General features: G+C 40.7%; 6 protein-coding genes, 3 long non-coding RNA genes and 1 pseudogene across 10 annotated transcripts; 3 read left to right on the forward strand and 7 right to left on the reverse strand.

The window, feature by feature from the left end:
* The first annotated feature begins 12856 nt into the window (after nt 1–12856).
* LOC101127753 (protein SDA1 homolog) lies at nt 12857–14984 on the forward strand (annotated as a pseudogene).
* A 17231-nt stretch (nt 14985–32215) lies between these two features.
* MKKS (MKKS centrosomal shuttling protein) lies at nt 32216–40558 on the reverse strand. The gene is made up of 4 exons (XM_004061813.5): nt 39560–40558; nt 35668–35843; nt 34656–34766; nt 32216–32719 (listed from the first exon to the last, which is right to left on the reverse strand). Exons 1-4 carry the CDS (start codon nt 40542–40544, stop codon nt 32279–32281), a joined length of 1713 nt encoding a protein of 570 aa, XP_004061861.1. The 5' UTR covers nt 40545–40558; the 3' UTR covers nt 32216–32278.
* Nucleotides 40559–40737: 179 nt separating this feature from the next.
* Nucleotides 40738–40917, reverse strand: LOC129529205 (uncharacterized). The gene has a single exon (XM_055373517.2). It carries the CDS (start codon nt 40915–40917, stop codon nt 40765–40767), a length of 153 nt encoding a protein of 50 aa, XP_055229492.1. The 3' UTR covers nt 40738–40764.
* On the reverse strand, nt 40738–47815 carry LOC129523576 (uncharacterized). The gene is made up of 2 exons (XM_055373516.2): nt 47606–47815; nt 40738–40961 (listed from the first exon to the last, which is right to left on the reverse strand). Exon 1 carries the CDS (start codon nt 47813–47815, stop codon nt 47624–47626), a length of 192 nt encoding a protein of 63 aa, XP_055229491.1. The 3' UTR covers nt 40738–40961; nt 47606–47623.
* Nucleotides 47816–62201: 14386 nt separating this feature from the next.
* Nucleotides 62202–254071, forward strand: SLX4IP (SLX4 interacting protein). Its single transcript, XM_004061815.5, has 8 exons — nt 62202–62512; nt 85272–85327; nt 184107–184196; nt 188570–188690; nt 226583–226660; nt 229654–229742; nt 249185–249285; nt 250527–254071. The coding sequence occupies exons 2-8, from the start codon at nt 85301–85303 to the stop codon at nt 251245–251247; spliced, it is 1227 nt and encodes a 408-aa protein (XP_004061863.3). The 5' UTR covers nt 62202–62512; nt 85272–85300; the 3' UTR covers nt 251248–254071.
* LOC129529204 (dnaJ homolog subfamily C member 9-like) lies at nt 240791–244254 on the reverse strand. Its single transcript, XM_055373515.2, has one exon. The coding sequence runs from the start codon at nt 242079–242081 to the stop codon at nt 241323–241325; it is 759 nt and encodes a 252-aa protein (XP_055229490.2). The 5' UTR covers nt 242082–244254; the 3' UTR covers nt 240791–241322.
* Nucleotides 254072–265827: 11756 nt separating the features above from the next.
* On the reverse strand, nt 265828–302205 carry JAG1 (jagged canonical Notch ligand 1). The gene is made up of 26 exons (XM_004061816.5): nt 301291–302205; nt 300539–300844; nt 291820–291871; nt 286321–286575; nt 284245–284305; nt 280312–280442; nt 279975–280094; nt 279425–279538; nt 278089–278202; nt 277369–277482; nt 276908–276954; nt 276396–276569; nt 275807–275957; nt 274785–274949; nt 273823–273936; nt 273207–273320; nt 272996–273109; nt 272716–272832; nt 272210–272237; nt 271641–271726; nt 270351–270464; nt 269647–269756; nt 269324–269557; nt 268967–269098; nt 268628–268778; nt 265828–267804 (listed from the first exon to the last, which is right to left on the reverse strand). Exons 1-26 carry the CDS (start codon nt 301369–301371, stop codon nt 267347–267349), a joined length of 3657 nt encoding a protein of 1218 aa, XP_004061864.1. The 5' UTR covers nt 301372–302205; the 3' UTR covers nt 265828–267346.
* A 170292-nt stretch (nt 302206–472497) lies between these two features.
* On the reverse strand, nt 472498–483747 carry LOC109024344 (uncharacterized). The gene is made up of 4 exons (XR_002003831.4): nt 483399–483747; nt 483211–483284; nt 478246–478288; nt 472498–474006 (listed from the first exon to the last, which is right to left on the reverse strand). It is a non-coding gene; the product is annotated as an uncharacterized lncRNA (long non-coding RNA).
* Nucleotides 483748–494389: 10642 nt separating this feature from the next.
* On the forward strand, nt 494390–499563 carry LOC134757826 (uncharacterized). 2 transcript variants are annotated; one of them, XR_010132366.1, is made up of 4 exons: nt 494390–494692; nt 495054–495203; nt 496316–496447; nt 497679–499563. It is a non-coding gene; the product is annotated as an uncharacterized lncRNA (long non-coding RNA). The 2 variants fall into 2 exon arrangements; XR_010132367.1 differs by lacking the exon at nt 494390–494692 and having other exon boundaries at nt 494929–495203.
* Nucleotides 499564–537108: 37545 nt separating this feature from the next.
* On the reverse strand, nt 537109–539889 carry LOC109024338 (uncharacterized). Its single transcript, XR_008674483.2, has 3 exons — nt 539681–539889; nt 538295–538359; nt 537109–537239 (listed from the first exon to the last, which is right to left on the reverse strand). It is a non-coding gene; the product is annotated as an uncharacterized lncRNA (long non-coding RNA).
* Between the last annotated feature and the right edge of the window lie 36827 nt (nt 539890–576716).

Here is a 576716-nt window from a genome sequence, read left to right on the forward strand (position 1 = left end):
ACATTTTCTTAATCCAGTCTATCATTGTTGGACATTTGGGTTGGTTCCAAGTCTTTGCTATTGTGAATAGTGCCGCAATAAACATATGTGTGCATGTGTCTTTATAGCAGCATGATTTATAGTCCTTTGGGTATATACCCAGTAATGGGATGGCTGGGTCAAGCGGTATTTCCAGTTCTAGATTCCTGAGGAATCGCCACACTGACTTCCATGATGGTTGAACTAGTTTACAGTCCCACCAACAGTGTACAAGTGTTCCTATTTCTCCACATCCTCTCCAGCACCTGTTGTTTACTGACTTTTTAATGATTGCCATTCTAACTGGTGTGAGATGGTATCTCATTGTGGTTTTGATTTGCATTTCTCAAAAGGTATTAACTTTTTTACCCGTACACGTCTCATTGACTATTCAAAGCCCACTCATTTCTTCAAAAGTCCGCTCAAATCCTCCCGCTCCATGAAGTCTTGCCTTATGAATCTCCCCCTTTTCCAAATTCCCAAATTGCTTAAAGTATTTTATTTGGCTCCTAATTGGGCATTGAATGAGTAAAATATATAGTATGTTAGATAGTAATACTAGCTAAGGAGAAAAATCAAGCAGGAAAGAATACGATGAATATCCAGAAAGGAGGAGGTTTGAAGTTTTAAATAAGGTGATCTGTGAAAGTCTTACTAAAAAGCAGAATTTTGAGTAGTAATCTGAGTTAAGCAAGGGGTGAACCATGTGGGTATAAGGGAGTGAAATTCCAAGCAAAGAAAACAGCTAGTACAATAGCCCTGAGGTGGGAGTGTGTCTGCTATGCTGGAGGAACAGGAAGTAGGCCATTGTGGTTGTAATGCAGTGAATAAAAAGATGAAGTTGGACACTTTGGGAGGCCGAGGCTGGCGGTTCATGAGGTTGGGAGATCAAGACCACCCTGGCTAAAAAGGTGAAACCCCATCTCTACTAAAAATACAAAAAATTAGCTGGACGTGGTGGTAGGTGCCTGTAGTCCCAGCTACTTGGGAGGCTGAGGCAGGAGAATGGCGTGAACCTGGGAGGCAGAGCTTACAATGAGCCAAGGTTGTGCCACTACACTCCAACCTGGGTGACAGAGCGAGACTCTGTCTCAAAAAAAAAAAAAAAAAAAAAAAAGATGAAGTTGGAATATGAAATCAGAGAGGTAAGGGAACTTGGCCTTGTAAGGTCTGTAAGTTTTACTAACAACCTTGCATTTTACTCTGAATGGGATAGAGTGCCATTGGAGGGTTTGAGAAATGACATGATCTAATTTATTCATTAACTAATTTTTAACATACTCTCTTTGCCCTCTGTGTTGAGAGTGGACTGTGGGATGAGGCAAGGGTGGATGTGAAAAGACCAATTAGGAGGACTTTGCAATAGTTTAGTCAATAAATAATGGTGACAGTGGTGGGTAGAGAGATGTGGTTAAATTTGGAACATATTTAGAAACAGGTCCGTTAGAATTTGCTGATGGAATACAAAAGAAAGAGAGTTAAGGATGGAGCCTGGGCAAATAGAAGGTTGAAGGCAGCATTACCTGAGATTAGGAAAACTGTGAGAGGCACAGGATTTGGAGAAAACCATATGAGCTTAGTGTCAAGTTTGAGATGAGTATTAAACATATGAGTGGAGGTATTGGCTGGGCAATTTAGTGTAAAAATCTGGAGTTCAGAGGAGACATCCTGTTGGGAGTAGATAGCTGGTACTTAAAGCCATGATACAGGATGAAATCAACTAAAGAGAGAATGTAGGCAGAAAAAGAGAAAATATTCAAGGACTGAGTACCGGAGATGTTGCTGTAAGTATCTTCATCAGAGCAGAACACCCTGACCTATCAGAAAGTGCTGTCCAAGCCTTCATGATCCTTAAAACTGAAGATAGGATAGGAAACCCACTAAAGTGGAAATTACAAATGTTCACTAGGTATCTTTGACATAGGAAGAAAATGGAAAAGAGAGAGGTTTGGAGACAAAAACAGAATGCTCTCTGAGCTTTTTGTAATACCTGTAATCTGTCTCCAGCATGTAGAGTGGGTACCACATGTATAAAATTCCGTTTTAAGACAAGTGAGAATAATAAAAACTTGATAACTGAAGAAGGTCACATGTATGAGTGTTCTCACACCAATTCTATGACACCAACTGTGTGTCCTGCAATTCAATTTTAATGCTACTAACCAAGAGTGAGCACAGTGAAATGAGGTTTAGCCTGAAGCGGCCTCCTTAGATATTTTAAGTTCATCCTAAAGGTTTCTCTGTACATAATAAACTGAAACCTAACTGGATGTATAAACAGACTAACCTACTTTTGTGCCAATCACCAAGTTTTGGCCAATCAAAGGTGACCAACTATTCAAACCATGTTCAAATAAGGCAAATACCAAGCTGTAACCAACGTGGCTATTTCTCTACCTCACTTCTGTTTTCCGTACCTCACTTTCTTTTCTCTGTCCATAAATCTTCTTCTTCCACATGGCTACACTGAAGTCTCTTGGAGGCTACTCTGGCTTGGAAGGCTGCCTGCTTCATGAATTGTTCTTTGCTCCATTAAACTCTGTTAAATTTAATTTGTCTAAGGCTTTTCTTTTTAACAGTATAGACCACACAGGTTAGTGGGTTAGTCCTCCACAAGATCAACTTCACTTCATACATCAGCCACAAGTGGTCCCCAGGATACTTGCACTTCTGAACAGCCAGTTCCAAATTCAGGGTTTCCCATGACACCCTCAGGTTTGATAATTTGCTAGAATGATTTCCAGAACTCAGGAAAGTACTGTGCTTATGATCACTGTTTTATTACAAAAGATACAGCGGCCAGGCACAGTGGCTCACGCCTGTAATCCCAGCACTTTGGGAGGCTGTGGTGGGTGGATCACAAGGTCAGGAGTTCGAGACCAGCCTGGCCAATTTGGTGAAACCCTGTCTCTACTAAAAATACAAAAAAATTAGCCAGGTATGGTGGCGTGTGCCTGTAATCCCAGCTACTCAGGAGGCTGAGGTAGGATAATTGCTTGAACCCAGGAAGCCATGGTTGCAGTGAGCCAAGATTGCATCACTGCACTCCAGCCTGGGTGACAGAGCGAGACTGCATCCCAAAAAAAAAAAAAAAAAAAAAAAAAAAGATACAGATCAGAAACAGCCAAATGAAGAGATGCATAGGGCAAGATTTGGTGGTAGAGGAGACATAGAGCTTCTAAGCCTTTCCCTTGTGGAATCCGGGTTCATCACCCTCCCAGAGCATTGATGTGTGCACCAACCAGAAATCTCCACGGAACCTCGGTGTCCAGAGTTTTTATTGGAATTTTATTACCTGGGCATGATTGATTACATTATTGTCATATGATTGAACTCAGTCTCCAGTTCCTCTCCCATCCCTGGAAGTCAGACTGACCCAGAGATCCAGCCTTCTGATCACATGGTTGGTCTTTCTGGCAGCCAGCTCCAAACCTAATGCTAATGTCCCACCATGAGTCACCTTGTTAGCATAATAAAAACACTCCTACCACAGGAAATTCCAAGTGTTTTTGAAGCTCTGTGTCAGAAACTGAGAACAAAGACTAGATCGATTCTTCATGATACCATGGTATAGCAGATTGCATTTTCCAAAATGATCACAATGCTATCTTCTATCGCATGTGCTCTTCTTACACTCTTCCCATGGAGACATAAGGGCTATGTACCCTCTTCTTAAATCTCAGTGTGCTGTGACAATAGTGACAGTGGCCCACTGACTTCTGAACTTGGACTATAAAGGATGGTGTAATTTCTGTTTGGTTTTTCCTAGGACACTTGCTCTTGAAATCCAGACACCATCACTGATGAAACCCAGGCCAGGTGGAGAAGCCCTATGTAGGTGTTCTGGCTGACAGGTTTCACTGAGGTCACAGAGGACAGCAACATCAGCATCGGTCATTAGACATGTGAGCGAAGAAGACATCAGGAGGCTCCAGCTGCCAGCTGACCACAACTGCATAGAGACTCCTGACTGAGAACTACATACCTGAGCCCAGTGAACCTCCAAAACCATGAGCGATAATAACAACAATCAGGTCCAGTGACTCAGGCCTGTAATCCCAGCACTTTGGGAGGCTGAAGTGGGCAGATTGCTTGAGCTCAGGAGTTCAAGACCAGCCCAGGCAACATTGCAAAACTCCATCTTTAAAAACTATTCCCAAAGAATTTAGCCAGGCATGGTGGCACACACCTGTAATTTCAGCTACTTGTGGGGGCTGAGGCAGGAGGATTGCCTGAGCCCAGGGAGGTTGAGGCTGTAGTGAGCCATGATCAGGTCACTGCACTCTAGCCTGAGTGACAGAGCAAGACCCTGTCTCAAAATAATAATAACAACAACAAAATGTGTGTTGCTGTTTTACACTACCGAGTAGCAGGCAGTACATTTTGTAGCCAATAGGCAATTGAAACACAGAAATTTCCCGTTACTTAAATTTTGCTGCCTGATGCCATCCTTTGAAATAAAAACTGAATGCACCCAATAAAATGAACATGTTGGAGGAATATGGCAAACCCTGGATTCCATTCTCAGCTCTCTCATTAGCTCCCTGCTAGATCTTAAACAAGTCTTGCCATCTTTTTGGCTTCTGGTTTCTCATTTGTTAAAGGATGGGGCTGATGTGTTAAAGGAAGTTCCTATCCTTCTTGGTTTTTTCTTTCCTACTTACTAAACTTCCATGGTTTATACTCATCTTCCATCACAACAGATAGCAATGAAAGATTCGTTCATTTGACATTTCATACTTCAGTTAAAAGAAAAGAAAGGTCTCAGCTCACAGGATAATAAATCTTTATTATCCATTTTGAGGAAGAAAGAGTAAAATTGTCAGCAATTAAGACACAAGCTAAGATTTGAGCAAATGGGTTTGAAATATTCTAACCTGAATAGGAAGCACTTTTCACTCCAAAAATGTTGTCAACCCTTACCTACATGTTCTGCTTTGGACAATTACCTGTCACAGATGATTTTCCTTCTATCTCCCTTAGGCTGAAGATGAAACCAAGCCCTGTGATTTCTAAGCCAAGGCCTTCAAAGTTAAGAAGATAAATAAATTTGTGCACTTTATGCTCTTCATGCACCTCCAGTGCTCCCTGGGCTCGTCCTTTTCAATTGCACTGATGGGAACTGATTTCACTCTTGTCCTTGCTTTTCCTCTGGGTAGATTTTAAAGCAAGATAAACTAATAAATAATGAAGACAGGTGAAGGAGGCCGGAGAAATTTTGTTTTATCATACACAAAGTGATTTATGTTGGTCATTAAGAATATGGATTTTTAAAGAATTTTCCTTTTATTTCTCTCACAAATGATAGATATTTTATGGCTTTTGCTTAACTTTGCTTGTTGTTGCCAGGTGTTTTTAACTCAAGCCTATTTATGTGATGTTTGTATGCTAGTATGGTTTCAACAATTTTTCCATCCAATGTAAGAAATTGAAGATTTTATATTCAGAGATTGCTAAAAAATATTGATTTCATCTATATCATCTTGTTCATGAGCACTGATTGTGGATATGAGTAACAAGGATATGCATTTGAGAAGCTTACTTTTTTTTTTTTTTTTTTGACAGAGTCTTGCTCTGTCGCCCAGGCTGGAATGCAGTGGCATGATCTCGGCTAACTGCAACCTCTGCCTCCCAGGTTTAGGCGATTCTCCAGTCTCAGTCTCCTGAGTAGCTGGGATTACATGCATGCATCACCACGCCTGGCCAATTTTTGTATTTTTAGTAGAGATGGCGTTTCACCATGTTGGCCAGGCTGGTCTCAAACTCCTGACCTACGGTGATCCGCCTGCCTCAGCCTCCCAAAGTGCTGGGATTACAGGTGTGAACCACTGTGCTCAGCTGCGAAGCTTACATTTTTAAAACATTTTAATGTATGTAAGCATAAACACTTTCCTTTCTCCCCCTCCTCCATCAAATACATCCCACATTCAATTCTATTTACACATATACATGGTTACCTGATCTATGACAAAAGTGGCTTTGCAGGGCAGTAAAGAATGGCCTTTTTATTATGTGCTCTCTCTCTCTCTACATATATATACACATGTATGTATATATATAATTTGAGCCTAACACGAATATCAATTCCAAGTGAATTGCAAATTGATATATGAAATGTACAATAATAAAACTTTTTTTAAAACAGAACTAATTGAAAAAATTGGACTATGTTAATATTACAAACTTCTGTTTATCAAAAGGTCCCATAAAAGGAGTTAAAACACAAACCACAGAAAAGACACAATATTTGCAATGCATGTATTCAACAAAAGATGTTAATCCAGAATATATAAAGAACTTCTACAAGTCAATAAGAAAATATGACAAGGTGATCTGGTAGAAATTAACAAAAGATTTGAACAGACAATATCTTATGAAAGATAAATTCAAAGAGAATATCTAAGTGGCCAGTAAATGTTTGAAACTGTGTTCAACTTCTTTAGTCATGAGTGAAATGCAAATTAAAACCATTTACAAATTAGAATCCACCAGAATGACTAAAGTTAAAAAAGACAGAAAATATCAAATATTAGGAACGATTTGGAGCAACTGGAATGCTCACACTCTGGTAGTTGTGAGTACTTCTTTGGCCACATCAGCTCATGCTGACTTTCAACATGTAGTCATGTTCTAGCAATTGCTCTTGGAGTAATGGATACCCAATAGAAAGATGTAGTAATGCTGACCAAACGATATGTATGAGAATGCTGTTAGCAACACTACTCATAATAGTCCCAAACTGAAAAACAACCCAAACGTCCATCAATGGGAAAATGGAAAGATGAATAAATTGTGGTCTATTACAGAACACAATATAAAACAACAACGATAATGATACACAAAACAACATGGATAAATGTCACAAACATAATAATAAGTGAAAGAAATTAGACACAAAAAATACTTACTATTTGATTCTATTTATGTAAAGTACAAAAACTGAGCAAAGCTAATCCATGTGTTAGAAGTCAGGATAATAGCTTCTCTTGGGAGGGGGAGGCAACTGGAAGGTGACACAGAGGACGAATTTCTTGTTTCATCTGGCTGCTGGTCACATACACATGTTCAGCTTGTGAACATGCATCAAGCGGTATGTTTATGTGCACGTTTTTCTATGTATGTAATAATACCATAAAGCATAAAATGAAATGCAACAGAAATACTAACCAATCTTTTGGAAGGTTCCAGCTCAGAATGTAATTACAGGTATTCTGTCTAATAGGTGTGCTCTTAAAAATGATAGTTAACCGCATTTGGGTTGTTTATTTTAGTGCTCAAGTGGAAACCACTATTTAAAGGAAGGCTGAAGCAAATCCTTTGGTAAATGAATAATTATTTCTGATGACATTTCAGAGTTCAGATGTTCTTAAAGTGTGCCTCTTCTAAAATCGCTTTTCATCCCTTGACTCTCCTATCAATGGGTGCAATATAAAATAAAATCATAGTTCTGTTCCTTTGGGAGTCTAATCATTTTAAGACCTTTCAAAAATTTCTTAATCATGACTCCACTTTTCAATGTTTTTTCACCTGCATTGAGCCAAGGTGCCCAGAAATGTTCTTTTGAGTTTCATAAATTATAAAAGCACTTAGAGATAGAAATTCAAAGGCATGCTCTATAAATATTTTTATGTCAAAGATATTATCAGAAATGTGAGATGATTAACATGGCCACTCAACAATTTAAAAGAAAAAGAGCTTTTCTAGTACTAAATCATAGGACTTGGATAAATTACTACTGCTCTCTTGTGAAAGCAAAATATTTTACACTTTTCAAATATATACAGGAATAGAGGATAGAGTATAATGAGCCCTCAGATACCACTCATGCAGTATCAACATTTATAGCTGATCTTGTTTTTTCCACAACCCACATAAATCCTCATTCTCCTCACTAGATGATTTAAAGCAAATCCCAAACATATTTCATTTGCAAAAACTTCAGTACACACACAAACACACACACACACACACACACACCTTTCAAAGACCACAATACCATTACTAATATTAATTGATGAAAATACTTTAATATTATCAAATAGTGAATCTACTATCATTTTCCTCATTGTCTCATGATTTTTTTGTTGTTTAATTTTTTATTCAGGATCCAGAGACTATATGTTGCATTTGATTACTGTATCTCTTGAGTCTCTTTTAATCAGTAGACTTCCCACCCTGTCTATGTTTTCTCCCAGCAAAAAGAAACAGGCTGAAAAATTAAAATGAGCTGGGCGCAGTGACTGAATCCTGTAATCTCAGCACTTTGGAAGGTGGAGCGGATCACCTGAGGTCAGGAGTTCGAGACCAGCCTGGCCAACATGGCAAAACCCTGTGTCTACTAAAAATACAAGAATTAGCCAGGTGTGGTGGCAGGCGCCTGTAATCCCAGCTACTCGGGAGGCTGAGGCAGGAGAATCGCTTGAACCCGGGAGGTGGAGGTTGCATTTAGCTGAGATCTCTGAGCCAAGCCTGGGAGACAGAGCAAGATTCCTTCTCAAAAAAAAAAAGTAACAAGTTGACTTTAGCACTGTAATTCTATTAGGATTCACGTTTACTATTGTGCAAATAGTTTCTTCATAGAATTGAAAAACTAGTATTTCTATCAAACTCTATGTCCCACCAGAAGTCCACTCTGAAATGGAATTATATCACTATCCCATTAATAAATTGTTCTATCAGCAAATATTTATTGAGGGCTTACTATGTTCGACACTGTGCTCAGCACATTACACTAATTATTTCACTCAATTCCCACAGCACCCTCATGTGGTAGCTATTCCCATTTTACAGATGATAAAACGGAGGCACACAGAAGTTAGGTAATTTGTCCAGTGTCAGTCATTAGGAATTGAGAGAATTGGGACTGAAATGAAGTTTATTTAACATCAAATCCATGCTTTTTTTTTTTTTTTTTGAGACAGGGTCTCCCTCTGCTGCCCAGGCTGGAGTGCAGTGGCGCAATCATGGCTCACTATAGCCAAAACCTCCTGGGCTCAAGTGTTTTTCCTGCCTCAGCCTCCCAAGTAGCTGAGACTACAGTCGTGCACCACCACACCTGGCTAACTTTTGTATTCTTTGTGAAGATGGAGTCTCACTGTGTTACACAGGCCAGTTCTGAACTCCTGAATGCAAGGGATCTGCCCGCCTTGGCCTCCCGAAGTGTTTGGATTACAGGCCTGAGCCACTAAGCCCGGCCTGTTAAATCCATGCTCTTAATGATAACATTGTTCTGGGAGCCTAAGCATTTAGAAAATACTCCAGTATTAGAGAGTAAGGGGATGCCACCATTCAGATCTGACTGCTGTATTTTTCAGTAATGTTTCCCTTATGAGGGAGGCAGAAAAGTTAAATGACATGAGTGACAGCATCCAGTAGCTGATAAGCAGCAGAGCCAAGTCTTCTCACTCTAGGCTCTTGTTTCCACCATGTAAAATTATAATAAAGATTTGGGGTTTTTTTATTTCTTAAATTTTAGATCATCTTTTAAAGTATTTCTTATTCTTGGAAGCTGCAGAAGTAAAACAATATTCAAATAAGTAAAATTGTTCAGTGATTATTTTATATGAATTCTTTGAGCTGGAAGTGTTTTTAGACATTTTAGCACCACTAGTTTAAAACAAAATCATCTTTTAAAGGTGAGTTCAACAGGAAAGGCAGCTGACCCAAAAGGGTGAATTACTCAGAGTTATAGCTTTAGGCCTTAAGTTAGCATTGTTAGTCCTTGTAGAAGTTTGGTATATATTGGGCCAGGGGCCATGGCTTACGCCTCTAATCCCAGCACTTTGGGAGGCCGAAGCGGGCGGATCACTTGAGGTCAAGAATTCGATACCAGCCTGGCCAACATGGTGAAACCCCGTCTCTACCGAGATTACAAAAATTAACTGGGTGTGTTGGTGTATGCCTGTAATCCCAGCTACTCGGGAGGCTAAAACTGGAGAATTGCTTGAACCCAGGAGGTGGAGGTTGCAGTGAGCTGAGATCGTGCCATTGCACTCCAGCCTGGGTGACAAAGTGAGACTCTGTCTCAGGAAAAAAAAAAAAGTTTGGTGTATATTTTTTCTAAACTGGGCAAGGCAATTACTGTTCACCTCTAAGACTCAGCCCAAATACTATTTCCTGGGCGACCTTGCCTTGACTGACCCTTTTTTGCCCAGATAGAATCAGTTACAACCTCACATTCTTTCTCCTGGCAGCTTGAACATGCATGTAACCCACAGCTTTACCACAGCACTTATCACAGGGTACTGTGCCGGACGTTAAAGTGTCTGCCCAGTGACCCCCACCAGGCTGATGGTTTTTTGAAAGCTACCTTTTTTGCTCTTTTATCATCTGTCCCCCATGTGCAATGCACAGGAGGTACTAAATAGTTTCTGAATGAATGTAATAAATACAACGAGTCCTTGCTTCAGTATTCATGTAATGGTCCTAATCTCTATAATACAAGGGCAAGGAGTATGTACAGTTGGGATGGAGTAGAGAGAGAGGTGAACAAACTCAGGTCCCTACCTATGAGGCAACATGGTCTGACAATTGCTGCAAACCAGACCAAACACAGGTAAAGATGTGGGAGACAGGAATGGATACTTACTGCCTGTATTAGCCTGTTCTCACACTGCTAATAAAGACATACTTGAGACTGGATAACTTATAAGGGAAAGAGGTTTAATGGACTCACAGTTCCACATGGTTGGGGAGGCCTCACAATCATAACTGAAGGCAAAGAAGCAAAGTTACATCTTACATGGCAGCACTCGAGAGAGCTTTTGCAGGAAACTCCCATTTATAAAACCATCACATCTCGTGAGACTTATTCACTACCATGAAAGTAGCACAAAAAAGACCTGCCCCCATGATTCAATTACCTCCCACTGGGTCCCTCCCATGACACATGGCAATTCTGGGAACTACAATTCAAGATGAGATTTGGGTGGGGACACAGCCAAACCATATCACTGCTAATCAAGGCATAAAGTGGTAGAACCACTTTGGCAATTCATGATAAAGATTGCACCAGGGGAATTATTCTGCTAGTTCCTCCCCATCTTCTGTTTCCTGCTGGTCAAGTTTCACCCCAAAGAGAGGGGAGGCTGGTGAAGGGTAGAGATCTGATAAGGAACACAAGATTTATTTGTAGCTCAGAAACATCTGCAAAATTTCTGCCCTTCGGAAGATTTATTCTAATAAACATTTCCAATCAGCTTGAATCCATTTCTAAAAATACTAGCTTTTTTTTTCATTAATTAAGTAATATATGCTCACTGCAAATAATTTTAAAAATACAGAAAAGTTGAAAGATAAAGTCACTCATAATTTGATCACCCAGAGAAAATCATAATATTTTTTAGATAATTTTTGTCTTTGTAGTTAGGAATAAAACTCTGAACAATGATTAAATTTGAAATATACATCTAAATTTTTCAATCATCTATGTATGTTTAAAATGTGTGAAGTGATACAGGGTTGTCCAGTGTTACACAGGATTTCTAAAATTCTTGGTAATGGGCTAGTATAACCAAACAAGATGAAAGTTACTTGCTGTGTAGTTTAGTTGAAGCCAGACAATAGTCTCAATCATTCATAATTTGAAAGTCAATATATATTTTGACTGAAAATATGAATAGTTGACCATTTAATCAAATGTTTTCTGTTTTATGAAGTATATTTTTGTAGAACTAAATAATTTGTTTTTATCTACAGAGTGGGTATGCCAAAGTCATCATTGTTTTATTCATTTTGACATTAAATTCCATTAAAATTATGCAATTTTGTGGGCAAGTCAGATAATTCTGGTCAACCAAATTTTTGAAGATGAATAATAATACGCTCTTCACAGAAAAGTCTAGTTGGCTATACCTTGAATTCCGAGCTGCACAATGGCTGTCTGATGCACCTTTGAGCATATTTATTTTTGTAGCAATTGAAATATAAAACCAAGACAAAGGCACTGGTTTCTACTTCACTGAAAATAAAAGCAATATTTATTTTTAAAGTAATACTCATCAAACCTTACATTATTCTGTTTAGATGGCAAGCTGTTATTAACAGGAACTAAAATGCTATTCGTAGCACATACTACAGGGTCATCATTAACTGCAAGACTAGTATTTTTGTAGTCTTTCAGACATACACTCAAATTAGGCTTGGTTATTCCTGATATTTTCTAAACTCATTTGATATACTTTAGGACATAAATCTCAAACAGAAAACCAGATGGACCCTTCTTGTTTAAAATTGGCAAGTCCATCTTATGTCAATAGTTTTTTCAGAGAATTCATTTGAACAGTACAATTTTTATTTCTATTTTGGAGATGCAGTCTTGCTCTGTTGCTCAGGCTGGAGTGCAGTGATCTTGGCTCACTGCAAACTCTGCCTCCTGGGTTCAAGCAATTCTCCTGCCTCAGTCTCTCAAGTAGCTGGGATTACCAGTGCCCACCCCCACACTCAGCTAATATTTGTATTTTTAGTAGAGACCAGGTTACACCATGTTGGCCAGGCTAGTGTCGGACTCCTGGCCTCAAGTGATCCACCTGCGTTGGCCTCTCAAAGTGCAGGGATTACAAGTGTGAACCGCTGCACAGAGCCTGAACAGTAAAATTAAATGTTTTCACATTTTGTAAAAATAAAATAAAGGCTATAAATCAAATTACTATATATTATTTATTTTCTTGTAAATTTAAGCATTTGAGGACATTACTAATTATATCCCCAAAAAATATGCTCTTTAGCAGGGAAGGGTGTAAGTTTGAAAAACTTGCAGCTGCAGCTGGCAGGGTTTAGGGGCTACCGGCCATCTGAGTTTTATTAAAACTGCTGGCCGCGAAGCCAGTCTGCAGCGAAAATGTCCAGCAGAAACAACAAGCTGCCCAGTAACCTGCTGCAGTCACAGAATCGGATCAAGCTAGACCCACCGGCCTGCATTGAGGAGTTTCTACAGCAGTAAAATCACTACAAATCCAATGTGGAGATTTCCAAATTGCAACCAAATAAACCCAGCAAAGAACTAGCAGAGCTGGTGATGTTTATGGCACAGAACAGCCTAAATGTCTGCATCTTAATTACAGGAGAGAAAGAGAGAAACTTCAGAAGAGCCTTTGCTTTGCTACAGATTAGTCACTGCTACCCAGAGTATTTAAGTAATTTTCCTCAAGAGGTGAAAGAGCTTCTCTCCTGCAATCATACCATATAAGATCCAGATCTTCAAATGACATTTTGCAAAGCTTTGATCTTGCTGAGAAATAAGAATCTCATCAATCCATCAAGCCTGCTAGAACTCTTCTTTGAACTTCTACGTTGCCATGATAAGCTTCTGCGAAAGACTTTATACACACATATTGTGACTGATATCAAGAATATAAATGCAAAACACAAGAACAGTAAAGTGAATGCAGTATTGCAAAATTTCAAGTACATCATGTTAAGACATAGCAATGCAACCGCAGCCAAGATGTCTTTAGATGTAATGATTGAACTTCTACAGAGGGAACATCTGGAATGATGCCAAAACTGTCAATGTTATCACAACTGCACGTTTCTCTAAGGTCACCAAGATATTAGTTGCCACTTTGACATTCTGTCTTGGGAAAGATGAAGACGAAAAACAGGACTGTGACTCCGAATCTGAGAAACAAAAAAACAAGAGAAAACCAGAGATGTTTAACTTTTCAGCCATTCACTTAATTCATGATCCCCAAGATTTTGCAGAAAAACTACTAAAGCAGCTTGAGTGAAGTAAGAAGAAGTTTGAAGTGAAAATGATGCTCATGAACCTCATCTCCAGATTGGTGGGAATTCATGAGCTCTTTCTCTTCAATTTCTATCCTTGTTTGCAAAGGTTTCTGCAGCCCCACCAAAGAGAAGTAACAAAGATCCTCCGTTTGCTGCACAAGCATCTCATCACCTAGTACCCCCAGAGATTATTCAATCATTGCTTATGACTCTGGCAAACAATTTGGTTACCAAAAAGAACTCTGGAGAAGTCATGGCAGTAGGAATCAATGCTATAAAAGAGATAACAGCTCAATGTTCTCTGGCCATGACTGAAGAACTTCTCCAAGACCTGGCTCAGTATAAAACACACAAGGATAAGAATGTAATGATGAGTGCTAGAACTTTGATTCAGCTCTTCCGAACACTGAATCCTCAGATGCTGCAGAAGAAATTCCAGGGTAAGCCTACAGAGTCCTCCATAGAAGCAAGAGTACAAGAATATGGAGAATTAGATGCTAAAGATTACATTCCAGGAGCAGAAGTTCTGGAAGGTGAGAAAGAAGAGAATGCTGAAAATGATGAAGATGGATGGGAAAATACCAGTCTCAGTGAGGAGGAGGATGCTATTGGTGAATGGATTGATGTGCAACACTCTTCTGATGAAGAACAGCAAGAAATCTCCAAGAAGCTGAACAGGATGCCCATGGAGGAGCGGAAAGCCAAAGCTGCAGCCATCAGCACCAGCCAAGTTTTAACTCAGGAAGACTTCCAGAAAATCCGCATGGCCCAACTGAGAAAAGAACTTGATGCTGCCCCTGGGAAATCCCAGAAGAGGAAATAAATTGAAATAGACAGTGATGAAGAGCCCAGGGGTGAATTACTTTCTCTTCGGGACATCGAACGCCTTCATCAAAAGCCGAAGTCTGACAAAGAGACAAGACTAGCAACTGCAATGGCTAGAAAGACAGACGGAAAAGAATTTGTGAGGAAGAAAACCAAAATGAATCCATTTCCCAGTTTGACAAATAAAGAGGAGAAAAAACAGAAGAACTTTATGATGATGCAGTATAGCCAGAATGTCCGGTGAAAAAATAAGCGTTCCTTCCGAGAAAAACAGTTGGCGCTACGAGATGCACTTTTGAAAAAGAGAAAAAGAATGAAGTAACTTCCCAGCAAGTTTTCCATTCCAAGAAGAATGCTAAGTTTGTGTCATTACTCTGAAAATTGGTAAATCAAGCATGTTTGTTTACATTAAAAAGTCCAGAAGCACTGTGTTGTGAAAACTGCTGGAAATGTGGCAGCAATTTGGTGTTTTTATTTTGGAGACGGCTAATGGTGGGAATGTTAATGTAAATAGTGGTGGTAGTAAAATCAATTCATTTATCATTCATGCAAAAAAAAGTATTGAGTGCCTGTTAATTGTCACTGTAGATATAAAACAAATGAGCTATAACCCCTTCACTCAAGGCATTGACAGCTTAGCTGTGGGGGTGGACACACATATGTGTATTTACAGCGCAGTGTAAACAGTTCTCTAGTAGAGGTAGCTCCATATTTCTATGAGGTCACTCAGGCCTTTTGGACTAACTCTGTGAGGATAGGAGTTATATATTCTTATAAAACAAAAGAAAACAGGACAATGTTATAAGAGTAAGAGGTTCTTACTTGTACATAGGCTTACCTGCTGAAAACAGGCCCTTGTACAGATTTTGGGTACATAATTTAACTCTTTTAGTCCATACAAAAGATTTAAGTGACCCCCTCTTTTTTTTTTTTTTTTTTTGAATGCCATGTAAAGGATTTTTGGTTAAGACCTCACTTTTAAAACTGCCTTAAGTATAAATAGTACCTTTGGAATGTATTTAGTGCATCATTTGAGCAGCCTTCATACTGGTTTCCTCAGCCTTCCTTCAGCCTGTAATATTTTCAGCCCACTGTTTACCTTGTCTCAATAAAAGGTTTCTAATGCAAATTGAAAAAAAAAAAGAAAGAAAAAGAAAAAGAAAAGAAAAAGAAAAACTTGTGAAAGAATTTAGCCAGTTTGCTTTAGGCAGACAGTAAGGGAAGGGTCCCCGGAGAACCTGCCACTGGCTCCACAGCATGAGATGCTTTGTGCAGATAAGGGAACTTGCAAAGGGGGATTGCCTAAACATGTCCATGTGGAAAATTCCATTCCGTAACATATGCACAGTAAGGGATATACATTAATATGGAGTGGCTCAGACTAAGGGCCCACAGGCACACTGGAAGGATGGGGTGGAGCCACCAGAAGTTCATGCCTTACACCCTTGTATTCAACTGTGAAGAGGGCAACTGGCAACTTGCTTTCAGGACCCTTCTCTTTGCTGTGAGCTTTCCTTTTGCTTAATAAATTCTACTCCACTCACTCTCTGGTGTCCACATGCCTAATTCTTCCTGACCATGAGACAGTAACCCGGACTTAGCTGAGTTAAGGAGCAAAAATCCTGCATCACTTGGAAAATCACAAAAGAAAATAAAAGAAGCTCTAACTAGCCCCCTTGCTATTCAGATTGTACTGGCAGTCCTAGCCAATGCAATGAGGTCCAAAAAGAGAGGAAGAGACTGGGTGGGTGTGACAGCTCATGCCTGTAATCCCTGCACTTTGTGAGGCCAAGGTGGGAGGATTGCTTGAACCCAGGAGTTTAAGGCCACAGTGAACCACAATTGCATCACTGCACTGCACCCAAGGTGATGGGGCAAGACCCCCATCTCTAAAAACCAGATTCCATTTACAATAATAAAAAACTTATAAAATATCTGGAAATAAACTCAACAAAAGAAACATGCAAAATATATAATGAAATAAACAAAAAACTACAAAAATATTAAATAACTAAATAAAATTCAAGTAAAGAAGACAGACACCCTTTTTCAGGATGAAAAGCCTAAATGTTATACAGGTATCAATTATACAAATAATGCAATTCCAATTAAAATCTTAAAGGATTTTCATGGAACTTGTCAAGCTGACTCTAAAATTTATCTGAATCCCCAGAACCAAGAACAGTGCCCAGCACATAGTAGGAGTGTGATAAACATGCTGATTGAATGAATTAGTGAATGAACAGCTTCAATACCATCGTGTTAGTCCATTTGTGTTGCTATAAAGGAACACCTGAGGCTGGATAATTTATAAAGAAAAAAGAAGACCAGGCGCAGTGGCTCATGCGTGTAATCCCAGCACTTTTGGAGGCTAAGGTGGGCAGATCATCTGAGGTCTGGAGGTCGAGACCAGCCTGACCAACATGGTGAAACCCCATCTCTACTATAGTAAATGCAAAACTAGCTGGGCTTGGTGGCACATGCCTGTAACCCCAGCTACTCAGGAGGCTGAGGCAGGAGAATCGCTTGAACCTGGGAGGCGAAAGTTGCAGTGAGCTGAGATCACACCATTGCACTGCAGCCTGGGCAACAAGAGCAAAATTCCATCTCAAGAAAAAAGAAAAAAGAAAAAGGGTTTAGGCTGGGTGCGGTGGCTCACGCCTGTAATCCCAGCACTTTGGGAGACCAAGGTGGGCGGATCACGAGGTCAAGAGATCGAGACCATCCTGGCCAACATGGTGAAACCCCATCTTTACTAAAAAAAAATACAAAAATTAGATGGCTGTGGTTGCCCACGCCTGTAGTCCCAGCTACTTGGGAGACCGAGGCAGGAGAATTGCTTGAACCCGGGAGGTAGAGGTTGCAGTGAGCCAAGATTGCGTCACTACACTCCAGCCTGGTGACAGAGTGAGACTCCTTCTAAAACAAAAAAAAAAAAAAAAAGAAAGAAAGAAAAGAAAAAAGGTTTATTTGGTTCACAGTTCTGTACAAGGAGCATGGCGCCAGCATCTGCTCCTGGTGAGAGACTCAGGCTGCTTCTACTCATGGCAGAAGGCAAAGGGAAGCTGGCCTGTTCAGGAATCACATGGTGAGAGTAGAGGCAAACAGGGGGTGTCAGGCTCTTTTTAACAACTCGCTCTTGCAGGAACTAATAGAGCAAGAACTCACTCATTACTTAGAAGACAGCACCAAACCATTCATGAGGGATGCACCCCCATGTGACCCAAGACCTCCCACTAGCTCCACCTCCAATATTGGGGGTCAAATTTCAGCACAAGATTTGGAGGGTCAAACATCCAAACTAAGCAACCTAGATGAAACTGACTCATATTTATATTTCTAGGCCAGATTTATCTTCTGAACTCCAGATCAGTAGATCTGTCTTAGTAATCTCTTCACTTGATTAGTAAGAAACCAATTCAGACTCATTGTGTTCAAAACAAAACTACTATCCCTCTTGCAAACCCTGTGCTCTTCCAGTCATCAAATTGAGTAAGGTTAAAAACAGAGAGTTAACTCTAATCATCTAATTGGCCATTCGTTTTGTTTGTTTGTTGTTTTTGTTTTGGGACAGGGTCTTGCTCTGTCCCAGGCTGCAGTGCAGTGGTGCCATCTTGGGTTACTGCAACTTCCAGCTTCCAGTCAGGTGGTCCTCCAGCTTCCCAAGTAGCTGGGACCACAGGCTCACACCACCACACCCAGCTATTTTTTTGTATTTTTAGTAGAGACGGGGTCTCGCCATGTTGCCCAGGCTGGTCTTGAACTCCTGCACTCAAGCCATCTGCCCGCCTCAGCTTCCCAAAGTGCTCGGATTATAGACATGAGCTACTGTGCCTTGCCAATTGTCCATTTGTGATTATTGAAGTCATCACAACTACTCCTGGATGCATCTGCTAAATGTTTCTTGAATCTATCTGTGTCTCTCATGTATACTGACACCACCATGTGCCATAATTCCTTCACTATTCTAATGAATAACTTCCTAACCAATCTCTCCTCCTCAAACTCACTATTTCCCCCCTACTGCCCTCCTGCCTCAACTTAAAACAATGTCAGAATTGCAGGCTAGGTGTGGTGGCTCACACCTGTAATCTTCCTCGGGAAGCTGAGGCAGGAGGATCACTTGAGCTCAGGAGTTCAAGACCAGCCTGGACAACATAGTGAGACACCATCTCTACAAAAAAAAATTTTTTTAAAGAATTTCCATTGATTTTAGATTAATTCCAAACCCTTCATCATCACAAGTTTGGCCTGGCCTGGCTGCAACCTGTATCTTCAGAGACATCTTCCACAGTATTTGCCCTCACTCTCTACTCTAAGCTTTGGCCACAGTGACCTTCTTCCAATTCTTCATGTACATTTCTTCCTACAACAGTGCCTTTGTATATGCTGTTCTTTCTGTCTGGAATAATCTCATTTTTCTCTGATTCTAATTAATTCTAACAACGCTTGATATCTAAAAGATCTCTCTTATTCCTATTACATCTTCTTAAAAAAACAGATTATCAGGCCAGGCATGGTGGCACATGCCTGTAATCCCAGCTCTTTGATAGGTCAAAGTGGGCAGATCACTTGAGGCTGGGAGTTCGAGACCAGCCTGGGCAATATGGCAAGATCCAGCCTCTACTAAAAATAAAAAAATTAACCAGGTGTGGTGGCACACACTTGTAATCCCAGCCACTCGAGAGGCCAAGGCATGAGAATCACTTGAACCCAGGAGCTAAGATTGCACCACTGCATTCTAGCCTGGGTAGCAGAGTAAGACTGTCTTAAAAAAAAAAAAAAAAGAGAGAAAAAAAAACAAAGCAAAATAACAGATTTATTATCTCTTAATAGTTTAGTTGTAAGTGTACCTTTATGTGGGTGAATTTTAGCCTTTATGTGCGTGAATTTTAGACATTAAGCTCAATCAGAACAGGAACTATGTCTTTTCTTTTTTTTTTTTTTTTTTTTTTTTTGAGATGGAGTGTCTCTCTGTCGCCCAGGCTGGAGTGCAGTGGCGCGATCTCGGCTCACTGCAACCTCTGCCTCCAGGGTTCACGCCATTCTCCTGCCTCAGCCTCCTGAGTAGCTGGGACTACAGGCACCTGCCACCACGCCCAGCTAATTTTTTTGTATTTTTAGTAGAGACGGGGTTTCACCGTGTTAGCCAGGATGGTCTTGATCTCCTGACCTTGTGATCTGCCCACCTCAGCCTCCCAAAGTGCTGGGATTACAGGCGTGAGCCACCGTGCCCGGCCAGGAACTATGTCTTTTCATACTTACTATGGTATCCCTAGCTATGACACTAGGAGCTTAACAAATGAATGGAAGAATTGAAACTGAACAGGAAAAATATATGCACAATGACTTGACATGGTAACCAATAAAGGTCTTCATCAAATGAATAAAGAGAATTTTTTTTTTTTTTTTGAGACAGGGTCACACTCTGTAGGCCAGGCTAGAGTACAGTGGTGCAATCCTGGCTCACTGCAACCTCTGTGAATGAGGAGAAACAATCTGGTTCTAAGAAAGTAAGAATCATAGGACCAAAAAACCTGCAAATGTACCATATTTAATTTCATATTTTAAAACTATTTCCAAAGCACAATCCTAGTGTTTACATCAGAGCATTCATTACAATGAAAATAAAACCAGAAAGCATTCAAATATGAGAAGACAGACTCATCTCTGAGGATTATCAGGAATTAATTTATAGTAGAAAACGACAAAGCTATTTCTTACGATGCTCAATAAAGAGTAAAAAAGGTATTTAAACAAGAACTTGAATTCATTTGTGTTTTAAACCCTTGGTTTCATATGCTATAAATATTAAGACAAAATTTTTCATTATACTTTATCATTAAGTAAAAATCTAATTTAATAAAATGTTCATACATAGTAAATGCTTAAGTAAAATAAATAAGAATGGCTGATAATTTCTCTTGAGAAATTGATAGGAATTTCTGTTTTAGTTTTTAAAAGTTCTTTAATTTTGATAAGTAACCTAAGAATATCTAAGCTATTATATAATTTTAAAATAGATTGAAACTTATTTCATATGTATTCATTTCTTACGGCCAAAAAATATATAAATAAGAGTAAAGAAGTAAAGGTTTGCAAAATAATAGTTTTGATAATATTTTAAGAGCCAGTCATTGGGAACAAATTTTAATTAATAAGTTGTTGATAAAAACTCAATCCGTCTTTCTTAAATCCAGGGAATATTAAATTCCTTTGTAATAAAATAATCTACTTGATACTCATAGATATATCCAATGTGCTGATAAAAAGTAAAACTTAGCACATCTATCTATTTTTCTAGTGGACCAAGACTGTTGGGAGATTTAATAAATATGCCCCTTGTGTGTAGTCCCTAACACCACCTAAAAGAATTATAAGAGTATGCCCAGTTAAGTTACTAAGCCTGTAAGAGGACTTCAAAATTAAGCAAATGATTAAATATCCTTGTAACAACTCCACTCAACTTATAAATTTGTAGTTTTGCCTTATCTTAGTTAAATTTTTAAGATATTCTTACTGTTTTTGAAATTGCTAAAATAATATGTGATTGTCAGAGTGTTGGAATTTACTTGAAGATTTTGCCTACCTCCCATTTATTGAGTGTGCATTATGTGCCTGGCTCTGTAGTAAGAGCTTTTAATTCATTTCATTGGTTTTTTTTTTTTTTTTGGCCAAAATAGCAAATTTTATTTTAAACAGTAGTCTATAAGGTTTTTTCTATTATTATTATTATTTTTTTTTTTTTACTTTTTAAACTATTTTTTATTTTATTTTATTTTTTATTTTTATTGATCATTCTTGGGTGTTTCTCGCAGAGGGGGATTTGGCAGGGTCATAGGACAATAGTGGAGGGAAGGTCAGCAGATAAACAAGTGAACAAAGGTCTCTGGTTTTCCTAGGCAGAGGACCCTGCAGCCTTCCGCAGTGTTTATGTCCCTGGGTACTTGAGATTAGGGAATGGTGATGACTCTTAACGAGCATGCTGCCTTCAAGCATCTGTTTAACAAAGCACATCTTGCACCGCCCTTAATCCATTCAACCCTGAGTGGACACAGCACATGTTTCAGAGAGCACAGGGTTGGGGGTAAGGTCATAGATCAACAGCATCCCAAGGCAGAAGAATTTTTCTTAGTACAGAACAAAATGAAGTCTCCCATGTCTACTTCTTTCTACACAGACACAGCAACAATCTGATTTCTCTATCTTTTCCCCACCTTTCCGCCTTTTCTATTCCACAAAACCGCCATCGTCATCATGGCCCGTTCTCAATGAGCTGTTGGGTACACCTCCCAGACGGGGTGGTGGCCGGGCAGAGGGGCTCCTCACCTCCCAGAAGGGGCGGCCGGGCGGAGGCGCCCCCCACCTCCCTCCCGGACGGGGCGGCTGGCCGGGCGGGGGCTGACCCCCCACCTCCCTCCCGGACGGGGCGCCTGGCCGGGCGGGGGCTGACCCCCCACCTACCTGTCGGGCGGGGCGGCTGCCGGACGGGGTGGCTGCCGGGCGGAGACGCTCCTCACTTCTCAGACCGGGCGGCTGCGGGGCGGAGGGGCTCCTCACTTCTCAGATGGGGCGGCTGCTGGGCGGAGGGGTTCCTCACTTAGACGCTCCTCACCTCCCAGACGGGGTGGCGGTCGCGCAGAGACACTCCTCAGTTCCCAGACGGGGTCGCGGGGCAGAGGCTCTCCCCTCATCTCAGACAATGGGAGGCCGGGCAGAGACGCTCCTCACTTCCTAGATGTGATGGCGGCCGGGAAGAGGCACTCCTCACTTCCCAGACAGGGCAGCCGGGCAGAGGGGCTCCTCACATCCCAGACGATGGGCGGTCAGGCAGAGACGCTTCTCACTTCCCAGACGGGGTGGCGGCCGGGCAGAGACTGTAATCTCAGCACTTTGGGAGGCCAAGGCAGGCGGCTGGGAGGTGGAGGTTGTAGCGAGCCGAGAACACGCCACTGCACTCCAGCCTGGGCAACATTGAGCACTGAGTGAAGGAGACTCCGTCTGCAATCCCGGCACCTCGGGAGGCCGAGGCTGGCGGATCACTCGCGGTTAGGAGCTGGAGACCAGCCTGGCCAACACAGCGAAACCCCGTCCCCACCAAAAAAATACGAAAACCAGTCAGGCGTGGCGGCGTGCGCCACTGGGCAGGTTGAGGCAGGAGAATCAGGCAGGGAGGTTGCAGTGAGCAAAGATGGCGGCAGTACGGTCCAGGTTTGGCTCGGCAGCAGAGGTAGACCGTGGAAAGAGAGGGAGAGGGAGACCGTGGGGAGAGGGGAGAGGGGAGAGCCATTTCATTGGTTCTTAAGAACAACCACATAAGGTTAAGAAGCTCATAAAAGTTAGAGTTTACTTAAGTATTTAAACCTGGGTCTTTCTGTCTTCAAAATGCTATGCCACACTTCCTTTCAGCTCTGTAAACTGCATAGGCTCACTTATTTTCTCAAATCTGTAAAAGTCTGTAAAACCTGTCTGATGTTTGTAAAACATCATCAACTTTAAATATGTTTTTTTATAGGGAAAAAGAAAAATCAAATAATATATACTTTGATTTTAAGACACTCCAATTTTAGAAAAGTTAAATGTGAAAAAGAAAACAATCTCATGGATCTTAAAAGTATCTGTGATTTATTATCTCCATTAGCAGTGAGCAGTATTCATGGTCTTCCAAAAATATAGAAATATAGTATTGGGCATTTAGTAATTGAAAATTATTCTATTTAAAATAGCAACATAACAATGAGATGCTTAAAAATTAACATAAAAGGTTTAAAACCCATACTGAAAACTTTAAAATCTTAATAAAGATAATGAAATATGATTTGAATTAATGAAATGATTACCACATTCTTGAGTGGAAACACTTAATAACCCAAGAATGTTAATGTTTCTGCAAATTAATATATAAACCTGAATTGAATTCCAATGTAATTCATTTTATAATTACATGAAATGATCTATACATTTATATGAAAGAATAAAACTAAAAAATAGCCAAGGGGTATATTAAAGAGAAAAATAGTGAAATAGGGAATTCCTTTAGCAGATACTAAAAATTTTAAGACATGATTATAATCAATAAGTGTGGTATTGCTTTAAGAAAAGGCAAAAAAAAATTAGTCGAAAAGACAGTTTAGAAATAAATTTCCCATAAATGAGAATGTAATATATGACAAGGGTGGTATTTCAACTTGTTGGGAAAAGATATTTTAAAAATAATTGATGTTGACACAACTGGTTCTCCATCTAGAAGAAAATTAAACTGAACCTATACCTCATATCATATATATATATAATTACAGATAGATTAAAACTTAAATGTACAAGGCAAAATGCTTAGGAGAATATTTAGAAGACCTAAGGGTTTTTAATCAAGATAAGAAACCCAGACTAGAAAACATAGACATATTTGATTAGAGAAAAATTAAAGCGTTTTAATTGGTAAAGCATCCTATGATTGAAAGAAATAGAAAACAATTTGCAAAAAATATTTGTACCAAAGAGGATAGATGAAAGGTTAATATCTTTAATAACATTTATAATGCACAAAGCACTCTTACAAATAAGAAAAATAAGAAAATGGGCAATAAATATAGATAATTCAAAGAAGAACAAATCCAAATGGCTAGCAATATATTTTTTAAATACTCAAATTCATTAGTAATCAGAAACTTCAAAACAAAATAACAAGGAACCAATAACTGGTAAAATAAAAAAGAACATAGTACCTATTACTAACTGGCAGTGGCAATAGGTAATGAGGTTATGGGAAATGGTACTCATTAATGTCTGGTAGGATTATGAATTGTTACAGTCTTTTGCAAAATAATGAGGCAATACTTAGTAAAGAGTGCAAATCTTTTTCTGACCTGGAGATTTCATTCATTAGAATCTAACACTTATAAATGAAAACGTAAGTAGGTAACAATATGTGTACAAAGTTATTGGCCTTCTTAAAAAGAATATATGTACAAAGTCATTGTCTATGAGTACAGACATAGAGGAGGAAGGCAGATATAAAAATCTTCTTGTCATAACCTCTCTGGCAAGGTGGCCTCTGGGTTTAGAGTAGCTCTCCTGAGAAGAGGTAGCTGTAAGCCATTAGCAGCTAATGCTCACAGGATTTGGGGATGGGTACACTAGGCCAGTTCAAATGGGACCTGGGTGAGACACCAACATCTTCCACTACAATCTCCACAGGCATAGTATGTGACCGTTAAAGAAAGGAATTAGCTTTTTCAGTTGACTTAGAGACTTTTCTGAAAAAAGCAGATCAAAGTTATGTAAAAGCAGATCAAAGTTATATGAAATGATCTCTTTTTTTCTTTTACAAAAGCATGTACAAAATTTTTCTTCATATGTCTTTATATAAATTATCCGAGTATAGAGAAAATATGGTTCAATGCCCAATAGGTCATTTTTTCTGTTTTTGTTTGTTTTTTAGACAAAGTCTCACTCGTTGCCCAGGCTGGAGTGTAGTGGCACAATATCGGCTCACTGCAACCTCCACCTGTCGGGTTCAGGCTATCCTCATGTCTCAGTCTCCTGAGTAGCTGGGATTACAGGTGCACACCACCATGCCCATCTAATTTATGTATTCTTCATAGAAACAGGTTTTTGTTATGTTGGCCAGACTGGTCTTGAACTCCTGACCTCAAGTGATCCACCTGCTTCAGCCTCCCAAACTGCTGGGATTACAGGCATGAGCCACTGTGCCCAGCCCCAGTAGCTAGTTTATATGTAATACCTAGTGCAGGAGAATGCACTAGGTATTACATATACCTATGTAATGAATGAAGATGATGCAGGTAGAAAAGGGGAGTAGGGAAGAATGTCAGGTCTAGGACAATTTAAGGAAAAAAAGAGAGAAAAGAGACTGCACCCTACCAAAAAAGACGATTATAATCAAAGAACGACAATAAACTAAGAAATGATTTGATAAGCTTGGTGGTAAAACCTGGCATTGGTACCTTCTGTCCACATTGGGCACACGGTTGGCCTTCCGTATGGCAGGTTCCACATCTGTGGATTCAACCAACTGTGGATGGGAAATATTTGAAATAACAAAAATAAAAAATACAGCGTAACAATTATTTACATAGCATTTACATTGTTTTAGGTATTATAAGTAATCTAGAGATAATTTAAAGTATACAGGAGGATGTGTGTAGGTTACATGCAAATACTGTGCCATTTTATCTAAGGAATATGATATCCAAGAAGGTCCAGGAACTAATGCCCCAAGAATTCCCAGGGATGACTGTATTTTGCTTTCTGTGCATCTGTAGCCCTGGAGAAGGATTTACATCTTGGCAGTTTTTTACCATCTGTGGTGAGTTGAATGATGTCCCCCCAAAAGATATGTCCAAAGACCTAAGTCCTGCTACCTGTGAATGTGACCTTATTTGGAAACAGGGTCTTTGCAAATGCAATTAAGGATCTTGAGATGACATCATCCTGGATTTAGGGTGGGCCCTAAATCCAATCACTGGTGTCCTTGCAAGAGAAAGGAGAGGGATATTTGACACACAGAGAGGGTGGTGGAAGGCCATGTGAATACAAGGGCAAATTGTAGTGGTGACAGCTACTACAGGCTGGAGAAGGTAAGGAATGATTAACCCTAGAGCCTCCGGAGGGAGCATAGCCCTGCCAACAACACTTTGATGACAAACTTCTAGTGTCTAAAACAGAGAGAATAAGTTTCTGTTATTTTAAGCCACTACTTTTGTGGCAATTGTTATGGCAGCCCTAAAAAACTAATATACCACCCCATTTCATAGACACCATAAGAGTTGAAGGTAGTAAAAACTTAAGGGCAATAGTTTGTTTATTGTTTGAATTCATCATACCACATAGGTGTTTTGCTGCTGCTTGTGAGTGACAAGTCAACAGATGGGTACAAAACTGTATCATTAAGAAGACATGATGTCTAGCTTGGGGATGTGCGGCTGAACGTTCAGCCCATGAAGAGAGGCTATGCATTTGCTCTAAAGATTACCTGAATATGTATATATCTTTAATGATGCATATGAGAAAATAAATACAAAAATAAAAATGCATATGAGAAAGATAAACTTACTGATCGAAAATGTGGAAGGCATTTCAGAAGCATTTGACTAGTGTACTAGAAATGGAAGGCAATCTATTATATAATCGTCCTCCAGATGTCACATCCATATACCGCAACCACAGTGTGAAAGTGCTCCTTTTCCTAAACTTTTGCCAACAATAGTTACTATCTTTGCCAATTTAGTAACTGAAAACGGACTCTCCTTTTAAAACTAATATTTAAAAAAATCACTGGGGGTAGATAATATGTAGTCTTTCCATTTCCAGTACACTTGGACCCAGAAATATGAATTATATTTATTTATCCTGAAGAAATAATCAGGGATATGGGAAAACAATATATACAGTATGTTCACTGCATTGTTGCATATATTAACACAAAAATTTTGAAAACAACCCAAAGGTTTGCTAATACCAATTTATTAACTAAATTATGGCATAATCTTTATAACTAAAATTTCTTCAGGCATTAAAAATGATATAATATATTCCATTTACCCTGATGTGATTATTATACATTGTATGCCTGCATCAAAATATCTTATATACCCAATAAATATATACACCTACTGGGTACCCATAAAAGTTAAAAGAAACATGATGTAATAACAGAATGTGTAGAATTCTATATGTGTACGATGTTCATGACATATTAAGTAAAAGGAATAGATTATAAAACAGAACCTACTGTATGATCATCTTTTTGGAAAAATCCATGCAGAAAACAAAAGAAAAGATACATAGAAAATGTAAACAGTGATTATCTCTGAAGATAGCAGGAATACACTTGACTTTAGTGTGTGTGTGTGTCTGTGTGTGTGTCTGATTCATATTTTCCCAGTTTTCTATTACAACATGTTTAACTTATAAAATTAATAATTAAAAAAAAAATCTCGGCCAGGTGCGGTGGCTCACACCTATAATCCCAGCACTTTGGGAAGCCAAGGCGGGCGGATCACCTGAGGTCAGGAGTTCGAGATCAGCCTGACCAACATGGAGAAACTCCATCTCTACTAAAAATACAAAATTAGCCGGGCATGGTGGCACATGCCTGTAATCCCAGCTACTCGGGAGGCGGAGGCAGGAGAACCCTTGAACCCAGGAGGCGGAGGTTGCAGTGAGCTGAGATCGCGCCATTGCACTCCAGCCTATGCAACAAGAGGGAAACTCCATCTCAAAAAAAAAAAAAAAAAAAAAAAAAAAAATTCTCCCTGGCTAGATGATCAACTTGTTGAGGCCAGAGACTGTGAACAGATTTCTGTGTTGTTTTTTCCTCTTCTCACCGCCAAGTACGCTTGACTATCCTATCTGCAAACAGAAAGGGCTCAATTAATACTTCCCAAAATCAAACCACAATACTAGAAACAAAATCAAGATGGCTAAAATAAGATGTTTATTATAAGTATTTTCTCAAAGAGAATTTTTAATAGGAGATTGTCAAGCTGTTTTATTTCCCTCTAAATTCACACTTTATTACAGGTAATATAGTATTCTATGGATTTTAGTGCGCCAAGACTAATCGTCTCTCCAACAAACAGCTTCACTTACATTTAGGAATAGTTTTCAGGGATTGCATTCTCTTTCATGAGTATTACTATATTCTTAGTAAAGCAGCATATAAATCTACTTATAATCCAAAAGTAGGCTAACATTGGGTTTAGGTGCATCTAAATTCAAATTCTGTAGATGATTGGCAGAAACTTCCATTATGGGATACAATAGTTACTAAATGGAAGCACTTAGCTACATGAAAAAAATTATAAAGATATCAGATATTCAAAATTGACTTTTCCTTCAGATTAAGAGATAGCTTTATTTAGACAGCTGAAACAGGGACTTGTAGGAGATGTTTAGTCTCTTTGACTATTCCCCAGAGATTATCAGGAAGGAGTAACCTAACTAATTGTATGTTTTGTCAAGGCCTGCATTGATTTTTTACATGATAATTTTAAATAACCTGCATAATGTATGTGATTGTAAACAACATTATTTTAAAGTTATCCACAGAACTGCTCAACAATATGAACAACAATATGAAAATACGTAGTACAATGGCTGATTTATGGTTACTTAAAATTTCTTGTCTACAATGTAAATGCCTAAATAGCTTTGATAATACAAACCAAATGAGTTCAAGGATACCTATAATAAAAGATATTAATGTGATATAGTTTAAATATCTTGTGTAAAATACTTCACTTACATAAAGTGCCTCAGTCTAACAGTTGATTAATAATGTCTAACATATAAAGACTCTCTAATATGGTACAAATGGAAGAATTAAAGAGTAGGATATCTATAAGACCAAATAAGTATTTGATTAAAAGTTTCCTTTATTTGCTGTAGCTCTCCACTTTTTTCCTTGCTGCTAAAATCCTAATGCCTTTTGATTAATAAGATGATAATCCTGTTGGACTCCTATGGTTGAATAATGTTTAATGTTACATGTCCTGAGAGTCCCACGAAACTATTGAGCGGCTGTCACTGACTTCATTTTCTTCTGCACACTCTCCCTTTCCTTTTCCACAGCTATCACGGTTTCCCATTCTCTCTCCTGAGGTACTTCATAATGGAATATTCAGACCTCAATCTTACTTTAAGTCACAAAACACTGCCTGAGGCTTACCTTAGTTGCTATTTTTACTTATCATTTATTTCTGCCAAAAGGAACTCCTCTAAAATTATTTTCATCAAGAATTTTCATTTCATGTTTTATCATCTAAGTTTGAATGCTAATTTTCTTGAACTATAGAGGAAGGTTTTTTTTTTCTTTTTTTTCTATTTCCAGTGTTTTCTGCTAGGGATTATTATAACTTTAGGAAACACAGAGGTATTTATAAATATATTTTAACGAATTTGTGATATATTCAAAATAAGAGCATTGATGTTTCACTAAGGAATGTAATCAAATTGTATGGCAAAGCTAAAAATGATAGAATTTAAAAAGTGGCTATCGTGAAAAGTAGAAGCCCCTAATCTATAAGATCGATTGGAGAGGTTCACTGTGTCACCCCTTCTTGGAGGAACTTGAAAAAATGCAGGATAAGGGCAAGGAGAACCAGGACAATACCCAACTCCTATGTGACACATTGTAAACACATGTGATAAAGAACCCTTCTTCTTGTGACCATTGTAAACACATGTGATAAAGAACCCTTCTTTTAGGTTGGGGTGATAATAAAAATGCAAAGGCATGGCATCAAGAATGCTTTTTTCCATTTATGTGACCAAGTTTTCAGTAAATAATTTATTACAAATAAGCTTTTCCTCCTGCCTTTATTAGATAGCTATTGCTGTATAAGAAAGTACATCCCAAATTTGACTTAAAACAACATTTATTATCTCACAGATTTTGTGGGTCAGGAACCAACCTGGGAGTAGCTTAGCTGGCTTTTTTGCTTCAGGGTCTCTCGTGTGGCTCCAGTGGCAGGGCTATACTCAACTCAAGGTTCCACTGGGGAGAACCTGCTTCCAAATTCACTCTTGTGGTTATTGGTACAATTCAGTTCCTTTTGAGCTGTTGGCTAGAAGCCTCCCTCAACCCTTGCTATGTGGGCCTCCCCAGGGGGCAGTTCCCAACATGACAGCTGGCTTCCATTGAGAGAGAAGGCATCAAGAGACAAACTCATCTTTTTACCACCAAATATCAGAAGTGACATCCTGTCCCCTCTGCTGTATTCTATTCATTAGAAGCTAGTCACTAGGTCCCACCTACACCCAGAGAGTGAACTGCCAGGAAGTGAGATTATTGGGAACCATCTTAGAGGCTGCCTACCACATGCAAAATACGTCCCCCCTACTCCTCAGATTCTCAAAAGTTTCACTTTTGCATTACAACATCAGCTCAAAGTTCAGAATCTCATAATTGGAATCAAGTCAGGGTGATATCATAACTGGAATCACCCCAGGCTTCCTCAGGAGGTAGTTCTTTAAGTACAGTTCCTGGAACACAGTTGCTTTCCATCTGTAGACCCATGAAACTAGAGAAAAGTTATCGGCCTTCTACTCACAGCATAAAATTATGGATAAGGCATAACCATAACCATCACCATAACATTCTGTCCACAAAGCTGGGAAATGGGAGACATAAAGGAGTCACTAAGTCTAGCCCATGCTCAAGGGGAGGAAATTATGCAAGGTCTGAAACTAGGAGGTGGGGCCACCTTAGAGGCTGCCTACCACACTGCCCTTCTATTTGATTCTAATAATAAAAGGAGTAAAACTTTTGATAAATATTTTATGAGACTTCAGGTGGGGCTGGTATCTAACATATATGGATGGCATTGCTGCTTGTATTGCTAGTTTTTTCCTTTGGCTCAGAGTAAAAATTCTTTTTGATTACAAGAATATCAGAGGAAATTGTTTAACAGTTCTATTTCTCTTTATCATGGCTATAGATCCGATCATTGACTATTAGGTTGGTTTGTTTCCCAAAAATTTCCAAAATATTTTCCTAAAGTTTAATACAACATTTGTTATAGCTCCATGCTTATTCATGTGGCTGCCTTCTATATTTCTTCTTCAATTTATCAATACATCTTATATTTGCATAAAATTCAATCTATATCCCTTGGTGAAACATAATGTCTCTACTTTGAACATGGGAGATTTTCTACTTTCTTTTTCATACTATTGACTAGAGAAATAACTTCCCCTTCCTTTATGCTGCTTTCTGAAGTCCTGCTAGAATACTCCTTATTGTCCTTCCTTTTTCTATCAGTCTATGGTTCTCAACCAACAACAGTTTTGCTCTTCGGGGGACATTTGGCAATGTCTGGAAACATTTTTGGTTGTCACAACAGGAGAGTGCTACTGGCATCTAGTGTGCAGAGGCCAGGGATGCTGCTAAATAAGCTGTAATGCACAGGGCAGCCTCCGTACAACAAAGAATTATGGGGCCCAGAATGTCAATAATGCCAAAGTTGAGAAACCCCAGTGTAAAACAAACCAGTCCTTCTTCCCACTTTAAAAATGAAGACATTACAATGTTGCTTTAGCCTTGGTTACTATATAAATCTACTTTTTCCCCCCAAAAGCAAACATTTCCCCAAAATAACAAAAATGTGGAGTTGTGATATAAACTAGAAATTGCAGGCAAACCAGGTTCTACTCAATTACCTAACCACTGAAGAATATAGCTTGAGATAAAGGGCATGGAGAAAAGTGAAATTTTACTAAATGTGCAGTTTGAATACTTCTTTTGATTGAGCAATATATACTGAATGTCTTGTGACACTTTGAGATCTAGTTTTATACTTTAAGCATATGTAATTACTGCTAACTGGAAAATATCTAAAATATGTATATCCAAACTAGAGCATGGATTAGGAGTCTTTTTTATTTGTTTGCTCTCAAAATGATGCCAACATAACAAAAATTTAGAACAATGTACAGCAGCCACTATAGAATCCCTAAGATAACTATAATATTTTTAAATAAATAATGCTTCATATTTTTATTGTTTCATGGCATTTCCATTCACGAATCACCTTTTTTCCTAAATAAGTGTATCTATAATTTTATGAGTCATTTGTCCAAATATGTAGAACAGGGCTTTGGGAGAAAACAAATACACTCACAATTTTTCTCAATTGCCAACAGACTAGTTTATTTGTTTCTCTTGTAATACGAACATGCTATTCTCTTAGTTTTTATCTTCAATAACATATGAAAGATCCAAAATCAAATTGGCTGTCTCTACAGCCACCTGTAGGCCACTAAGCTTTGCAGTCAAACAGTCCAAGGTCAGGTTGCTGGCTGAGCCCACAGCTTCATGTGGAAGGCAGCTTTGTGGCACAAATGGACGACGTGTGCTTCTTAAGAAAGACCAGTTGAGTTCTTCCTGGCTATTGTATAATCCACAGCCACACTGTGAAAGCAAATCTGGCCAGTTAGCAACACAGGGAGAATCTGCCTGAACTGACCAAAGGTGTCCATACTTCATGTCAGTGAGAATTTCACCTCCATCATGTTCTAAAGAGCCAACAACAGATTCTAGGGCACTGCAAAATGCTTCAGCAATTAATTGAAGTTCTGTTTGAGTACATTCATCATCTTTGAGAATGCTTTCTGGGTCGTTGTGAGTCTAAAGAGTAATAAAAACATTGAAAACACATACAAAGCAATTAATATAAAATGTTTCAGAAAAATAAGATACTGAAATCAAAATCTTATTCCTAAAGTAATTACTTACTTTCATTTAATTTGGGGTCTGGCACAATGCTAATGGGCTTGTATGGGTCAGCCGGCCGGGTTGCAAACCCTTAACTAGGTTGGTTATAGTAAAAATGTATTAAAAATGTATATACTACCAGTCATGTTACCAGAATGAGTGAATCAGAATAACCCCACCATCAGCTTATTCTGAATGAGGCTTGGTAGTGCCTCCTTAATACATGAAGGACTAGGCATAATACATGTATTACAGGTTTTTCTGCACACAGGAGGAAGTTCCTGAAGACTGATGTCCCAAATGGAGTACTTATTTATCTCTGCAAAATGTTTGAGATTTGCTTAAAATGGGAATGCACATATTTTTATTTGGAAATCATGATGTAAATTTTCATATCAATGTTTTAAAAATGAATATTCTTCTCTTTAAATTAATGAAAAGGTAATAAGACCTTAAACAGTCTTCTGGTTCCACTATTTAAAAATGTTTATCCTAGAAATTCCATGATAAAAAGAAAAATTAATATATAGCCATGCACCACATACCAACACTTCAGTCAATGACAGACCGCATATACAACAGTGGTCCCATAAGATTATAAGGCCATATTTTTACTAACCTTTTCTGTGTTTTGATATGTTTAGATACACAAATACCATTGTGTTACAATTACCTACAGTATTCAGTACAGTAATATGCTTAAGGGTTTGTAGCCTAGGAGCAATAGGCTATACCACATAGCTTAGGAGTGTGGTAGGCTCTACCATGTAGGTTTGTGCAAGTACACTCTATATTGTTTGCACAACAATATTGCCTAATGATGCGTTTCTCAGAATATATCTTTGTTAAGCAACATGTCTGTATTAGCAAACTAATAACTGAATGATGGGTTAAAAAATCCATATCTTAACTGCTTAAAAACAGTGACTACTTTCCTACTCAAGACACCTCCTTCCTCTAAAAAACTTTCTCTAGTTTACTCAATTCCATTTCAGAATACATTATTGTCCATTCAGCACCAATAGATTGGCACAAATTTTGTTTTCCATAATGTATATTCTGATAACTTTTCATGAATGTGCTTTATCTTCAAAGAGATTCTAAGTTATTTGGGGAAGGACAGGGCATGTTTACCCAATGAATCGATTGCTAATATCTGGAAAACACCTATACCTTTTTCTATCCATTTTCAAATAAAGTAGGCCAGTACTTACGAAATAATCAGAACAACAATGCACTAAACTTATCTGAGAGCTGTCAGGAAATGGAGTTTCCTAGACTAATCAAAAAATTCTATTTAGTAGAACTAATAAAAAACATACATAAATACCAATTTTAAAATTATAATAGAATCTAATATGTGAACTGCTTAAATAAATGAAACTTTTCTTGATGCTCTAGAAGATACTGAAGTATTCTGTAGAAACTTGGCCCTTTTGTTTGTGAACATCAATTATTACTGTATTGCAGCAGTTGAGATCTCTAAGAGAACTCCCAATAACAGAATGCTAGCTTCAACATGCAGAACATGTAGACAATACTCAAAGAACATGATCGCTTGCTAAAATATTTTTATAATAATCATTGTAATAAGGATATTACGTTATATTTACCTTGTTATTTCCCTCAAGTGTTTTTGATTATGTATTTTATTTAGACTACTGAAAAATTCAGTGTTAAAGGCTACAAGTTTACCTATGTAACAAACCTATACATGCACCCCTGAACCTAAAAGTTAAAACTAACAAACAAACAAAAAGACTATAGGATATTATGATTTTGGCTTATTATCTCAGAAAACAAAAGTTGCTGAGAATTCAGGTAATCCGAAGAAGATTATCTTACATACCTTGTGTCTGATATATGCAGCCAAATGAGTTTCGGTACAGCCACCTCCCAACAAAGCCCATGGTTCCTTGAGTGTTAACTGTAGGACATGCAGTGCCGTCTGACACGTGAGCTAAGAAAAAACCCAAATCATCAGAATCAGACGTTCACATCATATACACACACAAAAAATCATGCTCTCAAAGCATCATAGTGAATACAGAGAGTGTGATTTTAATTACAAAAGAACAAAACTTGTGTCGTGCCAAGGTCGTCATGTGATTAATACATTCTGAATAGGAAGGTTTAGAGATTAAGGGAAGATACTTCAGTCAGAAGTTTGTTTTCACGGAGCCAGATTAGTATTTTCTTTCATATACACTTAGCTCTTCAAACTGAGACGAATATATGGCCTCAAAATATCTGGGTCAACAAGGTTTGCTGGCACTTCCACTAAAAAAATTATTTCAGTCTAAATAATAAATTTATTTTGAATGGATTTGGAAATAATACAGTTACATCCCAGCAATAATAAATAAAAAATCACACAGACCTTTAACATTTGCTAAGGATATATCCTTGAGCATACATGAATCTTTAAAACTTGTGACCAATCCCATAGATTATCATTTCCCTTGTATAAAAGTTGCGTGTATTATTGCTGGCAGAGAACAGGAAACTCTGCTAAGAAGTGGATGATGGGTATTGACTGGGGAACTCATTTTTCCAAGTGAATTATTCATACACATTACCATCAAAGACTACACAATTCAAGTTAATTTCTTAGAAAAGTTCGCATGTCAAGGGCCTTTTAGGTTTCTAGTAAATAGTAGAAATAATAAATGGCAACACATGCCAAATTTATTATAATGCCACAGGCATTTAAATTAGCTTACTTGTGACTTTGCATCAATCATTTTAATTTTTGCTTTCTATACTACCTAGGGAAGCTACGAAAAAAAAATCATAATAACTATTGAGTGACTAATTCCTCCCTCAGCCCCTGCATATGGAATTCAAAGTTCATTACCTACCTTCAGCTCATCCCAGGCAGTGTCATTTCTGTTGCAGAGAAGCAAGCTGCAGATTGTTGCTTCATTAGGAATAAGATGAAAAAAATGTTTGGAGCCAAATTTTGCAGTGCACACATCTTTCACACTTCCATAACTATTAGGACATATTGAGCCTAGGGATCCAATAGGCTGTGTTCCTATTTTTTAAAGATTAGAAAATACAAGATGTATAAGCAAAAGTGGAGCAAACAACCATTTAAAAGTATATTTATTCCTAGCCAACATAAAAGCCCCACAAGCATATAATTTAAAATATGAAATACAGGATAAATAAGATGAATCTTCCTAAATTGCTAAGTTATATTCTGCTATTAAAATGATATACAAATAAAGTAAAGTAGAAGTTATTTTTGTTTACAGATCTCTTTGAAAATCTTTTAGAAGTCATTTTGTACTCTCTTCCCAGAAAAGGGCACATACAATTTTGCATACATTTTCAAGGAATTCAGAAAACCCTCAAAGCCCATTCAGGGTTTAGAGACCCCAAATTAAGAACTTCACTAATTTGGATTAAGGGTGATGTGACAGGCTATTTTTTTTTAAAGGCATTATTATTTTCAATTTAAAATAAATGCTGCTATCCAAATAGCTGTGTAGTTGAATTCCTTCGGGACGCTACATAGTGAATATGTAAGAATTATTTTTTTGTCTGGCAACTATTTATAAAATAGCTAACTGAATTATGCCAAAATAAAGTTACATGCTTATTTCACTGTTATTATTTGATATATTATTTTGTCCTCCTACCTGCACATGTAAAATAGTGAAGTTTTATAAACCACAAGTAAAAATATGAATAAAGAAGTTAGGGTGACTTGAATTTTCCAAATCTCCAAACGTAACGGAAGTTATGTAAGAAAAGAAACCTACATCAAACTCCTACAAGAAACAATACTAAAGTCTAAAGCTATAATTCTGAGCCATTCACCCCTTTCAGCTAGTTTCCTTTTCTTTTAGACTCACCTTTAAAAGATGGTTTCTTTCAAACTAATGGGGTTTAGTTTGAAAGTCTAAAATGTCGGCTGGGTGTAGTGGCTCATGCCTGTAATCCCAGCACTTTAGGAGGCTGAGGCGGGCATCGCCTAAGGTCAGGAGTTCGAAACCAGCCTGGCCAACATGGTGAAACCCCGTCTCTACTAAAAATACAAAAACTAGCCGGGCATGGTGGCAGGTGCTTGTAATCCCAGCTGCTCGGGAGGCTGAGGCAGGAGAATCGCTTGAACCTGGGGGGCAGAGGTTGCAGTGAGCAGTGAGCTGAGATCGCGCCACTGCACTCTAGCCTGGGCAACAGAGCGAGACTTTGTCTCAAAAAACAAAAAAAAGGGCTAAAATGTCTAAAAACACTTCCATCTCAAAAAATTTATAGAATATAATCACTAAACAATTTCACTTATTTGAATATTGTTTACTTCTGAAATATTCAAGAATAACGAATACTTTAAAAAAGTAATCTAAGTAAAAAAGCCAAAATCTTATAGTATAATTTCTTTCACATGGTGGGAACAACAGATTCTGCATGAGAAGACCGGCTCTACTGCTTATCAGCCACTGGATGCTGTCACTCATGTCATTTAACTTTGCTGCCTCCCTCACATGAGAGGCAAGTGGGGATAATAATGCATACTTCACAAATAAATCAAACCAAGTCAAATGTTAAAAATGCTCCAGGCCAGGCGCGGTGGCTCACGCCTGTAATCCCAGCACTTTGGGAGGCTGAGATGGGTGGATCACCTGAGCTCAGGAGTTCAGGACCAGCCTGACCAATATGGTGAAACCCTGTCTCTACTAAAAATACAAAAAACTAGCCAGGTGTGGTGGCGTGTGCCTGTAGTCCCAGCTACTAGGGAGGCTGAGACAGAATTGCTTGAACCCAGGAGGCAGAGGTTGCAGTGAGCCGAGATTGTGCCACTGCACTCCAGCCTGGGCGATAGAGTGAGACTCCACCTTAAAACAAACAAACAAATAAAAACCTCTGTAAGCTGCAGTATGCTTCACATGTGGCACCCATCCACAGTAACACCCACTACACAACCTATATCATTAATAAACAGGAATTTTGTTTGAAGGCCTGAAATGAGGTAATGTTAACTTAGATTACCAGGGGAGATAGGTAAGGCCAAAAACATACTTCATCTACCTAAAAGTTTACCTGCGCTATGTGCCTGGTAGTTTTCCCTCTTTTTTTTCCTCAAAAGCTCTCTGCTCCCAAGATCCAGGACTAAAGCTATGGCTATTAATGCCATGTTTAGGTATATATTATGGGCTAGTGTGGAAACCCAGCTCCCAGTTACAATATGGTTTCTATGTGAAAATGTTTGTTTTTTTTTTTTTCTTTTTTTGATAGGGAATCTTGCTGTCACCAGGCTGGAGTGCAGTGGCGCAATCTCGGTTCACTGCAACCTCCACCTCCTGGGTTCAAGCAATTCTCCTGTCTCAGCCTCCCAAGTAGCTGGGATTACAAGTGCGGCCACCATGCCCAGGTAATTTTTTTTGTATTTTTAGTAGAGATGGGGTTTCACCATGTTGGCCAGGATGGTCTCGATCTCCTGACCTTGTGATCCGCTCACCTTGGCCTCCCAAAGTGCTGGGATTACAGGCATGAGCCACCGCCCAGCCCTTTTTGTTTTTTTAGATCTGGTCCTGCTTTGTTGCCCAGGCTGGACTTGAACTCCTTGGCTCAAGTAATCCTCCTGCCTCAACTTCCCAGGTAGCTGGGTCTACAGGCATGTACCACACCCAGCTAAAGTGTCCCATATTTTAAAAATGAATCTGGAAGACCCAGTATTTACAAGCTGGAAGTTGCCAGATTCATGCAAAGCTAGTAGATATTTAAGGCTATCAGTCTGACTTACCATAACAACGAGTTCCAAGGAATTATTTCCATTATTAAGAAACTCTACTTTTGACAGTCATTTGAGTCTTACCAAGGTAGGGCAATAACCCAGAGATATTATGTATTCAACACTTGGCATACATACGGCTCCTTTTTGGTAATTTATACTTTTATTAAATAAACTTTAACAATGGTTTAAGTCTAGTAACTTAAAAATTGGAAACAATGCAGACTAAATGATCATCTTTCTGATAGATTGTCAAAGCAGTTAAAGGATACTGAAAAGTAGCTCAAATCAGGAACTCTTCAGCTTGTCATTTTTCTTTGGCTCTAACAGTACTTATATCTGCTTTTAATTTGCTGAGTTTGTAAAATACAGTGAATTTTTTGCCTATTTTAGTTCTGTATATTACCAAATGTATTTCGGTCAATTCAACAAACACTTTAGAACACCCACTGTGGGCCAGGCCTGTAATAGGTGCTGAAAGTAAAAGACGATCTTGGTTCTCAAGGTCAGGTGGGAACAGTTTTGATATAGGTAAAACATAGGTGCATGTACATCCCTCTCCCATTAGAAACAACTACTTAAGGAGAAGTACAGAAGTTTGTTGGAATTATGATAAAGTGAAGAAAAAGGGTCATTCTAGTTACAAAATTACTTTCTAAATATAACATGATTTAAAAGTTTTGTCAATTGAGGCTGAAGAATTTTGTGTAAAGTATGAAAGACCTTAGGATTATGGGGATGTTAGACTTCTCAATAACCTGTAAAATATTTGGGGGTTAGATGATATAGTACATTAGGGGGCTGAAAATACATAGAAAATGGCTATAATCACTGCATTTTTAGTATGTGAACAATACAGGATCTTTTCCAGAAACCTTTGCTGCCAGAAATGATACCGACACATGCTGGGTCAATTTTTCAAGATGTTAACAGTGACACAAACCAAAAATATCTCTGCTCAAAAAAGTGTGATTTATTAACTGTAAGAGGCAAAAGCCAAGAGTGATTTTTACCTGTCATTTTAGTCAGGGGTTCCATCAGAGTCACTCCAATTCTGTCTATGGCAATAATACGATGCATATTGAGAAACTGCTTCAAAGATGGATGTATAACTTTTTGGCACAGGACAAGATCTACGTGGTCACTGATTAGCTGCCTTCCTAGGTTAAGCAGCTGGTCTAAGACTGCATTTTCAAGAGAAACCCCATAACTGACCACCACAGTTCCTTCTCCAGTGTCAGAAGTGTCTCCGGATAAAGTTGTACAAAAGAGTGCCACCTTGAGGGCAGTTGATTTTTTGATAGGTAATAGCCTCATTAATTGAACTTCTGACATTTCAATGAGTATCCCAGGTAATACAGTGGAATCTATAACTCTTTGACCTTTTAAAGGTACAATTAGACTCTTTCCTAAAATGATGTGGCCTTCAGCATTTTCTGGAATTGTAAGCAAAAAGGCTCTCAGGATCAAAGCACTGACATGCTCTGTTTCCTTTCTGGTGAGCATACAGGCAGGTTTACTTGTTAATATACTGCGCACCAAACAAAGGAGGATCTGAGTACTACTAAAGTCCACTGGGATTCGACAACCACAGGTCTCAGACTTGAGATAACTGATGCAAAGACTCAAAAGATGTTTATTTAATCTAATGACAGTGGTGGGTGTCAAGCCTAATCTCTGAACATTTTCAATCAGGTTGCAGCAAAGAATGGCTGTGAATAAGCCACAATCACTGAAGCTTGACACGTGATTCTGTATGGAGGTTGTCAGGATCTTTAAAATGGGATGTGTGACCAAAAGGTGACTGAGCAGAGCTGAGGACTGTGAGGTTGTACACACGTAACCTCCAAAGCCATTGTGCAGCTGCTTCAGCCTACCCGAAGGGCCATAGCATGATGTTACAATTCTTTTCAAGACAGAAAGTGTGGTCCTGACTCTCTCAGTTGTCAGTGGTTCACTCTTACACAATGATGGCTTCTTAGCTTCCAAACGAGACATCTTACTTCAGGTGGTAACTAGTGAAGACAGTTTTTATTTTGTAAACCACATTTTTCTATTTATTGCATTATCACGTTTTAACATTAAAAATTATTCTTTAGGAATTAAAGTATGAATATGCAGCATTGTGGCTATAAAATCAAAAAGTTCAATGTTTATGAAGCTAATCAGCATAGAATGATTTAATGACAAATTAGTAATTCCAAATATTTATTTTACTTCACTCTTCAATGCTCTTTTGTTTGCTTTGAGACTGAAATTTTACAGACTGCTTTGTAGACCTCTGTAAAAAGTATGTTCCAAGATGGACACCTATGAAAGATATCCCAGCTACAAGAAGCCAGTTCTTTCTAATCCAACTGGTATTTTTCATCTCTTCTTTCGATATGAAGCTCAGATTCAAAGCTGCTTCTTTACCTAATAAATAAAAAAAAAAAAACATTTTAGAGAAATACTTCCCAAGCATTTTGTAGACTGCAGTTTAATAATTTATTCTAATGCTCTGCTGCCTTTTTAGAAAAAGGAACTACTAACTGGCACAAACCTCCAGAAAATGAGAAAGGTAAACCAACTTTGACTTAAAATTCCTTTATTCTTCAATAAATCCCCTCTACAAGAAAAAGTGCTTGTATTTCAGTGATTCTGTAAGGCACAACAACATGGCTAGAAAGCTTACAGCACAGTTATTTGAATATGGCATGCTTCTAGGAGAGAAATGCTACAATATAAAACAGAGAATTAGGTCTCTGAGTCTTTTTTTTTTTTTTTTTTTGAGATGGAGTTTTGCTCTTGTTGCCCAGGCTGGAGTGCAATGGCGTGATCTTGGCTCACCACAACCTCAGCCTCCTGGGTTCAAGCAATTCTCCTGCCTCACCCTCCTCAGTGGCAGGGATTACAGGCATGCGCCACCATGCCCAGCTAATTTTGTACTTTTAGTAGAGATGGGGTTTCTCCATGTTTGTCAGGTTGGTCTCGAACTCCTGACCTCAGGTGATCTGCCCACCTCTGCCTCCCAAAGTGCTGGGATTACAGGCGTGAGCCACTGTGCCCGGCAAGTCTCTGAGTCTTAAAAGAAGTCCCAAATATTTTTATTCTCCAACATGAAGATTTAATATTATATTTTTATCTATAATTGTGGTTTGCTTGGAAACTTTAGGTTTGAACAGAAGTGCATTTACATCAAGTCATGTTTGTAAATAATTATAAAAACAAGATAGCTGTTGGCACGTCTACTGCAGGAACTCACTAATGTATAGTCTATATTTAGCTGAATAAATCTGCACAACACATTGTACCAAAAAACAAACCATGTTTTAAACACCTGGCTAAAGTCAGAGCCAATTTTCTATCATTTTACTTTATCAATCAATGATTTTCAGTTTTGGAAGTCCTAGTCAACGAATCCTCCCCAAAGCACTGGTTAATGACAGTACATGCAAAAACCAAGGGATATGCTGGATAACAACAACAATAAAAATAGGATCTGAGTTGCAATTCAATTTCAAAGTCTAAATACCATAAAATGTTATATATCAAAAGGACATGTAGAAATACAATTCTAGTTTCCTTAACAAGGTAGTGTCCTTGTTAAAAAAAAAAAAGTGTGCCTTGAGGCATAAATTCCTGACACATTAATAATAATGTGTGAAAAGAATAAAAACGTTAGATCATAGATCTTATCTGTTGAGGCCGGGTGTTTTAAAGGTATATTATTCGTTAGTATTTCCAGGAATATGCTGAGTATGGTAGTGTCCAGGAGAGCATTTAGCATAAATGAAACAAATCTATTTAGCCTAAAGTACTTCCTAAAAGTAGGCTACAGCATAGTATGGTGATCAGACCAAAACCTTGATTTGAAGATGTGCAAAGAGGTGGGCAGAACAAGGGAATGTTATGCAAATGTTATTTTGGTTACCATTCCCAATTTAGCTAAAGGGCTGTAACCATGGCAACTGGGCCCAAATAAAGTAAGGGCAATGATGGTCAGCTTTCTTCCTGTGGTGATAAAGCTATTGTCAACTTTTGTATGGTATGAGGAGGGAAAGAAAAATCTGTTTATTGATGCCAGGAACAGCCAAGGTACTTAAATATTTCAATGGCTATTTCAGATTCAGCAAAATCTGAGAAATACATTTAAATGAAACCTCATAAAGTGACTTCTATATGTTAATTTGCACGTTAAAAGTTACACACACACACACACACACACACACCCCCCACAATAAAAACTATGATTAAGAAAATCGTTTTTCTAGTTAGAACATTTTCAATACTTCATAGTGTCATGTAACTTTTCAAAAACAGAATGCCATGTTGGCACCTCTGTCAGTCTTACAGTAGTGAGACCAGTACACACATCTTTTGGCTAGTATTTCATTAAAATGACAAAGAAATCACTGAAAGTGGTAGTGACTCCCAAATCATTTTAAAGATGCCAAAACTTGTTGACCTGTGGTCACAGGTCTAGATCTGAACAAAAGAAGGTACGAGAAAGAGAAAAGAGAAAAAAAAACCAAACCACTGGGGCTGGTTTATAGAACACGTTTGGAAGTATCAGTTCAGCTCTATTAAAACTCTTTCTTCCTAAACAAGGTGCTCCATAATTCCAAGAGTTACCATCAGACGAATGGTCCTGACTATTCTTGGATGCACAGGCTTGGCAGATGGGTTTTTGTTGTTGTTGTTGCAGTGATGGATAACTTAATTAAAATAACAGTAAAACTTGTGTGACTTCTTCTAAATTAAGAGGTGCACTATAAAATATGATTTAAAGAAAATACAAACAGGTAAAAGTTTTTCCTAAAAGCAAATGGAGTTCTTTGGCAAAAAGAATGATTACAGGTATGAGGTAAGAAATACACAAGGTAAGCTGGGCTCCTTTTCTGCCAAAAAGTAAGGGTGTTATTATAGACTACGTGGGTCATATCACAAGGACAAAGGAAAAACAACAACAGGAGTCAACTTGGAGAGGATCCAAAATGGGACAACTTTAGCATTAAAAAAAAAAAAAGACGACTGCAACAGATTAATATAACTGAAATAAATGCAAACCCACAGGTTCATACTAACACCAAAAACAAAAACCCTAAGTGGCTTGAGCACTCATTATTATAAAAACCAATAAAGGGAATTACAGGGATAAAACATTAATCTTGCTTTCCTTGTATAAATGCATTTTGGGGTAACTGAATAGTTGACGATGGAAAGTTGTTCCAGCTAATAAATGGAGAAGGAATGATAGAATTTGAGCAGCATCATTTGGCAACCCCTAATGAAATAGTGCATTAGACCCATATATGGTGGTTGGTAAATTAAGCCTATGGACCATATCCAGACTGCTGCCTGTTTTCGTAAATGAAGTTTTATTGGAAAGCAGCCATGCTCATTAATTTGTGTACTGTGTATGAGTGCTTTTACACTACAACAGAAAGCTGAAGGGTTGGTATAGACACTATATGATCTGCAAAGCCTAAAATATTTACTATCTGATCTTTTATAGAAAAAAAGTTTGCCAATTTCTAGGTTACAGCAATGATAATGAATAGTCGCTAATAATTATTAAGTAAAAGATCACCTGGCCAACATGGTGAAACCCTGTCTCTACTAAAAAAATACAAAAAACTAGTCAGGTGTGGTGGTGGGTGCCTGTAATCCCAGTTACTCGGAAGGTTGAAGCAGGAGAATCACTTCAACCCAGATGGCAGAGGTTGCAGTGAGCCGACATCACCCAACTGCAGCCTGGGTGACAGAGTGAGACTCCATCTTAAAAAAAAAAAAAAAAAAAAAAAATCAAAGGGGAACTTTATAATGGAAAGAAACACTGCTAACTTGCCTGTTAGTCTTAGCAACACTGGCTAGATGCAGTGACTCTTGCCTGTAAACCCAACGCTTTGGGAGGCCAAGGCAGGAGGATTGCTTGAGGCCAGAAATTTGAGACCAGCCTGGGCAACACAGCAAGACCCTGGTTCTAAAAATATTTTAGAACTTAGCCAGGTGTGGTGGAAGATGCCTATAGTCCCAGCTACTTGGGATGCTGAGGCTGGAGGATGGCCTGTGCCCAAGAGTTTGAGGCTGCAGTGAGCTATGATATGCTACTGCACTGTAGCCTGGGTGACAAATCAAGGCCTGTGACCAAGAGTTTGAGGCTGCAGTGAGCTATGATATGCTACTGCACTGTAGCCTGGGTGACAAATCAAGATCCTTCTCTCTAAAAAAAAAAAAGTCAACATCATCATCAAAAGTGGATCAGACATTATATATGAAACAACATGATTACCTAGGATCTATTCCACAGTACCATCCATGAAGTATTCTTGTTCAAAAAGTAAATTAAAAAAACAAATGAAAGTAGCCTCTTGATATAATTACGAGATTACAGGAAACAGGGGAGAGAAAGAGGAAATTGTTAAATGACAAGATGAGGAAGCAATCAGCCAAACTGAGAATGTGGGAAATTTTTTAAAAGGCAGATTTAGGAGGGGAATTGAAAAGAGATATTATCTATCAAATGCAATAGGTAGACCTTGTTTGGATCCTGATTCCAACAAACCACCTGAAAAGATTTTTTATAGACAAATTCAGAAATATAAACATGGCCTTGGGTATCAAGTTGTAGGTAAAGAGTCACTGTTAAGTTTTTCTAGGTGATAATGCAAATGTGTTTGTGTATGTGTGTTTATTCTTACTGTTAAAGGCACATACGAAAGGACTACATAGTGGAGCTTAAGATTTGATTTAAAATATTCTAGCAGTTCAAAAAACAGAGGAAAAGATGGATAAAAGAAGACTGGCAAAACGCTGTTAACTATTAAAGCTGGTTGTGGCGAAATGCCCTGAACTATTAAAGCTGGCTGTGGCAAAAGGCCATTAACTATTAAAGCCAGTTGATGGATACTTGAGGGCTCAATATACTATCCTCTCTTTATCTTGAGGCATGTATGTAATTTTCCATAATGAAAATAAGAATAGAAAATAAGAGACAAATAAATGCATTCTTTTGATGTACTTCAACTATTCGGAATTTGTGTTTAACTTACTCTAAATCCGGCTCTAACTTTTGCTTACTAAAAGTCTGTTTAAATATCTGCTTCTGCTTGCTTGACTGGAAATGTTAGCCTCTAAAACTTTTAACTATTGCTGCACTGGCATCTAAAATCTCTTACTACATTCACCTAACATTTTTAGAGGAGATTCTTTTCTCAGCTCTATTTTTCCTCCAAGAGTATTTCTTTTTGCATGAGAAGAAACTACTTAATTTTCTTCCTCCAAAGTTTGGCCATACCTGGCCTCCAAACTGTTAAGACATCTTTTTGTTCTTTACTTCTTGTCATAAGTACAATATACATACATAATATAATGGTCTTACTAGTCTGAAAGACTATATATATTAAAATCCAGCACCTAATAAATTCTCTAACTCCCTGCTTATATATATTAAAACTCTTCCTATAAATACAAATTCTATATAGAATGTCCTAAAGTTACTCTTTTAAGTTGTTAAGCTTCTATGTTACTACCTGGCTTTTATATTTAATAATTGTCTAATAAGCTATGCTCTTCCACTTCTGCTTATGAACATTTAAAAGTAAAATCTTGATTTAAAATATTGTTGAAACCAGTAATTATACCAAAAGTCAAAATCTCAGACCAAGGCTTATAAATAAGGAAAATCTTACTGAGGTTCTTCTTCCATAAAGAGCAGAACCTTACACTCATCTATCTTATAACAAAACTTAGAACATATTATTCACCTCAAGGTTAAAAAGTAAATTACAATAGAAAATGCTTTACAATTACAGGGTCACAGTTCTTTATCTGAAACTCCTTGGGCCAGATGAGTTTCATAATTCAGAATTTCTTAGATTTTATAAATACAATATAGTGTATGTAACATCCATAATCAATATAATCATAATATAGTATAATGCTATATTATAGTAAATCAAACGTGACAAATGCCAATAAAATTTCTGCAGTGAAACTCAATTTTCATATTAAGTGGAATAAAAACAGTGACCTCCCCAATTTATCTATGAGGGATATGTTCCAAGACCACCCAGTGGATGCCTGAAACTACATATAGCACTAAACCCTATATATACTATGTTTTCTTCTTGTACATACATACCTATGATAAAGTTCAATTTATAAATTAGGCACAATACTCTTGTGCTTTGGGTACATTGTGAAGTAAAGTAACGGTTACCTGAACATAAGCGCGGAGATACCACCACAGTTGATCTAACCCAGAGTGCTGCTAAGTGACTAACGAGCAGGTAGACAGACAAGGGAATGACTCACATCCTGGGTGGATGAAGTAGAATATCCCAGGATTTCATCATGCTACTCAGAAAGGTGCATAATTTAAAATTTATGAATTGTTTATTTCTGGAATTTTCTATTTAATATTTTCAGACTGGGGTTGACTGCAGGTAACTGAAACTGCAGAAAGCCAAACTGCGGATAAAGGGAGACAACTGCACTGCAAATTGCCTCATGTCAGTTAAGATCAAGTTTTGCTGCCAAAGGAGTGAGGATAAAATGTTTTGGTTTTGAGAACTTTTTGAATTTTGGAATTATGGATGAGGGACTATAGACCTAAATTATATAACTTCATCCTCTTTATTTCAGTGACTCTCAAAAGTAACAAATTATGGTCAAGCTAAAATAGTTGATGTTAAGAAATGAATACAATTAGTTTTGTATTGTTAAAAAAAAAGAACACTAATAGAAGAAAATAATCTTGTATAAATTTGGACTTTTGTGATATGTAATGGTAAGGAGTCAGGGGCTCCTTTGCACACATTCATGATCCTGGTGATGCTGCTAGCAAAACTGCCCTTTCCCTTTGCATTCAATTGACTGCCAGACAAGTGTCAAATGTCTCTGCACAACGAACTTTTCTAGAAACAACTGCAGAATAGTATTTTGCCAGTGGGTCATAATAAAAACAACAGGTAACTTGCCAATTTAGGCTTTTCCTTGCCAGAGATCTAAAAGATTGAGTTTCCCATTGTTGGAATGTGCCATATGATTAACCAACCAGATTAAATGGAACTTACCTGAAGATTGCAAGCCTGCTACTTCCCCTGGATTTGGCTCTTCTGAAGATTTGAAAGTCCCAGACTATCTTGCTCAGGAATGTCGTCGTTTTTAGGTATTTGGAAAACAGGGCTGCTTTTGATTCTGTACCACCCCAAATGTATGAGCCCAACTAAAGGGACCATAACAACCAAAACTTTGTAGTCTCTCCACAAGTTCCGAAGGCTCATAGTACTTCAGCATCAGTGTACCTAAGAAAAGGTTACAGTTAGAGGAAAAAAAACACTAAAACCCATAACCTCCCTTTAATTACATTTCTAAATCACTACAAGTAGCATGCTGTACTCTAACAAATGCTGACTGTTAAACATTTTAAATTATAATACATTGCAATGTTAATAAACAAAGAGACATGTCATTGACCCAAAGGGAGCAGGCAGTCAGCCTCGGGGAACTTACAGAGCAATACTGACTTTTTGGCAACAATTGTAAAGGAGCAACATTACCTGCTGGAAAAGCTATATGAATCTTTGAAAACACACATGCATGGAGTGTTCTTTAAATATATTAATGTTCTCTGAGCCACAATAGAGTAAGAGCCTTTTTTTAAATTATATTTTTTAAAAATTATAATTACAGGCTGAGGGTGGTGGCTCATGCCTGTATTCCCAGCACTTTGGGAGGCTGAGGCAGGCAGATTGCCTGAGGTCAGGAGTTCGAGACCAGCCTAGCCAACACAGTGAAACATCGTTTCTACTAAAAGTATAAGTATTAGTCGGATATGGTAGCGCATGCCTGTAATCCTAGCTACTCTAGAGGCTGAGTCAGCAGACTCGCTTGAACCTGGGAGGTGGAGGTTGCAGTGAGCCAAGATCATGCCACTGCACTAGGCAACAGAATGAGACTCCACCTCAAAAAAAAAAAAAAAAAAATTACATTTAGTCACAATTTTAACAGAAGAATCAAACGGTAATCCACAAATATGCAGTAAGAATTTAGGTTCCATATTCTGACAGGATGTAGTGATAAGTGTTTCAACTGCGATTACAACAGCTGAGCATGGATTCCAATTGCAGTAAAAGATTTCTGGCTTGGACGCTACGAATTAGAATGAATGTAACGCCATTTCCACATTTATGTGCAAAACTACTGCATTTTAGAGTGTTTGCCCTGAATCACTAGAAAACCCTAACTTGCAGGGTTATCAACCTAGTTTAGACAAAGAAACTGGGGCTAGACAGTTGCCTGGAGTTAAAAAGTTAGTTAGCTTTTAAAATATATATATATATTTTAAATTTGGAAAGGATGGAAGTAGGGCCCAGAAAGATGCTATGTTTGATGATCTGTTGGGTTTGGGAACTTGAATCTGGACAACCTCTAAAGACTCCTTATACTGTTCCTTATACTCTTAATAAGGACTGCTCCACCATCTATGAGACATGCTATGAACTTGGCTCAATTGCATCTCTGAGTTTTAGTACCATGAAATCTCCTAAATTACTTTATTTTTGTCTAAATGCCATTAGAAAAAGGTCTGAAAAGAATTTCTTATTCCCTCTTTTAAGACCAAAACACAATAGTACTGAGTTAAATAGTCTGAACCATCTGTGTTCTGTGTATACATACTAAAAATAATAAAAGATGTTATCTTATAGCTATGAACATGTTATTCTTAGCATTATAAATCATTTCTCCCAAAGGTCTCAATTCATATTTTATAAGGACTTTGTGGCAAAATTTTAATTACTAGATAGAGGAAACACGACCTGCTTTGTAAATGAAAGTATTTTATGGCCTTTTCCTTTTCTAACGTACTGTGGTATACTATATACTTTTTGTAACCTTTAGAGAATACACCTTTTATTGACATGCTTATGTTCCATTTTTAGAGGGAATCAATTACAAATAACTGTATCATAATTAAATTTCATTGTGAAGTCCAAAGGCAAAAGCCTTTGGGAATTTGAGAGTACAATAAAATAACTGGGGGAGGAATTTAGAGTAAGGAGGGAAGAATTCTAGTAAAGGCTACTTACTTATAGGAGAGACAGAGGCTGCACCAAAGGTCAGCTGGCCTGTGTTGATTGACATATGGCATTCTTGTTTGCAAACACCTTAACTAAAGGCCTAGAAGATACTGTTATTTATATCCAGTCTCAATACTTAAGGTGACTTTGGCACCTCTATTCCCCTCAACATGAGGTTATCAAGTTATATTATCTTTTTTTTTTTTTTTGAGACAGAGTCTTGCTCTGTCCCCAAGCTGGAGTGCAGTGGTGCGATCTCAGCTCACTGCAAGCTCCGCCTCCCAGGTTCACGCCATTCTCCTGCCTCAGCCTCCCGAGTAGCTGGGACTACAGGTGCCCGCCACCACGCCTGGCTAATTTTTTGTATTTTTAGTAGAGACAGGGTTTCACCGTATTAGCCAGGATGGTCTCGATCTCCTGACCTTGCGATCCGCTCGCCTCGGCCTCCCAAAGTGCTGGGATTACAGGTGTGAGCCACTGCGCCTGGCCCTTCAAGTCACATTACTTTTAAGAGCCATATCTGCCATTCACCATTTACTTCTCCATGATCATTAACATAATTCAACATTTGTCAGCTTTTTTCTGAACTATAAACTCAAGGAAAAAAAACCCTAGCTTATAAAAAGAGATTAGGGCCAGGTGCAGTGGCTCACAAAAGTGTAATCCTAACACTTCGGGAGCCTGAGGTGGGCGGATCACTTGAGCCTAGGCAACGTGGCAAAACCCGTTTCTACAAAAAATACAAAAATTAGCTGGGCATGGTGGCGCACGCCTGTAGTTCTAGCTGCGTGGGGGGTGCTGAGGTAGGAGGATCGCTTGGACCTTGGGAGGCTGAGGCCGCGGTGAGCTGAGATAACACCATTGCACTCCAGCACAGGTGATGAAATGCGATCGTTTCGAAAAAACAAACCAAAAGCAAAAAAGAGACTGGATAGGATAAAAGGATGTAATAATAAAATTGAGATTTGTAACTCAAGAACTAAAATTAGGAACAAATTAAATGACAATCTGTAACACTAATGTTTGGGGAAGTGTTGTACTATTCTCTCCAGCAAAGTGGTTAACAGCATGTAATGACATAGTATGAACCCTCCTTGAGAAGAGTGAAAATTATATAGGGTTAGCTCCCTATAATACTTAGTGAATCTTTAGGTCATCTCCCAGTTAAAGATAAAAGAAATGCTCAATTTTATGTATATTGTGCTTAACAGTCTATTACTCTTTCCATTAGGATAACTTAAGGATTGATGAATCTTTTTCTAGATTTAGGTTTAGTTAAACCTGGAAATCAGTATCTATTTTAACCGAAAACTCTATTTGCTAAACATCACTGAGACTCAGTACAGTATTTCCTGGTTAGTAAATGATGTAGACTGATTTAATGATTAATTGCTTTAATGTTTACTGAACATCTACATGTCCCCACTTCCTCAAATTCTCCATATCTCATACATTGATTTGGCTAATGGGGGTGAGAGAGCAAGTAACTATTTTCTGACAGATAATTCTGTTGTCCTTTGAGAGGCTTGGGAAATGATTAGGATCAGTATGGAAGGGCTTTTCACTTTACAAACTATTTTTAGAGTTTTCATTTAATTCACATAAAAACAATAAGTATCACACTGTACATATAATAGTCCCTTTTCACTGAGCAAGATGGAATTAGCACTTTAAAATGACATTGGCATATAATGAGACCTCATCTCTATTTTAAAAGAAAAAAATATATTAAATAAAAAGGAAAAAAAAAAGGCCAGGCACAGTGGCTCACACCTGTTACCCCAGCACTCTAGGAGGCTCAGGCAGGGGGACTGCTTGAGCCCATGAGTTCGAGACTGCCTGGGCAATATAGTGAGACTTCATCTCTATTTTAAAAGAAAAAATATATATTTTTAAAAAATGACATTGGCATATAACTTTAAACTACTTCATTTCTTTCACTTAATAGTGAAAAATCTCCAGTACACTGGATGTATTCTATTGCCTGCATAACCTCTTCTCAGGGCAAGACACATTAGACCTTACTATACCTTACTAGGAAAGCTCATTGCTAGTTTTACAAAAAAAAAAATAGTTTTCAAATTTTATATTTGATATGGTAGTTAGCGAGGTAATGTGTTATTTATTTTGTTTATAAACTCTTGCAGAGCTTTTACTTACAATCAAACATATTTTGGGGATACAATTTTAATTTAGCACTTTTTTTCTTCTTAGTTCCTCTGTGGTTTTTTACAAAATGAAAATTAGGGCGGGGCACGGTGGCTCATGCCTGTAATCCCAGCACTTTGGGAGGCCGAGGCAGGTGGATCACCTGAGGTCAGGAGTTTTGAGACCAGTCTGGCCAACATGGTGAAACCCTGTCTCTACTAAAAATACAAAAAATTAGGCTGGTGTGGTGGCAGGCGCCTGTAATCCCAGCTACTCGGGAGGCTGAGGCAGAAGAATCACTTGAACCTGGGAGGCGTAGGTTGCAGTGAGCCAAGATCATGCCATTGCACTCCCGCCTAGGCAACAAGAGCTAAACTCCTTCTCAAAAAAAAAAAAAAAAAGAAAGAAAATTAGCATTACTGTCCTCTTCTAATAAATATAGTATAGTATAACCTTACTTTTTAAAGTTAGCAAATATAGAAACAAGGAAAAGAGAGCTAAAATCTTTTGGGTGTAACAAAAATGTGATCATGATACACATACTGTTTTGTAATCCCTCTTGCAAAGAATATAAATCTCCATTATCATTTTTAAGAGCTATACAGCATTTGATTGTAATGGCGATATCCTAATTTGACCAATCTGTGATTGAAAGAAATTTGAGATTTTTCAATGCTTTATTGCAAAATATGCTATGGCAATAAATATTTGTGTAAATACTCCAGAGTCCATGCTCAAAGCCTCTATGTGCTGCTTTTCAGAATTAACAAATTTCTTAAAAATTAACTCATTTTTCAAATGAACTTGACAAGAAAGTTTTTAAAACCTTGACTTTTAGAAAGGTTCATGATAGTGAGAAGCAGACAGACTGGGAGATCCAATTTGTGAAACAAACTGAAGCTATTTACAGTTTGCCTTGAGATGGTCCTTCCCTCAAAACACTTGGCAAGTCATTCCAAGAGGCATGGACTGTCTTGTAGAGATTTTGAGTCTAAAACAAAGATTTCTCAAGAATAAGCTCAAAATGATCAGATTTGATGAGCAGTAACTGGTTAATCCCTAAAATAAGTTAGTGTTTGATGCTCATTTACTGAACTTTTCAAGTTTGGAGCAAAGCAACAAGAGAAATGAGATTTTTTCCCTTCCTTACCCTCTAATGTACTTGCCACTGCCCTTTCTTTCTTTCCTGAATCTTCTTTAAACTTATTTCTAAAAAAAGACTCCTTTAGAAGGATAGAGAAATCGAGACATGAAATGAGATTAGTAAATTTTAGATCAAGTAAAATAGAGTTGATATTTATAGTTTCATTTACTAAAATGTCTTTTGTTAAGTTTAGAAAAAGTTTAGAGGCAATCTTAACGTGGATTATGCTTTTTCATATTCTTCGCTCAAAAGTATGGTCTTAAATTATTCAAAAGTTTCACATTTTTCATTTTGTTTTGCTTTCATAGCAACTTTATGAGATCATTTTATAAATGAAGAAACATTAAATGATTGATTCTAAGATTACTGTCAGTTAACTGTGGCAGTCAATTTAGATTGTGAAGTCTTTAAAGTCTTGCCTAGTATTCTACTAAGCAATTCTTCAAGTCAAGAATTAGTGCCCCAGCTTGGGCAGTACTGTCTATCAGAATTTCCAGTGTGTGATCACGGATGAGGGGAACATTTGGAGGGCGTGATGCACACCCTTGAGGATCACTGAGGTCAACTAGCTTGGGGCATCATGCCTGGCATGTTCTTCTTTTTTCTTTTTTTGGGACAGTCTCACTCTGTTGCCCAAGGGGGAGTGTAGTGGTGTGATCTCGGCTCACCTCCGCGTGCCAGATTTAAGGGATTCTCGTACCTCAGCCTCCCAAGTAGCTGAGATTACAGGCCCACGCCACCATGCCCGACTAATTTTTGTATTTTAGTAGAGACGGGGTTTCACCATGTTGCCCAGGCTGGTCTCAACTCCTGGCCTCAAGTGATACGCCCGCCTCAGCCTCCCAAAGTGCTGGGATTACAGGCATGAGCCATGCGCGCCCCGTGGCATGTCCTTGGCTGATTTTCATGTCAGGTATATAAAAGGTTAACAGCTGTCATTTCACTTGCCCAAAATTAGAGGGCATCTTACAGTTCTGGAGGTAAGAAAAAGAAAAAAAATCAGAGGGCAAAAGAGTCTATATCCTCCAAAAACACATCCGTGACCTACTAATGGTTGAGATTAGCTGGGTTAGTTCAGTTTTCTTTAATTTAGTTCTCAGTATAGAATGACAGCAAGAGATTAATGAACACAAGAGGGAGAACTTGCTATGCTTCTACCTCATTATAAATACTGTAATCTTTTAGAGTAGCTTAAAGGCCAAGAAAGGAAAACACTGACACACACACACACACACACACACACACACACACACACACACACACACACACACGTAGGGTTAAGGGCAAAAAGGCAAGCAAGCTTCCTAGAACTTCCCAAACAGCTGGATCTAGCCATCAGATTATTCTATCTAGCATAGTATTAATTAAAGCCATCAAGTTTTTTTAATTGCTTCCTGCAAAATTAGGCCTAAAATAACTTGGATGCAGGGAATGTTACATCAAAGGTTCTCATTTTGCCTATTGGGCTTGCTGGGCGCCATCTGCTGGCCTTTTGGACACAGTGTAAAATGGATTCTTTTTGGTCTTAATTGCTGTTGTGATTTGAAAAAATTGTAATTTTTAAAAACTTCCACTGAATGTAATTTAATCATGAGAAGAACATTAGATAGAATATTAAAAACCAATTAACCCAGCTCTTGTGATAATGAAACTTTATGAAGTTTACTGGAATTGTACTATGCCTTTTCTTTTACAATGACAATGTTGGCTTTAGGTATTTGTGAATTCTTCATTTCTGAATTCTCATCATCAACATTAAAAAGTTATTTTTTATCCTCAATTTTTAATACAGCAGTTTGAATTGTGGCATTTTTTCTGTGTACACAATAGAAAAGACCGCACGTGGTCTTCAACTGTGCTATGAAATGAACTGACATGGTAAACAGAACAATCGTTTTCCTTTTTCTTTTCCAACTATATCACCTAAAATAACACTCATTTTGCTGGACTTCTCCAGTCTTGTAAAAACACACACCCCAAAAACAATACTGTAATTCTTAATGAACCCATGGATCATAACTGAGTTCTAAAGTTTCCATTCTGCAAATCCTAACACCTTCCCCACCAAACCATTCAAGGTCAGCTTGACCTATATCCAAGAGCTGGGCTGCTAACAGCATAACTGAGTCAGGAGTGGATCTGCAGTCAGAAGGCCGAAACAGGTATGTGTAAGTATCTTATGTCTTTTGCTATTCCTCCCTGCTCATTGCTGTGAATTTAATGTATTTGTAAATAAAAAATATACTGAAAGCATCGTAAGTCTTATATGGGGGTTTCACTAATTGTAGGCAGTCTCAAATATTAAGCAAGTGATTAACAACTAATGAGAAGTGAAAACTAGCTTACCAGCAAGCTGTGGTTTATCACAATGGTTGTAGTGGTTTATAGAGTTGTCTGAGAATCCTGTCCCCTTTCACTGTTTTTACACCCTGGCTGCCATTTGATACTGGTGATTGGTGGAGGAGAGGGGAGTAGGTATCATGCAGATAGCCAGATTGTTCCAGATCAGATACCTAGATGAATGGGCCTTTAGTGCTACAGCAAACACTTTATGTGTTCCTGGTATGTTCTGAATCCCTAAAGAGCCCATTTCTACCCTTCATCATTTTCAAGATTTTAATTGTATGCTCCACCTTCATTTCTGCAGATAACCTATTGGCCAGAGGACATTATGGCTCTTTAGGTATGAACACCTCTAACTTGCTGTCCCCTTATGTGCACCTTAGCTCTCAACTAAATCTTCTTTCAGCTGGGCGCGGTGGCTCACGCCTCTAATTCCAGCACTCAGGGAGGCTGAGGAAGGTGGGTCACTTGAGGTCAGGATTTTGAGACCAGTTTGGCCAAGATGGTGAAACCCCATTTCTACTAAAAATATGAAAAATTAGCTGGATGTGGTGGCGTGCACCTGTAATCCCAGTTACGTGGGAGGCTGAAACAGGAGAATCGCTTGAACCCAGGAGGCAGACGTTACAGTGAGTCGAGATCGCGCCATCGCACTCCAGCCTAGGTGACAGAGCAAGACTCCGTCTCAATAAATAAATAAATAAACCTCCTTGCCTGCTGTCAGAAGAACTGGTATTCCTATTACCTGTGTTCCAGTCCCACTTTCTACTGTGTCTTTGGGGTTCTAACTTCATTATCCCCTCTCATCTACCTCCAAGCTTCCACTCTTAAGGGCCTTTCTCTTTTGCATAACTATGACTATTTTTCTCCACTGAAAAGAGTCAAAATCAAATTCCCTAAGGCAACTGCCCTTTACCATTTTCCTTCCAGGTACTATACAATCTCTTTCCTTTCAAATAATGCATCTTTTCCAGTCACTTCCCATTCCATCTTCAAACCCAAGCAATCTGCTTTTGTTTCATTCTCCATGGAAAGTGTTCTGACCACAAAGATCACCAATCCTTCCCCTTACATAATCTCTCTGTAGCCTTTTGATGTGTTCTTGAGACTCCTAAGTACTCAGGACTCTATACTGTTCCTTCTTAGTCTCCTTTAATAGCCTGCTGGTTTCCATCCACCTATTCATCCTTATCAAAGATCTGTCTTTGGTAGTGTTTGTTTCCTGGGCGGTCTCATTCAATCCCCAAACTTCTATGATCATGCATCCACTCTGGCTCTCACACGTTCATCTCCAGCTTAGACCCACATAATAAACTGCTACTGTACACCTTTGAACTAACCGTCCCCACAAATAGTCTCAATTCATCTCATATAAAAATAAGTCCTCTTTCCCTCCCAAACTGCTGTTCCACCTGGATTTCCTGTTTTGTTAACAAAAAGCATTATCTACTAAGCCATTCAATTCAGAAATCTGGATATACTGGACTCTGCCCTTTTCCTCATGCTCCTCGTCAACTAACTCAGCACATCCTGCCATTTGACATAAGTGTTTCTTTACATAATCCCTCCTCCCTAGGGTCACAGTCCAGACCCTCGCGCCCTCACATGACCTCCTTGCTTCGATTCCAGTAGTTCTCAAAGTGTGGTCCTCTCAACAATGCCATTAGCAACACCTGGGAATTTATTAGAAATGCAAATTATCAAGCTGCCCCTCCTGACCTACTGAGTCAGAAACTCTAGGGTGGGGTCCAGTAATCTGTGTTTTAATTAATTCTTTAGGTAATTCTGAAGCTAAAGTTTAAGACCCATTGTTCCAATCTACATCCACTAATCCATTCTCTACACTTTTAATATAGCCATCTTGCAAAAAAAAAAAAAAAAAAACAAAAAAAAAAAAACAAAAACAAATCTGGTTGTATTCCTGCTTTGCTTAAAAGCCTTTAGTGACATTTTTGACTAGAGTGAAATCTAAATTTCTTAGTACAGCAGAAAGAAAAATCCACTAGGATCTAGATCCTGCCTACCAGTTTTCAGAAAGTCAAGCACTTTAAATCATTTTTGTAAGAATGCATTGTCACGTAGTGATTAAGGGATGAGCTGTGGACTCATACCACCTGGCTTTGAATCTTCACTTACCACTTTACAACTGGCTGTGTGGCCTTGGATGAGTCACTTAATCTCACTGTGCTTCAGTTCCACTGTGTGTACAATGTGAATAATAACGTCCATATCATAAGCTTGCTGTGCAGTTATCACAATACTTGGCACTTTGTCTGGGCTCAGTAATTGTTAGCTATTATTATTTTGATTATGTCAAAAAGAAAAAAACATTACTGGAATTAACCTGTAGTACAGCAAGAACTGGAGAGGATTAGAATAAATGCCCAAACTAAGGGAAGTGGTCCCCATAAAGGAAGGCCCACTTCTCTGGGCAGTTTCAGTTAGTTAGCTAAGAATAAAAATACCCAGTCTCAACAGAGAGGTTCAGAGGTCTTTGGGGTTTGACTAGGGTAGTGAATCTGGTAATCAGATTCTAGGATATTAGAGGACAGATAACTGTCAAGCTTCTAAAGTGAGAGCCAGGAAAGCTGTGAAGGAAGTCAGAAAACTGATACAGAGCAAAGAAGCAAAGACAGGGTGAAAAATTTCATGTTTGTTTCTCTAATAACAGTTAATAGAGCAGCCAAGTGATCAAATGTGAGAATCCTACAATGACTGAAACTTGGTCTACATTTTCAGACACGTTGTTGGTCTGAAACAACATTTTACGTAAGAGCAAAAGCATTGAGTAATGGTGAGAATCAAATTCTAACCTCCATCACAAATCAGTTATGGTCTTGGACAAATTACTTCTCTCCTGCCTCAATGTCATGATCTGAAATAGGGGGCCACATTATGAAGAGAACTATATATATTCATAGCTTAGTACAGTGCCTAGCATGTGGGAAGTGCTCAATACACGGCAGCCATTACTTTTATTGGGAGTATATTATCTTATACGAATCATATATAAAAATAGGCACCCCTGGAGGTTCCTGCTTGATCAAAGCAATTATATATCATCATCGAATATTTTGACTAAAATTGGGTTCTAACTTATAAGGTGAGGAAATATTGTAAAGACAAATCCAAACACAGTCATGTATCCCACGTTCACAATATTTAGGGATTAGCAATTTTCACTTCAAATATGTACAAGATTAATTGTATCCAAATGCTCACTTAGTGTCTATTAGGTGCTAGCAAGACTACTAGCCTCAGGGGGGAACTACCAAGAAGAGTAAGGCATGATTCTTGTCCTCAAGGAGAATATAGGTTTGAGAAGATAATGGGACAATCTTAATAAAACATAACTCAATGTTGTATAGGGTCAAAAAACCAAACCGAACCAAACCCGCACAAAAAACTGCATAAAGTCTTTACCAAGTTGACTCATTTTTCAAAATCATAGTTCTCATTTTTTCCTCTATCCTCCTCTGAATTACTCTCAATCCATTTTTACTTACTCCATCTTTAGTTATGGCAGGGAGTCAAGATCTAGAAAAACTAGTCACTGCCACCCACGATAACAGAAGGTAGCAGCCACTTGTCTTCTCTGCTATATTCCTAGTGCGTAGCAGAAAAGTAGAGAATCTTGTCCCCTTTGGTCCACAGAGGATGGCTTATTCTTCTGCTTCAGCTCTTAGTTCAGATGTCACCTACTCAGAGGGCCTTTCTCTCAGCACTCAACCTAAAGTGTTTTCCCTCTCCCTCCCCATTATTCTCTAGCACGTGTGTTTCCTTCAAAGCCCTACCTTTGTGATGAATGCTGTGATGTGCCACCCTGACCCCCCTAAGGAATGAAAGGCTTATTTCCCCAGCTCCTGGAAGTGCTGAGACAGACCTCGGCTGCCAGCCTCCGTCCATGATTGACTTGGCTGAAGAGAGTTGAAGTTAGGCCCTTTCCAGGGAAACAGACATCCAACGACAGATCAATCAAGGGGTATAAAAGCCTGGCCATTCTCTTCAACTTTGAAGGGCCAACCCAGCACTAGAGTTCCTGTGGGACTGGTGGAGAACATCCTTGAGACTTCACTGCAGCTTAACTTTTTCTATTGCCCAATCCTGCTTCCTTTCTTCCCTGGTAATCATCCAAAAAGTCTTCTCTAGTAAATGTCCTGCCTCTAAATCTCCTCAGAGTCTGATTCTCAGGAAACCCAACCTAGGACAATCTAGAAACATCTTGCTCAATATCAATGTGCAATCACCCCTCAGTATTAGGGGGATTGCATCCAGGACCCATGATAGATACCCAAATCCAGATGCTCAGGTCCCTGATTTAAAAATTGTGTATTAGGCCAGATGCCATGAGTCATGCCTGTAATCCCAGCACTCTGGGAGGCCGAGGCGGGTGGATCACCTGACGTTAGGAGTTCAAGACCGGCCTGGCCAACATGGCGAAACACCATCTCTACTAAAAAATACAAAAATTAGCCAGGTGCAGTGGCGGGTGCCTGTAATCCCAAACTACTCCGGAGGCTAAGGCAGGGAGAATTGCTTGAACCCGGGAGGCGGAGGTTGCACAGTGAGCAGAGATCCAGCTTCAGCCTGCGCGACAGAGTGAGACTCTTTGTCAAAAAAAAAAAAAAAAATCGTGTAGTTTTGTACACAACTTGCCACCTCCTTCCATGTACCTTAAATAATCTCTAGGCTACTTATAATACCTAATACAACGTTAAATGCTATGTAAGTAGTTGTTACACTGCAGTGTTTAGGGAATGACAAGAAAAAAGGTCTGCACGTGTTCAGTACAGATGTAACCATCTTTTTTCCCCCAGAATGTTTTTATTTATTTATTTTCTTAAATACAGTCTCTGTCGCCCAACCTGGAGTGCAGTGGCGTGATCTCCGCTCACCGCAACCTCCGCCTCCAGGGCTCAAGCGATTCTCCTGCCTCAACCTCCCAAGTAGCTGGGATTACAGGCGTGCACCACTGCGCCCGGCTCATTTTTTTGTACTTTTAGTAGAGACCGGGTTTCGCCACGTTGGCCTGGCTGGCCCCAAACTCCTGACTCAAGTGATCCGCCCGCCTCGAGAGCCTAAAGTGCTGGGATTACAGGGGTGAGCCACCAAACCCCGCCGCCCCAAAGTATTTTCTATCCGCAGTTGGTTGAATTGACACATGCGGAACTCATGGATAGGGAGCGTATTGTTTCTCCCCCATCACTAGAACAAGGAGTCAGGACCGTGCAAGTCCGTCTTGGTCACTGCCGTATCTACTAACTCGGCAGTGCTGTAGACACGTGTATATCTGTTTATGGATAAACTGAAGATATTAATGAATGAATGAAACCGTCATATTGAGTCTCTGAAACGGCCACAGGATTTGGGTATGGTCTTATCGGGGAGGAAGACGAGCATGACCTTAGAGGGTCATCCCTACAAGGTCCACAGCCCTGCAAGCCCCGCGGCTGCTTTCACGTAGCTGGCAGGGCCACGCTGCACAACGTCTCTAACGCCGTCGGAGGGCGGCCCCCACCTCCCGACAGCCTGGGGTACACCGTGCACCCTCCAGACAGTCAGGGGCACACGGGTCTCCTCCCAGCGAGGGAGGGGACGGGGAGTCACAGGTTCGGCGTAGAAGGCGGCAGCGCAGGTGGGAGCGTGGTGAGGCGCCACTCCTCCAGCTCTCCCCACCGGCGGGAAGACCTCCTCGCCGCCCGCATCCGTGCCGACCGCAACATTTACCATCGGCAGCTATTTCAGAGGTCGGTCTTTCGCCTCCTACAGAGAGCCAGCCTCCTCCTTGTCCCCGCCCTCAAATATCCTTCAGTGAGGAGACCGGTGACCTTTGGGGTGGAGAGGGAGGCGCCTACAAGCCCCTTCCCCTCTCTTCGGCCGGACACAAAGCGGGCTTTTCCACCTAAAGTCCCAGAGCTCTCACCTGCCCACCAGCCGTCGCGCCGCCCCAGGCCGCCACCGCCAGAGGCCCCAGAAACAGATCTCAAGCAGCCGCTGCTGCCGCGGATCCCGGCAACCTTCGCGTCGCGCGAGGGCACGGAGCACGCGCAGCTCTGCGGTCGACGCCGGGCCGCCCCCATTCCGCTTCTCCGGGTTTTCCGTGAAGCTCCAGCCAACTGCGGCCGTCACCGGAAAAAACGGGGAACGAAGTTTATTCAGCGTATATTCCAGCAAATTGTTGAAACTGAAATTTTAAAAGAACGCATAAAATTTAAATAACATATCAAAATGGCACAGCTTCTGCCTTTTGGTGAGCGCTTAACAATGATTTATTGAATGAAAGAAAGAAATAGTCCACTGCGCTCTGCTCTCTGTCCTGACATGACCAATCACAAAGCACTTGGATTTGTCGCTTAGCGCCAGTATCCCGCCTCTCTGTGCGGTTGTCTGGAAAATCAGGATTTTTACCCTCCAGTAACTCCCGGGATCGGGTTTGGAAAACGGACATGCGCCATGAGAGCTAGTTGCCTTCTACTAAAGCATCCGCCCTCAGTCCTTCCTGAGGGCTTACAGGGAAGCGCGGAGTTTTACAGCTCGTACTCTTCACAGATTAGATAATTCACCCGGCATTTCCCCATCCTGCTTCTGGGTTCCAGGACAAACCTTTTATTCTCTTTTAACATTAAAAAATATATAGGAAGTTATGTTCAAACATGGCTATTTTCATTAAAATTTATCCGGCACTGTGAAAGCTACCTTTCCTTTCCCACAATCTTTCGCACCGAATATATGTTCCATTCTTGAACTAGTCATTTTCCAATGTTAAGAAAACACCACAGAAAAGCGTTTTTTTTTCTCTCGGTCAGTTCAACTGCCTAGCACCATGAGTTACCATGATTCGTTAGTTGCTAATCAGAGTCATTGGGGTCCCAGCCTTTAAATAGCCTGCGTCCGGCGCCATTTTTGTTTTGGGCCCACTTTGAAAGCCGCGATATTCTGAACAGAGGCCATTTTTCTTTTGGGCAGATTCCACGGGCCATCGAAGTGTTTCGCTGCCATCTTAAATCCTGGCTGTGGCCTCAATCCAGCAGCGAAGCTGCCCAGATCATTTTGTGTTTGGGCGGCGGCTGAGTTCCCAAACGCGCGCGGAGACCCTGGGAAGGAGGAAGTAAGCGCGAAAGTGCTTCCCTTAAGCTTCTGAAGGTTGGCTGCAGTTCCGGCTACCTGTGTAGTCCGAGTTCCACAGCCAGGTACTACTCCGCCAGTGACCCTGGACAGTAACAAAACATGTAAAAGCCCGAGCCCAAACCCCGCCACCATCATAGGTAAGCACATGGACCTCTGACAACCTCAGATGTTCCTTCAAGTGAACTGACCTGTTTGCCCATCTCCTCCCTCCTGGTTTTTTGCTTTGATTTTTTGAGACTTTTCCGAATCCTTCTCCCTGTACTTCCACCTTTCTTCATTGTTTTCAAAAAGCCAAAAAGTTGCTAAACATCAGGATGCCATGAGCATGGGCATTACGGTGGAGATATCATTCAGGAAAGTTAACTGTCTTTGGACAAAGGGAATGCAGTAGATGGGCCAGGTATTTGTATCAAATCATGGCTACCTGCATCCAGCAGTACAAATACCTCCCCCTTCCCAGACATTTTTGGAGATCTGAGGTAAATACAGATTGCGTTTGTATATACTTCCCATTCATTCATTTATTCATTGCATTTCTTGAGTACCTAATTTGTGCTAGGCCATAAGGATTCAGGAGGCCATAAGGATACATTTTATCACCTTGACATCTACTAGGTTGAGACAAATAACAGTATTTTATGGTTCTTAGCACTGCTAGACTGTATAAACAAGTATTTGCTTTCTCCTTCCCCTGAACTATTTTTTTTATTTTTAGTTTTTAATTTTTTTGGCCGGGTGTAGGAATTAATGGTATTGACACTTCTTGGATCCTAGACATAACGATATTTGTAAGCCAGTTGGCTAGCGTTAAAACTAGTATTCCAGTTACTTAGGGCCTTGTTGCTCCAAGTTCGTTTCACCTACCAGCAGCATCAGCATCCCTGGGAGCTTGTTAGAATTACGCTTCATGACTCTCACCCCAGAGCTGCTGAATCAGAATCTTCCTCAAGAAGTGTACCTTAAAGTTCAAGGAACATTGATTCAGGGCATGGGCTAAAGATACAGCCCTTTCTTTCTTTCTTTCTTTTTTTTTAGATGGAGTCTCGCTCTGTTGCCCAGGTTGGAGTGCAGTGGCGCGATCTTGGCTCACTGACATCTCCGCCCCCCGGGTTCAAGCAATTCTCCTGCCTCAGCGTTCCCAGCAGCTGGGATTACAGGCGCGCGCCACCACCCCCGGCTAATTTTTGTATTTTTAGTAGAGACAGGTTTCGCCATGTTGGCCGGGTTGTTGTCGAACTCCTGACCTCAGGTGATCCACCCGCCTTGGCCTCCAAAGTCCTGGGATTAGAGGCTTGAGACACCACGCCCGGCCTGGCCCATTCTTTGTTCAACCCGTGCTTCTTAACTAGATTCACAGTGTATTATCAATTTATTGCATGTTCTAAATGCAGTGGATATTTGACAGGTTTTTCTGTGCTTTTAGTTCATTGACTTGATGTTAGGGCGTCAATTTAGCTTTCCAAACAGTTGAAAAGAGATTTTGTCATCCCAATATACTTTTATGTAATTTCTGTTATAACATCTGAAATGTAGGGTTTTCTCTATAAGTCTTAGCATCCAATTTACCACTGGTTTGCGTTTTTTTTTAAAAAGTTGTTTACTGTGCTTCTTGCTTTCTCATATCTTGTATGCATATTTGTACTTTTAATTGGTTAAAAGTTGAACTCAAAAGTTTGCATGTGGACAGCAGTTCAATACTGACTTGGAAAACCTTGGGCCTTGGTTTACCAAAGCTTTTTGTGGCACCTTGCTTTCTTCTGTCTTCCCATTTTATTTTATTTCTTTTATTTTTATTTTTTGAGACAGGGTATAACCCTGTTGCCCAGGCTGAAGTGCAGTGGTGGGATCATAGCTCACTGTAACCTCCAACTCTTGGGCTCAAGCGATCCTTCTGCCTTGGTCTGTCAAAGTGCAGGAAAGCAGGCATGAGCGACTGCACCCAGCTGCCTTCTGTCTTTCTTTAATGAGAAGACTAAATCAAGAGTTCTCAGCCTTGGCTGCACGTAACAATCACCTGGGAGCTTTAAAAACAGACTCCAGACCTGTATCTGCAGAGATTGAGACCCTCTGGATGAAATTAAAGAGCCAGTAAGGAGTATGAGAAAACAGAAACAACTTTTACGTTTTATGTTGCTATGTTAGATTTTCTCTCCCTTATGGTGTTACTTAAAATAATCGGGATTTTGAAAACCATGAAAAGATCTGGATTAAGAATGTAAGGAACCAGCTTCCCAGTAACTGGTCAACTTGCCAATTATTTGCTCTGTGTCCTAAGAAAGTTGTCCAGCCTTTCTGCTTCTCCTCCCTCCATCTATTAATTGGGAAAAGAAAATAAGGCCACTGTTGTTTTTTATTTAGTTTCATGTGGTGTTGCCAATTGTAGTGAATGTTTATATTCTGTGAGTGTGAGAAAGAAAAGTATTTTACAAGTACAATATTCACTGCTTCTAGTGTTAATATACCTCATATTGTGTGTGGCAGTAGAGCATGATGGGTTAGGAAATTAACTCTAGAGCTAGACTCCCTGGGTTCAAATTCTAGCTCCTCTACTAATCAGCTTTGTGACCTTGATCAGATAACTTATCCCTTCCCTACCTCAGTTTCCTCATCTGTAAAATAGGGTTGATGTGAGCGTTAGATAAATTCATACAAGAAAAATGCTTGTAATAGTGCCTGGCACATAGTCACAGCCATGTAAATATTAATTAACTATTGTTAAATTTTATGATAATTAAATTTCTGGGCTTTAAGGTTTTGTTTATGCATGCAAATCACCAGGGGAAAGGTATTACAGTTCTGTGACTTTTCAGGATATGAACTTGTTTAGAAAAGAGGGTGATATAAACACAATATACCAGGCCTGGAAGAGGCCTTTTTTTTTTTCTTTAAGTATTTTTTAAACAGCTTTATTGAGGTATAACAGTTATACAGTTAATGCACATATTAAAGTGTACAATTTGGTATGTTTATGCCAGTGAAACCATCACCTCATTAAGATAATGAAGGTATCCATCACCCCTAAAACTTTCCTCTTGCCGCATTGTCATCCCTCCAGCCACTCCTCTTCCAGGAAACCTCTGATCTATCACTGTAGACAAGTTTGCATTGCATTTCCTAGGTGTGTGTTGTTTTTTTTTTTTGAGATGAAGTTTCCCTCTGTCACCTGGACTAGAGAGCAATGGTGTGATCTTGGCTCACTGCAACCTCCGCCTCCTGAGTTCAAGCAATTCTCCTGCCTCAGCCTCCCAAGTAGCTGGGATTACAGGCTCCCTTCACCATGCCCAGCTAATTTTTCTTTGTATTTTTAGTAGAGATGGAGTTTCACCATGTTGGTCAGGCTACCTGATCAAATGATCTGCCTACCTTGGCCTCCCAAAGTGCTGGGATTACAGGAGTGAGCCACCATGCCGGGCCACATTTCCTAGGTTTTTATCTAACTGCAATCTTGGAGTATGTGCTTTTTGGGGGGTATGGGTTAGTCTGGCTTCTTTCATCATCATCATCATCATTTTTTTTTTTAATTTTTATTTTGTTTTAGAGAGGATCTTGCTGTGTTATACAGGCTGCTCTTGAATTCCTGGTCTCAAGCGATCCTCCTGCCTCAGCCTCCCAAAGCACTGGTATTATAGACATGAGCCACACACGTCTGGCCATCATAATTATTTTGAGAACCGTCTTTGTTGTTGGGAGTTTTGATAGTTTATTCCTTTTTAATTACTCAGCGGTATTCCATTGTGTAGATATATAATAATTTGTTTACACATTCACCAATTGATGGACATTTGGTTTGTTCTTATTTTTACAATACTCATTCTCACATTGCTTTGTTCTTCTCTAGCTTATTTTAATTAAAAACGTTTTTCTTTTTTCATTTTTTTGAGACTGGGTCCCACTCTCAGGCTGGAGTGCAGTGGTATGATCTCAGCTCGCTGCAGCCTCCATCTCCTGGGTTCAGGTGATTCTCGTGCCTCAGCCTCCTGAGTAGCTGGGGCTACAGGTGCGCACCACTGTGCCTGGCTAATTTTTTGTATCTTTAGTAGAGTTGGGTTTTTACCATGTTACCCAGACCTGTCTCAAACTCCTGGACTCAGGCAGTCCTCCCACCTTGGCCTCTCAAAGTGCTGGGATTACAAGTGTGAGCCACGGGGGCTGGCCTAACAATTTTTTTAGAAGTTTAATTATTTGGTAATGAAGCCTTCTGTATACAGTGAAACCAAGAGGTGATAGTCATAAAGCATGTGTGTATTAAAACTTCACCTTTGCTGTTATGTAGTTTATGAATTAATGTTTTATGAATGAAACATGGCTTTTAAAAAATGCAAAATGTGTGCATTGACTTTTGAGTGGATTGTTAGTTCTTGACATGTACATGTCTAATCACTTTAAGCTGTATTAAACCTCAAGTCTACTTTTTAGAGATTGAGGACAATAATTCATGCACATGAAGAAACCTATTTATTAGGTAGCAAAGTAGAGATCTATAAAGCCAACCCTATAATTTCATAAAACTCCCCTTTGTCAGGGAGATGGGGAGTACCACTTATATTTTGAGTTGATGTAAGTATATTTCTAAAGTCTTTTTGCTTCTATTATGTAAAAGCGGTTACTTGTGTTTATTTTAGTATTGACGTTTTGTGCTTGAATAAATCAGAGGTGGTTTAAAATTGGATTTGACTCATATTAATTATAGGATAATATATAGAATATGGCTATTACAATATCGTGGACATAGAAATTCATAGTTAGAAAAGATTGGATTTTTTTTTTTTTTTTTTTGCATTTAAAAATTATTCCAGACCCAGTACGGTGGCTCACGCCTGTTATTCCAACACTTTGGGAGGCCGAGGCTGGCAGATCACTTGAGATCAGGAGTTTGAGACCAGCCTTGCCAACATGGTGAAACCCTGTCTCTACTAAAAATACAAAAATTAGCTGGGCATGGTGGCACACACCTGTAATCCTAGCTACTTGGGAGGCTGAGGTGGGAGAGTTGCTTGAACCCACGAGGCAGAGGTTGCAGTGAGCCAAGATAGTGCAACTGTGCTTTAGCCTGGGTGACCAAGTGAGACTCTGTCTCAAAAAATACCTAGAAACTAAAAAATAAATAAATAAAAATTATTTTTAATTTATGTAAAATAAAATTATTCTTGGGTATGTAGTTTTCAGAGTTTTAATCAGTGCATTGAGTGTTTTGTAACCACTATCGAAATCAGCACATGGAACAGTTCCATCAGCTCCTTCCCAACTTCCCTTCTGCCACCCCTTTGTAGTACTCCTTACCCCTTCACCTTTGTCAACCAGTGATCTGTTCTCCACCATAACGGTTTTTGCTTTGAAATGATTAGATTTTAAAACTATTTTATTAATGATTATCAGAACTTTTTTTTCTATGTAAAGGTGACTGGAAAACATTAGTTATCAGAGTTCTTGGGTTACAAAGTGGATTGATCATGTGCTGTTTGCTTGTGCTCTCGTTGTTGGAATGATTCTGTTTAAGAGACTGAGCACCCACTGTGTATCAGGCACTAGGCCCCATAATTACATATCTTATCTCATGTAATCCTTACAGGAGCCATGAAATAGAAACTGTTGTTATTATCCCATTTCAGAGGTAAGAAAACCAGAGACTTAAAGGAGTTGAATAGCCTGTCTCAGGTCATACGAAGAGTCAGAATTTGAAGGGATGTGTTTTACAAGAACCTAAGGACATACACCAGGTGTGGGTGCCTATGTCTGTTTCTGACTAGGTATTAAATAAAAACTAGATTCAGGCCGGACATGGTGGGGTCACACCTGTAATCCCAGCACTTTGAGAGTCTGAGGCGAGTGGAGTGCTTGAGCTCAGGACTTAGAAAACAGCCTTGGCAATACGGCGAAACCTCATCTCTACAAAAAATACAAAAATTAGCTGGGCATGGTGGCTTACACCTGTAGTCCCAGCTACTCGGAAGGCTGAGGCAGGAGGATCACTTGAACCTGGGGAGGTTGAGGTTTCAGTGAGCCGTGATCACGCCACTGCACTGCAGCCCGGGCAACAGACCGAGACCCTGTCTCTAAACAACAACAACAATGAAAACCTACTAGATTTTGCCTATTAGTAAAGCATCCCATGCAGTGGCTGGTGGGGATTTTCTGTGGGCACAGCAGGAAGGGGAGGCTCAGATCATGGGTCAACTGACTAGGTTGAGAGTATAGAGTAACTAAAAGGTAGGACTGTTCCATGGAATTATTCTTGGTAGAGTGTCAATGTTTGACTTACATTTAGTGACAAAGGATTTTTAAAAGTTCTAATTTTTTTGTTACTTGCATTATCCTCTTTCCATTGTTGAATCTGACGTGTTTTTGTTTTTTTTGTAAACTTTGGCATTCAGAATTACCATCTGAATAATAGCAAAAACTAATTCTTTTTTACACTGAAGTTGCCTTTCAGACTTTATCTGAGTGGTCACCAGTGAGGCCTTTGCTCATTTGTCATTTTTCCTTGGTCTTTTGTTAAGTTTGTGATTCATTCCTTGATATTGGTTGTTTTGGTGATAAGATTGGTGCATGTGTTGGGAGAGGACAACAGTGAAATGATTTCTCATTCTTGAATTATAGCTGTAACTTCAGAAGTTCTAGGGCTTTGCCTTTGCTGTTTTCTGTTTCTGTTCCCATAACTAATGAAAGTTTTTTAAGATGATAGAAAGAAGCATAATAATTTCCTAGATAAAATTTGAAATCTGGAGATTAGAAACCTAAAGTTAATTTCTGGTCTATTTAATGAGAGCATTTGCTTGTGACACAGGCCAGCAACACTAGAAAGAAGACAAATGTGAATTTCAGAGTGCATTAGATTTTCCCACAGAATAATCTAGAGGGTCATTGACTTTCTTTATTAGAGTTTATCTCTGCTTTGTATTTAAATGACAGGACAACCATGTGATATTGTTTAATCTACTTCCATTCCCTCCCCAAATTAATTTTTTAAGGCTCTTAGGATCTTTCTCACTCCACTAAAAACACACATGTAATCATATTTTTGGTAGGTCATACCCTATCAAAGTCTCCTCTTTGTGAAAGAATGCTTGTTTTCAGGCCTGAGAGAGTGGACTCAAGAATGCACAATAGAAGATGAGGCCTCATTTGTAAGTTATAATATACTCTAACTTAGCATACTTATGTAAATTATATACTTTCAGATATTTGGAAAATTGATCTTTTTGGGTTGTCCTACACTTCTTAAAAACAGGCAACAAAATAAAAATGCCACTGAATTTAGACTTGAATTGCCAGCTCTGGTAGCAAAGGCTTTTTAACATTTATTCCGTAAACCTGGTCACTGAGCTTGTTGCATCCTCCTGAAAGCAACTTTGAGGGCCTAGGAAAATAATCATTGAAGATGCATTGTTGCTTTTTTTGTGTGTGTGTGCACACTTGCTTTTTAATGATCAGTAAAAAAAATTTAGAAAAGCCTCAGGATGTTCCTTGATTTAAAACTTAATTAAGATAGAAGCTAATAATATCTTTTCCATTTAAATGAATGTTAAAATGCCAGTATTTTAAAGACAAAGAAATTTATGCACCAAAAACATCATCTTTGTGGTATAAACTTCAACCATACCTCTAATCTGTTGCCCATTATTTTCAATATGAAACACTAGGATCTTCTGGGTATGTGTTTATATGAATTACAACTCTCAGCTTTGGCTGTATGATTATATATAACTGAAGTGTTATTTATTTGGTGAAATAGGTCCAGAGTGCTTGACCTCTTTTTTGGAAGGCTTACTGTGGAATTTGGAATTTAGGGACAGTAAAGATACGTTGGATAAATAGGTACAAATCTAAAAAAAAAAAACAAAAACAAAAAACCACAGTCTGATTTAGTAACATCAATGGACCCAAGTCAGCAAACTTTTAATGCATAACTGTGCCACACCCCAGATATTAAAGAGGAGATGAATGGACCCTGTCCCTGGGAATCTTATAGTCAGGGAGAGGACCAGAGTTAGTTATAATTCAGTGGGCTAAGCGTGAGAGTAGAGGTGGTTCAGGTGTGTCCCAGAGAAGGAGCAATTCACTTGGTTCATAGAAGGCTCCAAGAAACAGGTGGCATCTGAGTTGGGTCTCAGAGGATAACTCAACTCGCTTTAGGAGAGGACATTCCACAGTGCAGCATGCGTGGGTGAAGGCAGGGAGAGCTGGAGCTGCATGTTCAAGGACATGTGCCAGGAGTTGGTTATATAGTGGCATTACAGGTGTGAAGTTGCCTGTGCTGTAAGATGGAGGTTTGGGCGGGGGCACTGATAGTGTTCGGATTTGTGTTCCTGAGCAAATCTCATGTTGAATTGTAACCCCCAGTGTTGGAGGAGGGGCCTGGTTGAAGGTGATTGTTCATGGGGGCAGATTTCCCACTTGCTGTTCTCAGGATAGTGAGTTCTCTCAAGCTCTGGTTCTTTAAAAGTGTATAGTACCTCTCTCTTCTCTCTCTTCCTCCTGCTCCGGTCATGTAGGATGTGCCTGCCTCCTTTTGCCTTCCACCATGATTGTAAGTCTCCTGAGGCCTCCCCAGCCATGCTTCCTGTAGAGCCTGGAGAACTGCGAGCCAGTTAAACCTCTTTTCTTTATAAATTACCCAGTCTCAGGTAGTTCTTTATAGCATTGCAAGAACAGACTAATACAAGCACCGACAAAAGGGCTTCTGATGCTGTGGGAAATCCCAATGAAGAGTTTTGAATAGGAGACTTATGCTCAGATACCTCTAATGTTGGGTTTGGGGATTGGGAAGTACAAGGATAGAGATTAGAGGTACTTTAAGAGGCTGTAGTTGTAGGGGTGTCCTCAGGATAACCCTTTCTTTGGGGTCTGGACCTCCTGGCATCACTACGTGTTTTAGTCTGCCTGTGCTGCCATAACAAAATACCTTAGACTGAGTAATTTATAAACAATAGGAATTTATTGCTCACAGTTCTGGAGAATGGGACGTTTAAGATCAAGGCACCAGCAGATTCACTGTCTGGTGAGGGGTTTCTTTCTTCCTTTTTTTTTGAGGTGGAGTCTTGCTCTGTCACCCAGGATGGATTGCAGTGGCACAATCTCAGCTCACTGCAACCTCTGCCTCCCGGGTTCAAGTGATTCTCCTACACCAGCCTCCTGAGTAGCTGGGATTACAGGTGTGCGCCACCATGCTCAGCTAATTTTTGTATTTTTAGTAGAGGTGGGGTTTCACCATGTTGTTCACGCTGGTCTCGAACTCCTGACCTCGTGATCCGCCTGCCTCAGCCTCCCAAAGTGCTGGGATTATAGACATGAGCCACCGCGCCTGGCCTGGGCGTGCTTTCTGCTTCAAAGATGATACCTTCTTGCTGTACCCTCACATAAGGTAGAGAGGCTGGGGAGCTTGTTTGAGCCTTTTTAAAAATAAGGGCACTGGTCCCATTCATGAGGATGGAGCCCTCATTATTTATCACTTTCCAAAGTCCCCACCGTTAATACTATTACACTGGTCATTAGGTTCCAACATATAAATTTTGGGGGATACCAACACGTAGACCATAGCACCATGTTGTGATTTTTCCTTCTCATGGGAGGCGGATGGGCCCATCCATGACTGTCATCTGTTCCATCCCAGATAACAGGCTGTGTGCATGTAGTAAGGGAAGAGAACATGTGTTCCCCACAGATTCTCCGTCAATTCTTCTGTGTTTAGATATCACAACTAATTGGGTTTTGTAAAAGAATAGTGAGGGACATGCCCCTCAGCTCCCAGAGGATATACAAGTCTCATGGTTGGATGTTGCACAGTGGTTGTCAAGGCCTAAATAACAGAAGGGATGAGAAGCTCTCCTTCCACCCCCTACTGCCTTGCCAGACCTGCAGAGACTTTGTTGGGAGGCAGGGGCACCTTACTCTGGGGACCACCTCTCCCCATTTTTCTGTTGGATTGCTTTTTCTTTTTTCTTTCTTTTTTTTTTTTTTTTTTTGAGATGGAGTTTTGCTCTTGTTGCCCAGGCTGGAGTGCAATGGCGCGATCTTGGCTCACTGCAAACTCTGCCTCCTGGGTTCAAGCAATTCTCCTGCCTCAGCCTCCCTAGTAGCTGGGATTACAGGTGTGCACCAAGACGCCTGGCTAATTTTTTTAATTTTTAGTAGAGATGGGGTTTCACCATGTTGGCCATGCTGGTCTTGAACTCCTGACCTCATGATCCGCCCGCCTCGGCCTCCCAAAGTGCTGGGATTACAGATGTGAGCCACCATGCCCAGCCGATGAGATTGCCCTTTTTTTTTTTTTTTTTTTTTTTTTTTTAGATGGAGTCTCACTCTGTCACTCAGGCTGGAGTGCAGTGGCGTGGTCTCGGCTCACTGCAACCTCTGCCTCCCGAGTTCAAGCGATTCTCCCGCCTCGGCCTCCTGAGTAGCTGGGACTACGGGCACATGCCACTAAGCCCGGCTAATTTTTTGTATTTTTAGTAGAAACAGGGTTTCACCATGTTAGCCAGGCTGGTCTTGAACTCCTGACCTCAGGTGATCTGCCCTACTTGGCCTCTGAAACTGCTGGGATTACAGGCATGAGCCACTGTGCCTGGTTGAGATTGCTTTTTTTTTTTTTTTTTTTTTTTAACTCAGCCTGTTTCCTTAAAATCCATCCAGGTTGCATGTATCAATAGTTTATTCCCTCTGCCTGAGTAATATGCCAGGGTATAAATGTACTGCAGTTTGTTTAACCATTCACACATTGAAGGATGTCAGGGTTGTTTGCAGTTTGTTTAACCATTCACACATTGAAGGATGTCAGGGTTGTTTCCAGTTTGTGGCTGTTAAGAATAAAGTTACTATGATGGCCGGATGCGGTGGCTCATGCCTGTAATCCCAGCACTTTGGGAGGCTGAGGTGGGTGGATCACAAGGTCAGGAGTTCAAGCCCAGCCTGGCCATGATGGTGAAACCCCGTCTCTATTAAAAACATAAAAAATTAGCCAGATGTGGTGGCAGGCACCTGTAATCCCAGCTACTTGGGAGGCTGAGGCAAGAGAATCGCTTGAACTCAGAGGGCAGAGGTTGCAGTGAGCCGAGATTGGGCCACTGCACTACAGCCTGGGCAACAGAGTGCGACTCTGTCTCAAAAAAAAAAAAAAAAGTTACTATGAACATTTTTGAACAAGTTTTTACGTGAGCCTAAGTTCTCATTTCTCTGGGATAAATTCTGAGGAGAGCAATTTTTGGATTGTAGGTAAGTGCATGTTTAGATTGATAAGAAACTTCCAGTCACTTTTCCTGAGTGGCTATACCACTTTTACAGCCCCACCAGTGATATATGAGAGATCTATTTTCTCTGCACCCTCACCAGCATTTGGTGTTATTGTTTTTTATTTGTCTTTCTGGTAGATATGTAGTGATATCTCATTGTGGTTTTATTTTACATTTTCCCATGGCTAATGTCGAATATCTTTTCATATGCTTTTTTACCATCTGTATACCCTTCTTGGTGAGATATCTGTTTGTCATTTGCCCATTTTCTGATTGGACTGTTACTTTTTACTATTGAATTTTGAGACTATGTATTCTAGATAGAAATCCTTTGTTAGATATGGATTGCAAATATTTTTCTCCCAGTTTTAGAAAAGTTTTAATTTCAATACGGCCAAAGCTGTCATTCTTTTTCTTTATGGTTTACATTTTCTCTGTCTAGTTAAAAAACTCCTTTATGATTTTGAGTTCATAAAAATATCCTCTGAAAGGTTTTAGTTTCGCACCTTTGAGTTTTTAACCCATCTGTAATTGATTTTTGAGTCTTGTATGAGATAGAGTCCAATTTAATTTTTTCTCAAATAGATATGAGCAGTTGTTTGATCACAGTTTATTGAATGAGTCATCTCTTCATTTCCCACTAATTTCACAGTGCTGCTCCCAGCATGCATCAGTTTCATAAATGCATGCATTGGTTTCTGGTGTGTGGAGTCTGCCCCCTCTGCCTGTTTGTCTGCCCGTTTGCCAGTACGTTAGTTTTTTTACCTTGCATTGTAGTAGTTTTGCAAGCTCCATCTTTTGTTTTTTTCTTCCTTTTCTAGAAGTGTCTTGATCTTTTTTAGTCTTTCTCAGTTTCCCTGTTCAAGTTTGTGTTTGGAGTTGCATTAAATTAGTAGATCAGTAAGAGGATGTCTCGTATATATTTTTTTCATTTTATTCCTAGATACTTTTTATTTGTGGGATGCTAGTTTAAATGATATTTTAAGTTCTACATTTTCTACTTGTTGCAAAGAAGTTGTTTCTACTGGTTCATCATTAAGCATTTTGTTACATTTTTGTAGATGCTTTTTTTAGATTAAGAAATTGCTTTGTATTCATAGATTTCTAATGTTATCTTTTTATTTTTTTCTGCTTCTACTGAAATGATTATGTGCCTTTTTTCTTCTTCAGTTTTTGTTTTTGTTTTTTGAGACAGGGTCTCTCTCTGTCACCCAGGCTGGAGTGCAGTGGCATAAACATGGCTCACTGCAGCCTTGAACTCCTGGGCTCAAGTGATCCTCCTGCCTCAGTTTCCCATGTAGCTGGGACCACAGGTGGGGGCTCCACACCTGGCTGATTTTTGTTTTTGTTTTTTTTTTAGAGATAGGGTCTTACTTTGTTGCCTAGGCTGGTCTCGAACTCCTGGGCTCAAGCAGTCCTCCTGCCTCAGCCTCCCAAAGTCCTGGGATTACAGGTGTGAGCCACTGAACCCAGCCTCTACTTCAGTTTTTTAATGTGATGATTTCTGTAGTGTTTAACCAACCTTGCACTCCTCAGATACCTCACTTGGTTCTGATGTTTGTTTGTTTTTAAGTAGGTTTGCTAGATTAAAATTGCTTCTAGATTATTGCTTCTATGTTCACTCATAGAATTGACTGATTTTTCATTCTTTTACTGCCTTTGTCTGGTTTTGCTATCAGTACTCCATAAAATGAGCGGTGGGATGATTTCCTTCTTACTCTTTTCTCTGGAAGAATTTGTATACTGGCATTATTTGAACCCTGAACTACTGTTGATTTTTGGATTCTAGAGGTTTAAAAATGGAATAGACTATAGCGGTCAACCTTTCCAACTCCACTGTTTTTTTGAGGTGGAAAGAATTAAATGCTGAGGCTTAAATCCAAGGGACACTTTGCACTGTACCATGACCCAGTGATTTCATCATTATAGAAACCCTAATCCTGAAGTAGAGGTAATAGTCATTTTATTATGTAAAACAGATGGCTCAAAGCCTTCGCACACCGAAGTCCATGCAAATCCATGTAAGAGTGGCTTGGAAAACGTCACATTAGTCTTAGTCTCTTAGTTTTCTAGGCCCATCTGATTAAGAATGGAGTTAAGAAAGGGACTCAGGCACTCTGACAGCTCTGGGATCACCTGCGAGAGCAGGCAGACGACCCCGCTGGCCTACTGTTGAGCAGTTTTGAGTAGGAGCTAGCAGCTCACAGGGGCAGTGATGTGTTTATTGCCCAGTGTGATGATAACTTTAATTGGGAATATCAGATAAATATTCAATATATGGTATTTTTATGAACATTAATAAAGATTCAGTATATTTTTGGAAAATTTCCCTAAAAACAGAAAAAAAATAAAAAGGTTATATGCATAAGTGACTCAGCTCCAATTATCTGGAACATTTTTTTCACCCAGCAGGCTTTTCTTGAGTACCCTCTAGTGTTAGGTATTGCTCTGAGGGCTGCTCACATATGAGTGTGTACTCCTTCCACCATGGATAAGTATGATTTTACCATATTTGGAACTTAGCAGATTGGCTCAGTTCATTTCAGATTTCAATTCACCGTTTAATTCATCCCCAGCACATGCCTAGTGCTGTCATAAACCAAAGAAAAGATGGTTTCTTTATCTGAAATGACTTTAGCAAATATGCAAGCTCAAGGTCTATGCAACTGACTGTCCAGATGTGTTATGGGCTTTATCTTGGTAGAATTCATTTATTTATATTTTGTCTATGAAGGGTGCCATATTATGTAGCATAGTGATAAACTAATTCAAACTTCATTTTCATTAACTATAGAGTTTCTTTCTTTCTTTGATTAACAGGAGAGGACCACTACACATGTAGCTTCATTTGAGGTCATACTCTGTGTTGGGAACTTGGACCTTGGCGTGAGGCAGAGGGAGGAAGGTCACACCTACCCTGACAGCCCAATTAGTCACTGACTTTGGCAATTCTACAGGTGACAGATGGTGCTAGTTTGCCCTCAGTGGACCTGACAAGACTCTATCTAGCGCTTGGTTAGGCCATCAGCTATGAGATGCTGGCCTGGTCCCATAAGTTCTCATTAGGGGAATAGATGGCAAGGCTGGGAGTAGAGGGTCTGTAAGATCTATTTTAGCCCTAAAATTGTGACTTTTTGAATTTCCAAACATTGTGGAAACAAGTGAAAAAGTTACATAACTTGAGGCAGAGTGTGTTATGATATTAAAAACAGACTAAAATATTCAGAATATAGATTTCATTCTTCCCAGGTAGCCTATTTTACATTGTCAGACCATATTATTTTATATAAAAAATACATGCTTTTCAGTTCCAGATCCCTAGAGATCATTTTTTTGATATTGGACTTTGATGATACTCTTTGAAAAATTCAGAATCTACATCATAAATGTAGCTGTTCTTGTTTTATTGAGAAAAGTAAAAAAAAACCCCACAAAAACAAAACCTTATTGTGAGTTGAAAATGTGAAAATGTAACTGTATTAGTAATATTAGCCATCACAGTAACCTCACTGTATTATGGCTCATTTATGATCTATCCAAGGCAGATATGATGTGAAAGCCTTGCCTTGGCCTTCCACGTGGTCTGTCTGTCCTTCAGGAAAAGAAGTACATGTGGGAAAACTGGTGTGTAATTAAAAAACAATTGGATCACACATTTTTTTACCTGTGATGGTTACTTATTGACAAAACTGTCCCCTTTTTCCTGGTTCCATGTCTAGCTGATCCACTTGAGTATTCTTTTTAAGTACCCTCATCTAGGGACTTCCTTAATTCTTAGCAAGATTATTCAAGCCTGATTTAATGTATTTAAGGTGACTGATTTTATGTTTATTAGACAAAAATAATGTAATTTTAAAAAATTCATATAAAGTTTTCAGGACAACCTTTATATACATTGTTTTTAAACATGTGCCTGATTTCCCAGGAACTTGCTTTTTTTCCACTTACACTTGCGTCTAAATGGGCTTGCTAAGATAAACATCATTAAATATTTTTCTAAGTCATGTGCATTATGTTATTTAGAGAATGGAAATGAATACTTAACATGACGTAGGGTTTGGATAAAGATATTTTTGTCCATTTAAAAAATTAGGATCTCATCACATAGGAGGCAAACATTAAAAAATTAAAAATTAAAATCAAAGGGTACCAATTTCTAAAAAATCACCGTTGACTGAGTAATAATAATTATCAGTACTCATCGAAGGCCTAGTGGTTTTTTTGTTTGTTTTGAGACGGAGTCTCGCTCTGTCGCCCAGGCTGGAGGACAATGGTGCGATCTCGGCTCACTGCAAGCTCCGCCTCCCGGGTTCACGCCATTCTCCTGCCTCAGCCTCCTGAGTAGCTGGGACTACAGGTGCCCGCCACTACGCCCGGCTAATTTTTTGGGGTTTTTAGTAGAGACGGGGTTTCACCGTGTTAGCCAGGATGGTCTCGATCTCCTGACCTCTTGATCCGCCCTCCTCGGCCTCCCAAAGTGCTGGGATTACAGGCGTGAGCCACCGCGCCCGGCAGGCCTAGTGTTTTTGTATGTCATTTTATTTAGTCCTTTCAATAATTTTGAGTTAGGTATTATTACTCTTATTTTAGAAATAAAATATTCAGGATACAGAAATAAGTGCCCTTCTTATTTATTTTTTTGAGACAGAGTATCACTCTGTCACCCAGGCTGGAGTGCAGTAGCGTAATCTCGGCTCACTGCAATTTGCGCCTGCCGGGTTCAGGCGATTCTCCTGCCTCAGCCTTGCGAGTAGCTGGGATTACAGGCGCCCACCACCATGCCTGCCTAACTTTTGTATTTTTAGTAGAGATGGGGTTTCACCATGTTGGCCAGGCTGGTCTCGAACTTTGACCCCAAGTGATCCACCTGCGTTGGCCTCCCAAAGTGTTGGGATTACAGGTGTGAAGAACCGCGCCTGGCCGTGTTTTTCTTGTTTAAAAAAAGGCTCTCAAACTGCGCTGTCCATAATGGTGGCTACCTACAAGTGTCTATTGAGCACCTGACACATGACCAGTCCAAATTGAGATGTTCTAGAAATATAACCAATTTCAAAGTCTTGGTTAAAACAACAAGCATGTAAACATTTTTATATAGCTCACATGTTGAAATGCTAACATGTTGGCTATATCAGGTTAAATAAAATAGATTGGCCAGGCGCGGTGACTCATGACTGTAATCCCAGCACTTTGGGAGGCCGAGGCGGGTGAATCATGAGGTCAGGAGTTCGAGAACAGCTTGGCCAATATGGTGAAACCCCGTCTCCACTAAAAATACAAAAAATTAGTTGGGCATAGTGACGGGCGCCTGTAATCCCAGCTACTCGGGAGGCTGAGGCAGGGGAATCGCTTGAATCCAGGAGGTGGAAGTTGCAGTGAGCCAAGATCATGCCACTACACTCCAGCCCTGGTGACAGAGTGAGACACCGTCTCAAAAACATAAAATAAAATAAAATAGATTATTCAAATTAACTTTATCTGTTTCTGTTTACTTTTTTAAAAATGCAACTACTAGGAAACTTAAAATTACATTTGTGGCTTGCATTATATTTCTTTTGGAAGAGCTGTTCTAAAAATTTCAACAGGCAAATAGTTCCATGCTCAAGGCTTGTGAATTATGGTGTCCTCCTCAACCCCTTTCCTCCATCCTTGTGAGCTCTCTTCACCTTGTTCTTCAGTTTGGGGCAGAGTTTAGTACTTAAGAATTGGATCCAGGCAGGGTGTGGTGGCTCCCACGTATAATCCCAGCACTTTGGGAGGCTGAGGCTGGTGGATTGCTTGAGCTCAGGAGATGAAGACCAGCGTGGGCAAGATGGTGAAGCCCCATCTCTATAAAAAATATAAAAATAGGCTGGGCGCAGTGGCTCATGCCTGTAATCCCAGCACTTTGGGAGGCCGAGATGGGCGGATCACCTGAGGTCAGGAATTCAAGACCAGCCTGACCAATATGATGAAACTCTGTCTCTGCTAAAAATACATAAATCAGCTGGGCGTGGTGGCATGCATCTGTAATCCCGGCTACTCGGGAAGCTGAGACAGGAGAATCGCTTGAACCCAGGAGACAGAGGTTGCAGTGAGCTGAGATCACGCTATTGCACTCCAGCCTGGACAACAAGAGCGAAACTGTCTCAAAAAAAAAAAAATATATATATATATATATATGTAAATTAGCTGGGCTTGGTGGCATAAACCTATAATCCCAGCTACTCAGGAGGCTGAGGCAGGAGGATCGCTTCAGTCCAGGAAGTGGAGGTTGCTGTGAGCCTAGATTGAGCCACTGCACTTCAGTCTGGTTGACAAAGTGAGACTCTATCTCAGAAAATAAATAAATAAATAACGTAAAAAAATTTTATTAAAAAAAAGAATTGGATCCAGATCACTAAATTACTGTCTGTATTTTTGCTTTATTATAGCTATTGTGGTTGTTACTGTTTTTACTGGTCTGCTTTGTTTCTGAAACATTCCATCACCATTAGAGATCTTTTGCTCTGTTTAACCTCTATGCCCTCACCATATTTATACACACACATTCCCTATTTTTCTAATATCATCGTAAGCATAATATTGTTTAGGTCAGGATTCAATGTTTGCTATTATAACTAAAAATGCTAGTCATAACTGAGCTGTGTATTAAGCACTCTTTTTATTTACTGCAGTTTTTGTTTATCATGGAATCAGTCATTGCCTTGTTATTCTTCTGCTGTTTAGCTTTCCATGTACCTGTCCTAATTCAATCTCTATATTCTCCACGAGTTGTCTAAAACTCATCCGTGTGTGTGTGTGTGTGTGTGTGTGTGTGTGTGTAGATCTTCCTGGATGTGCCTCTCCCCTGCGGCCTGCTCTGGTCTGCACCTGCGCTTCTCCTGTGGTCTACCCACAGCTCTCATGGAGGCCTCCTTTCACCAGATCCTCAGCTTTGCTCTGCCTTTCTCCTGTCTCACCCTTCCTGTTTCCTCTTTCTTGCTTAATTTCCTCATTTTGGTGAAGCACATCTTTAGTAGCTTCCTGAGAAAAAATACATGAAACAGTTTTATAAGAGCTTGCATGTCTAAGAATTTTTTTTCTTCCCTGAAGTTTAAATCCAATTTGAGGTTGGAAACAATTTTCTTCAGAATTTTGAAGATATTTCTCCATTTCTTTGGGCGGTTTGGAACCAATTCTGACTCCTGATCCTTTGTGTTCTCCACCTCCTACTACCCCCCAACACACTTAAAAAAATTTTTTTTTTTATCCCCAATGCCTAAAATTTCACTGGGATAGATGCTCTAATATGGGTCAGTCTCCATACTAATTTTCATGTGTTTGACCTCCTATATTGGTCTTTTAATTTTAATTTATTGTCTCTTTTCATTTTTTAAATTTTTGCTGAAGTTTCTGAGAGATTTCATCAGCTTTATCTTTCAACCATTCTATTAAGTTTTTAAAATTCAACTATCATTGTTTTAGTTTGTTGTCTTCTGATAGTTCTCTTTTTTTGTTGCTGTCATTTTTTGCTTTATGGCTGCAGTATCTGCAATCTCCCTAATGATAATTCTTAAAAAATGTTTTCTTCTCCCTCCATACTTTGTTTCAGCCAAACAGGTTTTTTTCTGTATTTCGTTTTCTTTCATAATTTAATCTTGCCTTAGGTGGTAGGTGATTCCTGCTTGTTTACTTGTATTTGAGAGTGGGACATTAAAAGATGACTAGAATCTCTGCATATGGGTATGGGGCTTATGGATGTGGACTTCACTTAAGAGCCATCTGTTTAGGCTGTTCCCCAAGGAACCCCTATGTCAGTATTTTTAGACACTGTCTTTTAGGTTAGTCCAATTCTCTGAACAGGGAGGTTTCAGTCTGCAGTCTGGAGAGTGTGGGCAGGGTAGAGAGGCATGCAGGCAGAGGAAGGTCTCTGTTTGTGTTCCCTAATGTCTCTTTGTTCAGAAGACTCCACCTTCTACTGTGCCTGGTGTTTTCCGGACTAGAGATCCTCTGTCTTACCCTCTCCAGGTTTACTCCAGGTTTCTGCCAGGGTGAGAAAAAGCAGTTGCCTGGCTGAGCACAGTAAAGGGGAATATTTACCTTTTTATTGCCAAATAATATTCTGTTGTATGATATATCACATTTTATTTATCTGTTCATTAGTTGATGGACATTTGGGTTGTTTCCATTTTTTGACTATTATTAGTAGTACTTCTGTAAGCATTCCTGTATACTTTTTTTGTATGGAGTTATTATTTTTTTTCTTGGATATATCCTTAGGAATGGAAATGCTGGGTCATGTGGCAACTCTTTAAATTTTGAAATGCTATCAAACTATTGTGCAAAGTGGCTACATTTTACATTCCTACCATCAATGTATGAGAGTTCCAGTTTATTCACATCCTTGCCAACATCTGTTATTATTTGTCATTTTGATTTTAGCTATTTATCTTAATGGGTATAAAGTAATATCTCATTGTGGTTTTGACTTGCATTTATTTGATGGCTAATGATGTTAAGCATCTTTTCATGTGCTTATTGGTCATTTGTATATCTTCTTTGAAGGAATGTCTATTCAAATTCTTTGCTTATTTTTAAATTATTTGTCCTCTTATTGAGTTGAGTTCTTTATATATTCTGGACATGAGTCCTTCATCAGATGTATGATTTGCAGATTTTTTTTTCTATTCTGTGCATTATCTTTTTACTTTCTTGGTTTGAAGTATAAAAGTTTTTAATTTTGATAAAATCTAATTTACTAATTGTGTTTGTCACTTCTGTTTTGGTATCATATCTAAGAAACTGTTGCCTAATGAAAGGTCACAAAAATTTATGCCTTTGTTTTTTCCTAAGATTTTTATAGTTTTAGCTCTTATATTTAGGTCTATGATCCATTTTGATTTAACTTTTTGTGTATAGTGTGATGTAGCAATCTAACTTTATTATTTGGCAGATGGATACTCAGTTGTTCTAGAACCATTTGTTGAAAAAACTATTTTCCCATCAAGTTATCTTAGTACCCTTGTTGAAAATCAATTGAACATAAATTTAAGGATCTATTTCTATCAATTTTATTCCAATTGACCTGTATGTCTTTTATGTATGTATGTATGTATGTATGTATGTATGTATGTATGTATGTATTTATTTATTTTGAGACAGAGTCTCACTCTGTCCCCCAGGTTAGAGTGCAGTGGCGCAATCTTGCCACACTGCAACCTCTGCCTCCTGGTTTCAAATGATTCTCGTGCTTCAGCCTTCCCAGTAGTTGGGATTACAGGTGCACATCACCACGCCTAAAAAAGATACAATTTTTTGTATTTTTAGTAGAGACAGGGTTTCACCATGTTGGCCAGGGTTGTCTTGAACTCCTGGCCTCAAGTGATTTGCTAGCCTCGGCCTCCCAAAGTGCTGGGATTACAGGTGTGAGCCACCGCACCTGGCCTATATGTCTGTTCTTATGCTAGTGTAGGTTGAGCATCCCTAATATGAAAATCCAAAATATGAAATCCTCCAAAGTCTGAAACTTTCTGAATGCCAACATGATGCCACAAGTACAAAATTCCACACCTGACTTCACATGACAGTCTGTAGTCAAAATGAAGTCAAAACTTTGTTTCATGCACAAAATCATAAAAATATATAAAATTCAGGCTATCTGTATAAGGTATATATGAAACATAAGTGAATTTTGTGTTTAGATTTGGATCTCATCCCCAGGATATCTCATCATGTATGTGCAAATATTCCAAAATCTGAAAAAATTCTACATCTGAAGCACTTCTGGTCCTAAGCATTTCTGATAAGGGATACTCAGCCTGTACCATACTGTTTTGATTGTTGTGATGTTGTAGTAAGCTTTTATTTATTTATTTATTTTATTTTATATTTTTTCAGATGGAGTCTTGCCCTGTCACCCAGGGTGGAGTGCAGTGGCATGATTTTGGCTCACTGCAACCTCTGCCTCTCAGGTTCAAGCGATTCTCCTGCCTCAGCCTCCTGAGTAGCTGGGATTACAGGTGCATGCCACCATGCCCAGCTAATTTTTGTATTTTTAGTAGAGACGGGGTTTCACCATGTTGGCCAGGCTGGTCTCGAACTCCTGACCTCGTGATCTGCCCGCCTCGGCCTCCCAAAGTGCTGAGATTAACAGGCGTGAGCCACTGCGTCCAGCTGTAATAAGCTTTTAAATTGAGAAGGCTGAGTTCTCCAATTTGATTCTTCTTTTTCAGTATTGTTTTTGTTACTCCAGATCTCTTGCATTTTCATATACATTTTAGGATAAACTTGTTAATTTCTATAAAGAAGTCAGCTGGGATTTTGATAGGGATTACGTTGAATCTGAGAACAATTTGGGAATATTGCTATATTAACCGCATTAAGTCTTACAATCCATGAACACGGGTTATCTTTCCACTTAAGTCTTTAATTTCTTTCAATTGTATTTTATGACTTTTGGTGTACAAATCTTGTACTTTTGTTATGCTTATTCCTAAGTATTCTTTTTCATGTTATTATGAATGGAATTTTTCTTTAAATTTTATTTTAGGACTATTCATTGTTGATATGTAGCAATACAGTAGATTTAAAAATATTTATCATATATCCTACAACCTTGCTGAACTTATTAATTCTAGTAGTTTTTTGATGATTTGTTAGGGTTTTCTATATATGAGAACATGTTGTTTATGAATAGACAGTTTATTTCTTTCTTTCTAATCTGGATGCTTTTTATTTCTTTTTCTTGCCTAATTGCCTTAGTTAGAACCTTAGTACAATGATGAAAAGAAGTGGCAAGAGCAGAAGTTTCATGTAAAGACATGTCTCTCATCTTAAGGGAGAAAACATTTAGTCTTCATCATTAAGTATGATTTTAGCACTTGGTTTTTCCTAAATGTCTTTTATCAGGTTGAGATAGTCCCTTCTATTCCTATTGTGTTGGCTTTTTTTTGTTTTTAATTAAAAAAGCATTTTGGGTTTTTTTTTTTTTTTTTGTATTTGGGATGATTATGTGCATTTTTTCTGTTATTCTATTAATAGAGTGTATTATATTGGTTAATTTTCAGATCTTAAACTATCCTTGCATTCTTAGGCTACATCCAACTTGATCGTGGTGTATAATCTTTTTTACATGTTGCTATGTTTGATTTTCTAGTATTTTGTTGAGAATTTTTGTGTCTTCATAAGGGACATTAATGTGTGGTTTTCTTGTGATGTCTCTCTCTGGTATTGGTATCAGGATGATACTGGCTTCAGAATTATTTGAGAAATTTTTCTTATGCTTCTGTTTTTTTAAAGAGTTTATGAGGGATTGGTTTAAATTATTCTGTACACATTTGGTAGAATATAGCAGGAAAGCCATCTGAGCCTGTGCTTTTCTCTCTTTTTTTTTTTTTCTGTAGAGATGAGGTCTTGCTGTGTTGCCTAGTTTGGTCTCGAACTCCTGAGCTCAAGTGAGTCTCCCACTTTGGCCTCCCAAAGTGCTGGGATTATAGGTGTGAGCCACCATGCCTGGCCAGGGCCTGTCCTTTTATTTGCAAGCAGTGCTTAAATTACTAATTTAATATAGTATTTTGGTTAAGGGCAATTATAAGTGAACATTCATCTCATAAATACCCATTGATATTTTACTATTCAGCCCATCTTTTTCCTGTATAATATCCAAATAAAAAGAAATTTTAATATACCTAATTGTAACTTTTTTTTCTTAAAGGTCTGTAGTTACTGTGGAATCAATAAGCCATGGCATCTAAGAAATTTGCTGTTAAAGTAAGTAATGTTTAATAGCTTTTTAAAAAGAGGCTAATCACTTTCTAATATAACTGAGCTCTGTGTTAATTGAAAATCGAGGTTCCTAACTTTCTGCTTTTTACACTTGGGACTCTGCAAAAATTTTTTTTTTCCTTCAGCTTTTAAGTTCTGGGGCATGTGTGCAGGATGCGCAGGTTTGTTATATAGGTAAACATGTGCCACAGTGGTTTGTTGCACAGATCATCCCATGACTTAGGTATTAAGCCCTGTGTCCAGTAGCTATTCTTCCTGATGTTCTCCCTCCCCCTTCCCCCACAACAGGTCCCAGTGTGTGCTGTTTCCCCCCATGTGTCTATGTGTTCTCATTCAGCTCCCACTTATAAGTTAGACTATGCAGTATTTGGTTTTCTGTTCTTGCATTAGTTTGTTGAGGATAATGCCTTCCAGCTCCATCCACGTCCCTGCAAAGGACATGATTTTGTTCCTTTTTATGGCTGCTTAGTATTCCATGGTGTATATGTACCACATTTTCTTTATCCGTTTTTTCACTGATGGGCATTTAGGTTGATTCCATGTCTTTGCTATTGTGAATAGTGTTGCAATGAACATACGCATGCATGTTTCTTTATAATAGAATGATTTATATCTTGGGAGGTATATACCCGGTAATGGGATTGCTGGGTCAAATGGCATATCTGCCTCTAGATCTTTAGGGAATCGCCACACTGTCTTCCATAATAGTTGAACTAATTTACACTCCCACCAACAGTGTAAAAATATTCCTTTTTCTCCGCAATCTCACCAGCATTTGTTGTTTCCTGACTTTTTAATAATCGCCATTCTCACTGGCGTGAGATGGTATTGCATTGTTTTGGATTTGCATTTCTTTAGTGATCAGTGATGTTGAGCTTTTTTTCATATATTTGCTGGCTACATGAATGTCCTTTTTTCAGAAGAGTCTATTTACGTCCTTTGCCTACTTTTTAATGGCGTCATTTGTTTTTTTTCTTGTAAGTTTGTTTAAGTTCCTTGTAGACTCTGGATATTAGACCTTTGTCAAATGGATAGCTTGCAAATATTTTCTCCCATTCTGTAGGTTGTCTGTTCACTGTGATGATAGTTTCTTCTGCTGTGCAGAAGCTCTTTAGTTTAGTTTGATCCCACTTGTCAATTTTTGCTTTTGTTGCAATTGCTTTTGGTGTTTTGGGGACTCTGACAATTTTAAGTAGGCATATTGAAAATTTATATTTTGAGAATGAGACGGCGGAGAAAATGTTCATATGGTTATGAGGCATTCCTTGCTTCATCTTTTAAAGATGCTTTTTGGTCATCACTTGGTCTTTACTGTTAAAAATTATCATTCATATTTCGTGTCCATGGCATGATTTCTCATTATGTCAAAGCAGATAAAAGGTTGAAGCAAAAGAAGTAATCGGCAAATTCTCTACCTGGGTAAATGCCAGGAGAGTTCTCTTGCCTGGTTGCCCTCTTTCATTTTCCTCTTATAAATGTCCCTCGTTTGTTCCTTGATGGCTGGGGTTGAGACCTTCTCAGGTGTGGATAGATGGGAGGCTCCTGTGTGAGGGATAGTGGGAAGGGAGAAGAGAAGAACTGATGATGAGTGCAAGATCTTGGAGATGCTTTCATATATGTTGGTGTTTCTTTAGGACATTTTCTGTATGCTAGTGTTACCATAAGTGCAAGTTCAAAACATCAAAATATAAATTACAATAGCTAGTTGGCCAGATTAGATACTATGTAATATTATAGCTCTGTCTTATTTTTAACCAAGTCAGTGCTTATTTAGATTTACTAACATATTTATAAATTTCATTGCTTTCAGTTGTTTTTTTGTATCCATATATATATTCTTTAGTATTTCTTTCTGTGAAGGCATATAAGTGATGAACTTTCACTATTTGTGTGTCTAAAAATGTATTTGGTCTCACCCTAGAAAGATATTTGGTTGGTTTTAGAGTTCTAGGTTGAGCATTATTTTCCAACAACAGTTTAAAGATAATTTTTAATTTTCTTCTGGCATCTTTTATTACTACTGAGAAATGTTTTCATTATGTATTGATGCTTAAATCCACCTTAAAACTTAGTGGCTTGAAACATGAACCATTTTATAATCTCTCCTGATTCTGTAGGTTGCCTAGCATCAATTGAGTAATTTTTCCTTTTGACGTTGGTTGGGGCTGCAGTTCTACTTAGGGACTCAACTTAGGTGGAAAATGAAAGATGGCATACTCAGTGGCAGTTGATGCTGGCTTTGGTTGGAATCATTGCTGGATCTGTTAATTGTCATCCTTTAGTTCTCATCCACATGCCTGTTCTGTGTGGCTTGGGCATCTAGCCCGGTGGCTGAGTTTTGAGGGGTAGCATCTTAAGACTTGCACAATGAAAGAGGTATAATTTGTCAGTCCTCTGAAGGCCTAGATGCAGACATCTCAGATGCCACTTCTGTGGACTTCCATTGATCAGAGCATTCACAGGGTCAGCCTAGAGTCAGGGGAAGCTGCACTCTTGACTTGAGAAGCAGTATTTTCTCACAGGGATTGGGAGAATTGTTGGGGTGCATCTATGGAGACTACTCACCTCAGAAGTTCACTGTTGGCCTGATCTGATTCCTTTCTTGGTTATCTGTCTTTCTTCTCTGGTTGCTCTTAAGATTTATTTTTGTCTTTGCTCTTCTATAGTTTCACTATGAAATCTCTAGTTATAGTCTTGTTTTTATTCTGGCTTGGGATAAAATGTATGTCTTCAATTTGATAGCTCAAGTCATCAGTTTTGGAAAATTCTTGACCGTTTTCTCTGCCTCTCCTAATTCTCTCTGTTCTCTTCTTATAGAGAACTTTTATTTGAAGTTTGTTGGATAGTCTCATATGACTTTATTATATGCTGGAGGAGTGAGATTAATTTTTCCAAGACTGAGCCCTGGTAGTCTGTCTGCTCAGAAAAGGGCTGGGCTTCTTGCAAAACTCTGTTGAAACTGGCTATGGCCAAGTAGGGCAGACCATCCTGGTCAACCATGAAGCTTGGACCTGAGGCCTCTAATTATGCAAGAGATGGGTCTGTTCCATACCCATGGAAATGGCATATTCTGCTACCATATTATCCCATCTTATAGTGATACCTGCAAGGCTTGGAACAAAGCTTCCAGGTCATGGCAGGCAGAGGAGTTGCCTCAACCGTGAGTATCAGGCTAGCATAATAGGGATAGGGACAGGGTTCTGACACATCGTATTGAAGGCTCTGCGCATCACTTTGTGGTTGTATTTCTGCCTCTGACAGGCTAGGGACCAGTGCTTCTCTAATCATGTACCTTACTTAGAAGCTCCGTGACTCAAGCATGGGGATCCCTTTTTAAATATCTGACATCAAGTTTTGCCAGGTTTCTGTGCTCTGCTCCAGGATATCATGAGCAGCAGGAGACCTGCACACCTGCTACTGATGTTGTCAGACATGCTTTCTTCCCAGGGAACACTGCTCCTGAAGTCTTGTGTGAGTGCTGTGTGGCCAGTGGCCAATTGCCTTTCCCTGTTTTTCTTTTCCTTATTACTTTGAGAGTGCTTTTTTCCCCTCTGAAACAGGATCTCACTCAGTCACCCAGGCTGGAGTGCAGTGGTGTGAATATGGCTCACTTCAGCCTTGACCTCCTGGGCTTAAGCAGTCCTCCTGCCTTAGCCTCCTGAGTAGCTGGGACCACAGGCATGCACCACCACTCTCGACTAATTTTTTTTATTTTTAAATTTTTGTAGAGATGGAGTCTCAGAGCGAAAAAGGAAGGTATTACATATAACCACAAAACAAGGTTAGGATGTTACGAACTAGGGAAATTCCCAAGAACAAGAAAGAGCTCTTATAAATTAAAAACATAATATAAATAAAAATATGATAAAGTATGGGGCAAACACCAAGGAACACTGCCCAGAAAGTAGAACAAAAAGATAATAGATTAAAAAATTGAGGAGAAAACCACAAGAAAATTAGAGTTTCAGTCTTGATATGAAAAATTGGAGTTCTAGAAAGAAAAACAAATGGTTGAGAAAATATTATGAAAGAAATAATGCAATACAATTTACTGGAAGCGGAGAATACAAAGTTCCTGTTTGAAAGAGCTGTGAGTGAATACACAATAAAGTCAATGAAAAAGAGTTGTGCTAAGGCATATCATCCTAAAATTTCAGAACACTGGGAATTTAGAGAAGAACTTAAAAAGCAAACAGATTACAGACAGAGAATCAAGAATCAGAACACCCTTCTCAACAGCAATAACTAGGAGACAGTAGAACAATACCTTTAATATTTTAGGAAAAATGGTTTCCAACCAAGAATTCCCTTTACAGCCCAACTTTCAGTCACATGGTAGAATAGAGACATTTATTTTTAGGTTGCAGAGTGTAGAAAACACTTCCCTTCTGATGCACACTGTTTTAGAAAGGATGTGGTCTTCCAAAATAGGGGAATAAACAGAGAAAGAATCAGATATGGGATCCAGGAAATAGGGAACCAGTCAGGTGAGGGCCTAACCAAATTCCTTGATGATTACTGGGTATTTTGCCTAGGAAGTGTAAGAGTGGAAAGGGTATGATCCTTTCCTCCCCATCATGAAGGGTCACAGTCAGCACTCCTGTAACAAAAGAATAAGTTAACTAAGGAAAGCATAACAAATTTATTATGTGCACACAAGTGCATGGGAGTCATACAAAATATGAACACTCAAAAGCTGGACGTGATGGCATATGCCTGTAGTCCCAGCCATTTGGGGAGGCGGAGGCAGAAGATTTGCTTGAGCCCAGGAGTTTGAGTTCAGCCTGGGCAACATAGAGAGACCCTGTCTCTAAAAACAACAAGAAAAGAAAACCCAAAGAGCCAGACAGTTGACCCTTAATACCCTCTTCGTTGGGGAGAGGGAACTGGGAGATATAGGGATAACTGATTTTTAGGGGAAATGAATGGACTCGAGAGACAGAAATTAACTTGTAAATGATTCTCTTTAGAATTTGAATGAGCCGAGAAGCAGATAATACCTAGTTGAAATGCCTGTCCACTGTGTGGTTGCATTCTTTAGTCTTCTCAGCTATAGATAATTTCAGGGAATATGGAAGGCAATTGTGTTCCTCTTTGGGTATCCAGTTTCTGGGCAGATAATAGAGCTTCAGCCGAGAGCCTCATCTTGTGCTTTGGGAGCCTCATGTTGTGCTTTGGGAGAGATAACGGATTGAGAGGAGGAGGGGAGGAGGTCAGAGAGACCTTGCTGCTGCTTTTTTAGTTTAGCATGTCAAAGTGTTATATTTCTGCGTATTGGTTTCTGAACTGCAACCAAAGTAACCAGTCCTATTGGAAGAAGACAGAGGGTTCCATGAAAGATTTCTCCAACAAAAAATGAAATGAATAAAATACATCATGTATTTAAATGCATTGAGAACAGATTTTTTTTAGGCCTGTCAGGTAGCATGGGAATGATTTAGTCATAGGAATATACAAAACTAAACAAAAGAAAAATGATGCAACCCTCAGCTCTCAGTAAACAAAAGATTGTGCAAAATAGGAAATTAAGCATAGTATACTACATGGCTCAACTTTTTGTTCTTCTTGTTATAGAGATGGGGTCTTGCCCTATTGCTCAGGCTGGAATGCAGTGGCACAGTCATAACTCATTGCGGCCTTGAACTCCCAGGCTCAAGTGATCCTCCTGCATGGTTCAGCTTTGAACAGAAGTTACATTTCATAATATTGTGAACTCCAAGTTTTGGAAGGCTGGGGAAGGAAACGTGGGAGGGCAGGTATAAGGATTAAGTCTTCATTTTCCACATAAAGTATATAAAACTGAAATAATAAGACATTCGTAGGATAAACATAGTGTTTAGAAATACGTTGGCAAATTACCAGATCAAAAAGCTAAGTTTCAGTGTGGTTGCCTATGGTGAGTGAGAGTTGGAGTGAGAGAGGGGGCTGGATGAGGCAGAAGAGGACATTTTGTTTTTTTGTTTGTTTGTTTGTTTGAAAGATGGGGTCTCCTTATGCTGCCCAGTCTGATCTTGAACTACTGGGCTCAGACAATCCTCCTGCCTCAGCCTCCTGAGTAGCTGGGACTACAGATGTGCACCACTACACCCAGCTTGAGACCTCACTTTGATATGTCATTTTAATATGTGTCTGTGCATTAATATAAAAATTAAGTGCATAAATAAAATGTAGGCTGCGTACAGTGGTTCACATCTGTAATCCCTGCATTTTGGAAGGCCCAGGAGGGAGGATCACTTGAGGCCAGGGGTTAGAGACCAGCAGCCTGAGTAGCATAGTGAGACCCCATCTCTAAATTAAAAAATAATAATAATAAATAACATTTAAAAGGAATTAATTAACTTATGCAAATTTCTCACATAGATGCAGCCACTTTTGACTGCGTTGAAAAGTACTTGGTTAGAGCAGGGTTTCAAAGTAACAGAAAAATTGATGACCACCAAATAGTTTGACACTTGATCTGGGTTGTTTATTCTAAGACTGCCCTTGGAATGGCATTAATTATTCATGCAAACGACGTACCCTTCTGACCTTCCTGCATATGAATACTTTTTTTTCTTTTTAAGGGCTGTGGTTCTGACCTTGAATTCTTTTTTTTATCACTATTTTTTAGAGACAGGATCTCGTTATGTTGCACAGGCTGAACATGAACTCCTAGGCTCAAACTGTCCTCCCGACTCGGCCTCCTACGTAGCTGGGACTACAGGCGGCACTGCCACCGCACAGCTGGCTCTTGAACTCTTTCAAGAGTTGAAGACTCTTCTGAGGCCAGACTTCCAGGAAATGGCAGTAGTGCATGAGATGTAGGAATCCTTGGAAGTATAACTTTCAGGGTCTGTAGACTTCTGGGCTACTGCAGCTTCTAGCAGGGAGGTATGTCCTGTACTTCAGTGAGTGACTCTTATTTTAACTGAAAGAAGTGGTAGCAGCAGGCGCGTCTCCCCAAGGCTTCACAGCAATCTTAAACCCAAGCTTTGCACCCACCCCAGCGTTTTAAAATTTCCAAAATAATAAACTCTTTAGGGTAGGGAAAAGATCTAGACCAGAGATCTGCAAATTACAGCCCACATGCCAGCTGCTTGTTTTTGTAAATAATGTTTTACCGGAATCCAGCCACTCCCTCTTGTTTACATATAATCCCTGGCTGCTTTTATGCTACAATGAAGTGGAGGGTTGAGTAGTTGAAACAAAGACCTTATTGCTTGCAAAGTCTGAAATAAACACACTCACACACACTGATTTATGTATAGAATATGTATACAAATATATCTTTTATTTATCTATTTTTTTGAGATTGAGTCTCGCTTGTTGCTCTGTCGCCCAGGTTGGAGTGCAGTGGCAAGATCTTGGCTCACTGCAACCTCTGCCTCCCAGGTTCAAGTGATTCTCTTGTCTCAGCCTCCCAAGTAGCTGGGATTACAGGCACATGCCGCCACGCCCAGCTAATTTTTGTATTTTTAGTAGAGATGAGGTTTTGCCATGTTGGCCAGGCTGGTCTCAAACTCCTGACTTTTAGTGATCCGCCTGCCTCTGCATTCCAAAGTGATGGGATTACAGGCGTGAGCCACTGCACCCGGCCTACAAATATATCTTTTACAGCACATCTCAATTCCTATTCGCTGCATTTCAAATGTTCAGTAGGCACCACCGGCTAGTATCGGCTGTATTGGCCAACACAGATCTAAATTTCTGTATCCTTGGTACTCCTACCTCCTGGTACCTTATCAGAAGAAGCATTCAATGAAGTTACCTTGGGTTAAACTGGCTGCAGGTGTGGGGTAAGTTAGCAAGGCCAAGGTAAAGCCATTTCCTTTGCAAGAAAAAGACATGGACACATAATGTAATAGTCATGAATGTTTATCCATTAAAACAAAACTTTAGTAAAATAAAAAAGAAATCCAAATATCAAATTATTGTTAAAGTGTCAAGTGATACACATGGTTTCTACCTCAGGAAAATTTATGTGTCCACCCCCTGCCTTAGAGGCATTTGAAAAAGTATAGAATGTTGCAAGAATCGCTCTCAATAATAATTATATCTTATGATTTTGAATTTAAATTTTGGGTCCCAGCGGAGCAGTGCTGTGAAAGTTTCCTACCTCATTGTGTGTCTCTGTAGATCATTTCCTCTGCTTCCTGCATCTGTTTTCTTGGATTAGTTAGGTATTATACTAAAGTCGAGAATTCTTTTGGCTGCAGAGCTTTCTTTGCTGCTTCCCTTTCCCCCCAACCTACTTTATTGTGGGTGGGAAAATTTTTGTTGGGAGGGCTTGATTAATTAGAAGGGATTCCTGGCTTCTCTAGCGGTGGCAGCCTGGGAAGATTACAGAGCCTGGCTTAGTGACAGGCCAGTCTGTATTTAAGGAAAAACTCGGACCCGCCAGATTTCTCTGGAATGTGCATCTGGCTTTGTCTTCTACAGGGAATGTGTAATGATCCCCTCCTCTTTCTTCCCACCCATTCCAGGAGGCTAAAAGGTTTTACTTTTGCTCTTGATGGGGTTGTCTACTTTTTATTTTGGGAGAGGGGAGGGCTGGAATTTAGGGGTAGGAAGCTTGAGTCATTTTCTAAATCTAAAGTAAAAGATTTAAGGTTTTATTAATATTTAGGAGGAAAGGAGAGATTTTATTTAAAAAAAAAAAGAACTCCCTGCATCTTTACTATCAATGTTTTTCTTTCCACTCTTTCGGAGCAATTATAGTTTTATGTTCTTCTCTGAATTTCAGTTAATCTTAGTCTTCACATTCCTTAGAACACCACAAAAAGAGAAATAAGCCTAAGAATTGACAATGATTTCCCCTTTATAGTAAAAGTATAGAGCAGCTCTTTAAACTTTCAGAGAAAGAGACAGTTGAATGGTAAATGGGTAATCACTAGGCTTTTGTCTTGCTAGTTTGCCTCAAGGAATCACTTAAATCCTGTGTCCTAGGTTTTTTCGTCTACTTAAATGGGAACGTGGTACTGACTGTTATCAGTGCTCATTTGAAAATGGCTGCGTTGATTTTGTGTATCACATTGAAAAGATTTATGCAGTTATTTTCATATCAATTGAGTTCTAGGTACTGATTTTTCTACACATTTTAAGAAATAATAAAACTGAAGGCCGGGCGCGGTGGCTCACGCCTGTAATCCCAGCACTTTGGGAGGCCGAGGCGGGCGGATCACGAGGTCAAGAAATCGAGACCATCCTGGCTAACATGGTGAAACCCCGTCTCTACTAAAAATACAAAAAATTAGCCGGGCGTGGTGGCGGGCGCCTATAGTCCCAGCTACTCGGGAGGCTGAGGCAGGAGAATGGCGTGAACCTGGGAGGCGGAGCTTGCAGTGAGCCGAGATTGCGCCACTGCACTCCAGCCTGGGTGACAAAGCGAGACTCCGTCTCAAAAAAAAAAAAAAAAAAAACAAAAAAAAAAACTGAAGTGCCTAAACAGAATAAATCACAAACATTTTAAATGGTTATATTCCTTACTGGAAATAACTTTGGAGTGTGCAACCTTTGTCCCGAAGAATGTTTTTACGGAGATTTGTCCCTGTGAAACTTTTAAAGTGAAAGAAGTACCTCTATATTTCTTCTCCTGATACTTAAAGTCTGCATCTTCCAATTCCTCCTTAATTTCATGTATTCCTTGTAAGAGCTTTATGTTTTAAAGACATACAGGGTCAATGAGAGTTTGCAGAGTGGTTGATGCTATGCCCAAACTAACATAGGATGCTGTTTTCCCATTCAGTATCATTGTTCTATTGCTTTGCTCATGCTGGAAGCTGTATTTAAGTAAGTATGTGCTGATTTCGTGAAAGAATTGAAATAAAATTAGTAAAAGTTTTCACACCAGCAGTCACCCAATGAGTTTTATCTCAGGCTTAGAGCTTTTAGATACCTTCTCACTCTGTAAGGCATCTGCTCTGAGTGTTGATGACTTTGAAACAAAGTTCTTGGACTTGAAATTAATTTTTTTTTTCTAAGTGTTCTCTCTGCCTTTCTGGCCAGACACCCAGTTTTCTAGGCTTCATTTTCCCAGTCCTTTCCTCATGTGATAATAGATAAACTAGTCTGTTCTTTTTTTGGATGACTAAAAATGTGTAAATACAGCTCTGGCTTCTTATCCCCCTTTTTAGTCTCAACTTTCCACCTGCCTCCAAGAAGTTTCTGCCTACATTGATCCCTAAAACTTCAAACAAAGAACTGAGTTTATCATGGCTTTCATCTAAGCTGATTTTTGCTTTGAAAGTCTCTGATGCTGCCTTCACACACCCTGGGCTTGCCAAATGATGTCTCGTCCTTCATTCTTTAGTCACTTACTAAACGCATTCCTGCTCTGCAGAGCATCTTGAATTTACTCCTCTTAGAAATTCAAGCCTTTATTGTCCTTGTTTTTATGTCCATGTTAATCTCTGAGGACCTCTGTGCCTCTCTTCTCTTACCATTCCAGTTCATCTAGACAAGTGCCAGGGTAATGTTTTCTTAACATCATATTCATCATGTTACTTCCTTGCTTAGGTGATCAGGGTAATTCCTTTTGTTTAAATGGATCTAATCTGAACTCTCCAGCTAGACTTAAGGCATTCTGATAATTACTCTCCCCTTCCTTTTTAACTTGGACCCATGTTTGTTTTCATCTTGGAACTGGGGAACGTGGCCCACTTATTCCTGTGAAACTAACGCATTTGCATTTCCTGCAGTCATCTGGCTTTTCTGTGGTTTTCCCTCTGTTTGCTATCTCTCACCTTTTCTTCCTTGGTCCACACCCTTCAGCTTTTTCCAAGCTTGACCAGTGAATGACTCGCTTTTTCTTTGTTACACATCTAAACCTTTCCCATATTGATTTCTCTCTTGCTATGTGTTTCTTTGACTGTTATGTGCAGTTCATGTTATGTTTTATATATATTTCCAATTTGTTTTCTTTCCTAAGAACATCATCTTGAGGTGATATACATATGCTTTTATATACATTATGCCTAGCCACATTCCCTGGGAAGAAGGAGCTGTCCTATGCTTCTTTCATATCTGCACAGGCCTTGAATAATCTAAAGCAGGGGTGTCCAATCTTTAGGCTTCCCTGGGCCACACTGGAAGAAGAATCGTCTTGGGCCACACATAAAATACACTTATACTAACAATAGCTTTAAAAAAAAAATCGCAAAAAAAATCTCATAATGTTTTGAGAAAGTTTACACATTTGTGTTGGGCTGCATTCAAAGCCATCCTGGGCAGCGAGTTGGACAAGTGTGGTCTAAAGCATTTCTGAAGTGCCCAGTACCCCCCACTTTCCTTGTCCCAAAGATGACAAGTTTCTTTCGTCTTGGCTCGTAGAGAACAGGGAAGTCACTCCAGCTTTGGATTATTTCTTACTGGTCTTTTTTTCAGTTCCAGTCAGGGAATGTTGTAATCTTCAATTTGTGGTATATTTGTTTTTTTTTAAAAAAAATCATCTCAACCTATTTCTCCTTTTAGGAGTCCACAGTTCCACTTTGAAAATATTTTTAATAATTCTTTTGAAAATAATCTCTATTAATAATCAAGACGGCAATCCATAGAATTTGCTTCTATATGCTTCAGAAAAGTAAAATGTTTCAGTATAATGGTTTTGATTGTCTAGACATTATATTTTATTTTAATAATTTCTTAGTGTTAGACCTTGATATTTTTATTTTTTTCCAACATATGTACAAAGCATGTGTTTTTATTACTTATTCTAGTGTAAAAATTAATTCTTACCAGAAAAGTAAACTTAGGATCTCTTACCAAATAGATGAACTCAGTAAGCACCTTGGATTCTCTCTGAGGGCTGTAGGGGGCATCATTGTTCCATGTTTTATAAAGTATCTTCCCGCTGTGATCTAAAGAAGCACAGCAACTAAAGTGCTTTTACAGTCGTTGGCTCGTGCCCACGTTACTATGACATCCTAAATGCCTGTTTGTTTGCCTGGTGGTTGTATGTGCACACTTGCATCCCTAGCCTTTTATGAATGTGTATATTTAGATTGCTTCTGTCATAGAGTCCTCCTCACTAGGATGTACCACCACCAAACACCGAGGGAAGACAGTCCCAACAACGAAAACTATCCAAAGTGGCCCCAGGGAAAGCATTCTCAGAGTGACGCAAGACTGCCTCTTCAGTACTTCCTTTCCAGATTCAGGAACCTGGAGATGATGGTCGGAGAGTAAGGATCCTCTTTGTCCTTTGAAAGCTTTGGGACCCCAGTTCTGCCCTGGTCCCAGCAGTAAGGGCTGGAGGGGGCCAGTTGGGTCTGGAAAGAAATCCTTGAAGTCATGGTTTTATTACCATTACTGCTCATCCGACTCACCTTTCCTTTTTGTTATTATTACTCTTAGTTTGGGGGATGCTTGGTTGAGAAAGTGAGGGATGGGGTGGGGATTGAGAGTGTCCTTGCAATTTACAGTCCCAGAGAATTCCATGGAAATGACATTCCATTGAAATGGCAAAAATGTACAGCAGCGTAGCCGTCATTAGCCAAATAATGTAACGATGCATAGTGTTTGCTAATTATGCTTTGAGATACTTCTCTAGTAGTAGGCTCTTGGAATATCCATGATTAAGTAATACAGGAAGCTAGGCCTCTATATGTGTCACTTTGTCCCATGTGAGTGTCATGTGACAAAAACACTGATTTTCAGACTGTTGGAAACAATCAGGTTATTAATAATTACCCTGAACACTCACATACACACATGCACACACTTGTGCTATATTTTGCGAGTTTAATATGAGGTGAAAAAAGAATGTCATGCTGTTTGTTCCACAGTGGAATAGCATTATATAGATTCTGGTAAGGTATGTACCAGGTCTAGCATCCGGATCCTTATTACCTGAAAAATTCACCATATGTTACTGATTAGTATTGAGATCATGTCTGGTTCTAAATTTTTGTGGTTCTCTAAATCTATTCATTTTACTCTAGGTTCTTTGCTAGCACTTCTTGAAATTTAGATCATCAAGTCTTTGAGGAAAGGATTCTAGAAAATTAAAATATCAGACTTTTAATCAGGATTCCTGAATTCATGTTGTGGTTTCACTTTTGAAAACTGGATGACTTTGGGTGAATTTTGTTACCCCTTTGAGCATCTTATTTCTTCAGCTATAAGGTAGGAGTAACAGCAGTGTCTGTTTTACAGGGTTTCTTTTGGATATCAAATTAATAATAAAAGACATAATGCTGTGAAAGTGGGAAAATAACATTTTATGCATGTCTTAGGCTGTCAGTAATTATTTTATTATCTTACAGTGACATGCTGTATGGTATTTGAGGGACTTGGCCTTGACTTATTTGTTCCTGGTCTCATAATTCTTGGGAGTGAGGAGTAGTCTAATTCTTTTCATATGTGAGGGCTCAATTAGCAAATCTTGATTTATCCTCATCATGCAAGGCCCTGGGTTAGGCACTATAGACACAGATGAGGCTGATGATTGCCCATCCCTAACCTCAGGGAGTTTGCAGTGAGAAATTAATGTGTCAAACTAATGTCATTAAATAAAGGTTAGTGAAAAAGAGATACCAGAGCACCCAGCATAGCTGGGTTATGACCAGATGAGCCCAGTAATTTTTTTCAGACATGTTTCTGAATGGGATGTTGTGGAAAAGCCATAGGGCAGCCAGTCTGTTGGGTGCACTATTTATTAATCAGTTTATACTTTGGGCTACAGTGGCAGGTGGTCAGGATTAGAAGTTAGGGTTGTTAGATTTTAGTCCTTGCTATTGATTCCTATCTAGGGGCAAGTCAGCTAGCCTCTTTTGTTTCCGTTATCTGTATCTGTGTGACAAAGAAGCCCCACTATTCTCATATTTCAGTGGGTCAGAAAATCCAGCTGGGCAGTTTTTCTGCTTTATTTGTCTTTGGCTGGGGTCAATCACTCAGATGCATTTGGTTACTGACCAGGCTACAAAGCTCTAGAAGACTTCACTCACATGGTTAGTTCTTCTCAATGATACCCTCTCTCTTCACAAGGTGTCTCATCACTCAGTAATCTGGCTTGAGCTCCCTTACAACATGGCATCTAGCTTCCCCAGAGCACATGAAAGTGGAAGCTGCCAGCTTCCTAAGGGCTACCTCTGGAACTGGCACACTATTATTTCCACTGTATTCTATTGGGCAGCAAATCACAAGGTCAAGAGGAGAGGAAATAACTCTGCCTCTCGATGGAAGGAGCAGCGTACCTCCAGAGGAGGGAAGGGATTGTTGGTGGCCATCTTTGGAAATTGTTTATTGTAGTTTTCTTATTTGTTTATTATAGTTTTCTTATCTATTAAATGAGATGTTGAATTAGGGAGTTTCTAAGGGCCTGTCAAACTCTACATTTCCGTAATACTATACTTTTTTTTTTTTTTTTTGAGATGGAGTCTGGCTCTGTCGCCCAGGCTCGAGTGCAGTGGCACGATCTCGGCTCACTGCAAGCTCTGCCTCCCAGGTTCACGCTATTCTCCTGCCGTAGCCTCCCGAGTAGCTGGGACTACAGTCGCCTGCCACCACGCCCAGCTAATTTTTTGTATTTTTAGTAGAGACAGAGTTTCACAGTGTTAGCCAGGATGGTCTTGATCTCCTGACCTTGTGATCTGCATGCCTTGGCCTCCCAAAGTGCTGGGATTACAGATGTGAACCACCATGCCCGGCCTGGTAATACTATACATTTTTATTTAAGGAATTTTTGTGTGCATGGTATAATGGAAATAATTTGGCCTTTGGAGGCAGAAAGGCCTGGGTTTGAACCAGGGCCTTAAGATTGACCAGCACCTTGGGAAGTGACTTGAGTCTTTCTGAGCTTTTGTACACATCTGTTAAATAATAGGGTTAATTAAATAGGATTAATGTTAACTCACTTCTATAATAGTTGTCCATCTTATCACAGAGTCACGACCCAGAAGGTGTTAGCACCCATCCCTTTTCCCTTCTTTGTTACCTGATACAGGCCTTTTTAAAGCCAACAATAGTTAAAGATATTCATTGAGGTTTTTTTGTTTTGTTTTGTTTCATTCAAATATAAAAATGTTTAGGTGTTGAATTGTGTTTTGCAGATGCTGGCTTATTTTTCTCAGACCAGGAGTTCAAACAAAACTGTTAAGTTTGTTTGTTTATCTGTTTTGTTGTTATAAATTGTCCTTAGAACATTGTTGCTATTAAGAAAGCAGGCTTAAAAATAACTTAATTTGAAAAATGCATTTTGGTCTGTGAACAGCTGAGTTATTTGGCATTCTAGTAACTTTTGTCTGGAAGAAAAAAATAGCTGTGGGGCATGGCCAGCATTCGGTCTGGCTGTTATACGCTGTGGTGGTACTTAGCTTGTGAACCAGGCCTGATAGGTGAGACTGGGCATGCACTTCTACTCACAGGCTAAATGGTTGAAACCACTGGGGTCAGAAAGCTCAGCAACTAAGGGCAGTAGGAGAAAAGAAAATCTCTGTTGTCTCTAAAGCACTGGTTCTCAAAGTGTATTCCCTGGACCAGCAGCATTAGTATCTCCCACAGTCATTGCAGTGATTTTATTATACTGGTTATTGAGAGGGTTAAATAAAAGGATGCATATAAAGTGTTGAGCACAGTACCAAGTAACCATTTTAGTAAGTGTTAGGCATTATTAATAATATTCATCTTCATTGTCATAAATATTGATAATCATTGTGGTTAATATTTTTCTGCCAGAGTGTGTCTTGAAGCAGCTTATTCTGCAATTCTTCTTAAAACTGCCAGAGTTCTGTTTCTTTTTTTTTTTTGAGACAGAGTCTCGCTGTGTCACCCAGGCTGGAATGCAGTGGTGTAATCACGGCTCACTGCAACCTTCACCTCCCAGGTTCAAGCAATTCTCCTGCCTCAGCCTCCCAAGTAGCTGGGATTACAGGCGCCTGCCACCACGCCTGGCTAATTTTTAAAAAATGTTTAGTAGAGATGGGGTTTCACCATGTTCGCCCGGCTGGTTGGTCTTTTTTTTTTTTTTTTTTGTGAAAGGAGTCTTGCTCTGTCACCCAGGCTAGAGTGTGGTGGCGTGATCTTGGCTCACTGCAACCTCCACCTCATGGGTTCAGGTGATTCTCCTGCTTCAGCCTTCCAAGTAGCTGGGATTACAGACACACGCCACCATGCCTGGCTAATTTTTGTATTTTTAGTAGAGACGGGATTTCACCATGTTGGCCAGACTGGTCTCAAACTCCTGACCTCAGATGACACACCTGCCTCAGCATTCCAAAGTGCTGGGATTACAGGTGTGAGCCACGGTGCTCGGCCTCAGGCTGGTCTTGAACTCCTGCCTGACCTGAGGTGATCCATCCTCCTTGGCCTCCCAAAGTGCTGGGTTTACAGGCATGAGCCACCATTCCTGGCCAAAGCTGCCTGAGTTCTGATTAGTTCTTTTTAAAAGCTTATGAATGGTGTGCTGGTCTAACAATATTTCAAGTTGTCAAGTAAGAAGGAGCTTCTTACAAAAGCCCATCATTCTGAACAAGATATTCTTCAGTCCAAAATAATATTGAGAGATCACATAACATAGCTATGCAGATATATTCTAAGCCCTAACTTCGTGGGAGTCATGAATGCCATTTAATGAGGCCCCATACCATGTCTGAACTCTGGAGTTTGCTTTTAAGAGCCATTCTTTCCTAGACCCCCTTCCCTTCTTTACTTTAGGTATTGATGTCCTCCATTTACATCTCTGTGGAGTTTTTTCCTTTTTCTTTTTCCCCCCCTCCCATTTGTGGTCAAATAAGGATCATGGTTAACCCCAGAAGGAAGGCCAGATGGGCCTTGGGGGCCTGGGCTGGGGCTGGGGCCTCTCCACTTCCGCCGGCTGCCTTGTTCACTTCCTTTTTTTCCCTCCCTTACCACTATGTTGTAGCCAAACTTCCAAAGTGAAAAGCAGTTTATTCCATCTAATCGGGGCTGCTGAATCAGAGGTCGTGGGGGTGTTCCCTGGGATGATGCTGCCCTTTGGCCACTGATCTCTGTATCATAGCTTACCTCAGCCTCCCTCTGGCGCCACCATCCAGGACTGGAAGCATTTGCTTTTCCCCAGGGAGCCGTGGGTTCAGGCCATGGGCGGTGAGAGAGTCTCCTCTTCTCCAGCTTCCTGGTCCTCAGACTTGAGTAACACTCCTTATCCCCTGTCTGTTGCCTTCTTTGGGCAAGCACGTGGAGCCGCTCAAGTAAAGCTGCTCTTCATTGGGAATATTATCTGCCAAGGCTAAGCCAGGATCCCTAGAGAGCATCCAAGTCAGGGCTTTCAGCAGAGTTCCCTGGAAGCACTGCATTCTGTGGAGGGCCAGAGCCAGATCCCTGTCTCTGCTCCAGCCGCCAGCTCGGCCACCATCAGTTTGGTGTATTGAGGTCATGCATAGAATTTAACATTGAAAAACATCCTTGTTCAGCTCCTTCAGTGATGAGATGAGAATCCCTGGGGAGTGGAAAGTGAGGATCTCAGAAGTTGCCCAAGGGAACTTAGTGTCTTATTTAGAGTCATAATAACTAGCTTAGACTAGCGTAACTGCTAGTCAAGGCTCTTTGGAAGGAAGTAACACCCACGCAAACTACTAGAACTTGAAATGGGCAGTTTATGATAAGGGAGTGTGACTGTCTCAGCATACTGGCATCAGTGTGCTATTGAGCTGGTGAGGGCCTGGAGGTAGCTTCAGGTTGCCCATGGCCCTGAGGCAGCTCCACTGTGGGCCTCTCTTTGAGAAGTGGGATTCTGGTCTTTGCATCTTCCTTGTTATTCTCCCTCTGCTGGCCTCTCTCTGCTCCTTTGTTCATGTTGCAGAAGATATTGGCTCCTCACCTCCCAAGTGACATATCCTACAAAACTGCTGCACTTTCTGCCCCAATAGCAAACTTCTGGAGGTGAGTTTGGGCAGATGTCCACTTTTGCTTCATCGATTGTGGCATGGGGCAGTGTCACATGGTAAATACATGGCTTCCCATGCCCACCCTTGAGCATGACAGCTGTCAGAAAAAGGGGCATAGATTCCCCCAGAAGTTACATGATAGTACTTTACAATTTAGAGACTTTGCTGGAAAGTTTCTTTTTGGCAGTCTTATAGACAGGCCTTTTTTGCAGAACATAATAATGAGCACTTACAGTTTGTAGAGAGACCTCGGGGGCATCCAAGAGGTAGCTGGAATAATCTGACCCTTGAGAAGCTTCTCTTGGTTCCTGGGGATGACGATGGTCATAATTACTGCTTTACTTACAATTTGGCAATGTGTTTTATTATCGGTGTGCATTTTGAAGTGTTTTAAGGTTTTTCACATCCCTCACTGTGTGTGTGTGTGTGTGTATATATATCTGTTATGATAATTAAACCAAATATTGTAAAAGTCAAGAAAAGTGTCAAAGAGGATGTCATTCTACTAAACTTTTTTGAATGGCTACTCTTTGATGATCTTGTGAGTCGGGAGAAGACCCAACCTTCAGTAGCATGAATCTGGTCTTAAATCTTATATTTTGAAGCACTGAATGCACTGCAAATTGTCTCATAGTCATCTATGAGTGTGCATATTTGCTTTTGACTCAGCATTCCATTTGTACTTCCTCAACAAAAAATGCATTGTAGCTTTAGGATTTTTAATTGTCAACAAGTAGTACTGCTAGCCATTGTGCAAAGTCTACCAACAGCTGATAAAATGATTACTTTTTTAAAGGTTGCTGGATGGAATCAGATGTTGCTGTATCAGTTCCTATGCCGCGTGTGTCTGTTTCACTTCCCATAATGACTGATTCTCCACCTGCCATGACAGTGCATTCTTGATCTGCTGCGCCCTCCTTGGGTTGGTGACTGGAATATTTATTTTTAGGAAAAGTTAAAATTATCCAGAGAAGGGTGCTTTCTGTAAAATTTACATGAATCAGCCTCTTATTGCAGAGATCATGGGAGATGTGTGTGTGTGTAGATTAAAAAAACTCAATGGAAAAATGTAAAACTGTTAAAGGGAAGGAATATAATGAACATTGTTTTACCCATCACTATCTTTAACATTGTGGGCACTTTTAAATTAACTAGTATTCAAACTAAATGTGGGTTTAATAAAAGTGAATGGTACCACATAACATTAATGCTTTTGCAGTTAAGCTAGATTTTCCAAATTTCAGCATTGTTAGTAATTCTCTGCAAAACCAAGAGTCTTAGTTCCTTCCTTCAGTCTTCAGTTTAAATTCTAAGAAATATTATTCGAAGTTTAAGAGGTCTTATTAGGGCATTAATGTGGGTTTTCCCATATCAAGAGCAGACACAGGTTTTGGGTGTCTTAGGTTCTAAAGATACCAGTGTTCCTTAGATTTCTGACCTGACTGTGAAGGGAATTCTCTTTTTTTTTTGAGACGGAGTTTTGCTCTTTTTGCCCAAGCTGGAGTGCAGTGGCATGATTTCGGCTCACTGCAACCTCCGCCTCCTGGGTTCAAGTGATTCTTCTGCCTCAGCCTCCTGAGTAGCTGGATTACAGGTATGCACCACCACGCCTGGCTAATTTTTGTATTTTTAGTAGAGACGGGATTTCACCATGTTGGTCAGGCTGGTCTCAAACTCTTGACCTCATGATCTGCTCACGTTGGCCTCCCAAAGTGCTAGGATTACAGGCATGAGCTGATTTTTTGTGTTTTTAGTAGAAATGGGGTTTAACCATGTTAGCCAGGCTGGTCTTGAACTCCTGACCTCAGGTGATCCACTTGCCTCGGCCTCCCAAAGTGCTGGGATTACAGGTGTGAGCAACCGTGCCCGGCCAAAGGGAATTCTTGTTAGGCTATTGCACAGTCGTCAGATGGACCTGACTGCTTCTCATCTCTAGGATCTTGGTTCCTTCTCTCCAATATGGGGATAATAAGTGTCAGTCTTCATGGGGTTGTTACATAAAAGGTTTCTAACACAATGCCTGGCAACTGGTAAGCATTTACCAAATAAATAAGCCTTAGCTTAATTAGTAATCAAAGATACCAGCTGGGAAAGATATCTATTTTAAGATTATATAGGCTCCTTCTCATCCTCTTTGGGTGTTTTATTTCAGCTGCTTAAGATGTGAAATCTGTGTGTTGTGGTGTTCCTTGTTACAATCTCCCTTTTTTTTTTTTTTTGAAACGGAGTCTTGCTCTATCGCCCATGCTGGAGTGGGAGTGGCGTGATCTTGGCTCACTGCAACCTCCGCTTCCCAGGTTCAAGCAATTCTCCTGCCTCAGCCTCCCGAGTAGCTGGGACTACAGGCGCACTCCGCCACGCCTGGCTAATTTTTTGTATTTTAGTTAGTAGAGATGGGGTTTCACCGTGTTGCCCAGGCTGGTCTCGAACTCCTGAGCTCAGGCATTCCACCCGCCTCAGCCTCCCAAAGTGCTCGGATTACAGGTGTGAGCCACCGCGCCCGGCCAAGGTCTCTTTTAAAAGCTTTTTTTGTGACAGCAAAAGAAAGGGAGCTAAGATTGACTACCTAATAAAGTAGGTGTTTTTCACATTTTCATGTGTTTCCTATTTAGTTCAGTAGGTGTTTTTCCTGTTTAGTTCTCACAACACTGTGAAGTACATGTTACTGTTGACATGTCACAGATGTGACAGGCAGTGAGATTGGGTAATTTGCTCAGTTGGGAGGTAGAGAATGTGAAAAGCAGGTTTCAAGCCTGGGGTCTCTGACTCAAAGGCATATGCTTTGATGAAGATCGAAACTCTAGCTACAAGCTTGTGAAGATATTAATTTAGAATCATCCTTGTCCAGTAATAACACAACTACTTATAGTGGTTTGTAATTTGAAACATTTTATTAATATTAACTCTATTACATTTACTAACCATGTTAAAATATGTTCTCTTGGGAGGTAGGCAGCACAGGTAACATTGTTAAAGAAGGGGCCCTGGAGCCTCTGATTCTTGTTCTTTATTGTCCTTGCCCCTCAGTAAAAAATCCTTTAGGAAAACAGATGCGTTGATGACTGTGCTGGTCAAAGGTCAATTTTGGACCCCAGACTCCTTTGTAAAAGCTTAATGAATCAGACCAACTCTTCCAAGCTCTTCTAGAGGTAGATGCCACTCCCAAGGGAGAGATTCTTGAGCTCCTTTGGCTTACCAAGCGGGATGGGGTGAGATGGTATGCAAAGAGGGAAGGTGAAAGAAAGAAGGGGGTCAGTCTTGGAGAAAAAGGCATATTACCTCTATTCAGGTAGAAGCAAGAGAAAACTGCCTAAAACCTGGGATTTCAGGGATGAGCTTGCCAATCCTCCCCCTACTCAGGCCTCTGCCCAGATTCGGGACTAGCATTGGAGAAGGAGTTAGGACGGTGGACTCCACCTAGAGGCAAGTAGTGACTCTGATTCCTTCCCAAATGACAAACCAGCCTTCTGGGAAAGGTGAGGACAGTCTGGGTAAGTCATCTGTGGATGCAAAATGAAAATCCGTATTGTATAACTTCTAGGGTCTTAGTATACTTCTTTTTTTGTTTGGTAAATTAAAAACTGAAATGCATAAAGAAGAAAAATTTCCATATTCTCATCGCTCAAATTCCATATTTCTTTTTTTTTTTGAGATGGAGTCTCACTCTGTCACCCAGGCTGGAGTACAGTGGCACAATCTCAGCTCACTGCAACCTCTGCCTCCTGGGTTCAAGCAATTCTTCTGCCTCAGCCTCCTGAGTAGCTGAGACTACAGGCATACACCACCACGCTCAGCTAATTTTTTGTATTTTTAGTAGACGGGATTTCACCATGTTGGCCAGGCTGGTCTTGAACTCCTGACCTTGTGATCTGCCTGCCTTGGCCTCCCAAAGTCCTGGGATTACAGGCGTGAGCCACCGTCCCCGGGCTCGAATTGCATATTTCTATTACTGTTAACATGTTACAGTATTATCATCCAGGCTCTTATTTAAAAACAGGCAAACAGAGGCCGGGTGTGGTGGCTCACGCCTGTAATCCCAGCACTTTGGAAGGCTGAGGCAGGTGGATTACAAGGTCAGGAGATTGAGACCATCCTGGCCAATGTGGTGAAACCCCGTCTCTACTAAAAACACAAAAATCAGCTGGGCGTGGTGGTGGGTGCCTGTAATCCCAGCCACTTGGGAGGCTGAGGCAGGAGAATCCCTTGAACCAGGGCGTCAGAGGTTGCAGTGAGCCGAGATGGCGCCATTGCACTCCAGCCTGGCGACAGAGCGAGACTCCATCTAAAACAAACAAACAAACAAAGCAGGTAAACAGATGAACAAAACTTGTTTTATAAAAAATGACCTATTTATTTTTATTATGAATAATTCAAAGAAGAAAAAGTAGTCACTCGGTTGGGTGCAGTGGCTCACACCTGTAATCCCAGCATTTGGGGGGCTGAGGTGGGCAGAACGCTTGAACCCAGGAGTCTGAGACCAGCCTGGGCAACACAGTGAAATCCTATCTCTACAAAAAAATACAAAATATTAACCAGGCGTGGTGGCATGCACCTGTGGTCCCAGCTACTGGGGGATTGGGGCCGAGATGGGAAGATCACCTGAGCCTGGGAGGTTGAGGCTGCAGTGAGTTGTGATTGAGCTACTACACTCTAGCCTAGGTGACACAGCAGGACCGTGTTTCCAAAAAAAAAAAAGGAAAATCAGTCCAAATAACTTGATAGTGTTAAAAGAACATCATTCCGGATGTATACTGTAGATTATATCATATGTACAGATGGAATGATTACAATTAAAGGTAGAAATACTTTTGTTAAATATGGCATATTATAGCTATTGTTTTAACTAAAAACATAAAATGTGATTTTACTTTAATAATAGATAAAAGAAGAATTGAAATATAAGGAATTGCTGAACCTCAAATTTCTTTTTCTCATGTAGATTTTCCTATAAGATTTCTTTGAAATTAAAATAGCCTATGAAATAAATAGGTTGAACTGATTTTTAAAAAATTAAATTTCAGTTTTAGATACTAGTGATTGATTTCTACATTGTAAGTATTGCATTTCTGGAATTGTTTCATGCTTGAGAATGTGTCCTCTTTGCCTTTATATTTGAATGACGCTTTAGCTGGGTGTAGTAGTCTTGGCTTTTACTTTCTTTCTCTCAGAGCTTTGTAACAACATTTTCACCACTATTGTCTGATATTGAATATTGCTCTGGGGAAATGCAAAGCCAACTTAATATCTCCCTATTATATAGGTGACTTGTTTTTTGTTTTGGATATCTAGAAGACTTTGTATTTGTCCTTGAAGTATAAAAGCTTAACTATAACATCTCTCAGTGTGGAATATTCTTACAACTTTTTTTTTTAAATTTTGATATGTGTACTTGTTTTGGTATGTTCATTCTTCAGAGACATTCTTTTTTAAAAAAGGTTTGTATAAATTTAGGGGGTTCAAGTGCAGTTTTGTTACCTGGATATATTGTATAGTGGTGATGTCTAAGTTTTACTGTAAAGGAAAAGAAATCACTCTATTGAAAAGATGCCTGCACTTGTATGTTTATAGCATCACTATTCACAGCAGGAAAGATATGGAGTCATCCTAAGTGTCCAGAGAGATTCTTACATTGTCTCATATCTTGGAATCCATTGTCTGTTCCATTTCTTAAGTTGTCTTCTTCAGGGATCTGTTCTATTAGATTATTTTTATCTGCCTTTCATTTTTATTAGCTTTTCTCTAATTGCTTCAATTTCCTTGTTTATTTTATTATTTTAAAATTTGAATTTGCCATGATTATGCGAACTTTTTCACTGTCAGTAAATTAGTTTTCAGGGATGTCAGCATCTTGTTTGTCTTGTTTTCCCTTATATATTAATGCTATAGTAACGCTGACTTTGATTCTCAATTTATTTCCTTATTTTCCCTATGTTGGTTACCTATTTCTGGTCACCAAATTACCCCAGAATTTAGCAGCTTATATTGACTCACAATTTTTATGGCTTAGAAATACAGGCATAGCTTAGCTGAGAGCCCCTTGCTCAGGGTCTCTCACAAGCCTTCAACCAGAATGTCAGCCAGGGCAGCATTCTTAACGCTCAGTTGCGGGGAGGATCTATTTCTAAGTTCACTCTTGGGTGCTCCCCAGCTGTTGGCTGGAGACATCTGTTTCTCAACAAGTGGTCCTCTCCATAAGGCAACTCACAACATGCGGCTGGCTTTCCTCAGAGCAAGCAAGAGAGGGTGCCCAAGATGGAAGCCACAGTCTTTTTGAAATCTAATCCCAAAGTGATATCCCATAATCATCTCTGTCACATTCTATTTGCTAGAAGCAAAACACTCAAGAGGAGCAGATTATATAAGGGTGTGAAAACCAGGAGGCAGGGATCAGTGGGGGCCACTTAGAAGCTGTCTTCCAAGCTCCCTTTTTCATTTTACTTTGTTTGGTGATAAAACTTTGGGTTCTCGATTGATTGATTTTTTCCTGCTTTTCCTACGGCTCTAAGTGCCTTAAGCAATTGGTTTCTCATATTATGTTTCCTTTTGGGTTGGACATGTGCCTTTTTACATTGTGCTTTTGGTAGAATCACAGTGAAAGCCATGCCATTTAATTTAATCGTGGTCTTATGCGGCTCTTTCATGCATTCTATTTGTTTTGATATCATGTGAGTGACTTTATAGTCTTTCCTCTTTATCTGAGGCCAGTTTGATTTTTCTTCAAGCTAAGTTTGAGGACTGGGTATTTTTGGCTTGATCACTTTCCTGAGCCTGTAAAGAATGGTCCCTGGAGGAAGCAAGCACAGTTGAGGTGAGGTGGTTATACACTAGATGCCTGGATCCTACTCTCTTCTGAGGTTGTGCTAGAGGTACTGTGTCAGGGTTTACTCCTTGTTGGGGAGAGTGGGGTAGGGTGAGATCCTCTGCCATGGGAACATCTTCCCTGTTGTTAACTCTGCCTCCCAAATAGCCATTCCCTATACTTCATAGAAGGAAAGCGTATTTGCAGAAGTGGGCAAATGGGCTAAGAGACCTTTTAGAAGTGTTCTAAAACTAGATTATGGTGACAATTGCACAACTGTATAAATTTACTAAAACTCATCAGACTGGAAACTTAAAACAGGTGAATTTTATGACATAAAATTGTACCTTAATAAACCTATTTTTAGAAGCCATATCTGTTTAGTGTGCATTTTTCCCGAGTTAGAGGCATTAATAAGAATTTTCAGAATGGCGATGATGCACCAGTCCCAGCCATTCACTGTTCATGTTTATTCATTTATTAGAACATACACTGTTCATGTTTATTCATTTATTATCTATAGTGATACGTTATCTATGTATTATCTATATATCACCACAGATAAAATTAACAACAGAAAGATAAGTTTTTTGTTTGTTTGTTTGTTTGTTTTGAGACAGTCTCGCTCTGTTGCCCAGGCTAGAGTAAAGTGACGTGATGTCAGCTAACTGCAACCCCAGCCCCCTGGGTTCAAACAATTCTCGTGCCTCAGCCTCATGAGTAGGTGGGATTACAGGAGAGTGCCACCATGCCTGACTAGTTCTTTAGTATTTTTAGTAGATGCGGGGTTTCACTATGTTGGCCATGCTGGTTTTGAACGCCTGGCCTCAAGTAATCCACCCACCTAGGCCACCCAAAGTGCTGGGATTACATGCATGAGCCACCACGCTTGTCCAAGAAAGATAATTTTGTAATTAGTATGGAATGAGTTAGTTTGTTCTCTTTAGTTTTACTAGCAAACAAAATGATTATCAAGAAAGTTCTGTAGTATTGATTGGGTAATACATAAATGAAGAATTCCTCATGAATGTTGCAAAAATGCAAATTAATTTTAATTACATATTACAATTTAATTTTAAATTTTTAAATGTTTAATTACATATTAAAATCCTGACTATAAAAAAACTAGTAGCAAAAAGGAAACCATTTTAAAATAATACTTTCCCAAAAGGAGTCTATGATAATGATGGAGTTCAGGCCATGCGACCCCAAAGTATAGCACATGTGAAAACAGCAGAAGCATTAGTTCATTTTCCCCTCCCCCCACCCTTCTCTTCTAAAGGAGGTCATAAAACCTAGGAAGGAGTTTCTGACCTTCCTCTGAAGCAAATCGTAAGACCTTATTTGAGAAGTGCCCTCTCTATACCCAGAGGGAAGGAACATCCTTATCTCTGAATACAAAGGGTCACAGAGAAAAGTCTGAACAAACATACTTTGCTATGTTTCCTCCAGTTTATTACCATTAGATCATACTTTTAAATCTAATCTTACTTATCCATAACTATCCACTTATTCATCAAACCTAGCATAAAAATATACACATTTACTCCTATATTCAGATCTTCATTTCCTTAGGAAGGCTCCCATGTCACACTTATATTAAGTAAATTTATGTGCTTTTCTCTCGTTAATTTGTCTTTTGTTTTAGGGGCCTCAGTCATGAACCTAAGATAAGTGAGGGAAAGATATTTTTCCTCCCCTACAATGAGATAGCCTTTTATTTATTCATTCTGATAGCAAAATATAGCATCTAGTAGAGTCAGATCTTGATGGTCTTTAGGTTATAGATAGATACATTGTCAGTGAAGGAATTAGTGTATAGTGTCACTGAAGAAATAGCCTTCACTTCCTCCTTTAGCTAGGAGTTTCATTCACTTATCTAAGAAGTATCTTGAGGGGAGCTCATTGCTTTGGTATCAATTAGTAGTATGCCAAAAAGAAATATGGCCAGCTTCTCAATGGTCAGCTTTTTAGTAAATAGATGGGTGAAGACTTCTGTCTGCTTGTCACTGTGTGAGGCACACAGTGATACCAAAATTGTGAGGTCACTGAGGGAAAGGCTATGTCTGATGAATTCGTTTCACATCTCCAGTTTTTAATATAGGTGCTCCATAAATATTTAATGCCTAAGTGAATGAAAGAATAAGTAAGACATAGTCCTCACCCTCAAGAAAAGATATGCTTTTACTGTCCTCAAGAAAAGTATATGCTAGTTAGACAACTAAGTCATACACATATGAAAAAGATAGCTAGTAACACAGGGCCTCATATAATCCCAAGTATTCAGATTGTCCATATAGTGCCTGAAGAAGATGACAGTGGCTTGGACTGCTCAGAAAAGCCTGTGGAGTTGGTGGTACCCATGTGGGTACACCTGAATTCCTGACAAAGAACAGAGAATGCACCCAGGGAGAGTGCACTCAGAAATGAAGGTAGAAATGAAGATGGCTTGAATGGGGGACCTCGAAGAGACAGGGCTCACTGAAGCCAAGGGGAGACCTGGGAAACAGAGTTGGATGGAAAGAGTGACTGAAGATTGTAGAGGGGCTTTAAAGCCCAACATATGAGATTAGCCTTATATTTTTAGGCATTAGGGAATCAGTGGGTTCTTGAGTCAAGAAATGATTAGATTAAAATTTACAAGCTTGTTGGGGTTATTGATTGACCACATGGATAATTGGGCTGTTTTTTGTATCTCTTATGTGCAAGATGCTTATACAGTTGACCCTTGAATAACATGGGGGTTAGGGCTACTGACTCTCTCTATGCAGTTGAAAATCCACATACAACTTTTGGTTGGGCATGGTGGTTCATGCCTGTAAACCCAGCACATTGGGTGGCTGAGGCTGGCAGATCACTTGAGGCCAGGAGTTCAAGACCAGCTGGCCAACATGGTGAAACCCTTTCTCTACTACCCTGTCTCTACTAAAAAAACAAAACATTAGCTGGGCATGGTAGTGCACACCTGTAATCCCAGCTACTCAGAAGACTGAGGCAGGAGAATCGCTTGAACCCAGGAGGTGGAGTTTGCATTGAGCCCGAGATCGCACCACTACACTTCATTCAGCCTGGGTGACAAAGGAGACTCTGTCAAAAAAAAAAAAAAAAAAATCACTGGTAACTTTTGACTCCCCCAAAACTTAACTACTAATAGCCTAGTGTTGACCAGAAGCCTTACTGATAACATAAATAGTCCATTAACACATATTTTTATGTTATATGTACTATATACTGTATGCTTATTATATAGTAAACTAGAGAACATATACTGTATGCTTATTATTTAGTAAGCTAGAGAAAAAAGGTTAAGAAGATCATAAGGAAGAGATAATATAGTTACTGTTTGTTAAATGGAAGTAGATCGTCATAAAGATCTTCATCCTTGTTATCTTTATATTGAGTTGGTGGAAGAAGAGGAGGGGTTGATCTTACTGTCTCGGGGTGGTGGAGGCAGAAGAAGTGGAGGAGGTAGGATAGGCAGGAGAGGCAGGCACCCTCGGTATAACATTATTGGAAAAATCTAGGTACAAATGGACCCATGCATTTCAAACTCATGTTGTTCAAGGGTTAACTGTATATTCAAGAGGGTTTGTTTATTTAGTTCTTAGTTTTCTTTTTGTTTGGCATCTTAACTAAAATAATTATCAACTCCTTGCTTAAATTTTTTTTTTTTTTTTTACTAGATAGGCATTCTAACACAGTCTTGCAAAAAATTGTTTTATTTGAAACATTCAGGCTGAAATTAATTGAGGGCATGTTATATGCAGGACATCACATAACATGTTGTGAAGGAGTTCAGAGATGAAGACATTACCATGCACAGAGAGTGGTTAGACTATTAGAATAGCAGTGATGAAATGCTGCTGGAGTTGACAGCAAGAGAAGGAGCTCTTTCTACCTGAATAATCAAGAACTGAAAGAGATGGAACTGGTGTGCCAGGCTCTTTCCTATATACTTTCCTTAAACCCTCACAACACCCTGGTAAAATTTTTAATTCCTACATACATACAGAGGAGAAATGAGGTTTAGGGGGCTAAATACACATGTGAACATGCGTATTTAAATCATAGGTTGGGACAAATTTGCAAATAGAGGAAATATAGACAGGAAAGGCCATCAGTTCATATAAAATAGCTTGTTATTGTTTATATCTTCTCTGGGATAAATGATCATGCAGAGTATATAGCCAGGATAGCCCAATGTCCCTGTTTACAAAATTTTAAATTCTAAGATAGTTAATAGCCCTTCAAATATTACTTGAAATCAACTTACATTAAACGTTCAACCCTAGCAAAGATTTCTTAGAACATTTAAAAATTGTTCTTTTGAAAGGATTCTAGCCTGAAAGAAAATTCTGTTAGAAGAAAGTAATGCCTGAATCTCTACATTCAAACTTGCTCTGTTTTTTTTTTGAATAATCACTTGAGGGTACAGTTAAGTGTTGATTGTTCATTTGATCAATTGATTCTGATTCACTTCAGTTTTTTGGGCGTTCACATCTCACTCAGTAAACAGAGGTTTGGATTAGAGCAGCCTGCATGCTTTTCTAACTCTGAATGCCTCTGTTCTCTGTAGAAAACTATTCCTTAAAGCAGTAGCTCTTTAAGAGTTAAAAACAAAAACAACAACAACAAAATCAACATCCAGTCTAGTCCTGCTCAGCTCTTATTTATTCACTTTTGGAACTGTGATACTTGTTAGATCTTGTGCAGTAAAACATAACTCCCAGTTTTCCAAGGCCAGCTGTAGATCAGGATTCTAAAGGCCTTAATGGAAAAGGGTGGGTCATGTGTTTGTCAAGAGGCCACTTAGAGAAATCATTTCCATGTAATTTTTAATACAGTTCTTTGGATAGACTTTTTACGGCTCAATATTACAGATGTCATTAATTTGTAATGGAAAATAGTGAGAAAATATGACAATTATCTTCAGACTCAGGCATACTTAGGCAGCAGGGTGAGTGATGATTGAACTGTTCTAACAGTTAGGTTGCTGCAAAGTGCCACTGCCGGGATGAAGCTCTCAGCCGAAGCACTGATGTTGCAACCCAGCCATGGACCTGGGTGTCTTGATTAGTCAGCCACTTGATGTGTAACTTGGGCAGCAGAAGGAGACTGAGACCTGTTGGGAATCTGAGGGCCTCGAGGTTTCTTCTCGCACACATGTTTCTTTTCCAGGCATGCTGAGATGCTCGAGAGGGCAGTCTTGGGCAAAATCGGAGAGTAGATTTAAGTTGTTTTTCTTCCAGTCATATTTCTTGCATGTTCGCTGAACAGTAGGTATTTTAGACATGAGGGCAGGCATATTGCAGAAATATTTCAGGCATTTTTGTGAGGGAGGAAGTTAGGATACATTGGTGAACATTAGTGACCAAATGGAATGATGATTTCCTTTTCCTGGCATTTGAATGTTTCATTGTCCTTTGTGAGGTATCAGTTTTTTGTGGGCGGAAGTCATTTCTGACTTTGTAAGTAGGACCTGTCAGCTGTGGTAGCAGAGATATCTTATAAGAAAGGCCACTGTCATGCATTGGGAGACCTGGGTTCTCCCCAGGTCCCAACAGAGTTCTGCTCATAGTCCTTATTATGGGTTGAAATATCTCTTCCCAGAAATGTATGTTGACATTCTAACCCTTCAGGACCTCAGAATGTGACCTTATTTGGAAACAGGGTCTGTAAAGAGGTAAATGAGGTCACTAGGGTGAACCCTAAACCAATATGACTCGTGTTCCTATAGAAAGGGGACATTTGGACACAGAGACAGCATACACAGAGGGAAGATGATGTGAAGACACAAGGATAATGCCATCAACAAGCCAAGGAACACCTGAGGCTACCAGGAGCTAGGAGAAGAGGCATGGAACAGATTCTCCCTCATATCCATACTCAGAAGGAACCAACCCTGCTGACACCTTAATTTCAGCTTCTGGCCTCTAGAACTGTGAGAGAGTACATTTCTCTTGGTTTAAGCCAAGAGAATCTGTCTTTTGGTACTTCATATCATAGCCTCAGGAAGCAAATACAGCCCTGATTCCTTCAAAGTTGTAAAATGTTGAGCAAGCCTCTCAGTCTCCTCGTCTTCTGCTTCCTTATTTGTAAAATAACAGTATTGGGGTAGATGATGTCAGGACCTTCCTGCTCTGACATCTGATGATTAACACTTCAAAGAGTGCATTTCATTTCCAGAGAAGTAATTGTTATATTTCTTAATATAGCTAAAATAAGCAAAGAATATGTTTTTTTCAGTTCCCAATTTTTTTTCTTTTCATTCAAGAGTCATTGGTGATAGACACTTCCCTTGAGCTGAAATATTGGGCAAGGCTGTCCATTTCAAGTTGACACACTGAACAAATGACAGCATGTCTAGTCTGTACATGAGTATAGTATATAACCAAAGAACATCCCACTTAAAAGCATATAGCTGTTTTCTGTTGGTTTGGGGTTAGCATAGTTTGGATGTCATTTCATGAATTTTCCTTCCCTAGATTTGTAGAATGATTTCTTTTAGACGTCCACAGGCTTGTTCTAGTTTTCACAAGGGAACCTGCCCATAGAAACAAGCCACTCAGGTATTTGCTAGATGCCTTACCTCCATAAACAGTAGTGCAGCAGCAGCCTGGAATCGTGAAGTGTAGTTCATGCCAAACTTTCACGTAAGTCGAGGAGTTCTGTATGGGGTCATTCTTCTTACTTGACTTGTCATTAGGTTATAGTTGGGTCCACTAATGTAGCCAAATCAAGACATTGTACTTGGTGCTGTCCCAGAGGAAAGCAGTGAGGAAACCACCACCCCCCTCTTCACCAGTTATCTTTCCCTACAAAATGGGCAGCTGAAACCCACAAGATACATTTTAAATAATACCACCTAAGGCCTTCTCTTTAGATTTTATTTTTCTCTTGCTTTTCCTTTAGTTCCTAAGTTATAGTGGATACTTTTTTTTAATGGGCCTTAAACTTGCCATTTGACTCAAAGTATAGAGAGGAAATCTTTAAAACAAGATGTATGAAATGTTTGATACCATTTGCCCTTCTGTCTAAGGCTCTCTTCCTAATTTCCCCAGAACCCTTTTATACCTTCTTGCTCTGTAAAAATATTCCCTCTCCTCAACGTGCTAGCACAAGAGTAAGGGGTCAGGTTAGGCTTAGGGATAGAATTTAGAAGGGGAGTGGGGTTACCCATGGTGACATGTGTCTGGATGGGCCTCAATGGCTTCTATTTCCTTTGTACTCCTTAGTGAGAGGGAAAGGGAAATGGTTAACATGAGGACAGTTTCTCTGAATTCAGCTAAGTTAAGATAGTGGTATTATTCACACATTTAATGAAGCTTACTTGGTTCTTTAAGAATTACCGTGTTGGCCGGGCGCGGTGGCTCACGCCTGTAATCCCAGCACTTTGGGAGGCCGAGGCGGGTGGATCACGAGGTCAGGAGATCGAGACCATCCTGGCTAACACGGTGAAACCCCGTCTCTACTAAAAAATACTAAAAATTAGCCGGGCGTGGTGGCGGGCGCCTGTAGTCCCAGCTACTCGGGAGGCTGAGGCAGGAGAATGGCGTGAACCCAGGAGGCGGAGCTTGCAGTGAGCCGAGATCGCGCCACTGCACTCCAGCCTGGGTGACACAGCGAGACTCCGTCTCAAAAAAAAAAAAAAAAAAAAAAAGAATTACCGTGTTATCTTCTGAAGGTGTTTTAACACATGCAAATGTTTAAATCTGGTCTCTGATTTAAATTTTCTTCTGCACTTAACTCTACCCCACCCATACATCTTTCATAGGTAAAAACAGGGAAGGGCCAAAAAAGCTCTTAGTGTTAATATCTAATTCTAAGGAGGCCATGATGAATCACCTGTATGGATTATGAATGACACACCTTGGAAAAACTCTATCACCATGAAAGGCCTTAGAAAAGAATCCCTATCATGCAAACCTAAAGAACATGTTTCAGAAGGAGATATTTTTAGTATTTAAAGTAGTGGAAATTTCTTTTTTTTTTTTTTGACTAAAACTAACTTTGGATAAGTCCATGTATAAAATTCTTTATGAGTATTTATAATATCATTTTGTTTCTGAATAAAATATAATAATTAAAATATTCCATTTCCGGGTCTGTCCCAGAATCCTCCTTCATGCTGGTTCTGTCTCCTCAGTGGCTTAGAGCAGTGGTAACAAAGATGTTCAGCTTAATTTGGGTCCGTGTGTCTTCCTGTAACATCTTTCTATGGTGTGAAATGTGGATTAAAAATAAGTCATCCCCTCCCACCCCCTGCTTTAGATTAAGATTCACAGTCTCATAGAATCTTCTGACCTCACATTGAGACTGGTCACTCAGTTAGTTTGTGAATTTTCCTGACTCTACTTCCTGCTCTTTTTTTTGGGTAACCTATTGTTTTGGCATTTTATTTCTTTGCGCGTTTTCCAGAGGATCCAGAAAGAATGGAGAGACTTGAAACCCAACCCATCTGTGTTGCTGTTAGTTAATAGAGGTTGAAAAGATTTGGTAGGTCTGCAGTTTGAAATTATTGGCCATATAGTGACTTACAATGTTTTTTTCACCATTGTTTTGTGGTTTATTTGAGAGTCTCTGTCCATTCTCCTTCTCCCTGTGAACGTGGCTTCTGGTGGTGAGAGCCAGTTTGCATTCATTCTTTAATGTGAATGCTCTGATTCAGTAGCTCTCAACTTGTTTTCTGCTACAACACAGATGGCTTTCACATGCCTCACACCCTCACAGGGGGGTATCCAGGGTTATGCAAAATTGAAGCAAGCTACTTGTAATTCCACCCCTCTCTTCCCCATTCAGGATAGTCCAGGAGAAAGCAAACAAGAGAGTGGTTTTGTCACGTTGCTGTCAGTAGGCTCCACTTAAAAAAAAAACACAGGTTGTTACACACTTTGGTACTTGCCTCCTGTCTTGCTTTGTCACTTGCAGATGTAATTCTTTAAAATAATTTGTGTTTTAAATACTTAATAAAATGGCTAATCGCATAAGGAACACTCTTGTACTTATTTCGCAGTTTAAACATTTCATCACATTTTGCCAAACATAATACCCATCAACTCTTCTTAAAGGAAATGAAGAAATTAATGCCTTTATATTTTCTCCTATTTCTCCCTCAACTCCCCTCTTTTTTTCTCATATTCTTATTTTGTGCAGCCAAGTAATCATATTCATGATTCTCAGCTCTAACGTTCTTCAGAGCTTTCGGACCTTGCTCCTTTGTCTTCTCCATGAAGCAGTGTGGAGAAGCATTAAAGTCATCTCAGGTTTTCCCCATTTCAACTCAATTTTGCTGTCTGCACAACTAGAGAATGTTCAAGTTCCAGAACCTAACCATCTTTTTAGCAATTATGCTTATCACTTTTCCCCAAAACATGATGCATCTTTTATATCTGAAGATTACTTTCTTTTTAATTCCAAAAGTGATTCTCTTATTAAATCTTTAAACTTATGTGTTATGTAATAATTTGATACATACTGAATAATATTTATCATGTTTATGGAAACTATGAGGCATAATTTTTTCAAAAGAATTCAAGAACTCATTGTTCAACGTAATAGTATGTACTGGTATCATTGGGTTAAAAAATTGTAAATATATTTTAATACCCGTGTATGTCTCCTCAACCTATAAACTCTTCACTTACCCCAGAAGTAACAGTTTTCCTGAATTTGGTATGTTTTATTTCTATATATATTTTCCTGCCTTTTCTACAAGCAAATGTGCTCATAAACAACATTTGGTATTGATTTGCACATTTTCAAAGTTAGTATAAATGGTACATGCTGTGCATAGTATTAGGCAGTCTGCTTTTACTACTCATTGTTATGTTGGCTGTGGATACATGTAGATTTAGTGAAGGATCTGCTACATAGTTTTCCTTTTTATAACTCTATGCCATTTATTTACCCGTTTCTGCTGAATGTTTAAGTTTTTCCTAATTTTGTGCTATTCCCAACAGTTTGTGATGAATGTTCTTGGGTGTGTGAATAGGGAGAATGTGCACAGAAATACTGGCTGCTGTAGGGGATGTGTCCTGGAGTGGGATTGCAGAACTACAGAACATGACTTAGGCTCAGCCTCAGCCTCACTGGACAGTGTAAATTACTCTCCACAGTAGTTGTGTCAGTTTCCCCTCCCACCAGCCATATGATAATTTCCTTTTCTTCATATCTTTGGGAATTCTTGGTATTGCTAGAATTTTTACTTTTTCCAATCTTATGGGTGTGAAGTGATATCTTACTGTTTATTTTTATTTCTTTTGTTGATACCTGGTTCATATCTTTTACTCATTTTTCTGCAGGACTGTTTGTCATTATCTTTTGACATAACTGCTCTCTATATAGTGATCTTTTGTCATTTATATTTGTTATAAATACTAATCTGTGACTTGTCTTTTTACTTTGTCTCCGGTGTCTTTGTTGAAAAGAAGTTTTAAATTCTAATATGGACTGATATATCAGTCTTTTATGGTTTGTACTTTTTAGGTCTGCTTGAAAGTATCTTTCCAACCAAAATGTATCTAATATATTCTTCAAAAATTTTAGGTTTTTGAAAATATTTAGTTCTTTAATTCATCTGGTATAGTTTTTAATTCCCAATGGATAATTAGTTATCTCAGAACAGCTTATCCTTTCCCCATTGAAGTGTAATGTTCCTCTGTCATATAGTATGATTCTAAATAGACATATTTTTTATGTACGCATTATCATTTGTCTCTTTCTATGCTAATACCAACTGTTTTGATTACTGTAACATTATCATAAGTCTTTTTTTTTTAAGAGATGGGGTCTTGCTATGTTGGCCAGGCTGGTCTCAAACTCCTGGCCTCAAGCAGTCCTCCTGCCTTGGCCTCCCACAGTGCTGTGATTGCAAGTGTGAGCCACTGCCCCTGGTGGTATGTCTTTTCATCTAGCAGAACAAATCTTTCTACTTTTTTCTTTTTCAACATTGCCTTGGCTACTCTGTGACCTTTGATCTTCCTTAAACATTTGGGATTTTGATTTAAGTAATATTGAGTTCGTAGATTAATTGGGGAGCATTGCAGTCTTATGATTCTGAGTCTTGTCTTTGAACAAGGTCCATAGAGGCCTTAAATAAGATTTTTTATTAGGTCTGTTTCCAGGCATTTTTTTTGTTGTTGCTACTATAAATTGGATATTTTATTCTATTACATTTTATAATAGATTATCACAGGATTTAGGACAATTATTCATTTTTTAGATTGATGATGAAACCACCAACCATATTGAACTCCCATATTTTAATAGTTTTTCCAAGATTCTTTTGAATATTTTATGTATAGTCAACATCTACAGATAAGGTAACTTTTGTCTCTTTCATTAAGTTCTTTTTTTTCAGCCCTTTTAAATGCATGAACATTCAATTCTTATATATCCATTTTCTATTTCTTGAATTATTGCATTGCCTAGGACCAATGGAATGTGAATAGAAGATGTAGTGGTTATACCTGTCTTGTGCCTGACTTTAATGGAAATAATTTTAAAGTCTTACTATTAAGAGCAATGCCTGCGTCAGGCTTTGATACATAACACATTTTAGATGAAAAATGTTTCCTACTGGTCTACTTTGCAACTATGTTGTCTTATAAATGAGTGTTAAACTTTACTGAAGTGTTTTTTTTTATAGTTGCCTTTTTTTTTTTTTTTTTTTTTGAGTCAGGGTCTTACTGTGTTACCCAGACTGGTCTCAAACCTTTGGCCTCAAGTGATCCTCCTGCTTTGGCCTCCCAAAGTTCTGGGATTACAGGAATGAGCCACCACACCTGGACTTGAAGACTTTTTAAGAGCATTTATTGAGATGATCGTATTTTATCCTTTAATATCTCAATATGGCATTTAGTAGATGTGTCGATCTTACAATTCCTGGGATAAACTCTGCTTTGCTTTGACAGTATAATTTAGCATTATTGAAACTTTTTATGAATGAGCTTTCTTTTTTTGTTGTTGTTGACTTTGTTACTAATCTCATTAAATGATGGATCACCCCTTTAAAAATATTCTGTAATAGTTTGTAATTATCCATTTTTTGAAGACTTCATAAAACTCTTTCGTGAAACTGCCTGGGCCTGTGGTTCTAGGGCGGAGGATGGAAATAAAGCTTTTTGATGATTTAAGATTATTATTATTTATATTACTGTCATAATATCATTATTATATTTATATTATTATAAGTTTCTTTAATGCTTATTGGTTTGTATACAATATAATGCTTTTGAGTCTGTTATTAATATTTTTCTAGAAAAAGTTATTTCATCTGTTTTTAGATATATTGACATAGAATTGAGTTATAGTTTTCTCTTTTAATTAAATAAAACTCTGTATTTAACATTATATCCTCCTTTTTATCCAATATTGTTTATTTGTGCTAGACGTTTGCCTGCTTAGTTTTTCTGGTGAGCCAGAATTTGGTTTTGTTAATATTTGCTGTTTTTCTTATTTTCTGCTTAATTTCTACTTTCTTCCTTTTACCCTCTTGCTTTTTCCCTTCTTCCTCCTATCTCCCCCTGGCCCTACCCCCACTTTGTCTTTCTGTCTCCTCCTCTTTCTTTAGTTTACTCTATTGTAGGCTGAATTGATTTTGATTCCTTCTTCTGTCTTAGTAAGTACATATAATAGAGTTTGTGGAGTGATGGAGAGATGGCCGTCAAGGGGTACAAAGTTTCAGTTAGGAGAAATAAGTTCTTGATCTGTTGTACCGCATGGTGACTATAGTTATTAATAATGTATATTTCAAAATTGTTAAGACTAAATTTCAAATGTCTCACCACAAAAAAAGACAAGTGAGATGATAGATATGTTAATTAGCTTGTTTAATCATTCCACATTTTTCCCATTTATCAAAACATCACATTGTACTGAATAAATACATACAATTTTTATTCATCAATAAAAATAATAAAAATACGTATATGACTGTAAAATATATCTAAGAGTCACTTTAACTGCATGTTACAGGTTTTGAGATATAGTACTCTCAACATTATTAATTTCTAAGTATTTTGTGATTGTCATTGTTATTTTCTCCTTACTGTCTGATTTTTTTAAGATTGCATATTAAATTTCTCAAATACCTTTTGAGAATATTTTCGATTGTCAGTTTCTAATTTAACTGCCCACATTATGGCTAGAGGATGTGGTCTGTGTGATAACCATTGTTGGAAATTTGTTGAGACTTCCTTTCTGATCTGGTACATGGTCAGGGTTTTGTAAATGTTTAAAGTATAATTAAAAAGAATTCGTAGTCTACATTTATTAAATGTAAGATTCTATTAAATAATCAGATAAGTTAATTTCACTATTTATTAATGTTTTTGCTTAAATATTTTGCCTGGTTTTTCAGCTTCTCACTATAGTAATAGATTCGTCACATTTTCCTTATATCTTGTCAGTTTTTGCTTTATGTATGTTGAAGCTGCACTGCTAAGTATAAACAAGTTCATGATTATTCTATCATCCTCATAGATTTTTCTATGTATATTGTTAGGTATCCATCTTTAGTAATACTGATGGTTTTCCTTTAAGATTCTGTTTTGTCTGCTATTAATATTTCAGTATTAACATTTCTTCACCTGTTTTTCTTTTGGTTAAAATTTATAAAACATTTACTTTTCAAGCCCTTTCTGTGCATTCTCTCTGATAAGTGGCAAATAGCTGGGTTTTTTTTGTTGTTGTTGTTATTATTTGGTTGATTTTTAATTTTGTTTCATTTTTGGTTAAATTTTTAAAGACATTTGCTTTTTCAGCCCTTTTTGTGCATCTTCTCTGGTAAGTAGCAAATAGTTGGGTTGTTTCTTGTTGTTTGGTTGATTTTTTTTTTCTACACCTATTCATTGGTTCCATTTATTGCAAATATTAGTGTATTTGGACTTATTTCTACTACATTATATTTTTTGCTTGCCATTCCTTTTCTTTTTAAATTATTTTATCTTATTTTTGTAATTGATACACAGTGCTTATGCATGTGTCTGGGATACATGTGATATTTATTACGTGCATAGAATGTGTAATGATCAAGTCAGGGTATCCATCACCCGAGCATTGATCATTTCTACGTGTTGGCAACATTTCAGGTCTCCTAGCTAGCCCTTTATTTTGTGTCTTCTTTTTTCTATTCCTGTCTTCTGCTTAATTCATCATACACAGTAATTCTCTTCTTTTAGAGTTTGCTCATAATTCTTTTTACTACATAAAGTTATACTCAATGCAAGTAGCAGAAAACCCAATTAGAGAGTCACAAACAAATAGGAGTTATTTTTCTTGCACGAAACAAAACCTAGAGGTGGACCTACCATCAGGGACCCAGGTTTTTCTATCTTTTGCTTTATCATCCCGTAACTTGGGGGCTTTTCCTCATTCTTATAGCTTTATGGCTGCAGGCTGGCAGCTGCACTTCCTCACATCCATGCCACTAGGCAGGAGGGAATTGGGAAAGGCCAAATGGACAAAAAAAAAAGGCGTGCTCACTGAGGAGTTTTCTTTTTGTCAGAAAAGCAAAGACTTCTGGGAGTAGCACCCAAGCGGCTTTTGCTGTTGGCTAGAACTGTGCCAGGTAGCCTTCTATAGCTGGAAGGAAGCCAGGAAGAAATTAAGAATGGGGCTTGGGGTCATATCATCTACAGTATCTCTCATGGATTTCATTCTAACATTTTTCAGCAAAGTCTAAAATCATTCAGTATTTCTATCCTTTTTCCATATATGACCTAGACTTAGCACATTTTATTTAAACATTGAACAACTTTCACAGTGTTTTCTTAATATAAAATGAATTGGTTACTAATATTTTTTCAATCAGAAGTTAAGTGTATGTATCTATGTGTGTGTGTTTCTTTTCTTTTTTGTTTTTAATCAGTATCTGGGGTCACTATTGTTTCAGGTATCCCATGCATTTTCTCCCAGTGATAAACATTTAATAGTTCTTTTAATGAGGGACTGTGGGAGTCTGTGATTGATACTTAGTTTTTCGATGTCAGAAATTACTTTGCATTGAATCTTGGATGGCAGTTTATTTTACATGAGTATGAAATTTTAGGTTAACAGATATTTTCTGTGAATATTTTGAAGGCACTCTTCCATTTTCTGTAGATGAGACATCTGCCATTAGATTTTGTGATAACTTTTAAATTTTACAACTTTAAAAAAATCCCTAATACTTTATGCTTTCACTATAGTGTCTAGATGTGGATTTATCTTTTTTGCTTTGTACTCAAAGGTGTTTTCATCTGAGGAATCATTTCCTCAATTTTGGCATTCTCTAGTATACCCTCTTCAAATATGGTTTTCTACTATTCTCTTTGCTTTCTTTTTTCGGAAACTTTATTTCTGCCCTATTACTTGTGTTTATCATGTTTTTCATATCGGTTTCCTATCAGCATTATCTCTTTCTGTATTATAATTTCTTACTCATTTTAATGAAAATGATGTTTTTATTTCTTTAAACTTCTTAAATGTACTTGTTTAGAATTCAAATAGACTGTTCCAGAAATTATTTTTCTGGTTATTGACTTTGTTGGTCACTTTTCTTAATATTAGAATTCTTCATATACTTTGGAATTTTGGTTTGGAGGCTCATTTTGAGTAGGCTGCTGCTTCTTCCTTTAAAAAAATTTTTTTTGGTGTTAATTTTTCCTCTGTTGCCCTTTGTATGCAATCCTTCCACCAATCTTGCTTTTTCTAAAAAATGGCCTCTTCTCACTGAGAACCATCTTCTCACTGAGAACCAGCTTTCTCTTCTCTCTACTCCTTCACCATGGAGTCTAGAGCCAAGTCATAGAGCATATTATCAGTTCCATGACTCACTTTTTTTCATGTTTTAAAATCTTTCAGATTGGGATACATCTATAATTCATGGATATATCATTTTAACTGGCAATATTTTTTCTTAGTGGTACATAGCAATAATATTCTTCCTTAACAATTATTGGCATCCTAGATTTGATGACATAGGTAATATAATTTCAGATCATCTGTCTTGCAGTGAATTAGATATTGTTAATCTATTAGCTGAGCCAGTGGGCAGCTCTGTTCAGTTCCTGAGGCTGTGTTTGTGTTTTCCTGCCTCCCTGTGTTTACAGCTTCCTATCATGCCAGTGCCCTAGGTCAATCTGTTAGCAGAAGTTTTCCTCTGGTGAGTCCTTCTCCATCCCACCCAGTGTGGCCTCAGGGGTTATCTCTCCCATTACTCTGCAGAATGGAACTTCCCACTGCCCCTGCCAGGTCTGTGGTATCTACCCTGCCTCCTGTGCCCCTGCCAGTTCTGTGGTATCTACCCTGCCTCCTGTGCCCCTGCCAGTTCTGTGGTATCTACCCTGCCTCCTGCTTATTTCAGGTCCATTTCTGTCTCATGAAATGGTTATCTCAGTTTTGAAGTGTCGTAACACTGTAATATTTTGTGGATGGTTTTAAGGAAATTGATCATTGCCATAGGGATGCTTCAAAATAAGCACTTACTGTATCATCTTGATGGGAGGTTCTTTGGTGCTTGTAGCAATTTCTTTTTTCTTTTCTTTTTTTTTTTTTTTGTGGTGACAGAGTTTACAACTGGTGATTATACCTGACACTCTATTGTAATTGAGTCTATTGTCCCTTATTCTCAAGATTCAGATTTTTAATATCCATATTAAAATTCTTTTTGAAAATCCTCTAATTTTTAAAAATTTCCTGCTTTAGACAAATTTACTTTGTTATCATATGATTCTACCCTGTATAGGGTTAGAACAATAGTGATTCTTATTGGCCTCTTCTAGGTAGGAAAAATAACGTAAAGCATTTGGACAATAAATTATCACTGAGGATGATCACAACTAAAATGTGTATATTTACAATATGCTTTGGATGTTAAAATATCTCTACTCCCTACTTTGTATCTTTACAGCAATCATTATTATCTTAACTATATGTGTGAACAAATTTTTATTTATTTTAAATTTAGTGATGTTATTAACTTCTTTAATGACAAAAAATATGGGTCTAATACAGATTTTCAACTTTAATTCTTTATGTTATATATGGCTTGGACTTTTATAGCTTACTCTCTTTAGTTAAATGACAGACACTTGTCTATCTTTGAACTTTACTTACAATAAGAAATACGTTTTACATGATTTGAAGAACCCCAACATACATACACAATATGCATATGCATACAACATGCACGCACACATGCATTTACACAAATAATTGAAACCAAAGTATCACAAAATAATATGTAGCTTTGTAACATGTAAATACCTTGTTTTATTCAATTCTAGACAATTCATTACATTCAGTTAAACATATTGGTTGTAAATCAGTAAGCTGATTTCAGGATCCAGTAATGGGTTATTGCTTGAAAAACAGTGTCTGTTGTATGAATGATAATTTTCATGAAAATCAATGTGCTTCATCTTCCCATTTGTATTCCTGGCACAGGAAATATTTAAATATATTAGTAGTGTTACCTACAGTCAAGACAAATTTTTTGATGTCTGTGAAAATGCTGAAAGGTATGACTATACATGAGAACAAAGTCATTATTTACCCTCCTTTCACAGAGGATAGCATAGTATCCATTTGATTGGAGATAAAAGATATTTTTAAAATGTAGTCCTTTAAAAGTCAAAATGATAAAAGTTAAATATTCTAGGTCTGTTATAATCTATAACCTGGGTTTAACTGGATCTAGAAGAGTAAATCTATATATAGCTAATCATGATAATGACTGCCATCAAAAATACAAATAAACCCAATAACTGAATTCAAGGAAATAGTACATGTCAAAGTTGGAAAAAGAAAAGCTGTGGTTAAAACATGGTTATTGTACAATTATTAGATGACTTATTTAAGAAACACCTCTTTTGTCAGGAGACCAGAAGATTATGTAGAACCCTGTCCCTTTATTAGACATAGTGGTCTGAGCTCTGGGTTAGATAGATGGGGAAGACTTTGAATTTATGATGTTATGTGTCAGAATTCTTTTTTTTTTTTTTTTTTTTTTTTTTTTTTTTTTTTTGAGGCTGAGTCTCACTCTGTTGCCCAGGCTGGAGTGCAATGGTGCAATCTCAGCTCACTGCAACCTCTGAATTGTTCAAGCAATTCTCCTGCCTTAGCCTCCTGAGTTGCGATTACAGGTGCCTGCCACCACACCTGGCTAATTTTTTGTATTTTTAGTAGAGACGAGGTTTCACCATGTTTGCCAGGCTAGTTTTGGACTCCTGACCTCAAGTGACCCACCCACCTTGGCCTCCCAAAGTGCTTGGATTACAGGCATGAGCCACTGATGTGTTAAAGTTCTATGTGTGGTTCTCTTCATGTGTGGAAAAAGATGGGGCCAGGCATGGTGGCTCATACCTATAATTCTAGCACTTTGGGAGGCTGAGGCAGGTGGATCCTTTGAGTCCAGGAAATTAAGACCAGCCTGGGCAACATAGCAAAATCCTGTCTCTACAAAAAAATTAAAAAATTAGCCATGCGTGGTGGTGCACACCTGTAGTCCCAGCTACTAGGAAAGCCGAGGTGGGAGGATTCCTTGAGCCCAGGAGGTCGAGGCTGCATGAGCTATGACTGCACCTCTGCACTCTAGCCTGGATGACAGAGCGAGACCCTGTCTCAAAAAATAAATAAAATAAGTAAATAAAAATATGAACATTTGTAAGGGTCTACCATTGCATGCTTTGCCCCTCATCATGTCTCAGGTACTCATTTCAGGATTCTAATTTGCAACCAGTTTTGTTTTATGGATAATGTTCTTGTTGGAAATGCTCCCAAACTCAGGCTGAATGCAGAGTGTGTTACATAAGCACAGATTAAGGCCATGTCTGCAGGGAGATAATATATTAGAATCCTGTAGAACCAGTGTTTTCATGTGTTCATTTGGTGTAGGCTTCCTTCCCCACTGCCGTGGTGATATTTGATGAAACTAGTTGGTGCCTTAGTTACAGGAATTACACCTGAAAATAAATCGCGAAAGTTCCCATATGAAGCACAAGTTTAGCCATATGTACTTACAATGATGATGGCAAAAATAGGTGAAAAACATTGTAGTTATATAATATTACCATATTTAGAAATGCTAATGATGGTGGAGGGAGTAATAATGACATTATATAATAATGTATGTATAATCAGTGCAGAAAAATTTCTGCTATACTCCAAAAGAAACTAATGCTTTAATTTACATTTGGTTCTTATTTGTTCTCCCCTCCCCCCACAGTCTATCCTTTCAAAAAAAGATGCTAATGAGTAGTAAAGGAACCAGAGCTAAAAAAGGAGCTGTCCTCATCTGTAAATTCACCTTCCCCAAAGAGCTGCAAGTTAACTGTTTGCAGTTGCCAAAAAGCTGGGGCCCAGCAATAAAGTGCTCAGCCCCCACAGCAATCTCCTTCCTTCAGAGGCGGAACTGCTCATGATAAATACTTCTGCCTCCACAGAAGCCTCCTTGTTTTACCTCCTCTCCGCTGTTGCCACCCCACTTGGTTCTCGAGGGCAGCAGGCAGAGTTGCCCAAGACTTATTGTGCGGCCACAAAGAGATGGCAGTCATGCCAGATGGCAGGTTTTCCTTGCTTCTACTTACCCAGACAAACAGACTTAAAGCAGTCTGGTGGTGAAACAAGAATTGTTGTGGCCATGAAGAAAAGTTCGTGTCAAAATGTATTCATTTCCTTTCATTTTCTTCTGAGACGCAGACAACTTTTTTAAAAAAATCTAATATTTTGTTATAAGACTTTTAAGCAAATGTACTACTTTTATATGCATGTTTTGAATGCCTATGTAGAAATGTAATGGGCACATTGCTTACAGTACTCTGATGAGAGCACACCGTTTCTCTTTAAATAAACCTAGATGTGACCTTTGGTTTGCATTTAGTTTCAATAAGCCAAGAATTGGCAGATTTTTCACTGGGTGGGGCCGAAATGGCAGCTTATTCATTTTTTCTTAAGCATAGATACTCAAGGGGGTTAAGTAACTGCACACCACTGGCAAAGATTTGTAATCCTCAGTGCTAGTAAAGGTGAGGCACTTACCCCTTTAAGTGAGGAGAGATGGCTTCCATTTAATTATTGTTCTGTGGCATTTCTGTGTAGGAAGTGGGAGGCACTGCAGATGCTTGGAGGAGTTGGGAGGCCCATGCGTTTCTGCACTACCTGGTCTCTGTGCCCTCGCCTCCCTTCAGCCTGCCCTCTACGTAGCAGCAGAGGATCCTGTGAAACACCAGTCAGATCCCATCACTCCTCGGCTCCAATGCTGGGGTATTGATCCAGGCCATCTTATGTAGAGGCAAAGCCCGTGCCCTCAGGCCTTCCGATCTGACTCTTCTCTGTGCATGTGCATGCACACTCACATGTCCCCGCTCACAAACCCACTCACTTTCAACCTCACAGGCCTTCATCGAAGATGCCAGCCTCCTTTTCACAGCCTTTGTGTTTACTACTCCTGCTACCTACAATGCTCTTCCCCCAGATATTTGCAGGGTGTACTCCCTCTCTTTGGGCATCATTTTCTCTTTGAGGCTTTCCTTGACCACCCCATTTACTCTGTTAACTGCCCCCTCCCCAAAATTTTCTGTCTTGTTCTCTGCCTTATTCTTTTTCATCATACTCAAGTCATCATCTAATGGGCTAAATAGTTTACTTTTTTTCTTTCTTTTTGGTCTGTCTCTATTCTAATGCAAGCTTCATGAAGACAGGGATTTTTACCTGGTTTATTCACTGCTATCCTCCATGCCTAAAATAATGTCTGGCACATAATAGGTGCTCAGTAAATATTTAGAGAATTTGCCAGTAGTATGTTCTAGTAGCCCTTCACAATGGGCATCTGGCTCTTTAGACCTGATGGCTCGTGTTATCTTTCTTGCTATTTGACCTTGATATTGGTGACTGTGAGTCTGGTTCCTCCTCTAGTTGTAGTGCCTTGTGCTGCCTTAGACACACCTCCAGCATTGATACAACTGTTGGCCACCTCACTATGGCCTACCCTGCCATCTGTCCTCCCATATTCCCTTATATCAGCAGGGTTCACTCTGGGTATGAGTGGAACTCTTCTGTATGCCAAGGTTAAGGTAGGACCCAAGGATGTATATGATGCAGTCCTTCTGAGTCTTCAGGCCTGCTGTCTACCAGAGGTCTACAGGGTTAAACTAGCCACTGAGTCTCCCTAACAGCTGGCGGGTGACTGACTGGCAGAGTTTAGTATAGGTGGCTATAAGTGGCCTAGAGGTGTGGCTGGGTTGGATGGACCATTGAAGCAACCTAGAAAGTGTGAGCCAGACATTGCCAGGCACCCTTAAGAAGTAGCCAAATGTGCTGTTTTCTGTGGACCTGCTCTTTGGACCAGCCTGCTGCCACCTTGCCATGGGAGGATTTGATGTGTGTGCCCTATGCTTTTGCAAGCAGCTTTGCTTTCGTCTGAAAGGCATCATCTCTGTTCACAAATGACATGACTTCGTTTCTTAGCTCAAGGCAACATTTGCTCTTTGAGTTTGTTTCCTAGGGCTGTTGTAACAAACAACCACAAACTGGGTGGCTTTAAACAATAGATATTTATTGTCTCATGGGTCTGGATGCTAGAAGTCTGATATCAAGGTGTTGGCAGGGCCACGCTTTCTCTCTGAGGGCTCTAGGGGAGATCCTTCCTTGCCTCTTCTAGTTTTGGTGTTTGTTGGCAATCCTAGGCCTTCTTGGGTTTGTAAATGCATTGCAATCTTTGCCTCTGTCATTACATAGCTCTTCTCTCTGTGTCTCTGTCTTCTTCTCTTAGAAGAACAACAGTCGTATTGGATTAAAGATCTACCCTAATGAGCTCATCTTAACCTGATTACAACTGCAAAGACTATTTCCAAATAAAGTCACATTCACAGGTATTGGGAGTTAGGACTTATCCTAATATCTTTTGGATATTATAATATCCAGTTCAGCCCACAATTAAACCCACAATGCTCTTCGTGAGAAAGAAGCAGCAGCCATGAAGAAAGCCTAGATATTTTTAAGGGTGGAGAGCGCTCTTGACCTTTCCTTTGACAGCCTTGAGCTTCCCTAAATACTGTTGTCCTCACTGACTGGCTTGTCTTAGGAGTAGGGCTTTTGATCTTCAAACCTTGGAATGCGGTTCAGTAAAGTGAGACAAGCATACCTTCTGTCTCTGAGGTCCAGGAGCACTGGAAGAGTGGACAGATTAATTGTGAATAGAGAATGCCCTGAAAATACAGGAAGAACCACCCTCCTGCAGATGTAGCTCTGGTCCCTTGTGGGAGCCCCTGGACCTTCGGTGAGGCAGATCTGGAAGGCTACAGCAGGGGATGTAAAGAGCCCCTTCCTAGACCCGCTTCCTGGCCCATTATTCTGCCCTTCCAAATGTATTCCAAGGGCTCCTCATTTTGATCATTGCTCAGTGGCATTGTTGTAGAGGAAGTAGGAGGGTGCTTGGTGGAGTTTGGGAGGCCCATGAATTTCTGCACTTGGAGAAATGTTAATGTTGAGCTTATATTCCTCTCCTTGCAGCACAGAAGACCATTACTAGGTCCGTGTGTAGAAGCCCAAGCAGTTAGAGGGGGCCTCTGCGAGGCTTGTGGGATTTTTCTGGCCAGAAGATGGGCCATGGTGGAGGGAGGCCATGTTAAATGGCTGTGATCCACTGCCTATAGGGAAGAGTACGCAACACACACCCAGGAGGGCTTAGGTAGCCGGAACTGTGGCGGCTCCATACCCCCAAAGTGAATTTAAAACTTGACTTATTTATGCCGTTCTCATAGCAACAGGAAAACTGTTCCGACCTATAGCCACGGAAGACTCTGTAAAGGAAACTGTAGGAGGAAAAAAAGATAATGCCAGGAACAAAAAAAAAAATTAATGAAGTACCATTCTTTCACTTATTCAGTCAACTGAGAATAACAGTTTGTGCATTTGGCAATCAAATGGGAAATGGCATTTCGTGTTGCAACATGAACCTGCTCACATTAAGTGATTTTTTTTTTGTTTAGACACACTGTACTGAGAACTTTCTTCAAGTAGAAAGCTATTAAAAATGTGAGAACCAGCAGTCCTCACTAACCTGAAGCATTTGGGGACTTAGAGGAATGATAAATGCAAACAGCCCAGAATCCAGAAACTGTCTTGAACATTTAAACTCTAGACTCTGGGAATGTGTGCATGTCTTCAGTTAGTCAGATGTAGATAATTTTTCTTTCTGTGAGGTCTCTTTTCACTTATATCTTGTCTGGACAGGGTGGAGCCCCTGCTTAAATTCTATTTCTAGCTTGAAGAAAGACTAAATTATTGTAGACCAAAGCCAGTGCTACTCGGAAAATGGAAAAGACATAGGAGACAGGGCATGTCTTCTTTAGCCCGACTGTGAACTTAGGGCCCCTCCTCTGGTGAGTGCTCCTGGGAGGTTGCACAAGGCTTATGTTCAGCTACTGGGCCAAGCTGAAGGAACGCCTCTCATCTCTCTCATGTTTGTACTGAAGATCCCTGTTTGGTAACCATTTCGTAGATCTTTTCTACCACTTGATTCTGGGCTTGTAGTTAATGCTGTGCTCAGCATATTTCTGTGTGACCTTGATAAGAAATCTATAGGCCAAAGACCTTGTGAGCTATTTCTGTCCTCTGTCTCTCTCATCTTCTATTTAATATGTTTGTCTGTATTATATAAGTATAAATATAACCCAGTTGTATTACATTAATTCTTTTTTTTCAAAAATATATTAAAATTAGGTTTTATTCCCCTTTTCTAACCTGCTCATTTATGAGGTCTTACATGGTAACATCTTGATTCCCATTTTGGCTGAGAAACTACATAAACTAGTTTGTTGCATGCTGCTCCATTTTGTATTCATGGTTATGATATTGAAACTTCAGGACCACACACAGATAGCATAGTCTCTGGCCACTTAAGCATGTAAACAGTCTGGCTTTTTATAAAGTGGAAAAATATTTCTTGTGCACTATTTTAACATGATCAGCATGTTGAAACTTGGTGTGCAACTGTGTCAACATTTCTTTGGCTCTGAGGAGCAAACCCGGAGAACCTCATGGTAACATATAAAATGCAAAGCTGGTTTGTTTACTACTGGGATTTAGGCAGCAATTAGAGTCTGTAGTTGACTTCCAAACTTGGGGTACAGAATAAGTGAAATAATTATTTTTGCATCGCGATTATGCTAGCTAAAATAATGATTCCTTTTCAGATGGCTAAGATTCTTTCAGGGAAGCAAAGGAAAATGGGTGGCTGGATTACCATGCAGTTTCTTTATTGAAAAACCCACATTGGACCCAGCTTGACAGTGTTTTCTTTTGTTTCATAAATTTACTGAACACCTCAAATGTGTCAAATCCTTTTCTACATGCTAGGCATGTGAATTTAACAAGACAGACAGGCCTTATGTTGTTTGCTCAAACTCTCTGGCTCTCTTGAAGAGAAACAAACACTAAATAAGTAATCAGGTAAACAAGAAGATGTTTATGATTGTTATGAAATTCAACATGAGATGTTTACCAAGGGCACTGTTGAGACACTTAGGATGTGTCAGTGAACAAAACAAATGCACATTTTCTTCTCTTAGGGGTCTCACATTCTAGTACAGGAAACAGACCATAAACAACTGGAATAAAGACATAAATTGTAGAGCATGTTGATAAGCAGTCAGTACTATCCAACAGGAAAAAGCAGAACCAGGTGAAAGGTATCAGGAGGAGTGAGGCAGCAAGGGGGTGTGGGAACGGACAGGCTGCAATTTTATTTTTATTTATTTATTTTCCCAACTTTATTGGGATATGATTGACAAATAAAAATTGCATATATTTAAGGTGTACAATGTGATGATTTGATGAACTTACACATTGTGAAATGATTACTGCAATCTGGCTAATTAACACCTTCATCACCTCACATTTTGTGTGTGGTGGGGCGGTGAGAACACTTAAATTCTACTCTCTGGGCAAATCTCAAGTGAAGCTGCAATTTTAAATCAGGTGGCTGGGGAAGGCCTGCTTGAGAAGACTTGAAGAGATGAGGGAGTTAGCTCAGATGTGTCTCAGGGACAGTGTTCTAAGCCTATGGGAGGCCAGTGCCTTTGACAAGCAAGGAGGCAAGCGCCTTTTAATGAGGATATGCGATTTGAACTAAAACCCGGAAGATGTGAAGAACCCGTCATGTATAGAGTTAGGTGGGAGTGCCCCAGGCAGAGGAACAGCAGGGCCAAAGACCAAGACAGGAGAGGAAGAGGCCACTATGTCTGCCCCTTTAAAGTGGGGAGATGAGGTGGGAAAGGTGGGAAGAGATTGCTCAGGTAAGGTTGTATAGTCCACGGCAGGGGTTTGGGTTTTACTTTGTGTGAAACGAGTTGTGGAAGATGAGACACCCTCTTCTGATTGCCCATCTCGTAAGAGTTCAGAGAGGAGAGGAAGAATGAACCCAGCATAAACTTACCCTGAGGACCAAAAACCTCATGAGGGTTGGGATTTGATCTGCTGGTTTACCACTGCATCCTAGCAGCGCAACAAATACTAGGCCCAGGAAAGCAGTCAGTATTTGCAGGGATAGACACATGGATGCATGATTTAGTGACATACCTCCTGGGACAGAAGCCTATTATCTTTTATTTTTTGAGATATTTGGAAAATGCAAAGAAAAAAGAAGTCTCAAGAATAATATAACAGCACTTTATGCCAACCACCCAGAATTTACAGCAGTTAACATTTTGGCATGTTTGCTTCCAGCCTTTTTTATTATTTCTTTGTGAATACTTAAAAGGCATACAAGGAGCAGAGGGATACAGTCTCCTTTATATATATATATACACATATATGTATATTTGATATATATATACACATATGTGTATATTTGATATATATATACACACATTTGTGTGTGTACGTAAACATTAAACTTCTAATTACCATTCTTAGTTGCTTTCCCCATGCTAGAGGCAATCATGCCTAATAATTTATTAGCAGATCCTCTTTCTGGTTTGCATCTGGGGGAAGGGGAGGTAGAGAAGAGAGCCAGCCTTATATGAGAGGACACTTGGCAGGTTGTGGCCCAGTGCTCACCTGGCCGGAGTCAGCCAATGTGTGTGCACACAGCCCTGCCCTTGGAGCATCGGCCTACTTGGCGAGCACCTAGTTTGGGCTTAACACAGTGCTAGGCACAATGCCAATGTGGGCGGAGCCTAAGAGAGCCCAGCCCTGAAAATCCTTCTCTTTATAGCATTCCTGTAGCATGATTTGTCCTGGGTCAGTTTGTCCTTGTGATATCTTCAGCAAATGAGCTGCTTAACAGGGGTGACCCTTCCAGATAACTGAGGCTTATTCCTTTATTATATGAAACGCTTTTGATAGAAATGATCCTGAAGTATCTCACAGATTTACATTTCCCTATCTTCTTAAATGAGGTCTATTAGCCTTTGATGTGGGTTGATCAGGATTGTTCTTTTCAACAACAGTTGCTATATCCATTCATGCTCCTGGGGGTTTCTGGCAACTTGCTCCTACAGTACATGTCCCAGACTGCTTTGCAGAGTATGTTGCTTTAGAAACTGTTCTGCCTGCTTTTGCTAACTTTACTGGTTCTCCTTCTCCATGGGCTGGCGGCTATCCCTTCTTGCTGTTGTCAGTGAGCCTGCTTCTAACTCTGCTTCAGTTGCATTTCTCACTCTTTATTTATGAGTTCCATCCGCTGGGGCCTGGGAAAGGAGATAGTCAAATTAAGTAAATTCTGGGTACAGCCAAAGATGACTCCCAGTGAGTGGCTCTCCACTGAGGGTTCCCTGCAGACCCTGGGGCCTAACTTGGGGTGTCTGTTAGACATCCCAGCCTGACATTTTGATACTGGCTGGCAGACACATTTGGATTTATGGTCTTCCCAAGAGAATCATGCTGAGGTCAGTGCTGCTATGTGAGGCTCTGTAAGCATTCCTTAGTAGCTCTGTGATGGGTTAATCTCCCCCCTCCCACTCCGAGTCAGGGTGTCACTCCCTTTCCCCTGTGATTCTACCCACAACGTCTGACCTAGTGCCAGGGGCACGGAGTCTCTTTTAACCGCCATGGTAGTTGGCATCAGGTTGTAATTCAGCATTAGGGAACTCTGACTGTGAAATTGTAGTTCCCGGGTCTTTCAATTATTTCTGTCATTCAATTATAAAGATAGTGGGGAACATGGAGATAATCTCATTCCAGCTTATAGTTTTGCAGTTGAAGAAACTAAAGCCCTGAATGGAAAATGACTGAGATCACCGAGTTGATAGTCACCAACAAAGCACTGTCCCCACTGTGGAACAGTGGCCACCATGGATGAAATTGCTCTGATTTTGGGCTGTAATTTATCTGAACCAGTAAGTTGGACAGCCTTGGCAACACTATAAAGTAGAGGGTCGCTCTCCTGTACCTCATTTCCCAAGTGTGGTAGGATATCACCTTGATACAGACCAGATTTTCTTCCTGTTAAAGAAAAGTAGTTTGCAGCTGATTCACTATGTGGACGAAGATCCATCCAGAAAGATGTTCATTGCAGCATTGTTTACAGTGGTGAAAAGGTGGGGACAGTTGGTCCAGCATTGGGATGATGAATACATTTTTTTTTTTTTTTAAGCCACAGAGTCTCACTTTCTTGCCCAGGCTGGAATGCAGTGGTGCGATCATAGTTCACTACAAACCCCTGGCTCAAGCAGTCCTCCCTCTCAGCTTTCCCAGTATCCAGGACTACAGGTGTGTACCACCATACCTAACTATTTTTTAATTTTAAAAATTTCTTTAGAGGCGGGGCCTTGCTCTGCTGCCCAGGCTGGCCTCAAACTTCTGCCTCGGCCTCCCAAATTGCTGGGATTACAGGTGTGAGCCACTGCACCAGCCTGATGAATAAATTTTGACACAGCAATATAATAGAATATTATGCAGCTATTAACATTCTGTGTACAGAATTTTAAATAACAAGGTCATTGAAAAAGTCACTGGTCATTTTTGAGCCTAATGTTATAATATTAAGTCAAACAGGCAGAATTAAAAGGAAGAATAACAATATAATTTTAAATTTTTAAAATTTCCTTTTCAAAAGAAGAAAATGGTCAAAGCATTTACTAGTCACTCTTCTTGATTGGTGAAAGGAAAGAGGCTGTGTGCCGTCCATGCACTGGATACTACATCTGTCATGTCTGTGACACTGCCATGTGGTTTTTACCTTTGATTTGTATTCAGACTGAACAAATGATCCCCAAGCCCTTAGGGTGCTAAAGAGTGCATGAGCCATACTCCTTGTGGCCACACACACCTTTTATCCTGGATAATGGGCAGCTGGGGCCACAGGCCCATTGTGCAGTCAAGTATCTTGCTTCCTGCTAGTATCAGCGGGGAGCACAGAGCCGTGCTGGTGGAGCCTGTCCAGCTCTACTAAAGATAGAGCAAGCTGCAGTGAAAGAGAGCCTGGCCATGGCCTTAGGTGCCTTGCAAATTATTGTTATTATTATTATTATTATTATTATTATTGAGATGCAGTCTCGCTCTGTCACCAGACTGGACTGCAGTGGCGCAATCTCGGCTCACTGCAACCTCCACCTCCCGGGTTCAAGTGATTCTCCTGCCTCAGCCTCCCAAGTAGCTGGGACTACAGGCGCCCACCACCATGCACGGCTAATTTTTTGTATTTTTGGTAGAGACAGGGTTTCACCATGTTCGCCAGGATGGTCTCGATCTCTCGACCTCATGATCCACCTGCCTCGGCCTCCCAAAGTGCTGGGATTACAGGCGTGAGCCACCGCGCCTGGCGGTGCCTGGCAAATTTTTAATGGGCCCAGGGTGAATGGACGCAGCATGAATTGGACACACTGTACCTTTGAAGGACCCTGCCAGCCAAAACCACTGGGCCTGTTGTTGGAGACAGGGCCACTTCCGGGGTGACTTTATCAGAGAACCTGGCTTTGGTGCCGTGTTCTTGTCTTTTTGGCAGAATGGAACCAAGCTGTGTCCTTATTCTGTTCTGAGTTGATGGTGATCCTTTAAAACTTAAAAAGTTTGCAATATGTTGTTCTCATAATCTGTTGACACCTGTTTACTCTCTGGTGTATCCTACATATTTCCCCGTGCTTAAGATGGGGCTGATGGTGTGCGTTCCCAAAGCTTTCTTCATCATAGTCTCAGATAAAAACACACGGCACTGGCAGTCTTAGTCAGATCCTCACTCTCCTGCAATCCCTTCTGAATCCTCCCTGCCATGGGGCTCACACTGCCCTAGGGATACTGTCAGGGATGTTGAACTCCATGAGACTGTCTGTTCACCTGACTCCCAGGCAGACAGTAAGGCGATCAGGCTTTTCCTTAAGTTGAGCTGAAAGCTGAAATCTGCCTCCTTGAAACCTACCTCCAGCTGTTTTAATTTTGCCAGCAGAGTATGTCCAGCTCTTCACCAGTAACAGCAAGCACAAATGACTAATTTAAGAAAAGCAGTACAGCAGCTGGACATGTTCCATCTTCTTTGATGCTCACCACCTCCCTGTGAGGAAAGCACTCTTACTACCCCAGCTTCGCAGATGACGCTTGGAAAACGTAAGGACCCACAGTTAGGTGGCCAGACTGAGAGCAGAGTGCTGAGTCACCACACGGTGCTGACTCACCCTCTTCACATGACAGCCCTTCCTGTGTATGGAGACCACAGTGGTTTTCTTCTTCTGTAGTAAATAGTTGAGTTCCTTTGACCATTCCATGTGTAATAATGTTCATTAAGTATGAAACTAAAATTTATTGAAATTTAACATGAAATTGTCACATAGTAAAAACTCATGCCTATCATAAGAGAAGTAATTTGGTATTTTTTTCTTGTCAGATAATAGCGTACAAATGTGAGATTATGGGATTGGAAGGCAATGTCTCTGAGTTACTTGAGTCTAGAACAGGGATTGGCAAAATTTTTCTGTAAATAGCCAAATAATACATCCTTTAGACTTTGTGAGTGATAGAGTCTCTGTCGCATTAACTCATCTCTGCCATTATTGCACAAAAGCAGACATAGGCAATATGTAAACAAGTGAGCATGGCTGTGTTCTAGTAAAATGTTATTTGCAAAAACGGGCAACAGCTGGGTTTTGACCTCGGCTTATAATTTTCACTTAATGGGGTTTTTCTTGATAATGAGAAAGAATTTACAAGTGGGTGCTAAGTAGGAGAATCCTAGATGTTTTGTTATAATTATTAATAGCACCCCTTTTTAGTTTCAAAAGTGTCTTGGTCAATAAATTAACATATTGTCATCCTGGTATTATGTCACTTTAAGTATTTTTTTTTAAAGAGATGGGTCTTGCTCTGTCAACCAGGCTGGAGTTCAGTGGTACAATCATACCTCTTCTGGGCTCAAATGATCTCCTGCCTCAGCCTTCCAAGTAGCTAGGACTACAGCTGTGCCCCACCATCCCTGTCTAATTTTATATATATATAGGTGTGTGTATATATACATTATATATATATAAAATATATATAGTATTATATATTATATATAGTATATATAGTATTATATATAGTATATATAGTATTTTTTATATATAGTATATATAGTGTATATATATTTTATATATAGTATATATTGTGTATATATATTTTATATATATAGTATATGTATTGTGTGTATATATATATATATATATAGTTGTTGTTGTTGTTATTGCCTAGGCTGGTCTCGAACTCCTGGCTTCAAGCAGTTCTCCCTCCTGCCTTAGCTTCCCAAAGTGGTAGAATTTCAGGTGTGAGTCACCACACCCAGCCACTTTAAATTTCTTAATGAGACTAAGGTGAAATAGAAACTTTGGTTTATGTCCTTACCATAGTCAGTCATTTTTTGTTACAACAGAAGTTTTCTGCATCAGGTGACTTTTCCATAGATTTCTATCCTGTCCTAGTCCAGGAAGAGGTCCTGGCAGTGAAGGAAAACTCAAGGAGGGAAAACGAAGACCTCCTAGAGGAGCATCCCTAGCTCACTTTTTGGGAGTAGTGCCCGTGTGCTGGGCACTGTACCAAAGGCTTTATATATGGCCTATCTTAGGAAACATCTGCTAACCCCAGGAGTTAAGTATGATTATTATTTCAGTTTTACTGACGAGGAAACTGAAGCACAGAAGGTTAGGAAATTTGCCTAGGGTCACAGAGCTGGAAATTTGGTTTGGATTCAGGCCTACACTGTCTGGCTCCAGAACCCAAGCTGGGAGATTGAACAGGTGTGAAATAATTAAATCTAATAAATCAGTCAAATCAAAGCAGGAGAAGATTGGGATGAGGTTAAGAGGTGGAAGACATACCTCTCATCTTATGCATCTTAGGTACAAACATCATGGAAGTTGGGGGTATTAGCTGCACCTTTTCATTACAAAATCCTTAGGCCTGCTGGTTAAGAGAAATCTCAGGGCACTGGAGCGACTTGAGGGCAGAAGATGCCAGGTGGGCAAGGGCATCCTTGGATTTAGGAAGAGTAGGAGGCTGCCTTTTGCATTAGAGCTGCCTCTGGCATTCCCAGGGTTTTGTCTGGCTGGGCCCAAGGGCTAGAAGGACCGGAGGAGTCCTAGCTGTGCCTATCACTGGCCATTGCCCCTCTGCAGCAGAGTAGTCAGTATGCAGCACAGCATCTGCCTGGCACTTAAGATGTGCATCTCTGTGGGACACCTGTGGCTTCTAGCGAGGACAGTGGAGGGAGAGTGGCCCACACTAGTCTCTGGACTCTTATACTTTAGGCCCCCTACTTCTAGCTCAGTGATTTAAGGAGAACACCAAGTTGTACATAATTTTCAAAGGGAGGGGAGTTGCCTTCTTTAGATAAACCTATGCCAAAAGGAAATCTTTAAAAATAATTCCCGTCAGCTCTTATTATTTCTGGGTGGTATTTTTTTGTACATTTTCCAAAGCAGTGACCCTAACCACAATGAGGACAGTCATTTGGAGCTTTTGCAAGCTACTCATTCAAAGAAAAGGGCAAAGAAGGGTGCCTCTAGGTTTGGTTACAAAACTCTACCGGGGAGTGGGAGGTGAGAGTGGGAAACCGGTGAATACGCCTCCTGGCCCCAACTTTTTAAAATGTATCCTTTGAGGTGTATTCTATTTGGTGCATTTTCCCAGATTTTGAATGTTGCCCCAGGACAACTGTCTTAAGTTCGTTTTGGCATCAGGACAAATGAGAGGATGTTTCCTGTTTGCCTGACTCTTGCCCCAACTTCTTTCTCTGTTCTGTTAAGCTCTTGGCTAAATTCTTTCCTCTCGTATTCCACATTTTAACTGACATTAGGGCACCAAGTGCAAAAATCTGCAAACAGTTAGCTTTCCTGTTTGAGCATTCTGGTCAGATTATGCTGAAGTTAAAGTTCTTGTAGCACGGAAAGATCACCCTCTGTACAATGCATTAAGTATTTAATAACTGTACTAATAATTACAAACACTTTTAATGGGCCACTTGGGAGCCTTAATGTGGTTAAAAAATGTATTTCTTCTCTGTCAAGTTAACTTGTGTCAAATTGAGAGAAATTCTTCTAAGCAGCTTTGAAAGGTTTGAGCTTCATAAGCCTAGGAGCAAGTAGCATATTGTGAAAGTAGTTTTTATGTAAGAAGAGACAACAGAAATAGGGTGAGTATTAATGTAGTGCTTTGTACATTTCTTTTATAGTTTTGTATTTTTTAGGTGGAGAAGTGTCCCACCACCCTGTTGCACCCGCTGTATGTCAGGTTAAGCAATTTTTAGTAGGATTGGCAGCAAAACCAACTTTGGAACACAGGACTCTCTGGCTTCAAGATCTCTTCTTTGGGAATGTGGACAATTTGGATTTGGCCATTTTTGAAGTATTTTAGAAAATAGGACACTCTTGAGGGGCAGAATTGAAGGTCGATGCATCTTTTGTTAAATTCACATTTATTTGTAAGTTGAAGCTTTTTTTTTTTTTTTTTTTTTGAGACAGAGTCTCACTCTTGTCACCCAGGCTTGAATGCAGTGGTGCAATCTTGACTCACTGCAGCCTCCACCTCTTGAGTTCAACCTGTTCTCCTGCCTCAGCCTCCCAAGTCGCTGGGATTACAGGCAGCTGCCACCATGCCCGGCTAATTTTTATATTTTTAGTAGCGATGGGGTTTCACCATGTTGGCCAGGCTGTTCTCGAACTCCTGACCTCAGATGATCTGCCAACTTCAGCCTCCCAAAGTGCTGGGATTACAGGCATGAGCCACCGTGCCAGACCTAGTTGAAGCATTTTTTTGAGAAATTATTTTCTGGTGAAACAGGTGTGCCTTTGAAGTGATACAGTTGCTTTCCAAAGCTCAGAAAGAAAGTATTAAAACAAGGATAAAGTCCTATAATGTAATTACCAGTTTTACTTTGTTTTGGCTTATTTAAAACTGTTGGCTCCTTACCCCAAATGAGATCCAGTCAAAACACTTACAATTATAATGTGCATACATTAAGGACTTAAGAAACTGTTATTTCTCAGGTATTTGGAAGGAAATGATGTCTTCTGGATGAAATTCATGACATAAGCATAGCTCATTTAGTTCACTAGCCTGAATATTCTATCTGAATGGTAACTTTTTTAAATTTAAAAACTTTGCTTTTAGGTGTATTTGTATGGTTGGTATCAGATTATTATTTCTTTCTGAAAGCTGATATTTTAAGAGAGATAAAGTCTTTACACCTGATTTTGCTGTGTGAGAACAGCTCTCTCACATGTTACTTGAGGTTTTTTTGTTGTTGTGGTGGTTGTTTTGAGACTTGGTCTTGCTCTGTTACCTGGGTTGGAGTACACTGGCGTGATCATAGCTCACTGTAGCCTCTGCCTCCAGGGCTCAAGTGATCCTCCCACCTCAGCCTCTCGAGAAGCTGAGAATACAGGCATGTGCTACCACACGTGGCTAATTTTTGTGTTTTTGTAGAGACGGGGTTTCACCATGCTGTCTGGACTGGTTTCTAATTTCTGAGCTCAAGGGATCTGCCTACCTCGGCCTCCCAAAATGCTGGGACTACAGGTGTGAGCCTCCATGCCTGGCCTCGTGAGGCTATTTTTATCTGCACCTTAGTATCTGGGATAGTGGTGCCTTCCTAGGCATGGGTAGGTACACACATACACAAAATGTCAATGCTAGCAAGTTTTTATTCTTTGAGGAAAGGTTTAGTTTTTTTAGCTCAGAGAAAGTAAGTTTAGTTTTTCAACTCAGAGAAAATCACCTTATTAATCTGTTGAAGATTAATAAGGTGACTAATGTTATTGAGCAAAGCTGAGGTATGATTCTAAGATAATGAGATTTGTCTTCTACTGAGGCTTATAAACTGAATCTTAGGCTGTTACAGAAAAGAAATTGCTGTGGGTTGGCAGCACTGAGGAATGAGCATTCTGCCTTCTAAGATGTGTGCTTGTTTGTAAGTGTCTGTTCTGAGTTGTTTTGTAACAAATCAGATTCATTGCTTTATAGCCCTTCTTCATTAAGATGGGTCTAACACGGAAAACCTCAGAAGCTCACCCCATCAAAGACAGCTGTGATAGAAATATCAAGTAATAATAAGTTTGCTGCTGTGATTTTTTTTCGAAGGAATTTGCTGGCATCAGCAAAGAAAATTTCAAAGTGGGTTAGGTTGTCTCCATTGGCTTTTTATTCATCTTTCCCTTTAACAGAATGAAAAAATGTCTGGGCTGTTATAGCTTTGTTCTAAAGTGGCCCATAATTTTGTCTATGTTTTACATCCCAGTGGATTCCTAAGTCCAAATATGGTATTGCTTCTCAGAGAGGTCTCCTTTTCTTTCCCTTCAATCTATACAATATTTAGTAGATTTATTTTGAGATCAAGATTATCTTTTAGGTCAACCTGCAACTTAAAACCTGCTGGACTAATGTATTTGAATGAGCATGGGAGGAACTATGTATGAACATTCTGATCATTTTACATTGTCAAGCCTTTGCATATAAGAAAGCATTCCTAAGAATTTAAGAAATTGTTCTAAACTGATCATTTCTCTGAACCCCATCTCTTACTGGTTCTTTGTTTCCATACGTACCATACCAGAAGGACTGTCATCGAACCCTCACAGGGTCAATGTCAATATCACACTTGTTTTATAACACTGTCAGAAACCAGGGGTACTGCTCTGCCCCTCAGTCTGGCTTGACAAGGTGAAAATTCAGGGACAGATGAGAGGAGGGACCAGATTGAAGACAAAGAATAGACATAGGCCAGAACGTGATGTAGGGTGGGGATAAACAGAGTGTTCTAACAGAAGTGATGTGTCAGAATCTTCCCACTTATTAGAAATAAAAAATGCCAACATTTATTAAAAGAAATGAAAATCTGAAGCATTGGTTTTAGGGAGATGGACATATGTTATGAGTTAGAAGGTCAGGCTCTGGAGACAAATGAGCAGCCCAAGTTGCACTCCTAGCTCCTTGTCTGTAGGCCGCTTGCTAACATCTCAGTAGCTACATTTCTCATCAGTAAATTGGAACAGGGGCTAATTGTCCTGCTGCATAGGGTTGATGTGAGGAATAAGTGAGGAGAGCGTCTTGGGTATTTAGGGAGCCCTCCATCTGTGCTGATGATGGGGCCACCCTCCCTGGAGGTGTGGAGAAGCGACCCGGGCTGGTGCTCAGCAGTTTGTCAGCTTATCATCCCTGCATTCCCCAGCAAGTCTTCTAACTTCTCTAGGCCTTCATTAGTTTCAGCCTTTGTCAAATAAGGGATTTGCTATATACAAGTTCCTTCCAGAAGGAAAATTTTATGTTTTTAAGGTGAAATTTTATTTCTCCCAAAAAGCAAACTGAGAATAAATAGTAGTTTACAAATTAAGAGTTCTGTTTATAATACACACTGGGGCCTATTGGGAGTGGGGAGGGGCAGGGGGAGAGAGAGCCTCAGGTAGAATAGCTAATGGAGGCTGGGCCTAACACCTAGGTGTTGGCTTGATCTATGCAGCAAACCACCGTGGCACACGCTTACCTACGTAACAAACCTGCACATCCTGCACATGTACCCCAGAACTTAAAAGTTGAAGGAAAAAAAGAGTTCTGTTTAGAAAAGTTAATGTTCTGTTAGGAAGATATACTTGCTAACTTTAAGAACACATTGATTAAACGGACATTGTTGCTTTCCTGCTGGAAACTGAGAGTCTTGACGCTCTGGATGACCATTCTCCACCCAGCACTAGAGACTAGTCTTTTCTTTCTTTCTTTCTTTCTTTCTTTCTTTCTTTCTTTCTTTCTTTCTTTCTTTCTTTCCTTTTCTCTTTCTTTCTTTCTTTCCTTTCTTCCTTCCTTCCTTCCCTCCCTCCCTCCTTCCTTCTTCCTTCCTTCCTTTCCTTTCTTTTCCTTTCCTTTCCTTTTCCTTCCTTCCTTCCTTCCTTCCTTCCTTCCTTCCTTCCTTTCCTTCTTTCTTTCTTTTCTTTCTTTTCTTTCTTTCTTTCTTTCTTTCTTTCTTTCTTTCTTTCTTTCTTTCTTTTCTTTTCTTTTCTTTTCTTTTCTTTTCTTTTCTTTTTTTCGACAGGGTCTCACTCTATCACCCAGGCTGCTGCAGTGCTGCGATCTCAGCTCACTGCAACCTCCAGGGCTCAAGTGATCCTGCCACCTCAGCCTCCTGTGTAGCTGGGACCATGGGTGGGAGCCACCACATCTGGCTAATATTTTTGTATATTTTGTAGAGACGGGGTTTGGCTATGTAACCCAGGCTAGTCTCGAACTCCTCAGTTCAAGTGATACACCCACCTTGGCCTCCCAAAGTGCTGGGATTACAGGTGTGAGCTACCATTCCTGACCTAGGGGATTTTCTAAGGAAGGCAGAAAATGTTTGCCTAACACAGGTGAGTAATGCTGGCCATAGAAAGGTAGTCATGAGTTTGATATTCTTTCCTGCCTGGTGTTCTGAAAGTAACGTTGTTGTAAATTAATTGTAGTAAAATTATTGCATTGGAGATGCTTTATAAAAAATATGCTTTATTGAAGTGTGATTTACATATAATAAAATGTACCCATGTAAATGTACAGTTGAATGTTTTTCTTTTCACTGTCATAGTCTTTGCAAAAGTTGGATACGTTTTGACAAATATTTACATCTGTGTAATAATCATTGCCTTATCGACTTTTAAAAACAGCTTTATTGAGGCATAATTCATATACCATAAGATTCCTCCATGTAAAGTATATATAATTCAGTAGTTTTTAGTATCTTCACAGAGTTGTGCAGCCATTACTGTGATCTAATTTTATACCATTTCATCACCCCCCGAAAAAGAAACCCCATACTCATCAGCAGTCATTCTCCTCATCTCTGTGCCCACTCCTACCCCTTGGCAACTGTTTATTTACTTTTTGTCTTTATAAAAAATTCCTTGTTATGGACATATCATATAAGTGGAGTTATACAACACGTGGTGTTTTGTGACTGGCTTCTTTCACTTAGCAAAATGTTTTCAAGGTTCAACCATGTTGTAGTATGTGTCAGTACTTTATTTCTTTCTATGATTGAATAATATTCCATTGTGTGGATACATCACCTTTTGCTTATCCATTTATCAGTTGAGGGACATTTGGATTGTTTCTACTTTTGGACTGTTATGACTAATGTTGCTATGCATGTTTGTGTAAAAGTTTTTGTATATTCTTACATGTTTTCATTTATCTTGGGTATATACCTGGAAGTGGAATTGCTAAGTCGTATGGTGACTCTGTGTTTAACTTTTTGGGGAACTGCCAAACTGTTTTCAAAGTGACTGTACCATTTTACATTCCTACTAGCCACGTATGGTGGTTCCACATCCTGGCCAACACTTGCTATTGTCTGTCTTCTTGTTTACAGCTATCCTAGTGGTGTGAAGTTGTGTCTCAGTTGTGGTTTTAATTTGCATTTCCTTGATGGCTAATGATATTGAGCATCTTTTCATGTGCTTATTGACTATTTATTTTCTAGAGAAATGTCTATTGAAATATTGTGCCCATTTTTCTTTTTTCTTTTCTTTTTTTTATTTTTGAGATAGAGTCTCACCGTTGGCCAGGCTGGAGTGCAGTGGTGCATCTCAGCTCACTGCCACCTCCGCCTCTTGGGTTCAAGAGATTCTCCTGCCTCAGCCTCCTGAGTAGCTGGGACTACAGGCGCCCGCCACCATGCCTGGCGAATTTTTTATATTTTTAGTAGAGATGGGGTTTCATCGTGTTAGCCAGGATGGTCTTGATCTCCTGACCTCGTGATCCGCCCGCCTCAGCCTCCCAAAGTACTGGGATTTCAGGCGTGAGCCACTGCGCCCGGCCCTTGTGCCCATTTTTCAATTGGGTTATTTATCTTTTTATTGTTGAATTGTAAGTGTTCATTATATATTCTGATCAGGTATATGATTTGAAAGCATTTTCTCCCATTCTGTGAATTGTCTCTTTACTTTCTTGCTGGTGTGCTTTGAAGCACAAGTGTTTTTAATTTGATAAGCCCAATTTATCTAGTTTTTTCTTTTTGTCACTTGTTTTTGGTATCATATCTAGGAAATCATTGCCTTACCAAGATTATGAAAGTTCACACTTATGTTTTCTTCTAAGAGTTTTAGAGTTTTCGCTCTTAAATTTAGGTCTGTGATTCATTTTGAGTTAATTTCTGTGTATGGTTTGAGGAATGAGCCCAGCTTTAATTCTTTTGCATGTGGTTATTCAGTTGTCCCAACACCATCTGTATGAACATATGTTTTCTTTTCTTTCCCCTTAAAATTCTTTCTCCCTTTAATTGTTGGAATCACATTATAGACTTTGAAAGAAAAATAATAGTTCCCTCTTCCACTCCTCTCTATCCTCTGTTCCCACTCCCCAGAAGTGATCACTCTATAGACTCTTTTGGCTGTTTCTTCTGGTTTTTACCTTCATACTTATAAATAGCAACCTTATATGGCAGTTCTGGAGGATTATTTAAAACAGTATATTTAATTTTGACACATTTTTATAGAAATTAGTATTGTGTTTTCATTATTATGATGATATATTATTATGACAGTATTTACTGCCAAGCCAGGCAGTGTACTCTGATTACCTTTCCTTTCTCTTTAATTCCCATACCTCTTTTGTTTTCATTTGCTTGCTCTCTTCAGCAGCCTTGCTGATCTGTCTTACTCTCCGGCAGCTCTTAAAAGTGCCTGCCAGTCCAGTTCTCTCCATGGCAGATCATCTTTCTCTTCTGTCTTTTCTCATTGTGTGTCTGTGTTTTTGTTCTGTGGGTCATCCTTCCTGGACTCCTCTCTCTTGTTCCATTCATTCTAGGCTGGTCGCTCTCCATGACTGCTGTCTTCCTGAGTCTTCATATTGCTCTTCTTTTAGGAGCTCCCATCACCTCTCTTCTCTCTACGTGGGTTCCTGTGCCTCCTAGCTTAGTGTGGATTTTTCTTTAGGAGATCCTTTACATACAGTCAAGGAACCTGATGCCCAGGCTAGTGAGGTCCCTTAGCTAATATCCTTGAGCTAATTAGTATTTTCTTTTCCTGCTCAAGGCTACTGAAAATGAATTAAATTCAATTAAAATGCTGAGTCAAAAGCAGCTGTCTTACTCTGAGTGGCAATATTATTCATGAGGACTAAAATGCTAGGAACCAAGTCACCAGGAAACCAAGAAGGCCAGAAGTGGTGCTACATCCCCAAATATGCCAATGGAGGCCCCAGCTCCTTCCTCACCACATCTCTCTTCCTTCAGAGGCTGCTTCTCTTTTACATACAATTCTAAAGTGCTTGGCTATTTGGCTTTCTAAGGCACAACGGATAATCTGAAAGTGTTTAAATTTAGGAGCAGAGGGAGTGCAGAGATGGGCACACTGTGAGCCATAAGAAGTGCCAGTTAGCTAAGGGGACAGGTGGGGAAATGACTTTTAAAAAATCAATCCATAATTAGTAGAGATCTGAAGTATGTGTCATTTAATTTGATTACAGAAGGCCCTACATTAGTCAGCATCACATAGAGACATCACTTTATTATGGCACTCTAAAGTGACTGGCCTCTCTTCCTCCCTCCCTTTCACCCCCCTTCAAGAGATTTGAAGAGATTTGCATGTGTTGTGACATGCAAGCATTAGAGATAATTATTAGTAAGATAAAACTGGAAAATGTCTGTTTTGATCTTCTGCTCTCAATAAAATGCAGGTTGTGTTGCAGTTAATGGAATGACATTATTAGTTTTCTCTTAATGTTGCCTTTTTTGGGGGGATCTTAGCTCTTTTTGTAAAGACTTATTAAAGCCCTCCTAACACTCTCAGTGACAGAAATCAGTGTTTTCAAACCTCTTCCCCTCTGCCTTTTTAAAGCTATGCAACGTTTTCTTAAAGTACAATGATACGTGGAAAAAGTATACAAACCCGTAGGGTGGAGGTGCTCTGTTGGTGAGAGCTGGCTGACCCTTTTTTCCTTCCTGCCAAGCAGCCCAGCAGGGAGCAAAGAGAAGCATTTAGGAGGGAAGGAGACACATGGCTCCTGGTCTCCTGGGCCTGCGGGTACCAGTGACAGTGCATGCAACTAAAACCTGGATTTTGTTGACCTGTTGCATTCTTAGCCAAGTGCCTTACCCTCATTAAAATGCCCTTCCGTCACTCAGTCCTGGGGAGGGAGGTCATCTCATGCGCTTACACATCAGCCCAGCTGGCTGCTACTGGTCCTGTTTCTCACAGAGAACCCTCCTTGTTCTTCCCGGCCATTGAATCTTTTCATCCACCGATGCCACAAGAGCCCAGCTGCAAAAACCGTAGAGACCATCTCTCCTACCCCATGGCACAGCCTGTTGCTGAGGAAGGGGGTCCCACCACAGGGTTGCTTGGGCCTTCTGTGAATAAGAATTTGGTAGGACAGAAAGCATATCACATCCACCTCACTGGGTGCACAACCCTCTTCCCTACTGTGTTAAGTTCTCTCTGAGCCCTAATCATCCTGCAGTTTCTCCTTGCCATTTAGCCTCTAAGTCTCCCGGCCCACTATTCTTCCCTGCCTTTGCTTGACCTGCCTGCATGCATATCTGAATCCTAAGTGCAAACAGAGATCAAATTGTTCCTCTGTAGCAGTCCTCTTGGCATGGGATGGGCCAGTGGGTAAGTTTATAGAGCAGGTTGGGACTATCTCTCTGGCCAGAAGGATCTCAAGCTGGTTTCCACCTGAAAGGGATGCTATACCACGAGATACTGTGATAGTCAGAGAGACAGGCTTATAGCTTTCTCCTCCTGGTGGAAGTTTATATGAAATTTGTTTCTAATGATAAAAGGACTCATAAGCCAGTTTGCAGGGGGGAGGAGGAGTTGAATTCATCCAAATCACACTTAACTGCTTTTCATGATAATTATTAAATTGCCTAAATTTTCTTCCTTCTTTCAATTGACCTCTGTATATAGACATAGTCAAATGCCTTTGTGTTTATTTCTTCATATCTACAGACATATGATTATATGGAAGAAGATTAATTATAAGATAAAGTAACAGATCCTTCACCTTTGTAAATGTTGCATTAAACACTAATGACTTTCTAAAATGAGACTGTAAGCACCATAGAAGACAGGGACCAGGACTGCTTATTCACACCATCCTCCATGGGGCCTGGCACGGTGCCTGGCACCAAGCACCCAGTGCTGATTTAATGAATGAATGAATAATTTATTGCAGGAGATGATACGTCAGAACTGTCTGCTGGAGGAGGTATTAGGTGAGAAGCTCATATTAAGCTTTAAAATTATGAGCAGACTAAAAAATCTTTTTTTAAGAGTTGTCTCACTATATAAACAAAAAGTCACATTATCACTTAGCTACAACCAAATTCTTATTTGAGTCTATTAAATCCATTTTTTAAAGGATGTGAGACAGTAGGTGAAGTATCATTTTTAAAAAATGAATTGGTAGGAGGAGGCAGTGATGTTTGGCCATTTTGTTTTTGTTGTTCCTGTCTGACAGGGACCTGCAAGGGCAGGGCTGACTGGTCGAACATAAGAGCCTTCCTGGCTGGCTGGGGGACCAGCAGGCTCATGACCCTAAGACTCTGCATTGGGAGACTAGAGAATGTGGAAAGGCCTGGTGACAGCAGCAGGCCTGGGCCAGCCCCAGTGCTTTGTGATGGAAGAGAGCTGCAGGCCTCATGGGGTTTGTAAAGTGGACTGGCTGTGTCCGTTTGGGATTGATTACACAGTTACAGGGATGGCTCGCAAAACTCCAGGAAAGGAGGACCCTTGGCAGCGTTCCTCTCGGCTGCTGCTCTTTGGGAATCAGCTGGACTCTTCTCAGGCTCTGTTTTAGTTCCACAATGCCCAGTTTTACACATAACAGGCATAGCCATGCAGGGAGACACTCTTGACCACCCGCCCTGCCTTAGTTCCACGTTGCCGAGAAACAAGAAATGATTGTCCGTCAGCTATGGCCAGGCCTGGGATGAAGTCAGAAACACACAGGGCTCCCAGGAGCCCACTCAGCAGTGATGAGAAAATAGTCATAAAGAAGAGGTTTAATTGGAAATTCAGTTTGCTATATGCGTAAAAATGTCTTTGATGTTTAAAATAATTAATATTTTTGTGAGTTGCTTTCAAGTTTTTATTTGACCTGTGGGGATACAGGATGGTAGTGGAGCTACAAAAGTATTAGCCGAGTGTTGTATGTACAGAAGTCAGCACAGTGTCAAGAAGGAGGACTGGGCTCTGCCAGTTACCTGCCATTTGATCTTATCTTTTCAAAGCCTCAGTTGACAGGTCTCGAAAATGAGGTAATGATTCATGCTTGCTCACATCTGAAGCTCAGTACGTCCAGAATTCTGATCTCCTGCTCAGTCATACTTGCTTGTTCCTCGGACATTTCTCCTCATCATTTCTACTGCCATTGTCTTGGTTCAGGTTGTCATCTCCTGTTGCTAAGGTTACGTAGCAGCCACTTAACTAGTATCATTGTCTTCAGCTTCTCCCCTCTGCACCTATCCTCCCCTTTGGAGCCAGTGGTCCTGTATGTGCTTATCCTGTTTGATAGAGAAAAAAGTTCCTAGCACATTATTAAAAAAAGAAAGATAGAAATAAAATAAAATCTTTACAATCTGGTCCAGCTTATCTTTTTCTTTTATTTTAAATGTGGTTTCTTTATAATTAGTATTTTCATCATTTTTATGTGTATATCATTTAAAACATGAAATAGCAGTACCACAAGGATTTTGAGAAAAAGTAGCAGACCCCTGCCTTCAGTTCTTCCTATTTCCAAATCCTGTACTCCAGAAGACACCTCTTTTTACCTGTTTATACAGTAATTTGATTTGCCAATTTTGGTGTTATATATTGACCTTTCTCTACACGGAAATTTAGCACTCATACCTCTTGCTTTCCATCTGCTCACATAGAAGCTTCCCTTCTTTCTCTTCTATAGTTGTATTACAATGTTGAGTTAAATCTGTATTTAATGTTTATATTATTATAATTATATAAGTATTTTTACTGCTTAGCTGAACTATATACCATGAATACATTTTCTCATTGTTATAATGGTTTGTTTTTCCTGGAATTTAGAGTTGCCTCTTTTTTGGCGGATTAGGGGGTGTTAATGGTTTTCTTTGTTTCTATCACTATTTTCCTCCAGAATTATTCAAATGAATTATAAAGTCCTTCCAAGAAATATTTTCCCACAATCAAACCCATCAGGTAATGGACCAGCACATTTCTTCGTGTCTTCCTGGAGATGTCATTCTGTTGCTTTCTGGACCAACTGCATTCAAGGCTCAGCGCACAGACGTCATTTTCTGTTTACCTTCACCTCTCTTCTGTGTTAGATTCTCCTTTTCTCACACCTTCCACTGTCTTGATTTATTCCTTTTTCGGTGGAACACAATTCTAGTAACTTTCTGAGAAGGAATGTGGATATGGGGTAAGGACTTGGGGGTCTCCTGATAAATGCCTTGCTGCCGGCATTCTTGGAGCTGAGCAGCAGAAGGGCCCCACTTCTCCATGGAGTCCTCTCCCTGCTCATCACTGGCCTGTCAGCTGATCTCTTTGTTCTAGCCTGCATTTCCGGTCTCACCTTCCCCCATCATACCCTCCTTCCTTCATGCGCACATCACATTGCACTTTCACGCCTCTGCATTTGTTCACACTCTTCCCATAGACTTCAGGGTTCTTCCCCAATATTCTACTTGGTAAAAGCCTAGTCATCAATCTAGATGTCTTTTGAGGTGATAAAATTATAGTTGAGAAAGAGAATGGTTCCCACTCTGGAAATCATGCTCTTTCTCAGTTATAATTTAGCTCTTGCTCAACTTTGGTTTAGCATAGCATGAAAAGTCAGTTTTTAGGCAGGTGTATGAGAATCAATGGGTTTGGGTTTGTCAGCTGTCATGATCCTTTTTGGGATGAGCTAGGGTATAATTCATTAACAAATAAAATTTAGTAGTGTTTCTGACACGTGCTGGTATTTGTCTGAAATATGTCCTCAAGATTGCCACTCAGATGTTGTCTCCATCAAATTGTTTTTGAACTGCTGTGTTTTTAGTAGGCTTCTGTATTTGTTTCCTATGGATGACATAACAAATTACCACAAACCAAGTGGTTTAAAACAACAGAAATCTATTCTTTCCCCTCCCTCTCTCTCTTTAAGAGACAGGGTCTCAGGCTGGGCACGGTGGCTCATGCCTGTAATCCCAGCACTTTGGGAGGCTGAGGTGGGTGGATCACTTGAACTCAGGAATTTGAGACCAGCCTGGGCAATATGGTAAAATCTTGTCTCTACCAAAAATACAAAAAATTAGCTGGGTGTTGTGGCATGTGTCTGTGGTCCCATCTACTTGGGAGGCTGAGATGGGAGGACTGCTTGAGGCTGGGAGGCAGAGGTTGCAGTGAGCCAAGATCGCACCACTGCATTCCAGCCTGAGTGACAGAGACCCCATCCCAAAAAAGAGAGAGACAGAGAGAGACAGGATCTCCTTCTGTTACCCAGATGGGAATGCCTTGGCTATTCACAGGTGCAACCAAAGCAAGGTACCCATTGAGATATGTGTTGTATGTTGATAATCAAAAGATATATCGTCTTCTGGCTGTAATGATCACATACCATCAGTATTTTGCTGGTTCATTTGTTCACTTAACAGATAAACATGCCATCAGCTAGGCCCTATGCTAGACGCTGGCTCTATAAAAGCTATAAAAACAAAATACTGCCCCTCAAAGAGCTCACAGTTCTGCCAGAAAAGCCAGCTCACCCATGAGGGTCCTAACTTATTATTTAAATACATCCTTGAATAGCCACAGAAATAAGGAGTTAAAAATATGAAGAACAACTCTGGCAGGAATGTTAGACACATGTGGAAGGTGCAGAGGGGACTAGTCAGAAGGCATGTTTCATGATTTACCAACTAGAGGTGTTTCAAGCAGGCTTTTGGATGCAAAGTGGCTTTATGATACAAAGATTAAACTCTCTACAGAATCCTCTCAGTGTATTCAATATGAGCCCCTTTACTTCTTTCTGTAAAAATTTACTCCATCCTGTCCCCAAGGAAGATGTTTTTATAAGGTATAAGGGAAATGGAAGGTAGTCTTCAGCCTTTAGAGATGTTTTATTGCTTTCATTTGTTTCAGGGTACTTGACTACACTCAAAATTATTTCTCTGGGGTATTCTTACAAAGCTCTCTTGGATTCATCTAATAAGGAAGAATAATTTGGAATCCAAAATTATCATCTCTGTTAGAGGTTCTAATCCATGGTTTCTTCACAGTGCAGTATGTTTTGGATAAATTGTGATTGCTAATATAGTACCTAAGTTTGTCAGTGATTTCTTTCCAAAAAAAGATTGACGCACATTTAAGATTATTCGTTAATATAATTACTCCTTTTCATTTGCATTCCATCCTGCTTTTTCATTTGGGAAAGAAATGTGCAGAGGGACAGCTGGTGCCTCTGTAATTACACATAACCCCCAGCCTGTCTTATCTGTGCACTCCTGGGAGCGGGTCACAAATGTCATCCTCTGTCTTGTGTGTTTCAATTTTTTAAAAAAATGTTGACAGGCCTGGTGGTTCCACCTTTCCTAAGTAATTGATCATTACGGCTGTTGTGTAACCATTTGTCAGGTAAGAGTAGTTTGTTTTATTTTTAACTTTTGCAGTTAATTAAAAAATGGTTTTAAGCTCTTAGAATTTAATTCAAAAGTTTTCTAACTTTGCGCTATTCTTGCAACTTTTCTGAAATTTGAAATTATATGAAAACAAGAAAGCATCAAAGCAATAGGAAAAAAACAATGCTTAAATGGACCTTCTGTGGGTCCGTTTATCAAACATTAGTTTGATAAATATCATCATTTTTGAAATGTAATTAATTTTCATGGTAAGGCTGAATCATTCAAATGGGATTTGCACCTTTCACAGTCTTTCATCCTCCTGCCCATTTTCCCTTTCCTTTGTCTGATACTCATGAGTAATAACAAAAGCAACAACTAACACTTATGAAGAAGAAAATAATTTTACTTAGGAATAAAAAGGCTTGTGGAAGTTAAGCTTCACTGGCCTTGCCATATTCTTGGAATTTTCTTTTCTTTTCTTTTTTAAAAAAAATCCTAGGAATGTGTTGTCATTATATCAGACTAGCTCTTTGGAGTAAACCCCAGACCTGTCTCCTTATGTACCAGGCCAACAGAGGAGGGCCTAGACTTGTCAGCCCCAGCCTGAAGACTCAGAAGAGAAAATCTTTGATACCTATATGAAGATCCACACCCAACCAGAGTGGCTGGCCAGTGTTTGCCCCACTGGTCATATTTCCCTGGGCTCAACATACCTGTGTTGTCACATTAGATGTTTTTGTAATTCGGGATTTTTCTTCTGAACATAGATGCAGACATTTCAGATACCCACAAACTATGTAACCAAACACAGCCTAGCTCAAAGTTGATATTCCCTGAGCTTTCCTTTATGCACGTGACTTAAACACATGACAATATTTGTCTATTATTTTATTTTAATCTGTACAAGGAAAGAAAGGTAGTGATACGTCAGTGAATTGTTCAGATGGGTTTCTGTTTCTGTTCTCTTTCCATATTCTCTGTTTTTTATAATAATAAATTTAGGATGATGTCTAAAGACTAAAAAGTAGATTCAGATTTTGCTTACTGCTTTAACTTATTTAAAAGTCCTGTTTTTAGGAGGAGTAAGTAGATTGATTTTCCTGTCATGCTAACATGAGACATTTAATTTTTATAATGTAATCTTACGTTCATTAGCCTTGTGGCTAATGATAAAACAAGATAAAATAAATGGCATTTTAAAAAGTGATTCTGGGCCAGGCGCGGTGGCTCACCCCTGTAATCCTAGCACTTTGGGAGGCCGAGGCGGGTGGATCACTTGAGGTCAGGAGTTCGAAATCAGCCTGGCCAACAGGGTGAAACCGCATCTCTACTAAAAATACAAAAAAATTAGCTGGGCATGGTGGCAAGTGCCTGTAATCTCAGCTACTTAGGAGGCTGAGGCAGGAGAATTGCTTGAACCCAGGAGGTAGAGGTTGCAGTGAGCTGAAATTGTACCACTGCACTCCAGTCTGGGTGACCGAGTGAGACTCCATCTCAAAAAAAAAAAAAAAAAAGAAGTGATTCTGATTACTCACATTCTTCTTCTTCTTTTTTTTTTAATCCTACTTTTGTTAGAATTCCATATCTCTAAGAAAGGAGGAACACCAAAATCATTGAAGGTTCAAGGACCCTCTCCCATAATTGCTATCACAGAAAATGTTCTTTTCAATTCTAGTCCACCTGAATATAAACCACCTCAAGCCAAAATGAACAGAGTTCTCAGTGCCAGGAGAATTTCATGAGTTTGGGAAGCATTTTGAATCTCTGCCCTCAGTTTGGAAATAGTTTCATTTCTCTGCTAATGAAGAAGTCCAAGACCATATGCAGTCTACAGAGCTTCCATCTACGGAGCAAAAGTTGGGAGCAGACCAGCAGGGTTGGCAGCGTGAAGATTCTAGTTCTCTCTGTTGAAGTCTCAACTGCCGAGCCAGCACTCAGACACAGAGCATGGTGGTTCCCAAGAGTTTTGGGAATCCATATTGTGAACAGGCTGACACTCTGCCTACCTACTGTTTAAGGGAATTTAGACTGTTTTGAGAAACAATCGTGTAAGAAGGCTTGCCTGTGCTGCCTGCCCCAGAGTAAGGCGGTGCAGTCTCAGACGTACTGGTTGGAGATTTGAAGCACAGTAATACACTGACTGGTCCTTTCATTTGTTGGTTATTCTTTGTGTTTCTGGTATGAGTTTGTACGTTTAGATAATCCAGTGAATCTTTGAGCTTTTTCTTTGTGAGGTCTGTTTACACATTTGGAAATATCAGCGAATATAGTTCCATTGGTGTTTTGCGGCTTTCAGCTTTTGAGTTCCCTCTGAAGCTACTGCCATGACGTTAACCTTTGATGAAGTTAAGAGCATCAGAGGGTAGAAGAAAATGATTACCAGTGGTTAACGATGTCCTGATTTGTTAGGAGTTTGGGAAAAGTGCACATTTCCATGGAGTCTGCGTGCTCACTTGGTGAGAAGCTCCCTGACCACACGTAAATTGAGAAATAGATTGCAAAATCAGTTTTGATTAAAATGGGAATTTGAGCCTGCCACTGAGAAGCAACCATCTTGCTATAAATTATTTATGGCATGAGCATAGGCTTTAGTATAGAGGCTGTAAGCCTTTTTCCATCTTGCTTTAAAAATTGATTTGATTATAAAAAGAAAATTAATTTTGCTATTGAAACAAATCTTTAAAAAGGGATTTTAAAGTGACTCTAAGGTAGAAAAAAAAAATTACCAAGACTCTTCCAAAAAACCAACTTCGTAGCTGGATTCTACAAAAAAAGCATAAATGCTGAACCCTGATTAACACACTTTATCATATTATATACATGAGATATTTCTTACAGAGAGTACCTCAGTGGTGTAAGGAGCATATTTTTGTGGAGTCCTCAGCTTTACAAACATATTTAGATTTATTCCTGTGCTAACTAGGTTATATCATATCTCCCAGTTTAGACTGCACATGGATAGTCCACTGAGCAATGTGACATGAAGATGGATGGGCCTAGTAGACAGATACCAGGCCGCTGCCAAGCTTGCAGCATTGACTCCTCTTCTGGGATCATCACATGCCCACTTCTCCCCACCCATCTCAGCTGTTAAGTCTTGCTGTGGGATCAGACCCTCACCCCACCTCCTACCTGCCGTGACTTGACAGGGAAGTTCATTTGGGAGATTAAAAATGTAGATGGACAGATACAGTTTCATGAATGATTGGAAACATGGTATATTCTCTGCTTTCATTGCATAGGATTTGAGGTATATCTTGCGGACCAACATTATCTATTATATGTCCTCTATGGTCTTATTTGTCTTTGCCTCCTTGATCTGACATGGCCTGAAAGAAGTGAGCTCAGTCTTCTATGACTCTTGTGTTTCTCTTTGCTGTTTTTACAAATTGTACCTGTTCAATAAATGTTTATTCTTTGTTTCCCATGTGCCAGGAATGGTTCTCAGCTGTGGGGACACAATTTTGAATAAGACTGACAAAGTCCTTGGTCTCATGGAGATGACATTTCAGGCAGGGGTTAGACAGACACTGCACAAAGAAAGAAACAAGATAATTTCAGATACCGAGACATGTGACAAAGAAAATAAAAGATGGTAACTTGGTGGCTAGTGACTGGAGGTGGTTCCTGCTTAAATAGGATGGTCAGAGAGACTTGAACTTTCAAGGTGAACTCTGAGTGAAAAGAGAGGGACACCTCCTAGCGTCTGGAGGAAGTGGTTCTAGCAGAGAGAACAGCAGGTACCAAGCCTTTGAGACAGAAGCAAACATGGTGTATCAGAGGAGCAAGTTTTACAGTCTTTTCCCTGCACATGTATGCTGTTAGATTCTCAGGATAGTTTTCATTTCTTTATAGCTTTTATTCTCCATCACTACACATGCCCTGCTTCATCTCCTATAACTCCAGCGTAAGTTTCTGACATCACATCCCTGACATTGGTTTGCAACTGCCAGCAGGAATTTGCCTTTTTCACTGTGGGCCTCATCTGAGTCATCAGCTATCTCGTCATTGACTGGAGTGGTCTCCATAGTTGTGTACATGTGCCAGGATGGGGGCAGAGGTTAAATGATCCATGGTGGTATGGGAAAATATAAGAACTTTCATCTATATTTAGTTTATTGAATTCAAAAGAACTAATCAAAAGATTGATGTCACCACCAAGAAATCATAAGTATGGGAGGGGATGGATATGTTCACTGGCTTGGAATCATTCCACAGTGTATACATACAACATCACATTGTGCCCCATAAATATACACAATTATTTGTCAATTAAAAATAATTAGTATCCGCACCCTCACTAGGTTGGTGCATCGAAGGGCCCTCTGTCTGGGAAGGTAACATGGAGGAGGGAAGGGTCCCTCCTGATGGGAAGGACCTGATTGTAGTACCCTTTCCTGTTGGCTTACCCTTGATTGGGATATAGTGCAGCCACATGCAGCAGGGTGTTGTCATGTGGACGATTTCGTAAAAACACAACCCATCTCTAGTCCTCACTTCACCTGAGACCCCCTGGTGACATACTGTAGTGAAAATAACCAGTGTCTTAAATAGGGGTTCGTATTCTTTTCGTGCCCCTCTCCAAGATGGGTGCATATCCCCAAGCTGAAATTTGGACTATGAGATTTTAATTCATACTGAATAGAAAAGCTGAAGAAAAAAAAATGGACTTTTATAAGCCACAAGCAATTTTTTTTTTTTTTTTTTGAAATGGAGTCTCACTCTGTCACCCAGGCTGGAGTGCAGTAGCGTGATCTCGGCTCACTGTAACCTCTGCCTCCCGGGTTCAAGCAATTCTCCTGCCTCAGCCTCCCGAGTAACTGAGATTACAGACGTCTGCCACTACGCCCAGCTAATTATTTTTATTTTTAGTACAGATGGGGTTTCACCATGTTGGCCAAGCTGGTCTCAAACTCGTGACCTCGTGATTTGCCTGCCTTGGCCTCCCGAAGTGCTGGGATTGCAGGGGTGAGCCACCACGCCTGGCCCACAAGCAATATTTTTGTGTCAAGAAGGAGAAACTTCAGTATTTCAAAACCTCTTGGGAAAACTCTCATATGAATGAGCCTTGTATTTGTGCAAATAAAACAGAGATCCACTCTGAAATGAAAAGAAGTTTAAGGTAAATCACTCTGGTGGGAAGAAGGTTGTTCAGTGCATGAAAATTTGCAACTCATGTCTTCTCGATGGTCTGATCATCTTATATGAAACATCTCTTTTTTGTTGTTGTTCTTGAAACAGAGTCTTGCTCTGTCGCCCAGGCTGTAGTGCAGTGGCATGATCTTGGCTCACTGCAACCTCCACCTCCTCGGGCTCAAGTGGTTCTCCTGCATCAGCCTCTCAAGTAGCTGGGATTACAGGCATGTGCCACCACACCTTTATGTATAAAAATACATAATTTTTGAATTTTTAGTAGAGGCGGGGTTTTACCATGTTGGTCAGGCTGGTCTCAAACTCCTGACCGCAGGTGATCCGCCTGCCTCAGCCTCCCAAAGTGCTGGGATTACAGGTGTGAGCCACCATTCTTGATCTTTTTTTTTTTTTGAGGCAGGGTCTGGCTCTGTCACCCAGGCTGAAATGCAATGGCATGATTTTAGCTCACTGCAAGCTCCACCTCCCGAGTTCAAGCCATCCTGCCACCTCAGCCTCCAGAGTAGCTGGGACTATAGGCACATGCCACCCTGCCTGACTAATTTTTGTATTTTTGGTAGAGATGGGGTTTTGTCATGTTACCCAGGCTGGTCTTGAACTCCTGGCTTCAAGTGGTCCTCCTGCCTCAGCCTCCCAAAGTGCTAGGATTATAGGTATGAGCCACTGCACCTAGCCGTCTCTTATTTTTAAAAAAATTTTCACCATTAATTTTGTGTTGTCTGATTTTCACATTGCCCTCCCTTTTTCCTTTGGTTATGAGTTCCCAGATCTTCCTCCAGCCTTTTGCTGGGAGGGAGAGTCTGCATGTGGAGCACAGAGTTTTGTCTCAGCCGAGGCAGGGTGAGGGTGGTGGGTCACTTCTGCCAGAGCCCCCTTGAACCAACTTTGTGCCTTGTGGGTAGGGGTAAACAGGGCAGAAGCCAAGGTTATGAGAGGATTTGTAAGGCCCTGGGCACCATTAGAACTGCACTGGGACCCAGGAAGGAGTGTTGGCCCTGAGTCGGGGAGTGAGCATGTATTCCCTGCCTCCTTCCTTTCTTTCTGCAATATACTTATTGAGCACCTTCTGTGGGCTAGGCATTGGTAAGCATTAGGGTGTCAATCATCAATAACTAAATTGCAGACCTTATTGTCTCTTGGAGGAAGCTGGCAGTCAGATCAATCACACAGAAGCAGGAAAAATTGCAATCTTGAATCATTGTTTCAAAAAGAGGTACATGATGCTACCTGCAAGATAAAGGGTGAGTTGCCCTGGTCTGGAGCCTTAGAAGGTTTCTGTAAAGAAGGAGCCTCGAGTCAAGCCTGAGCCTAGGGGAAGGTGGGGTAGAAGAAGGAATGGGGAGCTCCTTCCAGCAGAGCCAAGGTCCTTTCTGCTTTGTCCTGCTCCGTGTTCAGCTCCTGGTGCAGGGCTGGTGTCTGGTGTATGCTCAATAAATTAAAAATGAGTGCATGAACAGAGGCCAGCAGGGCTGGAGCAGAGCACAGGGGACAGTGGGTTGGCATGGTGCTGGAGAAGCTGGCAGGGGCCAGACCTCACAGAGGCTTGTAGGTTATCATGTACTTGTAGGAGACCGCATAGGTTACCATGAAAGGAGACCACATAGGTTGTTATGAAAATCAAGATAATTTTTAGAGCAGAAGGGGGAGCTATTAATAATTACGCCTGGATAGAAAGGCGTAAAATGCAACTGACTTGGGTGTACCGGGATATGGTCAACCTCTTACCAGCTTCCTAGGATTTTAGTCTTTATTCTGAGAGGAGTGGAAGGCCCCTCCAAAGGTTTTCAGCTGGGATGAGGTTTGGGGTGTGGAGGCAGGGCATGGCATGATCGCTCTGGCAACAGACTGGTAATAGATTGAAAGTGAGTTGTTGCAGGAGAGAGACCAGGGAAGACGGTTGCAGAAGGCCAGGCCGGAGCAGGTGGTGTCTTGGTCTGGAGGCATGGAAGGGGTTAGAAGTGATGAGTTGCAAATGGCTGCTGAGGAAGGGAAGTGTTGAGGTCTCAGAATTGGATAAGTCCTAGTGCCACTGGCTGAGTCAAAACAGGAGGAGGGAGCGGGTTTGGAAAGAACATGCAGGTTTTGTTTGTTTTTTTTGAGACAGAGTCTTGCTCTGTTGCCCAAGCTGGAGTGTAGTGGTGTGATTTTGGCTCACTGAAACCTCCGCCTCCTGGGTTCAAGCAATTCTCCTGCCTCAGCCTTCCAAGTAGCTGGGATTACAGGTGCGTGCCACCATGCCCAGCTAATTTTTGTATTTTTAGTAGAGATGGGGTTTCGCCATGTTGGCCAGGCTGATCTCGAACTCCTGAGCTCAGGTGATCCACCTCCTCGGCCTCCCAAAGTACTGGGATTACAGGCGTGAGCTACTGCGCCCGGCCCAAGAACATGTAGTTTTGTCTAGGGTAAGAGTCAAAGTATGAACTTAAGAGGTTTCATCCTTAGTCTCATGAATTCCCAAACCAGGAGAGAATAATGTAACTACCTGTGTTGCATGCACATTCATGCTCCATCCTCACCCCTCCACCCAGGTGTTCACTACTCACATATGCCTGAATTTTATTAACTAAAAACAAGTTATTTCCTTCACTAGAGATGAATGTGTTTAAAAAGCAAATATTGAGTAAATTTGCATAGCAGATCAAATGCTTTCAAAGGGGTAAGGATTTTGGAGAATGCTTTGTTTTGAGAAAGCCTGAAGACCCTGAGCTAGAGACACACTGTTTAGAAAGATGAGCCTGGAAACACTAGTGAGGGAGAAAAGTAAGCAGAAATGAGCGCCGGAGACTCCACCAAGGGAGTCCGAAAAGTCAGGACACTGTGGGTGAACTTGAACCTGAATGTAGACTGGCTCTTACGGTATCTATAATTTGCAAACTTCTTATATACTATTTACATAATAGTTCTCCACTTAGAGATCTTTAACACAACTTCTTGTTTTTTGGAATGTGACAAGTTTTATAGCTAGTATGGACAGGAGAGAGGATAACTTTAAAATGTGGTGAATAGGGCTGGGCGCTGATGGCTTATGCCTGTAATGGCAGCATTTTGGGAGGCTGAGGCAGGAGGATCGCTTGAGCCCAGGAATTTGAGGACAGCCTGAACAACATATCAAGACCTTGTCTCTTTAAAAAAAAAAAAAAAGGATTAAATAAATATGGTGAGTTGGTTGCAGTGAGCAGTGCTTCTGTATCTTCAATTAGAAATATTGCAACGGTTTGATCTTTCAGTCGCCTGTTAGTTCATCCAAGGAAAAGGAAAGGCAGAGAGCCTTGTTTCTTTGCATGTGTGACACTCAGAAGCCAGCAGTTCTGCGGGCAGTTTCCTAAGGTCTGGCTCCCTTGGCAAACGTTACCTTGGCTGCAGGTAACTTTATTCTTTGTGAATAATGCCAGCCTGGCCACCGTTGCCCTCTTCTGGTAAGGGGCTAATGCTACAAATGTACTGAGTTTTACAAGGAAGGAAAACTCAAGCTTGATTTTCACTTTGGTCAACTGTGCTATGCCAGCTGGCATAAATCCCTACAATGAAATGAATGTTTGGTTTAAAATGTTGTAATGTATACTCAGACCATGGAACCATGTGAGGGTCTAACCTGATTTACAGTTTTGGCTTTGAGGACTACCTTGGGTATCCATATCATTTCCCACAGTTGGGCCACTTTCTGTTTGGCAAAAAAGATTTCTTTCAGCCTTTTCTCTGCCTGTGAAACCCTGTCTGGCTGCTTCGTTAGCTAACACATGTGTGAATTTGCATCATTGATAATGGCAGCAAATGCAAGGAATATGGTTTTAATCAAATTTTAGTATCTAATATCGCTGAAGCTTAGGGCATAGAACATTAGAGGCCTGGGATAAACAATTCATATTCAATAGGAGCATTTTAGCATTTCTTGGTGACATATTTACACAATTTATAATTTAGAGATGAGTTTATGTTACATGGTAAAACTTGAGAATATGCTGAAATAACTCACTGTGTTGGGAGGGGGCAATGAAAATATGGGGCTACTATGGCAGTTTATGCAGGAACTACTTTAAGGGCAGTCCTTGTTGCCCTACCCAGTGCTTAATTTTTTGTGACCAATCTTTGGTTGGCACCTCTCTTTCCCTCCCCAACTGGGAAGAAGGTAAATACTCCAGTCAACTAAGTGGGCTTTGTGTTTAATGGAACCCGTAATGAATACTTACAAAGGAAACACTGTTTCGTGAGGCATGTACTTCCTTACTGTAACTCTTTTTAAAATTTAGATTCTTAAGTAATCCATTAGGTTGCAGTTTGGCCCGAAGAGTATCACAGATAAAAGCTAGCTACCATACTCGTTTGGATTATTAGGATCTAAAGACATGATGTTGATCTTTTTATGCTGGATCAGTTTGATATTTACAGTTCAGTTGATTCATGTAATTTTTCTAGGAATTGAATAGCAACAAGAAATACATCTAATATCATGATCTCCTTATGACATTAATAATACATGAGAAGAATCTTTAAGTTTTACCCTTATGCAAATGCCCCATGCAAATTACCCAAAATAAAAATGGTTGGGTAACAAGGTCTCTCAAGAGAAAGGACAACATGATCATTTAGATTTTGACAAAAGTAATGAGATAGCCTATTTTTTAGATGTTGTCTGTTCACAATTCCTGAATTTATTTTTTAATTCCTTTCTCCCTGCCTCCATCCCTTCTTTCATTGATTTAGGCCCTGTTAAAAGCTAACAGTGATATAAGAATTCTTTATAGAGCTGGGGTAGTTTGTCAGCTGGCCAGGTGATGAATCATGGAATAGAATTCTTTCTGTGACCAAATTAAACCCTAATCCCATGAAGAAAGCAGTCATTGACAACTTCTGGCAAGGTAAAGACTAAGAGGACCCTTTCTTTGTTGTTCCGGGCAGCTGGGAGGATGAGCAGCATCCACACTCTTTGGCTGAGCATTTTGTAGTACCTCTTTGACCCAGGGCCATTTGTACCTCTTTTTCTTCCTCCTCTTGGCCTTCGATCCCTACAAATTCTCCAGGGCTAAGTCAGCTGGCTCCATGCAGAAGCTTTTAGACCAGGGTTTCTCTACTTTGGCACTAATGACATTATAGACCAGATGATGCCTTGCGGTGGGAGCTGGCCTGTGCAGTATAGGGTGTTCAGCAGTATTCCGGGAGTCTACCCATTAGATGCCAGCTGTGACAGTCCTAAATGTTTCCAGACATTGTACACAGGGAGGAAGGGAGCAAAATCACCTCCTGATTAAGAATCTAAAATTACAGTTCTAGATTCTTATTGATAAAGCCCTTCATCTTTTTTTTTTTTTTTTTTTTTTTTTTTGAGACAGAGTCTCGCTCTGTCGCCCAGGCTGGAGTGCAGTGGTGCCATCTTGGCTCACTGCAACCTCTGCCTCCTGGGTTCAAGCGATTCTCCTGCCTCAGGCTCCCGAGTAGCTGGGACTACATGTGCATGTCACCATGCCCTGCTAATTTTTTGCATTTTTAATAGAGATGTGGTTTCATCATGTTGGCCAGGCTGGTCTCGAACTCCTGACCTCAAGTGATCCACCTGCCATGGCCTCCCAAAGTGCTGGGATTACAGGTGTGAGCCACCGCACCAGACTTTCTTTAGCTGTATTATTTTGAGGTAAACTGTATTGTCACATTTCACCAATAGATGCTGATTCATGGCACACAGTGGATTGCAGCCTGAAGGTTTCTTAATTTAAGGAATTAAGGGTGGGGAATAAGTTTCCTGTTGAGGACTAATGCCCAAGGCAGAGTTAATCAAGAGGCACATACCAAAAATAATTTAGTGTCTTTTTATCTCACCAAATAAAAATACTCAGTTCCCTTGTTTGTTAAATTAGGAACAGGCACCATAAAACTTTTATTTCATAAGAATAACTAATTGTAAAGTTTACACTTGTCACATTAAGGCAGAGGTGATGAAGGAAGGGTACAGGCAGGCAGATGATAGATGAAGGAAAAGTAGAATCTGATTTAGAAAGAAAAAAAGGCATTCAAGGAGGATAGAAAAGAGACTGAAGGAAGAAACATTAGAAGAATTTGAGTGCTTTGGAAATATTACCTGCTCCTCAAATAGTTGTAGGATTGTCATGAAAATGTATCACTTTTTACCTACCATATTTTAAAGGGATTAGAAGATTTATCAGTGTTCACAAAGCGTGAGTTGCTCTAATTAGTAAATCTGTAGGGAATCCTGTCTAAATAGCAGAATTGGAGTGGAGGGTGACATTTGCAGGTGCAAAGAAGCTCATTATATTTTGGTTTGTTAAAAAAAAAAAAGAAGAAAGTGACCATCACCAGTAAGGGTAGGTGGAATCAAGCAGACACCAGGATCTGCCTCCCTATCTCTAATGTGTAAGGAAAAACAAGGTAGTTTTCTGCTTCTCTTTTTCATTTTATGAGTGTGAAAGTTATGGAATTTACTTAAAACAAGGAATAATTATTAAACTGTTCAGAGTATATGTAGTCTCCAAATTTAAATAGTTGAAGGTAATCATCTCAGCAGTGGGTCTCAACCCAGCCAGCGCATTAGAATTGGGTAGGGAGCTTTTAAAATATACTGATACCCAGGCCCCACCCCGAGAGTCTGATTTGATTTCATTGGCGTAGAATTTGGACATAGTTGTTATTTTAAAAGCTCCCCAAGTGATTCTGAGGTGCTGCCAGGGTTGCAAACCACTCTTCTAGGCCAGTGAATCTCAAAGTGTGGTCTCTAGACCAGCAGCAGCAGCATCACCTGGGAGTCTTGTTAGTAACGCACATTCTCAGCCTCACCCCAGGTTTAAGCCTCACCGTGGGGCTGAGCTTTAGCAATTTGTGTTTCTTTTTGTTTTCTTTCTTTTCTCTCCTTCCTTCCTTCCTTCCTTCCTTCCTTCCTTCCTTCCTTCCTTCCTTCTTTCTTTCCTTCCTTCCTTCCCTCCCTCTCTTTCTTTCTTTCTCTTTCTTTCTTCTTTTTGTTTTTTTAATAGCTAGCCAAGCACAAAGCTAATCAATGTGTGTTTTTAACAAGCCCTCCTGGTGAATCTGATGCTCACCCAAGTTTGAGAAACACTGTGTCAGGCAATGGGTAGTGGTGTTTTGAAGACATCGAATCCTGAGAATCAAGGGTGTGTAATAGTGGATGCTGGCAGTATTACTCTGAAGTCAATGCTATGGTCTTCAGAGTTCATTTGGCTCAGGAGGCTCTTCACTTATCCGAGGAGGATGCCTGGGAAATGTAACTTTCCACTGAGAGCCTTTATAAGGCTTAATTGCTAATGTGTAGGTAGCAGCTGATACAGACTTGTCCCTCCCACTCTTTTCAGCCAAGCTTTCAACCTCACTCTAAATATTCTTAATTAATGATCTTCGGCTTCTGAAGCCATTTCATCAGTGGTCTCCTGTCCCAGCACGTTTCCCCTTTGAGCATTCCTTGAAGAGGGTGTTATTCCCAGCAGTCAACTAGAAAAGGAAAGTAGAGGTGGCTCTACACAAGTCCTGTGACCAATTAACGACCTCCCTTTATTCCTCTTTGTAGTTCTCTAAAAATGGGTCAGAGGAAGAAAAACTCGGCTCTCACCAGCAGACCTCGCCTGTGTTTGTCTAACATATTCTGTCCCATTTCAATTTCCTGCCTTAGGCATGAATTGGTTGAAGATTCCCTTTGAACTCTTACTCATTCTGTAGAAATTCTCTGTGATGAAAGTAGTCATGGGATTGTTTCCTGAGTTCTGAAGCAGAGCAGAATAGTGAGGGAAATTCAGTGCCAAAGTTTAAGGTTCATTCTCAGCAAAACTAAGGGATTATTTTGCATTGAATGAATTTTGAATTTTGTTTTCTCATTTGATAAAGCTGAGTGAGGGTGAAAGGTAAAGGGAAACAAACTTCTTAATCCTTTACTTGTCAGTAACAGTTTTTATTGCTTCATTTTCTATTTACAAGGAAAACACCTTTAAAATAAAACAATTCTATTGGATCAGCACCTTCTTTGGTAAAGTTCAAAGAAATTTCCCAGGTTAGTCCCTATCATTCCCTCACATGTGGTCCTTAGGAGCCTTCTGGAATTCCCTGCAGGATGGGATTCCCCTTGCATCACTGGGCACTTCCTATTATGAGGTTCCCGATGTTGCTTGCCCTTTGTGGTTTTAGTCTCTCACTAAAATAATAGAACCAGGATTTCTGAACCAGGAGTCACTTTAAGGAAGTGTCTAGGCTGTCCAAGGTGGCAGTGACTAGTTTATATGTAGCTGTTTAAGTTAATAAATTAACTGCTTATTAACCAATTTAATTAGAAATAAAATTTAAAATTCACACCAGCCTCATTTCAGATATTCAGTAGCCACATGTGGCTTGAGGCTAAGGTATTAGACATTGTAGATATAGAACATGTGCATCATCACAGAATGTTATTGGACAGCAGTGGTCAATTTTGTCACCCTTGTTAAGATACTGAGACTGAGAATGATGTTTGTTAACTACTCTCAATTAGTTAATTCCTGTTTGTGGACACTGCAGTCTGTTTTCTTTTTGAATTTAATCATAACATCTCTGGGAGAGCAGGGATTATTGTCCCCATTGTACAGATAAAGGGATTAAGATTCAGAGAGGCTGAGAAACTTGGCCCTGGCTCTGTGGCCAGTAAAGGGGGCAGCCAGTGTTTGCACACATATGTATCTGTATGACTCTAAAGCCCATGCTTTGCATGTTAAAGTCACTAAAAAGTCAAGTACTCAGATTTTTGGGGTCTATAAGCCCACATTTTTAGGTGTAAACTAAACAAACAGACAAAAAACCAGGAAGCCAATGGTGCATGGGATGGTTGAAGTAACTAAATCAGTCCAATGCAACAAGCCAGCAGTCAATCCTTTCCTGTGTAGTTTTCGTCACTCCTCACAGGGAGACCAGTGGCCTATGATAACAATGCAATATTTATTCAGTTGCCCATTTTAATGGGCTTTGTGTCAATAGAGTTTTCTCCCCTGGGTTGAGTGGCCAGTGCACACCCCCTGCGGCAGATCACTTCCTGTTTGAAAAGTCCTGCTGGTCTGATTGTCTTCCTTAGGTGGAGCCAGTACCTGTCTCCTTATGGTTTCTCTGCTTCATCTGGTTCTCTATCCCTTAAGGCCCTAGAGAACTAAGGATTATTCTTCCACCTTTGAAAGCCCTGTTAATATTATATTATCCTGGCTATTCTTTTTTAGGTTAATCATTTTACTTTCTTCAGCTGATGCTCATGACATGATTTTAAGTGTTGCTGTTATCCTGATCACTCTCATTTGGGTACATGATAGTTTGTCTCAATTTCAATATTGAGAGTAATTGAGCACTAAATGCATAAAGCCTCATCCTGTCACTTTTCCCAGCCACTGCTGTTAAGGCAGCCTAAGATGAAATTAACATCATTTACAGCGATGGCACTCTGCTGCCTGCTCACAGCACTTACTCTTGACTAAGAATGCCTCCACTTGGGCTGTTAGTTTTTTGGAGCCAAATGTTATATGACCCTTACATATATCCTAGTTTAATTCTCTCTAGTTAGATTCCCTCTGAATCACAGAGGTCCAGTTTTAGAGTTTTGTTTTGTTTCCCAGATCCAGTTTTTGCTACCCCAGATATGCACTGTCCCCTTCTTTGCAGTGACATCCACCTATTTTGTGGGTATGTCCCCTATATATTCATCCATTCCAGTGCTGGAAATGCAGACCAAGACCAGGGTCGAGGAAAAAGTTGTTCACCATCCCCATCCAGGTTGCTGTTTGGCCATTAATGGGTCCTGTGGTTATGGCTGTTTAACTGGTTATGAACCCACCTGTCATTTCATCCACTTCTATTTTTCTGTTGTTGTATTCACTAGGACTCATTTGTTCATAGATTGATTTCATTAATATTTATTGAGCTCCTACCATGTGCCAGGCCCTTTTGAAGGTAGAACTGTTAGGGTTTGTTAATAGATTGGATGTGTAATATGGGAGAAACAGAGGCATCAAAAATGACTCCAACGTTTTTGACCTGAACTGGAAGAATGGAGTTACAATTAGTTACCATGTTTGAGGGTAAACATTAATAGTTTGGTTTTGAACCTGTTAAGTTGTAGATGTCTATTTGACACCCAAGTGGAGATGCACAGTAGGCAATTGGATATATGCCTCTGGAGGCGAGAGGGAGGTCTAGGCTACAGCAAAAAGACTAGGAGCTCTCAGCATGTAAACTGCCCAGTGTCTGAAACCTTGAGACTGATGAAAGTGCAGATGGAGGCAAGGAGAGGTCTAAGGACTGAGCCCTGGACTGTCTAGTGTTCAGAGGTCAAAGTGATGGGACAAGCCAGCAAAGGAGACTGAGAAAGTGTGGCCAGTGAGGAGGGAGGAGAATGAGCAAAGCTGACTTCTGGTGTCCCAAGAAATCAAGGAAAGCAGGAAGTGAAAGAACCACTTTGTTAGATGGTGCTGAGGTAGAGTAGTATGAGGATCATGAACTGACCATTGGGCTTGGTGACATGCAGATCATTGGTAACCGTGACAGAAGCTGTTTTAGTGGAGTAATGTGAATAAAAGGATGTCATGAGGAACTACATTTGATTCCTGGCTGAGGTTCACGTGTGCTTTGTCAACTGCCTTCACCAGTCATGGCAGCTAAGAATATTGTCAAAGAAGAAAATGAGGTTAGTTTTTCATAATTGGGGTTTTCTTCAGGCTGTCCCTTAATAGTCTGTTATGGATGAAATGTATAGCTGTAAAATCCATCTTTCTCTCCTTTTTGAAAAGTGCAGCATCATTTCTGTCTCTCTAGGTTCTCCAGGTAACTCTTGTGCTCCTCCTCATCCCGGTGGTTGAGCCAGGCTCTGGTGCCCTGGGATGGATTCCTCTGAGCCCAGTCATCTAACTCATTAAAGGATTTAAATGCAGTTATATCTGTTCCTTAATTGTTTGGAGTTTACAGCCCCCTTTCTTTTCATTTCTGGCCTTTCCTTTCTGTTTCTTCTAAGGCTCTCCCTTCATCCAGCAGGTAGATCTCTTTTTCCGTTTGGATTTTCATCATCTTTATCATCCTAATTCAGAGGTGAATTTTGAAGATGCTCAGCAAGGCACTGTTTTATCTGTAGCTCTCACCCTGGCTACACATCACATTCACCTCTGGAGAATGTTTGTTTGTTTGTAACAGGGTGTCCACTCCAGTTGCCAAGGCTGGAGTGCAGTGGCACAATCTTGGCTCACTGCAGCCTCGACTTCCCAGGCTCAGATGATTCTCCCACCTCAGCCTCCTGAGTAGCTGGGACTACAGGTGCACACCACCATTCCTGGCTAATTTTTTGTATTTTTAGTAGAGATGGGGTTCTGGCATGTTGGCTAGGCTAGACTCAAACTCCTGGACTCAAGCAATCTGTCCGCCTTGGCCTTCCAAGGTGCTGGGATTACAGGCGTGAGCCACCATGCTCAGCCTTTTTTTTTTCTTTTTAAAGAAAATCATAATTTACACTAAAGGAACTATTTTCTTGTATTTATGATAAAATGGTGATTTTTTTACTTGTGAGTTTTACAGTTGAAATATATTCTGGTGAATATATTTCCTGTTGTATTACATGGTGAAACTTCATCAGGTATTTTTTTCTTCCGTTCTATTGTAACCTCAAAAAAAGTTCCTGTATTCTACAGAGAATGCTGAGTATTCTTCCAGGATACAAGGGGGCCTGTAGCAGGGGCTCTTAAACTTCAGCATGTGCCAGAATCACCTGGAGGGCTTGTTAAAACACCGGATCCTGGGCCCCTCTCTGTAATTGCTGATTGAGTAGGTCTGAGTAGGATCCAAGAATTTGCACATCAAATCAGCTTCAGGAGATGCTGTGGCTGCTGGTACTCTGGGAACCAGCTGCTGGTACTCTGGTAACCGGCTGCTGGTACTCTGAGAACTGGTAGTCTAGGCTTGAGGCTCTAGTGGGTAAATATCCCTAAGGTCGTACACACAGAGAGCTTTCCTGAACTAGCAGAGCCAGGATGGTAAGTGTGGCCAAGGGTACAAACAGGCCTAGCACTTGACTTTGTTGGGGCTCTCCAACGTTCTGGTAACCCTGAGCCCTGAAATAGTAGAAACTCCTCATTCTGAGGTTGTGTTTTAGTTTGCAGCCACGTACTTCAATGCTGTTTGTCTCCTGTAAAGGTCACACTTAGCCCTATCTTTGGCCTGTCAAAGTTGACACCCACTTTAAAAGAGCAAATGTGTAGCCCCCTTGATACACAGTACTAATTCTGTGACACAGCTGTACATTAAAAAACAAAAAACAAAGCAGTACTCATACAATGCTAATACCCCAGAAAAAATTAAATGACAGCTGGATTGAGCAGAGAGTACCTGTCATAGCTTTATCTGGCAAGTCCTTTGTTATATTAGAAAGTAAATGAGAAGATTCCAGGGAAAAATTACCACTGTGGGGGGGATTCCTTAAATTATTTTACCTATAAACAAATAAACTGAATTCCTCTAAGTCATCCAGAATCCCCAAAGTATTTATCAAAGACACTTTGGTTCCACCCACAGAGGTAGGAAAATTATGCTACCTGTCTTTCCTCTTCCTTCCTGCTTCAAGAAATCTCCCTCCAAAACTGGCCACCCTTTAGAACAATCTGCCAACCTAGATGTTGATCACTAGGGGAATATTTACAGGGGTTTTCTTTGACTCATAGGTAGTTTGTCATAAATTCCTCTAACTCATAAACTGAAAAGCTTTTCTTTCATGTCAAGATTCTTCACAAATATTAAAGAATATTTTCTAACATGTTAATTCTTAGTTTAAAATCAAAGCCACATTCTAATGCCTCATGATCACACATGTTAGATCAAGTAGTGGACAAAATTTGTGGGTGCTGATATTCCTGTTGTTTCCCATACTCCTGTTTCAGATTATAGATGCCATAATTGATCCAGAACATGCTCCTGACCAGCATAAATGTCACTAAATATGAGTGATGCTTGTGTCCCAGCCACTTTGCCCCCTCTCAAGTCAGGGGCCTTACGGACGAGTACATTACAGTTTCTGTCAGGTTGTCTTTTCATTTCATGTGCTCTCTTGCAGAAATATGTAAGAGGAGAGTTCATAGTTTTACTTGTAATGTGGTGTGATTACAAGCCATCTGCTCTTTTTCGTAGAAGCAGTGTGTGGCCGGAGTAAAACCGTGCAGAAGAATTATGAGGCATTTATTGGCTCTTAATAGGAATAGGTGGAAACCTCTGCCCTACCTATTTGTAAATCTTATGGAACTGACAGTTCAGAATTCATTTGAAAGTCTTTGGAATTTAAGACAAATTCTACCTTTGGAGAAAAAAAAGAGAAAAGCAGCCAGTATTTCTTCCTTGAGCCCTTTGTATGGCTGGCACGGTGCAGAAGCCTCATGCCCACATTGTCTCATGTCATCCTCAAAATAAAACCATGATGTAGTTTTCATTGCTATCTCCATTTTACGATGGAGGAACTTAACCTGTGTCTCAGAGCCACTGAGGCTCAGGGCTAGGATTTGAAGTCAGGTCTGTGCTGAACCAAGCCACTGTTTTACTCATTGCCACACCTGCTGTGTCTATGCCACTGACCAGTCGACTGAGGGAAGGTACCTGCAGGTTTATACTTGAAATAATCATGTCCTGAAAACCATTAGGGAGGGTCTAAAGAAATGAAATCAGTTCTCATCTTTCGAAGGGACCCCCAGAGAGCCTATTCCCAAATGTATTCTTCATGCAGTGATGGCTTTGAGAGTTTGTGATTCAGCCTGGAATTCTACCCCAGGGTCCCAGGGGCATATGTTAAATTTAAGCAGCCCTTCATAATAACATGGTTGACCATTGCTTTATTCCACGCAGTACTTTGCCTCCCATCTCAAATCTTACCCAGGGAGACTGTGAGCCACCCTACAGCACTCTGGGTCAAAACACAAAACTCTTTCTCAATAGGATACCAGAGGTGATTTACTGAAGGACATCACAGCCTCTTATTTGATTTTCTCCTCCTTTTAGAAGCTGCTGTCAAAGTCATTTGTTCTGCTTTTCCCTCATCTTTCTTTCTCTGTCCTTTGTGTTTTACTCTTTATCTTTGTAGAATCCTTCCCCAACCATAGTAATAAATCTGTTGTGGAAAACAAGTGACTGGGAAGTTACACATCCTTGACCTGTAGTCAGAGGTCCCACAACAGACACTGAACAGGAGACAGGAGCCCCCTCCCCTCCTGAGTCCTTTTCACCTCAGACAAGTCACACCCTCCCAAGCATCCCTTTAACCCGAAAAACTCAAGCTTAAAGAACTAGTCATCCATTTGCAACCAAGGAAGTTTCCTTTAATTTGTCTGGATTCACATTGTCATCCAGGGCTTTGTACTTGCATCTTGTTCTGCCTGATTGACTGGAAAGTGGGGAAATAGCCATTCCGATTCACGAGTGACAGTATTCTGTGCATACCTGGGGCAACCTTAGTTGTAAACCATTAGCTTGATTCTGCAGTGTTTTTTTTTTTTCCTGCGTTCAGGGTGCAGATGAGAGGGAGGTAATCCGTCCTAGAGAGAGAATAAGCCAGCCACTTAATTTTCATCACTGATATATGTTTTCATTTAACAAACACTCTTCATGACCATCTGTGTGCCAGACCCAGTACTAGACGTTGACAACCCAAAGGTAACAGAAGGCAGCTCCTCCACAAAGGCCACCTGGTGGATGGCCCATAGTGGACTGACAGAGGACAGTATGAGGTGCTAGTCTCAGTGTGACTCTTTTATAACCTCCACAGGAGGACAGACACTATGTGTGCAGGTAGAATCCAAGTAAATGGTTGCAAACCAAAATGACCAGGAGATGAGATCTTAAAGGGAAGGTACCTTGAAGGCAATTTAGTTCAGTCCACTCATTTTGTATATAGGGAAACTGACAGTAGAGAAAGAGGTGGTTCAACCCCTCCTAAACTGGGGCATCATTAGAAGAGATTCATGGTCTTTGAACTTCCTGTGCCAGGACATTCTCCTATTAGTCATCAAAGGGCTTTCTCCAGGGCTTCTTTTTTTTTTCTGAAACGGAGTCTCGCTCTGTCGCCCAGGCTGGAGTGCAGTGGCATGATCTCGGCTCACTGCAAGCTCTGCCTCCCGGGTTCATGCCATTCTCCTGCCTCAGCCTCCTGAGTAGCTGGGACTACAGGCGCCCGCCACCACGCCTGGCTAATTTTTTTGTATTTTTAGTAGAGACGGGGTTTCACCATATTAGCCAGGATGGTCTCAATCTCCTGAACTTGTGATCCTCCCGCCTCGGCCTCACAGAGTGCTGGAATTACAGGTGTGAGCCACCACACCCGGCCTCTCCAGGCCTTCTTTATGTGTTATGATCTCATATTTAGGCTGTGTCTAATTCTGTTACTGAGATTATGGAGTGTTCCTTGTACCCCACCTGATAAGTATTGCCAGGTTGGCAAGGCACCTCACCAAACAAAACCCAGTCATGATCACCAGCGATCTCCTAAAAGAGAAAGAGTGCTTTTAAATTTCTCAGTGTTTCCAGAACACCAAGGGGTAATAGTTTCTGCTTTTTGAGTTGTCACGAGAATTAAATGCAATTATATACAGAAAGGGCTTGACACCAAGTCTGGCACACAAGTGCTCCATGAATCTTAACTATTGTTATTGCCAACTTGTTCACCATTAGTAGATTTTTGCAATTGGACTAAATATATAGCATATTCCAACAGAATGACTCTTTATTCTCCCATCTCCTGACCTGTCTGCTAGTTTACTGAGTATGCCATCCAAAAGGTATGCTGGTTCCCTTTCTTATATGTAAACTACAAGCTTGGATTTCCTGGGCCAGTATTTCATGTGAGTAACTGGCCAAGGGAATTCAATTGACAACACACTTGCATTGACTTTTCTTCAGCTTTTAACTCTCTGGATAGGGATTCTTAATGTTAGGAGACTTCTCTTCTACCCTCACAGCTCTACCCCACCTCTTGCAGGGTTTATTGCTGTCATCCTCTGCTGCATTCTTTTCTTTCCCCTCTTCACCTTTTCTTCTCCCTAACCACCCCTCCCACCTCGTTCTTTCTACAGTGAGGCTTTCACTGCCTCACTGCACTTGTGTTTCAGCATGGGGCCCTACAGTGGCATGGCGCCCTACAGTGAGCTCTCCGTATCTGTGTTGGAATGGAACCAGACATGGAATCAGGCTGCCCAGGGAAAGGAGCTGTGGGACCCTGTTGAGAATCCCTGGTGCAGTCACCAGGCACTAAGGCATAGGCTGTTTTAGGGCACACTTGGCTGCCATTGCTCACCTAGAGGGGATAGGGGCCAGCTCCCAAATAAAGGGGAGTGGGTTCCAGGCTATTCAGCCTAAACGTGCTCCCACATGAGGCTGGAAGTGTGTGTCCTGAGTAGCCTTCCACAGGGGTTAAATTTCCTCAGAGTAATGTCTGGCAATGTGGAGTCTCTCAGATCTGGATTTGATTCCTGGGTCTGGCACTCACTGCCTGTGTAATCTTGGACTAGACCTTCCCGAATTCAGCTTCCTTATCTACGAAATGCGAATAATCATTGTGCTCCTTCACCAGAGTGGCAAGGATTTAATTGAATGCTATGAGTAAAACTTAGCACAGTGCCTGGAACATAGGTGCTCTGTAAATGGCAATCAATATTTTAAACTGTGATTGCTTAAAAATCACATCACTATAAAATTTTACGTTGTAAAATATATGCAGTTTGTGGTAATATGAAAATATTTAATATGTTTTCTAGAACTTTTTTGTAAAATTGACACTCCAGGAAGAAAATTTCCATGTTTTCGGAGGAGGCCTTTAGGAGAAACTCTTTCTAGCTGTAGTATCAGAAATGGTTCAGTTATCCTCAGCGTGGATTCCTTCTCATCTTCTTGACTCTGATTGGCGCTGTGTTTTTCACATTTGTACCTAGGAATCTCAGAGCCAGATGTTGCAGAGACTTGGGACTATGGTGGGAATTTCGTGCAGGCCTATCATCGGTTTCATCTTATGTTTTTACCCTTGTTTGCCTTTACTTATTCTCCCCATTTTTAATCTTTGCCTCGTTACTTGAAGCTGCCTTATACCCTCAATGCCAGGTAGGTGTAAAATGCCAATGACGATTTGTGTGGCTTCTCAGCGACAGACCCATGTATGTAAGCTGCCTCTGGAAACCCGGTGGGCGTGGTAGAAACTGACCACATGCCTTGGGCCTCACCTTTGTCCTTCCTCTCCCTCACACCCAACCACATCCTCTTACTTCTATCTTCTGAGTGTCCCTCAAATGTGCCCCTTCCCTTTCACCTTGAGATCACCTTGCTTGATCTCTTATTTGGGTTCCTGCAGTGGCTTTGAACCTGTCTGCCTGGCTCCGGTGATTTCCCCTTGCCCGCCCATGCTCCACACTCCTACCCAAGAGAGCCCTCCAGCCCACCAGCCTCCTCGGCCTGTCCAGGGCCCCTCTGTGGCCTGAGCCTTCCTGCCCTATTGGCCCCATCTGCCAGCAATGCCCTGTGTTTCTGCATTGAGACTCTTTTCCGTCTCCAAAGCACGCGAGCTCTTTCTCTGCATGGGGCGTTATTCATTTTTCCTTCTGCATTCCTTTCCCTGTTCCTCAGTACTTGACTGCGACACCACCTTCCCTTCCCTCACCTTCCTCAGGCAGAGCTGTCACTCCACTCCCTCTGGTCCTTGGGTATGTGCCGTGGTCACACATGCCACAGTGCCCAGCTGCTGCCCCTCCCTCTCTCAGGGCCTGGCTAGTGCCCCTGTGAAACTCAGCAGGTGTTTCAGATGATCAATGAGTGCATGAGAGAATGTGGGGACCTTTCTACATCTCTTAAGAGTTCTGAGTCTGCTCCAGAGATGGCTTTGTGGGTGAGAAATGTTAATATTTTCACCTTTATTCTTATATTTAATGTAAACACAGAAGACAAGACCTCCCACCTCTGAGGACTTGGAAATAGTATGAGTTGCACCTCTGGAATTCTTAGGAAAGAGATAGGAAAAATAACCAATACGTTCAGTTGGCAGTGAGTTTCCAGTGAAGTAATCCTAAGATTCTTGTATTCCCATTTCACGAAATATGAAAAATGACTGCTTGTTGTTGGTGATGGCAGAGTTGTCGCTACTCCAGAATAGGGAGAGAGGAAGTTGTTCTGTGATGTATCAGTGCACTGGGCCGAATAGTAATGGCTTGGTCCCTGGAAAGGGCTTAGAGCTCTCCCTTTGCAGACAAGGCTGTGATTTGCCCAATTCTTGGGGCTAACTTGTTCTGTCATTTGTTTTTTTCATTTGTCTTCCTTTCATTAAATATTAAGTATTCACTGAGGGCTGGTAGTGTGTTGGTCACTGGGGATACAAGGTTGGCAGAGGTATAGACCTGTCTCCATGGCTTATAGCCTAGGATGGGGGCCCTACATGGACCAGCCACTTAATGTAGAAATAAATAATCACATGAAGAATGGGCTGGTCCAGAGCAGGGAAAGAGAAACTGTTCAGAATAGCTTCACAGAGTTGACCACACTCCTGCTAGGGTTCGAGGATGCATAGGATCTCAACAAGCATGGAAGCAGCGAGGCAAGTTGTAATTTAAGCCAAGGATGAAAAAGTCAGGTGCAGGAGACAAAGACATGGGCCTCATTAGAGGCTTGTGAGTTGCTGCTGTGAGCTGCAGCAGGAGTGGACTGATCCGATTTATAGGTTAGAGATTTCCCAGATATGCATTGAGGGTTCATCCAGGACACCGACAGAAGTGACTGTAATCTTCCAAGTGGGAGAAGATAGGAGCAGCAGAGCAAGAGAGAAGTGTGTGTGAGAACGCTCTAAAAAATTAAAATGGACAAGATGCGTGACTGATTCTGGAGGGTTAGGGGAAGGGAGGAGTTGGGGGTGACACCCCTGTTGTTGGCTGAATCCTCTGGGTGGAGGGGATAGAAGCCAGACCAGACCCTGGCTGGGGGACTCACAGCCCAGTGCATGCAATATGAAGCTATTCCTAGCAGCCTGATGGTTGCTCAAGAGGTGGCTTGGCCTCTGCAGAGTGACCAGTTCTGGGCTGAGAAAGAAGTGATGGTTACCATGTTGCTTCTCTCAGAAGAAAGCTGGAGAGTTGATCTTCTGAGACTAGAAATAACCTTCTCCTAATTAGGAGGAGGAGAAAGGGAGGCTGTGCTGCTGGCAGTGTAAGAAGCTTTCTTTTCTTTTCTTTCTTTTTTTTTTTTTTTCACTTCTGTTTTCTCATGAGAGACAAGAAGCAAAGCTTTGAGAGCAGGGAACTTTGGAAAGGCAGAATACCTCTGCCTAATGTGGGAGGGAGTTGAGAGAGCTCAGAACTGCAAGCTGCAGAGGGAGAGCCCCCTGCGGGGGAGGGGACTGCCTGCCAAACAGTGGAGGCTTCCAGAAACCCCAGGAAAGTCTGCTCACCACAGTAAGATTTGACAATTTATTTTTCTAAAAAGAGACATTCTACTCAATCTGTTTATTTTCAAACTTAGACTAGGTTATTTGTGATCAAAGTCACAAAATGGTGAGAAAAATACCAAATTGGACCTTACTATTAGGTTAATTCTTCAGCAAGCTGCTGTTACAGTATCAATTCAAGTTGCTTAAGCTTAAGATTCCCCTCCCCCCCACCCCCCTTTTTTTTTAAAGAATTAGTTTTGCGGTGGTAGGAGGGTTACAAGAAAAAAAAACAATTAGTTTTGCTAATGAAAAGGTAGCAGTGAACTTGGTTTAGATTAAAAAATCAGGAAAGAGCACCTGTAGGAACCTGCAATAAAATGTGTTGAGACATATTTTACCGCTTTGGAAGGGCTTTTATTCCAGAATCCTTGGAACTTCAATGGGCCTGTGATTGAATTCAGAGGCCAGTGAACTTGCATGGGAAAAAGTTACGTCTTTATTGTGATCAAGTTCTAGTAAATTTAGTTTTCCTTTTTATTATGAACGTAGGATTCATAATAAAAATATGAATAATATTAGCAGTATTTGTCACCATTAGAAATTATAGCTCTTTTCATATTACATTAAGGTTGTTGCAGATAATGAAGATATCATTTATGCTTATCACCACTTCAGATTTGTAGTAGTGCTAGATCCATCACTATGTGACAAGACCCAATGCCTTAATAAACAAGGGCATACATTCCTATGTCTCAAATTTTTCTTTCGTTACGATAACTGTACTTCAGTGTAATTGGTTTTCTTGTTAATCCTATGTGTTGTGTTTCATGCATTTAAAAATATTATTCTGAGCAACTTTCATCAGCTTCACAGTTGGCTAAATAAGTCCATGGCACAGGAAAGGTTAATATTCCGTGGCTAAGATCCTGTAGTTGTGGCATGCGACCTCCACCTGGTGGCAGCATACTCCTTAAAGGTTAAATTCTGTAACCAACAGTTGAGAAGAACTTTAACAGTATACTTGAGTGGTTTTTAAACATTTTTTATTACAACCCACAATAAGAAATAGGCTTTCCATCATAACTGAGTACACACTTACTTACATTTCACAAAACAATTCTTGATCTTACCATATGACACATTGATATTTTGTATTGCATTCTTATATTATTTTCAGTTCTCTTTCATTAAAATAAAATGCTGGTTGCAACACACTAAACTGTAACACACTAAAGTGCACTCTTTTACATCATAGGAAACCATCTTTCAACATGCTTCACAGTTTATTACCCAGTAAACTTCATTTGGGTCTCCCACACATTTTCAGGGACGTAATACCTACATTTTAAATAACTGCCAACAAGTATGAGTGCATTTTACACAGTGTTTAAAAATTGTTTATTATTGATGTATAATTTAAATATAGTGAAAGGAACTGATTGCAGTGTATACATAACATACCCCATCAAGATACAGAATAGTCTTATCACATACAAAGTTCCTTTGTGACAGTTCTCACCCAGTTTTTTACCCCCCTGGGAAATTACTGTTTTGATTCCTTTGATCACACGTTGATTTTGCTGTTTTAGAATTATATATAGATGGAACCATACAGTATGTGTTATTTTGGTCTGGTTTCTTTTGCTCAACCTAATGTTTTTGAGATGAATACATGTTGAGTCTATCGGTAGTGTGGTGAGTAGTGTTCCATTGCATGAATATGGCACAATTTGTTCTCTCGTTGTAGACTTTTGGGTTGTCTTCATGTTGGGTTATTATAAATAAAACTTCCATGAATATTTGCATACAAGTCTTTGTGTGCACAAATACTTCATCTCTCTTGAGTAAACACCTGGGGAGGAATCATTGGCTCAGTTGATAAGTAAATGTACGTTTAACTACAGGAAACTGACAAACCCATTTGCCAGAGTGGTTAGACCATCTTACATTTCCACTGGGAAAGTATGAGAGTCTGGGTTGCTCCATATCCTTACCAACATTTCATGTTATGTCAGTCTTTTTAATTGTAGTCATTCTGGTGGGTATTGTAGTTGTATCTCTTGGTGGTTTTAATTTTAATTTGCCTGATGACTAATGATATTGAACACTTTTTTCATTTTCTTATTAGCCATTCATTTATCCTATTTGTGAAGTGTCTGTTCAAACTCAGGTTTTTTGTTTTGCTTTTTTAAATATCAGTTTGTAGGAGTTCTTTACATATTTTGGGTACCAGTCCTTTTTGCCAGATACATGTATTTTTGAATACATAAATACATTTCTCCCAGTCTGTAACATACCTATTTATTTTATTAATGGTGCTTTTTTCGTTAACAGAAATTTTTAATTTTGAAAATTTAACAATTTTACAACTATTTTTCTCAATATTTGGTGCTTTCTGGATCCTAAGAAATCTTTTCCTATTCCAAAGATCAGGAAGATAGTTTTGGCTTTTTTGTCTAGGTGTGTGATCCATCTCAAATTAAATTTTGTATATAGCGTGAGGTAGGTGTCAAGTTTCACTTTATATTTACATCTGATGGTCTAACCATTTGTTGAAACTACTTTCCTTTCACTGTTGATATATAGGACAGAATTAAAAAAAAAAACAAAACTGTCCAGCCAAGGAAGTGAAAAAACTGAACCTCTGAGTCTCATAAACCGAATCTCTCGGTCTCTCAGACCATCCCCAACCTTGGTGTCCCATTCCTTACCAAATTAGTTTGTTCACAGTTATCTTGTGATTCTCAGAAATTACTTCACTCATATGTGAGGATTTATAAGGCAACAACTTTTCACAGGGTCTGTAACTGTGCTATCCAGTATGGAACCACTAGCTACATGTAGCTACTTAAATTTAATTTAAATTTTATTAAAAATTTAGCTTATCAGTTACAATAGCCACATTTTAAGTGCTCAGCAGCCACATATGGCCACATATGGCTATCTTATTGAACAGCATATATATAGAATATTTCCATTATTTTCTAAAGTGCTGGACAGCGCTAGCCTATAGAATAAGAACAGAGTCAGGCTTTGTACAGTTTTGTAGCATACTTTAATGAATTTTGTTTTGTTTTGTTAACTAGCATTCAGTATGTATCTTTATCTTCTTGCTTATTTCTCATTCTTCCATGTTCCTATTTCAATTCCGAAGTGTACTGTCCTAGCCAATCCTTTTGTCCGTCTAAAAACGCAGTATCTTATATCTGTTATTTGCTGCTTAGAAGAAAGAATTCCCCTGGCTGTGCATGGAATCATTCTTTTGTAGAGCCTACCTAGTACTGACCTATTTAACTTCTCTCGATGCTTCACGTCTTCCAACTGCTGCCGGGATGCTTGGACATCCCCTTTCAAGGTGCAGCCCAGAGACAGATATTTTGTCTTTCCTGTCTTGATTAACATTGCATCTCTCCTTAGCATTTCCACTGTAAATGTTAAACTTAGGGAAAGCAGTAGATTATGACCTGTAACCATGTTCTTTATTAAAAGTTCTGTCTAGTAGTGAACTTTGTTGCCATTTCATCATGAGCAACCACATAGGAATTTGTGAGATTTTCTCTCATTGTTTGCTGGGCATGAGCTGCACAGACACTGACTCTGCCATTAATGTCTTTCAGTGTGGGAATTTTGCTGTCCTCGTGGATCTTCATATCTTGCCACAAGGTTCAAACAAAGATACAAGCTGGTTTTCTGAACAGAAGAAAGAGGTACAACAAAACTTTCTACTATTTAATTGCAAGTAGCTGCTGCTGCTATAAGAAATATTAGCTCTTTCCAGCTTTCATTTCTATTAGTGGGGAAAAAATGTTGAGTATTTAATCCTTGAAAAACAATTGTATTCCCAATGACAGACACATATGCACCCCCTTTTTTTTTCCTTCAGAAACTGACACATTCATAAACTTCATATGATACTGTATTATTTAAACCAGACATTTTATACCTCTTTGTTTTGGGGGAAGGATTTCTATATATTAAAAAAGAGAAGAAGAAGAAGTTAAAGTGACTATTTCAGTAATCAGGGATTTTAACCTGACTGGTTGTGAAGGATGGTCTGAGCACCTGAAGCAGGTGTGACAGTTAACACAAGGCTGAACCTTCACACCCATCTTAAAGCCTCGGCTTTTATTTTCTATCATCCTTGTATTGTCATGAGCCTTTGACAAGTCAGGAAATACTTGACGGTGTTCCTTCTCACAATGGTCAGTCAGGAAAGCCAGTAGCTGGGGGCTTAGCAGAGCATGATGCTGGACTTCACTGAGCCTCAGCCTCCTCATCTGAAAGTGAAGAGGTTTGCCTAGATGCCAAATTCACTCCTGGTTCTAAGTTTCAACAATGCCACCCAAGTGCTGCTTGTGGTGGAGGCTTACAAGCTGCATTGAGCTCTCACCATTACTTTGCCTCCTTCTCCGATCCCTGCTCACCAGAGAGCAGGAGTAACCAGCTTGTGGCTTTTACATACCTTTAAAAATATCATTATCCATGATGTCCATTTATCACAGTTGCTTTTTAGACTGAGAAATAAAAATCAGATTTGTTAAAATATAGTATATGGAGAAGAAACTATTGACAGTGGTGAAAAAACAAAAAGCCACCCTTTTCTGTGATAATTGCTTTTAATTAGCTTTTGGAGCTCACTAGAAAAAAGATCCCCACCCCCCAAAAAAGATTTTATAGGATAATACATTTTCATTCAAAGGATAATATTATCAAGACTTTGCTGTCATTATTTTGCAAAGAATACCTGGTGACCTAAAGCTGAGAAAAGGAAGGCACAAGGTTCTGTATGGTGGGATTTATCATTCAGGTAAATAACTGTGGACTCTTCTCTTCAGGACTTTTAAATATTTAGCAAGTCAATCAACATCTCCTACTGCCACTTACCTTCATATAATTCCACTCCTAGCTTACTAACGCATGTTGCTGTGATTCAAAACTGTTCACTCATTTCCCCAAAGTGACCAATAGTCACCCAAGGGGACCTCACCCCAAAATCTTCTGACTTGACTTAAATTAACAATGTTATAGAATCCACCATTTCAGGCCTGTTCTCCATTCCCTTTCGGCTTTGCCACCTTAGACCTTTATCGGCCTTAGACCTTTCTTGTTAATATTGAGTCCGTTTTGCCCAAGATTCAGTTAATTTGGAATGCTTTAAAATAAAGCCCTGGGTGTGTGAATCACCTCATAGCCAAAGCGTGAGGCTAGGTTTTTGTTTTTTTAGGAGCCACATGCAGCTGCATGGATGGATGCTCATAGTACCTACTTGAGGGCAGCAGGGCATGACTTAGCAAAGCTGCACAGTGCATGACAGGACCTGCAGAGCAGTGCTGCACTGGCAGCTGCAAGGGGCAGGTCGCCCTAGCAGGCTGAGCTTGCCTCTCAAAACCAAATGGTCGGTTTGCTGCTGCTTCTTTAATTTGCCCTTTTAAAATGTATATTGGCCAGGTGCAGTGACACACACCTGTAATCCCAGCACTTTGGGAGCCCAAGGCGGGCGGATTGCCTGAGTCTAGGAGTTCAAGACCAGCCTGGGCAATATGGTGAAACCCCATCTCTATAAAAAATATAAAAATTAGCCAGATGTGGTGGCTTGTGTCTGGAATCCCAGCTACTCTGGAGGCTGAGGTAGGGGGATCACTTGAGCCCAGGAGGTTAAGGCTGCAGTGAGAGTTGTGATCATGCCACTGAACTCCACCATGGGTGGCAGAGTGAGACCCTGTCTCAAAAAAAAAAAAAAAAAACAATTCGCTGATGTTAAAATTCCTCTGGGATCATTTGTGTGTGCGTAAGAAAGGAGAAAAGCTAGTTGAAGAAAGGCTATGACTTTAGCTTAGGTTCAGTGTCCCCAGGCTTTCATCTTCTTTATCCTTAGATCCTCTCATGATTGGGATTTCATGAGCAACCAATATGATTCCATTTTAACAGTCATTTTATACAGTGAAAGCCTAAGAATATCCAGTTCCTTTTTAGAAAAAAGAATTAATTACATGTATTAACATATGTTTATTTTGAGTGCAGCACGAGTAGTCTTTGTACCCAAACAGTTGAAGTCAAACTGTTCCATGTGTCAACTCGAGGAAGCGAGCACAGCCCATTAGCCTAGAGATGCCCTCTGCATCTCTGTCTTGAGCACTGATTTTAACTTGTTCTTCTTATCTGCCCCTCAAAGGTAGCTGAGAAGTTTTCTTTTCTTGCATTGTTGTGGTTCTGAAGAGAAAGCTTCACGAAGTGTGGTGTGGTCGGTTACTGGTGTCTATCACACTGCACTTGGTCTACCTTGCATTCGTCAAACTGACTCACAGAAGGAAAGCCCCACAGCTAGAGGGAGAAAGTTTGTGTGTATGAGCCTTTGCTTTATTTTTGTCATGCTATTTTTAGTTTTAGCCTTATAGGGCATTTATGGCCAAATTTTAGCAATCCTTGTTTCCATGTATGTCTTTCACATATTTTCTAGCCCAGTCATAGTTGAACTCTGCATGTGAAGCAAAATTCTTTAATTGTTTTAAAAAAAAAAACCTATGAGGCGGCAAGGCTGCCTTTTTGTTGTGGGAACAATGCCGAAACACTCAACTGTAAAGGGATATCTCTGTATTCCATGAGGCGCTGCATCTTTAGGCTGCAACATGAAAAGCAGGAGAGAGGAAACCAGTGTTTGTATTTTATCTAGAAACTCACACTCATGAGTTAAATCAAGGGTTTTCTATATTGTTTGAGGGGTACAAGTGTTTTTAATAAAGGAAAAGTTTTGCTATCATTGCTCTTTAGAACAGCTAAAAATTTTGTTGTTTTAATTTGTGAAGATTCTAAGAGATCAACCTGAGATGACATTGCAAGAAACCAGCAAAACAGGTTTGAGGTGACCTGGGCAACTCTGAGTTTTCTGCAGTCCTTGGGAATTAAACAGGAATCATCAGTTCTTATACATCAGTTCTTAATCTAAATTAAGAAATTTAGATTTGTGTATGATTTTACTCTCTTTTTCTACATTAGCTCACAATTTCCTGTTAGTGCAGGAAACAACTGCAAAGAGTATCTTCCCATTGTGTTGGGCTTAAATTTTTGTTTACCTTTATTATAAATAACACCAAAACAATAAAACAATTGACCTATCCTGAAACTTACTAGTGATAAGGAATACTGAAATTGAATTAAAACCATGTGTTTCTGTCGCCTAATAAATGTTAATCTACTTTAGAGAAATTATATTATTTTCACTGTTAGTACATGAGAGTAGTACGTTTTTACAAAAACAAAGGCATATACAGTATCATCAACAAGAGCGTAGAAGAAAATAGGATTAGTGATTTCCAGTTCTCTGCTTAACTCACTGCTCAACAGTTTCCTTCTTGAGTAGATTTGTAAACCCAAGACCAGAAACTAATGAATGATGGTGTTTAGATTTTTAAAAATTTTTAGACCAAGTTTGAAAAATGGCATAGTTTATATAAAAATTACTGTTTCTGACTCCTTTTGAACAAAGATCTAGCAACACTGTGCCTATAAACATGAAACAGTCCCCTAAAACCATGGGGGGCTGCTTGCTGTTGACTGGGCTGTGGTGTGGGTTCCCCGTGCCGTTGCACCAGCAGTGGATGAATATGCCCTTACTCCTGGCCCCATCCCTGTCTACAGTCCCCTGGCCACACTGGGTGATTCCCTGGGGCCCTTGATGCCAGCCAGTGTTGGCTCTTCTTGACTTATTTCTTCTATTTGTCACAGTACAACTGATTGATACTTATATGAAAGCATTCTTTACCATACTTATTACCTCCTTGCCCTGATGTTTACATTGAAATATTTTTATCTTTCTTTTAGAAATATGAAACTGAGGCAGAAAGAAATGAAATGACTTTCCCAGATCACACAGTGAGCCAACATCATGGTTTCGAGCAAACTTCAGTAGCAAATTTAAATTTGCGGTGTTATTCATGAGCACATATGACATTCCTTTCCACATTCACAGCTAAATTAAAAAGCAACGTGAAATGAAATGTTCATTGTTGACTTTTTAATATATATCATGTTAATTTTTTTGCATTAAATTTGAAGGTTATATCTAATTTTTTATTTGCTTTAGGAAGTCTGTTTACTGTTAAAAGAAACCATTGATTCAAGAGTTCAGGAGTACTTGGAAGTTCGCAAACAGCACAGGCCATCAAATGCAGAATTCACAAGATCCAATCCCTTGTCCTTAAAAGGTAGGCACAGAGCACTTTGATTTTGGACAAAAAATAAATAGAATTTCTCCTCCGTAGAGATGGCAATTATGTTTGACTCTGACTGTCATGTTAGTATAGTGATACATTTTAAAAATATGTCCTAATGAAGATACTTTGGGTAAAGAAAATTAACTGAAGAGCCCTCAGGACTTTTGATGGTAGGCAAAATGTATAAAAATAGCAAATAAAACATTCCTAAGGAAACTGTAAATTGTTTAAAGGATTGTTTTTTATTTTTAAGGTTTTTTTATTTTTAGTAGACGTAATAATTGTACACATTCATAGGATACAGAGTGATATTTTGATACATGTATACAACGTGTAATTTTCAAATTAGAGTAATTAGCATATCTATCACCTGAGCATTTATCATTTCTTTGTGTTGTGAGCATTTAAAAGCCTCACTTCTGTTTTTTTAAAAAATATACAATAAATTAATGTTAACCATATTTACCCTATAGTGCTATAGAACACTAGAACTTACTCTAGTGGTAATCTTATATCCATTAGCTAACCTCTTCCTATCCTTCCCTTCCCCATCCTTCCTAGTCTTCTAATACTCACAACTCTGATTGTATGAGCTCAATTTTTTTTTTATAAATAGCTTCCACATATGAGTGAGAACATGTGATATTTTATTTTCTTATTTTCTGATTACATCATCAGATTTTAATATGTCTATATATCTATTTTTCTTTTTTCTTTTTTTTTTTTTTTTTGGTTATAGTAGTAAGTTCTTAAGTGGTGATTTGTGAGATTTTGGTGCACCCATCACCCAAGCAGTATACACTAAACCTGATTTGTAGTCTTTTATCCCTCACTCCCTTCCCCGCCTTTCTCTCTGAGTCCCCAAAGTCTATTGTGCCATTCTTAACGCCTTTGCATCCTTATAGTTTAGCTCCCACTTACGAGTTTGGCTTTCCATTCCTGAGTTACTTCACTTAGAATAATAGTCTCAAGTCCCATCCAGGTTGCTGAGAATGCCATTAATTCATTCCTTTTTATGGCTGAGTAGTATTCCATCGTGTATGTGTGCCGGACTTACTTCACTTAATTTCCTTTGGGCTCATCCGTGTTGCTATTGAAACAGGAAAAGATACCTTATCCCTGAAACAGGGCGTGGGATGGGGATGTGTCATCGGTGCCCTGCGGCTCAACCCTTAGGGGAACATACAGACGGGCAGTTCATAGGAAGCATGGGCTCCAACCCTGCAGCAGCGTCTAGGGTTGAGTGTTTACAGCTCCTCAAGCCCCAGTGGGTGTGTATTACAATGTGCTTTTTCAGTCTGCAGGCGGGTTGTGTTAATCTACTCAATTAGGCCCTCTGCCTTATCTCAAGGACAGAGGGCTTTCTGTATCCCGGGTTCTTGCCTTGGTGTACCGGAAATAGTGGATCACACGTGGGCTTGGAGAATGGGTGCAAGGTTTTACTGAGTGGAGGTGGCTCTCCGCGAGGTGAATGGAGAGGCCAGAAGGGGGATCTAGTGGGAAGGTGGTCTTCCCCTGGAGTTGGGCCGCCCAGCTGCCGGACTCTCCGACTGCCCCCGGCAGAATTTCACGTTATCCCGCTGTCGATGGCCTGCCGGAATCTGCTGGTGCCTGTCAGAACAACTTCTTCCGTTCCTCTGCTCCTCTTGTTGTCCAGCCGCCTGTGTGTGTGCCCGCTAGGGTCTCGGGGGGGTTTTATAGGCACAAGATGGGGGGCGTGGTGGGCCATGGTGGTCTTGGAAAATACAACATTTGGGCGTGAAAACAGGAGTGCCTGTCCTCACCTAGGTCTGTGGGCACAGGCCCAAGGGTGGAGTCCTCACCAGGGACCCTGCCCTTCTCTACCCAGCACTTCCTTGCCCCTCTCCCATATCACCATGAATGACAGATTTTATTTTATTTATTTATTTTTTGTATATATTGCTGAATAGTATTCCATTGTGTATACATACAGCACATTTTCTTTATCCATTCATCTGGTGATGAACATTTAGATTGATTCCGTTATCTTAGCTATTGTGAGTAGCACTGCAGTAAGCAAGGGGGTACAGATCTCTTCAATATACTGATTTTCTTCTTTTGTTAAAATACCTAGTAGGGAGATTGGTGGGTCATATGGTAATTCTATTTGTAGATTTTTGAGGAACCTCCAAATTGTTCTCCATAATGGTTGTACTAATTTAAATTCCCGTGAATCATGTATATGAGTTCCTTTTTCTTCACATCCTTGCCAGCACTTGTTAGTTTTTGTCTTTTTGATAATAGCCATCCTAACTGCGGTGAGATATCTCATTGTGGTTTTGATTTGCATTTCCCTGATGATTAATAACGTTAAGCAATGTTTCATATACTTGTTGGCCATGGGTATGTCTTCCTTTGAGAAATATTCAAATCCTTTGCACATTTTAAAATCAGATTCGCTTATTTGCTATTGAGTTATTTGAGTTCTTTGTATATTATGGACATTAGTCCCTTGTCAGATTAATAGTTTGCAAATACTGTCTTCCATTCTACAGGTTGTCTCTTCATGCTGTTGATTGTTTCCTTTGCTGTATAGAAGATTTTTAGTTTGATATAGTCCCATTTTTCTATTTTTGTTGTTATTGCTTGTGCTTTTGAAGTCTGATTCATAAAATCCTTGCCTAGACCAATGTCTTGAAGAGTTTCCCCTGGGTTTTCTTCTAGTAGTTTTTTAATTTTTGGGTCTTAAATTCAAGTCTTTAATTCATTTTGAGTTGATTTTTGTATCCAGTGAGAGATAGGGGCCCAGTTTCATTCTTCTGCGTATGGATATCCGGTTTTCCCAGCAGCATTTATTAAAGAAAGTGTCCTTTCCCCTAATATGGTTCTTGGCACCTTTGTTAAAAATCAGTTGGCTCTAAATAAGTGAACTCATTTCTGGGTTCTCTATTCTGTTCCATTGCTCTATGTGTCTGTTTTTATAACCATACCATGCTGTTGTGGTTACTATAGCTTTGTAGTATATTTTGAAATCAGATAGTATGATGTTTCCAGCTTTGTTCTTTTGCTCACAGTTGCTTTGGCTATTTGGGTCTTTTTGTGGTTCCATACAAATTATAGTGTTATTTTCTTCTATTTCTGTGAAGAATGTCATTGGTATTTTGGTAGGGATTGGTTAATAAATGCTTAGACTCTTGCTAAACTGTCAATTTCTAAAAGGTATGAGCATTGTGGACCCAGCTCGACCACAGGATTGATTTTCACTGATGACGGAGGTTCATTTTGTTCTACGCTGTGTAGATCTAGACACTTGCAGGGACAAGAGGGACACGCCATGGTATACCACTGTCTTATGTTGTTTATTAACAGCGTCACTAAAAACAGAAATTGATTCATGCTTTTACTTTGTCATCAGTGCCAAAAACATCTCTCTATACATTTATCTAACTGCCTGTTTTCAGCTGATCCTATAGTCTTTTAAGCCTGTTTCAAAACCAAGTTCAAAACCACTAACCAAAAAGCCATGCCTATTTCCTCCTCAGTCTTCAGTTCTATGTCTCATGTTCCCTGAAAACAGAGTTGTTGTTTCTGTGTAGGTAGTTTGGATGAATGTGGATTGTTTATGCTTTTGTGTAAATTGGATATCTTCTCTCATTTGCATGAGTTCCTTACCTTTTGTTACATTTCCAGATCCATATATTGGAATATGCCTCAACTTGGGTATATCTACTTAATATACAACCCTGGATAAGCTGAAGTCTCTAGGCTGGTGACTTTGCTCATTGCTATAATAATATTAATATTTTTTATGCTTTGAGATTTCTTTATAAACAATTTGCATAAATGACTTGGAGGCTGTTTTTCCAATTATATGATATAAAGGAGTATGAAAATTACTCACAAACTTGGTCAAAGAACAGCATAGTACAGACATTGCCAATAGCCTCATTGTTTTTAAGAGTTACTGAAAATTTATTTCAGTATCAGTAAAAATTAGTGGTATAAGGCTTTTTAAAGACTTGACTGTCAATTCCCATCAATTCTGCCTCACTAATATTTTTTCCTCTTAACCTTGCCAATATTGGGTATTACCAATGTTTTTAATTTTTGCCAGACTGACAGGCCAAAAATCAAAAAAGGAGATATTGTGCTTTTTGATTTTTATTTATCTGTGTTTTTTTATGTGTTTACTGACAGAACTGCATATTTATAGTTTAGGTTTGTGGTTTTTGCCTTTTCCCTCCTAATTTTTTTTTTCCTTTTGTCACTCCCTCGGTCAAGGCCTGTCTTGATCAGCTCTTAAATTAATGCCACAGCCTGTGATTTTCCTCTTAATTCATCCACACCTGTGCTGCCAGAGTGGCCTTTTGAAGGCAAAAATGTGATAGCTCCCAGCTTGAAACCCTCTGTGGTCAGGAACCTTAGTTGCCTGACATTCTTTATTTCACTTTTTCTCTGCTTGAGACTAGCCAGAGTGGGTCTGGCTCTTAAGCAGAGACGAAGTTGATTAAAGATATTAGATAGCTCATAGGATCTCGGGGAGTGCCGGAGAGCCCTGTTGTGAAGCTACGCAAAACAGCCTCAGCCATGAGTCGGGGACAGCTTTGAGACATGCTCCCTGTGATGCTTAGGACCACGTATCAGAAGCTTTGCCGAGCATCATCCTCTGCCCCATCCTGCAGAGACTGACTGCCCGGCCTGTGGCCACAGCCTTGTGCTGTTTTTTCCCTTTTGAGTCCACCACAAGGCAAAACTAGATTTCATGGCTGTCTCCTAGTTACAAGTGAGTCAGGGGAGGCAAAATGTTTGGCTTTTACCTCGGGAAAGTGACACTTATAAAATGTGGAAAGTCATCAGAACATAGGATGATGGTCAACAATTTTGAGTGGGTGGACACAAGTTACAAATATCCACTAATAACTTTCCTCTTGGCTTCCTTCTTCCATGAGCTTCTAATCAGTAACAACAAGCTATTGCCTAACAGCCTGACTTTCCCAACTACAAAGGAAATGTGCTCACCACATATCCTTCAAAAGAGATGACCCAGAGTCTCAAGTCCCAGCTCCAAGTCCAGGATTTCTAAGTGATGTTTACTCCCCTTCTAGTTCATTCCCAGCCCATATTTGTTAACTTCTCAACTAAATAATGAAGTGAACTACTGCCAACAAACCTTAAATAAAATAGTAGGGAAACAGCCAAAAAAGTAACTGATGTATAAACAAATACATGATGCAGCAAAGAAGACAGTGAGGTAGGTAGATGCTACCATTCTAATTTCTGTAACTGTGAAATAAGTAGTTGATGTTTGTATCTTCCCTCCTCTATTTATTTTGTATTCCCTGTGTTCTTCACCTGTAACTCATCTGATTAGCATTCTTTACCTTCATTCCCCCAGGATTTGAGCTGCCAGTGGTCCTGCCTTGATGAGGTTGCCATTGTTTTAGTTAACTTTTAGCACTGGGTATGTTTCACCAGGTAGAACTGATTAAATTTTTTTTTTTTTTGTCTATATACCTCTCTCCCTCCATTCATCTCATCATAAGCCAGCATTTCAACTCCCCTTTGGCTTGTTTGTATAGTGCCATAAAGAGCCTGAAACAGTCACATGGTACTTTGAACTTTCAGCCCGATTCATTGTTATCATCTGTGTTATAATCATCCTTTGAGTACTAAGGAAGCAGAGTCATGGGGATGGAACGTAAACGTTTGCTGAGGTGGTCACCTCCCTTTTCCAGTCCTTCGTTCCAGGAACCATGTATCTGGCCAAGGTAGCACATATTGTTCTGCTGGTCGGAGCCTATATTGCATCCCTTAGGACCTTACTCCAGTTCTACAAGGTCCTGCCTCATAATTTGCATCACAACTGAGTTTTCAGTAGACCTTTCCACCATTGAGTAAGGCCAGCTGCAGTTGAGCTATGCTTGATTGTTTGTAAGACCATTGAATTTTACAAGCCTACTGTCTTATTTTGTTTCCTGTAAAATGAGCTGCTTTGTCAGAATCGCAGTGGTGGTGATGGCAAGTGAGGCCTTCCTGAAGTCTATGGATGATGTGGCTGGCAGAAACATGGCAGGCATACAGGGCACATCCAAATCCAGAAGAAAGCTCCATTTTAGTGAAGATAAGGCATTGGCTCCTCTGTGATGAAAGAGGTCAAATGTCATCTACCCACCATCACTGGCCTATCTCCCTATGAAATGAGAGTTGGTGGGAAGGCTCAGATTAATTGCTATTGCTGGCAAATTGGGCATTTGGCAGAGCTCAGTCTTGGTTAGGTTAAGTCTGTGTTGAGCCCTAGCAGAACATTCATCCATGCCTCCATGGCCACATTGCTTATGAGCCCTTTGAGCAGGTACTTTGGCAGCTAGGGAAAGAGGCCAGCCAGCATCCATGGGGTATGTCACCTTGTCTAACTCATTATAAGAACCTCTCCTGAATGGGGCTTGCTGTGGTGTGAAGTATCCCCCAAAATTCACACATTGGAAATGGTCCCCAGTGCAATAGTGTTAGAAGGTGGGGAAAGTATTTGCATATGAAGGCAGAGCCTTCATAAATAGTTTAATGTTGTTTTAAAAGGGCTTGATGGAGGGAGTTTGTCCCTTTTTGCCCTTCCTCCTTCTGCCGTGTGAGGATACAGCATTCCTTCCCTCTGGAGGACTCAGTGTTCAAGGCACCATCTTGGAAACAGAGATCAGACTCTTGCCAGACCTGCTGGTGCCTTGATCTTGGACTTCCCATCCTCCACAACTGGGAGAACGTAAATTTCTATTCTTTATTCTAGTTTGTGGTATTTTGTTTTAGCAACACAATAGACTAAGGGCTCTTTGGAGAACTTTCACAAAATATATAAATATTCTCACACTCTGTATAACTTTTCCCCAAATGTTTATGTCACCAGTTCTTGATGACCCTCTCTTCAAACTATTAACCACTGCCAGTGAATCAGTATATATTTGTTTCTCAGGCCTTGTCTCCTTATAGGCCACATAGACCCAAAATATACCACTCAACAGTCTGCTCACTGGACAGATTTTTCTTTTCCACCCTGAGTGAGGTTATATCATCACATTCATTCACTTCTGGCTAGTACCATCCCATTGGGCAGTGCCACTGATTAGGCACAAATTTTTATCTGTTCATAACTGGCGAGTGAAGCTATTGCCTTTTCAGGCCTCTCATATTGGTCAGAGAAACACACAGACATACTCATTGATGTTTGTGCCTATTTCTTAGTAGTAAGGGGTACAAGGTGTAAAAAACTTGACTTTCCTTTTAGATGAGCTTTTTCCTGTGCACCAGGCCATTGTACATTCAGAAACTGTATTTTGAAAGGCTTTATCTGTCACCATCTGACATGCCTGTGTCTTAGCATGACAGCTAGAATACATGCCACCTTGTGCTGTGTAAGTCCTATCATAATGCCTTTGGTGTAGTAGACCAGAACAATGTCCTGCAAGATAGTGAGATAATGAAGTTCCCTGTAGATTCAGTAGTGTCACTGAAGCAGAATGTCAACAGAGCAATGAGGCAAAACAGTGAAGCTGCATGACTTTCTCTGCCAGTAGATAGAAACCTGCTTCTGTGTTCGCTGTTCACTGAGATAGAAAAAAACAGATTTTGCTGCCTCTGTAGTACTGATGCTAGGTGCTGTAGTTCTCCAGCTGAGAGATCGCCTCTGGAAGAATCTCTGGCTAATTAAACTTACATTAACCTTCCATCATTCTGTAAGACTCATCTGTGTTCTGCTTTACCAAAGAGGAAAGTGAGATAAGACCATATGAAAGATGCTCATGGATGTTTCAGGTTTCTCATGGCGGCAGATCTCTTTGATCTCCTAGGGATTAATACTGGTTTTAGTTTACAATTTTGGTGGGATGGGAGAAGTTCCAGAAACTTTCACCTAGCCCATAATTACTGTAATAGTTCTCACTCCCTGAAACATGAATTCCAACTGTGGATTCTGTCAGTTGCAGAATAAACCTATCCCAAGGATACACTCAGCAACTGGGAAGACAACTGCAGATTTTTACAGTCATGCTGTGCCCTTCGTGAGATGAATTTAAGCCACATTTCTAGATGTCACCCTCTGGTGGATCACAGCAATTATCAGGAACCCAAGAATTATCTCAGAGCCAATGCCTAATCCTCCTCAAAAGTTCGAATATTTCTCTTTTTCCCTTGTGCAAATACCTTAGTAATCTCTGTTGATCCCACGTGGAAGATTTAAAGGATGCACTTGTAACGTTATTGAAGGGTCCTTACTTGAGGACTGCCTGGCTCTCCTTTCAAGGAGAAAATAAGTCCATGTACTGACCCAAATCTGGAGACTGGCCAGGTGGCCATGGCTCTCCTTTAAGGTGGCTCAAGTCAGGTCCCTGTGCACCAGATCTAGATTTTTTTTTTTTTTTTTTTTTTTAAATTTGAGACTGAGTTTCACTCTTGTCGCCCAGGCTGGAGTGCAATGGCACGATCTCAGCTCACTGCAACCTCTGCCTCCCAGGTTCAAGCGATTCTCCTGCCTCAGCCTCCCAAGTAGCTGGGATTACAGGTGCGTGCCACCACACCCAGCTAATTTTTATATTTTTAGTAGACATGGGGTTTCACCATGTTGGCCAGGCTCGTGATCCACCCCCTTCGGCCTCCCAAAGTGCCGGAATTACAGGCATGAGCCACTGCGCCCGACCCAGATCTAGATTTTTTTTTCCTGTTATACAGTGTATTGGTTTGCTAGGGCTGCCATAACATACCACAGGCCGAGTGGCTTAACTAACAGAAATTTATTTGTTCTCAAAGTCTAAAGACTAGAAGTGTAAGATCAAGGTTAGTTTCTTCTGAGGCCTCTCTCCTTTGCTTGTTGATGGCTGTCTCCTCCCTTGTCTTCACATGAGTTTTCCTCTGTAAATGCCTGTGTCTCTTCTTATCTAGAAGTCTGAGATTAAAGTATTGGCAAGTTAGTCTCTTCTGAGGCCTCTCTCCTTGGCTTGTCGATGGCCGTCCTCTCCCTTTGTCTTCACATAATTTTCCGCTATAAATATCTTTGTCTCTTCTTATGAGGATGCCAGTTACATTGGATTAGGCCCCATCCTGATGACCTCATTTTAATTTAATTACCTCCTTAAAGACCTAATCTCCAAATATAGTCACATCCTGAGGTACTGGGAGTTAGGACTTCAACATATGAATTTGCAGGGAGAGGTGCACAGCTCACCCCATAACATACAGTTTAAGCAGAGTCTAAGTATGTTCTCCGTCTTATTTGGAGGTATGGACATAATCAATTAACTGGTAAGCCAGAGACACCTCTGGGGTGCACCACTCTGAAAGGGTTCCAACCAAGGTCATCACTGGATCATGGCCCTCCAGTAGACCAAGTGACTTGTCCAGCCATGTGCTTAAATTGACTACAAATTTCTACTCACCCAGTTACCAACTGCCCCACCTTTACTCTTGAGCTTTGGTACTGTGCAGACATCATATCTGTTCCAGCTGTTAACTCTCTCAGCAGCTAACTCTTACTCCCTGGGGGACATCCCTCACCCACAAGGTGGCCATCCACTCAGGAGTGGCCTTGGTAGCATGTCTTTCTCATGTTCAGCCACATACCATTTTGCAGATAGTTCTGGGGAATGCAGGGGGATCACCGGGCACAGGCTGGTATTGTCACACAGATCGGCATGCAGAGACAGATCATGTACTCTCTGGTCATCATGTACCAAGGTGTGCTCCTATGTATCACACACATACACTCTTTTTTTTTTTTTTTTTTTTTTGAGGCGGAGTCTTGCTTCTTTGCCCAGGCTGGAGTGCAGTGGTATGATCTCAGCTCATTGCAACCTCCGCCTCCCAGGTTCAAGCGATTCTCCTGCCTCAGCCTCCCAAGTAGCTGGGATTACAGGCGCCTGCCACCACGCCGAGCTAATTTTTGTATTTTTAGTAGAGACAGGTTTTCGCCATGTTGGTCAGGCTGGTCTGGAACTCCTGACCTCAAGTGACCCACCCACCTTGGCCTTCCAAAGTGCTGGGATTACAGGCGTGAGCCACCATGCCCAGCCACATGCACACTTGTTTTTTGAGACAGGGTCTTGCTCTGTTGCCCAGGCCAGAGTGCAGTGGAACAATCGTGGCTCATGGCAGCCTCAACCACCTGGATTCAAGTGATTCTCCCACCTCAGCCTCCTGAGTAGCTGGGACCACAGGTGTGTATCACCATATCTGGCTATTTTTTAAAAAAAAATTTGCAGAGATGGAGTCTCACGATGTTGGCCAGACTGGTCTAGAACTCATGGGCTTAAGTGATCCTCCTACCTCAGCCTCCGAAAGTGTTGGGATTACAGACGTGAGCCTCCATGCCTGGCCTGCATCACCCTTTTTTATTGGGCAGCATAAAAGTGACCTTGTGGAGTTGGGGGTGGCAAACATTTGAGTCCCAGGTTCAGGCACCGAGCAGTCTGGCTGCTTAGGAGTATGCTGGACAAGCCAGCTGCCCAGGACCTGGAGGCTTTTGCAGTCTTCCAGCTAGACCTGCAGTCGGCTGAGTTCACGAGGATCCTCTCTCCCCAGGGACTAGGAGTCATTATTCCCAAATGGCCTTGGCCAGCAAACCCAGAGAGTGCCCATGGTCATTGATCAGCTTGTCACTCTCCCCTAACTCCATCCCCAGAGTGTGGTGCTGTCTCACCCTGGGCTTCTGCACACACTGCTTCTGCTCCCTTGTGTGTGCCCTCCTCATCCTCCAGCCTGTGCTCTGGTATCACCTCCTCCAAGGAGCCTTATCTGATTCTGTGTAGCTTCTCTCTCAAGAGCACTTCCCTTCCTCTCTCCCTGCTCACCCTCTGGTGTAGCAGCACTCATTGTTCCAGTTGCTTCCCTGCCTCACAGATAGGCTTCAGTTTCATTGAGGACAGGAGTCTTGTCCTGTTCAGCACCCACTGCAGAGCCTGTCAGAGCACAAGTGTTGGGAGAAATAAATGAATTGTTACGGCTCACAGGTCCCATTTTCTTTGCCGAGACTTTACAGCATGTTTCCATTGCAACATCTCTTGCCCCTTACACAAAACGCAGAGATGAAAGTGGCCTGTGAATTACAAATTATTGAATAGGTTTTCTCATCTGGTTTTCAGAAAGTCAAAACCACAACTTACCCCAGTGTAAGATTAGGCTGCAACATCTTCTGACTCCAGGGACAGGAAATACCTTCCCTTCAGCCCCACCCCACCCCAGGTCTTCGTTAGTATTACTATCCTGCCCAGGTACCTTACCGAGCGTCCACCCCTCGGATGCTGGCTCTGGGTTAGATCTTCCACCTACCCATGGCAGATCCCTGAGACAGTCCTTTCTAGCCAGCCTTCTTAGCCCTTGTTTTAACCATTCCTAAGCTTTAGAACCCTTTCTCTACAGATGAGAGCCAGATTTGTAGTTCAAGTAACTTGCCCAAAGATCAGATACTAGCTAGGAAGTGTCAGAGGCCACATGAAAACTCCACTGTCTGATACCGGATTTGTCCTCATTGCTTTGGTATCCCTATTAAGGAGAGTATTGTATGTTTATGTGGTTTTTTTAAAATACAATTTTCCTCTAATCATAAAAACACATCTGTCTTTAAATTAACTAGGAGCAGTATTCTGCTTGAATTACCATGTGGGTATCTTGGTTTAAAGTTTATATTCTCTATTCTCTGATCATGAGATGGAAAGGGAGAAATAGACCCCCAAACAGAGCTCATCTTCCAGCTGTAAGCACTTGCCTCAATGCATTTTGTCTAAATAGGGTTCAGGACATTTTTCTGTTTGTGGAACAGTAACAGTAAATTTTTTTTACTGCCTGTTATTCTGTTCTGTATAACCTTTTCTTGTAGTTAACATCTAAGAAACCCAGTCCTTTGGAAAATGCCATAAAATAAATTAAATTTTCCTGGGTACTGTGGTTTCTGTCTGCAGTGGCCTGCTTTTTGGCATTTCTTCTAAGCTGAATGCTTCTCTAAAATCTTAGCTTATATCTGTAGCCAAAGTACCTAGCCCTCTGCTCACCCTTCTGTGGCATCCGAGGTATCTTTGGTGAACATTCAAGGACGAATTACCAAGGTGTTCTCTCTCTTCGTCAACACTCACCTCCCAAGCAGCATTCTGTGGTGGGGCACATTACCACCATGTTGGGGAATCAGTGTGTGTTCACACGACAAGAGGCGAAAAAGAAAAAGACAAGAATTGCCAAAACAAGCAAGTTTTTCCTATTCTTTCCTCTGTCTGAGAAATGTTCCTCAACTTTCCCCAACACCCGATGCATGATACCTGCCAAAAAAAGCTTTCTCCTTGCTCTTCAGACACAGGCTCATTGTGAGCCATTCTCCCCAGCATCCCCGCGAGTGCAAATTTGTGTATGTGGTGTTTTGTTTTGTATTTATTTTCCCAGCCCTTTGAAAACAGGGCCTTTTCCTATTTAAAATAAATTTCAGAAGTGAAATACTTTTTCCCTTTTGAGAGCCCAGCCCTTCCTCCATACAAACCTTCAGGCATTTTCAGAGGACAATGAAAACTTGCTCTAAAACACCATCCATAGACTTCCCTTCAGTCAGTGTTTTTCTCACACATTAACAACAAAATAACAAGTACTGTACATCCAACCACCATGATCCCTGAATAAACATAGGCCCTTGACAAGTAATTCTATTTTTAAGAGTCATTTTTTATGTGAGTCAGTTATTACAATGGGCAGTTAGAATGTGCTCCTATTGTGCACACCCATGCACAGCAGGAATGGAACTGTACTGCAGTCACAGAGCAAGCTAGGTAGTTCTCTGACTTCCACAGCAGACATGGAGGAGGACTAAGAGGGGAAGAAATAGTCACTCATGTGGTTTTAGAAACAGTAAAACTGCACAGCACATTTTCAGTTGTCTGCTGTTCTATTAAATATTTTTACTGTTTAGACATTGTATTTTTTCTATTCACAGCCCTTTACAAATAGAAGTGGATTTCCCTAGATCTCTCATAAGGCACTGTGGAAACGTGTTTTCTTTTTACAAATGTTTAAATAGCTTTGGTTATTATTTACATTTCTTCCCATAATGTACTCAATCAAAACATTTTATAGGCTTTTATCCACACATGTAAAGCTTGAAAGGGCAATAATGAGAAAGCAAATGCCAATAAGTTGTCTGGTGAATGTGCTGCAATTTCAACAAAGATTATTTTTTCAGGAATGGGTAATTTGTAAAACTTGAAGTTTTATACTTTTTACCAAAAGTGTGCGAAAGCACCAATGACAACACAAAATGCTTTGCTTTCTCAAAAACTGGGGAAACTTCTCTAACCACTTATTACAGTAAATGGAAAGTAAACAAAATTTCTAAACTTTCAAGGGTAATGTTTCCACTTGTTATCATCACCTGTTATGGACATTGCCAGAGTTGCAGTGACTGATACTTTTGTCTACTTTTAATTTTTACAAGAAATTAAAATTCAAAAAAACGTGATGTACAAATCTTCCAGAAAGGTTAGAATTGTTTTGACCAGAGGTTGTCAAACTTCAATTTGAACCATTACAAGACCTTTCCCATGTAAGTATAAACCTTATTAGAATGATCCTGTTGGCCTGCTGTGAACATACTGCTGCTTTATCTCCCACCTCACCCATCTGAACCTACTACCCCACACATCAGAAAAACAATTTTTCCATCATAAAACAAAGTTCATATTGCCTTTGTTCTGCTTCAGATTACAATGCCAGTTCTGATGGAGCTTTTATGGTGACACAACTCCAGTATTACTTTTGCATCTGCTTGGGCTTGTTCACATTTACAACCAGACTTTCAGCATATCTGGGAACTGGAAAGCTCACAACAGCTCTACCAAATACCCCAGGACTCTTAGATTCGAGAAAGATCTCTGTTACCAAATGCTACTTTCCAAGACTTTTTTTCTTAGATGGAGTTTCACTCTTGTTGCCCAGGCTGGAGTGGTGCAATCTCAGCTCACTGTAACCACCGCCTCCCGGGTTCAAGTGATTCTCCTGCCTCAGCCTCTTAAGTAGCTGGGATTACAGGCACGTGCCACCACGCCCAGCTAATTTTTGTATTTTTAGTAGAGACGGGGTTTCTCCATGTTAGCCAGGCTGGTCTCGAACTCCTGACCTCAGGTGATCCACCCGCCTTGGCCTCCAAAAGTGCTGGGATTACAGGCGTGAGCCACCGTGCCCGACCACAAGACTTTTTTTTAATGAGTTGTTCCATTTAGCTCAGAGCCCTGCCCTCTCATTAGCTCCATGAAGACTGATGACTTATTACTACATATTCCAAAGACAGGTCCCCACTGGGGTCAGGTAGAACTGGTTGGCACTCCTGCCCCACTAGGAGTAGGAGGAAAAGTAATAGGAAGGAAAATCACTTGTCCTTAAATTGATGTGGGGTGAGATTAAAAACCTTTCTTTTGGTGATCTGTTCGGTCACAGTATTTCTAACGATGACAACTGGATGGGAGGCCTGTAGTTCCATTTTACCCAGCAGAGGAGAACAGTCCTGACCCAGTGAAAGTCATTTATTCCAGCATGTTGGGAACATAGTACCTGGGGCACTGGTTTTATATTGTCTGAACGGTTTAGCTGCCACATAGCACTGGGTAATAATGTATTGGGGTGAGGGCTGGGGCATACAGGGAGACAGTGAGACCCGTACAAGGCTGTACTTTCCTTTGACACATTCCAGGTGAAGTCTTAGAAGGCAGCAACTTCTCTTGTGTTTGACAGATAATAATAATCAGGAAAGCTCTCCCTACCCCCCACCCCCAATATAACAGTGGCCGCTTCTCATAGGAGTAACATACATATTTTTAATATGTAGGATGACAAGGTATAGTGGGAACTGTTTACCTTAGCATGTACTGTTTGTTTCTCAAGAATTTCAGGTCCATTACACCTTAGCAATGAAAAGCCTTCTCTTATCTAGGAAGTACTTGTAGCATTCACCAGCTTGTCTGTTCCTTTTAATTTTTTTTTTTCCTTTGGCCGGGACCTCCCATCATAATGCCCGGATTTTCAAATTTCTAGTAATTGAGTTTCACGTTCCTAATATTAACACCCATAAGGAAGCTTGAAAGAAAAAATGGATACTAGTTATCTTACAGACTAAATATCAGTAAGAGCCCTTTGATTTTGAAGTGTTTGAAGGATGTGTGAAGAGGCCTTGTTTAGGATAGTACACTGTGGTCTAACACATTGGGACCGTGATTTGCTACCTGAATATCTTGGAAATTTGGGGGATTCTAACCCAAGTGGTGATTAAAAACAAGAGAGCTTTCATTTTCAAATTCCCTAACATGACGCCCTAATTATTCTAATTATTTAGAATAAAAGTGGATAACCTAAAATTGTGAAGTTTTATGGTTACTAAATATTTTAGTTAACCACTTCAGTTGTTCATGATCAAAATAATTTTATATTCATTATAATAACTTCTATAAACTGGGCAGGGGAATTGACTCCCTTTGGTACGATAGACATTTATACTGTGTCTAAGTGAATTTGCCACAGATTCAGAGTGAGGTGCTTATTTGTGAAGCATTAAGAATCCCTGGGCTGTTCCCAGGGAGTTGAGTAGAGGCATGGTGAATAACTGTTCAGGTACACCTAATTGTATAGCTTGTTTATATTTGTTGTTGTACCACAATGCCCTTATTACTTAGAGCATAAACTCCAATCAGATTCACATTTATTTTAATTATTTGATTATGAACCACATAACCTAATGGGAAACTTGGCCTGATCTGTTTTGTGAAATGTCTTGAGAAAATTATCCATGCCTACATTAAGCAAAAACAAAACTAACTCCACATGATCTCACGCATAAAAAATGAATGCCTGGAAAAGATGCTAGTTTTAAGTTTTAGGCCAAGATTGAATTTCAATTCTGGGTCATAGATTAATGTATGTGTCCAAGTGAATGTGTATATTTGTGTGTTTGTGTGTGTGTATTTAATGAATGAATAGAGAAGTATATACCCACAATATAAGTTGCTGCTAAAGAAAATAAAAGTTATAAGACCTGAAAGGGAACACCAAAAATATGATTTCCTTACAAATATTTTCAGGAATTTTACTTAATTGCAACCAGAAGTCTGACCTGGAAGTGTAGTGTTTTGACCCCCCTAGCTGTCTGGTTTCCTATTTGCGGTGTTTTTTTTCTCCCCCAACTGTGAGAAAATATATTTTACACGGTTTTAACCCTGTGTATTCTTAGAAACACTGAAGTAGAAAGTATTCCTCTGCAGGGAAGAAATTCTCATTATTTACAAGAATGATTTGCAAAAGCTTCACTTAAATAGAAAATATTTTTTAAAAACTTAACAAATCCTTATTAGATATATTTGAAAATAAAACAGCTTCTTGGTTGCCCTTCAAGGTAGTGTGAACTTCTAGAAGACTGAGATTTTTGTATTGTTTAAGTTTACCCTTATTTTAGTAAAATACTAGTGTTTTCATAACAAAAGTGTACAGAATTTATAAATAATGCCCTTATGATGAGGGTTTTTCATGCTTTCCCCCCTTCATTTTTAGCTTATTCAATCTTTTTTTCCTCTAGCTTTTTATAAAAGTGAAAATTAGGCTGAGTAAACTTAGGAAGGCTGTAGTACTATATAGTATTCTAATGAACTAAAAGATAACAATAAGGCCTGGCATGATGGCTCACCCTTTTAATCCCAACACTTTGGAGACCAAGGCAGGAGGATTGCTTGAGACCAGAAGTTCAAGATCCACCTGGGCAACATAACAAGGTTCTGTCTCTACAAAAAAACATAAAAATAAATTAGTTGGGTGTGGCAGCACGTACCTCTAGTCCTAGCTGCTCAGGAGGCTGAGGCAGGAGAATGGCTTGAGCCCAGGAATTCGAGGCTGCCGTGATCTATGATCATACCACTGTAGTCCAGCTGAGGCAACAGAGAAAGTCCCTGTCTCTTTAATGATAATAAGAAATGAATGAATGACAACAATGAAGCTTAATTAGGATGACTGTAGGGCCAGAAAGCCTACTGTTGGAAAATTATAGAATTCACCATCAAATACTCATAGATTGATTTGCTGAATCAGTCAAATGATGAGAAACATTGTTTCCATATTTCCATTGTAGCCTCTTGTTGTTTACCAGTGTGGTGGAATAATTATATATCTCGTTTTTTAAATCTCAGACATTTTCACTTACAGGAAAGCCTCATTCTTCCTAACTATTTAGTTGAGAGATTTAAAAATGAGGAACACAGTTGTCAACAATCCATTTAGCTGAAGAATACTTCTCATTTTTTTAATAACAGCTTTATTGAGATATAATTCATATACAATTCACCTGTTTGAAGTATACTGTTCAATGGTTTTTATGTATTCAGAGTTGTGTAACCATCACCAGAATCAATTTGAGAACATTTTCATCACTCCAAAAGAAACCCTTTACCCATTAGCAGTTACTCTTCATTTTCCCCAATACCCCAGCCACAGACAACCAACCACCAGCTTACTTTCTGTCTCTATGGATTTGCCTGTTCTGGACATTTCATACAAATAGAGTCATACACCATGTGGTTCTCTATAACTGGCTTCTTTCACTCAGCATAATGTTTTCAAGGTTCGTTCATTTTATAACACATATCAGTAGTACTTTATTTCATTTTATTACAAATAATGTTCCATGGTATGGATCTATCATATTTTGTCCATTCATCAATTGATGGACATTTGGGTTGTTAACCACATTTGGCTATGATGAATAATGCTACTATGGGTATTCGTGTACAAGTTTTTGAGTGGACATATGTTTTCATTTCTCATGGCTACATACCTACGAATGGAATTTCTGGGTCATTCTGTACCTGTATGTTTAACATCTTGACGAACTTCCAGACTGTTTTCCAAGTAGCTGCAGCATTTTCTGTTCCTGCCAGCAGTGTATGAGGCTTCTGTTTTCTCCACATCCTTAGCCACACCTGTTTGTCTTTTTGACTATAGCTGTCCTGTGTGTGTGAAGTGTTATCTCATTGTGGTTTTGATTCCATTTCCCTGATGACTAATGATGTTACCATCTATTCAAGTACTTACTGGCCATTTGTATATCTTCTGTGGATAAATGTTTGTTCAGGATTTGAACCCATTTTTAATTGGGTTATTAGTCTTTTTATTGAGTTATGGGAGTTCTTTTAAACATTCTAGATATAAGTCCCTTATCAGCTATATGATTTATAACATTTTTCTTCTCTTCTGTGGATTTTCTTTTCATTTTCTTGATGGTGGCCTTTGATACACAAAAGTTTTTAATTTTAATGATGTCCAATTCATCTATTTTGTCGTTGTTGTGCTTTTGATATCATATCTAAGAAACCATTGCCCTATCCAAGGTAATAAAAATGTACATCTATTTTTTAAGGAGTTTTATAGTTTTAGCTCTTACATTCAGGTCTTTGATGCATTTTGAGTTAATTTCATATATGACATGAGTTAGGGGTCCAACTTTATTCTTTTGCATGTGGATATCCAGTTGTCCAAGTACCTTTTGTTGAAAAAACTATTCTATCCTCATTTAATTTTCTTGGCACCTTTGTTGAAAATCAGTTGACAATACATGTGAGTGTTTATTTCTGGACTCTCAATTCTGTTTCTTTTTTTTCTTTTTTGAGACAGAGTGTCTCTCTGTCGCCCAGGCTGGAGTGCAGTGGTGTGATCTCGGCTCACTGCAACCTCCGCCTCCCAGGTTCAACCGATTCTCCACCTCAGCCTGCTGAGTAGCTGGGATTAAGGCATCTGCCACCATGCCCAGCTAATTTTTGTATTTTTAGTGGAGATGGGGTTTCACCATGTTGGCCAAGCTGGTCTCGAACTCCTGACCTCATGTGATCCACCCGCCTCGACCTCCCAAAGTGTTGGGATTACAGGTGTGAGCCACCGTGCCTGGCCTCAATTCTGTTTCTACATGTGTTTCCATATGCCAATACTGCACTATCTTGATTACTGTAGCTTTATAGTAAATTTGAAATTGTCTTCTCATTCTTTTAATGGAACTATTTTTTTTTTCTTCCCAGCAGGGTCAAAGCTGGCATTTACTGGTTAGGATCAAGAATCTGTTTTAACCTAGCCAGTGCAAACATGATTTTAAATTGTTATAAATATCTGAATTTTAATGAATTAATAAAGTACCATTGATTTTGCCAGTGGTCTTCTCCAGAGATTTAGATTAAATTAAATCTTTCGCAAATTTCTTGACTCTAATTGTTCCATTTTAACCAAATCAATGAAGATAAAAGTTATCCTCATTATAGTCAAGGTCTTCATAGGCAGAAAAAATGCGGTGAGTTACCAGTATTTGCAAGGTATGACTGAGGGCACTCATGGGTCTTTAATTCTCATTCAGAATCCTTTCCCTCAGGTTCTAAAGTTGAGGCCAGGTTAAAATCTAACCTCCTTTGCTCACCCTTCCAGGCTTGTCCCCCATCTCTCTCTATTATTCTATGCATTGTGAACTCTAGGCGTCAGTCTACCCTACCAGGGTTGCCAGGAGCCAAGAGGACTTGTCAGAGTTTTCGCACAGATATGAATGCAGCGCCCTCCGCTTCTCAGTCCCAGCAGAATGCTCCTGATGCTTTAATCCTCTGCTTGAATCTTTCCCATCTTGAGGATCTCCCTCCTCCCAATTTGGTTTGTTACTCCCCTTTGTTAAGTTAGACTTACCCTTTTTTTTTTTTTTTAACATTGCAGTTGCCTATGCATACCTTTGTTGCAGTAGCATTTACAATGTAACCATCCTACCTTTAACTCCTCTGTCTCTCCCTCTGCCCTCAGTTGAGTCCCTCAGGAGCAGAGCATTTTTCTTGATACCCCTAGGACCTCACATCGTACTTATATGTGGTAGGTGTGCAAGTGGCATGAGTTGGATGGTTCCGGTTCGATTATTACTATTTGAGGGGCACCTGGTTTTTGACAGAATGAAAAAAAGCATAACCATTTCCTGTTCATACTGGCTCCTAGAACTCCTCTACTGAAATCATTTTCAAGATTAAGAACGAGTAAAATCCCTTCTTAGTGGAATGCCTCACATATACAGACATATATACTCCAGTTTGCTGCCAAATTGCTAACTCAGTAATAGCTCACCATGAATGTGATATTTAATAGAAATGATTGACAATAATTCCGGACAAAGGTGTGCAGCCCAGACTTGTTTAACAATGTTGGCCTTAATGCCATTTCTAAGGAATCTTTTTTTTTCTTCTGAGCCCCAAAAAAGTCTTTTTCCAGAAAAGCTGTGTTGAGGAGAGAGCTGAGAAACAGTGAGACTTGCTCTAATGCATGGGGAAGGGGTTTGAATGATGCAAATAAGCAGAGTAGCAGTGTGTCCAGAAGTAGGTGCTGGTGGTAGAGAGCAGCAGCAGCCTGGGGAAGACCATGGGACAAGATGGAGGGACAGGGAGCTGATAGCAGGAGGTGTGGGCAGGGCTGATGTTGAGAAAATCCTGAAAAGTAGTGATATTTGGCTTCATACAGAACCTTACAGGTGGCTTCATACAGAACCTTAGATGTGAGAACCTTGGTGGGAGACATCTGCCACTGAGAAAAGATGAAGACAAACCTAGCAAACCAGTGAAATGCACAAGTCCAGGAAGAAAAGAGAGAGACAGAACGTGCCTGAGTTTGAACAAGATGTAGTGTATTATTACCCTTGATTGTGTGGATATTGCTTTACAACTCAGAGCTTTCTCCAGGATCCTCTTTCAGAGACCCCAAAGCACTGTAAAGTATCAAGTATTTGCAAATGGCAAGTGGAAAAGTCTCACACCATGTGGACTTTCTAGTAAAACAAAGGGAGAGGCCAGGTGCGGTGGCTCATGCCTGTAATCCTAACACTTTGTGAGGCCAAGGCAGGAAGATCATTTGAGAGCAGGAGTTCAAGACCAGCCTGGGGAACATAGTGATACCCCATCTCTACAAAAAAAAATTTTTTTTTAATTAGCTGAGTGTGGTGGTGTGCACCTGGAGTCCTAGTTGCTTGGGAGGCTGAGGCAGGAGGATCGCTTGAGCCCAGAAGTTTGATGCTGCAGTGAGCTATGATCACGCCACTGCCCACCATCAAAGCCCCCTGTAACTGGAAACATCTTCACCTGAAGTGGGATGACTGAGAGCTGAGTAATGCCTTGAAAATATTTGCATTTGTAACAGCAGAAGGACAGTGATGAAAAGTGATTCTGTGGGGTGGATCTCCAGGAAGCTGGGAAATGTGGCATAATAAAATGTTATGAGCTTTTGTGAGGCCCCAGGGAATGGTGAATTCTCAGTGTGCAACAAAAGGAAAAATATCTAAATAAAAGGAAAGTGAAGTTTTCATGGAATGACAGGGCTGTGTGTACTCCTGTCAGTGAGTGGGGACCAGGATCTTGGAGAGGTGGCAGGGTGCAGGCAGGATGCAGCTTTAGACCTTCCCAGACACCTGATCTGACACTTCTCTATAGGCCATTAGAGTGTCAGTCTGTTTGTTTCCTACTCTTATTTTAAATTCCCTCTGTTCCTGGTATTTCCTTAATATTTCCATTTTGTTTGCGTTACATATTTAAACTGTCTTTTTAAAACCTGCATTCTATGTTTTTAGCAGGAAGGTTTCCTTTATCTCAGCTTTCAGATTTCCCCAATTCAGCTTTTAGATATTAGCCCTGTTTACTACAAGGTGATATTTTTATTGAATGGTGCACTTTCTATTCCATGCTTAACAGGTTGGTAATCTGGCTTGAGTCTGCAAGATGTGCGTATATGTATCTATAACTATGTATCTATAAATCTGTATTTTCAACTTGGGCCACTAGTTTAAAAATCTCAGGGTGAAGTTATTGTTCTTATTTTACAATAGTATGATAATTTATGCTTAAGGAAGATAAGAGCTTTACAATCACCTATTAGATCATTTTTGTTTAGATTTCCTTTAAATTGTTATCTACTTAGAAAAATTATTCTAAAGATTATAGTTATAGTTCACAACATAATAAAAGATACTTTTGCCTTCCTTATAAAATGTTATTTTCAGGGTTAGGAAATTACCTAAAAAAAGAAGCTTTAATCATGATTTATGTTCTGAGACTTTGGAAGAGGGTCTATATTAATATAAATATTTAGAAGAAAAAAATGTATCATCTTTAAAGGCCCTGAATATTTTCATGGTGGTGTTTCTTTTTTACAAATAAATCTTTAAAAGAATACTTTCATTTTTTAAAACATCAGAAATTTCAAATACATACAAAAATAGGATCATATAATGAACCCCCACTTATCTGTTGCCAGCATCCCAGTTTTAAACAGCATATAGCCAATGTTATTTCATTTATATGCTCATCTATTCCCTCCTCCCCCAACTATTTTAAAGTAGATTCTGGATGTCATTTAATTTTATATATAAATGATTCAATATACAGAGCTCTAAAAGAGAAGTGATTTTTAAAATGTTAAAAGCGCCATTAAAGACAAAAAAGTAATGTCATCAACTATCTAGTCCATCTTCAGATTTATCTGAACGTCTCTTCAGTTCCTTTATAGTTGAGTTGTTCTATTCAGGGTCCAAACAAGGTTGGTGTACACATTCATTGCACTCGGTTGATTATCTTTATCATAGAAGAACACCTCCTTTAACCTATAGGAACCCCCGTCCCCAATTTTTTTTCTATCTGTTTATTTAAGAAAGCGGGTCAAATGTCCTCTGGAATTTCCCACATTTGGATTTGGCTGGCTGCATCCGGATGGTGGCATTAACCTGCCTCTTCCAGCCCCTTGTATTTTCTGTGGATTGGTGGTTTGAGCCACAGGCCTGATGAGGCTGGGGTCCCTTGTGTGAGAATACTTTGTGGTATGTGGGGTATGTTTTCTGTTGCATCTCATCTATCAACACATGATTTCTGGTTGTATCCCTTCTAATTTCACACTAACAATGTATATACAATGAAAATGGAGCTTTTTATGATTTTAAAATTAATCAGTATTTTAGATTTGTTCATTAGGTATTTATATTACTAGTAAATACTGTTTAAGCAAAACAAAATTTAAAAGACTCCTTTACGTAGGCTTCTGAAACTTTGCTTAATTCAGGCAATTAAGATAAAAATATCAAGGTAATGTTTTGCAATAAAACCTGGGTGTTAGCATACATAGTTCCTTTTTAAATCTGAGTCTATGTAAGATCTAATTTAGCACCTTAATTAAGATGGTAAGTTATTGCATAGCTATCATCATAAGGCTTACGTATCAGCCCAATATACATCTTATGTGAACTCTTAAGGACTTGTATAATAGAAGATAAAAATAAAAAGCACATACATGGTGGGTTTTTTTTCCCCTATAAAAACGCAAATCAGCAGGTAGTTAAAACAAAAAGAAAGAAAGAAAAGAAAACAAAGAAGGCATGAGACCGGTTCATTTAAATTCCCTGGAGGAGTGATAATAATTGAGCTAATATGCATTGGCTTCTCATAAATTGCTTCAGTAGTTTAGGCCTTGAGTGGCTTAGAAATTAGCTGTCTCCCCTTGCCTCTTCACTGTTGCTATAGAATCCAGCTAAAGGCCTGTTTGTTTGTGTTTAAAGAACTAGGATAACCTCTTATATTCACTGACAGAACTTACATTTTGTTTTTGTCTTCTAAGAACTCTGCAAAGCACTACCATTACTCTAATAAGACTCTCACTACTAATTTCATTATAACATACCAGTAAATCAACAAAATAAGATTTAGAGCAGTAACTTCCAGACCTGTCTGAGCATCAGAATTCCCTGGAGCTCTTTTAAAAGAATGTAGTTCTCTGGCTCTCACCCCAGGTTCTCTGGGCCTGGGAATCCAGGAATCTGTACGGTTGGAAAAGACCTCAGCCTTGGAGATTCAAATTTCCCAAGTGATTTAGATATGGGCAGTGGACTCATGATTGGGAATTGGAAAGACCCTAGACTAGTAGATAGATGCTTATTTGAGCTTGATAGTGGATTATTTAATAACTGGAAGAGGAAGTAGAAGAGATGATAAGTTTTAGGAATATTTAGTGTTTTCATCCATGACTTGAGTGAATGCATCAAAAATGGGTAAAAGACCTAGCACCTTATAACATGGGATAGAAATTCCAAATGACTGTGACAAAATTAAGAGGAATGTCTGTTACAGACAAATGCTGAATAGAAAATGTAGAATAGAAAACAGACTACATAAAAAGAAAAAGCAGAAAGCAAGCAAGCATGCAACTGGGAAACAAAAACAGAAGTGTGACATGAAAGAAGAAACACACAATGATCTTTCTTTAGTTTAATGTTTTCCCCTGAAGCTCCTGTGTTGTTTTCTGCTTCTCATCTTTGCAAAGTTCCCAGAACAGATGTTTGTGTTTTGTGTCCTCTTTCATACTCTCATTTATTCTTCCACCCTGAAGCTACCTCCGAAATGCTACCAATCACCTCTCAATTGCCAGCTGAGTATTTTGTTCTATTTCTGCTGTCACTAATGCTCTCTGGCATTTGACCTTTCAACTCTCTTTTCCAAGACTTCACTATGGTGGCTGGCCTTCTTCTGATCTAACTACTCCATGTGGGCCCCTCTTTCTCTGCTGACTCTTGAGCAGTGGTCCTGCCCTTGCCCTTTGATCTCTCACTTGACATGCTCTGCCATGGACTTTTCTTCCTTTTGGCCAGAGTTGCTTCAGTAGATCTGCAGCCATGACTTTTCCTCTGAACTCCACCTTTTCCTTTTCCTTTTCCTTTTCCTTTCCCCTTTCCCCTTTTTCCTTTCTCCTTTCCCCTTTCCTTTCCTTTCCTTTTTTTTCTTTCTTTCTTTCTTTCTTTCTTTTTTTGAGACAGAGTCTCACTCTGTCACCCAGGCTGGATGGAGCGCAGTGGCATGATCTTGGCTCATTGCAACCTCCGTCACCTGGGTTCAAACAATTCTCCTGCCTCAGCCTCCCTCCTGAGTAGCTGGGACTACAGTTGCACACCACCACACCCAGCTAATTTTTATATTTTTAGTAGAGGCGGGGTTTCACCATATTGGTCAGGCTGGTCTCGAACTCCTAACCTCAGGTGATCCACCTGCCTTGGCCTCCCAAAATGCTGGAATTACAGGCATGAGCCACCGTGCCCAGCCACTGCACACCTTATTTCTATTGGCTTTCCAAACAGCTTCACCCAGAAATCTCATTGATCCTCATCTCTAAAGCTTGGTTTATCTTACCAAGCCTACCTACCCTCTCTATACCTTAGGAAGCTACCACTCATGTAGTCAACAAAGTTAAAAAAAATTGTCATTGTCATCAGTCTTCTCTGAACACGTTTCATTGACAACCAAGCCTGTCTCTGATTTTTATCTCTAAAGTGTCCCTTGAATATATCTCTCTCTTGTTAGTCCTATGGCTACTGATGATCCTTGCCTTCTCCCACTTTGTTAAAAGAAAAACTTTAGACAAAATAAATATAACAGTTTATTTGAGCAAATAACAATTCATGAATCAGGCAACACTCAAATCCACAAGAGATTCTGAGAGCTCCGTTCCAGCAGTATGGGCAGGGGGCTTTCATAGGCTGAATGTGGAGGCAAAGTAAAGAAATTACTTGATTGGTTATAGCTAGGCATTTGCCTTATTTGGATATGGTTCAATAGGAAGTCCCTAGTTAATATAACGAATTTGCTAGTTGGTTATCTGCGATTGGCTGAAGCTCCATTCAAAATTAATCAGTCACAAGGAATGCCTCTAAGTTAAGTTTTGGTTTGCTTATTTATGTAAGGGTTCCTGGTACAGAAACAACCCCAGACTAATGGTTTCTTGCTTATTTTGGCTTAACAGCTTGCTAATGATAGGTATGCAGTAATTTATGATAAAGAGGGAAAAAAAGATGAAGAGAAATATTAGGAATAGAAGTATCAGTAATGAAAAAAAGACATAATTAGATCAGGAATAGAAGTATTACTAATGAAAAAAGACATAATTAAATTAGGTGGAAATTAAAATAAAAGACTATTAAGAACAACTTCATGCCAATAAATTTGAAAACTAAGGTGAAATAGAAAAATTCATAGAAAACTATAAATTGTTAATGTGAGCTAAGAATAAATATAAACCCTGAATAGATTATTAAAGAATTTAAACCACTGGTTAAAAAAGAAAGCACCAGGTCTAGATATTTTACCAGGACAGTTCGCCCCAAAATTTAAGAACTAGGTAACTCCAGTTTTATGTACTTGAATAAATGTTAACATCTCCAATTCATTTTATGAGGTTACTATAACTTGACACTAAAAACTAGGATCAGAAAAGAAAAGAAAAAAACAGGACAATAAAAGAGAAGAAAATTACAGGTCAATCTCACTCAAATATAAAAGCAGAAATCCTAAACTAAATATTAGCAAGCTAAATTTGGCAATATAGAAAACAAAATCATGATATCATACAAAGTTGGCTCAGCCTTAAAAGTCAATTTGTAATATTTACAACATTAATAAATTAAGAAGAGCAATGCATGTAACAATTATACAAGGTACAGGAAAAGCAACCAGTATTTATAATAAAAATTCTTAGAAAATTAGAAATATGTCTACAAAAAGTCTACAACAAATGTTCTCAGTAGTAAGTGAAACATTAACAGTGTTAGCTTTATAATAAGGAGCACCAGAAGATGCCTACCAGCAGCAGTATTCAACACTCTACTGGAGGAGTTCCAGCCCAAAGAATAAAACAGGAAAAAAATACACAGGTGAAAAAATTGGAGATGAAGAAAAGTCCCTTTTTTGGTATATGGTATGATTGTATATGCAGAAAAATCTAAAATAAATATACATACAAATTACTCAAATTAAAACAAAGCTATAGCAAGCAAAACAGAATAGCACTGGCGTAAAAATGGACCCTAGACCAACAGAACAAAATAGAGAGCCCAGAAATAAACTCATGTGTATATGGCCAAATATTCTTTGACAAGAGCACCAAAAATGCAAAATGGGGAAAGAATAGTCTCTTCAATAAATGGTTCTGGGTAAACTGGATATCCAAATGCAAAAGAATGAACTTGGATCTTTATCTTATACCATACACAAAAATTAAAATATATTAAAGTCTTAAATGTGAGACCTGAAACCATAAAACTTCTAGTAGAAGACGTTGGGAAATGGCTCCTTGACATTGGTCCTGACAATGATTTTTTTGGATGTGACCCCAAAAGACAGGTAACAAAAGCAACTATATCAAACTAAAAACTTCTGTGCAGCAAAGGAAACAATCAACAAAATGAAAAGGTAACCTATAGAATGGAATAAATATTTTCAAGCCCTTATATCTAATAAGGGATTAATGTCCAAAATATATAAGGAACTCATACAACTCAATAGCAAAGAAAAAAAAAGGAAAAGGAAGAAAGAAAACAACTAAATTAAATACCCCAATTAAAAATGGGGAAGGACCTAAATAGATATTTTCCCAAAGAAAACATATAATTGTAAACAGGTATATGGAAAGGTGCTTAACATTATTTACCATCAGGAAATGCACATTATGACCACAGTGAGATGTCATCTCATACCTGTTAGAATGGCTGTTATAAAAAGAGATAATAAGTATTGGTGAAGGTGTGGAGAAAAGGGAACCCTTGTATACTTTTGATGGTAGTGTAAATTAGTACAGCCATTATGGAAAACAGTATGGAGATTCTTCAGAAAAGTAGAAACAGAACTACCATATGATCCAGCAGTCTCACGTCTGGGTATATATACGAAGGAAATGAAACTAGCATCTTTAAAAATGTGCTGTATGTATACAATGGAACATTACTCAGCCATAAAAAAAGAAGGAAATCCTACTATTTGTGTCAACACTGATGAACCTGGAGTGCATTATGCTACATGAAGTAAGCCAGACATAGACAAATACTGTGTGATCTCACTTGTATGTAGAATCTAAAAAAGCCTAATTCACAAAAGCAGAGAGTAGAATGATGATTGCCAGAGGCAGGGGTAGGGACAGAGTCTGGCTAGGGGAAGGGGTCAATGAGGGAAGGAAGGGGAGATTTGGTCAAAGGACACAAACTATCAGTTATAAGGTGAATAAGTTCTGGGGAATCTAATGTACACTGTGGTGACTATAGTTAATAATCATTGCATACTTGAAATTTGGTAAGAGAGATCTTTAAATGTTCTCCCTGCAAGAAAAAGAGAGATTACTATATGAGGTGATAGTTGTATTAATTAGCCTGATTGTGGTAATCATTTCACAATAGATACATATATCAAATCATCATGTTCTATACCTTAAATGTATACAACTTTTATTTATCAATTATACCCCAATAAAGGTGGGGAAAAAAGATTTAATAGGCATTTCAGCTGACAACATATAGAAGTCAGTTACAACAGCAGGCAGTTTAAAAATGTAGTTTTTAGGAGATAACATTTACATGACAACACTAAAAAAACTTTATTGGAAGGTATTAAATAAGTTATTAAAAATAATTAGGAGATTTACCATGTCAAATGTATGGGAAGTCTCATTATCATAAAGATGTTTATTTTCTCCAAATTGATCTATAAATTCAAGGTCTTTCTGATCCAACCCTGAAAGGGCTTTTCATGCAACTGGACAAGCTAATAAAAGGATAAAAGGCCAAGAATAACTTCAAGTACTCCTGATGAAGAAGAAAAATAATGTTGGGAGTCAGGAAAGGAAATTGCCCTACTAGATTAAGATTTATTATAAATAAAGCTCAGGTAATTAACATAGTGTTAACTGACTGATGATAAGCTAGTGGAATAAAGTGAGTCAGAAAGAGAGGTCTGTGTATGACAGAACTGGCAACCAGGGATCAGTGGGGATCTTCTGTTGAATACTCAATTTATTATTCATTTGGGAAAGAATAAAAATGGATTTCTAAATGGTATCATACACAAAGTCAATGTTCATAGTACTGAGGTTTTTAAAAATCACGTTATAAAACAACATTCATCATATGATTTCGTTTTTGTAGAAAGAAATAAGGGTATATGTGATTATATATTTTGAGAAAAGACCTAGAAGATATCAAAAGTCGAAGTGACAAAGGGTCTTTGGGTGGTCGGATTGTTGAAGATTCATTTCTCTTTACACCTTTTTTTGTCTAGATTTTTAAAAATACATTGAGTCTATGTTACTTTTAATTAGGAAAAAAATTTTTTTTACTTTGAATTTTTTTTAACTATTCTTGTCTATTCTTTTAGATTAAATTTAGCATTATTTTTCGCAGCTTCCAAGCTGCCTCCTCCCCTTACACACATAAAAAATAACAGTTTCATTGTGATATTTGACTGGAATTGTCTGGTACACAATAGGCACTCGGTACATATTTGTTAAACAAATAAATATGGGAACAATTCACATCTTTATGATGGTTAGCCCTTCCAGTTGAGAACATGGTATATTAATCTTTTTAAGACCTTTTCCTAATTAATTATGAAAACTTTGTAATTTTTTAATGCAGATCCCACACATTTATACAATTAATGATTTCTAAAATTATATCATCTTTTCATTTTCCCCCATATTGAGTCAAACCCTTGAGTATCATTGTATTTTATTTTATTTTATTTATGTATGTATTTATTTATTTTTTTAATTTTATTTTTAGAGACAGAGTCTTGCTCTGTCACCCAGGCTGGAGTGCAGTGGCGTGATCTCGGCTCACTGCAACCTCTGCCTCCCGGGTTCTAGCAATTCTCCTGCCTCAGCCTCCGGAGTAGCTGGGATTACAGGCGCACACTGCCACACCCGGCTAATTTTTTGTATTTTAGTAGAGATGGGGTTTCGCTGTGTTGCTCAGGCTGGTCTCAAACTCTTGAGCTTAGGCAATCCACTCGCCTCAGCCTCTCAAAGTGCTAGAATTACAGGCATGAGCCACCGCACCCGGCTGAGTATCTTTAATGTCAGACCTAAGAGTCAGAAAGATGATTTTAACGTAGAAAAACATGCCCTGTTTAGTAAGGTTAAGGACCTGGGTTTATTTAGCTTAGAATAAATGACTAAATTGAAACTGAATACCTATCTTCAAGCATTTGTTAGTGGCCAGCTTTCCTTTAGCTCTGCCGAAGACACACAAAAAAGAAATTCAACTGAAGTGTGAAGAATTTAGGTTAGAGATTGCAAACTGACAATATAAAGCTACACTGGCTCTCAGAGACATATTATTTGGACCACACAATATATTTTAAAAGTTTGAATTGTTTGCAAAGTTAAAATTTGAAGAGATTTCACATAAAAACTTGGATTTCCAGCTTTTCTGGTACCCCTGTGCCCTAGTTTCCGATGAGTTTGAAAATCACTGCTGTCCCCTTTAAACAAGCCCTGGAGCTCTCTCCAGTTTTCCAGTCAGAACCCAGCCCTTTTCCTGTTACCTGTCTTACCCCTCAGGCATTAAGTTTGCAATCTCAGTTCATATAAAGGACAGATAAAGTGGCACATAGGTAGGTATAGCATCTTCTCACTCAGCATTTTGGTGTTGTTTTTAAAAGATGGTTTTAATGTGGTCCTGGCTGACAAACAGGAAATGAACTAGGAGACTTCCAAGGTTGTTTCTTGTCCTTTGGGTCCATGGTCCTGTTAGAATAGTCCAGTGGTTCATGAACTCTCTTTCTCATTGCACATGATCTAGAATCTCAGAGTTGAAATGGATTCCCTGCAAGACAGGGAGGCCACAGAGGATATGCTTCATCTGGTGTTCCTCTGTATGCACAGGAAATTTGAAATCCATTGCAGAGGGGCCTGCTTGAACAGCTAATAGTTCAAACAAGCAGCTACCTCATTTAGAAGGCTTATTAAAAATCTGTTTCTTTTATGTATAGTTATTTAAAGATGAGTGAAGGGTTTTAAAGAGAACTTTGAGTTTTATAAGTACACAGTATTATATTATTCTTACCATTATGCATGGCCTGGCAGAGTTATGATTGTGGGAACCATAGTTTTGAATATCATTTCATCTATGCTTGCACGTTATCCAAACACAGTTTTCATATTTAATGTTAAGGGCCTTTTTTTAAATAAACAAAAAAGTGGGAAAGCAACATGGGGAAGAAATCTGAAGTGATAATTTCTCAATTTGTTTTATTCTAATTTTTGTCTGCTCTGAAAAGCCTTCTTATTCCATGTTAACAATCTCTGATGGATCCCATAGAAAATGAAATTTGTAGCACACGTGTCCTCTGGCATTACCTACAAAGTCAAAAGGGTGACAGGTAGAAAATGTGTGTTTTTTTCTAAATAAATTTGGCTCCAAAGAATTATTTTATGAATAATGATTTTATTCATAATTTTATTTTTTTTCATGAAACATTTCATGCTCCATTTGTTTTGGCATCAAATAGACGTAGCTTTATTGTGACTCAGAGTCTAGTACTGTCCTTATTTAGGGACATGAAATGTTATCTCAAGGGAACCTTTTTGGAATCTCTAAATGTCTTGGGTAATAAGTGAAATTTTTAGCCTAGGATCAAGTATTCCACTTACCCACCAAATTTGTTTCTCAGTTGTGGTCTTAGACTAGGATCCTGTGTGTATATTCCTAAACTTGGGACAGGACTCTTGGTTTTCAGTTCCCACAGAACAACCCCTTTCTCCAACCTCACCCATCACCAGCAATAGAGGAGGTCACACTTGGACCCATAACATGTTTCCAAAGGCCCCATCAAGGCTTTTTCATAGGCCCCATCTCATACTTAGTCTCTCTTCATGTTTGAAGTGACAGCATCAAACTCATGATTTCGCTACCCTTTCTACCCTAGGCCTTTTCATAAGGACAAGGTGCAACTTTCTGAGTGACACAGTTTGGGATGTAATGAGTTACAACTTCATTTTTCCTTAATGAAATAGCTTGAAAGCACACGTATTCTTCATCTTTTTTTTTTTTTTTTTTTTGAGATGGAGTCTCACTCTGTTGCCCAGGCCGGAGTGGAGTGCCATGATCTCGGCTCACTGCAACCTCTGCCTCCTGGGTTCAAACGATTCTCCTGCCTCAGCCTCCCAAGTAACTGGGACTACAGGTGCGTGCCACCACGCCTGGCTAATTTTTTTATTTTAGTAGAGACAGGGTTTCACCATGTGAACCAGGATGGTCTCAATCTCCTGACCTCATGATCTGCCCACCTTGGCCTCCCAAAGTGCTGGGATTACAGGCGTGAGCCACTGTGCCCAGCCTCTTCATCTTTTAAGTATGTTATATGTTCCTAGTCTAGTCTAATACCCAAGATACTGTCAGTACTCAGTTGGTATCGGCCTCTTTCTTCCTGTCCTCTTATTAAATCACAACCAAGCTTGAGAACTGACTCATGACTTCAGACTGGAAACAGTCACATGTCTGAACTGGCGTGCAATGCAGAGCTGCTTCCGGGTTAGCACATAGTAATCTGATTGTGACAAAGTGCCCTTTCTTAAAGCAAATATCAGACCACTATCCAACCTACCTAAGTAAGCTTATCTTCACAAAAATTTTAACTATCTACAAATCCATAATTTTATTTCTTTGAAATTATCATTAGGACCAAATTTTCAAGTCATCTGTATGCCAGTCTTTGAATTGTCATTATAGCTTTAGTTTGAACCTGTAATTTCCTACAGCAGTTAAAGGAGAAGTCAAAATTAATAAATGGCTGGCATTTTAAAAGAGCATACAGGTTGAAATTTTGTGTTTAGGCAACTGAGGTTAAAAAAAAAAGCTTAGCTGGGTGCAGTGGCTCACACCTGTAATCTCAGCATTTTGGGAGGTCCAGGCAGCAGGATCGCTTGAGCCCAGGAGTTCAAGACTAACCTTGGCAACATTAGGGGGACCATGTCTCTAAAAATAATTTTAAAACTTAGATGAGTGTGGTAGCATGCACCTGTGGTCCCAGCTACTCAGGAGGCTGAAGTGAGAGAATCATCTGAGCCCAGGAGGTTGAGGCTGCAGTGAATTGTGATTGTGCCACTGCACTCCAGCCTGGGCAACACAGCAAGACCCTGTCAAAAAAAAAAATCCAAATGTAGAATGGGGTTGTTGTGTAACACAACTAGCCTGATCTCTTTAAAATTTCAGAGTTCTTTTTTTAAAAGGTAAAGGGAGATTATTTTAGATTAAAAGAGATATAAGCAAATACATCTCTTAAAATCCATGATCTTTGGTTGGATCCGATTCAAAGGAAAATCAGATCAGTGATACACATTTTGGGACAATGGAGAAATTTGAATATAGGCTGGTTATTTGATCGGTAATGTCATACTCAGTTGTAATAATAGTGTCGTGGTGATGAAGGAAAATTTCCTTATTGTTCAAGAGCTATGCTCACATGTTTAGGAGTAAGGTTTCATGATGTCTACTTCGAAGCAGTTTAGAAAATATGTGTATGAAATACGGCAAAATATTAACTGTTATTGAATCTAGATGGTGGGTTTTGGGATGTTCATGACATTATTTTTCTACTTTTCTGAATGTTTGAAATGTTTCAGACTGTGTGAGTGATGATAATAATGGAGTCATCTCAGGGAGAGAAGTACTGAGGGGCATTGTAGGTCTTCCTGAGCCTGCCTTGTAGTTTGGGAGAAGGCTTTGCTGGAAGAGAGCCACACAGGTGGTGGATGGGGTCCACAGTGAAGTGGAATTCACCTGCCCGGAGGTCCTGATGGCTCACCAAGCCACACAGAGGCATTTTCCCAGGCTCGTCCATGAATGGTCTCGTAATAGCTGTGGGAGAGGGCTTCCCACTGTTACGCACCAGACCACAGACTCCCGTTGGCAGCTGTGGGGAAGCTCAAGTCGCCTTAGCTATGAATCCCCTGGAAAACAAGTGAGGCTGGATAGTTTTACAGTAAAATCTCTCATTGAATATTTGCTCTCAGTGTCTTGGGACTGTGAACTGTGACAACCCAAATAAATGACTACTCCCTTAAAACCATTACTCATTGGAACACGGTACTACTTGAAACGAATCTACTGCCTTGCTAAGCCAGGATGGAATTTGTTCAATTCATATTTGAGTTTTTTTGTCATAATTTTTGCCTTTCTGTTTATGAAGACTGCAAATTTCTAGTAGAGCCATTTTGGAGCAGCTTATTTTAGACAGAATATGAAATAAAATAGTAGCAGGACTCTGGTTTGTCCTTTCTTTCTCTCATATGCATTACTGACCACCTCTCCATTTTTTTTAAAGAGACTCAATAGTTTTTGATGAACAACTTAGGTAAGCCAGAAGAAAGTTAGTGTGGTAACAAGTAATCATTTGAGGCTTCATGCTTTGGAGGTTGTTTGTAGAAGGATAAGGAGAAGTGCAACAGCTTTTTACGACATACAGAGAGCAAATGGTGGCACAAGAACTGGAGACTTTTTGGGCTGCTTGGAGGCCAGGGGAGAAGATGGGATCTTGCTGATACTAGATGATTGTGTTACATTAAGCAATTCAAAAATATCAATTGTTTCTGGAAATGCACATACCCGCAGATGCCTGGTGGTAAGATGTTTCTATTGCAAAGCTTTTTCTCCCTCTAATCCAAGTCCCTTCTTGTGTCTAAAGACAGTCTTCTCAGATTTAGGAGCACCGCAATCGCCAGCAAGAAAACAGGCATACTGAAATGTGATTTGCAAGTGCCTCATAATATTAATACCATCATCCAGTAGTTTTCAGATGAAAAGATGATCACTTTATGATTTCCATTTGCTCTGCTGACTCAGGTTTTCTGCATTTAAAACACCAGCATAGCGAGCTGGGAACTGGTGCCCCAAGTAGGAAAAGCAAAAGGCCTTTTGGATCCTTTGCCAAATTGCTGTTTAGCTTTAGAGAGTAGTGGAGCTTTGCTTTAGCCCTGGGTAAGTACAAAATCTCAGTGGCCTCCTGAACTCTGTGAAGTTGATTTCATTAAAAGCAAAGATAAGAATGTAGTCTTTATCATTGCCTTTTGTCTATGAATAAATGAAATACATCTTTCTAAGCATTTCAGTGCAGTATGTTTCAAGCAGCAATAATTTTCTCTGTTTATAGATCAAATTTAGTTTGCCATAAGAACTGGCATAGTACCTTTTGTGTTTAATCTCTCCTCAAGTTTCTCTTTAAACAAAGTTTCATATGACCAGTGGAATTTGGATTAAGCAGGTGCAAATCTTTTTTACATGTTAAACTTGCTATTTCTCTTGTAGGTGCCATTTGGGCAGGTTTTCCATTGAAACCACTAATAACAAGATGCTATTTAGAAATGATTCCTTTTAACTTAATTCTCTCCTGGGGTGGGAGGTGTAGGGGTCAAGGTTTCAATAAACTCATTTCTCCTACTAATTTCAGTAACAAATCACTTGAAATCTGCCTTATACTGCTTTCTTTTTCTATAGGGGAAGGTGTCATATTGAGACTTGATTGTTCAGCAGTCCAAATAGGATTTAGCTGTCACTCAAGTAGTATCTTCAGATACCAGACTTCCTGGACTCAAAACTGTAGCTTTCATGGTCAACTTCAGATTTTGCCCCTTCCTGATAATAACATTTTTTTTTAAGATGGGGTCTTGCTTTGTCGCCCAGCCTGGAGTACAGTGGTGATCATAGCTCACTGCAGCCTTGAAGTCCTGAGCTCAAGCAATCCTCCTGCCTCAGCCACCTGAGCAGCTGGGACTACAGGCATGTACCACCATGCCCAGCTAATTTTTTTTTGTATTTTTTTTAAGGAGACGGGGTCTCAGTATGTTTCCCAGGCTGGTCTCGAGCTCCTGGCCTCAAGCAATCCTCCCACTTTGGCCCCTCAAAGTACTGAGGTTACAGGTATGAGCACCACACTGGGCCTGATAATAACATTTTATTGCTAAAGATTTTGCATAGGAAGAAGATTTTTGAAATTTTGAACATGCCTCCTGAATCTTAATCACTTAGAGCTATAGATCAGCAAAGGTAGAATAACAGATATTACACTTTTTTTTTCTCAGTTCTTTGGAAGACTTGCATTATAAATTAATACTTGAAAAATACTTTTAAATTTTGCTGTATGTGTTTGTGAGTCGCCAATTGTTAAGGATTCCACTTCTTCCCTCAGCAGTTGGACAAATAAACAGATGTAGAAATGACTTCTATTCTCTCAGTGACCTAAGAAATAACGTATTTGTTTTAAAGCACTCAGAGTAATGTCAGTGGTGTGTATATTTTGTTTGACATTTTAAGCAGAAGAAAGCCGCATGACTGAAATGCAATCTATTTTCAAGTGTGTTAGGAAAAAATTATTTTATCTCAGCAAATCCGGAGATTATCCTTTCATAGATGTCACCGTTCTTGCACAATCTGCATGACTAAAGCAATTGTTCTGTCAGAGCCATCACTTATTTAGACAGCATCAAGTCTGCGGTCACTCATGTCCTGGGTCTTTCTACAGGAGTGTCGGAAGGATACTGAATATGAAAGTGGAAACTTCTTTAATTGTATTCTTTATATAAGTTATTTCAGACCAACATAGTCATGGACTTTGGAGAATCTGACGGTCCTAGAGATTACTTCCTGCAACTCTTGGCCACTCCAGTTTGACAGAGGGGGACCCTCACCCCACTCTGGTGGAGCTTTTGCTTCTGATTCTTCTACCAAATAACTTGACTGCTGACTGCGATAACCAGGAACGGTTTTACTATGATTTCAGGAAAATCATCAACAAAGTAGTTTATACCTGGAGGGAAGCCAGAAGAGAAGAGAAAGGGAGAGAGGAAGGAATTAAGCTGGCACTTTCTGTGAATCATCTGAAAATCTGTTGCCACCCTATGAGACGAATGATAGTGTCTCCATTTTCACAGATGGCATTTACTCTTCTGGATCAGGCTTCTTTCATGTAACATTATGTTTGTGAGATGTATTTCTGTTACTACCTGTAACTGTAGCTCATTCATTTTTAGAGGCACTGTAGTATTTCAGTGTGTGACTATATCCCCATTAAAAAATTTACTGTTGATGGATATTTGCATTGGTTCCAGGTTGAGACTATTGTGAAGAGTGCTATTGTGAACACTGTATGTTCATGCCTAAGTTCAGCTTTAGATACTCAAGCATTTTTTTCAAAGTGGCTGTACCAATTTGTACTCCTGCCAGCAGCGTATGAGAATTCCAGTTGTCCTACATTCTTGCCAACACTTTATGCTCTGTCTCTTTCACTTAGGCCACTCTGGTGAGTTGGAGAAATTATTTTTTTACTCATGTCATATTTCTTTTCATCTCATTCTATATAAAGATTTTGACATACTTGAATTAATTTATTTACAGGCAAAATACATTCATGTTCAAATAGGTACAAACTGCTTCTTTTTATGAGCTAATAAGCAGTGAGTATGAGAAGGTGGCTAAGATCTACTCGCAAGCTCCGACTGACTTATCCCATCTGAAAGTACGTTAGACCTCATTTATTTCGTTTTACAGTTGAAGTGACTGAGGGACTTCAGAGACTAGGGACTATGCCAGGCGTCATAGTCAGGCCTCCTGGAAGAGGCAAGATAGTAATGTTCACCCTTGCCTCTCAAGAGAAGCCCTCTGTTAATTCCTTTATTCTTTCATTTACTAATTATTATTATTTTAGATAGAGTCTCGCTCTGTCACTCAGGCTGGAGTGCAGTGATCTTAGCTCACTACAACCTCCACTTCCCAGGTTCAAACGATTCTTCTGCCTCAGCCTCCTGAGTAGCTGGGATTACAGGTGCCCGCCACCTCACCCGGCTAGTTTTTGTATTTTTAATAGAGACAGGGTTTCACCATGTTGGCCAAGCTGGTCTCGAACTCCTGACCTCAAGTGATCCGCCTGCCTCAGCCTCCCGAAGTGTTGGGATTACAGGCGTGAGTCATCACACTCAGCTTCATTTGCTAAATAACTATTGAATGTGTCTTTTATGGCAGGCACTGGGCTGAACCCCAGAGATTTAGTGGCAAACAAACTTTTAACTTAGTGATGTTCCCTTTCACTTTACAGGTTATGGCTTTCAAATCACAGCCTATTTCCTCAAGAGAGGGATACGCCTTCGCTGCATCAGGAGCACACAGAATGCTGGTAAGAAGCCGATTTCTTGGTTTGTCAGACGTTTCACACAATCTGCGTGCCCTAGATAGAGAAGGGATGAAAATTAAGGAATGGAGAGTCCCACTTGCTTCATTGCCTTCATGTCTTGAGTGTGTCCGAAAGTTTGCGATGTCTTTCCTCCCACCTTGTACTGTGTTTACTGCCTCTCTGAGAACAGTGAGCTGGGCCACATCATGCTTTCCTTTCCTGATGCATCTCAGCACTTTCTTTGAGTTTTCAGAGTGACTCAACACAGTTGAACTATGAATCACTTCAGTATTGTCTGTGCACACCAAAGCCCTGGCATATGGAGCAGGTGTGTACACAAGAAAGCTCTTTCCCAGCCCTGAGCTCTCAGAGCTTTCCCTAGGCGTGTGATGAGGCCACTTTCCCCCATCACTTCCCCAAGTCTAGATGTCCACTAAGGATATGATTTCAAACTTGTCCAGCCAGCAACAGTAAAGTCAGAAGCTAATGATCATTCTCCAGGTTGATCTGAGCACTGGAAAGAAAATTTAGGTCACCTTCCATGGACAATTTCAGTATATATATAAGATATGATATAGGAACTTTAAAAAATTAACATATAGAGGCTTGCTGTGGAATCTTCATGATTATCTGCATTTTCTTAACTGTAAACTCTGCTCGAATATGTTATTCTCTTTTTTGCTGTTATTTGTTTGTTTTTGAGACAAGGTCTCACTCTGTCACTCAGGCTGGAGTACAGTGGTGCAGCCTTAGCCTCCTAGGCTCAAATGATCCTTCCACCTCAGCCTCCTAAGTAGCTGGGACCACAGGTGTGTGCCACCATGCCTGGCTTTTTTTTTTTTTTGTAATTTTTGGTAGAGAAGGGGTCTCACTATGTTGCAGCTGGTCTCAAACTCCTGGGGTCAAGCTGTACTCCCACCTTGGCCTCCCAAGGTGCTGGGATTACAGGCATGAGCCAACATGCCCAGCCTTAGATATACTGCTTTCTTAACAGGCCCTTCCACTTTGTTCAACTCTCTAGTAAAATAAGTCAGCTAACCTTGTACTTGTGCCCTTTATGGTAAGGACTATCATTGCCTAAATATTTAATTAAATATTAAAATAGTTCAACTCTCAATAATGACCTAAACAGAGCAAAAGGGTACAGAAGTTGCTTTCTGTTAATACCTGGCAGCACCAAAATGTTTAAAATCTGCCATTCTAACATTGTTACTTTTCAGAGGAACAAATGCAAATACGGAGGAATTATTTGATAGAACTGATAATTTTGAATTCCAGTTCTGATCCACTAATGAACTGTTGTATTTCAATTTTATGATTTTTTTTGGGGGGGAGGTGGACAAATAATGAATTCCGTGGCTCAGTTTCCCTCCCATAAAATGATTAAAAGGCTATATACCATTTATCGCAATAAGATCTTTTAAGAACTAATGAATAAATATTAATTGCTTTGCTAATTTTGTTCTTCTGGCTTTTCAAAATCCATCTCTAGTCACCTAGCCAGATATCATATGCCCACATGGGGTCAAAGTTGAAAAACACCCAGGCCCCCACCTGAAATGGGGGCTTTCCTCATGAGGAAGGCTAATTGGGAGTGAGACCAGAACAACAGGTTAATCCCTAATCATGGAGGGCTTTGAATATTGGGCACTGGGGAGCCATGGTAGGTTTTTGAGCAGGATGAGTGGAGCTCTTTTTTTAGAACTGTTAACCTGCTGTTCTGAATAGGATAACTTGGAATAGGGAGAGTGACTGCCAAGGAGACAGCAGTGGTTGACGGGATAAGGAGAGAGCTGTTACTGGAACAACAACTCATTGGGCCTCTTGGGATCATTTAAGCTAGTCTAGTAGTGTAAGGTGTTAACTTGTTTAAATTCTGTGTCCATGTAATTGACACCTTCTTGCTTGGCTTCCAAGCGGTGCATCAAATTGAGATACCTTATTACCTCAGTCATTGCCATCATGTGCAGTGTACCTAAAAGGCTTTACTCACCTGATTCATAATATCCATCTTTAAAAAGAAATTGGTCTCATGTAAGAGGGAAGCTTTCTCTGTTAGAAAAATGACTTAATTTCTATCACAAATATCAGACGTGTATATCATAAAAATATTCAAGCAGTACAACCAAGTAAGAAAAGCCCCCTCCCCACCCACCTGGAACATACACTGTTGGCATCATCAGCTCAGCATCACTCCAGACATCATGCCTGGGTAGCTGGAGGCTGGCGAACAAATGGATGGATGGACAGACAGATGAGAAAAGGAAAGATCCAGATGTCATTACCATCTTGTCTTCCTTTCATTGAATGCCGAGGAGTCCAGTTCAGTGATTCATTCAATCTTTCCCAATGGGAAGTCAGTGGTTTTGTTTTAAGAAGCAGCAATAATAGATTACTATGAGTATGGTGTAATTTTACCATCTTTATTGTATATTTAACCATTTTCTTAATAGTTGGATCATTAATTCCTAAGAAAAGCTGCTGTTTTCCCAGCCTGCTTCAGATTAGTAGTTTGCCCTCCAGGGTCGGGGAGCTCTCTAAGACTAGCTAACCAAGGAGATGATAAGTAAAGTAACTAGGAAAAACATTGATAGGTCACATTTTTAGATTTTATCTAATATTCTTCCTCTTCCTCTAAAGTCTTACATGCTCATTTTGAAAACATTGATCCTATTTTCTAAATAGGAGTTCTAATCAGAAAACAGCTGACTGACACAGAGGGGAGGCTGCAGAGGTTCTGCCTGGGGGTTTCCTGCAATGTAATGGTCCCGGGGCGCAGGTGGACCAATTTGCATCCTCGTCAGCTCTCCCTAGAGCTTTGTGCTCACCCTGCCCTATTGACGGCAAACACTGAAAGGATGGGAGGAGAGAAGAGATGTATGTTTTATATGGATGTGCATATTGCAGTAACTTAAAATGAACAAAAATCTGGAAGAACCATTCTGTGTTTATAGTTTTTTGACACCTTTAAACTTGTTTTTCTTCATTTTATACAGAACTCTGTGTATTCCCTGACAGATTTGTGGTTTGTGTCAGTCAGCTTGCATTCAGTCGTGATCTTTTAGCAAATCAGAATGAAGATTTGGTGAGTATGAAAAAATTCTATAAACAAATAAGTCTGCTTAAATGCTGAGTTACTGTAAAAAATAGAAAACTAGAATTGTCTGCTGTTGTCATTCAGCTGATGAGCACCCAACGCATGTTTTAAGGGAACAGGAAGCCCTACCTGTTTTACGTGGTAATATCAACTAATTCATGCATTGTTCTTCTTTTCCTGAAGACCATTTTAATCAGCAGTACCTTTTCCATATCAACTGTAAATGAGAAAGCAACTCACCACAAAAGCTGTGATGGTGCTTATGATAGTGTTTAAATGAAATAAAGAAAAGTCTTTAAGTGAAATGAAGCAAAATCCACATGTTTCCACTGGAGGCTTTCATTGGGGTCAGTGGCTTTTAAATTTTATTCCATGGTGAATCACCGACATTTTCATGAGAACCAGTACTTTTCCCCAGTGTATTATTTCATAGCTGATAGGGTTCATTTTCTCCCTCTCTCTCTCTCTCTCTCTCTCTGTCTCTCTGTCTCCTTCTCTGTCTCCCTTTTCTCATGCTAAGTCTTGAGCTCCAGCAGGGCCTGCTTCTGTTTTATTGGAGTTGTCTCTTCAGACAAATAGATAAAACTGACTCAGAATTGCAGCTGACTGCTTTGTCTTTTAAGCTGAACATGTACACTTGAGAATCTCCTTGTTGCACTTGTGTGTGTTTGCTGCAGCCACAGTCCAGTCTGCCTGAATTCTACACAGACTTTTTTTCATATTTTTGGACGTATGACTTGAATCTTTAACAAACAGGGACATATGACTTGAATCTTTAACAAACAGAAAAAAAATCCAACAGATATTAACCGGGCCATGAAGTGTGACATGATTATTATGCTTCTAAAATAATTTATAGGAATATTAGATTACCCTTGATGTTTATTATTTTTTAATCCATATGAAATCTGAAATTTGGCCCACATCATCTAAAACCAGCTTCTTATCTCATCTTAAATAAATACATAAGAAGAGTGTTTCAGAGGCTACAAGGGTGAATAGAGACCCAGGAAAAGTAAAGAGCAGAGAACTTATATTTAAATTTAGATGTCTGCGTTTGGTGCAGAGGAACCCTTTGCAACAGCCAGTCTGGTTCATATTTCCTCTTCTTCATCCATCAGTCAAACTCTTAAGAATACACATTAAATGAATGAGGCAAATTTGGTGAAAAGTATTAAGTTTGTCCTTTGAAATATTTCCAGGATGTTGAGTTATCTTCGTAAACTAATAAATACTAAAGTGGCAATGCCATTGGCATACGTCTAAAATATAATATAGCTTAACTGATTCAGAGCAAGGAAGAAATTGATCTATGGGTTTAAGAAAACAACAATTAACTGTTCCAGAAAGTATTATTACTTTCAAATGAAATACAGGAGAAATTAGATCTTCTATCTGATATGTAATATTAATACTTAGTATCTTAAATTATTAAGGAGGGATTAAAACATCTCAATACAAATGAAATATTATCCCCCTTAGGGGCCTGGGTATTTATACAGATGTAAGTTTTCTATACCGGCTGTCATATAAATCCTATAATCTGGAGGACTTCCTAAACATTGAGAATTTTCATTCTGAAACTCTCACCAGTCTAAGCCTTTTACATGAGTGAGTTCAGTTTCTTTATCTTTAAGATGTTCTGATAACCAGTGATAACATGACCAGAGTTAACCACATTAACTTATGAGGAAAATGCCATTTCCATCATGAGGCTCGTTCCTTGTTTTGAGTGATTGTCTTTAGTTGTGGTCAGTTTCTGTCTCTTCAGTTGCTCATTTACTCCACCTCTGTCTCTTCACATATGCATTTTCCCAGCCACATATGTCAGCTAAAGCCTGGCACTACTCAACAGTTTCATCTCGGGGCTCAAGCTCTGTGCGTCCCTCTGCCTAGCCTGCTCACCTCTGCCACCTCCCCTCCTCACAGGCCTCCAGCCCACTACTTCCTCAGGCCTGTTGTTACTAGAAGCAATAAAAGACCCAGGTCAAGTAAAGGTCCCTCTCCCACAAATGGCCCATCAAGCCAACTACACCATCCTTCCACCAGAAGTGTCTTGTAGTTTAATTCTCATTGATATTTGACCTCTACAGAGTCTGCCTGTCTCAGCTATTTAAGGATCAATAAACAGCCCTTCCCTTCCAGAACTGCCTTCTGCCTGAGAGAAGGCATTCTTATCACTTGTTCTATACTTCAAATGCCCACAGCCAGTGATGTCAGGCTCCTGTGAGTATTCCCTGGACTTCCTTCAAGCTTTGAATTCTTATATCACTTTACATGGATATTCACCAAAGGGCAGGATCCATCTCATTTTCTCTGGATAGCGATTCTCAAGAACATCTGACTGGGCAAGGCTGGGAAAATTGGTACCCGCGGTAGCTATGTTGGAGAGATTTCTTTGGCAATAAACTTCAGTTGTTTTTGTATAACTATTGACTTAACTCACTCTTCTGCAGCCACAGAAGTGACAGAGGAGTGAACTAGTATTTGAGCAACAGCCTGGGTGCCTTACTCGTGCTGTAGCCTTGAGAGCACACATTCCCTTTCCTTCATCTTTTTTTTTTTTTGGATTCTCAATGTCTAAGTGACAATTTGTTAGGAAATCTGGGAGCGTCTATTCAAAACTCCTCTGTCAAGGGATTCTTTCAACCTGTAGACAAGGAAGCCAGCTGCACTTAGCTCCCCGGTACTTAAAGGTGGTTGCACAAAAGAACTGCTGTTCCAGATCAGGCAGTACAAAGGGAGTAATCCCCCTCCTTTACGGAGCAGAGCGAATGCAGCCACGCTGCCCCTAAGCACCACAACGCCAGGGAGGTCTGTCCCTGCTGTCACTGTTGGCGTTTCTCTTGTCCACTCAGGGACTTTGGTGCAGGGAGATCCTCTGTGTTGCAATAGCTCTGCACAGAGTGCCCATGTGCTAGGGATGTGGGAATTGTGATGTGTACTTTGGGAAGAAAGGGCATTATTATGAAATGAGTCATTGTATTTTTCTTACTAGAGTTTCTCATAAGAAATCTAAAAACTCTTGTAGCCTTAGTTTTTGACCTATTGCTAGATATAGGACTGGAGAGTCTTTTGAGAGTTTTTACCTTTATTTGGTTTGTGTTTTCCTCACCGTTTTTTTCCTTGGAAATATGAAGAACGTAAAGTGAATTTTGATTGCGCTCAGCTACATTCCATTCCAACAATATTTTCTTATTTACAAACCCAAAAGCCTATGTAGAAACTGTTTTCTTTCTCAGATGTAAAGTCCTGGAGCCTTTGGGAAATTTAAAATTATTTATTATTTCTTTGTTAAAGTTGTGTAAATAACCATAGAACTCTGTATATATCTGGGACATTTCTGGGTCAGGACAAAGCTACTATTTCATTGTGTGTTAGTTACAGCCACTCCTTCTAGTCTCTGGAGATCAGCCTTCCCATCTGTTTTTACCATCACATTTTAACATAATTTGCTAAGTCCCAGCTCTATACTGGGAACTCTGGTAGGCACCAGGAAAACAAAGAAAAGTAAGAAAGTGTGTTGGCCCTCAAGGAGCTTACAGTTTGGCAGATCAAGGCTGCTGAAGGATATCCTGGTGACCTAAAAATGTCATTCAAATAGGGCCTGCATTTTTCCTAAATATTTTTCCACTCTGCACCTGTATCTTTAAGGGTTCCATTGGATCTCTTCTGCCGTTCCTCAGAAGGAAAGTCCAAAATCCCCCAGCCCTACTTTTTTTTACTTTTAAACCGAAGCTCTCAAAGTCTGTGATCCTTTTGGAAATTAAAAAATGATTTGTAGTGCTAGTACTGCCTACAAGTGGACATATACATTAAGATATTTGAGTTCTCTGCCTTATACTCTTTATTTGAGTTGTGGTTCAAGTTGTGAAAATAGCTGTTAAGACTCTGCAGACGTAGGCCAGCCATACAAGGCTAGATCCTCACTGTAGCATCATCTAAGTAGAAGGATTACTGGGACATCCTGACAAGAAACAATATTGAAGCACTAACTCAGCTGCTTCTCTTAAGGCACACTACTGTTTAGTGGTAAAGAAATGTCCTTCTAGTTTTTGAATACAAAATTGAAGTGAAAATGAGTTTAGACTCATTTTCACTTCAAATAAACTATTGAAGGCTGAGTTATTTTTAGCTTGGCTGTTATAGTCCTCAGCTGTGCATAATCCAGCCCTTTGTGGGCCATAGCCCTCCTCTCATTCAAGGGGGAGGGTATCAAATTATCTCAAAAATCTTTTCTCACGTGGGATTTCTATTGGAGGAAGCAAATAAAACTGTAGCTAAATAAAAACTACAAAATAATTTTGCACAAAGAAGAAATTTTCTTGCAGATTAAAAAATTATGATTAGAAAAACTTCCAGGGTAGTTATATTTAATCTTAAGAAAGATGTAAATAGAAATTATAAGCTAACATTATAGGCCTTATGTTTTTAGAACAGAAGAAATAAGCTAATTAACATATGACTGTGCACTGATGTTTGTACCCTCATGACAGAATCCTTTAACTTTTGCATAAGTATAAATCAGATCATTCAAGAAAAGAATTCTCTCTTTTTGTGTTTAGAAAATGAAATAAGTAGTGGATGACTTTTCCAGATTTTTCATGATCTATCATAGAGTTAAAAAAATTTATTTTTCTTATTTCTAAACAACGCTAGTGGTGAATTGCATGGAAGATATTAACAAGAGATTCCTGTAGCACTAGGGAAAGTTCCTTGAGTAGAGAGAGGCTGTTTTCATATTTCACATTTTCCACAATGTTATGAACTTAGATTTTACCTAATAACTGATGACCAATATTGTACATATTCATTGTACAAAAAAGCTTTTAATCCAAATATATATAAAGAAAATAACTCTGCTAGTGATCTGGGTGGTATCTCTTCATACATCATACTTAATAAACTGAGGTCCGTGTGTATGTATTTTAACTAGGACCCTATTTGTCAGTTATGTGTTTCTGTCCATTTTTTTTACTGATGATTTTGTATTTGACAAACTCTGCTACATGAAGACTTCTTATCTAGTAGGGAAAGTAACTCCCAGTGAGTTTATTATTTTCCTTTCACTTGTATGTCAGTGCTGTATGGTAGGATACATTGTTTTTCCTCAGAATTGTGTTTTCTGTAATGATCTCTGCTTTCGATGATGTTCGTGTTATGTTTTTCAAATTAGATAAATACTTGTATTTTCTTCTGATACTTTTGTGGAATGTATTTTAGTTTATGATATGAGGTCCTTTTTATTCCATGTAGTGACCAATATTATGCTAATTATAGTCTTTAGGTTTAAGGGACAGCTGAGCTGTGTCTGCCTCTGCCACACCGTCAGTGCACACATGGCAATGAGGCATCTGTAGGGAGCAGACTCTCTTTTGCCCCTTAGCAGCTGGATTTCGCTGATGACACTAAGATATTTGGGTTCTCTGCCTTATGCTTCATTTGAGTTGTGGCCAAAATAGCCATCAAGGCTCTGCTGACCTGCATCAGCCACACAAGGCTAGTCCTCACTAGCATCATCTAAGTAGAAAGATTAGTGGGACATACTGCCAAGAGACAATATTTAAGCACTAAATAGAACACTTCTCTTAAGTCACACTGCTGTTTAGTGTGAAAGAATTCTCATGGTGCTTGCCCCCTCCCAAGGCTGACTGCCCCGTCCCTTTCCAATCAGTTAAGGCCAAGGCTCAGGGTCAGAACATGTTCAACAGATAGTTAAGGAATAGATTAGGGCCACACCCTCAGCAAGTGGCCTACGATGGGCTGTTTTCCTTGGATAGCCACCATCCCCACCCACCCTTATAGGGACTGGCAGAGAGATGACCCTCTGAAAATGCTGGTAGTGAGGATGAAGATGTCCTCTGTTGGTTAGTTTCTCTAGACTAAGATGGAGAAAATAAGAAAAAAAAATCTCTAGGGTGAGATCATTTTTTAAAAGATTGTCTTTTGCTTGTATATTACAGTCACCTGAGTTCTCTTTTGTTAATAATGAAATTTGTTCTCTTTTCTTAATAATGAAATCTTCCCAAATGTTTAGCCAGCAGTATTTGTGAAAAAGATGGTTTGTGCCTCCTCCCACCACTGCCATTCCTGCAAGGGAACCTGCCCTTTGCTGAAGTAGAATAGGATAGGTTAAATGAATGAGGATCATTAGATAGGATAAGTTGGAATAGGATGTATCTCCGTCCCCAATCCTTTGTGGTTTTTTTCTCGTAGTGTATCTTTGCATGTGCAGAGGCCCGTGATCTCCATTGATGACCCCTTTGATAGATTTGATTAGGAAAAACGTGGTGGGGAGTAGAAGAACTGGAAAAGGGATTTGAGTTAAAATGTAAAGACCTGGCTTTGACCACTGCCTCTCCCCTTATTCACTGATGACCTTACACAAGTCATCTGGCTTCACAAGAGCACTAGTCACCTAACTTGTTAAGCAAAGGTAAACATGATACTTTCTGTACAGCATTCTCAAGTTTTCCTAAAGAGCAAGTGAAATAATGAATATTAAAATGTCATAGAAGGCCAGGCACGGTGGCTCATGCCTGTAATCCCAGCACTTTGGGAGGCCGAGGCGGGCAGATCATGAGGTCAGGAGATCGAGACCATCCTGGCTAACACAGTGAAACACCATCTCTACTAAAAATACAGGAAAAAAAAAAAAAAGTAGCCAGATGTGGTGGCGGGCGCCTGTAGTCCCAGCTACTCAGGAGGCTGAGGTGGGAGAATGGTGTGAACCCAGGAGGCGGAGCTTGCAGTAAGCCAAGATTGCGCCACTGCACTCCAGCCTGGGTGACAGAGCAATACTCTGTCTCAAAAAAAAAAAAAAAAAAAAAAAGTCAGAAAGTCTAAGGCACTTATACAGTATTAATTTTTATCAACATCATTTCCTTTCTTCTCTGAAGAAGTCTTCATTTAAATGCAATTAACGCCACATTAACAGACTGCTGTACAATCTTCTCCTTCCTGCTTGAAAGGAGAAAAATACCTGACACTATCATTCTGCTTATATTATTAATATTTTCCCAAGAAACTCGACTCCCTAATTATTTTCTCCACTTGCCAGCTCAACTTTATTTTGCAGCTATAAAAACTGAAGTACCAAAGAGTTAAGTGATAAACCCCCATTTAGCCAGCCAGTCAGTGGTGGAGAAAGAGACACGCTAAAGGCAAAAACTTGTGACCTTCAGTGGGAGTTCTGTTAACCAACATCCAGAGGAGGAAGAGGAGGAGGAGGAGCAGCGACCACCCAGCTCAACACCTACGATTTCCAATAGCTGCCAGCAGACTCACATTGAGATACAGCTTTGGAGGAAAAACCCAGTCACCTCTCTAAAGTACGTAGGAATCAAGAGACAGCAGACTTCTCAGGCTTGAATTCCTAAAAGCCCATCTTCATCAGAACACCCACAGTGATAGCACAGAGAGTTCATTAGTAAGCAGATGATTTAGAATTCAGTACTCATTTTCCCAAGGATACAGTGTCATAACGGGATGAGGTTCCCAGACTAGTTCACAAAAGCATTTACTATCATGAGCTCTGAGTCTTGGAAAGAGGAGGCCTTAGTATCTGTATCCCAGGGAAATGGCAAGAGCTATTCCTTCCACATCCCTGGGCAGAAGGCCAGCTCAGAGCAGAATTTTGAAATGAGACAATCATCTGTGGTGTGTTCTCTCTAGCTCTTAGACCCTTTTCCCATCAGTGCCCAGGGCTACTGTGGGCTCTCTTCTGGTTAGGCCTACTGCCTGCGCAGTTGGACTTCATGTTTACCCACCTCTCTCCACCATGTCCCTGTTCAGGCGCACGTGCTCAGTCAGGTGAGATGTGAGGAAAGACATTATCCTTCTTTCATCATCCCGAAAGAGGGCTGTCTACCTTCCCACAGGTGTTGGCACTTTTCAGCCACAGGCCTTTGTCAGAGAAGGCATTTTTTTTTTAACAAGAAGACCTCCTAAAGTGGCCCAACTCTGCCTTGGATAATTCCTAGTATGTTTTCTCTATTTTTTACAGATGTTTTCCTTCTACTTTTAAACTGGAGTTACTAGCCTATGATTCATGAATTCCTTAAAATTAAAAAAAAATGTGTATTTTTATGTTTTTTTCTGGTCAAAGTTAAATAGCTTCTATCCAGTTCTCAGAACAGTTGATAAGCCTCACAATGTCAAGTGTTGGCCCAAACCCATAAATTCTTCAAAATGTCCAAGTTTGTCACACTTGTTTAGCACCAGAGATTTGAGCATAGAGGCTAAGGTTGGTCAGGATATATTTTTAGGTTCTTGAGGGTAGGTGAATGTAAACTGGAAAATCCCTGTGAAATGTATACTTCCTGCAAAATAACTTCCTTGATTATTTTCACCGATTTCATGTTTAGGGTGATACTGTTTGCAGCCACTTATGGGTGCTTCCCCAGATCTACACAAGAGCTTCACTGGCATCAATTCAGAAGAAAAGAAAACTTTTAAAAAATGATTTTAAAGAGAAAATGAGAGTATTCACTACTAACCCAAATGACAGCATTATCAGCAGCCCTGGCTCACTTCCCCTTAGAGACCCGCCCTTTTCATGGGAAGGCAGAGAAGTGAAGTACTCAGAGGACAGACTCAGGGCCAGACACGTGTGGAATGAAGGCTTGCCCCTCACTGTGGGAACTGGGCAGATGGCTTGGCCATCCAGAGCATCAGTTTCCTCAAGTCTGAAATGGGGAAGGTCATGTCTGCCTTGCGCATGTCTCACGCGGACTCACATACCAGGTGCTAGCCCCTGTGCCAAGTGTTTTGCCTTTGGTCTCAGAACAAATGTCCATCATCATTGTCATCTTTAAAGAAAAACGACTTCAGTCCCAGTGGAATTCATGCGATGCCACTTTTCATTTCACCTCCTGTTTGCCTCAATTCCGTTGAGTCAATACATACATACTTGTGTGTTTCCATCTTTTCTTTTAGTTATTCATTGCGACTCTGTCCCACCTGTTTTGCCCTTTTTACTTAGTTATTATCAAAAAATTTAAAAAGTATTATTAGTGAAATTTAGGAAAGAGAGACTTCTCCCTCATTTTAAAGACAGGTGGCTTCTGAGCAGCCATTCTGCCTTGTGGTCTGGGATTGTAGTCATTGTCATTCATGCTCTGTTTGCACTGCTTTTCTGTAACTAACTGAGGCTTTCGTATGTGTCACATTTCACATTGCTGATGCTCCTGAAAATCATGAGGTGTCCACTAAAGTATGGTTGTAACGTTCTTTTTGCCTCATTACAAATTAAAATGTTCCAGTTTCATACTTTAACATTATTATATGCCCCCCAAATAAGCTGATAATATATTACACTTTTAATCTGCTTTTATTGTTGGCAGAAGGTTTTAATTATTTGCAGAGGGATGTCGCATACAATAACCTATTCAGTGCAACAAACCTGAGAAGAGATTGTATCAGTCTTGAACCTTTTCGTTTTCACGAGACAGCAAGGCCAACTCAAAGCAGCTTAGCAAAAAAAGGAAGGTTTTTGTCTCATGCCCCTGAAAAGCCCAGGCTTTAGGTACAGCTTGATCAGAGACACAAAGAATATCATTAAGACTCCATTTCTCACCATCTTTGGCTCCAGATTCCACTGTGTTGGCTTCACTCTCAGCTTATGTGTGGTGGTTGGTCCCGGCAGCCTCAGGTCCATATCCTTCCAGCAGGGGGAGGTGAGGCCTCTTGCCAGGACAGCTGTGGCTGATGCATCTCTTTGAGGCTTGTTAGTTCCGTAGTTTGATTGGCCTGAGCCACAGGCCCGTTTCTGGAGTCAGGTCGAGAAACAAGGTCTCTTGAAATGCATGGACATGGATGGGGGTTGAAGATGTGGTTTTCCAGGACAAAATCTGAGCATTGCTTCCAGGAACTGAATGAGTATCCACCATAGAGGCATTATTATCATCTCTCTTTTTATAGATGAAGAAACTGGTGCTCAGAGAATATGTCAGTTGTCCAAATATCACAGTCAGGTAGTGACCAAGAGGGGACTGGAGCCAAAGTCCTCTTCTCTTTCTATAAGTCCATATCTAACCATGATGGCAAATGACACTGTGGCCATTGGGCAAAGTGAAGAGAGTACTACTGCACAGGGAGCAGGCCTCCTAGACTCATTTCTGCCCCTGACTACATGCATGGCCTCAGTCTTTGTGGGTCTCATTCTTCTCATCCATCACATAGTGACAATACCTGCCCTGATGAATACTCCTTGGGGCCCAGATGAGATGTTGGGAAAAGGACTTTGGGAATCATATGAGTTCTTCATGAATACAAGGCACTCTTGCCTTCTCTCCAGCCCCACATGGTTTGTGAAGGCATCACATTTGAAAATGTGTTCAACACTCTCCAGTTTCCAAAGTTGCTTCCTACACCTCACTGCATTTAAATTTCCCAAACAGTCCTGTAAGGTAGATGAGAAACCAACCATCAAGGGGTTGAGAAGCTGGCCCTGGGACAAGCCAACAATGAACATGAGACCTTAGACTCCACTCCCTTTCACCTCTGTGCTGGGACTCGTATGCTAGGAGCCTCAGCCTAATTCGATCAACTCTGGGTGTATCATTCTCAGCAGATGTGATTAGGAGGAATCGAGAAGCAGTAACATTTTGAATATGCCCTAAGACTATGTTTTATAATATTCTACTGTGAATTGCCTACTTTCAAAATACTCTGGTTGGGTTACTATTATTATTATTGAGATGCAGTTTCGCTCCTGTTGCCCATGCTGGAGTGCAGTGGTGTGATCTCGGCTCACCTCAACCTCCGTCTCCCAGGTTCAAGCGATTCTCCTGCCTCCTGAGTAGCTGGGATTACAGGCATGCACCACCATGCCCGGCTAATTTTCGTGTTTTTAGTAGCGACAGGATTTCACCATGTTAGTCAGGCTGGTCTCGAACTCCTGACCTTAGCTGATCCACCCGCATGGGCCTCCCAAAGTGCTGGGATTACAGGCATGAGCCACAATGCCCAGCCATTAATTATTATTATTTTTTAATCATCATGTTTTACCTTTTTTATTTAATCATATACAACTCTTACAAAAATGCTTGAAGTAATTTAACACCTGTACATCAGTACAAAACCTGGCTGAGTAAAATGAAGAGAGGATCTATTCAAGATCATTAAGACCAAATGTAAACTGGGAAGTATGTGGAAGATAGCTGTCCAGCAAGTGTCTGGAAGGTGTTCTAGCTGGGTAGAGAGCCTATTCTAACAGACACGCACATCGCAGAAAGTGGCATGAACAGAACCACATCCTAGATAAGAGTGCTGTGTACAGAAGATCCATGGAGGCAAGTGCTGTCAGGAAGGACACTGCCTCCCTCCACCCTCCCAACTGTCACCACCAAGTTCCTTCAGGTGAGACCTCACACAATGTCAAGTGCTTTCTAGGAAATACTAAGATCAGGTTGAGAGATTCTGCTTGGTCTAGTCAATCTGAAAAATTCAGGCTGGAAAGACATCTTTTCTCAAGAGTTGAATTGCTTTTTGCCTTCAAATCTTGCCTGCACCTTGCTTACAATGGCATCGATTTACACCTAAGGACCTTTGAAGAGAAAAATTCCATTATTTCTTTTTTTTCTTGAGAGCAGATTTTTTCCCTCCTCCTTTGGAAGATTTGCAGTACTTTGCTTCCATCTGAGCCAGAAAATTGTCCATTTCCTTTTGCCAATCCTTTTGTCTGCTCTGAATGGCTGCCTTCGGGCTATCCACGCCTTTATCAAGCCCCAACTCCTTTCTGCTCATTTCTGCTTCTTTGGCCTCTTCCTGAGCCCTCCTTTTCTTTGCATTCATCTTTTGTGTCGATTCTTTGACAAAGGCATTATAGGATGGGACCTCTCCGGCGTCAATAGCTTGCTGAATGATATTCCTTATCCTGGGTTCCTCTGTGTACTGCACGCAAAGCACAGACTCCATGATCTGATCCATGTCACTCTTGAAGTCCAGATAGGCCTGCTTAATATCAGCCAGCTCTTCTTCCAAACCTTTGTATGTCTTTTCAGAAGCTTGAATGTCCTCTAAAGATATCTTTTTAAAGAGTAGCCGCCAATACGCCTCCCAGTCTTGATCTTGGATGAGCACAGGAGAGTCCTCGTCCACCGTTCCCTGCTCATCATACACTGCTCTCTGTTCTCTGTCACCGAGAATGGAATAGACTTTTTCCAGGATCTGGAAGCAGCGGGTGGCGTCCTCCTTGTCGCCCTCGCCCACCCGGTCCGGGTGTACCTGCAGGGACACCTTGTGGTAGCCTCGTCGGACCTCACCATCGGAGGCCTCGTGTTGCATGCCCAGCACCCAGTAAAGCCAGCCATTAATTATTTTCATTTGGGGTTGAATGTAACAGAATCAGAAGAAACTCATGTACATAACCATGAGAAAACAGATCCAGCTCTCAAAAGATGAAGACAGAATTCATGAAGTCCTACCTTGAGAACAATTTTAAAGACATTGAATAGCTTTTTTTCATCCCTTTATTGCCTTCACATGACGTTTTACAATCCTAAAAACAAGAGTTTGGTGGGATAGCTTCTGCCATATGCTTCCAGTATGGCTATGAAGGATACTAGGAGGATCATATGGGGTGGGCCATGTGGTCAGGATGAGCTGGGATTGGCTGGTGCACCCCAAGGACTCTTGGAGTGACCAGTAACCTAATGACATGGCCCCAAAGATCTGCCGCCATAAACTCCAACCTCAGCTAATATTAATGTCTTAGAGCCTTCAGCCAGTTGCTGGAGAGCTGGCTGCAAGTCACTCCCAACATAGGCCGTGTTTGTCAGATGGGTAGGGGTGTTACCATCCCATGTTGTGTGTCCGCGTCACACCAGGTTCTAGCCAGCAGCATCTGACCCTGGGGTGTGGTGTTAATATCTGCCTCACCAAGCTGTATTGAGGGTGACAGTGGTGGGTGCCCCCGTTTCTCTGTTCTCCCTTACTGCAAAATTCTTCCAAAGTGGTGTTGTCTAGACCTGTGCTGGCCAGTACTTGTAGCCACTGGCCACATTTGACTATGGAGTATTTAAAATACGGCAAGTCAGAAATAATGTAATCAAAGTTTAAAGTGCACACCAGACTTTGCAGACTTAGTATATAAAACATCTGAATATTTTTTACATTGATCACGTACTATAATGATTATATTTTATATTATGTTAAATATATATTATTGAAATGTAATTTCACCTTTAAAAGTGTCCTTTTACTTTTTTAATGGGTCTGTAGAAAATTTCAATTTGCTCGTACAGTTCACATTCTGTTTCTCCTGGAGAGTTCAGTCTCCAGTCTGCCTTCATACTGGAGAAGTGCCAATGCAGCCACTTGCACTTCTCCCTTGACCCCATCTCAGGTAGGCTTGGATCCCAGCACTTCACCAAAAACAGCTTATGTCAAAGTCACCTTCCTTCCAGTGATCAGTTTTCACTCATAACCAGTCAGCAGTGTTCCATACAGTTGTCACTTTCATTGGCATTTCATTCTTCACTTCCATGTCACTCTCTCTTGCCTCCAGGAGCAATATGCTATCTTGATTTTTCTCCTCCTCACTGATGCTTCCCTCATAGTCTCTTTTCCTGAATCCTCCTCATCTTCTCAACTTCTTTTACTCATCCAAAGTCATTTCCTAGTAGAGCTCATCCTGACTGACTCTGAGGACTTTGTGTCTGCAGCCCAGACCTCCCTGCTTTGTGTCTACAGCTGAGACCTCCCTCTGCCGGAAACCTGTGTCTTACCTGCCTGCTCAGCACCTCCATTTAGATATCCAGGAGGACCCTTACATCATCTTAGTCCATTTGTGTTGCTATAACACAATACCCAAGACTGGTAACTTATAAAGAACAGAAATTTATTTCTTATTGTTCTCAAGGCTGGGAAGTCTAAGATCAAATCACCAGCAGGTTGGGGTCTGGTGAGGGTCTAGTCTCTGCCTCCAAGATGATGTCTCATTGCTGTATGCTCCAGAAAGGAGGAGCAGTGTCCCCACAAGGTGGAAGGACAATAGGTCCAACTCCTTCCTTCAGGCACTTTTATAAAAACACCTAATCCCATTCATGAGGGTGGAGCCCTCATGGCCTAATTACATCTTCAAGGCCCCACCTCTTAATACCATCACATTGGCAGCACCTGAATTTTGGAGGGGACACAGTCATACCATAGCAATGCCTAAAACTGATTTCTTGGTCTTATTCCCCAAGCCTGACCCTAAATTTACTATATTTTCTGTGTTGGTAAAGGCCAACTTCCTTCATCCGGTTATTTAAACCAAAGATTGTCAAGTCACCAATGACTTCTCTTTCTCCCACTCTCTATATCCATCAGCACATTGTGTTGGGTCTCCCATCAAATTATATTTCCATTCTAACCACTGCTCCCCAAGGAGCAGGCTCTTCTCCAAGACCCATCATCTCTGAATCAATCAATCATTGCCGAGGCCTCATCACTAGTCTTCCTCCTTGTAACCTTGTCCCTCTACAACGCCCAAGGTATTCCTTTTAAAATGTCAAGTCCCAAAAAAAAAAAAAAATTAAATAAATAAATAAATAAAATGTCAAGTCCCTTTTCTTCTAGGAAGCTTCCATGGGTATATCATCTTCCTCACAATAAAATATGCCATCCTTACAAAAGTCACACAAGATCTGCCTTTTCACCACCAGTACACACACACCCCCCTCTTTCCTGCTTCCCGACCTCTTCCCCTGGTTTACGCTCCAGTTTCTGCACCTTCCAGGCATACTCTGTCCTCAGACCGTTGGTGTTCACTCTTCCCCCTACCCAAAATGCTCTTCCCCGTCTGCTTCTGTGGCTTGTCCTTCACTCAGGTCTCAGTGTAAAGCCCACCCTGTTACCTACCACAGCCTTCCCTGACCACCATATCTAACATAGCACCCCATGGCCCTTTAGATGTTTATTTCTCCTCATAACATCATAACCACCTGACATACGTTTATTTGTTTGTTTGTTGTCTTCTCCATTGAGATAGGGGCTCTGTGAAACCAAGGTCCTTTCCCTCAAGGGCCTCAAGCATTGCCAGGTACAGAGTTCAATATTGCCTGATTGGATTATTCTGTGGGATTCTGCTCAGTTATCAGTTCTGTGTGCCTTTAGGGCAGAAGTTCAATAATTCTGCTGGGTATCAGAATCACTGAGGGGCTTGCCCAAAATATACATGTCCTGACCCCACTTCCTAGAGATCCAAATTCTGAGGTGGAACCTAGAACATTTTTAAACACACTTCCCACATGATTTTGATGCATGGGATAAACGGACCACACTTTGCAAAAGGCTGTCTCACTGTACCAGTTTGTGTTTGTTTATCTGTTGCTCTGCCTTGCTGAGTGTTGTTTTATGTATATCGGCAGTTTTTGAATCACCTGGGAACCTAAATATAGATGCCCTCGCCCCATCCCAGATCTTGTGAATCAGAACTTCCAGGGATGGGTCTTGGGAATCTCCATTTTCAAAAGGCTCCCTCTGTGCCTCTGACGCAGCCAGTCTTCCCACTGGCCTGCGGGAGCCCCTCCTGTGCTTTACAGACTTCGTGAGGAGGTTGGAAGCTCAAGAGCAGGTGTTTTCTCTGCCGTTTTAGGCCAACTTCTCTCCCTGTCTCCCATTAATCCAACAGTGTTCTGTTCAAAACCAGTTTTTAGTAAGTCACTGTGGGGTGACTCCTTGGTTTATCCACAGTTTCAATGTGCCTTTGGGACTTAAACATTGCCCAGTATTTATTTTTCTTTCTTTCTTTCCTTCTTTTTTCTTTCTTTCTTTTTTTTTTTTTTTCAAAGCGTTACTCTGTCACCTAGGCTGGAATGCAGTGGCACAATCATGGCTTACTGTGGCCTTGACCTCCTGGACTCAAGTGATCCTCCCACCTCAGCCTGCTGAGTAGCTGGGACTATAAGTGCACACCACCACGCCTGGCTAATTTTTTGTAGAGATGAGGTCTTACTATGTTGCCTAGGCTGGTCTCGAACTCCTGAGCTCAAGCTATCCTCCTACTTTGGCCTCCCAAAGTGCTGGGATTACAAGCATGAACCACTGCGCCTGGCCCAGTATTTCTAACTGCATCTCAAATCAGCCTGTTCTCTGATTAGAGGCAAGAAGGATATCTTAGGCACCTAGCTCATCCTGGTGGGGACTCTCTTTGCAGTCCTTTCTATCCTGGAATTTAAAATGTGTTTCCCAGGTCAGCCCATACAGGAATAGGGTAATATCACCCATTGTCATACTCAAACATTAATCTGTTCAGCCTTCCCCTTGGTTCTGTACTGGGACATGTGCATTGACTGTCTTCATCCTTGGGGTACTGGTCTCCAGAGTACCCCCAAAGATCGAGAAAAGTCCTGATCCCTTGCCTTGTGGCCTGCCTAGGCTGCTTAGGTTGCTGAGGGAGGGTATCTCCCTAGAGGCCAGGGCTTTGCCCTATTTCTGTTTGGTTTTGCCCTAGAACTGTGTACTGACATTCTTTATAGAGAGAAACTTTTGAATCAAAAATCTTCGAAGTATAACCAAAAAGTAAAACAAAATAGGAGGTAGGGTGGGCATGAGGCAGATGGCTGGAAATGGAGTATACCAAGGAATGATATTTGTAGAATTTTATTCCTTGGCCCAAGTGTAAGAGCTACCTTCCAGGTTGTAAGGAATCATTTATGAAGGCCCTGGAAGATCCTGTTGGTTAATCTAATTTTTTAATACCTGAGTCTCCATGGACTCAGAATGTCCCATTCTGGACTTTGGATGGCCAGCTCTTTGGTAGCCTCTTTGAATATGTTGGGTTTATCTTCATTCTTTACAAGACATGATGGGATCATTATTCATGGCAGAATCTGAAAAGTAGTAGGGTTGTCCCGTAAGCCCAGAAGGCACTTGCAACCCTCTTAGCACACATTATATATCTGCCCCTTGGCGTTGTGCCTCCGGATAAGCCTCAGATTGCATTTTGATGCCAGATGTGAGAAGCCTTTAGTAATCAGGACGACTCCCTTTAGGAAATCCTGTTCCCAGGTGATAGCTGCTTCCTAAGGAATACTTGTTTGGGGGCTTGGGGGTTGGGGGGGCGGGGGAGGGGAGCAGCACCAGAGGCTCTGATTTAGAGACAAAGGGGAGTTAATTGACCCTAGAAATGTTAGAGTAAGAGATTTCTAATGAGACCTGACAGCTCAGGGGCTGAAGAGGGAGTCTAATCTTTTTCTTCCTGCCCACCCAGTCTTCATACAAATGTAAATACGCCTCCTTCAACAAATTGCCAAATGTGGTTTTAATTTGTAAGCAGGAGACCCCGCCTTGCCTTTCTCTTTCTTTTTTTCTTTTTTTTCTTTCTTTTTTTTTTTTTTTTGAAAACTAAGTCACAGATTTTACACTTTTTGAACAGGACATTTCCTCCTGTCACTCTGTCACCTTTTCTGTTGTCCTTTTTCTTCCAAGGACATTTTCCCCCATTGTTGTCAGAGGAATTTGGGATGAGAGCCGACTGCTCTGCTTCTTAAAGGAGTTTTTGAAGTTCCCGTAGGAAATGCATAGTGCTCTTTAAACTGAATTTTTAAAATAAATAAATAAAGGCAGTGATTGAATTTAATACGAGATTTGAAAGAGTGTCACTATCGCAGCATCATACTTTATGTGGCATATGCAGTATTCATTGTTGTTATTTATGACCCTGTCTGCCTTCCATTGTGGATTTCTTCCAGCCTTGGGGAATTTACATCATTCCTAATAGCAAAAGGCTTTCTGGTTCCCACAGAGTTGTTCAAAGCCTGACTCATGCTCCTTATGTTAATTGTTCAGCTCTGAAAATACAGCACTTACAGGGTGTGGCTGTGAGGGGAGAATCTACTGTACTTATAGGGCATGTTTAGAAGTGTTTCACACATAAATCTCGATTCCTCTCGCTCTCTCTCTCTCTCTTTCTCTCTCTCTCTTTCTCTCTCTCATCTGAATTTTAAGCTGTCACTCATTTTGGCCAACTAGTAAGTCTTAGAAAACAAAAAAAAAGGGAGTATAATCCAATAAAATCCAATAAAACCTAGAATATTCTGTTCACTAGCTTAAAACTCACTTGAGTTATAACCAGATATGACTTTGAGTGACAATGGCCCAGGTCTGAGATGGATAGGCACAATTGAAGATTGTGAAGAGCCCATCCTCAGTGGTGCAGGGCAGTGATTAGGCAAAGCACATTCCCTCGGCTTGTAGGATAACCAGGCATGGTACTCATGGCTGCCACCCACCAGGTACTCTGGGGCTGTCACTGCTAATTCCAGTGTAGGTCTAAAGCAAGGACCTACTGACAACTTACTAAAGCTGTTTCTGGTGGTAGCAACATTTTATTGGAATTTGGTGGAGAAGAATACTTAGTTTCTCAGAAAATATGAGGAGTTAACACCTTGTATGGATTATCTACTTGATAACCAAAAGGAGAAGAGATTCCAAAAGCATGAAATGGGTTAATGTTGGCAAGGTAGGTAGGCTTTTACATTTTATAATTACTTCCTTATGATGCTTCCATGGGAACACAAAAGGCTAGATAGGCAGATAATCTATGAATTATATAAAACCAGAGTGGTGGTTAGTATAAGGAAAAAAGTCCCGAATTTTTTAGTAGCCAAGAATCACAAACTACAGTTTTCAAAATACCAATATTAAAAGATTTGACTGTTGCTATGGTCTTGGGTGTGACAAAATATTCTTTTTTTTTGAGACAGAGTCTCGCTCTGTTGCCCAGGCTGGAGTGCAGTGGTGCCATCTCGGCTCACTGCAAGCTCCGCCTCCCGGGTTCACGCCATTCTCCTGCCTCAGCCTCCCAAGTAGCTGGGACTACAGGCATCTGCCACCACGTCCGGCTAATTTTTTTTTGTATTTTTAGTAGAGACGGGGTTTCACCGTGTTAGCCAGGATGGTCTCGATCTCCTGACCTCGTGATCCGGCTGCCTCGGCCTCCCAAAGTGCTGGGATTACAGGCGTGAGCCACTGCGCCCAGCCACAAAATATTCTTTATTTTTGCAGATAGAGAAAATATGGGGAATTCTTAGGGTGATAAGGGTGTAGACCACTGTGTCACCAGGTCTTGCTAGAAGAACAGAGCTCACAGGCACGTTGCCCCACACAGTAGGATTCTGGGGCTTTTGTCACAGCCTGAGCCTCACAGATACCAGATATTGGCCAAGAGTTCCCAGATGGTTTGGAATCAACATTATTTGCCTTACAGTTTTGTATGTTATGACGCATATTAATGTATGAAATGTGGACTGGGAGTCCAAAAGAAGTTACAATTAACCATAAAGTCCTAGGTAAAAAAGGTTAAAATAGCTTACCACTGAGCAGTTTCATTCAGTCTTTACAAAAATAAATGTGTTCATTGGGGCATTCAGAGTGTAACTGTTTTCTCTCATGTTCAGCTAATAGATTTCTGGTTGAACCTTTGTTATCTTTTGGAGTAGACAGAAAGAGTTCTCCATGGAGTGTCTGATTACTTTGCTGAGTGTGCAGAGAGTTCACTTCCTCCCAGTGCAAAGCTCCGGAGAAATGCTCTGAAAGAAATGTAGGTGCAATGTGTTTCCTTTTTCTCATTTTTGCCTGTCTCTATGTATGGATAGATAACATGAAGTCCAGAATTAAACAGAGTGCCTGGAACTGAAGCACAAACTCCCCTCCGTCACGTACTTACTCTCCCCTCCCTCCTGACTCTCTTGCTTTCTGGACAATAGGGATAGAATCCTTGCTTCACAGGTGTGTTGCAAGGAGTAATTAATGACACGTTCTTTGAAGATGAAAAGCACCTGTTAGTGGTGTGTTTCATACCACTTTCGGAGGGACTACAGACAGATCTAAAAAAATACATTCCTTTCCTAAGATCCTTGTTCTGACTTTAATATAATTATGATAATCCTCATGCTCCTGGTGTCAACAGTAAGAACATGAATATTACATGTATTTGTTTTCACACTGAAGCTAGCTGAACTAAATATTTCAGCTTTCAGTGTTTTGGTGGTTGAGGAAATTTCTTGCCATTCACAAACCTGTAAATGTATGCTGAAGTTAATATCTTTAGTCTCTAATTCTCCCTGTGCAGCTTCTATCCTGCCCCTCAAAGTTCACTTTATCATCAGAGTGAAGTTACATTGTCTGTTGTGCATGCTGTAAGGAGCAAGGGGCTTATATACAGCTATATCGACACTCTTTTGTCTTCCACGATTGTATTTTATTGCCTTTCATGCTGACTATCTGAAATTTCTTCCAGGACATTTCAAATTATATTAACTAAGTCCTACTCCCATTTGTTGATCAAGTTTGATCAACAAACCTGATACCAGCTAAATGGTGGTTGTATTTGGGTAACATCTTGAAATAGCCTGAGAGAAATTCCAGAAGATTTTTCTTTACTCACAAGTAGAAATTGTGTGTATGTGTACATTTGTGTACACAGAACCTGAGTCTACTCCTGGAACAAAAAATCAGTATATAGGCAGTACTGACCCTTAACATTGGAAATGAATACCTATTTGCCTTAGTTAAAATGTGAATGCCATCATAAATCCATTTTTAACCCAATGATTGATAAGCAGTATCATGTATAATGGAATATGTGAAGGTTTTTGCTTGATTCAGTCTGCATTTAAACATACACCTGTGGTGGGGAGTGTTTCCAGATTTGCTGGGGAAGCGAGAAGGCAGGTAGTGCCTGCCTCCTTTTTCAGGTGTAGGAAATGTGGTAGAGGGAATCTGGAGGAAACAGTGCAGTGACAGCTTTACAAACCATAAAATCATTTTTGTTTGTTTCAGCGTGAAAAGAACTGAAACAAAAAGCAGTGTCACGAGCAAATCGCAGACCAGAAGAGACACTGTGGAAACATCTAGTGACTCAGTGATTGCAGAGATAGCAAGGAGGAGGAATGATGGTCAGGCTTCCTCCAGTCCCCCATCAGAATCCATGGGACAAGCAAAGGATTACATAAAGGCAGCTGAGAGCCACTGGGGGCTTCCTGTTCAAAAGCTGGAAAAAGTTAATCAGACCCAGCCAGAAGACACTAGTGGCCAGCAAAAACCTCATCCTGGGGAGCGGTTAAAGACAGGGCTTCTAAGCAGGAGCCCCGTCTGTAGCTGTGAGTCAGCATCACCATGTCCAAAACAAAGTCCACGAGTGGCCAAAACCCAACAGAAACGCAGGAACTGCAGCTCTGCGAAAGACTTCGACCACCACAGGAGAGTTTCTCTTGGAAGTGATCGATTAGTCCCGAGAGAAATAATAGTGGAAAAAAGCAAAGCTGTCAGGGCTTTGCCAGCTTCAGAGTTGTCAGATCCAGGGTTACTTTTGAAACAAGATTTGGCGAAAACCACGTCTAAGGAAGAGTTGCATGTTTTGGAAAGTCTCTCCTCCAGACATCTTATGAAAAATAACCCAGGGCAGGCACAGCAAACTGGCTTAGCCACAAACACTGAAAGATTATCTACAATTCAGAACAGCCCAACCAAGAAAAGAAAGAAATACGAAAGAGGCCATTAACACCGAAGAGGATTGCACCGTTGGAGTTGAGGACATGGTGGCCAAACCTGTGACAAGAGAGCTGCGAATATAGATGCCGGGATTTTAAAGGAATTAATTAGAATGACTAATTTAAATAGGAAGTGTGTTATCTGTGTTATGGCTATGGTTTGTTTTCAAAGCATTTCAAACCGGGAGGCTATATGCTTGTTCTAACAGTGTTGCTTCTTTATCATTGTATTTTATGACTGTCTTCAGAGAATTAGTAATGACAAAGAGCCATCCACCTTGTCAGGGAGGAGACTGTGCAAGGACTGCATGAAGAAACTGATCATGAGCCCCTTCTTGGCACACCACTGTGCAGACCACACAATGGACCATGAAAAGAAAGTGCTGCCGTGCTGCCATTCAGCTCCAGGGATACAATCCATCCCCCTGCTCCTCAGCCTGAGTAGGAGGGCAGTGAAAGAACAAGCTAGTGGTTCTTAGCGTGTGGTCCTGGGACCAGCTTCGTTGTCTGGAAATGTGCTAGAAATGTGGTTATTGGGCCCTGCCCCATGCTGAGTAACTGCCTTTGGGTGATTCTGAAACATGCTCGAGTTTGAGAACCACTGGACTAATAGAACACTCCCCAGTGCTTCCTCTAGCCTGGCTGCCATGGCCTCCAGCTCACCAGTTGGGGCCAGATGTGCACATGCATCCCCTCGGACTCCCTCAAACTTGTAAAACACTTGGGTTTGGTGTATGGGTCACTCTCTTCTGGGTTCTACAGTATGGCAGCCATGGCACCCACGAAGGTGTTACTTTCCCTTATAATTGCTGAAGTCGATGGGCAATTCTGCCCAACCTTAGGAGAAGACATCAGAGAGGCTCATTGTTGCCTGTAGCTCAAGCATGTCCCAGTCCCTGCTCTTGCACCCACCTCCAGGATTTTGGTTTGGGACAGACCGTAACCTAACAGGAACTCAGTGACCAGGTTCCAGTTTCCCGGTTGGAAGGCTTCACAGGCAGTTCAAATTTCAAGATGGGAGCCTTCCCTTTACAATGTCACCCACTGTCTCCAGTGGGCTTGCTGAAATGTCACATAGTGAATTATAGCAATGACTTATTTTGGATGGACACCCGCTAAAAATTTCCAATAACCGAATTTCATTCTAAAATAGGAAAGAAACAATATTCAAGGTCCATTCATTCAATACATCTTTTTTTTTTTCTGTTCAACATGGGGTGGTCCTTTGAAATAGCACCTCCCCTAAATAATAAGGAAAACCAAGTATATTCCCTAAAGTGTTGAAGTTAGCAGAAAAATCACCCAGAAAAGCCCAAAACAATGACAAGAGTACAGAAACAGGCATAGTGTAGGTTCATGCTTGAGATGGATTAGTGGTTTATTCCATCCCGTTCTATCCTTTCCCATATCTCCTGTCCCCACTTGTTAAGACCAGTAAGACTCATGAAGCAGCAGCTATATTTCATGGCACCATTTTGGGTCATGAAATTCCATCTTGGTCACCAAGCCTGACTGTGGAGGTAGATACTGTTACTTTAATGTTCCAAACCCTGCCTAGAAACCTGTTCCTGTCCCATGATCCCAGCCTCACCACCCCCACTTGAAACAGCCCTGCCTGCTGGTATCCTGTCCTCTTCCCTCTTGGCTTTTTTCCTGCTCCCAGCGGAACCCAGTCAAGGGATTCTATAGGAGAAGAGGGAGCCCAACAGAATACTAACTTCAGTGGAGCTGACTCTGCTTATACAATAGGGGTGGGCTGCACAGAGTGGAAACCGAGTACCTGGTAGAATGTGCATTTCCGTGGCCCACTGTAGGCCCCTCTCTTAGAGCAAACCGTATTTTAGGTGCGCTCTTTATTGAACACAGGACCACAGTGTGTCACTGAATCTTCTTAAACAGAAGCAATTAGAACGATTTAGATATAGGGAGGGCACAGGTAATAAGTAACCCAGGGGATAGACCAAGAAGCAGCTCTCTGGAAGAGTCTGGAATTAAAAAGACGGCTGTACTAGAACAATAGCCACTGCCTGCTCCAGAACTAGGGGGGAGATATTTGAGCTGGAGCCACCAGAGAAAATTTCTATCGAGAAGTTTTTATTTGTTTGTTCTGCTGGTTTTGTGTTGTTTTTGTTTTCTTCTAATCCTTCTCTGACGTATCACTCTGGTATTGAGAAATTTTTATTTCATTAGCTAACCTGGGGTTGGTGGTTAAGGCTAGTACTTGTACTTAGAATGATTCTCTGTCAGGAAAAGTCTTGGCTTTAGAGTTTGTTATAGTTGGGGATATAACAATTACTGTGACCTAAGAGAAAAAATAGCACCTTTGGTTGTAGATAGATGTAGTTTTCCTCACAGCCCTCACATCCCTTCATGTAAAAGGGATTTTAACAGGATTTACGGAGGGAATGGCTCTCAGTTCCCACACTGTGACATGTGTTTGAGGAATTTTGCCTTTAAGCATTTTTCTTGCACATGGCTGAAACACCCCTGGCTCTCTTGTTATTTGAGTGGTTGCATGATTCTTTGGATATTTGGAAGTACAAAGGGGTAAATGGATGCCAGGGGTTTTTTGTTGTTGTTGCTTATTAGGTAGGATATGAAGAGTTCTCACTGTTGGGAATGGTATGTGTTTTGACATTCTTTTTTTTTTTTTTTTTTTTTTTTGAGACAGAGTCTCGCTCTGTCGCCCAGGCTGGAGTGCAGTGGCGCGATCTTGGCTCACTGCAAGCTCCGCCTCCCGGGTTCACGTCATTCTCCTGTCTCAACCTCCTGAGTAGCTGGTACTACAGACGCTTGCCACCACGCCCGACTAATTTTTTGTATTTTTTTTTTTTTTTAGCAGAAACGGGTTTTCACCGTTTGGCCAGGGTGGTCTCGATCTCCTGACCTCGTGATCCGCCCGCCTCGGCCTCCCAAAGTGCTGGGATTACAGGTGAGAGCCACCGCACCCGGCCTGTTTTGACATTCTTAATGATCTTAATAATTTGGCATCTGAAAGTCTGAAACAGTGTCAGTATTCTTAGTCAAAAAGAAGAAGTTCTTCAACCACTTGCGTAGTACCCCAAATTATATTCAAGTCCCTGTGACTCCAATGCTTGGAGAAGTCATTGATATAATTTGATTAATGTTATAACTTTGAATTTCCTAACTTTCTCAGCGGCATAGATTCTAAGCCACTTCCATGTGCTTTCAGATGGCATCTTAATAGATTGGTGTTGAGGTTATTTTAATGTCCATAAACAAGAAAGGTCTGGGAACAATCTGTATGATTTTTCTTTCACATTTTCTTATCTTTGCCACTGGAGGTTAACTGTCATCCAGATATGCATATGAATTGTGAAATGCAAAGAAGCAAACATTTGGGGGTAGGGGAGTAAGTGCTGTAGTTCTTTTGTTCACTTATTTTAATACTATAGAAGTGTATTTCATTTTATAAAAAGCAAGAATCATAAAAACCCTCTGTATTTTGATTTATGAAGAATATAGCTTCTCTCTGAAGTATCTCAAGATATATCTTGGGAACCACAATGGGATCACAGTGTAATTGTTTGCTGTTGGTGCCATGTTTGGATTTTAGCATGGTTTGTTATGCATGTCAGTGGCCTTTGATTTCAGAAAGAACTTGGCGAGGGCAGAACACATAAGGGAAGGAAACCTCTGCTCAAGAGAGTGGCCTGGGATCACAGTGTCGTCATTCCCACTTTCCTTGAATTCCTTCTTGGCAGACCCTACTGTAATATTACACAAAACTGTAATGAGTGGCCCTCCTTTGGAGGTAACAGATGCCTTTCCTAAGAACTCAAAATTCTCTTTTCAGCGTGCTGTGACTTGAATATGGAAATCATTTTAATTTCTTCTTTTCTCTTATGAGGAAATTTCCATGCTTGGTTTGTCAAGACAAGAGAATTCATTCCTTATTATTGAAACATTAATGAACTGAAACACGTTGAAGCAAGTAAAAAATCAAAATTAGGTTGGTTTATCTTAAATAGTTAAAAGCCTTCCTTAGTACAAAATAAATTAAGCGTTGTAAAATGAAGTTAATTCAGGTAATTACTCAGTACAGAAATCTAACCGTATATATCATTGGTATTGCAATTTAAGGGTTTAATTAAATTCTCAGAAATCTGCAGGACTCACTCTAATTTGCTTTCTATATTTATTTAACAAGACAGGGAACAAATATGTGTCAATGTGCAGCTTAACAGAGGGGACTTGAATGGATAAAATTATCTTTAATTATCTAGAGCTACCCAGTACTGGGCTTGAATTTAATCATAGTCAAATGTTTCCTTTGGCAGCATAATATTACCGTACACCATATTACCTTATAATTGCCATTACAGTTCCTTATCAAAAATGTTAATTCTTTGCTTGAGCAAAAATCAATAAAACCATATGTTTGACCCTAAAGTATTTGATCAGGGAACAGAAGGTGTGAATTGGACAGATCCCCCGAATAACTTTCTTCAATCAAGTTGAAAAACCAAACAGCTATGTAAGTCCCCAGGAGAGCTCTTTTTCCCTTATCTTCTCATTTGTTTTGTTATAAACTGTTTAAATAGTTCAAATGGTTGTGCATGCCTAGGGGATGAAACTTATGTAGTAGAAATGTACTGTTTTATGAATAAGGAGTAAAATTGTTTTAAAAAATTAATGTGTATCACTTCTGTTCTTCAAAAACAAGTGAATTAACCCCAAGAAATACATATTCAAAAATGCCCTTTTCTGGACAGCTATTTTAAATTATGCTCTATTTCTAAGAAGTGTTTGTGTTTTCTTTGTTGAAATAATTCTGCAGTTTTGAATACTATGTAAAATAATCAAAGGAGCTTTCCATTTAACCATCGGCCTTAAAGATTTAGGTATTGAAAACCCAGCATGAAACATTTGGATTAAATTGACCCCTAAGATTTTGGGGTGCTCCTTACAGTGTGGACTTGTTCCCAATTCTGCTGCCAACTAAGAGCTAAGATAGACCTCTTTGGCAAGATTAAACTATGGCACTTTGACTCCTTTCCAAGGATCTTGACATTCCCCAAGTGGATTCATTTCCATTTTCCAAGTGAATCTAATCTTTACTCAGAACTGATGAAGTCCTGGGCTGACTGTCTACACTGCCTTTTATTTCAGTACTGCAGGCTTCTCTAGTTTTGTACATAACTTTTCAGAAGCAGTTTAGTCAGGTTGGAATAATACATTTGAATAGCTGCGCGTGCAATGCTGAGAACCACTGCAGTCGATGAGGTGTAGCTCATTTCTTCCCAGTGTTTTGGTCATGGTGGCCTGCCGTCTGGCCTAACCCACAGGAAAGACACCCTGCCCTGGACATGGGGGCTGGGCCTGGGATCTGGGGACTGCCTAACAGCATGGGGCTGCAAGCTGCAATCCCTGGGTCCAGGCTGCTGCTTTGCCACTAGTTGGTTTTATATGTTTTGGTACAAGTCATGTAACCTCCCAGGCCTCAGTTTCTTCATCTGTCAAATTATCTCTAATATTTTAAGTGCCAAACACAGCTTTTAGTGCATCGGGATAAACATTCCCCTCCCATGTATTAATGTCTACATCTGTTTGAAAATGGTTCTCTACACTGGCCACCTACTGGGGTCACCTGGATAGCTTCTAGTTCAATCAGAATCCCTGAGGTTTGGCCTGGGCATTGGTATTTTTAAAGCTCGTCAAATAATGATTCTCAGGAGACACCATAGTTAGAACTATTGTTTAAAAATGTGGTGTGTGCGTGTAAATAGCGGATGTTAAAAGAGACAGGGTTCGCTGAGTGTTCTTTAGAAGAGGGGCTTTCTGCAAATCAGAAGTGTACCTACTTTCAAGTAAATGAGTAGGCATGGCTTTGGGGACAAGATGTCAGTCAACAGTCATACATGTTAATCTTACAAAGAGATGTGTTTTGTTTTCTTCTGAAGGCCCCTCTGCATTGGTTCTGCTGCTTTAGAACCTACACATCCCAACGCACCCATCTTCTTTGCCAACATTGAGAAATTGTTACCCTCGTTCAGAAGGTGGGTCTTTAAAGCACCTAAATAATTGTCTGAAATTTTTACATAAACCTCTGGGGTTTGCCTTTGATCATGATCATTAATATCATTAATAGGCTCTCTCTAAAAGTGCGTGTGAATCTCAAGTTAGCATTTGGCAGGGCAGTGGAAGAATGAACGCTTTTAAAATAGTTTGGCTCAGAAAGTGCATCTGAAATAACCCTGTGGGAAAATCAGGAGAATTTCTCATCCTCCAAAGGATTACCTAGGATGAGATACTGACCTTGTATTTTAAGTTCAGTTGCATTTCTTAAAACCTCATTCATTACCCAGCCTGATTTATTTTAGGAGTGAAGTAGGCTGTGGGAGGGGCTATATAATGATGTATGGTTTTTATGTTTGCTTTTTGTTTTCTGCACAGTTCCCAAAAGATTTTTTATCATAACGTGTGTATATATTTCTTTAAAAAAAAATCCAGCTTCTTCACAAGATTTACTATGGCTTTTCTCTTAGAAATTAATGCTGAAGAATTCTCTCCTCTTCAGGCTCTAAGGCGATCAAACCCCAGAAGGCTGAGTGTGTGCGGGGTGAGCAGAGCGCTGACCTCTGCCAGGGGAGAGGTCAGTTCAGCACACAAGACTCAAAAGGGAGGAAGAAAAAGCAACTCCTCAGCAGGGAGTTTGACTTGCTTTAGGGCAGAAGAGCTTTTATAAATGAGTTCCCAGTCTCCCACGCCCTCTCGCCTGCACTTCTGTTACCAGTCCTGTTCTGCGCTTAGACACACACACACAGACACACACACACACAGGCACACTCACACCTCATTTCCACTCGTTGCTTCACATCCCTCTCTCCACCTGCCCCAGGAACAGTGGAGAGACTGACAGACCCTGCTCCAGAGGAGGCAGGTGATGGATTGACTGGGAATTTTTCTAGGCCCAGCAGCTCCCAAGGCCTTTTCAGTTCCTCCTTCACATGCTTGACTGGTGAGAAGAACGCAGAAGGCTCTTTCCCAAACCCACGGTGGGTGCCTGGGAAGATGAATACCAGCGCATCCATTCCTATTGTCAGAGGGAGAGGTGGAATGGTAAATCAGGGCAGCCTCCAGCCAGGAGGTGGGAGACTGGGCTGGGTATTTGGGATGTGTCCCAGTAGGAGGAGCCTAGAGGGACCTTCCTGTCACAGCACAAGAGAAGGACCTTGTGAAGCAGCAACATTGCTCTATTCATATATTCTCCTTAAAATGCTGCCCCAGTGAGCCTTGTCCCAGTGCCCTTCTGCTCAGCATGTGGGCCGTCTGCCCGTGGCAGAGCCTGGGGCATCTAGAAAAGAATATTCTCAGGTGGCTCTCCTGTGAAAATGCCCCATCAATCTGAAGGCACTTGTAGACAGCAGAGCTTTCTATGCCATAGGTGTGAGGGATCTGGGTTGCTATTGGGGTTCTTGTTTTGATGCCAATAAGCATCTTCACCGGAAAGAACCTTCCAGATGTCACCAAAATCTTTACACAGGCTCAAAGACAAGGAGTCTCTGCATCCATCTGTGAATTTTCTACAGCAAATTTTCCCTGTTTTCCCTTGAAGATAGCATTTCCTGGTACCAGTTTATCAAATCTCATGTTCTTCTGGGCTCCAGTTGTAGAAGCAACTTTGGCTCTTGTTTTGCATGTCTGTCAAGTCTAATTCCAGGTCCTAATAATGTTTTAGAAAAGCTCACTGAACTTAAGAGAGACCTTAATTTTCTGCTACCAGCAATGCAAGTCTGCCTAGGCCACCTGCCTTGCCCTCCATGCAAGGGCACTCCTAGCAGAGAGATGGTGGGAGAGAAAGTTTGGCTTCACATTTAGCCCCTTCTCAGTGCCAAGGAAATGGCCACTGTGCAGTGACGACAGCCAAGCAGGGAACTTCCTTGTGGGGAAAGCCTCTGAGGAAGCCGGGGGTGGGAATACAAAGTATTTCTGAAATGCCTAACCCACTGAAAACCTCCAGAAAATGGAAGTCAAACAGTATCTCGTTTCATAAGGAGAGAAAACTATCTCAAGACTTGAGTGTCCTGGAGTCCTCCAAGGCCAGGTATCTGAGCTTACCTCATTTGACACACATTTTATAAAATAGGGGTTTGGAGGGATATAGAAGAAAAAAACTGTGTTCTATTCTCATTATTCGCAGGCTGTAGACAGCTGTCGACACTCACAGACCACACACTGTTGTAGACTTCAATTAGGCACCAAGTTTTGTACAGTCCTGTAGTTCATTCTTGTCTTGAATGAGCTTTTCTTTCTCCTGCACTGGAAGCCGGCTCTGAATTGATCAGGGAAAAAGCTAACAACGATTTGTGTAGTCACAACCAAATATGACACCTACAAGTGACATAGCTGGTACGATCCTTTTTAGAAGAAGCCTATGTTAGTTTTCTATCCCTGTGTAACAAATTACCATAAATTGACAGACTTAAGACAACGTAAGTTTATTGTCTCACAGTTTTTGACACTTAGCTGGGTCCTCTGCTGAGGGTCTCAAAGGCTGAAATCAGGGCGTCAGCCAGGCTGCATCCTCATCTGGATGCTCAACCAGGGAAAGGTCCACTTCCAAGCTCCCTTGTTGGCAGAATTCAGTTCCTTACATTTGTAGGACTAAGATCCGCATTGTCCCGCTGGCTGTTGGCAGGGGAATTCCTACAAGCCATTTCGCGGGTCCTTGCCACATGACCTCGTCCATTTCATTAATGGAGAAACCTTGGCATTGAATCACTTTCATGCTTTGAATCTCTTTGACTTCTCCTTCTGTGGCTAGCCAGAGAAAACTCTCTGCTTTTAAAAAGCTCCTGTAATTAGGTCAGCCCTACCTGGATAATCTATATTTGAAGGCTAACAGATTTGAGACTTTAATGACATCTGCAAAATCCCTTCACAGCAGTACCAGGATTAGTGTTTGATTGAATAACCAGGGGCCAGGGACCTTTGGGAGCCATCGTGGAGTCCTGCCTACAACCAGATCCAACAGCACTTAGCTCTTCTCTGACAGGCCCAGTTTAATGGTGTAACGGTGAGAAAGTAGACTGTCAGTTGGAATCTAGCTGAATTCCTTAATCTTTTAATGGTTGCTTAGAGCAAATACTGAAAGCAGTGTTCTTTCCTTTACCTGTAGCCCTTTTCATGAATATTAACTATAGTGGCACACATTTATTGTCACCATGACAGATGAGGAAACTGAGGCACAAAGAATTTTGGAAACTTTCCCAAGTTAGTAAATGGCAGTGCCTAGAATCTGGGTCTGGCAAACCTCAAAGCCCAGAAACTGTGTTGTTAGAACACACAGGTGGAAAATTTCAAACCAGGAGCTGGAAGGAAGAGCTGCAGTTGGAATCAAAGAAGTTTCACTCCAGAATGCATGCTCTTGACCACTAAGCACACAGCCTGGCTTTGCATACCAAGAAGGTGAAAGTAACAGTCTAGTGAAGGAAGGGTCAGGCCCATGTGGAGGCTGAATGCTCTACAGGAGATGTTCAGGACCTCTTTTGTAACTGCACTGCAGCCAACACTGTCCGACTGAGAGCTCACAGGAAGCACGGAAATGACAGGGCGTGGAGGTGGAGAAAGCCAGAGATTGTGGTCCCTCCTGGCCCCTTCCCACTCCCTTTACTTTACTAGAGGCACTTCTTTTTTCTTAGTTTGTTGCAAACCTGTAGGACATGTCACGTTTGCGCTCTTCCTTTCTGCTTTATGCCTTGAATTCTTCAAAAATTCTTCTAAAGTAACATCACTGCAAAGCCAGAGAGAGCCCCCGAGGGCATCTGATTGTTCATGTCCTGAACTTGGAGGGTTTATGTTTCTGTCTTGGGGATGGGGTTTTTCCAAGTCACTCAGTGTGGGTGCCTGGGCGCAGAGGAAACTTCTACATAGAATGTACTTCTGGCCTACCCTGACACGACAAACAGGTTGTGGAGGCGTAGCCTTTTGGGGATGTCAGGTGGAGGAAGCAGAGCTGCCCACAGGCAGTTCCAGGAACTCTCAGGTGTGTCTGAACTGGCCCAACCGCACACTGGACGTGGCGAACTTCATCACATTCAAGCAATCTGGATTTTAGTCCTGTTAAATGCTCAGGTGTTTTTGTGGTGATAACCTGGAAGGAAGCTGCCAGGGGGAGTGGGAGTGGTTAGAGAACATGGGATGAGGCCTAATGATAATTGCAATCACCTGACACTGGTGAGGACCCTGGCACCTGCATCTCAGACCCGGTGAGCAGCAGTGTGGTTCTGAAAACGCCTGTAAAATGTGCGTGTGTGCATATGCGTGCACACACACAGGGAGCAGTAAGACCTAGTGAGGCTGTTGATTTCCTTTCTGAACCTCTTTTCCTGCAACTCATTTTAATTCTATGAAGCAAAAACTAAAAGGGAAATCGGAAACTTCCCAAGAACAAAGGAACAGCCTACAAAGGAGCAGGGCTTAATCTTCCTTTGATGCAGAAAACACCTATTGCTCCCGGATTTATACAGATGTCACTTTCTAGGCAGAACCAGTTCAGATTGGCAACACTGTCTTAGCAGTCGCTTCCTGTGACCTCCCTTGAGACTTTGCCTCCATTTTTGTGAAGTGCTGATCTCCCAAGGTTTTACCTTTTAAAATCACACTAAGGGCAGGATGCCGGCATAAACCTCGCAAATTCCCAGAAGAGGCAGAAAACACAGCAGCCCAGGAAGCAGGAGCCCCGAGTTCTAGTTCTGGCTATTGCTAACTCTCTGTATAACTTCAGACAAGTCCTTGAACCTCTCTGGGCCTCAGTTTCCTCTTCTGGGAAAGTAGTGGGGGTTGGATCCTTTGATGGATAAGGTCCTTGATTGCATTAACATCCTGTGATAAAGGCATTTCACATGTAACATCTATGATAAAGGTATTTCAACTGCACACATCTCAGCAAGGATGAACTAAAACAGCTTTTCACTCTTCAGGTGCAGAACAGAGGGGGGCGAACCTGTTTGGTTGCCTGAGTAGTGATTAGGAAGCCAGCTGCAAACTTGTATTTCCCTCCGGGATCACCGATGAGCACCACCAGCTCTGCCAAGAGAGCTTCTCTTTTAAACAAAGCTGTTACTTTCATGTTGCTGGCATCTGCGTTTGCTTTCTGGATAACTCAACCCTTGGGTGCCCTGGTGTGGATATTTGCAGTGCGGGTGGGTTGGAAAAGGCAGCAGGCAGACCTCAATTCAAGGTTCTTACTGGATTTAAGAGCCTTTATTCTCCCGGTTAATTTTCCTGACTTGCGTATCACAGGTTAATACTGGACCCAGGCATAATGATACATAATTTGAGACTTGTAAAAGCTGTCTTGGACTTGAAAGAAACACACTCTAAGCCAGGAAGGTTGTGCCCAACATGCAAGAGCAAGTAATACAGGTAGAATATATGTCCAAAGCAAGAGAGCCGCACCCTTTTGACATGATCTCAGAGGCTGCCGGGCAGGGTTTAGGCTCCTCGGCTGCCAGGCAGCGATACCACGGCAGCCCTACAAGCATCACTCCCCCCAACCTGCTCTTAGTTTTATTTTAACAGCCATTGGAAGGCAATGGTTCGCAAGCGGAAATTCGTTATTTTTAATAGACCCCGAAATACCTCGTGGATTTGAAGTGATGCAACAAGATTGCCCTAATGGTTTCTAAACTTTGTTTTTAAGACTTCTGGGGCCAGAACTGTAGAGAACTGCCTCAGGGCACCCTTCTAGCTCAGATAACCAAGCTGTTTGTTGGCATTGCTGGAGACTGACATACCCTGAGCTGGGATGTTTAGCTGCTTGTGGGGTGGAAAAAAAATGTTAAGAAAAATAATTGTTGTTTTTGCAAACTATCTATTTAAAAACAGAACCTCAGGAAGCAGATTTCTGTTCCAATGCTTGGATGAATCAGAGCTTACAAAGTATAAATACACATTAGCAGGAGGAGGCTTCCCATAACCCATGTGCTTGTATGTCTTCCCAGACCAGGAACCTCTGAACTCCTGTTTCTCATTCCCAGTAGAGGCAAGAAGGAGACCCACAGTCGAAACGGAAATGGTGGAGCATTGCTCAGCCCAAGTTTCAAAGCCCGAAAGGCCTGTAGAACTTTTTTTTTTCCTTTAAAGGCAACTGGTTTTTTGCTGCACATTTGCTCACTTTGGAGCAGACAGGTGTAAGCCATTTGGAAAGGTGGGAAACCCACGCTCTGGCCCATTTTGCTCCTTGCTACCTAAGAAATATTACAGAATAAGTTCATTTTGACTCACTGACCCCTCAGATCAGCTAATAGGCATGAAGCATTTAGACCACAACTTGCTCAAGGGGCAGTGTAATTATTTTACTTAAAAATGATGTCAGGTGGCAATTTAGCAACAAACTGGCTTCCAGGCTATTTAATTCAGTTTAACAAGGAAGAAAAACATTATAATTAGTTAAGAGCTGGTACTGTAGCACTTTAGCAGAGTTGCTCCCAATTTTTAGAGTGCGTGAGTCGGGGAGGAAGAGCGAGCTTGTCAAAAATTCAAATTCCCAGGCTCCACTTCTGGTGCATCTGGTCTAATAGGGTCATGGACCAGTCCTGGAAATCTGCATCTTCAAACTGTAAACCCTCCCGCAAATCACCACTGAGTCTCCTTTGGCTTTTAGTCAATTAAGATACATCCTCCCCCTCCACTTTCTATTCAAATTCTACATCATGAAAGTATAGAATCTCAGGACAGAGCTTCCCATCCTAAAAAACACCAGCTTTAAGTGTTCTTTCCTGGAGTTTCATGGGATATTCTAATGCTAGAGTTCTAGTTAGCCAAGTTTCTGGACTGAAAATTTTTTCTTCCAGGGCCCCTTTAAAGAGAGCCCAGGGCGTTCCTGGGGAATGAATGGTAAAGGCACTGAGTCCCTTCCTCTCAACTTTCCTAACCCCAGGATAACCAGAGCACCATTGCCTGCTTCCTTCTTCCTGAAGGAAGGGGAAAATCCACCCTTCACAATTAAAGTCCTGGCACTGAGCCACATCCAGAGGAGGCTGATCTATGCCCTCCCAATACCAGGGGCGTCCCAGACAGAAGGTGAGTTAAGACAACACCCATGAATCCCAAGATCCCTTCACTCCTGGAATAAAGAATTGCAGAGACTCATTCAACTTTTTTTTTTTTTCTTGGCATAAAAGCATCTGGCAGCTACCCAAGGAATTCTGGGGTCCTGCAGAATCCAAGTTTACAAACCACCAGAACAAGGTTTTGCTTCAGGATAGTGTTTGACTCCACTGCTGCGAAATGACTGTCTCCTGGCTAGTAGGATCTAGATTTCTCCCTCCCTTTGACCCCACCTTGTGGAAACCCAGCTGTCTACTGGCAGACATTGGTGACAAAGCGGAGCTACGCTAGGGCAGGGAGATGTCATGGAAACCTCAACTCTTCGCTGTCCGGGTCCTTCAGGCCACCTCCCCAACGAGCCAAAACAGTGTTGGCCGCTCTTAGGGTTGTCACAATCCCAAATCCCTCGATGGCCTCTGCTCATGCACGAGGAGCCCAGGACACTTAAAGCTCATCTTTCATTCTTAAGATGTTCCTTAGCACAACTCCAAGCCTAGAAGATAAAATAAGTTTCCCCGAGAACAAAGAAAAACATCCCCATCAGCTTTTCCTCCATTCAAAGTCTGCTGTGCCAGTTGTATGAAAACCGGACGTGGGTGGACAGGCCTGAATGTTGAAGTGCTGGGGGATGGCTCTGAGAAGGGTGAGCTTTGGCTTTCCTAGCCAGAAGCAGGGAACTCCTGGTGACTCTGCACGGCTGCTGGAAGCTGTCCATGTGCTTGTTACCACAGCTCATTCCTTCCGCAGAGGTGCCAGAGGCAAAGCTTCTCCCACACCCCACCACGCGATGCGGGGGCAGGGCCTCCACCAGCCACAAGTGAGAGAACCAGAGTTCTCCTGCCTGTGACAGGTGGGGACAGCCCAACTCTGGAACCTCACAGAAGACCAGAACACCAGCACTCCAAGGCTGCATGGTGAGGCCAGAACACTCATTCCCTGGGAACAAGGTGATGAGTGATGAGCCCGAACACCAGAAGCTTGCAACTACCACCTCCTGTGCCGTGAGGAAACCACCCCATGGGTAAATGTGCACAAGAGTCATTTCAGACCACACCCTTACAACAGGACATTAATATGAATCTAAGTAGCCAGGGAAAAAAAAAGGCAGACATTAAATCTCCCTGCTCGTTTCCCAACACCAATTCCAAACCCTTTAAAACCCTTTCAGTGCTGTGGCCAGTTCCCCTGATTGCTCACAAACAATTCACCTCGACACTACAGGCCATTAATCCAGTGGTGTTTATTCAAGCAGTATTCACACTTGCTGTTGAATAACAAGGGAATCAAGGCTCCCCTAGATGGGGCTCCCGCAGTTCCAGCTTCACAGCAGCCCCAGGTCTTTGAGAACTCCAGATGAGTTTTGTGGTTGAAAAGCCTTTCAGTTCTTCCTCCATCCCCCTGTCAGGCAGAGCCTATTATACCCCGATTACCAGAACAGACTCAGCAGGGTGGCAGAAGCACACGGCAAAGCCGGTAGAACTACGTAAGCTCAGAAGAGGCCACACTGTTCCATGTTTTCATACAAAAAAATTTAATAAATATTACTTTTCAAAATTTATTGCCAAGAACAACACATCAAAGATGCATTTTTATGTTCATATAACACTAATAGGACAATACAAAGTATCTTCACGGTCTCAATGGTGAACCAACAAGATTACTCTGTTTTATAAGCCTTTTTGATCTTGAACTTCGTAATAGCACTTTGATTTCCTCACTTAAGGCAGGCAGTGTACTCTATGGCAAATCTAAACAGTGATCTTACTGGACATTTTATGGTTCAAGTATTCAACTAGCTTATTAGAATACTCCCTAAATGCAGTAGATTAAAAAAAAAATCAAATCTACAAGTGGTTCAGTATTATGTACGAATGGTGAAAAGAAATCAGAATTTACAAAGTAAGATTGGCGTGCTTCCAAGTTCACACAATTAATTTGATATTTTTAATCATATTCAACCACTCACATTTTGGCTATGTTAAGTCATAGCTCAACTTGTTCCCTTACTGCTCTGCAGCAGATCACCTGCCTGTCTCTTTTCAAGTCTAAAGCAGAAAAACAAAAAACAAACAAACAAAAAAACCTGTTCTAAACTAATCCTCAAACTGCCTCAGTCAGTCCTTAAAACGTGTTTTAAGTGATGCTATAGAAGGTGTTTTAAACATCTGACGTCGTACAAAAAAAATTCCATCAGTATTCTGGGCACAGAAGCCCATCCTATTGTTTTAAAATAAACTATTTTCAAACACCTTAATTTTGGCTTATAGGCAACAAGTAATGAGAAGAGTTCAAAAAAATAAAGCCATACGCTTACAATGCTATCAAAAACCTTCAATTCTAAACACATACATATAAATAAAAAGGAATGATGTTTTAAGGCTCTTGATTATTAAGTTAATAAATCAAATATACACAGTGATTAATAAAAAAGAATTATTTACATAACTATACAAAGTTCTACTTTTGACATTTTTTCTTTAAATTCTTCATTTTACCAGCAACTGCTGACATCAAAGTCTCCCCTCCCCCAACAACAAAAATACAATTAAAAAAAATAAATAATAAAGTCATTTGTGATCGTTGCTGTGGTTCTGAGCTGCAAAGGCACTTTCAAATACAGAACTACTTGTACGTCATCATAAAACCAATATACAAAAACAACTCAAGAGTCAATAAATATAAATAAAACTATGATCTAAGACTGCATCACCATTAGGACATCTGGCAGAAGTGGGAGCTCAAAGACCAGGGGGCTGGGCAGGCTCCTGGGAGCCTGATCCGAGACCGTGTCGGCTGCAAGGGGACACACAACCAGGGTACTGTTGACTAGCTTTTTGCATAGCTGTGAGATGCGGCACTCGATTTCCCAGCCAACCACAGAAACTACCACTGCCAGTGTAAGCCAGCTTGTCAAAACTTAAATTAACACAGGGATTCTAAGTCAGCAACAGCCTCAGACTCGAGTATGACACGACAGTTTAAAGAACTACAAGCCCTCAGACTCTACCTAGCGGCGGCAGTGCCCGCGGTCTGCTATACGATGTACTCCATTCGGTTTAAGCTCTGGGCACTTTCCAAGTCTCTGTTGTCCTGTTTGTTTGTCCAGTTTGGGTGTTTTGTCGGCGTGCCGTTGGGGGGCTTCTCTTCTCTGTCTACCAGCGTGTACGCCGGCTGCTTGGCAAACCGGGCTTTCTGCTGGTGTTTGTCCATGTCGTCCTCTTCTACTTCAGAATTGTGTGTCCTTATTTTAGACATTTTGGAGTTCTTGTTCTCGTAATCCTTGATGGGGACCGTGTTGGCCCCATGTTTCTCAATAGGGTTTTTGATCTGGTTCAGCTGCTCCCGCACGTTGTTCGTGGTGTTGTCCTCAGAGGCTGAGTGTGTGTGGCTGCCCGGCTTCCGCCGCTTCCGCAGGCACCAGTAGAAGGCCGTCACCAAGCAACAGATCCAAGCCACAGTTAAGACAGAGCTCAGCAAGGGAACAAGGAAATCTGTAAGGCAGGCACAAAACCAATTAACTCTCCAAGAAAGAAAGAAAAAAGCATCATCGCAGGAACAAAAGAATACCAACAGTGGTTCTCCTGCCCTTTATCCCTAAGAGGGGGGCCACAGGGACAAGTCCCTTTTCATCATTGCATATGGTCACTTCACAACTTGATAAGCAAATGCTGGGATCAGGCCCCTGTAGACCTTGATACTCTTATCCCTGGAGAGACTGGGTGGAGCGGCAGCTCCTACAGGCTCTTTGACTTCGCATGGGGAGAGCAGTGTCTTGTTAAGTCTGGCTACTGAGGCAGCTCAGTACAGGAGTTGGTTTTCAGAACTAGAAATCCGATTCAAATTAGTACAGACAGCTCAAACGTGCCATGGCTCCATGCCCAATCTCTCCCTTGGCTGAAACGGTGCTCGAGATCCTCAGGAGGGAAGCCTGGACATCCTGCGGGGCCATCGAGCCTCACAGAGCTCAGCAGTGGCTGGGCTGTCCCAGGACACCAAAATGCCAAGTCAGGCTTTGTACAGCTTCAAACTCAAGGACAAAGGACAAGCAGTGTCCTAGGGCTTTGTCACGGATCTAGCACAATACCTGTTCTGCAAGGAACGTTGCATAGTGTGTTGGGAGGGAAAATATGAGGCAGACCTCTGTTCCCATGGGCCATGTGACCTTAGTAAAGTAGGCTGCCCTCAGTTCTCAGTTAAATTGGGAGCTCCTGCGAGGGTAGGGCACTGCCAGGTAATCCCTCGACCTGATGGCTTTATTGAATAGTATAATGAGATCGTCTGTCATCACACAAACTAGTCCCACTTGACACCTACCTGTTCTGTTCTTCAGAGGCCGCCTCTGAACTCTTACTTCTGCAACGGCAGCAATCAGCGAGCTGTTTCCATCACGTTTACTAACAAGATCGATTATTTTGTCAGTGATTTCCTTGATCGGGTTCCCATCATCCCGTATATCTTCAGCAGACTGGAAAAACAATTGTCAGACTTGAGAATCAGGGGAATATTCAAAGCAGCCTTTCTTCAACATTACTCGACAATCTGTGTCTGCAAAGCTTTTTGTCAGTGAATTTGCTCCATTCAGACACTGGTTAACCGAAGTTTGTTAACTGCCTTGCAGTCGAATAATGAGGTGTGAATGGGTCTTATACTTACAATGGCCACATGTATTTCATTGTTCGCTGAAGGGGAAGGCTCGCAAGCGATGTAGATTGAATATTCAGCGGAAACATTCTTCAAAATATTCAAATTCCTCAATTCACTGCAAATGTGCTCCGTAGTAAGACCCTAAAACGATTTTTAAAAACCCACACACGTGTAAGATTGAGAGGAAGAACAAAAGGCTGAGATGTTCTCTTTGAGGCTGGGCTAAGTTCAAGCTTACTTTATTATAAAACAGGAATGTAAGCTAGGGAGAAGTAGATCCTAGCTCATGGCATTCCTCCTTTAAAGCAAGCAAGCAGACATCCACCATTCAAAAAAAAAAACAAAAAAACAAAGGTTGTTACATACTGGTGACATCATCTCCTTGTTAAAGGTAAACGTGATGTTCGCACAGTTATCGTGGTAATAGGAGTCAGAGGTGCACTTTGTCTTCACCGGCTGGAGACTGGAAGACCGACACTCGCCCACACCAGTGCAGGGGTGGACGAAGCACTGGTCGTCCAGGATGGGGATGCAGCTCTGCCCGCTGGGGCACTCGCTGTGCCCTTTGTGGAGCAGGCAAGGTCGAGGGCCACACCAGACCTGGAGAAAAACAGAAGCTGGCAGCTTAGCAGGCATGCTCATCCCTGATTCCAGAACACAGTTGAACTGCGGCAGCCATCATGTCCTACCTTTGAGCAGGCGATCCGTCCATTCAGGCACTGGCAGGTATTACAGTCATCATCCCATCTGGCCCCATCTGGTATCACACTCCCCATGGTGATGCAAGGTCTCCCTGAAACTGACAGGTGGAGACTGGTGAGCAGTTTATTTTTCTGTGAACCGGATTGGGGTTCAATTCTTTGGTCCCTGTTATGAAATGGTTATGCCTGTGCCCTTTGCCATGTTAAGATCATTCTTCCCACAGTAACAGCATGTGTACTTCCTGCCTTTGCTGGCTCTGCGCTTGGCCACAAGACCTGCTCTGGCCAATGTAACATTGGCAGATGTGATGTGAGCAGAGCCTTTGACCAGCCTCTTGCACACCTACCCATTGGCGATGAAAGGAATATGCCCCAGACACAGCCACTGGTCGAACTGAACCCAACCCACAGCACAATCTTTCTGCCAATGCTGCATATCATGAGCAATAAAAATAATGCTTGCTGCAAGCCACAGCAGTTTGGGGTGGTTTGGTACACAGTTTTGTGGCAATAGCTGACCAAAAACAACAGCTACCTGTTTTGGGGAAGACTCTTCACGTTCCCTTTCCCTTGTAGCCCCACTGTGTGTTCCCTCCCTGAGCACAGTGGCTTATTTGTGAAAAGTCAAATGGTGACTGCAAAGCTCGCTAACCCCAGAAGACCCATGGGCAGCTGAAGCCTGGCACACATACCTTCCTGGCACTTGGCACCACTGTGCCCTGGAGGGCAGACACACCGGTAGCCATTGATCTCATCCACACAGGTCGCTCCAAAGGCACAAGGTGAAGACTGGCATTCATTGATGTCTAGGAGAAATGGAGTTCAAGTTTAGGGACTGATGGTGTGTGGCAATGTTTTGAGATTGTTTTTATTGACATAACATACAAGAAAAGCATATCATCATAAGCTTGATGAATTTTCACTCAGGTAAGCAGCATCCAAAAGAAGAAACAGATCTATTGCAAAAACCTCCAATCACTGGCTCCCAAAGACCACCACCATCCTGAGTTCTAACAGTGAAGAACCATTTTGGGAGGCAGCAATTTTTAATTTGATTCCTTTGACAGTGCAATTTACAGCAAGCCTGGCAAAGTTTCCTGGAAGGGGTCAGACAGTAAACATCTTAGGCTTTGTGGGGTATATAGTCTCTGTCACAACTATCCAACCCTTGTGGTATCATGAAAGTAGCCATAGACAACATGTAAATGAATGTGTGGCTGTGTGCCAAGAAAACTGTATTTATAAAAACAGACAGTGGGCTGGATATGGCCCCTAGGCCACAGTTTGCCAACTGTTTATTTAGAAACATGAAACAGATACAACCTGCCCCCATCTAGTGCCGAAGACTAGTTAATCCCAGACTTGGATTTCAAGCACCAGTAAAATTTCAGACAATTTGGGTACAAGAATCAAACCATAACTACTCTAGCACCTTTTTTGTTCTGTAAGAGAAAGGGCTTGTAAAAAAGTAGAGAAAAGGCTCAAAATAATATGCTTTAAGCCTCTTGAAAAACTGCGTTGCCTGCCCCTATTTTCCTGTTTTAGTCATTTCTCCAGGGCCTGATCAGACCCAGCACAGACAAGCCTCTGGAAGCCACAGTCGTCCTCCCTTCCGTGTGTATTAGCTTTATCCTATACCAGTGTAGCTGTGGTTAACGTCTGCTTGCCCATAATTTCATGTTAGTCATGGGGAAATGCACATACTTTCTTCAGGACCCCACTGTAGATTAATCATCAGATTCTGTGGCTGGCACTCTCTCCCCAAGAACAAGGAGGGCTACACCACCCAGGGAACTACCAGCAGGTACCTGGGAGGATCCAGCCTGGGATATCTTAATCCCAGCTGGAGGAGAGAGATCCTTTGCTCTCTGAGAGCTACTTAAAGGGAATGGTGGCTTTGTTTTTAAAGATGAAAGTCTTGGGCTGAGGCATGGAATGAAGCGGTAAAGCCATTGGGAAAACCAGACGGAGACAGTCCTTACTTATTCTGCAGTCGGGCCCAGCAAAACCCGGGGCACATTCGCACCGGTACCAGTTGTCTCCATCCACACAGGTGCCGCTGTTGTAACTAAGAAAGCAAAGACCACCTTGGTTACCAACCTCCCAGTCCATTACTCTGGCTGCCAATCACTCACATGTCACCACACCAGTTACAGTCAGTGGCTCTCACCCCATGGCCGTTGCCTGGGGAATTTTAAAAGAATACTGATGCCTGGGTCCCACCCCCAGAAAGTCTAATTTCACAGGTCTTGGTTGCAGCCCAGGCAGCGGGATTTTTAAAAGCTCCCAGGTGATTCTGGTGTGCAGCCAAGGTTGAAAAATCACTGCTCTAAATGAGGACACAACCTGGCTAATTAAAGTGTGGTCCATGGGGCAGCAGGATCGCTTCACCTGGGAGCTTGTTAGAAAAGCAGTCTGAGGCCCCACCCCAGACCTCCTGACTCAGAACTTGCATTTTAAACACAATCCCTGGGTGATTCTCTCACACACACACACACACACACACACACGATAGTGGATGAGTGCTGGCTTAAAAGGATGTCACACTTACCAGGGATGAGGGCTGCAGTCATTGGTATCTGCAAAGAAAAGACAACTTAATAGTGAGGACTTCAACAGGGAAAGCGGTCTTAGCCCTAAGTAAAACCACCACTTATTTCCCTAATACCCAAATGATAAAGTCGTAGTTAACACCAGCAAAATACCTTTGCTAAATTGGAACCAGGCCCGCACCACACTTAGTTTCATTTGCTGTGGGACACATGTACACAGGAAGAGGCCCTGGTAGGGGATAGGGGTGGGGGTGAGAATGGAAGGAGACAGGCTGCTGGTCAGACCCAGAGCTGGGAACTGAGACGCCATCTGTCTCTACTTATCTCATTGGCGACTTTCTCATGCCCAGGTCAGGGCTGTATCCCATCAAGTCATTAATGCAGACCCAGGTGATACAAAAGCAGACATCAAACAGCTCTGCTTCTGGTTTCCATTGCAAGTCCCCAAGGGTGTCAGGATCTGCTCCGACAGCCCTGGGAGAGTTCAAGGGGGGAGGACACTCACTCTGAGCACAGATGGGCCCCTCCCAGCCTTCCTTGCAGACGCACGTAAAGGACTCGCCGTTGACCACACATGTGCCCCCATTATGGCAGGGGTTGGGCAGGCAGCTACTGTTTCGGGCTATAAAAGAAGAGCAGACATGACCACCCTCCCTGAGTATCCAGAAACAGTCTGGAGGGGCAAGAACCAGGCCCAGAGAAATATCATAAGCTCCAGGGGCCAACCAGCAGACACGCCCAGGTGGCCATGCCCACTGCAGATCCCACGTGGGGCAGAAAGTTACCTATGTTACAGGTGGTTCCTTCCCAGCCGCCAGGACACATGCACTTAAAAGCATCCCCCTCATCATAGCAGGTGCCACCGTTGTTGCACGTGGCCTCGTCACACTGACTGTCACCTGGAGGAAAATATTTCAGTGAGTCCCAGTGGCCCCCTCCCACAGAAGACAGAGGGAAGGGTCCCAGAGATAGCATCCAAGGCCAACTACCACTTACGTGAGTGGCAGGTCTTTCCTTTCCACCCGTTTTTACAGTCACAGTAGAAGTCATTGACCAGGTCGCGACACGTGCCCCCATTGTGGCAGGGGTTCTGGCTGCAGTCATTAATATCTAGAATCAAAGGGGAGACAATCGGCTGAAGACGAGATCCAGGACCACTCACGACAGGCAAGAGCCAAGCCTTTCCCTACTGCTTACATCCAACACCCTATTCTGAGAACAGCCACAGTCGTAGTACTTTAACACAATCAGGCTTTTCCAGGAATAAAGGAGCTCCCAACTGGGTTACTTTGAATGCCACAAGTTAGGCAAGATGTGGGGTGGGCCTCTGGAAGTCCCATGGAAATGAAAGTAGAAATATGACTTTCCTTGCAAGCAGGAATATTTATTACACAGTCTAATTCTATAGGTCCTCAGCAGAAGCTCCTCCCCATAAGCTATCATCAGGACTCATAAATGCAAATGAGACACAAGTGATACTGTCCCAGAGCAGAAATCACTGCGGTCTTGCTTCCAGAGATTTCCAGTACAAAGAAAGGTTTCCCAGGTTGAAGTGGGATCCCTCCAACATGACCCATACATCCCAGAGCTCCCCAAAGAGTGGCAGACTCACTGGTTTCACAGTAGGCCCCCTCCCAGCCGTCACTACAGATGCACTTGTAGGAGTTGACACCATCGATGCAAGTGCCACCATTTCTACAAGGGTTGCTCTCACAGTCATTAATATCTATGAAACAAAGTAAAGCAAAAAAAGAACTGAAAGACTTGTGAAGCCATAGACAAGCACTGTTCGGCAGTTTTCATGGCTCCCTCCTGACACAATGCACCTGGCACCTCCACCTGCTACCCTCCATCAGGGCTGTTTCTCAAATTAGACGGGCGGCTTATCAAGCAGAAGCTTCCAGAGAGTGCCTTACCCACTTAATGCCCTCACATGGGCATTTAGTCACCTGTACTAGGTGAAAGTGGGGAAGAAACTCCTACAGAAAAGAGGAATCACCCAACCTAGCAACATTCCAGAATGTTCCAACATAGATATGGAGGCTCCGAGGCAGAGTGATCTGGTAAATTGAACACGACCTCAGTAGTCTTAGATCCCAGAGGTAAGGATAAGCCTCGACCAGTCTTCCCCAGCCTTACTGTTTCTGATTAAAACAATTTCAACACTGCTGGGCGTGGTGGCTCACACCTGTAATCCCAGCACTTTGGGAGGCCAAGTTGGGTGGGGGGGGGGGGGGGGTGGATCATCTGAGGCTGGGAGTTTGAGACCAGCCTGACCAACATGGGGAAACCCCATCTCTACTAAAAATACAAAATTAGCTGGGCGTGGTGCGCATGCCTGTAATCCCAGCTACTCAAGAAGGCTGAGGCAAGCAGGAGAATCGCTTGAACCTGGGAGGCCGAGGTTGTGGTGAGCCGAGATCGTGCCACTGCACTCTAGCCTGGGCAACAAGAGCGAAATTCGGTCTCAAAAGAAAAAAAAACTTTCAACACCAATGATCCCAGGGTGGGCCAGGGGCAGGGGCAGGGGCAGGCTGGGGAGCACTGGTCCATTCCCGGATGAGGGAGTCTTACTTTCATGGCAGTATGTTCCCGTGAAGCCTTTGTTACAGTCACAGGTGAATTTGCCTCCCGACTGACTCTTGCACTTCCCGTGAGGACCACAGACGTTGGAGGAAATATACCGCACCCCTTCAGGTGTGTCGTTGGAAGCCATGGCCACTGTGCAGCTGTCAATCACTAGAAGATAGGCTTGGGATCAGATCACAGCCATGCACCCACAGATGCGGCATTCCTAAGCCAAGGGCCTGGGCCAAGCCCACTTTCCTGGAGACAGGGACCCCCTGGCTAATGAGACACACCCCAGGGAAGCCAAGATACTGGCAACGTGCCACATCACATTATGACAGGCAAAGTTGAGGCTCCAGGCAAAGAGTTTTAAAGCATTTTCTCCCTCCACAACCAGGAAAACCCACATGCTTGTGGATCCCCTTCATCCTACCTTTGACATCTACCCAATTTGGTAAACACTTGCTAAGGAAAAAGGACCTGCTTTATTTACTTCCTTTTTGATCTTAAGCAAGGCTCAAGGACAATCTTATAGAAGCTTTAAATGTTGTGCTGCCTAATACAGCAGCCACCGGCCACATGTGGCTATTTACATTTAAATGAACTAAAATGAAATAAAATCAGTTTCTAGTTGCACTAGTCACAGTCTACATGGCCTGGGGCTCCCATACCTGACCGTGCAGATACAGAACATGCCCCCTGTCTGCCGTTGCAGGAAGTTCTGTTGACAGTGTTGTTCTCAGGCATTTGCCTCAGCGTTGCACATCAGCCCACCCCAGAACAGGAATGCTAAATGGATTTCACATTCTCTCCCCTGGGCTACTTGTAGACACGGCTCTCCCACTGGCAGGCCTGAATAGATTGTTTCCACGTGTTGTGGCCCGCTACACAGGCAGGATCATTTCACTACAGAGGTCCTCCTCACCAATACATTACTTCTCAAGTGTAACAAGGGGCAGTGGTAGTAAGTGAGGACAAAAGGAGCAAGTCTGGAGACAGCCAGCTCCCGGGAGAAGGGAGGTAGGTACCTTCACAGGGGGTCGTGCGGCAGTGGTCTTTCAGGTGTGAGCAGTTCTTGCCCTCATAGTCCTCGGGGCACTTGCAAAAATAGTCGCTGGCACGGTTGTAGCACTGGGCACCGTTCTGGCAGGGATTAGGCTCACAATAATCGATGTCCAGCTGCAAAGATCAGGAACAGCGAAAAGGGGGAGGGATCAGAGTAAAACAAAGGTGTCACGATAACTTCTCTGGGGCAGCAGGCACTGGAATCTGACAGTTCCTTCGGTTTCTATTAGGAGACACCCTGTAAGATACATCTCTATGCTGTAGGGACTGCCAATGTCCAGTATTTGAAACAACAGGGCAGAGTGGGAGAGGGAGCACAAGAGGGGGTGGAGGGAACCAAAAAGAACACAAAGACGAAGACACTAAGAAGAAAATAATTCGTCAGTATCTCCTTCCACCAACATTTGTCTAGCAGAGACTCTCTCATCAATAGGATGTTAATAGATGTCAGGAAATTCCAGACACAAGAGCTGAGGGAGGAGTAAAGGGAAGCGGAGGAGGCAGCGGCTCTGCTCTAACAACTTGGCCATCTGAGGTTTTGCCACCACTCACCTGACAGAGGTTTCCAGAGAAACCAGTGGGACACAGACACTGGAATCTGTTGATTTCATTCTGACAGTGACCCCCATTCAAACAGGGGTTGCTGGCACATTCATCGATGTCTCTCTCACAATGATCGCCTGCATAGCCAGGTGGACAGATACAGCGATAACCATTAACCAAATCCTAGAAGAGGAGAAGGGGAGAGAGAGACACATGCTTTTTTTCTATGTATTCCACAAACACAGGGCTTCAGCGGTTTAGCATGACTGTTGTGGTTTAGCTGGTTCACTGAAATAGCCAAATGCTAAACCTCTGAAAGTGGTTAGAGGAATTTCTACGTGCATGCCTTCAAAATGACTCCCACGAGGCTGGGGTAACATAAGCCCTAGTGAAACTTCCGAGAGACTCTTTTTTCACCCAAATTTTTAAATCTCACAGGGACAGAGCTCTCCTAGTGTCGCACAAATCTAAAGATTTGTTGTCAATTGTCAAAGTTTTGATTTAAGCAAAGATTTACATACCCGACAGGAGGCGTCATTCTGACACTGGCCAAGGCAGTCATTAATATCTAAAAAATAAATAAGTCATCATTTTAAAGCGGTAATTTACAGTGAAATTGGGCTTAATTGAAAAGCCTTCTCAGCTCAGGATAGATAAGTTTCAAATCAGATTTCCTGTGTGCTTTCCGTGAGATAAGGTTATTACGCTGGGTGGGGACCCTCCCTAATTCTTCCAGAATGAGGGAGTGAAACTTCACATCATTGTTTCAGCCACATTATCAGAATATGGCTGGTTTTAGCAGCTAATGAGCCTGATAAAGTGTATGTTTTCACTGCTGCCCTGACCACTCCCTCTCAAAAAAACATTCCCACTCTAAGGTTTTCCTTCTACTGCTCAAGTCCTAGGACTGGAGCCCCAGTGCGGACCGGCAAGTCGGCTACCCAAGTTTCATGAAAATCAAAATGGAAACAAAGTCACTCACTTATGTCACAATTCTGACCCATCCAGCCGGGAAGACAGTCGCAGTAGTAGCTGGCAATGAGATTCTTACAGGATTTGGCGTTTACACAAGGTTTGGCCTCACATTCATTTGCATCTGAAAGGAGATGGGGATGAGCATGAGAAATGAAGTTCAACCCCCATCTCCCCCACCTTGAAAAGAACAGGCCAGAGTTTGTCTGAGACATGAGACATTTTAATAAGCTAGCTAAATAAAAGATACTAGAGGTTCCCTCTATTTTAAGCATCTGATCCCTCTCCCTAGCTATTATCCAATAAGAACCCTAATTGATAACTTTCCAGCTGCTAGTTAACCAGCCCCCAACAAAACAGCAGAAAGCCACCAGGCATTTCTGTGCAAAACCCAGCGCAGCCTAGTTGCTGGGATTTAAATGTGGCAAAAAGAATGCAGACAGCTCATTCCTCATGAGATCATCCCCTTTTGGAACCCAGCTGAACACTCCTCGGACAGACGATTGACATGGTTCAAGGAATCCCACGACTTTCCCACAGGGCCTAAAAGAGCTAGTCCATTTGCATTCAAGTTATTTCTCCCAGGCCTGCTAGACTCTTGATAATAAATTGCTTCTTAGCATGATGGAGTGTGAACTCACACTGCCGGCCACACGCTCGTCTTCTGTAATGGCTTTGACAATCACAGCCAACCTTGGTACAAAAATTACAGTCGCGGGGATGTTCTTACCTAACTGGCACGTTTTCCCAGTCCACTGTGGGGGGCACACACACTTAAATCCATTAACCAGGTCCTGGCAGGTGCCCCCGTGGGAACAGTTATTAGGAGAACAGTCATCAATGTCTGGTCAACAAGAAAAGGAGGGGGTTGACAATTTAATTCAATCCATCTGACAATTAGATCCTTTAACATCACCTCTTACATGAGGGGCTGTCATTGAAGAGCCAGACACCTGCTACAAGGAAAGCTACAGCAGGACAAGTGGGACGGTGACGATAAGGCCGAAGCCTTGATTTTAGCTTTAAATCCCCCACTGCCCCAGTTCATGTAATCCCCAACCTAAGCAGTGGGGGAGAAAGACAGCTGGATACTGACAGAGCATCTGCCCAGGAGGAACACAGGACATCTCTATCTGCCTAATCTTTATTTTTAAAGAAAAGTTTCATCATGGCTCAGAAGTAGCTAAGAAGTAAGGAAAAATAGTTCTTTACAGGTGGAAAACCTTATTCCTCTCATTTGCTTACAGAGTGTGCCCAAAATAGCACACCTAGAGGCTGCATTCTCCACTTCTGCTCTGACCAGAGACAACTCCTAACAATTTATGAAGTATCCACTTTTGTGTCTTTGTGACAACCCTCGGAGATGGGAATTGCTACTGTGCCATTTAAAGAGGGCCCGGGGAGCTTCTGTGGCCTGCTGGAGTTCCGCAAGTGACAGGTGGGGGCCTAGGACCAGCACAGGCAATCTGACCCCAGAAATCCACATCCATAACCACACCTGGGGTGCTGATGACAGCGGTTCTCAGACCTGGCTGCACTGCAGAATTCCAGAAGTTTATCAAAGACCATGGACTCCCCGATTCTGGAGGGAATCTGGGGGACCCAGAGATTTACACTGTAAAGCAACCCAGGTGATTCTGATATACAGCCCTGTCTCACAGCCAAAGGAACTCTGCAGGCCAGGTTCTTCTTTGGGAGCCCCCTGGCCCTATGAAGAATCCAGTAGTAAGTGACAACCTCCCCTGAAGGCAGCCTCTCCATGGCTGCAAGAAGAATAACCACAATTGGAAGGTGGCCAGCTCCAGGAAGCAGATGCAAAGGAACAAGCGATTCCACGAGGACGTTCCTTCCAAGAACAGATACATGCGCTACCTTAGTGGGACAGGATGGGGGTGCTGGGAGACTTCCAAACACACAAGCCACCAGACTGCTTACCAGACTTAGGCCTGCACCCGCCCCTCTCTCACTGAGACATTCACACTGGACAAGCCTAGGTACCTCTCCCCCAGCGTGGCATCTTGGCACAAGGATCCTTAGAATGGACACAGGCTGAAAATTGGACTTACTTGTAGAGCATGTGGGGCCGGTCCAGCCTGGGGAACACTCACACTCAAAGCCCAGGGAGGTCTCCTTACAGCTGCCTCTGTTGTGACAGGGATCAGAGAGGCAGGCGTGCTCAGCTGCAAAAACCAGGATGGCAGTCAGAGAGGGATGCCTGCGCACCGTTACCTCCCCACACCCCCCTCCAACCGAATCCCACACCACAGCCACTAGTGCAAACATATTTCAAAAACCAAAAGCAAGCGTGTGATAGAACCCTGCTGTGTCTAGGAAAGGAAGGAAGTCATCTTTCTCGCTGAGCTGTCTCTAACCACATTCTAAGACATCGCAGAGCTGGGGTCATTTCATCTCCCGCTGCCTCCTATATGAATCAGCATCACCCAAAAAACTTTAGAGACTTGAAAGTTACAAAGGCTTATAGAATGGTTGGGATAAGGCCTATCTTTGGAGGCTATTTTCACTTTTTTTTCCTTAAACAAGTCCTTGAGTATATTTTTTAAAAGCTGAGTACAGAAAAATTAGACAAAGGGCTCTCATTCATCTTGGACCACTTACCAATTTCACAGTTGGGTCCTGAATACCCCTCAGGGCAGGAACACTGATATTTGTCGGGTCCTGTGTTGCTACAAGTTCCCCCGTTGAGACACGGCTGATGGGTCCCACAGTAATTGAGATCTGCCAAAAAGATCCTGGAGTCACTAAGAGATGCCTGTGAAGATGGCAAACCCACCATGTTTCTAGCCCCAATCGCCTTTTAAAAAGAAAAACCAGAAAACCCACACAGCATTCAAGGAGAATTCAGAATAAAAGCCCCTGCCAATAAAATTAGAAACCAAATTAGTGCCATCCCACCCCCAGATCCCACCCTGGGTCTCATCCCTAAGGGCCATACCTTTGTCACAGAGCTGGCCGCCCCAGTTGGTCTCACAGAGGCACTGCCAGGGCTCATTACAGATGCCGTGGACGCATCCCGGGTGCGGGATGCACTTATCACAGTACAGGCCTTGCCAGCCGTACTGGCACCTGGAGACACACAGCACACCTCCAGGTTAGCCTTTTGAACGTTAAGAGACACCTGTACAATTCAAACGGAAGACTGCAAAGTCCAGGCTTTTTCTGTTTTGTTTCTGGGGACAGGATGGTAGACTCCCAAGGCTCATCAGGGGCTCCGTATAAACAAACATTTTCACAGTTGAGCTGAGGTCCCCTCCCAGCCCACTCCTGACAAAAGGAGGGCTGTTTGGGAAGAGGCCAGCATGGGGATGCCCTTCACAAAGCCACTCTCTTCTCAGGCTCACACGAGTGAGCCAAAGGTGAAGGCATGGAATAAATCAACCCGTGCACCTAGTTGCGACAGACCGTAGAGGAAAGGACTCTCCCGGTGACAAGAGAGCTATGCCAAAGTCTCTGCAGACGCTGCACTTGCCACTCTGCTCTTTGTCTGCACAGAAAGTCATGACCCCAGTGCACAGAAATGCAACAAGCCACCAAGTACAGCAGGAAACTGCCTCACGATGACGCTTTGTTTAAAAAAACAAGGAGAGAAAGGGGCACCCTCCCTTGGCCAAAGCCAGAGTAGGCTCTCTAAACCCACTTCTATAGGGAAGGAGAAGGAAATGACAACACTTGGAACCAACTCCATAATTTGTGTCCCATTACTGTGTGCTAATTTATAGTGATTTCTTGCTTTGCCAAGAAAAGAAAAAAAAAGAAAGCAGTCTGCTTAATTTATCTAGTATTGGCGGAGTTGAGGTTCTTTTACATAAGCACCTTGATTAATCATACTCTTTTGGGGCCAAATAGTGCCTTTGATCCCCAAACAAAAACAAAAACAAATGCAACAACTTTCACCTGGGGTGGGAGAGGGGTTAGCGTCTCACACCTCTCCCCCTTCAATTTTCAAGCCCTCTGCAACTTTAATTGCCTTCTCAAGAGCCAAGCTTTAACAAGGGTGGGGGAAGGCAGGGAGAAACATCAACTAGCCTCCCGGTGGAGGGTGGAGGGTGGAGGGTGGGGTGCGGGTGGGGTGCGGGTGGGATGGGCAACATGTTTCCAGAACGGGACCTGGGAAAAGCCACGATCAGCGCCAACCCCCTAAGCTGCTCAGCTGTAACTCTGGAAAACAACCCCCGCCCCCTCTAGCTCCCCAGAAGGAAAGGCTTTCGGTTTCCCAAGAGCGGGAGGCAGGCTAGCAAATCCTTGTCATGGGAAAATTATAGGGATCTAGCTAATAGCTAATCACCCACGGCTGAGAGTCAACTTAACCCCTGAGAATACTGACTAACCACTTCCTAACTTCTGAAACCAAGCTATGCACACCCACATGCAAAGAAATCACTAGAATGTGTGGTTTAAAGTTAGACACTGGTTTCTGGTTTATGTAAAATGGAATGTCAACGTGACAAGTGACTAAAGGAGTAAGATAAGAACAAAATTACAATCTAACTAATTTCTCAAAAGCGGACACCCACATTAGTGGGAGGTAAGGGGGTAGCCATTCTGTCAAGGCTGATATTCTTAGCCTGAAAGATAGTAAGAGGGAACTGATTACGAAATGGCAATATTCTCACCGTCTTCCCTTATTCTCTTCCAAATTCAGGATCACTAGCCCTCTTCAAGTTGCCTCATAAAGGCAAGGAGAGGCAGCTGAGGACCCAACCTCACCTAATTAAAGAGACCTCAATCCCCAAGCATAAAAAAGCAACCACAAGAGGCCATGGATGACTTCAAAAGAAAACAAATAAAAATACTGACCCTAAAAGAGGCACCAACCAAGTTATCCCAGTTTAATAATATATGATTAAGATTCTCATGAGAAATTGAAGTGACTTTCCTCAGATGATGATTCATAATTAAGTTTGATATTATTGGCAGGCTTGCAATAAGCAAGCATGTATACCCAGGGAAAGGGACTCAGTCTACTTGGGAACAACAAAAACCAGTAAATTTTCTCATGTGGGGGTGAAAAAAAAAATAACCTGTGTAATACATAATCCAAAAGACAACTTGCAGGTAACTTGCCATTCAACTATTTCTGCAGCAGGACACAGCCTGAACTTCCTCAGCGTGAAGGTTCTGTTTTGACTTTCTTTCAAGGTAGGGAGAGAAAACTGGGCTGGGAGACTATGCAAATGATGTGTGGGAAAGTCGCACCTTAAGTAAATAAGGCCATCAGTGCGTGTCTGGGCAGGGAGAGGGAGGTGGGACTTCGAAAGAGAAAGGGCTAAATTCTGGAAACAAAGCCTGTTGTTCTGGCTGGGAGGGCCCTCCCCTGTATAGCTGTATGTGTGTTCTGATGACAGCAGCACAAATCACAGTCGGCCTCCGCTGATATCCATCTGAGCAGGGAGCAGGCTTGGAATCACTAATAGCACTGCCATTGGGACTTTCTCCAGAACACCCTTAATTAGGAAGAGTTAAGGTAGGTGGATTCCTGCTCCGCATTGGACAGCAATGCTGTTAAATACTACAGTCCATCGCCACCAATGGGAGACAGCAGGAGAAGCCCCTCAGCCTTCCAGGAAATAAACTATCTTTCTGAAGTGTAGGAAGAGACAATTCAGGACAACCAGTTCTTAATTTAGTTCCATGATCCCCCTTGCATGGGAGGGGAACAGACGGAGTGGTGGAATCATAAAGGTAAAGGCCACAGATAGTTCTCTATAAAGGAGTAGCCTCAAAATTTACTAAGCAGCAAAGTCATGTGGCCAGCTTGTCAAATGCAGACTCCTGGGCCAAACCAAGGACTAGGATTCTATGGATGTGGGACGGAGCCCACGAACCTGCATTTTAACAGCTCCCTTGTTAATTCTGGAAGTTACACTTTGAGTACTGAGGTTTGGGGGCAGTGATTGCTGATGGTCCCATCAGCAGCATCGCTTGGGAGCTTGTTAGAAATGCAGAAACCTGGGCTCAGCCCAGACCTATAGAATCAGGACCTGCGTTTTAATAAGAGCCCCAAATAACATTAGTTTGGGACATACTGGTTTAGACTATGTTTCATAAGATTCCCTTTACTCATGTCAGAGTAGCTTTGGGGGCAAAAGTGACAGGCTCAAAGGATCCATTTAGCGTTACTCCTTAAAATTTGGGAGGAGGGAGAGTAAAGCATAAGACTGCCAAAAACACCACAGACACCAACAATATTTCCCAAAATAAGCCTTTTCCAAACTGGCGTAATATAAGTTTCAAGAAGTTCCAAAACCCGCCATCGTGAAGTGGTCAGGGCAGGCCTCCCTTTGGCTTCCGCATTGTTCCTGGACCATAAAGGAACAGACTTCAAAGGACTGCAGCAAAAGTCTACATTCATCAGGCTCAACTGACAAGATTCCAGGGCAGCCATTAACCTCTCAGCACCAACCCAGCTCCCGCCTGCAAAGGGGCCAGGAGATTGGACTAATCCCATTCTAAAGAATGCTGGACTTTCGCCTATTGATGGGAAAAGTGGGGGAGGGGGCTGGGAGAAGAAAGCCTTGGTGGAAGAGGAGAGAGACGCAAAGAAACAAGCCCACATCCCTCCATCTAGCCCATCAGCACTGTAAGGGAAGATTATAAAAATGTGTTATCAATTTACAGAACAGTTAACACATGAAGTCACTGGCTATGCCCAAAGAGTTTCTTTTTATTCCAAGAGAGAAGTGGTGTGTGCATTCCACCAGACAGCTGGTATAATTTAATAAGCTTCGGATGTGTCTATCTGAATTTTTTTTTTAAAAAAAGCTTTCTTGTTCTCCAAGGAAAAAAGAGGCATAGTCACAATAAAGTCAGTTCCTCTCTTACATAAAGGAAAATTAAAAGAAATCTCACAAAAGACCAGTTTATTTACCTGCAGTCACCCGGCAGTTTGCAAGACCCATGCTTGGGACTGCAGCCTTGTCGGCAAATAGCTGTAAAAAACAGAGAAGGGCGTGTCAGCACACTGCCTGTTCCTTGCATCGCCCCGGTCATGAGAATGGCCCATTGCATTAAAGTCTGCAAATTCCATGATTTTAACAGGTCTCATATCAAGTCCCTTGTAAGGAGAGGAAGATGGGAGGGGCCCAAATAACAAAACCAGCTTTAAACTTCAAGGCCTTGTTAGCTGATTCTGAAAACATGATATTGTTTGGGGACAAAATGCAGACAAGTTGATGAGGGAAGGGGGACCTTCGTCCAGCCTCTCTAAACCACAGCTACCCTGGCTCCTTGAGCAGAGCTTGGTCAGTTTCCATTCTGCCCACACCCTTTTCATTAGAAGAAAAAAAGGTATAGATAATCCTTCCCCATCCCACCAGGACACATTCAGATGAGCCCCAGCCTTTTAAAAAAAAAAAAAAAAAAAAACAACCCATACCAAATGCCTGGTTTGAAAATTCCACGGGACTAACAGAGCCAGCCAGGCTGGATTCATTGGGCAGGCTAATCTGGTGGCCAGATCTGGTGAGATTTTTATAAAGTACCCTTGCAGAGCAATTCTCTACTTCGTTTAAAAAAAAGAAAAAAGTAACTTCTAAAAAATGTCAGTTTCTAAGACCAGGCAACAGTGGCTCATGCCTATAATCCCAACACTTTGGGAGATTGAGGCAGAAGGATAGCTTGAGGCCAGGAGTTAGAGACCAGCCTCAACAACATAGCAAGACTATGTCTACACAGAATAAAAAAGCTGGGTGTGGTGGCATGTGCCTATAGTCCCAGCTACTTGGGAGGCTGAGGCAGGAGGATCACTTGAACCCAGGAGTTCAAAGCTCTAGTGAGCCATGATTGTGCCATCATGGGTGACAAAGTGAGCACCTTATCTTAAAAAAAAAAAAAAAAAAAATCACCTAACAAAAAACCCACACTAAGTGTTAGGTCGTTTAATTTTTAAAACACACTAAAATATGTTAATCAATTCCCCTTTTCATTTGAATTCCAGAAATGCCATCCTTTTTAAACTCTTGTCTCCAATTATTTAAGAAAGTAGTAGTACTACCCGGGAGACCTGTAAATTCCTTCCCCCATGACCCACCCCTCTCTCATGGTTGAAAAAACTCACTTTGAAATTGAGTCTATCAAAACAATTTACCTAATTATCATGTAAAATAAGGAGAGTACATTATTGCTCATGAGGGGATATTATACAGTTGACAGAATTACCCATCAAGTTGCTATGAATTGGAATCACTGAATTCTATAAAGGGACTGGGACAGTAGACAGCACAGAGACTAAAAGTGGGCCCACTCCTACACCAGTAGGAAAGCTTGAACTAACCACATACCTCTCCCCCTCAAAGCCATGCCCCCAAAGACGCCCAGTGAAAACTTGCTGCAAGGCTACCCTGAATGCAGGGGCTATCATTTCCTACAGGATAGCCTGTTCAGACAACAACTGGGCTAACCTAGTCCTGTCTGGATCTATTTTGGGTCAAGTTCCTTAGAAGCAGAGTCTGAGAAGGGGATCTGGACATAGGTAGAAGGAATTGAGGGAAGCAGATGGGGTAGGGGAAAGAGCTGAGCAAGAACATGGTCTCAACTGGAGTCTGATTTCAGCCTAATCCCAGGGTAAGCTCTAGAGTGCAAATTGTACTACTGTTTTAAGGCAAAGGAAGCTGGGCTTTGTAGCCCTATGTCTGTCAATCACTGACTGTGAGCTGGAGGAATGGGGCATGCACTGGTTTGACCAAGGACAAGTCTCCTGAGAAGGAGCAGCTGTGAGCTGTTGGCAGCCAACACAGCACCTGGGGGATGGGGATGCCAGTAAAGGGGATCTGGATGGGGCACCAACAGCATCTTCTACACTCAGCATCTTCATACTGCAGGCCCAGAATAACAGCCAAAATCCCACCCCACCTGAGATAGCCGCATGCCACCTGCCTGCTGGTGGGGTGATAAATGGACACTAAAAGCAACAGGCACACGTGCACATGCACACACACACACATACCTCTGTTACATTCGGGGCCCATCCAGCCTTCCATGCAAGTTTTGTTGCCATTCTGGTCACAGGCATAGTGTCCAAAGAAGTCATCTCTGGGGCGGCAGAACTTATTGCAGCCAAAGCCATAGTAGTAGTCATCACAGGTCACGCGGATCTGATACTCAAAGTGGGCAACGCCCGTGTTCTGCTTCAGCGTCTGCCACTGCCGGCTGGGGTTGATCATGCCCGAGTGAGAAGCCTTTTCAATAATACTGTCAGGTTCTAGAGACAAAGTGATGAATCGTGTTAATATTCACATTGCAACCTTCTTCCCTGACCATTTTGGCTTTTTAAAATAAAAACATATGCACCTGCTACAAAATTCTATCTGTTGTACAAAAAGGCAAAGAAATGAAAAGTTTATGCCCCTACCCAGAGACAACCTGTTACCACTTATTTACCTTCTTTAATGGATACACAGTATTTCATTGTCTGGAAACACCAATAAATAATTTACCTAGTCCCTGACATGTGTGCATGTGAGTCGTTTGGGCTTCTTACTATTAAACAAAGCCACAGTGAGCATTCCTTGAACGTATCTGCCTGTGTATGGTTCCCACAATGAGATACTCTAGAAATGGAAGCGCTGAATCAGAGTCCGTGCACAACAAATCAACCTCCGTCCACAGTCTCAAACTACCAGTCTGTCCTCCCACCACCCAGGAAGCTGTGTTTCCCAATAACACTGCCAACGTTGTACATTATCAAACCTTCTAATCTATGCCTGATAGGTAAAGAGGTATCTCATTTAATTAGCATTTAATTAAGTGATGGCGAGGGCCCTTTCTGGTAGTTACAAAACCATTTATATTTGTTCCTGTGAACAGCAACAGCTTCTCTCCTCTGCCAACTTTTCTATTACATTGCCATACTGACTTGCAAGTGCTCTTTACATATGAGAGACAGTAGCTCCCTATGGAATGTTGCTCTTGAAGAAATTTCATTATTCCAGATAAAGGTCAGCAATCATTTCTGGTTTTAGAGTTTTATGTCTTGCTCAGAAAAGCTTTTTGTCCATTTCAAAACTCTTAACTGGAAGCCAAGGAGAGGACTGAGTTACATTTTTTTTTTTTTTTTTTTTTACAATTGTTAACATGGCAACCTTTAAAGCCAGCTCTTAAATACCAAGACCTTGAACTTGATGCATTCCACCTTTCTCCTCTGCCCAGAAGGCAGATGGGAGAATAATTCACCAAAGTTTAGACACAGGTAAATTGAGGGGAGGGTTTCTTTTTTCTTTTTGTTTTTTTGAGCCAAGTCATGCTCCTGAAAAAAAAAGCTTACTGAGGAAAATAAACACCTCGAGCTCAAGCAGCTCTCAGGAGTATGTAGTCCCTGCCCTGAGGCCACTTATCATCTAGTTTGAGAAGAGACAGATACAAAAATAGCTCAAACATCAGGTGCCAGCAGTTCAGGGGAGGGATCTGAAAAGGCAGCAAGGCACTAAGTCAGCACCCCAACCTGGTTTTGTGTTTGTTTTCTTAAACCTGCCAGCACCAACTCTTCATCACCTTGTCAAATTCAAGGCCATCTTGGAGAGACAGTTAGGACCGACTTGCAATGTCTTTGTGATTCTTACCCACCCACATGGCTGTTTTTCTAGGCCTCGGGCCAGTGCTCCTTTAAAAAGTGATGCAAGCCCTGTAGGTGACCAGGAGAGAAGGGACTCCTGGGTGACTTCATCCACACACCACTTCCAACAGGGCCCCAGCGTTCACCCTCTGGGGCTCTCAAACTGCTGCGTGGGCAAGACAAGCCTTGAACAAGCTCACAAGCCTGCAGCCTGACACCCCGGCACGCACTGAACCACTTGCAGGTAACACTTTACTCGTTTTTGCAAATAAACAGAGGCCAAGGAATGACAAAAATGTCTCTCCATTAACTATGTTTGCTCTGCTGGTTCAGTTAAAAAGCATAGTGGGCTATTACCACGCGCTTACAAGATCTTCATAAAAGGGATCGGTTAAACACACTAGCCATGGCTCCAAGGCATCCAGCTTCTGAGGCTGGTATCAACAACAAACAGTTTAGACAAGAGTCCAGGGCAATCCTAGGGGTGCAGGACTGATATGTACTTTTCAGTCACGCAGTAAGCTTTCCACTTATTTCCGGGAAGTGTCGTGCAGAGGATCACTTCAGAATCCTCAGTGGAGCTGTGGAGCTGCATACAGAATTTCACACCTGCTCAGGGACGGGGTCGAGCATGTCTGGGTTCAAATACGTCTGCTGCCTGCTTCCTGATCACGCTTCCCGATCACGCTTCCCTTCAGCTTGGGGCACTGGAAAGGTATCTGTGGCAGTTCGTTTGGCAGTCCAGCCTTGTGATTGGAAAAGGACATCACCCTGCCTCCCTGCAATCCCCAGTGCCATGAAGATGAGTCACGAAGAAGCCATGACCGCCTCGCAGGCCAAGGAGGAGGTGATGAAGGGCGAGTCTGAGCATAACCTGGGACCACACCAACCCAAAAACCCGGAAGGGGGCCTCAGCCGAGAAAGCTAAGCTACAGGGAAAACCTGGTCTAAGTGTGCCTATTTATGCTTACGTATCTATTATGCATTACAGTAAACTGAAACCATTTGCTCTAGGGGAGAAAGAAATTTGGCACTCTATATACCACAGTCCCAAAATGTAATAAAAGACTTTGGAGGACCGATGACAGAAAGACCAGCCTTAAATACTTTCAAATACATAAACAGCACCCAGGCTATATTTGGGCCCGAGTCTGCCTGTGAGGGCTCACTGCAGAGCTGATAGAAGGAATTCTCTGCCCTAAAACTCAGGGCTCTGCCTTTGATTTACATCTGAAGCCAGAATGTTTACAACTCGCTTGGGTCCCACAGGGCAGCCAACTCCATTTGGGCTCCTGAACATCCTCAGCTTCTGCCCTGTGGAGTGCGGTCCAGAGGGAGTGGCTGAGGGTGAAGAAAGGAATAAAACACTCCAGGTAGCATAAACAGCATGTGCAAAGGTCCTGAGGCCAGAGAGCATGTGATGTAGTTGAGGATAGAAAGGCAACTGCTAGGGTATGGCCAGGCTACAGATACGATGGACAACATGGTGTGTAAGACAAGGCTGGCAGGGAGACAAAGCTGGGCTGCACAGAGCCTTGTGGGCCACATGAAGATCTGTCCCAAGAGCAACAGAAGGCCACCAAGTGGTTGGTTTTTCATAATAAGGATGACAAGCAAATGTTATGGCTCTGAAAAGACCAGGACGGCAGAAGAATGGAGAAAGCACTAGAGGTGAGTCAGAGCAGATAAAGGTGGACTAGACGAAGGCTACTCTAAGTTCAGTCATGAGCAGATGGTGACTTGGACCAGGGCAGTGGCAGAAGGCAGGCAGATTCAAGTGAAGAGCTGGAGAGATTTTTTCAGAACTTGGAGGTGGACTAGGTATGGATGCTAACAGAGAGGGGTACGCAGGTCGCCTTCTATATTTCTGGCTTATGGCAATGAGTGTTCAAATATCAGTGCCAGACACCCAGAAGGGGCCCTGGGGAAGGGACTGCTTTTGGCAAGAGAAGATCCTGAGTTTGGTTTTGACTGTGCTAAATTCAAGATTCCTTGGAAGCATCATAAAAGAGGCCAAATAGGCAAGTGGAGAAACCATTTCCACCAAACCCATCTCCCTCTTCAGGGTTCACCAAGTGAGTTTTCATAACCTGCAATGGGCACCCCTGAGGTTTAAAAGAACTTTATTCCTACCTCAGTCTTTCTTGTCCTCTTCCAGGGATTTGATTACCCCCCCAGGAGATGAAACATCCTAGAACCCCAAAATCGGGCTACCTGGAAATGCAGACAACTGTGGGTAGCTCTAGCAAGCCCTGGGTTCCCAGGGGACATAACTCCCTGACGTGCGAGGTGACAGGAGGTCCAGGAAAGGTTCTGTGAATGCTGCAGTGTGGCGGGGAGGTCTTTCACATGTCCCTAACAAGTATACTGACCCGGCTCTTATCACGGGCCAGGATCAACCTCAAGCTGTTCACTCTACCGGGTGGATTGTTTCAATAGCTAAAAGGGAGGGGAAAGAACACCATGCCGACACCATACTATTACAGAAGAGCCTATGTCTCCCCACTCCTCAACCCCTTCTGCCTAACGCTTAGTTACCATTGTAAGCAGGTCACAGTGACATAATGTTCACAGTCCTCAACGTTTGTGGCAGGGAGGGGAGAACAAACAGGTGTCTATGACCCTGACTGGCATCAGCCATAGCCAAGGCTGACAGAGCTTCCCTGCCACCCCCACACACACCCCCGACGGCATTACGGGGTAGCCCTCTGGGGAGGAAGACTCGAACCTTGGACTTTCATGAGCTCCCCCCTCCAGGGAGGATGACATCCAAAAAGCTGGACTTAAGATTCCCAAGCTAGAAGAGTGACCCAAATGGCCTGGGACTCTCTGGCACATCAGAGCTCAGCAATGATTCTGTGGCTCCAAGTGGCCCAATAAGCCAGCCACAGGTGGAAGGTGCCCACGTAGCAGGCACCAAGCCCTCACTGCACCCACGGTGGGCATTCACCATTTTCTGTCAGCAAAAAAAGCAAGGCAAGGAAAGATGAAAAGATGTTAGTCACAGTGAAAGCAAACAAAAAAAAAAATGGTAAGATAGAAAAGCAAAAAGTACAAGGCATTCAGAGAACAGAGAGCCAAGACAAGAAGCTGGATCCACTCTTCCTCATGCACAGACCAAGAGATTTCAGTGTGCATCAAGTTTTCCAGCGACCACAACCCAAACTCTGCTGGCAAAAAGGGAACTTGAAGTTTCGGCTCGTGAGCGAAAACACTGTAAAGTTACAATTAAAGAGCAAGACTACTTTGTAAGCCAGACTATGTCATTTCAATCACATCCTCCATGGCTTATCCACCAAAACCAACCCCTCAGTCCTGAAAGGCAACCTGCACTGAAAACGGAGCCATCTTTCAGAATGGGACAAGGCAGGTAATGGCTGTGAAGCTCTGGAATTGCGCTTCAATGAAAGGTTTGTAGAGCAGTGTGGGAAACCCAGACAGGCTAGAAGCTCACCTGCCCACCAAGTGAAATTCAAGGTCGGTCTCTAGAGCCCAGCACCACCTTTATGGCTTTATCTTTCTGATGAGAGATTAAACACTCACTTAAAGTTTAAATGGACTTTTAAAAAGTCACTACTTTGATCCTTTAGCAGACTACAAGGTTTTAAAGTTGTAAAACCATTAAGATCTCTATCCCGAAGATAATCTAGGTTTCATAATCAGGGAATGAGTTAACTGGGAGTCTGTTCTGGCCACTTAATATTCCAAGCAAAAATTCTAGAAAAGTTAAGGAACACATTCCACTGAAGGTTCACCCTGGGGTACAGGGGAGAACAGAAGGCAAGGGGTGGCAGAAATCCTAAGTACTAAGGAGACAGATCCAGCTCCAACTGGTTGGCCAAGCCCCACACTTCCACGTGTGTTTAGAGAAAAGTCCACAGAAGCGATACTTACGAACGGTGTCATTACTGGAATCCCACGCCTCCACAAGCAACGTATAGGACCTCTGCAAGACAAACAAACAATTTAGCAATTCAGAAACAGGGTCGACTTTCCAAAATCTCGTACATTCTTGGCCTCCCAGAATACCCCACCAAACAAAACCATAATGCCAAAATAAAAATTCTGTTGGTTGTTGCATTGAGTTCCTGGATGTTTAAATCCAAACCAACTCCCCTTCCTTTGTCAGCACTCTTCCCAGGTTGACAAATGACTCCTTTCACCTGGCAGGGACGCACTGGAGTCAACATGCATGCAGGCAGCTCAAAGTTGAGATCAGGAAATGCCACCTCACTATATGATATGAGAGTATTTAGCATATAGTTTCCCAAAACTTTCCAGACCCTGACCCTAGTGCATGAGGAAACACACACACACACACACACACACACACACACACACACAAAGAATTTATTCTAAGCTAACCTAACCAGGTATTTGTACCGAGGGGGTATTGCTAAGGTTACACTTTGGGCCCTGGTGAGGCAGTCTCTAGGGAGGCCCCCTTTTCCTTTTTAGAACCCCTTTGAAAGCTCTGTCTGTGTGAGACCATCCTGGCTCCCACAAGTATCGGGTAACTCTAGGAAACAGGAGGGGGTAGATGCAAAGTGACTCTGCAAGACAAAGAAGTCAACCTCACTTGGGCGGTGGAGTTGGGGGCAGATCCCATGGAAGAAAGTACAAAGGGAGAAACAACCGCACACCCATGGGTTATATTTATTGATGAACTTATCTGTTAATAAGATCCAACATTCCAAGAATAATCAGAGTCTACTAACTAAACAAATTCCCTGGATACTGGCAAGATGCCAGCTGTTAAACTGAAGGCACCTTTTATCTTCCAAGCTTATCTCAGAATTCCACCTCCCCAGCCCCAGCCAAACCTAAGCTATTAGCAAATTCCCTCCTTTTCTAAAATTTTCCTTCGTAATTTACAGTAAGGTCAGTCTCACAAAACACCAGCGTTTAAGTGAAGCTTCTGCTATCTTGGCACTGAAGAAATGTACTCAAGGCAGGTGGGGTAGACAAGGAACATGAACTAGGTTATGAATCCCTGCTTTGCTGTGCCAGAAACCAAGCCATAGGAAATAGAAGCGTGTATAGATTAAATAGTACCGTGCTGTGCCACCAGAAGCACACTGCTGCCAAGAGAAGAGAAAGCACCTATAAGATAAAGGAAAAAGAGAAAAAGGGAGGGTAAAAGGGAGTTTCATTCATAACTCAAGGCCAGCTTAGTGCTCTCAGTGACACAGCAGGTCATCTCTGAATATAAAAATATCTTGTGATAGACCCTGCCTTGGAATTCAGCTGAAATATGTTTCATACTCAAAGCAGAGTAGGATTCCATTTCGTTCACTGATAACTGTGGGAAAATGCTCAGAAAAGCAAGCAAAACCGGGCAAGCCGGGGCACATACCCAGCCCTCTCCTGTTAGTGGCCACAGGTCCAAATTCATTGCTGTTGTTACTATTTTATTAGCGAAAGTTATACCTTATTTACTGCCTCTTTAAGTTTCTTAGGACTTCCTGCAAATTACAGGACTCTTCCCTAAGAGCAGCAAGAAATTATATTTCTCTACTGATTTGAGGTAAGAGCACAGTCAAAATGAGGCCAGATGTGTGGCTGATTCTGTATAATTAAGCCCTTCATTTGCTGGTCACGTTGAGGCCCACGTCCTCCACTTCAACAGTATTGTTGTAATTAATCCTCTGATTAAATGCATTGATACCAGGAGTTTTGACAGACTTGCACAAGCGCTAAACACATAATACCCACAAACCCCACTGCAAGGGAAGGTGCCGGGACTGAGCCGGCATGGCAGTACTAACTCAGTTTAATACTCAAAGAGGAAAGCATCCTTAGGTCTTGCACAAGAACTTGGAAGACCAAGCAGTCTACCTGGCTCATCCTCGCCAGAACTGGGAAAACCTCAGAAGTTGCTGACCAACATCACCCCACCTGGAGAGAAAAGAATTGCACACAGCCCTACATGCCTGGCTCTGTGATTTTCCATGAACTGCCCTTCTTTCTCAGAGGCAGAGACAGGGTGAGGGCAGGGAGCTACAGTGACGGCAACAAAGCCTGGACTTTTTTTCCTGTCTGTTTCAGGGAGGGGATTAGGGTCTCCTGGGGCAGGAGGATTCCTCCTGCCCAGCCCTACAGAGAAAAAGGATTCCCTCCAAGGCTCCTATTAGGAGGCACTCAACCTCCCACTCCATCCCCCCACTATAGATCAGCAATCAAGATAATTTAACAATGATTATTAGTTGCTAGAGAACTTTAATTTTTCCCAGGCCCACACTTGACCTCTGTACATCCCTGAACATACACCCAGGCACTGAGATCCCAGATCATGCACCCCGCATCAAAGCAGGGACCAGGCCACAGAGCAGCAAATCCACTATGCCAAAGTCACATACAAGCAGCCACTGCAACTCTGACCCCCAGTAGAGGCGGAGTCCTCCATCCCAGGAGGGCTTGGAAAGGCAAGTGTTCAAACTTAAGTTTATACAGCAAAACAACAACAACGAAAGCAAATACCTGGGTTTTTCTTGATTTCAGACTACAGAACTAAGACTCTGCCGAAGAGTCACCTGGCTTTCATCTTTCCTTATGTTTTCCAGAACAGTACTGTGAAGGCCACACAGGAAGGAGGGGTAGCAAACAGATCTTCAGTCTGGATTTGCAAAGTGAGTCACTTCAGCCCCTTCCCAGCTCCAAGCCCAAGGAAATCTGGAAACCTGGCAGCTGGTTCCCATTCTGGTGTGGCATCAAAGAGGAATGGTCAGCCTTCGGAATTGCTTTTTGGAAGATTTCTGTGGAATTCTACCTAGAGGAGAGTCCTGGCATCAAAGCCCCAAGGCATCCAAGGGCCACCAGGTTCCCAGCAAGGCTGGGGCCCCTGCACCTCCTCCCGCCCTCCACACTTAGGCTGCTGTGCCAAGGTTGTGTTCTCTGCCCTGTCCCACTCCATGGCGGTTACCTTGGCACTGGGCAGAGCGGTAAGCACTTAATTGCCACATTAAGAAGGGGGGATGTAAGAAACAAAGGTAATTGTGTTGGCAGCCAGGAGCTTCCTTTTCCTGGCAACAGTGACAGCCAAACCAAGCCCTGAGAAGCGGCTGCCTCCCCTCCTGCCAAGCTGACGGACACAAATAAACCGCCATCCAAACGGCACGCGTGCGGCGTCCAAAACCCCAGGCTGCTGCGACAGGCAGGCCCGCCGGCGGCACGCACATCCTGGGAATGCCCGACGTGCCAACGCGGCCATTGTGCACAGTCAGTCGGCTCCCGGGGTTCGTCAGGGGCCCTGAGCTCTGCTGACTCAACTGTTGCTTCCTGTCGCTTGTCCTGTATTAGCATTATTTTTGGAGAGGCCCCATTATTCTCCATAATCCTCATTTCAGTCAATTCGGCCAACTCTATTGTCCTGCCTGTGTCTGGGTGGCCAGAGTATAAAATATTCCAGTCACAAAACATATTAAGCAGAAAAGGTTGCAGGGAGTCCATGTGTGGCGCACGCACACGTACTCATGCACACAATGCGAGTGGGTTTTGGGAAAGTGAGATAAGAAAGGACAACTATCCTATAGCATCTAGGCTAAGACTTCAGGCACAGAAAGCAATCAAGTCTGTAGGGCTTGACATGTCAATAGAGTCCGATCTGGTTACAAAGGGTGATTTTCTCATCAAAGCCCACTCAAAGGCTCACCAAGGGGCCCCAAAGCTCATATCCAGATTTGTGACTCTCAATGAGACATCCCCACCCTCTTTCCCATCATTACCCTTACCTGTTTGAAAAGCATCCCACTGATAATTAAATGCACCAGTTACAAAAGGGTGGCGAGGTTAATAGATAGAATACCAAGAAGCCAGCCAAGCACAACGGTCTGGTTCACACAGAGCAAGCCTGAACAAGAAGCCTTTCTATTTATTTACCAAAAGTGCATAAAAACTGGGTTGAGCTGGTAGAGGACTCTGCATGTTTGACTATTTATGTACTCCTTTAACTACTGGGAGCCACCTTGCGGAATTTCTTCCCAGCACACGCACTGCACCAATGGTAGATGTCACTGGCACCATAAAAAAACAAAACAAAACAAAACAAAAAACAGCAGTCACAGGGCTGCTGTGGTCCATGCGGTAATCAGAAATCAGCAAAGAAGTCACAGCACAGCCACCCAGTGCCATGCACCAAAGTAAAGGTGGGATTTTTCTGAACCCAAGACCCTCCTCCATTTCCACCACCATTTTAGAATCACCACTTTCCATTCATCCCAATGTATCTTCCAACAGTTGGAAGAAAAGATTAAGTTTTGAGAGAGATATATATATTTAAAAGCTGAAGCCAAGAGTCACTTCTCTCAGCAGCCTAGATCCTAGGCTTGAAGGATGGGGGTAGGTGGAAGAGCAACATGCCTTCCAGAAGTTTACCATGGAAGAATTTGCAGGAGTATTTGCATTTATGGATTACAAGGCTAATTGTATGCACATCCAGAGATCATGCATTCTTACATTGTCACTAACCTTGAAAGCCGGACATTGGGACCAACTTCTGGCCCTTCTACAATGGGGCCAGTGGGTGATATGAATCCAGCCAAGGCCTCTGTTCACATTCCTGTTTTCAGATCAGGAACTGTGAAGGCTCCTTGTTACCTTGACACTGTTTTTTTTTTAAGTAACTTTTTTCTCCATGCTAAACTTTCCACATGTCTTCTATCTAAAAGGTCCCCAAAGGCACCACTATTTGGTGTGAAGATTTTGAGCAGCACTTAGATTGCTGATTTTCTGGGAGGTTGCATGCCTGTAAGTTGCTGCTGACTCTCCTTTTAACCCACTGAACTCCCCCAAGAGCCTCCACGCCAAAGTTTCACCGTTTTCTAAAAACATCTTAAGTCCCTGTAGAATTATGGGTGTGGAACTGGTGGGTTGCAAATTCCTATAAGTACTGGAGGTTTGAATAAGTTGCTAAGAAACAAGACAACAAGGAGAAAGAAAACACAGAAGGTTACACCTGCAAGAGAAAAAAAAATATTAGAAACCAAGTACCTGGAATAAAGATTCCATTTTTGGAGCAGCTATTCTGCAGATACTTAGCACAGCTCTTTCAAAGCAAGCACAGCTTCACTTTCCCCCAAGCCCAGTATTGCAACACAGATACATCACTTCATCCCTTTGGTTTGAGGTAGACTTCTTAGGGCAAAAGGCGTTTTCTCCACATGCAGAAAGTCCCTTGCTCTGAGCACATACGTACACACATGCTCTTTCTTTGTATACATGCTGACTACACGGGCAGGATGCAAATCTTGGCTGCAGAAAGGAGGCGGGTCAAATCAGAACCCCATCCTTAAGCCCTCCATGTGCCCACACCATATCTACAGAAGCTCAGGGACTGGAAAAGACAGCAAAAGGCATAAAAGTAAGGGCCTGTCAATTACATTCTGTGATTAGCATCGTGGCAATTGGTCATTCAGGCCTGAAGCATGAAGGGGGCCAAAGCTGGCATCCCTCACACAGAAGAATCACGTTTCATTGGATTTTCCAAAAAAAAAAAAATTAAGTTGATCTCAGCAAGTCTTTTAATAGGATCAATGGAATTTAAATATGAGGCTAATAAGCCAGATACCCCAATTTCTTCCCCTAACGTTTCTCTAGATTCATTTCACTCTGGGGCCACCGATGCAGCAATACAGCTCACTGGGGTTCTGAAGTTCCCAAAAAGCTTTTGGAGATGAGTAGTGGTAATTACACTAATGTATTTTTAATAAGCAGGCACTACTGGGATTTAGCACTAATTTTGGGAGGTAAAAATTAACCGTTTCAGTGATTTATAAGTGGTAATTCCTAAATTATTTCCTGTTAAGCCCAATTACTTCCCACAATAATGTTCTTATCACTTGGTCCCCCAATTTGAGAATCATTAATCCAGATAGTTGCTGCAAGTTAAGCCCCTTAGAGCAGCAACAGTATGAGAATTAGAAGCCAGTGGTGAAAAACTACCCCAAGACCAGAGCCGGGGCAGTGGACACCACGTGCGACATACTCAGATACGATATATGGCAGGAAGGGCCACCTCTACAAAGCCTTTCACATGCACACCAGAACATGGACTGTATTTCATATCTGACCAAATCGTTTCCTCCTCGTCCTCTCTAGAACATGAACAGTTGCTTGGATAGGGGTCATAATTCCAAACAAAAGGCATGAACTACATGACCTTCTACACTGACCTACCCCTGGCACCCTTTGCTGATACCCAGCGTCAGCAAATTTGGGAGGACTCATGCAAATGGTAATTGTGCCTGCTAGGGGTTGGGAGCCCAAGGTGGTTTGGAGTTCTGTTTTGTTTTTAACCATATATCCTTCTCTTGCTATCTCTTGAATTCTGTACTAAGTTCATTTATTTCCTATTCAAGGAAATCAGTTTTAAAAGACATAGTTAATTGCCAAACTAAATGAAGCTGTGCCCTCTAGTTAAATACTCGCTCAGCTACTTAAGTGTTTCAGTTACGTTTATACTCAGCCTGGAATCATTCTTGAAAGTTACGGACTGTGCCGTTTCTCCAACCACATACAGAAAAACAAATACACCTAAACTCCAATTTCTCTTGAGAATTAAATCTTATGTTTCGCAGCAGGCCTTTCTGGGGCATCAGGGTGGAGACTTGTTTATGAGTGATACATGCGTTTGTCCCAACTTCAAAAGAACCACATTTTCAGTGGTGCCCCATCGGTCTTCCCCCATTCGAGAAAAGCCGAGAGTCTATTTCATGGTTGGTGACCCGTGGGGCCTGAAACCACAGAAGAGCACCAGCAAATGCAAATCAATCGCCTCTCCTGCCCTCCCACACTATTTCCGCTCGTTTTCCATTGAGGACTCTGACCAAGTGTCAAAAGCGGACAGACGCACTTTTCTAGGTCACTTTTCCTTGGCCAGCTAGGGAGCAAGCCTCCTTGTTTTCATGCTAGCCATCCCTCTGACCCTACTCTCCAAAATGAGCCTCAGCCAGGCTGCTGCTTTTCCACATCACTAATAAGATTCCTTTTATGGTCTTGTGAAAAGCGAGGGGCTCCAGACAGATCCTCCGGCAGGAGGGTGGAACCACCTGCAGGCCCCTTCCCCCTAAACTCCAAACACACGTTCAAGGGCAGTTTGAGTATTCACAGTCAGCTTGGGCCAGCCAGATTTAAACGCAGCCAGACTCTTTAGCTTAAAGTTCTCCCTAATAGGGGATTAACAAACAAGGTAAATACTCTTGGTAAAAATGAAATCCCACAACAGAAGCAGCTCTTGGACCTCAAGAGAGCTTCACAGACAGCGTTGGTTTTAATTTTTCTTTTTATAAACCCCTTTTCATGGCAGTTTTTGATAACTGTCTTATCTCACCCACAGCAGAGGGCACTTTATAATGCCAGCTCCTGTAATCGTGGATTTTAAGAGCCACCCCAAGCTTCATACACAGACACAGCCAGATAGTCTCCCCTCTCGTCTCCTCCCAGAATCACAACCTAAGCCGGCGGACAGGAGGCAGCAGAGTGCACCCCATTAGAGCACGTGGTGGAAAGCAATGCTCTGGGGCACCGAGCTCCCCCTCTCACCACCCACCCTCCCAGCACAGGCTAGGCCAAGCCCCAGTCTTGGCAATGAGTCATGCCTCCTGGACAGCGGGAGCCAGGCAGAGGGCACACCCCCAACATTTCCCTTTCCTCCCCTTCTGCAATCGCACCCATCTTCCTTCCACCCATTTTGGGATGTTGCAAGGGCCTCGCTGCAGGATCTGCCAGCTGGGCCCGGGCCTCGAGCTCCTTTGGAGGCGGAATGGGGCGGGGGGATGAGGGCGCCTATCACTTGCACCCTCAGGCACTACCTCCAGAAGACCACCCCTTCCAAGCCTTGGCACGGCCCCCGAAGGCTTGCGGGGGCCGTGCACCCGCCCTTCCCGGGGAAGTCTGCAAACACAGCTGTTCCAGAGCCCGGGAACCGCTGGAAGTGAGGCCACAAGAGCTACACCACTCGGGGGCGGGGGCAGGAAGGGGCCAGCAGCGGGCGGGGGTTCCCAGGTCTACAGCTCCTGTGAGGGCCCCAAGAACCTCCTCCTGCGGCGGCCGCCCCCAGCCCTTAAGCCGAGCCTGGAGAGCGCCCCCGCACACACTAAAATCTCCCGGGGAGCAGCGGGAAACGGACTCCCCCACACCCTCCAGGAAGGACACACCCGCCCTCCCGGCCGTTCACGGGAAAGGGGAGGTTGCCAATTTGGACGGCGTTCGCAGGCCAGAACTGCGCCGAGTCGGCTTCCACGGCGCACCAGGTTTAATTAGTTAAGCAAAGAGATCAGCTACAACGATCTCTTGGCTTGGGGCCGGGAGAGTTACTCTGGGAACTTCAAGTTGCAAGTTTACACCGGCCTTCCTAGGAGCCTGGTCCCATAAACCCTCTGGGATCCCCACTTTTGTGCACTAAGCAAATAGCAGCAGGAATGGGACCCACCTCGACTACCCCAGCCGAGATCTAACTATAGTGTCCCAGCTCCCTCACCCGCCACCCCTAGAGATTTCCCCAGTTAGCGCCGAGTTTCAAGCCAAAGCCCTTTAAATCCCTCTCGCAAGGGATAACAGGGTCGGCCAGGCGCGGGTGTGAGTCTCCGCCCGGCCTCCTTCCCGAGTAGTCACTCACCGGCCAGGCGAAACTGAAAGGCAGCACGATGCGGTTGCGGTCGTTGCCGCGGCTGGCCTTGAGGTTGAAGGTGTTGCCCCCGATGACAGGCGTGGACCCTGAGCCGAAGCTGCAGGGCCCCCCGGCCGTGACGCGGGACTGATACTCCTTGAGGCACACTTTGAAGTATGTGTCACACTCGTCGCGGGTGCACTTGCGGTCTCCCGGGTTCCGGGCGCCGCCGCAGCAGTTCCCGTTCTGCAGCTCCCCGTTCACGTTCTGCATGGACAGGATCTCCAACTCGAACTGACCCGAGGCCCCACACACCTGCCGGCGAGGGAAGGAGGAAGGTCAGCGCGGGAGAAAGCTGTTTTCTTCGAGTATAGAGGTGGCGACTCCCTCCCACTCCCCGCCCCGACAAGCCCTCCTCGCCGAGTGAAAATAATTTTGCGAAACTACGTTCAAGGACTCAACATGATTCCGGGGCAAAAAAAAAAAAAAAAAATGCACGAGTGCGGAAGAAATCCGACGACTTCCCGGGGGGCAAGGGCGGAGCGAACGCGCCCCTGCCCGGCCTGGAGGGGTCACCCTCAGGAGGCAGGGGCTCCCGTGGGGGAGTTGGCGCGCTCAGCCCAGGTGCAGCCGCTCGGGCGCAGGGGCGAGGAGTCGGGCGCTCGAGGGCTGCCGAGCCTGCTTGCGGGGCTCAACCGCCCAGGGCGCCGCGAGGGGAGGGAGAGGACGGCTGGGAGGGAGGCCCGGAGAAGGGCTCCTACCTTGGCTCGCAGGGCACAGAGCAGGGCGAGCAGGAGGCTTAGGGGGCGCCCGGGCCGGCCGCGCGTCCGTGGGGAACGCATCGCTGCGCCGCGCGCCGCGGGCACTCGGGACGCCGCCGCTGCTGTTCGCGCTGGTGCTGCCGCCGGTGCTGCCGTCGCCGCTGCCCCTGCGGCCGCCGCGTCCCGGCTCTAATATACTCCGCCGATTGGAGCATGCACGACTGGAAAACAACACTTTTCAAAAGCCCTTTCAAGAGCGGCCTGTTCCAGAAGGCAAAGAGCCCGGCCTCCTTTTATTATTCTGATCGCTTCTTTGAGACGCTCCCCCTCCTCTTCCACCTCCCGGCTTTCTTTCCTTCTCTCGCGCTCCCCTTCTTTTATTATTATGATTATGCGCAGCCTTTTATTCCCTTTTAGATCAGCTGCATGGAAAAAGGGGGGAGGGAGGGGAGAAAAAAAAAACCCAGCCTAGCTCGCGGGCCGGCCGCAGGTAACACAATGACGCGTGCCCGCCCGGCTCTCGGTGAGGGACCCGGAGAGCCCGTCTGGCAGCAGCGGCCGGGGCAGGCCACCTCTACCCAGCACGCCGGGCAGGGCGCATGCGCACTTATTAATATTCATGAGAGGGCGTGCTCACCCTGGGCACGCCCCTCCCCTTCACGTTGCTGGGGAGGGGGTAGTGCGAGGAGGAACTTGGAAGGGGTTGGGGGCTGCGGGATGCTCAGGGCGGCGTAGAAGTACCAGGGCCCCACACCAACCCCCGCCCTCGGGAGCTTCGGGCCAGGAGGGAAGGGAGAGTGCGGGGAGGTACTTGGAAGGGATCGTTGCTCAGGGACGCCTGGAGGTCCCCAGCGGGGACCGCCCCCTCGGGCGCCCCGGGCCGTGCGCCTTTGCCCGCGAGTCGGGGCCCCAGGTGTAGGCGCCGCGTCGCTGACTGAGCGGTCGGAGCGGGGCAGCTTCCGCCTTCCGAACCGCCTGCGTCAGCTGCGGCTTTCGCCCCGGGAGGAGGGCCTGCCTGCCCGCCGGGAGTTCGGCCCGCTTCCCGCGAGCGAGCCGCCCAGAGCGCTCTGCTGGCGGCAGAGGCGGCGGCGAGGCTGGCGCGCTTGCCGCCGTCTGCTCGCCCCGCGGAGGCGACCTGGGCAGACGCTGCTGGGAACTTTGAAAAACTTTCCTGGAGCCAGGCTTGCCGCAGATTCGAGGGGAAGCCTCGGCCGCGTCCCACCCCCTCCCAAATCCGAGTCTGCGGAGCCTGGGAGGGCTCCCAGCTTCCTTTCCAAACCGCGCCGGGGCAGAGGCGCGGGGAAACCGGGGGTAGAAGGCGGCGGGCACGCCGGGGCCCTGTTCAGGCTTTGGGAAGGGCCGGCGGAGATGCTGGTGGGCTTGGACGCCCTCCCCGGCCCGACGCCCCGGCCGCAGTGCCCGGATTGCACCTGTAGGCGGCCTCCGAGCAGCTCTCTGGGTGGCAAGAGATGGGCCTGGGAGGGACCGTGTCCCACCACCGCCAGCCGCGGAACTTGCCTTCTCTGGGGTGGCAGTGGAAACCGATACTGTTTTCCACCTTGAGGCAAGCCTCGCAATTAACAGCTACACTCCTGGTCATAATCAAGGTCGAAGAAAGCCCGTGGTCTGGCCGTAGCCTCTGCCAACCCCTCTCCCAACGGGCTTGCTGTTGCATTTGAGGGGACCTTTATATGGAAACATCGACTTCGTTTGAAGGGTGGACAAAGTTTTGGCCCTAATAGTAGGTATGTCCTGCAGAAAAGCGTGACTATTCAGCGGCCGGTTTGGGGCTTGAGTTCTCCTGGGTGTGGGGCGTGATGGGCTGGCAATAAGTCAAGGGAAAATAGTTTCCAACATGCTGAGTTATGAGCATAAAAGGGTGGGTATTTGTGGTTATCTACTTATTGCATTTGATGGGAGGCTCAGTATGAACAATATTTTCAGTGCCAAATCTCATCATTCTGAGGAATAAACTAGGGCAGCTAACTGACCTCGTTACATAGGTTTAAAGCTACCAAGGATGGTTAGGAGTCTTGGCATTTTAACAACCTAAGAAATGCTCCTAAGAAAAGTGCTTACTTAGTGGTAATGTGTCCCATCTTGAGCACTGGCGAGAGAATCCATGTTTTGGAAGGGAGGTTTCTAAGAACAGAGCAAGTTTACAGCTGGTCATGTTAGCAGCTGGGGTAGGCAGCGACAACCTGGGTGTTTCAATGTGCCCCAGCCTCCCTTTCCCCAATTATCCTAAATCAAGGCAACCAGTTGTCAACTGTAATCCCATCTACACTTTTCTCACTGAGGTTTCCATCAACACCAGTCTCCCCACTTATCTGTCCTGTTCTAATTTCTACTCCCAAGTATCCCTGAGTTTGGTGCTAAATAACGGTTTAAAAGTAAAATGGGCCGGGAGCTGTGGGTCACGCCTGCAATCCCAGCACTTTGGGAGGCCGAGGCGGGTGGATCACGAGGTCAAGAGATTGAGACCATCCTAGTCAACATGGTGAAACCCAGTCTCTACTACAAATACAAAAATTAGCTGGGCGTGGTGGTGCATACCTGTAGTCCCAGCTACTCGGGAGGCTGGGAGAGGAGAATCGCTTCAACCTGGGAGGCGGAGGTTGCAGTGAGCTGAGATCATGCCACTGCACTCCAGCCTGGCGACAGAGCGAGACTCCATCTCAAAAAAAAAAAAAAAAAAAGGCAAAATGGTGCTGAAAAAGGCTGGTGTGATCTTAAAGTGCACATTCCTTGGAGTTCCCTGTGTCGGACCCTGTTTTAATTCTGTGCCTTGTGCCCCCCACAGCTCTCAGGAAAGAGGCTGCGGAGCCAGACCTTTAGTTAAAGTGTTTAGATCTCCACCTGGCTTCACCTAGAAGGGCTACCTGAGATTGCAGGTGCCACCAGTTGCAATCTGGGCCACTTGCAAGCTGGTGTCACCTCCAGTCCACCAGTGAATTTAGCCCATTTGACTGATAGGAAAGAAAATATAAATTCTGAGAGGTGAAAACTACCAGATTACACCTAACAAGAATGTCAAATCACTGATAAACACAAAATTTTCATGTCACGTAGCACAGAGTCCCACACCCTTCCTGAGCCTGGGAACCCACTTTTAGAGAAGGCAGTTGTGGGCTAGAGGGAATTCTTTTGAAAATTTTCAGTTGGGGCTCTTCCAAATAATTGGGACTCCCCCAAAAAGCCAGTCACGTTTACCACAACAGACACTGAGTGGAAGCTCTATCCTCTGCTTCCTTGAAGCCAGTTGTCAGCCCCCCTCCTTAGAGAATGAGGAACTGCTGCCAAGAGAACTGAAATACAGAGATTCCCCCTTGGCAGGCCTTGTCCTGCTTTGGGGTATAGCCTCCAAGTGTAAATGAATATTCCAGAAAAACCTTCCTGTGGAAAATGCCATCTTTCACTGTCATACCTACACCTGAGAGAAGGGGAGAGGCTTGTAGTCAGTTACTATCTGACCCGTCTCGTGTGCTCAAAACATCATCCTTGGATATCTTTTCCTTTAATTCTAAAAAGATGACGGATGCCTCATTTTTTCTTTTCCCAGAAAACTTGCCCCACTTTTATCTAGTCAACAACATGTAGCAGTTCTGAACCTGCAAAAGCTTTATAAAAGACATTCAAGCTATATTAGCTGTATTTAAGTACATCTAATCAACTGTAATCCTTGGTTAATCAACACTGCGGTTAAAATAAGCTAATCAATATTTATTGAGAACTGCTATTATAAGCAGTAACATCGATGATCTAAAAAATATTATGTTAAGTGAAATAAGCCAGACACAAAAGACTACATCCTGTATGAATTTATTTATACGGAGTTCCAGAACAGGAAAAACTGGTGAAAAAAGATCACAAGAGTGATTTTGAGGGTGGGTGGGTAGGAGCAGAGCTTCATTGGGATGGGCTTGAGGCTCTTCTGGGGGCATTGTGGGGTAATGTTTCATATTTTTGATAGGTGTTTGGGCTACACAGGTGTATGCATTTGTCAAAATTTATTAAATAGTACATTTAAGATTGTATTTCATTAGGTGTTCAAAAGAGGAAAAAAGAATTGTGAACAGATATTCACCTCCAGTTATATGAGTGCTGAAGCATTTAGCGGGGAAGTGGAATGATACCTGCAACTGACACTGAAATGCATACAAAATTAGAGGGATCAGAGAGGATGGCTGGGTGGGTGGATACACGCTGAAGCAAAATAGTAAAGTCTTTTTTTGTTTTTTTTGAGACAGAGCCTGTTGTCCAGGCTGGAGCGCAGTGGCACAGTCTTGGCTCACTGCAATATCCGCCTCCCGGGTTCAGGTGATTCTCCTGTTTCAGCCTCCCGAGCAGCTGGGATTAGATGTATGCCATCATACGCGGCTAATTTTTGTATTTTTTAGTAGAGATGGGGTTTCACCATGTTGGCCATGGCTGCTTTCAAACTCCTGACCTCAGGTGATCCTCCTGCCTTGGCCGCCCAAAGTGCTGGGATTACAGGCATAAGCCGCGGCGCCCAGCCAGTAAAGTCTTAATGGTAGAATTTAGGTGTTACAGTGGTGTTCACTGCAAAATTCTTCGACATTTTTCTATGTTTGAAAATTTTCCTTCTTAAGTCTTGGGGAAGATAGTTATTGATTTGCCAGGTATTTTGTAGGTGCCAAGAATATGGTGGGCAACACCACAATACTGGTCTTCAGCACTGCTGAGTGGAGAGTGTGTTTCAAAGGAATGGTGATACTGTAGATTTTAAGAGTGAGTGAGGCTGGGCGCGGTGGCTCACGCCTGTAATCCCAGCACTTTGGGAGGCCAAGGCGAGCGGATTACCTGAGGTCAGGAGTTCGAGACCAGCCTCAACATGGAGAAACCCCGTCTCTACTAAAAATACAAAATTAGCCGGGCGTGGTGGTGCATGCCTGTAATCCCAGCTACTCGGGAGGCTGAGGCAGGAGAATTGCTTGAACCTGGGAGGCGGAGGTTGCGGTGAGCCAAGATGGCGCCATTGCACTCCAGCCTGGGCAACAAGAGCGAAACTCCATCTCAAAAAAAAAAAAAAAAGAGTGAACGAAAGGAAAGTAGTTCTTTCTTCCCATTCTTCATTCCAGTTAGGTTCAAATTGTAGAGAAGGCACATGTAAAATATCCATTAAGATCTTCCTTATTCCTTGTTTGAACTTGCAGAGATGTTAACACAAGTTCACAAATCCTGTTCCACGGATATGTTATCTTTCTGCCCCTTTCCAGCAGAGCCCAGTGAAGCTCACATGTCCCGCCAGGTTACTGCCTCCCATGAACCTGTCCAGCCAGCTCCCTAAGGAAGCACAACATCATTCTCCCACATCACGAGATATTCTACACGGAAAAAAACAAAAAACAAAACACAAAACAAACAAACAAAAAACCCACCACCAACCTATAGATAACAGACACTGAAAATCAGGGTATAGCTGTAGCAACCACAACCAGGCCACAGGTTTGCTCATTCAAGCATAAGTTGAGTAGATCCAGCTATTTTTTTCCCAAAGATTCATCATATGTACACAAGAGATCTGGATTAATTTTTTGAAACCAGAACTGTGAATTTTTTGTATTATCAACAGTGATTTTGTATGAGCGCATGTTAAACATTGTCTTGGTTTTATCTTGAGCCCAGGTAGTTATGATTTTGTCCTCCCTGCCCCAATCCTGTTTCATAGTCATTATGTGGAAAACCATCAGGATGAATAGAATTATGTGTCCACATGCCCTTTACCAAACCAATCACAGAAAGTCGCCAAAAAACTTACATGCAAAATCTCAGAACTACGAGACTAATATTTACATTTTACTCCTTAGTTAAAATCAAATGTTCTTTTTGAAGCTAGAGTGTGGGAGAAGTCCTACGTACAAAATGTACTTTTTTCTTAGAGTTCAGTCTTTTCAGGGGAAAAAAAAAATTCTGCGTGTAAGTTGCTGTTGAATTGGCATTCTCAAAACAACTGTAAATGATTCACATATCCTTTTTTTTGGCGCTGATACAGTGAGTCGTCTGTTCTTGTGAATGGCACATGAATGACTTAACCTATAGATATTCTGGGATGGAATTTTTTTTTAACCAAATTGGTCCATTTGTACAGTCGACTGATTTAAATGCAACTAACAATTTTCTATAATTGCAAAGTATGACTGATCTCTTACAAGCCTTTTCATCTCCTGAAAGGTTCTGGAAATTACACTTCCAGAAGCAGGTAGTATTTGGAAACTACCACAATACAGTTTTCTCTGTGAGTACCTTTCATCTCACTTGCACTCAGCTTTTCCAAACAGATGCCTCCAGATCTCAAATAAATAAATAAATAAGGTAAAGTAGTTGCTGGAACTTGAGGAAGGAGAGCTAAATGTATTTAGTTATCTGAGAAAATTTCAAATTTTCACATACATAAATGTGAGAGTCAAAGAAAGGTGATTGCACCTGCCAATGGCATGAAAATAACAGAGCTTTGAATTACATATTTCATGTTCAGGTTAATGGTCCCAAATAAGTTACAAGACTGTGTCTGTATTTGACACTTTTGTTCTCAAGCCAGTGGTTTCTGTACTGACGGCTTCCTCTAAATTAGAAGTTATTAAGAACATCAAAAGTGGATCATTGCAATGCTTATGTTTGATTTCCCATTGGGAAGATAAATAGTTGTTTTTATTATTGCTTTATGCTAACAGCACTTAAGGATGACTAAATAAAGAAATACTAGCTTCAGCACAGAAATATTGGTACAAGTAACAACTTTACATTTCTAGATCCTTAGATATTAGTCATAACATAGGTTTACTGATACATAGATTTTCATAAGCATCATTCAGAAATCATTTCAGAGCAATATCAGAAGTTCTTTTTGCTTTTGGAAGTAAGGCTAAGACATAGAAAACTTAGAAAGACTATAAAGAAGAAAGTTTAATTTCCAAAAGATGGTTATTTCCTCCACTGAAGTGATAATATTTCTTAAAAGCCAGATAAAAACTAGAGAAGTCAATTATTCTATTTCAGGATAGTTTGGCAGAAATTCATGTGAAGAGAAGTTGGGGTCGCGGGGGTGGGTTTCAACAGACCACACAGGTAGTGTAATGCGGATACTAGGAAGGGCAGGGCTCACAGTCTGAGGAATGTAGGCGTTGGCAGTCAAGGAAAAATCATAGCCCCAGCATATTCCGCGTTAGCCTTAACACATCTAGAGGGGTCTATCCAGCTCTGGGCTGGAGATTTTTTGGAATTGTGGTAAAATATACATAAAAATCACCATGTGAACCAATTTTTAATTCTGTTGTATTCAATAAATTCACATTGTTGTGCAACAATTTACAGAACGTTTTCATCTTGCAAAACTGAAACTCTATACCTATTAAATAACAACACCCATTTACCTTCCTCACCCACCCCCAGCCCCTGGCAATCGCCATTCTACTTTCTTTCTCTATGAATTTGACTACCCTAGGTACCTCTTAAGTGGAATCATATGGTATTTGTCCATTTATGCCTGGCTTATTTCACTTAGCACAATGTCATCAAGGTTCATCCATGTTGTAACATATGTCAGAATTCCTTGTTGAGGCTGAATAACATTCCAGTGTATTTTTAGACCACATTTTGCTTATTCATTCAACCATTGATGGACACCAGAGTTGCTTCTACCTTTTGGCTATTGTGAATAATGCTGTTCTGACCATGGGTATGGGTGTATAAGTATCTATTCAAGACCCTGCTTTCAATTTTGGGGGGTATGTACTAGGCACCATTTTTTTTTTTTTTTTTTGAGATGGAGTCTCATTCTGTCACCCAGGCTGGAGTGCAGTGGCACAATTTCAGCTCACTGCAACCTCTGCCTCTCTGGGTTCAGCGATTCTCCTGCCTCAGCCTCCCAAGTGGCTGGGATTACAGGCACATGTCACCACGTCCAGCTAATTTTTGTATTTTCAGTAGAAACAGGGTTTCACCATATTGGCCAGGCTGGTCTCGAACTCCTGGCCTTGTGATTCGCCTGCCTCGGGCTTCCAAAGTGCTGGGATTACAGGCATGAGCCACTGCGCCCAGCCTAGGCACCATTTTTTAAGAGAATATTGACCAACTGTGCCACTCCCAGAAAAGGGTGATAAAATGTCTAAAAATATAGACCTTTAAGCAGAGCAAATGAAGGATTGAGAGGGTGTAACCAGAGAAGAGGAGAAAGGAGGCATAGCAGCTCTCTGCAGTGTGGGGAAGGCTGACTTGAGAGCGGACTTGAAATGCTGCAGATGGCAGAATAGGCTTAATGGGTGAGGTTACAAGGAAATTGATTTTGACTTAGCAACAAACTTTGTTTTCATAAGAGCCATTCCTTAATTAAGAGTTATTCCTTAATGCTTAGAAAACACACCAATGTGTTTTAATACTGAGTTAAAAAAAAAACCTGACTTTTAAGGAATTCAACCTCAATTCCTTAATGGAGGAGGCTCCCTTGGAGATAGTGAGTCCCTGCCATCTATGGATATCAAACAGGCTGCTGTGGACCATTGTCAGTGGCAGGAGAGAGGGAGGTTCCCTGTCCTGGATGGGAGGTTGAACTGAGTGATTTCCTAGGAATCTACTCTTTATGAGGCCACAGCAAAATAAATGGATAGGGTGGAAACTCAGGTCTATAAACATAAAGAGCATCTAGGAGCCAGCCTTTAAACAAAATGTGAAGTTGATACCACTGATTGAGGATGATCACAACCTGGAGTACAGAAGTGACCATTTTGCACAGATTTATCTGCTTTTTGAACTCACTCTTCTGGGATCCATCGCACACATATTGCCTGCAACAAGTGAGTCAATTCTAAATGTCACAGCACTGGTCATCATAGCCTCAGTCTTATTATTATACCTTTGCTATTATGAATGCACTCTGAGGACCAGCAGCATTGGCACCACCTGGGAGCTTGATAGAAATTCAGGATATCAGACCCCTGTCCCACACCTTTTGACTCAGTATCTACAATTTCACAAGATCCTCAGGTGATTTGTGTGCACATTAAGGTCTAAGAGGCCTTAATCTAACCCACAACAACAGAAATATTCCAGAGTTAGTAGAAGTTATCAAATGATCTTTCCACTAAATGATTGCAATACTCTATCATTGGGTAAAAGTATTGGCTAATCAAATCCATCTTTGATTGTCCCATTATGAGCTCAGCGTCGTAATGGAAATTACAGTTATTTATTTAAGTATATATAGACCAGATAGTTTTTAAATAATTTTCAGCAACTTTCAGGTAAAATATATAAGCCAATAGAAAAATACAAGTGAATAAATATCAGGACCAAGGAAAATGGAGCTGAAGATAGAAGATCAAGATCAGTGACAGGCAGGTCAAGGATGGCTACTTCAGTTGAGAATTGGATGCTGAGCTCCTTGACAGCCAAAGTAACCAAGGAAACACAGTCAGCTACAAGATTAACATTCTCCATGCAGAATCAACAAGCTAGTCCTTCAGATGAAGCAAAGCTTTTTCTGGCATTTTGTTATGAAAGATATACACATATGTGTGAGCATATAAATATTTTGGGTGACCTTGCGTCTTACATATATGGAATGCAGAGGCAATGCAACTGCTTCTTAGAACGGTGCACCCTGAACTGAGGGCATGGCAACAAAGCACAGCTCAGAGGAAGCAGTTTGGAGGTGGTGTGGGGGTGGATTGAAGACTCTATCATTGCCATGGAGCAAGCTGGACTAACGAGCCAGAGGATGAAAGGTTATGGGGAAGAGAAGTAAGTAGTCCCAGATGAGATCATCTTTGACCAGTCAGCCTCCATCTGACCTACCAGCTGACTGCAGACACATGAGCAAGCCCAGCTAAGATCAGCTTACCGGCCCAGATCAGCAGAACTTTCCAGTCAACTCATAGACTTGTGAGAAATAACAACTGACTCCCTTAATTCAAGTTTGGAGCTGGTTTGTTAGGAAGCACTATTGTGGCATTAGATAACTACTACAGCCTTCATGGATGAAAATTTTAAAGAAAACAGAACCACAAATGTCAGCTTGCAAGTATTCAATGAATGATAATCACTACTAGTAAACTTCTGTGAGCCAAACGTAGCAGAGACTGGCCAACCTTAACTCAATAACCTCCACTTGAGAAAGCAAGCTGAAATGTGAGTTAAAGTGGCCTTATTGCAGGAATAATCTTGAGTCTGCTCCAACTTATCTTAAAAAATAAGTTATTTGTAGGCTCTCCTGAAACAATCCTGATAAAGACTCTTATAACCAACTTCTACTTAACCTAATCATTGGATTAACCAATGTTCACCATTCCTTCTTTAATAAATGCTGACTGTTCCCCACAGTGTGGAGAACGCTTGCAGTAAATAGACTGAGTTCTCATGTTCCTATGCAGTCTGTTTCAAAGAGGGAATCAGCTGTTATACTTCCCAGTAGTCAATTGGGAGGGTTCCCAAATCTGTATATGCCAATTGTACTTATTATATCATTCAATGCAATATTACATAAACTGATGAATATGAGTTCTTAAAAGATAGTACTTCTATGCAACCCAAGTTAAATGTAACTTGATGAAAATAAATGTGAGTAGCTAAAAATGAATTTTTATTCAATGAATGTCACCAAGACAATTTTAAAATAATATTTAACTATTATGAATAATCTAGAAGAATTCTGCATTTAAATTGTTTTCCAAATGTCTTTTAGCTTTCCTATTTGACTAACAATAATAAATTAGCTTGTTATAGATGTGATAAGCTGCAATACTAACAACTTAAAAAGTTTTTGTCTTATATCAAAAGATAGGCAAATACATATTCATTTATACATTTGATATTAAAGTAAAACATTTGTGTCTCATGTTTTATGATTCCATCTTTAACCAACATTTTTGATTAACCAACCAATTACTAGTGATGGTTGCATCACTTAAGAAGGTTTTATTCTGTTAGTAGAGCCTGGACCAATGCCTGACACATAACAGGAGCACTATTACTAACTGCTGAATGAATTTGTTGGCTGAATTAGTGGCAAATTGCTGGCAATGCCCATTACAACCAAACCAGACATGTTTTCACACACCAATGTGTTTTAATACTGAGTTAAAAAAAAACCTGACTTTTTACTTTAACCATACTTTCTTTAACCTTACTTGTAGAAGATGGAGGAACAGCTTAGCTTTCCAATATTTCTCTAAATATTGCTTGTTTTTACCAGGTCTCCAACAAAGGCTGATAACGTAGGTTTTTGGTGTTGTTGACAGTGTCCCATTAGCATGTATCAGAATCACCTGGAGGCCTTGTTCAACTGTAAATTGCTAGGCTCTATCATGGAGTTTCCATTTAGTAAGTCTGAGGTGGGACTCTATAGTTTACATTTCTGACAAGTTGCCAGGTGATGGTATTCCAGGGAACAAACTTTGAGAGTCACTGACCTGGTATACCTCCAGAATAGTACAATTACCAAGGTCATCTGACTCTTCCTCTAACCATTTACCCCAGTCCATTTAATTCCTTCAAATGTCTCACCTGATACTGAATTTGACTTCAATGTTCTGGCAATAAGTATTGAATTGGCTGGGTAAATTGATGGGATGAATATTGAATTGACTGGGTAAGTTAATTGGCTGGGATGAGGCAACAGATATATAAACCTAGGTTATGGGCCAGGTACAGTGTTGTTTTATTACATTTTATAATTTAACCCCCACAGCAACACTATAAAGTTGATATTAATATCTCCATTTTATAGATGAGAAAAACTGAGGGTCAGAAAGGTGATACACTTCTATAACTAGCATCACTTTTTCACTTAGTATCATCTAGATGGAGGACACACAGCTAGTAATCAGTGGAGTAAGAGTCAGGGTCAACTGAGACCAAAGGCCCTGTTCTTTCCACAACATCTAGCAGGAATATAAATTATCAGGTCGCTAAGATGAACACTTAAATCCAAAACAGGACTTCTTGGACTTTAATGTGCATATGAGTCTCCTGGACATTTTGTTAAAAATGCAGATTCCTATTCTACAGCTCTAGGACAGGCCTGAGATTTTGCATTTTTCACAAGTTCCTAGGTGATGGTGATGCTTAGAAAAGCAGTGCTCTCAACCCCATTTGCTTGGGTGCAGAGCCTGGGATGTCCCTTAGCAGGAAGTGGAGGTCCTGAATGGCCCTTCAGTCATGTTATAACATGTACACTTTGCCTTTCATTTTTCTCCGTGAAGAATTAGAAGAGGGAACCAAAGGGAAATTTATATTAAATGAATAAGCCCAAGAAAGAATGCCAAGGCCATATATTCTTCTTGAGAAAAAGGAGGATGAGCTAAGGAAAAAGGAATTGGGTACTGCCTGGGAACCAACTAGGGAATATGGTCACCTGTTCACCAACTGCAGCAGCATGTGATGGGAATCTAGAACAATCCATTCTGCCCTCTCAGTTACCATCTACCAGAAAAGGGAGTGTGGAATTATAGTGAAAGCAGCTAGGAGGGCCAGGAACTTTAAAATCCCTCTTCATACCTTTCATGGCATACCTGTTGCTGTTTTATTTTCCATATTTGCATATGATAAAATTCACTCTTTTTGGTATATGGCTGTATGAATTTTGACAAACGCATGCAGTCATGTTATCACCCCCATGATCAAGACACGGAACATCTCCATCACTCCCCCAGTCCAATCATGTTGCCCTTTGGTCCTCATTCCCGCCTCCTGTGCGTATAGTTTTGCCTTTTCTAGAATGTTCCATGGATGGCACCAAACAGTATGCAGCCTTTCGAGTGTGACTTCTTTCACTTAGCATTGTGTATTTGTGATTCATTCACATTGTAGTGTGTCTTCCAGGTTGGATCCTTTTTTATTGCTGAGTGATAGTCCATACAGGGATGTTTGTTTATCCATCCCCAGTTGAGAGATCTTTGGGTTGTTTCATATCTCATTGGCTATGAATAGAGCTGCTATACATTTGAGTACAGGTTTTTGTGTAAACACACCTTTTAATTTTTCTTAGGTAAATATCCAGGATTGGGATTGCTGCGTCATATGGGAAGTGTACATTTCACTTTTTGGGAAACTTGCTAAACTCTTTTCCAGAGTGGCTGCAGCATTTTGCACTCTCCCCAGCAACGGATGAATGGTCTTTCTGGGCCGCACGACCCACATGCTCCTCCCAGTACCCAGACACACATGGGTGGACACCCTTCACTGCAGGGATTTCAGTGAGGTCTCTGTCAGAGCAGGAGCCACCTGGGAGAAGACTGAGGTCAGAGGTTTTGGGAAAGCCAGTGAGCCTGGGCCTACCTCCCCCAGTCCTTCCCAGCCTTCAGGCCCATCTGTTAGGGCCCTTGCGCCTCCTCCTTGAAGAAGCCTTTGAGCCCACCTCTCTCCCCAGCAAGTGTGCAAGCCCCAAAACACCACCCTCCTGGTTTAGGCTTTGTTGTCAGATAACGTGACTTTGAAAAGAAGCCCCTCCCCTCCCACCAAAAGGAGGATAAGAAAGGCGCTCCCATCAATCCTCAGCAGATACATGGAGTCGCAAAGCTCCAGAAAATCCTTTATTCTCTTTTCTGAGCAGCTGCTGCGACAGCACCCCGCCCCCAGCTCTGCCCCCAGTGGAAACCTGAAAGCTATTCATATCATTTAATCCTGTTGAAAATCCTCTTCGCTCTCTCTCGCTGAGGTGTGGTCGGCTGAGGTAAACCTGGGCTTAATTCATATGTTGGAAAGCAGATGAAAGGTGTCACATGATTTGACATTCTATTTAGGAAACTGACTCTTCCCTAATCTAGAAGCTTCCACTCATAACCCCTGTTTGAAAGTGGTCAGAATAAAATCTTCAAGGTAAAGTCACAATTGGGTTCTCTTTGAAGGTGCATTCACTTCAGAAAACAGCGCAAAAGAGCAGAAGTAAAGTAGAGATGGTTCAAGGGGTTTGGAGTGGATTTTTACCTATGTATCACTCAGCTTAAACATCTACCAGATTGTTTACATTTTATCCTACACATGGCAAAAGAAAACTCTACAACCATTTTACCCTGTTGCCAATCATGGCCACATATTTTAGTTCTCTCTCTTGCCACCAAGAAGTATGAGATCTTATAGCTAAGTTCTTTCATTTTAAGAAATTTGGACATAAGATACTGTAAAGCTATATCCAGAATGAGTGTTCAGTCTACTCTCTTTTATTGCAGAGCTCATTGATATGCATCACTGGAAACATGCTCTCTGACCTTCTCAGGTGTTTTTAGGCTGGGAGAAGACTCCCCGTAAGAGTTTCATAGCTCCAACAGTTACAGAGAAAGCAAAAGAGCATGGGCAATTTCATCCATATTCAGAGAATAAATTTCTTCTGGCTTGTTTCAGGACCCAAACAGTATTTGGAGAATAAATGATCCCAGATGGCTAATTAAGGGCGACTTCCTTATACAAAAAATTATTTTAAGAACCCCCATGAAAATCTCAATTCCCTGGCAGGCAATATTTATTAAACTTCTCCTAAACATAGGCTGGTCCATGAGGCATACTGGAGAAACACAAATGTAAAGTCTATCCCAAAGGGCTTTGTAATCACAGAGTACATGAAAAAATATCAGAGCAGTAGCAGGGATATTAAACCCGTAGTCAACATGCACAACCTTAGCTGTACATTGGAATCACCTAGGGAACTTTAAAAATTATTGATGCCTGGGCCCCACCCCCAGAGATCCTGATTTAATTGGTCTAGGTTACAGCCCGGGCACTGAGACTGTTTAAATCTTCCAATGTGTAGCTAAGGTTAAAGCCTGCCGTTCTAGCTAAACAAACCATGCACTAAGCATGTGAATGGATTAATGACTTTACCAGAGCCTTCTCTTTCACAGAGGGCCCATCCAATGTGTGTCTCACGGTAAAATGGTCCAGGAAAGTTAGGTGAGAGGAAGCTGTAGGACACAGAAGACTAGGATCTGGAGTTGTGTGAGAGAGAAACTGAGAAAATGCCACACTGACACTTGTCAAGTAGGAAATACGGTTGAGTAATGGAGGACCAGAAAGAGCAGGAGAGTCCTTAGAAAAATGCGTTTCTTGTGGATAGTGCTTTACAGGTTAGAATCACTTTCATATTATTTCCTCATAAATACGGAGGTAAGAAAGCATAAAGAATAAAAGTCAGATAGACTTGAGTTAAAGTTCCAGCTCTGCTACTGATGAGCTCTGGAATCTTGGGCAAGTTACTTAAATTGCCTCAGTTAAGTAACTAAGCCTCAGTTTCCTCATCCATAGAGTGGAAATAATAATAGTGCCTTTCTTATAAGGTGGCTGGGAAACTTAAATAATGTATGTAGAATGCTTAGTTCAATGCCTGGCACGTGGTGAGCTCACCACATGTCTGAGTTGCCATTGCCATATCTTCAGCATAGTCATCATTGTTTTGGTGTAGAATGGAGACCTATGGTCAGCCTCAACCAAGGGGTATAGGGAAATGAGAAGTGAGTGAAGTTTATTCTGAATGAACATAGTAGGAACTAAAACTCATAAAAATACTTCACAAACTAAGGCCAAAGGAGCCGTTACATTATGGTTGGAACATTTGATCTCTCAAAGGCTTCATTTATCTGTGACAAAGTTTGTGCTTGCATGGCATTTTCAGAGGAAGGGAGGTAGAACTTAACTAGGGAGTGAAGCAGCAAGTTATATATAATAGTTGCTCAGTTAAAAACTTGATGAGTTGAGCGCCTCTTGAGTAGCTGTAACACTAACTCTTAGATGAAGCTTGGCTCTGCATGAGAGAATAGTGTGGGTGGGCAGCCAGGCCACACTCAGTGACAGAGAGCTGAGTCCTGGGCTTGAGTGGATGCACCTGGGAAAGAGGACGGAGATGAGTGAGGAGAAAGAGAGCACTGGTGTATGTTTGAGAGGTTGCTAGTAGGTCATAAGCCATAGAGTTGAAGGGGCTGCTGAGGGTGAAGTCGAGATGGTCTTAGATTAGTGAAGAACCCGCTCTCATTTGAGACCCTTCTTTAGGTTTCGTGGCCCTTGAACCCCCATGAAAATCTCAATTCCCTGGCAGGCAATATTTATTAAACTTCTCCTAAATATAGGCTGCCCTTCCTTTGCATGGCAGGAAAAATGAGAAGGGTGGCAGGAAGGGTCTGATGTTCCTCCCAAGATCAAAGGTAATGTATACTTGTTGGTTTTATGGCCTCAGACCAAGGCACGGGTGATGATTGCCAATCTCCCTTTTCATTCCAAGGTCCTAGGCACCCACTCTCTTCTAACTGCCCTCTCTCAATGTCCTTCCTGCTGTTTTCAAAGTCCTTCTGGGGCTGACCTCTCAGAGAGCTACTAGATAGTTCCTTATGATCCCTCTAGCTTAATGCTTGTCACAGTGAAGTCTCCATTAAGAATCACCTCCAGAAGTTGTTAAACAGATTTTCATCCCTCCCCCTACTAAGAGTTTGATTCAGAAAGTCTGGGGCGGGGCTGGAGCATTTGCCTTTTAGCAAGCTCCCAGTTGATGCTATGGCTGCTAGCTTGAGGTCCACACTTTGAGTAGCCCTGATCTGACCACCCTGCAATCCCAGCCCCTGCTGCCCTCAGGATTCTTGAGTGTGTGCGTTTGCTTATCTCCTAGGGGAGGGGATTAACTTTAGTAAATTATCCAGGGGTTGTTAGTTGGGATTCTGGCTTCAGATGGGGGATTCTCAGCAGATGTTTTTAAACAGGACTCAAATATTGGTCTTTTTGGAAGAGATTTTATGGAAAACAGAGTCTATGATGCCCACATTCTTCTAAGGAGGGCCACCATCACGTATTGTGTTCCATCTAAGCTTAAGAGACATGAAGGTGTAAGATGAGGGTGAGATGTATTATAAAATTTTGTAAATTATTTAAAGTCTGTATGCCAATGGCTTTTTTTTTTTCTTTGCACCTGGGGAATTTTTGAGAAAGAAGACATCCTCCTCCTAACAATCATCTTTTTGACAATTTGTTCATTCTGCTGAGCTTCCTTTGAAGTTTGAGTCTCAAAACCAAAACTTTCCACAAGGGCTCCTTTGTTTCTTCCTGATCTGCCAGGATGAAATCCTCAATTTGGCTTGCCCTACCTCACAAATAGCACTTACATGTATGCTAGAACTGCCTTTTTTAAAGGAATAAAATGCAATCTAAATGTTCTGCCAAAACAAAACCTTCTGGTTTAACAATAGTCCTGGTTTCTTCCAACATGTGGACTTTTGGGGTTTGGTAACTGAAGGAGGTGAAAGGTTCTGTTGGTTCTCAGAGACTCAAAGGTCTCCCTATGGATGGCCAAACTGCGAAATCAGAGCCACCCAGAGTTTGTTGTAAACAAGTCCATCTTAATTCCTATTTGGGATTTGTAATTGCATGGTGCTCTGAGAAGCCTCAGTGTGGAATTGCCTTATCTAACTAGTTCCATTCTGTGGATTTGCCACCTGTCCCAAGGCAGCCTAAATTGAGTGAGGCCTGGTGTCCTTGCAAAAGAGGTGGTTCTTAGACAACAACTGGAGTTTATTTTGATCTATATCTTTTGAGGCCAGAAACTGTTCATGTTTAACTTTAAAGAAAGCTGTGATTTTTTTTTTTTTTTCCTAGAGGAAAGCTGCAATTTGAAGGCAGGATTCTATTAAAAACAGACAAATAATTCCCATTCCTTCCTGGTCCTGCCTATTGTTTTCCTAAGTTTGTTTGGATTCCCGGGTTGAATCCTTCTGGCTAACCCTCCAAAGAGAGGGTCCCGAGCACTGCCATCCGTGAGGTTGACTGTCTCGTGAGGTCCTTGGGGAACACATCCTGTTTCTCCCTCAAAGAGGCAATTGGAGGATGTGAGAGAATGTCTCCTGTCTTCTCCATTCAGAGAGCCTTTTTATTTCCTCCCTATGTTTTGTCTATAGACGGTTTCAGTCTTCCTAAGAAGAACTATTCCTAGGAAGAAATGTTGGTCTGGAGCCAATATCACTTATAGGTAATACATTGTAGACTATGGGTTGCTTTAAATAACCCGTGACCCTGTCCTCAACAAGTAATCCACCCCATCCTCGAAACACACACTTTAAGCAGAGTTATACAGCACCAGCAACATGCCTTTAGATGCATTCAGCTGATCCCACCCTATATGTGACACACACTTTCATGCCATGAAAGGTGTCCCTAACACTTGGCCATGGATCCTTATACCCAAGGAGTCCTGATATGCTTGACATTCTTCATGCAGCCGTTGCCCAGCAACCAGAGCTGAGATGCTAGTTGCAACCTAGGAGCCATCCCTGAATCAAGTGTTGACTTTTCTATTTAGAATTATTATTTGTCTTATTCTTACATTTCTATTGGAGGAATGTTGACTTTTATTTTTATTTTTATTTTTTTAATTTTTTTTTGAGATGGAGTCTCGCTCTGTTGCCCAGGCTGGAGTGCAGTGGACGGATCTCAGCTCACTGCAACCTCCATCTCCCAGGTTCAAGTGATTCTCCTGCCTCAGCCTCCCCAGTAGCTGGGATTACAGGTGTGCACCACCACACCTGGCTAATTTTTATATTTTTAGTCGAGACAGGGTTTCACCATATTGGCCAGGCTGGTCTCGAACTCCTGACCTCAGGTGATCCACCCACCTCGGCCTCCCAAAGTGTTGGGATTACAGTCGTGAGCCACTGCACCCACCCAACATTTCTTTTAAAAGGAAAATATTCTGGAGACAGTGATAATGTGATATTGCCAACTGTATGTGCTTTTTGGGGTCTTCTTTTTCCCCAGATCCACAGGACCATGCTGGCCTAAATGGGGAGAGGGGTGCCACACGGTCATGTGTTTCCTTTCTCTTTGAATGGTGCTGGTAAATGCAGATGCAGTTGGCAATGCACGCAAGTAAGCAGTTACTTGCTGAGAAAATTCCTGACAAATATTGAGAGAGGCAACAATTTTTTCTCAGTCTAAACATGAAAGAGCCACTGCTGATTAAATGTATCTGGTAAAGCATCTTTTCCTGAAGTTTTAAACTGAAACCTCTAAAACCTTTTTCCCAGAGTATTCCAAATACAGACGGGCAAGTTGTATTTTTTCCAAGTTGCCTTTTCCTGAGGGAAAACTAGTGATGTCCAAGGCTGGCAGACACGGAGCTCTGCGCATCCTGATAAAGATAGGAACTTTAGGCTAGCAAAAAATCCAAATAAACAGATTTTCAAACAGACCAGCTTTCCTTTTGGTAGCTGAAAAGGAAACCCCACATCCAGGAGGAATGCAGATCAAAGCAAAGCCTACAAATGATGCAGAAACACATAAAATAACAAACAAGCCTGGTGGGAAGAGGGAACTTTTTGTAAAAGAATAGGCCTCTTCATATTACACTGAAATTGAATGCAAGATTGCAAGCAAAGATACATGAGTTGGGAATACAAAGCTATAGTTTCTTTCTCCTTTTTTGGGGCCAAGAGTATACCTTTAATAGGTCACATTGGAAGCCACTAAAAGCAAAGGACAAAAGATAGGCCCCTTGTTGGAAATCTTGCCTAGTTTTCCTTTTGCAGTTGCCTTTGCTTCTCTTTCTTGGTATAAAGTGGACAGAATAATTAATCCATTTGGCTGTAAAAGTGGAACCTAAATTGCCCTGGTCTCTAAGCATTTCATGTCAAAAGCTGAGCTTTTTTAATTCTTGAAAACCTTGTTCTATTTACCAGGGTTCTCAGGTGAGACACAGATGTAAAACTGTTGGTATGATGACATTTTAATTCAGATGACCCTTTTCCCTGATGTTAAAATTTATGTGGGGTAAACTCTCAATTGGATCATAGTTAGCAGGGTAAAAAATCGCTTTTATGATATTTTATCCTTGGGAATTCAGCCCATTTAACTCATATCTGTGTTCTGACTGTGAGGTGCTAAGTGGCTACTGAAGACACAGAACACTATTGGATGCTATTACTCACTATTTAAAAATCAAAATTACCAGAATTGTTAAGTGTCTTATTTTTTGAGAACCACTGGAATGAATACTTGGTGGTAGAGTTCTTTTTAAAGACCTTGAAATGTTAAGTGGACATTTAGTTGAGCTTCCAGCTCATATGTTACCTCCATTGAGAAAGGGGAGTTGGCCATCCATTACTACCATAGGTAATCTTTAGTAACTTGCCCCTTGAAGCAGCATTAGCATTGTCTAGGAACATTACCTGGGGTATATTCCTCGGAGCAGAATTTTGGGTTGCTGCATACATTTACCTTCAAATATATTAGCTGCTGCCAAATGGTTCTCCCCAATGGTTGCAGCGATTTACAGTCCTCCCACTATGTAACAATTCTGTGTCTTATGGTTTCATATTCTTCTAATGCTATTATCATACTTAACCATTTTTCTTACCAGTTTTTGATGAATGAGAAATGGTATTTTGTTCCACTCTGTACATCTGATTACTTTACAGAAGCTATTTATTGGACGTTTGAATTTCCTCTTCAGTGAATCTCATGTTTTGTTAATTTTTTTTTGTGGGTTGTTTTTTCTTACAGATTTGTGGAAGTTATTCAAATTATCTGTAGAGTGACTCTATCATTGCAAGCATTGACAATATATTTTTTCAGTGTATGACTTGACTTTTTCATTTTAAAATGGTATCTTTTGATATACTAAATATTAAATTTTAATGTAGTTGAATTTTTCATCTCCACTTTTGTAATTTGTGTGTGTGTGCATGTGTGTGTGTTTTACATGTTGTCAGGAAAATCTTTATTACTCTCAAACCATAAAGAAATTCTCCTGGATTGTCACCATTGAGCCCTTAGACTACCTGGAATAGATTTTCTGCATGATGTAAAGCAAGGACAGCAGTCTAACAAGCTATCTCCCCAGCCACATTCATACATAGTTCATTGTTTTCTCAATAATCTGTGGTGCCTCTTCTGTTACCTGCCACATTTTAATGTATGAATGTGACTGTTTCAAGGGTCTCTATTCTGTTCCATTGACCTTTCTTTATTCCTGTGCCCATAACATACCACACCACATTCATCACTATTGCTATACACAAAACATGTTTAACATTTGGTAGAACGAGTTTCTGTATCCATCTTCATTTTTTTCTTTTAAATTGGGCTATTCTTTTTTGTTTTTGTTTTTGTTTTTGAGACAGAGTCTTGCTCTGTTGCCCAGGCTGGAGTGCAGTGGCATGACCTTGGTTCACTGCAACCTCAACCTCCCGGGTTCAAGTGATGCTCCTGCCTCGGCCTCCTGAGTAGCTGGGGCTCCAAGGGCCTGCCACCATGCCCAGCTAATTTTTGTATTTTTAGTAGAGATAGGGTTTTGCCATTTTGGCCAGGTTGGTCTTGAACTCCCAACCTCAGGTGATCCACCTGCCTCGGCCTCCCAAAGTGCTGGGATTACAGGTGTGAGTCACCATGCCTGGTCCTAAAATGGGCTATTCTGGGGGCTTTGCTTTTCCATATAGATTTTATCACCTGATTGTCAAGTTTCATGAAAAACTGGGTAGACAATTTCATTGAAATTACATTTAAATTTTAATTTGCAGATCGATATTTTTGCAATTTTAAGTTTTTCATCTGTGAACATGGTATATTTCTTTGCTTATTAAAGTTATTTATTGATGCCCTTCAATAAAGGATTTATCTGTAAAATATTTGCATATCTTTTGTTAGACTTCTAGGTACCTTATATTTCCTGTTGCTGCCAGTTTTTGTTGTTCTCAACCAAGAACTCTGGCATATGCATTCATATTTATGCTCCAATTTAAAATATATTAGGTGCTAATGCAGCTGTATAAAATACAGTTCTTATCTTTATATATAATTCATACTGAAGAGCAAAGACAGAGGGAACAACAGGATTATGTGGGCATTCTAGGATGAAGTGCCAATCATCACCAGAGTTAGTTGATACGAGGTAGTGCAGAAGAGAGAAAAGGCCAGAGGCAGGCTGGTTCAGATGGAGAAAGACTCATCAAAGGGATATACCTTGAAGGTTTAGTAGCATTTTGATAAAGAAATGGAATATATATGCTGAACGAAAGCTTATCAATATAAAGTTGTACATGGTTAGGTGACAGAGGGTTGAAGATGGTGAGGAGATGTGGCCAGACTCTGGATGACATTGAATGCTAGGACAAGTTTGCACTTTATCTTTTACTCCCTAGGAAGCCTTCCAAAGTTGGATGATGTGTTGAACCTCAAGTCTGACATTTGTAGAAAGAGGCAAGTTAGGAGAAGGGGGGTTACCTTGTGATAAATCTTTTAAATTCATTTTGATTCACAGATGGTTGTGAACTGAGGCAAAGCAGTGGTTGTATATGAAATCAAATGCGTTCAAGACAAGTTTTAGAGTTAGGATTTAGAGAAGGCGTTGCTCTTAAAAATTCTGAGAAAAAGCTGGAGTTCTAGGAACTGCCAAGGACGGATGGCTCAAGGTCTAGCACACAGTATAACCTCTTTATTATCTTCATTTTCTTTCTCTAAAAAAGTATTTTATTACCTGAGCTTTTCAAAGTATTCTTCTTGGCATTTACGAGGTCACGTGGCAGAGGTATGGGTTGGGGCTGATTGAGAAATATGAAGGTATCTCTGGATGTCTGTGACCTTCATGAAAAAGCCCTCATTATTCTCCACTGCCTGATGAGTGATTTACTTTCTTCCCCCTCAAAATTTCATTTCAATTTCATTGAAAGTTGTGCATATTCTTTTCTCCATTAAGCATCATCTTTTGTTTCCTAAAAGAGCCAGAGCGCGGAAGGAAGGAATGTAGCTCGAAGTGATGGGGGACCTGACAGGTACGGGTGCAGGGATGAACAACCTGAACTAGAGGTGTTGCTGCCAGCTGTCAGAGGAGGCCTCAAGGACATGTGAGTTTCTTTTTTTTAAAGCACAGGAGACAGTTTCTGAAGTAGCCAAAGAGCATGCTTGCTGGACACAACCAGCTCTGTGAAATCCAAGGAGTTGTCACTTCCTGGGAAGGTTAATGTTGGAGGAAGACAGAGCAGGTTTCGCTGTCTGAACCAACTAAAGGCCCTGAGACACCAGTAACCTTCAGTTCCTTCCCCTCACCCCGAATCCCTGCTCATTCAGCAATCCCATTTCTTTCTTTCTTCCTTGGCTTTCATCCTCCGCAGTGGGGAAAAGAATTCCCTGCCATTTCACAATAAGAAGAGGATAGTGAAAGTGTATTCTGTTATCTGAAGGAGCCCTTTCCAGTGAATACGCCACTGCAAACCACTCAATGTACTCTGAGTGTCAGATTTCTAGGCAGAGGGTGGCCTGTCCCAAAAGGGAACTTGTTCTGAGACCATATAAGATACCTCGGAAATAACAGCTCCAAATAACTTTGCCAGTTATTAAGCTGTTGTCTTTCAACTCTAAACCCTCCCTCTTATATCCCGCTCTGTGACTCTGGGGCCGCTGGGGCGGAGACCCTGTTAGTTCCGTTTCAGCCTTGCCAGCTGCTGCCAGTAGGGAGTGCTAGACTGAAACTGCAACATTGGAGAAGAAAGCAATGCCTTCCTGTGTCACCTGAGCAACGTTTGTTCTTTGAGGAAGCCTCATTTAGTTCTGGTAGCAGCAGGTGGTTCTGGTTTGCAGTGTATTCAGCACTCACAGAACAAGCATTATCACATTCCCTTAGAGACACCAGACCAGCATCAGCTGCCCGTGTCCTTCCGAGATGCCTGGGTCCAGCTTGTGGGAGGGACTGTGAATCCTGAGGACAGCACCAGCTGAGCTTCGGATCCTTCTCAGTGGTGCCTTTTCAGTTCTGCAGGGCCCTCCTCTCCTCTGAGAATGTAAGTTGAATGATTCCAATCTCCTGCCTTTGTTCCCTTTGCTCTAGGAGCTGCTGCCTACAGTTGCTATCTCCTTGACACCTAATGGTTTCCTTTTTGCCTGTTCAATTACCTTGTTAGAATTTTCTACCTAGTTAACAATTCTATTCTCTCTTTGCAGTCACTGATGCGATTTCTGTTGGATGTAACTAGATTAGTGGTCCTCAAACTTTAAGATGCATCAGAATCATCTTGAGGGCTTGTGAAAACACAGATTACTAAGCCTGTTCCCAGAGAATCTGATATAGTAGGTCTGAATAGGTCCAAGAATTTGAGTTTTCTTTTTTTTTTTGAAATGGGTTCTCTGCCATCCAGACTGAAGTGCAGTGGCATGACCTCAGCTCACTGCAGCCTTGACCTCCTGGGCTCAAGCAATCCTTCTACCTCAGCCTCCTGAGTAGCTGGGACTACAGGTGAGTGCCACCACACCCGGGTAATTAAAAAAATTTTTTTTGTAGAGATGGGACCTTTCTATATTGCCCAAGCTGGTCTCAAGCTCCTGGGCTCAAGTGATCCTCCCACCTTGGTCTTGCAAAGTCCTGGGATTACAGGTGTGAGCCACTGTGCCAGGTCCAAGAATGTGAATTTCTAGCAAATTCTCAAGTGATACTGATGCTACTAGCCCAGAGGCCCCACTTTGAGAATCATTGCACTGGACAAAGCAGTCCACTCCTAGAGAAATATTTGTCCTGAAATCACCATAAGACTCCTTGGAAATAGTAGCCCCAAGTATACCCAATTGACTAATGAGTTAATGATGTTTTGAAAATAAAGTAGAGTGATGTCCAAGGTGCTACCAATTGCCAATGTAGTAAGAAAAAAAATGAAGAGCATGTGTGATCATTCATAAAGTTTCCTGCAGTGTGATCATATATCAAGTTTCAGAATGGTGTGCAAGAGGTGTTCCTGGCATATTATAAACCCACAGGCTTCAGAGAGGGAGTGGTTCAATGAGGTACATCTAAATGGTTCTGAACAAGAGTATATATGAATCTTAGGTTATTTGGTGGGGAGTTCAGATTTGCCCTTATATGTTTTGTCATGCTAACAAATGAAAATAAAAACTCAAAAGCCCACGCCTGACCATGTTGAACAGCTCCATGCTTGCTTGTTCTTTATACTCTTCCTTGACATGTACATGGTAGTTTTTGTTTTCTCCCTTGCATGTTCTGGGAGGGAAGTGAGTATCTTAAATCCCCCTTAACGGAATAGAAAACATAATACATAATAAATTAGGGACTGCTTTTCCACATATTCCCAGCAATCATGCTTGCTTGGTTTTGGTAGTTGTGAGGTGAGGGTACCAGAAGAGAAAATCAGGACACTGGGGTCAGAAATTCCAAGGTTACAAATTCATTGAGGGTCAAGAAGATGGGAACGCCAAAGCTTATTGAGATATTACTATGGTTGCAAAACAAATTACCCTCCACCGAGTGGCTAGAACCAGCAACAATGGCACATTTGTTTTGCTTATGAATCTATAATGTGGGCAGAATTTTGTAGTGACAGCTCACGTCTGCTTGATTCAAGGTCATTGAGAGTGGCTGGATGCTGGGGCTGGAGTCATCTGGGGCTCCTTGCTCACAGGTCTGGTGGTTGATGCTGGCTGTCAGCTGATATCTTAGTTGGGGCTGTTGGAGGGAACATGGCCATGTAATCTTTCCATGTGGCATAGGCTTCCTCACAGCATGGTGGCTGGGTTCCCAAGGGTGAGTATGAGGAAAAGGTAGGAAGATCGAGAGGAATATCAGGCAGAAGCTGTATCTTTTTAATGACCTAGCAGCCTTGGAAGCCCGTAGCACCACGTCTGCAATATTGTATTGGTTAGAGCAGTCAAAATTCTCAGCCTAGATTCAAGAGAAGGGAACCCAAACCCCACCACTCAGAGTGAAGAAGAGTGGCAAAATTCTGAAGAGTATCAGGGACCAGAAATATTGCTGGGGACATTAGAAAAAAAAGTCTGCCATATTCTTTAACTTAACCTGCACCCTTGCTCAAGCCCCTGATACCATCTTTATGCAAGGTAATCCTATTTTCTTTTGGGATATGATGACTGAATCAGAGGTCGACCCCTGATATGAGAACTGGGCTAATTGGATTCTGTCCTGACCAAGAATTTAAACAAAGGAACCAGAATGAGTCATCTATACTTCTGGATCTACTTCTGGAGTCAACACAGCTTGTGGACTTCAGAACAGAAACAGGCACTTTTGGTCCATTTGCATAGAGAAGCAGAGATCCAAGACTGTATAGCGAAACAAAGGAATAAAAAAGGAAAGGCAACCTGTGTTTGTTGCTGATGGCTCCCCAGCTTCCTCGTGATGCCCCACTGATTTATCATCTCTAGTTTTGTGAGACATTCTTGTGTCCTAAAAGCAATCCCCACTTTTCGTAAGCAAGCTGTGTGGATTTCTGCAGTCTGGGTAGACAGCAGGGCAAGAGAAGACAGTTCTCCAACAGAGGGATTTCGCTTCTAACAAGTGGACTGATTTGTACTAGGCTGTCCCTGAATCTGTTTTCCATGTTTCCTGCCCTTTGATTTTATGCTCCTTATCAAGGGTGGCCCCACCCACCCCACCCATTTTTCTTCAACTGATATTGTAGGCACAAGAAAATACCTTGTGGAAATAGGCCAGGGTAAATATATGAGCATTTATTCTGAATCAGCTTGATTTTCAAGTTTTATTTGTATAAAAGGCAAATGGAGATGTTCAATGAACATGTTTTATGAAGGATGATAAGATAGAATAGTCTGTCATGGTTTTCGCCGGGCCTGCACCCAGATGTTCTTGGACCCTTTTTACTGGTTCAGGGTGGCCCCGTGCCTCAGCTTGTGTGCACTGTGATTCTAGCAGCATGAACTATTAGCTTTCTTCAGAGGACGGCCCTTGGGCTACCAGCACTGCTTTGCCCATACAGCAAGTGGACTTCCAGAAGTATCTGGGAGTTTACATAGCCAATGACTAACAGGTGTGGGTGTATGAAGGCCTAGCTCCCTATCTCTAGGTGGGCCAAACTCTCTGGTATAATTTATCCTTCGGAGTTTCCTGCAGGATGGGCCTGTGGCTGGGACTTTGCCTGAAATCACCGCCTTGGCTGGCCCCTTCCCTGTTCTGGTTTCCTCATTCTTTTACTAGTTTGTTCTGGGAGCTCTTCCTTAATAAGCCACATGTATGTGAATTCTTGTCTCAGGCTCTGCTTCTGGATAACCCAAACTAAGATATAAAATAAAATGTCATGGTAAAAGAGAAGTGTTAAAACAATCAAGCTTGTGTTCGGGTCTCTGAATACAGAATTGATTTATTATACAGTCATGGACCCAGTTTACTTTTCTAATTTTGTCTCCCTATCTAAAATATGGAGGTGGATTCTAGCTTTCTCCATTGTTTTTGAATTTTATTATTTGCCTAAAATTTTGGCCAAATCTTGCACTACTTCCTGGCTATAATAAATCTCTAAAGAAGAACCTGGATTTAATTTTCTTCATGGTGCTTTTAGTTGACTTCTCAAAGAAAAGTTTTTTTTTCTTTTTTGTTCTGGCATACAAATTATCTTTTTAATTATAATTCTTATGTACATGGTATTTCTACTATGACAGTATTACCTGGAAATGAGCTTTCATGGCAACAAAGAACACCTTGACACTCAAATTTTGATCATTGATGCTTTCAAGAAGAAAGATTTTTGATCAAAAGGGGGAAAAGAGAAAAGAAAAGAACTTTTATCTGAGGAATGTGAGTCCTTTTTTCGGGGGACAGAGTCTCACTGTTACTCAGACTGGAGTGTAGTGGCATGATCTCCACTTACTTCAACCTCTACCTCCCAGGTTCAAGAGATTGTCCCACCTTAGCCTCTTGAGTAGCTGGGACTACAGGTGTGTGCCACCATGCCTGGCTAATTTTTGTAGTTTTTGATAGAGATAGGGTTTCACCATGTTGGCCAGGCTGGTCTCGAACTCCTGTCCTTAAGTGATCCACCCACCCTGGCCTCCCAAAGTGCTGGGATTACAGGCATGAGCCACCAGGCCCGGCCTGAGTCCTTTAAAATTATTAAGCTCAAAGAGACACTAAAATGACAGCAAGCATGTCCTACTTCCCCCTTGAGCTATGTGTTCATCTCTTGAAACTGCTTGCTAGTGCTATAAGTAGCTATAAATTAACCTAATAGTGCTGCACCAGACATTGTAACCCATATCTTACAGCTTAACAATGTAGAGCCAATCACTAATCAATATTATTGCTGTAAACCAAAGAGAATTCTTGACAGAAAACTTTGTATCAGCCCATGCCCTGTGACCCTTTTTTTTTGCCTTTAAAATTCCATTTTTAATTGCTGCTAATCAGAGTATATATTCAGGACAATTTGAATGTATGTACCTGGGTTGCAATCTTCAAGGTTGGCCCAAATAAACTCTCTACTTATATATATATGTTTTAAATGGAGGTAATAATTACTACCTTGTGGCCTCATGTAACAGATATAAATTTCATCTCTGTAAATCTGTAACTATATCCCAACAGGGCTTGAAAGATATAGACCAGCATTGTCCAATAAGACTGTTTGTGATGCTGCGTTCTCTGCATTACCCATTACAACCACTAATCAGATGTGGCTACTGAACAGTTTAAATATGGCTAGTGTGACCAAGGAATTGGATGTTTAATTAGTTTAAATATAAATAGCCATGTGTAGTGAATGTATATCATATTGGACAGCAGAAGGTAGACTAGATGATAGTATTATAAAGTTGATTTCCTGATTTTTGATAATTGTACTGTGTTTATTTAAGCCATGGTTTTATAAACTTACACAGAAATATTTAGGAGTAAAGAGGAATCATGTCTGCTACCTGTTCTCAAATGGTTTTCGGAAAAAATACATATGAAATAGTTGTGGTAAAAAAATGTTAACATTTAGGGAATTTGGGTGAAAGTTATATGGGAATTTTTTGTAGAAAGTAAAAGGGTAAAAATGTCAAATTCTTAACTGTCATGATCATAAACTGGAAGATAGTAGTTGAAGTCAATTACTTAGGTGGTAGCCATATATAAATATTATTTAGCAATATGGACGAAAATACTAGAAGAAAACAAATTGAATTACCTGAAATATTGAAAATGTCTATACATTCTTCCCATTCCATTCTGCATGCCCTTTTGCAATATAATTTTGAAGGTCTGCTCATTGAGTAGTCTATTTCCTGATATTTGCAACTGGAGTTAGTCATGTGAATTGCTTTGGCCCATGGGAAAGTAGCATATGTGACATAGGCAGTGAACTGAAAATCGCTTGGTTTTGGTACTTGCCTTTCTTGATGCTCTTAGGCTCTTGGGAACTCTGCAGCCGCCACTGTGGGAACAAGCCTTGGCTAGCCTGTTGGAGGATGAGAGACCATATGAAAAGAGGCCCTGCCTTGTCAGTCATTTTGGCTTTCCTGGCTAAGGCCCCAGATAAGATAGTGAGGCCATCTAGCTTGTCTATCCACCAGCTAACCTCATATGTATGAGTGAGCCCAGCCAAGACCAGCAGAATTGAGCCCAGACCAAATTGCCACCCCACAGTGTCATGGGCTAAACATGCGGTTGTTCTAAGCCACCATGTTTTAGGGTGATTTGTTTCCTAGAAAAAGCTAACTGACACAAAATGCTTTCCTCTAGGGAAAAAGATAAGCTTGTCATGGGAAATATAACATGGTTTTGGAAAGCATAGGTGTTTGAGTTATAGCCTACCTTTCATTTTCCAGTTGTGTGGCCTTGAGGAATTTCAACTCTTTTTGTCTCAATTTTTATATCTTAAAAGTGGAGATAATAGTACAATCTTGTATATTTATTATAAAATTAACTTTAAAAAGTTACATAAAATACTTGATGTAGTACTTGTGTGTGATAGGTGTTCCATAAATTGCTAGAGACTGTGGAGGTGAGGTCAAGGCTAAATAATAGTGTCAGTTGCAATAAGAGATGAAGGATGGTGCTGTCAAGTGCACTGCATTCGAAAGTACACAAGGAGAGTTTGATTCTCTTTCTACAGTCTTCTGGCTGGGGAATCTAGGAAAAAGGACCAGACTACTCTAGTGGATTTCTTCAACTACTATAGACCATATGATATGGTGTGGATTTGTGTCCCTGCCAAATCTCATGTTGAATTGTAATCCCCAAGGTTGGAGGTGGGTTTTGGTGGGAGGTGATTAGATCATTGGGGTGGACTTCTCATGAATGGTTTAGCACCATCCCCCTTGGTACTGTCCTTGTGGTAGTAAGAGAGTTCTCACAAGATCTGGTCATTTGAAAGTGTGTGGCACCTCCTCTTTCTTTCTTTCTTTCTTTCTTTCTTTCTTTCTTTCTTTCTTTCTTTCTTTCCCTTTCTTTCTTTCTTTCTTTCTTTCTTTCTTTCTTTCTTTCTTTCTTTCTTTCTTTCTTTCTTTCTTTCTTTCTTTCTTTCTTTCTTCTTTCTTTCTTGTTGGAGTCTCACTCTGTTACCCAGGCTGGAGTGCAGTGGTACGATCTCGGCTCACTGCAACCTCTGTCTCCTGGGTTCAAGCAATTCTCCTGCCTCAGCCTCCCAAGTTTATAGGCATGCACCACCACGCCTGGCTAATTTTTTTTATTTTTAGTAGAGATTGAGTTTCACCATGTTGGCCAGGCTGGTCTCGAACTCCTGACCTCAAGTGATCTGCCCGTCTCACCCCCCTTTCTTTCTTGCTTCTTCTTGGGCCATGTGATGTGCCTGCTTCCCCTTCGCCCTCTGCCATGATTGTAAGTTTCCTGAGGCCTCCCCAGAAGCTGAGCAGATGCCAGCATCATGCTTCCTGTACAGCCTCCAGAACCATGAGCCAATTAAACCTCTTTTCTTACAAATTACCCAGACTCAGGTATTTTTTTATAGCAATGTGAGAACAGAATAATACGCCATGATTCTATTGTTTATAAACATGCATTACTTTTCTAAGAAGTTCATGAAGACCAGAGCCAGAACTTTCTAGAGTAGAAAGTAAAGATTTAAGTTATGAGTCAGGCAAGTTCAGACACAATCACAGTTATACAAATTAATGTTGGACAAAGCCACTCACTAGAGAGGTCCAGGGAGGAAGACCATCTCTTGAAGTTCATAGTGGGTTGATTTCTACAAGAAATGGTGCCTTTCAGAGGGATTAGTCATGGGTAGTTCAATGTAAGATGAGAACGATGGGCCTATAGGTATTAAATCAGGTCCCAGACTCAGATGCTCAAAGGTAGGTGCATTAAAGTTCTGCTAGTTGCTATAGCAAACCCAAAATGCATAATGGCTGAAACATAATAGAAGTATTTTCATTTCTTACTTATCTAAAGTTGTTCTAGTCAGCAAGTGGATCTTCCAACCTGGGATCTTTCCATATGATGTTTCTGCCATATTCAACATGTGGTTTGACTGCATCAAATGGAGAGGAAAAGAACATGGAAAATCACATGTGAGAAATTATATGGCATTCACCATAAACTGGCACATGTCACTGCTATACACATTCTTCTGGCCAGAGCTCAGTCATATGACCATAATCTAAAAAGAAAAATTCCAATGTGATAAAATATGCAAAACAAAAAATTTACCATTTTAACCATTTTAAAGACTATAGTTCAATGGTATTAAACACATTTATAATGTTGTGCATCTGTTACCACCGTCCATCTCCAGAACTCTTTCCATCTTGTATGATTTTGACTACTCTAAGTATCTCCTGTAAGTGGAATCGTGCAGTGTTCATCTTTTAGTGACTGGCTTATTTCCCTTAGCATAACGTCCTCAAGCTTCTTCCCGGTCGTAGCATGTTTCAGAATTTCCTGCCTTTTAAAGGCTGAATAGTACTGTGTTGTGTGTCTATACCACGTTTTTGCTTATTCATTTATCCACCAGTGAACACTTGGGTTGTTTCCACATTTTAGCTGTTGTGAATAATGCTTCTATAACCATGGGTGTACAAATAAGGATGTATAGTCTTGTGTGTTCAGAAAGAAAAGAAACCGTGTTTTGTGAACTGCTCTCCCGTCTCTGCCATGCAAGGTACATATGTGAGCTCATGGGATGGTCAAGTGTGTGACAGTGGGGATGGATGGGGACAGTGGGGATGGATGGGAACAGTGGAGAAGTGGAGTGCTGCTTCCCCAGCTAAAAAGACAGCCATTTCTCAGCTTCAGTTGATTGGTGCCAGGTAGAAATGCCAACCAGAGGTGGCCAAACCTTCCAATTTTTAAAAAGAGGTTAGACATCTGAACTGACATAGAAAATTTCTTGACTTAAAAACATTGGTGATGAATTTATGAAACAAACGAATAGTGTCAAGAAGAATCAAAATCCCCTTGCAGGCCCAGTGTGGCCTGTGTGTTTTAGGCTGCCAACTTACTGTGTCTATGTTGGACCATGTGCTCAATGGGAAGGACAGATACTTTGATAATGACAAACAGGCCTGGGGATGCTCCAGGCAGAAGAGTAAGGGGCAGAAATCAGCCTGGCTCTTGGTAGGACTTCATTCCAGCACCAACTAGGAGCTACAAAGAAGCTGAGAAAGACCCTTTGATCAGAGATTTTCCAGAATACCTTCAAAAAGCAGCAGCCTTCCGTGGCCAAGCAGGGGCAGGGGGTGAGGCTGAGAATGATAGGTAAGAAAAGAGTGATATGTGAAATGACTGAGGCCACGGGACATCCATCCACCTGCGCTCAGCCATGTCATGCCTACCTGTATTGTCCCAGTGGCACTGCGAGAGGAGCCAGGGCGTCGGCTCGGCACAGAAGTGATTTCACCGTTAGTCACAGACGCCGCGGGTGTTTACCGCTCCAAGACAGAGGCTTTGTATGTCTATGTGTGGACACACATTTCCTGTAACACTGTGAGTGGCTGTCAGGTTTGGGGTTTATACAAAGCTGTGGTCATGTTCCAGTCACACCTTGGATGATTTAGAAAGACTGCAAACACTGGAACTGAAAGCCTGTTATTTTCTTGGTAAACTGACGTTGACCTCGAAGGCAAGTCATCAATGCCTATTCACGTTGTACCTAAGTACAACAGATTCTGTCTGTCTCATGTTCTCAGTCCATCCTAATGGGTCCGTGACACACTGATGGGATGCCACTCTGTGCTAGGCACTGTGAGGAATGGGAAGATCATAAACCTCGCCGTCCCTACCCTTGAGGGCTTTATGATCCTGGGGAGGACGGAAGAAATACGTAGTCCTGGGAAAAGAAAAGCTGTATCCAGTACAGGAAGGGCATGTGGAATGAGGAGAGGATGGTGGGAATGGAAGGAGCCTGAGGCCTGGAGGGGGATTCGGAGGGCCCGACGGACCGTGCTGTAGAGGAGCTTCCTGTAGAGCGCAGGATCCACTTAAGCTCCGCGTGTGTGTAGGGATCGTGTGTAGGGATATGGCAAATATCCTGCACTTGATTGCCAGACGTACAGATCGATTGCAACTTCAGTCCCTTTTAGAAAACAAAAAAGAAACAAAGGCATTTAGGCAGATGTTTGGGATGTCTTGTTGAATTGGGGACCTGTTTTTATCAAGGTAACGTCAGTTTTGTGGAATGTGATGGTCACAGACGTGGTGTGTTCTGTAGGCTGTGTGGATGCGGGAATCACCTGCTCCCAGCAAAGGAGTGACCGCTTGGCTTGGAAACGTACCAGTGTCCTTTCCTCTGAACATTTCTCCTCAAAAACATCAGCAAAGCCCCCAGAAATCTCTGCCAAGGAGGTCTGAGCAAAAATCCTTCTAAGGTTCTCTTCATGATTTATGTTAAAATAAAAAAATATGTTCATTCCTGATTAGAAATATTCCAACCTTTTTTTATGGTTATAGTTCCAAGCATTTGCGACTACGTTCTCCATTTGGCAGGATGATAAGCTGGGAACGGAAAAACATGCCAACTTTGGACAAAATATGATTGTGTATTTTCAGTTGCGATCCAAAGTCACAATTTGGACTATGAAGCTGGTTCTATATCTTTGCCAAGTTGGGCAAGGAATCTTGGCGGAAAGATGCTTTTTAAAGACATGGAGTGTTGGACTAGATGTCAAGACATTTGTATTTGGGCTTCTTTGGTGCCACTGTTTGAGAAAGCAAAGGCACCCTGGCTTTGCTATTTCTTTCCATTTTAATGTAGAATGATGCCTGAGTCCTCTTACAGAATGTTGTATGGCTAAATCAGACCTTCATTTAGAAATATTTAGAATCCACTCTAAGTTGGCTGTCTAAAATAATTATTAATTAATAATACCACTTCTACTATTATTATTGCTGCTGTGTTATTACCGTTTTAGCTGTGATTATTGTACCACCATCTCTGTTTATTATAAAATGAGATGCTCTTCTCACTCGCTGACTGGTATGTTTTCCAGACAGACCAAAACAGTCCCAGAGAAGTTAAAAGTGAAAATAATTTATGTCACACTGCTGAGGAAACCGAATACCCAGTGGTCAAGAAATAACCATGTCAAAACTTCTAGGAAACTATTAACTAATAATGTTGCTTCAGAATCACTGAGTATGGGCACTCCTTGCTACTTTTCACCCTAGCATGGGCTTTAGATGTCAATATTCTGGTTTATATTCACCTTCTTTAGACCTACCTAAAGCTGTAAATCAATGTTTTGTTTTATATTATATTAACCCTACTTAGACCTTTCTAAAGTTGTATACATAAATATATGATTTTGATATTGCAATTATGTTGCAATAGTTGCACTAATGCATGATAGTGCTTTCCTGAATCACAAATTTTGAGACAAATAGATAATTTTAACATGAACTTTTTCTGTACCAGCTACTTTAACACTTTTCTCCTATCAGGCTCTTTTGATAGAAAAATATGAAAAATTTAAGAATGTCTAGCATACACAAACAAGCTGAGCTAGTTAAAAGCATGTCAACTGAGAAGTCACACACAGTAAATTGCAGGTGGCAAATGAGTATGAAGTACATGGGCAGAATGAGAAGCAGCAATGCCACCTTGCCTGGGAACTTCAGAGCAGTGCAGTAATGTGATTATGGTAATGATTCAACAAGTCATCGTCTGCTGCCTTTGTCCACTGTAATTAACTTTTTGGAACTGCGCAGCCTCTGTCTCTGGGCTCATCAGCTGGCCTAGCTTTTGTGTCCCCAGTCTGTTATTTCTGCCCAGGCTCAGGAGTCTCTAAGCACATTGCTAAATGAATTCATTGCTGGAACAAAGATTTGGTGGTCGAATAGAGATGGCTATCTTTTGTTGTCAGACATTCAATCCCATATACCAATCCAATTACTTAAGCTGTTTCTATCAGTCTTATTAGGGCTGGCCATTGAGGCTGGCTAGAATGCTGGTCGCTGTGTCTTGGAAGAATGTGGTGGAACAGATTAGCGCTTTAATGAGAGGCTTTCTGAAGGCCAGATCTTTTCCCTTGTATATATATCGAGATCTAGGAATCATTTTTAGGCGAGGGCCCAGAGTCACTGTTACAAAGACTGATCAAAGGATGGCTGGAAATCTGTACGATTGCTTGAAGAAATTTTATGGGTTATAAAATATTGGCATGGGTTCTGTCTGTTATGGGCTATCTGATGAAAATCTCTGGTAGGCTGGGAAAAGGAAATTGCTTATTGGCATTTATTCTGTGGGATGGATATCTTTGGAGTTTGCATTTGAACTCTTTCTTCACTGTGTTACAGGTCAAATTCTGTACTTAGTACTAACATTCCAGGAATGTGGGCTGCATAAAATCAACATAAGCCTTGCTCCATACTTTGCTACCCAGAAAAGCATTATGAGAGAGTGGCTCAGACAAGGGTGAATGGATGATTCCTAAGAAAAGATAGCAAGGGTGGAGTGAAATTGCAGTGGTTAATGTGTAGCAGTTGAAACCTAAAGTTAAAATCTGAGTGCAGTTAAGTCAAAGAACTTAGAACACCCTTGCTCTGACTATCAAGAAAAGGTGGTAATTGGTTTTAATGTTCAAAGAAACAATATTCACCTTCTATGTGTTACGCTTATTGCTCTGGAAATGTTTCTGAAGTGTCAGATGCAAAGAGGGTTTATTTCATTTTATTTTTATTTATATATTTTTTGAGATAAGGTCTTGTTCCGTGACCCAGACTGGAGTGCAGTGGCATGATCATGGTACACTGCAGCCTCGACTTCCCAGGCTCACGTGATCCTCCCACCTCAGCCTCCCGGGCAGCTGGGACTATAGGTGCATGCCACCATGCCCAGCTAACTTTTTTGTGTTTTTTGTAGAGACAGGGTTTTACCGTGTTGTCCAGGCTGGTCTCATACTCCAGGGCTCAAGCCATCTTCCCTGCTTGGCCTCTCAAAGTGCGGGAATTACAGGTGTGAGCCACTGTGCCTAGCCCGAAGAGGTTCTATTTTAAAGGAAGGATATCTACTCATACTTGGAAGATTGTAAGCCAATAGAAAAATATTTTTTTCCATAAAATATTGTCTTATAGAAACTTTTAAACAGACACTAAAGTACCCTTTACCAGATTCAATAATTAATTATAGTTAATCTTGCAGCAAAACTCCCTAACCTTCCTAAACAAATCTCTGACTTCATATATTTTATCCATTGCTATTACCTTCTAAAAAATGATAATACTTTAAAAAAGCATAAACTGCAACAAAATTATCATACCTTAAAAATATTAACAATAATTTCCTAACATCCACCAATATTCACGTGTGAAATTTCTCATCAGAAGAAGATGTAGAGGCTGGGCTTGGTGGCTCACACTGGTAATCCCAGCACTTTTGGGAGGCTGAGGTCAGCGGATCACTTGAGGTCAGGCATTTGAGACCAGCCTACCCAACAAGGTAAAACCCCGTTTCTACTAAAAATACAAAGATTAGCTGGGTGTGGTGGTGCATGCCTGTACTCCCAGCTAGTTGGGAGGCTGAAGTGGGAGGATCACTTGAACCTGGGAGACAGAGGTTGCAGTGAGCCGAGACTGTGCCCCTGCACTTTAGCCTGGAAAACAGAGTGAGACTGCATCTCAAAAAAAAAAAAAAAAAAGATAAAGAAGAAGATGTAAACACATTTGGCCTATTTTTTGGTATGCGATATTTTAGATAATTTTAGATCATAAATGCCCTTTTCCCAGGAAGTTGTTTCTTATCTTTGCTATATAAACTTATTCCAGATTCTATAAGGACATTAAAAATTAGAATAAGGGTACATTATATTTGTATGAAAAAAATATATAAAAAATTAAACAATATATCTTTAGTAAAAAGAAAAATCTTTAATGTGCATAGATGTTTTGGTTTTTATGTTAGCCTCTGTGAGACAGCTGGATATGTTGGAAATAAAGAAATAACATAACAGATACCTGTGCTTCATTCGTTTGACCTCAGCATAGTGTTCTTTTCCTTTACCCTTGATGTTCACTCTCTCTCTTTCAATATAATGAACTCTATCAAAATATAAAATTTTATGGGCTTTGGAAATAGTCTGAGATTCAAATGCAGCAGGATTTGGTCATGGATTCAAAAATAGGGGCTTGAGACCTAGAGATAGCTATTTTAAATATATACGGCCATTTTCCTAAAATGTAGGAAGAAAACTGTGAGGAGAGCATTCAGCTCCCTCATAAGCTAAGCTAGTTTCATACCTTCTGAATTGGTGTAGATCAAATACTGAAGTAAAATGGTAACTGAAATGAAACATAACAGAATGACATCATTCAAGTCATGAGTATGGGGTGGGGGGTGTGTATGTATTTCTGTATGTATCTGTGTGTATGTATGTGTAAGTCTGTGTGTGTGTGTCTGGGTGTATGTGAGTCATCTGTGTGTATAGGTGTGTGTGGCCACTTGTGTGTATGTGTGTGCACCTGTGTGTATATGTGTGCATGAATGTGTGTATGTATGTATGAGTCTATATGTATTGTGTGCCTGTGTGTGTGAGTTAGTGTGCATCTATGTGTGTAGGTGTGTGTGTGTGAGTATGTTCAAAGAAAAGCAAATAGTCTCCCTTGGATTGCCCCAATACCCTACTCATTTCTTTATAAGATAAAACCACAAAAACTAACAAGTGCAGAATTCTGCTTTTCACTGAGAAACGCAAAGCCACTGGTGCCTGCTTTCTTTGTTTAAAAAAGAGTTAGAAAGGTCATCCAAGATAGGAATAAATGGAGGCAGAGGCAAATCAATGTTTAACTTGGAAATATTTTTCAGTTAATCATCTCTGACCGCTCACACTAAGAGGGCACTCCTAGAGTGTTGGCAAACGTGAACTGGAAGTCACTAAGCTTCTATTAAAACAGCCAGACGTCAGGATCCGTATAATCAGAAAGCCTGAGGCTCTGTAGGTTTAACCTAAAATGGAGAGAAAACCTTCTTCTGAAAATATGATCTAGGAATATTTTGACTTCTAGACTTTTGCTTCCAAGTATGAGGATTATGAAACCATAGGACTTTCCTTGCTTTAGGATTATAAAAACCTGGGACTCATACCTGGTAGGAAATTTGTTGAAAGGTGTGGGAAATCGTCTTGGAGTCTGTGATATAGCTTTCTCTCCCTGTTTTCTTTTCTGGCATATGTAACTTTATAAAATGCTATAGAATGTGACTTAGTAGCTTTGTGGCTCTTTTGTTGGCTTTTTTGGTCATTTTATTATAAGGAGCAATCTTTAAGAAAGGTATGGAAAGCATATGGGGCCAGTGGGGTCAATATTTGCTCTAATGGGCAAATAGACTTTGTTAGTCTCATTTCCATTTTTTGTGTGTTTGTAAATGGCCAGTGATGAGGGCAGGCTATGATTTTGACAGGCTTTGTTCATTCTTCTGTATGGGTGAAATAATTATCTGTCAAACAAAAGAAGTAACTCTTTTTGCCTTTGAATGTGACATACCCATTACATTCATGTAAAGTCGAGTTTGTAAAGAGATTCTTAGTCAAAATGTCACCCTTGACATAAGGCCATTGTGCTTGTGAACTGCTGAGCATATGGCATGCTTGCTATTCTGCGACCGACTGCTCCAAGAGTTCCCTGTGCCATGGACATTTCTTTACAAGAAGAGAGTAATGCAACTGGTGCCAAAACGATGAATATTCTAAGACCCCAAAGATGCGTTTCTTTTATGAGACCTGATCTTTCTAACATTTGGATTCTAGACATATGAAACAGCTTGCAATAATTTAGCAGCAGTGAGATTCAGCAAAGCCATATTCGAATTATTGGAAAAGTCTGAATTTTGGTTTTGCATTTAGGGAGCCTTAAAAGATCTGATTTGTAAATACTTTTGAAGAATTCACGTGGACTAGAAGGATTTTACAGGAAACATGAAAAAAAATGCCAGATTACATGTCTCCTTTATCATTCAAAAGAATAAAGTCTGTATCTGTTGTGTTCCTTTTGCTTTTTTTTAATTTTTTTTTATTTTTTGAGATGGTGTCTTCCTCTGTCACCCAGGCTGGAGTGCAATGGCACTATCTTGGCTCAATGCAACCTCCGCCTCCCAGGTTCAAGCGATTCTTCTGCCTCAGCTTCCCAAGTAGCTGGGATTACAGACACCCACCACTCCCAGCTAATTATTTTGTATTTTTAGTAGAGACAGAGTTTCATTGTGTTCTTTTATGGTGAATGGACAGCAAGACCTTGATGGAACACACACAACAAATTCTTCATTAAGTTTTGGCTTGGGTCTTTAATCTTGCAATGCTTTTAAATAACATTGCTTTTTGTTATTAACTATTACTTTATTTGGGGCCTGGATATCACTTCTCCTTGGCCATCACCTTGGTCCACCAGTGCTGGAAGAACTATAGGGCCATGATAAAACCCAGTGAAATCAAATGGTAAGAGTCTGCCCATGGGTTTATCTGCCACAATAACAGATGTATTTTCTTCCTATGAAGGAATTGTTTTCTCATTCAAACTTGCCTGAACAGAGGACAGATGGTAGGTACTCTGCCTTATGTGTCGGTTAGCACTGTTACATAACAAGCTACCCCAAACTCTGTGGCCTAAAACAGTAAGATTTATTGCCCTTGGTTTGGCTGGATACTTCTGACTCTGGCCAGCTCACTGTGAGTCTCTAGCCAACTGTGGGACAGATAGGGAGCTCTGTTTTTCTAGGCGGGGCGCTTTCACATGTTCAATGGCTGGCTGACTGTAGGCTGATTTAAGGTCACTTTGAATGGGACAATTGGAATCTCTTCCATGCAGTCTCATCCTCTGGCAGGCTCTTCTAGGCTTGTTCCCATGGTGGTGACAAGGATCTGAGAGACAGAAGCATGCAAGACTTCTCAAGGCCCATACTTGGAGCTGATGTGCTGATACTTTCACTGCAAAGTTATAAGCAAATCACAAGACCAGCCCAGACTCCAAAGGGAGGGAAGTAGAATCTTCCTCTTGACGGTAGGATCCACAGAATCACATTGCAGAGAGTGTGCACACAAAGCAACCATTACTTCGCACTGTGAATGCAATCAATATACTTCATCTTAGTTGGTAAGTAATCTTCAATAAATCTAGGGATCTCTGATCCAGGTGAAAGAGCTGTGATCCATGGCCAATTGCTCATACCATATTTCTCAAAATGTGGTATACAGGTATCTTCTGCATCAGATTTGCCTGTGGGATTTGAGATGCCCTAGACCTACTGAATTATTATAGAATCTAATTCTGGGTCTCAGAAATCTGCTTGTTAGTTAAACTTCTTCCCCAACTCCCACCCCATAACTCTAATATTCAGGTTTGAGAATTTTTGTATTAGACTCACCTACTCAATGCAATCATCAAAACATGTAGATTCAAGTAATAGAACATATTTTTCGTATCTGGAAAACTAACTCTGAAATGAATTACAAAAAATGTAGTTGGACTATTTCAGTGAATTGACTTAAACAAATTCTTACCTTCTCCCAAGTTATGACGAATATGTTATGTCATAGTGGCACCAGATTAACTGATAAACTCATATTGGAAAAACAAGTTTGATTGATTGCCTTTGCTTTAATAAATTTTCACTTGACTAGAAAAGAACACAGATATATAGAAGATATAGGTTTTGTCCAGTGCATCCTAGCAAGGAAGCAGGGGAGGAAAAAAGATGTCTTTACATCTTTAAAATCCTTATCTTAATCTTGAACTCAAAAGCCTTCCGTAGGAGTCATCCAGATGCCCTGCAGGTAGGGACCAGCTCTATGTGTGTGTGTGTGTGTGTGTATGTGTGTGTGTAGCTCTATCTTTTCATTAAAAGCTTCTTTTGAGTCACTAAAAACTTTAGATATTCTGGAAGATTCTTTTGGGGTCAAAAAATATTTTAATGAGAGCTAGAAGAAAAATCTGAAAGGGGCAAACGAGGTTTTAAACAGGCTAGTACTAAACTAGTTTCTTAGATTCTAGTCTATACTGATACCAACTGAGCCTGCACAGTGGACCAGATTAGTCTTTTGAAAGCAGTATTGGGTGACTCTCATTCCTTGCTTGAAAACTGTTAACGATGCTTGTTGCCTCACTGGGTTTGCAAATTCAAAAGCATCAGGGGCTAGGGAAAGAAGAGTAAGTGAGTGAAACTGAATGGTTATGATTAATAGGGGGTGGTGAGGTTTCTGGTAAACTAAAAAATGCATGTCCTATTGAGAAGCAGTTAAGTTTAGATTTGCAAAAGAAAAACAAGACCTGCTCAATGGAACACATTTGTGGCTAAATTCAGCTCTTAGGCTACTTGTGTGTTACCTGTGGGCTGGCTCAAGCCCACTTGTGTGTTTTTCCCATTTGTGTATTTCCCATTTGTGATTCTGGCATTTGTGATTCTGTACGACCTAACATAGTGCTGTGAACAGAATAGGACTCTTTACTCTCATTTTTAATACAGAGAGGTGGAGGGGAAATATCATTAGGCTTTGGGAGTCTTGGGACTGAATTCTGATTCCACCACTCACTGCAGTAGTGTACAGCCTCAGATGACTCATTTTATCTGTCTCCGAGGCTTGTTTGTTTTTCATGTATACAATGTGGGCAGTAATGCCTGCCCTGCTTTGTTCATGTATTTCTTAGAAAAATACAAGGATGCCGTTCAGAGCTACAGCACCAATACTGCAGCCACTGGCCATATGGGACTACTGAGAACTTGGCATGGGTCTAGTGTGACTGAGGAACTGTATTATTTAATTGTGTTTAATTTTGATTAACTTAAATTTAAGACCTGCTTGATTCAGGTCTTTGAAAACTTTTAAGAATGCCTGATACAACTTGAATTTGCCAATCTTCTTTTTAAACTGTAAATTTTAATCTAAATATAGATCAAATACTTCTGGTGAAAATTTACCATCTGAATTGAGATGTCTGTAAATGTAAAATACACACTGGATTTTGAAGATTTAATATAAAAAAGAATGTAAAACATATCAATAACTTTTGTGTCAACTATATAACTTTTTATATTGATTATTTTAAATATATGGCATTAAATTAAGTATATTATTAAATTAATTTCACCTATTTCTTTTTACATTTTAAAAAATGTAGCCAATTGATTTGGACTCTCACCTCTGGAGACAGGACTGGAAATATAAAAATTACATAAGTGACTCATAATATGTTTCTACTGAACACTAGTGATCTATATGAAAGCTTTTAATGAACTATGATGTTATTATCAATCATCTACTATTATTTCTACTTTATTTCCCATCATATATTTAGGGCCTGGCCCAGTGCCTGGCACAAAGTAGGGGCTTGGTAAATATTCTGTGAACAAATACTTATTTAAATAAATTTAAATAGTTATTAAATGAATATGTATTCAAGCTGTGCCATTGTTTGCATTGCCTATTAAATGAGGAGGCTATAAAATGATATTTAAGTTGCTTCCAGCTCTGAAATACAATAAAATCTGACATGACAGGATACCATACCACAGGATGCAATATTCTTTCACTCTATTTGAACATGTGTAGTCTTTTTTACTTGGCTGGGCTGCTGGGATTTTGCTATAGTCTCTTTACACAATCCATGCCAATATAAGAAAGAGAAGCAAATCTTTCTTAGATGACAAAATCTAACTCATGCTGCCAGATTCTGATTAGTGATAAGGGAAGCAAGACTGGCCATATCAGCAACTATATGTTGGACCTTATCACTTTGTTTTTATTTTTGTTTTCAATCAAACTCCAGTTTTATTAGAATAATCCTCACTGCAGTAGGCATGCTTGCCTATAGATTGCAGAGGTTTTTTAATGCAGGTGGGGATTCCACACCTTGAAGTGAGAATTTCCTCTTGGGAAGTAACGAGCTCTCCTGGAGAATGAATTGTCACCTCACATTTTCCATCTGTCCTCAAAGAAGTGTGTTTATTTTTAGCGAACATGATAAACCCCAGAGGGCATAAGTGATAGATTCCCCTAACCAGTAGGTTTCACTTTGTTTCATTTCATGTGAAGTAGAAGAGTATTCTCTTGATAATTAACCTATCAGGTTTCTGAGATGCCTGCAGCTCCTCTTATAAGGAAAAGTGTTTGTGTGTAAATTATCTATATAATATATGCAAAAGTGTTTGTTTCCATAGGAAATGTTGCAATGCAGGTTTTTTTTTTTTTGCCATTTATAAAATGTAACATTTTGAAAGACTTTCATTTCATGAAATTAAAGGTGGGAAACTTGACTGTAGAGTACAATTTCTTTGGAAATGAATAGCAACTTGTCATTTTCCTTTGCTTCTTGCTGATGGAAATTGTGAGGATTCCAATCTTTTCCCCTGAGAGATTATCTTCTTTTGGCTGCCATCCTAACTTTTGAGATGTTTACTCTACAAGCAATTTAAACAAAAGGGAGGAAGTGCCCTGGACTAAAGGCTGCATGTGAGCATAATGAAAAATGCTTGATACTGAATCACAGGAGTGGAAGATGGTGTGGTGACTTCTGATTTGGAATCGCACCTCTGGAGACAGGACTCTTTTGAAGAAACTAGGATAAAAGGAAAGCCTGTTGTGACAAAGCTGGCCCATTTGTAGCGTAGGCATTTTCCCCTTTTTCCCGGCGTATGAGATGGTCACCCTGTGAAAACGCCTGATGACTGCTAAAGCAATCTAGTTTTCTTCTGCCCTGGAGTGATGTCAGTGAATGAAGTTTCTGCAGTGTAACTTAGAGAATACGTGAACGTCAGAGTGAAAATTGATTTAGGCAAGATTCATCACTGGATGCTAAATCTAGAGGTACAGATTAAATAAAGAGCAGAATGCTTAGGCCAGATGCGGTGGCTAACGCCTGTAATCCCAGCACTTTCAGAGGCCAAGGCGGGTGGATCACCTGAGGTCATGAGTTTGAGACCAGCCTGGCCAACATGGTGAAACCCTGTCTCTACTAAAAATACAAGAATTACCTAGTTGTGGCAACAGGCAAGTGTAATCCCAGCTACTTGGGATGCTGAGGCAGGAGACTCACTTGAATCTGGAAGGCTGAGGTTGCAGTGAGCCAAGATTGTGCCACTGCACTCCAGCCTGGGAGGCAGAGTAAGACTCAATCTCAAAAAAAAAAAAAAAAAAATGCAGATTACTTACATAATTTCAAGGTATCTAAAGGTAAAGAAGGAAAACAGGTCTCTATGCAATGAAGAAATTGGGCAAGATCTTCATCAAATCATAGAAACTAACATCACAAAAACGGGCAAATTGGGTATCAGAATCCTGAGATGAGACTTTAGGAAGAACACATCATTATGTAGTATTCCAGGCCCAAATATGATATATGAACCTAATCATAAGGAAATGTTAGAGAAATCCAAGTTGAGAAACATTCTATAAAATAACTGAAAAGCTGAGGAATTGCTCCCAGGTTAAAGGAGACTACAGAGCTGATAATTGAATAAAATATGTGATTATGAACTGAATCCTTTACCAGAGAAATAATTGTTATAAAGGGAGTTCTTGGGGACACATGATGAAATTTGTATATGGTCTGTAGGAAGAAAATATTACATCAATGTTAAATTTCTTGAATTTGGTGACAGTACTGTGATATGTAAGAGGCTATCCTTATTCCTATGATATACACATGGAGGTATTTCAGAGCAAGGACACGTTACACGTGTCCTAGAGTCACACGGTCCAGAAACAACTGTCTGCGACTGAGTGTATGCCTGGATACACACACACACACAGAAACAGAGAGGGGTTTGCGAAAGTGTTTCTGTAGATTTAAAATAATTTCAAAATAAAAGTTTTAAAAAATAAAGCTAATACTCCCCCCCCCCCCCCAACACACACACCTCCTCACATATGCATACATCTAGTGGTGAAAGGTTTTATGAGAGGAGAATTTAGAATACAGAAAGTTTGAATATTGGGAGAAAGATTTGAGGAATAACTGCAAAAGCACCTTCTCATAAATATTGTTGGAAGCAGTCCTTTTACAATGACAGACTCCAGAGATTTTATGTCCATCAGGGTAATCCCATTAAAGAAATTTCAGATGGCTGCAAAGCTGTGAGAGTCCAGGTATAGGGTGATGAAGCCCTGGTTAGGAGGTTGATTTATTGGCTGGCTTAACCCATGCGTTACTTGGAACCTGTGGAGCGGTAGTCTGGGTCAAACCTGGGTGCCCTGCACCATCCTCAGAGAGGGAAGCAGTGATGAGATTAAACCCAGGAAGGAATACATTCCCCATCCTTTAAGTGTTGCATTCCGGGGGTTGACAGCTGGCTATATATCTTCTCTTAGTAGCCTGGAATATCTGCAGTGGCTGAGCTCCACCATCTCATATGAAGCATGTGAAGGCAGTGTTAGTTCTTCAGGCAAACTCTCCCAACCAAATAGTGTTGATTGGTGAACCATGAGATTTCAAGTGTGCAAGCTTGCTCTTCTTTCACACTTAGGGCTGAGACAATGCACCTATATCTGCTGTGTACAGTGCTTTCTAGGAAGGGTAGGGCTCGCTAATCAGCCCATTAGAGTAGAGAGAATTAAGCTGTTGTTTTACCAGTCTAGAGAAAAATCTCAGTGGGATCTCCTTTAACGAACACCTGTAATCTGGTGGCACACCAACACACAGTTAGCTCTTTATACAGACATTTGCAACGCACTAGGAAGCACCCTGTGGAGTTACATAGGAAGGAAAATTCAGCCCTTTATTACTTAATCACATCACTCAATGTTAGAGGTTTTCATTATCTCATAAAATGCTTTCCAGGGGTAGAGAAAGGTGGTTTAGAAGAAATTTTATTGACTTGCCTTGTTTCCAATTTTGTGAGCTTTCAAAAATACTTGTTCCCTCTTATACACACACACACACACACACACACACACACACACACACACACATATATTTTAAAAACATGACTTTTTTGCAGGATTGGTTTATTTTCAAGGCCATTTTGCTTTGTTCCATTATCCATATGGTTTAAGAACTATTTTCTGTAAGGGTAAATGGCATAGAGAGCTGTAAATAATCAAAGTGTATTTGATTACAACAGTAATTGTTTCACAGTGTTGTAGATCCAAAACATAACATAGGATGGAGCCAGTTTCAGATCTAGCAAGCTTTCAAAGCTATTGGCTTTAAAAGAATGAGGTCCTAAGACTAGGGCTTCTAGTTTTCAAAGTGCTGTGCAGAGTTTCAATCTCATGATCTCTTATCAACTCTGAAAGGGGACACCTTTGTTGTCTTTGCTGAGTAACAGTTAAAATTTTTCCATTTTAATTTCAATGGATAGCATTGTTATTTTATACAATATGAATTGTTTTATGAGGGGTTAGCTGTACAAGCTGGGGACTACAAAACTCTCTACTTATTTACTTAGTACCTAGAAAAGAAGTAAAGGAACAGAAGGAAAGGATTTTTTTTTTTAAACAGAGAAGAGATCAGTGACACACCTAGCCACAACTTGAGGCATTCTAGTGGGGGTTCAGTTTCCACGTATATGACTTATTTGGCAGAGCGATATGGTCCCAAGGTTTCTGATTCAACTGCCTTAAAAAAAATTCATGGCTGGAACACAAAATTTCTGAGTGTGGGTGTGGGGGTTTTTAAGGCATAATTGTGGCGGAGTCAAAAGCTTTTTAGAAGCTCAGCAATTAAGACAGATTACTGAGATCTCTTTCTGAACAGAGATGCTGTGATCTCTTTGGGGAGGACCTGTCTGGGGAGGAAGCTGGAGGTTTCACTTCAGTGCAGAGTGAACTGGGGCAACCATCTTGCGTTCTTGAGATGGGACTGCCCTCCAGCAGGTTTTCTAACCTAGACTGCAACTTTCTTGTGAGAAAAGGAAAAATATTCCTTGGGCTACGGGCCTTCTTTAGCTAGTGGTATGTTTTGAGATGCGTGTGTGTTTTAGATTGCAAGCTTTCTAAATTTCTTTTATTTGTAAGAGTCTGTGATTCCATGTGTGTCTTTTTAGTTTGGCAGGAGCAAGTCTCAACTGAGAAAGAAGTGAACAGAAAGCTTTCTCTTTGTAGACTTCTGCATGAGATCAATTTCTTCTCAGCCCACTGTTCAGAGCAAGAACAGAAATGGAAATAGTTCTTTTTTTTTGCTGGCAACCAGGCAACTTTCCCTTGGGACAAAAAGTATCAAGGCTGATCCTGCATTTCCTCAACGTGGCAGATTGACTTTGGTTAAAGAGTCTAGTGAAGTTTCCCTGTGTGAACACTAGATCCATTAGCTTTCTTCCCCAAAAGCTATTTACATGCTTGCCCTGCACGTGTCTCTTGTTTTTCACCTATTTTTTTTTAATTGCACCAAGCTTTGGCTCTACTTTAAACTATGTCCAGCCATTTACCATATTAAGGAAAAAAGCAGGTATTTATCTCATTCCACGAGGTGCTGATTGGTTGTAAAATGTCCTTGTAAAATCTGTTCTTGCTGTTAACCTCATTTGTATGAAGGAAAAGTATTTGGAATTTGCTAAAATTGCTGAACAAGAGGCAGAGCAGTCACTTCTGTAGCCTCGTGTTTGTTTTATGAGAAAATCCCGAGCCTCTAAGGACCTTGGTAAGTCTCCTGGTGGGTTCCTCTAGCTCTGGGTGGATCGGCCACTTGACATGGCCGTGCGCATTACTGGACTTTTCCTGTCTCATGCCTCTCCTGGGAGGGAGATTACAAGACTTCTCTTTGTAACCTAATATGATACATATCAACTTATACATCAAGAATTCATCCTAAAAGCTAAGCTGACATCTTTCTGGACTGACTTAAAGCCAATTTTTGGTTGTTTTCTCCTTGGAGATAGAGAACTTTGATCTAATAACACTCCATATATTACTCAACCACCCTGTGGGGCCAATCTCAGTTCCTTTAACCATTTATTCCCCTTGCGCCTTCCCAAATGTGTAATCGTTTACATTTTCTCTTCTGTAAGTAATATATTCTTAAGGTATCTGTGACTCATTTTTTTTTTGCATGCAAAATGTTGTGCTGTTTCTGTTCATGCTTCCACAGTGATCTTCTTTATCCATGTGCCAACCATGCCATGTTTAGCCAGGCCAAGAGCATATGTGGTTTCCTTTGATGGCACAGCCCTGGTAACAGAGACAGCCATGAGAAACAGAAAGAGAACAGAAAGAAGGATCAGGCTGTGTTTCTGTCTAGAACATAGATCAGACTAAAAAGTATTCAATAAGTGAATTCTACATAAATAAAATTTCATTTCTATGTCATTTTCCTTGCTGTCTATACCACCTTTATTAATAATTAGAAAGCTTTCTTAGTGGGATATTTTGAAATTTAAAAGTCATCCCTTTTTTAATATCTTCAGAATAATAAAATACATTATAACTAGAGATTTTTACACTAATTCAACCACTATCTTAGGGTCGAAAATTGGCAATTTGGTTGATCTCCCAATAATGGGCATTGCCCAGAAGCTATTGTGTTCCCCAAAGTAACACTGATAAGAGGAGACCACTCCCAGAATGCCATGGGCCCTTTCACTTGGAACTAGCATGGGTGTAACTTCTTTACTTCCTGAAGCTATATCAGTTACAAATATGTGGAAGCAGAGAAGATTAAGCTATTATGGAGAATTTTCTTCTGAATAATTCATATTATTTTTCCTGAGTAGAATTGTTCATTCCCAGCTCCCTCCCTTCAGATACGAACTAAATTTTGAAAGTTCAGTACATTTTTTTCTGAACATAGAATTCTGACCATGATAATAGGTTCTGGGAACGATCTGAGTTTTCAGTATTCCAGTGAACAGGATGTAATAAAAACTTCATAAAGAACCAACCCTTTGTCATGTACTTCGAACATTGTTGCACTAATAGTGATTTTCTAGTTTTTAGCTCTTGAGAGCAAGTAACTTATCATCTTAGCTTAATTATTCATGGCCCTAAAATAAAACAAGAACACCCTTCCAAGTCATATTTTAGTAAGAATTGTCCTAATCTCAAAATCCCATATTTTAAATCAGTGAGATTTTAGGTTTTGCCACTTTCATGATAAGTTTTTTTTTTTTTTCACTCTGGAAGCTTTGCCATCAATTCATTTTCTGCATGATCTGGTTTTCGATTGTCCTTGTTAATGCAGAGCCATCTTGCTCAGTAAGAAATGAGCATGCAAGGACCCAAGGCCAAGGAGTTGATGTTATTTAAGCCTTTCTGGGGCAGAAGCTGTTTAGAAAAGCCTGTTTCCCTTGCTAAGTAACTCATCTAGAATCGTGGGTAGTTCTCTTGTTGTTTCCCTAGTCAAGACATCAGGTTCTTTACTGTCTCATCTACATCAAATAAAAGCTTGAATCTTGCAGAATAGATGGAATTTATTTAGATGTCTGTTACTTCATATTTATGTCCTCCCTCCCATGGCTATAACAATCTTTAGCTTTTTGTGACAAAACATGCACAATCCCAACCCTCTCTTTCTTCTTTCTTCTTTCCCTCCTTTCCCTTTTGGAAGGGCACTCTTAGAGAGAAGGATTGGTTTTTAGACTACCAGTGCTACAGTCTGAATGCCTTAGTGGGAAGGGTTGAGAGGACTGATTTAATAACTCAAGTATTTATTGAGTGTCTACTAGATGCTAGAGATTGAGGTTACCTGAGTTTGGCTTGTGCATCTCACTTCCAGAATGGCAGCAGTAGGGACAAACTGAAGTAGTGCTGTTCTGAGCTTGCTGGTGTGCAAGTGTTATTAAGATGACTTCACAATGGCAAATTGGAATAGAGTACTTGAGATCCAGCTAGTGGTATCTCTTAGGCTGTAGGAAAGAAAGCAGAGAAAGATTAAGAGTGACTGCCATCCAAGCATGGGGGAACTCCAAGTTCTCTTTGAGGAAGAAAATAGAAGCATGTATGGACCAGGGCAGTTGTTTCACCTGGTTGAACAGGCTTCTTGGTATAGACAAAGGCAAAGCACTCAAGAAGACATCTGTCTGCTGCTGAGGTAGTGGGACAGACAGGGCATAGGGGACTCTTTTTTACTTATTTTGCCTCAAATGCTATAACCCTGCAAGGAGAAATAAAAGCTAGCGTTCATGGAGTACTTACTATGCGGTAGGATTTATTTTCGGCCCTTTATATGTAATATCTAATTTAAACCTCATAGCAACCTGGAAAAGCAGGCACTATTATTTTTCAGATGAGGAAACTAAAATACAAAGTGTTTGAGTGCCTTGCCTAAATTCACGTAGCTAGCAAAAGATGGAGCCAGGCAGTCAGATTCCATAGGCTGAGACCCCTTATCAGAAAATTGGACTCCTTGGGAGCAGGTTTCTTGTGCCAGAACCTGCAGGGAAAAAAAGGTACAGAATCTCTAACAGAAAGTTAGTTTCTGATAGAATTTAGATGATTTTGTTAGTTTGTCTATAGGCATGGAATCATTTGATATAGGGGGAGGGTGCATGGTCATATTTGATGAGCACACACATTTCTTCAAATTTCCCCAAATTTGCTCAGAGTTTGGAAACTTCAGTCCATGAAGCTCTTGTAGGTAGTTTTGTTCTTTTAGAAAAACTCATTCTCCAGAGCTGGCAAAGCAGAGCCCTGGAGCTCCCTGGGAACAGTGGGAAAATTTTTTCTCTTAAGTCAATTGAGCGAAAGCCCCAGCAAAGTGGCATTTTATAGAAGAGGCTTGATCAAAGCTGAGTATATTTCCTTAAACATATCTTTAGGTAAACAGGGAGGATGCAATAAGATTTTAAAATAACACAGTTCAGTCAGTGAAACAATTGAAGATACCCATCTGATTTAAACTGAATTCAGCAACTGCAACAATACTATCTGATGAAGGAGATTTTGTGTCACATGTTCATAGCTGGCTTTAAGTCTTAAGAGGTATCAAAATAATCAAAGTGTTTTCTTTGCCCTTAGCCGTCAATGAGAAAGAATTATAAATGGTTGAAATGTTTATGTTAATCAGAAACCGCAGTTGGGAAGTGAAAAGAAAGGCTGTTTCTGAGCAGAAAACAAGGAGGAGTGACCCTGTTATTACAGCTTCTGTCTTAGAACAGTAATACACTCTCTGCTTCAGATCCTAGCTCCAGGATATCCCAGGCTTCTTGGAGGAGGCCTTTTAATGTGAGGGGAATCAGAATTGCTAAAGGGATCCTCAAACTTCATGAATTAACCTAATCATCTGGAGTGATTTTTTAAAGATACAGATTCCAGGCCTCCCTTGGAACTTCTGCTCTAATAGGTTCAAATGGGAATCCAGGAATATGAATAACAAGTCTCCCTGTATGAGAGTCCTATGATCAATCAGGACTGGGAGCAATCAGGACTGGGAGCCACATTTTGGTGTACCCATTTTACAGATGAGTAGACTGAGACTTGGCAAGGATAATTTACACGCTTGATCCCTGCTCTAGATGTGGAGCTGAGACTCGAATCTAGAATCTCTCTGTCTTTTTTTTTTTTGACTCTAGATTGAGTGCTTTTAAAAATGTCTTTGGGCACATGTGAATTGGGCAGTTAGAGATGAGTGTGTGTGTGTGTGTGTGTGATATGCAGATACATAAGGGTGAGGACCTATCAGTAAAAGGTGTTAAATATTGAACTATTAATAATTACACTATAATTTTAAGTATGGTAAGATGAGCAAAAATCTCCAACTCTTGGAATAAAAACGTTTATCCCATGAACATGTAATTATTTAGTACCTAGTCTTCTGGGAAAGGTAAAAGCACAAGAAAGAGAAATAAGATACACTTTCCTAGGAGTTACTTCAGCACAATATTCTAAAATACTTTGTCCAAGGCTTACATTCACATAGAAGAATCATGCCTGACATCTTAGAAAAGATAATTAGACAAGGCAGCAAAGAAGTGTCATATCACTTGTATCTCCTCTTCCCAGTCCAGTGGGCTCAAAGCACTCTCCTGTTCACTTCTGCTTTTTCTCCCATTAGATTTTGAGCTCCTTGAGGTAAAATATGACTTGGAAGGATGTTCTTATTTTATTTCAGGGCCATGAATAATTAAGCTAAGATGATAAGTTACTTGCTCTCAAGAGTTAAAAACTAGAAAATCACTATTAGTGAAACAATGTTTGAAGTACATGGCAAAGGGCTGGTTCTTTATGGAGTTTTTAGAGAGGGTGGGGATTGTGCATGTTTTGCCGTGAAAAGCCAAGGATGTAAGTATTCCTACTTACATCCTTAAATGCCTAGCCCAATGTCTAACATATAATACTAGTGATCATAATAATAATTTATTGAGCTCATATTTAATTTAAAAATCCTATGATATAGGTAAGGTTTTAACCCCCATATCATACATGAGGAAACAGATATGCAAACACCATCTGGTTTGTTTAGTGAGGGTAGAGGAAGCTCAACTCTGTTCTCTGTCCACCAGAATGGACAAAGAGGGGGTTCAGGACAAGTTAGGACTTTTGCCAAGGCCTGGAGAATGGATACAGGTCAAATGGGGAATCGGCTGGGGAGTCATGCTCCCTGGCAGAAGGAAGGAATGCTAATTACTTGAGAAGGAGGGAAGAAATAAAGGTAAGCATGCTTGAGTATCAGGTGCAGGTTTGTGTCCTCCTTGCAGGGTTGAGCAGAGAGGCAGTAGAAACTGTGGTTAGAAAGGTGATTTGGGGTGGACCCAAGAATGGCCATTGATGGCCTTTGTGGACGACCTTGAAACCTGGGCTGAGAACCTTGGCTTTTATTCTGTCCACATTGGGGAGCTCCCAGAAGCTTTGAGGAGGGGTGATATGGCTTGGCTGTGTCCCCACTCAAATCTCATCTTGAATTGTAGCTCCTATAATTCCCACATCTCGTGGGAGGGACCTGGTGGGAGGTAATTGAATCATGGGGGCAGATCGTTCTCATGCTGTTCCCATGATAGTGAATAAGTCTCATGAGATCTGATGGTTTTATAAAGGGGAGTTCCACTGCACATGCTGTCTTGCCTGCTGCCATTTAAGATGTGTCTTCCTTCCCCTTTGCCTTCTGCCATGATTGTAAGGCCTCCCCAGCCATGTGGAACTGTGAATTATACCTTTTTCCTTTATAAATTACCCAGCCTCGGGAATGTCTTTATTAGCAGCATCAGAACAGCCTAATACAAGGGGAAACAATGTCCCAGAAAACGGCTATTCTAGGATGGCTGTGTCAAGAATTAGAAAAGGTCTGAGGCACCACAGGTCAAAGTCCCTATTCAAAGAAATAAAGACATTTGGAGAAAGTACCAATTAAGGAAGAGAGGAGACGATGAATTTATCTTTGTATGTGTTGAGTTGGGGATTGAGATGCCCAAGTCAGGTGGCCATCTCTAGCAGGCAGTTGGAACTATGGGGCTATGGAGTGAGCAGCAGAATGGGACTGGAGTGGCTTTTTGAAGTTGGTAATAAATGAGATCTCTCAGCAGAAGAATAAGAAACAGGAAGAGCAGAATTCCGGGACCAAATATTGTGCACCTGTTCTATTCGGGGTCAGGAAGAAAAACCAAGGCAGCAAATGGGCAAAACAGTAAGTGGAATCTGGAATGTAATGAGCTTCTGCATTTTATTAAAAAATAACCTCTTGTATATGATTAACTGTCTCATGTGCTCATTTCTCATGTGTGTTTATCCAGTGAGTTTTTCTTCCCAACTTCCGACAAGACACTTCTACCACGCTGCTTGCCAACTGGAAATCTTGCCAGGACCTTAAACTTAATATTTCCCAAATTGAACTCGGCTTCTCAATTTCCAAACTTGTCCTGTGTTCTGTGTCCTCTATTAGTAGTGACAATTTCCCATCTCCCAGGCTCAAACCCTTCAACTGTATTCCACTTTTTTCCAAGGCCCAGAAGGTTGACCTTGGTGCTGCTTGTAACTGCCTGGCCTCCCCTCCCACACCACTGTACTTGAGTTCAGGCCCCCAGTGCCTCTACCTGGGGATGTTGCAGTAACCTCTTAATTCATCTTCTCAAGTTTACACTCTCCTCACTCTAATCCATCTTAAACACTGCGGCTACCAGACTCATCTTCTGGCATCTGATCTCTTGACTCACCCGATCCTCTTAAAGATCTTGCATAGCTTCTATTTGCTGACAGCAGTCATTTCATATTTGGTCCCCCATATGAAATCTTGCCCAGGAACTCTAGTTTGTCAACTGGATAAAAGCAGACTGTCCCAGTCACAACAGGGCAGTATCCTGGATTGTCCCCCCATTCTGTTTTCACAACACCAAGAGCTCAGCAACATAGATTTTGAAGACATGCCAGCTTCCTGAGCCTCATAGTAATGGACCCCCCAAATTAACTCCCATTGTACTTTTCCCATCTATGGCCCATTATTGCCAACTGTGTCTCCTCCAGTTGATTCATTGTGGAACAGTTATTTCCATCTTCTGTCTTTGCTTCCCCACTTTTTATCCTTTGCTCATTTGAATAGAATTCTCTTCTGTTTAGAAAGCCCTCCCTTCATCTGCATAAGTCCTAATTCTGTCTTTCAAGACCCACCTCAAAGGCTTTCTCAGTGCAGAGTTCCTGCCTCAGTTTGTTCCCCTTAATTTCAAGTACTCTCTCTTTCTGCTCAACCCCTCATTGCTTATTATCTGGGTCTCTCTTAGGCATGTATCACTTTCTGCTTCGTACGAGAATTATTTAGTGTCAGTCTATTCTCTGCTTGTAGACTTGAGATCAAGATAATTGATCAACTTGCCCTTGTATTCTTTCTCAAGGATTGGAACACATCTTGTGCTTGTTGCTCACAATTATTTGCAGAGAGAACACCAGCTTCTTGAGCATCATAAAGGCAGGAATGAGGACTCCATCACCATTGTGCATTTCCTGTCATGCAGAGGTCAGGGCCAGGCTGACAGCAGACCTCATAATGAGCATAAAAAGCTGGCAGGCATTTCGTTTTGCTTTGCAGCTGTAATGTGTATTCTCACCTGCTCAGCTGCCTTTTGAAAGTCATTGATATAGACCTTCAGAGCCACAAAAGAACAGTTTGTCCATCTAGTATGGAGGTGAGGAGAGCAATTAACCCTGATTCTGTTCATGACGTTCATAGGCTAAAAGAGGTAAAATGCATTTCAGATAATTAGAGGCAGGATCTTAAAATGCATAATAGTCATCTTTGTTATGCATCTTGTACCCGAGGTCATTTTTCCAGTAAGTATTTTATGGCATGTTTCCTTTGAGGTAATTTGCTGCCGCATGCCGCTGTCTTTAGAGCTGATCTTCTGAAGGAGCCTGAAAAGAATCTAAAGTAATGGTTTAGAACTTTTATAGTTCTGTATCTCTAGTGAGGTGCATAAACGGTTTGAGTTGAAAGAACTTGGAGGACGGTGGCAATAAGCTTCTGGTAGGGGCAGTAGGAACTCTGAAGGAATAAATTAAAGTACTAGATGAACTTTATACTGCTCAACTGCTCAGCATGAGTCAGTCCTAACTTCCCAGCTTGGGTCACAAGTTTATCCTCTCAAAGGGCTGTGAAAGCAGCCACAATGGCAGGGGATGATGGATAAAGTTGTCCTGAGGAAGGGTGTGCATGGAAGTTCTGTTTGGGTTTTAAATTCCCCAAGAAGGTTCAAGAATTTTTCGTAGTCTAAATTCAGTGAATGAGAAGAAAAAGCAGGGGATGGGGAGGCTCACATCAATCATTTGTCTTAATTGTATACATTTCGATATCACATAGAGAAAGTTTGCTTATAAGTATAAAATCACAAGGGGAAAGATTTTTTGATTACTCGATTGGAAAATTAAAAAATAAATACATATTTTTAATTTAAGTGTTAAATTCAAGTTCCTTCATATATGTCCTTCTCTTAATGCACAAAGGCCTAGAGATATGCCTGTTAGAACATGTTGCTAATCTCTCTTGCAGTTGAAGTAGCTCTGAGTTTTCCATTGATAAGAAAAATCAGATTTTTAAAAAATGATAACTCATTGTCTTTCGGAAATGGAAACTATATGCATAGTTCCTAAGCCAATGATATAATTGGACATTTTAGTGTAATTGCTTTGATTCTCATATTCACAGTAGTCATATGTTAAATATGGGCTCGTTCATAGATGTTATAATGTAAGAATGCTTAAAAAAAAGACCTAGGAAATAAAATATCTGTGCCTTGGTTTGAGGTGGAATTCGAAGCTCCCCGGACATTTCACATAGAATGGATTCACAATGTTTATCTCAAACACTATGTAATATAAAGCAGGGCCTAAGAACTTTGCTTTAGAGTTGTATTGCTTGGTTGAAATTCCAGCTTCACCAGTTTAGCTGTGTGACCTTAGTCAAGCCACTTAACTTCTCTGTACCTGTATTTTCCCAGCTGAAAATGGAAATAAGCACAGAACATGTCTGTTTTAGTCAGCTTTTATTACAGTCCTGCTGTGTAACAAATAGCCCCTTCCCTAAACAAATTTAGTGCCTTATAATCACAGATATTTTATTTCTCCTTCAATTATCTGTAGGTCAAGTATGACAACTCTGTTACTGGCTGACAGTTGGATTCAGGTCTAGTCCACTGATAGGAGGCTGAGAGAGCAGTGGTTCTCTGAGGTCAATGTGAGAAGCATGAAAGAATGAACTGAACCATTTAACAACCAAGGTAGAGCCTTTGCTTGCATATATTTACATTTCATTGATAAAGCAAGTCATATGGCCAAGTTTAACATTGAGGGGTGGGTCATCATGCTTTTCCCGTGGAAGGAGGAAGGGACAGTGAGTAGTTGCTGAACAATAACATCTACCTCACTATTCTGGGGTTGCTGTGAATGATAACTGATGTAATATACATTTGCTTGTGTCATAGTAACAGATCAAGATGCATTTCTCATTATTATTATGTCTTACAAAAAAGATGGTGCCATAAACTGAAAGGAAAACAAAGGACAAAAGGACCTCTGAGAACCCAGTCAGGCATTACTGATATTCATGGTCCAACTTGCCCCGAGTCTCTCCTTTATTGCTAGCTTCTTCCTCTGCTATTGTAGAACCTGAAGGATTGTTAGCAATCTGGGAACAGAGGGGAGAAGTTTATCTCTCTCTTCTCTCTCTCTTCCTCATCCAGGCTGATGCTTAGTTGAGCACTGACAACTCCTTTCATAATGGTCCAAAAGTGTCACAAATTTGATTTCTGGGGGCCTATGGTAGTGAGTCAAGAATCTTAGGAAGTGCATAACTTCTATTAATTTTCTCCTCTCCTCTCCTCTCTTCCCCTTTCCCTTCCCTTTCCCCTTCCCCTTCCCTTCCCTTCCCTTTCCCTCCTCTCCCCTCCCCTCCCTCCCTTCCCCTCCCCTTCCTTCCTCCCTTTCCTTTTCCCTTCCCTTCATTCCTTTACCTTCCCTCTTTCCTTTTCCTTCCTTCCTTCCTTTTTCCTTTTTCTTTTATTTATTTATTTTTAAACAAAATGAAATTTCCATCAGGCGAATAGATTATATCACAGTATTTACTATCACCATTAACTCATAGAGTGAGTTTGGTTTGGTGTCTTGGAAGTAGATGCTGAGACAGAGTTTGGTAAACAATATGTTTACTAAGCATTAATACCCATGAAAAGAAGGGGTAAGAAGTAAGCTTGGGTGTTATAAGTCCGATGAAGCCTCAACCAACCAGACATGGACTCTAAAGCCAGCATAGCCCTCCAGAGCTGTCCTGAGTTGAATTGAGATGACTAATCATTTAAATTTCTGAATAGATCAGTCATTTGATGTGGGCTGCCCAAGAAGGGACATGGCTTGGGTATGGTGACTCTGCAAAAGGCAGACCCTGAAGGAGCTGGCAGCTAGAGGCTGCATGCAGATTGTACACCTACAACTGGGCAGCAAGCCCTTCCTGAAAAGGAATCTGGGAGGTGCTTCCCATGTCGACCACACAATCTAGCTCATTGTACACATTTAATAAACGTTAGCTGTTATTATTATTGCTATTTATCCTTGAGGTCTGTATATGTACATTTTTTCTATCTCAGCCTTCTTCCTGTCCCCCCAACTGCCCCTAGATGACATTATTTTCCTCCCATGCTTGGCACAATCCCTAAGAGAGCTGTTTTTGATGCCGAGGGCTGTGATGGTAGTAAGATCCATCCGGCTCCTTTGGCTCTGAGTCCCGGAGAACAATCTGGCTCCTGTGTTTACTCTTGAGTTTTCAACCTCAGCTTATCCAACCTCAAGCAGGGATGGAGGAGACCCCAGCAGAACCCCAATGTCCATCAGACTTGGATCTCTGCCCAAAGTCTATTATAAACAATACCGTAAAGCCTCCAAGATATGCTTCTATCATTCCAAGAAGGAGTCTTAGATATTTGAAAAACTAGGCTCATATCTTTTTTTTTTTTTTTTTTTGAGATGGAATCTCATCTCACTCTGTCTCCCAGGCTGGAGTGCAATGGCACGATCTCGGCTCACTGCAACCTCTGGCTCCCAGGTTCAAGCAATTCTTCTGCCTCAACCTCCTGAGTAGCCGGGACTACAGGTGTGCACCACCATGCCCAGCTAATTTTTTATTTTTAGTAGAGATGGGGTTTCATCATGTTGGTGAGGCTGGTCTCGAACTCCCGACCTCAGGCGATTTACCCGCCTCAGCCTCCCAAAGTGCTGGGATTACAGACATGCACCACTGTTCCTGGCCAACTAGGCTCGTATCTTATAGAATAAAGGAATGTTGAAATAAAAGAAAAATTAAAATCAGCTTGTTCATTTTCTTCCTCTTAAAGTTGAGGAAACCAAAGCTTAGAGAGCCACGTTATGTTCTCATTTACTCAACTCTTTATTGGCAAGAACTGGGGTGGAGCCTGGAATCTTAGGCCAGTCATTTTCCATGTCATCATACAGTATGCAGATAGCACTGGCATTTTAAAATGTAGCTCAGAGATGGAATTGGATTTGCTGGGTGTGGTGGCTCACCCCTGTAATCCTAGCAATTTGGGAGGGCAAGGCGGGTGGATCACCTGAGGTCAGGAGTTCGAGACCAGCCTGACCAACATAGTGAAACCCTGTCTCTATTAAAAAAAAATACAAAAATTAGCCTGGCATGGCTGTGGGCACCTGTAATCCCAGCTACTCAGAAGGTGGAGGCATGAGAATCACTTGAACCTGGGAGGCACAGGTTGCAGTGAGCTGAGATCACACCACTGCACTCCAGCCTGGGAGTCAGAGTGAGACTGCATCTCAAAAAAAAAAAAAAAAAAAAAAAGGGTTGGAATTGGACAACGTGGTTCAAATCCTGGCTCAAACACTTAGAAGCCGTGAAATTATGGGCAAGGGACTTAACCTCTATCAGCGTCAATTTTCTCATTTTTAAGAGGCTACTTTATAGGGTAGTTGTGAGAGTTAAATTAGAAATGGATGAAAAGGGCTTAGATTCTATGATGATGATTTTAATCACAAATCTTATCTGTATTTAGAAACATACAGTGATGCTGCCTTATAAGGGAGTATGTCTGTTATCCAGTACCACAATGATGCAGTGTATCAATAATGCAACACCTCAGTAACATACGAAATTAGACATGTGTGGCTCGTGCATCTGTGGTCAGCTTTGTCTAAACTAGCCACCTCCACTGATTTTGACTGGGCACACTCACATGCCTGGGTGTCAGCTGGCTGTTGGCTAATCTAGGATGGCTTTTCTTGGGTCAGTTGCAATCACTCAGCTCTGCTCCATGTGTCTCTCATCCTCCAGCAGGCTAGCCCGGGCACGTTCATGGTGGTGGTAGAAGCACAAGAGAGGAAGTATTCAGGCATCTTAAGGTCTAGGCTTGGACTTGTATGCCATCATTTTTTATTTTTTTTTATTGTCTAAAACAAGTCACATGACCATCTCCAGGATCAGAGGAGAAGGGCACTACAAAGTCACATAGTAGAATGAAAAGGGCAGTGGAAAAAGACCACACCACTTGGTGGGAGTTGCAGTCACATGGTAAAGATAGTGGACATAGAAAGAGGTGGAGAATTGAGGCCATTAATGTAATCAGTCTAGCACTGGGAGACATTTTACAATATGCCTCAGTTGACCCCACTGTGTACAGGGTCCATGATGCTCTACTCCATGTTGATTTCTGCTTAGGAAGGATCTTTATTGTGAGATTCCTTTACACTTGATTGAAATATTACAGTTCTCTCCTCATCATTATCCAGGGCTGACATCCCACCCCAGAGGACCAATTCTTCCTCCCTTTACACACCAGCTTGATGGGAGCACAAAGTTTTAGAGGTGGAAGGGGCCTCACAATCTGCTTTATTTTACAGACGGAGAACCTAAAGTCCAGAGGATTTTAGCAACTTGTCTAATGCCATCCAGTTACTAGGAAGGGATCCAAGACTGGGATCCCCATTGTGCTGACCATCAAGCTCAGGTCTCTCCACTGTTCCCTCCCATCTAATCTTTTCTGCCCAGACTCATCTTACAGGAGGAAGGGGTGCCCCTCTACATAGTGCAGTTTGAAGTAATATTGGACAGAACCCCGCTGCCTGTCACTCCATTATCTTTTTATTCCTTTAACTTGGACAGCTTTGGTTCTTCAAGTCATTTATTATAAGACAATATACTTTAATGAGTACTCTAACAGGGAATGGGAATAATGGTGTATGTGTCTGATAAAAGAGTTTGACATTATTGGCAAAATAGAAGTTAAGGGCAAAAAAAGCTTCTAGACTGAAGTGCTTCGTGAACTTTAAAGTATGCCCAGATCTCCTAGGATCTTGTTAAAATGAAGATTCTGATCCAATAACTCTGAGGCAGGGCCTGAGACTGTGCATTTCTAGAAAGCTCTTAGGTGATATTGATGCTGCTGGTCCAGGAAACCCTCTTTGAGTAGCAAATGGCTGGAACATCTCTCCAGGAGGGCTTCCTGTGATGATGGAATGCTCTGTATCTATACCGTCCAAGACATCAGCCACTAGCCACATGTGGCTATTCAGCAGTTGAAATGTGGGCTAGTGCTGCTAAGGAAATAAATTTTAAATTTAATTTAATTTAAATTAATTAAATATGGCCAATGGCAAATGGCCAGCACAGGTCTTGAGAAGAGGACCTATGTCCTATTTAGCTCTGCATCTTTTAGATTGGTGGTTGTCAATAAATGTTTGTTATGTGAAAGGAGCATGTTGCCTGAGGCAGGGGCTGAAAGACACAGCTCAAATATTATTTGTTCCTAGGAACTGTGTTTAGGTAATGTGGCATAGTGGATAAGACCACAGAGTCTAGAGCTTGCCAGACTGGATTTGAATATGGGCTCTGCCATTTATTAACTGTGTTACCTTGATTTTCCGTGCTTCAGTTTCTTCATCTGTAAAATGGAAATGAAATAATATCTGTCTTATAGAATTGTGTGTATGCATGGAATGATTTAATATCTGTAAAATTCTTAGGATTCTTCTAGAACATCTTGAGTTCTGTCATGTCCATATGGTCTTACCAAGGTAGAACCTTGCCTGAATTAAGCCCTTAAGTATCTTTGCATTCTTTTCACCTCTCAGAAAAACTGAGGACTACACATGAGCTCCCAGGTTTTTGGCAGAAGGGATTCTTTCATGCTGCGGATGCTCCTTTGGACAATTAAATCTTGTTGTGTTGTAAATCCAAAAGTGTTTAACCAAACCCCTTCCCTAAATGGAGGTAATTCACCAGTGAAAGCGTCTGGTGTGAGCAGGAGAAGCGAGCTGCTGAAACAATGAGATCAGCCTTCAGAACCAAACAGGGTAATGATAGCTGGCCCCACAGAAGATACGACTGCTAGGAAATTCTGCACCCGTGTTTATACAAAACCAAGCAGCAAATGTTTGCCAGTGGAATAAATAAAGAAGCCTTCTGGTTACATAATGCTTCGTGGTGCCCTAGTTTGAGGCCGTTTTGGAATAGTTGCTGGGTCTAGGTTTGAATTTTGGAGCTCAGGCTGCTTGTCTCCTCTTTTGTTTGCTTACTTCAGACACTCGAAGCATCATTCTTCTCCGGTTCCCTAAAGGCCTGAGTGAACGCTGGACCAGGACGTGACTTCATCGCTCTGGCTTAAGACAGCCCTCATGTTCTACTTCATTTCTGAACCCCTGACCCTGGGATACATTTAGAATGGGGCAGAGGCTGATGGACGGGGGGTGGTGGGGCTCAGGGCCAATTTTCCCGTGTGCCTAGAGAAAGGGAAGCTCTATTATTCCTAAAAACACATCCAATCATTGAGATCCAGATATGTGCCAAGCATGATGCCAGGCACGGTCCCAGGCTCTCCCAACCTTGCAATGTAAGCAATTATTATCTTCAGATACCGAGTGGTTTTAAGTAACACGTTCTGAGTCAGAAGCTAGGGTGGGTTGGCCTCCAAGTCGCTGCTTTTTCTCCTCTGTTAAACTACCTTTCCTGGATTAGAAACAAAAGCAGATATTTCAACTCAGTTGCCTGTGTGCCCCTGTGTAGCCCAGGAAAGCAAAGGATTCTTTACGGGGAAAAAAAATCTAATTGTAAAAATTCAAAAGAAAATTCTTATGAGTCAACCAATTTTAATTTGTATAGGTGAGCGAATTTGTTATTGCACACTTTAAACTTCTCAGTACCCTGAAAAGAGAGTCACCATCTCCCTACCCTAGTGCACATTTTATGAAAGCATTTATAGAGCACCTGCTGGATACCATGGCTGCATGTTGGTCCTGGGAAGTAAGTGCAGCAAGGGCAAAGGCCTCACTTGGATCTGACAGACTGATGAGCTTGGTGAAACCCAGTTTTTCTGGCCTGAGTCTTGGTTTAAGGAAAAAAGAAATGTTATGGTTCTGGAGCCCTCTGAAATTCTAGGGTGTGGTGAACTCAGTGAGGATTTAGGCCTCTCTAGATAAAAATTGTGCTCTCTGGTCTCTTATCTCCTGGGAGGCTCTTGCAGCCCATTCAGAAATTCTAGAACAGTTGAGAAAGCAGACACCTCTCAGTATCTAGTGGGACTGAAGGAGAACTAAAGGGAAGACAGAAGTGGTAAGTGTAGTGATATCTCATGTTGCCTGGTCTGCTAAATCTCTGGTACTGATGTGAGCGTGAGACCTGGACTGCATTTACTTGTTTAGTTAATTACTCCAGTGATTTAGAGCAGTAGGTGGGGCATGTGTGTGAACCCAGGAAGCTAAGAGGGTGGACAAGGGTTTGCAAGTGGATGGAAAAGGATGCTTTCAGTCTGAGTGGCTGGCTGACTAAGTGATTTGAGGTTCACAGTGGTGGCCCCCAAATTTCTGATTAGAAGGGCTCAGAAGCCTGCAGTTCAGTTGGAAAAGGTGTATGGAACCAGTTTTGAAGCTTCTTTGCTTGACACACAAATGGTTTTTGCTTAGCGTGTATGTTTATTAGTAGGGGGATGTCTGTCGGTAGAGATTGTGGGGCTGGACTCCTGCTTATAAAGCTGTTCCATGGTACTGTCGATTGGTCTTCAGCAGATCTTCTGCATACCAGGGGCAAAGTATCTGAAATTACATCAGACAAATGACAAAGTACATCAAATAAATGAAGACTAATTTATTAATGTTCTGCATTTGCTCTGCAGGTTTGCTTTTTCTTTCTTTCTTTCTTTTTGAGACGGAGTCTTGCTCTGTCGCCCAGGCTGAAGTGCAAGGTTTGCTTTTTCTAACTTTATTTTTTGAGGATTAATTTACATTCAGTGAAATGCACAGATCTTAAGTATACAGTTTGAATTTTGACAAATATATACTCCCATGGATCCACCACCATAGTCAAGATTTAGAACATTTTCATCTCCCTAGAATGTCCCTTTCTGCCCCATTCTAGTCAATTCCTCCCCCTCCATCCACCCCAGGTAACCAATGTTCTGATTTTTATCACTAGAGATTAGTTTTACCTGATCTAGAATTTCATATACGTGGAATCCAACAATATTCACTACTTTGAGTCTGGCTTCCCTCACTTAGTGTTATCTTCTTGAAGTTCATCCACATTGTTGTGTGTATCAAGAGTTTATTCCTTTTAACTACTGAATAGTATGCCACTGTATGATTATACCACACTTTAAACATCTAGTCTTGCTGATGGACATTTGAGTTATTTCTTATTTTTGGCCATTGCAAATAAAACTGGTATGAAAGTTCATGTACAAGACTTTTGTTGGCAGATGCACTTATTTCTTTTGTGTAGATACCCAGTAGTGGAATTGCTGGGTCAGAGGGAAAGTGTATGTTTTATGTCATAAGAAACCACCAAGCAGTTTTCCAAGGCAGTTGTGCCATTTCACGCTCTTACTCAAGACTTTCTCTCAAACAATTAGCAGCACAGAAAGGCAGACTTTTGTACTACTTTCTCTCACCACCCCCATCCCCTTTTTGCCTTTTCAAACCAGTCAACTCTAGAAAACTTGAACATATGGCAGGACTCAATAATACACATTCAGATTATTTAGGCTCTCCATTTTCTCATTCATTCTGTGAAAAAAAATCATTGTCACTAGACACAAAGAAATGAAAGGGTAGACTTCAAAATCCAGGGAGAAAGCAACAACTAACTTCGTACTTAATGGTGGCTATTAAATCACCTTCAGATTATGAAAAAAGCAAAAATATTTACTCTTGCCAATTCCATTAACATTGTACTATAGTTCACACCAGTGCCATAAGGCAAGAAAAAGAAAAACAGGCATAGAGATTGAAAGGAAGAATACAACTCTTTACTCACAATTGGCATTTTTATCTATGTAACAATCCTGAGAAATTGACACAAAAGCTTCTAGAACTAATATGTAAGTGTAGCAAGATTTCAGTACTCAAGGTTGATATACAAAATCAATTGTATTTGTGTATCCAACAGCAAACAATTGAAAATAAAATTAAAAATACCATTTAATGTAGCATCGAAAAACATAACATACTTAAACTTATTTCTAACAAAATGTGCAAGACTTGTACACAAAAATACAAAACATTTCAGTCACGGAAGACCTAATAAATGGAAAACTATGCCACATGCATGGTTTAGAAAACTCAATATCATTAAGATGTCAGTTCTTCTCAAATTGCTCTCTAGCAGGAATTGGCAAATATTTTGTGTAAAGGGACAGATAATAAATATTTTAGGTTTTGTAGGCTATATGATATTAATTGTGGCTATTAAACCCTGCCTTTGCAATGCAAAAGTATAGATAATATGTAAATGAACAAGTGTGGCTGTGTCTCCATAAAACTTCATTTACAAAAACAGGTGGGGGGCTAGATTGTCCCTCTTCTATTGCACATAAACTGAAAAACAAGAGGTAAAACCAGATGGACTCTAGGGTGGCTTCCAACTTTGTCTTTTTCTAATTGTGCTAGAGAAAGAGAGAATATAAGTTATACCTGCTTATTTGGCTGCTAATTCTCTTGCCAACCTTATCTTCATATATAAAACGTGAGTATTAAGTCTACTTGGTAGTGTTGATGGGGGGATTAAGTGAAATAATGTAAAAATCTGGGACGATGTCAGACTTGTTCGAAGATATTCACACTTCCTCTGCTTTCTGTTATATTTTCCCATTTGTTTTCAGAATTTAGCTTTAAGGTTTGGGAATCCAAATACTGTTTTCAATCAAGCAGCCGAGGCTTCAGATGACAAGCTTGTGTGTGTTTGGAAAACCTGGCCTCATGATGTGCACACCTAGGACTGGTCCAGCTGTCATACTGCCATTTCTTAGTGTAGGATGCTGGGGTTTGAATTTTGATAATCCCTGTGGGACACCTCAGAAGGACTAGGCTTTATCTCCAAAGGGGTCACAGTGAGTAGAGTTTTGGCTTTATCTCCAAAGGGGTCACAGTGAGTAGAGTTTAGCATGCCATGGGGTTGCAGTCCAGAATCACCAGGCACCTAGTCCCATTTCTTTTTTAAGAAGACATGCTGCTTCTTGTAAACATTATACTCCAGCCTCCCAGCATAATCCCAAATAATGTCATTTCTGGGAAAAGTTGATAAGTGGTGAGAATTTAAGGCTTTTCATCTGTTGGGCAGAAAAGTGGGTAGACATGCAGAAGTTTTCTTCTACCTTACACAGTTGCACCTCCTCGGCATTCACTTTCCTTTCACTTTCTGGAATTGAGCCGGCCAGAGATGAGGATCGGTATGCTGCTTCCTTCAGCCCTGCCCTGTGTGGCATTTGTCTTGCAACTTTCCCATGCTTGTTTCAACAGGAAAAAAAGCAAGGAGATTGACATATAGCTACCCCGAGGCTAGATTGTCACCGAAATAGATTTCTCCAAATAAAAATAAGGGCCGTTTTTGCTTGCAAGGCCTTGCAATGAAACAGAGTTAATAAAAACTGCATGGGAAACTCACATTGCAGCTATAAAAATATTAAAAAATAGAATTCTTAGCTAAAGTCAGCAGTGATTGTTGGCTCGAGGTAGAAATTAGGGAGTAAAACATTCTGAAACACTCATTGAAAGTGAAGAGAGGGAAGAATTATTACCCTTTATCCATTTGTTTAACCCTTCAGAAGTAAAGCTAGAGTCACACTTGCTTAGCAAGTGATTAAGTACTGGGTTTTTAAGCGTAGGACAGACCATTTTCTCCTGTGGCTAACCTGTAACAAACAGAAAATAGGGCCACTTAAAAATTAGCACAAACATATATAAGAAACAAAGCTGCTCCAGCAGGAAAACTTGATAAGATCATTGACGAAAACATCTACAGCTTCATTTGTTCTTCTCCTTCAGCCTCTGTCCCTGCGTGTGTATATCAGATGTCTCTGAGGTTAAAGCTTGTGTGTCCTCCTGGGCTGGAGTACAGGGACACCCTTCATCACTCTCCAGTCCCCAGTGCCCAGTGTCATCATCTGGAATATCTTCTGGAACTCTGGAGGGATGGTTTGTTTCTACAGCTCCCCACTGGCAGGGATCTTTCCTCTAAGAATGGTGCTTCCAGGATCTCTCCAGGCTCAGTTTCAGGTGCCACTAGATCATCAGGGAATGGTGATTGATTATCTGAGAAATGTATCTATTTGCATTCAGGATTCACCAAGTCACTATTCTAATGGGAACTCACTAATTCCCACTTAGAACTACAAGCATTAAAAGTCACAGTATCTAAGACAAGTGAGCTTTTAGCTCCTGGTTGCTATAGGGGAATTTATAAGAATGTTTAGAAGTGACCCAGGTTCCTTTCTTTCCCTCTCCTTAAAGCACATAAACTCTGGTCATTTTCAAGGTTTTTGCTAATTAATACCACCACTGTGGAAATGGGGGCTGTTCTACAAACAAGCTGCAACAAATGGGATTTTTATTGCTGGTGGAAAAGTCTGGGGAATAATTAGCAGATCTATGGAGATCCCTTGACTGCGGGCATCTGCATGGTAATGGCCAACCCTGGAGATCACTCAGGGAAATGGGGTCGGACTTTCCACCTTAGGGCACATTTATATTGTCAGTTACAGCCTTCAAACTGCAGTGGGACAAATGTGGGAAAATATTTTGTGAAATGCTAGACAAATGAACCTGGTGTTGACCAATCTCAACTAGGAAAACTGGCTCTGCTTTGCTAAGTGCTGTACAGCAGCCAAGACTCGCAAATGAAATATTTTGATATCTTGTTAAACTTGAGTCCCCAGAGGGAGGCACATACACATACACATGATGGACTCAGGTCCTCAAGGTGGATGGCCAGAGAAGATTAGAGAAACGACTGGCTCGAGGGGGGAAGAGAGAACCGTGAGGTCATCTGGTCCAGAGGTTTGTACTCAAAGGATCCTTGGAGAGAATCCAGGGGGATTCTGTGAACTTGGATGGGAAAACAATCACATTTTTGTCTTCACTAACGTCTAATTGAAATATACTCTTTCTTTCTATTTCAAATGAGGACAAAAAATCATAAGAACATCAGCTATACCCATGATATTGACACAGTGGTAATCAAAGATGTCTTTATATCATATTATAGTGTAGATATCTCAAGACATATCTCTGCCCATCACTTCTGTGAAATTATGGTAGTTACTGAACCCACTGCTAGATCTTCTTCTTTAGTGTGCTACTAAAGAAAATACATATATTACTATATCACACATTTAAAACTATTTTGAGTACTGTGTTTTCTGTCATTACATTTTTGAGTAACTTTATATATTTTATCTACTTATGAACATTATTCTGAGAACAGGACATAGTCTTTATCACACTGCCAAGAGGTCCATAATACATGGTATAAGATCCCCTTCTTGCCCAGTCTTCTCTATTTACAGCTGAGGAAATTGAGGCAGTGCTGGCAAGTGGCAGAGAAAAAGCCGGAACCCCAAGGTGCTGTCTCTAAGTCTGTTTTCACCATTCTTCTGCAGGAGAAGAAAGTACCCTTGGTAAAAACAATATGGAATACTTTCTTAAAACAATGTTTCAACGTGTAGGAATCAGGGATGATAAGTAATTCCCGAGGCTAGTCTTAGCTAGAGAATTTGTTTTCAAATTCAAATATACTTTTCTACCTTCATTTTAAAGTGTAGACATTGCCAAGTTAAGTGAATGTTGTTATTTTAAAAAATTAACATGGAGGCCCAATGATGTGGGTTATATTTAAATAGTTCCACAGAATATATTTCATGTTATTTTCTACACCTATAGCAGCAAGTTTATCTCCTGCATATTTAAGGCAATTTGAAATGAAATTTTTAATCTGTGAACATCCCAACTGTGAGCCTTAGGAAGCTGGGTGTCAGACCAAGCTAGGTTACAATGAGTATGGATAATTTAAATTATCAACTTCATGTATTATCTAGAATGGGATGCATTGATTATATACATGTGTACATGTACTTACTCGTGGAAAAGACAAGAAGCACATTCATTTCAAGTAGTTGATGTCTCTCATGAAAGCATTAGCTGATTCTACTTCCTTGGTGTGAACATAAAGATGTAAGAAATTCAAATAAATTATCTCTTAATGGTTAAATTGATGGCACATTTTCTCAAAGCAATTGATCCTGACACATTGTGGTTTCTAAATTTCATAATTTGTGGAATTGTAAAACTGTAGAATGGAAAGGGATGTTATATGTCATCTAATTCAGTAATTCTCAAACTTTAGATTTCTCGACCATTCTCTTTTTTCTTCTTCAGCAATTTATCAGATGGGACATAGATAGGGGCACATTTATTCATCTATTTTGGCTTTAATGTTTATGTTTTAGTTTTGAAATAATATCAGACTTATAAAAAAGTTACAAATATTGTATAATTTCAGTATGCCCTCATCCAGACTCTTCAAATAGTAATATTTCTTACAATTACAGTACAGTGATCAAAATGATAAAATTAACGTTGATACGATCCTATTGTCTAAGCTATAGTCTTTACTTAGATTTTACATTATTTCACTAATATCCTTTTCTTGGTCCAGAGTCCAATGTAGGATTGTATGTTGCATTTAGTTGTCACCTCTACTTATTCTCCTTTAATCTGAGACATTTCCTCAGTCTTTCTTTGTGTTTTGTGACATTTAACGTTAAACATTTTGCCAGTGATTTTGTGAAAGTTTCCTCATTTTAGGTCTGTCTGATCTTTTCCGTGATTCTTCTCAGGTTATGCACTTTTAGTAGGAATACCATGGAAGAGATATTGTGTCCTTCTCAGTGCAGCCTATTAGGAGGCATGTGGTGTTGATATCTTATCACTGGTGATATTAACTTTGATCACTTGGTTAACGGAGTGTCCGCTAGTTTCTCCACTATAAAATTACACATCTCCTGTTGTAATCAGTAAGTATTCTGTGGGGATATGCTTTGAGACTATATAAAAATCTTGTTTCCCCTCTTACTTTCACCTGCTAATTTTAATCAATGATCTTGCTTGAAACAACTGTTAGGATTGTATGAAAAAGTTTGTTAAAGAGAAGATTCAATATTTAACATGAAATCCACAATTTTAATTTTCTTGAGATTCAGCTTGGTTTTTTATAATTACTTCATTAGCTTGCTTAATTTCTTTCTCTCATTATTTATTTGCATTCTCATTATAAATGCCATGAGAATGTGACAGTTACGAATGTTCACACAATCTAAATGTCCTTGCAAGATAAGTGTGGTAATTCCTGAAGGTTCTGATCGGATTTCAAGTATTTAACAACACAGAAAAAGGCACAATGTGAATTATTTTATGCATGAATGTAATTTAATCACATCCCATGAGTACAGAAGAGCATAGTTATGTATACCTTCAAGGCTTCAAACACCTAATAAATACACACAATATTGAAAGGAAACCTTCATGTTACACAGGTGTCAAAAGCATACATTTCATGTTGTACTCTGAGACTCATCAAAGTGAGCTGAAGCCTCGAGGACAGAGAGGGAGAGTTGTGATCTGAAAATTTCTTGTATTAACATTTGACCATCTACTTCAGTATTTTTATAGCTCAAGTCTAGGTATACATAAGTAAGCAGAAAAATAAAACTCCTACCTCGGATTTTACATGCTGCTGTGGAAGGTAATATAAGACTCTGAGATATATCTGGGCCTCCACAAAAGAGAAAAGAGGCTTGCCTGCTTGTTCTTGGAATGCATGGGGCCAGCTGGTAGAGACCTATCTATAGCAATCCCCCAAAATGTGAATAAGAATCAGCTTCTGGCTGGGCATGGTGGCTCACACCTGTAATCCCAGCACTTTGGGAGGCTGAGGCAGGTGGATTACTTTGAGCTCAGGAGTTTGTGGCCAGCCTGGGCAACATGGTGAAACCCGGTCTCTACTAAAGACACAAAAATTAGTGGGGTGTGGTGGCACGCTTGTGGTCCCAGCTACTCGGGAGGCTGAGGTGGGAGAATCACTTGAACTCCAGAGGCTGAGGTTGCAGAGTGAACCCCCGTCTAAAAAAAAAAAAAATCAGCTTCCTACTAGACTGATTTTTTGTTTCAGGGCCAACTCTTTTAAAATATAGACATACGAAATAGCGATGTTGCTATAGGAGGGATCATTTTTCTTTTCCAAGATACCAAACAAAACAATTTCGTAAACCTCTAGCTAGTTCCTGCTTCACTTCATCAGAAGCCATTGCTGTTTCTAAGCCAGTTCTTAGAAAACTCAAGTGCTGGAAATGTAACACCTCCATCACCTCTCATCCCTTGTTACTGTCAAAACTCTTTCCTAATGCCCACCTGAGGACCTGCATCAATAAAAACCCAATCTTTCAAAATCTAATCATAATAGTAATGCCAAAACTTGTTTCTTGACCAACCCTTACCAACAATGTAATCAGCTCCTCAGAGGAAGATTTGAAAATATGATCATCAAGTATGTTGTGGACACAATGCTGAGAGGGAACACAATTACTAGATAAGAGACTTAAATTGACTTTAAGATTGACTTAAAATTCAAAAGGCCATGACCGCTGAGTTTGGGCCAAATCTAACAAGTGGAAATGAACAGGACTGTCTGTAAAATTGTTCACTTGGGTCAGAAATGATTTGCTGGCACAAGTACAGGTCAGAGAGGGAGCAAATGGACAAAACAAAATAAAACGAAAGAAAACCTTGGGAATTTTCACTGCAAATAAATTAAAGCTAGAGATGCAGAGTGGCTGGAAATGTAACTATTCCCACCCACTTCCTTGTGGGGCCCTTGAATGCAGAATTTATTCAACTGAAAGTGAAGACCTTGACCGAAATGTCGAGGGCCTTGAGCTTATTTTCTTCTGTATGACCATCTTTCAGAAACAAATGAATTTTTTCAAAACAAAAAAAAAAAAAAAAAGAAAGGAAAAAAAGGAGAAACAAAAGTCAAAGAAGATTTTGAAAAAAGTAATAACTGACCAATTTGGCATTAAAAAACAAATATTTGATGCATATGAGAATTAAACTTGTATAATGCAAAACCATCTCAAGTGTTCTGGGTATAGAAAATTATTTAATGAGGTCAAAATAGAGAGGTAGATGCAGTAGTTTTCATCAAATTCACATTTGCAAATATTCTTTTGATACATAATCCCCTGTGTTCAGTGCCAGAAAAATGGTGCTAATTTTGGAATAAAATCAGACCTTGCTCCGGATTCACAAAATATTCATCATAAGAATGAAGAATGAGAGATGAGAAAAATAAATGTGAGTTGAGAGAACGTAAGTAAAGCTTTCTGCAGAACAGAAAGAGAACACATTTCCTGCATCCCGAGCCTCTCTCCTGTTTTTATTTTCCTTGTAAATTTCCCACATTTCAGAATGTAGGTTGATGTAGCCATTATGGAAAACAGTATGAAATTAAAAATAGAACTACCGTACAACCCAGCAATCCCTCTTCTGGGTATGTACCTGAGGGACATGAAGTCACTACCTCGTAAAGATATCTGCACTCCCGTGTTTATTGCAGGACTAGTCACAATAGCCAAGACATGGAAACACCTAAATGTTCATCGACTGATAAATGGATACAGAAAATGTGGTACATACATAATACAATGGAATATTATTCAGCCTTAAGAAAGAGATCCTGCCATTTGCCATAACATGGGCGGACCTGGAAAACATTATGCTAAGTGAAATAAGCCAGGCACAGAAAAATACTGCATGATCTCACTTATATGTGGAATATATTTTTTAAAAGAGGTCAAGTACACAGAATAAAACTGTGGTTACCATGGGGGAAAAGAAGGGTGGAGGGCAAATGGGGGAACATAGGTCAAAGGGAACAAAATTGCAGATATATAGGATGAACAAGTTTATAGATTGAATGTACAACATGAGGACTAAAGTTAATACAATTATATTGAATTAGAGATCTTTGTTAAATAAGTTGATTTCAGTTGCTCTTGTCACCAAAAAAACTATCTATATATGTTAATTTGCTTTACTATAGTAACCATTTTATTATCTATATGAGTCCCATAACATCATGTTGTAAAACTCAAATATGCACAATAAAATTTATTTTTTTTTAAATCCCACCTTTCATTAAGGCCACCCAAGGATTTCCCTGTAAGCTCAGGGAAGAAAATCAATTCTGTGGATGTACTGTGAGACAGCCAAGGAGCAGGCCCTAGGGAGGAAGCCTGCCAGTGGGCAAGCAGATACAGGTGTCTACAGCTGAAGCATTTACATGGAAACAGGTTGCATATTTTCTGATCACTTTGAATTTTTGTTTTGAAGGCCCTGAAGAATTAATTAGGTGTCAGGGCCTTTTGTCTGCTATGTCCAGTCCCTGAAAGAACTGAAGCCATGAAGCCACTTAGAACCAGCATATCAACTGTTTCTAGATGATCAGAAACCTCCAGAGCTTTTCACTTCAGCTCACTGTATGCTTTTAAGCAACAGAGATTTAAAAGTCTTGAGATTATAGGACCATAAAAATACACATTTACATGTGGTCACATGTAAGGTTTAAGACTGGGAGTGAACCATAAAGGGAATGCTTTGTACCAGTACCAAAATACAAGTTCAATGAATGACGCAGCAGCTCTGAGAGGAACATAAAGAAAACACCCAAGCCGGAGTCTCTCACAAGCTTGAATGTGTGTTCTGGAGCTGAAGGATGCACGGTTGTTAAGCCCCTGTTCTTTTCCGTAAGTTCCTTCTGGGGCCTTCTGCAGCCATATAAAATGCAGCTAGTAAAACAGGTTTCCGTGGGAGGGAGACCTGGGAGTGCCTGAATTTCCTTCTTTTTTTGCTGAACAATTAAGCAACAAAAGCAGTCTGGGAAAATAGAAGACATTTCAGAGCTGGTCATGCATTCAACACATGCCAAGGAAGGGAGGTTTTGTCGCTGTTTGACTCCTAATCCTGTATTTACTTGTTGGCTAAATGGAATTAATTCATTTAGTTTTGCAGAGTGTTAGGCTTTCTTCTCTCCGTTAAGTTTCTCTTTTCTTTTCTCAAAAGGAAATGGCAAGCTTATCTTAGAAGGTTGAAGGCAATTTGGCAATCTGTGATTTGGTTAGAAGAAATTATCTTATTTTAATAAACAAATTATTCAATTAATTCAACATGAAAAAATAGTTTAGCACTTACTGTGGGGCAGGCCTTGTACTAGGACATGGGATACACCAATGAACAAGACACTCAAAGATGTAGATAAACGAATAGGCAATTATGGTCAATGGACATGAGGTTAATGCAAGGGAAGGCATTACGAATACTTGGGTCTTATTCACTTTTGGGGACCTGACAAAGGTTTCTTGCAGAAATCTAATCTGAGATCCAAGGAGTAAGTCAAAGTTTATTCAGTGACAGGGAGCGGGAATTAAGTTTAATTATTTTTCCAGGCATATGTGCAGAACGGTGGGGTGGGAGGCCTGAATGTGGGTGAGCACTCACTATGTACGAAGAACTAAAAGAATATTGAAATGACTGACATATGCACTGGTGAGAGATGGTCAAATAAAGTAGGTAGGAGTCAGATTCCTCAGGTCATTGTTGGTGTTGTTAAGCATTTAGAATGTTTTTCTTGCTTTGTCATTGTTTTTAATTGACACTTAATAACTGTACATATTTATGGGGTACAGTATGTTATTTCCATACATGTATACAATATGTAACGATCCAATCAGGGTAATTAGCATGTCCATCGCCTCAAACCTTGATCATTTATTTGTGTTGGGAAGCTTCAAAATCCACTCTTCTAGCTATTTGAAAATATATAATTAATTATTGTTAATTACAGACACTTTATAGTGCTATAGAACACTAGCACTTTTTCCTCCTCTCTCACTATACTTTTGTATCTGTTAGCATTTGAATTCTTACTCCAAGAATAAAGGGGTAACCACAGGGGAAAGAATCACTCAGATTTTGAAATTTCTCTTTGTCTACATTGTAGAAAATGGTTTGGAGGTAGGTAAGACCAGAGAATTGAGCAAGGGGAGGATGAAAGGTGAAAGAAGACAGCGCTCTTCCTATCTTGGTGGGCTTGGGGCTGGGTGGTGCTGCTGAGTTTGTCCTTTGCCTGGTGTCAACCATCACCATCTATCTCAGTGATACCCCAATGGACTGTAAGGACCCATTATGCCTCTGTCAACTATGAAATATCTAGACCTTTTCAAGTGTCTGTTTTGTTTCCTCAAACCATACCCATTTGGAGGTTAATATGTTGTTGGGTAAAATAATTAAACTTAGCTCCAAGTACAGAATGAAAGGTAAATTTTTTGTTCTATCATGTTGGGACTTATATAATTTGATGTCTGTTTCATCCTCACCTTTTGAGTTAGTCTTTGCCCCGGAGTCTGAGAGAGTTTTCTCAAGGGAAATCTACAAAAATATTTGTGGATTTAGAAACACTAAAGGGAAGAGAAAACTGTTCTGTAGTTCACGTTCCTGACATTTCAGAAGCTCATGATCCCAGGCTCTCAGGTTACAAAAAGATTTTTTTCTTCTAAACATGTTCCCTTAAGGTGTCAATGTTTGATAATGCGCCCAATAAACATTAATGCATCAAACAAGTACAAACCCTTTTTGACACAGGAACAGAGCTGAAACTGTGGGACCTTAAGCATTAGCAGGCATGGGTGTGTTTTGGAGAGGGAAAAGTCCTCCTGAGATCACATGGGTTTCTGGGTAGAGAGGGAGAGCTAGATTTATCCTGAGTCTTGTGAATTATCTGTTGTGTGACTGAGTTTTGTGGGAATTAAACCAAATCAAAATAAATAACGCATGTAATGTGTTTAGCACTCTCCCCTGTTTGTGGTGGGCATCCAGTAAGCATTGGCTATTATTAAGAGCTATGGAGTCTGGGCCACATGCTAAAAGACATTCAGCAGTGAAACTATTTTGGGTTGCTGTAGAGGGTAGGGATGTATGTTGCATGGGAACAGTCAGGGAGGGAGGTCCATTTTCAGCATCACCCCAGGGTCAGATGGCATGACACAGACACAGGGACCGAGAGAGAGAGAGCGAGCATGAGCCCCTCCTGTTATTGTCCTAAACCCTCATTCACTGAGGGCAGCCTCTACTCCATTACCGCAGTAAAGGTTCTGCTGTGAAGCCAGATATGCAGCAGCCCTCCCTCCAGCACCTTGCTTTCACAGGATCTGTTTCTTGCTAGGCATGCCATAGATTCACAGAGCATTTTATAAATTGAAAAAGGCTATTCAATGGCAAGGTATTACTATTACCGTGTATCCAACTGGTGATGTTATCCCTATAGACAGGATGTGTTAGGGACACCCTGGGTCTCTTCCTCCCCACTCCTTCCCATTTTGAGGTACACATTTATGTTTATCAATTGTTACTATATCCAGAGCCCAGTCTTCTCCTATTTCTCCTACTTGTTCCTTGCCAACAAATTTCATTAAGGCTCATCTGGGAGACCCAAAAAGTGGTGGGAAGAAAATGCAATTCTGAAGTGCAAAGGTGGGATGATGGAAAATCAGGAATCTGTTGTAGAATTTTAATTTAAATATACCATTGTCGTTAAATACACCAATGGCGAGGGGCTGAGTCATTGAGCACTAGAATTCCACATGCGTTTGATAATGATGGTTTCTAGTCGGTAATTACGTGGCTGTGGCCCCCATGTTTTTCTTGGAGTCTTTGTGATACTCCCTCAATTTGCTCTTTCTGTACTCACTTCTTGTCTTTCATTCTTGTCCTTGAATATTTTGGGTATATAGGACAAAAATAAGAATGCAAGCAGGCACCCACCAGCATGACAAAAATGAAATAGATGGAAGATGCTTACTGTTGGCAAGGAAGTGGGACAACTGGAACTCACATGCATTGCTGGTGGGAGTATACATTGACACAACCTTTTCGGAAAAATGGTTGCTAGTATCTACTAAAGCTGAAAGTAGCTATGCTATTGTTCAACCAGCCCACTTGTTGGTGTGTACTTAACAGAACGCAGAAAACAGTCACCAAAAGACACGTAGTAGAATGTTCAAACTCCTCATAACTGGAATTACTCTAATGTCCATCAGCAATAGATTGGATAAATAAATTCTGGCATGTTTGCAAAAATGGGGTGCTATACAGTATTGAGAGTGCATGATATAATTCTAAGTTACATGCATCAATATAGATGAATCTTATTTATAAACATAAATGTTGAGCAAAAGAAGCCAGATGCATGCACAAAAACACACACTCTATGACTGTAGTTTGTATAACAAACACCACTGATTTGTGCTGTTAGAAGTCAGGATAGCAGGTCGAATGTGGTAGCTCACACCTGTAATCCCAGCACTTTGGGAGGCTGAGTCACGCAGATTGCTTGAGGCCAGGAGTTCGAGACCAGCCTGGCCAACATGACAAAACCCCATCTCTACTGAAAATACAAAAATTAGCTGGGTGTGGTGGCAGGTGCCTGTAATCCCAGCTACTTGGGAGGTTGAGGCACAAGAATCGCTTGAACCTGGGAGGCGGAGTTTGCAGTGGGCAGAGATGGCACCACTGCACTCCAGCCTGGGCAATAGAGTGAGGCATCATCTCAAAACAAACAAACAAACAAACAATAGAAGTCAGGATACTAATTAGTATTGGTGACCAGAAGAAAGCATTCCCGGGGACTTCTTGGGTACTAGTCAGGTTCTGTTTCTTAGTCTGGGTGCTGGTTTTAAGATTGTGTTCAGTTTGTGAAAGTTCATTGGATTGTATGCTTAAGGGTACTTTTTGTATATTGTATTTTAATAAAAAGTTTTTTTGAATTGGCAAGATTAAATACATTATTTTTGTCATCTTTGCAGCCCTGGACACCATTAGTAATTTTTATGGAACAAAGCTAGCAGCAGAACCAACCAGCTACAGACAATTCCTCTAGTCCTTAAATTTATACATTTCATACAGAAAATAGTACTTTCTCATCATTATTTCAGAATGGCTTAATCAATATCTTCATCTAAAAGATGAAGCCAGAAATGTCAGCTACACATAGCTGTTGCAAATATTAACTAGCATCTTGTATATAGATATAGTTCCTGGCACTGACAGGTATTCAGTATGGTGGCAATCCTGAACCCCTGATTCCACTTGGAATGGAAGTCAGGATAGCAGCATTCTGTGCTAGTCATTGCTCATAAGCTCATGATATGCTTTATATATTTTATCCCATATCAACCCTATGGGATAAAAATTATTTCCATCGTTACCCAGATAAGGTGACTGAGGTTCAGAGAGCCGGATGGGCAAGGTCACAAAGCTGTAGGAGGCACACTGATATCTGAATTCAGGCCTCTTCCAAAGTTCATTCCACAGGAACACGCCGCCTCCCAATTAGGTAGAAAACTACCCGAGTTGTACTTTAATTTCTCTAAACATAGTGGTTTCCTTCTGAGGGAGAAATCATCTGCTCAGCTGGTTTCAGAGTACCATTTTCCTTGTTGAGTTGACTTAGTGGTAAAAGAAATTTTGAATGAAGTGGGCAGAGAGATCCGGAGAACAGCAGGGAAGTCTCCAAGGACCTTGTGATTTTGGGCTCTCACTGTGGGAGTTGTTATGCTTTGCAGTAATTGCATATTGGATACATAATTCTAATTTTCATGGAGTGGGCTGCCCGGACCCTCCAACTTTTAGTGCTTATTGACATATTTTTATACATTTTATCAGTTTAACAACTAAAACACACTTTCCTCTTGCTCAAGAATTTCCCAGGAGTATACTAGCAAAAGTGGGAGATGCAAATTTGTGAATATCCACTTTTGCCTCCACTGAAAGGAAAATAATAAAAAGTCCAGGTACTGGCCAAAAATAACTATTACTAAAGCAGACCCAGAAGCCCAGCCCAGGCCCTTGCAACCAAGATATGATGTGGTCTGCCCTCTTTGCAAGTTGAGCTGTGCCAACATCTGTTGGCTTGTTGCCTCTGACAGCTACATAGAGAAAGACATGGGAAAGAGATGTGGCAGAAGAACCAATATACGTGGTGCCAAGCATCATTGTAGATATCTGCAAGTTGTATATCATGACTTAATTTAGAAATAAAAACTGAGGTCACAGAGGGTAAGAAACTTGCTTAATGCCACAGAGATGTTAAATGGCAGAATCAAAGTGCAGGCCTATCGCAAGAATTGGCAAACCTTTTCTATAAAGGGGCAGATAATAAATATTTCAGCTTTGTGGGTCATATGGTCTTTGTTGCAATTACTAGTCTCTTCTGTTGTAGTGTGAAAGCAGCCACAGATAATATAGAAGAAAGCAGGTGTGGTTGTATTCTAATAAAACTATTTATGAACACTGAAATTTCAAATTTCCTGTAATTTTTGTGTCTTAAAATATTATACTTAAAAATTATATTTAACTCTTTAAAAAATGTAAAGACCATTTTTAGCTTACAGGTATACAGAAACAGGCGGTAAGACATATTTGGCTCATAGGCCATAGTTTAGCTGACCCTTTGTTTTATCTGATTCTAAAGCTCACGCAAGCTGTTTTGACTTAGCAGGTTGTTTAATCTAATGTTTTTGGAATAAAAACCTCCCTGCCAAGTAGGACTTGGTTTTATGCTCAACATGCTTTGACTGTTGAAAAGAGACCTTTGGCACACATTGAAGGGATGGTGAGTATATATTTGTTTGTGTTTGTGTGTGTGAGAGAGGGGGATAGAGGGAGGGAGGGAAAGAAGGAGGGAGGGAGAGAGAGAGAGAGAGAAAGAAAGAAAGAAGGGAGGCGCAAAGAACAGACAACAAAAAGAATTAACTCAATTTTTTATCTTATACCAACAAACAGACTTTGGTGATATTGACTTTTCCATTTTCAAAATCTAAGATGTCTTGCTGTTTTCTAAAATAAAAGTGAATTAATGTCAACATTAAAATATATCAAATTTTATCAAATTGGGAGAATTTTGTCATCTGCTTGACATTTGGTAAATGAAATTCAATGGTGCCTAATTAAATATTGTGAATGTTAATACTGAATCAGGGAGGTTTGCAAATGATATCAACTGAGGTTTGTAGATAGTATTGACTGAGGTCCTCCGTGTTATCTCTGCTTCATTAGGTGATGGAGATGCCAATCCATGGAATCAGGTGGCACAGCTATGTTGGTAGCTATACCAGAAGTCTACTTGGCAAAGATTCCTCCAGAGAAGGAAGGTACCATTGGAGAACCATGCATGAAGACAGGGAAGAAATGATTGGAATCATGAAACATTAAACTGGAAGGAAGCCCTAGGCAAACCTAACTCATGGGAAAACAGACACCCACATGTTACCCAGTTTAGTACCAAAACCAAGGCTGGTATTTGCATAAATATACTTTTCTTCTCTATCTAATATCAAGGCCTTCTTAGTATTGTTAATAGGCCTTAAGCTTGGTTTGTCTACATAGAAATCAAAATAACAATGTCAACCCATGGAAGAAGTAAAAGAAGTCCCAAACAGTTCTGATTTCCTCCAATGTGACTATTTCTGATATATTATAAAATAACAGAAATCAAATTCAAAGAATGAACTTTTGGTTTCTATTTTGCTAATAATGGTTAAAGTAAATGGATGGTCTTTCTAGTCTTTCCCAAAGGCCCCTAGATTAATTGTTAGTGACATTGCTAGGAAACTCCCATGAAATCTTGTAGGTCCATGGAAACCATGCATCAGACTCTAACATATTGTGTAGATCACATGCTATCATGTGAAAATGTTCTGTTCCAAAGTCCCCTGGAACTTGGGATGTATTTTTCCTACAGAACAATGTTCCCAGCAAAGGTCTATTGGATTCCTCAAGTGGCTGACTGCAACGAATGTGCTCAGAAGCTGCTGAGGCTTAAACTCTCAGCCCTTCGAGAGGCAGCTCAAGAGATTGGGAAACTGGAAGAGGCTCTGCTATATCCTGTCCTCGTTTTGGGAGATCTTGGCAGCCCTTGCGTAGAGAGAGGGAGGAGGGTTGGTGGGCGTGGGGGTTTGGTGGGGAAGCTAAGGTCCTCCTTTGGAAACAACGGAGGAAGCCTCCATGTTAAAGGGGAAAGGAGGAGACAGGAAACCTCCATTAAATTGTTTATAAGTTGAATTGTTTCTAAAGCCGGAACTGACAACTGTGTTTTTACAAAGTAGAAAAGGATGCAACGAGTTCCACAGCCCTCATTCAGGCATATACAATGCTTAAGAAGATCAGAGTGCAGTTTTCTTTGGGCAGGTAGGTTTCGAAAAAAAAAAAAGAGTGTTGACACAGTGTATAAATTCTTCCAATTTGAAAATTATTGAGGGTTATTACTGATGCCATTTGAACAGGACCATAACATTCGTGGATGGTGGAATGGCTCAAATCACTGCCTAAGCAAGCAATTATTTTGTTTTTGCTTCTGCAGTTAGACAAGGAAGAATGTTTTGCATTCTATCAGCTGGGCTTTTATTGTTTTTCATGTTGGGACAAATGTTCTTTGAGAGGTGGGGTCTTGTTTGAGGAAATGTCAAGCTGTCCAGTTTAGATTTATTGGTGATTGCGGCAGGTGCCAAATGTTTCAAGAAGTTGGTGTATGCACTTTTTTTTTCTCCCCTGGCAGACTTTCCTGGAATCAGGATATGTTCTCTGCAGGAAGAAAGCAAATGTGCTATACTTAAAATTCAGTGTGTGACAGAAAAACCTAAAGAAGACTTATAGTAGATGAATTTACATCATCTGAAAGGTATTTTATGCACCAAGTTCCAAAGTTAGAGAAGGCAACTAAGCAAGGGACTGCCACTTAAGACACAGGCATTGTCTATGGAGTCTGGGTGGGCCAAAGAAGCAAGATTTGTGGGAATATCATGAGAGTTCCTGGCTCTAAAATAGTTGCTCTCCAATGTCCAGAAATTCCTGCCTTTGGAATAGTCCTTGGAGAGACAATTTTCTCCAACTTAGCCCCCCTTTCCCACTAAGCATCCTCATGAGCAGGTCAAATTCAATGTGAACTTTTGGCAGGGAATCCTTTGGAGGTTTATGTTTTATCTTAAAAATTGGTAGGAACTTTGCATCTTTTCCATCACATGTTCATGTTTTATGTAACATAAAATTATCACCCATCTGCAAATCTTTGAGTGGAAATGAAGCTTCAGGAGGATGGACCGTATCTCTTCCACAGTCCTGGCCACTCTGCAGAATACTCTCTTTTCTTTTCAGGAGGAAGGGGATCCTACTTTGAGAAATAAGGACTTCAGTCATTGTCCAGTCGGTAGTCTGGCCATTGTCCTTTGAAAATGTACAAATCCTCTCTTGGAACAGTAATATGTGAGTTTATTTTTACATTAGAAGGAGGTACTTTATCAAAGGAGTTCATTTTCATTTTGGAAAACAATATTCTGGTCTTGGAAAGATTGTAAACCAGAAAATCTTTGGTGATGAAAAAGGGCAAGATTTGAAAGTGTGGGATACTGTGCCGGAAAGGTAACCTTATGTGGGGATGTGGGGAATCTGGGCTGAAGGGGGAGGATTTGGGTGGGGCTGGAGGAGAAGCAGATGCAGAGAAAAAGGAAGGAGGTGTAAGCCACAAGGTTTGCCCGAGGTTTTCTTAATGGCTTTCAATTCTCCCAAATCTATCTGCAATCTCGGTTCCAGTCCTCCGCTCTATTTCCAACTGCTCTGTCCAAGTGGCAGCATCTCCAGCTTGGAGAATCAAGTCAACATGTCTAAAATGCCAACTCACCTGTGAGCAACTCTGCCTACTCCTTATCATGCAGCATTTCCACCTGCTCATTCCTGTGTGGCTTCAGCTCTCACACTGCCAACTATCTGTCTCCCTTTTCCAGCCAGAAACTGGGAAGTCTTTGTCTTTTCCTTCTTCCCAACCTTCCATGCACATGTTTAGTTGATCATGAAATCTAGCCAGGCTTAATGTAACCTTTGAAACATTCTTTTATTCTCTGTAGAAATTACAGTTCCTGCAGGAAACTGAGCACTCAAAGGGCTGAAAGGTAGGGTTTAACGAACAGTTGGCTTTCGAATAGGGAGGAGAAAACTAAGTAACAGTGGCAAGGCTGGATGCAGTGGCTAACATCTGTAATCCCAGTACTTTGGGAGGCCAAGGCGGGTGGATCACTTGAGTTCAGGAGTTCGAGACCAGCCTGACCAACATGTTGAAACCCCATCTCTACTAAAAATACAAAAATTAGCCCGTGTGGTGGCAGGCATCTGTAATCCCAGCTACTCGTGAGGCTGAGGCAGGAGAATCGCTTGAACCCAGGAGGCAGAGGTTGCAGTGAGCTGAGATCAAGCTGCTGCACTCCAGCCTGGGTGACGGAGTGAGACTCCATCTCAAAACAAACAAACAAACAAACAAACAAACAAACAAACAAACAGTGGCAAAAGACCCAATGGCAGCTGCAGGATGCCTTTACCATCCTTAGGAAAATAAGGTGCAAGGGGTGGCAGTGGAATTCCCAGAAGTACCTGATCTCTAAGCTTGGAGCTGTGGAAGAAGGGCCACCTGATGGGAGCTAAAGCAGGAGATGCAGCCACTGCCAGGACTCTGGAAAGGTAGGGGCAGTGAGGGCGAAAGCCAGGGAGACAATCGCCACCATCATTTGCTGTCCCTCTTCTCATCCTCTGATCTCCTGCCAGTGCTTCCAGTAGGCAAAGGCCAACCAAAAATCACAGGGCAAAGGAGCTGTAGGCCATAGATAGGAGGCAGGCTCCTGGGGTACAAAGAGTGCAGAGAGGGGAGCAAAAGGAATCTGGTAGGGTAAGCAACAAATGGAGAATGGCCAGCCCAGATTCAGCCCCTCCCTTCAACACCTGAAAATTCGGCCTGAATTCAAGACCATTATTTCTTTCTTGAATGTCTGGAAAAAACAAACAAATAAACAAACTTCCCAGTGGTCCCAATTGATTTCAGTGTGTGCTCTAATTTCATTTTATAAACACCATTTCTTAGCAATTTCAATGCTGACAGATGGAGCTCATGTGCCAGCTAACAGGAAAAGAGCATCATCTATGAGCACAATTATCCACGGCTGGAGCTCCTTGCCTATGTTCCCCCCTCAAGAGCATACATGGGGCTGCAAATCAAACAGATCTCATGTGATGATTAGGGAATTATCTGTATTTCATTAAGAAAAATAACTTGTACACTCTGTTTGAAAAAAGTATTGAAGGCCAGGCGTGGTGGCTCACGCCTGTAATCCCAGCACTTTGGGAGGCCAAGGCGGGCGGATCACGAGGTCAGGAGTTCTAGACCAGCCTGACCAACATGGTGAAACCCCGTCTCTATTAAAAATACAAAAATTAGCCGGGCGTGGTGGTGTGTGCCTGTAATCCCAGCTACTCAGGAGGCTGAGGCAGGAGAATCATTTGAACCTGGAAGGCAGATGTTGCAGTGAGCCGAGATTGCACCACTGCACTCCAGCCTAGGTGACAGAGTGAAACTCTGTCTCAAAAAAAAGTATTGAAAACATATTCTTGGGGCTTAATAGATATTCATAGAGAGTGCTGAACAGATATTTGTTAAAGGGGTGAATGTTACTTGTGACACTCACAATTAGTGGATCTTTACATGTGAATGTGTTGAATACAACCAGACCCCTTTAATTAGACACACTGTTCTAAAATGAATTTCAAAGGTATGAATCTAATCTAATCACCTCTTGACTTATACAGGCTGGTAGCTTCCCATTGTCAAGAAGTTCTTATCATGGTGGAAAAGATCTCTTCGTCATCTCAACCTCCAAGCCTCACCCTGGTCTTTCCAGGTCTCTTCTCGTACCTATCCTGATACCATCTGTCCCCATCTACGCTAAGATCCTTATCAGTCCTGGAAGAACACACTCAAAGCCAATGATCTTTGCGCCCTCTGTATGTTCTCTCAACACTTAGCATTTTAATGAACATTGGCCCAAATTCCAGCTGCCAGCACCTGACACTTTGCCCAAGGGCTTCTCTGACCGACACAACCCACTCTGCCCATGTGTGGGGAAGGCTTCAAGTGCCAAGAAGTTAATGGCCCCTGGAAGCATCCCTGTCCAATGACTTCCAAGAATGGGTGTATAAATACCTCCACTCTTTCCTCCCTTGGGTGAGATAACTCTGAGGCACGTGTTTGACATTGCTTCATGGAGTTCCCCAGCAGGATTAAGTTCCAGTTGCCCTCAGTGGTAACTCCGGCTTGATTCATCCTTTATTTGCTTCCTTCCTTTCCTGTCTCACTTCCTCACCTCCCTACCAGTGTTCCCGTGAATCACCTTCCAAATAAACTACTCACATTGGAATCCTTGCTTCAGGGTTGGCTTTTGGAGGAACCTAACGTAAAATATTTCAGTATTCTCTTTCAGCTTTTTCTTGCCTTTGCATAAGACATTGTTTGTGTCTGGATTCCCCTTTGTTTCTTTTTAAACAAACATTTAAAATGACACAGGAAAACACAGGAAAAGAAAGAATAAAATGTTTCTACTTCATCACCTATTCCCCTCCCTTCTCTCTCTCATCCTGGTCTACTTTCCTTCCCAGAACTAACCACTATTTGGTATACATACTTCCAAATATTTTCTTTATATCTACACATTTAAAAGTATGTACATATACAAATGTAAATACATTTACCAATCTGTGTATACAATGATAAGTGAATTTGAACACATCGTTATACACAGTCCTTTTCACATGAATGAAATCACATTATACATGTTGCATTGTGACTTGTTTTTTTTCAATAATACAATACCCTTAGATTCCATAATATAGTGTGATATACTATAATTATTGAAACATTTCTCCTATTGATGAACGCTTAGGGTCCTGATACTTTTTCCACTGTTATAAAAAAATGCTGCAATGACTATGTGAGTGCATATATCTTGCACACATGTGCCGGCCATCCTGTAGATGAGTGTGTCTGTTTGAGCTTTTTAGTTTTCAGCAATAGAAAACCCAACCTCGGCTGGGCGTGGTGGTTGACGCCTGTAATTCCAGCACTTTTGGAGGCTGAGGTGGGCAGATCACCTGAGGTCAGGAGTTCCAGAGCAGCCTGGCCAACATGGTGAAACCTCATCTCTACTAAAAATAGAAAAATTAGCCAGGCCTGGTGGCGGGTGCCTATAATCCCAGCTACTTGGGAGGCTAGGGCTGGAGAATCCCTTGAACCCAGGAGGAGGAGGTTGCAGTGAGCGATCCTGCCACTGCATTCCAGCAGGGGTGGCAGGAATGAAACTCTGTTTCAAAATAAAGAAAAAAAAGAAAAAAAAAGAAAACCCAACCTCAACTAGCTTAAGCAAAAGCAAATTTATGTGGTGAAAGTGTGGATCCGGTTTTAGAATCAGTTACCAAGGGCTCAAGAAGTGTCACAGGGACTGATCCCCGCCCCCCATCCCCCATGTCATGTCATTCTCCGGCTCTTTCCTTTTCATTGCCAGGAGCTCCAGGCTTCTACCCTCAGAACTCCAAGGCCATTGGAAAACAGAGGGCAGTTTTCTTAGTTGCCCAAGGAAATGTTCCCAAATTGTATCAAAAGCCCACCTCTAGGTTAATTATTGTGGCTGGAGGATGTAATCCATTCATAGGTCAGGGCTGGCCAGGTGTAGTGGCTCATGCCTGTAATCCCAGCACTTTGGGAGACTGAGATGGGTGGGTCACTTGAGGTCAGAAGTTTGAGACCAGCCTGGCCAACATGATGAAACCCCGTCTCTACTAAAAATACAAAATTTAGCCAGGCATGGTGGCGGGCGCCTGTAATCCCAGCTGCTCGGGAGGCTGAGGCAGGAGAATGGATTGAACCCAGGAGGTGGAGGTTGCAGTGAGCAGAGATCACGCCACTGCACTCAAGCCCAGGCAACGAAGTGAGACTCCTTCTCAAAAAAAAAAAAAAAAAGAGAAACATAGGCTAGGACTAGGCATATGCCATGCCTTGTGACATAAACTGGACATGGGGAAGGGGAGTGATTCCCCAGCATTAGTTAGCCTTGCTCTTGTCACTAGAAGGAGGAAGGAATGCTGTGTGGCAAGGAAAGGAATTAATGTCCACTTGAGATGGATTTGAGATGGATGTCTGCAAGCAGAAATAAAGGGTTAAAGGGTGCTTACATTAAAAATTTTGATAGCTACTGCTCTCAAAATTGTATCGCAATTTATATTCCCAGTGCCAACAGTGTTTGAAGAGTCTGGCTCTCCAGAGCCTGTAGACACTGGATATTGTCAGTGTTTTAAATTTCAGCAGATCTGATATCTAAAAATGGTATCTCACTGTTCTAGACTGTTCTAGTATGGTGTTCTACATGAACACCCTTTCATGTGTTTAGCTGGCCTTTGCATTTCTTTTTTTTTTTTGAACTGCCTATGCATATCTTTTGGTCAAAATTCAATTGAATTGCCCTTTTTTATTGTTAGAGCTGCTACAAACAATACTAAAAAGGCAACTCAGTTGTGTGTGTGTGTATGCACACACATATATATTTATAATACATATGTTACTTAGGGTTTGTACCAGCCCTGTGAGCTCCTTGAGGGTGGCACCTTGCTGTAATACAGCCTGACAACTAATACGAAGTAGAAATCAGTAATTATTTATCACGCAAATAAAGAAACAAATAAGTGAACGAATGAATGAGTCAATAGTGTTGACTGCCTTGTAGTGTCCTAGGCCCAAGAGACAGTGAAATATCCCTATTCCTGTATACTTTTCTGTAAGTTTCTGTAAGTTTCTCTGTAAAGCATCTCAGTAAGCTTTTCTATAGGCTGTGAGAAACGCATGAGTCGGGTTAATAAGAGGCATATAATTTTGAATTGCTTTTCAGAAATGGCCTTCATATTCCTTTGCACTCACTCATCCTGTTGATAAGAGCAGATGGCCTACTGCATGTGACTCAGACTCAAACACACACCTCCGCTCCCTTGAAGTGCCAGCCCTGGAGCTTTGTTGAGGCTCGCATCTGCCACGGGAGTCAGCTAGTACGTTGCCCAGTTCAACATCCCTCCAGGATTTCATAGGAACTTGAGAATCATTGTTTTTGGCTTGAATCCTGGGTTTGAGGTTTCTTCGTGTAGGAATCTGAAAAAAGGATTTGGAAACGTTGTTGTCTCTAATCCCAAAGTATGTATCTGGGAGGCTGCCTTCGCCATCACCCACCTAATAACTCAGGCTCCTGGGGCCATTTCGCTCAAGTGCGTTCATTCCTTTGGTAGAATCAAAAGAAACTGATCCAGGTGACAGAGTACCTGGGTTCTAATCCCGGTTTTGATGAGCAAGTTATTTACCCCTTACAGCCCCATTTTCCCTATCCTAAAATGATATGGTTGCAACTGACGATCTCCAAGTCTCCGTCCAACTCAACAATTCAGAGTGGAATTCTGAATTCTGCTCTGCCACCAACAGCATGTCCTCGGAGCTTTGCCTATTACTCATGAGAATGTCAACGTCTGGGTAAATAGATATTTTGGGGTCAGCTCTAAAAAACCCAGAAGTACGTATTGTATGTTGATTTTGGCACATGGACAAGCCCGAACAGGGCTGTGTCAAGCCTTTTACCATGATAGCTGCCGGAAGAAAGGCCAGGCGAAGCAGTCTGGGTGAGCTGCTTGGAATGAAGAGGACCAGCCCACATCCCATGGCACAGATGACCTTCAGGAGAAGTGGAGGGGAGCAGCTAATGTAAAGAAATCATTAGCATCTATGTTGGAAATGGCTTATGACACTGTCTCAAAGCCACATTCTCAGACAACAGGGAAAGCTGTAAATAGATCCACACAGTTATCCAAGCATAGCAGAGTAAAACTAAAGGAAAGCCAAATTAAACAGGCTCAACCAAAGTTTTGAGTGAAAGTGTTGAATATTGCTCATGCCTTCAGAACGGGAAGCTCTGTTTAGAATACTCACAATGGTGGGTCCTCTGGAGGTGACTACAGGCTGGTAGGTCGGTTCTATCCTCCCCCTAGGAGCCATCTCAGCAAAGAAGAATCAGAGGCAAAGACTCTTTCAAAGCAAGGACCTCACACTGTGAAGGACTTGGAGCATTGCTTGATTGCTACTCAACTGGCAAAAGTTTTTAAAAAGCAAGTTAGGCCCCAAGACCACATGACAGAATCCTAACACATAACTGAGAATTATAATAACATGATGGATTCTCCTTGAAAAATATATTTCGTATTTTGGCATAATTTCAAACTTACAGGAAAGTTGCAAGAATTGTACAAATGATTTTTGTGTATGCTTCATACTCACATTCTGCATTTTACCAATTCTTTTTTCCCTTCCTCCCTCTTTATTTCATATATATGTGAGATATATATATATATATATGTATATAGACACACATACATATATGTAACAGTTCTTGGGTATATGTGTGTATATATATATATATATAATGTATATTTCCCACAGAACTGTTTGGCAATAGGTTGCAGACATGATATCTTAAACATTTCAGTGCATATTTTCTAAAAACAAGGACAGTCTCTTATATAACTGTAGTACCATTATCAAAATCAAAAAATTAATATTGCCATAATATTATTATCCAGTTCATAGACTTCATTCACTTCCCCGACTGTCCAAAAATAAATATTTTATAGCAAAAGAAAGTCCTAGACTACATGCTGCATTCAGTTAACACGTCTTTAGTAGTCTTTTCTTTTATTTTAATCTGGAAGTTTCTCAGTCTTTCTTTGTCTTTCATGATATTTTTGATGAATACAGGCCAGATACTTTGTGGAATGTCCCTCAATTTGGGTTTGTCTGATGTTGTGGAATTTCCTTTTAGCTCTATAAGCTGCCTCCTGAAATACAAATGCCTAGTTGGGATGTGACTGGCTGCAGGAAACAGTCTCTCCAGCCTAGCAGGCTAGAGCTCATGCAAACTCCCCTTTGCCCCATCTTGGGGATTTCCTCCCTATCCTCTTCAAACATGGTTTCTCTCTCTGCAAGAGTTGTGGGAAAATCTGATACTTTGCTTGTTGGAAATTAGACTTATATTGTTTCCCACAGACATCGTGTTGGATGTGACAGATGGGTTGATTCTTCAGTTTTATCAGTGTTAAATTGTGGGAACACTAAATATGCGTTACAAGGAGATGGGAATAGATTTATGATGTATAGCTTAGATTCTATGGAAAAATAAACTTTAGGCTGTAAACAAATCTATGTACAAATTAACTTTTGCAACAAGATGAGCTCTTTGTTGGCAGCTTCTGTTTGTTTGAAAGTTGTGTTTGATATAATGTGGTTCAATCTTTGTCTCCACTTGGATGGGTTTCATTATCTAGGCCTCCAAATAGCCTTACTTTAAAGTCTCCCCTATAGGTTAGTCCTACGGCATGAAATCTGGAAATAATAATGTTGCAAAATTTCAGTAAATCTAAATATGATTTATCACTCATCCCCACATGTCATTGTCAAACCAAGAAGGTGAAACAAGAGGAGATAGTATGGAATGAGAGAACTACTCAAGGTGTTCCACCTGTTTTTTGATAGACAATTGAAGGTTTTCCTTAGTTTTTTCCTAAGGACTGAGACATTTCTGGACAAACCTGCCAGTCAGCTGAGAAATTTTCCTGAGAACCAGGGATCAGACTCTTAGAATTGCAGTAATTGTTACAAATTGCAATCAAATCTGGGAACTCTTAAAGATGTCATCCCTGAAATAAACCTCAGTAAATTCATCTAGGTTGAAAGGGAATCTCCAGCTTTACTCAGTAATAAGAAGTTGACACATATACATACTTGAATGAATAACTTAATTCTTAGGAGACACTTAAATAAGAATTATTTCTGTTATTGAAACACAGTTCCAGTTCCAGGGTCTTTGAAATCATGAGAGAATTGTACAGTTATATTTCTGTATAGTGTGAAGAGCTATCTTATTTTTTGCAGATTACTTACTTTGTTAATATACCTCCCCCTCCTTTAACCAATTGGTCCATTATTATTGTAAGCGTATTACAAAGAATACTCTTTTGGAAGTCAGAAGAATGATACCTAATCTTTAATTTCTTATCAGGAACTAGGTTTTCATTGTATGATGGACACGATGTAACCCCTAAAGACAGAAAAAGAAGTGAAAAATAGTCCTCATTCTCATGGATCTATAGCTGTAGTAGAAGAAAAGATAGATTAAAAAGGGGATAAGTTCCTCTAATGTTTATTGCAATGTGAAGCTAGATAGAAAAATAGAAGAAAACAGAGAGAATCATGATCATGGCAATAAAGAGAGAGTAGCTAACTCAGCTGGAATTGGCCTGGAGAAAAAGATGGTTGAGAACTCCCGGAGAACATTAGAACTGAGCTGAAGCTTGCAGAATGCACAGGAGTCTGGCAGGCAGATGAGGCAGGGAGGACATTAAAGGCAGGAGCAATAGCACATGATAGTGGGCTGCAGGCTGGGCTGTAGTTTGAGGGGCTGTAATTCAGTACAGGTGGAGGCAGGGGAAAAGCAGGCGTTGAAGTGAAAAAGTAGGAAAGGGAAGATCATGCAGAACCTTGCAGATCATGTAAGGAGCTTGGAATGTCATCTCCATATTATTCAATCATCAGACGGACTTCAACAAAAAAGCCACATTATTGAATGGCAGAGGTTGGAGGGGACAGAGATTGGAGGCAGGCACAGCAGTAGGGCACTGTCAAAATAAAATATTGAGCAGTGATAATGACTAACCAGGGGTCCCCAGCCTTCGGGCCACAGACTAGTGCAGGTTCATGGCCTGTTAGGAACCGGGCAACACAGCAGGAGGTGAGCTTCGGGCCAGTCAGCATTACCGCCTGAGGTCTGCTTCCTGTCAGATCAGCAGCGGCATTAGATTCTCATAGGAGCACAAACCCTATTGTGAACTGTGCATGGAGGAATCTACGGGGCGCGCTACTTATGAGAGCTACTACTGCCTGATGACCTGAGGTGGAACAGTTTCATCTGGAAGCCTTCTGCCCCCACCAACCCCAGCCATGGAAAAAAAAGTGTCTTTCACAAAACCAGTCCCCTGGTGCCAAAAAGGCTGGGGACTGCTGGCCTAAACTGAGATGATGGGCCTGGGAATGGAGGAAGTGGTATAGATGAGAAGAATGTTTCAGAGATGGATGTATTAAGATTTGTTGACAGATGGGATGAACTTTAAAGTAGTTTTTCCAAAAAAGAGCCCGCATCTCCAAGTCAATCCTAAGCCAAAAGAACAAAGCTGGAGGCATCCTGCTACCTGACTTCAAACTATACTACAAGGCTACAGTAACCAAAACAGCATGGTACTGGTACCAAAACAGAGATATAGATCAATGGAACAGAACAGAGCCCTCAGAAATAATGCCGCATACCTACAACTATCTGATCTTTGACAAACCTGAGAAAAACAAGCAATGGGGAAAGGATTCCCTATTTAATAAATGGTGCTGGGAAAACTGGCTAGCCATATGTAGAAAGCTGAAACTGGATCCCTTCCTTACACCTTATACAAAAATCAATTCAAGATGGATTAAAGATTTAAACGTTAGACCTAAAACCATAAAAACCCTAGAAGAAAACCTAGGCATTACCATTCAGGACATAGGCATGGGCAAGGACTTCATGTCCAAAACACCAAAAGCAATGGCAACAAAAGACAAAATTGACAAATGGGATCTAATTAAACTAAAGAGCTTCTGCACAGCAAAAGAAACTACCATCAGAGTGAACAGGCAACCTACAACATGGGAGAAAATTTTCGCAACCTACTCATCTGACAAAGGGCTAATATCCAGAATCTACAATGAACTCAAACAAATTTACAAGAAAAAAACAAACAACCCCATCAAAAAGTGGGCGAAGGACATGAACAGACACTTCTCAAAAGAAGACATTTATGCAGCCAAAAAACACATGAAAAAATGCTCATCATCACTGGGCATCAGAGAAATGCAAATCAAAACCACTATGAGATATCATCTCACACCAGTTAGAATGGCAATCATTAAAAAGTCAGGAAACAACAGGTGCTGGAGAGGATGTGGAGAAATAGGAACACTTTTACACTGTTGGTGGGACTGTAAACTAGTTCAACCATTGTGGAAGTCAGTGTGGCGATTCCTCAGGGATCTAGAACTAGAAATACCATTTGACCCAGCCATCCCATTACTGGGTATATACCCAAACGACTATAAATCATGCTGCTATAAAGACACATGCACACGTATGTTTATTGCGGCATTATTCACAATAGCAAAGACTTGGAACCAACCCAAATGTCCAACAATAATAGACTGGATTAAGAAAATGTGGCACATATACACCATGGAATACTATGCAGCCATAAAAAATGATGAGTTCATGTCCTTTGTAGGGACATGGATGAAATTGGAAACCATCATTCTCAGTAAACTATCGCAAGAACAAAAAACCAAACACTGCATATTCTCACTCATAGGTGGGAATTGAACAATGAGATCACATGGACACAGGAAGGGGAATATCACACTCTGGGGACTGTTGTGGGGGGGGAAGGGGGGAGGGATAGCACTGGGAGATATACCTAATGCTAGATGATGAGTTAGTGGGTGCAGTGCACCAGAATGGCACATGTATACATATGTAACTAACCTGCACAATGTGCACATGTACCCTAAAACTTAAAGTATAATAAAAAAAAATGTAAAAAAAAAAAAAAAAAAAAAAAAAAAAAAAGATTTGTTGACAGATGGGATGTGATGTTTATGAGGAAGCATCAGCTAAGAATGACTTTAAGATTCAGCCTTGGGTGGCTAGGAGGGTGATGGGCATATTCCTTAAAATAGGGAATCTACTGGTCGGGCGCAGTGGCTCACGCCTGTAATCCCAGCACTTTGGGAGGCCAAGGCGGCCAGATCACGAGGTCAGGAGATTGAGACCATCCTGGCTAACATGGTGAAACCCTGTCTCTACTAAAAATACAAAAAAAAAAAAAAATTAGCCGGGTGTGGTGGCAGGTGCTTGTAGTCCCAGCTACTCAGGAGGCTGAGGCAGGAGAATGGCATGAACCTGGGAGGCAGAGCACGCAGTGAGCCAAGATTGTGCCACTGTACTCCAGCCTGGGTGACAGAAACTCTGTCTCAAAAAAAAAAAAAAACAAAAAACAAAAAACAAAAAACGGGAATCTACTGAGCACAGTGGCTCATGCCTGTAATCCCAGTGCTTTGGAAGGCCACGGCGGGTGGATCACAAGGTCAGGAGTTCAAGACCAGCCTGGCCAACATGGTGAAACCCCATCTCTACTAAAAAATACAAAAATTAGCCAGGTATAGTGGTGGGTGCCTGTAATCCCAGCTACTCAGGAGGCTGAGGCAGAAGAATCACTTGAACCCGAGAGGTCGAGGTTGCAGTGAGCTGAGATCACACCACTGCACTCCAGCCTGGGGGACAGAGCAAGACTCCATCTCAAAAAAAAAAAAAAATGTTGATTGGAGGATAAGAAAAATGATATGCTCAGAATTTTGTAAATGTGGATTTTGATGTACCCGGGGAACATCCAAGTGATGATATTCCATAAGAAGTTGAAAGTTGGGTTCCAGATTGCAGAACAAATTAAGACATCTGGGGCCAGGCATGGTGGTTCACACCTGTAATTCCAGCACTTTGGGAGGCCAAGGTGGGAGGATGCCTTGAAGCCAGGAGTTTGAGACCAACTTGGGCAACATAGTGAGACCCTGTCTCAAAAAAAAAAAAAGAGCCAACAATGATGGCTCATGCCTGTAGTACCAGCTGCTCAGGAGGCCAAAGTAGAAGAATGACTTGAGGCTGGGAGTTTGAGGCTTCAGTGAGCTATGATTGTGCCACTCCACTCCAGCCTGGGTGACAGAGACCTTGTCTCAAAAATAAAAATAAAAATGAAGATAAGACATCTGGGAGTCATTGGTACATAGGTGATAATAATAAAACAAATAGGAACAGATGAATCCAGGAAGATCTGTAGCATGAGACAAGAAGGAAACAGAGAACAAGCATTCACAAGTGGGATTAGGAGGAAGATTGTGCCAAGAGGAAACTGGAAAGAAGCAGGGAGAGAGGTAGAAGAGTAGTCAGGAGAGACGGCTCACATGGAAGAGAGTGAAGGAGCAAGTGGTCAAGGTCTCTCGAATACAGAGGGGTTCTTACAGTGAGATACAATCAACACACTTTGAGAAATAATACTTTATTTAGGGAAAATATCATCTGCTTGCTGTATTTTTCTGAAGATTTTGTTTACAGAAGAGCAAGCTCTCCAGCAGCTATGTGTTTTAGGCAATGTGGCTCTCGAATCTTCATTCTGTCCAACTATATTCACATGAGGGTGCTGCTGTCTTTTGTAGGCCTGTCCCAAGGCCGGCTGCGACTTTGCATTTTCGCCTGGCTGTGTCTATATCTTTTAAAAGCCAGCAATTTCCACAGGAAAATTCTGCTGTAGAATATTGAGGAGAGGGCTTGATAAAAGCTGGAATGAATGGTTTGTATGTGAATGGTATTCCCCAGCATGCATGGACCTGGCTGGGGATGGGGGATCTTCCATTTGCGGCAGGGAGGAGGCAAGAATAAACATGAGATTTATTCCATATCATTACCTTTCCTCTTTGACTCTATTTCAGGCTGCATGGAATAATGTCTATAATCAATTTCAAAGCCTCTCAGGAGTGATGAGTAAGTACCGGCTATACTTAGGGCATATCATCTAATATCTGTCCTGAAGTGACTAGCAATATTACTATTTTCTCATGATTCCTTCAAGTATATTATATTTCCATCATATACATGTACAGTAAAACTTTTTTCTGCCTACATACATAATATACTATAATATTCCCCCCCCCTTTTTTAATAGTACATCCTGATGGTTTGTTCCATTCCAGTACAGGTAGATTGCTTCATTCTTCTTAATGATTGCATGTGATCCTATTATATAGATGACCATAATTATTTAGCCAGTTTTTTATTCATAGATCACATGGATTAGATTGCTTCCAGTATTATGATATTACAGGTAATGCTATAGTGTCTTATTTTACACAGGTGCAGGTATATCTGTAGAATAAATATCTAGAAATGTTATTGTTGGGCCAAAGGGTACATAAAATTTTAATGCAGAGATATCTGAACAGGTTTGAAAATGGTCAGAATGAAAGGCGATTGGTTGGGACCTAATGCCTCACTCATTACTCACTAGAGATTGTAGGATGTCATCACTGTAAGCAGATGTGTGGCCACAGTTTTGTGTACTCAAGTTCAGTAAAATCAAGGCATAAGGCAGGACCGAAGTAGAATAGAACAAAACTCTTCTGAACATGGTGACCCCAAGACAATTGGCCATTTTGTGGCAAGTGTTCCTGAAGATCTATCCCTAGCCAATGATATGGTCCATGAGGTTGCATGTGAACTTTGTATGTCAGATGCCTGACTCCTGAGATATGCTCAGCCCTCTTCTTGTTTAGATAGGAGGCTCCATCAACTCCTACCCTAGTAATGTGTAGTCCCAGGCCTGGGAGCCAGGTCATGGATTAAATTATTAAGTTGGAACTGTCAGAGTGAAGGAGCAAGTTATGAGACTAGTTAAGTAGCATATCAAAGCCAGAGTGGTAACAATGAAAGTAATCCTCCATTCATATAAGAGCCCAATGTCTCTGTAGCTCCATTTTCCTATCTCTTGCCTTCCTCCCACCATCAAAGAGATGAGATAGAAAATGTAAGAATTGGATGTCATAAAATCAAGAAGGTTTTCTGTTCAAGATGTTCCATTCCTTGCAATTAACTCCCATTGGAGCCCAAAACCATAATAACGTTTCCTGTGCCAGAGTCCCCAAAAAGTAGGTGATGTTCTCATGGAAGATTAGTTGTTTGTTTCAACAGGGAAAGAGAAGTAAATCTAAGGCACCACCTCTGGCAGCGGGACACCCCCTTCTCCTGCCTCGTGCATTTTAACACATAAAGCAGATAAGGTGGAGGAGAGAACGGAGCTGGAGAAGAATGTTTGAGTTACCCAGAGAAGACATGAGCAAGTAGAGCAAAGAAAGAACTGTGACCTCCCAGTCACCCATATTTATTCCTTTATCAAAGAGTGCAGGAGGTAGACTTCTCTTTTCCTGATCTGTTGTTTCTGGAGCTCAGGAAGTACAATGCACCGTGGCAAGTCAGAGTCATGAGTTTCAATTCCACCTTCCCCATTATCTGGCTAAGCAATGGTGGACTTAATCCAACGAGGTTCAGAGTTTACAGTTATAAAACAGGGGTCATATCAGTACTTATGCCTCAAAGATAACATAGGCAGAGATTTGGCATACTGCTTGGCACATACTAACTAGTCAATGACTGTTAGATATTATCATTAATACTAATCCCACAGAGTCAGTTGGGTTGCAAACTGTTTTGCACCAAAGCCAACATTATAGCACCCACTGTCACAATCCTTTGGGCAGCATCATCTCTTTGCATCATCCTTGTTGGATCATGTGTGGTTCCCATATGTGCAAACACAGTACAGGTAATTGCATTACATGGCAGAGAGACGCAATGCATTGCACACAGCTGGAAGCTAGGCTACTCATTTTTAAAGTGAGCTCCTTGGCTAGCAGCATTAACATCACCCAGTTACTTGTTAGCAAATTCTCAAAACCTGCCCCACACCTCCTCAATAAAAAATCTCTGGGCGTGGGGCCCAGCAACCTGTGTCTTAGCATCCCTTACCCTTGCCAGACCCCAGGTGATACTGATGCATGCGAAAGTGTGAAGACCACTGACCTAGACTGTGGGATGCCATTGAACCTCTCTACTTCACCAAGGAAGAGCTAGAGGGGAAGCAGAAATTCAAAATGGCATGCTGGTAGCTCAGGGACAAATTTGGGTGAATGGTTTAACAGTCTTGCCTATTCTTGAATGCTCTCCTCTTTGGCTGGGAACGGCCTGTCAGGCTGCAGATATTTCCTTTCCTCTTTCTCTCGCTGCTTCTCTCCCACAAGACACAAGATAGTTCCTGCCCAGGCATCTCAGATTACCATTCCTTCCTCAAAGCCAATTAAAGGTCTCTAATCCCTCCTGTGTTTACCTAAAGGATGAATTTGATCGGAAAGGATGAATGGAAAGGGCAAAATCCTAGAAGGGCTGGGAAAGAAAGTTTCTGCTCCAGTGGTGGGAACACACCCTTTCTCACTAAGCTTATTATGTACTGGTGCATTTTTTGAATTACAATTCTCCATCAGCCTGCCCCTTTTATTTGAAGCCCTCAGTTGTGATTTCAAAGGCAGCTTCTGACTTTGCCCTTGGTATTCATACTTTTGAGAGTCTGTTCCCTTCATTAACATCTCAGGGACCCCCAAAGTAATACTTTGAACCATGTGACATATCCGTTTTGTGAGTTGAAAGCAGTTGGATATTAACAATTTCTTATAATTCAACTTCATGTACCCACTCGAGGTCTCTTATATGGGACACATCATTCTGCCTTACTCCAAATTGAAGGCAGCTAAGTACTTCTGGGAACAGCAGATCATCCATCTTCTTTTAAGACTACCTAGAGTTTGCCACTTTTTGGCTGGGATCCTTGTATAAGTAAGTTAATCTTCCAGGCCTCACTTTTATCATCTGTGAAGTGGGGATGCTATTATCTTCTTTATAGGTTGACGTATGAGTAAATGAGAAATCAGGCATAGAGTGTCTGATATGGTGGCTGAATTGTAGTTTTTTTTACAACCTTTAGTATCCTTCTTTAGCGAGGCTGGAGGTAACATTATCGTGCTAAAACTTGATCCATACCTTTCCTGCTAACTCTTAGCCCGTCCTACATATCTACTGGTGGTGAGCCTCCAAGTTACTACCATTACTCACCTGAAAATGGGGAGGCCTGGGCTTTTTTAAAAGGCCCTTAATTAGTACCTTTTTTTGTGAGATGGTAAGATAAATGTTTTCTCTGCCTTAAGTAACCATTATTATTCTCATTTCAAAGGTGTGTCAGATTTATTTATTTATGTGTTTTGGAATCTTAGTAGGAGAAGAGAAGGCAGCCCAGTAAACGGATGCAGATTGTTTTGGCCTCATCGTCAACTGCATTGTGCAATTTTAGAGAAATGACTTACCTAACTCTGATGTCTCCATTTTCCTATTCTGTATGTGAGGATTATGTATATGCCTTAATTTACCTTGCTGAGGATGGAAGTGCTAGACAGAGCTAGTGTTTCATAAAAATGTTTTGAGCTTTTGGAATGCAGAGGTGTTATATATATACAAGGTATTACTGGATTGAGTAAGGATTATCATTATTCTTTGGCAATAGCCATGACATCAGGAAAACATATCTTCTATCATAGTTCAAAGGCAGAATGAGAAAAGAAAACTTTTTTTTTTCAGTAGAACAGTCATCATCAGAAAGATGTTTTGGACGGTGTAATAGGAGTATTCTCAATAGCGTTTAAGAGCAAGGTTAAGAGCTATCTGCACTTGTTGCTTCCTCCAGTACACAGTGGTATAGCAGTCCTGATGGATTGTCTTTCTGGCTAATTGTTAGATGTTAAAAAAGGTAAGCGGAACCTGATACCTTGTAAGTTGGACTGTTGACAAGAGACCCTGTGACTTTTCAAAGATGAGTGTTGATTGGAAATTTGCATGTGTTCCCAGGCATTCTTGTTTATGGAATTACCCTATTCTTGGAAGTAAAAAAGGAGAAACAATTCAATGTTCCCATTGACAAAATGGATTGCTCTGTGCTTGTAAACTATGCTGTAGCTTATTCATATACTGAGAGTTGAATAATGACAGGGGTATGATGTCATACATGAGCAGTGAATTGGGGAGCCTCACTTTCCTTAATGTGAAGTTGTTTGTATTTGCAGAGAGATGGGGAAAGTGATGTTTGAATGGGAGAACTGGAATCTGGGGTCTTGATTTTTTTTTTCTTGCTAAGTTAAAGTGCTTGTAGCTTTTTCTTTATATCAAACTATACAGATGAAACCCACACATATAAAGAAAATCATATGGAACTGGCAAACAAAAGATATTCAGTGACTCAGGTTTCTTTGTCAACTTTTGCCACCCACCATGACAAGATCAACAGGCTTTGCTGTGTATAGATGTGTATTTTGAATTCCTTCCTCCCTTAAAAACATTCCATTGCCACTGATATCTCCACTCATGGGGCAGATATCCAGTAATCCCATGGATATTCTTGATTCTTCCTTAATAAGTAAAACTGTAAGTATGGCCTAGTCTTTCTCCACTCTTTCTGCTTTCTTGTTCATTCCTGTAATTGCATGTTTACATCTGGAGCCCTGGGTTTTTTTGTTTACGTAGTTATGCACAAGCATGAGCAGATCTGCAAAACAAAACAAAAACCAACAACAACAGAGCCCTCAACCAATTATATGCTAGTTCTTGTCCCATTCTTTTTTCTCTTATGGGGAAGGCAGGTAATCAGGATTACTAGTGGCTGCCTTGGAAGTGATACGTTAAGCAAATGAAAAGTCAATTAATACCTTTACTGTCTAACCCTAAGGCAAGTCATGATTGAAGAATTTCATAGTTACATATTTGACACCAGCACAATAGTAATTAAAGATATTTTCTTGCATTTTTAATTTGATAAATGCCAGTTTTCTGGTGTGAGTCTAACTAGATTGTGGCTTCCCTAGAGGTGATTTGATATGAAATAATTTTTTTGACATTTTGCCTTGATTAGAGATACAGGAACTAAATTGCAAAGTATGATCAGGTGGATTCTGCCCTAGAACTGCCTTTTTCTTTGCAATTCTCCAAAATACCTCACAGCTGAAGTAGCCATGTGGCCAGGACAGAAAGCTTGAGTTAGCACAATTATTTCAGTTGTCATTGGAGCAGTTTGAGTTGAGAGGTTTTTTTTATTGTTAATAATATCTGTCTGAAGACATCAGTGTAACCCGGGATGGCGTGCCATTGCACATATTTACCAGGTTTTCTAAATGCACCTTAGTCAGAAGAAGTTGTTGGGCAGTCTTGGGAATCGTGGTAATTTATGGGTGGCAGCTCAGTCCAAACCAGCTTTTCGCCTCTCTATGCTGGTTTGAGCTCTTTTGTGTCAATGTAGTCTTCCTTTCCTTTTATCTTCTGAGGTATAATTCAAGGTTTGTGGTTTTCTGTTGTGTTTTGTGTTAGTTTTGTAATAAACATCACCTCAGAGAAGGCTGATTAACATGGGAACTAAATGTCCATTTTCAGCTAGACTGCCTTAATTTACATCCCAGTTTTAACACTTGGGAGTTGACTGTCTGATATGGTTCAGGTATTTGTCTCCTCTAAATCTCATGTTGACGTGTGATCTCCAATGTTGGAGGTGGGACCTAGTGGGAGGAATTTGGGTCTTAATGATAGATCCTTCATGAATAACTTGGTGCTCTCTTTAAAGTAATGAGTCAGTTCTTGCTCTGTTAGTTCCTATGAGATCTGATTGTTAAAAAGAGTCTGGAACCTTCCTCCTCCCTCTTTCCTCATCTTTTGCATGTGATGCCTACTCTTCTTCCCCTTATGCCACGAGTGGAAGCTTCTTGATGCCCTCATCAGAAGCAGATGCTGGCACCATACTTCTTGTACAGCCTGCAGAACCGTGAGCCAAATAGACTTCTTTCCTTTATAAATTAGCCAGCCTCAGGTATTCCTTTATAGCAATGCAAATGAACTAAGACAGTGTCCTTGGGCAAACTACTTCAGTTTCCTCATCTGTTGATGGGGATGATGGAAAGAGTGACATCGCAAGATGGCAGAATAGGAGTTTCCAGTGCTTGTCCCCATACTGAAACATCAATTTGAAGAATTATTCATATGCAAAGATAACTTCACAAAAGCTGAGGAATCTAAGTGAGAGATTACAGCACGTGGGTGGAGCACAGGAATAAGAAAAGCTGCACTGAGGAGAACAGGAAGGACAGTTTCACATTACCTGTATCACTCCTACCCCTTTGCATGGGGGATGGAGATTGAGGCAAGCACCTGACTTCTCTGACTCCAGCACAGGGCCTATCTCAGTAAAACCTAGCTGGCCTTCTTAGATCCAGGCTCCAGGCCCACCCCAATCTTCAGGCTGGCCCTGCAGATCCAGGCTCCAGACCTGTCCCAAGACCAGACTGGCTCCTATGGCCCCAGGTTCCAGTGGGCCTCAACAAAATACTAGCAAATTGAATTCAACAGTACAATAGAAAGATAATCAAGTGGAATTTGTCCCTGGGATGCAAGGATGGCTCTACATATTAAGTCAATAAATGTGATACACCACATTAACGGGATGAAGAATAAAAATATATGATCATTTTGACAGATGCAGAAAATGCATTTGACAAAATACAACATCCTATTATAATAAAAACTCTCAATATATTAGGGATAGAAGGAATGCACCTAAACCTGATAAAAGCCATATATGGCCAGGCACAGGAGCTCGTGCCTGTAATCTCAGAACTTTGAGAGACTGAGGCAGGAGAATTGCTTAAAGCCAGGAGTTTGAGACCAGCCTGGGCAACAGAGCAAGACTCTGCCATCTCTACAAAAAAATAAAAATAAAAATAAAAGTAAAAATAAAAATAAAAAGGCTATGCAAGACCAGCCCACAGCTAACATCATATTCCATGGTGAAAAGCTAAAAGCTTTTACTCTAATATCAGAAACCAGACAAAGATGCTCACTCTTGCTGCTTCTATTCAATATAGAACTGGAAGTTCTAACCAGAGTGATTTAATCAAGAAAAAGAAATAAAAGACATCCAAATTGGAAAGGAAGAAGAAAAATTATCTCTGTTTGCAGATGACATAATCTTTTTTTTTCTTTTTTTGTTTTTACAGAACAGGATCTCCCAAGCTGGATTGCAGTGGTGCAATCATGGCTCACTGCAACTTCAACCTACTGGCCTAGAACGATTCTCTCATTTGAGTTTCCCAAGTAGTTGGATTACAGGCATACACCACAATGCCTACCTAATTTTAAAATCTTTTTTAGAGACAGGGTCTTCTTTTGTTGCTCAGGGTGGTCTTAAACTCTTGGGCTTAAGTGATTCTTCTGCCTCAGCCTCCCAAAGTGCTATGGTTACAGGTGTGAGCCACTATGCCCAGCCGACATAACCTTATGAATAGAAAATTCTAAAGATTCTACCAAAATACTGTTAGAACTAATAAATTCAGTAAAGTTGCAGGATACAAAATCAATATATAAAAATCAATTGTGTTTGCATACACTAACAAAATAGCATCTGAAAAAAATTAAGACAACAATCACATTTACAGTAGTATAAAAAATGGGCATACATTTAACCAAGAAGGTAAAAGATCTATACACTGAAAACTATAAAACACTGATGAAACAAACTGAAGAAGTCACAAGTAAATGGAAAGGTAGCTTATGCTCATGAATTGAAAGAAGTAACACTGTTAAAATCTTTATACCCCCAAAGTAATCTACAGATTCAAAGAAATCCCTACCAAAATTCCAATGGCATTTTTTACAGAAATAGAAAATACAATCTTAAAATTCATATAGAACCAAAAAAGATCCCAATAGCCAAAGCAGTTTTGAACAAGAACAAAGCTAAATCACAATACCTGATTTAAAAATATACTACAGAGCTATAGCAATTAGAACAGCATCGTACTGACATATAAATGGACATATTGACCAATGGAACAGAAAAGAGATCAAGGAAATACACTGATTTACATTCAATTGATCTTTGAGAAAGGTGCCAAGAAAGGACAGTCTCTTTAATAAATGGTGTTGAGAAAACTGGATATCTACATGTAGAAGACTGAAATTGGACCGGATCTTACACAATATACAAAAATCAATTCAAACTGAATTAAATACAAATTTATGACATTAAACTCTAAAACTACTAGAAGAAAACATAGGGAAACACCTCCTGACATTGGTCAGGGCAAGAATTTTTTTTGGATATGACCTCAAAGACACCAGGAACAAATTCATAATAAACAAATGGGATTGCATCAAACTAACGAGCTTCTGCACAGCAAAGGAAACAATAAACAGTGAAAGGAAAATCTGCAGAATGGGAGACAATATCTGCAAATCATATATCTGATAAGAGGTTAATATCCAAAATATATAAGGAACTCACAGCACTTAATAGCAAAAGCCAAAATAACCCAAATAAAAAGTGGGCAAAGACCTGAATAGACATTGATCCAAAGAAGACATACAAATGGCCAACAGGTATATGAAAAAGTGTTTAACATCACCAATTATCGGAGAAATACAAGTCAAAAACCGCAATAAAATATTACCTCTCACCTGTTAAGATGGCTATTATCTAAAAGAAGAAAGATAGCAAGTGTTGGCAAGGATGTGGAGAAAAGAAAACCCTTGTACACTGTTAGTAGGAATGTAAATTAATATAGCCATTATGGAAACCACTATGAAGCTTCTTCAAAAAAATCAACAATAAAAGTACCATATAACTCAGGATCCCACTTCTTGATGTTTGTCCAATAAATTGAAAACAAGATTGTGAAGAGATGTTTGCATTCCCATGTTCATTACAGCACTATTCAGAATAGCCAAGCTACAGAGTCAACCTAAGTGTCCATCAACAGATAAATGGACAAAGAAAATGTGATACACAGAGACAATGAAATAATACTCAGCCTTTAAAAAGAAGGGAATTTTGCCATCTGCAACAACATAAGATTAAACCTAGAGGAAATGGAAGGTCATGCACAAAAAGATATACTGCATGATCTCACTTATGGGTGGAATCTAAAAAAAGTTGAACTCATAGAAGCAGAAGTAGAATGGTTGCCAGAGGTTAGGGGATGGAAGAAATGAGGAGATATTGGTCAAAGTGGACAAAATTTCAGTTATGCAAAATGAATGGGTTCTGGAGACCTAAGGTACAACATGGTAACTATAGTTAATATTACTTTATTGTATACTTGAAATTTGCTAAGACAGTAGATCTTAAAAGCTCTTCACACACACACACACACACACACACACACACACACACACAAAGGTAACTATGTGAGGGGATGAATATGTTAATTAGCTTGATCATGGTGATCATCTCACAATGTATACATATATCAAAACATCACGTTGTATACTGTAAATATATATAATTTTTATTTATCAGTTATGCCTCAATAAGGCTGAAAAAAATGGGATGATAAAAATGAGGCTGTCATGAAAGTTGTTAGTTAATTGACATAAAACACTCTAAAGCTTTCAATAAACCTTAGCCAATGTTATTATCAATTTTTCTGGAAAGCTGAACTGAAGGAAGGCATTTGTGTCAGCCTTTTAAATATCCAAACAGGAGAAAGAGCCTGGGAAGATGAGTTGGGAAGAGAAAGTGGCCAATATGAGGAGAAACCATGATGTTGCTTTCTGTTGTTTTTACTACTTGGTATCATTAGAAATTACATCAATTTTGGGAAAAAATTTTCAGCATGAACCATTTCAAATTTCTCCATTTTCTATGTAACAGTCATAATTTCACTTTATGTTAAAATATGAAGATTTACTGGGAGGAGGGACGCTTGGAGAGGAGAATAAGAGAGATGGTTGAAGGCAGGGAAGGAGGGCTGGTAAGGAAATTTACAGACATTCCACTGACTTTCTCTGTAGGGAATGCTGAGTTTGGGTTAAGGTTATATTGCCAAGGACTTACTAAGGGAGAAGATGACTTTTATAGGAGGAGACATTAGGGTTAGTTGAATTGAAACCTTTCTAACAATGACTGCTGTTAAATTATCATTTCCTTTGGTCTTGGTTTCGTTTCCCCCCAAAGCAGGCCCTGAGGCAGGTACTTTGTTTGGAAGGTGACCCCAGAAAGCCAGGTGAGGGGGTGGTGAAGGGTGAGACAGAGAGGGAAGGAAGCCAATTCCGGCTACCGCTGTGGGTGGTGGGGCTCACTGTTGCTGGGGGCCTCTGGGAAACCATGTGGAACACACCTCACACATGTCAGGGAACCCTGCATATTTATCAATTTCTGTTTCTCATTGGTTAAGAATTGCCGTGGAGGTGTTAAACCCCTAGTGCTTCTGAGCTGTCCTGGGCTGTCCTGTGCTGGACTGAGCAAACACATACGGCGCTAGAACATCACACTCTGGGGACTGTTGTGGGGTCGGGGGAGCGGGGAGGGATAGCATTGGGAGATATACCTAATGCTAGATGACGAGTTAGTGGGTGCAGCGCACCAGCATGGCACATGTATACATATGTAACTAACCTGCACAATGTGCACATGTACCCTAAAACTTAAAGTATAATAATAAAAATAAATAAATAAATAAATAAAAAAGAAAAAGCCATCAGGCTGAGAAGCAGAGGGAGGTGTCAGTGCATGAGGGGGAAGCTGCCAGCCTGCATGAAAACTGGCCGCTGCACATGGAGATGAACTCAGGTGGGCAGAGGGTACTGTGTCTACTATATCCAGTGACTTAAAAGAGCTAATTTTCACACAAGGGTAAATAAATGGCAGAGATTAAAGTTAACAAACTGCTTGTTTCCTCAGTGTGAGAGAATGGTCTCCCTACACACCTTTTCTTCCTTTCCTTATTCTTCCCTTCCTTCTTCCTTTTATAACATTATCTTGCATTCTTTTATTACCTTTCATATATCACCTTATATTTTTAGAATTCTATATCAGTCTATTAAAGGCAGAGTCTTATATATCTACATAATTAGCTAGCCGTTTCTAAAGCTAGCTAATAATAGATAACTAATAATTACATCAAATTACAGATTTTATGCCAAGACAGAATGTTTAGAAGTTATCCTGTCTAACATGCTTATTTTACCTCTCTGTTTGCCTTCCCAAGGTGGCCCCATATATCTGCATTATCTTTTTAATTTTTGTATTGGTAGACCTCTTGAAATATGGAGAAATTAAGGTTCCTTCTATCCAGGAGAGAAAAAACAGTACAGACAGAGTGCTTCAATAGGCCAAGAACTGGGCTTAAAATTCAAGAACAGCAAATTCTGAGCTTGGCTGTCAGGTTTAATAACTTCTGCTCCTGACACACATAATTTTGCCTCATGTCTGAGAGCTCACCTCAAAACACTGATTCCGAAACTCTAATAAAAGCAATTTTAACTTTAACTTTTGGAATAGATCATTTAAACCACCAGAGAAAAGTTATCAAAACCTCATTCACATGGACAATTTTTCTCACTATGTTTGAGAAAATTGACTTCCTTCAATTCTCAATTCATGTGATTTTCTCAGGAATAGAGTTCAGCCTAGATCAAATGAGATTGCCATTAAAGCATTTTATTCAATATTAAGCCTTTGTATTATAAAGGTGTGATAAAAATGGATCAAAAACTCTGTTTCTAAAAATTTTTCAGACTTACCTTGACTGTAACAATAGGCACCGGGAACATTGTCTTTGTTCCCTAATGTAATTTAGCACTTAGAATTGTTCTTGGCACTTAATAGATGCTCAGGAAATGATTCTTGACTAAACAATTAAATAATGAATGGCTTTTTAGTGGCTCTCAGAGAATGTGGTTCGGATAGCTATCAAGGTCTATGTTCAAATTATCATCTTACAGAACCACAGGTATTTGTCTAAGACGTGAAAGATATTAATTCTAGCCCCTTCTATCATGATGTATATATGTCATTCCTGTGCACCACCCTGCCACACATACATGCTATTAAATATGCTTAGACCATCTGGGCATACGTCAATCATTTGGAATGTACCCCTGCCACCTGGGTAAGGTGGAGCTATCTGGAGTTCTCCAGGCCTGCGTACTGATACGTCAACATTGCGGATATCTAACAAATGTTTATTAAATGATTATGTAAATGATAAAAGTTTCAATTGTTATTTCCAGAGCTCAAAACAAGTTAAAAGCTTTACATGACCTGACTCATAGGAGATACAAAGACTGCACGAACCATCGTTAGCAAAGGTCTTGCTCTGGCAAAATATCTGCGCCTATATTACATTTAATCCAGAGGCTTTAAAAAGATTTAGATCTTTATTGCTTTTTTATGTTCTTAATAGGATCCAAAATAATTTTAGAACATACTTTGAGTTGCCTATAAATACTTTCCAGTTCATATTAACACAATACTTTTTCTTCTAGATATTTTACTTATAGACATCATTTCATTAATTTTCTAAGGATTCTGGCCTATTTATTTTGGGGATGATAATTTCCACGGTCAACTATTTTCTGGTGAGCCTTTGGATCATCAGAGGTTTAGCTTAATAGAGAGTTAACCCATATTTAATTCACCTTACTAATTTTAAAAGAATTAGAATACAATAGAGTTTATTAAACTTTTCAAATCCTGTTGAACTTCAATTGCTCTTTCTGAATGGCCCAAACAGACTCCAGGGCTGTGTCATGCCTTGGGTCATTGTTAATGCAATAATCATGATTGCATTGCAGAAGTGTGTCTGTGTCAGCTCATAGCATACCATACACACCGATTTCCACTTGTTGAATATCCAGCATGCCCAGTCTTTGGTTCTAATCAGAAGAACTATTTCCTATTCATATCTAATTGTCTTAATTGCCACTGCTTCCTATTATGCCACATAGTAGATAAGAAACACATCAGTTAAAAATGGTCAACCTCACTGCATAATACCTAGATTACAGGCATTTTATCACAGAGCTCATATAAGGGAGGGGAATTTATTTGCTAGATGTTTTTGTGTTACAAATCCAAAGACATTTCAGGGAATGCAGGCCTAATTCTAACAGCATGAGTTGTGGGGCTGCTTGTGTCTTTTTACCGCACAACTATTGTTTTACTAATGTCAACTTTTAGGCAAGGAATGTGCTTTATTTGACTTACAGTTGGCAAAAAGGTGATTGTTCCAGATATGAACCCAGTGGATACTTCTCTTTCTAGCCTTGACCTATTGAAGAAAGAAGCTACTTTTTTCAGTGAGTTACTTCAAAACCAGCAGTTGCATTTTAATAGATCATCCACATTTTGGCAGCTGAAGAATTCAGATGTTTCTGTGACTACAGAACATCTAATGTCAACTCTGTAGTTGATAGATTAATCATGGGCTGGTCTCTTGGTTTTAGTAAAAAGAATCAGATTTCCTTTCTGAAAAAAATGTTTTAGTTTATGTCCTTTCTTCTTTTTATTTTTTTTTTCTTTTCTCTAATCAGCAGATCAAAACTTTGGGCCCTTCTTAACCCTAATTCAAACATCACTTCAGAAGTTAACACATTTGAGCTCCAAAAGCAATGCTTTTAACTTCTGTCCCATGGTCAATAAGGGGCTAAATCGATCTATAAACAGTGTCAGATGGTGTCTCACACATGGCACTTAAGAAACCTTATTCCTGATAGAGCCTTGACCTCGGGGGCCCCCCTGATCAGGAGGTCTCGGTAACACTGAACAGGGAAGCATCAAAGGAAGGGCTTGTGCGGTCCCACGAGCCTGACTGCAGCTTGGACTCCACGGTGAGGTGCGACGGCCGGGAGAGGGTGTTGAAGACAGGGCAGGCATGGTACTGACATGACTGCTGAATATTTCCAGTTGTGTTTGTTGCATGACTGAGGTTGGAAGGTTTCAGGCTCATTTTTTTCCCCTAGTAGTTCCATTTCTCATCCTTCTTGCTTTTCAGTTTATCTAGAAGTTTTGCATTGGGAACTGATGGAGTTCAAGGATACCTTTCAAGGAAGCCAAAACAAAGCAAGCTCAGAACTGAGGAGGCTCAACATAGTTTTTTTGGGGAGCAGCAAGATTGTCATTTGTTGAACAGAGTAGCATTTTGATCAGTAAAAATCCTGCAGAATCTATGGCAGATGCTGTTGGTTTCCCGGAGGTCCCTTGCAGGCAGCTCCCCTGAACACTGAGAGCTTCTGTGATCTCTAGGATGTGGCTGGGCTGCTCGTGGGGCATGTTAGGAAACCCAGAAGCTGAGGCCCCAGGACGGTTGTCAGTGAATGAATACCAGCTTCTTGCCCTCCAGTGTAGAATTCTGAGGTGTGTTCCCTGCGGCCTCTCAGGGGCTCCCCAGTGGGGTTGTGCCCACAGCTTCCCACAGCAACTGACTCATGAACACACTTTGTATTGGCTATCTTTCCCTTCTCTGTCTCACTCCTCTAGTCTCCCACTTCTGCTTCCTGAGGTACTTCTCAAATAAACTGCCTGTACCCACATCCTTTTCTTAGCAGCTGCTTTTGGGGAAACCCAAAGACAGAATCAGATAAAAGTACAGTTTTTGCATCCAAAAGAATTTGAGACCTCTTGAAAGTTCTATTTTTCCACCAAGTTGATACCACTGTACCTTGGTTTGGATTCCCCGATGCAAATCCTGAGATAATGATTTTGGTACAAATAGTGTATTTGGGAGGAGATTCCAGGGGGAGTAGGGAAGTGAGATAGGGAAGGGAAGGAAGAAAGAAAGTGGATGTTATCAAGCCAATCACGAGTGCGGGTAGCTAGAGCCCAGTCCTGCTGAGGCACTCTGGAACTCCGTAGAACATGCCTCAGAGCTGTCCTGTCCCAGAAGTGAAGAAGTTAAGATGTTGATCACCAACTCCTCATTCATCATTGATCAAGGGTTTCTCTAGGAGTACTAACTTTCCTGTGCTTCTGAGATGCCCTGCACTCAGACTGATCATGTACTGTGGCCTGAAAAGAAGTCCTTAGGAAGAGGGTCTCCTGTTTGCAGTAAGCAGCCTTTGAGAATAGAGATAAATGCTGAGGGAATTTGGGAAGGGCACTAAAACCCCTTTTACACACTCAGAGATGCTAAAAGCCAACAAATGCATCTCTGAAATAAAATGCAAAGGAATCACTCATTCTCTCATTCAACAAATCTTTATAAAGCCCTTCCTGTGTATTTGGATAAATGTGGAGAAGATGGACTATCTGTTGCCTTGCAGGTACTCCAACAATTTTGTTCCATAAGGAGTTCCATGCCATCCAGCACAGAGGGGAACTTTTCATCCTGATGTGGCCTCCCTAAGCCTGGTTTCTTGAATGCATGGGTTGTTATGCAGAGCGTTGGACTGAGAATTAGGAGACTTGTGTTCTGGTTCTTGTTCTGCCCTTGAAGAGCCAAATTACCTTGGGGGAGTCATCTTGCTTTCCAGGACCTTGATTTGTTCCTGTGCTTAATGAGGGAGCTGGCATAGGATGCCTTCAGACCTTCCTGCCCTGAAATATGTGGCTGCAGGTCCACTTGCAGAAGTGGCTGTGGTCCCAGGGCTATTTGTGCTGTGTAGGTCAATAGCTGTGAGCAGCTTCTGGTCTGGAGGCATTTCAGGTCAAGGGATATCTGAGCTGGCAGAAAAGTTAGAGATGGAAATTAATTCTTGTAATGAATAGCAGTGAAGCTCAGGAGATGACATGACTTGTACAAGCTCACTCAGCTAAGAGGGGGCAGAATTGGAGCCAGAAGCTTTTTTCCTATTATTCGATCGATGGGTCTTTCTTTCTGCCTCTCTCTCTCTCTTTCTTTCTTTTTCTTTTTCTTCCCTTTTTTTTTTTTCTGAGACACGACCTGGCTCTGTCACCCAGGCTGGAGTGCAGTTGCGTGATCTTGGCTCACTGAAACCTCTGCTGCCCAGGATCAAGCAATCCTCCCACCTCAGCCTCCTGAGTAGCTGGGACTACAGGCACACACCACCATGCCTGGCTGATTTTTTGTATTTTTTTTGTAGAGTCTGGTTTTGCCATGTTGCCCAAGCTTCTCCAGAACTCGTAAACTCAAGCGATCCACCTGCCTCTGCCTCCCAAAGTGCTGGGAATGCTGGGATTACAGGCATGAGCCACCGTGCCAGGAAAATGGATCTTTCTATTAGTTTACAGACTGCACTTTTTGTAGCAAGCTGTTAAACAGCGCTGTTTCTGAGACAAACAGTAGCCAAATGGCTAAAGAAATCCCCTTGATCCAAACACTGTGATCATGAAATTGGAAGATATTCTTGTTTAAGGGCTCAAACCAAATATCAGAGGCTCCACTTCCTTAGAAACACTCTCCTGCTGATTTGTTCTATGTGCTGTCCAATAGAAGGCCAGTCCCATCCATAGGGATTGTTATCAAGTGGAAAAGGTGGACCAAACACCTGATAAAAAAAAATCCAGCTCATGTACACCTCACCACGAAGCCTTGGATCTGCAGATATTGATGCAGGGCTTAGCCAGGAAATGTTCTCGGCTTTGCTCAGGAAAGAATTCAAGGGTGAGTGGGTGATGTTATACAGCAACTTTTGCTGAAACAGCAATGTACAGTAGCAGAGGCACTGCTCCTTGTGGAGCAGGGATACCCCATAGGCAGTCTGCCCAGAGTAGCAGCTCAGAGGCAGTGCTGTTACTCTGGGCATATTTATATTCACTTTTAATTATATGCAAATTAAGGGGCAGATTATGCTGAGGTTTCTAGGAAAAGGGTGGTAACTTCCCAGTTGTCAGATCCTCCTCATGGAAAAAGGCAGTAATTTCCTGCTGATGCCATGGCAATAGTAAACTGACATGGGACACTGGTGGGTGTGTCTTATGGAAAGCTGCTTTTGCCTTTTGTTTTAGCTAGTTCTCAATTTGGTCCAGTGTCCAAGCCCTGCCTCTGGAGTCAAGTCCCGCCTCCTACCTCAATATCACCTGCATTATTTAGCTTTGGTTAATGTGTATACAAGATGGCAGTTTGATAACAGGTCTGAGCAAAGAAAGGGAAGATAATTACAAAGAGAAGTGGAAGAATCCAGCCTTTTTAGAATGGAAGGTAATTTAGATGCAAATTTAGAAGATGACGGGAAGAGAAATGAAGATGACTCAGCACTCCTGCTTCCTGTGTCCACACAAATGGGTGTCTTGTTTTTGTTCAGCAAAAGACCAGCCAGGTGATAACACCTTTGGCATTACACTGGGTTGAGTTCAGGTTGCTGACCACAGAGTGAATAACATTAATAGACTTGATATAAACTGCTGCCTATTTTCCAGCCTGATCATCACGTGCTGTATCATGTTCCATCTTAGCAAAATTTTAGGTGTTAGAAGAACAGCACAAGTCCACTCTTGACTCTTGTGTGGACCTACATCACCAACTTCATTTCAGAGCTGGTCTGAAATGCAGTCTCAGTCCTGACCCCAGACCTACTACACTGGTAGTAGTAATCGAAAAGCAACTGTGTTTTTAACAAGATCTTCAAGTGATTTGTATAGATATTAAAATTTTGGAAGCACTGTTGCTGCTCAAAACAAGTGGATAATTCCTTGAGTGAAACCACTGAAAAATATGATCAGACAAAAATGAAGTACTCAAGGAGACCTTGCAAACAAGTGGAAAAACTAGATGCAATTCAAATAATCGATACAATGGTGTAATGCTTAGTTGTTGTGAGCTAATATTTGCACAACGTTAAATCAAACACATAGCTTTTAAAAAACACCTGCTTCAATTTTTTTCAAGTGTGAATGTATGGGAGGATGTTATTTATATTTATACCTTGTTTCATTCCACAAAGGATAAAGACATGTTGTTATCAGACATAACAGTAATTACAGAGAAAAACACCACTGTTAGAGGGCTGTTGTGATTCCCCGCAGTGTCTTTAGACCGTACACTAAGTAGAAGCTTTCAGAATCATCAAATTCCTTTTCTGTCTCTGAATCCACAGAGGTAATTGTCCATCTTAGTTCTGAAATATCACCAGCCTTTGTTAATAGACTCTGAGATATTTGTAATGGATGAAGGTTAAAGTTTGCTTTTTCTGCTTTTTTTGTTTATTTTGTTTTTTTTGAGACAGAGTCTCACTCCATCACTCAGGCTGGAGTGCAGTGGTGCAGTCGTGCTCACTGTAACCCCAAACTCCTGGGTTCAAGTGATTCTCCTGCCTCAGCCTCCCAAGTGTCTAGGATTATAGGCAAGGACCATCAGGGCTGGCTAATTTATTTTTATTTTGTAGAGACAGTCTTGCTATGTTGCCCAAGCTGGTCTTGAACTCCTGGGCTCAAGTGATCCTTCCACCTTTGTCTCCCAAAGTGCTCGAATTATACCTGTGAGCTCCTGTGCTCAGACTTTTTCTCTTTTAAAAAGACCATTGAAGGAATCATTTACAAAATAAATCTTGACTAATAAATTGTGTGGAGAGAGCTGGTTAAATGTCTAAAGAGAACAAATTTTGAAAAGCAATTTCAAAGACTTGAGAAGCGTCCTTTTAATAGCAGAGTTTAACAGATCAATTACAAATCATTCTTTATATTTATTAAACCCTCATTACTTGTTATGTAAAAATAGCTTACTGATAAAGAGAAGGAGTCACTAACTGGAGAGATGCTGATGTCTGGTTGCAACACAGAACTACCACCTGCTAGAAGACAGCAAGTACAGGGTTCTATTCAGACCACTTGCTTCTCATGCTCTAGGAATGAGTGTGTGTAGGACAGGAAGGACTCTTTCAGAGACTGTAGAGCAAGAATGGGCAAGGAAAAATCCATGGCTGGAATGAGTAAAGCCATCTCTTCTCCCATCTCATTTTCAAGAGCTTCTTGTGACCCTAAGGCTGGTGTCCTAACATTACAGAACCTCCTGCCCAGCTGTCATAAACTTCTAAACATGAGTGTGGATGAAAATATTGACAGACCTCATGGTGGGGGTTGAGTGGGGTGATGAAATTTCACTTTCCCTGAGGCATGCCAGAAGGGTGAAATAAATAATGGATTAACCTAAATTACTCTGATGAGAAAGCTTGGGTTTGGTTTTGTACCTCCCTCTTCCATTCTAGGTGGTTCTACTATAAATACCTTTATTTTTGTTTCCTTTAGGGTAGTGTTTCCAAAGAATGAAATGTGTATCCCTGATGTTACACAAAAGGAGTTTCATCTATTTAACATTTTGTTTAATAGGTTAATTAATTAGGTACTTTTTAACATTAATGTCTATTTATGACAAGGGTCACTGGTTTTCAATTTAGGGCAGAGTTTTAACATTTCTCTTTAAAGATATTTAAATCAAAGTGAACTGATTTAAAAATTGCATGAAATATTGAAACAAGCATAGATATTAGTAATAAGGATGATAAAAGATATTCAGTTATTTAGTTGAAATAAAACAAACTTGCAGCACAAATTTGAATTAATGAGAACATATTTCTGTGCCTTATTCCTAGTAGTCTAAGGCCTTTTTATTCAAGGACATTCAGCTTCTCTGGATGTTATTTAGTTGTTCGCATGTCCCTGTGAGGTCAAGATAAGACAGATAGCCGTTATCTACTGTTAGCTGTCACATGGAGAAGAAACAGACTTTCAAGGTACAAGAATTGAAGCAAGTGTAGGAAGCAGAGAGGTGTCTCATTATTGCTTCAATCTTTCACTGTCACACTGTCCATCATAAGGTCAGCTGTTGAAGTTTGTAGGTGTCATGATACAGGTACAGCCTGAAGAGTATTTGGGTTGTTTGTTTCAATAGCTAAAATTCCACCATTACTGAGTCTTAAGAACCCATCTTGAAAATGTCAGTATTATGGGCAGAAAAACCTTTGCAATAAGTCATTTGTGACCATGAGATCTTGAAGAGAACAAGCCTTCCTAGAATTATGTGCAGATGGCGGCTGAAGGAGGAGGAAGGGGTTCAGGTATTGGGAGAGAAAAGCAGCAATATACCAATGGGGGAAGGTATTGGCTGAAGTAAAGTTTAGCTTTTAGTGCTCTTTTTTTATGAGCTGTGTCCACTCATGGCCAGGGTGCCACATGGGGAATTAAAACAGAGGCCACCTGCCTTATGTGTCTTCTAGGCAACCAGATTTGGTCCCCATTTTGCTAGCTTTATCTTCCTTCCAGGCCAACTCTGGGTTAGGTTTTAAGTGACAATCTTAGATCTGAAGGTCTGTGCCCTGGAATGTGAATAAATGAATGAATGAACAAACAAAGTCGGTGCAATCGACACCACATTTGTCTGATAGGACCCTATTTGTCCTTACATTCATAGCTGCTAACACTGTGCTTAACACATGGTAAATACTAAGTATTTGAATGAATGAAGGTAAGAAACCCACCTATTCATAAAAACAGGGCAAGAATGACTGTATCTGAAAACTACAAGGTCGAGCTTCTCTTTTGTTAACTAATTCATTCATTCAATAAAGAATGAAAGAACTTTGTGAACCAACACCATGCTGAGAATTGGCCCTTGAGATAAAATCTGAGTTAAAATCATCACTTACTCTATGGGGGGTTGTTGAGAAAGGGCATGAGTTTAGCCATAAGGCCACACACACATACACAAAAATTTTGTGTGTTGTTTTGCAAGGACTTGGGTAGGGGTAGTTTGGGTACCGGTACTTGAGCCCTGGAAGACGGAGTAACGGAGCAGAGAAGAGTGAGACAGGGATAGAGAGAAAGCCAGTAAAAAGGTACACTATTGAGTCTGTTACAATTACATGGAACTAGGGATCAATTCTCTAGGGGATCCTTTGAGTAACCATGTGGAATGCTTTTCAGGAGTATGCCCTAAAAAACTCCCCAAAGGAGTACGGTATTTCTCCATCTACTCCCATCACCCAACGCTGAAGATTGTTCCTGAGGGATTTAATGTTCCCTCTTCCCATCTGGTGGCTGCCCCTGTGTGTGGGCTGGTGAGAAGTGTGTGGTATGTGCTGAAGAGAGGAAGTCCTCAGCAATCATGACCCACCCCAGCTGCTGCTGAAGCTGTTGGCTAAGGAGATGTAGCAAAAGGAACTCATACCCTCAACTAGAGTTTTCTTAGGGGAATTTGCCAGAGATTATTTATAAAATATCTGACATACAAAATAAAAGCAATAGGCAGTTTTCGAAGCAGATTTCAAAAAAAATTCTCCACCTAAGCAAAAATGTGGAATCCATTGAAATATTTAATGGAAGGTAAAACTTTAGACAACATTAGGGTCTGTTGGCTATGACTGGGAGACACTAAATAATTGTAACTGACAACAGAGTAAAGCTAGGACACATCTGTGTCTTGGAAAAGCCCAGGATTATATGTGTGTGTGTGTATGTGTGTGTGTGTGTGGTGGTGGGGGTGGGAGTGTCTTTCTGATTACACCTGCCACCAGTGTCTGGTTAGGGAACAAGAACAGCAGATGTTTCTTAGAAGACGAATGAGTATGGCTCTAATAAATATCACTGCTTGAATAATAATCTATTAAAATAGTTACTATATTAGTCAGGCATATTAGTTATTTCTTGCTGTGTAACAAAGAACTCCAAAACTTAGTGACATAAAACAACCACTTATTATTTTTCATAAATCTATGGATTGGCTGGCTCGGAAGTTCTGCTGATCTGGTCTGAGTTTGGTTGGTTCAGCTTGGCTTGATTTATTAACTTCTGGTCTGCTTGGACAATTCGATCTTCTCCATGTTGTTTCTCAACCTTCAGCTTACTAGTCTGGCTTCTTCGCGTGGTGGAGTCTGAGATCTCAAAGAGTAAGCAAAAGCCTGCAAGGTCTCTTGAGGCCTAGGCTTGGAACTGGCTCTGCTACTTCTGCTACATTTCATGTGCCAGTTCAAGGCACATGGCCAAACCTAGGTCCAAGGAATGGAAAATAAACACCACCACTTGATGGAAGAAACTGCTAAATCACATTGCATGGAAGAGAAATAATTGGAGGAAATTTTGCAATCAATTTACAACAGAGTAGCCTGATTGCTCTAATAAACAAATCTCAAATCTTAGGATTAAACATCATAATGTTTATTTCTTGTTCACAGTCCGATCTTGTATCACAGTCCAATAGAGGTGGGCAGGGGACTGAGAGAGATTGCTCCACACAGCTATTCAGGTACCAAGGTTCCTTCTGTCTAGCTGCTGTGTTATCCAAAGCCATAGAGCCTTTGATTTGGTCCTGCGTTTCCATCCACTAGATGAGAGAAGAGAGCAAATATGTAGAAGAAATATCTGTCCTTAATTGCCTCAACCTGGAGGTGTCATACATATCACTTCTGCCCCTTTCCAGGGCTAGAACTTGGTCACTTGGTTGAATAAAACTGCAAGGGAAGCTGGGAAATGTGGTCCAGCTGTTAGGAGAAAGAGGAAAATGGCTTATTGAGCACCTAGCTAGACTCTGCTGCAGTCACAGACCCTGTGACTGAGGAACTCATTCCCAAACAAAGTGCACTGGGACACATTTCAAAAGTTGATGCATGATAGTATGGGGCAGACAAAGGTTAAAAAGACAAGGTCGTGATTAAGTAGGGGAGACACACACATACCTATGTAAATACCTAGGGTATGAGCAAGAATCTGGGGAAAGACTTGGAGTTAGGAGGAGGTGGGTGCTTGGCAGGCAGTAAGACTTTAATAGGCAGAGGTAGAAGTGAAGGGCAAAGGGAAACTTTGGGCCACACGGGGAAACTAGGTTTGTTTGCTTGTTTAACACTGTGGCCTCCAGTGGGACCTAAAGTCGATGCCTTAATGTAGGACGGCTATGTTAGTGCTGATCAGAATAATGTACCCCTTAGGGCTACATTAAAAAACTATGCTCAGTGCCTCATTTGCACCTTCAAAATATGCACATACATGTGTGGGCCAGAAAAGGCTGCGCTCAGGACATGCATTCTTATGTGAACCGTAGGTAATTGCACAAGCAAACAGGAAGTTGCGTAGGTATGCAGGCAGCTGCCTGTTGAGAGGTGCGTGTGGGCATGGGCAGGCGTGGGCCTTGTCTGTTTGAGTACAATTTTAAAGGCTTCTCCTGATGGAAGGGAGAGCAAGCAAGCCTCTGGGCACCTGCTTCCCTAACTGCTGCTGTTGTTTGTCCTTCTCAAGGTTTCCTTTCTGGGCAGGGCCATGTTCAGGGAGTATTTGTGGCTGTAAGAAAACGGTGCCGTTTCAAGGTCTTTGCTAACTGCCGAGCTGGTGAATAAACGTTTTGAAATTCTCTTTGCTGAGAATTCCATCTCCTGGTTCTCTTCCTGATTCTATGGCCCAGTTTCCCCAGTTTATTCGCTGTCTTCTTCTTCCGTTTTTTCCTCAGATGTTTTCCCGTGAATCTGTCCCTAATCACTTTCTGACCTTCTGAACCAGAGCTATCCAACAGAACTATCTGCAAAGGTACCTGCACTGTTCCTTGTTGTAGCCACTAGCCACATATAGTCATTGAGCACTTGACATGGGGCTTATGGGCCTGAGAAACGGACTTTTAAATTTTATTTAAGTTAAATATAAATAGACACATGTGGCTAGTGGCTTCTCTATTGGACAGCATAGCTCTAGAACAGTCTTTATGGGTAATAATTTCTCCCTTACAGTCTGCCCCATTAGTCCCAGTCTATATCTCCTTACCGTACCTGCTCTCCTGAACCATGTTTACAAATACTCCAATTTGATTATTCTGTGGTCCCCTTAATGCAATGTGGCTAAGGTTGAACTCTTTGTCTCTACCCACAAAACTCATTTCTTCTTGACCTTCCTCCTGTCACTTTATCCTTGGTCCTCCCTTATTAGGGAACAGTTCTGATCAGACCATGTTACTCATATATATTATCATCAAGATAGGTCCAGGTTTTGTGGATCTGAGTAAATTTGGGATCTCTACTTAAAAAAAAAATACAGAGTACAAATGCAAAATTAGATTTAGAGCCTTGGAGCATCCTGGGCAAGTGAAGATGTCTGTGAAGCTTAAGCTTTATTTGCTTTACTGCAAATTGGCCTCAGTTTATCATTGGAATATTCTACAGTTTCTGGGTTTGAATCTCAGTCTGACCACTTCCTTGTTCCACAACCCGGGCACAGTACTTAACCACACTGAGATCGAATTGGCTATTGGGGATAATGATAATACCTATTAGACTAAGTTGTTGCAAAATTAAATAAGATATATGTATACAAAGTCTAGTACATCTTGGAGCCATTCCATGAAATAATGTTATTCCCTTGTTCTCACTGCATAGAAAATAGTAACAGCAATAACAATGAAAATAATAACACTAGCTAATTGTCTTAGTCCATCTGGCTGTTATAACAAAATCATAGACTTAGTGGCTTATAGACGATGGAGACTTATTTCTCACAGTTCCGGAGGCTGGGAAGTCTAAGACCAAGACACCAGCAGTTTCAGTGTCTGATGAGGGCCCACTTCCTCGTAGGCTATCTTCTCACTGTAACCTCCCCAGAGGAAGCGTTCTCTCTCAGGCCTCTTTTAAAAGAACACTAATCCCATTCCTGAGAGCTCCACCTTTATGACCTAATCACCTCTCATAGGCCCACCTCCAAATACCCTCAGTTTGGGGATTAGGATTTTAACATAGGAATTTGAGGTGAACACAGACATTCAGTTCACAGCACTATTGTATTGGGTGCCATGTTCAACACTTCGCATAGATTATCTCATTTATGCCTACAAGGTAAGTACTTTTCTTAGCCCGTTTTACAGATGGGTGAACCTAGGCCCCAAAAGGTAGGCAACATGCCTAAGGTCCCACATGCTAGTAAGCAGGGGAGTTGGGATTTGAACCCAGCCAATTGCACTTTCCCTTCCCTTTGCACTCTTAACCCCACGCCTTGAGCTGGGCATTCAGGACTCTCCACAACCCCCTTTTCATCAGCTTGCTGGATTCCTTCCACCTGTGTGTATGTTTTCACCAACAACTAAATGTTTCATGATTTGCTCGTATACTTCTTTTTCTTTTCTCATCCTATTTCTTTTCCCTGGAGTACTTGTCCCTTCTTCTTGATCTCCTGTGCTTTATTCATGTCTTAACATAACCAACTTTATTGTTTTACTGTAAGGGAGTTGCTGAGAGGGTTTTTTTTCCCATATAACACAATGTTCTTCCTATGAACATCGAGAATGATTATGTCCTGAGGAACTGGTCTATTTTTATCTCACCAGGGAGCTTTAAAACATAAAAATGTGTGGGTCCCCACCCCCAAACCACATGTATCAGAAACCCTGGGGCTGAGTTGAGATTCACTGGTTTTAAGGATTGTGTTTTTCTTTTTGAACTGGTTACTAGAAAGCCATGAACCAGCTCTCAGCTCAGCTCGGGCCAGGATACAGGACGTTGGGCTTCATCTCACCTCTTACCTCATTTTCCTTTCACTTTTTATTTTAAATGGCATGTTATCTTCATTTTTGGTATGTATTTTTGTAGGTCACTGATATGGTTTGGCTTTGTCCCCACCCAAATCTCACCTTGAATTATAATAATCCCCGTGTCAAAGGCGGGGCCAGGTGGAGAATCATTGACTCATGGGGGCAGTTTTCCCCATGCTGTTCTTGTGGTAGTGAATAAGTCTCATGAGATCTGATGGTTTTAAAAAGGGGAGTTCCCCTGCACAAGCTCTCTCTCTCTTGCCTGCCACCATGTAAGATGGGACTTGCTTCTCCTTTGCCTTCTGCCATGATTGTGAGGCCTCCCCAGCCATGTGGAACTGTGAGTTCATTAAGCCTCTTTCCTTTATAAATTGCCCAGTCTCAGGTATGTCTTGATTAGCAGCTTGAGAACAGACCAATACAGTCACCTAAATTAATTTTGTAATGACTAGAGGTACAAATACAGATGATGATGATGGTGATGAAGACAACAGATTTACTCTAGAATAACGAGAAACTGTGGAAAGCCTGTTTGAATCGATCTCAAAACAGACATCAGTAGACAACACCATAGATGAAATCAAATTGTAGTCTCAGGAAAAACATTATTTTCAAATCCAGGGCCACCAATCACCCTGGAACAATCCCATAGCTGTCTAAACACAGTTTGCATGTGGCCGTTCATCTGATGGCTTCTTTTCCTTTTGACCCTTCTTTTATTCTAATTTTGCTGAAGAGATTAAATGATCGCCTGTTAAAAAGGTGTATAAAGTGGAATCTTGTAGAAGAAATAAAAATAAATCCCTTTGTGTATTTGAATTTGCTGACATACCCAGTGCCTGACTCCACTCCCCAGTGTCTGTGATTTTGGGTAAGATTTCCTGCTTAGGGATCTGGAGCTAGTCAGGTAACGACCACTGCGTGCATTTAGCATGTACGCCAGGTACAGTTGCAAGGTTTCCAATTTTCCCGTTTGCCTGCCAGACATCACCCCAGACTCATCTGAAAGCCAGCAAGGAGGCAGTGGCTGCAAAGCGGCTTTTTGTCCTCAAAGTTTAGGCTCCTTGAGGCCCCAGAATGACAAAATGGAGAGGCAGGGCCGGGGGAAGAGGGCCTGGTGAGACCCGCCCTGGCTCCCGCCGGCCTTCTGCCAATGCCCGCAGATGGTGGGGGCCCATGGCCGGGGCGCCCGCTCAGGCCCTGGCAGCCTCATGTGCCCCAGCGCCTCCTTAAAAGCTGATTATCCGGCTTGTCTCCTTTGTGAGCCGGCTCATTACCATTTCATTGTGTGGTGGCAATTCTTACCCGCACCATGAATATTGACTTCATGCTTGCTTTTCTACCTGAATTACAGGCGGGCAGGCCGGCGGCTCGCATTGCTTGCTCAGCTCCAGCCTCCCTGGCAGCCACTTGAATAGTCTCAAAGCAAAGCTGTTTGCTTGAGCATTTAGGGATAACAGAGAGCGGTCACAGGCCGCTACAGTGATTTATTAAAAGACAGGAAAATGAGAGAAAAGACCCTTACTTCTTGCACCAGCTGCCTGCTCTCTTGCTTCCTTTTATTCTCTGTCTCTCTCCTCTTTTCTCTTTTCTCTTTATTCCTCCCTCCCTTCCTTCCTTTCCTTTTTTCCCTTTCTCTGTCTTCCTCCCTCCCTGTGCCTCCCTCTCTGCCTTTCTTTCTGTCTCTTTCTCTGCCTCCTTTTTGTTCACATTTTTAAAATGAGAGAGGGAAAAAGACTGCTGTGCTTTTAAAATTTGTATAAATTTATGGGATACAAATACCATTTTACTACATGGATATATTGCATAGTAGTGAAGCGTGAGCTTTTTGTGTGTTCGTCGCCCAAATGCTGTGTTAAGCAGATGCTTGAGGGACGTTGGGCTTGTTTGCTACATCTAATGACACATCCCATTAAAGGTAGACAGAACCCAGGGTTAGCCTTTGAAGGATATGAGAGGAGATTGAGTACTTGCAGGTGTGTGTGTGCATTTAGTGTACACACACACACACACACACACTGCAAATGGTGCCAGCTGTTCTGGAAAAAGGAAGCTCTCTTCTCAGAAAAATAAGGCAGGGTGTCCTCTCCTCTCAATCTCCTTCTCCCCAGACATACTCCAGCAGTCCATGACCTTCTGAGTTCCTACCCTGAACACAGTTCCTGCCATCTGAAGAGGCCACCCCTGCACTGTCCAGCCTGGGCTTCTCTCAAGGGAATGATGCATGGGGGGTCTTCCCTCCTTGGTGTGCTTGTTCTTCCAGTCCCAGGTTCAGCCCCATCACCACCCTGATGGCTCCTCCCTACATGCAGGAAATCTGTGGGAAGTAAACGTGGCTGGAGTGTGTGCAGACCTTCAAAGTGAAGGCTACATCTTGGTGACAATTTCTGCTCAACCAACTGACCTATTGGAGCACTAAGCAAGCTGGGCTAGGAAGGACACGGGAGGGTGGGCTGGGTGACCCTGGCATGCTGGCTGCTTGGTGTGAGCAATTGCATGGGGGCAGCTCTTCAAAACTGAGCCGCAAGGACTTTGTTTCCAGACCTTATCTGAGATGCAGGAACATGGGCTTTTCTTGGTGGCTTCTGGGAACTTTCCAAAACGCAATTTTCTTGGAATTCAAAGTTGGTCTGTTTTGCGTCTGGAGCTTGTTTCTGTGGCCCCTGCCCTCTCCAGCTTGCAGTTTGCACTAAATACTCGGCCGGGTTCCTGCCTTCTTTCACTTTGCTTTCCCCAAATGCCTTTGGTCCCCCTTATCACCTGCCATGAGGCTCTAATTAGTCTGCTCCCAAACCGATAAATCAGCCCCCACCTCCTCCGGTTTGCTTCCTCTGGCTGAGACGTGGAGCTCACCTTTCCCTTCCCAGATGACAAATCAGCCATTAATCTTGGTTTATTTGCTGGCTTCCTTCATTAGCTTCTGAACAGTTTGCAAACAAAGAGGGAGGGATTTTTGGTGACCTCAGTAGAGATAGGGGCCCACAGGTGGATTTATTCTCATGTTTGATATTTTTTCTTCTTTTTTTTTTTCATGAAAAGGCTAAATACGTAACTGTCTTTCAGCACTTGTGGTTTTTCATTTTTGAAGCTTTCAGATCGGCTGTTGGGCTGCAGCGTGCTTGTTTTTATTTGGTCAGGCAAGTTTGTTGCTATGTATGAACTGGGACAGGGTGACCTGGGGAAGTAATGGAAAGGGTGGCATGTTTGCGTGCTCAGTGACTCTGAACCTTCAAAGAGGGCGCTGCCATGATGTTTTAATGGTCAACAGTCAATGGCTGCAGGAGAGTCATCTAGAAGCTTAGGAATTAGAGTGTTTTAGCTCTTTCTGTTAGCTTTTGGGTTTCCCAAGCCTGATGTTAGAATACACCAGCTCCCCCTTCTTAGGTTCCATCTAATACTCTGAATTAAGTCTGAGAAGAGAGTTGAATTTATCAGCTGATATGTGTCTTTTAGGATGCAGGAAATAAAGCTGGACAGCTTGTGGGAGGATAGGAAGGGTATCACTTGAGAAAGAATGTCTACGAAGGGATGACCAAGTTTTCAAATGTCATGGATTAGAGATGGGCTACAGGGAAGATGTGGGGTATTGGGTCTTTTAGTGTCTATCTCTACTTTAACCCAAAAGAATCTGTGATGTGGGCATTTGGGCATTGGAACAGGACAATGGGCAAGATATTTTCAAGGTCTTCAGGAAGATTGTGCCTTACACAGATTAGCGGGCTTTCTTGACCTCAGTGCAATGGGATAATCTTAAAACTCAAAGCCCTTGGAACACAGTCTATGAAGTGGTCCACATCAAAATAGTAATGTTGGAGTTCGCAATCTTTTTTTTGAGATGGAGTCTCACGTTTGTCCCCCAGGCTGAAGTACAATGGCACGATCTTGGCTCACTGAAACCTCTGTCTCCTGGGTTCCAGGCATTCTAGTGCTTCAGCCTCCTGAGTAGCTGGGACTACAGGTGTGCACCACCACACCCGGCTAATTTTTTTGTATTTTAGTAGAAACGGGGTTTCACCATGTTGCCCAGGGTGGTCTCAAACTTCTGAGCTCAGGTGCTCCACCCACCTCGGCCTCCCAAAACACTGGGATTACAGGTGTGAGCCACCATGCCCAGCCAGAGTTTGTAATCCTGATGCTCATTGTCTGGTGACAGCCATGCTAACGTCTGTTTTCCCCTATCCAACAATTAACTTAGACTAAGGATTATGTATTCAATTTATTAAAAAATGCTTTTTAGTCATCAGGGCTTTAGAAAGGGAGCCACATATATGCTGTCAAATGTGTTCAGTAACTCCATCCTTTCCTCCCCTACATCCTTTGATCTTGTCAGAGAAATGATGTCTCCCCCATCATTGAAGAGTCCTTGAGGATTGGAATATCGTCATTTCATCTTTATGTCATCATCTGTTTCCCTGCAATGGCGTGTTCTTTTTTTCATATATTTCAACTGATATATAAATTACTTACAGTGAAATCCACAAATCTTAAGTGTGATTTCAATTATTTTTGACAAACGCATACGCACATGTAACCCACAAAGCAATTCCATCACTCTGGAAAGTTCTTTTGGGTTTCTCATTGGACAGTCTCCCTCCCCTTGCCAGAAGCAATTACTATTTTGATTTCCATCATGATAGATTCATTCGACCTCCTTTAGATCTTCATACAATTGGAATTATGTGGTGTAAAATCTTTACATCCAACTTCTTTAACTCAACATACTGTTTTTGAGATCCATCCATTTGTGTTGTTGCATGTATCAATAATTTATTGCTTTTTATTGTTGAATATTATTCCATTGTATGAATATACCACAGTTTGTTTTTCCATTGTCCTGTGGGTGCATACCTTGGATGTTTCCAGTGTTTAGCTATTATAAACACTGCTATGTTTATAAAGCTGCTATGAACATTTTTGTTTAAGTCTTTTTATAAGCTGGGATAAATACCCAGGAATGGAACTGATGGGTCACAGGGTAAATGCATGTTTACATTTTAAAGAAAGTGTCTTTTTTTCCCCTATATTTTTATTTATTTATTTATTTTGTTATACTTTAAGTTCTAGGGTACATGTGCACAACGTGCAAGTTTATTACACAGGTATACATGTGCCATGTTTGTTTGCTGCACCCTTCAACTCGTCATTTACATTAGGTATTTCTCCTAATGCTATCCCTCCCCCAGTCCCCTACCACCTGACAGGCCCTGGTGTGTGATATTCCCCACCCTGTGTCCAAGTGTTCTCATTGTTCAATTCCCACCTATGAGTGAGAACATGTGGTGTTTGGTTTTCTGTCCTTGTGATAGTTTGCTGAGAATGATGGTTTCCAGCCTCATTCATGTCCCTGCAAAGGACATGAGCTCACCCTTTTTTATGGCTGCATAGTATTCCATGGTGTATAGGTGCCACGTTTTCTTAATCCAGTCTATCACTGATGGACATTTGGGTTGGTTCCCAGTCTTTGCTATTGTGAATAGTGCCACATAATTTCCAAAGTGTTGGTATCATTTATACTTTCATCATCAGTGTATGAAAGTTCCATTTGGTCTACAGCCTCACCAACTTTTGGTGTCATTGATATTTTTCATTTTAGCCATGCTAATAGGTGTGAAATAGCATTTCATTGTGGTTTTAATTTGCATTTCCTTGATCATAATAATATTGAACACTTTTTCATGTGCTTATTGGTCATATATATGACCTTTATATATAAGGTGTCTGTCAAGTCTTCTGTTCATTTCAAAAATTGGTTTGCTTATCTTTTTACTATAGAGTTGTAGGAATTATTTATATGTTCTGGATGGACGTTCTTTCTATAGAATTGTAGGAATTCTTTATATGTTCTGGATAGACATTCTTTCTCAAATATAGTTATCTCCTAATCTGTTCCTTGTCTATTCTCTTAGATGTATTTTGATAAGCAGAGAATTTTAATTTTAATTTTAATGAGGTCCAATTTACCATTTTTTTCTTTTATATTTAGTGCCCTCTGGGCCCTTTCTAAGAAATCTTTGCTTACTCCAAATTCAGGAAGATGTTATTCTATGTTCTTTTCCAGAAGCATTATACATTAGATGGTCTAGTCAATTCTTAATAAGCAAAGCAAAATAAGAAACCCAAACAACAGCTTAACTAAGCAACCAATCCTTAAAAGAACCAATGAACCCACCCACCAACCAACCAATGAACCAACTGGCCAATCAATCAACCATAAGAATTTGTTCCAATGCCTTTCAGGGGGGTAAGTAGCATGCTGTAACTTGTATGGTTGGAACAGATCCACAAAGTGTGTCTGACTTCCATGGTTTGGCAGATGACTGACTAATCCACAGAATTTCTACCCGTTGAGGGTTTGCCAGCAGAGTCCCTGGGTTACTACTTTTATCTGAGCTGGCTAAACTCTTAGTGGCCATTCTGAATGAGCAGTCAAAGCTGACAGAAACTGCTCTGTGTGTGTTGGGGGGTGGGGGTGGGGCTGGGGGATGACAGGGTGGAGCAGGTGTGCATTGCTTTCTTCCTAGTACTTGGAAGATACTTATCATTGGAAGGATTTTTATATAGGATGTCTAAGTCTCATTTAAGTGATTCTATAACTATTGTGCTTCAGAGAGGGTGTTGTGTGTTGAGGAGGCTTCTGCGGGCTGGGCAGGACACCAGTCCTCTGTGTATATGGCTCCTGTGTACTTGCAAATGAATCCAGCCTGTGGAAAATGAAGGGACCTCTTGACTGCAGTATTCTTTGCCCTGTCACAGGTCCTGAGACATGAGTCTTGACCTTGGAGAATTTCTAGACTCACTCTGTATGTGTGCCCTCTCCCTTCCCTAATCCCAGGCATCTTGGGTTTGGCTGGTCTTGGCTACATATCTAGTTAAGTGTCAGCACTGGTATTGTACCAGCCTAGCTGCTTGGGTCAGCACCTTAGGCACAGCCCAGAGAGTCACCTTAGTATTTAATTTACCTCTCTTTGCCAGTGGTGTGGTGTTAATGATTAATGTCCTGTATTTCATAATTGAAGATAATACTGTCCCAGATAATTTATTTTATTTTAAGTTTATAGTTTCTTCTTGCTGTGCTTGTGGACTTATGCAGTTAGATTCTGTCATTTAGTTATTAGACATCACAGAAAAAGCTTCAGCTTTTTTTGAGTTATCCTTTTTTTAAAAAAAGAAATGAAAACACATCTCTGGAGAGCTTCAGTGATTCATAGGAGTCATCCTACTAGGTAGTGTCAGTGACTGGATGGCTGGGACTGAAGCCTCCTGCCTTCTCGACCAAGATTTATGTATTTTATGTATATGGTCTTTGTGCAAATACAGAGGCTGGGAGGGCTATGCGTTATGATGATTGGTTTTTTTAAATCCCACTGATAATCTGTGGCCATAAAGAGTGATACTTGAAGCCGAGGGTTTTGTATCTCAGTTGGATGGTTTGGTGAGAAGATAATTTAACACCGTTTGACACTGCTAAAATTTCTGTGGCCAAAAAATTTGGTATCCATCTGTTCACTTCAAACGTATTATTTCTTGCTTTGTGGCTTCCGTATTTGATAGACCTAAACTCTGACTCCTTAGCATTTCAGCTTAAGGTAAAAGAGGAGAGAGGGAGCTAACCACCACCCTGCCTCTGGGTCTCAGGAGACCCTTCTGTTGATGTCTGTGAGAGTGAACATGTGTATGTGAGGAGAGAAGTGGCCTTCGGGTTCTGAGTCTGCTGGCTATAGTAGAAGTTGACCTTGACTATGAAATGGAGAATTTAAAAACAGCTTTACCCAAGGGCCCAAAGCTAATGATTCCAAAGTGTTGACTAAGGTATCGGAGTAAACAATAGCAGGCTTTCATAGTGTTTACTTAGCTCTGCAGCTTACAAAGGAATTGTGTGGGCTTTCGTCCACACCACGTTGCTGGCTTACATCACAACTGTTCGTTTTGAAACAACTTAGATGATTTTGACCTTTTGTTTAGGTTGTGGGTCAGTGCAGAAAGGAAGTTTTCTATAAACTACCATGATGTTTTTCTCAAATTGGAATGGGCATGTCTTTGATTAGAACTCATTTCATATGTAGGAATGGCATCCACAGACTGGATAGAGTGTTGAATGAGAGGGGCATGTGCCTTCAACTTGTCAGATGCTCACACGCCTTATTTTGCTTAATCAAAGCATGGCAGAAGATGTGAGGTGTTTATCTATAATTTAAATCATCTGAGTGAAGCACATCTTACTTCAATGTGCCTATTCTATTGCATTTTCATAAGCAACATGAGGCCCACTGGTCTTACACTTGAAGACTGCTGTAGTATTTTCTCAAATAGAGACATTTTATCAAACTTCATCAAACAAAGTCATTTTGAACTCCTAATTGCACATGGTACCATTTTTAAAGAGGTTGGTACTATTTTAAAACATAATTACCCACAAGGGCTCTCTGCCTAGAGCTAATACGTGAAAACTGATATAAAAATTAGCATACTGAATATGCTAGATGTTATTTTTCTTCATTTTCCTAAATTGTTTTTTAGATGTGAGGGAGAAAAATGCCAATATACTTTATCAGTCCAGTTTGACTAATATTGAGCCTCAAGTTCAATAGGCATAAGTAATGTAAATTAGGCTCAAGCAATGTAAATTAGTGGGCCTTGTGGACCTCAGTGCAATGGGGTAACCTTAAAACTCAAAGCCCTTGGGACACAATCTATAAAGTGGTCTACATCAAAATAGTAATGTTGGAGTTTGTAATCTTGATGGTCCTTCTCTGGTGACAGCCACACTAACCTCTGTTTTTCCCTATCCAACAATTAATTTTGACTAAGGATTATTGATTAAAAAATGCTTAAAAAGCATTTAAAAAGGGAGGCCACATATATGCTACTAAATGTGTTCAGTAACTCCATCCTTTCCAATAGGAGAGCTGAGATGAAGCCCCAAGCTTTCCAATCCTGCTCCTGGCCTTGTGTCAGCTGGCCACATAAGGGGACAACACCTGCCTCAAGTGGGCTGTCAAGTGTTTCTACTCTGAGCTAAATGGCAACCCTCCTCTGAGCCCTTCCACTGTCTTCACACCTTATCGTGGTCATCTAAGTTCATTCCCACCCCAACTTCATCCTGCTACCACACAGATCGTTAGATACCAAGAAGTTGCCACTATGGAATTTCTCCTGTGACTCCCCACATTCCACAGGTTTTCTGACCTTTTCTCAATGCAATTCACCTATCCTGTGTCCTGTTCCCCCAGAGCCAACCTTGATGGCTTGAAAAGTGAAAAGGAGCTAACAACAAGGATTTGTCATGGTGTCATGCATGTCTGAACCCCTCCTGGAGAGCAGAGGCCTTTCTTACATGCATTGGGTCAAAGCAGGGATGATGGGAATTTGGGGTGACAGTTTATGTCAGAGGAGATGCATGTGAACAGAGAGACTTTTCTTTGTGCACCTCCTATCAATATGGATGGGCAATGGATTGCAATGTGGCAAACAAGCAGGGGAACCAGCAGTCTGTCTCAAGTCCCACAGCTTGGCCATCATGTCACTTTCTCTCTCTCATGCAAGTTCTCTGCATTAGTTTCCCAGGACTGCCATGCTAATTTCCATAGCCTGGGTGACTTAAAACAACACAAATCTATTTTCTTACAGTTCAGGAGGATAGAAGTCTGAGATCAAAGTGTGAGTAGGGCAATTTTTCCCTCGGAAGACTTCAGGGAAAAACCCATCCTTGCTTCTTCTTAGCTTCTCGTGGCTGCCAGGAATTCCTGGTATTCCTTGGCTTGCAGCTGTATGACTCCAATGGCTCCAATTTCTTCCTTTATTGTCACATGGCTGTTTTCTCTCTGTATGGGTTACTGTCTCCAAATTTCTCTCTTCTTATAAGGACATCAGTCTTTGGATTAGAGCCCAACTTAATCCAGTGTGACTCCATTTTAAATCAATTATATCTGCAAAGATCTAATTTTCAAATGAGGTCACAGTCACAAGTATTGGGGGTTAGGACTTTTGGGGGACATAACCCACAATGTCCTCTGAATATATATATATATATCCTCCCATATATATATATATATATATATATATATCCTCCCATATATAAATATATCCTCCCATATATATATATCCTCCCATATATATATATCCTCCCATATATATATATCCTCCCATATATATATATATATCCTCCCATATATATATCCTCCCATATATATATATCCTCCCATATATATATCCTCCCATATATATATATATCCTCCCATATATATATCCTCCCATATATATATATCCTCCCATATATATATATATATCCTCCCATATATATATATATCCTCCCATATATATATATCCTCCCATATATATATATCCTCCCATATATATATATATCCTCCCATATATATATATATCCTCCCATATATATATATCCTCCCATATATATATATCCTCCCATATATATATATATATCCTCCCATATATATATATATCCTCCCATATATATATATATCCTCCCATATATATATATCCTCCCATATATATATCATCCCATATATATATATCCTCCCATATATATATATTTATATCCTCCCATATATATATTTATATCCTCCCATATATATATATCCTCCCATATATATATATATATCCTCCCATATATATCCTCCTATATATATATCCTCCTATATATATATCCTCATATATATATCCTCATATATATATATTTCCTCATATAGATATCCTCATATATATATATTTCCTCATATATATATATATTCAATGTATCCCTTTATTCAAGTGATTTTAAGCAATGAAAGCAAGACAGCTGTTACAGGATTTACCTTTCTAGATGGAAAAGGACAAGTAAATAAGGTCTTAACTCCATGTCAAGAAAGGGTCACAACAGAACAAATTCTGCCTTGGTGGGCATCAGTCTTCTCTTTCTGCTGCGCAAGCTGCTGGTTCTGTCTTCTCTGTGCTGTGCCTTGTTCTGTGTGATCACAGTCCAGCAGTCAAAGAGGCACACTGGGCTTCCTCATTCTCAGCTGAATCCCTCGTCGCCACTTCTACCTATATGGGCAGGCTTAATGGGGGTGACACTCCCGTGTTCCTTTTGTCAAACATCCTTTCTTCTCCCTAGCATACCACTGATCCACATTCTTCCAATCTTTTCTTGAGGTCTCAGACATCTTAGAAAGTCCTTACCTTCCAAATGTATTCCCACATTGACTCTTTCTCTTCCTTTCCACCCTTTACCCTAGTCCAGGCCACTGGCACTTCTTGCCTGTCCTGCTGGCAGTAGTTGTCCAATGGGCCTGCCTGCTCTCCTGGTCTTCCCCCTCTGCCACAAACTCACCCTAAGCAGCCAGGGCGATCCTTCTAGAAGAGACACTGTACTATGTTTTTCCACTTCTCTGGACCATCAAGGGACTTTGCAAAGCATTGATATAAACCCCAAAATTCTCCCATGGTCTACAAATCCCTTGGGGATCATGACCTGCCTGAGGACTACCTCTGACATGTCATCTCCTACTACTCACCCCTTTGCTCATCCATACATACACCCTGGCCTCTGGCCTCTTCTCAAACATGCCAAGCATGCATCTAACTGCACACCTTTGCACTTGCCATTTTCTCTGCCTAGAATATTCTTCAGCAGTGAAGTCAAATGGCTCAGTCTCTTGCTTCATTCACCCTGTTCAGTTATCACCTCTTTCCCCAGTCTCTTTCTCTTACCTGGTTTTAGTTTTCTGTATGGCGCTTACTATTATCTGGTCTTATAGGTATATTTGTACTTGTGGGCACCTTGATATAATCCCTGTAAAATATAAGGGTTCTTCATTTGGGGTCCATAGATCTCTACAAAGTGTGAGTAGAATTCAGGGGGGCTAAGGTAGGCTTAAAAATGACTCTTCCAAGATGTGCTCACGTCCTAATCCTCGGAACCTGTTCACGTTGCCTTATATGGAGAAATATGGGAAAAAGTTAAACATCTTTGGAGCACCAGCTTATCCTGGATTATTTGGGTGGGCTTTAAATGCCATCACAAGTGTCCTCATGAGATAGGGAGAGAAAGATTAGGCACACATACACATGTGCACACATGTGTGCACACACAGACACACAAAAAAGAAGGTGATGTGAAATTGGAGGCAGAGATCAGAGAGATGTGGCTATAAACCAAGGAATGCCTGCCTGCAGCCCCCAGAAGCTGTGAGAGGCAGGAAGCAGATTCTCTTCTGGCATCTCTGGAGGGAAGAAGGTCATGCTAACACCTTGATTTTGAACTCCCAGCCTCCAGAACTGGAGAGAATAAATCTCTATTATCTTAAGCCACCAAGTTTATGGTAACTTCTTATGGCAGCCACAGAAAATTAACACAGGGTCTGTGAACATGGATGGAAAAAGTTATATCTTTATTTTAAGGTATCTCTAATTGAAACTTAGCATTTCCTTCAATCATGAATGCAAGAAACAAAATGTAGTTTTAGTGGGATCTGTGATTTTGTCACCAATTGAAATCACAGATCCTTGCGTATCATAGGACAGACATTACAGAGACCTTGAAATATCATTGACACTTCTTGATACTTTGAAATTGCAGTGGTTATTAAGCCTATGCAATTTCCAGATTATTAAGCCTGTATCTAGTCATTACAAAGTGTTAATAAAGGTATACATTAACACTAAACTACAATTTTGGTTTTAAGTAGTTTGAGAAGTATTTTAAAAATATAATTGGTTACCTTTGTATTCTTATCTGTTTTGTTTTTTATATCCAAAACAGTCTGACAAAAGGCCCATAGGTTTCATCAAAAAAAGTCAGGACTATCTGGGATGGATAATTGGTCCCAAATAGTGAAAGAAAGAAAAAGAAAGAAAGAAAGAAAGAGAAAGAAAGAAAAAAACATGAATAATTCTAGTACAATGTGCTCATTTTAAAGAGGGAAATTAAGGCCCAGAGAACTGAAATTGCCTGCGGTTATAGCAGCAGAGAAAAGACTAAAGCCATATCCTCTAGGGACCACTTTTGCTTGTATTGTATACTTCAAGATCAGTTTGGGTCCTACTTCCTCTAGAAAACCTTGTGGAGAAACTTCACTCTCTACAGTTCAATCCCGGGCCTTGCTTTACCTGTTACCCCTTCTATACATCTTATCACTTGATTCCACTGAAGGCAGCCCTTTTGACATTCCATTTTGTGGTGTTCCCATCTGAGCTCAATGCCTGGTATATAAAAAATAAGTGCTTGTTGAGAAGTGAAATGCAAATGTCTTCCAATTTTTAATACATGTGAGTATCACCTCCTGAACAAAAGGAAAGACACCTGCCTTTGTTTTTTGTTTGCGTTTATACAATTTACAAATGCACCACAGGCACATAGTAGGTGTTCAACGAAGATGTATTGAATATAATTGAATTTCCTGGTAGCTGAACAACTAGGCAGATGGGTGGAGAGATATAAATTAGTAAAGCAGATTTAAACCATGTGTTGATCATTGAAAAGTTGTTTCATTTTCAGCCAAGATAAATGCTTTTTTAATGTGTAAAGAAATCTATAATTTTCTATGCTTTGAATTAAAGCTCCCACTTCCCAGGTTTCCTGCCTGCTTCTGGCTGCTCTTAATGAGCTAATTTACCCCACCGAGGTGAGAGATTTCCTCTTGGGAAAGGGTTTAGATGTGCCTCTCTCATATCCAGGGCCCCAGAGCGTTTCCTTACAGGGCTTTAAACACTCTGCCCGTATTTAAGAGAGAAGCCAAGGAACAAATCTGTTGTTTTAGCTTTATTCCTTGAGGCTCAGCGGCTCGACTTTCCTTCCCCTTTGATCGCTCTCACTGGAGTGGCAGGCCTGGAAACTGCGGAGAAGGGGTGGGTCTCTTTAGGAAGCCCAGTTCAGGGGACCCACCCAGCTCCACACAATGAAAATAAAGTTGTCAAGCCTTTGAGGTGGCTGTGAAGATTTATTCTTCCTGGGCAAATTGGTGAGACATTTATATTTTAAAAAAATGCTTTGATGAACTTGATAAGGAAGCCCTCGTTTGAATGTGGAAAAACATTCTAGAGCTTTTTCCACTGCTACACTGGGTTTTTAGCTTTAACCTGTGAAAATGGACTGGGTTTTGACCTGGGTTTTAGCTTGACCTGTGGAAATGGACTTGCCCTTCAGATTAATGATGAGCCTGTAAGGGGTTCATTTGGGGATTGCAGGACACAGGTTTACCCTGTCTTAGAATATAAGCATCCATGAGGCAGGAGGTCTTAAAAACCTTTTGCAGACCTTGACATCTTATCTACACATTTTCTAGTCCTCAGCTGCCAACCAAAATCTCCCAATTGCTCTATTACAGCTCAATGACTTACATCACCAAGTATGGTTCCATTACTTCTACCAGCTGAAGCAATGGAATATGCAATATTTTCTTATGCATATAATTGAAATACTTTCTATTCTTTCTAAGTTCGAATATTGTTTGTGCCTTGGTCACAGTCAGGTCTCGAGGGACCTAGGGAAGGAAGTGGAAGCTGGTGTGAAATATCCTTCTCTTGCATTCCAGAAAGTCATTTTAGCCAGGAACATCTGCCAACAGCTCTGAGATGGTGCTCTTAACATCCCTGTGTTATGCAGACCATTATGAATGGCTCTGAAAAGACTGTGAATGCTCGGCCAAAAAAAAAGAAGACATGGACACATTTATCAGCTCTTAGTGGTGGAAATTCTACAATCATTGGAGGATTTTCTTGGAAAAATCGGAGAACTGTCCTTGAATTCTGTTATCGGGGTAACTCTGTCTTGGGCTGCAACTGGCACTGTGCTCTGTGGAGAGCCCACGGGCTTGTGACAGATGGAACCAGGTTTAGATTCCTTTGTGGGAACTTATTTTCTGTGTCACCTAGGGTATATTCTTAATTCTTCTTTTTCAATTAGCTCAACTGTAGTATCAAAGTAATTGCACTTTGCTGGTTGCAACCTTTCAGGTTGTAAGGATCAAAGGCAGGCTCAGGTTACCCGGGAGATCAGGGATTACTAAAAGGAATGCAGGCACTTAAGGAAACGTAGCAAGTGATCACTACACAGGATGCAGCAGAACCTTCCTAAGAAGCTCTGCCACCATGTTCATGGTAGAGTTTCTTCCTGTCTCATCTTCCCTCTTTATGTCTGTTTCTACTCTGCCAACACAGCTTTTTTTTTTCTTTTTTCTTTTTTTTTTTTTTTTTGAGATCCACCATACCTAAAATCCCTGTATCAGTCAGTCAAGGTTCCATCATGTAAGACCTGTTTCACTGAAAGGGTTCACTAACAAGAGTGGCAGGAAGGGATTATTTACAAAACTATGGTCGGAATTAAGGGAACCAACTAGGGATGGTGAAGCACCCAGCGTCCAGCAGAAGTGGGAAGCCATTACCACCTGTAGGGCTGGAGAAAAGAACTGCTACTAAAATGCCAGAGAGTTGTAGCCAAGGTGGGGATGCTGATTAATAGAGGCTGTGGGCCCTGCCAAAACCATGGCCACATGGTAAGGGACAGATGAAGAATAAATACCCCAACTTCTCTCTCCTTCATCATCTGATCGCCTTCCAATGCTTCCCATTGGCCACACCTAATGGGAACAAGACAGCACAGGCAATGCAGTCTGTCGCCCAGGCTGGAGTGCAGAGGCGCTATCTCGGCTCACTGCAAGCTCCGCCTCCCGGGTTCACACCATTCTCCTGCCTCAGCCTCCCGAGTAGCTGGGACTACAGGTGCCCACCACCATGCCCAGCTAATTTTTTGTAATTTTAGTAGACACGGGGTTTCACCGTGTTAGCCAGGATGGTCTCGGTCTCCTGACCTCGTGATCCGCCAGCCTCAGCCTTCCAAACTGCTGGAATTACAGACGTGAGCCATTGCGCCCGGCCCAACATGGCTTTTTTCTTCTTTCTACCACTCTTTCCCTGTCTCTGTCTTTCATTTAAACCTCACCAACAGAGAGAATACCATTGAGTCAGGAGGTGACCACCCATTAGGGACCCTACACTGGTGAGAGTGCTCATTTTAGGCTTCCTCAGAGCTGGCTCAGCCCATGGATGGTTGCATTTGGTTCAGGATCCCTGGAACCATCTGCAAAGGCAAGGCCAATAGGGTCATATGACATTAAACACATCTATGTTGCTCAGTAAGGGACTGTCCTTGGTAAGCTCCACCTGCCCCTTCAGATCCATTCTCCACTCTTCTCTGCCCTGCTCTGTACCCTGCAGGCTGAGCCCTATAAACTGCATTGCCTGTGCTGTCTTGTTCCCATTAGGTGTGGCCAATGGGAAGCATTGGAAGGCGATCAGATGATAAAGGAGAGAGAAGTTGGGGTATTTATTCTTCATCTGTCCCTTACCATGTGGCCATGGTTTTGGCAGGGTCCACAGCCTCTATTAATCAGCATCCCCACCTCGGCTACAACTCTCTGGCATTTTAGTAGCAGTTCTTTTCTCCAGCCCTACAGGTGGTAATGGCTTCCCACTTCTGCTGAACGCTGGGTGCTTCACCATCCCTAGTTGGTTCCCTTAATTCCGACCATAGTTTTGTAAATAATCCCTTCCTGCCACTCTTGTTAGTGAACCCTTTCAGTGAAACAGGTCTTACATGATGGAACCTTGACTGACTGATACAGGGATTTTAGGTATGGTGGATCTCAACATATATCATGCATGGGCTATCCAGGACAAACACTCAACTTCAGGGGTAGTTGTAAGAATTGAGTTTATGTTCCTAAGGACCTGATGCATCAGGGGACTCAACAACTAGCAGCTGCTGTCATCATTACTTTTGCCATGTCTCTGTGGAAGAAGCTAATCAAAATTATGTGTTTCAGAGACATAAAGTCTTCACACATGTCCCATCTAGTTTCTTCAGTGACTTGAAAGTAGTCACTTCCAAAATAATGGGAATGATGTTTGTACACTCATCGGTGGCCCAATTCTCAAATGAAATGATGTTTAATTTTCTGGAGCAAATTCAGAGAGAGGGGGATGTGACAAAGTTTTGTGAGATATCGTTTAAGGGCGTGATATGGAGCACCTATCATTATCGCATGACTGAAACAACGTGATAGAGTGAATCTCAGCTGAGGTCGGAGGAGACAGGAGAGGTAGCTCAGAACGTGAAGAAGTAAAGAAAAGGGCCGCCATCATTGGATTGTTGCTGCTGTCTCGTTGTAATAAAAATTGTGGGCAACCAGGAATCTGCAACAGAATATCAGGAAAGATATCACATATATAGCTAATCAGGAAAAAAACAACAACAGTGTGTTAGACATGGAAGGTTTTCAGACATAGCCCGGTTCAAGTGTCTTTTTCTACAAATGAGCAAGCTGAGGCTTCGAGGGCTCCAAGCCTAGGTCAGGAATGACAAATGTGTGGTGCATGGGTGACCACCCATTCTCCCATGCCCGGGATACACACAACCAACTGACTATGGCGATTGTTTCCGCCAAGCCCAAATAAGACCTAAGACACCTCCATTCAGTGCTCTAGGCAGGCACCAGCAATCCAGCTCATCATAGACACTGCAACTCATGTGTCATCCCTGGACTAGAAGTAGTCTCTCACTTCTAGACCTAAAATTCAATGATTATAACTCTTGTTAGTGACAGAGCAAAACAGTCCAATTTTGCCTTTTAAATCTTTAATTTTCAAGCTTTATCTGCATGTGGATTATCTGGAATATAATTTGTAAATGACATGTGTAATTTATACAGATGCTGCAGCCGCAGGCATGAGAGGAAGGCAGGTTGGATGTCTCTGTTCAACATTTGTCATCCAGTCTGAAAGTTTCCCAGGCATGATTTATCTTTTTCTCTTTCTGCCACCTTCCTTTGAACTATTTATCCATGAATTAAACCACCTCCATAGACCAATTTGAGGAAGCTCACATCAATCTATTCTTCTCTATGTTTGGCTAAAATGTTTGGTTGACCCCACATTTCTAGATCATTTGCTGTTGTGCTGAACCTCTATGGACTCCAGTAGGGTAGGCACCATGTTCAAGAGGTTGAAGAAGAGACCCAGAGCCAGCAAATGAGACATGGGGTTTTACTGGGGGCTGCATACCGGGGAGAGAGTCTAGTGGTGGTGAGCTGGGCAGGAGAACTGCCTTACATACGGTCCAGTGGCAGTGAGCTGGACAAGATAACTGCATGGCCCAGAGGTGGCAGACTAGGTGGGAAAACCACAACAGCTTGCAAAATGCATGCAGTTTATATAGCGTTTCCACTTAGTGCCTTCCCACTAACAACCTCCACCTGGCAATCATCATTCAACCTAAAACTTGGGGCCTTGATCCCCTATATGGTCAGTGTTCTATGGAACGGGACAGGGACTCAGATGTTCCTTGTAGACAAGGAAGGAACTCTGGGCTGGCAACTCCTGGATTCCCTAGCTCAGAACACACATTCAGTTCCATCTTCCATACAGGGTCATCCTAAGGGTATGCTTAAGTTATTGCTATCAGATGCATTTATCATACGTTTGCTTCCAGTTTTAGTCATCTATTGTCATTTATCCACCATTCTGGTGAAGGACAGTAGTGGCTCCAACGAACAATGCTGCCCATTTACTCATGATGCACACCATTCAGCAATTTGAAAGGGCCATGAAGGAGCCTCAGCAAATCTAAATCTAATCTAATCTTTTATTCTTCCTTTTGCTCTCAGTAGCCTATGTGTTGAACCATGTGAACCTGCTGATACTCAACTGTTTTTAAACTACAAAAATGTCAATTTCACATGGTTCAATCTAAAATTTCTCACACCTTTACACTTTTGTGCAGAAATCTCTGAAAATATAGATTCACAAAGAGTAGATTTTAGTAGTTAATAAGACTTTTTTTTACTTGAGAGCGATTATGTACTATGCAGTAGTGACCAGCCACCTGCTGTCATTAGGTCAGTGTCAGGTTGAGAGAAGGGAACCCAGAGCTGGGGCCTGTGGCATGTGCCTGTAATCCCAGCTACTCCTGAGGCTGATGCAGGCGGATTGCTTATGCTGAGGAGTTTGACACTAGCCTGGGCAACATAACAAGTTCCTTTCCCCCCAGCCCTCCCCCAAAAAGAGCAAAGGAAATCCTACCAAGCTTGGCAATCCATTCTGTGCTACTGAAAGAAGATAAGACCCAGACAGGGCAGATGCACTGAACAACGCCAGGTGGGGCCTTCCACATTCCAGTTAATGTGTGTGATGGCCACGGAAGCAGGAGTTTATTTTCTTCCTCCCTATAACCTACCACCCTGTACAGTATATATTGAAAAAATGGGCCCCAAAGACTTAAATGTTTAACCTGAGTGGTTGTTAGCCAGGGTCTCTATGGAACCTCTGATGGTAATGAGAAAGGTCAGACAGATACATAGAAAGTTCAGGAGTCTTAAACTGTCTGCCTATTGATCCCATAAGTTGGTCAAATGGTTTTGTTTGGAGTTTTGTTTCACCCAATTGTCTAAAACCTTTCAGTTTCGTTCATTCTCATTATGTGCATGGATCCCATGAAAGTGGTTGCCATTTTGGTTTTTAATTTAGATGCTTCAGAGATAACAATGGGATATATAGTAGGTAGGAACTTGGGCTGTATCCTTTGGAGGTAGATGAACAAGGTTCTCAATCCAGCTTTGCTACTTCTAAGGCTGTGAGTGTAAGTAATTTTGCCTTTCTGAGCCTGTTTTCCCCACTGTGCAATGGTGATAGTAACTGAACATACTTCATAAGTGATTTGCTAATGCACATGATGTGCTTTGTAAGAGGTACCTAGTACTTAAAAACGTTAGTAGCGGCCATCACTCGTACAATACTTCTCCAACACAGTTTGCAAAGCGGGGTGAACCTGTGCCCTGCCAAAATTCTTTTACAAGCTTGCTGCATCAATCCCAGCTTCTGCCAACAGCTTGAACCTATGACCTTCTGAAAGTTACCTCTGGGCACTTGGAGATGCTTTCCTTGCCGAGAGCCATAAGTGCCTGGGAGTGTACATTTCCAACCAATACCAGCCTGACCATCTGTAGCCAAGGACTAACTAGGGTACGACTGTGAAAGCCCTGCTCCTTTGCCTTGATTCAGGACAAACTCTGAGGTATAATTTATGCTCTAGCGATTTAGGCAAGCTGAGGCAGGGACTGGAAATTTGTAGGGTATATCAACCCTTGCTCGACTTCTTCCCCTTTTCAGTCCAGCATTCCCCACCTGGTGCTTTCTGGTAGCACTTCCTTAATCTGTGAATCCTGGCCTCAGTCTGCCTCCTAGCAACCTGACCAACTATAAATGGGACTGTGTTTCACCTACACAAAACGTCAGGTAGGATTCCCATTTTGCAGATGTGGAATATGGAGGCTCACCTGACTTGCAGAAGTTCACTCTTGCCAGTAGGTAACAAGCAGCACCTGGCTCCAGCTGCTCTGTCCTGGGAGGCACACCCGATCCAAGTCAGTTATCTCCATTCCCCACTGTTAATTTTAAGACTAAGCGAAAGGCTAGAGTGGCTGATCTTATAAGGCATTTGGTATTGAGAAAAGAGAGGAAAACTTAAACAAGGCTAAAGAAAAGGGCCGAAAATCTTATCATAAAGGCTGGATCCTGTTGCTTTTGAAACTGCATCGTAGAGAGTATTCCCTGATATCAGCAAGAAGGGGCTGGGACCTGAGGGTTATTGTATTTCTACATGCAGACTATACTGCAGCCTGCTTGATGCTGGCATCGGCTTGCTTCGTGCTTAAACCGCTTATTAAAGTCTAGACGCAACATAAAAGCACGTAAATTGGTTCCAGCCATCTCTAGTAAAAACTTCAGCTGGAGCTGGGAAGTGATTGGAGCATCTCTTGGTGTAATTAAAATTGACTCTTAAAGTTTCTTTAGCTTAATTGGTAACACTTTCTTTGGAGGTTGGTGAAAGCGTCTTGCTGGGAAGGTTAAATGCATTTCTGTGTATAAGATCAGAATTCAAATATAGTTTTATGGACACATTTACAGTTACGTTCTACCCGGGTGGTCTTTTTTCCCTGTATCTTTTCTATTTAAGATTTATGCTGTCATTCACCACAGTCTAAATGTGTTTTGATAAAAGGAAAAAAAATGAACCGTTGCTGACGCATTTCAAACAGACAGTTGGTAATATTTTGAAGCTTTCAGTAAATTGAACTGCAGTTTGGCTTAACCCGAGCTCCTTCTTTCCCCCAAACCCTTCACTTAGAGTCTAGCGCTTAAGCTTTGTTTGTTATCCAGAAATTAAAGTAGCTACTACTATTTAGCTGTGTCCAAAGGTAGGAAACCAGGCATTTTCTAAGATAGCCATGCCTTTGCTGTGACCGAATGCCTTTGACCCCCATTATTTGAGAATGAATGTGTTTATGTGCGTGGATATGTTTATATGTGCTGGGACTTCTCTCCTTTGGCGTTGCTTCTTGAGGGTCTTGTCAGTGTGATACATTCTGATAGGCAAAAGGCCTAGGCTTTCCATTTTTGGAGAGTAATCACGGATGAAGCTTCCAATTCTCTGGACTGTCCTTAATTCAGACTTGGGAGAGGACCTGTTTTAATTTACATTTGTGAACATTGACTCTTCATGATTTCCAGGGCAAGGATTTGATCCTTATTGTAGGAATCTATTTCGATCCATCCCTATAGAGCAGAGGGACTACCTCCCTTGAAATCAATTCAATATTATCTCTTTGTGTGTATGTGGTGTTGCAAAACAATGTTATGAAGACCATAAAGGAAATAAAAATCACTCTGATTCTAGGATCCAAATGCAACAACTGCTTATATTTCTGTGTTTTTTTTTTCTAATACTTGTCTACAGGCTTATATAGTTTCAGTTTTTGTTATATAGGTATAATTTTTAACCAATAGTCTTTTAAAAAATACTGAGTTAATTCTTCTCATTAAGTACGTACTTGTTATAGAACATTTAAAAATATAACAAAGTGTAGTACCAATTGCTCAAACACAATGCTTGCTAAGATTTTAGTGTTTATTTCTTCAAACTTTTATATATGCCTTGCTTTGACTCTTCTGTGTGCAATATGAACAAGAATTGTATTCATATTGCATATATAATTATGATTTCTGTCTTTTCATTTCACATGATTTTAATAATATATTATTATAAATTTTTGATAAATATTTAAATGGTTACATAATAATATGCTACATTAACAGGCTGTAATTTGCTTTAGCATTCTTTTACTAGAAGATAATGTTCCATTTTTTTTTTTTGCTATTGTAATGCTACAAATGGGCAGGATAATTATAAATTCAGATTTGTTTGTTTTCTGCATCCAGAATTATTTCCCTTCCATAGATTCCAAAAGATGAACTTATATCATCAAAAGGAGTGAAAAGATTTAAGGCTCTTGATAATATTGCCAAATGTATTTCCAAAATGTTCTATCAATTTACAGTCTTACTAGCAACACACAGAGCTACCATTACTGGTTATGGCCAATGATGTTAGTTTTTTACCATTTTGATAGAAAGCAGTATCTTGTTCAGTTTGCATATCTCTGGTGACAACAAGGTTGTTCTATTTCCTTTGTGTTATCTAATTCCATATCCTTTCAAATGAATCATCTGTTCTCATCCTTTGCTGACTTAGCTTTTGAATTTTTGTACTTTAAAAAACATTGATCTGTGATATATAGTATACATATTAACTATATTTTGATCATTTTTTATATTTTCTGCAATTTGCAAGAGCAGTGTTTTGTTTACTTGGTATGTTAGATGATGTGAGTGTAAATACCATTTCTGCATACTTTGTGGTGACTGGGCATTCTGGGAGGGCAGTAGTGCTGTCATTGAGATGACATGATCTCTGTTTCCAGGGAGACCGACTTGCACCCCAGCTCTGATACTAGTGATGCCTTTCACATTTCAGGTGTCAAGTCCAGATTTTGCTCACATCACTTCTTTGCATATGGAAATCCTACATACCGTTTAAGGCCTAGGTCACATGTAATCTCTTCCAGTTTCCTGGTCTCCTTCCATTGCTTCTTCCTGGTTAGTAATCCCAAAGATCTGTGCTTGATTTGAGAGAGAACCCTTCTCAAGATCTGGAGGAGAATTTTTGGGGGAAGTTTTCCTGGGAGTTTTATTTTCTTATAGAACTACCAGTAAAGTTATTGAAGTCCATTTAATGATTGGCAGAAATGAATGTGGATGGGATAACTTGATTTTAAGCTGAAGGAAGAGGAAAAGGATAGTTTTTTCTATCTTGTTTTGCATTCTTTTTCACCTCCTGCATATAGTTGGGGCTGTGTGTGTGTGTGTGTGTACATTTTTGTGTGTGAGTGTGTGCATGTACCCAAGCCTAGATTCCATTGAAAAGCAGAGCCAGAGGCAAGGGGTTGCGTGCAGGTTATTTTAGGAAATGATTCCAGGGATCAGGAGCAGGAGATTGGGGAGAGTGAAGTAGGGAAAGCAGAAAAGCCAATTTCATGGTGAATTATTGAGCTGATTCTTGCTGTGGGTACTAGGGCTCAGTCCAGAGCCCCCAGAAGCCATGCAGGATTGTCTTCTGAGAAGAAGGGAGTATTTCTCCACTGGTTTCCATTACTCATGGTCAAGGATGCCCCATGAGTTAATTCCCTTACACTTCTAAGTTTGCATGTGTGCCAGAATGGCTGGTTGGGTTCTTTCTGGCATCCTGCATGACTGTGGCATAGAAAGGCCCAGTATAGAAAGTGAGAGGTACATGATATAGTTGAGCTGAAGTGCTGTCAGATTACATCACATACATCTGGTTGCAGCAACGATGCTGTAGTGGAAAGTGGGGGTGGTGGTAAGAGACCCTAGCAAGTGCACAAGAGGAGTCAGATATGGTGTGCATGTATTATAACCTCATGTGTGCTTTCCCTGTTTAATTAGGTAGATTTGGAGCCTGGGTGGATGCAGCATCTATTTAATCTTGATGTTTTTCTTTGTGAACCTACACCTCACTTTCTTTCAGTGAAGGTGTCCCCCATTCACTACCTCCACCTCTTATGTCCTCCAGGCCTGGCCAATGAGAACATTGCATTTCCCCAACCAAAGTGATTGACTCAGGGACGGGGATGTGATACAGCCAGAATCGAGAGAACCAATCAAGGCTTTCCCAGGACTAATGGGGAAAAAACACCTTTTCTTTTTCTATTTGAAAGATGTAAGACTGTTGCTTCAGGGGTACCACTCAGAGCTTGAAAAAAAAATGAATAAAGCAGGAGATGGAGCTGAGATCCAAAGAAAAACCAGGTCCTGATGGGATGGCATTGTTTGAATTCCTGAATTCAGCCACCCATGGAAATTTCAAGTTACATTAACCAGTTAAATACTTGTTTTTGCTGAAGCCAATTTGATAAGGGGTTTCCATCACTTGCAACCAAAAGAGACCAATAGATACTTTGAATTTACTCTCATTTAAGGTCAATCTTACTTTTTATTTTAATTCATTCATTCAAATAATATTTAATGAGTGCCTACTCTGTACCTGATGTTGTGAAAAAGTTCAGCTTCCAGTTGCATGGAGAAGAAAGAGATATGTAAAATAAAGCTCAGCTCTACTTTAATTTTCTGGAATACAGAACAAATTACCTGTAGGTAGGTATGTCTTTGAGCAACAGCTGATTGCCAGAAGGCATAGAGGAAATTTTTGGCTCTAAAAATAACTCAAGAGATGAGAGAGATTCAAGCCTAAGGGAAATTGGGAGGGGTGGGAGGGTGGAGGAAGGACACCTTTTATTGAAAATATATAATGGTGGTAATATTTGCAGAGTATCAAGAAATGGTCACAAATATAATTTCTATTACATGATATATCAGTTATCTATTGCTGCAATAATGCAACATCACAAGTAGCCATACAGCCTCGCATGCATGTGACAATAAACCTTTTTGTTCATAAATCTGTGGTTTGGCTGAGTGGTTGTGCCAATCTGAGCCAGGCTTGGTAGGGCTTACTCATATGTCTATCAGCTTGGGTTTGGCTGGGTAACTTTGCGGATCTTGGCTGGACTTCCTCACATGTCTGAGACCTTGACTGGGACATTTGGGGCCTGCTCTACATGTCTCTACCTTGAGCACTTTAGCCAAGGCATGCTTATATGTGAAGCTGAGGAGCAAGAGACTAAATGGAAACCCATTTCAAGCCTTTGCCCACATCACCTTTGCTGATATTTAATTGACCAAAACAAATCACAGGGCTAAATTTAGGGACATGAGGCAGGCACGATAACATTATATAGCCAAGGGTAGAGAACCAGGGGAAGGTAAAGAATTGAGACCATTTTTACAACCTGTCTACCATACTTGGTTGGCTTATATGTAGTTTATTAAAATTAATATTAGTATAATTGATTTGATTTGTTGAAATGTAGTTCATTTAGTCCTGAGTTCCCAGAAAAATAAAACTCTTGACAGCGGAGTCTTGGTCAAATCAGCTCTCCTCTAAACACATGCGGCTTTGCCTTTTCTCCATAGGAAAACCCCAATATTTTGGATTTGTTAAAAACAGAAAGATGCCTTTTGGATTTAAAATATGCTACCTTCCTTTACAGAGTTTAGATTTCCTAAGCTGGAAGCTATGTATACCTTTTTCACCAAGGTCAGCTCTGAGCCTATGATATTCACTGTCTTTGTGAACAAATTCTAGGGCTCTCTACTATGTTCCCCTTCCATATTTCAGATAGAGTCTTAAAAGGCTGACTGCTTTGGATATGCATGGATCAGAGAATGATTACCATTGGATTTTTAAATAATTTATTATAATTTTACTTTTTTTTATGATGTTATGGATTTATGTAATATTTGAGCTTTGTAATCCCTGAAATTTCTATTTAAAATAAATCTCAGGGTTTTTATTTCCCTCTCTATCCCTTATAGGTTTCCAACTCTGAAGGGTGGTTGAGCTCAAGACACTGAATAGGCCCCTATATCTAGCAACCATTTTTGTTTAACTGCAAGAGTTTTGAAAGTTGGCAGTCTAGGTTTGAAACCAGGTTCTACTGTAATTATTAGTTGGATAGCTTAAAGCAAATTTTTCATTTTCAGCCTGAGCTTACCTCTCTGAAAAATAGGTGTCACATTACCTACTTTATAGTGTGAAATGAGATAACACATGTGAAGCCCTTTGCCCAGTGCTTTACAGGTAGTTAGTGCTCAATAAATGGAGACTGTTCTTAGCCTACTTTGTGGCCTCCAGTTCATTGCCATCAAAAGTATTTTAGAACATCAGCTTCTGTATTAGTCTGTTCTCACACTGCTAATATAGACATATCCAAAGACTGGGTAATTTATAAAGGAAAGAGGCTTAATGGACTCACAATTCCCCTTGACTGGGGAGGCCTCACAATCATGGCGGAAGGTGGATGAGGAGTGAAGTCACATCTTACATGGTGGCAGGCAAGAGAGTGTGCAGAGGGAAACTCCCCTTTATAAAACCGTCAGATCTTCTGAGACTTATGCATTGTCATGAGAACAGCATGGGAAAAACCCACCCCCATGATTCAATTACCTCCCATTGGGTCCCTCCCACAACACATGGGTAAGATTACAATTAGAGGTGAGATTTGGATGGGACACAGAGCCACACCATATCAGCCTTCCTATCCTGAGAAACCTTGCTCAGGCTGGTGATGGAAGCTCAGAAACTATTTATATAAGACACTTCCCAAGGAGGACACAAGCTTGGGAGATGTTGACAGGAATGACTCCAGCAGGTGGGAAGTTGAAGGAGGAAGGACATGGAGCTGACTACTTGTCCTGCTACTGTGGGAGTTTCATGTGTCTGTTCTCATCATTATTCAGATGCTCTGCTCATACCTCAAGCCTCTTATTTGCATAATTCACTCCCCCGTTTCCTTTCAAGTGTCCCTCACTCTCAACAAGATGTTATGAATTTGTTTGCTCTTGCTTCTCTAGTTCTTTTAATTGTGATGTTAGGGTGTCAATTTTAGATCTTTCCTGCTTTCTCTTGTGGGCATTTAGTGCTATAAATTTCCCTCTACACACTGCTTTAAATGTGTCCCAGAGATTCTGGTACATTGTGTCTTTGTTCTTACTGGTTTCAAAGAACATCTTTATTTCTGCCTTCATTTCATTATTTACCCAGTAGTTATTCAGGAGGAGGTTGTTCGGTTTCCATGTAGTTGTGCGGTTTCAAGTGAGTTTCTTAATCCTGAGTTCTAATTTGATTGCACTGTGGTCTTAGAGATGTGTATAGTATTCTTTGATGGTAGTTTGTATTTCTGTGGGATTGGTGGACAAGAAATAACTAAGATCAGAGGAGAACTGAAGGAGATAGAGACAGGAAAAACCCTTAAAAAAAAATCAATGAATCCAGGAGCTGGTTTTTTTTTTTCTTGAAAAGATCAACAAAATAGATAGAACACTAGCCAGACTAATAAAGAAGAAAAGAGAGAAGAATCAAATAGATGCAATAAAAAATGATAAAGGGGATATCACCACCAATCCCACAGAAATATAAACTACCATCAGCGAATACTATAAACACCTCTACGCAAATAAACTAGAAAATCCAGAAGAAGTGGATAAATTCCTGGACACATACACCCTCCCAAGACTAAACAAGGAAGAAGTCAAATCCCTGAATAGACCAATAACAAGTTCTGAAATTGAGGCAGCAATTAATAGCCTAACAACCAAAAAAAGTCCAGGACCAGATGGATTCACAGCCGAATTCTACCAGAGGTACAAAGAGGAGCTGATATAATTCCTTCCAAAACTATTCCAAACAATAGAAAAAGAGGGAATCCTCCCTGACTCATTTTATGAGGCCAGCATCATCCTGATACCAAAACCTGGCAGAGACACAACAAAAAGAAAATTTCAGGCCAATATCCCTGATGACCATCGATGTGAAAATCCTCAATAAAATACTGGTAAATCAAATCCAGCAGCACATCAAAAAGCTTATCCACCAGGATGAAGTAGGCTTCATCCCTGGGATGCAAGGCTGGTTCAACATACACAAATTAATAAACGTAATCCATCACATAAACAGAACCAACAACAAAAACCACGTTATTATCTCAATAGATGCAGAAAAGGCCTTCGACAAAATTCAACAGCCCTTCACGCTAAAAACTCTCAATAAACTAGGCATTAATGGAATGTATCTCAAAATAGTAAGAGTTATTTATGACAAACCCACAGCCAATATCATACTGAATGGGCAAAAACTGGAAACATTCCCTTTGAAAACCAGTACAGGACAAGGATGCCCTCTCTCACCACTCCTATTCAACACAGTGTTGGAAGTCCTGACCAGCGCCATCAGGCAAGAGAAAGAAATAAAGGGTATTCAAATAGGAAAAGAGGAAGTCAAATTGTCTCTGTTTGCAGATGACATGATTGTATATTTAGAAAACCCCATCGTCTCTGCCCCAAATCTCCTTAAGCTGATAAGAAACTTCAGCAAAATCTCAGGACACAAAATCAATGTGCAAAAATCACAAGCATTCCTATATACCAATAACAGACAGAGAGCCAAATCATGAGTGAACTCCTGCTCACAATTGCTACAAAGAGAATAAAATACCTAGGAATCCAACTTACAAGTGATGTGAAGGACCTCTTCAAGGAGAACTACAAACCACTGCTCATGGAAATAAGAGAGGACACAAACATATGGAAAAACATACGATGCTCATGGATAAGAAGAATCAATATCATCAAAATAGGCATACTCCCTGAAGTAATTTATAGATTCAATACTGTCCCAATCAAGCTACCATTGACTTTCTTCATAGAATTGGAAAAAACTACTTTAAATTTCATGTGGAACCAAAAAAGAGGCCACATAGCCAAGACAATCCTAAGCAAAAAGAACAAAGCGAGAGGCATCACGCTACCTGACTTTAAACTATAATACAAGGCTACAGTAACCAAAACATCATGGTACTGGTACCAAAACAGATATATAGACCAATGAAACAGAACAGAGGCCTCAGAAATCACACCACCCATCTACAACCATCTGATCTTTGACAAACCTGACAAAAACAAGCAAGGGGGAAAGGATTTCCTATTTAAGAAATGGTGTTGGGAAAACTAGCTAGCCATATGCAGAAAGCTGAAACTGGATCCCTTCCTTACACCTTTTACAAAAATTAACTCAAGATGGATTAAAGACTTAAACATAAGACCTAAAACCATAAAAAGCCTTAGAAGAAAACCTAGGCAGTACCATTCAGGACATAGGCATGGACAAATACTTGATGACTAAAACACCAAAAGCAATGGCAACAAAAGCCAAAATAGACAAATGGGATCTGATTAAACTAAAGAGCTTCTGCACAGCAAATGAAACTATCACCAGAGTGAACAGGCAACCTACAGAATGGGAGCAAATTTTTGTAATCTATCCATCTGACAAAGGACTAATATCCAGAATCTACAAAGAACTTAAACAAATTTAAAAGAAAAAACAAGCCCATCAAAAGTGGGTGAAGGATATGAACAGACACTTCTCAAAAGACATTTATGCAGCCAACAAACATGAAAAAAAGCTCATCATCACTGGTCATTAGAGAAATGCAAGTCAAAACCACAATAAGATACCGTCTCACACCAGTTAGAACGGCAATCATTAAAAAGTCAGGAAACAACAGATGCTGGAGAGGATGCGGAGAAATAGGAAGTCTTTTACACTGTTTGTGGGAGTGTAAAATTAGTTCAACCATTGTGGAAGACAGTGTGGAGATTCCTCAAGGATCCAGAACTAGAAATAACATTTGACCTAGCAATCCCATTACTGGGTATATACCCAAAGGATTATAAATCATTCTACTATAAAGACACATGCACACATATGTTTATTGTGGCTCTGTTCACAATAGCAAAGACTTGGAACCAACCCAAATGCCCATCAGTGATAGACTGGATAAAGAAAATGTGGCACATATACACCATGGAATACTATGCGGCCATAAAAAAGATGAATTCATGTCCTTTGCAGGGACATGGATGATGCTGGAAACCATCACTCTCAGCAAACTAACAGAAGAACAGAAAACCAAATACGGCATGTTCTCACTCATAAGTAGGAGTCGAACAATGAGAACACATGGACACAATGATGGGAACACCACACACTGGGACTTCTCAGGGGGTGGGGGGCTAGGGGAGGGATAGCACTAGGAGAAATACCTAATGTAGATGACAGGTTGATGGGTAGAGCAAACCACCATGGCATGTGTATACCTATGTAACAAACCTGCACGTTCTGCACATGTACCCCAGAACTTAAAGTAAAATTTAAAAAAAATTTAAAAATTGGCAAGGTTTGGTATCCTGAATACATGTAGTTAATATGATCTCAACCTTGAAAGAATAGTACATGCACCCATAAGAAAAGTCTGTAAAAATATAAATAAAAATGTTAACAGTATTTGAGGAAAAAAAATGTTGTGAAGACACACTGGGAGAACCAGTAGCTCTCAAATATAGCTGCACAATAAAATTGCTTGGGAAACTTTAAAAAATCCTGATGCCTGAGCCCTACCTTAAAAATTCTGATTTACTTTAACCAAAGTGGGGTTTGGGCATCCACATTTTAAAAAGTTCTTCATGTGGTGCTCATGTGTCACTAGGGTGAGAATCACCCAGCCAAGTTATTGCTGGTGTTTATGCAAGATTTCATTCTACTCTTTATTTATGATCCTACTTCTTGTCATTTGATTGCTCCAGCCTGCAAACATTCCCTTTGGAAGAGGGTTGTTTTCCGAATAGGTAACCAGCGTTCCCTGGTGAATAAGCTAATGGCTTTATCACGATGTTCTGGGAGCTAGCTGTGCCTCATGATATTGTTAATCTTGTTGTAGGCTGATTGGAGAATTTTCCTTTGTGGCACCCTAAATGTCCTCCTGAAAAGTGATGATAACCCACATATTTGCAACAAAAGACAATTCCACCGTACACTTGGGCAGTGACGTATACTCTTCCATGAGCTTCTATGTTTGCTATGAGAGCTATTACAGTAGGACTTGAAAAAACTTTGAGTTAGAATTTACCTACATCACTAATCAGTTATTGTAAATTTGGCCAAAGCTCTTAAATTCACTGAATTTAAATAAAAATAAATTCTTTGTTTCTTTACTTTCCCTCTAAAAAATTCCAGTGTGATGTATAGAGTAGCTATCACTGGGTCTTTGTCCTACTTGGCAGATGAGGAAACTGAGCTGAAATAAATGAGAATTAGAGGATCAGCTTTGGGTGGATACAGCAGGTCTCTCTTCTTCCCACTCCCATGCCTTTGCCTTTTCCATTGCTCCTAGGCGGCAGAGATGCCTATGGGCAATGGATTACCTTTCACGGGTGCAGTCAATGAGAGCTGGGAGAAGGTCTTCTCTATTCTACAGGCACTTGCATGTCTGTTCTTCTGGGCTTCTTTGAGCACAGAGTCAGAGAGGAGGGATGGTAGAGACTATCTAGATGTTCTTTAAATGTGTATTCATTGCTTCCTGACACACAGCTAAGCAACCTTTCCTAGCCTCCCTTGCAGTTAAATTTGATCACTGGTTGCACTCTGGCCAAGAGAATGTGGGTGGAAGTGATGTGTGCTGCTTCCAGGCCCTCAAAAGCTTCCAGGAGCACCCTCTAGGGGTTTCCACATCTGCTTTTTCCATCATGGAAATCGTGTATGTGAAGATGGTGAAGGAAGAAGATAGAAGGAACCTCGGTTCTTGATTCAGAGCTTGGAGAAGAACTACATGATCAAGAAAATCTGTACGAAATGATTACATGAACAAGAAACAAAAACAAAAAAACTCAAACACCTCCTATTGTGTTGGCCTTTGACAGTGTCACGTGTGCTTGTTTTATTTCCTTGACTAACTTTGGAGGAATGGAGAGGATATGGGGTTTGGTGGGGTGTGGGCATGCTTGCAAGGGTATGCTACTCTGCCTCTGTGGTGTCACTCACACTCCAGGGCTGTCTATGGGATCAGCTGAAATCATATACTTTCTCAGCTTCTTCTGCCCTGTGCTTCCTCATTGCCTTGTTGGTATTACCTGAGACTCCTCCCTTATAAATCACATGTAAAAGAATCCCCATCTCAGGCTCAGCTCCATGAGAATCTAACTTAAGGCATTTCCCCCTAGAATATAAGCTCCTGATGGTAGGATTGTACTTTGTTTCATTCTCCACTGAATTTCTAGTTATCGAATGAATGAATGTGTAAGTCACTGGAAACTATGGATAAATATAAGGAAATAAGTCATAGACTTGGCTCTATGTTCTCTCATCTTATCTGAAAGCACTATTTTCCATAAACCTTAAAAGAATGTAGACAATCTCATATATTATTTTTCACTGTTTTTTCTTAATAGAGGACAATGAAGAGATACTACCGTTTTATTTAATGTCCTTTGAAATTCAAGTGAAATTTAATTGTGGAATTGATTCTTAAGGCAATTTTTCTTTTCCTTGATCAGTTCTTCATATGCTTATTATTATTATTTTTTTTCTGAAGAGCAGCATCTGAGAGAATTGCTTTTGTTGAGTAAAACTTGCAAAGAGTTTCATGTAAATTATAAAAGTTAGCCTGGCAGTGGAAGCAAAGAACATGTCCACATTAGAAACCGTTTAAATTCAAACCTAATTCCTTTAAAGAACGCTGTACCAGACAATGTGGCCTTTTCTTTGAAAGGCCTGCTTCAGGCACAAGGGAAATGGGGGTGTCTCCATTTGTTGTTGAACAGTGCCCTTAGCTGAGCAGTGGGAGAGAAATGATGAGGAGCGTGCAGAAAGCGATTGCTTTAAGCGCATTGGCTTTTCCTTTCATATCTGCAACGTGATCCTATTATTTTCAAGCAAATGGGGTCATTTAAGTGTGCCTGGGTGGAAGTTTGCTATTTTCCTCTATTCTTTCCTTTAAATCTTTTTTGTCAACCATGTTCTCCGCAACTAGCAGAGCAGCTGTCTGGGTAGTTATAATCCCATTAAAAAGGCTTCTATTTTGTAATAATAAATTTATAGAGAAATTAGTCACCTGGGGTTGTTGGATGATTCTTCTCTTTATACATATTGTACCCCAGAAAAGCAGGACCATCTCCTTCTTGTTATATGAGGCCTGCTGCCTCTGTCACGGTGCCATATTGGCAGAAACTGATTAGCAATTAACATGGAACATGCCTTCCTCTGTTTGCAAAGCCCCCTTAATCTTTCCCACTGATCATATTCCGCTCTAGCTTTTCTGATAAAGCTGATATTGTAGATGAGTCTGGGTGTATGGGGCTTATAGTATTAGGTAAAAATATGACAGGCATTAAATGACCATCCTGGTGGGAAAGGTGGGGAATTTAACCACAAAGATTTTCTAAACCTGTTCAACTGCATTTGAGCAGTATCCTAAAATTAGTAGTGCATCTTCCTCCACAGACTCCATTCTTTTTTCTAAAGAGGCTTTACATTCTTAACATTTGAGTTCAGGTCTAATTATATACTTCTATAATAAAAGGAAGAAGAAAGACAAAACCTGGATTTGAGCAGTTAAGGGAATGACTTGCAGTATAAGACTATGTTTGATTATTAAACTAGCCACTACTAGTGGGTTGAGGTTTAGTTTTTGGAAACTCATCATGTTTTGAAAACCATAAAAACTAGCCCACCTTTTAGCAGACTTTATAATGAAAGAGGGTGATGTCAAAGACAATCCACGTGGTATGGCATACCATTTGTACTAATTTCTCTTTCTTATTTTCCAAATCATGACTGATTTTTGAGACACCAACAAGACTCTCTTCAAGGCTGATTTCTTACTGTTACTTTCTCACTAGTTTCAGAGTTCTGGAAATATCTAGATAGAAAAAGAGACAAGTCGTCTGTAGGCTAGTTGGTGTTTGCTCTCAGAACATTGGTGGGAAGTTGCAAACAGAGGCACAAAGCAAGGCATCACCCCACGTTTCATCTGTTGTCACCCACCTTCAATACCAAGCAAGCAGCTTTCAGGAGAGCCCTAGCCAAATTTGCAGAGCAGATCATCAGATTTAAATAATGGCATGAAAAGCTATGAGTGGAGAAATAACAGCAATATTTATATAACATAGCTGAAATTTCCTCAGCTGTTTGGAATTACTTAGACATCACATTTAAAGTGAAATTCAGAGAAGCAAGAATCCTTGGCCAGGTCTCTAGTTCTGGGAGTCAGATGTTCTAAAAGCTTCATTCGATCCTGCTCACCAGCTGTTCCTCTCTTCACCAAGAAAAGGTTCTTTACTGCTTTTCTCTGTATTGTGCCTTCCTCCACCCCATATCATGTGGTGTTTTTCCCATTCAGAAAAGATGGACCTTTCCACCTTGAGTGTATAGGGGTTTGCTTTTGAGATGGAGAATATGGGGCCAGGGCATAGAGCTTTTGAGAACTCAAATTGCATAGGTTTTAAAAAAAAATGGTTGCTTTCCATGCTTGCATGAATTCTACATTCAGATGATATTCATTAGAATAACAACTTGTGATGTCTCAGTGGCCCACACATGCTCATGTTGAAGGACCCCAGAATTCAAGTTGCCAATTTCCTACATTGCTGGTAAATGGCCATGTGACAGAACATCATATCTTGACCCTAAAAGCTTCAGGTTTCATTCTCCTTGTGATCTAAGGAAAATTCTCTGAGAGTGGAATATTCTAGATCTATGCTGTCCAGTGGAAATTTCTGCAACGATGGAAATGTTCTCTGCCCTGTCCTATTTGGTATCCATTAGCTATCACGCACTTAAAATGTGGCCAATGTGATGAGAAACTGAACCTTTAATTCTGTACATTTTAATGAATTTAAATTTAAATATCCTTATGTGGCTAGTGGCCACTGTATTGGACAACTCTGTTGAAGTAGAGAACTTTTCTAGTAGCTAGGATGGGGAAAGCCTGTATAAGTCACACATTTTGAGGCACAATGTAATGTAGTGGTTGAGAGAGCTGACCTGGAACCCAGACTAGATGAGTTCAAATTCTACCTCTGCTACTTTTGAACTGTGAAGTTGCAGAGGCTATTAATCTCTCTGTGCCTTAGTTTCCTCATTGGTAAATTGAGAGATAATGTCTGTCTCACAGTATTTGTTTAGTAATTTATTGACTAATTCACATAAAACACTTAGAATAGGCCAGGCGCGGTGGCTCACGCCTGTAATCCCAGCACTTTGGGAGGCCGAGGTGGGTGGATCACCTGAGGTCAGGAGTTCGAGACCAGCCTGACCAATGTGGAGAAACCCCATCTCTACTAAAAATACAAAGTTAGCTGGACGTGGTGGCACATGCCTGTAATCCCAGCTACTTGGGAGGCTGAGGCAGGAGAACTGCTTGAACATGGGAGGCGGCTGTTGCAGTGAGCCGAGATTGTGCCATTGCACTCCAGCCTGGGCAACAAGAGTGAAACTCTGTCGGGAAAAAAAAAAAAAGGTTAGAATAGTACCTGCCACAGAAAACCAGACTTAAAAGTAGACAATGCAATGGCATAGGAGTCCTGAGACTGTGCTCCTGGAACCAATGAAATAAATTGAAAGGATTAAATAAAACATTCATCCACGGCACATAGATGGTGAAGCCTGAGGGTTTTCCTCCCCATTTCCTCTATTTTCATCACTATTTGTTAGTTAACTCATATATTTGTTTAACAAATAAAACTGCTCTCTGCTGGTCTTGTCCTAGAGGCTAGAGATGTAACAGTGAACAGAACATCATATCTGTCTGCAAGGAGGTTATGGTTGGGTGAGGGAGAGTATGGGAGACTGAATGCAAAAATGACTGCACTTCTTCACCCCTCTCTGTAGCATGCCTCTTTGTAATGTGACTTATCTTAGCTCCTCTCAAGAGGAGTCCATTTCCTCACTCTTAAATCTGGGCTAGGCTTGTGCCTTGATTTGACAATAGAGTGCAGCAAAAGTGACCTTGTGCCAGTTATTCACCTATGCTTCAAAATATCTTGTATGAATCTCTCCCTTGCCCCTTTTCTTTCTCTCAGAACCTTGCCCAGATGCTGTGTGAACAAGTTCAAGCTAGTCTGCTGGAGGATGAGAGGTCACAGGCATGTGGCCCAGTTAACGCCATCCTAGACCAGCTAGTGCCACACAGATGACCACAGATGCATGAGCAAACACAGCTGGGCACAGCTCAAGGACTCATGTTTGAAGCCGCTAAGTTTTGGGGTGTGGTGGATTTGTATGCAGCACTCACTCACTGATATAGACACAGTCCATCCATGTGGCAGCCATCAATCATCACATGGCGTGATGGCCACTGTCATAGAGATAAAGACAGGGCATCTGAGGAGCCTTCCTAAAGGAAGACATTGCTAAGCTGAGGTCTGAAAGATGAAGATAAAGGAAGGAGATGTTTCAGACAGAGAGAACAGCATGAAAGACTTAGAACATGAAGAGCAAAGTTCATTTTTTTCTCTGCAGAAGCATGTGAATGTAAATGTTTCTTTGCTCCAGGAGCTTCTTGTGTAGCTGTGATGTCAAGATCCATACACAAATAGAGAAGTCTATGATTACACAAGGTGAACTATATTAAGTGCTGAATTTATTCAGACCCTAGTGCAGGAGGTGAGAAGACAGTAGAGAGAGAAATCAATATGAACTGAAATAAGCAGCCTGGAAGGTTCTTGGAAGATAAGCGAATTGTGCTAGGACTTAAGGAATGGGTAAGACTTGGCTGGGAGTGCAGGGAAGAGTAAAATGTTCCTGGAACTACCTGGGGCACTTTGTGAGAGTGCCTACTTGGTCATCCTTGCCCATCGTGCACCTACTGTGCGCTAAACCCAGCGTGAGGAACCACGGGAGATGAAAAAGAAGCAGGAAACACTACCTTAGTCTTGCAAAAATGAGTGTTATACTTGCCTTTGGGGTGGCAAGCTCCTCTTAAGTTACATCTTGGCATTTGCACAACACGAGTTCAGCCTATCATTCATTTCCATCTATATTGTTGGGGTTATCGCTTTGTGGCAGGATGCAGGGAGAACCATAAAATTGTGGATCAACAAGTACAGTTTTAGGTGTTCTTGCTAACAGTTAAAGGCTTGGTTGCCAGTTTTTTCAGAAGATACTGTCTCATGACCACTTTTCAAAGAGACTAGAGAGTTCCATTTCTGAGCCCCCTGAAGTGTGGATTTCACGCTGCTCTGAAGATCTGAGCCCCAGGACATTGGCGCCTGTTGAGAGTTTTATCTTTTCTCCTTAAGGTTTCTATTGGGCCTTCTTGGGATTTAGAAGCTTATGTGGTGTTTTCTTAGCCAGAAGTCTTTGCAAAACTTGATTATCGGAAATAAACCAGAGCCACCCCCAACTTCTTGAAAACAGTGTTTAAGAAAACCTTAATTTGGAGTGAGGGACAGCCCAGACGGCTCTGGCATTAGCTCAGAGCTGGCAATCCTGCATCGAAGCAGAAAGTTGCCTATTTGTAAGAGATATATTTGTTGAATCACAAAAGAAAGCTGCTATTATAAGTAAACCCAGGCATCTAGGGACTTGTGTGGAGATAATTAATGCTGTCCCCTTTTCCAGTTTGCAAATTTCTTTTGGAGGGCAGAGTAGAGGGTGGGCGTGGAGTGTCCCTTTTAAAGGCCCACATGAATCCCCATAGCTAGTAGCCATCTCTAGTCCTGTCTGCTCTTATCTAGGCTTTCCTTATGGGTTCTTAAAAGGCATTTGAAAATAAACAAGCGAGCAAGCTTCCCAAGACATCCTAGCATTCCACTCTGACCCTTGCTGAGACAACAAACCGAAGCTGGTCCTTCTCCATTACTTCTCATGGTCTTCATTCTGGGATTCTTTTCCTTGTTGGTTCAGGAGTGAGATTCTACATGTTACTGTCAAGTGATCTAGTTGGAGCTTATGCCTTTTACCACAATTTTAGAAAGCTATAGTTTTGGATGGAAATAAATACTTTTAATATTGTCTGTGGCTCCTGAACCCAAAGTTCTTTACTACTTTCAAATGTATTTAAGTATAGGAGGTAGTTTGTGGGCTAAAAAAGAAAGGTCCTGTGGTTAATGTTAATGGATTTCTTCTCAGTTTATAATAACCATATGAAAAAATTACATTTCATATCAGATAAGGAAAAATTTCTATAATGTATAAAAAGTACCTACATATCAATAAGAGTAGACTGAAAACCTAGTAGAAAAAAATGGACAAAGTATATGATCAGATAGTTTACTGAAAAGCAGATACAAATGAATCTTGTATTTGTAAAAAGCCACCCAACCTCATCCATTATAATAAATATGTGTATTAAAATTATAATAGTTTTCATTTCTCAGATTGGCAAACACCTGAATGTTTAATGATATACTTGGTTGAAAAGATAAGAAACTGAAACTGTCATACATTATTGGTGGCCCTGTAAATTACTACAAATAATTTGGAGGACAATTTGGTAATAACTACTAAAATTGCAAATGTCCCTTGACCTAGAATTACACTTCTAGGAATTTATCCTGTAGAAATATCCATACATGGATGAAGGAATGAATGCACAAAGTTATTCAATGTGGTGCTGTTTGTAACTGAAAAACGTTATAAACAACTTTAATAGGGGACTGGATAAATATATTATGGTTGATGGTCAAAAAGAATGAGGCAGATCTTTATGTATTGCTATAGAATAATATCCAATGTAAGTTATTATGAAAAAATGAAGGATGAAGAACAATTTGTGTTATGAGCTATCATTAGTGTAAAAAATGAAAAAATGTTTTTGTTTGTATGTGCATAAAGTATCTTTAGACAAACAAAGAAAATGAAAGTAGCATTTTTTTTTTCCTCCCAGAAGATGGGAACTGAGTGGTTGGAAGACAAAGGTGGGAGGGAGACTTATATTTTACTGTGTATCCTTTTTTACCTGTAGGATTTTGTACTGTGTATATGAACGCATTACCCATTTAAAAATTGAAACCTAAATAAGAATTCCAAGGTGAAGGTTTCTTTTTTACTTTCTTCTATCTGAAAATTTGTTTTTCCTTAAGCGCATGCGATAGACTATTTGCTTCACAAGGCCTACCATTGTCTTTTCTTTTCTACCCCCTTTGTCTAATTTAGTGCCTGGAAGAGAATATTTGTCACCAAAAAATATATGTTACAAATATAAATGAAGGGATGGGATGCATGAGATGACTTCACAATGAGCCTTGCAAATCTGAAGTATCCACAGTAAGGCTGTTTTGTGCTCACCATGATTTTCAGGAGAAGATGTTCATGTTGAAATTGGTCACTTTCCCTCTTAAACAAAAAACTGAAGAAAAGAAACGGACTTAAGAATGTGGTGTTAAAACCCATATGACTGTGTGGATGGAGCCATTTCCCTAGCCACATCATGGCCATTGGTCACTGAGGAATTCCTTCTGAGGGGATGGAGAATGAGCAGAGAAATCTGAAGGCATGACCATGATCTGTAGTCTACTGGTAGAAGTTTAATAATTGGCTTCTAGAAAATGTCAACTCTGATTTGTAGTGTTCACCAATTTCCATGTTGTTAATACTCCCACCATAGCTGATTTTGGGCTACTGTGTGAAGTGTGAGTGACATAATTGAATGTGAAGTTGGGAAGAGATTATAACCATTGGCTCTTGTGACAGGAGGAGCCAGGTCCAGCACTTAATTGGTGATAACCAGGCAAGGATTTCCCTTCCATAGCAAAGAGCAGAAATTTTGCCATGTAAACAGAGAAGAGTTGGAGTCTTATAAATTTTATGTAAGTTGTCTAAGCCAGTGCTCAAAGTGTGGTCCATGCAAACTCTGCCGCTGCAGACCCAAACCTGCTAAATCAGAAACTCTGGAGAGAAGGTCCAGTGATCTGGATTTTAGAAAGCCATCCAGATGATTCTGATGGGTGTTAAAATTTGAGGACCACTACTCTAAGTGTTAGTTTCCTCTGGAAATGGGAAGGAGTATTTAAAAATACAGGCCTGTAGTAAGAAATGAACAGAATAATGATTGTATGTTCTTGGCACAGGGAATGTTAACTATGACATTGAAGGTGATATTTTTTATGGCTCAGCCAGCCATTTAAGAGGCACTAAATAAGTTTGAAGTATGCTCAATTCCTTTTCTCATGTCAAGGGAGGTAAGCTATATGTCTATAAGACACATCATAGCTTTCTGCGTAGTTGGACCATGTGTAATTGTCTTCATTCTTGTAGCATCACTTGGGGGAGGTGAATACCAGCCTATCTCCCAGTAGCATGCTCAGGCAGAACTAGATGCCTCAGATAAAAGCCAATGAGCTATTCTCCCCTCAACACCCAGCTCCCTGGCAACCCCCAGCCTTGGCCTAACTAGTTGAACCAACTTATTTTACATGCAGCACTGAAAACCAGCCTCCATGAAAAAGTGGTGGTGAGGAGTGGGAGATGAGAGGAACATATTTGGAGACCTAGGACTTGAATCTCAAGAGAGCTTTGGAGTGGGGTAGCAACACTTGTGGTTTAGGAGACCATTAGCTCCATTTTCAGAGCACCTACTACCTAGCAGACATTGCAGCACGACTTTTCACCATAGATGTTATCACCATTTTGCAGGTAAAGAAACAGATGGAGGACTCAAGTAATGCGTTGAAGGTCAGAGTAGACAGAGGCTTTCTGGATATAGAAGGGCACAGAGCCAGTCCCTTAGCTACCATTTGTCCTCTTTTCCCTAATGTATCCTTTTCCCCTTTATGGTGTAGTTCTTGGGAGTACAAGGACCACTAACTCCTGTGGCAGAATTTTTTTTTGACATTAGGCATATTTCAGAAACTCTTATACCAGAATGGTCCATGGCAGTCTTCCCTGAAGGCTCAAAAATAAAATTTCAAGAGTAAGTGCGATGCAGTGGTGAGAGCCCAAGGGTCACACAGACCTGTGACCGAATTCTAGCTCTGCCACATATTAATTCTTTGACTTTGAGTATGTGATTCATTCTTTCTAAGTGTCTTAGGGTTGAGTTCCTCAGAAGCAGAGCCTGAGATAGGGACTTTTGTGTAAATGATTTATTAAGGGGATGCTCTCAGAAAACAGTTGCACCAGAATGAGGGAAGCAGGAGGGGCAGGAGAGGATGCTGAGCAAGTGTAGAAAAGCTTGGCTGGAATCTAGCTTCAGCCTGATCCTGTGGGGAGACTTGGAGGGTAAATTGTACCACGGAATTGGTCCCAAGGGGTTGGTCAACTTTTGGGCCCCTGTGTCAGTCAATTTTTGTCTAGGGGACAACACAGGACATACAATCTTCTTATGAGGTGTTTCTGTCATAAGAGAGCAATTTTCAGGAGAAGAGGTGATGCTGATTCAGTGTTAATGCTCTGAGCATTAGCAGCCATTATTCACAGTGTTCGGATTTAAACACAATCTAGATGAGGCTACATAGCTTTTACTAGAGTTAGCTCTCAGCTTTTTATTTATAAAATGAAGATACTGGTGACTCAAAGGAATATTGTAAAGATTAAATGATATAACATGTTTAGAGGATTAAACACAGTGCCAATCACAGAGTGAGCCCTTAATTGATGTTAACTTCTTTCTCTTCCAGTCTTGCCTAAAGAGAGTAACATCATCTCTCTGGTTGAGATGAAGAATAGCTCCTCAAAGAAATCAGCCTATTTCCCCCTCACAGATTAAAAGAAGAGAATAGTTCTGGGAGAGTTACTCAGTTATTCATTACAAAATATTTATTTGTCACTTATTGTGTGTTGGTCACAGCTCTAGGTGTTGGGGATACTGCTGTGAACAAGATAGACAAAAATCTCTGCCCTTATGTGACTAACATTCCAATATAGAAGAATAGACAATCATCAAAGAAGTAAAACTGGCAAATATTAGGTAGTAATAAATACTATAAAAATACATGCTGGGAGGATGGGATCCAGAATGACTGGAGAGCTACATTGAGATTGATGGTCAGGAAAGTCCTCTCTGAAATAACACTGACTTGAAGATCAAGAATGAGTTGGTCATTTGGAGTTATAGGGAAAGACTGTTTCAGGCAGAGGGAACAGCTAATGCAAATGTCCTAAGGCAGAAGAAAGTAGGAAAATTCAAAGTGCAGAGGAAAGGCTAGTGTGCTAGATTATAGTGACCAAAGAGAACATGATAGGAAATGAGTCCAGAGGATAAGGTTGGAAGGTAGGAACAGACTACATCCTTCAGAGCCATTCCTTAGAAAGAGTTATAAGAAATTCTGATTTCATTATAAGTCTCAAAGGAAGCTATTGGTGAGCTTATGTAGGGGAATGAAATAAACTTACATGTGTTTTAAAAGATCACTCCAACTGCTATATGAAAAATCAATTGTAGAAGAACAGAAATGGAAGCAGAGATGCCAATCAGGAGATCATGGTGAAAATAATGTTAGCTTGGAGTGAGGGGTGGAACAGAGTAAATAGATGTGTATGGATCCGGGAAATGTTTTGATGGTGCATTCAGGAGGGCATATGAATGGATTGGATGTTGGCCGTGAAAAATCAAGGATTAGTCCTAAGTTTGTGGCTCTGGGGTCTGGCAGAAGGTTTAGCTGTTGACTGAGTTGGGAAAGACCAAGGGAGAATCAAGGATCTTGTGTATCACAGACAGAAGGAAACACATGAGGGGAAAGGTATAGGGAGGGAAAAGAAGGAAGAGGAACAAGTCACAAGGTATGGAATAAAATGTAGAACATGCAAAATTAGAACAAAATGGAAGAGAGAAAAGCAGAATAAACAGAGTTTTAATACTATGGGTGGAAAGTTTCATGCAAAATATTATGAGATGCATCAGAGTTTGAAAGGCCTATTCAAAGCAGCTCGGTTTGGTGATCAGCATTTTCGGAGAATGGCAAATACAAATTTATCCTGCCAGTTCCTCTAAGAGGAAGTGTCTGGGGATATTTAGGATCTGGAATCTTGGAAGGGCTGAGGGTTCATTTATTTTAGAATTATAAGTCTTTTTCAAATTTAGTCATCAAAGCCATAAGTAACAGGGATGAACTTCTTTTTAAATAGGAATATTTTCTTAGTGGTGTACTTTGAAAATCTCAATAGATGGGCAGAAAATGCAACATCTCAGCTTTTTCCATTGGCCCCACTTCCACTGGGGGACAAGAGACAGAAGCTAGCATTCTCTTTCCATCATGTTCAATAGTAAAAAATCATGAAGCAAATGTAGCATTTCGTCTTCAAAGATTTAAAATTAAGAAAAATATTTTGGGGTTGGAAACTTGGGAGCAATGTGCTGTGTTGATCTGTCTGTCCAAGACCAAAAATTCCAAAGAGCTTGGACGAAAACACAACAGAAACCCTCCTGTAGCTTTGTTCTTGGTTAACAATTCTTCCTTCAAGACGGATCTATTCTTCCCGATGAGGCCTCCTTCTATGTTAATTTTTTAAGCACATGAATGTTACTCCAGTGGTTAAGTTAGGGGGATCAACATAGGAGTGGCCAAGATGTTGAGATTTTTTAAATGGTCGTGCTATGTTTCTGAAAGCAGCTGCCAAGGAGCCAAAGGAAGAACTGGAGATTCCTTTAGAACCATTTAGAATCATTTAGGGGACATCTAGTTGGAGTTGGATCCTCTAATCAGGAATCTCTCTTTCTTTTATTCCTCCAGTGGCAAAAGGATAAGACCTTGGTGCAGTTGAAGGGAGATAATCATGGATCCTAGCTGAGAATTACTTCTAGTCACCCATGAACTTGTCTGGCTGGGCATCACTGTAATGAAATCAGCCAGTATCTAGCATCAGAAAATTTTGTCCAATTTCAATACACTTGGGATGACTAGCGGGAAAAGTCTTGTTTGTTGATATCCACTATGCTCCAAGTCCTGCACTGTACATGTTAAACATATTATTATCATTGTTATTATTATTATTATTTTGAGACAGCTTCTTGCTCTGTCACCCAGGCTGGAGTGCAGTGGCATGATCTCGGCTCACTGCAACCTCTGTCTCCTGGGTTCAAGAGATTCTCCTGCCTCAGCCTCCTGAGTAGCTGGGATTACAAGCACCTGCCACCACGCCTGGCTAATTTTTGTATTTTTAGTGAAACCCTGGCTCTACTAAATAACATGTTTGGCCACTCTGGTCTCGAACTCCTGACCTCAAGTGATCCAGCCACCTTGGCCTCCCAAATTGCTGAGATTACAGGCGTGAGCCACCGCACCTGGCCAAACATATGATTGCATTTATTCCTCACCTCAATGCCTGAGTATTCCTATTTCTATTTTAATTCTACACGAATGCAGCTCTGCCTAGAGGGATCTGAGGTATGACTACATCAGGCAGAAAGAGTTGGGTGATGTCTCTTCCTTTATGTTACCAAATGTATTGACAAATTTTTATGGAATTCAAGAAACCTGTGCAGAAGGAAAATAACTTGAATGGAATGGATCTGGAAGGGGGAAGGGTTACAACAGAAGCCAAGCTTCGGGAAAGGGCTCTGGAGACCCCAGAATATTAATTCCAAAAGAAGGAAATGGTGTGATGAGGCAGATTCTGCAATAGGGTCTGCATTGTTGTTGGTTCTGGGTTTAGCACTGAGGTTGGCACAAGACACCCTGACAGCATATATAAGCCCATGGGAGAAAAAGGGCAATATTAGCAAGCTAGAAGAGGGGACTCACACATTCAAATTGACACTGTCCAGTATTACAATGGACACTGTCCATTTTCCTCATTCTGTGATGAGGAAAATGTTCTTTATCTGTGCTGTCCAATAGAGTATTCATGGGACACATAGGGCTATTGAGCATTTGAAATGAGGCTAATAGGATTGAGGACCTGAATTTTAATTTTGTTTAAATTTAAATGAATTTAAATTTAAACTGAAATAGCCCCATAGGTCTAGTGCCTATCACAGCTAAAAGCTTCAGTACCCACAGTGCTGTGGGATCCTCACAGTCAAGCACAGCTCAGTAAAGCAGACTACAGAGATATGGAAGGCAAGGGAGGTAATGTGAAACAGAGTGTGGAGGGAGAGACGTCAGACTACAGCCCAGATCAGTTCAGAGCTTCACAAGAATTACCTTATGGACTGGACTACTTGTGTAAGCAGAGGGAGGTTTGGAGCTGGCAAACTATGTGCATTGGTGACCTCATTTGTACCCACGTGGTAGTGAGCTTTGGGTTACTTTCATAAGAGATAACTAGGCTCATCACTTGGCAGAGGGCTTAAAATCTACTCTAGTCCTTAGCATACTGTATGTGTTCAATAAAAATTTGTTTTGGATGAATGAGTGGATAAATGGGAGATAAAAGTGCTCATCTAGATCATTGTATCCATTAGCTATTGCTGCAGTAGTGCTGAATAAAACACCCCAAAACTCGGTGACTTCAAGGAAGAATAATTGATGCTTGCTCTTAGGTCAGGAGAGTAGCTGGCATGGTCCATGTTGTGTAAGATCATTTCGAGGTTCAGGCTAAAGGAACAGCAGCTACACAAGAGAAGCTCTGTTGATGCAGATGACAAAAGCTCAAGAGGCAAACAGAAACTTATGTGATATGGTGGGTCCTCAGAAACATGTCATCATTTCTGTCCACATTCCATTGGCCAAAGCAGATCTCTTCACTGAGCCCAAAGTGAAGGGTTGGGGAAGTACACGATGCCCACAGTGCAAGGGGCAGAACTATGAAGTCACATGGTAAAAAGCAGTGTCCAGGGAAGGGAGAGGAATTCGGACCCAAATTCACTCTGCCACAGTCATAGCTGGAGTATGGAGCCAGGGTCACACCTGGAGTTCACATTCGATTTTGTCGAGTTCCAGAGTTTATGTTCCTTCCTCTGTCCCAAACACTTCATGTATTATCAAAGACAGTTTTACCATTCATGTGATTCCTAGTCTCCAGACTGAAGTTATGTTTCCAACCTTTAAAAAATCTGATATTCTTCTTTTAAACATTTTGTTATTTATCTCATTGAATGATTGTCATTTTTGTGGTACTGGACTGCAATCAATCCACATGATTTGGCTCTACCACAGGGCTGGAGGTGTAGTGGTGTGGAGGTTCAAAGAATCTGTTAGTCTGCACATATTTTTGCCTTAATCATGGACCATCTCAGTTACTAAGGGCCTGGGATTCTGCTGCCAATGGCTGAAGCACAAAAGGGTGGAACTTTCACAAACCCTGTGCCCTGGGTTAGGTTTTTAACTTTGACTGAGGTTCCTTGCTGCTATGGGAACCTACCATTGCTTTATTTATTTATTTGATTGGTTCACTGAAAAAATTATTTACAATACAATTCTCTTTTTGGTATGCAATTATATGAATTTTGATAAGTGTATGCAGTCATACAACTACGAAAACAATCAAGATATAGCACATAGCCATCACCCATAAAATCCCCTGTGCTGTCCATTTGGAGTCAACTCTTTCCCCAACCTCAGCCTTTTCTAGAATGTCATATAAATGCATCCTACAATATCGCCTTTTGAATCTGGCTTCTTCCAGTTAGCATAATGCATTTGAAAGTCATCCATGCTGGATTCATCCATGTTGTTGGATGACAACCACAACCACTACATATGTCAGTAGTTCATTCCTTTCTATTTCTGAGTTGTATTCCATTATATGGATATACCACACTTTGTTTATCCATTCTGAGGCTGAGAGGCATTTGTTTGTTTACTGTTTTTGATAGTTATAAAAGGGCCACTATAAATGTTGGCATATAGGTTTTTGTGTGAATGTCAGTTTTCATCTCTCTTAGATCAATAGTTAGAATAAATACCTAGGAAGATTGCTGGGTTGTATGGTAATATATGTTTACCTTTTTAAGAAACAGCCAAATTGTTTTCAAGGTATACATGTGTAAGTGTGGCTTTTTATTTCTCTATTTTCCTCTCTGCAATTTACTTTCCTATATGAATTTGTGATCCAGACACTGTTTTTTTTTTTCCTTCCCTGGTAGTTTAAAGGAGGCTATTGTCTGGATTAAATCTACTTTGGAAGAAAGTACATCATACTATAGTTTTCTGTATGATACAATAGATGTGAGTACTGGAGTTCAAGTGCAGGGAATTGCAATATCAATTTGCCTTTAGTGCACTGAGCATCCAGGGGCATTTTTTGGCCATCAGTTACCTCAATACCAACATAAACGAGTTGATCTAGGCAATAAGTATAGTTTCTATAGAGGCGGTTTCTTAGCCTTAGCTTCTTGCTGATATACTAAGCCATCACCCTACTGTGATTTCTGATATTCATTAAGCTGAATACCTGATGTTGGCCTTTACCAATGTAAATGTGTGCTGGCCTAGCTCTCAACTGTCCACACCTGCCTCTTTTAGTTTGAGACTCTTCTTCTGCCATCATAGGCCACTCTGCTCATGTACATGGTAGATAGGAGTGCCATGGGATTATGCCCCCCGGAGACAGCTCTCAACCACTGACTGACAGAAGAAATAAATTGGATTGGTGTATAAGTACCCCAGCTCCTTCACTCTCTGGTTCCAATAACTCAGAGGTGTGTGGCTCTATATTGGCTCCCAGGGCTCTCTAGTGAGGTTAAGCTCCAGTTGCCCACAGTAGTAACTTGTTTGGTAAACAAACTTTACTGGCTGCCTTTCCTTTTGTTTGACTTCACTTTCTTGCTGTTGTTTCTTTACTTCCCAGATCACCTACTTAAACTTGTCCTTGATTCTTGTCGACTTTTTGGGGAACTTAAACTTAGACTGCCCTTTTCTTAATTTCTCTCCTCAGCCCCCTTTTTGGTTGCCTGAAGAGAGGTCTGCTGATACCCAAGTGTACTGCCTTCCATTAACTGAGTCTAGTCACATCGATATCTAGTTTTCTAAATCTTGACATATTCTAGGTGCCCCTGCCATCCTGCTGCCCATGGACATGATGTAGCATTGTTATGGTGCAAAGAGGAAAGAGTGTGGCTGCAGGTGTGAATTTGAAAAAGTAACATAAATTTCTCCAAACTTCAGTCATTGACATTTGTAAAATGAAGTTAGTGGGTCCTGTAAGGAGGATGGTTTAGAACTTTAAATTACCTACAAGTGTTCACTGGATAGCATCGGCCATCATCATAAGTTGGTTCTCTTGTTTTTCCACTGTCTGATAACGTTGAGGCCAAGTCTTATTTCTTTCATTGCTGACCAGTTTTCAAGAGCATGCATCAAGGAGTAAGTCTGTTTTTATCTATGGTTTGTGTTTTTTCATTGTCCTAGGAATGTGACATGATGTATTTGTCCCATAGTTCCTGTCTTGGTAGATTATTTCAATAAAAGAAGTAATTCCTGTCAGTGGTACTGATTAGGAATTAAACAAAAATTACAGAGTATTTCTCATGTGTTTATTGAGGTTTAGTGAAAGAAGAAAGTGGTGATATGAAAACAAATGTTCTGTTTCTGCTTTGGACTTCAAGCATAGTAAAAGACAGAAGACTCAGAGTAAAACAGAATCTTAGCATTGGAAACAACATGAGGAGTCCTCTCGCAACAGTAACAGTAATGGTTGATGTTTACTGAGTACTCAGAACAGAACATGCCAGACAGTGCTCCAGGCATGTTCCAGGTGATTCCTCAACAGCAAACTTTTGAGGCAGATCCTGTTATCATGCCCATTTTAAAGATAAGAAACTGAGTCCAAAGAAGTTGGTGAACTTACCCAAGATTACATCTCAAGTAAATGGTGAGGTAGGAGTCAGGCACAGAAGGTCAGACACCAGAGCCCACATTCAACCTCTGTGTCATGCTGCCTCCCCAGACTGAGCAGCCCTGTCACGGAGAATTGATGGTTTTCAAGACATTTTCTTCCGTGTTGAATAGTCCTAGTTCTTTATCTTGAATGTAAATCAGCTTCTAAGTTTCTTAAACTCCTTGATCTTAGATCCAACTTTTAGAGAAGATTATTTTTACCTTTGGCTTGACAGCCTTCTGAGGCTTACTCCATCACCTCTGGGTTTTCTCTCCTTCAGAATAAACAGGCCCTAAGTCCCTGCTGCAAATCACTTGTGTGATATATGTATTCACAATCACAAGAAAGCTGCTGTTCATTCCTACTGTTCATTGTTAGAGTTAGCTCTCAGCCAGGCACTAATTTGCATTAGCTTTCTATCATACCTAGTTATTCAAAAGGACTGAATGGAAACAGAAATTCAATATTTTACAGGAAGAAATGATGAGCTCTAGAAACAATGAGTTTTGGGTAAATATACAATGTCTTCCCCCTTTATTCTCTTTAAAAGATCATTGACTATTTCAAGGAAAATAAGCAATGTGTTCTGGGATTTACTCATTATGCATATGATAACAATTACATAAAAATAGAAAGGAGATAAAAGGAAGAATACTTTTGTAAGATTAATACATTAGATATGAAGTGGTACAGTATTAATTCATGATGGATTGTGACAAGTTAAGAATGCATTTTATAATCTTTGGAGTAACTATTTAGAGAAACAACTAGAGATATAGTTAAAAAACTGTAGAGTAGATTAAAAAATACTAAAAGATACTTCATCAATCCCAGTGAAGTCAGGAAAGCAGAAACAAAGGAACAAAGGAAATTGAAACAAATAGAAAACAAATAGGAAGCATGTGGAGCTAAACTGAATTATAGAAATAATTACACTAAGCATTAATGGATTAAACACTCAGATTAAAAGGCAGAGATTGTCAGACTGAGTGAAAGAGGAAAGTCTATCTGTGTTTTGTTTATAAAAAATACATTTTCAATGTAAAGACACAAGTTAAAAGTAATATGAAGAGAAAAAAAGATGCATGTGGAAGGGACTGAACTACATAAATTGAGAACCCCTGCATTACTTAATGTAGGAAGTATAGGGCACCTATATAGATATCTTAACAAAAGGAGGCAACATGCAAAGAAGATTCCTTGGAACAAGGATATGCCAAGCACTGAAGGATGCTGAAAACATCTCTCTAGAGATGCAGAAAGCTTAGCAAACAATCAAAATAATGTCTTCTCTTTACTGCTTTGTAGATAATTGCCAATTAGGATTCACTTTTAATGAAACAAAGTAATTTTCTGTTACCTCCTCTTGGATAGCTCTTCAGCCTGACTCAGCATCTTAGCTATGAGCAGTAGCAATCACGTGAATTGGATACCAATTTCCTTTACCAGTTGGGGTTTGGTGATGAACTTAGCTGGCTGACACCTTGTATCCTGGTCCAGTATGTCCACTTTTCCTCCTGGCCCTAGGATAGTGGCTGTTGCCAAAGCAAACAATGACAGAATATAAGAAAGAGGAATGAGCTGCTGACATGTTTATTGCTCCAATTTTGCCAGTAGACTGAAGGGTGTAAAAATGAAAGAGATGCTGTTGTGGCTTTGTTCATCATGCTTTTCTCTGAGGCTGTTATTTGGTAAAAAGTAAGGTTTCCAAGTGGAACGTTAATTTCTCCACATGCAGCACATATGCAACGTGTGCCTGGCTCTTCACAGGCTGAGGAAACCACCAGGCTTCTGTGAAATAAAGTAAGCCTGGAATATTCCTTTTCTCCTTTTGATCTCCTGCTAAGACTCCTGCTTAATATCCTTCTGAAAGGCTTAGGTGAGGCAATTGCAGAGATGTAATTCCATTGACAAAATTCATGGTTTCAGTCCTGCATGTTAAATGAGTTTCAAATAAACTGGAGATTGTCAATAACTATGATACAGAGCTAGACTGGGCTGGGGAGAAACTTTTTGTGGTGGGTGGTTATTTTTCTGGGAGTGACTTTAATTAACCTCTCTTCTTTAAGCATCCTCATTCAAAAGGCCCCTTGGCACTCAGGAATGAAGGTAACAATTTTTATTGCTCAGCATTGTTAATTTGGTTGATATTGTGGCAATTCCAAAGAAACCATTAAAGCTATCAGAGAAAACGAAGGGGAACACATTCGAGTAAGATTTTGGAACATTTTTGGCTTTTGGAGTGGCCTGCATAAGTTTTGACAAAAAAGAAAAAAAAAAGGATGAATTCATTATCTACAAATAGTGGAAAATATTATAAATGGCAGTAAATGAAGTAAATGGGAGTTTCCACTGTAATGTATGATTCTTTGAGCCAGCCACCCAGAAAGAGCACAGCTTGGTTTGCTGTGTGGGGAGTATGAGCTGAAATGCAAGAGACTGTTCTTGGGCTCCAAGCAATATTTGGGAATAAGGCATTGCTTCTGCTGCTGTGGCTCTTCTGGTTTATTGCCCATCTGGGCTATGAGTGTCTTTCAGCCTGTCAAATTGAACCTGAATGGAGCTCTCATCTCTGTGACTTCGATCTGACCTTAGGGTGTTGCTTTCTTGCCTGACTCAGGCTCCAGGGGAAAAGAAAATAAGAGAATAACCTCTCCTTTTGTGAGGAAATGGTTTTTCTTGCTTTTGGATGGCTCTCCTGCTCTGGCCTGCCTTTCCAGGCATGCAGAACAAAAGCCGTGGCTGTGTCTCCTTGTCAGTGGGATGCAATCACTAAGCATGTCTGCTAAGGCTCAGGCCATGCTGCTCTTCTCCAGACCCCACCCTCCTATCCTGGGAATTGAACCCATGAGTTTACAGCTTTCCTACGCAGGACCAGAAGGCCACATTCATCACTGCCACCAACACCACCGTTTCTCTCTCCTGCTATACGGGATCCACGAAGGGGGTCCCCCACCTTTACTGACTTCTCGATGCCACCTTCTTCAAATGAATGGTTACCCACTGGCCCAGAGTGGAAGCAAAGTCCACGGTGGGTTCTCTTCTGTCCTTCTGGCTAACAAAGCAGGTCATCCACAGCGTCGCATCTTCTCTATCTTTCCTGAACGAACTTTAGCAATTTTTGAGAAATTGTCAAAATTTAGAGGTAATTATAATATCTTAGTTCCTGATGTTTGCTATGAATTCCAGAAAAGGGGATAACTGTGTCTATATCTGTAAAAATTTTAAAAGAAACTTATCTCTAGGGTTTCATTTTTATTTTAAAATTCTCACCACCAACTATCTTGTACTGAGCTAAAAACAGTCCTGAAATTTGATCTGTGAATTCTTGCCGGTCTGTAGAAATTGTGGGGTTCTGGTGCCAAATCTAATTCCACAAGAATTATTGAGAACTTAATTCCAAATTCTGAAAGAAACACAAGTCACAGGTTCAGATTTTAATGAGCATAAACTCTACCCGAAAATACAGAACAAACACATGTGGAACACTTGGTATGTATTTCTTCCTATTCGATATGTTTGCATGCACATGTGCATGCATATACATACCCATACATGTACACATGCACATACATACATATGCATACCTAGGCACATATGCATGCATGCACACACATATATGCATATGTACATACCCACACATATATATACACATACACACCTTCCTACATACATACATATATACCCACTCACAGATACTCTTACATACATATACCTATGTATGTAAGCGAACATACCTGTGGCTATGTAGTATATGAATGTGTATATATGTGTGTGAGGGGGTATATGTGTATGACAGTATGTATGTAAGTGTGTCTGTTAGTGGGTGTTTGTACTTACAGACACACTCATATACATACTCTCATACACATACACCCCCTTCACACACATACGTACACATTCATATACATATACATACTCATATATACAAATTCTTATATACACATACACATACTCCATGAACATATACATACACACAAATACACAATCCTATAGACATATACTTAAAGATACATATACATCTTAAAATTCTGATCAATTAATTAAATAGCTAGAGCCCTTTAGACTCATATAAATTAATAGTGTGGATCCTTATTGTTTAAATTATTTTGATGTGGATGCTTCCCGTGTTTTGCCATTAAGAATGGGACTAATTTTTGTTTGGAAATATATATTTTTACCATATTAAGGAACTTGGCGTCTGTTTTTATGAAAAGATTTTTTTTGTTCTCAGAAATCTGAAAAATCTCAAAAGTACAATGAATAATGATGCATGTTCATACACTCACCAATCAGAATTGAAGATTGATAAGATTTCGCTTTACACCAATTGAAATAAAAGAAGTAAAGGATTACGGCGAATGATAAAGTCCCCCACTGGCAGTATTGTTCTTGCTCCAAACCCAGAGGTAAATGTGAAAGGAATGTGTATCTTTTTCACTCCATTTTAATATATTTACATACTTATGTATGTGTTGATGAATAATACACAATGTTTGTTTTTGCGTTTTGAAAATAGACATAAATGTTAAGGTTGGGTGCAGTGGCTCACGCCTGTAGTCCCGGAACTTTGGGAGGCCGAGGTGGGTGGTTCACCTGTCAGGAGTTCAAGAGCAGCCTGGCCAACATGGAGAAACCCTGTCTCTACTAAAATACAAAAAAATTAGCTGGGCATGGTGGCACACGCTTGTGGTCCCAGCTACTTGGGAAGCTGAGGCAAGAGAATCACTTGAACCTGGGAGGCGGAGTTTGCAGTGAGCCAAGATTGTGCCATTGCTCTCCAGCCTGGGAAACAGAGTGAGACTGTCTCAACAACAACAACAAAAAAAATGTTTAAGGTGTGTGCTATTTGCTTTTTTGCTTTTTTTTCACTCAACATTTTGTGTGGAGTTCTAATTACATGACTGAATAGAGAGAGCTACATAATTTTAACAGTTGTACGAAATGAAAATACAAATGTTTATTCATTCTCCTATTAATATAATTTATTTTTTTTTTTAAAGAGTTTTGCCATGGAAATTGTTGTGTATGTCGGTTTATAAACTCTACAAGAATTTCTCTAGGATATTCTACGCTGGAGTAGAATTCCTTGGTCATACAGTATGTAGGTTATCAGTGTTCCTAGATACTACCAAATGTTTATTCAAAGTGATTTGACCATTTTGAACTCCCACCAGGAGTTTACGAAAGTTCCGTTTCCATATATTTTTGCTATTTTTAAAAATAGTTTCAGATGTCTTAATGTTATTTTATATAAGGTGTGAGATGGTATTGTACTGTTGTTCAATGTACAGGTCCTAAGGAGTGTTTTTGAACTGGAAATAAATGTTTCTATTCAATGCCTTTTCTGAATATTGAGTTTTTTATTCACATGCATTGTTAATTATACTGAATCCTCATTATTAAATCATCTTATGATTTCCAAAGGTTATTCCCCTGTAGTATTCATTTACTGTACTGACAAATTTCATTTATTGATATTTAATTTATGAGCTTTTCATGTCAACATATATAAGTAAGGTTGTTCTATAATTTTTTCTTGGGCTATTTTTTTTCTCAGGTTTTGGTGAAGTTTTATGTTGCCTTCATAAAAAGTTAAGAAATATCCTTTCTTTAGACTCTGGAACATGTTATATAGCAAAGGAAAAATCTCTTCCTTGAAGGTTTGAAAAATTCACCCTTGAAACCAACTGGCTTTGGTGCTTTTTGGAATTTTAGGTAGGGTAGGATAAGAGGGGCTTAGGGAGAACAGGGAAATAGCTCTTTATAAATGTTCATAATCTCTTCTTTGGTTATTCATATTAGGTTCTCTTAAATAATTTCAAGTTTCCTATTTTTTCCCCTAGAAAGATAATTTACCCAGGTTTCAAATTTATTCACTTATAGTGAAAGTCAGATATATTGATCATCCAGAATATATAAAGGACTGTTACAACTCAATAATAAAAGGACAACCCAATTAAAAATGGACAAAAATCTAAATAAACAGTTCTCCAAAGAAGGTATACAAATGGTCCATAAGCATATGGAAAGATGCTCAACATCATTAGTCATTAGCAAAATGCAAATCAAAACCACAAGGAAATACCACTTCACATCTACTAGGATGGCTGTAATAAAACAGACAATACTGACTGTTAGCTAAGATGTGGAGAAGTGGGAACCCTCATACATTGCTGGTGGGAATGTAAAATGGTACAGCTGCTTTGGAAAACAGTTTGGCAGCTCCTCAGAAAGTTAAAAAATTGAGTTATTGTGCAAGTAAGCAATTCCACTCCTAGGTGTATACCACAGAGAAATGAAAACACATGTTCACACAAAAACTTGTACATAAATGTGTATAGTGGGATTATTCATAATAGCTAAAAAATGAAACAACCCAAACATCCACTACCAAATGAATGGATATACCAAATATAGTATATCCATATGATGGAAAATTATTCAGCCATAAAAATGAATGAAATACTGATTCATGCTACTACATGAGTGAATCGTGAAAGTCTTATGCTACGTGAAAAAAGCCAGACAAAAAAGACCTCATATTATATGACTTAAATGTCTAGAATAGGCAAATCCACAGAGACAAGGAGTAGATTAATGGTTGCCAGGGATTGAGGGAGGAGGAATTAGGAGTGACTACTAATATATAAAGCTTCTTTTTGGGTTCATAAAAATATTCTGGGATTGGAAAATGGTGATGGTTGTATGACTCTACAAATATACTATACATAATTGAATTGTATGCTTTAAAATGGTAACTTTCATGTTGTATAAGTTATATCTTAATAGCAAACATATTGGTAATATTCAGGGCATAAAGTCTTAGAGTTGGGATTAAATGGTCATCAATCTCAAACTCAAATTCCAGTGGTCAGTAATCTTTGGTTGAGGTCTCTTCCCCAAACCGGAGTTCAAAACCATACAAAAGAGATGATTCAATTTTGATGCGTTTTTATGGCTAGAAAAATTTCCCCCTTTTTGACTTGCAATCTTCCTTCCTTAAACAATCTCCCACCCTTATTCTTGTGTTTATGTAATGAGCAAAACAGAGTAAGTCTATCATTCTCTTCTGTATCATTCCCTTCTATGTCTCTCTTTCCAAAAATGTTAATGTGAGGATAGTGACATTGTCAGAAGTTTTATTGTTTCCTCTTTTTTTGGTGTTATTTAGTTTGTCTAAAACCACTGCAAATATCATCACACAATGTTAGCTCCCCATGTCCCTACTTTCCTCTTGCCCCCCAGCTTCGTTGATTGAGGGCCCTGCTCCATACTCTTTTACAAAGTTGTGCTTAGCTGGATCCATTCCTCAGTTTAAGGCACAAGGAGGCAGAAATAGAAGAGCCAATCTAACTCTCCATTAATGCAGAATCTCTGCCCTCCAAATACACCAGTTTTCCTTAAGATCTTCCAATCTTGCAGTAGTAGCAAAGAGTAGAAGAGAAGTCTTTGTCTCAAGAAGAGACTAGGATAAATAGAAACACAGGTAAGAGAGAGCTTAAAAAATATACACGTTTAATGCAGAAGTGAATGAACTTGGCTAGTGTCAGAGAAGAGAATAATGCCTATTTCTTCTCTTAGTCCCAAATATGCTCCTTGGATAAACTCATCAGAACACTGAGCAGATGGACCACAATCTTACCTGGTGTTCCAGAAATTAGGATTTGATCCCTCCTTTCAATGACCTGTGGTTGACAGAATGGCATGATAGTTACAAATGAAGACTTTGGAACTGATGGCCTGGGATTGAATCCCAGAGCCACATCTCTTTTAGGTCATCTGTGAAATGGGAATGATAATGATTACAACTGTATAGGGTTGCAATGAAGACTGAAGCTAGCACACACACACACATACACACACATCATATACATGTATACATACAGAGAGAGAGTGTGAGAAGAAAGGAATATTTAAAGTAGCTCCTGGTACATAGTATGTGCTGTATAAATTGATGTCAATGGCTATTCGCACTGCTATTATTGCTCTGGGATGGTGTTTAGGCCACTAGACTTTCTGGAATAAGCCTGACTTTTTTCAGCCTGTTCTTTAGTTGTACTTGTTAACTGGTCATTGCTCTAGTTTAATTGGCACTCAGGGAGGCTGTCCACTCCCTACTTAGTCTGTCCATGATTCTTGCTGACCTAGATTTGTTGTCTCTGTAATTCCCCTTCCAGCTTTTACAGCAAAGAGGCCACGTTGTAAAGCTGAGTAGGGTGTGGTTCCAGGAATCTAACCCCCCCAACAAATGTCCTTAATTCATAGGGAAGGCCCTGATTGCTTTGGTTATCTCCAGAACCCCCTGTATAGAGGGGCTGCTGGAGCCTCAGTTTTCATGTCACTGCTCTGTGGCTTTGTAGGCGGGACTTTGACTTTCTTCCTCAAGGCCAGCTGTTCTAGGGAGCACACTGGAATGTCTCTTTTCTGCTTAACTGTGCTATGCGAGCTTTGTCTTCTCAGCCATGCCAGAGATGAGTCACTCCTTCACTTGTTTGCTCATTCGTTCTTTTAGAAAGTCTTTATTGAGGTCTTACCACACGCTGCATTTGGCTAAGTGTAGACAGATGGACAGATACTGCCCTTGCCCTTATGGAGTGCATAAGCTACATGCTACTGAAGGTGGTACTGACTTTGAAGCATCAAGAATAACTCTCAGATTATTTTCCAATGTAATCTGATGAATGAAGGCATTTAAGGAATTCTAGAGGAGGAAGAGGTTGGGGGTGAGATGGGAGACAACAGATAATGTAATTTTGCATATGATAATTTGCATTGTTAGTTTGAGGTACTTGTGAATAACCTAAGGGGGGATGTGACCATATGGTTCCAGAGCAGTGCTGTCCAGTGGAATATGATGTGACCCATGTATGGAGTTCTAAGCGTTCTAGTAGCCACATCAAGACAAATAAAAAGAAACAGGTGAAATTAATGTTAATACTGTTTTAATTTAACTCAATATATCCAAAATAATATGTCAGCATTTAATCAATATAAAATTATTAATGAAAACTAGACATTTTGATACTAAATCATCTAAATCCAATTTATATTTTACATTTACAGAGCCTCTCAATTTGGATGTTAAGTTTTCATTCGTATGAAAAATTGATAGTTGTAAAAGTAGATTTGGATTGTTTGTAACACAAAGGATAAATGCTTGAGGGAGTAGATACCCCATTTTACATGATGTGATTAGTTCACATGATGTGATTAGTTCACATGATGTGATTAGTTCACATTGCATGCCTTATCAAAACATCTCATGTACCCCATAAATTTATACACCTACTATGTACCCACAAAAATCAAAATGAAAAATTTTTTAAAAGTAGATTTACATACCTAAATTGTTCCAAACATTATTAAAGGTGTTCTAATAATTAAATTGAGTATAATTTTTAAAAAATCAAAATAAATGAAAATGAAATACAATTTTTAAAATGCAGTTGCTCAGTCATACTAGCTGCATTTCTAGTGCTCAATAGCCACATGTGGCTAGTGGCTGCTACACACAACAGCTCTTAAGGGGGGATCTGGGCTAAAGATTCACCGACTACAGACGAGATCTGACACCAAGAGAGTGAATGAAATCACCCTGGAAGATTATGCAGAAGAAGAGATGCTGGATGATCTCCATGGGCCTGCCCTTCTACATGTTATTTCTGAGCCTCAGCCACTGCTTAAAATTGTTAATTAGCTTAGATTTGGGTATATGATTGATGAGGAAGATTCTAGACCCGGTTTGAAAATGGGGCCACAGGGATGGACACTGGGATGTGGGTGTCTGCCCTTAAACATCTCCCTGAGTCTGAGAGTATCTAGATGCTGCTCGGATGTTTGCTGAACCCTCTTGATTCATTGGAGATCTGGGTTAATTTGGGCCAAACCCCATCTCATGGCCTCCACAAAGGCCAAGCTTGCCTGAGGCTCCTTTACCTCCCATCTCCTCTGGCCTACGGGGTAGGTGTGGTCTCCAGATCATTTAAAGTCTGCTGGTCCAGAAACCCAGACACTTCACTGCTTTCTACAAAACCTCCCCTCACTCCAGGCATTGTTGAATTTAGCCACCTTATAGAAGAATGGGAGTAAGCAACACAATGACAGCTCTTCAAGATGCCTCTGTCTTCCCTCTGCCTTCTAACTTCCCTCTCCTATTTCTGTTTGCACTGCTCTTTTTCTCCCCCTTCAATGACAAATACATTGCCTGGTCTTCCCAAAATGGAAGGTTAGGCTTGTTCTTGATGCCTTTCCATTAATCCTAAATGTCTTATCCGACCTTTTCACCCAAAAAAATACAAAAGCCTCCTTAAGAAAAATTTAGGTCAATAAAATTATCCCCTCTCAGGGCAACTGCTTTCTGAACTGTGTCTTTTATTCTTCATCTCCTCCTATGATACGGTTCATGTTCCCCACAGTGCCTGCTCAACAGAACGCGGTCAGTTTATATTTGCTTAATGACTGCCCCTGCTTCTTACTTCCCATAAACTCTGCTTTTCAGAGGAGAATTGAACTAATTGCACCTTTATCCATTTCATCCAGGCCACAGACAAAACCACAGTTCATTTGGTGGCTGAAGCTTACTGAAAACTTCCTTTCGTCTTGATGCAGCCAGCTTTTTGGATTACATGGCAAGGGTGGCCTGAGCAAAGCAATGGGAAAGAGTTGTTGGTGGAACAGTGAGTGCTTGTGACTGTGGGACTAGAGCCTTGCCTCCAGAATTTAGCATGCTGCTGCCCAGGAAATTAAGCCTTCAAGTCTACAGACTTGCAATGAGTATGGTCGAGATGGGAGTATTGGGTGGTTCCAAGAATCATTGAGAAACAAAAATTAATTTGGGTACTTTAGATGCCTACTGATGGCTGAGAAAGAGAATAAGAACGTTTGAAGCCTTAAAGGTAAAAGTCAAGGAAATGCCAGTGGCCTCTGCTATACACCATATAGGTGGAGCAGAATGGCAGCTTGAGTTGCCAAGGAAGTCATTCATTCATTCATTCATTCATCTACCCATCCATTCATTCATTCACTCATATACCAGGCACTTCTCATGGGCTAGCATTTACTGAATAATTAACATGTATCAGACAGTATTCCAAGCACTTTGCTTGCATTAACTTATTTAATCCTCCAAATGACCCAATTAATCTGAAGGATGGGAGTCAGCAACACAATGACTTATAAGTAGTTACTTAACTTGCTCAAGCTTATATAGCTATTAAATAGTGGAGTCAGAAATTGAACTTGGAAGTCTCACTTCAGAGTATTTTGACTTTACCACTAAATTGGCAAATAAGACTGAATTCTTAGTCTCCTGGACTTTACATTGTAGTAGGAGAGACAGCCAATAAACATGCACATGAACGTTAAATAAAAAATATGATTTCAGACAGTGAAAAAGGATATTATCAGATAATGATATTGACTAACTGGAAGGGCAGTGTGTCAGAGTAGCTACTTTAGCTAGGTGGTCAAGCATGGCCACTCAGAAAAGATATTTAAACCAAGATGAAAATGATAATGAGAAGCTAGAAACATGCAGATCTAGAAGGAGCACGTTTCAGGCAGAAGGAATAGCTAAAACAAGTTCTTAAGGTAGATCTAGTAGAATTGTTAATGCCTTGCCTACATCCCAAGGGCCAAGGTACATATCCCCTGGCTTCCCTGAGTGTTGGCTGCTATCTGCTTACAACTGCAATTGCGCTTTGCTGCAGGAGAATGCCTGAGATGATGTCCACCCTCAGGGGTGGACCACAGCCAGTGACTGAATGGAACAAGATGCCAGTCTGTTGCCTTAAGCAGGGCCATGGGATCATCAGGCTGAATCTGGTCTCTGGTGGAGACTGTATCTTTGACTGGCTTCTTTCCTTTCTCTGTACTATCTCCCAAACTATTTTGTAGGTTTGTCCTGAGAGTCCTCCCTGCATGCACAAGAATCCCCAACACAGGCTCTGCACTGGGAAACCCCATCTAGGACAAAGGGAAAGAGCTTGGTGCAATGGAAGGATAGCAAGGGGACCAGCATGGCTAAAGCACAGTAAGTGAAGGGGAGAGTATTAGGGAATCGTGGTAAAGATGAGAGAAGGAGACAGCTTAAGGAAAATTATGTGGGCTGTGTAAAAAGCTTAGATTCCACTCAAAGGCAGTGGGAAAACTTTGGAAGGTAATTTGGGTGTGAAAATACTCTCACCAGCTGCAGTGTGGAGAGTAGGATGGAGGTAAGGCGAGGCAGAGAGCCCAGTTGGCCATCAGTTGTAACATTCCAGGCAAGAAATGATAGCATCTTGAATTAAAAAGGTAGTGGCAAAGGGGGTGAGCTAGGAGCTGAATGTGGGAGGTACTATGGAGGTAGAGCCGAGGCTTCCTGATAAATTGGATATGGCAGAGTTAAGGAGTCTAGGTTTAGTAGTCAGGCAAATGGCTAGGTTTGGTGGGACCAGTACTTACTTCATCTTTTTTTTTTTTTTTTTCCTGTTAAGAACTTAAAACAAATCTTTTGTAGAGTTGGGATCTCCTACGTTGCCCAGGCTGACCTCAAACTCCTGGGCTCAAGAACTTCTTCTGCCTCAGCGCCCCCAAAGTGCCAGGATTACAAGTGTGAGTCACTACTTACTTGATCTTAAGCCCTGGAAGTTTTTCACATGGGTTGGCTCCTCTTAATTCCAGCTTTGTCATTGGCAGATGAACCTGAAAACGGATACAGTTTTCAGTTAACATGATACAAAATGGCAGTTAAGGGAAAGTAATGGCATCATTCTATTGTCTTCCTCTCCTCTCAGCTTTCCCTATAATTTTTTATACCTCCGTGTGTTTGCTCCTTTTTGCTCCTTACATTTCTTTAACAGTGGTGGTGTGGCTTTAATTAGATACTCCATTTAAGCTGGGAGAAGGCAATGCCATAGCTCCCTGCTTTCTTCTGGGCAGGCCCCCTTGTGCACAGCTTACTTTCACAGCAATGGCCTTGATTAAGTGAAGGCCAAGGAGCCACGCAGCATCAGGGAAGGCAGAACTCTGTTACCCTACTGCTGTCAATCCCAAGAGGATGTGAGTGGGAAAGCAAGCGTGGAGTGACTGTGGGAGAATGAATGGTTACCCTCCCCTTCTAAGAACCTCCCAGAATATGGAATAGATTAAGATACTCGGAAGCTGTCAATGCTGCAGGTCATGCCGAGAGGGGTGGTAAGTGTCCCAAGGGCACAGGCCTCCCTGATTTCAGGGTGAGGCCTGAAATTAGCAGAAGGCCCTGGATGGGGAGCCCAGGCTGTGGGTGGAGGAAAGGAGCTTTTTTTCATTCTCCTTTGTTCAAAATAAGGACTTTTTTTTCTTTTCTTTTCTTTTTTTTTTTTTTTTTTTGTTAGTGGGAGGGTGGGACATGAGCATAGCCAAAAATTTATTAACTCTTCTTAACTTTCCTAACTCAGGGAGGGAAATGTTAGCACTAGTGTCTTCCAAGAGAGCATCATTCACAGAGCTCCTTGGGATTTGGGAACGCCATGATTAAGAAAGCAGATGCAGGCACTCATACTAAGAAAAGTGAGTCTCAATTAGAGAGAGATGCTTAACAGAACCATGAATAATTGGAGGGACAGAATCCACACAGGCCTTTTAATTGTTGGAAGTAAAGCATTTACAGTGTGAACAATAAGTGGAAAAGAGGTCACAGTTTTTCTTGATCCACTGTGCCCAAGTCAGACGCCCCATCACTTCCAGCTTAATGCAACGCCATTGTGCCTTGACTTGCAGGCAAAGTAAGTAGTTAATTTTCTATCTCTAGGTGTGAAAGCAATGCTTGTTTAATTTTTGGTGATGTCTCTATCTGTTATCAATGTCTTGAACAGTATAATTTTCAAGAGTACCAAGAGGCAAACATACAGTGCTGAGCACAGAAGTGCAGCTTGGCTGCTTTGGATCAGGATCTGGCTTTGTTCCCTGTCTCACGCTTTTTCTCCAGCCAGGTAAAATCGCCTGTTGTTTCTACCTGCAGGCCTGCTGAGCCTCAGTCTGACAGTAGTGCCTTTCCACAGCAAGAATTATATAGGAAACTCCCTGAAAGTTGTGCAAGATGGACATTCATTCTGTCACATTCATTTTGCTTTAGTTAACTAGAGGTTAAGAAGCCGGTAGGCCACACTTAGAGGAAGGTAAGGCAGGTGACTGAGGGTGTTTAGCAAGTGTTGGAGATGTGGTCTGCGATTTGGTAGTGAGGTCAGAAATAAGAATATACCTTTGGGAATCAAGCAGTGAGGATGGGAGCCAATGAGAATCTTCATGGAATAAAAATGTTCTCTGTTCACTATACTGAGCCAAGAGAAAAAGCCAAGAGAGGTATTTTTGGAAATAACTTCCATTAAGTGATGGACAAGAATAAGGAAAAGACACTTTATATGAGTAAGTGAGAAAAGTTGGAGGGAAACCAACATCACAGAAACCAGGAAGAGAGGTCTCATCTTGAGAAGCAACAATGCTTCTGGGATTACTAATAGGATGGGTGTCAAACCCAGGCCTTTGATTTGGCTAACCCTAGAAAAGACAATTTCATTTTGGGTTGATTTTTGTGTATGGTATGATGTAAGAGTTCAGTTTCATTCTTCTGCATGTGGATATCTAGTTTTCCCAACATTCTTTAGTGAAGAGATTGTCCTTTTCCCATTGTGTGTTTTTGGCACCTTTGTTGAAAATCAATTGGCTATAAATGTGGACGTTTCTTTCTGGGCTTTCTATTATGTTTCATTGGTCAATGTGAAAGATTTCTACACTTTGTAATCTAATGTGTAGAATTCCAACATTCTAAAAAGTTCAAAACACTGATGAAAGAAATTGAAGAAGATACAAATAAGTAGAAACATATTCTGTGTTCATGGATTGGAAGAATTAATATTGTTAAAATGTCCATACTACCTAAAGTGATCTGCAGATTTCAATGCAATCCCTATCAAATTCTGATGTCATTTTTCGTAGAACTAGAAAAAAATCCTAAAATTCATATGGAACCACACAAAACCCCAAACAGCCAAGGCAATCTTGAGGAAAAAGAACAAACCTGGAGGCATCACACTACTTGCTTTCAAACTGTATTTCAAGGCTATCGAGAAATGAGTCTCACATTTATTTGATGCCTTCTACATTTAGTGCTAGGTGAGACAATATTTTTTTTTATGGAAAGCATAGAGAGAGAAGAGGAAGTGGACACTATGGACTGGTAGAAAAAGGAAGGCAAGAGAGTGAAGAGTGAATGAGGAGAGGAAGTCATTGGTGTTTGTGTGTTTGTATTTGAATGAGAAGATTTGAGCCTGTGTTGAGGAACTGGACAAGTAGTCAGTGGAAGGAGAAAACAGAGACCCTAATCATCAAAGGGAAGCCCCTGCATGGTAGAAGGCAGGTGAAGGGGTTAACCTATCCATGTGTCAGGGAATGTTTCTTCCAAGATGGGCGGGAAGGAAGAAAGTTTGGGTGATGATCCAAAGAAAACTTAAGGAGTTTGGGAGGAAACTTGTGGGAGTTCTCATCAGATGTTCTCAATTTTCCCAAGGAAGTAGGTGGAGAGGTCATCTTTGAGAGTAAATAGGCAGGGGAGGAAATAGAGCTGGAGGAGAAGGCTGGCTGCTGTGGTGAATTCCAAGACAAGGAGTAAGTATACTGTGGATGATAAAAAGAAAGGGTTACAGCCAGGCACAGAACCTGGCTACCAAAGTCCACCTTGTGTGTTTACTCTGCCCCAGCCCCCTTTGACTCTGATGCTGACAAGGCCAGAAGAGCCTTTCAATGTGCAGAGATTTATTGAAAAGGGGAGATAGTTGAAAGATAAAACTCTGAATTGCTTTTAAATAGCCAGAGAAGACTTTACTGAGGAGGAGGGAGTTTAGAGTTCTGAGAACACAGAAAATTTGAGTATTACTCCAGGATAAGATAGATCTCTTTGGAAACACATGCCTTACTTATTTGGGGGAATTGAGAGAAGCAATGATTATTCAGTGGATTACCCAGATTCCTCTTTTTATTTCATTGTGCCACTGCCAGAATTTGATTTGTGACCCAGCGTGGCTATGTCTCATCTTACCTCTGATAAATGATGGATTGGGGATTTTTTAGGTTATGTGTGTTTTTCAACTATTTGGCATTATGACTGATTGGTATTTTCATAGCAGTAAGTTTATGTTTAATGTCATCTTCAAGCCAGGGATGAAAGTTTTATTTGAAGTCTTACTTTTCAATACATTCTTATTCATCATCTTGACCTTCAACTTGTAGAGATTTCCTTATTTTTCCAGTTTTGGGGAAGAAATGTCCCAGTCTGGAAATCCAACTGACCTATCTTCCTCCAATTACACATTGAAAACAGTGGTTTCCATAGAGGTTTGAAAGTGGGTCTGTAACTCTCAGTTTATCACCTTCAATCTACTGAAGAGAAGGCTCAAGGTAGAGTATATAAAAATAACCAATGATGTTTAGTTTGCGGATAACTGAGTTGAAACAATTAGTATCAGCTACATAATTTATTTGCAGGGCCCAGTGCAAAACAAAAATGTGGGACCTTGTTGAAAAATTATTACAATTTCAAGATAGTGACAGCACAGCATTAAACCAATCATGGGACCCCTCCAAGCACGGAGCTCTGTGTGGCAGTTTGAGTCTCGTACCCACAAAGTCAGTCCTGGAAGCAATCCAAGGGCAGTAACACAAGTTGCAGAAGCCTCACCAGCTTTCGTCATTCCTTCCCTTTTACTACTTGGTCTAAGTCCTGAGCCAGGTTCTTCTGTAACTTCCCTTGTGGAAAAGCTGAGTCAGCCCAACATAACACTGTTGTGATCTGTTGCCCTGTGACTGCCCTGGGACCCTGGGCAGGGAGTTGGGAGTGGGGTGATGTGGCGGATAGAGCTTGGGCAGGGGTCAACCTGTGAGCCCTGTTCCAGGAAGGGATCACATGTCAGCTTCTGAAGCATTTTTAATTCTTGCCTAGAAGTGACTGCTTTCAGAACTGCCTCTAAAGTATCATCTTCTTGGTTCCTTGCTTTGTTTGTTTGTTGGTTTTGGACAGAGTCTCCCTCTGTAGCCCAGGCTGGAGTGCAGTGGCATGATCTCAGCTCGCCTCCCAGGTAGAAGCAATTCTTGTGCCTCATCGTCCGAAGTAGCTGGGACTACAGGTGTGTGCCACCAGGCCCAGCTAATTTTTGTATTTTTAGTAGATGGGTTTTCACCATATTGGCCAGGCTGGTCTTGAACTCCTGACCTCAGGTGATCTACCCACCTTGGTCTCCCAAAGTGCTGAGATTACAGGTGTGAGTCTGGCCTAATCTTCTTGGCCTCAAAAAGTGCTGGGATTACAGGCCTGTGCCCAGCCTAATCTTCTTGGTTCTTTGAAAACAAAAATCTGTCAGCCAAAAGAGTTTGTTCAAATGAGGGACATCTTACCAGGAGAAAAGAGCCCACTTAGCCACTGGGCACAATGTTTCAACTAGGAGCAAATATGTGTCCAATTTGTGTTCCTATTTTCAGTAGAAACCCCTATCCCTCCTCTGCTTTCTGATGGAGGGTACCCTAAACCCTGACTATACAGTTTTGACTTTAGTGATTAACAGCCGGATAAATCCCATCTAACTTAAAAGGTCTTGGAGTGGGGGAAGAACTCTCCATCCATGAAGGAGTTTTTGTAGCTGTCCTGGGAAACCTATCAGGGTGCCTCATCCGACTGACAGTGAGGTGGCAGGGATTTAAGATTTAAGCAAGACCATGAGTTAGAACCCTTGAGACCTGCTAAACATGAGGTGGAAACAACTGTGCAAGTTCAAAATAAGAAGTAGGGTGGAAGCGTATGAGGGGGAGGGGAATTTGTGGGGGAGGAGGCACAGCACAATCACTGGAGGGCATAGCAGAGAGGAGCTGGAAGGGTCAGGTCACCAACCTTGGGGTGCAGTGGAAACTACAAGAGCAGGGTATAGAGGAGGATGGAGCCAGGGCCACCAGGCAAAAGTGTTGGTTACCAAGACAACAGGTTCAACATTATCTCCTGTGTCCTCTAAGGTACTTAGGGGCCAGTGGCCTAGCAGAGCAGACCTGGGGCTGCAGTTGCTGAGACAATTAGTTGAAATAGTCATAGGTCGGAGGCAGAGCAAGAGGATGTTCTGTAGAAAGAGTGTAAAAAGATAATAATTTAGTCCTCTTGTTCCAAAGAGGAAATCTGTGCATTTCCAATTTTCAGTCTGATAAGTAAGCTCTTCATGGGCAAAGACAATTTACACTAGTCTTGTGCTATTTTTTTTTTTTTTTTACTGTAGAATATATATTTAATTTTTTTATTATACTTTAAATTCTGGGATACATATGCAGAATGTGCAGGTTTGTTACATAGGTATACATGTGCCATGGTGGTTTGCTGTACCCATCAACCCATCATGTACATTAGGTATTTTGTGGAAAAATAAGAACGCCTTTTTTTTTTTTTTTTTTTTTAAGACAGACAGAATCTTGCTCTGTCACCAGGCTGTAGTGCAGTGGCACGATCTTAGCTCACTGCAGCCTCCGCCTCCTGGGTTCAAGCGATTCTTCTGCCTCAGCCTCCCGAGTAGCTGGAACTACAGGCGTGCCACCACACCCGGCTAATGTTCGTGTTTTTAGTAGAGACGGGGTGTCACCATATTGGCCAGGCTGGTCTCTGACTCCTGACCTCGTGATCTGCCCGCCTCAGCCTCCCAAAGGAATGCTTTTACACTGTTGGTGGGAGTGTAAATTAGTTCATTGTGGAAGACAGTGTGGCAATTCCTCAAAGATCCAGAACTAGAAATACCATTTGACCTAGCAATCCCACTACTGGGTATATACCCAAAGGATTATAAATCATTCTACTATAAAGACATATGCACACATATGTTTATTGCAGCACTATTCACAATAGCAAAGACTTGCAACCAACCCAAATGCCCATCAATGATAGACTGCATAAAGAAAATGTGGCACATATACACCATGGAATACTATGGAGCCATGAAAAAGAATAAGTTCATGTCCTTTGCAGGGACATGGATGAAGCTGGAAACCATCATTCTCAGCAAACTAACACATGAAGAGAAAACCGAACACTGCATGTTCTCACTCATAAGTGGAAGTTGAGCAATGAGAACATTTGGGCACAGGGAGGGGAACAATCACACCGGGCCTGTTGGGGGCTGGGGAGCAAGGAGTCTTATGCTATTCTATAGCATAGGACACCATTTTCAGGCTCTCCTTCCTTCCCCCCTTGTGTTTATTATTGAAGGATAATTTAACTACAGCAAAATGCATACATTTTAAGGCTATGACTTGATGCATTTCTGTGTATGATCTACCAGTCCAACCACCGCCTGGATCAAGATGTTGAACATTTCTATTCCTCTAGAAAGTTCACTTTCTAGAGGAATACCATTTCTAGTCAATACCTACCCTCTCAGTACAGAGGAAACCACTGTTCTGACCTCTATTCCTATGGAGTAGTTTTGCCTTTCTTTGAACTTCATATCAATGGAATCAGAGAGTGAGTCCTCTTTTGTATCTGGTTTGTTATGTCTGGAGAGTCATCCGTGTTGTTGTGGGTAGCAATTGTTTATTCTTTTGCATTGCTGATATTATTCCCTTGTATGACTTATATCCTATTACTTGGTTATTTATTTTCCTGCTGAGGGGTATTTGTGTTGTTCTCGTCTTGGGGTATTATGAATTAAGCCACTATGGGCTTCCTTTCATAAATCTTTTATTGTGGACATATCCTCTCTTTTCTCTTTATTCTTTTCCTATTTCACTGACTCCTTTATTGATGTTCTCTGTTGGTTTCTCCTGACCTCCTCAACCTTTAAAAGTTGAGCTCTCCCACTCTCAGTTCAGATCTTGGCCATCTTCTCCACTCGCACTCATGTTTTAGATGATCTCATTCAGTCTCATGGCTTTAAATATCTTACGATGCCTAAATTTATATCTCCATCTCAGCTCTCTCATTTAAACTCTATATTTATACATTCGAATGTCTTTTCAATACCCCTACTTGGGTATTTAATGGGTATCTCAAACTTCATGAGATAGAAAGTGACCTTCTGATTAAACCTTCATAATCTGTTCCACCCCTGGTCTTGTCCATCTCAGCTGTGGCAACTCCATCCTTCTAGGTGCTCAAGCTGAAAAAACTTGGAGAAATCATTGACTCCTCTCTTTCTCTCCCACCTCACATCCAATTCACCACAAAATCCCATGAAAACTATCTTCAAAATACATCTTGAATCCAACCATGTCTCACCACATCCATCGCCATCTCTCAAGCCTGGTATTTCTGTTTCAGCCTTTGTTCCTCTATACTCTTTCACAAAGAAGCCAGGATGACTCCTTTCAAAGCAAAAGCCAGACCATGTCACTCATCTATTCAAAATCTTCCAAGGGCATCTCATCTTACTTAGAGTCAAAGTCAAATCCCTTCCTATGGCATATAAGGTCCAACATGACCAGGCTTCCTTCATCTCTCCTCTACACAATCTCTTCCTAGTCTTGCTGTAGCCAAATTTGTCTCCTTGCTGTTTGTGAAGAAGCCAAACATATTTCTACCTCAGGAAATTTGTTCTTGCTGTTTGCTCTTTCTGAACTGGTGTTTCTCCAGATACCTGCATAGACTGCTTTTTTACCTTCTTCAGATGTCTGTCAAGTATCATTTTATTACGAAGCATTCCTTTAAAACAAGATCATGTCCTTTGCAGGTACATGGATGGAGCTGGAAGCCATTATTCTCAGCAAACTAATGCAGAAACAGAAAATCAAACACTGCATGTTCTCACTTATAAGTGGGAGCTGAACAATGAGAACACATGGACACAGGGAGAGGAACAACACACACTGGGGCCTGCTGAGAGGTGGGGTGCGGGGAGGGAGAGCATTAGGAAAAACAGAGAGTGCATGCTGGGCTTAATACCTAGGTGATGGGTTGATAGGTGCAACAAACCACCATGGCACATGTTTACCTATGTAACAAACCTGCACATCCTGCAACAGAACTTAAAATAAAAACTAAAATTAAAAAAGCATTCCTTTGAGCACTTTGTTTAAAGCATTAATTCTTTTTCATACTATGCCATATGGAAGGATTTAACATATATTGACTTGTTTAGTTGTCGATGCACTGTGTATTACAGAGAATTTCTTAGAAAGAAATCTGTATATATAAAAACAAGCCACTTCAAGAAATAGGGCTTTCTCCCAAATTAGGTTATAATCTCAAGGAGATTACATTTACTTTTATCCTCCACTATGCTCAGCCTGGTGATGTTAATGCTTCTTGATAAGTATTTGTGGGTACCGTTGAATCATAGAAAAAGTAATAGCTTAAACAAAACAACCGTAAAATAGTGGTGAAATTACTGAAGGGACTGTAGTTTTTGCCAGTTATGCATGATGTAATCTTGAGCAAGTAGGTTGCTGATCCTTTCTGAGTCTCAGTTTCCTCATCTCTAAAGTGAAAGTCATAATTCTTTTATATTTGCCTCAAAGGTAAACTCAGCATGAATGAAATATGTAAAGCAGATTATCCGATAAATGGGGTTATAGGAATCATTTTGGATAGCATTATTTTAAATGTTACATAAAAGCATATATAAAATGTAAAGTAGAGCACAAAATATGACATTAAAGTATGAAAGTATTGAGTAATTGTGTCCTGGACGTCTCTATCGGTAGATGTCTCTATGAAACATTGGTTTCTCTTCAGTCGTTCCAAAGATGGATGTCTGAGTACAGTGTGTTATTACATGAAGTCTCTACTTTTCTAGAACCTTTTGTTACAGGCCCCTGGTCTTTGCAAAGTGATCATTAACTTCCAGGTGGCCTCCCATTCTGACTTCGGCAATGGGCCAATTCCTTGATTCTATCTCACAATGTAACTTCCAAAGTAAATGTCTATTAAGCCTTTGTGTAAACATTCCAGACATGTAACAAAATCAACTGAACATAAATCATACCCAGAGAAAAGGGTGTAGGAGAATGTGTAAGTTTGAAAAATGAAATAATACAGTACAGTTTCATTGTGGATCTCTGGCCTCAGTTACCTCGACTAAGACTTTCTCTGGTCTACATCACAGCTCCTCCCCAGAGGTAGTGGTTTTTGGTTACTTCAGTGAGCTCTGCCCAAATATAGAGAAAATAAACCCTCCACATGAAAAGATGTAAAGATGCCTACTTGCAAATGGGCTTAACCAACATTCTAAATAAAAGCCAGATTCTACCATCTCCTTGTCACTTACCGTATCTTGTCCCTATTAAGAAATTTTGGCTAGAAGTCAAAGAAAGCAATTATAATAGGTGTGGTTGTTTTGCTTTGGTATTCCTTCCTTCTTTATTTAGAAATGGATGGTGGATAAAAGTTCTTGCCTTTATGAATTGATTTGGGAATTTTTTTTTTTGCCTTTGGATAGAAGGATGATAAGATAAAATGAAAGCTCTCTCTGGAGGAATGGGAAAGAGTGGAAAGAAGGTATTTCATGAAAGTTAAGGACTTTTGTTTGGTTTTTGCCTTCAAGGGCTCAGGTGTGCATTCTGTCTTTGAAGTGTAAACTTGTCAACTTGAAGATAGTTGTGCAAAACTTTAGTATTTCCAAAAATACAACTCTGGAAGCATATGTCTAGAGTGTGTCCTGTACTGAGGGGTCAACGTATTTGAAGGTAGGCATTTTCAAATAGGTTTTTACATTTTTAGAGTAGAACATTTAAGCTCAAAGAACATTCTTTTCTGCATACCTAGCAAGGTCTAAAGCCATGCCATGTCCTTTTTTATACTTTTTATTTTATGAATGAAAATATATTGTCAGCCTTACTCTTTCTTTCTCTCCTTTGGAAATTAATGTAGAAGAAAAGATCTCACCCAAAGGGATTTTGATGGTATATAGAGATGTTATAAAGTCCGATAAGCTTTGGAATGAGTTACCGGGAAAGATGGTACAGTATCCTTTTCCGGAAATTAATTTAGGATAGGTTCTCCCTGGGTGGGTTCCTTTGGTTTTAGTTCTGTCTGAATGCACAAGATGGTCAAGGAACTTTAAGACTTGCATTGCACTCCTGTATTCACTGTTGTCGTTGTCTTGCTCATATTCCTTTGGCCATACCAGGAAGTCACTTACAGATAGGCCAAGTATGTGCTGATGGCTTTCTGCATCCTTAAGCCCAAATGCATATGATCCTCAGAGGATGCTTCACCTATGCATGGAGCAGTCTGGAAGACACTGTTGCATAGTCCCAGTCCCAGAGATAGCTCTCAACAATGAGGGGTAGAGTTGGTGATAAATTCCCCAGCTCCCTTCAGCCTCATAGGGACAGTTCTGTGGTATGTGGTATGTTCTGCACAGTCACTTCAAGGGTCCCAAGTAAGACTGTGCCCAGTTTCCTGCAGAAGTAAACTGCTCATAAACACCGTCTAATGGCCTCCCTTCCTTCCCTACCTCTACTGAGGTTTCAGCTCCCACGTAAGTTACTTGTACCCAAATGCTGCTCTCAGAGTCTGCTTTTGAGGGACCCCAAGCTAAGACAATATCTGACCTCCTCACTGAAGGAATTGCTTAGGCTAGGCATGGAATCTGCTAACCTTTTATTTTCTTGGCTCTTGACTAGAATAATTATTTAGCACTTGCTATATTCCAGGCATAGTTCCAAATGTGTGTGTTCTCTCTCTCTCTCTCTCTCTCTATATATATATTTATCTATATATAATGTATATATACATATATGCATTAAAAAATTCAACTCTATGAGGTATGTACAAAAGCTATTCACATTTTACAGATAAGAAAGTAGAGACTGGGGTGGGAGGTAGGTGACTTGATCAATGTCACAAAGCCAGGAAGGCTTTGAGCCAGGATTCAAGCTCAGGCATCTGGAACCAGCATTCCTAACTACTAAGTCATCGTGCCTATTCATCTGAAAATCAACTAAAATAATGGATTTGAAAAAATAAAAAAAGCAGTTCTAAACAAATGAAACGAATGATTGCAACTAAAACTTTCTCAGCCATATCCTTTTATGACTCTCATGTGTTGAGAGGATTTTAAGCAAAAATAGAGACGGGCCGCCTGTTCACTCCAATCACTAAAAGCCCCTTACAAGTGAGTTGAACTTTGTCTAAAAGGGTATTAGATTCTGTTACCTAATTACTGCTTGTCTTTTAGAGTCACCATGAGGAAGTCCATTTTCAAGAACTTGGGAGCTTTCAGTTGCAGTGGATTATAAGAGGCACTGGAACAGCTGATATACTGAGGTGCCATTAAGAATTATATCACCACCGAAGCATAATCTTGCTGTAGACATGATTGCTTTGGGCGTAGGCTCCCATGTCAGTGCCAAAAACGCTAAGACTTGGAGAAAGGAGAGGAGAAAGTAGAGTTACTTCCTCTGTATGCTTTGCTGCTTGGAAAGGAGACAGAAAAACAGCAGGAAATGCTCACTTCTTCTCTTGGGATCTTTCAGGGACCTCCCACCTGAACAGGACGATTGAACTTTGCTTTGGTAAGGGATGACTTGCTGGAAGATGAAAAGCCTTGTGGTGGAACATGAGTGGAGCTCTTCACAGCTCCCCAGGCATTGCTGGTGCAGCATGGGGCAGACGGTGTGGTACAGGTAAGGAGGTGGGTGTGGCTCCAGCTCATGGCTGACAGCTTTCCTGTTCCCTGCTAGGGCAGCTCTGGCATGAGCAGTTGGGAATCAGACTCTGGGCAAAGCAGGAGCAAAGAGCCTTTCTGAGTTTCCTCGACTGACATCAATGGACCTGTTTCTAGAGGGGCATGAAGGTGGCTGTGACTTCATAAGCAGAATGGAAGTGATTTGATCTACACCGGGCCTGGGAAAATTAGCTTAGGTGTGGCAAAGGTACAGAGTGTGAAACAGGTGGGGAAAATAAATTCAAGATCCTGAACTTTTCCATGGCCCCCAAAGGGGAAGCCATGGGTACAGTGAATGGAGGGGCTGCCTTCAGCTCACTTGGCGCTGTGGTGAACTGTCTCAGGGCTTGGCACATTGCCACCATTCGAAGACAGATGGGAAATAAACACCATTAGTATGTCGATAAGTGTTTGTTTTCCTTCAGCATTAGGGCTAAGAAAAATAAAGTGGGGAGGGTATGAAGCCCTGGAGTAAGCCTTTAAAAGGTTTCCCCTTTTGAATCTCTTACGGTTGTCTATTTATAACAGTTACAATCACAACAGAGAGGAAAAGACTTCAATCACCCCTGGGACACATTTTGTCAAAATTACATTTAAGCACTTTTTATTTATAAGCGAGAAGCATTATCTTTTATTATGTCTTTACAGCAGTGTGGGGAAGTTGTGTGTATAAACCAAGGTGTTGCTGTGGCCTGTTGTCTTTTGTGAACTTCTGGAAAGGATCACCAAGAAGGATGCTCTGATAACTGTCTGCCAGGCAGTTTGCATAAGAGGAAAGAGGCCTTTCTGAAGATCATTAAAAATGATTCATTACTATTGGTCATACACATACATGTTGTTTTATTACTTAAAAGCATAAATCATACATTGGCAAGTAATTTTGTTTTTCAGACTATTTTAGGCCCTGGGAGGAGTAGAGAGGTACAAAATGTGGTGGTTATTCCCAAGGAAAGTGCATTTTAATTAGGGAGACAAGAACAATTACACGTGCAGTAGTTAAAAGCTATACAAAAGCCTATGATTAAGTGGTGAGTTGTGAATAACAGGCTACCCATGCTGTGATTCTCTTAGCGATGACACAAGCGACATCTTGGAAGAGCCAAAGCTTGAGACAGGTCTTCAAGGATTGGTACCATCTGGACAGGTTGAAGAGGAGTAGGAGGGCTTTCAGATGTGGAGAATGGCATGCACAAAAGCACGGAGGTGAGAATGCACATATGTGTCTGGGACTTCTAAAACAGGGCAGCCTGATTGGATTGGAGCCTTTGGGCAATGATGAGTGAGCAATAAAATGGAAGAGAACAGGGTCAGAAGGGGCAGACAGGAGTTACCCGTCCTCATAACATGCATTCACTTCTCAACTCCATTACAAACCCACACCAAATTTTTCTGTGTTGACTATTTGAGTATTGTAATTTAAAAAGAGTAATCCGTGTACAGAGCCCTGTACTGGGTTACAGAGTCTGTCTTAGTTGAGTTTTCCCCAGAAGCAGACACAGATAGAAAGAGTCCAGAGCAAGTAGTTTACTAGGGAGGTCATTCTAGGAAACTTTAGCAGAGGGGCAGGAAAGTGAGACAGGAAGGGAAAGGAAGGCAGTCAGGGAAGTGCTATTAAGATACCAACATGGACAAATGCAGCAAAATCCCAGTGGTGAACTCTAGAAATCAGTGTATAAAATGTGCCTCAGAGTGAACTCATCTGGGAGGTGAGGAAGTTGAGGTATTTATCCACCAGTTGCCATCAGTCACTGGGTGAGGGCTGCTTTTGAGGGCATTAACTTCCTAACACTTTTGTTCCAGAAAAAAAGTCCTAAGGGAGAAGTTGCAAGTGTTTTTAGTAAAGAATCCTGGTCCTAATATGTCCACATCTTTAGAATGGAAGTTACAGAATGTGCTTCCGACCCTCTAATGAAGGACAAGTCATCCTGGGGCATCGAAAAATCCTTTCCTTGGCCAAGTTTGCCTCTTCCTATTTCTTACCATTCATTACTATGGTCTGCTCTGAGGCAGAGCAAACTCTGAAGGATGACTGTAGAGTTTGGGTCAAAAATGGAAGCATCAGGGAGAGTTCTGGTTATAATAGAACTCCACCTGAACCAATTTACTTTTAGTGCAAGGAGTTTCCAACACAACTGCAATGGAGATTAACAAATATGATAGTGGCTTGAATTTGAAGAAGCTGGAGCAATGATTCTGTGTTGGGCTCTGGGTTTCCAGTGGAGATATGGCAGTGAACTGGGCTCATGTTTTAGTTTTCATGGGGAAACCAAAACGGTCTCGTTAAAATTCAGCAAACAAAATATCCACCCACCTCCACCCCAACCACTCACACCCCTTCCATTGCCCTCTATGACACATGGCACAGGCCAGCTAGGAAATATAAAATCAATCAGTGGTTTAAATCAAGTTTTTTACTTTCTCTCTCCATCTGCAGCAACACTTTATGCCAGTTGGATTATGGTCCATTGGGAGAAAGATCAATTAAGGTGAAACCACAGTAGAGAAAGCACTGGAGAACAATTCATTCTTCCTTAATAAATCTTAGTTTTAAATATTTGCTTTGAGTTTTGTTCCATTAATAAAGAAAATAAATTAAGAAGGAAAACCAACCAATATTTTGTTTTTCCATATGCCGTAGTGGAATCCTGAAGTTGTTGAATTGAATTAATGCTTGATTCAATGTGAGGAATGGACAAAAGACATGCAGAGATTCAAGTTCCCTCAGTAATCTCGTATTTATTCATCAATCCATCCATCCATCTATCTATTCATCCATCCATCCACCCACTCACCCACTCATCCGGCCATTCACCCACCCACCTATCCTCTTACCATTAGGAAATTCTTTTATGTTAAGTGCTATAAGAGCCAATTCCTCTTTTTCAGTAAATGGAGAAGAACAATTTGTATTATAAGAATTAGTGTGGGTTAGATTATTTATATCATCTTTCCCTGATGAGGGTTCATGTCTAGGTGTTTCAGACTAGCATTTTTCCTTGGGTAATTTCCACTTTCCCTTTGTAAGCTGATACTTTTACTACGTGTAAGGTCATAAACTGTTGTTTTGTAAAAAATATGTTGACATGGATGAACAATTTGGAGTGTAGATATGAAGACATAAAAGATAACTTCAAAAAATCAGACTGATTCTAACGTTTATGTAGAGAGGTAAATAATCAAGAATAATTAGTAACATTCTGAAAAAGAAGGGTAGCAAGAAGTGACTATCCTGTCTATTATTAAATCTTATAAAAACTCATTAAGACAGCATGATATTGGCATAAGAATAAAAAGACATCATTGGAACAGAATTGAAAGTTTAGAAATAGACCTAAATACATACAATGGTTTAATATAAGGCAAAGTTTACATCTAAAATCAGTAAAGAAAGATTAATCAGGGAATGAGGACAACTAAGTCACACATCACACCCTACAGTATAAGTTCCAAATGAAGAAAATATTTAATGTTAAAAAGGAAATACTGAAAATACAAACATGTACAAAAATTATTTTATAATTATAGAGGAAGGAAAGGCCATAAGTCATAAAATGAAAGATTGATTAAAAATAAAGTACTTGCACCTGGTGAAAAACACCAACATCAAAGTTCAAAGATAAATGACAAGCCAGAAAAAATATTTGCAATTCTGTCAAAGTGTGAATTTCTCTACTCTTAAAGGAGGCACACAAACTGATCAGAAAAAGACCAATATCAAACAAACAGCAGAAAAAGAATAGAATAGTCATGTTTATACAAAAGGAAATTTACAAAGAAAGATCATTTACGTTGCTTTAAAAAAGAGAAATGCAAAGCAAAGCATAACTGAGATACAATTTCACCTGTCAAATTGGCAAAGATTCAAAAGTTTGGTAATACCTAGTATTGGCCACAGTATTGGCACAAACAGGCTTTCAAATACAAATGGTGGGGATGTAAATGGCAGAAGCTGGCAAACTATGGCTTGTGAGCTCAATTCAGCCTGCTGCTTGCCTTTGTACTGCCCAAGACCTAAGAACCATTTTTAAGTAGTTGAAAAAAATCAAAATAATATTGTATCGTATCGTATTGTATTGTATTTTACTGTACTGTATTGTATTGTATATTGAACATTTGCTAAGAATAGATTTTAGGTGCTCTTATTACACACACACACACACACACACACACACACACAAGGTAGCTATGGAAGGTGATGCATAGGTTAATTTGCTTGAACATGTTAATCATTTCATTATATATATGTGTATGAAAACAATCATGTTGTATACTGTAAGTAAGTATATATCAATAAAATAAAACATTTTGTGACACACGAAAATTATGTATAATTCAAATTTCATGCCTTAAGTTTTATTGGAACAAAATCATGCGCATTCCTTTATTTGTGTCTATGGCTGCTTTTGTGCTCCAATGGCAGATTTGAGTAGTTGTGATAGAGACTGTATATCCTGCAAAGTTGAAAATATTTGCTTTCATGCCCTCTATAGAAAAAATGTCCTTACCTGTTGCCATACAAGTTGGCAATATCTATCAAAATTACAAATCCTTTTTGACCTGCTGAATCCATATTTTCTTTTCCTACAGATATACTTGCATAAACATGACTTGACATATATCCAAGGTATTCATTGTTCTAGTGATTGGCAAAAGATTGATGCAGTAAATGGCTCTCAATAAAGGGCTGGCTGTATAATTATAGGATATCTTCACAGTGAAATACCATCCAATTATAAAAAAGAATAGAAAATGATTCATTTATTACACTGAAATGAAATAATATTTGAAATACGTTAAGTGGAAAAAGCAAGATAGAGTGGTAGATAAGATGGAAACTACCATTTGCGTAAAAATGTAGGATAAGATATGTATACATATGTTTATACATTTGCCCACACATTTTCTCTCTCACACACATACAAATAAATTATCTCTAAAGATTACATAAGATGCCCTGATAACCAAACATTGGTTGTCAGGGTTTTCAGAGGGTAGGGTAACTAGATCCTTAGGGCCGAAGGGCAGAAGATTGACTTTCATAAGGTTTTATACTTATTTTTAATACTTTCAGAATTTTTAACCAAGTGATTTTTATCTACGAAAAAATATTTTGAAAACTTACCTCCCCTTACCGCTTCTAGTCACTGTTCGTCTCATGACCTGGTAATATTTTCTCCATACCATATATCTCCATCTGAAATTCTTATTTTTCTGTTTACTTCTCTAACATCCTTTCTAGACTATAGACTCTTTCAGAGCAGTGACCAGGTCTGTCTTGCTGGTACCTGAAGCCTTGTTGGATGAAGGAACTGGCTCCATGGGATGAGTGGTGAGGCTGTGTGGGATAGGGGTTTGTGGTATGGGCAAGGGATCTCTGTAGCAAAGATGGACTCCTGCAGAGTGCATGCAAGGTTTTCAGACAATGGGGATCATAATTTCAAATCCTTGGTACCTCCAATAAATCCAGCCTTCCATCACCACCATTATCCCAGCTGAAGACTGAAAGGTGCACCAGCAGACAAATCAGCAATCTGCAAACACAATATACCAAAGAACTTGCCACTTCATGTGGGCACTCCTGGTGTTACATGTTCAAATGTGCAGCATAGTTTGTAATAGAGAAAAATTGGAAACAATCCAAGTGTCCATGGTTAGGTTCATGGTTGGGGAAATGTTGAAATGCCATGTAGACATGAGGAAGAAGAGAGAGCATTATAAATTGACTAAAAAAGATGACCATAAGATATACAGTAAAGAAAGCAACTTGCAAAATAGTATGTATGATATGCTCTTGTTTTAAAAAAAGTTATGCATAAAAAATTTAAAAAGAGTGGCACATTGGTGCTGCACTGTTAGTGGTAACAGCATAATGGGGACCTGTGTGGAAAGGGAATGTCATCTCTTATGTTGTATATTTCTATGGGGTTGAATGTTATTAATATTCATAAATTTCTTATGCAATTAGAAAGGGTAGGTGAATCCACATTGGTATATCACTCCATGTGTAAATGTCTGAGTTCCTGACATGGGAATTTCACAATAAGGACACACATAACTTACCTACAGAGCCCAGGGAATGGTAAACAATGGGAAACTGAGCTCTAGAATCTTGAAAACAAAAGTGGCAGTCAGGACTCATGAAATCTGACTCTTGGGAACTAGCAGGATATATTTATTTGACATTGGTTCCTCCAAAGTGAAACTATACAGGCCAGGAGATGGAGGGAGGGCTAGCATGGTTGTCAGAATATGGGGGCCCTAATGCTCAATTTTAATGATGTGAATTTTAATAAATTTAAAATAATAATCCAAAGACTGATTTGGCTCTAGAATGGGACTGAGGAGCAATGTCCATATACCGCCTCCTATAAACACCTGCTTTCTTTGTTATGATGTCCTGTTCTTATTTTCTTAATTTTTCCTGATGCAGCTGAGATAACAAGACAGGGTGGTCTGGGGCTGGGCGCACAGACACCTGGATTGCAGTCTGTCCTCTCCCCTGGACTTGCCCTGGGGCGTCGGGTTATCCACAACCTTTCTCACTTCCTCAGTTTCCCATCCTCAGCAAGGGACTCCTCCCGCTTGAGCAGAGTCTCAGGATCTCATATGAGGTTGTGTGTGTCATGGGATTAGGGTTTTTCCTAGACAAATGGTTTCTATAAAATTATGTGTGTGTGTGTCTCTGTGTGTGTGTGTGTGTGTGTGTGTGTACCTAATCTCACACTCTTTTTTCTGGCATCCTATCTAGAACTTTCTATTGTGTTCCCTCTGTGTCCTCACTCCGATGGTCAGCATGCAGCAGTAGGTCTGGGAGGAGGATTTAGATATCTGCTTCAAGTCCATCTGTTTGTGAATGAAACTCTGAGAGGTTGAATGATGTGGTCTAGACAGTTCTTCTCAGACTTCAGTGTGCCCAGGAACCACAGGGAGAGCTTGTTAAGGTGGAGATCCTGATTTAGTAGGTGAGGGGCAGGCGTGAGAATCTGCATTTCTAACAAGCTGCTGAGAGATGCTGATGCTGCTGGTCCACAGACTGCACTTAAAAGACCAGGCATGTAGGATAAGCGCTTCTCAGAGGCAGAGGCTGAACTGGGCCCAGTTCCCCCGACTCACATCCTGTGCTGTTTCCTACTGAAGGCATAATTATCAATTTAGTTGCTGCAAGACTGAAAACTGTCACTTACACATGAAGCTTTGTGTCAGAATGACTTTGGGAACTTGTTTTTCTTTTTAGGAGACAGGATCTCACTTTGTCACCTAGGGTACAGTGGTATGATTACAGCTCACTATAGCCTTGAACTACTGGACTCAAGCAATCCTCCCACCTCAGCCTCCCTAGCAGCTAGGGGCTACAAGCATGTACCACCATGCTCAGCTACTTTTTTATTTTATTTTATTTTATTTTATTTTTGTAGAGACTGGGTCTTGCTATGTTGCCCAGGATGGTCTTTAACTCCTGGCTTCAAGTAATCCTCCTGTCTTGGCCTCCCAAAGTGCTAGGATTACAGGAGTGAGCCACTGCCCCTGGAACTGTACGTTTCTGAACCTCTTTCCTAGAGCTCCCACTTGGTTAATGTAGGTGGAGGCCTGGGAATTAGTATTTTGATGACACCCTGATAATTTCGATTTATTCAGTCCATGACCCATTTTAGGAAACCACTGCCTGAGTCATTTAGGAAATATTAAATTAGATCTGATGTGATCTGATTTCTAAACTTTATTTTAAATTGTTATTTTCTTCGTATATATTGATTCTTTGTATATTTCTTATTACTTTCTAAACCACTGTGAAGTTCAATGTACTGAAGAAAAATCATGTCCATAAGTGACCCTCCCATTCTGAATACACAAATACAATCATCCTGAACCTGAGGCTGGACTGTTAGGGACCGTATATTTTAGACTTCAAAGACACTTTGAACACCTTTTCTAGAAATGCATTTACTACCACCTGCTTTTTACCTTTTTTTTTTTTGTATATTTGGATTAATCAAATATCATCTTAGAGTGAATAACATCTAAAATGTGTTCCAAAAACTTATATTCCAAAGATTTGTGAATGTTTACTCACATTACCATTTATTTATTTTTTATTTTTTTTTTTACTCTTGTGATAACCAATCACCTGTGGGATTTGCTCTTTCACCATCAACGTTCCTGTTGTTATTTGGTAGGGGAAATCATTCAAAAGCAGCTTTCTGCTAGAAGAGTCATGTTAGCCTGGGTGGTTCATGTCAACCTGGGGAGGGAGCCTGCCTTTTGGGATGTCTCTCCATCCTCTATGGCTCTCAGTATTGTTCCTCCTGAAACACCCACAACACAGATCAACTCATTGGCCTTGTCACAAGCACAGTTCAGAGACATGTCTTTCCCAAGCTCTCAGGGAAGAGCTGTACTATGTCTTAGCACCTGATCTCTAACAACAAGAGACTCTTTCATATTTTATCAGCAATTAATTGCAATCACTTCTGCTTTATGAGCTGACAAAGGCCTTCATCTTCATGCTTCAGTCATTGTTTCCTGATTTTTGTTGGGACTCAGGGATCACCTCCCTGCCATGGTTCACAAAGGTGCTAGCTTAGATACATTTTCCACCTTGCAACTGGGTGAGGCAGTGACTGAATCACGTGAGTCCAATTTTCACATTTAATAGGACATGAATTATTGTTGAACAATGTATCCTGCCTCTAGCCTACTGTGGGCGATTAAGAACATGCTTTGCGTGCATAATGACATCTGAGTAATGGAAAGAGAGTATGATATTTCAAAAGCATTGGCATCTAGCGGAAAATTTTGAAAGCATCAGGCCTTGGCTTGTTGTCATTTTTATTCTACCTCGTTGAGGGCCCATGATACAACAGCTGGTGGTGATGATAATGATGTATAAAGTACAAGATGGGGTACAGGGTGATGAGTGGTGGCTTCATTCTGTTTAGCTGAGGATGGCCCATTCTTTACATCTGTCAGGACACAATGATTTGGCGACCCTCAAAGTACAAATAAAAATATTGAAAGATCAGATGAAACAGGTTTGGATCATTGAGTCATTTCAAATAACTGTCCTAAGAAAAGGGAAATGTCAATGAGTTTGAGAAACTAATTTGTTGTTTTGACAAGAGGTGGAAGCAATGATCCTAGAGTCTCAGTGTTCTCAGAGTCTAGTTGAGTATTTCATATATCGTTCTCCACAGCTCTTACTTATTTTATATATACTCACCTTGTCTCCAAACAGACTCTATTTCCCAAAGATAAACAACAGTCTTTATATTTTGGTTTTCTCTAGTATAGCATGGAACCCAGTTCCTAGCACATAATAGAAACTTAACTGATTTGCTTTTGCTTTTGCTATTACTATGACTATATTATTATTTATATTATTATATATTACATATATTTATTATACATAATTATTATACAAAAATTATTATTATTGCCTTGCAATTAATAATAATAGTAACAGGGAGCCTAGACTCCCTAACTATATGATCCAGTTATTAGTCTGTGTGCTTTACATATTTGCCCATTTTATTCTCACCATAAACTCTGAGATGGTTGTATTGCATCTCTTCTGAGACTCTGGGAGAAATGTTAAAACTTTCAAAGGCAGAATCTGAATCCTTGTGTTTTGTGTTCTTTTCACCATACCATGTGCATTGCTGCATTGTTGATAACCCTTGTTCTGGGTCTGAGATGTTTCTCCTTAAATTAATGTGGAGCCTGACCATCCAGATCTATCTTCAGGCTCCTCTCAACTCAGTGGATAGATGATATTATCTTGAGAAACATGTCAAGGTAGACTTAGAGTGAGCCCAAAGGGTGTGCGCTCTGCTGTGATGCTCTTGAATTATTTCTGGGTTTTAGATAATTTCCCCTGGGGTTAGATTTAGTCTGAATCAATATATTGAGCTTTGGAATAGATTGCCCTTATCGTAGATCTACCTTTGTTCTTCCATGATCTTTACCATCTACACACTTGAAAAGGCCAAAAAAGTCACATTGTGTCCATCTTCCAGAGCCTGTGATAAAACCCAACAGCAGATTGAAACCCTACTCTACTTGCCTTTCTCAAAAACAGCCCAGGTAGAAGTAGAGGGAAAGAAGCAATGGGGAAGAGGCCCAGGAGAAGAGAATCAGCTTACCCTGTAAATTTAATCTAATGGTGGGAATCAGTCACTGTGTGACCATATTTTATTGCTGGAAAGTTCTAGTGCTATACTAATTTTGTTAGAATTGCCTGAAGCCTAATATTTCCAACATAGCACTCCTGGAAGCTTCTATTAACCAATTGGAGTTGGCATACAGGATAAAAACTATCCGTGATCTCTGATTTAGAGGGTTTCTTTTTAATAACGTTTTTATTTTTTATTTGCAAAACAAAACACCAGGGCAATGTGTGCTTTCATTTTGGTGGAGGCCACGGGGCTTCCCTTAAGGCAGACACTCAGCTGTTGGGCTGGTCTCTAACCAAACCCAACTGGCAGGAGTAGAAAGCTTCCTGTCTAGTTGATTCTTCTTTCAAGCAGTGAGTGATGTAGTAGATGAAAAGAGGAGAAGTAGAATTAACTCTGTCCTGCTGTTATTTGGAATAAAAGCACATAGGCTTTCACTGGATTTAGATGGTCATTTGTCTTACTTGGGTAAATTGAAAATTCTATATGCCATCTTAAAACCCTACAGCATCTTTCCTGAATTTTTCTGTAAGTGAAACTAAAGGGAACTCAAAAATCTTCAAAGGTAGTCTAGACATGCAAGAGAAACATGTTTTTGGAGGAAAATATACAACTTAGATGATCTAGAATATTCCAAGATATTTGTGGTTGGTTCATTGCAGAAAAGTCAAATTTTCTATTACTCTCTGTGTTCATGCCATTGACCATGTGACCTTGCAGCTTATTCCATCAAGAGGTGGAATCTGTTTTCCCCTCCCCCTGCCCCTTGAATCTAGGCCATCCCTGTGACTCGATTTGGCCAATAGAATGGAGTGGAAGGGATGGTGCGTTCAATCTGAGCCTAGGCCTCAGAGGCCACGATTCAATCTGAGCTAGGCCTCAGAGGCCTCATGGCTTCTGCTTACTCTCTTCTGCCACTGCCATGTGAACGTGCATGGAATATCATTTTGTAGAATATGGAACAGAAATGAACCACCCTAGCTGAGGGCATCCTATACCAGCCAGCCCCTAGCTAATCCAGTAGTTACCTGCAGGAACATGAGTGAATCCAGCTGGAATCAGTTAAGCCTGGCATGGCTCAGCAGAACCACTTAGCTGATCCAGACATTCATCAGCAATAATACATGGTTGTTTTAAGCCACTGCGTTTTAGGTTGGTTTGTTATGCAGCAAATGCTAGCTGATGCCAGTGATTTTTTTCATGGGTAATTTATATAGTATATGTAGAGCTATGCATAGTAAATTTGACATTTAGTAGGTGTTTAATAAACACTGGTTCTGGTCTTCCTTCCCTTTCCCTAAAGAGATATACTTCCAGATTGGAGTTTGCAGGTTCCAGCCAGAAAATAGAATAGCAACTTGGAAGTCACGTCACAAAGGTGTCCATGAGTGAGGGATTCATAACAGTAGTAAAAATAGGAAGTCGTTTTTTTCTGAGGCTAGACGAGACACTGATGTTTCTTCCTTGCCTTCCTAAACAGCAACTCTTGGTGTTATCACTTCCTGGGAGAGAAGAAAAAAGGAGACTTCAGACATTTAAAAACTCACCCCTGAATTCTAGTCAATTAAATGACACTGTCTCTGGTTTATATATTTTTTCTTTAACAAAATTTGTCAAAATATAGGTAGCACTGTTACGAAAATTAAGCATCTTGGGTCTGTGTGACCTTGTGGAAATCACCAACTCTTTCTGGGCCTCAGTTTCCCATCTCTCAATTTGGAAAGTTAGACTCTCCCATATGATTTCTAGCTCCAACCATCTATGACTCTTCTAGCAGCACTGTAGTGAAAGTAGAAACGTAAGCTCCAAAGCCCAACTGCTCACTTGGAAATGTGGCCTGATGCTTTCTATCTATATACCCTTAGGCAAATTAATTATGCCCTCTGTGCCTCAGTTTCCTTATCTAAAAATGAGGCTGCCTCATGGCAAAGTTCTGAGGATTACATGATATAATCCATGTAAATGGCTTAGAACAGTGCCTGGCACACAGAAACTGCTTAACAAGTGTTAGCTATTATTTCCTTTGGCATAGAGTCACGTCTTATGCAACAGCACTTTCATGGGATTTAAATGTTGAAAGTTCAAATGGTGAACATCAACCAAGTGGATAAAACTGCAAGATGTTTTTGAAATTCACATACACGCAAAAGAGTATTAACCATCCTCAAGCTCTTATATCCATAATTCAAAAGGGCTATTTTTCCTCACCTAGTTAGGTGTGGTTATCTCATACAGTTGAAATTTACCACTTTAGCTCTGAGCTTATTTTTCTTTCTCTTTTGCTGCTACTCTTTGGCTACAAGCAAGAGGAAGTTTAATGCAATATTAAGAAAATGGGTCCTAACTCTGGTTCTGCCACTTACTAATTTGATTAGATTTTTAGTTACTCTGTCCCTCCATTTTCTCATATGTAATATATGGGTAATGATCAAGCCTGCCTTATAGATTATTGTATAAACACAATACATTTAGAAAAGTGACTGGTACACAGTAGGCTCTTAATAAAACACTATGGATTGGTGTATTGTTATATTCTGCTCCACTAGAATTGTTTAAAGGAAGCGTTAGGAACCCAAACATTGTCCAAAGGAATATCTTTACGGATGAAGTAAGATGGTAAGTATGGGAATGCGATTGCTGACCCACTCAGATCCCCTTGACCAGACTGGTGTTTCCATATCCACGTGCTATTAGCATTGGCTCTTAATGGTTTACAGCTGCCTCTTTCTTTGGAGAATTGCTCTTGGCCAGATGGGAGTTGCCTAGCCTGGAATTGCCTGGGAAGTTATGCAACTCCCTTGCCCCTGGGAGTGGCCAGCAGCCAAGGACTGACTGATGCAGGGGCACAAAAGGACCCTTTGCCTCAAAGGGAGGGAGACAACTCTGGTGCAATCCATGCTCCAGTGCTCCCTGTGGGATCAGATTGAGATTAGGCTCCAGCTGAGACCACACCCTTAGTTTGCTTCTCCTTTTTTTCCTTTCTCCTTTATCAGTAAATTACTTCCAAGTGAATCCTCACTTTGGGCTCTGCTTCTAGACCCTGACTTAAGATACAAAGGAAGGAGAAATGAACCATGAACAATTCCAGAGATTTTGAGACATGGCAATTGGACTTTCTGTCAGGGTAAACATCACAGGTAGGTGTAGTTTTGATTCCATTCAAGTTTCTGTTTGGGGGAAAGGCTGCAGGGGCTCAATAGGAGTTGAGATGACAACAAGGCCTTAGACAACATCATATATGAGCCAGCCATAGTGGGCTCCGTGCTACTGAGGTCTGTGTGTCAAATAAGTGAGTGTTATCTTAGTTTGAGTTTGTGGTAAAATACACATCCCACACATAGATTTTGATGAGCCATGTGATCATTACAAAAATTAGTACCCACTAGACTTAGAGTCTTCCAGCACCCAAGACACCCAAGACACTCTCCATACTAAATTCCATTCCATAGTCAAATCTTTTGACTATGTAGAAATCCACTTTTTTGTTATCACAATTGCCTTCCTTCCACACTCATCAAAGAAGACTGTCCCCAGGACTTTGGGGATGAATTAGGATGATAGCTATGAAATTGTACGCTTACAAAGCACTGGCCAGGCTGGAGCACGGAGCAGGTCGTCCACAGTGGGATTCCTGTAATTTGTTCCAGAAAGAGGTACAAGATAAAATTATCTGATGGTGCCATAAAAAGAATAAAATCATGTTTCTCAGTAACATGGATGGAGCTGGAGGCCATTATCTGAAGTGAAATGATTCAGAAACAGAAATTGGAAAACCACATGTTCTCACTTATAAGTGGAAGCTAAGCAATGGGTACACGTGGCTGTGCAGAGTGGAATAATAGACACTGGAGACTCCAAAAGCAGGAGGGTGGTAGCGTGAGGGATGAAACGCCACCTATTGGGTACAATGCACACTATTCGGGTGATGGGTACATGAAAAGCCCAGATTTCACCACTGTGCAATATATCCATGTAACACCACTGCACTTTCACTCCCTTAATTTATAAAAATGTAAAAAATTAAAGAAAAATTACCGGAGGTGTAGGCTTGGGCTTGTAAGTGCGGAAGAACCAGCCACCCACTTAAATTCAAAAGCACATTCCATCCTGATGTTTCCATGGAGAAGTGCAATATAGAATCTTCCCAGAGTGTTCTTTCTCCTAAAAAAACGGGCAGGGGGCAAGGGATCAGCTCTCATTATTCTTTCATTCTTTCCCCCTCTCTCTTTTCTTTTACTTCAATCTACATGTGACATCTTATAAGCATTTTCCTGTATGCTCAATTTAACATACTAATGAACACTTACTAAAATGAGTTATTATTTCTATCTGTCAAAGGATCTTATGAAATTTGTCATTTGCTTCTCAAAACCATGCAATATTGTCTATAAAATAGAACTGGGTGCAGTTTTCTTGAGCATTAACTAAAAATGATGTTATGCAATTTGTAATACTAGTTTTATATTAAAAAGGGCACAATAATGTAGAGGAGTAAATAAATAGTACATGAACTTTAAAGATAAACACGAGATTTCAGGGAAAAAAAATTGCAATTATGATGGACTGTTGTGAGTTCACCCCTCAAACCTCTGGTTTAGTATTATTAGTAAAACCTCTGGTTTAGTATTATTAGTATTATTACCATAAGTGTTCTCTTAAGCTAAACAGATAATTTTGGTGGAAGTGTCTGAGAAACACTTCTACATATGATATCCACCAGTTCAGAAGATAACATAAGCAAGGCTTCCAAATAAATGTGCAACAGGAGGGAGGAAAAGATGGGAAAACTTCTAGCGCCATTTTCATTCCGAGACTGAAAATGCCAATGGTATTCCAAGTTTAGGTGACTACTGCATAATTGGCTAAAACATAGCTCACCATATTCTTTGGAACAGTGAAGAATTCACCTTAGGGAGACACAGATTTGCTATATCTCATGAGGGGGTCAGGTCTGGTACATGGCCACTCAAAGCTTGCTTCTAAGAAGTGATTGAGTGGACGCCCAGGAAATGAATGGTGGCTTTTAAGATTCATTGTCCAGGAAATAAGAGAGTTATGTTGTTTCATGAGTAAATTGGAGGCTGTTTAGTCCCGGGGACTTTTCAGGCTTAAGAGGGCCTGGGAGAAACCTTCCTTCTCATGATTCTAAATGACTATTAATGTTGCAGCCACTCTGCAACTGTCAGTGTGTGACGTGAATTGGACTCAGGAATTATCGCAGGTCAGTGAGTGAGACTGCATCTCCTCATGTGAGAAAACCATGACACTTTTGTCCAGCAGAAGTGGGAGTCTTTGGGGCTGACCAATGAGTTGCAGAGATGGTGCTCCTTCAGAAAAGGCAGGTAGAGAAGTCCTGCTTTTTTCTGGGCAGAGTGACTTTTATTCTGACATCTCAGCTTCCCAGGAGAGGGTGGTGCAGCAAACTCAGGAAGGTAGTTTGGAGTCGGTTTCGAACCATGCTATGAGCAGCCTTTTCATAAGGTGGCAAGATACAAAGCATAGAAGAGAGTTTGGAAATGAGAAACCATCTCATGGTAAAATCTAGAAGATGGTGTGAGAATATCAGGTCTGAAAAGAGACCTTGGAAAGATCAGGAAACCAGACCCCATCGCTTGATCGGCAATTCGTTGTGTCTTCTCAGCTCATGGCTCTGCTCTTGGAGATACTGTGTTTAAGTTTTTATGCACTGTTTTTTTTTTCCTTTTTAAAATAAAATCTTGGGCAGGCAGAGCCTACTCTTGCAGGGCCTGAGGCAGGATGGAGTGGGGTGCACACTGGTTCTTTTGATCACGATTTCACTTCAAGCAGTGGGGATAGATTTCATGTTTCCTTCCTGCCCTTTCCCACGAAGCATGCAATTGAGTGGGTGGCTCAGTCAGAAATGCCCAATAAATATTTGCCAATGAACATAATGGAGCAACACTGATGACAGCAAGGGGTTTGTCCCATCCCTACTGTCTCTTGGAGGTGGCACAAATGTGGTCCTGACACCGGGCCTACAGGAGACTTTGTGGCACTCTCTGAGCCTGGAGGCCTGGCCATGATCCATCTTACATAGTTCTACCTACCTGAGTTCCCTATGCAGTTGCTGCCTTCCAGTGCTTCTCATTTCCCAGAAAAGGAATCACTCTTTCTCCTAACTAGTGTGCAGACGGAGGAGGGCATTAAGGAGACAAGTGAAAACCACCCAGCAAGAGGACTTGAATAGTGTGCAGGGGAGGGTGGTGAAAAGGAGGAAAGGAAAAATGTATCAAAACAATATTATGTCAGTTCTATAACTTTCCACTAATCCTTATGTGGATTTGTACCAGCGTTCATGTCTTGCAGTCTAAGACAAGAGCCAGACAAAAATGCTTGGACTTAATAAATCTAGGAGAGAGGTTTGTTTATCAAGGTCTAGCATTGTTTGAAAACTCAACATCTGTTGAAGACTTGTAGGCCTTTGCCCCCCACACTTTGTGCAGGTGCTTCTGGTCTTATGACACTGGTGCATGGATTTTAAAGAAACATTCAGTGAAAAAAGCTCAAGGTCATCTCTATACATTGCCATGGCCTCTGCTCCTAACAAGGCCTCCTCATCTCTCGCTTGGACAGTTGTAGCATTTCCAAATGGCTCTCCTTACCTCCCATTATATCCACACAGCCCACTCCTCACAGCAGGTTAGTCTTTCTAAAGCCCAGAATGTGAAAACTTTCTAATACACCCCTAACTTATTAATAGGGATCTTCAAATTCTGAAATTTTTGTTAAGAAACAAAACTTGGCTACCATTCTTCCTTAGGTGGTCTTTTCTTACGTTTTTAAATGCAAATATTTTATAAAAGTATAACATAAGTGTAGAAAAATGTGTGTGTTGATGAATTCTTATACAATTTGCATGTGCATGAAACCAGCAACCGGATCATGAAACACAATACAACCAGCACCCCAAAAGCCCCTAGACGTCCCTCCTAGTCAGTATTCCCCCAAGGGTAATCCTTGTCTTGACCTCTAATCCCATGGATGAGTTTTATCTTTCTGGAACTTTGAATAGATGGAACCATGCAGCAGGAATTCTACTGTGTCAGTCAGCATGATGTTTGTTTGTTTCATCCATATTATGCATGTGGTTGGAGCTGATTCATGCTCATCACTGTATAATGTTCCGTTGAAGGGATATTTATTTACCCATTTTACTGTTGTTGTTTTTTTCTTTTTAGACAGGGCCTTGCTCTGTTGCTCAGGTTGAGGTATAGTGGCAAGATCAGGGCTCACTGCAGCCTCGACCTCTCAGGTTTAAGCATTCCTCTCATCTCAGCCTCCTGAGTAGCTGGGAATACAGGCATGCAACGCCCCATCCAGTTAATTTTTAAATATTTTGTAGATATGGAGTCTTACTATGTTTCCAAGGCTGGTCTCAAACTCCTGGGCTCAAATGATCCTCCTGCCTTGGCTTCCCAAAGGGTTGGGATTACAGGCATGAGCCATGAGCCGCTGCACCTGGCCCCATTCTACTCTTGATGGACATTTGGGTTGCGTCCAGCTTTTGGGAATGATAAATAGTGTGGTAATGAAAAATTTTCCTAAACAAGGCCCCAAAGTGCTGAGTACAAAGGGAAATGTTGATAAATTGGCTATGTTAAATTAAAATCTTTTGCCTTTCAAAAGACATCGTTGAGAGAGAAAAGCCAACACATAGAAGATAATTACAGTATATGTTATCTGGAGAAAGAACTCATTTCTTGAATATAGATAGAGCTTCTATTAATCAATAAGAAAAGTGCAAATGACTCAATAGTGAAATAGTCAGAGACTTGAATAGGTACTTTACAAAACAGCACATCCAAATGCCAATGGTCCTTAAATGCATGAAAAGTTGTGCAGGCAATATTTTTCAGCTTTACTAGTCTCTTCACTACTCCCAGTTAAGCCATACTTTCCTATTTCAGTATTTTTGCACAGATTTTTGAACCTACCTGGGGTGACTTGACCTCCTTTTCCACCTCCTTATTTTTTAAGGACCAATCAGAAAATCAGCTCCTTCCAAAGCCTTCCCCACTCCTTTAGGCAGAATTAATTGTTGCTTCTGTAGGATCCCAAATTGTGATTTTTCTCAGAGTGAGATGTTTCATTAATCTATCTTCAGGTTCCCAGTATACAGCATTGCTCTTGGTGCATAATAGGTGATCAATACATGCCTTTCTGAATGAATGTCTAACTTTCTCCTCAAACCTCCAGATAGGATTTAAACCAATGAGGTACAGTGGTAACAAAGGCTTGCTGTGTTGAATAGGGGAGTTTTTATTAGCCAATACAGAGGTTACTTCATATGGAAAAATGCTGGCCTATTTCCCAAATCATAGCTCATTTTCAATGAATAGTATCATCACAAACCTGTGAACAAAGACCTAGTACTCTATAGGTTGAAAGACATGTTCAGATATATATATATATATATATTATATTATTCAGTAGGTCAAAAAACAGCTTTGCTATTCAGAAAGGTCACTGTGGTGAGTGGTGGGAGCACCAATTTAGGTCAGGAAACTTCCTTGTTGTATGATATAGGCAACATTTCTGACCAGAGCAAATTTTCTTTTGTCATCATCCTCATTTCCTGGTACCTCTTTTTCCCCCCACATCCGCCACCACTGGCTTGTGCTTGTACAGGGTTCTCACTTCCCCAAACCCAAAGTGTTTTGTGCTTCCAACTTGCTTGTTTCCAGCCTCATATAATTTCTTCAATCCCAACCTTTTATTCTTTTACTATTCTACCTTAGTTTAGTTTAGCCAGATGATAAGAAAAAACTTGTTTATTGAGAGAAGGACCTGTCCTTTCTTAATACCTTTCACAGAGTGGATTCTCAAAACATATTTATTGAATCAATGGCTTGGCAATTTCTTACCAAAGTGGGAATGGTTACCAGCTCCTTAACCTTCACATTAGCTTGACTGAATTTTCAACTTATGGGATTGTAGTTGATAAGAAAATGAGTGAAAATGTTTAGGAAAGCATATACAAAAAGAGATTCTGAGGCAGATAAAGCAACTTTTTCTTGGAATTTGACCCTGGGACCTTAGGTTGATTCTCTAAACATAGTGTTTTTCTTTATTTTACTTTGGAAATTTATTTTCTAAATCAATAATACATCCCCTTCCCTTTTCAGAGTATGAGAATCTCCCTTTAACATTCAAACAATCTTTCATATCCAAGAGTATTAAAATTGATAAATATCAAATGATCAAGTCTTACTCTGAATTGAATGTTTTATAATAAAGTGTATTTCAGTAGCATGATAACCATATGTATTTGTTGTTATGGGTATATATTTGTATGAAACATATTATTAATATATGTTTATAGATAAAGCTTGGTGTGAAAATCAATCCATGAGTCCTTGTCAATTAATCCAAGGACTCCTGAATCACTGTTGTAAAAGCTGCACCTTTTGTCCCCAGTGGTATTAACAACACACAGTAGCAATTGTTTATAACACAGATTGAATGTTAGCTGGGCACTGCCTAAAATTATCAGTGGGATGAATGCTGACTTTATGAACTGTTATTTATGGCTTGTCTTAGGTTGGGTTCCCTAGAAGCCTGAGACAGGGATTTGGGGAAAAGTTATTTATTGAGGGAGTGCTCTCAGGAGAAAGGGAGGGAAGGAAAGGAACAGGGCAGGAAATGAGAAGAAGCATAGAAAACATGAGATTTTGGGTAAAGTGTAGCTTCAGCCTGATCCTGCAAGGAGCTCTGGCATGTGAATGGCACCACCAGTTTGTTCTACCTGAGAATTGAGAGTCCGTCCTTCCTTCACAAGTCATTCGTTGCCTATGGGATGGCTCAGGGGGATTGTAAACTCCTTGCAGGCGAGGTGGCTCCAGTTGCTCAATAGTAATCCTCCAGAGAATGTCGCAGGCATGAGTTCAGAGCACATGGACCACATAGCAGCTGAGGATGCACGGAACTGGTGAACAGATCTGGAAAGGGCACTAAGAGCATGTAATTGTTACGTGGCTTTATTCATTCATTCGTTAATAAATATTTGTTGAATTCCTAGTCTGTGCAAGTTCCTCAGATAGAGTGGTGAATAAGTTGAATAAGGCCTTATTTTCATAAAGCTTACAGTTTGTAGGAGAATACAGAAGTAAACCAGTAGATAACTATAGCAACAAGGTAACTTTAGAGATTGATGATTTTCTTAGAGAAAAGATAAACAGTTCAATAGATTGTGGAATGACTGGGGCAAAGGGCAGGCCCAGTGAAAGCACTTTTGGTTAAATGGTCAGGGATGGGGACTTGAGCAGAGATAAGGAGCAAGCCGTGCAAGGATGGGAGTGTGCAACATTTTGGCAGAGGGAATGGCCATCGTCAGAGCCCTAAGATGGGCCAAAGCTCAATGCCTCTGAAGAACAGAAGGAGGTCTGGTAAGCCTGTGGTGCACTTGGGAGAGTTGTAAGAAAAGGGTGGAAAGGTGGGCATAATGGACAAAGGAGTCCAACATTGTAAGAAGTTGGGCCATCTTGTATTCCAGTTGTAGAAATGAGTTCTTGGATCTGCATTAAGATGGGAAAGATAGCAATTTGTCAGACCCTGACTTAGGTTTGCCTTAACATTGTCTATTAAAAACAGGGATTTGCTAAGCAGATTAATAAAATAAACAAGGAAAAATTTAGGATTAAAGGACATCTCACTGTTTTCAAACTCCAGAAGCATAGCAGGCATTGATTTCAGACATTTTATATGGTAATTATGAGAAAAATTTCTCTTTGTTAAAACATTCCCAAGATTTTAAAAGATATATAGCTGGACTCAACCTTCCTTTGTCCTTGGCAATGTGACAAAGCAGCATTTTTAGAAAAGAATGTAAATTGGACTTGACCTTGGTTATACACAGGGAGAGTTATCAAGGTCATTTTATTGGGATTTTGTTTGTATTGTAATTGCTATTAAAATGAATCAAGAAGTAAGTATAGAACATCTCTTTTTCGTTCAACATTCTGCTCTGGGTACTGAGACTACCAGTCTTAAATGCAGATCTATTTCTCCATTCTCAAGTAATGATGTGTTTTCCTTAATCTTCTCCAAGTCCACTGGAGAAGGTACTATGATTGCAAATGCTACTAGATCAACATCACGGAAAATGTTTCCTAGACTTTATTCCTGAAGAGGATAATACTTGCAGACTATCAGCCTCCATCAAAGCTGGTGAATGAAACCCACTGAACCTGTATAAAAGAGGCCCAGGAAAACTGTGTTTTTGGTCTGATCTATCAGATCATCATTGAAGATCAAGATCAGAGAACAGCTCTCTAAACCAAAGCAAACTTAACATCTCAAACCAGAATGAACTGGAAATATAAGCAGCATTTTTATTCTTTCTAAAAATGGATTTTTCAAATAGTTTTGATTTATCAAAGATTCACAATCATTTTGTCATATTCCTTCCCACATCAACCCCTGCCTTTATGCCCTTCTGTGAAACCCACGTTTAATTTAGGGGGAACTTAAATCCATATATTTCTGATTCATTTGCTCAATGTTCTTTGGGAAGGCCTAGTTGATGTACGAAGAGTCTTATGATAACTTTTATAAGCCTTTAAGAATTTTTCTTGGAGACAGAAAATCATCTTTTCAGGCTTAAAGTGATCCTCAAAATCAGAAAAAAACTCTGGCTTATTGGAAATGGTGCTTTGAGGGAGTCTTAAACCCAGGGATTTGTGTATGTGTGTCCCACCCCAGTTGTGAGCTGTGCAGCAGGTAGCAGATAAATAGCCCCTGAGAGGTGGGAGAAGCACAGGAAAAGGGACACAAAACAAACCTGAATAGTGTAAGGATTCTTGGACCTGCCATGTTTTTCCATTTCTGAAGAGCAACCAGGGAAGTTCCACAACCTATAAAGTCAGATTCAATTTATGAAGCATACCTAAAGCCAAATGGTTGTCAATCAACTTTGTATAGCATCTCTGAGCAAGTCAGAGAATGCTAGGACAGCTTTCAGATTTGTAAATAGCATAAGGCTTCATTTGTACGTGCACTTCACTGTTGCTCAGCACTATTCAGTGACCAGTCTTCATTTTTTTTTATTTTATTACACTTTAAGGGCTGGGTTACATGTGCAGAACGTGCAGTTTTGTTGCATAGGTATACACGTGCCATGGTGGTTTGCTGCACCCATCAACCTATCACCTATATTAGGTATTTCTCCTAATGTTATCCCTCCCCTTGACCCGCACCCTTACAGGCCCTGGGGTGTGATGGTCCCTTCCTTGTGTCCATGTGTTCTCACTGTTCAACTCCCACTTATGAGTGAGAACATGAGGTGTTTAGTTTTCTGATCTTGTGATAGTTTGCTGAGAATGATGGTTTCCAGCTTCACCCATGTCCCTGCAAAGGACATGAACTCATTCTTTTTTATGGCTGCATGGTATTCCATGGTGTATATGTGCCACATTTTCTTAATCCAGTCTATCATTGATGGACATTTGGGTTGGTTCTAAGTCTTTGCTATTGTGAATAGTGCTGCAATAAACATACGTGTACATGTGTCTTTTTAGTAGAATGATTTATAATCCTTTGGATACATGCCTAGTAATGGGATTGCTGGGTCAAATGGTATTTCTAGTTCTAGATCCTTGAGAAATCGCCACACTGTCTTCCACAATGGTTGAGCTAATTTACAGTCCCACCAACAGTGTAAAAGCGTTCCTATTTTTCCACAACGTCTCCAGCATTTGTTGTTTCCTGACTTTTTAATGATCACCATTCTAACTGGTGTGAGATGGTATCTCATTGTGGTTTTAATTTGCATTTCTCTAATGACCAGTATGATGACGATTTTATCATATGTCTGTTGGCTGCATAAATGTCTTCTTTTGAGAAGTGTCTGTTCATATCCTTTGCCCATTTTTTGATGAGGTCATTTGCTTTTTTCTTGTAAATTTGTTTAAATTCTTTGTAGATTCTGGATATTAGCCTTTTGCCAGATGGATAGATTGCAAAAATTTTCTCCCGTTCTATAGGTTGCCTATTCACTCTGATGATAGTTTCTTTTGCTGTGCAGAAGCTCTTTAGTTTAATTAGATCCCATTTGTCAATTTTGGCTTCTGTTGCCATTGCTTTTGATGTTTTAGACATGAAGTCTTTGCCCATGCCTATGTCCTGAATGGTATTGCCCAGATTTACTTCTAGAATTTTTATGGTCCTAGGTCTTATGTTTAAGTCTTTCATCCATCTTGAGTTGATTTTTGTATAAGGTGTAAGGAAGGGGTCCAGTTTCAGTTTTCTGCATATGGCTAGCCAGTTTTTCCAACACTATTTATTAAACAGGGAATCCTTTCCCCATTGCTTGTGTCTGTCAGGTTTGTCAAAGATCAGATGGTGGTAGATGTGTGGTGTTATTTCTGAGGCCTCTATTCTGTTCCATTGGTCTATATATCTGTTTTGGTACCAGTACCATGCTGTTTTGGTTACCGAGGCCTTGTATTATAGTTTGAAGTCAGGTAGCGTGATGCCTCCAGCTTTGTTCTTCTTGCCCATTATTGTCTTGGCTGTGTGGCTCTTTTTTGGTTCCATATGAAGTTTAAAGTAGTTTTTTCCAATTCTGTGAAGAAAGTTAGTGGTAGCTTGATGGAGATAGCATTGAATGTATAAATTACTTTGGGTAATAAGGCCATTTTGACGATATTGGTTCTTCTTATCCATGAGTGTGGAATGTTTTTCCATTTGTTTATGTCCTGTCTTATTTCCTTGAGCAGTGGTTAGTAGTTCTCCTTGAAGAGGTCCTTCACATCCCTTGTAAGTTGTATTCCTAGGTATTTTATTTTCTTCATAGCAATTGTGAATAAGAGTTCACTCATGATTTGGCTCTCTGCTTGTCTGTTTTTGGTGTAAATTCTCTTTTACACTTTCAGAGTCTGCTTCAATGGCATAGGTGACATAGGCATTGGAGCCCTCATCAGCATCACTTGCAAGAACTTTAATGACTAAAGTCCCTGTAGCAGCACTGGGTCTGATATTCACTTCATATATGGTCACTCGAAATTGTGGTGCATTATCATTGTCATCTGTAAGGATGACATTAACGGTGCGGAAAGCAACTTTCCCACCAGCATCCTTAGCCATTAAACCGACTGAGATCACTTTCTCTGCTGAGGTTTCTCAATCAAGTTTTTCCAGAGTAAGTATCTGTCCTCTCTCATTTATATAAAATCTGTCTTTGGCAAAGTCATTTACAATATGGTAAGTAACGTGACCATAAATACCAAAACCCCCATCCGTAGTTTTAACCCCTATCACCAGGGTATGTAGGGGAGCGTTTTCAGCTAGTTTCACTTCATATTTATTCTGAAGAAAAGCAGGACTGTGCAAATTGCCTGCAATTACAGTCACATGAACCTCTTTATTTATTTATTTTTTTTGACGGAGTTTTGCTCTGTCGCCCAGGCTGGAGTGTCATGGCGCGATCTCGGCTCACTGCAACCTCTGCCTCCTGGGTTCAAGCAATTCTCTTGCCTCAGCCTCCCAAATAGCTGAGATTACAGGTGCCTGCCACCATGCCTGGCTAAGTTTTGTATTTTTAGTAGAGATGGGATTTCATCATGTTGTCCAGGCTGGTCTCAAACTCCTGACCTCAGGCAATTTACCTGCCTCAGCCTCCCAAAGTGCTGGGATTACAGGCATGAGCCACTGCACCCGGCCTTCATTTTCTAAAAAGCACAATAAAGTCTAAAGATGAAAAATTGTTGATTACAGAGTTAAACAAGTTCTACTAAGAATATGAAGACTGTGGGCTCATTAGGGACACATGAACAATCGTTGGACAGTGTGTGCAAAAGTATAAGAATAATTTTCTTTGTTCCATTTATTTCAGCTGTGCTATGACCTTTTTTTAGCAGGCTTTGAGGGCACCTGATGTCTCTGGGAAAAGAATGATCTATAAACCACTCATTTAAGCCAAGTACTTGGCAATGCATGCACGCTCATCAGAAATGGGTCATTTTATTGCTAAGAGCTTGGACTCTTCCTGGCTCGAGTGTCATTTTTCTACTAAGGCCAGAAATGTGCTCCACTATCATCATCCCAAGTTTGGCCAATTTTTCCAAAGCCAGTGTTTATTCAATCCTCCTAAAAAGTTTTCTAGCCTCACCAGGCTGCAGTGGGGTGACTTGGAAAGCAGGGATGTGATGAACCTTCATCTCAGTGAATGCCGCTACTATCTATGTAGGTTTTCAAAGAAAAAAAAAACCCAGAAGAACACTTGATTCTTTTCTTTTTATGCTTTCCAAATGCAACCTATCAGCAAGTTCAAGAAGTCTTCCTTCTCAACTGTGGTCATCAAATCAGCAATATTAGCATCACCTGAAAATTTGTTAGAAATTCAGAATCTCAGGCCCCGTCCCTGACTTGCGGAATTACAATCTGCTCTTCAGCAAGCTTCCCTGTGATTCTTGTGCACATTAAACTTGGAGAAGCCCTCCATGAAATACCTCTTTATTCACTGCCATCTCTTGCCTGGTTTATTGCAATTCTTTCCTACCTTCCGCTCTTGTCCTCCTTTAGCCTGTTTTCAATTCAGTTACCAGAGTGGTCTTCAAAAAAAAAAAAAAGAAAGAAAAAGAAAAAATTACTGAAATCAATTTACACTGCTCTTTAAAACCCAAAGCTCTGCACTGCACATGAATAAAATCTGAACTTGCCATCACTTAAGAGTCCCATATGAAGTGGCTCATCTTCCCAACCCCTCTCAACCATTCTTCCTGGTCTGTTCTTTAGCCAAGCTGGTCTTTATCTATTTCAGCCTGCACCAGCTTTCTCTTTGTTTGGTGTTCTTTGGCAGGACTTCTCATGGCTTTTGGTCATCAGATTTATTACAAATGTCACCTACCTAGAGAATTCTTCTTGGCTACCATCTTAGTTGGTTTGTGCTGTTATAACAAAATACCTGAAACCAGGTAATTTACAAAGAACAAAAATGTATTTCTGCACAATTCTGAAGGCTGGGAAGTCCAAGATCAAGGCACTGACATGTTTGGTGTCTGGTGAGGGCTGCTCTCTGCTTCCAAGACAGTACCTTGTTGCTGCATCCTCCAGAGTGGAGGAATGCTGTGTCTTCACATGGCGGAAGGGCAGAAAGGCAAATGGGAGGGGCCTAAGTGAGTTTCCACCAGCCATTTAGTATGGCATTAATTCATCTATGAAGGTAGAGCTCTCATTACTTAATCACTTCCCCAAAGGCTCCATCTTTTTTTTTGAGATGGAATCTCACTCTGTTGCCCAGGCTGGAATGCAGTGGCCTGATCTCTGCTCACTACAACATTCACCTCCTGGGTTCAAGTGATTCTCCTGCCTCAGCATCCAAGTAGCTGGGATTACAGGCATGAGCCACCATGCCCAGCTAATTTTTGTATTTTTAGTAGAGATGGTGTTTCACCATGTTTTCTAGGCTGGTCTCGAACTCCTGACCTCAGGTCATCTGTCTGCCTTGGCCTCCCAAAGTGCTGGGATTACGCTACCGTGCCCAACTGGCTCCATCTCTTAGTACCACTACAGTGGGGATTAAGTTTCAACACATGAACTTGGAAGGACATATAGACCACAGCAGCTACCAAATTTAAATATACCTCCAATTAAACCATACATACCATATCATTCTCTTTTACTTTTTATTGCTTTCTGAATTATCTATAACTATCTTGCTTATTTGTTAATGGATTAATGATTGTTATCCAGAATGGATACTCTCAGAAACCTTTCCCATTTTATTTCCAGCTATATTATCAACACCTAAAATGGTACCTGGAATAGAAAATGTACTTGATATATATTTGTTGAATAAATTCGTGAATAAATTCATATCTATATGATCTGAACAAAAACCAGTGTCTTGCCATTTATGTTCCTTCCTCTTTCTTTTCCTTTTCTTTTTTTTTTTTTTTTTTTGGCAAATATTTGTTAAGCACTTAATCTATGCCAGGTATAAGGATAACCAGGGGAGGGGAAATAGATCTTGACCCTGTCCATGTGGAGTATACCAGGATGTAGAAAAGAATAATAACTAAAATCACAGCAGTGCTGTCTCATAGAGTATATAAAAGTTTTCCTAAGTTAGTTCAGGGGACCACCATGAGCTGCGGGGCTACAGGATGAATACATGCTAAACAGCAGATGAAAGGGAAGAGAGTAGATGGGGAGAGCATTTCATTTTGTGCAGAAGTAATAATGAATCCAAAGGCAACATGGCATATTGAAGAGACAGAAAAAGGGGCCCAGAGAATAACTGGAGAACTGTATGTAGTGGGGCTGGCAGGCAGGTAGCCAGAGCAGTAGAACCTTCTATGTAGGGCAACTGTAAGTCCTGCTTTGCCTGGGGGATTTCTGGTCTACCTGCGTGATCTGCTGTAATTATTCGTAGCACCCTCTTTTATTGTCAGAAAGTGTTCTGATTTGGATTAGGAACTATGTGGTCACTCTTATGGGCCATATCATAGGCATTTATATTCAGAGACTCACCATAAAGTCTTGTGGTTAAGAGTGATGACTCTGGACCCAGATTTTCTGGAGTCAAGTAAGTGGTTTACTATTATTTGCATTATGCATCCTCAGGCAAATTGCTAAACTTCTCAGCCTTGGCTTCTTCATTGTAAAATGGGGATTCAATAATTATAGTATTTAACTCATGTAATTTTAATAAAGATTAAATGAGTTAACACATGTTAATCTTGTAGCATAGTGTCTGGTATACATAGTAGGTAGGTACTCACCAAGTGTTAGCTATATTATTGTTATTATTAATATTTTAAAAATTGGCTTATTAATTTTTAGAGACGGGGGTCTCTCTATGTTGCCCAGGCTGGAGTACAGTGGCTATTAATAGGTGTGATTATAAAGCACTGCATCCTTAAATTCCCGGACTCAGGTGATCCTCCTATTTCAGCCTCCCCAGTAGCTGATACCATGATGCTCAGCTTTAAATTTTAGTGTATGAATAATAATGGGAGCCTGTGAAAGATATTAGAAGGTGTTGACATCATCAGAATTGTGTTTTTCAAAGGTCATTTAGACTTTCATGTGAAATAATATTTCAGGGAAAGCAAGGAGAAAATGCCTATAGAGTTCTCCAAAAAATGACTAGTACATAATAAGTCTTCAATAAATAGACAAAATAAGTGATCATCATGATCTTAATTATCAGCATCTTGTAGTACAAATAGAAGTGTTCAGAAGTAATATAGTTCGTAAATATTTTCTATTACTTTCCATTTGGTAGTATTTGGGGACAAAGCAGCTATTTGGAATTTGAGAGTCAACTCAGAGAGTATTGTCTTAGAATCAGTAGAAGTTCAAAGATCAGAGTTGGAGGGACCACCCAATTGACTCTTGTAAGTCAAGCTTTTTGCTCTCCCAAAAGGAATCCATAGGATTACAGACCCTCACTTGGAGTCTTTGGATTGCACAAAGTGTTTCTACATGAATGTTCGATTTGGTATGCAATAATTTCCAGGGCAAAATTACTCAGCAACAGCAAGAAGGGTTGGAAGGCTTCAGCAAATTCCTCCCGGTGGGCCTTGACTTGAACTTTTCGGGTCTGGACTATTTCTTCCACAGCTCCCTGACACTCCTGTTACCCCAAGGGTGAGAGGAAGCGATGTGAATGAAAAGGGGCCCCTTTCTCCTGAGGTTAGTGCGGGAGACACCTCATAGTCACTTGTCACTTTGCAATTCCCCTCTCCCAGGAGTGTGGAGAAGGATTACAGAAACCTGGCAGATAATTAACATTGCCAGTGTGAATGGAAGGGATTTGTCACACAATGACTTGAGCACCATAACTTTCTCACTAAACCTGGGGAAAAGGTAAAGATTTATGGGAAAATCCCATTTAAGAATAGTTAAGGAACAGGGGGCATTATGGTAAATTGTTAACTATTCAGTTAACCAGGACTCATCCTGTTACCGTATCTGGTTTTCCCAGGCTAAAGGCTTAGAATATACTGAGGTGATTTTAGAAAACTAAGTTTTCTGACCTTTCCCAAGGCCTTTATAAACCTATGGGAATCATTTTAATGATTAGAGTCCATGGGTGGAAATTTAGCTTTTTGAATTCTTGGTGGATTGGCTTTTGGATAAAAGAGGATCCAACATATTGCATTAGATATCAGTGGTGAAAATCACATGGAACATTAGCAGGCAGGACCTGAGAAAAGAACGTAACCATGTGTAGATGGGAGGCAATCTTTTAATTTCCAACGCATGACTAAAATATCCTACCTTTTTGCCATTTCCAGAGCACTGAAAACTCAAAGTCCTCTTATTTTTTCAGGTTTCTAAGGATTGAAAAAGAGATTTATTCGAAGCCATGCTGATTGTCATGAAGGTACCTTAAGGAGGTGTGTTATAAGACTGGTTTGTGTAGAAGGACAGGAAATGAGAAAAGCAGTAGTTGGAACTGACACTCCAAGTAGGGGAAGCAGGGACGGATGCACCGTCTAACATCCAACAACATATACAAATGCTAGTGAAGATAATGTCAATATTAAGTCCTACTATGTGTCACCATCTCATCGAGTTCTCCATAACAACATTATAGGAAAGTCATGTCATTCTTAATTTCATAGACAAAACCCTAAAGATGAGAGAATTTAAGTACCAGGCCAGACTGTGAAGGAACTTGAGTCCAAGCTAAGCACTTTATGACTCTCCTTTATGTTGGCCAATTTTGTTAACGTCAGTGGAATGCAATGTATTCTGAGCTTTCGGGAGAGTGATATCAAGCTTTAGGTGCTGGCCTCATAGGCTTTTTTTGTGGTAGAAATAAAAATTAATATAAAAGCATTTTGTAGGGAGGTATAATCTAATTTATAAATAGATAAAACCAGTATTTAAAGAATGTGATGTGTGAGGGAAAAGAGAAACCCCTACCTCAAAATATCTCTCTCATTGCTCAGCATAAGTATGTGAAGTTCCTTATGTGAAGATGCATTTCTTGGAGCCCAAGAGTATTTTAGAATTTTCTGTAATCTTGTTTCTTTTCTTCTCTCCTTCCCTCTGTCTTTTTGTTTCTTCATTTCTCAAACACTTATTGAGCGTCTGCTGAGTACATGATATATTGCTTCAGGTAGAGGATACAAAAAGGAAAAGCATGTCCTTCCTAGAAGACATGTAGAGTCTGATGAGGAGACAATAGGGTCAGACAGTCATTGTGATAAAACCCAACAAGGGGAGGGAGCATGGAGCAAAAGAGCCTTGAAGGAGGCTGAGACCTTCAGAAAAGGTTGTGTAGAGGAGGTAGTAATCTAGCAGAGTTCTGAAGGATGGATAAAATAGGGGATGGACATTCTGGACAATGGGGAAACCTATCTCAAAGGCCTTGTGGCATGAAATGATACTGTGTGAGACTGAAGAATGCTGAGCTTTTCAGTATTTTTAGGACATAAATTGGGATGGGAAGAATTGATAGGTGCAGGATTTTTGTGGGTCAATAGAGGGCCATATTATTTTAACAAAGGAGTTTAGGTTTTATCCTGCAGCTGATGAGTAACTCTAGTGATCTATATTATTTTAGCTGAAAGTAATTGCAAAGTCATTTATTGGCACCTGGGAAGTCCAGGGTTGTGTCTGACTTAAATGATAGCTATATCGAGTTGTTTCTAAACTTAGCAGTGATTCTTCTGGATCAGCTTCATTCTTAGGCAAATATCACAACTAAAATTCTAGGCTTATATCTGGCAATCTCTACAAAAAAAAAAAAAAAAAAAAGGTAACATTTTTTGTAACATCTCTGCATAAAAATCCCGGGGAGAATTCTCATTGGCTCCGCTTGGATCATGTTCCTTCATCTGAACAAATCGCTGAAGCCAAAGGAATGTCAACTTTGATTGACAGGTCATACGGTCATCCCTGGAACTGGTGAAGTGAGCTCCACTTAAATTCCATGGGCATTTCCCCAAGGAGATACTGGATAGCTGTGTTGGAAGCTTAGTCAATTACTCCCAGGTCCTGACACCCTCCCTGCAGTAGAAATTACAAAAGAATAAATATTCTTTTCGTAATAATTTTGATATGGAAATTGGGCACTGCACTGTGAAACTTTGTGGAGATCATAAATATGTCTAGGAGAAGAAACTTAGGAAAATTTTGATGAAAGATGTGACATGATTGATTTGGTACTGGAAAGCTTGTTATGTCTTTAAAAATACATCATTTTGCCCTGATAGAAAGAACAAGTTTTTGCCAATACAAAAAAATTCAACAAACCATGACTTCTCAAATATTGAGCAAAATTGATTGTCTTGGAAGATGTTCCATGTTTCTACAATGGGTACACATACCTACTATAGCAGATGGCTAGGTGCTCTATCCAGATCCCCTCCACTGGGCTGGTGCACTCATCCCTTGGCTAGTGCAAGTGCCGTCTACTGAAGGCTATCAGCAGCTCCCTCCTCCAAGAAGGTGGACCAGCTGCATGGTACCATTCACTCTCTGGAGCTCCCTGTGGATGAGGCCGAGGCTAGACTTCTGAAAGCATGCCTTTGCCTGATCTTTTCTCCTGCTCCAGCTTGCTCCCCTTGCTTCATTGCAAGTTACTTCCTTGAGCTCTTCCTCCGTGTATCTTTTGCACAAGAATTCCCATCTGAGTTTGTGCTTCCAGGGAACCGACCCAATATACCCACCTATACATTTCTGTGTAGCTCAAGGGCAATGAGCCATTCTTGCCTAAAATCTTTAAAGGAGAACAGTGAGTGCCAATTCTTTTCTAGGAATGGAAGCTGAAAGAAAGAATAGAAGGAAGAAGATCTCCTCTATACTACCTCATTCCTCTGCTGTGGGCCAGGCCTGCCTGTTTTCTCTGAAGTTCTAAGTGCCTGTGTGAAATTCTGTTGCTAGTTCTTTGCTGAACAAGTATCTATTGCAATGCCACATTTTGGAATTTTCTTGGGAAAGCCAAGGCCTTTGATTTGTAGCTTTTATAATCCATGTTACCCCACCCTCCTGGAGCCTTGGGATATAGACAAGGAGGAGAACACAGCACTACTCTAACCTCACAGTATTCTCCTTAAACTAAAAAACAAAAAACAAAAATAAACCCCCAAACTCCGAAGAAACAGACAGTCTTAATACGATGCATGTGGTTATATTTTAGCTCAAATTGAAATCAGCTATGCAGATCCCAAAGATATTCAGATTCTACTTCTTTTTGTTTCTAAATGTGTTTCTATTATATTACAGAGATAATTGAATGGAATAATTTGCCTGGTTCTACAAGCAATTTGGATTCTTGCAATAGTTGCCTTTTGATTTTCCATAAGTGACATATTTTAAATCACAGAATAGCTGCATGGGTTATTACAAAAAGTAGCAAATGGTAAACAGTAAGACTTGCTGTTTTCCTAAAAGCTCATGAGGTAGGAACATGCTTACTTTCAGTCACTTCATTTGCTTGGAGTCCTCTGATTTAGCTTCAGAGTTCTACTTCCATTTCTCTAAATGAAGAAACTTTGTTTAGAGAAAATTCATTGAGGACAGGGTGTTGGTTCTACATCTAACCCATGTTTGGGAGTCTCAGTAAAGTTTCATGGGGCAGTGTCCAGTTTCCCTATCAACATAATGACTGAAAAGAATATTTATTCTGTTTTAATTTCCACTGTAGGGAGGGTGTCAGGAGCAAGGAGTTATTGGCTAAGCTTCTAAGACAGCTAGGTCTACGATGGGCATGATTGTAAGTTCAAAGAACCTGAAAAGACCTGCATCTTAACCAGGTACCAGGCTGATTGTTAAGAAGGGTGTGGAGCATGGGAGAAATTCCTTGGGTCTTACATAACAATGAGATCTATATATCAGCAAGGCTGCTAATAAAGGCTTCACTTTATTTCTGGGCTCCACCTAACTTTGTCCATCTGCCATTTGTGGTTACACCCTCAAGCAATTTTCCTAATGCCCCACTCCCTGTGGTACCACATTTTTTTCTTTTGACAATAATTTTTTCTTATTGAAACTTTATTTTTCTCTACCCAACCCAAGGCTAGAATTTTATGGTAATTCCCATCTGAGGCCGCCATATTCTGACATGGCCTTAGCACTCTTTCTCTTAGATAATGTCTTTCTATTGCCTAACATTTCCCCCTTCTTCCTTCCATAATATTTATCTTGCCAGGTGAGCTTTTAGGAAGCACAAAAGAGAACTGAACCAAATGTTTGGTTATTTCCCTTTGACAGGTAGCCTGAAGGCTACTAGATACTTTTCCAGAACGATGTTCTTAAGAGTTTGATTCTGCGATGTTTGCTTGATTTGGCATGCGTGTTCCAGTTGTCCTTCTTAGATAAATGGGAGGAAATACAATAATGTCAGAGAATGTCAGGCAAATGATGTGATTTTATTACAATAGCCTAAGAATGATTTTAAAGCTTTTGGAAGACAAATTACAGAGAGAAAAAACTTTGCAATAAAAAATGCAGCTTAGCAAAGTAGAATCATCCTCCAAATATTGTCATGACAAGTCTAAAATTAAAAATAGCAGAAAATAAAGTAATCGCATAGTAGAAAATATAGTAATCGCATCTGACAACAAAATAATTTAACAAAACTTACCTGGACATGACATAAGAAGAGAGAAGTCAGGTATAGTTTAGGTAAAGATAAAAATGGTCATAGAATTGGACACATGTATACAGATACATTTGTGTATTTAATAGATCTGATCATATTTGATAGATTATGTACATATCAGAAGTTGAAACTTTTCATCAGTCTCCTTCACACAGCTTTGCACACTTTGCTTTCATTCTGTTGTGTTGCCCTGGGAATTCATCGTAACTTGAAGAAAGTGGTGTCTTGATTCTTGTTTTTCCATGGCAATGCCAGCTAAAGAAGCATTTTCAGTTCCCTGCTCCATACTCATTCATGCAATGAGTTATTTTCACATTTTAGAGGTGCCTGATTTCTTAGGATTTCTTCATACCTTAAGGTTCTGTTTGTCATTGAAATGGGACAGGCTGTGCTGACATTGAAAAGCTGGTGAGTTCATCCTAAGATAATGAAGTCATCGTTGACCCCTCTCATGGATATCTTTGTGAGCTCATACTGAGTTCTAAGTCCAACTTAAACAAATTGTGACATATCATCTAGGAATATGATTATGGAATTACATGACCACAGATACTCCCAAGGTACTGAACACATTATTGAGTGGTGTTAGAGGACTGAGCCAAGGAAACATTCTGGAAACTTAAGTAGAGAGAGGCTGAGAGAGAGAGATGGAGAGAGAGATGTGATTCAGATATCCCTAGAAAATGGAGGAGACTCTGAGAAGTAGAAAAAGCTGCCAAAATGCATTGCCATGGACCTGACCTTTGATGGTAACTTATTTAGCAAAAGTAGAATTTTTTTTTGTTTCCATATTTCATTTCCCTCCCCTTGAAGATAGAAACATGCCCATTTGGCTGGAAACATGTCCATATCACATCCTAAATCATTTCCTTTGTAAGGAATATTTTTGCAAAAAATCCTTATAATAATTCCCGGGTATAGAACTATAAATGTTTTACTCTAATTGCCTTCAGAGTTTCATAGTGTTTTCTTCCTCTCTCTCACCTTCAAAATTAAATTCTGTAATGCCCTCTTCATGTGCTTCACATATATTTCTGTAAAATCATTAAATTCAAGGGCCTGAAAATAAACAATCTTTAACTGGCATCTTAAGATGCTCAATACAAAATGTAAATACAGCCATTTGAATTTTTTCAAACGTCTTTTTGGGAAGGAAAAACTAACATATTTGATATCAAGTTTACAAGAACTACTATTTCTCTTTCTTTCTTTCCTTCTTCCTTCCTTCCTTTCTTTCTTTCTTTCTTTCTTTCTTTCTTTCTTTCTTTCTTTCTTTCTTTCTTTCTTTCTTTCTTTCTTTCTTTTTTCTTTCTTTCTTTATTTTTTGAGACGGAGTTTCACACTTGTTGCCTAGGCTGGAGTGCAGTGGCGATCTCGGCTCACTGCAACCTCCGCCTCCTGGGTTCAAGCGATTCTCCTGCCTCAGCCTCCTGAATAGTTGGGATTACAGGCGCTCACCACCACACCTGGCTAATTTTTGTATTTTTAGTAGAGACAGGGTTTGAGCATGTTGGGCAGGCTGGTCTCAAACACCTGACTTTAGGTGATCTTCCAGCCTCGGCGTCCCAAAGTGCTGGGATTACAGCGCCCGGCCTATTTCTGACTTAAAATATTATTTTTGCTTTTTTCCTTGGTAGAATAGTCTGACCAGTTTATGCCTATTATAATTTTTGAAGAATATTTAAGGAATAAGGCACTAAAGTGAATAATATGAGGTTGATGATGATTAAGCTTAGAGAAGATGTCTGCTCCTGCTGCTAAGATGCTTGCTGTATCTGAAGATCTGGAAGTAATAATGGCTTTGTCATATTAAATTAGATATCCCTGTTCTTAGGGACAAAGTGCACACAATAGAAACCTGATATAGCCTTACTTGCCCTTGCCCTTGTACCTGCCCTTTGTCTGTTACCTTGTCCTCAATGCTGGAAATCTAAAGAGGAGAGTACACTTTAGTGGAAAGACTATTTGAAGATATCATTTGGGTTTATGATGAGTTTATTGGATAAGTTAGGGTCAGATAGCAAAAATCTTACTTTCACCCAGAAGCTGGCATTTATGGAGCAAGTTGCTAAAAAGTTCTTTAATTGGCTGAGGAATTAATGTATTTGCTACTAAGATCCATGGGAAATATTTTTCCAAGTGTACATAGAATGATGTAAACTTTAAATATTTGCATTGATTATTTCTATTGCAGACGAAAAAATAGTAGCAACAGCAGCAGTGACAGGAGCAACAGTAGGATGGTGAACATAAAATTCATTTGCACAAACTGGGATATTTTTGAAAATGAAAGCAAGTGCTACATGATGAAGGGCAGGGCAGGGCATCCAGTTTAAACCAGAACATTTGATAACCATAAGAGTAGTAATAGTAGAAGTGTAGTGATAATGCATAATTCCATAATCCAATTGGTCCAGTCCAATAAGGATATAGTCACACACACACACACACATGAACGCGCACACACACACGCATAGGCATACATGCGCACACACACACATACACACTCCAGTGTCTAAAAGATATGCCGTTATTTACAACAGCCAAGACATGGAATCCACCTAAGTGTCCATCAACAGATGAATGGATAAAGAAAATATGATATTTAAAATAATATTCCATTGTGTGTATATATAGTGCTCAGTCTTTTAAAAAGGAGATTTGTCATTTGTCACAACATGGATGAACCTGGAGGACATTATGCTAAGGTAAATAAATTAGGCACAGAAAGACAAATGCTTTATGATCTCACTTACATAATCGTCCCTCGGTATCCATGGAAGATTGGTTCCAGAATTTCCTGCAGATACCAAAATCCATGGATGCTCAAGTCCCTTATATAAAGATGGTGTAGTATTTGCATATAACCTATACATCATCTTGTATACCTTAAGTAATCCCTAGATTTATTATAATACTTCATAGAATGTAAATGTTACATAAGTAGTTGTTTTACTGTATTGTTCAGGGAATAATACAAGACAAAAAAGTCTGAACATAGTCAGTACAGATACAGCCATCCTTTTTTCCAAATATTTTCAATCTGTGGTTGGTTGAATCCATGGATATGGAACTCAGGGGTACAGAGGACTGACTGTATATGTAATAGAAAACAGTTGAAGTCATAGAAGCAGAGAGTCGAGTGGTGGTTTCCAGTGGGGATAAGATGGAGGGGAATCGAGAGCTGTTGATTGAAAGGTACAAAATTTGAATTGTGCAGAATGAGTGAGTTTTGGGGCTCTAATGTACAGCATGGTGACTATGGTAAACAATGGAACATTGTGTACTTGAAATTTACTAAGAGAGTAGATCTTGACTGTTCCCACCACACACACAAACAAAGGTAACTATGTGAAGTGATGGATGTGTTAATTAGCTTGCTTGTGGTGATCATTTCACAATGCATACATATATCAAAACATCATGTCATACATTGTACATATATATAATTTTTATTTGTCAACTGAACCTCAATAAAGCTGAAAAAACAAAAAATTGGAAATAATCCAGTTCTTTACTTACATTTCTTGAATTCCATGAAGAATAAAAAAAAATACTATGAGAACATAACTACAAATCTCCTTTTTCCTTTCAACCAACTTCAACAAATTTCCTCACATACCAGACCAGCTCCTTTCTCCTCAGGACCTCTTAAAGTTCCTAAATCTGCCTTGGCCTGTACCCTTCTTTTTATGTTTTTTTCCTCTGCTTTGTTTATGTTTATTCTGCAATATGTAAGCCCCAAAGATCTAGTCTGGTTAGTCCAGACCCTTCTGGGGGAACCAGAGGAGAAGAAGAAACTAAGCTGGCAAAGTGTAATCCTCTTAGCAGGCAGGTAGTGGGCAAATCTGCTACTAGTCATCTATTAATAGTCTTGGTCCCATGCCAGTAGCTTATATTAATAGAGAATCTTCTATATGCCTGGTGCTGTGATAAAGTTAAAATCCTCCCCTAAATCAATGACCATTGAAATGGATGCTCTTGATAGCTCCGTTTTGCAGGGGAGAAGGCTGAGGCTTGCTAAGGTAGGAGACTTGCTCCAGGGATGAAGCCAGGATGTAAACTTGGCAGTCTGTTAAGGAGCTGATGCTCTTAGATAGCATGTTCACAGCAAAACTTCGACCTGTTGTTAGTGGGATTGCTTAATGATAATAAAAACCCTTACTCTAAATGCTCTATAATAAAACATGCCCAGCTTTAAGTACATGGTAATCCTAGCAAATGTTCTTTCTGACTTTGAAAATCACTCTGGTGTGAATAGGGTATCTAGAAGAGATCTTTCTGATAAAAGAGTTTAATATGAAAATAAATGCATATGAATTCAGGTTCTTTGGAATACTTACACAAAAGTGAACAGAACACACAGTGAGAATGTGCTATTTTTCATTCAGTTGGAAGGGGCTGTCATTGGCTGAGTTTAGCTGCTTTTGCCAGAAAGACATCAACCATTTTTAATGTTCTGACTATTTTTTATGACTGCCTGAAGGATATCAGATGAGCCGTCTGTTGTAAATCAATAATAATTTGCTCTAGAGTAATGAGGAACTAAAACTGTTTCTAATAAATCTCCAAATACTTAGCATACTTTAAAAACCAATCGTTTCATGAGAATTAGATTTCTTCTCTGTCCTTAAGAAAGAGCTGAGGGTGGAGGGAGGCAGAAACACTAGCCAAACATTTTGGAACAGAGAAATGTGAAAACAGTGAATGAAGGCATATGAATTCCAAGGCTTTGTTTTGTAATCTCAGCTGTTCAGAGGCACACTCTGTGGTGCAAATTGGTACAACTTACAGCAAGTCAGATGCCACTGTGCAGTTTCTTTAGAAAAGCTCATTGGCTACAAACTGTTTGATCATAGCCTTCAGTATCAACTAAGTAACTAGAATATATTGAAAATAGCTGAATTATAGTTAAATCATAGCCTCTGCCTCCTGGCAGTGCTCTGTAATGACTGGGTAACTGGAGCATGTCTTGGAATGTGGATGGATGGGTCCCACTGTCTGTCTAGTCTTTTTTTTTGGTATTTAGAATGCATCATGGGAAAAGAAAAATGTAAGCTCAATCCATCCATTAATTTGATACTGTTATAAGTATATTTTTCCTGGGGACTTTCTTATGAAATTGGAAGGGGAAAAGAAATCCACTGGGGAGGGGAGAAAGAGAGAAATATTTTTTTCCCTAACTGTGTCTGCGTGATTCTGAGGATATGCCAAAATCTTAAGAGTAATCTAGTGGTTAATAAACTGCTGTAGTTGCTATTCATCAGACAAAGGAAAGCAAATGATTACTTGTAGAATCCCTGCCCCCAGATCTCAGGCTTATTTTGTGGAAGGAATGAAAATAGTAAAGAATATTGTGGCGGGACAATGGTGTCCTCTGAGCCGGGTTTCCTGTCTCTAACAGAGCTTTCCCTTTAGCGAGTTGCAGTGAATGTAAGAATTTCAGTTTCTGGGTATTCTAATGCAAAAAGCTTAATCTCAATAATACAATTCTGTATAATAAAATCAGCTAAGAGTCTGTGGGAAAGATCTGACCCTATTTTTGCTCTTACTTCATCCTTGGGTTTATATTACTAGACCATATTTCTCTGATAGGTTGATGTGGTCATGTGCCTGAGGTCTGTGCAATGCAAGGTGTGCAAAAGTGGTGGGTGGTACTTCCAGGACTGGCTTGTAAAACCCTCTCATGTGCCATCTCCTTTCCCATCTGACTGAATGATGAGGGTCCCTAAGACCTAAGAGAGGACAGACTCACAATCGGAAGGTGCCCAAGACCCTGGACGATCACATGGAAGCCTACCCCACCAGAAAAGTCCATTACTGGCCAGTGACAGGCATGGTAATTAAAGCATTATCATGTCAAGTCCCTGAGATTTAGGGATTGCTTTTCATAGCAGCTAGCCTTACTTTATTAATACTGGATTGGTTTATGTCATGACTAGGGTGATGGCCTTGTTTGATGATAATGATCCTGTTCTCTGTGTGAGGTTGTCTAGATTCTGGTCCTGGCCTCTGCCTGTTAGTTTTTCAGCAGCAAAATGTAGAGTTTGCACCAAAGCCTTTAAGATTAGTTAGAGTGTAGAGGTTTTTTTGGTTGACAGAAACTCTGACAAACTTAAGCCAAAGGAATTTGTCACGAGGACACAGGTGGCTCATGGTATGAAAAATGCTGTTAGAGAACCAGGCTCAGAGAGGGCAAGAATTAGGGAAGATCCAGGAATCCAGGAAGCAAGAGGTACTTAAAAATCTCGTCGCAGGTTGCCTCTGAGATTTATCATAAGTATTTTCTATTCTTGCCTTTTGGTTAAATTTTGCTATGTAAAAAAACTTTGTGGCTTAATACCACTACCTTTTAATAGCTCATGGTTTTGTAGGTCGAAAATCTGGGCTGGACTTAGCTGAAGTTTTCTACAGATCTGGGCCAGATCAAGCCAGGCTCACTCATGCATCTGCCATCCCCTGCCAGGTCAGTGACGGCTGGTCCATCTAAGACGGCCCAAATGGATGGTTTGTTTTTGCTCCATGTGGTCTCTCAACTTCCATCAGGTGAGCAAGGGCTTGTTCACACAGCAAGTGGGCAGGGATCCAAGAGGGGTGTAGAAGTGTGCAAGGTCTCATGAGGCCCATGCTCAGAACCTTCACAATGTCACTTCTGCTATATTCTATTGGCGAAAGCAAGTTACAAGGCCAGCCCAGATTTAAAGAGTGGGAACCCCACCTCTTGATGAGAGGAGCTGCCAGACTCATGTTGCAAAGTGGAATAGATGTGGGGCAGTGGTGGAGAAGAATGGTGGCCATTTTTTGCAATCCATTAAACCTTGCTTGGATCATAGGTTTACTCCTTGAGTAGGGGCGGGCTGGCCAATTTCATACTCCTCCTAAGAGTGAGCTGAATATGGTAGAAGTTAGTTCGCATAAGGAAATTAGAATGAAGCATGAGATGTTCTGAGTAAGGTAGGTAGATCTGATTTTGAAACCCACCATCATTATCTAGATGTGAGACCTGAGCAAAACACAGAAACTCTTAGGACTACTTTGTCATCTGCATGACAGGTTAAGTAATATTTACTGACAAAGTCGTGATAATTAGAGATTATAAAAGGAAGGGACATGTACCATGTTTATATATAAGTGGCATCCACTAACTTCTCAAGTTTTCACCTCGAATTGACACAAGGAAATGAAGGGAGATGTATCTATTCTAGACAGTTTTTCCTTTTGGTTCTTTTGAAAATAAGGTATGATAACTTTGACACTAAGGCTCAACCTACTTTTGCTTTCACAGCATTTCGAAGTGTTATTCACTAAGATCTGTCTTTACCATTCTCAGGAATTAGGTTTGCTCCAGGGCTGTTTCAGTGGCCACATTGTATCCATAAGCTTTATCCTTCCTTATTGGTTATGTGGCAGGGCTGTCATTCTGATTGACTGGAGCCCATGCTGCAATGGTTGTTAAATATTTTGAATATCCCCACGACTGTATCTAAGAAACACCCCACAACCTTAACAGATTTTGTTTTCTTCTTCTGGGAAGTACTGTGGCTTTGTGGAACCTGAGGTAGCATTTGTTTCTGAAAGTGTTTGACAAATGTGTGTTGAATGAACATTTGAGAGTGAATGAATAGGTAAATGAATGATTTGGTGTAATGTCTTAGTTTCCTGGTGACAGCTTAAAAAAAAAGAAATGTCTTAATTAAGTGCAGACAATAATCTATCTTGGAAAGCTGCTAGAAGAGATATTTCAGGGATAGAATTGCAGATGTAAACTATAACAAAACTGCCTGTTTGCTTTATTTCTCTTTCTTCAGCCTGTTTATCTTTTCAGTCTCAACTAGCTCTTGAAATAAATAATACTGGGGTTTGCCATCTGGGGTGGAAAGCTGAATTTTATTAATTTGTTCTAAAACTAGCTGTTTTGAGTTTTGGGGATTACATGCAGGGAGTGTATCTCCTTGTCTTTAAAATTAAGATTTGGTGTACAGGTCAATGGTAGCTTTGCCAGTGGAATCCCAAAGTGCATTAGGAATATAGGTGGAGATGAGAGCAGCATAACTGAGATACTATGCTCAGGACCACCATGGCCCCCACCCACACCCCTACCATCACACCCAGCACCCCCTTGCTTTTTGAGTGTTAAAAATGATTTTTTCGCCCTCTCTGCTGTATTTTTCCACACTAGAGGGCTCTGGGTAATTTTAGCCAGTTTGTCCAGTTTGTGCTGTGTCCTCCGCTATCCACTTGGAATCTGAAAGATCACAGGAAGAGTACAGAGAATGATTAGCAAAGCCCTCATGAAGCAACTGAGTTTTCATCAGGACATAGCAGATGCTGTGTGCAAAAAAGATCCCATTTGGAATACCTGGATGATAGATACACTTCTTGATTTTCATGCAGAAACCTCTAAGGCATTAATTGGGAAGGGGTACAAAGGTAGAGTGACCATATCAACTGTATGTACTAGTTTGTCTGGGACATTCAGGTCTACATCTTTTGTCCTGTTATCTATCCAGGTCAGCATTTGTCCAAGATATTTCCCCTAAGTGAAAAATTATTATCAGTATTTGTGTTAAAATAACCTGGGATAGACTTGGAAGACCTCTGCATTGTGCTTTCAGTTATTCCATGACCTTGCCTAAAAGTGAGTGAGACGCACATGAAATAAACAGAGTTTTCATTTCAACAAGTGGTCAAATCTGAAAAGAAACAGAGATGATCCATTTTTCTCTTCCTAACTCTTTCCAGATGCATCAAAATCAACATATCCCTTTCAAGGGAAGCATGCATTGTGTAGTCAGGCAGAAGTAGCTACTGTTGGGTAACTTTTTCTGGATATAGTGGTGGGAGAGGAGCTCAAGGCTCTGTCCCTATTGGACATTCAGTTTCCAACCAGTTATGCTATGGTCCTCCTGAGGCCGACTGTATGATGCTCACAAGGCATGCTTCAAAGAGATTAGTTAAGGTGGCTCCGTTAATGGGTTGAATGGTTTTTTTCTCACCTAGTTCGTGGAATTTAAGTAAAGGTTTTAGAAGTTCACTCTGACAAAGAAAAACTATATTTCTGTACATGAGTTTCTTGCTCAAAATCAGTTGGGAATATTTAAATCAAAGTATTCAATGGACTAAGTGTCAAGAAGTCAGCAGTTGAAACTCTTAGGGACCTGCAATTGTTGACAACAAAGCTTGCAGGCAGGAAGATATTCAAATTTATTTCTACACAATATACATATTAAACAGTGAAAGCTCAAATGGCATGTACAATTTCCATTTGAAAGTCTATAATTATGCTATGGAAAAACTCACCTTGTGTGGTAAGAAACTATTGATAGAGCTCCCGTTTTTAACAGAATAAAGTTGCATTCCATATACTGAAATAAAATAAAATTGAGAAGGTCTGTAATTCTGTTACATTTATGTTTAGCGAAACATTCAAAAGTATAAAGTTTTTTTTGATAAGTTTTGCTTGTAAAATATTTGCCTAATACAAGCACTCTGAGGACAGGCAAAAAGTCAGCACATATACAGTACATATTTTAGGGCTGAAACAACATTTTTATAGTTTAGTAAAGAATAATAGCATTGCTGTGGATTGAGTTGTGTGTTCCCCAGATTTATATTTTGAAGCTCTACCCCACAGTGTCACTGTATTTAGAGATAGAACTTTTCGGAGGTAATGAAAGTTAAATAAGGTCGTAAGAGTGGAGCTCTGACCCAAGGGAAGGGAGCTTTCTCTTCCTCTCTCTCTTTGGACACAGCAAGAAGTGGCTGCCTATAAACCAGAAAGAGAGCCTTCATGAGAAACTGAATCCGCTAGCGCCTTGATCTTGGACTTCTCAGTCTCTAGAATTATAAGAAATAATACCCAATCTGTGGTGTTTTGTTACATAAGCTTGAACTGACTTGTACAATATTCATTTAGCAAAACTTACTGTGAGCTTGGTAGGTATCACAGCCAATGTCGAGGGATATTTTTTCTTTAAAACAATAGAGAAATTCACATACTTTAATCATGTGATTTTGAAAAGATCTCAGGTATTTTATAAAAATAAGAAAAATAATAAGATAATATTGAAGACATATTACCAGGTTGGTAGGTATCACAGCCAATGTCGAGGGATATTTTTTCTTTAAAACAATAGAGAAATTCACATACTTTAATCACGTGATTTTGAAAAGATCTCAGGCATTTTATAAAAATAAGAAAAATAATAATATTGAAGACATATTAAAATACCAGTAATATGGTATGAGACCCATGTGGCTAAAAAAACCCCAATTAATATATATAAATATATACCAAGAAAAACTGTTTTGCTTACATTATTTTTAATGTTCATATAATAAACATTGTATTTAAAATAATTTTAATATATATGGATATATTCTATGTTGATTAAAAAATATTATTTTTCAAAAATAGTTTTGACCAGAACTATTTTATAGTTCCACCAACAAATTAAAATCAATAATTTATTTTTAAAATTTCAAAATATCATTTAGATTTATTACCACTCTTAACAACTTTGTTTCTCTCTTAAAAGTGTTCTAGGTTGGACCATATATTATGGGAGCACCTTTTGCAAGGATGAAATACTCAGTCTGGGTAAGGCATTTTCACTGAAGCTTGTAGCTGTTTGTTTAGTTATTTAAATCAGGTTGATGGATGTAAAGTGAGCTCCTTCTACTCACCTGAAGCAGAAACAGTGCTAGGTGATACTCAAATCTCTGGGCACTCAAGAGGACTCCAAATCTCAGCATCTCTTGAAATAGGTGGCAATGTGTAAGAGCATTCTAGCCAATGTAACCTATTTTACCTCCAGGACTGGCCCCTAAAGCATTTTGCATGATCCTTCAACATTCTTTTTTCCTTTCCTACTAGATGGATGGGAATAATTCAGCTGGGGATTTGGAGGCCCTAAAGGGCAGTATAGCCAATGGACAGGTGATCCCAGGTACCTGCATGAGTGGAGGCAGGCCCTTCCTGCAGACCTGCACTGAACTATAATGTGGGCAGTAAGTAACTATACTTTGTGTTAAGCCACTATGATGTGGGGCTGTTTGTTACAACAGCAAAGATTGCTGTCCTTGATTAATGCACCATGCAATGCTCTCCCAGGCTTAGTTTCTCTGCTTGATTGCTGTCTTCATGTTCAACTCTTATATGAGTTGGTGACACTTTGGTTGAAACATTTCCAAGGACTGAAGAATATGTTTATTATCAAACCAACTGATTATGAAAATAATCTGTATTTTTAAGGTATGTGAAGGAGTAGGTATACATTTGTCCTTTGGGCCAATTTTATATCTTTAAAATAAAAATACATTAAATAAGCAGGTAATATTAATAATTAATAATACTTACCATATAATGATCTGTAAAGCATATATTGATATGTAAAACACTGTGCTAAGTACACATATATAAGCACAACTCTTATAGCAATGCTTTGAGGTAAATGCTTTATTAACTCCATTTTACAGATGAGGACACTGAGGCTTAAAGAGCTTAAATAACTTACCAAAAGTTACATATGTGGAAATAGTGGAATGGAGATTGGAGTCAAAGTGTACTAGGCTCTAAAACTTGGGCTCTCAATCACTTTATTAACCATAATAGAGACATTAATTCTCAGTCCTTCGACCTCTTAAGTCTCACCATGATTCATGATGATAATTATCAGTGATGATTGACATTTCTGTATACTCACTCACTACTGCTCTGTGCTCTGTGCTGTATGTGAGATAGCTTATTAAAAGTCTTCACAATCATCATATGAGACAGACATATTACTGTCTGTTATATGTATACCTAGTGTGTCTAGTAGTTACAGTAAGCACTCCATAAATATAAATCAATCTTCAGCTTACAGAAGAGAAAGCTGCAATTTAGAGACTAAATTACTGACTACAGCACCTGTGGGAACGTTCTTTTAGAAAAAGTGACTTGGGTATCATGAGTCTTTCCATTTCAGTTTTTACAGATTGCATCCCTTCTCTTCTAAAGAAAAAAAATTAAAAAGGGGGAAAGTAGTGTGACTTCTCTAGGTTAAAGCGACCCCTAAGTTAAAGAGGAATGAAGAAATTTACATTTCATAAGCTGAGAGTTCCCATTGAGAGTTCCGTCTCCCCACTTCCCACCTCCAACACATATACACACACACCTTTGCATTACTTTAATACTTTTGTGAATCAACAGAGAACCCAATTTTGCTAAAATCAAGGTGGCACAATTTAGCTTCCTGAGACTGGTCGTAGTCAGCCTTCACATTAACTTTGAGCAGGGAGGGAAAAAGCAGCAGACGCGAGGACTGAGAGGCTCTAGCTACATAGTCTGGCTCAGGCTTCTCTACCGTGAAAAATGATGGGAAAAAGAAAAAGAAAAAGAAGCAGAAAAACAAAACCCGAGACAGAAGGTAGGAGGAGACACTGGGGCAGCTCCAGCTTTCAGCAAGCCGGCTCTGTTCCACTTCCTTTTGATTGTCCAGGAAAGCTAAGAAAAGTAAAAACAAGGCTGTGACTCCGTGGAAGCAGCCCTGTGGAAACGTTATGTTAAACAATTGGCCTGTGGGTCAATTGTGAAGGGCGTTAATGTGCGAGACCCCGATAAAGAGATTTGCACGAATGGCCACAAAGCATTTCATATTTAAATATGGATCCAAGTTTCTTCTGCACAACAGTATAAATATAACTAAGGTGGGGTGGAGAAGGAGATTTGGAAATCAGCCGATTTGAAGGAAGCCAACACAAACACTCCAACAAATGCAGCATTTCGCACAGCCTTTGTGCTCATTGCTTGTTGTTGGCATGAACTCATAAAAACAGAAAAAGGCCACGAAGGGTAGTGGTTGAGATATTGCATGCCCTGGTGATAATGAAATACACTGTTTATCTGAAAACAACCTTCATGTCAGTGTGCTTTGCATTTCCTGAAGGTGATAGTCTATTTTATTTTGTTTCTTGATGGTAGTAAAAGTCTAGAAAAACGTACAATTTTTCAGAAGGGCCTTAATTTATTTTCTGTGGTTATCTCATTGTGAGATAAGTAAGAAGAGCGTAAGTCCCCAATCTTGAAAACTTTTTTTAAACTAGTTGTTTAATATAAGGGAATATATTTTAGCCTCTTTAGCAAATTCATACTGCATGAAAGGGTATTCTATAATAGACTAAGCAGGCCATATAAAATTAGTAAAGTTGGATGTGGTGCCTGAAAATATTTGGCAGAATTCCCTGGAAAGCCACATGTGAACATTTTTAATATATATTATGAGGCAGAAAAGAATAATTATCCTCTATTGAAGTTCCCAGTGAAAGAAATGTATTTGTACAGTCCTTTCAAAGAAAACTCTCTGTATTGCCAAATTGTTGTGTTTGGGATGGTGGCCTCTCTGCTGTGGCTTGTGGCTTGCTTGTCATAGAAAAAGCAGACATTACTCTGCTATTTCATGTGACTTCTACCTTGAGCAAGGTGTTTTTGCCAAGGGCTTTGGAACATTGGCTGAGAAATTTCCAGAACAAATACTTTTGAACCCTATGGGTGTGATACTGTGGAAAGGTCAGGGCATCAAAACTACCTTGAGTGACTATTTCTCAACTTTATTTCTAACCTGGGCTCTTGGTTTGGGATAAATTGCACCTCTCCTTTCTTTACTTCCTTCTCTGGAGAGGGTCACTTTTCACTCAGGGCACCCATATGTGTCTAAAACATTGCATTTTTGAGGCCAGCCTGTGTTTTAGTGTGGGTTGCCACAAACACAGATCTTGATAATAATTTGGTGTAAGAAGATTATTTGGGAGTGGATCCCAGGAAGCATATTGAAGGAGTGGGAAAAGTGAGAGAGCAAATAGAGAAAGCCAATAAGGGGTTGCAAAGAAACGATTGACTCCTTAAGGCTCAGTCCTGCTGGACCCCTCTGGGCCACTGTGCAAAACACAACGGAAAATTATCCACTGTGGGATAGAGCAGCTCAGGCACTTAGCCACCAACTCTGGTCCCTTTTGTGTAGAGGGCTGCTCCTGAGTTGTTAACCTTCTAGCTGAGACTTTTCAGCCTGCCTTAGGTTGATAGAGCATCCTCTCATAACCTAAGACGAGCCTTGGACAGACTGAGACAGAGAGAAATGGTCAATCTGAACAGGAACTCCTTGCAGGCTCTCTTGGCCACGTGAATTTTGGTAGGAACCTGGGAGCATCAGATATAACCACCATCTCTGACCGTTAAGGCAGCCTCCTGGCCAAGGCCAAAGCCCTTATTTTTGATAAGTGCCCAATATTTTTTCACTTTTTTCCTTTCCTTCATGTAACTCTTCCCAGTGTTTTGGAATAACTAGGTAACTATAGCCTTTAATTTCCTTAATTTCCAAGAGAAGTAATAATTATAGAATTTATCATTTATTGAGTGCTCACCCTACGTCAAATGCATTGACTTATTTAATTCTTACAACAACCCTATGATATAGGCATTCTTATCCAGGTTTTGCCAGCAAGAAAACAGGCTCAGAGAGGTTACATTTCCCAAAGGACAGGGTCAGGATTTGAACCTAGGTTCATCTCAATTCAAAGTCCAAGATTTAACTATGCAAACTCAACATTGCCACCACCAAATTGGGATAAGCTGTATTTCCAGCTATGTGCAGGATATTTTGGGTGGGTATAATGACTGATATGGTAGCCAGCCTCCAAGATGGTCTTTCATGGTCCTAATCTCCTGATACTCTAACCATTGTACAATCCTCTCTTACAGTACAGGGCTGGCCTGAGTGATCAACAGAATACTGTAGAGGCAACAACATGTGGCTTCTGAGGAAGCATTGTAGCCTCTTGGTTTGTTCATGCTGTGGAAGCCAGCTGCCATGTCAAGAGGATGCTCAAGCAGCCCTGTGGAAAGGCCTGTATGGTAAGGATCTAAGGACTCCTGCCGGCCCCAGCACTAACCTGCCAACAATGCAGCAAGTTACGTGGAAGTAAATTCTCTAGCTCCCAGCCAAATCTTTAGATGACTGTATTTCCAGGTAACATCTACAAAACATTGCTGAGAGAAATTAAGAAAGATCTGAACAAATGGTAATATATGCCACGTTTATGGTTCTGGAAGACTCAATAATGTAAAATATCTATTATATATTCCCCAAATTATTATAATTTAATCAGAACACCACCAGGCTCTTTACTAGAAATTTAAAAACTAAGATTTGGATGGAAAAGCAAAGGACCTAGAATAGCCAAAAGAATCTTGACAAGGAACAAAATTGTAGGACTTTCCCTATTGATTTCAAAATTTATTCTGAAGTTACAATAAGTGACATTGTAGTATTGTTGTAAAGGCAGGCATGCCAATCAATTGAATGGAATAGAGAGTCTAGAAATGGGCCCATGCGTATACAGTCAATTGATTTTTGACAAAGTGACTACATAATTTAGGGGAAAAAGAATAGATTTTACAACAAATCCTTCTGGAACAACTGAATATCTTCATAGAAAAAAATGGACATTAGACCTCATCTCATGACACATATAACAACTAACTCAAATTGGATTCTAGACCTAAACATAAAAGCTAAAAATGTAAAACTAAACATATAAGCTAAAGATATAAAACTTCTGCAAGGAGCTGTAGGAGAAAGTCTTCACAACATTGGGATGGGCAAAGATTTCTTAGACATAACTCAAAAGCACTAATTTTAAAAGAAAAAAATGATTACTGTATGTGATCAAAACTAAAACCTCTGCTTTTCAAAATATGTTATTAAGAAAATGCATCATAATTCTCTTAAGAGAAAATATTTGCAATAATATGTCTGATGAAGAACTTTTATCAAAATATATAAATAACCCTTAAATTCAATAGTAAAATGACAGACAACCCAATACAAAAATAGACACTTCAAAAAAGAGGTTATAGGAGTGGTTAACGGTATGGACTAAATATCTATGTCCTTCAAAAATTTATATGTTGAAGCCCTAACCCTCAGTGTGACTGTATTTGGAGATGGAGCTCTTAGGAGGTAATTAAGATTAGGCAAGGTCATGAGGGTAGGGCCTTGGTTTGATGGGACAAACCCTTATAACAGGAGGCACTAGAGAACACTTCTCTCTCCTCTGTCTCTCTCTCTCTCTCTCTCTCTCTCTCTCTCTGTCTTTCTCTACTATGTGAAGACACAGCAAGAGAGTGGCCAACTGCAAGCCAGGAAGAAACCTTCACCAGATCCCAACCATGCTAGTACCCTGATCCAGACATTCAGCCTTCAGAACCGTAAAAAGTAGAATAAAATTCTGTTGTTTAAGCCATCCAGCCTATGGTATTTTGTTATGGCAGCCCAAGCTGAGTGATTTAGCCAGTAAGCCCATGAAAAGATGGTCTATGTTGTTAGTCATGAAGGAAACGCAAATTAAAAACATAATGAGGTATCAATATATATACATACATCAGAATAGTAAATTTTTAAAAATTGAAAATACCAAGTTTCAACATGGATCTGGAGCAACTGGGTATCTCATATATTGTTGATATGAGTGTAAAATTGTGCAACTCTTTAGGAAAACAGTTTAAGAGTTTATTATAAATTTAAATTATCCATTTAACCCATGATCCAGCAATTCTTCTCTTGGATATTTCCCCAAGATAAATTAAAACTTAAGTTCACAGAAAAGATTTGTATACCCATAGTGGAATACTATTCAGTCATAAAATGAATGAAATCATGTCTTTTGCAGCAACATGAATGGAACTGGAGGCCATTATCTTAAGTGAAACAAGTCAGACAAAGACAAATATCCCATCTTCTCACTCATAAGTGGGAGCTAAAAAATGTGTACACGCGGACATAGAGTGGAATGATAGACAATGGAGACTTGGAAGGGTGAGGGGGTGGTAGGGGATTGGATGACGAGAAATTACTTAGTAGGTGTAGTGTATGCTCTCTGGGCGATGAATACTCTAAACGCCCTGACTTGACCACTATGTAATCTGTGTATGTAAAAAAATGCCGGGTCGGGCGTGGTGGCTCACATCTGTAATTCCAGCACTTTGGGAAGCCGAGGCGAGTGCGTCACGAGGTCAAGAGATGGAGACCATCCTGGCCAACATGGTGAAACCCCGTCTCTAATAAAAATAAAAAAAAATTTAGCTGGGCATGGTGGCACGCGCCTGTAGCCCCAACTACTCGGGAGGCTGAGGCAGGAGAATTGTTTGAACCCCGGAGGCAGAGGTTGCAGTAAGCTGAGATTGCGCCACTGCACCCTCCAGCCTGGGCAACAGAGTGAGACTCCATCTCAAAAAAAAAAAAAAAAAAAAAAAAAGAAAGAAAGAAAGAAAGAAAAAGAAAAGAAAGAAAGAAAAATGCCCTTGTATTCCATAAATTTATACAAACCAAACAATTTGTTTACATTTATGGTGGCTTTATTTGTAATAGTCAAGCACTGAAAACAAACTAAAATAATGGATATAGAAATTTCCTCTGGATGAGGGAATACAACTCAAAAATCAAAAAAGGAACTTCTGATACATGCAGTAATATAGATGGATCAGTCAGGCATTATACGAGGGAAGGAAACCATACAGAAAATAGTATGTGCTGTAGACTCCATTTAATTGAAATTCCAGTATATGCAAAATTAATCTACAGTGATGGAAGTCAGATCTGTTTTTTCCTGGAGCCAAGAGCAGGCTGACCACAAAGGAAAATGAGATAACTTTCTGGAATGATGGAAATATTTTGTATCTTGATTGAGGTAGGCTGTTACACAGGTGTGCATATTTATCAAAAATGCAAAATGTGCATTTTATTATATGTAATTTGCACTCCAATTAGGTGGATGAAAAACCAACAATGAGAATGATTGGATCATGGATGTTTGTTATAGTATCCCAGTATTTTTCTGTATTTTTAAAGGAATAATTTTTCCTTAAAAGGTGCCTGCCTGGAGTTTACTGACAGGTTTATATCTTACCCTCATATTTCACCCTCCTTTTTTGTTGCTTTAGAAAATAATCATCTTGAATTTGGATGTATGAGTGAAAGAGCGACTTTAAAAAAAATCATTTGGAGCCCATTCATTTTTGGTTACATAGTGATTTTTGGCTTGAAGAGTTCATAGATTTATATTGTTGTAGGCTGTCTCAGAAGTTTTTCCAAAATGCATCTAAGAGTGCAGGATATTTGTGTGTGGGTGAAGCTTGGGATTTTTTTTTTTTTTTATCTTTCTCCTTGAGAAAAGGTTTTTGAAATGTCTAATTAAGTCCTGGAATGAATTCTTGCTAAGCCAAGCCCATGGGAAAACATGGTTGGGACTGGCAGTTTCATCATCCAGCCAAAACTCCAGGACCCAGGTTTTCCTTCTTCAAAGATAAAACAGTAGCCCTTCTTCCTTCTGCATTCACCACTTTTTTTTGGTTTTCTTTTTGAGATGGAGTTTCACTCTTGTTGCACAGGCTAGAGAGTGCGATGGTGCAATCTTGGCTCACTGCAACCTCCGCCTCCCAGGTTCAAGAGATTCTCCTGTCTCAGCCTCCTGAGTAGCTGGGATTACAGGTGCCCACTATCACACCTGGCTAATTTTTTTTTGTATTTTTAGTAAAGACGGGGTTTCACCATGTTGACCAGGCTGGCCAGGCTGGTCTAGAACTCCTGAATTCAGGTAACTCAGGAGATCCACCTGTCTCAGCCTCCCAAAGTGCTGGGATTACAAGTGTGAGCCACCACACCCGGCCTCATCACTCTTAAACTCCGAGTTGAACTACTTTTTGTTTCTTGATATAAAAGTCCTTAACACCTAGTGAGAAGATCAAACCTTTGTGGGTCAAATCTTCCACAAAAGTCAGAAAACCTTAATCATCTCATTCATTTTATGGTACCTGGAAGTAGAAATTGTTCCTTCTAGACAGGAACGTTGCCTGTCTTGTTCATTGTGGTATCCCTATCACCTAGAACCATGTTTAATAAACATACATTTTACTGATGAAGAAATAGATGCCCAGAGAGATTTAAATGAGTAGCCTAAAATCATACAGCTCATGACCCAATAATTCTACTTCTGAATATATATACAACATAATTAAGAATAGGGTCTCAGGGAGATATTTGTACACTCATGTTCATAGCAGCATTATTCACAACAGCCAAAATGTGGAAGCAACCTAAATGCCCATCAATAGATGAATAGATTAACAAAATATAGTGTATGAAAATAATGGAATATTACGCAGCCTTAAAAAGGAAGAAAATTCTGACATATGCTACAACACAGATAAAACTTGAGAACATGATGCTAAGTGAAATAAGCCAGCCACAAAAGGTCAAATACTACATGATTCTCCTTATATGAGAAACCTATAGTAGTCAAACTCATGGAGACAGAAAATAGAATAGTGGTCACCAGGGACTGGAGAGAGGAAAAATAGGGGGTTGTTTAATGGATATAGAGTTTTAATTTTTTAGATAAAAAGAGTTCTAGAGATGGAAGGTGGTGATGGTTGCACAAAAATGTGAATGTAATTAATACCACTGAACTATACAGTTAAAAATAGTTAAGATGGTAAATTTTGGGTTACGTGTATTTTGCTGTAATTTTAAAAAGTCACCCAGCTAATGCATGACAGAGTGATGGAACCTGCTGTGGTCTGAATGTTTGTGTCCCTCCAAAATTAAATGTTGAAACCAATCACCAACGTGATAGTATTTGGAGGTGGGGCTTTTCGGAAGTGGTTAGGTCATGAGGGCAGAGCCCTCATGAATGGGATTAATGCCCTCTTTGTCCCTTCCACTGTGTGATGACACAGCAAGAAAGCACCACCTATGAGTCAGAAAGTGGGCCCTCACCAGGCACGAAATCTGCTGACACCTTGATCTTGGGCTTCCCAGTCTTCAGAAGTCTGAGCAATACATCTCTGTTGTTTATAAGCTACCCAGTTTATGTTATTTCCTCGCAGTAGCCTAAACAGACCAAGACAGAACCCAAACCCATGTCTTCTGGATTTCAAGATCAAAATTATATTTTTTACAGCCATGTACAATTTTGGATACTGTGAGGCAGGTTTCTCCCTAGCTTACTTGTTATAGAGGAAGATCGTGAATTTGATTACTTAATACTATGACTTCAGAGATTTAGGGATAGCTCTGCTACTCATGAAAAGAAGCTTCTTAATTTGCTTGATGTTGCCTGATGTTTCACTAAGTTAGTGATTCTCATTCTTGGTAGCACATTGGAATCACCAGAGAAGATTTAAGAAATACTGATGCCTAGGTTCTGCCTCTCCCAACCCCAGGCATTCTGATGTAATCTAACTGGGGTGTGAACTGGGTATTGGGATTCTTAAAAGCCCCAAGCCCAAATGCAGCCAAGAATGGCTTGTCTATTAGGAGGCAGATGTCTGGATTCCTGACAGAACAGGGTACCTCTGTGCAACAGAACTCTAAACATTTCTCAGATCACAAGCACTAAGCCAAATTGTGGTCATAGGCAACTTATGCTCAGCTCCAGAGGAAAGTTTACCAGCTCCTTTCCCAAACTTTCAAGAGGGAGGAGGAGTTAACATAAAATGTGTTAACATAACATGTCTTTAAAGTAAGAACCTGAAGTTTGGCTGCTGGGATTGGAATTCTGACTGCATCACCTGCTATCCATGTGACTTCAGCCTAATTGCTTAACCTCTCTGAATCCCCAAATGGACATGATATGGTTTCTTGCCCACAGAATTACTTGAGAAACAGATGAGATAATTCCTCTAAAGCACAATATCTAACAGAGGCTGAAAACTTAGTTTTACTACTTATTATAAAGAACTCATATTCTTGATGTCTGGTATTATTTTTTTCCACTATTTCATGATGAGACAAATTTCTCTTACATGATATTTAGGTCTATTCTGCATGGCATATGCTGCCCTGTGTTTCTGAAGATCAAGGGGAGAGGAGGGAAAAACGCAGGGAGAGAGATTGGTAAAGGGAGGTGTGTGTGTGTGTGTGTGTGTGTGTGTATGAAAATGGAGAAAATAGAGCAAGAGAGAATGGTCAGATTACCAAAGGCATTTACTAAAAGATGGCAACTGGAGAAAATTTTGTGACCTCTGAACTTGACACCAGATGGAAAGAAGAGACCAGGAAGCAAAGATTTGAAGCATCCCTAGAAGGGAGAGAGCTGCCATCCAGGGATGGAAAGAACCTTGGCAAAAGAGGTGGAGAGAAGAAGAAAGAATGAGCCTTGGAATCAACCAGGAGGAAAGAAAATTCAGAGAAACACCGTGAAGGCCAACACTTCAAAGATTTATGTTTTTATGCTGCTACATGAAAAGTTAAACTTGGAAGAAAAGCATGTTCTGCATCACTTCTGCAAAGGAAAAAGCCATCTTGGAACTGTACATAGGAGCTAAAGCAAATGGAGGCTGTGTGATGATGAATCCAAATTCACCACATCTTCTTCCAAACTTGAGGGCTGCCTGGGCCCCTGTGCCTACCACTCCCCGCAACCCATGCTAATGTCATACCCTTTGCAGTGGGGAGGAAAGACTGCCTTGACCCAGTTGCAGAGAGCTCGGAGGAGGGAGGCACCTGTCCAAGGGAATGAGCTCAGATCCCCTGATAATGGTGCAGCTGGAGGCCTGGCGGAGGTCCATGAGGGTCACCATCAAGGGCTTTTGTCGTGCTGAAGGGTGTGTTGTCCAAGCACCTCGGGTGGGTGCTGGGAATGTTCATAACTCATTCCCGATTGTGTTCATTCCATTTGCTAATTATTTTGAGACTTAGTCAGAGGGAAGGGTTTTGGCTGTTCCCTTCTGTGCACAAAACATGAGCCTCCACTCTCACTAGTTGGGAGAGTCAGCCCTTTTCTCCATCATCAGGCAGGTTTACAAATCTCTGCTGTAAGACTGGCCACCCCTCTGTCCAACCTTCCACTCCCTCAAAGTTCCTTTGTGCCCTTGTTAGAATAGGCCTGAGTGTGCAGTGTGCAGAGATCTCTAGGGATTCTTCCATCCTCTTCTCTCCCTTCTCAGCATGGCACCACATACAGGGGTAAGAAAGGGAGTTCGGGCTCCTTCAGTTTCCATCCTATCCAACAACTTGGTGGCTCCCAATTAGATTAGCTCAGAGAAAAGAAAACCTCCAAGGAGTTCCCACAAGCCAAGGGCTGGGCCCCATCCCTGGTGCCACTGGGTCACCTAGCCTGCACTTTTTTTGAGTGTGTGTGTGTGTGTGTGCGTTTAATATGACAGTTCAGGCTTGAAAACCAGTACATTTGGAAATATAAACTAGATGAAAACAAGCTATAATGAAAGTGAAAAAAAAAGATATCAGTTTACTGTTGATTGAAAATCAGGACCAGATGAGATTGGGAGGCTCCGGGCATTTAATTTGCTAGAGGAGGTCACTTCTTGGAGAAAACCAGGCCCAGCCTACATTGGCTTCCCATCAGCAATATTGTGTTTATTTATTTGTGCCCTTCCCTGGTTTGTGGAGGGAAATAATGAGCCAGCTGGTTTTCAGTTCTTTCTGCCTTTCTATATCATGGAGTGTTTCATTTCATTTCATTCTGTTTGGAAAGGTGGGTGGATAGGAAAGAACATCAGCATGACTAGTAACCCAAGAGTCCAGTTTGTTTCCTAAAAAGCATGGGATGCTGGAGAGGGAAAGAGAGGTGTCAGGAAGCAGGAAGGATGCTCAAGCATCAGTCAAGCGAAATAACAAATCCATTACCTCAAGTTGCCTTTTTATTTTTGTGGTAACAACATAAAATCTACTATAAAATCTACCCCCTTAGCAAGTTTTCAGTGTATAATACAATATTATTAACTATAGTCCTCAAGGACAAAGAAATTTTGGTATGTATATGCAATGGAATATTATTAGACCTTAAGAAAGAATATCCTGCCATTTGCAACAATATGGATGAAGCTGGTGGACATTATTTATATGTTCTTTTTAGCAACAGCACAAAACCACTATCACATAACACAATTAATATTAATTCTTTAGCATCATCGAATATGCAGTTGGTGTTCAGTTTTCCTTGATTGTCTCAAAAATGTCTTTTACAGTTGGCTTTCCAATCAGAATCCAAATAAAGTCCATATATCTTTAATTTTCTATATAGACATTTAATATTTTTATTACTTAATTTGTTTATTGTTTTGTTAATTAGTTTGTTAATCATCTGTATGCACCCTTTAAAGCCCCATGAAAATGGAAGTTACCTGAGTGCTACCCAGGCTCTGTCAATTTCGTACATCAGAGTCTCCCAGCACCTGGTGTAGCACTCAGGTGCTAGATCCTCGGTAAGTATCTACTGAAAGAATAAATAATGAATGAAAGGACAAATATGTTTATATATCACTTGTGTATATTTAAAACCTCCCTTTTGGGCCCCATAATGCATAGGACTCCTGACTTGATTCTTTTCTTCTTGCTCAAGAAAAATGAAAAAAATGTGAAAACTGAGCTAAAAGTTATGAAATTATCTTGAAGTAGTCCTCAGAAAACTATGCTAACTAGTAACATGTTCTAACAAGACTGAGTGATAAATATACAAAGACAACCTTTTTTTTGTTAGGTGAATTAAGAAAGGTTGAATCAGCTTTATTTAGAGTAATTTACCAAGTAAAAGCAGACTAAAAATGTGTTTACTTTTAAAATCTCTAATTCTATCAGCACCTATCAAAAGAATTTCAGATTCTTTTGAGCAGGACTTCAATTTAATTCATATAAAATTATGTAACAGGAATGTTTTTATCCATTGTCACAAATATTACAGGAGTTATAATTCAATCTTTGAATGAATTACTACTTTGAAATAGCAGGTAGCTGAAAAGACAATCTGTAGGGATATGAGGAAGTGTCCATGAAATCTCAAGGTTACATATCCTACTATCATTCCAGAAATAGTATGCTTGCAGTTTATTTTTTGTAAATTCAGGAAAATCTTACAAAAGTCTTATGAGACTGAGTGATTCAAAACCTCTTTCCTTTCAGGCTCATGCAAAATTCTCACAGGTGATCTAAAAATGCAAATTTTGATTCATGGGACAAGTAGAATCCTTCAGATCTTGTAGTTGGCTTGAGTGCTAGCATATGGCCTATAGTATTAAGGAGAAATGGAGAAAAAAGCGTGAAAAGACAAAAGACAATTTATTCGAGCCTCAGGACGAAACTTGGAAAAAATCTCAGTTTCTACCTTCATAATTCAAACAGCTATTAAAAGACTAATGACTTACATAATATAGCATTAAAATATCTATGCACAAACACACACATTTTTCATTATTTTACCCACATTATGCATGTGACCTCTGTACATAAAATATAAAAGAATGTCAGAAATAGCAAAGTTGCCAAGATTACACAGAGACCGCTATTTTAGATGATCTAAAAAATTTTAATGATCGCACACATAGATCTGAGAGATGCAGAGGCACACAGCTGTAGCCTTAGAACCCAGCTTTATTTACCATCTGTCTGTTAGCACCATGAATCTTGGCTGAGAGAGCTGCTCTGCAGATCTGAGAATTCTGTCTTCTTTTCCAAGCACTCTAGGCTGAGTTTTTCAGGGGATTAGTGGAACCTAGAAGTAATGTTTCCCTGCTCCCAAACTTGGGGCAAAACAAGGGCAGGTTATTAACTTCAAGGCAGGTTATTAACTTAGTTATGGGCTCTTCATATGCTTTTGCTTGTAACTGTGTGGCAGACTAGACATTTAGTCACTTACCTTCTGTAAGGGAAGTCACTTAATGTAGATGCTCAAGGAATCCCACGTCCAAATACGGTCATCGCTGAATTTGATGGGAGAAAAAAAGGACTGTATTTTTGCTGGCTAATGCGGCATTTCTGGATGTTCATTAAGCTGTTAAAAAATGTGAAATGATGACTCACTGTGAAGCCCTCCCAACCCCCTTCCCTGCTCCAATTTGCCTGCGGCTTGAAGGAATGTATACTGACTTGAGTTAAAGAAGAAACTTGTGGTTTCCATTATAGTCTGTAAACATCGATTGCTGAAAGCCTCAAGTGTGCTATCATCTCCTGCCACACACATGCTTTATATACAGTTCATCTTGGAAAACAGATTGGGAGAGCACCGTGTTTACAACTCCAGAGTAACCCAACTAATGGGGGGCTGGTCTGCCTGGGGGTCTTGAGACCATCACTGTTAACAGTGGAGGTCCCCTCTGATGTCTTTTAAGCCAAAGTATCAAGAGAGAAGCCAAAGACAAGTCTCATTAAAGAAAGATCTTCCTGGTACCCACAGTGGTTCTTTGCTGCTTTATCATCAGCAAAAGAGACATAAAAAAATCTTTGCTTCTCTTTTAGGTTGTATCCTTAGGCCTTATTCTTGATGTCATTGAAAAGTTGGTTTATCTATTATTTCCAAGGCCACTGGCAATGCTATCATTTTTGATTGATGATTAGTTTATGGCTAAGTAGTATTCCATGGTTAGGTGATGGTTATATTGAAAGCCCAGATTTCAGCACTATGTAACATAGCCATGTAACAAAATTGCATTTGTACCCCCTAAATCTATTTTTTAAAAGTTTAATTTAATTATGCAGGAGTGGCAGCAGAATGCAAACCATCCAGGGAATTATTCTGGTAGTTCCTGATGGATTTAAATAATACCAAGAGAAAGACTGCAGAGGGTATCCTGAGATTTGCATGACATCCTGACCAGGGTTGATAAGAAGAGCTAAATGGATAAGTTTCTTCTGGAAGGAGATATCATGGATGTGGTATGGGTAGAAAAAGTACAAGATGCAGCATCAGAGGATTCGAATGTGCCTTCTGGCTTTGACATTCAGTGGCTTTGTGACCTAGGACACTGCTTCTTAGACATTAACATGGGTACATATCACCTGGGGGGGGTTGCTAAATGCAGATTCTGATTCAGTAGGTGTGGGTGGGGCCTAAGGCTGCCCACCCTGGTCATCTTGCACCTGGCTGTGAGAAATAGAGAACCTGGCAAGGCTCCTAACCCACGTAAGTCTCAGTTTCTTCTTTAATAACACGGGGTTTAGAATGATGCCAACCTTCCAGGGTTATCGGGACTCATGGCACTGGTAAGGGTTCCTGGCACAGGCACTGGCATGGAGAAGACAAGTATTGGATATTGGCTTTGGGATCCCAGAATCTTAGTGATTAGTGATGGAAAACATCTGAGGAAGGACCTAGTTTTAACCCCTCATTTCACAGGTAAAGAAAGCAAGGTGTGTGTATGGGCTCAGTAAGACACGACAACTGTGCCTGCTCTTTGAGTCTAAATAGAGGTTCAGTGGACAGAGGTGTCTGGTTTGTATTTATGGTGGGTGTGACTTGAGTCTCTGGCGACATCTGACCTATGATTTGATATAAAATGAATCATTGTTGCAAATATTTCACTTCCCTGCTCTTTCTCCACCCCCCTTTATTTATTTATTTATTTTAATAAACTAAGGCAGTCCTATGACAGGCCATGCTAATATCTTTTATTCCAAACAGAATGGGCTAGGAGTCAGTGATTTCATGCATATGGAGCTAAAAGTGTTTGCTTTTCCCTGATGTCTCCCTTCCCACCCCTCCTGACTCTGAGCTCTCACAATCCTTTCCTCAGCTCTTAAGAATGCTAGGCAGGCTAGCTGTCATCCTCAATCAAATAACATGATCAGTAAACACTATAAAATTATACCTTTCTGCTTTGCAGTAGTGGAGAAGGTACTAATGATGCAATGAAAGCTAATTAAAAACTCATAAATCTCACAGTCTTTTGAGTTTGGTGAGTGGCTAAGAAGAAAGGGTTGATTCCACAGCCTGCTTACTAAGAACTCAATGGTCCTTATTAGGAAGTAGCTCTCACTGTCTGCTTCTCTTTACTGAGACTTGTACGGTTGTTGAAAGAACCACCACATGGCTCAGCTTTGAAGAGGGCCATGCTTACTAGGTTTCCCAGTTTTTAGTCTTGTATTTGCTATAACTCACTCTCAGCTGTCAGAGCCAGTTGTCTATGAGTATGATGCTAATGATGTTGGAGTCTTCACCCCAGGCATGTGTGTAGGACTCCATACAAAAAGACAGTTTATTCTCTGACCTAAGACCGCACAGCTCATGATGGCCTAATTTCCTTGAACATAAGGAGGTCCAGGAGAGAGAGCAGATGGCTGGCTTGATGGACCCTGAAACCTCTGCTGGGCAGAAAGAAGACCCATGTGCTGGGAAACATGGGTCAGTTACCTCATCATAGTTTATAACGGGTAGCCCACAGCAGTAGATGAAGGGAAATAGGGAGATGGTGTGTTCTTCAAGGGATGGCAGAGGGAGATATATGGGTTTAGGGCAAGCCATAGGATTGAATAATAGAGATGGCTGGGGATAATGGGACCCCAAACCTGAATATGAATAGTAGTATCTTCACTTCCTGGTTATTGTTTCAGGAGGGCAATTACTAACTTTACCTGGTCTGAAGTCCTACCTGACCAATATATAGATCTTAAAGCACCATCTGAGGACTTCTAGACTCTGAGGGTCCTAAGCATATGACTGCTAGTGAGTGATAAAAATGTAGGAAGTCAGTAAGTCTGACTGTAGAGGACCCATTGCTTTGTAGAAACAATGATTAGCAACCAGCAGAGTGGATGTGGAAGATTGCAAAAATGGCCCGATTTATTCACCTTTCCTGTTTGTTCTCCCATCTCTTGAATCTGAGCTGGCCTTATGAGTTGCTTTGGCCAAAAGTCTAGTGAAAGTGATAGTGTGACATGTCTAAGCCAAGGATACAAGAAGCCTTGAACGCTTCCACTTGTTCTCTGGGACTCCTGTGACCATCATGTAAACTTCCTGCAGGAAGATGAATCATGGAGAATAGCCATCCCAGTTAAGTCCATCATAGACGACCCAGGCCCCAGTAGGTCTATCCTGCAATGGGGCAGATATGTGAGCAAGTCCCGTGAAGATCAGTTTAGCCCATCCAAGAGCAGAGGAACCCATAAATTTGTGAACTAAATAAATTCTTGGTTTTTCTTTCAACATTTCTTAATGAGAAATTTCAAACATACAGAAAAATTAAAAGAATTGTAAAGTGAACAACCATATACCTAATATTTTACTGTTTATTTTTTTTAATCACATATCCATCCATCCACCACCATCCTTCCTTTCATCCATCAATCCATTTCCTTTTTTCATGGTGATTATTGTTTTAAGCTACTAAATTTGGGGATGATTTGTTATACAAGAATTATTTTTGGTAGTAGGTAACTGATACCAATGACATAATATAAAAGAAAGCTTACTTTGGGAAATAAGTGAAGATTCCAAGAATGAAGTGGCTGATTTGGGCTTCTTTGCATAACAGTGTTTTCTTACTAAAGGGTACTGATGAGATCTACTCTTCTGGGAAGAAGAATTTTGACCAGAAGTTGTGAAATGGCTCAGGGTTTATCTGCAAGCAGAGGACCCTTACCAGACTATATTACTTCCCCATGCTTTGTGACTCCCCAGCAGGTAGGAATGCTCATGACTTTTTGACTGGAAGAGTAGATACTTAGAAAGCAGCTGTCCATGGGGATGAGGGAGAGGAATGTCCCTTACGTACACATTCACTTCCATGGCTTCTAAGTGCTTCACACAGGTATATGCTCATTTTTACATCAATATCATGAGGAAAATGTCTTATAGATTTGGAAATCAAATCTCAGAGAGGTTTTTCATCTGCCCAATGTCAGTTTAAGGTCGATCTAAGACTCAAACCCAGGCTTGTACATTTTACATTCCAATGCTCTTTCTATACTAAACTCTCCTTTTTCGTTGCCATACAAAAAAAAAAAAAAAAAAAAAAAAAAAAAAAAGAAGAAGAAGAAGAAGTATGGCAAGTGAAATTCGGAATAAGAAAGATGAAAAAAGAGAAAAGAGGCATTGGGGATACATGCTAAGTGATCGATTTATTCTAAACTTGTTCCTGTCAAGAAATATTTATCTCAGCTATTTCCAAATGTCTGGCACTGTGCTGGGTTTGTTGACTGGCATGAGTTGTGGAAACCAGCTTTGTCCTGAGAAACTTGCTGTCGAAGTTGATGTGAAAAGACACAGGGCAAATGACTCTGGTATTGGCATCTCAGACTCCCAGCTCACCTCTGACTTCAGCCCACATAAGGGGGACAGTTCCATGAACTAAAGGCTCAACTCCAGCTGTCAGCTTCTCATTTCAAGGGTATGCTGAGTGGCTTTCTCTTTTCTGTCCCAGGGCTTTCTGCCAAGCCATGGCAACTTGAGCTCATTTGGCTTTTAAGTGCCACTCAGAAGACCTGTGGAATCAATACCCCAGGAGGTGATGTTCAACCAGTGAGGGATGAGATCCGGTGAGTAGATACTCCAGCTGCCTACCTTTTACTCTGACAATTCTGGGAGGTATTTGCCTGCTTCTTAGTGTATCTCATAGAACTGAGCCTTGGTGTCTACAGCAGCAACCTTGATAATGCATTCTTGTGTTAGCTTTTCCTCCCTCCCTATCTCATTCTCTCTGTTCTCTGTCTCCTGATTCCAAGGCCTTTTCCCCAAAAAGCCAACTAAGTTCACATCTTGTTTCAGGTTCTGCTTTCCCACAGCTAAGACAGAAAAGACAAAACATATTCTTACAAATAAAATCATGAATAATACGGTAATACAATATTATGAGACAGTAGGACATGAAAGACAGATACATATGTATACACACCATATATAAGAGCTAATACAGGGATTTAAGAAACTAGAAAATGCTAAAAACACTGGGGTCGCTGGAGTCAAGCCTTTAAGTGAGAATATGATTTCAATACATTGTTAAATGGAATTCTGGGCATGGGAATCTGTGGGAGGGAATTTTTCTGGGATTCTTACAAACCTCTGTTTTTTTATGCTTTACTAAATGTCAGCCATTAACAGTGCTGAAGTATCTAGTGGAAACTTTAATCACCAAGTGCCCACCATGAAATAATGACTTGCTGACGGCTAATGCTATGTGAAACCCAAGTTGTTTTCATTTTTTTCTATCTTTGATTGTGACATAATTTTATTAGGGTTGACCCCTTATATTTTAGAAATGATCATATAGCTCCATTCCATGGTAGGATATTTAGGAGCACATTCAATGCCAAAATTACTAAATTATATAAAGTCCTATGGACAAGTGGGAGGGGAAAGCCAGGGCTGGGTTGTGATCGAACTTGTCACTCAAAGAGAAGTGCAAATGCCATGTGGCTTTTAAATCAAAACCAGATGGCAAACAGTATTTGGTAGGTGTTGGTTCTTCCCCAGTTGTCTAATGCTCAGAAGTCTGAAGATAAGTGGAGATATTTTTGCCACAGTGAAATTCTGGCATTTGTAGCCACTTGCCTTGATTTCCATCATGAAGGGCTCGTTTTGAAGCATGACTCACAGAGGAGGCCGTGAGGAAAAGCTCGAATGAGAGGGTGGCCCCCTTGGGTCAGCGATTAGGCTAGAGAAAGGGCAGGGTGAGGCGATTTGGGCTGCAGCTTCCTATATAGTGCTGGATCTTGTTTTAAGCAGACAGCCTTATTTTGTAGGACGAATTTCTCTCTTGCTCTTCATCAGCCCAGTGCTTGAAAGGCAAGGAAGTCACAGAGGAAAAGAAAGAGGAAATTCATAAGGGAAAGAAAATATCTGCATATCACAGAAAGCATAAACAAAATGTAAAACTTTAATAATAGGCACCCATAGGCAGATGAAAGCAGATGAAGTGAAATCTCCTCCACCACCTCCCAAGTTACCACATCTGCACAACTATCTGTTGAAAACACTTTAAAAGCTCCAAACATTAACTGTTTTGTTGTTTTCAAAGTTTATAACCTTTTCCCTTTTTGCTCAGCTGTGTTCTAATGACTTTTTTTTTTCTGTTAAAGAGCATTGGTTTATGAGAACAGGATGTTTGTATTAAATATTAAATCCTCAAGGCTTCCTTCAGCTGAAGGTCCCAGCTTGGCTTCAGTTTTGATTGAAATAGACAAACCTATGTTCCTACAGAACTACAGAGAGTACAAAGAGTTTGTCAAATCTTGATAGTGGAACCCGGCATTGGGCCAAGAACAGGATAATTGGTTAAAGTCTGCATAGTTCTTTGAAGATGCAAAGTACTGTGTAATTCTAAGTCATATTGAAAGTTAAGCCAGCCCTTGAGGGCCTGATTCTAGGGGACAGCAGACTATACACCTCCCTGATGGTCTTTTGAGGAGCAAAGTTATTGTCTCGTGTAGATGAACTGGACTCTTCATGGGAGCCATCTGGGTTCTAGAAATTGGCCTCCAGCTCTGGGGTATCTAATCTTAGCTCCATTCCATGGTAGGATATTTAGGAACACATTCAGTGCCAAAATTACTAAATTATATAAAGTCCTATGGACTAGTGGGAGGGGAAAGCCAGGGCTGGGTTGTGATCAAACTTGTCACTCAAAGAGAAGTGCAAATGCCATGTGGCTTTTAAATCAAAACCAGATGGCAAACAGTATTTGGTAGGTGTTGGTTCTTCCCCAGTTGTCTAATGCTCAGAAGTCTGAAGATAAGTGGAGATATTTTTGCCACAGTGAAATTCTGGCATTTGTAGCCACTTGCCTTGATTTCCATCATGAAGGGCTCGTTTTGAAGCATGACTCACAGAGGAGGCCGTGAGGAAAAGCTCGAATGAGAGGGTGGCCCCCTTGGGTCAGCGATTAGGCTAGAGAAAGGGCAGGGTGAGGCGATTTGGGCTGCAGCTTCCTATATAGTGCTGGATCTTGTTTTAAGCAGACAGCCTTATTTTGTAGGACTAATTTCTCTCTTGCTCTTCATCTCCATAATCTTGGAGAGTTAATTACAGGCTCAGTGTCATCTTTGGCTTTCAGGGCTCTGCAATGTCCTGGAAGGTATCCTATAGTTCACATGAAAACATTCTGGGTGTAAGAGGTAGAACTCTGAGAAAACAGTCAAATATTATATATCTTAGGATTTCCAACTAGTCTCTGATAAAACAGACTTCAAACCAACAAAGATAAAAAAAAAAAAGACAAAGAAGGGCATTACATAATGGTAAAGGGATCAATGCAACAAGAAGAGCTAACTATCCTAAATGTATATGCACCCAATACAGGAGCACTCAGATTCATAAAGCAAGTTCTTAGAGATGTACAAAGAGACTTAGACTCTCACACAATAAGAGTGGTATACTTTAACACACCACTGTCAGTATTAGACAGATCAATGCGACAGATAATTAATAAGGATATTCAGGACTTGAACTCAGCTCTGGACCAAGTGGACCTAGTAGACATCTACAGAACTGTCCACTCCAAATCAACAGAATATACATTCTTCTCAATACCACATCACACTTACTATAAAATTGACCACATAATCCGAAGTAAAACACTCCTCAGCAAATGCAAAGGAGCAGAAATTATAACAAACACTGTCTCAGACCACAGTGCCATCAAATTAGAATTCAGGATTAAGAAACTCACTCAAAACTGCACAACTACATGAAAACTGAACAGCCTGCTCCTGAATGACTAATGAGTAAATAACAAAACTAAGGCAGAAATAAGTAAGTTCTTTGAAACCCGTGAGAACAAAGATACAACGTACCAGAATCTCTAGGACACAGGTAAAGCAGTGTTCAGAGGGAAATTTATGGCACTAAATGCCCACATGAGAAAGTGGGAAAGATCTAAAACCAACACCCTAAGATCACAATTAAAAGAACTAGAGAAGCAAGACCAAACAAATTCAAAAGCAAGCAGAAGACATGAAATAACTAATATCAGAGCAGAACTGAAGGACATAGAGACACGAAAAACCCTTCAAAAATCAATAAATCCAGGAGCTGGTTTTTTGAAAAGATTAACAAAATAGATAGACTGCTAGCCAGACTAATAAAGAAGAAAAGAGAGAAGAATCAAATAGACACAATAAAAAATGATAAAGGGGATATCACCACTGATTCCACAGAAATACAAACTACCATCGGAGAATAGTATAAACACCTGTATGCAAATAAACTAGAAGACCTAGAAGAAATGAATAAATTCCTGGATACATACACCCTCCAAAGACTAAACCAGGAAGAAGTCGAATCCCTGAATAGACCTATAGCAAGTTCTGAAATTGAGGCAGTAATTAATAGCCTACCAACCAAAAAAAAAAGCCCAGGACCAGACAGCTTCACAGCCGAATTCTACCAAAGGTACAAAAAGGAGCTGGTTCCATTCCTTCTGAAACTATTCCAAACAATAGAAAAAGAGAGAATCCTCCCTAACTCATTTTATGAGGCCAGCATCATCCTGATACCAAAACCTGGCAAAGACACAACACAAAAAGAAAATTTCTTTTTCCAATATTCCTGATGAACATCTATGTGAAAATTCTCAATAAAATACTCGCAAACCGAATCCAGGAGAACATCAAAAAGCTTATCCACCATGATCAAGTTAGGTTCATCCCTGAAACCCAAGGCTAGTTCAATATACATAAATCAAGAAACATAATCCATTACATAAACAGAACCAATGACAAAAACCACATGATTATCTCAGCAGATGCAGAAAAGGCCTTCGATAAAATTCAACATCCACTCATGCTAAAAACACTCAATAAACTAGGTATTGATGGAACATATCTCAAAATAATTAGAGCTACTTATGACAAACCCACAGCCATTATCGTATGGAATAGGCAAAAACTGGAAGCATTCCCTTTGAAAACCAGCACAAGACAAAGATGCCCTCTCTCACCACCCCTAAGTCCTGACCAGGGCAATCAGGCAAGAGAAAGAAATAAAGAGTATTCAAATAGGAAGAGAGGAAGTCAGATTGTCTCTTTTTGCAGATGACATGATTGTATATTTAGAAAACCCTATCATGTCAGCCCCAAAACTCCTTAAGTCGATAAGTAACGTCTTAGGATACAAAATCAATGTGCAAAAATCACAAGCCTTCCTATACACCAATAATAGACAAACAGAGAGCCAAATCATGAGTGAAGTCCCATTCACAATTGCTACAAAGAGAATAAAACACCTAGGAATACAACTCACAAGAGATGTGAAGGACCTATTCAAGGAGAGCTACAAACCACTGCTCAAGGAAATAAGAGAGGACACAAACAAATGGAAAAACATTTCATGCTCATGGATAGGAAGAATCAATATCATGAAAATGGCCATACTGCCCAAAGTAATTTATAGATTCAATGCAATTCCCATCAAGCTACCATTGACTTTCTTCACAGGATTAGAAAAACGACTTTAAATTTCATATGGAATCAAAAAAGAGCCCGTGTATCCAAGACAATCCTAAGCAAAAAGAACAAAGCTGGAGGCATCACGCTACCTGACTTCAAATTATACTACAAGGCTACAGTAACCAAAACAGCATAGTACTGGTACCAAAATAGATATATAGACCAATGGAACGGAACAGAGGCCTCAGAAATAACACCACACATCTACGCCCATCTGATCTTTGATGAACCTGACAGACACAAGCAATGGAGAAAGGATTCCCTATTTAATAAATGGTGTTGGGAAAACTGGCTAGCCATATGCAGAAAACTGAAACTGGACCCCTTCCTTATACCTTATACCTTATACAAAAATTAACTCAAGATAAATTAAAGACTTAAACATAAGACCCAAAACCGTAAAAACCCTAGAAGAAAGCCTAGGCAATACCATAAAGGACATAGGCATGAGCAAAGACTTCATGACTAAAACACCAAAAGCAATTGCAACAAAAGCCAGAATTGACAAATGGGATCTAATTAAACTAAAGAGCTTCTACACAGCAAAAGAAACTATCATCAGAGTGAACAGACAACCTACAGAATGGGAGAAAACTTTTGCAATCTATCCATCTGACAAAGGGCTAATATCCAGAATCTACAAGGAATTTAAACAAATTTACAAGAAAAAAAAAAGCAACCCCATCAAAAAGTGGGTGAAGGATATGAACAGACACTTCTCAAAAGAAGACATTTATGTGGCCAACAACATATGAAAAAAGCTCATCATCACTGGTTCTTAGAGAAATGTAAATTTCTCTATCACAATGAGATACCATCTCATGCCACTTAGAATGGCGATCATTAAAAAGTCAGGAAACAGATGCTGGAGAGGATGTGGAGAAATAGGAACGCTTTTACACTGTTGGTGGGAGTGTAAATCAGTTCAACCATTGTGGAAGAGAGTGTGGCAATTCCTCAAGGATCCAGAACTAGAAATACCATTTGACCCAGCAATCCCATTACTGGGTATATATCCAAAGGATTATAAATCATTCTACTATAAAGACACATGCACATGTATGTTTGTTGCAGCACTGTTCACAACAGCAAAGACTTGGAACCAACCCAAATGTCCATCAATGATAGACTGGATTAAGAAAATGTGGCACGTATACACCATGGAATACTATGCAGTGATGAAAAAGGATGAGTTCATGTCTTTTGCAGGGACATGGATGATGCTGGAAACTATCTTTCTCAGCAAACTAACACAGGAACAGAAAACCAAGCACGGCATGTTCTCACTCATAAGTGGGAGTTGAACAATGAGAAACATGGACACAGGGAAGGGAACATCACACACCGGGGCCTGCCAGGGGCGGGGTGGGGGGTGGTAAAGGGGAGGGATAGCATTGGGACAGATATCTAATGTAGATGATGGGTTGATGGGTGCAGCAAACCACCATGGCACATGTATACCTATGTAACAAACCTGCACATTCTGCACAAGTATCCCAGAACTTAAAGTATTAAAAAAAAAAGAACCAAAACTAAGTCGATGCTCAGCTTGTGGCTTCTCTAAGTGGTTTTATTTCTTCTCTCTTTTCACCTGCGTTGTAGAGGCAGAGGCAAGCATGGAGGTTGGGACTTGGGCTAGTGCTGGCTAATGGGATGCTAGCAGAAGGAGCATCTCCTCCAGGGAGAAAGACAAGGCACACTGCAGCCGGGAACATTGGCAAATGGATGGATTTGGCAGAGACCCTCCTTAGGGGACTCTGAGGCAGGCATTGTCAATAGAACTTTCATTTCTGCAAATGACTATAATTGTCACATGGGAAATTTACAGTTAAGAGTTTGGACTACTAATCTCAAGTGTCTGACTTTCCACCTGTTACTCCAACTGCACTCTAGAGCCACCTACTCACTTTCTCTGTCCTCTGAGTCTCCTGCCTCAGTGTCCGGTTCTTCTTAGTACTGAGACTATTTCCTCTGAGTGTTGTAGAACTTTGCTCCTTAATTCAGCTAAAATCCAGCTTCTTGTCACATGACCAGGAAAATTTAGGCATTTAGACACATTGAAGGGTGAGTAGAGCAGGACTTTATTGGGCAAAAAGGAAAAAAAGAAAAAAAAAAACTCAGCAATGCCAGATGAAGTTCCTGCTAACCCACCCCCACCTCCCAGATTGATTCCAGGGTCACCACAGGAACTGAAGAGTGCAAGCTCCACCCCTGCATAAGGTGCAAATTCTGCGTGGCTCCACCCACTTCCCCTGGTGCGCATGTTGGGCTCCAGTCCACTGTTAGCATGACCAGGCAATCCCTGGGCAGATTCTCTCATCTGCACAAAAGCATGTGATATAAACACTTGTGGAGCTAGTGGGAGATGCTCCAGAGACCCCTATTTATCTGCCTAGGCATTTGGCTGTCTCATGAGTACCGCCTAGGCCTTCAGCCACATCTAAGTGTCTCACAGAGGTGAGTATACACTCCTAAGGGTATATACTTCTGTATTTTTGAAGTGTTACACACACTTCTGTGAATCTTTTGTAGTGTATGTATGTGTATGTATAAATTTGTCTTTGTGTATTTGTTTCCACTCCTGCACTAGAAGTGGGATTATTACAAAGCTCAGTGTGGGTATTTCAGGGGAACACTCATCCCAAACCCTCTCTGCCATACATCCTTCAGCAACAGGATCTTTTGGGGTCTTCTGCCTTAAGCCATGCCTAGAAACTAGACCTCGATATTGGAATTGGTGTGTAGTGCTTTAGAACTAAAGGAGACCTTTCAGAAAGAAGTGTCAAGGAATAGCCCTATCTTGGCATGAGGCTACCCAAACTTTGATTCCAAATCTGGAAGATGTGGTTGGGAGAAGTGAATCTGGTGGAGGACCCTGGTATCTAATTCCCTGGCTGCTGCCATCCATAGTCAGTGAGTGGCAAGAGAACGCTATCCTGTGTCTATCAACAAATTCCAAAATTAGTTCCTTTTCACCTCTTGGCTCTCTCTTTGCCACAAAATCCACACATTCAACAAGGCCAGTCTTTGTAAGTGTTGTGATAAACTTTCCTGACATTGACAAATAATTCATGTAATTTAGGCCTTCACAATGAAATATTTGCTTTGGTAATCTTTGGGATGTAGTGTGTCTTTTTCTTCTCTGAAGATAACTTTTCCTTTTTTCCCTCTTTTGGTCTGGATAAATTTCCACTCCCAGATTCAAGGGTTTTTTTTCTGGCCGCCTGAGAAGTCAATTATCTCTGTAGTCTAAATCTTCAAACTCTTCATTAACCACAATTTCCTTCTTTTGTGACTTTGCCCAGATATCCTCTTTTCCAGCTTTTTTCTGCTTCTCCTCAGTCAGTGTGGGCCAGAAGTCTTTCTCAGTAATCAATAAGACTATCCATTCCTTTTGGAGATAGTATCAGTTTATGCCAAAATCCAGTCAAATACATGAGTCCTTTGCATACAATGGTGATCGGTTTATCTGAAACGAACCAGGTAGCTAATCTCTAGAATTCCAAATTCTAGTTCTCTGGATTTAGAAATTAACTCAATATTATGAAATCAAATATATTGGAAGGTGAAAAAGGAGGAGAAGGAAAACCAGATACATAATTTTATGTAATTGAAGAAATAACTAAATATCTTCCACCATTGCAGTGCACCTCCTTGGAGGTAACATAAGTGAAATCTTCCATAACATCTGTTTTGAACTTTGCATCTTTTGCATGTTGCTCTACCCTTCTTGATTCTAGCAAGGATGGTAAGTGGAAGAACGAAAAACCATGAGAGAGGCTGTGCTTGCGATATTGCCAGCCTGACTGGAAACAGGAAATACCAGGAATCTTATAATAAATGTGGAGACTTCCAGCCTAATTTCACAGTCTCAGAAGTTTGAATAGAGGTTAGACTAGGCTGCAAATCTTGGGCGTACATTTCAACAAAACTTCCGGTCACATGGCGACCCACCCTGTGTCAGAGGAGTTGCCTGTGAAATTCAGTCTTGGTTAACTAAATTCTGAGATAGCAAAATCCCAATGCCCTTCAACTTTTTGAGGAGATCATAAATAGAAGGTGAGATTTGGCAAAGTTGGACAATGAGATGCAGACAATATCACCTTGATAATTCTTCAAAGCCAATTAGAAAACCTTTTGCTGTGGCTTAGATAAAGTCCTATTAGAAAAGGGGGAGGAATTTGGACAATTACTACTCACAGTAGCAGTATTGGCATCATCTGAGAGCTTCATGGAAATGCAGAATCTTAGGTCCCAAACCACACCTGCTGAATCACAGTCTGTGTTTTCATAAAATATTCTAGTGATTTGTATGCACAGTGAAGTATAAAAAGTGCTAACCTGGAAGACTCCTGATAGTTCTTTGAAAGTTCAGTAGTTTCTACTTGGCTTGTGAATGATGAATAGTTTCTGTAGGTAGTTAAATACCTATGCAATACTAGCTATCTAGTGTAGATAGTATAGTTTCTACACTGCCTTCTATACCTTCCATAATCTGAAGAATACCATAACCCTTTCCTCAATTAATTCTCCTGAATTATCTTACAGTGTAACGGTTTGAACATGTGTGTACGTGTATATATATATTTCTCCTGCTACTGTGTAGCAAATTATAATAAATCTAGCAGCTTAAAACAACATACATTTATTGTCTCACAGTTTCCATGGATTAGAAGTCTGGATATGGGTTAGCTAGGGCCTCTGGTCAAGGTCTCATCAGGCTGAAATCAAAGGTGTCAGTGGGGGCTTCTCTCTCATCTGAAACTCAAGGTCCTCTTCCAAGCTCATTGGTTGTTGGCAAAATTTATTTCCTTGTGACTGAATGACTTAAGTCCGTTTTCTTGCTAGCTGTTGACTGTAGCTTACTCTCAACTCCTGGACACTGCACTTAGGTGTGTGCTACATGGCCCCTTTCGCACCAAGGCTCTTCATGTCTGCTAGGCCATACAAAAGCATCTGGTGCTTGTCTCTTCTGTGAGTTCACCTGATTAGGCTCAGCCCATTGAAGATAATCTCCCTTTTGATTGACTCAAAGTCAGCTGATAGGAAACTTAATTCTATCTTCAAAGTCCCTTTTGTTATATAATGTAACATGATTATGGGAGAGATGTCCCATGATATCCCCAGGTTTTTGGCAACACTCAAGGGGAAGGAATTATATACAGCATGTGCACCAGGCAATATTAGAGGCAATGATAGAATGCTGCCTGCCATTATAAATACACATACACACATGCACAGACCCACACATATATAGATTACATATAATGTATGTATATGTAAATGACAGGATTTTAGATTAAAAACTCTTTGAAATAAACTAGTGTTCCCCAAACTATATTGCTTCACTTAACATCTTCATTATTTTTACAAAACCTTGAAAGAAACCATACCATTGTTCACATATATTTTCTTTAAGTTGATTACTTTTTAAACTTAAAAATATGCTAAGAAGAAAACTTTAGTAGCATTAACATAGATTGACAGCCATTATCATTCATTAGGAAACAGGAGGTAACACAAAATATAAATTCAAGAGAAATAAAGCATTATCAAATTAAATCTATCCACCATTGCCTGAACTTGAAGTCTGTGCCCAATGATTGCTTTTCTTTGTCAAAATGGAAATGTAGCAAGTGTTTAAAGTGTTTAAAGATTAAGATGGCCTAACTCCAAATCGAGTCTTTCTTCTATAATTCATTGTCGAGGTAAGTGTAAAAAGAATCACTTTCTCATCTTGTGATTCAATGTTCTCGATGCTGGGTAATTGCCACCTAACTAAGGTGAGTCCTACATCTTGGTATTTCCTTGGTTTCTTGAAGATCTTTATTAATAATAATACCTTTTGCCCCAAGTGGAATAGTATGTAAACCTTGTGTGTTATTTTATCTCATTAGGCCTTTGTTGCTTCCTATATAAAATATTCATGCTAGTTAGTATGTCAATATTCTGACAGTACCAGAAACAACTTCTGAGAGCTCTTCTAGCTCCAGGATCTATAATTATATCCAGTTAGCGATATGAGATTAATGCATGGGATTATTTATTAGATTGGCTGGCTAGCTACCTAGCAAGGAGTAGTTTTTACCAAAGGATTAGGATGTAGAAAGATGAAAAGTGGAACTGTAGACTGTGCCCATTTGAAATATGGGCTGTGGCTCAAGGAAGACAAGCTTGTGTAGGGCTATGTGGGGTCTGTGGGCAGTCATGGAGGCAATAAGTGGATTGGCCATGGACTAAAAAGAGATAACCATCAAAAAGTTTAGGAGGCATCAGAGAAAAACCATTTAATTCACTTCTGCATTAGGCAGAACCTGACAGTTCACAGCATACTGGGTATCCTCTATCTGCCCCTTTGGGTCCATTGCTACTATTATCTGCCCTGCTCTGATCCCGGTGGATCTCCTCTGACTTCCAGCTGGGTTGGTCAATGGGAGGTGGCATGAGGAGATGCAAGTACTGGAGGAAATGATGGGGCACTTATTCTCTGGCTTCCTCTCTGCCCCTTAATCATGTATTGGCTGATCCTGCCATGGAAGGCCATAGCTCTTTTTGGCCAGCCCTCCCCTATAGCTACCATTCAGCATTCCAGTAACTGTCCCCAACTCTTCCCCTTCCTGGCTCAGGGTTAAAAAAGAGGCTCCCTCTCTTGCCATTTTCTGTTGGTTTTCTGAACCCTTCCCAAACACTATAAATAGTCCCTTCCTTAAACTCAGTTTGTGTGTGCCATCATTTCCCTGCAGGATCCAGTATACAGTCCTCAGCAGATTTAAATCATGGATGCTTTAGAATACTGCAAGCCTGTAAGTAAAGGAGATGCTCTCCTGCAATGGCTCACTTTTCTACCTTTAACTGTGAAGTGAGATGTGCAACACACTCTAGGAACCCCCTGCCCCAATCCAGTAACTTAATCTGAGTCCCCCCTTCATTCTGCAGATCTGAGCTGTATATGAAAAGGTAATTGGAAATAATCATTTATTATTGTGTTTTAACTTAAAAACTGTCTTCTAAAAGTGTAAGAAATAGATTTACTCTGCTAAAGTATAGTTAAGACTAATTTATATTTTTAATCTCAAAATGGCAGAAGTGCTTTCGAACTTGGAATACAGTGCAATGACTCCTTCCCCTTGTGTTATACAGACTTGACTTGAAAGGAGACACTTAGGTCCATTGAAACTTCTCAGTTTTGTCGATCAAAAGGATCAAAGTCAAGGGGATAAGCCTGAGACAGGACACTGAGTGTTTCATAAAGGAAAGAGAAATGAGGCTGGATGCCAATTATCCTAGAATTCAATGGTTTCAATTTCAAACAAGGTAGGAATCAAAAGTCCTTTTAAAAAATTGAACAATTATTATATTCCAACAAAAGATTAGGTAGGATGAACCTGAATTTGAAGATAAAAAGACATAGGTATTTCTTTAAGAGGAATAACACTGAGCTTGTCCTGTATTATTCTGGCGAGTCTTTGCAATGAAGGAAGAGCTGACGCTGTTTTTTGGTGACTCAACTTTCTTCAACTAGATTAGGCTTAGAGACTGTCAAGAGTAATATTTCAACCAGAAAATCCAATGACAGTTATTCTTTATGTATGTGACTGGGTGAAATAGTGTGACCAGATGATCATAAGCTCTTTTGTATATAAATATGAAACAGTTTAGGCTTGTAACTATAGCTTCTCTTTGAAGGATTTGTCTTCTTAATAAGAACAATAACCATTTTTCATTTATTGAGTATTAAAGTTGAACAAATATGGCTAAGAACCCCTGCTGTGGGAAATGGCTGCAGGTGATTCATAGACAACTCAATAAATAACATATTGTGCAATAGTTTCCCCTTTCAATGATCTTTCAGGCCTTCAGATTATATTAAGGAGTCAGTTTTAGTTTGTTGATACCATATTTCCTTGATTCTAGGATGTATATAGTTTTACATGATACCATCATTGGAATTGGAGTGGGTCTTATAATTCGACATTTCCCAAAATGTTGCCAGTCATATGTCAGTAAGATACGATTGGATTGTCATTGTGTGCCTGAACTTCATTTTGGTTACTCTTCATACTGTTGTCACTTTTGTGTCTAAATAGGTCTAGAAGAGTCCTTTTAATAAGCACTACCTATAGTTTCTATGTGAGAACAGAGAATTATGTCATAGCTTAATGAACAGCAGTTTCTTTTTTTCTTTGTGTAACATCATATAATAATGTGTCTTACCTTCCATGGCATCGTAGAGTCTATGAAATGCTCACTTTGAGGCCTGGTGATCGATGGAATGGTCTTGCCAAGCTGAGAAGCAGGCTGAACTGAAGTCATGCATTGGCAATCAGGGTAGAGCCAAGGAGACTTCTTCAGGACAGGGAGAGCAACTGCATCAAACCGTAAGTTAGAGGACCACGTGACCTTGGTCAAACTGATCAACTTCCCTAAGCCTCAGTGACACTTTTACTAAATGGAAATAACAATAATATCTACCTTGGTAAGTTGTAAAAATTAGATAAGAATGTGTTTATAAATATGTTTTTATGCAATTATGCCTAGAAACATTTTATAATGTTATTGTTCATAACAATATACAAGAATTTGTCCTACAGAAGGAGGATGGTTGGATGATTATGTATCCACATAATAGATGTTAATGCAGTGCATAAACACAATATGTAAGAGGACATTTATGATACAGGGAGATGTACAAGATGAAATATTAACCATCGAAAGGAGGTTACATAAACAAATATATTAAAAAATAAAACAAGTAATTTTATTTTTTTAAATTTTTTACTCACCACTATACAAATGAGGAAAAACAAGTAATTTTAATGTGTTTTGTAAGTTGTATGTGTAAAATATTACTACTAAAATACAAACAATAAGTGCATTTTCTATTACAATATATAAAGCAAGTTCCCCTATATTTTCCCATTTCATTTTCTCATTGAAACTCTAAAGTGCCAGGTGTGCTACCAGGAAATGACATCAAACTTAGAGAGTGGCTGAATGTTCACAGTGGCTGCTGTCAGCTGTGTCTTCATCCATGGCAATGTATGAGTTAATGTCCAGGTCTGAGGTGAGGGGAGTGGGGCACCTGCAGGGCCAGGTGTCAGAATACCTTGTGTCTCATTCTGGCCCTGGCCCCGTGGTGCTCTGCCACCTGCCACGTTGGGTTTAGATAAGTCAGTCTGAGTCTGAGGCTAATCTGGCTGGGAAAGGAAGTGAAAACATCATAGACTCATTGAAAGTGAATCTGATGCTATTCAACTTATGAATCTAGAAACTTTGTCCCCAGTTGAAAATCTTGACTTGTTCTTTAACTCCTCCTTCTGTTCATCTTTCACATCCATCTACTGGGCTCTCATACTGGTGTTCTCTTCCCCCAACGCTTTTATCCATATTTTCTTCCCCATTGCTACAGCCTGAGGACAAATCATCAACTCATTCACGGAAATTGACAATTCATCTTGCTCTCTTCAGACTACTGAAGATTTTTACCACTTTTGAACTCCATTCTCACCAATTCATTTGCTTCTCCCATGTGATTTTTTTTTCTATAACTCTAACTAGCATTTTTGAGGCTCCCATCATATTGGTCCATTGCCTTACTCATCCCATTCCCATGAGAACCCCACCACCACCATTGCCCCCTTGGTAATCCCAGTAGTAATCCTATGCATTTCCTTCCTCTGGCCCCTCTCATTTAGGCTATCTTCTCCATCTCTCACAAATTCTTCAAATTTGTATCATACTCGTTCTCTAAGATGTACAACAAACATTAAAATCTTCAACCTCTCCCAGTGCCTATAACATTGAACAAACAATTGGCTCTCCCTTAGCTCCTGCCTTTTAATCAATAATATTATTTCTGCTAATTCAGTTTTACCAGAAACAAGTCATTTTTCTCCTGTGGACCCAATATCCCTTATTTGTTATAAATGAATAATAACACTTCATGTTTCAGCTTTCACACAGTGCTGTGTTGAGAAGCAAATACTAAAATGGGAGAGAAATCCCTTAGCACAGTTAAACCACCCAATGTCATATCAATTGGTGTTGGCTCACAGAAGCACAACATCATATGTAGAAGACTTTGCCAGGGTCTTGAGCAGATCCCCTTGTCATTATTAATGGTTCCATGTGCTCATTCCCAGGTTCTCTGTGCTTTGACTTTTGCATCTTGTTCTTTTTAGAGTCTTGCTCCCACAAATGCCTAGAAGTTTATGTCTCCTCACTGCAGGCCTTATCTGATAACTGATGGGTAAAGGAGTATGAAAGCTCAGCTCCTGTTCCCCAAGAAGGACAAACTCTGAGGTGTGATTTATGTCCCAGAACTCCCCAAGGATTTGGCTGAGGCTGGGATGTCACCTGACATAATATCCTTGCTTGGTGTGTCTTTTCCCCTACCTGTTTCTCTCACTTTCTTGTCAGTTTTTCTTTGGAGAACTTTCTTCTTTTTTAAATTTTTATTTGTCAATTTATTCATTTATTTATTTTTTAATATAATTTCATCTTTTGTTTTAGACTTAGGGCGCACATGTGCAGGTTCGTTACGTGGGTATATTGCATGACCCTGAGGTTTGGGGTATAAATGATTCCGACACCCAGGTAGTGAGCATAGTACTCAACAGGTACTTTTTCAGCCCTTACCTTCCTTCCTCCCTCTGCTCTTCAATCTATTGTCCTTAGTGTTGTTGTTCCCATCTTTACGTCCATGTGTACCCAATGCTTGGGGGACTTTCTCAATAGATCACTTATACCTTCTTCTCAAATCTTCTCTGGAGAACTCAACCTGAGACATTAGTCTTCAAAGCTTGTTCAAATATATGATTTCCACAGAACAAGACTTTCATTGACTCATTTCTCCCACATAAGTATACCCATATACTCTCAATGAGTATGGTAAAAGGTATAAGACACATCCTTCGAAATTTAAGCCACTGAGCCCCAAGCCAGATACCACATACTCTCATTGAGCGTACACAGTTACACTTACATGAGAGTGCTGTCCTAAGCACTGAGATGCAAAGGAATGGTGTAAGTTCCTCCCTTTGTGGACATAAAAACACATGATTAAAAAGTGACAGAGCCAGGATTTGAATTGAGTATCTTGTCTCTAAATCACTTGTTCTTTTCTCTGCTTTCTGTCTGTGGATGCAAAATGCTTTTATATGCCTTCCTGAAGAGTTTTGAAGGTATACGTCATTTGTTGATTACAAGAATGTTCCATTTATATCAAAGTAAAATAATATTAGTTTTTATATCCCATAAGCAAAGCTACATAAAAAAATCTTGTATACATTTAGTTTGTTTTTCAGCCCATTTGGTTTCCTGGGAAAAACATGGTACATGGTGAGTTTGATCAGTCAATATTGCCTGTGATTTCTGAGTTGATTTTGCAGTTCTGAAACAAAGGTTTAAGAAGATCCAAGTTTAGTCTCATAGCAGCCAGAGGTCCCATTCATCTGATAACTGAGGTCTTAGATAAAGGCAAAAAGCCATCTATGGGCTTTTTGATAAACCTTTCACATCAAGGCTGATATCTTAGGAAGGGCCAGGCCAAAGGTGTAAGACACATCCTTCAAAATTTAAGCCACTGATGCCCAAGCCAGAAATTATATCTGCTGATATTTTGAAGTCCAAGGCAAGGGTGGAGCTGCAGATGGAGAATTAAGAAATTTATTACTTCTTCAAGAGGGCAGGCAGATAGATTGACAACTTGTGGGAGACTCTGAGTGCCTCGTTGACAACAGAATCCAGGTTTTTAGTTTCTCGATGCCATAGTCAGACAGTGGTTTAATGTCTGGGAAGTATAGGAAGAGCATGGAGGAAGCATTAAAACCTCCACATTGATCTTAAAACACTCATGCTCAGTGTAATTTATATTTGTACTGACCAGTTTAGCACTCCTCTGGGATGGATCACTTAATTAGAAAGAATAAAAAAAGCTGTTGTTTGATGTATGTGTCTTAATTATTTCCAAGTGGCAGAATTGATTCCCCCATTATGAATTTGCCTCCATTTGTGAGACTAACGAAGCCCCATTAAAGGGAATGGAAGGTCAGAGGTCACCCTTTCTTTACATTTAATGTCCTCAAGCTGGTAGATTATTTATGAGGCTTATTATGCTTTGGATAATGTTCCCAGTTTTTCAGAAGAGTTACATTGCTGTGTAACCACGAGATACCACACATCTCTTCATTGCACTTGCATTCCAGATGTCAACTAGAAAGTAGACTGGGAATATGATTAATTGCCATGGGTATTGGCAGTAATCAATATGGCTTCCATAAGCCATATTGATTCCATAAGATACAGGGACTTGGCCACTATGGGCTATACAGCTTGTTCTAACCCAAAGTTGTAGATAGTGCTTTGTATTCTAAAGAGAAAGACAATGCATTTTTACCAAGAGAATTCATACACTTCATTCTAAGATGTTTTTTCTTTTGGATTTCAATCGAAATTTCAAACAAAAAATATATATGCCCCTGGAAAATGAGAACATACAGCATAACTGTGAGAAGGGTGATAAGTTTGTGTTCCTAAAATAGACTTCTTGGGTTCAAATACCGACTTCTTCACCTATAATTCGTGTGGGGTAGTCACTTAACATCTCCATGTCTCAGTTTCCTCCTCTGTAAACTGGGCATAAGAAACAATGTTGAGAAATAAATGAGCAATTTTAGCAGAAGTGCTTTGAATAATTTCTGGTACACATTAAGCACTTAATAAGTGTTATTATTATGAAGATTTATAATTTCTCATGGGGTTAGTTTCTTTATTTCCACCCCACTTCTGCCCCACAGCTTAACGTTTGGACTGGTCCAGTGGGTTGACTCTTTGGTGGATTTTCTGTTTATTTGACTCTGGTTTGTCCCAGCTTTCCTTCAAGTCCATACTCTTCTGGCTTCTCTCTCTGTGCCCATTGCCTCTTCTGGGGGTGTTTTCTCAGAAGCCAGTTCTCATCAGGACAGGAAATGGAAAGTCACTGTGCATGTTTTTGTGTAAGGGGCCATGGTAGGGTAGTGGTCAGATCACAGATTTTGGAGCCAGATGAATAAGGTACAGGTTTTAAAAGTCAACCCACTGGACCAGTCCAAAAGTTAAGCTGTGGGGCAGAAGTGGGGTGGAAATAAGGAAACTAACCCCATGAGAAATTATAAATCTTCATAATAATAACACTTATTAAGTGCTTAATGTGTACCAGAAATTATTCAAAGCACTTCTGCTAAAATTGCTTACTTATTTCTCAACATTGTTTCTTATGCCCAGTTTACAGAGGAGGAAACTGAGACATGGAGATGTTAAGTGACTACCCCACACGAATTATAGGTAAAGAAGTCGGTATTCAAACCCAAGAAGTCTATTTTAGGAACACAAACTATCACCCTTCTCACAGTTATGATGTATGTTCTCATTTTCCAGGGGTATAATGGGGGCTTCCTAGGTATATAACATCCATCAAATTATTTCCCCACTCTAAGCCTCACATATAAAATGGGTATAATTCATAAAGTGGTTGTGAG

The sequence above is a fragment of the Gorilla gorilla genome, chromosome 21 (assembly GCF_029281585.2).
Source record: "Gorilla gorilla gorilla isolate KB3781 chromosome 21, NHGRI_mGorGor1-v2.1_pri, whole genome shotgun sequence".
Taxonomy (NCBI): Eukaryota; Metazoa; Chordata; class Mammalia; order Primates; family Hominidae; genus Gorilla; species Gorilla gorilla.

Bases quoted from the DNA above. Each gene is read 5' to 3' on its own strand.
- MKKS (XM_004061813.5), bottom strand. From the start codon at position 40,544: ATGTCTCGTTTGGAAGCTAAGAAGCCATCATTGTGTAAGAGTGAACCA. The intron at 35,844-39,559 runs GTAAAAATCACT...TTTAAAAAATAG, and splicing joins ACCCCTGACTAAAATGACAG to GAACACAGCCTATTGGATCC. The intron at 34,767-35,667 runs GTAGGTAATGAA...GTTTTTTCTTAG, and splicing joins CTGCCTGGGATGAGCTGAAG to CTCACGTGTCAGACGGCACT.
- LOC129529205 (XM_055373517.2), bottom strand. From the start codon at position 40,917: ATGAAAAATACCAGTTGGATTAGAAAGAACTGGCTTCTTGTAGCTGGG.
- LOC129523576 (XM_055373516.2), bottom strand. From the start codon at position 47,815: ATGAGCCTTCGGAACTTGTGGAGAGACTACAAAGTTTTGGTTGTTATG.
- SLX4IP (XM_004061815.5), top strand. From the start codon at position 85,301: ATGGCATCTAAGAAATTTGCTGTTAAA. The intron at 226,661-229,653 runs GTAAGAAGCCGA...CATTTTATACAG, and splicing joins CAGGAGCACACAGAATGCTG to AACTCTGTGTATTCCCTGAC. The intron at 229,743-249,184 runs GTGAGTATGAAA...CTTTTGGAGTAG, and splicing joins CAAATCAGAATGAAGATTTG to ACAGAAAGAGTTCTCCATGG.
- LOC129529204 (XM_055373515.2), bottom strand. From the start codon at position 242,081: ATGAAAATAATTAATGGCTGGCTTTACTGGGTGCTGGGCATGCAACAC.
- JAG1 (XM_004061816.5), bottom strand. From the start codon at position 301,371: ATGCGTTCCCCACGGACGCGCGGCCGGCCCGGGCGCCCCCTAAGCCTC. The intron at 274,950-275,806 runs GTACCTACCTCC...CCTATCTTCTAG, and splicing joins CCGCACGACCCCCTGTGAAG to TGATTGACAGCTGCACAGTG. The intron at 267,805-268,627 runs GTAGGTGTCAAG...CCTGCCTTACAG, and splicing joins GCCTCTGAAGAACAGAACAG to ATTTCCTTGTTCCCTTGCTG.